The 576,716-nt window shown below is 40.8% G+C and overlaps 2 protein-coding genes across 5 annotated transcripts; both read right to left on the bottom strand.

The window, feature by feature from the left end:
- Positions 1-115,472: 115,472 nt before the first annotated feature.
- Positions 115,473-124,156, bottom strand: LOC311259451 (uncharacterized protein). 2 transcript variants are annotated; one of them, XM_084356597.1, is made up of 6 exons: positions 124,049-124,156; positions 122,944-122,975; positions 118,280-119,339; positions 117,687-117,842; positions 117,501-117,593; positions 115,473-116,969 (listed from the first exon to the last, which is right to left on the bottom strand). In XM_084356597.1, exons 3-6 carry the CDS (start codon positions 119,327-119,329, stop codon positions 116,643-116,645), a joined length of 1,626 nt encoding a protein of 541 aa, XP_084212723.1. In that variant the 5' UTR covers positions 119,330-119,339; positions 122,944-122,975; positions 124,049-124,156; the 3' UTR covers positions 115,473-116,642. The 2 variants fall into 2 exon arrangements, with proteins under 2 accessions (XP_084212723.1, XP_084212724.1); XM_084356598.1 differs by lacking the exon at positions 118,280-119,339 and having other exon boundaries at positions 124,049-124,123.
- A 170,654-nt stretch (positions 124,157-294,810) lies between these two features.
- tsnare1 (T-SNARE Domain Containing 1) lies at positions 294,811-546,115 on the bottom strand. Of its 3 annotated transcripts, none has more exons than XM_084357776.1 (12): positions 546,029-546,115; positions 487,522-487,643; positions 451,349-451,426; positions 451,013-451,082; positions 426,502-426,592; positions 426,325-426,399; positions 426,041-426,097; positions 422,556-422,711; positions 377,613-377,685; positions 368,703-368,785; positions 347,244-347,356; positions 294,811-295,429 (listed from the first exon to the last, which is right to left on the bottom strand). In XM_084357776.1, the coding sequence occupies exons 2-11, from the start codon at positions 487,604-487,606 to the stop codon at positions 347,261-347,263; spliced, it is 864 nt and encodes a 287-aa protein (XP_084213902.1). In that variant the 5' UTR covers positions 487,607-487,643; positions 546,029-546,115; the 3' UTR covers positions 294,811-295,429; positions 347,244-347,260. The 3 variants fall into 3 exon arrangements, with proteins under 3 accessions (XP_084213902.1, XP_084213903.1, XP_084213904.1); XM_084357777.1 differs by lacking the exon at positions 546,029-546,115 and adding an exon at positions 539,376-539,466; XM_084357778.1 differs by lacking the exon at positions 347,244-347,356.
- Positions 546,116-576,716: the final 30,601 nt, after the last annotated feature.

Below are 576,716 nucleotides of genomic sequence, written 5' to 3'. Positions count from 1 at the left end.
GCCCGTCTTTTGACTAGTTTTAAACCAGGTACATATTCAGTCAACAGAGCGACATTAAAGAAAATACAAAAGTGATCTGAAATACCAACATCTAGTATGCACTTTGGGGTTAAGTCAAGGCCTTTAGAAATAACCAGGTCAAGAGTATGACCTTGATTATGTGTCGGCTCGGCAGTGTGCTGCCTAAGTCCAAAGGCTGATAATGTGTCGGTGAACTGGTTGGCAAAACAATCAGTAGCATTATCAATATGAATATTAAATCCCCAGAAATAAGGATTGGGTCATATTCAACAGTAATTTTAGATAAAAGCTCACCAAATTCAGATAAAAAGCCTTTTTTGAGTCTTGGAGGGCGGTAAACTATGAGAACTAGACATGGATATACAGATCTGATTATTAGAGCTAAATATTCAAATGTAGAATAGAAACCAAATGAGATGTTTTTACATGATTACATATCTGAAAAAATAGCAGCAACACCACCACCTTTCTTGTTAGATCTGGAACAGTGTGAAAATGAAAAATTAGATGGTGAAGCTTCAATCAGCTTCTCACTACCAGTCTCATCAAGCCAGGTCTCAGTGAGGAGAATACAATCAAGTTGATGTGATTTTATAATATCATTAACAATGAAGGTTTTATTGCTAAAGGATCTAACATTGAGGAGAGCCATCTTTAGGGAGCTTGCCGAGTGAATAGGAGTGTCAGTTAAGGCAGATTCTGGCCTAGGATGGCTGCAGTTGTTCACTGATAGTGTTTGAGGGTCAAAGCACACAGTGGCACGATTAATGCTGTTAGGACTTGCTGTGTTATTTGGAGAAACAGAGGCCTGGATCGAGTCTTGCCGTGGTGCATATCAGAAAGAAAATGCTATAAACTGAATAAAATTAGTGGTCAACTGATTTGTGCCTTTTCTGTTAGGATGCACACCATCTGCTCTGTATAGGCTTGGATTAGTCCAAAAGTAATCAAAGTTTGAGATTAAGTCATATCCTGCTGCAGAGCAAAAGTTTTTTAGCCAGTGATGGAGACTGGAAAGTCGACTAAATCGTTCTGAGTTTTTGGAGAGAGTTGGAATGGGGCCGGACAAAAGACAACATTTTTCCAGACTCTCAATTGTGTAGCACAGGGACTCCAGGTCTGCCTGCAATTTGCTGGAATTTCTAGCCATGACCTCATTTGTTCCCACATGTGCTAAAACAATATTAACAGTGGGATGTAGGTCAATGAGCCTCGAAATGAGTTCGATTAAATTGTTTACCTTTCCACCGGAGAGACAATAGGTAATAGCACCAGGGAGAGTCAAATACCTAACGATAGAGTCACCTTTTTTTTCACCTGTTGCTGTAGACGGCTAGTTTTGGTGGAAGCTGATAAGCCGTGCTAGCTAGGCTAGCCGGGTTAGCATCGGCGTCGGTCGTGCTCAGCAGATTCATCAGTGCAGCCCCCTGGTTGGAGGGACCATGGCAGGGCTGAGATTGTAGACCTGCCATGGTGGCCAGAGCTCTGGATGTCGGAGCAGGAGCTGCATGGTGCAACAATTTTCACTAAATTAGATCTTCATAATGCCTATCATCTCGTTCGCATCAAGGAAGGGGACGAGTGGAAAACGGCATTCAACACACCACTAGGCCATTTTGAGTATTTAGTAATGCCGTTTGGGCTCACCAATGCTCCCACAGTCTTTCAAAGTCTGATTAATGACATCCTGAGTGATTTCCTCAACAGATTTGTTTTTGTTTACCTTGACGACATCCTGATTTTTTCCCGCTCTGTCGACGAACATGTAACCCACGTCAGACAAGTCCTCTCCCGTCTGCTGGAGAACAAACTGTTTGCTAAAGCTGAGAAATGTGAGTTTCACACTAACACTGTCTCTTTCCTTGGCTACATTGTTCAGAGTGGTCACCTCATGCCTGATCCAGCCAAGGTCCGGGCGGTGGAGGAATGGCCGGTCCCAGCTTCCAGGAAGGAACTGCAGCGGTTTCTGGGTTTTGCCAATTTCTACCGGCGCTTCATTCGGGACTACAGTAAGGTTGCCTCGCCTCTGACCAGACTCACGTCTGTCAATGTGACGTTAAGGTGGACAGAGGAGGCCGACATGGCATTTTGTAAGCTTAAGAAATTGCTCACCTCTGCACCAGTTCTCATACAGCCTGACACCAGTAAACAGTTCACCGTGGAGGTCGATGCTTCTGACTCTGGTGTCGGGGCTGTTCTGTCACAGTATGTTGGTCCCGATAATCGCCTGCATCCTTGTGCCTTTCTGTCTCGTCGTTTGTCCCCTGCAGAGCAGAACTATGATGTCGGCAACCGGGAGCTACTAGCCGTCAAGCTAGCTCTGGAGGAGTGGAGGCACTGGCTGGAGGGGGCAGAGAAGCCATTCATCGTCTGGATAGACCACAAGAACCTTGCTTACATCCAAACTGCAAAAAGGTTGAACGCTCGCCAAGCTGGTGGGCTCTTTTTCGGCCGATTTGACTTCTTCCTCACCTACCGTCCTGGGTCTAGGAATGTGAAGCCAGATGCTCTCTCTCGCCAGTTTACCCCTAGTAGCCCCGAGCCTGAGACTGAAACCATCCTCCCTCCAGAGCAAGTAGTAGCAGTGCTCTCCTGGGGCATAGAAAAGACTGTGCGAGATGCTCAAGCAATCCAACCTGACCCAGGCACAGGTCCAGTTAACCGCCGGTTTGTTCCCAGCACTGTTCGCTCCTAGATGCTGCAGTGGGGCCATGTCTCCCGGTTTGCCTGTTATCCAGGCACTAGGCGCACCATTGCCATCCTGAAGAGGCATTTTTGGTGGCCTAACATCGACTCGGATGCCAAGGAGTTCATGGCAGCCTGCACCACATGCGCCCGTAGCAAGGCTTCTAATCAAGCTCCCGCTGGTCCACTGCGGCCGCTCCCGGTCCCTGGACGGCCTTGGTCACACATCGCTCTAGACTTTGTAACGGGTTTGCCTCCCTCTAGAGGTAAGACAGTGGTACTCACAGTAGTCGACAGATTTTCTAAGGCTGCTCACTTTATTGCTCTCTCCTCTGCATTTGCCACAGCTGAACTTCTAGTCGAGCATGTTTTCAGACTTCATGGCATTCCCACTGACATTGTCTCCGCTGACGTTGTCTCCGACAGGGGTCCTCAGTTCACCTCTCAGGTGTGGAAAGCCTTCTGTAAATCCTTGGGGGCCACGGCCAGCCTGTCCTCAGGTTACCACCCCCAACCCAAAGGGCAGTCTGAAAGAGCCAACCAGATTCTGGGGACTTCACTTCGCTGCATAGTTGAGAAAGAGCCTGACTCCTGGAGTAACCTACTTCCCTGGATTGAGTATGCCCACAACAGCCTCCCAAGCTCTTCCACTGGTAGGTCACCATTTGAAGTTTCTCTTGGCTATCAACCACCTCTGTTCCCCTCCCATGAGCAAGACATCTCAGTCCCCTCAGTACAGGACTTCATGGACCGCTGCAAAAGGATCTGGACAGAGACTAAGACCACCCTTGAACGCACCCAGGAGAACCAAAGACGGCTTACTGACCAACACAGGAATCAAGCTCCTCCCTATCAGCCAGGTCAGTCTGTCTGTCTCTCTGCTAAAAACATTCCTCTAGCAGCTGAATCCCGCAAGTTGTCCCCCAGGTATATTGGTCCCTTTCCCATTGTCAATATCATTAATCCATCTGCTGTCGAACTTAAGTTACCTGCATCTTTGAAGATCTACCCCACATTCCATGTCTCCCAGTTGAAACCAGTCTCTTCTAGCAGCCTGAACCCTCCTTCCGACTCCTCTCCAGCCCCCCGATTTGTCGGCGATCATCCAGCCTATGAGGTGCGGAAGTTACTTGATGTGAGGCGCAGGGGCCGGGGGTTGCAGTTCCTGGTGGATTGCGTGGGGTATGGTCCGGAGGCGTGCTCCTGGGTTCCCTGTTCCTTCATTCTCGATGACACGCTGGTTGACGATTTCTACCGGAAACACCTGGGGTGTCGCCAGGAGGCTCCAGTTGAGGGGGAGGTACTGTCAGGATCCAGTTCACCTCTGCTCTCTCTGTGTCCATGTTTTCTATTTCCCCCAGAGCTGGGCGGGGCCTCCTGGTACCTACTGCATCCACCCTCCTCTGCACACCTGCTGCTCAATCAACTTGATTCCCTGCTCTTCACACCAACAGCAGTTATAAGCCGGTCTCTCCCTCCACTCATCGCCAGTTTGTTGTTTCATCCACCTCGTGGTAACGCTCCTTGACCTAGTGATTGACTCATATGTTTTGACTCCAGCTCTGTTTTTGCCTTGACTCACCGTTTTTTGTGTTTTCTTCCTCCAGCCCTGCTATTTGCCTGCTCCCTGTCGTCGGTCAGCTTTTGTTTCCTTTTTTTGAACCTTGTGTCTGAATAAATACCTTTGGCATCAGATCTGCATTGTGGGTTCAGTTCAGTTTTTGAACTCCTGACAATAAGTTCAAATAACCCTGTTCCTGTCTGACCAGCCCACGCTCCTCCATCTGCGGACCTTGTGGCTCTTCATTCTACTTCGCCTGACTTTTCCTTGCTGCTGTTAGAGGTCGCCATCTAACGAGTTACATTCATATGGGTCGTAAAAAGCAGCTTTCACAGTTGACCTATATGGTAATTATTTTGATGCAAACTACAAGTTGATAAAGGCACTAGGGAGTGCCTTTATCAAACACTCCCTAGAATTTTTAGGAGCTTATTTTTTCCTCTACAGAACTTCAAGATGAGAGCACCACTTTGATACTGTTTGCTATAATCTATGCAGTACCTCATAAATATTTCTGTCAGCCTAAAAAGGTCACAACATCTATTCGACAAATCAAGTGTTTACCTCAGGTTACGTCCTCGGATGTGCTGTTTGCCTCAGTTTGTCACTGGAAGCCATGAGGCTGTGTGTGCATGTGTGTGTTTAATGTATGGTTGAAGGGTGGTGTAAAATGATTGATGAGTAGGCCCATCACATCACAAGGTACATTCAAGGCACATGTCACTTTGTGAGTGATTTCACAAACACCATAATCTGTTTCTGTGGCAAGAGTCAGTCATAAAGAGGATGTTAGTTTTGCTTTAATTGCTTCCAATTACTGCAGAATTGTTTAATGGCCTATAGTATACTGGTATGTATGTATTAGGGGTGTCACGATTCTCCAAATCCTCGATTCGATTTAATTTTTGATTCTAAGGTCACAGTTCGATTCGATTCTCGATTTTTACATTTATTTTTTTTAAAGCACAGGTTGCTATGCCATTTTTAGACTAGACTTTTATGCAATATAATATCTGACCTTTGTTAGCAATGTACCAAACTACATTGTCAAATGTAAAACATTTATTAACAACATAATGTAACAATAACATATCTTCAGTCAGTTGGAAACTTAAACAAAATAACCTGCCATGTAGTTTCTCTTTTGTAACTGCAGTCTTCTTCAGAGAAGATGACATTCAAGTTCACAACAAAACAAACAAAAAAATAAAACAGCCACGTCCATAGTCTTCTCTGAACAATTAAGTGTCTTAACAAACTATTTCCGAACAGTTGAACATATACAAGGTGCGTAAGGTTTGAGTGGTCGAGCGAGAGTGAGGGATCGTGCGTACGTGTTGACAGTGAATGAATGGAAGAGGAAGGAGAAGCGAAAGGAGTAGCAGTAGCAACAGCAATAAAGTGTACAATATAGGCTGCAGTTTGGCTGTGAATAAAGGCGATGGCTCCTCAAGATACAGCAAAGCTCCCTGGTATTATTTCTCGACCAGCTTAACACGTGAAAGGGAGTTCACCCCGAAGGTAAACATAAACTTCGGCCCTATTTTTTAATTCGAAGTTCGAGATTGTGAATTAATTTCGACCGATTTTGATTTAAAATCGAAATCGTGACACCCTTAATATATATGTATGCTAGCAGTTTGATTGGTTGTATGTCTGCCATTGAAATGCAACTCCACATGTTCTTACTGTGGTGCTGCCTATTGTAGTAGGATCAATATTGCTGCCATATTGCTAAAAAAGGAAACAGAACTAGTAAATTAAGTATGTCAACAAGTAAGTCATTGTTTACAATACTATCTCCTTTACAAGTTTTCATGGTGACAATCATTTCCTCAATTAACCTGTAGCGTTATCCCATATCTGTTGTGTCCTGTGATATTTTGGTGGGGGATTTTTGGTGCTTGGTGTGGTCTCTTTTTGTTTTGTGCTTGCAGAGGTGCTTGGAGAGGCTGGGCGGAGCTTTCCTACCGGAGCCGCTGTCAGATGCGCACCTGCAGCAGGTTGACAATCAGCGGCTGCTGATAAAGCCTTGCTTTTCACGCTGCCTGCTGCCAGATGATTATGTCTACGTGATGTGGTATATGGCTCCTGTGAAACTCTCGATTGCTATTGTTACGTTTCGTTTCGTTCCGCTCTCTTGGAAAGACTAACTGCTCTCGTGCTTTTCTGTGTTCACCAGCCCGCCGGCTCCCTGTGTCGCCGGCTCCCTGTGTCACCTGCTCCGGCCATCCAGCCCTCCGCACCTCTGCAGCCAGTGGACTCACTCTGTGTTCTCCGGCGTCTCGACGCACCACATTCCCACCGGCCTCCCCGTGGGCCACCGCGCCTTCACCCCGAAGCAAAACAAATAATTACCTGTCCAACAGAAAGACAGCAACATCTGCATCACTTCTGGAAGTGCAACCTTTGGCTGCATTTTCTCTGCCATTGTTCTCTCTTGCTAACTCTGCTTCTTCTTCTTCTTCTGTTTTTTTTATGGCTGTTGGCAAACAACTTTTAGGTGTGCATTACCGCCACCTTCTGACCTGGAGTGTGGATCTCCTGCTCCATATGGAGTGTACTGAATATATCCGGCAACGGTGACACGTGATGAGTGCGCGCAGGGAGGAGGGGGGGACAGAGGGGGGGTGCAGGCAGGACGAGACATGAAGGCATCTGATTGGTTCTTTCAACTCGGACCGAGAGGCAGGGATTGGTCAGAGTTTTTACAGGCCTGCAGCTGCCACAGAGGTCTGATTTATTTCGTTCCTTTTTCTGAACACATTATGTATGGACTACTCTCAGGGTGGGAAGACCATTTCACCCAGTATAACAACAAGTGTTTCTGTACAGGATTACCAACTATACCTTTAAAGTGCAGCTGGAGACCCGCGGGGGTACCCTCTGGCAGCAATAATCCATATAACAGGCGTAAATGGCGTCTGAGACGAAAAGGTCCATAAAATTACACAAAAACTTTGTAATATATACCGGTGTGTATCTATCGCGAGTCTTGTTGAAGTTGTCTGGCGAAGCTTCCGTAGTGCAAATGGCTGTGAGGGAGACTCGCTTGAACGCGGAGCGTGCCTCCAGGCAGATATAGCATAGTGACTGTTTAGGCTAGAAAAATGTACTAAATGACGTCGTTTCGAGTAAACTCTGGATGTCGCCACTTCAGGACACTTGGATTGCAGCGGACGAGCAGTATGGAGGAATATTACAAAGTTTTTGTGTAGTTTTATGGACCTTTTCGTCTTGGATGCCATTTTTGCTCATTATATGGATTATTGCTGCTGGAGGGAACCCCCGCGGGTCTTCAGCTGTACTTCAAGGAATAAGAAACTACACCGGACTTCTCATCAGCATGAGGGTGAGTCGATAATGACTGCATTTCGTTCTAAACATTTTGTTTGATTTGTTACGGGTTGGGTGGGCTTGGGCAAACTTAGTGAAGTTGTCAATGATCACTAAAATATACTCTCCCCTGCTTTTCTCAATTTGAGTACAGGATGTCGTTTTGCGTTTCAACAGCCCCTCTTGAGAAACATAGTCTTTTCCACTCATGTAGCAGTTGCTTAATGTTTGCTGCCTCCATATTCATGAACTTCCTGTCCAGTTTTCCTCCGGACTTCTTCAACTGGAGTACATGGGATATGGCAGGATCTTGCAACTGTGCCTGTAGTAACTCTTGCTGTGTTACGGTTATGTCTGGCAGGTTATCTGCAGCTGTCTGAACATTTGGGTTGCAGGTAATGGCTGAGATCCAATCCACTTCGTGTTATTTTTTTTGTTTCAACTGCACTGAATATTGCACCTAAAACTTAAGGGCAGCACTGCTCAGTGCACTCACTCATAAGAGTCCATACTTATGGGTGTGCAAGACAGGAAATCTGCATCTGTGTTCGTTTTTCCTGGACAATATTTTTTTTTTGTTATTCAAGTCTTTTAGTTTTTCAATCAACATGAAAATTAACACAGATGTACAAATACGGAGAAATTACAAAAAAAATAAAAAATAAAATAAATAAATTAAAGAAAGCAAAAACAGACCGCACAGACTAAACAGAAGCACAGCATCATCTTTACACTGCCCATAGTACTAATGATTTAAGAGTCAACCAGCACAATACCAATCTTTGAAATAGTCATCCATTGACCCACTTTAGGGATCCCACTCGGCAACTAGTGAAGAGTCCACATATATATATATAAAAGAGAGAGCCCGTCCTTACGCCATAATAATTAACAGAAAATGAAATACTCAAGAAGTCAAACACAGACATACACCTGAAGGCAAGTATAATGTCAGGCTCCTATGACATGTCTCCTTTAATAAAGGACAAAAACTTGTTCCAGACAAGCTGATATGACCTTTTATGGTTGTGTAGGTTAGCTAACATTACTTCAAATGATGCACTCTCTGTCATTAACTTAACTCACTCTCTATATTCCGGTCTGACTTGACTTTTCCAATGGCGGAGGGTAATCCTAGCAGCTGAAATAAAGCCTGTTAGAACTAGGGCAAATGCTGGCTTGGATATTGTGGGTGTTACGCCCCAGGCTAGGGAACAGAGGCGCCAACATAAATGAGGCAGAGAGCGACGTTTTGCAACAAGAAAAACTGTAATTTATTATTAACAGCTCAAGATGATCAATGATTACGGTACAAAAGTATGGACAAAGCCAAAGCAAAATATGACAGAAAACAAAGTGGAGCTTCTCTTCAGGGTGAACTAAGGCCAAAATAATAAACAAAAGAAACTATCTTCTCGACCAGTCTATCTAGCCCTGGGAAGAAACAAAAGAACAAACAAAATTACAATAACTAAACCTAACTCCCTAAACTAACAAAACAGGAGAAAAAAGGGGGATCAAATTAAATGGCAGTTACATCCTTACTGCTACCTAACAAGAGAAATATTAAATGTGCAAAAAGGGCTATTTACAAGGTGATTTAACTAAGTACTAATGCCAAAGCACATCAAAAGGTTAGCACAGCTCAGTAGCTAGCACACACAGGCTAACAAGACCACGACCAGAAGTTGACTGCACACAATTCAAGCAAAGTTCAAGACAACAGATCACGCAAACGAGGAGGAAAGTCACACTGCACAGTGACAGCCCTTGAATGCTGTCTGAAGAGCACTGCTATATGAAGCGGTTCCAGGGCGGCATTCCGAAGGGCCGCCATTCCGAACGTTCACTTAAATGTTTCGGAATGCCGGCCCCTAATTTTTTTTGAAAGAAGGGCGCCATTCCGAACCTGAAACTGTAACCCTATCCATAACCCGGTCAGAATGGCGGACCGTCGGAATGGCGGTCCTTCGGAATGGGGGTCGCCCCCCATATGAAGCTGGACCGCTCGTTGACAGCTTGTCAGGCTCACCGGCTGCAGCTGCGGAGGACCAGTGGCTGGCCGCAGGAGGTGGGACATGTCAATCAGGCAGAGATGGTGTAGTGGAAACAGGAGCACTCTCTCGGGCTTGAAAACAGCAGATGAGGAAATAAACACCAAAGCTACAATACAAGCTACATGAGGCCTAAACGGCAAACACTAACGGCTGGGGGCCGTAACAGTGGGTAAACGTGACCTGTCCCCCAGGAGGCAAAGTCGAATTGATTCAGACACAGGTGTGCCCAGCCACTCCTGTATTGCTTTAATCATATCCTTCCAGAAAGGCACAACCAGAGGGCAGGCCCACATTACATGGATAAAGGTGCCCACCTGCCCTTTACATTTCCAACACAAACTATTTTCTAGCAAGCCCATTTTATGAAGCCGGACAGGTGTAAAGTAATAACGATTAAGTATCTTATAGTGTATAAATTTGCATCTGGCTTCTCTTGTGAACCAGTCTGCACTGGAAATTATCTTTGCCCACGAGTCCTCATGTTCACATTCAAAGCCCTCTGCCATATTAGCCTAAGATTCTCACAATTGCCATATATTGCATTCGCAGCTATCTTATAAAATGTGGAGGCTGACGGTTTATTTTTTAGGTAGTTTAAAGTAGGACTGTACCATATTATCATCCCCAGGTAACTGTTTAATTACACTCCCCACACTACTTCTTATTTGCAGATATCTCCAGAAATCTGATCCATCCTTAAGGGTAAACTGTGTACTGAGTTCTTGAAAAGATTTGAATCCGTTATCATTAATAAGGTTGGATATATATCTTATACTACCCGCCAGCCAGGAATGCCAAAAAAGCACTTTTTCCCCTACTTTAACTGCAGGGCTATTCCAAGGTGAAGAGTATACTTTCTTATAGTGTGAAATCTTTATTAACTTGTGAAGCTTAGTCCTGACATTCTTTGAATGTTGTAAAATCAGGTTAGTTTCTTTTCACCCAGGCTTTTTCAGAGATAGGGTATTTTGTGATAAAACCTCAATGGGGCTGAAGGGGGCGGTAAGCTCTTGTTCTATTCCCGTCCATCCTAAGTGGTTATTTCTGTCATTAGTCCAGTGTTTTGCCAGTTTAGCCATTTCAAAGGCCATACTGTACAACTCCACATTGGGCAGCGAAAGCCCACCTTTACTTCTTGTTGTATAAAGTTTCTGGATATTTATCCTTGGTCTCTTCCCATTCCATAAATAATTCTTTGTAATTTGATTGTATTATTTAAAAATGTCCCCAGGTATTGTTATCGGTAGCATCATCGAGAGGTAGTTAAATTGAGGCGCAACAACCATTTTAATGGTGTTAATCTTGCCCCAAAGGGTTAGATTGAGTGCCTTCCATTTCTCTAAATTGTGCTTTATCTTCGTAAGAAGGGGATCCATATTGATATGTATTATATCTGCCATATCTGCACATAATTTGACTCCTAAATACCTCATTCCAGATTGAATCCACTGACATTGGCCACCCCCAACCATAGCTGAATGGCATATATAAGATACTGGCATAACCTCTGATTTATACCAGTTGATTTTATAGCCAGAAATCTGAGAGAATGTTTCAATTGTATGAAGAAGAGCTTGGGTAGAGGATGCTGGATTGGAAACCAGGCAGAGAATATCATCTGCATATAGAAAAAGTTTATGTTCTCTCCCACCGGCCTGTATTCCCTTAACTCTTGCTTCCTTTCTTATAGTTATTGCAAGTGGTTCGAGAAAATAATAGAAACAGAAGAGGGGAAAGTGGATCTCCCTGTTTTGTGCCTCTAGACAATCCAAAGAAGGGGGAGATCAGACCATTTGTAACAACGGCTGCCCTAGGCTTTGCATACATTACCTTAATCCAACTAAGAAACCCCCTCCCAAACCCAAATTTCTCCAGAACACTGAATAAAAAGCTCTCACTCAACCCTATCAATTGCCATCTCAGCATCAAGCGAGAAGGCAGCAATTGGTATGTCTTTATTATGACTTAGCCATGTCAAATGAAGTAACCGTCTAAGATTATTCGAAGAGGACCTCCCTTTAACAAAGCCCACTTGATCTGAATGAATTAACATTGACAGGATTTTCTCCAGCCTCATAGACAACACTTTCGTAAGCAATTTACAGTCCACATTCACTAAGCTAATCGGTCTGAAGCTTCCAGGATCCAATGGATCCTTGCCTTTCTTAAGGATCAATGAAATGAGAGCATCATTAAAAGTGTCAGGGAGGCATCCCAAAGTACTTGCTTCAATGTAGATCTTGGTCAAGACAGGCGCTAGCACATCTATATTATTTCTATAATATTCTATAGGAAAGCCATCAAGTCCAGGAGATTTACCTGTTTTCAATCTTAGAAAAGAATGCCTCTATTTTACTTGTATTTATCTCTGTATCTGAAGAATAGAGATTGGAGTAACACCTCTGGAATGTCTGATTAATGTGTATTAATGAGTACCTCCCCTTGTTCATTTCATATGCCTGGAATGATATGATCCGCATCCTGTTGTTTTAGTAGCCTAGCCAATAATTTACTAGCTTTATCCCCGTTCTCATTGAAATTAGCCTTTGCCCTGAAGAGGGCATATTTCGCCTTTTTGTTATGAATCTCATTAATATCTCATTTTAATTTACAAACTTATTTTAGCAATATATCACTATAGTTTAATGACAACTCATTTTCTTTCCTTTTGAGATGGGATTCTACCAATATCAATTTCTCTCTATTTTATTTTTTATTTTTACTCGAATATGCAATGATCTTACCCCTAATAAAAGCTTTAGATGCATCCCAGACAGTGCTAACTTTGTCAGTGGACCCAGTGTTTGTTTGGAAAAAGAACTTAATTTCATTATCTAACATTTCTTTAAACACTGGATCTTGGAATAAAGATGTATTACACCTTCATCTGCTACTTCTAACACGCTCCTCCCCGACTACTAGATCAAGCATCACTGTTCGTGGTCAGAAAGTGCAATAACCCCAATTGTACAGTCAATGCAGGAGTCGACCATAGTTTTAGAGATTAGAAAATAATAGATCCTTGAATGAGATTTATGTTTATGAGAGAAAAAAGTAAATTCCCTTTCTCTTGGGTTAATCAACCTCCATATATCCACTAGGCCAAGACCCTCTGCTAATTGTTGTATTGTCAGTCCGTTGGAGATCTTTTGCTATAGGTAGATCTGTCTAGCATACCATCCCAAACCTGATTAAAATCTCCCCCCAGCACTAGTTGTCCATCACCAATCTCACCCAAAAGTTTATTGATGTTATAGAAAAAATTAGATCTTCTAAATTTGGGGCATATATATTGCATAAATTTACATTACTTCCATTAATTTTGGCCTCCACAAATATGAGCCTCCCTTCTTCATCCTTATGCTGGTTTAACAGTACGAAGTTTTGCTTCTTATGGATTAACCCTTTGATGCACAACATGGGTCAAAAGTGACCCGGCTGAGTTTTAATTTTCTATATCTTTGCAATAAATTAATTTCATCATTCAGTATTCAAGGTATTCCTCAATTAACTTGTTTTTGGTCATCATACATCATTATTTAATTTTAACCTTTCTTACTTTTTGAATAAAAGCCATTTTTATATCACTACCCTTCTAATGCACAACATGGGTCAATTTTCCATGTTATTTCATGTATAATAATAATAATAATAATAATAATAATAATAATACATAGGTTTTATATATCGCTTTTCTGGGTACCCAAAGACGCTTTACAAAAAAAGAAAAAAACACAAAACAAACAGACAATACATACATACACATACAGGGACTCAAACAAAGGTAGATAAACAGCAATACAGAAAATAAAAAGAGTAGACAGGAAAAATAAGAAGAAAGATGGTGGAAGATGATTTTGTCAGGTCTTGTAAGTGATGTTGAAGAGATGGGTTTTAAGATGACTTTTGAAAGATGGCAGTGAATCAGAGCTACGGATGGCCAGGGGGAGGGAGTTCCAGATGGTAGGGGCAGCAATGGCGAAGGGTCTGTCTCCTATGATGCGGTATTTGGTCCTGGTGATGGGGGTGAGGGTGTTAGCATCTGCGGAGCATAGTCGGCGAGGGGGAATGTGGCGATGGAGGAGATCTGTCAAATGTCAATGTCATGTATGGTGTTTCTATGATATGTCTTTAAAATAAATTAATTTTTATCATTTACTATTCCAAGTATGCAGTAAATATCTTGTTTTTGTTTAGCACAAATCATTTTTATTTTTCCTTTCTTACTTTATGAACAAGCACAGCTTTTGTATTTCTATATCAAGTTTACACACATGGGTCAGAAACGACCCACATGCATTTACTATAGCATTTGGCGTGAAACATGTTTTTTTCAGACATTTCACAGCTCAGCACTGCTCCCATCTAATACATGTAAGTACTGTTTTTCAATTGTTCTAACGTTACCATAGAAATTATTTGATGACAATTGTGAAAGATAACTGTACATACTATTTGATTAGGTTTAGGTTACCTTGAGAGTGAGTACATTATTTGCCAGAAAGTTACAAGTAATTACTATTAGCTAGCTAGCTGTTGACATATTCTATTTTAGATAGCTAATTCTATTGTAGTCTAAGTAGATTTCTAGGCTACTTAGCAAAGTAGCTAGCTCAGTAGTTAGTGAAGCTACTTAGCCAAAATAAAACTGTATGTATGTGTATGTATATTGATATGCATCTGAAAATATTATTGTGCTTTTGATTTTCTTTATCCAGAGTATGGCTGTTTTAGATTAGATTTACTCCTGAGATGATTGTAGCGATGCTGCAGGATGAACCAGATGAGGAAGATGAGGAGGCAATTTGTTCTGATTCAGAGTCTGAAATTTCTGATGATAATGACCCAGAATATTTGCCACAGGGTCAAGCTGGAGTTATGGGTGTTTCTGGGAATCCAGCTCTCCTACATGAAGAAGACTCCTCTGATGATACAGAAGACTCATCTGATGAGTCCTCTGAAGAGGAAACTCAGACCCAGTCCAATAGATTGAGTAAAAACGAATCTTGCTGGAATGAGAATCCCCCCACTCATGGCAGAACAAGAAGCCATAACATTCTGAGGAGCTGCCCAGGACCTACACCTGGATCAACAGCTGTTTCACCAAAAGATGCCTGGGATATGTTCATGAGTGTCAACATCATTGAGGAGGTTCTAAAATGCACCAACTTAGAGGGACCAAGTACAGCCACAGCAAAAGGGAAAGAGTGGAGAAGCATTGATAAAGAAGAATTCGTGGCCTTTATTGGTTTGACCCTGCTTGCAGGGGGAGAGAAGAGCTGGGATGTGGCCTTGTGGGAGCTGTTTTGGGATCCGCTGCAAAATCCAATTTACAAGGCCACCATGGGGCTTAGGAGATATGAAGATATCCGCCGCATCATACGGTTTGACGACAAGAGGACCAGGGCTCTGCGACTGGAAACAGACCACATGGCAGCATTTAGGTACGTGTGGGACTGTTTCCTGGACAACTGCAGACAACCTCCAAAATCCAAGATGGCAGCATGCACTCTTTCTCTGTCCAGTAGCTTTTCATATTGTTTATTTTAACAAGTTCGTACTAGATATGTAGCATATTTGTTTTGGGTTTTAGCATTTTTATCACTTCCTTTTCAACATATTTTACTGTGGAAATTGTGGTCACTTTTTTCCCTGCCATTGGAGGCTGCGTTGTATGACCTACTCCATGTGCTCTGCTTTGCTAGCAGTAGCTAACTCAACTAGTCCAGCAGTGAAAATCTGATATCCTATCAGGCTCCTTACTACCAACCAACGACTGCAGTGGGGTTCGTTTTTAGCCCAAAGCTGCAGCAGGAGTATACTGTGTTGAGGCCTGAAAGCCTCCGCAGCCCTGCTGCTCTGCCACCTGCCTCCAGAAGCTGGTATCCACCACCAACTCTACAGCAGCCTGTCACTATCATCTCTGCAGTAGCTAGCCTCAAGCAGCCATGAAGTGGCAAGCCTTCAGCAGCTAGCCTCCAATAGCTAGCCTCCAGCAGATCTTGCAGCCCGGCAGCAGCTGGTTGGAAAGAGTGACTGCAACCTGGCCTCCTGGACCATCTACAACCTGGTGTAGCTAGCCTGCTAGCCTTTACCAGCCCTGCAGCAGCTAGCCTCCAGCAGCCCTCCATCAGCTGGCCTCCGGGAGCTAGCTTACAGCAGCTAGCCTCTACCAGCCCTGCAGCAGCTAGCCTCCAGTAGCCCTCCATCAGCTGGCCTCCGGGAGCTAGCCTCTACAGCAGCTAGCCTCTACCAGCCGTGCAGCAGCTAGCCTCCAGCAGCCAGCCTCCAGCAGCTGGCCTCCAGGAGCTAGCTTACAGTAGCTAGCCTCTACCAGCCCTGCAGCAGCTAACCTGCAGCAGCTAGCCTCCAGCAGCTAGCCTCCAACAGCCCTCCAGCAGCTGGCCTCCGGGAGCTAGCTTACAGCAGCTAGCCTCCAGCAGCTAGGCTCCAGCAGCCCTCCAGCAGCTGGCCTCCAGGAGCTAGCTTACAGTAGCTAGCCTCTACAGCAGCTAGCCTTTACCAGCCCTGCAGCAGCTAGCCTCCAGCAGCCCGCCTCCGGGAGCTAGCTTACAGCAGCTAGCCTCTACAGCAGCTAGTCTCTACCAACCCTGCAGCAGCTGGCCTCCAGCAGCCCTCCATCAGCTGGCCTCCGGGAGCTAGCTTACAGCAGCTAGCCTCTACCAGCCCTGCACCAGCTTGCATCCAGCAGCCCTCCAGCAGCTAGCCAGTCCTGCCCTGTTATTACCTGCCTCTGTCTGCTGCTGGGTAATATCTGATTTTTGAACTGTTTGAACTTTTGGTGTTGCTTGTTGTATTCTCATTGTGTGACTCTGGGTCCTTAAACCAGAGCAGAAGCATGGCTATTTATTCTCCAGTAGTGAGACCTAGTGTTGAGGGTGAAACACTATATTACTCAAAAGCCATGCCTGAGTTGAGTTTTTGGTAGTCAGATTCTTTTAACCTTAAGATGTTACTTTTGCTTGCTTACCTTTCTGTACTGAGGAAAAACTTTATATCTGCAGACGACTGTCTCTGTGCTCATGTCAGCAAGACTAAAAATTGTGATTCGGGTTTCTCACGTAGTAACATTTTAAAGAAAAGGTATATCATCTTGCTACGACTTTTAATGTCTGGAAATGTCCATACAAATCCCGGGCCAGGTCTTAATTGTATCTCTACACCGGAGGAGTTCAAAGGCAGGTCTGGTCTTGGTATTATCCATATTAATGTGTGCAGCTTGCTTCCAAAAATTGATTTGATCAGAATTTGGGCTTGTTCAACAGATGCTGATATTATTGTTGTATCAGAAACTTGGCTTAGTAAGTCAATACCAGATAAAGATGTCAGTATAAAAGGGTATACGGTGCATCACTGTGATCGCCCCAGGAAAGGAGGCGGAGTTGCTATATATGCAAAAAACATATTTCATATTAGTCCCTTATCCTCAGTATCCATCTGCAAGCAATTTGAACTGCTGACTCTAAAACTTGATCTTGCTAAGAGTCAATTTATTAATATTATAGTATGCTACAGGCCACCTTCTGCTAGTGCTGAAGCCTTAACCTCATTAGCACATTGTTTGTTTAATTTCGAGTCAAATGAGCTATTGCTACTGGGGGATCTGAACTACGACTGGTTGACTTCAGCATCTGATAACCTCAAATCGACGTTTAACACTTTAATCTAACACAACTTGTTGAGGAGGCAACACGTCCAAATGTTAAATGCCCCGAGAAGTCGTCATTGCTTGATTTGATCATGATAAATGCTCCACATAAATACCCTGATATAGGCATTTTTGCAAATGATCTCAGTGACCATTTTGTCATTGCAACTGTCAGGCAGTCGGGGCTTGGTTTTAGGAAACTTAGCCTGCCTATCAAAAGAGATCTTAAGCGTTTTTGTGAGCAAGCTTTTTTTCATGATCTTTATAACTTTGATTGGAACAGACTTAATTTTATTGGTGAAGTGGAACTGGCCTGGAAATTCTTTTCTGATGGTTTCCTGAACATTTTAAACAAACATGCCCCTTTTTACAAAATGCGAGTAAAAGGTCGCAATAATCCCTGGTTTTCTCCTGAGCTAAATAGTCTCCTTCGAGATAGAAACAACGCATGGGCCAGAGCAAGACAAAGTAAAACTGATGCTGACTGGATCAGATTTAGGCAGCTTAGGAATCGCTGTACTCAGGCTATAAAAAGAGCAAAGACAGAGTACTACCTCTCGGAAACCACTAAAAATTTAAATGATCCAAAAAAGTTTTGGAAAGCGATCAGGTCTTTTTCCGGCCAGGTTTCCTCCACTGAACCACCGTCCTTTATCAACAAAGGCTCACGTATGATAACTGATAAGTCCGAGATATTAAATTGTTTTAATGAGCATTTTATTTCTGCAGGTTTTTTATTTGAATCCAGTCATGAGTCAAACAGTCCTGATTCCCTTGTTGATAACGGTAATGTCTTGCCTGTCTGTAAAGAAAATGTGTCAGCTCCATTTCACTTTCTTCCTATATCTGCTGATGATGTGTCTAGAGAATTGAAACAGTTGGACCCAAAGAAATCTGCCGGTCCTGATCAGCTTGAACCCTACTTTCTTAAGTTGGTTGCAGACTTCATTGCTCAGCCTTTATCAAATTTGTATAACCTGAGTCTTCTTAATAGTGAGGTCCCAAGTATATGGAAGTCTGCCTTTTTTCTCCCCCTGCTAAAAGGGGAAGATCCCTCAATTGTGAACAACTACAGGCCAATTTCGAAGCTGTGCATTTTAGCAAAGGTCTTCGAAAGACTTGTTAGCAATCAATTAAAGGATTTCCTTGATGAAACTAGCACCTTATCAATATACCAATCTGGCTTTAGGAAAAAACATAGCACTGTTTCTGCAGCCCTTAAGGTTCTAAACGACATCATTGAAGCGCTGGATGTAAAGAAAGTATGTGTAGCCTTATTTATTGACTTATCCAAGGCGTTTGACACCGTCGATCATAATATCCTGATTGATATACTGCACAAAGTGGGCTTATCTGAGCACGCAGTTTCTTGGTTCAGAAATTATTTATCGGGCAGATCACAGTGTGTCCAGATGGCAGGGTCCTCATCAACATTTTTGAGTGTTTTGAAGGGGGTACCACAAGGGTCAGTGTTAGGACACATTTTGTTTTCGATCTATATAAATGATCTTTGCAATAATTTGTCAGATGCCCTCTATCATTTTTATGCAGACGACACAATAATTTATTGTTTTGCATCGTCTGTTGTGCAAGCTTTCGCAATTTTACAGTCGGCCTTTGATGTTGTTCAGGCCTGTCTGCAAAGGCTGATGCTGGTTTTGAACACTGAGAAGACGAAGGTTATGATGTTTTCCAGGGCTACTGTGCAGTCGAAAAATCTTTAGGAATAGATCTTGCTTCTCTTTTGGAGCCAGGAAACACCTTGTGTCAGCAACCTTTCTTCCACTGCTTGATTATGGTGATGTACTGTACATGCATGCTCCAGTCACATGTTTACGTTCTCTGGATACTGTGTATCATTGTGCCCTGAGGTTTGTCACTGGATGCAAAAATTTGACCCATCATTGCACCTTGTACAAAAAAGCTGAATGGCCATCCCTGTCTGTCAGGAGATCCACTCACTGGTTGACTTTTATTTATAAAGCTCTACTTGGGAATGGTCCCTTCCTATCTCGGTATTCACCTTGTTAGGAATCATGGACATTACAGGCTACGCTCCACTGGCTTTTTTATTCTAACTGTCCCCCGTGTTTTCTCAGAACTGGGGGAAAAGGCATTTCGTTTTGCTGCCCCCTCTGCATGGAACTCCCTGCAAGATGAATTAAAATTGTCAAACCTGATCCCTCTTGATAACTTTAAGATTCTTAAAACTAAGGAACTCGAAAGCATTGGTCTCTGTCACTGTTTATAAATCAGATGTTGCACCTCCTTTAATCCTTCCCTGATAATTTCATTTTTATTTATTGGACTATCGTTATTTATCTGTATTGCTGCTTGTAATTGTGATTTTGCTGCCTCTTGGCCAGGTCACTTTTGAAAAAGAGATTCGACATCTCAATAAGCTTTACCTGGTTAAATAAAGGTTAAATAAAAAATAAACAGTTCATCCCCAGTGACTGTGTCACCATAGATGAGCACCTTGTGCCATTCCGAGGCAGGTGCAAGTTACGGCAATGCATGCCCAGCAAGCCTGCAAAATATGGGATAAAAATCTTGATGTGCGACGCAAGGGTATGCAATAGATGGAATTGTCTATACAAGGAGACAGCCAGGAGAGGAGGTTCAGAGGAACCTTGGAGAAAATGTCGTCCAACAATAGTGCAGTGGAATCAGACAGACAGGTGAATGTACAGTACAATAGAGAAATGAATGTATACGCTTTAGCACAATACCTACATAATATTTCCCAATCTTTTATAATGTGTATTTTATTTTTTTATATGATTTCTCTATGAGCAAAATAGTAGAATAGAATAAAATGCAATGCAATGCAACAGATTATGGTGTTAGATTTTAGAGAATTCGATGTTGAGTAAATTAACAATCTTTTCCCCCTCTCATAGGTCGCAATTGCTATATCGCTCTTGCTCTTTTCTTATTAAAAAAGTCACTGATTTTCCGCGACATTATGAGGTCTGTGAAGCATAAAATATGGGTGAAACATGGGTTTTTTGTATGAAACTTTGTGTTTTTTATGCGAAATAATTCACCTCACCTGTTTCAAACGTGCCGCGGAGTCCTCCCGTCGCCAAGCAGCAAATAAAACCACCGCGTCGCTCTGCGCCAGTGAGGTGCGTTCGCGCTCAGCACAAGGTTTGACCAGAGCGGAGCCCCAATGAGCCCTGCGGGAACACAAGCAGCGCGTCAACGTCATTTTGCCGCCCGGAGATGAAATCAAACGCACCCTTCTGCTGCAATCGAGTTGAACCGATTTGAAAACAGCGCCACTGAGCTTCCATAGAACTACATTGATTTTCAATCAAGATTCCAGCGCGGCGGCGGACAATTTCAGCGAGGCGGCCGCCTCAAAATTTATAATGCAGAAAAAACCCTGTAACAGTATGTTAGTGATGACAGAAAGGTGATAACTCGCCATCAGGCTGACAAGGCTGCAAAAGTTGCTGCTTGTATGATGTGTTTTTCTGTTAAACGATAAGAGGCTCACTTTAAACAATATTATTAATAATAATAATTAATGATAATGATGATGAGAAGAAGTAGAAAAATAGCGTACTGAAAAGTTCTGTAGATGGTTGATTATTTGAAAGAGTAAAACTTGAGAAGCTTGGCAAAAAAAAGGCACAGATTGATTTCATAGATTGGAAATTACATTGAAAAGACAAAAAACATTTTAAGTGTGAATAGAACAGCTGTTCAGATCATCCTCCTGATGACAAACAAATAAATGTTATTAAATCAAATGTTTCTTTTTTCGTTATTATGGGGATCGATTCCTGGGCCAGTGGTTACAATGGTGGGGCCAGTGATCGTCAAAAGCCCAGAGGGCCAGTGGCCAAATTTCCCTTATTGTCTACCCCTGCAGAGGTATGTGTATGTGTGACAAAATGACAAACATGTTGCAAATATTAAATACATAAGTGTTTGACCCCACTCACTGCTAAAGTAATTACTTGAAACAAATGATTATTATAGTATTAAGTCATTTAATTTTAAAATCATACTTGGATGAATGGGTCATTTTTGACCCGTGTGTGTAAACTTGATGTAATAATATAAAAACTATTTTTGTTCACAAAGTATGAAAGGAAAAATGGAAATAATGATCAGTGGTAATCAAAAACAAGATATTTAAAGAATACTTGGAATATTCAATCATAAAATAAATTGATTTCAAAAGATAGAACAAAGAAAAACTCAGCCAGCATGAAATAACCTGGGAAATGAATGCGGGTCATTTTCATTTTTGACCCATGTGCATTAGATGGGGTGAGCACATGTTGTGCATCAAAGGGTTAATATTGCAACCCCACGTTTCTGACTAGAAAAACAGCTGTATAACACCTGACCAACCCAGTTTCTTTTAAGTTTAGCAGCCTCCTTATCTATCAAATGTACTTCCTGAAGAAATGCAACATCTGCACTTTGAGATTTAAAGTAACATAAACACTTGTTTCTTTTGACAGGGTTCAACAAACCATTCACATTCCATGTAATTATCTTCAGATTTTAACTTAGAAAAACTCTCCGAAATAAATACAGATAAAAAAAACAGGAAACAACATATAAGAACTGTGAGACAACCGTCTCCCCATCTCCTACCCACAACCAAACAGTGCGCATCAGGCACTCCCTTCAACTACTGGTCCGTGAGGCGCTGCCACTGGTCATCCCTGCAAACCTCCCAAATTCCCACATCTTGAAATGAAATATTCTACTACTTTTATATGACTTTCATACCTGCAGTATCAACCATATACTTTGCCTAACATCTGGGCGATTTTGTACCCTTAAAAGGTCAGAATAGGGCAAAAAATAAAAAATTAAATGAATAAAGGATAAACCAACCTACATGCAGGGGACCATCCCTGTGCCTTTCATCACAATTTTGTCTGTCCTTGAGTCTGTAGTCTCAGCTCAATTGGCTGCATAACTCCTAATGTTCATTGTTGCAGAGCTCCAGTTGTTTGCTCTAGTCAGCACAGGGAATCGGTCCTCCAGGAGAGAGAGAAAAAAAAGCGGAAAGTTTATCGTTGGTCAAATCCCAGCAGTAGCCGCTAGTATCGGACCTGTCAGATGCACCTGTTCACAATATAATAACCTCCTGTCCTCCAAGTAGACACACTCATTCTCGTGGCTTTTCGGTAATAAGCTCCATCGCTTTACAAGGGTCTTCAAAGCTCTTCCTCTCTCCCCTACATGTGAAGCGGAGAGTTGCAGGATAAGTCAGTGTGAATCTGATGTCGAGGTCATAGAGCTTCTTCCTGACATCGGCAAACCTCTTCCCCTTCTCCACCACTTCTCTGGTCAGATCAGGAAAGAAAGAGATCCCGCAGCCTTTCCAAATAATTCCCTTCTTATCTCGATATCTTTGTCTTGCGGCCGCGAGCACCCTCTCCCTCTCCAGACAACTGTGAAAACGGATGATGAACGGCCTCGGTGGCTGACCCTCATTGGGTAGCGGAGCCAAGGAGTGGTGTACTCGCTGCAGCTCAGTTTCCGACAGATCTATGCCCAATGCGTCGGATATGATGGTTCTCACAAGTTCCCTCGGCTTGCCATTTTCAGAGGGCTCTTTCACACCGATAAGATGAAGATTAAGATGCCTGTCTCTGTTTGCAATGTCCTGCACCGCTCTCTGAAGCTCCTCATATTGTCGGACACTCTTTTTAGCTTCTTTATCAAGCCGCGCATTCTCCACCTCCAGGTCTATAATTCGGGCGTCCGCTTGTTCTAGCTTGTCGGTAATGTTAACAACATCTATCTCCATTTTGGTCTGCGAGGCTTTCACCACCGAAACATCTGCCTGTAGATCCTGCAAAATACTGCTAACCTGAGCCATCTCACGCATAGCCCTCTCTAGCGTGGCTTGTAGACCAGTCATGGCGGTCATTGCCACAGGCGCCCCAGCTTCAGGAGTTTCGGCCGCGCTAGCTATCTTGTTTTCACTAGCCATGCTAGCATGGCTAGCAGCTTGCTTCGCCATTCTAGTTTTGGAGTTTGATGCCGCCATTAGACCGTCTTGTTGTTAAATTCAGTGGCGGAGATGCACAGGCTTCGGTGAGGAGATAGTAGAAATAGGGGATCTACTCAAACAGTTGAAAGGGAGCGATCCGACAGGAGGCTTTTTCTAGGCGGCCATCATGGTCAGTGGTCCCACGTGACTCCTGGATGATATTTTAATATTATGTTGAAGTCAGCCAGCTCTGACACCCAGCGATGTCCGGTTGCATTCAGCTTAGCTGTGCTCAGAACATAAGTAAGATGATTGTTATCACTGTATACTGTTACAGAGGGAGCATAAAGCAAATAGTCTCTAAACCGGTCTGTAACAGCCCACTTGAGGCTTAAAACTCGAGCTTCCCTGAATTTAATCGGTAGTTTTTTTCTCCTGGTGTCAGTCTATCTTCCTGCCTTTGATTACAGAACTGCTCCCAGTCCCTGTTCTGAAGTGTCAATGTGTAGGATGAATGGATCCTCAAACCTTGGATAAGCCATTACAGGTGTGTTAGTCAGGACATCAACAAGATAGTTCAAAGCGTTCTGGTGAGTGTCAGTCGACACTATTTTCTGATTTGGGGGAAGCTGTCCCGCCCGTTTTAGTAGAACTTTGACTCCGGACTTGGTGTCACATCTGTTGAGAGTAGGTCATACAGGCTTTTTGCATGACGAAGAAATCGTGGACATACCCTCTATAGTATCCCAGGAAACCCAGAAGTTTGCATAGCTCTTTAATGTTTGTAGGTGGTGTTGTTTTTAATGCCTGAATTGCAGCTATTTCTTTATTGTCCATCTTGTAGCCTTCAGCTGAGATCACTTTTCCAACATAGTGTACCTCATTTTTAAACAGGTCACATTTGTCTGGCCTTAGCTTAATTCCCCAAGCTTGCTGTCGCTTAAGGACTAATCTCATATCCTCAACATGCTGTGGGAATGTTTTACTGTAAACTAAGACATCATCCAAGTATCGAATGCCTATTTTGTCTCTGAGGCCTTTGAGGCTCTCCTCCATACTACGCTGGAAGGCTGAGGGTGCGTTTGTGAGGCCAAATGGGATTGTGTTCCATTCATACAGCCCCCATGGGGTTGTGAAGGCTGTGAATTTCTTGGAGTCCTCACTGATGCTGCCTTGATGGTAAGCTTTGCCTTGGTCCAACACACTGAACCAACCGTTTCCATCAAGACCATCCAGTATCTCCTGAATGCGTGGTATGGGGTGCCTATCTGGAATTACCTTTTAGTAAGCCCCCTATAGTCAGTATGCTTCGATCTTTTTTTCTCACACACGCCACTGCAGATGCATACGGGGAGGTGGATTTGTGGATTAATCCTTTATTCAACAAGTCCTGGATGTGAATCTATACCCCCTTTTACAACGCTCGAGGTATAGCATTACATGTTTTAGCTACTGGGACCTCATCAGTTAGCTTAATGTCCATTTTTAGGTTTTTGATGTATCCCACTTCCTCTTTATGCCTGGCAAATGCACTTGAATCTCTTGAATCTCTGAGCATTTGTTTAACCACTGCTTGTTGTTTACTGGTCAGATGGTCCAAATTGACAGGTGGATCCCACAGCTTGTCTTGGAAATCTGTTTGAGAAGTTTCTGTGGTGGGGCAAAAGTGGATTCTGGGAGTTTTCTACAACTACTGAATTAGCCTGTTGTTGCTGTGGGTACACTGGGTAACAGGCTGTAATTCTCTGTATGCCCCCTATCACAGTTTTACCTGGCATTGTGATGTCATGATGCGTGGTATTTCTCACACAGATATTCACTTTACGTGAAGTGCAGGAAATGTTCACTAGTTGACAGCTAATTTTGAGTCCCTCATCTAATGAAAGATTCTCCTCAGGTTCAAAGAGCATTTCAGCTTTCACTTTTAAATCTGTTTTAATAGGGCAGCTAAGGCACTTTATTTGTCCCCCTGGAACTACAATGGCTGTGTGTCCTGTTTTAATGGGGTAGGTAACATTCTCATTTGTAGCTCCCTGTATAAGGGTTTAGCAGTGCTTTTGCTTTTCCTGATCCTAGTCTTAGTGAATTTCTGAGCAAAGCTTCTCTTTCACTTGGCTGAACCTGGTCCTCTCTATCGCTCACTATCTCCTCAATGGCATTATAATATAATGGGTCTCTGTACTATGTCCCTGCTTACTAGTACTGGAACTAGTATCTCACAAGACCTAATTGTTTTAGCTTTTGGATCACTCAGACTGAGACTAACCTCAACCCAGCCCTGAAAGGGGATTTCTGAACTGTTTGCAACTATAAGTCCAGCAGCTGATTATTATCTAACAGGTCGCTGCTGGGGTTGATTTTTAAATCAGGTAAGTTTTGGGACTTCCACGCCTCACTCATGATGGAAACTTGTGCTCCTGTGTCCCACAGGGCTTGAGTCTTCACGCCATTCATTTTGCACCAGACAAGATGCTTTCTAAAGGTGCTAGAGAAGGCTGATGTGGGGGCATTTTTTTTTTCTCTCTGTCACCTTCTCTCTCTCCCTGTGTGGGCTTACAGGCTCTGTAATACAATTCAACGTTGGGTTAGGATCAATTTGGGACTTTGATTTTGAGGTTATGGCATGTCCCCCCATCATAACCTCTGCCCATTTCCCGACAGTTTTTGCTCATCTCCCACCCTGCACCCTTTTGCCCAATGCGTTTCACTGCCACACTTGAAACAATGATTACAGTCACTTTTGTTCTGCTGACATGCTATACATCGTCTTACTGGCCTCTTAAAAGCACTAGCTGGTGCTTTGGTTTGCGTATCACCAACTGTTTTGGACTTGTACAAGTGACGCTACTTGACCTGTGAGCTTCCTGACTGCTGTGTTACTTTCCTCTAGTTTTGTAAATAGGGGGGTTTCTTTGGTTGGTTTGCTAGGTTTAGCTGAGGCTGTAATTGGCTGAGGGTCACTGTCATCTTCACTTGCCTCTGCCAGGTTTAGATGTGCCCTATGAGTTGCTCTGATTGTGGCTTTAATCTTTTGGGCAGGCTCATTTTCATGATATTGAGCAATCTGCATTTTTTGCAGAAACAGCTCATCACTACTGTTGTCATCCTGCGAATACATCCTCATCTCGGCTCTTATGTTGTCATTTGACAAGCCTGTCATAATGGACAGAGCACTGGCTCTGGACTAGCCCAACCAACCTTTTGGCACAGATCAAGTACTCTTACCAGGAAATCACCAGGTCCCTGTACAGCTTTTGCCAGTTGTTTGCACAATACAGTTGCGTCCTTTTCTGCCTAGTGGGCTCTTAATATTTGTCTGAGAGTGGCTAGAGTGAGATCTATTTTTTCTTCTAAGTAGCTCCTCAGTTTCAATCCAGACTTCACCGCATGTATCAATGCCTCCATAATTTCAATTTCTGGATAGCCTTTCCTTAGACCACAGTCAAAATGGTGCTCAAGGCTGCTAAAGCTCAAAGTGTCTTTTGAGGTTGACTCACCAACATGTCCATTGATTTTGAAGTCCTTTCTGAAAGCTCCGGAAGATGCACAGCAGCTGTTGCTAATGGGGTCTCTGCCTCTGTGTTGAGTCCGGTTGTCCTGCGCCGTTTCCTGGGCAACCCGCTCCTCCAGCGACGACAGGAACGGTGCGCTGTCTCCCTCTTCTCGTCCCGTTGTGGGCTGCTCCAAGTGAGCCGCCTCCTCCTCCTCCTCCTCCTCATCGACTGCAGGTGAAGGGAGAGTTGCCGCTGCTCAGTCTCCAGGCTTTAATCATCCAATCCACCAAACAACACCAAACAAGAGTCAATAACAGAATAAGCTGTTTGGCAGAGAAGATTTGGCAAATTTTTCATGGCCACAACCCACATACAGTGGGTACTAGTTTCATTTGGATGATTTCACGCAAGATTCACGCGTGAGTCACGGGAGAGTCACACGGATTTTTTGTGGAGGAGTAATTGTGTTTTCACAAGAAGCTGCAATGTGCCCAAACAACCGCCAGGTGGCATCTGTGAGCAGCAGGACGCCTCCATAAGACAGCAGCACGGAGCAGTGAACACAAATGGGGAATGCAATATAATAATAAATATAGTAGGCTATAGTTTTTCAATGAGACAAATGTATCGACGGCAGCTACAGTATACGTCTCACTCTTTTTTCGGTCCTCAGTCTCGTCAGCTCCAAACACACCCGTCTGTGTTTTTAAAATGAGCGAACTACTGTACAGTAGTGCCGCAGATTTCTCATTCCCCACCTTGTTTGATTGAGAGTGTTGCTGGATGATTTCTCATGAATGAACGTGCAATAGCCTGTGTCACTTTCGGGCTGGGCGATAAAACATAGGATATCCTGAAATAACTTTTCCTAGATAGAAATAGGCAACAAGACGCGGCCGATACAAAGTTGATAGGTTTCATTCATCCATGTTTTGACAGACAAAACAAACAGCCAGTGATGAGACCGGTGACACCATCAGCCAGCTGGCCTGTACTGCGAAGGAGTCCAGCTCAAAACCTCAAGCCCCGGTCCGAGTTAACACGGTACTACGAAGCTGGTTATCAACTCAGCCTCATGCTCTGTGCGAGTTCACATCAAAGGAGGCGTGTGTGTGTTTTATTGAAAGTTTAGAGAGACACGCGTCTGTATGGGACAGGCTTTTATTTAATTTAGAACAAACCTTGTGCTCAGCAAAAATGGAAAATATATAGTCTAATATAATAAAATGGTTCTGTTGTTTGGCCACTGTTTGGAGTTCTGAATGGAGGCTGTATGTTCAGCTCCCCTTATAGACTAGACGGGATGTACCCAAAAAGTGAATGTAAGGAGCATTTATGGGTACAAGTTGGGAACCGGCCTACTTTACATATTTCAAGGGTGCTGAATCCAAAAAAAACGGTACCCGAGCAAAATCTTGAGTTTTTGACCTTCTAATTTGCATATCAAAATGGCCGCCAAATTGCCTATCTTGCTCAGTCATTGGACCATTTTCCCCAAGTTTTTTTGTAAGTAGGCAATCAAAGATGAGGAAATTAAGTGTCTAGATCTATAGTCTAGGGTCAGAGCAAGGATATAGTGGAGGCTCAGTGCCTTTTTTATGTGCAAAATACCAACTTTTAAGGTGAAATTAAGCATTATTTATGTCATTTTTTAAGGCCGACATAAATATTCAATCAATATCACTCTTAAATGTTCCCAGTGTATATATGATATGTGATGTATTCCATATTACATAATAACTAAGAAAAACACCATTGCAAGTTGTCTGAGAATTCATTTTTTTATGCAAACAAAGCATAATGCTCTTAATTCAAACATCGAAAAACCCAAGTGAATAGGGGAAAAAAAACATGAAACTTCCCTTGAACAGTTCTACAGATCACATCTTGTTTCTGTATATTTTCTTTCATGTTTCTAGCTTAATTGCTTTGCTTTCATCTGTCTTCTTCTGTAAGTTCCATAGGTCACTTGTTTTGGTAAATTGTTTTCATACCTTTCTAGTTTGCTTGTGTGCCATTTGTCTTTGGAATTTCATTTTGATTAGTATTTCTTTCTGCAGTCCTTTTCCAAGTTCTTTGGTTACCCCTTGCCTTTGTATGCTTGAGGACTACAACTCCACATTTAAACAAGGACATTGGTCATCAATCTGACATGTACACATTGCAGTGCATAACAGCCCCGATTTTCGGCATTTGCACTGGCGTGTTGTGCATTGTTTTTTACAGGCACACCTGATCATTTCCAGGCAACTTTCAGGTATTGGATTCTGTGACATAAGAATGGGCTGTAGTCCTGAATCACCATCTTTCCATCCCATGTCCAAGGGTGAAGGAAGCTCAGGTGTGGCATAGTGAGCATTTCTCCAAACCATTGCCTGGTAGTGTACTCTCAGCAGATGGAAGTGGAGCGCATCGCTTGTCGGCGGCATTGCTTCTGGTTTACCTGTCCTGGAGAAAAGTATATGCCTTGCTGCATCAACAGAGTCTGTTTTATGCACATCATATATTCTGCAGACAAAAGCCTCTGAAGATCTTTGAGTCTCCTCCGTGAGACCACCAATTCCGAGGTTGCTGAGCAATTGATGGTGCATTTTCCAGACTTTCCATGATGTACTTTTGGTGTGACTTGCAATGTATGATGTGGTATCACAACCAGTTAGTGCATGAAATGCTACAAGGCTTGGTGCTGAATCCTTTGGCAGTTTGTTAAAAACAGCATCAATTGGTATATATTGTGGCTTCCTTGTGGTACCAGACAACAGCCAGAGTTTTTTACATGCTACGTGTGGGAAATGGGAAACCAGAATCACAAGTACATCAGTGTCTCTAGATGACACGACTACTGTGTCTGACTGGCAGTGCACTGCATGTAATACCAATCGGGTATCTGCCTCTTCGTGTGTGGCTCTCAGATGAGTCAGGTTGGTTGTTGCTTTTGATGACCTAACCTCCGTCTCTTCGTCTCTGAACCCACCAGCAACTACTATCTCTTTATCATCCGGTGCCTGAGCACATAGTTCTTCAGAGAGTAGATTGGCAAGATCAGCTTTGTTGTCAGGGAGGGACAGGAAATTGGTCCAGTTTTTTGGAAGAGGCACATCACGACCCTCAACAAGTCGTCTGATTGGTTGAGCTGCTTTTGTGCGTCGTGTCCTGGTAGCACCCTTGATGGTCTCTTCTCTGTATCTGTCAAACACAACGTCTATCCTTTTATAGTAACATCCTGCTTTCAACACTGCTCTGACAAATGTGTCAGCCAAATCCCCAAATGTTACTGCTTTGTCTGGCTTTCCAAGGGCAACCACAAGTGCCTGTCCATCTATGATGAGACAAGATGACATGTCGGGAAGTTCAATAGCCTCAGGACAGACTATGTCTTCAGTTAACTTACTTACTAATACAGACTTGTTTCCAGTGCGAAGTGTCCCATTCATTTCAGCAAGGGATATGGGAACTGGCAGAAGCTCGTGTTTTAGGACAGCTGGTAAGTCAACTGGACGACCTGCCTCATAGGCCGTAACAAGGCGTTTGAGAATGTTTCGGTCAGCCTTTATGACAGTTCTGTTGTCTTTGATTTTAGGATTTTTGGCCACTTCATACAGAGATGCAAATGTTTTAGCTTTGCTCTTATGTAGGGTTGCATGGATTGGGACCTCTGGTTTATCTTTGTCCTCAGGAACAATCATCCTTTTCTCAATGAATGAATTCACTTTTTCTTGTCCTAGGTCTTTGGCAGAAAGTAATGAGCTTTGGATAGCCTCTGTGGCAATGTCTTTCGTGGCGAGATTTTGCAATGAGTCTGAGGAGACTGAATCAAACACCTTGAATCCTTTGAAGACTAAAACCAATGCCATTTCGTCTCTGTTGTCTCTCTTTTCACGGGATTTGGTAGCTTCATTGTGGACGTAGGTTTTCTCAGATGTGTTGCTGAACATCAAATGTGTCTCTTCTGCTACATGGGACCTCATGTTGTAGGAGAGTGTCCATCTGGAAAGGGCTGAAGGTGTCTTAGTAATGCCAATGATCCCCCCTCCTTCTTTCCCTGTTCCGTTGATCCACTCCATTGCTTGGTCTGGATCGACCTGGTTGAATCGTTGATCGGACCGCTTCACAACAAAGTTGCCTCTTTGGAACTCAGATAGTACAGGTTCTGGGAGTTGGTGCATCTCAGCAATATACACTGGCCCCCATCTTGCGTAGTTCAGGTGGTCATATCGCATGAAGTACGGCAACATCCAGCTGAAGGAGTGAAGATGAAGCTCCCAGAGTCCATCACGCTGAGCTCGTGTAAACTGCAACAGTGTTGAGACCATATCCATGTAGTTCCACCAGAAGACAAAGTTGACATCTTCAGATTTACTTGCGATGAAATCTTTGAGGAGACTGTCAAACTGTTCCTGCTTCAGATATGTTATCAACTGAGGAATAATTTCAGGATTTTCATCAGCAGCCATAGCAGAGATCTCATCATGGCATTCCTTGTTTGATTCTGCAGCAAACGCGAGGAATGTTGGCAACAAAAGCTGCCATAGGGCCTGCAAGGTCAGTTTGTGAGCTCTCATACCCTTGTTGTATGCTTTCCCTGACATGACAAGCATGACAGCACCCTCCCCCAGCAATCCACTCTCCAGCCACACTTCAGCTAGACCAGACCCAGCCATGTGATCTCCGATAGTCTTTAGGAAGTTCATTGCAATATGAAGTCCACCAAGCCGAGGGATTAACTTGCCCTGATATTCCTCAACACACCACTTCAGTTCCATGAGCTTGCAGTAAAGAGCTTGGTCCACTGTTATGACTGTATGCTCCTGGCCAAAATGTGATGATATTGCCATGCACCTCTTCACAACTGTATTGAGCGTATCATACTCATGAGCTGGAGCAAGGACTATTGGCAAATATCCTACTGCTGTCTGCTCTGGTTCCTTTGACGAGACTGACTGATTGAAAACGGTCCAAGAAGGTTTGGGTTCAGAATCCTGACGTCGCAGGAAGAAAGCCATGTCTGTTGCTTGTGCTTGTTTCACACACTCACTGTCTCCTTTAGGTTTGGTAAACCAGGTCTTGTTAACATGTGATGTGAATACTGGCTTGCTTGTGGCAGAATGCACATTGACGTGGTGCAGGTTCTCCAGGACATCTGGCACAACCAGTGTACGGCTAGTGGAGGGCTTCAGCATGTCAAGTTCTATATCTTTTTATCCCCGTTGCCAGGCTGCCATTTGGGTTGCATGAAAGGTGTTCTTTCCATCTAAGGACTCATCAAGGACGTCAATGTTGTCAGCAGTGAAGTGGATGAATCGATTTGCTACCATGTTTGGTGGAATAATGGCACCGGTTGCTGGGTCCATAGATTTTAAGGTACTCTTAGCTAAGGCATTGTCTACCTTCATCACCTGCTCATAGTTCAAACAGTGGCCGGCCTTGTTGAATAACTCTACCAGCTGTTTTGATCGTGTAGCCTGATGTAGTGTAGTAGCCAGTCCGTTATGTTTAGGTGTCCATTTTCTGCCGCGACTGACACAGTAAATCAGGTCCTGTGCTATGCTCAGCACTTTTCTACGGAGAAGGTCTTCATTCTTTTCAGAATTGTCATTTTCAAATGCCTCTTGACCACCAACGATTAGTCTCAGTAGCATATATAAACTATCTGGGACACATGCAATAGCGTCATCCTCACTTACAGAGAAACCTTTATGGCCTGGGGTTTCTATCAACTCTTGACGAATTTTCAGCGCTACATGTACAAGTGATAAGAAACTGTCATCTGTAGGCACATACTGAGGCAATGTTTTCTCACTCTCATCCTCATCCATCATTTCCAACACTGCTGTATTTGCCACCGTATTTGCGTACTTTGTCGGAATTAGTATGGTTTTTCGCTCGGATGGACACCTATCAAGAGGTTGAAAAAAGTTGAAGATGTCACCCAGCTGTGACTGCAACTTTTCACGAAATGTTGCCCTTCTACTGCAGTAAGAGAGTGGAATTGTGGTTGATGATTTTTCACTGAGTACCTTATACCGTTCCCAGACATCATCGAGAAGAAGTACATGTCCTTTATCTGCTGCCCCTTGCAGCTCTTTGCATAGCCATGTCATCGCAAGGTCTGGGTAGTCTGAGTTTCCAGAGTGTTCTTGTATTGCCTGCTTTGTCTTGTCCGTAGATCTGATGAATGCTCTTAAACATGGTAAGTGATATTTTGCCTCAGCTGCAATTAGATCAATCACTCCAGCCAGCCGAACATAAATGTTATGGTCTAAAGAAGAAGCTTGAATAATTTGATCACTCAGTTTTGTTGTCATTACTGATCTCAATGGTTTCTTCAAAACATCTGTTTGGCAGAACAGGCATAAACTCCAATCTACTGGATCCATTTGCATTCGCAGTGAACGCCTGCTACTGCAAGGCTGTGCTTCTGCAGTTTGTCTGCTGCTACCTGCATGTTCAGAGTCATGTGCTTGTGCAGTTTGTCTGCTGCTACCTGCAAGTTCAGAGGCATGTTCTTGTGCAGTTTGTCTGCTGCTACCTGCATGTTCAGAACCCACTGTCTTTTGCAAACGTTCTAATTTGCTTTTATCAGTGAAGTGGGAATAGCACATTTTACGCCATACAACACTCTGGGCTGCAGTGGAGTCCAATACATCTTCAACACGATCAATCAAAACACTGTTCTTTGAGTCATTTAGATTTCTCCTGGTTCTGGCAGCATGCCTAGCTTTTGCCAATCCTTGGTCAGATGCATTACTAAGACTCCCCTTGTTGCTTAAACAAAAAAGGCAGACATCTTCTGTTCCCAGGTTTGTTATTGGATCCATTTGAAGCTGAAAAGAAAAATCAAAGAAAAATAACATTAAATTTACTTTAGAAGATCTAAATTAAAATGTTAAAGAAAATGTGTTCTCTTAAAGACAATAAAAGTCACAGCTTACACTCCCAATGCTTCAGACATGTGAAAGCCTCCTTTTGAATGGCTCCATCCCAGCTGTAGATTGGAAAATGAAGGAATGTTACATGAATGTTTCATAACTGGTATGGCCCTTTGAGGATATACCACCTCTGTTGACACAAGTGTATTTTTGATAATTCCTTACCCCAAATCTAGCCCTGTCACAGCAGTCACTCCCCAGCATCCATTGCCCTATGATAGCTTGTTAGCTAGCTAGCTAGCTAGAAAGTAGGGGGATTTATGCTGCCACAGGGCTATGTTTGGGTTGGAATTATAAGAAATAAACTTGTATCAACAGAGGTGGTCATCTTTAGGGCACAACTGGAAGAAAAAAAAACTAGCTAGCTGTTTTTTCCCCTCCAAAACTGTTAGCTAACTGTTAGCTAGTTTTCTCCCAGTTGCTAGCCATCTCAATATCATTGAAATACACAATTTTGACCCACTATGGTTGAAAAAGTATCATTTTGGATAAATAGGGTTACCAAGCTCAATCAATAACTAAGGAATATTGACATTTTTTGTCTAAAAAAATAAAAAAAACAGGAAACTTACCAAAGCGTGTGAAACTGTTATGATCCTCTTTGCTGTTAATTCACCTCAGGCAAAGGGTCCTCAGAGATGGGACTAACCATGCTATGTACTGATCTAAATATTCAACTTGGTACATTTCATGGTGGTCTCTTTTTGAATATTTTTCCCTATTCACCTGGGTTTTTCCCATCTTAGAATTTAGAGAACAAATGCTTAATTTGCAAAAAAAAACAAAAACATGAAATCTCAGACAACTTGCAATGGATTTTTTTCTTTGTTATCATATAATATGGTGTACATCATATGTCATATCAACAGGGAAAATTTCAGAGTAACTTTAATTGAATATTTATGTCGGCCTTAAAAAATGACACAAATAATGTTTAATTTCACCTTAAAAGTTATGAGAACATATGAGTATTATGTAGTTGAGTGTGTTACTGTAACTTTGTAACTGTAACTCTATTGGTGTACGACGGCGGCCGTTTTATCTTTTTGCCGCTGTGACGATGCTAGTTTTGTTAGCCTGTCTATGGCGTTTTGCATTGTATGTTAGCATTGAGCTAGCGGACTTTTTCCTAGCTGTTATAATGGGAATGTTAATAGCTTTACTGTAAGTGTAAATGCTGTTTAAACTGTGTTGGTTGGACATATTTGTTACTTGAAGATATATTAATGTAATCTTTGTTGTATGTATTTCAGTTTTACAGTAAACTTCAACTGGGAGTGACAATAAATCCTTGGAAGAAAGAAAACTTTGCCTCTCATTGAAGAACTGTTAGCTATCTGCCAAACTAAACACATCACATTCAGGGAGGGCAGAATAATATACATAAAAAGGGCACTGAGCCTCCACTATATCCTTGTTTGACCCTTGACTATCGATCTAGAAACTTAATTTCCTCATCTTGATTGCCTACTTACAAAAAAAACTAGGGGGAAATGGTCCAATGACTGTGCGAGATGGGCAATTTGGCGGCCATTTTGATATGCAAATTAGAAGGTCAAAAACTCAAAATTTCGCTCGGGTACCGTTTTTTTTGGACTCAGCACCCTTGAAATATGTAAGGTAGGCCGGTTCCCGACTTGTACCCATAAATGCTCCTTACTTCTTATAGAAGGCCTTTTTTCTGAAATCCGTCTAGACTATTACATGTGAAATTTATTTTGCTACATGAAACACGACGAAATTTCTTCTCTTTTTCCCATCGGCTTCTGTGTACATTTTTGTCCTCCGGCTTACGACACTTATGAACTGAAAAGTGTGAGGAGAGCTCATGTAGGAACCGGTTTTTCTGTTCAAAGCTGAGTCCAAGCTGAACAGCTGTGTGAAGCGAGGCCGGCTCTACGCAGGGGCAAGAGGGGGCAGCGCCCCCTCAAATAAATTGCTTGTCCCCTCAAATCAAAATCTTAGAAGTTGAGAAAGCATGTTTTAATATACTCACAAAATGAATATATTACAAGTTGACAACATGATCTGCAGTAGCAGAAAAATCAGCCGAAAAGGGGACACACATGATACAGTATTAGCTTCCCTCTCATCTCTCTGTCCCTCCGCTGTGCATGTATTCACAGCCTGCGCAGCACACACACCCCTCTCCTCCCCTCCCCTCCCCTCTCCTCCCCTCAGCCCTCAGTAAACATCCAATCACTGTTGCAGTATGCAAATGAGCCAAGACGTAGCCTGACAGTGTAGTGTCAGGTTTCACCATGGCCACGGAGCGGTAAGACTTTGAAGAAGCAGCAGCGTTACAAGCACAGAGATGAGTGCCCACGTCCACTTCGGGTGTCAAGGGCCACATTTGAAGGTCTGTGTGCTATAATCGGGCCATTTGTGGGACCACTTCTCCCGAGCAGTGTGCGAAATTAACCCATGAGAAAGCCTCAAAAGCAAAATTTGAAGAGGGTCTCACATTTTGTCAAAACAATAAAAAATAAAATATTTTACTGTCACTAATGGTCACTAAAATGTGTTTAAGCTCACCATGTCCAGTATTCAGAATTCAAAACATGTAGGCTATTCACAGATAGCCTATGTTGTATTTGTTGACAAGCGGAGCAGCCGGTCCTGCGCACATATGCAAATTAGCCATGTGCGCCAAACAGAAGAAAGACGTAACTTTGAGAAGTCATACTGAAAATGGCTAGCAAGCGAAAGCTAAACCAGAGTGTATCACTCACACACTTTGGGTTCACATCCAAAAAGGTGCCAGTCTCCGACAGGCTATACCTGGCGTTTATTCAGCTGATTGCGCTTGTAAGTGCGCCAGATTGGTGCTGCACAACTTTGCCTCTCCTTGTTATAAAACAACGTGCATCCAAACAACTTTAGCCAATGCAGCCTCCTATGTCAGTGTTGCTTTACGAATAGATCGGATTATCAAAAATTGTTAAGTGTGTGCTTGTGTGTGTTGTAGGCTATAGACTGATTGGCTTGCATCCATGAAATATTGTAATGTTATAGGCCTACTGCATATTGAGAAAATTTTGATCGGTATTGCGCAACAATCGGGAGATGGGGGACCCCCCCCCCCCCCGAATATTGACGGGTACTTCGCACACTGCTCCCGAGCCACCGACCACCTGTGCCGACAGAAAAAAGGACTGCCATAGCTCTGTATAAGCCTGCTTCATGCGCGGAGTACCGGGTCGTCGGGAAACTTTCGGCGTGAGTAAGTCCAAGGCCCATCGTTGCGTGTATAGGCCTACGCGACATGTGACACAATAGGGTTAGTCATGATTTATTCGCAAAACCTGTTTCCATAACAAAAAGTCGCATTTTCCTTTTATCGATACGCTGACAAATCCACCCCCTCCAAGCGTAAAAACTTTTATGCGAATTAACTGCCTTTATTCGAATTTCTGGCGTTTCCATCCAAGTATTTATTCGCAATTTTTGAAAATGCGAATAAGAAAAGGTGGATGGAAACGCAACTATTGTCATGTCATGTCATCGAACGGGTCATAGCATTAAAGGGAGGACCGACTGGCATGTGACTGCATGGCAGATGGCAAAAAATGCCCAAGGACGAATGATCCCCTGCTGAAAGACTGATGCGCACACTACGCAGATCTGGGGACACACTCTGCTTTAAATTACCTACTGTATATCATACTGCACTGTTCTGTATACCTGTCGATTTTTTAAATAAAAATGTTTTATTTGAAGCACGTAGGCTACCATGTAGCTATATATCTTATATTTTTGGGAAGTCTGAATTCCAGTCACTACACATCTTATGGACATGATGTAAAGTAATAACTTTATTTTTTTAATATATTTTTTTTAAATGCAGCCTCTAAAACTAGAATGAAAAATATTTTACTATGTTCCACCTTCTCGGCTTTATTGAAAGTAATGAGCTTAATAGACATATTAGCGCCTCCATTTATCTCTGACCAATAGGTGTGCTTGTAATAATTGCTGTGACGACAGCTGGACACAATGTAACACATTAGCGACACATTAGCATCCTCCATTTATCTCTGACCAATGGGTGTGTTTGTGGATACTTCACTCAAGTACATTGTCAGACAAAAGTCCTGCCCCCCACAGTACTTCACACAGCTGTTTGCTTTGAACAGAAAAGAAAGCCTTCATCTTTTGTTCAGAATCAGCTACTTATCACAGGTAACCGGCGCAACTTCCTTCTCATTCATCCCCGCAGCGCCACAGCGCTTTACACAGTCGGACGCTCAGCTTCTACCGACTTCAATGGGGAAGCGTAGAGCGGGTTGTTCCACTGCAGCGAAACTAGACGCTCATTGGATAAATGCTGGGCTTTGTCCCGCCCATCGGATGCTCAGGGGGCCGTTTCTCAATACCTAGTACGCCAAGTTCGAACTTGTGAACTCCGGGAGTCTGGACTTGCGGAGTTCAGTTGGAAGAACGAACTCCCGGGGGACGGGAGGACGGGAGAACGGGAGAACGGGAGGACGGTCTTTCTGCAATTGGAACAGGAACGTACTTGATGACGTCATCGTCTTCGCTGGTTTCGGCACTTCAACTTCCGGTTATTTTCTGATTAAAATAAAAATAAACCCAATAAAAAAACAACTCCATTTCATTTGTATATTTTATTATATATTATGTGCGGATATAATATATAAATATATGTATGTATATATATATATATATGTATTTATATATCATGTATAAATACATGATTAAAAACAGACTTCATAATAATAAATAGATGATTACATACAATATAATAATAAATAACTCAATCATAAATCACATATTTCCTCTGATATGGGACCAAGGCCCTGTGCGTATGTATGCACAGCTGAATGGTGCCTATCCTGGCCACATTCTTTTCTGGGGCTGAGGTGAAGCCGGCGTTCAGGCTCTCCAGGGACAGCATCACCATGCTGCTCCAGATGTTGCCCCGGGAGAAGAGCCATGGATGGAGCCATGAGCTGGAGGTGCTGGTGACGCTCTACTGGCTCGCCTGTGGCGCGTCGTACCGGGTCACCTCCAACGTCTTCCCTGTACCACTGGCCACTGTGTGCAGGATTGTGCACAGGGTTGTGGAGGAAATGATGACCATCCTGCCTGGAGTCATCCACTTCCCCAGGGCTGAGCAGATGGCAGAGGTGAGGTCTGGCTTTGTGCTGCTTGCCGGGCATGAGGCATTTCAGGCTGCTGCTGGTGCCATCGACGGGTGCCATATCAAGATTGTTCCTCCTGCAGAACCACAAAAAAAAAGCTACATCAATAGAAAGCTCTTCCCCTCCATTATCCTCCAGGGAATGTGTGATGCCAAAGGCTCTTTCCTGGACATTTATGTAGGTCAGCCAGGGTCAGTGCATGATGGTGGTACAAGGCCCTGTGGATACAGGGCCTTGTACCACCAGGCCCTGTATCCACCAGCTGGATACTTTCTGCTGGGAGATGGAGGGTACCCATGCCTGCAGCGCCCTGTGGCCATCATGACCCCGTATCACCAGCCTGTAGCAAGTAAGAAAACACACACAGACACACACACAGATAATTTGGTGAGTTTGAAATACACTATACATTTTCACATTTTACATTTAAATATTTCTTTCTAACCTTGAATACCCCAAGTTGAAGCCCGTTACAACAGGCACCATGCAAGGGCAAGGAACGTCATTGAGCGCACCTTTGGGATCCTCAAGACAAGGTGGCGCTCAATCTTCCTGAGGGCCCTTGAGATCCGGCCCGTGTTTGCCCTAAAGGTGGTTGGTGCCTGCTGCATCCTCCACAACATATGTGTTGTAGCTGAGGACATCCTGGAGGAGGAGGTGGAGCAGGAGGAGGAAGAGATGGTGGAGGTCCCCGGCGGCGAGGCTGACCCAGGAAATGGAGAGGGGGATGAAAGGGGCCTGGCAGGGAGGGAGGTCCGGGGACGTCTGGCTGCCCAGCTCTCTGCTCCTCTGGACCTGCCTGCATGTCTGGGTGAATATGACTACATCTAGAGAGTAAATATTCCCTCGCGCTCTCTAGATGTAGTCATGTTCACTTGGGAGTGTGTAAATATGTAAATATGGTTAGATGTCAATGTATATATTGTGTAAATCAGATGAATATAGATTGTATAGGTGTAAATATGTTGTATGTACATATGTAGTATGTTTTTTTTTTTAATATTGTATTTTTTTCTGGTTAGCCCAAATTTAAATTCAATGATCAAAAATATGGAGGGGGCCAGGACCCCCATGAGAACCACTGATCCTGTTGAACGTAACCACTGTGAAACAATAAAAAACAACAACATTGATCTGATTCACCGGCGTAGCGGTCCCTCTCTCCTATGGCCTATGAACAGCGCCACTCTCCATTGCAGCTACGTTGTGGTCAAACGTGGAATTATCCCAAAATCTTTTGAGCTGCATTTCAGTACGATGCTTCCACCTAGTGGCTACAATGTGACCTACAATTTCACGCAACGCGTGAATCACGCTTTCCGTGAGGGAAACCTCCATTTGAAACTAGTACCCACTGTAGTCAGCTCTGCTGCTCATCCCACAAATGCATGTTCCTTACAAATGTGGGACCATTTAAAAAGGGAAATAAACAGGCTTTCCAACGGTATAAGATTTATTAAAAAGAAGCATTGTTACAACAAAGAAATAATCTACCTAACACAAATTTCCTTACTTTTTGTGCTATGTTTATATACCCTCACATGTGCACATCCGCCTTTGTCATTGTGTCAGTGTTACTGAAAAAAGTCAATAAAAGTGTGAAAAAAAAGGCGTATTTTACAATAGGCTACTATAAAAACTATGAATAAACTATTAAAAATGATTCAATTGAATGAATATTTCTCTAGTATTCATGTCATATACAGCTGCAATGATGATGATGATGATGATGATGATGATGATGATGAGTGCTTCCTAAATAGATAGATTGATATCCCTGAAGTTCAACTGACTTGGTGTTATGTAACAATTAAGTGTTCCCTTAATTTTTTTTAGCAGTATACACACTACCAGTCAAAAGTTTGGACACACCTTCTTATTCAATGTTTTTTCTTTATTTTTATTATTTTCTACATTGTAAATCAATACTGAAGGCATCCAAACTATAAAGGAACACATATGGGATTATGCAGTAAACAAAAAAGTGTTAAACAAACCAGAATATTTTTAATATTTTATATTCTTCAAAATACCTACCTTTTGCTTTGATGACAGCTTTGCACACTCATGGCATTCTCTCAATCAGCTTCACAAAGTAGTCCCCTGGAATCGTTTTCGAACAGTCTTGAAGGAGTTCCCAGAGCTGCTGAGCGCTTGTTGGCTGCTTTGCCTTCACACTGCGGTCCAACTCATCTCAACTGGGTTTAGGTTAGGTGATTGTGGAGGCCAGGTCATCTGACGCAGCACTTCATCACTCTCCTTCTTGGTCAGATAGCCATTACAAAGCCTGGAGGTGTGTTTGGGGTCATTGTCCTGTTGAAAAACAAATGATGTTCCCACTCAGTGCAAACCAGATGGGATGGCATGTCGCTGCAGAATGCTGTGGTAGCATTCTGATTAAGTGTGCCTTGAATTTTTGAATAAATCACCAACAGCATCACCAGCAACGCACCCCCACACCATCACACCTCCTCCTCCATGCTTCACGGTGGGAACCAAACATGTGGAAACCATCCGCTCACCTTTTCTGCGTCCCACAAAGACATGGCGGATGGAACCAAAAATCGCAAATTTGGACCAAAGTACAGATTTCCAGTGTTCTAATGTCCATTCCTTGTGTTTCTTGGCCCAAACACCTCTCTTGTTGTTGTTGTTCTTCCTCAGTAGTGGCTTCTTTGCAGCAATTCAACCATGAAGGCCTGATTCACGCAGTCTCCTCTGAACAGTTCCTTTTGAAGAAGCATTTATGCGAGTATTTAAGCTGGAGCTGATGATTAGATGAGCTGCAGGTGTGAGAGAGGGGGCAGCTCCAGGGAAGCCACGCCCAGCCTTTGCAAAGCACCTCTGAAAACACAAAAGTACAAAAACCACAAAAACAGCCACACCAAAAGTGCCTATCATGACAGCAATATATGTAAGTTGTGTATGTTGTATAATTTGTGTATACTATCTTTGTTCAATGCCACTCTGTTTATGTTTTTGTGCTATTATCTCCACTATAGGCAACTATATGTGCACAGCATTTGAGTCCAAGACAAATTTCCCAGCAGGGACAATAAAGTATATCATATCACATTGTATAAACCCTTAACTCACAGTGTTATATGTGAAAATATATCCTGGCCCTACCCAGACAAGAACAAAGAGAGAGAGGGAGAGAGTAAGCAGTGTGTCAAGTTGCTACTAATGGACCATTAGCTTAAATAATTCCTGTTTAATACTTGATTAATCAAGCTCAGAGCATCTCATGTTGTGTTTTGGGGGAGGGTTACACACAGGGTTTATAAATTGAGGAGAGTGCAGGAAACGAGCTGGGGACTTTTTTGCCTTACATGGTTAATATATTCAAGCCATTATAATCCATCGCTTATTGATTTAATACTGAACATTACCGCAGATTGCATCGAGCCAAAAGGTACTGAGCCTAAACCGTGTCTGCTGTGTGCTATGAGACACGCAGGATAGTTTCATCACACACTGCATGTTCAAATCTGATTGGTTTCTACTCAACACCAGGTGTTTTTTTTTGTCTAGGTCCTGATTTATCATACTTACAAATGAGTGAACTAGTAGTTAAACCTGCATTTCTTCTGTATATCTGAATACCACTTGGGGGCAGCAGAACAGGCTAAAAACACACAAAACATCTGGGGCCTCATGTACTAAGACTTGCGTGGATTTCCTACTGAAACATGGCGTACGCTAGAATCCAGAAACTGTCGTACGCACAAAAGAAATCAGATGTATCAAAGTGTGCGTAGGCATCGATCCAAGCACTTTTCCTTTGTACATCCCAATCAACGTGGAATTGAGCGCACATGTAGAAGTGCTAAACTCCTCCCTGTCCACGCCCTCATTTAAATATGCAAATTAATTTAAATAGGGCCTGCACTGGGGATTCCCCTCTCTGCACCATCAGATTTACACCATGAGTAAAGGGAAGAAGCGCAACTTCACCGAGTCTGAGCTCGAAACGCTATTAAATAAAGTCGAGACGCGAAGATCTGTATTATTTGGTAGCCTCTCGCCAGGGATAAACACCAAAAAAAAAGAAAAAAAGAAACGTGAATGGGAGCGTGTGTGTGAGGCAGTGAACGTTGTGGGGTCGGAGCAGCGCACACTCACTGAAATAAAAAATAAAAAATGGTCGGACGTGAAGGTGGAGGTGAAGCGGAGGATTTCTGCCTAATAACATGCGAAATAGATTGTTTCCTTTTTTCATGCACCACTTGATTGAATCACTATTACTTTTTTCAAAATAAATAATATATATAAGTGCTACCGTTAGTGGGAAATAAACAGAAGGACAAAACAACTTCATTACAAGGATTGACGAGACTGATCACATTTATATTAATGACTGCAGAAGTGCGCCGTGGCTACTGCAGTGTGACATTTCCAACTTTACGCACGCGTTTAATGACACAAATACTGAACACAACGAGACAATAAAGGGCTTGTTAGATAGCTCTGCTGCTCTATTTTCACCAGGGAAAAACAAATGCACATATTTTAATGCACATGCCCAAATGGGCATTGTGCTGGTTTACATTCGGGGGCTATTAAACGGATTTACTCAACGAGAAGCCACCCATCGCGCACTGTGCCAGCCTCCAGCCTGTTACCAACCATGCTATTGGTAAGAATGAACGAGTCATGCGTTGAACCAGGCCACCTTGCCACGATGTTGGTGAGCTGCATTTGCGCATCACATATTATTTGAACATTAATTGAAGGAAAATGTTTCCTGTTGACGAAAACAAATTCACCGTGATGGCGCTTTTATAGCAACATGTGTGACTCATGAGCCAGTTGTCGTCATTTGCCAACAGATCTTCCCGTTCTCTAAACACCCTCTCACGTCTGATATTACCATTTGCGATATCTTCTAACAAGGCCAAGGCTGCCATTGTTAATGCCATTTTTCATCACTTTGCGCATGCTTTTATGATTTATGATCCATATGATTGCAAACACGTGTGTGTTAACTGTCCGTGTCTCTGATGTGCACATTACTCTGAGAACAAATTGTTTTCACATAATTAACAGTTTCCCAGCATCACCTCAAAGTGTCGCCAAAGGAACAATAGCTGTAGAAACGTGCGTACGCCAGCCATGAAGCTGGCGTGGGGCACCGCACATTTCCACGGTCATTTCACTTTTGATACATCTGAACGTTGGCGTGGAAAATGACGTACGCCACGTTTTTGTGCATACGCAACATTGATACATGAGGCCCCTGATATATTATCATCTCATAAAGTGATGTCACAGCACAGAGCAACATTAGCATTCATTTGAAGGTATGATTGTGGCCACCCAACAAGTTAGTACAGTATCACTTTTCTTGCAGCTCTGTTTTGGTCTTGACCAATTCTTGAGGGAAAAAAACATCTTGCTCTTTAATTGGTATAAGCACCACTATGTTTGACAGTTTGTCATTTAGTTTCTCTGGCTGCTGTTTGGTGCTGTGCAGGTACAGTCCGGTTTATCAGCCTTTTCCCTATCAAAAAAGAGTTGCCTTCTGCCCTGAGAAACAAGGCAGTTTGTAGGCCATAAAAACCAACAATGTAAAAGTGTTGATAACTGCAGCTTTGAGTGACAGGCCTAAAAAGCCCTGCTATTGGTGGTTAGTAGCTGTAACTGTCATTATACCAGACAATATGAAAATGTTGACAGAAGTGCCACCGTTCTGATCATAACTTATCTATGTTAGAACCCAGCTGACATTGAGTGAGAAGCAGGGAACACCCTGGGCAGGTTGCCAGTTCATCCCAGGGCTTACATATGGAGACAAAAAAACATTCACAATACAGGGAATTTAGAGTCTGACCTCCATGTCGTTGTACTGTCAAAGGAAGCCAGAGTACCTGAAGGAAACCCATGCTGACACGGGGGCAACATGCAAACTCCTCACATAAAGGCCTGGGTTTGAACCTAGAACCTTCTTGCTGTGACAATGCTAACCACAGCTCCACTGTGCCACCCCTGTAAGTGGGGGTGCTCAGTAATGCAATTGTCTTTTTAGGCTTCTACAACTACATACTGCCACAACTTCCTTTCCATGACAAAAGGCAACCAAATTGCCAGAATAAATCATACATTTCTGCAAAACCACAGATATATTAATTTTATATATTTAAGTTTTATATGAGTTTACTTTACTTCATGTTGCAACTTTTTCATGGGGGTAATTTTCTATTTCTCTCTCATCAAAATACTGTGCTAATGCTCTGGTTATGTTTAGGCACAAAAACCACCTGGATATGGTTGGGAAAACATCATGGTTTGGCTTAAAGTACCAGTACAAACATAACTGGAACTGTCCCAAGGTGTAGATAAAAATATCAGCTTTTTGTCGAGACAAACATAGGTGGAAATTGTTCCAAGGTCTCCTTATCCAGTGGTATCGTATTTACAAATATTGGAACACTGTGGTCCCTTGTCAGAAGTATTCAGTGTTTTCGCACTTACAAATGCTGAAACACAGACTGGCACCATGGTCACTGGCTTGGCAGCCCCCTCTCCCGTAACTCCACCACTGTTCCTGCCACCTCCCAATATAAAAGTTAATAGACATGTAATATGACCATGATATCACACATGTTTTACAAATCTCAATAGGTTACATTACATACGTATGGACGGGCGTATCTGTGGTTTACAGAAACATTAGCTGCTAACATTTTATTCTGGCAACTGGGATGCAAAAGGGGTCAGTACATATTTTAAAGCTAAATGATTACATCTGTGACATATTCTGCTGTCAAAAACCTAGCCAAATGGTTAAGTAATTGCCTTTTCTGTGTTGCTATGTGCAGTTGACAGTAAAGATTATGAGCTGTATGTCTAAACTATAAAGTATATATATATAAACTTAAAAATAAAATTTTACTCTCCAATCAACACTATCTGCTTTATTCTTTAACCTAATCTTCAAATGAAAACCAACAGTGTGATGAAAATCTGCAACACAACCTTTGTTTATGAACAGTACATTTCAGTGCAATACCTTCTATATTCATTTCAGCCCTTTATCAGCAATCATATCTGGTTTAATACACTGCAGTAATGCCCTAGAGCGAGGATATCTTGTAATCAGAGATTGATAGTGATAATTACAGTATGAGCACACTTCTAAAGCTCTTCTGTATACTTCATATTCAGTAGGTTATTGCTTCCTATATTTTCTTTTCCATGTTGAACTCATCACCAGCTGTTTCTTTGTCAGGGGAGACAGACTGTTTAGTAGACAGGCTTCAGTGATTCTATCTACACAGGGAGGGACAAGTCACTCAATATTATGGAAATACTTATTTTGCAGAGAATTTGCATGGTATAAATCGCATAGTATAAAGTTGTTATAATAATGCCACCTGGTTTAGTGCAGTAAAATAGCACAAATTACTGAATGTATCCTTTGAAAGGAATTGCATTACTCATTCCATTGATCCACGTATCTTTATTAAAGCAGTTCTGATGACAGGTTGACATTGTTTCATTGTTTTCTACACCAAGCTGAAAAGCAGTGTTTCACTGCTTTCTCTGGTTCAGAGTTTCAAGTCTGTTCTCTTATCTTATCTTATCTCTTCATAGAAAGCTCTGTTGCATCTGTAACCCAACCACTAGTGATGTCATGGTGTACTGACGCACTGGGAGCTGGGAGTGTAAAAACAGTACATTTGCTACTTAGTCAAGTTAACAAAATAAAACTCACAAATGACAAGAAAGGTGATACTTCTGCACCTTTTTCCTTACTAAGCAGAAAATTACAACTGTACACCATGTGAATTCAAGTTTCTCTTTTAACTACTACTTAACTAATTTAACTTGTTAACTCATTTTAAAACACACTTATTTTAAACTTGACATAGACAAGATAAAACTCACCAAAACAGTCTTGGTGTGTCTTTCCACAATAACCTCTGGATTGGTTGAAATAAATCCTCAATTCACCAAGTAATATACTCTGCTGATTCATGCCTATCCTATCTCCGCCTGCTGTGTCTTCTCATCCCTAGAGTTTTCTGGGAGACAGCTGAACCTGGTTGACTGAGCCCCATTGACAGCAGTGAGTCCCCCCCATCATCCAAGGTTGCAATCCAGGCAGACTTCTGTCAGCTAACAGGGCCATTTAGCTCCGCAACTAATTGAGCTACTTGCTAACTGCAGCTATCCACTACAGCCAAAGATACAGTGAGGAAATTGATTGGATAAGCTAGAAATGTATAATCTTTGGCTTGTGTACAACCTGTCCGATCAACTGACTGCTTGTGTTTCTCCATCCGTAAGTTTTCCCAGATCTCAGCAGTTACTTCAGTGAGCACATTGTTATCATAACCAATAGAAACTACTTCCAGAGGAGCAATTGTTAATTTTATCCTTTCACTCGTGAAGCTTAATTGTGCCACATGTTTGCCAGTAGCACAACTTACAGATAGTGAGAGTTCTGGGTGTTATTAAAAGGGTTTTATTTTGCTGGTTGGTCTTTTTAAACCAATGACAGGAGGTCACAGTTCCCCATTCTTCTAGATAGAGAGAGGACACATAAATCACATACACATACTAAAACATACATACATAGAGGCAGACTCCTCCACAAACCGACACGCAGTCTCCATTAAAACACTAACCTGCCTCCATAATTAAAGAGTCTGGTTGGAACAGTTGTGTGTGGGATGGAGTAAAGCAGGATTGTAAGTGACAGTAACATTTTCTGCGACACATTCAAACACAGTGCTGCTCTTTAAAAATGCATCTTGTTGTGTAGCAACAGTGTGGCTTTACAAAGCTTCTCATCAGGCCATTTAATGGAGACCATCAGACTTTACACAGACATGCACCAAGGCAGCCCGCACACACTAACAGTGCAAGAAAACACAGTCACATGCACTGGGACAGACTACAGTCTAAAAAGTGAATAGGAACTGTACAGTGTAGTTAAATGATTATGTATCACGCTTGAATAAATGAATACAAGTTTTAAATCATTTAGTGTGGTAGTTTTTTTAACCTCTACAAGGATTAAAACTGTGTGCGAGGTTCAACAGTTTGTTTCAGAATAAAAATTATGATAAATTATAAAATGATGTCATTTTTGTTGACAGAATATACATGAAAAATATTCTGTATTTCTGCTTAAATGATAAGTAGGGTGATATTATATATTTTCTTTTTGTCAAAAAACTTCACTAAATAACAACAATAAATCTATCTGACAAGTATTGTGAGTGTATCCAAAGCCTTATATGTCTTATTCCTCTATGCCATAAGGCTCCATTGTTGTCTACAAACTATTAAAAACACATAAATGAGTCACAAATTAAGCCCTGCGTGTAATACATTGTTATCAACAGGTGCGAACAATGGCTAACCTGACCAGAACTGGTTTCCTGACTCGTTGTGCTGTGTACTGAAATACAATTCAGGTATGAAGTCATTCCCAGCTCTGACTTTCAGGGTAAATGTACCATTATACTTTTCAACGTGTGTTTATAATTGTGAAATGGTCTATTTTAACACAAACCACGATTTGCTAAACCTAACCAAGTGTTTAAGTTGCCTAAACCTAACCAAACAGTAACATTGAACTGGAAAGAAACTGAAAATAATAAGTGACCTTTGTGGTCCGTCAAATTGAACCAAATTAGACCTAACCCAAAGCCCAAAATAAAACCCTGCTGGTTGGGAGTGCAAGGGAGAGCTATCCAACCCTCATATAGCAGGTGCAGCGATCAGAGGATGTTACTTCGGGTGTGACACAGTCTCCTGACATCCTGCCACTCCGCCTCAATACAGGAGCTGGTAAAAACACAAGTAATCATAAAGGGGTCGGAGGGGTCGTCACACCCACACAAATTGTCCTGCTGCCTGAAATACTCACAAAAGCACCATATGTGGATCAATCTGCTGGTGAATATAGTCTCCAAGAAATGTACTACTGTTAGAGTAGCATTTGGGGAAAAAACACAGTGCCCATGTATTTTTTAGCCATTTATAAGATTACTTCATCATTACAAATCAATGGGTTTGGAGCTGAGAGCCACTGACAAAGAAGTCCAAGATAATTGTGAGACAAACATATTGTTTTTTTCTCTTTTCAGATTCAATGCATGCTCTCCTTTTAGCCAATTATGCTTCCTTGTATCTTCCCTCCTCCATCCACCTCCTCGTGACCCATAAATCGCCCGGGGTCTGCCAAACGGGGATGTTCCAATCACTTAAATGCCTCTCTGAGGAGATGAGGAATGGGAAGAAACAAGACTTCCAGCTGAGATTGCAGAGAGGAAACATAAATGTATTCATGCGAAAGCCATCCTTCAATGGGATCCGGAAAACCTTAAAAGGGTATGTGTACATCGAGTGGTCAATGCAGCTGATCTGTTGGAACAGTAAAAGGAGCAGGGTACTGTGGAAATAAGATTACTGCAATATTATTATTGTATTACTAAACTAATGCAGTGGACAACTACCTATGGGGACAGGAATAACATCACCAACTATAGCTGTAACATTAATCTTGATTAATCCTAATCCATAATTAGATATACATGTATAATCCAAGAAATTTATCAATTATAGCAGACACGTTTGCCTGCTGTTTATTTATTGGTCCAAAAGTTTTTTCAATTTGTCTTAAATTTTTCCTTGCAAATGCACCTTAGCTCATTTAGGGAAAACAACATTATTTTTCCTACACAGCCTGAGAGTTAGTATTACTTATGTTTAGGCTATATAATATCTAGCCACAGCCTAAAGAGGACAGATTTATCATACCTGCAGCTTTACAGTATAACTGTTTTTTATGCCTTCTGTCTGTTGTGTTCCATAATAGAAAGCTTTTATTCATATATTGGTGTTATTTCCTTTCAGCCACTATGTCTATGTTGCCTATAGATCTATAATTGGTATTAGTACAGCAGACAGAACACACTAAATTGTTTATGGGACATCATCAACATACTATAGATTAATACAAAATAAAAAATAAAAAATAAAATAAACCAATAAAACTAGACACTAATAATTACAAGGCAGATAAATCTACACCGTTATTTTAAAAAGTACAGATTTTTATGTATTTTCATACTTTCATGCAGGCTTGTAAAAGTTTGGGGAATCAATGCAGTGATGCTGTTGGACCTTTTATCAAACTAAATAGCTCAACAGTGTCCCCATTGCTATGGATTATTCACAGACCTCACCAGGAACAGCTCTCATTGGAACTTCGTTCTACGATAAAACTGTCCCTATGCAGCAGTTCAGAGGATGACAAGCTAGATTGTCATGGCTCTCTGTAGGACGCATACCGCCGCCAAGGCCCAAGAGTCCTCTTTAATTCAATCATGCCTATATTTAAATTTGATAGATCTTGATTTTTATTAGGATCAAATTGTACTCACTCATAGATACCAGATACCTGAATACACCAGATTTCCATGCATTATTCCCTGGGAAAATGGTGAAAAATGTCCCATCTCAAAATGTCCAAGAAAGTGAGAAAAAGTTCCTGGATCCGTCCCTTTAGCCAGACCAAAAGTTGTGGGGTCTTTTCCACCTTCCATCCAAGTTTTGTAGAAATCTGTTTAGTAGTTTTTGTGTAATCTTGCTGAAATTATCCGCTACAGATAATGTACTTTTACGAATAAAAGTGTCATCCGAGTAAAAAGCAAATTCCTTTGTGATGAAGCACCAGCTCCCTCACTATTTGCTTAACCTTCTTTTGTTCAGGAAGGTGGACATACACTCACACTTTATTTAAATTATAGTTCCAAAACATTATTGATAAATACAAAGAATTGTACTCAGCATTAGAGTTTGAGAAGGGAAGAAGTTTATTTCTCAAAATATATTAAAAGACATGCTGTTATCAAAGCAATAACCTATGAGAGTTTGAGTCCTTTGTGGTGGCCATCTTGTGCTGGTGATGAAAGAGGAAGCGCGCCTCAACAGTAGCCTTTTTATGTGGTGTATGAGCGTGTGCTCAGATTTGATTGGATAGTGGATGTGTGAGGAAATGACAGGTAATTAAGATAAATACTGAATGATGTACAAATGATTTGTTTATGTTGAATGTACAGTGGTTGTCTTAATATGTTGAAGAATTCATTTAGATCTTGTTGGTATGAGAAAGTTAAGAAAACAATGTGTATTTGTTATTTAACCTTGTCAACTCTCCATTGTAGAGATCTGCCCTGATAGGCCAGTTTGAACTGGAAAGGCAAACTCTCATGCTATGTGAGTGGAAGGGGAGAGAATGAACTGGTTTTTTTTTTTAAGAGTAGCACCAGAACTGTCCTGAGCTGTGGGAAGAATGTTTTCTTTGTAACATGTTTTTTTTTTTTAACTACTAATGAAATAGTAATAATATATATATAATGTAATATATTTTATAATATATATAGTAATAATATCCTGCACCTCACATTACACCATCCTTATTGGATAACTGATAATACTGATAATAATGTTGGTTCATTCAAGTTTATATAAACTTGTTCTGTAAATAGTTCTCTTATTGTTGTGATCAAAGGCATTGATCTGATGCTCAATTATGAGGCCATTCTGTAAATACTTTTCTCACAAATAATAAATATAGTAAATTCTGATAAACCTATATCAATTTCAGGCTTTAATTAACAACTTGCTGTTAGTCCCGCTCTTGCCTGTGTTATGGTCTTTTCTGATTTGCGAGACTATTTTTTAACTTCATAATTAAGAAATAAAATTGACTTTAATAACTCATCTTTGGTGGTCAGAAATATGAATAGCAAGCTAGTCTATCTTGCTAACATGTCAGCAAGTTATTACTTATCTGAAGAACAGTACTGCTAAACAGCATTGCTTTCAGCAAGCAGTGTGTGTAGACAGGACTGTACAACAGTGCTGCAGTGTCCATCACAGAGCATTTACTGAGATTGTGGTGTCTTAAAAATGGATTACCAATGATAGCCATTAATATATCTATATGATAATAAAGCCAGGACACAAGATTTCAGCGCAGACATGCTTCCTTACCTCATGCCCCCTCCATGGAATATGTCTTCCTCTGTGCACTGCTTGACTGGCTGCCTGCAGGGTTGCCTGAGCCTGTGATTGGTCACTGTGTTCCTTGCTCCAAATAACATCAAGTTGGCCAGTCTAATTTTCCTATGCTGACTCCCTTTGCTTGTTCAGTTTAGCAGCTGCTTTTTCTAAACCTGCATCATTAGTCAATCTGCTCAACTTTTTTCTTGCCTTAATTATGCATTATTTCCCCTTATACAAATCTAACAGAGCTCCATTATACTTTATCCACCGAAGTGACAAATGGCATCTGAATACATTGTGATCTCGTTGATCTGCTCTGTACATGCGACATCTCTTGCACGTCTGTCCGTCCTGGGAGAGGGATCCCTCCTCTGTGGCTCTCCCTGAGGTTTCTTCCGCATTTTTTTTCCCTGTTAAAAGGGCCTTTTTTTAGGGCAAGTTTTTGCTCACTCGAATCGAGGGTCGAAGGACAGAGGGTGTCGTCTCTGTACAGATTGTAAAGCCCTCTGAGGCAAACTGTGATTTGTGAATTTGGGCTATACAAATAAAATTTGATTTGATTTGATTTGATTTGATCTGGAATGAGCCATCAACATCTTTAAAATGTTGTGAAAAAATCTCAGTTAACCAATGGCCATGTAATAATTTAATAGCGGTCAAGCTAATTAGAAAATACAGATTTAAAAGAGTCCACCAGCAGATGGTGATGTAGTGATGCTGAGAGCCATCACACTGGACAACGGAGAGTGGCCTTTAAATTCCACACTAGTTCCATGAGAACTGGTTGAAGTCAGTGAGGGGTGTTCCAGTCTTCACTCCCACTGTGCAGTGAGTCATCCTCTAAACTCTCTCAAACACTTGTTTACAATACTTCTTCACGCAGGAGATGCTCGTCCTTTAAATGGACTAGCAGTACACATTTTGTATCTAATTTCAGGTAAAGAGATCACGCTTCATCCATACATACAGTTTAGAATCACTGATAATCATGGTAGTGAAAATGATGGATATAAAGTAACATACTCCCTGATTCCTGTCTTGTGTGTCTGCCCAACTGAAACAATCTGAACTGTAGTGCAGCTCTTTGTAAACCAAAACCCCATTATAATTGGTCTGCTGTCCTCATCCTTCCCTTGAACCAAGTCTAATGGCATCAAACAGCCCACGGTGCAGAAGAGAACCTCAGTTTGCAGTGCACTACATTACAGTATGACCTAAATGTGTGTTTGGTCTGCTTGAGTTCTGTGCAATCAGTTATGCTTGCCTGCGAAGTCTCATAGCGTACACAGTCGTTCAAGGGAAGGACAAATGTGTTTTTTCTCTTCTGTTTGGTGCTCACAATGAAAGACATGTCAGTGAATTTACAGGACTCATCCAACCACAGAGAGGAAACACACCCAGCACACACAGGTTACAACAGGACACCAATCATGGCGTCCTGCTGTGGGGGTAATAAATATCTTCTCAATGTGAAAATTAATACTCATTTTCTTTTGCTCTTCTCCAATGTTACTTTTATAATGAGTTATATGAGTTATTATAGTGTTAATGAGTCTTCTAGCTTTAGTGCCACTCATTGACAAAAAAACAGACACTGTGATAGATATTCAATGTGAACATATATGTGTGGATTTTCGGCCACATTCACCTGACTACAAGTAGATGAGCCATCCTCCTCTGATGGCATCAAAGAACATCAGAGGATTTATTAAAGAACTTCCTCCTGGCTAAACAACCAGAGAGAAGTAAAACTTTCAAGCCGTCCACAATACTAAAGGATTTCTAGATTTATTTGAAGAACCTGATAAGAAACCAGTTGCGGTGGTGAACTTGTGATACAAAAATGTACAGCCTATGGCCTTAATAATTTGTGTTTTGATATGGAGTTTTCAGGGCTGATGCCGATTTTTAGTAATCAAGGAGACCGATAACTGATATTTGGAACCGATATGCATTTACAGTAAAAGAAAACCCCCACAAACTTCAACACAAGCTTAGCAAAAATGCACTTAATGCATTTAATTATATGTTTGATTAAAATAGAACTTAAAGTTTACAATTTAGTTTTCCAAAACATAAAAGTGCACTTGAGAATAATATACTACTGGAATATATTCACTAATACACTAATAAACCTGTTCATTCCTTTACGTGGTTAAGGGAGAGCTCATATTTATTGCTTTTATACTGCACGATAGCTTAATCTACGACAGTATATCAATGTATTTGTGATTTTTATTTTATATGAATAATCGGAATCCGCAACTGGTGACTTCAGTTTTCAAATAAATTTAGTGGTGTAAAAAGTATAATATTTGCCTCCATAGTTTGGCAGAGTAGAAGTATCAAGTATCCGAAAATTAAAATACTCTGTCAAGTACTTCAAAATTGTTTTTGTATAGTTGCCCACTCGGGCAGCCTAAATGAAATGAATTATCTCAGAAAGAGTCAGAGACTGCTTCAACACACACTTCAGCAGTGACGTGCGGTGAGGTTCATGGCTGGTGAGGCACTGACTCCATCAGAATCAGATTTACAAATATATGAACCCAACAGAGTAGATTATTCACCATTTGACAGCAAGGGCTGGCTCAATTCGTGGCAGCGGCAGCTAGTAGTGGCACTTCCTGCCTTTCACTCCAGTTGCCGGTGTCTGAGGCAGTCACTGCCCTGCCATGGCAACTGTTGCTGTTATGGTCATTTGTTTTTATTTTTATTTTATAAAACAGTCGTCAGTGTTGCATTAGACTCGCTGGCAGTAGCATTTCCATTACGTGATTTCTGCATTAATTTGGTTTTCTTAATTTGGACACACACACACACACACACACACACACAAACACACACACACACAGCGGCAAGTCAGTGGTAGCTGCCCCACACAGCGGCAGCGGTTGAGACAGATGTTGAGAGATTAATTATGAAAACCTTGCGAATTAATGCAGAAATCACATGATGGAAATGTTACTTCCATTGAGTCTAATACAACAATGTCGACTGTTTTATAAAATAAAAAATAAAAACAGATGATCAAAGCAGCAGTAGTTGCCCCGGCAGACCAGAAGCGCCACTTATAGCTGCTGCCACGAATTGAGCCAGTCCTTTCTCCCATTTGATAGGCAGCAGTTAACGGGTTATGTTTCATATCTCATATCAGCATTCTTTACACATACAAACTGTGCCCCACGTGACGCACATTTCATTTTAAAAAATGTTATTATGGTCTTACCTTTACTTATAAATGAAGTCCATGCACCGATCCTTCTGGACAAAAATGTCTGTTACTTTTTTTAAGTCTTCCTTGTCTTGTTTCAGTTTTCAGAGATCACTGCCAGGGAAGAAAGCCGTCCTTGATCAGTCCTGTTCCGACTGTATGTCTTGATTCTTTTCAGTGCTGAGAATGACCGCTCCACTGATGCTGTCGTAGCAGGTACAGTGAGCACCAGCTGGAGTAACTTTGTTGCCTCAGGAACGGTCTGAATGAGATCCTGCTGGGCCAAGAAGTTGAGAAGCTGTCCAGGAGATTTACATCCATTCCTCACTGTTTGTGAGCTATACAGTCCGATGAGATCCACCTTTAGTCTCACAAAGTCAAAGAACTTGGCGTATTTTGACAGGCTCTGCAGTTTGGTCTCATCAAAATGTTGTGACATTTCACTGAATTTAGCGCAATCCACCAAACCAAGGAAAGCTAGCTCACCAAAATGATCAAACCTGGCCTTCATTTGATCACACTTGTCTCCGTTCATCTCTGACCAACTGTCTGACTGTTTCCACTCTCAGTCAGGCCAAGTGCACCACATTTCAGCTCAAATCGGTCATAGAAACTGTCAAAGTCCAGTCTCATGCGCCCGAGAGCTGCAACGGTGTTGCGGATGCGCGTGAGACAATATTCAATGTCCATCACCTTGTTTTGCAGCACTCTGAAAAATGCGTCAGTTTCATTGAAAATGCGCTCATATGCTGTGAGGAGAAAGCATGTTGATGCTTTTGACAGCCACCGACCGTATCCTGCTGCCATCATCAGTGTGTCATTATCCCAGCTGTCAGGATTTTCCATAATAATGTGGAATAACGTGCACGGGTCATTTTGGTGCATGCTTATGGTCTGCAGCAGCCAAGAGTTAGAGCTCCATCTTGTAGGCGCTGCTCTGGGTAAACGGCGCTTGACAACATCATCCAGCAAGTGGGTGCACTTTGTGGACTTGCTGAAAAATGCCCCTAGTCCCTCCGCTGTTTTAAAAAAACGTGCGAGACTCAGGCATGCACTTTGCTGAATGCAACAGCACCAGGTTCAGCTTGTGTGCGTAACGGTGGGTAAACATGGCCTCGGGCACCTTCTCTCTAATTTTAGCCTGCACCCCATTAAGCTCTGATGCCATTACAGCTGCCCCATAAGTCATAAGTCTACATGATGTCGACACAGTTATATTTCTTCAACACTCCCAGGACATACTCAGCTATAGCAGGAGTGTGTCTGTCCGCACTCACGTCATCGAAGCCCAAAAACGCCTCTGTTACGCTAGACCTAGGGAGCCGAGCCTAACATAAATAACCAACACCCAACACGGTGTAAGTTGAGTAACAAAAAAACAATTTATTTACAACACAAATGACAAGTGCAATTATATACAGTGAAATGGGTGCTCTATATACAAGTGTGAAGCGTGGCTTCAGGGTGAGCTCAGGCCTAAAACAATAAACAAAACACAGGTCTAAACTCCGGGGTCCGAATCTATCTAAGCCCTATCCAAACGAAAAGAAACAAAAGACAAGTGCTAAACCTAACTCCCTAACCTACTCAAAAACAGGAGAAAACTGGCGTAACAAAAAAGGCAGCTCACCCCTACTGCTTCCCTAACCTCAAACACTCTTGCTCTGGTTTTACCCAGAGCACATGCACACTCACAGACACTCTCGCACTCGGGCTCACAGACACACTCTAACGAATTTCTACTTGTCAATAACGAGGCTCTCAGAATTTGGGTGGATGCTGGCGCGTTAGCGAACCACGATGTCCTCTGGTATATTGCCGACTCTTGTAGTTCCCCCACTCCCCTGAATAGCCAATCCCTCACTGCCACCGCAGGGATGCGGAACCGGCGCGGGAGCCACGTGATCCTCTGGGGAGACAGGAGCTCTCACTCTGTACAAAATAAAAGAAACAAAACAAAAAACACGCACACATACACACCCACTAACAAATAACGGCGCGAGCCGTAACAGCCTCCTTCACCTCGCAGTCTGCTTCAGTTTTAGCCACTTTGCACAAAATGACAGATATCTGAGCTTTGTGTGTGACATCAGTGGTCTCGTCTACAGTGTTGGGAATGGATAGTAGGGCAGGTGTGGTTATCAGGAATTAATAATTATTTTCAATAATTATTAAAATTAATAAAATAAATCTTCAAATCATTAAAAACGGGGCACCACCCTGAAATCAGGGACCAATAACCAGACCAAGATTAGTCTCAAAGAAGGGTTCACTTTAAATGTAAATATTTTACAAATATTTACAATTAAAGGAACAGTGAAGGAAATGAATCCGAGCACTGACCATCACAACCAGTAAATTCTACAAAACATATGCACAAAATAATCACAGAAAACTGCTATGTACAATATAATAGACTTTATTATTGTCAGCAAATTGATTAAATCAATAATACTTTCAATAAACACAAATCAATTACTCAACCAAAGCAGCTAAACTATGAAACTAAACTAAGACAAACTCAAGCACAAATAACAAACAAGCATGGGTGTGTGTGTGTGTGTGTTTGCGTGTGCCAGAGACAAAGAAAGAGGAGCCAAGATGGCGGTTGTAGTCAAAGAAACAATATGGCAGAGAGCCAAAATGGTGGTCACGCTCCTTTGGAGGGTGACGTCACGGAGTGTTCCGTTGAAAGGACTTCAAAAATCGCCGAACAGGAAATGGGAACTCACGTTCGTTCGACTACAAAAATGGCTGACACGTGACTTGGAGAAGTCACGCGTGGATACGAATTCAAAAGGACAATAGATTTTGCTGAATCATATGTCTGGAATTCCAAAAATGGTGCACGTGAATACGTCACCTAAAGCTAGTCAATTGAACGAACGCGCGAGATTTGAACAACGGCAATGGTTACACCACCGTTGGACTCGTGTGCACTTTGATTGCACATGAGAGGAATTTGTAGGGAAAGTGACCTACGGTCCCACAAAAGGTGGACGTGCTACCACGAGGCTTCTGTCTCTCAAGTAATAAAAAAGGGGGATATCACGAGACACACATATCTTATGTTATAGCGAGGTCATCAACCATAAGTCTCCAACAGGTCGCTCATAAGATTGTGTGTGCATGTGTAACCCCTAATGTGTGTACATGTACATGTGGGTTAGTTAAAGAGAGGGAGAGAGAGAGAGAGACAAAGACAAAGGGCCAACGCCCTTAGCGGCGGCTAAGCTAACACCCCCGCTCCACGGTGTGGAGGGGCTCAAATCAGCTCGTAATGAGCGAAAAGTGGAAGCAAACAACATGTTTTACCACATAAAACAAACAGCAATAAAAAGAGGGACACAGCGGTCCACAAACTCACAAACAATAATGTAGCTCACAAGCATACAATACACGCTAACTTATAGTATCTGCCCAGACACTAATTAAGCCTCACTTGTAGTCGTGTCTTCCTTAATCCAGCTTGTTTCCTCGGCGTGGATTAAAGGCGGGTTGCAGTTTCTGCGTTGGCTGTTAAGACAGCGTAGTCGACGGGCAATAAGAAAATGTGCAAAAGCGGGCGTTTTCTGAGGAAAAATTAAAGTATCCTCCTTCTGCAGGCAGGTAAAGAGAGGCTGGTTGCACAGCATCTTCTCAGGATCCCGAGCGTGTTCTGTGAACACGGCGCAGTTTTGGCTCGTCCGGCGAGATGAAAGACTGCGGCCTAGGCAGGAAAAATAAGTCCAGACATCTGTAGGCCCCCTTCTGAGTAGTAGTTGCATATGGAAGCCGATGCTTCCCGCAACTTGTAACTCTGGGACTGCTTAGTCTGTAAAACTTGAAAAACACTGCGTAAAAAAACTGAGTTGAAAAGGGTCTGCCACTGTACTTATCTCCTCCGGTGTCGGCGGATGTGACGCGTTCAGGTGCGCACGCAGACAATGGGAGATGGGAGTTTCCAACCTGGGGGCTGTGACAAGCAGGCGCCAGCTACAGGACATAAGGGTCATTGCACTTTCCTTTATTTTCCAGCCTTTTATAGTGCAAGGAATGCCGTGTTTAAGCATTGAGCTGCACGCGGGCCGATTCGACGTCAGAACCATGTGGCTGGTCGCAACAACAGCAACAAATGGGGCTGCACTGATCTCCTTTGTAATGTCATTTGTAATGACATCGCCGACCGCTTCGATTAAATCATTCTGTATTCTGTTTGACAAGCCATAAAATACAGTGGATGTCTCCAAATGTCTAGCTTGCCTGTCATCTTTCTCAGCAAAAGCATACAGGAGCTCAACAGTTGCCACGATTAGCAGAGCCTGTACTTTCATCATTTCCACCAAATGCCAGCTGCTGTTTGGCAAGGAAGCAGGTGGCATTGATGAGATCTTTCAAAATCTCTCGATTCTCCTTTCCCTTAGCATTGTGGATGGTGATGTTCAGTCGCTGCTGTTCATCCAAAGCCAAGTCGATCCTGGAGATCCCAAAAGTTTTTAGCGGGATCTGGCTTTGAATGTGAGTGGTAGACCTCTCATGTTTGCTGAGGCTTCGTTGCAAATTCTTCATGTCACAATATCCCATCTGAGTCCAGACATTGTTACTGTTGTAATACAGTAATTTGACAATGCAGGTTAATGCAGGTCAGGATGTGAAATACTGCCACCTTGTGGTGCTATGTATGCTCCGTGTTTCGGTTCAATAAATGCTCGTGAAACCTCAATAGGTTATGGGCCCAGTCGGTCCCAGTCAGTTCTAGTAATAAGCTTAAAAACAGTTGTTTTACACGGATTCTGTGTGGAGTACTCGGTGTTGTGTGATTCACAATGGAGGACAGACTGTTTATCGACAAGCTAAGTGGACCAGACAACTGGGCTACGTGGAAATTCCAGATCGAGCACCTGCTGAAAGCTAAAAGTCTATGGGGCATGGTAATGGAGACGGAAACATTAGCACAGGATGCTAACGCAGCTGCACGAGCCGAATTCGCTAGGAAGAAAGAAAAAGCGTTTTCAATGTTGGTGCTTAATGTAAGTACATCTCAACTGTACCTGATTACAAGTTGCCAGTCACCTAAAGAAGCGTGGGATACGCTGAAGGGACATTTTGAGAGAGACACTCTAGCAAATAAATTGTTTCTAAAGAAGAAGTACTTCAGGTGTGAAATGAAGGAAGGAGAAACGATAACCGAGCATTTGAAGCGCATGAAAGAATTAACAGATCAGCTCAGTGCTATTGGTGCTGTAATTGAGGAGGAGGATCAGATTGTGACATTGCTAGGTAGTCTTCCACCCAGCTATGCAACAATTGTCACTGCCCTGGAGACAAAGATGGACAGTTTGACTCTTCAATTCGTGCAGCAGTCATTAGTAAATGAGGAACAAAAGCGAGTGCAGGCAAACGGCAGTACCAGTGTTGCGCCACCAGGTGCCGCCTCTGCGATGCAAACTCAAGTGCGTGGGGATCCACAGCCTGAGGGAATCGACAGATCCAAGTGGAAATGTTTTAAATGTGGGAAAGAGGGACATCTGAAACGAAATTGTCCAAAGTTAAAAAATAAAAATCAAACCCACAAGGCTAAACAAATGACATATGAGGATAATGAAAATTCTGAGAGTGCAAACGAAAGTGCATTTGTTGTCAGAGAAAATCAGAATGAAAAAGTGAAACAGGTCGAATGGCTAATCGACTCTGGAGCGTCAAAACACATGACATGCTCAAAAGAAATACTGCAGGATTACCAGGAATTCACAAAGCCACAGTCAGTGAAACTGGGCGATGGCAGAGTAGTCGATGCACAAGGACTCGGCACTGTAAAAATGAAAATGATTTTCAAAGTGAGTGATGTCAAAGATGTCACAATGTACGATGTGCTGTATGTTCCCAAGTTGTCAGGGAATCTTTTCTCAGTGGGAGCTGCTGTGAAAAAAGGGAATACTGTGCAGTTCAAGAAGGCCCGGTGCTACATTCGTGGAAAAGATGGAGATCTTCACGGGATGGGAACACAACGATCCGATGGACTATACCAGTTGGATGTGGAAGGGAGTACGCCTGTCCCTCATACAGCAGGAAGTGCATCAGTTGCAGCCAGCCTATGGCATCAAAGACTGGGCCACACTACCATGCTGAAGGAGCTGAAACCTCTGGTGAGTGGAATGGACTTTTCTGCCGAAAAAGAGAACTCCTTCTGTGAAGCGTGTGTGGAGGGCAAGCTGGCTAGGAAGCCATTCAAGTCAGTGGGAGCAATACGCTCAAAGCGAAAACTGCAGCTGATTCATAGTGACGTCTGTGGTCCCATGCAGACTGAATCCATAGGAGGGTCAAAGTATTTCGTGACATTCATTGATGATTACTCAAGATGCTGCAAAGTATACTTCATGAGGCAGAAAAGTGAAGTGCTCAGCAAGTTCAAGGAGTTCGAGAGAACCTTCTCCAATGAGTGTGGACAAAGAGTTGCAAGACTGAGAACAGACAACGGTGGGGAATACACGTCGAAAGAATTCCAGGAATACCTGAAAGCTCAAGGCATCCACCATGAAATGTCTGTACCCCATACACCACAGCAAAACGGTGTAGCTGAAAGAAAAAATCGGACTTTAGTTGAAGCAGCAAGGAGTATGCTGTCTCATGCAAAGCTGCCAAACATGTATTGGGCAGAGGCTGTGGCAACAGCAGCCTACGTGCAGAACAGGTTGCCCACATCACTTCTAAAGCAACAGACCCCGTACCAGAGATGGAGTGGCAAAAAGCCGAACATCAGTCACATGAGAGTTTTTGGCTGTGTGGCATATGCACATGTTCCAGAAGTAGAGAGGAGAAAGCTGGACAAGAAAGCGGTGAAGCTTCGCTTCGTGGGATATGCCAACAATGCAAAGGGCTATCGTCTGTGGGATGAGGAGAAAAGGAGAATTCTGATTCGCCGGGACGTCATCTTCAATGAGACCGACTTCGACTGGAAACAGGAAGTGGAAGTGTCTTGTTCAGACAGTGATGCTGGCAGTGGTCCTGATGAGAGAGGAGCATCAGTCAACGATGACACACCAGTCAATGAAGCTCCGAGAGAGTGCGGCAGAGTCAGAAAGCCCCCAACAAGGTATGGCTATGATGAATATGCAGACACAGTGACTGTTGAACATTATGCAAATGTCTGTAGTGTAAATGAGCCAAGTACACTGAAGGAAGCAATGATGAGCTCTAATGCTAAGGAATGGAAGGAAGCAGCTGATTTGGAGTACGAGTCCCTGCTTGAAAATGATACTTGGGACTTAGTGAAATTGCCAAAAGACAGAAAGCCGATAGGTTCGAGATGGGTGTTCAAAGTCAAGCACCATAGTGATGGAGAAGTGGAGAGATACAAGTGCAGACTTGTTGCCAAGGGTTACTCACAGAAGTATGGCGCTGACTATGATGAAACGTTCTCACCTGTTGTACGATTCAGCTCAATTCGTGCATTGCTGTCCTTTGCTGTTCAGAATAACATGCATGTACACCAGATGGATGTCGTTACTGCATTTCTAAATGGACATCTAGAGGAGGAAATCTACATGGAGCAACCAGACGGGTACGTCAAGCCAGGCCAAGAGCACTTGGTGTGCAAGTTGAAAAAGGCAATCTACGGTCTTAAGCAGTCACCTCGCTGCTGGAGTAAGACTTTCACAGAGTTCATGAAAAATCTTGGATTCAACCAGAGCACATCAGATCCCTGTGTGTTCGTGAGAGCTCGACAGGAGCTAGAGATCTTAGCTGTTTATGTCGATGATCTGATTCTGATCACAGAGTCACTGCAGAGCATGAGTGAGTTGAAAGTTGCTCTGAAAAACAGATACAAGATGAAAGACATGGGTGAGTTGTCTTACATACTGGGCATCTCAGTGATTCAAGACAAGACAAACAACTGTGTGTACCTTCACCAAAAGCATTACATTGAAGCCGTTCTTCAGAAATACGGCATGGATAAAGCCAATCCGGTCACAACCCCAGCTGATGCAAATGTGAAGTTACAGAAAAATGATGGTGTCAGTAAGCCAGTGAACCCAGGTACCTACCAGTCAATTGTAGGAAGCCTGTTGTACGCAGCAATGGCCACCAGGCCAGACATCGCACAAGCAGTGAGTGCTGTGTCAAAGTTCAACGCCGAACCAAACACTGCACACATGACTGCTGTGAAGAGGATTCTTCGCTACCTGAAAGGTACCGCAAACCTCGCTCTCAAGTACCAGCGGTCAGAGTCTGGAACTTTAGTCGGCTTCTCAGACGCTGACTGGGCAGGAGATCAGGATGATCGTCGTTCTACAACCGGGAACGTCTTCCTACTGAGTGGAGGAGCAGTAAGCTGGCTCAGCAAGAAACAGAACACAGTCGCACTGTCAACTGCTGAAGCAGAATACGTTGCTCTCAGCCAGGCAGCACAAGAATGTACCTGGCTTACACGACTTCTCAGTGATCTAGGAATGGACGTTACACCAACAGTGATTCTGGAGGACAACCAAGGAGCTATTGCCATAGCTAAGAATCCAGTTGACCATTCAAGAACAAAGCACATAGACATTCGGTACCACTACATTCGTGAATGTGTGCAGAATGGACAAATTCAACTGCAATACTGTCCTACAGATGATATGAGGGCAGATATCTTGACCAAGCCCTTACCAAAGCAGAAATTTGAGTATCTTAGGAGAGAAATTGGACTTTGTGCTGTGTAACTCAGATAAGTACAAGTCGTAGGCCAATGTTTAGTATTGTTAGAGCCCAAGTTAAGACTACTGGTAAGTAAGGTAAAAGGAAATAAGGGGAATTAAAATGGCTTGCTAGTATTCTAGTACTCTTTTACGTTTGTTAAAAAGGGGACTTATAGTCTAAGAGAAGAGTCTAAGTTAAATACATCTCCTAAGTGATTTAAGTTAAAGAAAGTAAGACTTAAGTTTATTGTTAAATTAAGTGGGAGTGTTGTAATACAGTAATTTGACAATGCAGGTTAATGCAGGTCAGGATGTGAAATACTGCCACCTTGTGGTGCTATGTATGCTCCGTGTTTCGGTTCAATAAATGCTCGTGAAACCTCAATAGTTACAGGTTGAGAAAAGAAGGCAGGGAAAGCAGAAAAGGCGGTTCCTCGCTGGACATCCACACAGCCAGTCTTTTCGTGTGTACCGCTCCGTTTGAAAAGAGCGAGTAATCTTCTGTCCCGTAACGTTAGTCTGAAGCAAACCTTTCAGCTCCGGTGTTGGTCTTCCTTTATTTATTACCTCCTGTTTCGATTGAAAGTCCAGTTTAGAAAATTGTTTGAGCTTGGATAAAAAATTGTAAAAATTGTAAATTGTAAATCCAGGCGGGGCGAGAGGGGGAAAAAAATATCACTGCACTTGACTCGCTCCTAACCATGGACTCTAAGATTGTTGCTAGCTAGTTGTCACTTACTCTGCAGCTGCTAAGTAGCATTTAGAATTTCTGGGCTCACGAGTGCCCCCTACCTTGAGGCAAGAGAACTGCCTGCCTCACCCAGTGCCTCTTCACTGCCATTGTAAGATCGCTGAGCGCACGAAACAGGTTATACATATATCATATATTATATGGTTACACCCCGCTATTCCGAAACCCCGCTGTTCCGAAAATAGACTTCCATTCATCGTAATGGCGTGGTTTCTCATTGTTTCTAAAGCCCCCGCTATTCCGAAAAGGCTATTGTGGTACCCCTGTCCCTAACCCCTAACCCTAACCATATTGGGAAGTAATCGGAAGTTGAAAGTCGGATTCGGAACAGCGGTGTGTCGGAGTGGAGTGTGTCGGGATGGAGGGGTTTCGCAATGAAGGTGTTTCGGAAAGTCAGGCTGTTCCCATATTATATACATCAACTAAACTATGGGAAGTCAGGGGGGCATGTATTAAAAGTGTTTGAAACATTTGATTGGCGACATACAGAGAGACAGTGACACGTTCTCATTGCATGGCAGAGCACAGTTTGTGAGGTATTGTGCAATCCAAGATGAGGCTCAGCTTGCTGCTGCCTCACCGTGCGTCTCTTCCCCGTATTTGAACGGAAATGCGAAAATTCAGCGTTTTTTAATAAAAAACAATCCAAATTGTTAAGTTAAATGGAAAATTAGTTTATAGTTCAAACCATTTGATAAATATAACCATTTAATTTATTTGTTTATTATATATTTTATTTTTTCCATGATGACAGGTGAGGCCTCCCCTGCCTCTCCTGACTCACTGTCACTGACGTCACTGCACTTCAGTAATGTTGCTACAGTTAACTTGTTGAGACAGAGAATATGACTGGAAGAAATACTGCTATAGCATATCATTCTTTTGCTAGTCAACAGGCTATATAAAGGACCAGTTCATGCATATGCACGTGTGCCAATGCAATTAGCTCTGAGAGACTCGACATTAGCATACGTTATTATTGCCTAACGTTACATGCAACATTTAAAAACACCAACTCATATGTGTGAGATGACGCTTTCAGACAGGCTAATGTTATCGTTACAACAAATTCGAACATTCTCTTGTCACAACGGAAACAAATCATAAGAATGTGGTATTTTTGATACTTCAGTGTCGAGGATTGTGACGTTTGCTGCTTTACCCTTCTAATGCAGCTCCACCAGCTCACCAGAGCAACTCCCCTCCTCTGCTGTGTCTCTGTGCCTGTCAGTGGCACCAAGCCTTCAGTGTTGATTGACTATTACCCGTGTGACGTGCAACGTCAAAGGTCCCAAATGCCAAATTGAGCACCACTAGTGGTCGCAGTTCAGCACCAGCATGTTAGACCAAAAAAACCCTCCCCTCTCCCTTCGCTCCCTCATGCGCCCCGCCCTCTCTACAATTGCTGTTCTCAGCAGTAGCAGGTGTTGCATCCCCTCAACACAGGATATAACGGAATGAAGTTACCCTTTTGTGGACCATCTTGGCTATTATTTGCTTCAGTAGCTTGCAGAGTTGGCAGTGCGAGTGTGTGTGCTCGCGCATGTGTGTGTGCGCGTGCGTGTGCATGTGTGTTCTCACTTACGCCACCCTTAGGGACAAACACCAGAGTGAATACTGCATTTGCACTCTGGTGTTTGTCCCCAAAAGTGGCATAAGTCAGACCACCCACAAACCACTCACTGTGTCTATAAATGCGGTGGTCCAACGGTTCCAAAGGGAGGGGGCTCACATGCACTAAATTGCATGCCGCCAAAACCAGAAACAGAAGCTCAATAATAATAATAATAATAATAATAATAATAAAAACACAGAGAGAGGGAGTGTGAAGTTGCTCTCTGCTCAGAATGTCTTTACTCCACTATATCTTAGAAAAAAGTTGTTTACTGACATCTAGTGATGCTGAATGTTGTATATTGGACCTTTAAGTGAGAACCCAGATGTGTGCTGCTTTCAGCAGCTTTGTAATCAAGTCTTTTTGGTAGTGTCTTTTTGGAGACAATACACTGGCTATACAACGATTTTAACCCAAACTGTGATGTCTTCCTAAGCAAAGGAATGTTCTTCTAATGTTTTTCCTGAGCAAAGGAATCATATTATTTTATCTTGGCCCGGAGCCCAACAACAACAGTTTAGGTTGTAACAGTGTGTTATGGGTTTATGGGTCACGCCTAGATTACCGCCACTGACAACTCTTTTAATGAGAAGGCCTCAAGGGAGCCTCATTAAAAAGTGAAACAATAATTAGCTACAGCCAGCATCCACTGGTAAGTCTACAGTCCCACAGGCTCACCATGTTTTACCATCCAAATGAAACCATCAAATTTTGGCAATCCTTTATTTTATCTACAATCCTCACGGCACTGAAGGGTGAGCCATCCTCAGCTTTAACCTTACGTCATACATAATGGTTTTGACTTTAATGAGTGGACGACTATTATAATAATTGTTAGATTAATCAGGGATCTGTGGAAGCTCACAGCAATTACTAATGAAGACAAAAAACTACATTTTCTTGTGTTAACTTATATTTCTGAATTCAGAATTTTGTAGTTTAGTTAAAGCTGTCACAGTTTGGAGATATTTATCTTTTATGATAAAAATGAATGTATTATGACATTTTCATCTTGCATGTGGTATTTTTTTGTCTTTTTAATTAGGATGTACAATTATCATAATTAGAAAATATTTCAATCATTTGAAAACGACTGTATCACTTGTTTCTACACACTTCATATCAGAGCCAACCCTTTGAAAAGTATGCTGCTGTCTTATAGAGTTTGGAATGTCTTAATTATACAGCATCATTACTTGGTTACCATTAATTTACATGCAGTATGAACATCAATTACAGATTCTTGAAACTTGTGTTACTTTAAGTAGTTGGTCATAGACACCTCTGGTCTACATAGGTTGTCATGCAAAAAATCTAAAACTGTATATGATTTGAAGTGAATTGGCTAAACCTTGTAGACACAACGTTAGTATGGAAGCAAATCTGTACCAGAATTCAAATTAAAATGGATTAACAGTAATGCTTTTTCATTTTCAGAATATAGCTGCATTTTTGATTCATAAATCAAATTAATAATAAATCATCCAAACTGCATTTTCATTTTCTTCTTCAAGACTGCTCATTGTGTGACTTAATTAAAATGAAAAAGAAAAGGACGTTTAAGATTTAATTTTCATAAGATGCCCCAGCAAATAGTTACCAAAATTCAATTTGAAATGTCAAATTTGAAAATTAAAATGCATTAGCAGAAAGGCTTTTTCATTTCAAGGTCTAGCTGCATTATTTGACTCATAAATAAAATGAATACTAAATCATCCAAACTGCATTTTCATTTTCTTCTTTAGGTTGCACATTTTATGACACAACTAAAAAGAAAACAAAGAGGACATTGCTTTTTCGTTTTTATGCCCGCCCCGCAAAAAAAGGTCCATAATTCAAAATGAATTCGCAATCCCAAGGCGCAGGAGAGTGACGTCAGTGGCCGCTCTTCTTCTTCAGCTCCCAGTCTGACCGTGCTACGCATCTACACATCATACGTTAGGGGGCAGTGTGCATATTTGACCCACGCTGGATCAAGAGACACGAGTGTGAAGGTTGACAGCGGGAAAAACACCACCATGGCCAAATCCGTGCCAGAGCTTCTGAGAGAGGCCGCAGCTGCCCTGGAACGGCAACAAAATCAGCCGAAAACGGCAGGTTTCGACGCGAGTCGAAACCTGCCGTGTCCCACCACGTCGCCTTCAACAACGACAACAACAACGACACCTTCTGCTCCTGAGCGCCATAACGCTCGAGGTAAGATTTCAAGCTAGCAAGCTAACATCATTGATTAAAGTTTTCCGTCGCTGTGACTGATTTCCGTCAACTCGGCTCTGAAAAGGCCATGAATAAGATCGATGCAGATCCGAAGAGAAAAAATGATTGGGGCCGGTCGGGTCGGTCAACACGTTAATTAGTCTGGGCCTTTATTTTGTGAAATCTGAACATGTTAGTAGCATATCAGAGGAGCACATATGTTGCTTTCGGTTTTGCCAGCATGGATGCGCTTCTACTAAAGGAAGGCACCGATGTGTCTAAACTTGATAAAACAGTAAAAAATAAGTGGAGGTGGGCATGGCTATGCGAAATAGGTGATAATGGCAAGCCATTTAGTTCTTGGTGCAAAAGATGAAGATGCCAGGCGTTTGCTTTTGTGTGGTTTGCCACAAGAAAATACTGTATGGGAGCAAAAAAGTCCTTTCACGCCATCAGTCTGAAGCTAGCGGCTGAAAGTGCGCATTATGCACTTTCAAAGCGGAGCATGACCTGTCCCTGACCATATCACAACCACTTGTCAAACTGATTCGATCAGTTGCAGAAGACTAGTGATGTTTTGTTCATGAACGATTTGTTCAATATGAACTAATCTTTTTTATAACTCAGGAGTAATCAGTCGTCTCAGTGAGTGGTTCGTTCATTTTCATGCAGTACCTTCCCTCGCCACATGGGTTAGGGTTAGGACAGGAAACCGAAATGATTAGTTCACGACTCACTCAACTGTGCGACCGTCCTCAGGTCCTCGTTCATTTGTCACGTGACAGCCAGGCCGCTCAGGCTGTGTGACGAGCAGGCCAAGAGCATACATGTAAAGCTTTTCTTTCCACGCTGTCTACACTCACACACATACTCACACCAAAAAAGAACGCTAGAAAAAGCCTGAAAGTCTGGTCTATGTTGCCTGTTAATGTGAATCTTTGGCGAATGCACTGTGTGGACGGCTCTATGCATACTGTTGTATACATACTGTATATTGTTATCAATCCATTTCTGTACTTCTAGCTTTTTAATATATGAACTGGTGCCAACACTTCCTCTTGCCAAATTAATTTTTATAATAATTACAGTTATTATATTACAATTTTCATTACAATTTGGCTGCTGATTACAGTATTCAACCACATCTGCTACGTACTACGTACTACGGTAAGCGTGTTGCGTCATTGCGTCATTTCCTGTTGTTGTGTTACTGACTGATAGCTGTGCTGCGCCGGCTCGTCCGAGCAGATTATTGTTGTATTCCTTTCTGCAGCGACCGAGATCCCGCTTGTGATCGGGCACTTGCTGGTCCACTAAGGCATTCAACAATACTCTGTGTTTATAGCTTGGTCGCCGGGCTTGCTGCTGTTTGTAGCTCTCCTAGCTCTGCTGGCTAATCTATCGTGTCCTAGCTTAGCCACTATCAGCTAGCGATGGCTTCTCTCTCTCCCTCTCGCTCTCCTTTTTTCTCCTGCTCAGTGTGCCAGATGTTTAGTTACACCTCTGCCTCCCTTAGTGATACTGGTACATGTATTAAGTGTAGTTTATTTGTAGCGTTGGAGGCGAGGCTCAGTGAGTTGGAGGCTCGGCTCCGCAGCATGGGTTAGGGTTAGCACTCCGACTGTAACTGCTGCAGTTAGCCACTTAGCTAGTGCGGACCGAGCAACCGTAGCTTCAGCTAGCCGTCCCTCGGCAACTCCCGAGCAGCCGGGACAGCAGGGCGGCTGGGTGACTGAACGAAGGAAGCATAATACCAAGCCAAAGCACACGTTACACCACCTGCCACTTCACGTTTCAAACAAATTTTCCCCACTCAGCGACACACCCGCTGAGAAAACTACTCTGGTTATTGGCAGCTCCATAGTACGAAACGTGAAGTTAGCGGCACCAGCGACCATAGTGAAATGCATCCCAGGGGCCAGAGCGGGCGACATCGAATCAAATTTGAAACTGCTGGCTAAAGCTAAACGTAAATATAGTAAGATCATAATACATGTCGGCGGTAATGACTCCCGGCTACGCCAGTCGGAAGTCACTAAGATTAATGTTGAGTCGGTGTGTAACTATGCCAAAACAATGTCGGACTCCGTAGTTTTCTCTGGGCCCCTGCCAAACCTAACCAGTGATGACATGTTCAGCCGCATGTCATCATTCAACCGCTGGCTGTCGAGGTGGTGTCCAGCAAACGATGTGGGCTTTGTTGATAATTGGCGGACTTTCTGGGGAAAACCTGGTCTCATTAGGAGAGACGGCATCCATCCCACTTTGGACGGAGCGGCTCTCATCTCTAGAAATTTAACCCATTTCATTAGCCAACAACCAGCCTGACAACCCAGAGTTGAGACCAGGAGGCAGAGCTGCAGTCTTACACGCTTCTCTGAGCTTCCATTAGATCAGTTGCACACCCAAAACTTCATTGAGACTGTGTCTGCCCACCGACCACCTAAATTAATTAAATTAATCAAATCAAAAGTCCACAGAAGAGGAGTTGTGCATGAAAATCTAATAAAAATTAACAGCAACTCTGCAATCTCAAAACAAGACAAGAGAATTAAATGCGGACTCCTAAATATCAGATCCCTGTCATCGAAAGCTGTACTAGTAAATGACTTAATTTCAGACTGTAATATTGATTTATTCTGTCTTACTGAAACTTGGCTGCATCCTGAAGAATATGTCAGCCTGAATGAATCCACTCCACCCAGTCACATTAATACTCACATTCCTCGAGGCTCCGGCCGAGGAGGTGGTGTTGCAGCTATTTATGACTTAAGTCTGTCAATCATTCCTAAACCTAAATTAAATTATAACTCATTTGAAAGCCTTGTTCTGAGTCTTTCACATCCAACGTGGAAAACTTTACAGCCAGTTCTATTTGTTGTAGTGTATCGAGCACCTGGTCCTTACTCAGAATTTTTATCTGAATTCTCTGAGTTTTTATCAAGTCTAGTCCTCAAATCAGATAAAGTAATTATTGTAGGTGATTTTAATATTCATGTGGATGTCATTAATGATAGCCTTAGTACTGCATTTATCTCATTATTAGACTCTATTGGCTTCTCTCAGTGTGTACATAAACCAACTCACTGTTTTGACCACACCCTTGATCTTGTTCTAGCTTATGGTATCGAGATTGAAAATCTAACAGTTTCTCCACAGAATCCTCTTTTATCAGACCATCACTTAATAACTTTTGAAGTTCTATTACTGGACTACACACCATTAGGCAAAAACTCCTTCACTAGATGTCTATCTGATAGTGCTGTAGCTAAATTTAAGGAAATTATACCGCTGGCACTAAATTCAATGCCATGTCTTAATATAATAGAGGACTCCTCCGCTAACCTCAGTTCCTCACAAATCGATCATCTTGTTGATAGCACTGCAGGCTCATTGCGAACAACACTGGACTCTATTGCCCCCCTGAAAAGGAAACCTATAAAACACAGGAGGTTAGCACCCTGGTATAACTCGGACACCCGCAAATTGAAGCAAACATCACGGAAATTTGAAAGGAAATGGCGTTCCACCAACTTGGAAGAATCCCGCTTAGCCTGGAAAGATAGCCTTAAAATATATAGGAAGGCCCTCCGCAATGCCAGAGCAAGCTATTACTCGTCATTAATAGAGGAAAACAAAAACAACACCAGGTTTCTTTTCAGCACTGTAGCCAGGCTGACAGAAAGTCACAGCTCTACTGAACCATGTATTCCTACAACGCTCAGTAGTAATGACTTCATGAGCTTCTTTAATGATAAAATGTTGACTATTAGAGACAAAATCCATCATCGCTTGCCCTCAACTGGCAGTATTGTATCTTTAAACACAGGAACCTCAGAAACAGTTGTAAATTCTGACTTATATTTAGACTGCTTCTCTCCCATCGACCTCCACCAACGAACTTCGATGGTTTCTTCATCTAGACCAACAACTTGTCTCCTAGACCCCATCCCAACTAGGTTGCTGAAAGAAACTTTACCTTTAATTAGCACATCTCTACTAGAAATGATCAACCTGTCTCTATTAACAGGATACGTACCACAATCCTTTAAACTAGCTGTAATTAGACCGCTTCTTAAAAAGCCTAATCTTGATCCAGAAGCTTTAGCCAACTATAGACCTATATCCAACCTCCCTTTCCTCTCCAAAATCCTTGAGAAAGCAGTCGCCAACCAGCTATGTGACTTTCTTCATAAAAATAGTTTATATGAGGATTTTCAATCAGGTTTTAGAGCACATCATAGCACAGAGACGGCACTGGTGAAAGTTACAAATGACCTCCTAATCGCTTCTGACAAAGGACTTGTCTCTGTCCTGGTCTTACTAGATCTTAGTGCTGCATTTGATACCATTGATCATCACATTCTACTACAGAGACTGGAACACTTAATTGGCATTAAAGGACCCGCATTAAACTGGTTTAAGTCCTATTTATCGGATCGATTTCAGTTTGCACATGTTAATGATGAGTCATCCCTGTATACCAAGGTTAGTCATGGTGTTCCTCAAGGCTCCGTGCTTGGACCCATACTATTCACCTTATATATGCTCCCTCTAGGAAATATAATTCGGAAACACTCCATAAACTTTCATTGTTATGCAGATGATACACAGTTATACCTATCAATAAAGCCAAATGAAACTAATCAGCTTACTAAACTCCATGCATGTCTCAAGGACATTAAGACCTGGATGACCTGCAATTTTCTGCTGTTAAACTCAGATAAAACCGAAGTTATAGTACTTGGTCCTAAACACCTTAGAGATACATTATCTAATGATATAGCGAGTTTGGATGGCATTAACTTGGCCTCTAGCACCACCGTCAGGAATCTGGGAGTTATCTTTGATCAAGATATGTCCTTCAACTCCCACATAAAACAAATTTCAAGGTCTGCATTTTTTCATCTACGTAACATTGCAAAAATCAGGCCCATCCTGTCTCAAAAAGACGCAGAAAAGCTAGTCCATGCATTTGTTACTTCCAGGCTGGACTATTGTAATTCTCTATTATCAGGCTGCCCTAATAAGTCTCTAAAGGGTCTCCAGCTGGTCCAGAATGCTGCAGCACGTGTACTGACAGGAACTAAGAAAAGAGATCATATTACTCCTGTATTGGCCTCTCTGCACTGGCTCCCTGTAAAATCAAGAATAGAGTTTAAAATCCTTCTCCTCACTTACAAAGCTGTTAATGGTCAGGCACCATCATATCTCCAGGAGCTCATACTACCCTATCACCCAACTAGAGCATTACGCTCCCAGAACGCAGGATTACTTGTAGTTCCTAAAGTCTCCAAAAGTAGAATGGGAGCCAGAGCCTTCAGCTATCAAGCTCCTCTTCTGTGGAACCATCTTCCTGTTTTGGTCCGGGAGGCGGACACCCTCTCTACCTTTAAGAGTAGACTTAAGACCTTCCTCTTCGATAGAGCTTATAGTTAGGGCTGGGCCTGTCCTGGACCAGCTCTTAGTTATGCTGCTATAGGCCTAGTCCGGGGGACAATGACACACTGAGCTTCTCTCTCCTCCCCTCTCCTCTCCTCTCCTCTCCATCTGTATACATTATGCCTGTATACATGCCCCATCTCTGCATGTCACTGACTTACTTCTTCCCCGGAGTCCTTGTGCTTTCTAGTCCTACAGGCTCCTATGGATCCTGGCCGCGCCCGGGTTGTGGATCGTGGATGCGCCCACTGCTATGGCCCTGCCTGACCGTGGATGCGCCTACTGCTATGGCCCTGCCTGATCGTGGATGCGCCTACTGCTATGGCCCTGCCAGATCGTGGATGCGCCTACTGCCATGACCCTGTTACATACGTTCCACTACTATTATTGTAATGCATTACTACATACTATCCTTACCATTAATCACTACTACTGTTATCACTAGTAATCACATTTCCATGTGCTTTTCATTATTATTGCTGTAATACATCTTTATGTACTTTCACTCCTGTCAACCATCGCTTATAATTGAATACATTGTGATCTCGTTGATCTGCTCTGTACATGCGACATCTATTGCACGTCTGTCCGTCCTGGGAGAGGGATCCCTCCTCTGTGGCTCTCCCCGAGGTTCCTTCCCCATTTTTTTTTCCCTGTTAAAAGGGCCTTTTTTTGGGGCAAGTTTTTCCTCACTCGAATCGAGGGTCGAAGGACAGAGGGTGTCGTCTCTGTACAGATTGTAAAGCCCTCTGAGGCAAACTGTGATTTGTGAATTTGGGCTATACAAATAAAATTTGATTTGATTTGATTTGATTTGAATTTATAAGTTATACATTTCTCATGCTTGTATAGGCAGTTAAAAGTGGCTATCAAATGACCCATTAAAAGGTACCAGAATACAGGAAAAGATATCTACTCTCTTAAAGCTCTTCTGGGGAGGACCAAGTCCTCCCCCTTAGACCTTGTATACTTTTCATAGATATATTTACACTACTATTAATTCAGCATGATCTTGATCCCATCATCAATGTAATGGGAATACCATGATTTAAATTTCATTATGCTATCTTGCTGTTGTGCATTAATTTAATTTTTAAGCAAAAAATATCCAACGATCCAAGGAATTGTTGGGGAATTGTTGTTATCTCACCATTTATGTTTGTATGTTTATACTACACTTTATTGTATTTTTATTTAATTTTTTCATTCTATTTATTTGAACATATTCAAAATAAAGTTCAATTGAATTCACTCTTATACTTTTTTTTTTCTCATATTTCTTCCAGCTGAGGTTTTGAGGCTGTTCAGTCCTTACCCTGCACGAGGTGTACCACGGAGGTCAACCCCACCAGCCATCAAAACCAAAAAAGTTAAAAAGACCACATACACACACCTTTTCTTCTGTCTGCCTAAAAGAAAGGACTGTGATGTCCCAAGTCCATCCATTAAAAGATCACTTGAAAGGGCAGGATTAGAAGAAAGGAAAATCACATTCCCAAGTAGGTTTACAGTATGTATTGTATATGTCAGTTGTGATTGGAAAGATTGGTCAAAGCTAACTTGAGGGCACCAGAGGAGGTGCGCCAGGCAGCAGTGCCAATAGCAAGCTAATTTCATCCTGTATCGGGGGTATGCACATGACTTCACAGCATGGAGGAGTCACAGGGGTTACACCCATTGGGTCTCAATCATGAAATGTGAACAGCACAAATTTGTGTGTAAACCGTGAGCAGACCGAAATTTACGTGGAGTCTGCATTCATCAACATCTAAGTAGCTCAGTTCTTTAAGTAGCTACTCACAAAATCTATTTAAATGTACACAATACACCAATACCTTTGAAACACGTAATTTAAACATGACCAAAGATTAGGAATATTTGGAGAGAGAGAGAGAGAGAGAGGCTTTTCCCCCTCTCTCTCTCCCTCGTGCGAGTCATGATCGCAGGTATCAGGCGGACAGGATGCACCGACCTCCTTATATGGCTATTCATGGGCGGGCGATTTATGCTAATTACTGATTGCCGAGATTCCCACATGGTTCATGAATCCAGAGTAGGCTTTTAGTAGCACACAAATTTACTAACGTTTCATGAATTCATGAATGAGACACACTGAGTGGAAATGTCGGAGAGCAGCTTTCCCTGTAATACTCATTCAGGTTGCAGCATGTTTTGACACTCAGTTCATCTGAGGGTGTACAGTGTTTTCAATAAGATTCTACATGTTTACAGATTGTAACTCAAAATTAAGCACAGCCTTGTTTGCTAAGTAGAGCTATTCGGACTTGTCCATGGTGTTGTATTAAAGCACACATATTTAAAATGTACCCCCAAATTGGTTATAATACTGTTTTGTTTTTCTCCTCAGATAGATACTGTAGTGCAACTGAGTTTTCCAATCACCTGCAGTTGAACTTTCCACAACTTAAGCACTGTGGTGGGTTTCAACTCTTGCGGAGCTGTGGTTCCACAAGGTCCAAGGTCTTGGACATCATTCCCTGTTCACAGGATGGATATACTCCAGAGCTCCTGTGCAACAAAGAACTTGGAGTGGGGGCAGCTGTGATTTACATAAGGCCACTCCAAAAAGATATTGACCTGGAGGTAATAATTTGTTTTTGATGTAGTATTTGATTCTTTAGAGTATGATAGAGTACTGGCATGGAAATTCCCAGCCAGAAACCCTCACAACGGAAGTATGTCTGAACAAAATCCACCAAGCTCTATTGTAAAAATGTTTGATAGCTTGATGCATATTTATGTTGTTGTCTTGTTTATGCTAGAATCCTCCCAGTGTGACCCTCACTTCTCAGACAACTGGACCAATGGTGGAATGTGTCTACTGTGCAGAGATATTTAGTTTCTCTGAAATCGAAGGCCACATCGACTGTTGTGAGAAGTGAGACATATTTCTTGTTTATACATGCACTTACATATTGTGAATTCATGAAGTCTTACACACATTTTATAATCCTAAAATATAAGTTGAGACAATATTTTTTTTTTTTTAAATCTTGTATTAATGTGCCTCATACACTATTATGGATTATATTTTAGCTTTCCTCCGGTGTATTAACATTTTCCTGTTAACATTCCAAGAAAAAATAATTCAGATTCAAATGCTGAAGAAACCTCAGAGAATACCCCGTCAGGAAGATCAGGAACGAGCCAAGCAGGAACCTCGGCCACTGCTAGCTCATTAAGCAGCCAAAGTCCATCTGAAGAAAATAATAGTAGCTCTGAAGGTGCCACTGTCTCATTGTTTATAACTATATACGGTTTATGTATAAAAATACTGATATTTATGCTGTCTTTTAGGGGTGTGAATCTTCACTGGCCTCTCGATTCGATTACGATTATCCAGTCTTCGATTCTACGATGCATCACGATTACTGCACATGGCTATGTTTTCATCAAAGGATACAGGCAGTCAGATATATGAACTCCCTTTTTATTTTATGCGCTCTGAGAAAGCACAAACATCACAAAAACTAGAACCACGAGTTTCTGTAGTGCTGTTTACTTGATAACAATATGTTAATTGACATATGAAATATGTTATACTGATTTAAATTTTTACCATTGCCTTAATTGGCCTCGCTTACCTACCTGTGTGAATAAATACACTTGACTAGCTTGGCTCATTGTGAAATTACCTGGGCTTTGGTTTCGTGGTAAAGTGCAGGTGTAACCTTTTCTGTGAAGTCGCTGAGTTTATATCACGGCTCCAGTGTCTTCAACAGGTGAGGAAACCCGGTGTTGTCAACAACAGAATAATGCCGTAGATCCTTACCTATAAAAGCTGCCACAGATTGGGTTATTCTTTTCCCTTTCTCTGAATTGTGTGGCAGAGTTGGCAGCGTGGCATCAGTTCTTGGCTGGACAGGGTCTGCTGTCTCTTTGGCAGCTGCTAACGTTGACGGTAGCCTCTCCGGGTGAAAACGGCTAATGTGTTTTCGGTTTCTCAAGTTAGCGGTATTCCACAGGTATTAAATGTTTGTGTGACACACTTTACACAGTGCGTGTGTCTTGCCCAGTTTGCGTTGTTAGTGTCTTCATAAAATCCGAAATGTGTCCAGATAGCCGCTTGTAAAATGCTAGGTGATTTTTTTAATTACTTTTTCCTCAGCCATGTCGCACAACAAATGAGGTGACGTCAGTCAGATGAGATGCATTTACCGTAGTTACTGTGAACCGGTGGAAAGAGTAGAACTGAGAGAGAGTTGAAACGGAGTAGGACTTGTACTGGCGCAGCCCGAAAATCAACAAGTTACGTTAGTAGGCTATAATCGATTATGGTGTGTCACTGCATCGATGCATAATCATCCAAGTCCACATTGCGATGCATCTTAGAACCAGGAAATTTCCACACCTCTACTTTCCTTAGAAAATAGAACTTTAAACTGCTGTCCCAAAATGTCTAAAATCAACTTTATATTTATCATTTTTGTATATAAAATAATGACTTAATTTTCACAGAGTGGACAACGGAGCCTGATGTTCACAAGGCAGCCAACATGTTTCGACCTCACTTGCTGAACAGTGCTGAACTCAAGCCAGAGTTGGTTGCAAGGCTTGATCTTAGAACTACTGAGGAAGATCGTGAAAGGGAGATTCTAACTTTCTACAAAAAGCCTGGAATTGACTGGGCAAGCCCATTTGCTGTTATACTGGGTGGTAGGTATCTTTCAGTAAATGTGTTGTACTGTAAGATTTGTAATAAGAACAGTGATTTCAACTGAAAAGTGAGGTAAATTGTTCTTTCAATACAAGCCTGCATTCTGCCACATGATTAGATCTTCTAAGTATCTTTATGCCAAGCTCAACTACTTCCTTCGATTACAGCAGCTCCTTTCTTTCCTGTCTTGCATTATATGCCAAATTGATTAATCCAGGTGTGCCTTACTGTAGCAGTCACAACAACCATGATCAGGCACACCTGTATTATAGATAAATGAAAGCAGCTCCTTTGTGAAATAAATGACCTACTTTAATTTCAAGAAGTAGTTGAGCTGGGAATAAAGCCCATTGAAATATATTTGGCCTTTACATGTCTTACACAGTCACACTAAGTCTATAAAATAAATAAGTAACTCCTTGTATTTCAGGTGATGCAGCTGTTGGGGATGGGGTAAAACGCCATTTTCTTTCTATGGTGATGGAAAAAATCCAGTTTGGATTCGACCTTAACCTTGGTGAGTTATTACAATTTTCCTTTTTGTTTGTAAAAATGTATACCATTTTGCCTCAAATAGCAGTAGTGGGGTTGGATTAACTTGTTTCCAAAGCCCTTGATGGATTGGAAAGGTTTGTCATCAAAATTGATCTCAAATTGACAACAGAAGGCACATTGTGCCATGGCGTAAGCTCTTGTACAGATTTTTACAGTTTCATAATTCTCACAAATAAATATTCTTGAACTGAAAATGGTCTTCTCTCATATCTGGTATTTGGACTCACCCAAATCTGTTCTTATGACACTATGGAAAGTAAAATTAGAGGTAGATATTTCCTAGAAACATTTGCAATGGCAACTGCGATTAAAAAAAAAAACAAACCTCTCAGGATAATGCTACTGTCTCACCTGAAATCAGCATTTAATTATATCTTGTTCTTTCACTCTCAGAGAACACTGGCAGAACTCTTCTGTTCAATGGGGCAGAAGATAACAAGGTCCCATCCACCTCCAGAGCCCCGATAGATGGAGATCTTTTCAGAGTAGCTGGACGTGCCATTGGACATTCCTTTATTCATGGAGGTCCTCGCTTCACTGGACTGAGCCCATCAATGTTGCAGCTAATTGTTGGAAGTAACGAGGAGTCTGCTGTATTTGAGCTTTCTGACTGCCCTGATACAGATGTTGTTGATGTGGTGTCTGTAGTAAGTGTTACTTGAAGTCATTGTTGTATTTTGTCATGACGCAACTTTTTGAAATTCAATTGAATTTGCTATCGTGTGAATATGTTTACTTTGTATCTAACATAAAAAGCACAGACCGTATAAGCGATGTAACATTGCCTTACTCTATTAATTGTAGCTGGATAGTCGGAGGGAACTGACTCCACAGGAACGATGTGAGGTGAACATCCTGGCCTTCAGCTGGGATTATGATAACAACAGGAGGTGGTTGGCAGAGAAAATCCTACACCATGCGGTATGAATAAATCAAAATGAAATTAAGTACATGTGAAAAAAGATTTACATGTATATTACTTGTAGAACAAACTGATTCACTGGTCTAATGTCTTTTTTCCACCAACAACTATCTAAATTATACTTTGATCATTTTTGTAGGTCATTGAACGGCGACAAACACAAATAAAGCAACTACATAAGGGGCTGAAAGACAGTGGTGTTCTCAACATGATCAGAGAGCGTCCTGCCCTAGCCGCGGTCCTTTTTCCAAGATCTGCAGAGCAAACTATGGACTCGCAGGTAAATGGCTTCTCACCTGAAACTGCTGACTGTACCAGTAGGGCCATTATTGTAATTGTACTTGGAATATGGAAACTGGAATAAGGCTTTAAGTGTAACATGTTGGAGTTCTATCATTCAGATATTACAAGCCTCCATTGTTATATCCAATAAAAGCTGCCTTTTCTACCTCTACTTTTATAAAAGTGATGGTTCTTTGCAAAATAGCTCTACTCTGTTAATATACCCTTTCAGTTTATAGTCTTTGAGACTTTTTTTCTTTCTCAGACCATCTTGAAAAGGACCATCTGGCCAATGCCAGATAGTGAGGATGAGGATGACCACAGCAGCGTGGAGGAGACATGCCTTGTCACGGGCTTCTTGAGAGACTACATTGAAAATGGTCAGATTGTAAATGATATCTTAGAAAAACATAGATCTGAACAATGTATATCTCCTAGAGCTGTTGCTTATTATTCACATTCACATTCTCCATATTTATGGAAACATGTTGGTGAAAAATCTACCTTGTAACATTTTGTAAACATTGTTTTATTTTTCACCGTACAAAGCCCAATTCTTTTTACAATCACCTTACAGTGAAGCAGTGGTTAATGATGTTTGGGTAAACTTCAAAAAGTTATGATGTACAGTATCTTATTCGCAGGTTTTTGTGTCTTTGTAGGGTCCTCAAAGGAACTACATCAACTCCTGAAGTTTTGGACAGGTTGGAGGATACCTCCCCAGCACCTGTATGTAGAAGTTTCTCCTGAAATGACCATGCCTGTAGCCTCAACCTGCATGACAATGCTGAAACTGCCTCTGAAGTGCCAAAGTTACCAGACATTCAAAGAGAACCTTGAAGCATCTGTTAGAAGTACAGATTTTGGATTTGGAATGATCTGATTGAATAATCTGAGAAACTGAGTGTCTTTAAGTTTAAAATTTCAATGTTGTACTTAGTGCTTTGAAATTCATTTCAGATCCCCGGTTGTGCAAGTTAGTATTTACCTCTTTTTCATGCTTGTCAGTCAAGAAAATGGCTTTCGGTTGTGGAGCAGTTAGCCATGGTAAGGCATTACCTCATTACCTTGAAGTTATATTTCCCGTTTTTTATTGAAGTAGGCTTGTGTGAGGTTTGTTAAGGTTACAGAGTAAAGAGAACTTTAAAAAACAAACTAACTCTGATGTTTTATTGACAAATGTAACATTTTGTTGACAAATGTAACATGTTAAAGTTTGGGTAATAAAAATAAATTAAATTGCTGTTGTGGCAAGGTGAAGAGGGCCCAGGCGGGGATTGAACCCACACCTCCCGGGTAAGAGTCATGCGCGCTTGCCAGTCAGCCAAAGGGACATCCCTTTGGCCAAGTAGCCAGGGCACATGATCAATTGGAGGCATAGTGACCGGAACCTCAACTGTCACACTGTGCTTCCTGCATTTTCATGCACTTTTACATACAGTTGTTTGTGAAAGTTTGATTGAAAAGATGTAAGAACAGTCTCTTGGGAATATGAATGCATCTCTTGGTCCTGCACCCTCATTCCCACTCATCCAGTTCTGGCTGTCAATGTATTAACTGCTGTAGTGTGGCTGTGTAGATGTCAAGTGCATCCATGAAGGGAACATTGGGGTCAGGTAACCTAGTTATGTTCTCCTCGGTCAGGTGTTGCTGCAGTTGCACTTGGGGTACTTCAACTCGTCCCGCTTGACCTCCAGGTCTTCCATTTTTAAGCTTTCAAGATGGCGCCGTTGTGTGTGGCCTGCCGTCTACCGCTGTCAGCTTTGTTTGTGTTTATGTTGTTTCTGTCACTTGTCACAAATCGTGCCAACTCTGCACTGGTTTATGATCGCCAAGCACTGTTTAATATCCGCCTTATTGGTGAAAAGGTGGTGAAATATGACCTGGGTGGGCAAACATTTCTTCCCCCACACCTATCAGGAATACCTGTTGGTCTCCACCGCAGTCAGGTGCCAACGCTCCGGAGGAGGCGCCATAGGCGCTGGGGAAAAGGCGGCGGCCTGTCGGTGAAAACGAACTGCTGAACAGTTCTCTGCTGCTTTTGAGCAGATTGAGACTCACTCAGTCCCCCTTTGCTTTAATACTGAGGAGTTAACCTTACGTTTTTATTCCACCTGCCAAAACATCCTGGATACTGTCGCTCCATTTAAAGTAATGCGCTCCAAACCCAAAGCTGAACCATGGCTAAATGACACCACTAGTGCTGTTAGACAAGAGTGCAGGAGAGCTGAACGCAGGTGGAAAAAAGACAAGCTGCAGGTGTCTTTTGACATTTTAAAATACAAATGGTGCAGATATCAGAGAACTGTCAAGGCTGAAAAAACTAAATATTTTTCTGGTATCATCTCTAGGAACTGTCACAAACCTCAGGTTCTTTTAAGTACTATTAACAGTATTCTTAATACCCCCCAATCTGCTTGTCTTGATGTTTCCTCTGAGACATGCGAAAAATGTCTCCACTTCTTTGTTGAAAAGATTGTGACAATTAGAGGACACATATCCCCCCCTTCCTATGACCCATCCATCCCTATCACCTGCTCTGCTGTTTTTAATCAGTTTGAGCCTGTGTCTCTGTCTCTTTTAAAGGAAACTATCGGTCATATGAAACCTTCAGCTTGTCCCACAGATGTCGTTCCCTCTCAATTTTTAAAAGATACTTTGATACTATAGGACCAAATATCCTAACAATTATAAATAGCAGTTTATCTGCAGGTGTTCTGCCAGCATCCTTCAAGCATGCAATAGTACAACCTCTGATCAAAAAAAGCAATCTGGACACATCAGTCCTCTCCAATTTCAGACCAATTTCTAAACTCCCCTTTCTTTCAAAAATCTTGGAAAAAGTTGCACTGATGCAATTGCAGTCCTATTTAGACATAGATGGCATCCTTGAAGTGTTTCAGTCTGGTTTTAAACCCCTGCACAGCACTGAATCTGTACTTTTAAAGGTTTTTAACGATCTTTTACTAACCGCCGACTCAGGCGATTCTGCCATCCTTGTACTTTTAGATCTCACAGCCGCTTTTGACACCGTTGACCATAAGATCCTCATCTCTCGCCTGGAGCAATGTGTTGGCATTAAAGGCACTGCTCTGGACTGGTTCAGGTCTTACCTGACTGACAGAAGCTTTTCTGTCAACTTTGGTCAGTCTGTGTCCTCCTCAGCACCTCTCCCTTGTGGAGTCCCTCAGGGGTCTATTCTCGGACCTATTTTGTTTTCCCTCTACCTTCTTCCCCTTGGGTCCATCTTCAGAAAATTTGGAATTTCGTTTCACTGCTATGCGGATGATACTCAGATCTACCTGCCCTTGAAACGGAACGATGAACACGCTATAAAATCATTGCTTGATTGTCTTACAGACATAAAAGCATGGATGGCCTTAAATTTTCTGAACTTCAATGAGAGCAAAACTGAAGTTATGATTTTAGGACCTAGTGGTGCCCGTGATGCCCCTCATATGCACTTGTGTTACCTAGAACCATATGTCAGACCTGCTGTAAAAAATCTGGGTGTGATTATGGACACTGACTTTAAACTGGACAAACAGATAAATGCAGTGGTTAAATCTAGCTTTTTCCAGTTGAGGCTTTTATCTAAGGTCAAGCCATTTTTATCTTTTAAAGACTTGGAAAGGGTTATACATGCTTTTATCTCTTCCCGGCTCGACTATTGCAATGCCCTTTATGTTGGTGTTAGCCAGGCCTCCCTCTCTCGCTTGCAGTTGGTGCAAAATGCTGCAGCTCGTTTTTTAACTGGAACACGCAAGCGTGAGCACATCTCACCAATACTGGCCTCCCTTCACTGGCTCACTGTACATTTTAGGGTTGATTTTAAGATTTTATTGTTTGCCTATAAAGCACTAAACGGACTAGCTCCAGCCTACATTACTGACCTTTTAAAACCCTATGTCCCATCAAGGTCACTCAGGTCCACCGACCAGCTGACCTTGATTGTCCCAAGGTCAAAGCTTAAGTACAGGGGTGATCGTGCTTTTGCATCTGTGGCCCCAAAACTCTGGAACGAGCTGCCTCCAGATGTTCGGCAGGCCCCAACACTGCCTGTTTTTAAAACGCCCCTAAAAACTCATTTTTATTCTTTGGCTTTTAATTCAGTATGAGAGTGGCCCCTGTCTGTCCTTGTGTCTGTCTTAAGTGGTCTTTGTGTTTTGTTTTATTTTTCTTACTATGTTAGCCATTTTAGTTCTATTGTACAGCACTTTGGTCAACTGTTGTTGTTTTTAAATGTGCTTTATAAATACATTTTGATTGATTGATTGATTGATCAAAGCTGTACGGTCCATCCCAATCAATACCATAGTCTGCGTCCACCTGAACACAAATAAAAGACAATCAGAATTTTAAGATTATTAAATATTTTTAGAAGCTTTGTTGAGACTTATTAGTTCACGTTTACAGTAATGTTATTAATGTGCACTGTCCCTGTTTTCAAATAAACGTATTATTACTTATACAAAAGCTATGGCATCTTCAAATGTTTCACTTAAACACTTTCAATTGCAGTTTTAAAATGTTAAGCTATGAAATCAATTCTCCTTATTATAAATATTAAGTTATGTAATCTAGCCATATCATTTAAGGCTTTTTAAATGTATAATTTAAATAAAGGCTCCTGATATGATGCACTCAACCGTTTTAACATACCTGATCAGGATCTTCAAGGTGTCTGAATGATGTCCACAGTCGGTAGGGAGACTGGCTACCTGCTGTTCTCAGGCTATGATGGTTCCAAGCATCCATGAAGAAAGCAAGTTGCCTCTGTAGTTGAGGCAGAAAAGCCCAGTGGAGTGCAAAAAGATGACTCTCATCATCAGGATTCAAAAGCCCTTCTCTCTCCAAGTTGTGAAAGAGAACATGGAATGGGTCAAGGACTTGGATGTACACATCTCTCCATAAGCATTCTATCCTGGAAGAACAAGTGACGTGATTAAGAAAAAATTACAAGCAAAAAGAAAAAATGTTTTTGCTTTGAATTATAATTTATAGTTGGTAGATGTCATGGCTCTACAATGTGTAAATTGATGCTCAGTAAATTCAGTAATTGCTTTAGAAATGTATGTCTAGCCTAATCTGATCTTTGTTGAGTACTTAAAAAAAAAATAAGTATGAAAATGTTTGATGTTACTGCAATTGCAAATACAAACAGTTCCAAGACAAGAAATACATTTTAAAAAAGGAATAATAATAAGGAAAAACTTCATGGCTGTTTAAAATCTTTCCCCCTCAAATATACTATACACTTGAAAAAACAACAGCTTCTTAAGCAAATGACATGTCATTCGGGTTTTGTTCAATATTTGTAGTATTTCTAGTCAATAATGTAGACAAATTTAACTGAAAGGAGAATTTGTGAATGAGGCATGTGAGAGTCCTTGCAGAGGAACAACAGGAATTAACGTTGGGGAATAATAACACTTGTTATGTGCTCTGCTGCAATGGTTTTCTCATAATACATTGCGAATGAAAACTTACCGTTGGTTATGGACACTCCTTCCAGTAATGTGTGAGTTTCGGTTCTCTCCTTGGTGTTCCACCATGAAATGGGCAACCTCAATATTCTCACCACCCTTGTCAGAGTGCACACGTGATGGCAAACCAAATTTGTTGATGGCACCAATGAAGCTCTCCAACACTGTAGATGCTCGATTGTTCGTTGCAGCAGACAGATAAACAACTAAACGGCTGAAGGCATCTATTCCAGCGTGAATGACAAATCTCCAGCTATTGGTAAAATAAGAAGATATATGCATTAGATATAAATTTGAAGAAGGTTCATTCACAGCTTATTTGACACAAAGAAAGGTAGGGTACAATGATGAAAAGTTTTAGGGCGGGTGAAACAACTCAATGTATCATATGTTCAAGTATGTAAAAACAATTTTGGAACTTACCGTATTAATTTGTAGTTTCCATCTATGTGCCACATTGCATTTGGTGCAGGAACAGAGTATTGCCTCCGTCTTAGTGTGCGATTGGCCATAGCTCGCACTTCAGTCCCAATTGGGTCCACTCTTCTTAAGGAGTCACGTACTCACGTACAAAACAACAGAGCTTACAGAGGACTTACCACATTCATATAAAAGGATCCACTTTATATCAAACTTACTTTGCACCAGCAGTCCCCTGGCATGAAGGAATGATTTCATCATTCTGTATCCTGTGTTTGGGTGACTTGGTTGGATTTCAGCAATGACGGCATCCAGCTCTTCATCACTCAGTGCAGAATACATGTCTGACTTTCTAAGCAAACAAACAAAAACAAAAGAAATATTCTGAAAATGATCTTGGCAAGACAGATTATTGTTATTTATTTTTCAGTGATGTCTATACTGGTATCAAATTATTTTCTGCTGTACCTGTGATTGTTATTTGTTACCTACGTTTGTGACATTGTGATCTATATGACGGGATGATATTATTATTATTATGTTGCTTTTTACCTGGACTCCAGATGATAAAAGGGGAAGTGACGTGGGTAGCGGGTCTTTCAGAGAGCAATCAGCGCTTAATGGGCCGCTGTGCAGGAGTGGATTAACCTTTGTATTTAAGCTATTGGATTGTATATTTTCCTCCGTGTTTCCTATGCTGCAATCACTTGCTGCCCGCGGATAGTTCGGGCGTCATGAAATATCCATTGAATTCATTGTGCTTAATGTTTATTAATGACTATGCATAATCCTTAAGCTTGTTTCACCTGCGCACAAAGCTGCTACATGTGCGATGCGGTAATGCACATTACATATTTGAAATGCTGAATTCAAAATAATGAAATGTTCTGTTCACTTTTAGTAATAATTGACTTTATGCTATGGCCTATCTATCATTGCTTGGAGGCTTCTAACCAGTAGCAGCCTCTCACCGCGCATTTGTGACGTTGTGCGCGCTCTGTGCATAGTAGGAATCCATCTCAGTTTAATATAACTTTGAAAACACACTTGCTTTTACGAAGTCCGTTTTTATACAATAAATAAAATAGGTATCACTTCCATTCCAACCATTATACTTAGTGTACACGGTCCTTCTGCAACTATTAAGCTAATAATAATAGTAGTAATAAGGAGCTTACCTCAATCCGTTACTTGTCATCCTCCGATGGATGGTCTGGCGGCTTACGCCGAACAGCTTAGCTATGTCCTTCACTTTGAGGCCATGCAACAAATACGTTTCTATCACATCGAAAGGGATGTTGATGGCCCGTCGACCCCTTTCAGGCACCACCGCGTCGAGTCGCTGAAGGACCGAGAGCAGGTTAGCTAGGACAACTTCGTTGACATTGGTATCTGTGACGGCAGAGTATGCAGCCAAGCTCTCTAAAATCTGCTCAACTCTGTCACGGGCATCTGATTCAGAAATTGTATTTAACTCCACATGGGAAGCTAAGTCTAACAAGGATTGCGCTGCAGGGTCGGGGAGCGCCATGTTGTGTGCAGGTGTGCAAAACCAACCCGGAAGAAGAAGAATTCATTTTGAATTATGGACCTTTTTTTGCGGGGCGGGCTTGAAAACGAAAAAGCAATGTCCTCTTTGTTTTCTTTTTTAGTTGTGTCATAAAATGTGCAACCTAAAGAAGAAAATGAAAATGCAGTTTGGATGATTTAGTATTCATTTTATTTATGAGTCAAATAATGCAGCTAGACCTTGAAATGAAAAAGCCTTTCTGCTAATGCATTTTAATTTTCAAATTTGACATTTCAAATTGAATTTTGGTAACTATTTGCTGGGGCATCTTTTGAAAATTAAATCTTAAACGTCCTTTTCTTTTTCATTTTAATTAAGTCACACAATGAGCAGTCTTGAAGAAGAAAATGAAAATGCAGTTTGGATGATTTATTATAAATTTGATTTATGAGTCAAAAATGCAGCTATATTCTGAAAATGAAAAAGCATTACTGTTAATCCATTTTAATTTGAATTCTGGTACAGATTTGCTTCCATACGTTAGGGTCCTTTAAGGGGGCTAACCATGTAAACATTGAAAAAGTTAACTCACCATATCAACAGAAAGATTATATCCTGTCACGGTGTGTGCTGTGTCAGTCTTGTTTTCGGTTGTTTTTTCCTAACCTGCCCCCCCCCCCTCCTTTTCACTCACCTGCTCCTTCTCAGTGTGAGTGCTTGTGGCTGTGGTTTGCTGCTGCAGCAGAGAGACGCACCTGAACTTCATCAAACTCATCAACAGCAACTACATAACCCTGGTCTCCACTTCGGTGCTAGATTGTTCTGCCTCTACCAAATTCTCTGGCGTCGCTCTCCTCAGCCTTCAGCTCCATTGTCACCTGTGCTGCCTGCTACTTCCCTGTAGCCCAGTGAGACCACTCAATCCTGCATCTCGTCTCCTCCTGCTCACCTGCCTGCCCTCCTCTTCGTCATTCCCCTTTGTTGTTAAAATAAACCTTTTTACTTTGCACCAATCCTCATCTCTCTGCTTTTGGGTCTGCAAGTACCAAAACCTAACAACATTGTGTTGCAAAGATGTCTGCTGTTAACTCATCCTAAAACAAACTCAACATAAACAAAATCAAACTCACGGAAACAGGTTTGTCTTTCCATAATCACTCTGATTATTGGAAAACTATGTACGTCTTATGAAAAAAAAGAAACCTAAAAAATCTGAAAAGAGACAAGGTAGATCAGCCGTGGCCATTTGCGCAACCCAGTCCTCTCAAAAGTCTGTTCTTGTAAAACATTTGTAAAACATTTGTAAAACATGTAAACCATTTCAGTATTTCTCATGGCAGCAGTTCACTGACAGTCCTGAGAGCTACCAATGCTAGGAGAATAAGCAGCTTACTTCCATGGTGCACTTAATGGAGAAAACCACAATCTGGTTAGATCTACTTGTGATGCCCTATAAAAAATGAGAAAAGCCATTTAAAGAGAATAAATAAAACAAAGACAGAATTACAAAACAAAAATGGCAATAAGTAAAACTGAGACACAGCTAGCTTAAAGCTTCCCATCAGGTTTAAACTAGCGTTGAAAAAGGAAAAAATCAATGCTACAAGTAGGGGTGTGCAGAGCAGCTGATATTTGTATTTGTATTTGTATTTGTTGAGGGGGGAAAAGTATTTGTATTTGTATTTGTATTCGAGTAAAATTCAAAATAGGCGTAAAAATATATTTTTTTGAGTTACACTTCTAATTTTCGTTATAGTGTAAGTATTCTTAAATTATCCATTATAATAATTATGGATATGCAATATTGGTTGATGTTTTTCCATAAATCCAGCAATGAACATGTAACAAGGAATGTCATTGAAAATAAAATAACATAACAGCCATTACCTCATCCATGGTTAATCCAACAACTAATAAAATTGTGAACATTATGAACCCCACCACCACCCGTCCTTGTTGGAGGACGTTGAACAGACAGAATAAAAACAAATAATACTTAAAAGAACTGTTCTTTCTAATGCACAGAGCTCCAAGAACTAAACTTGATCTGTAAATAATATGACATAGTAGCCTATAGCTAACGGTCATTATGCTTCTGGCTTCTACCTGGTCTTTTTACTAAACTTAACCAACTCCTTTCTTCATTGCCTAAAACCCAACCAAAGCACGGAGCAAAGAATTTTTTTTCTCCCCCGGTCTGCTGTCAGCAGGGTCGCCGGCTGCAGCAGCCTCGCGCCCGTGAAGTGGGCTCAAGCCGCGTTCAGCCGCGCTCGAGCGGAGCGGGGGAGAGAAACAATGTGTATTTCTTTTACTCTGTGGAAGATCTCCCAACGGAGTGAGGGACAAAGCAAGTGGGACAGATCTGCCCAGTCCCTGAGCAGCGCGTTTCACAGACAAGCCACAACGCAGAGTGTCAACAACGTCACCTGGTTCAGCAGCACCATGGACAGCTGCGGGGGCGGGGGGGTCGGAACAGCGGTGTTTCCACCCCCCGCCCCCGACTCCTGAACGTCACTCACTCACTCACTCATCCGGGCATGTACTGCGGTCTCATGAGGAAACGTAGCTTTTTGATATGATGTTTTTCTTGTTCCCGAATACAAATATTTTTTAAAGTATTTGTTCGAAATAAGTATTTGTAAAAAACACGTTATTTGTGCCTTTCCGAATACCGTATTCGGGTTCGGCTCCACCCCTAGCTACAAGGTAAAAAGGCTTATGCAAAATAGCAGTGGCTCCTACAATATGAACAGATACAGTGTTATTTAAAGCCACATACATTCAATGGTCAGTTTACTTTGATATACTGAATACAGTTTAAGACTTGCTCTACAAGTTTAGTGAGCGTTAAAACAAGATGTCACTTATACTTCTGTTGGGTGTTAAGTCTTTCTAATTTATTACTAATAATACCAATATTATTCATTATTATAATTATATAAGTATATTTATATCATTATTATGTATTTTCACAGTTCTATATTTCATTTGTTTTCTGACAAACTTGCAACTTCCTCGAATTGAATTTTTTCTTTTTTAAATTGACAAACATAATGCGGCCAGTTCAAACAGGATAAAAAAATTGTGTGTTTTTCTCCATTCACCACCATACATTCTACGGTGGTCCTCCAGAAGGGGCATGACTTCGGCTCTCTTGACAAAGTAAGAAAGTAAAGAATTTTTTTCTACCATGACAATATTTATAATGACAACAATAATGTCAGTGAGTTTTACACAGTTACATTTGTTTGGGTAAAATTACACTCCGTCCTGTCACCAGCAAGGCTTCAACTAATTGCTTGTCTCTCACTTGATCCTCTTCTTTCTTTTGTTTTTTTTCCCCCCATGATTACAACATGAAGATCTCATATTTGGGGAGGGTAAGGTTATAACAGTAAAAAGTATAAAAAGTAGTATAAAAAGTAGCCTACACTAATGCCTTTACATTGCTTTGACAGAAAATGCTCAATGCAATGTCAGACTAAATAAAACACCATTGATATCCTCTGTCTGTGTAGCAATCGTGCCCTTGTAGAACAGCATACTTCTTGCCACTTCTTCTGTATTTACGCACAGACTTGAAAGAGCAGCATTACACAAAGAAGCCTCCTCAGACTGTGTTGCGCTACAATGAACAAAAGCCATTAATCAGAGTCAGGGTTTCCTCCGAGATTAAACTGTCGCTGAAGAACACTGCATCCTTTGCATCCCCAGTCTTCATGGCCTTGCCATTATAAAACATTTATTTGCAAAGATACTGCATAAGTGCAAGAATATAAAAATAATTACAGGGAAGGAGCAGTGGCAGTGAAGGAGCACAGCCCCTCACAGAGGACGTTTCCAATTAATTGACTTTAATGCACCATAATGTGGTGTTTTCCTCTCCCACTCTTCATAATGGCTGCCACCTCACTGCTGTACAGTCAATTAAAACATAATACAAATTGACTTAAGTAGTCAGCACTCAGTGATTAGGTTTCCTCAAGACAATTAAATTTAAGAAAGAAAGGAGAGAATGATAATTTTTTTCTTAATTTCCTGCTGTCACATTAATTTTGTTATAGTTAATGGCATGTCACTTGTTACAATGAATAGCTTACAGATGTTCATAATCATCTAGGTGTCTTGGATGTTCTATGTATGTGCACCAGGGAGGCTATTCTCTGTGTAGTGCAAATGTGTTTGTTAGAGTTTTGGCTGTATTATCTGTTTGGCAGTGATTGAGTGTGGCAGTAAAAAGGCACTGAGAAAGACACGGAATGTGGGATGATTGCCGTGTGGCTTCGCAGAGAGCCGAGGTAATTTCCCTTGCCGCCAACTCCACTCTGTCGTTTGTCAGCCACCACTTGCGCCGCTGGCAGCTATTGTGCCAACAGCAGTCAATCACGCAGATTATGAATCTGAGCCACAGTCAATCGCCCCGCTTATGAATCCGAACAGCAGTCAGCGGCTCAGTGTAGGAATCCATTGACACATCTGGTCGTTCCAGCTGGTCACATGAATACCTAGCTACAGGACATCCTGAAGGCAAGCAGACATTAATCACAACAAATACCTCAAAGGAAAAAGGTGGCTCTGTTTCCCAATAATCAGTCTATCTTGGAAATCATCCAGAAAAGTTGACACTTACAGAATCAAAATGCTAACAAGCCTTAAATACTATGATGAAGCCCTTCTTCATTGAACTTGGTGATTGGTTGCAAAAACATCAGTATGCTACAAAAAGGCCATTTCAAATCAAATTTAAGTGAAAACACTGTCATTACTGAATGGCAGTGTTAATTTCGTCAGATGAGATGAGACGAAAAATATTCGTCAGCGATGTTTTTTTTCATGACGAAGACGAGACGAAATCAACGCCCTTAAACACTGACTGTGACGAAATTAACAGGCATTTTTTGTTGACGAAAAAAGACGAGACGAAATCTACTTAGTCAAATAAAAACTTCATAAAATGTCTCTTTCTTTTTTCGTCACAGACTTTTAAATTACAATCCAAAAAGTGCCTTCACTGGATGCGCGTCAGTTTTTTTCTCCTCCTGCGCTGCTGCCAGGTGTGTGTGTGTGTGTGTGTGTGTGTGTGTGTGTGTGCCTGAGTGCCTGAGTGAGGAGCACACACAACACCGGTGCTCAGTGCTAAGTGCGGCGAGTACAAACAGAGCTTCTCTGGTGAAACGTGCTACAGAGTAATTTCACGTGTTAACCCGTGTTTCAATAAATGTATTCCTGCCTGATAAAACGTATTATTCCCGAGATGTCGTAGCTTCATCTGGGTTCATTTACCTGCCTAAAAAAAATAAAATTTGGTGGGATCTTTGGCAACCTATTACCTATCTTACTTCAGACATCAGGTCAGCAGTGTTTTTGGTTCACATCGGTGTGGCACTGGCCGACAGAAAGCAGCAACACGTGTCTTTGCAGCTGCTCCTCTACTCTCCGGCGTGTTGCGGTAGCCTATATTAATTGTGATTAACATTACTGTCAATCTGCTTTCAAAGACTAAAAAAAGACTATTGACTCAACGCTGGGAGTAGTCTGATCCGCCTATGGGGGTACTGCCCTGGGGGCTGTCCTGGCCTGGTTGGATGGGGTGGCACTGCACCGCGGCCATCTCCACAGCCGTGGTGTGGGCTCCTCTGTCTATCCTGGTTGGGTGGTTCCTGTGGCTGTGCCCCCTTGTGGCCATCTACATGACTTCCCGGCGTGGATGGCTCCCCAATGATGCTTTCCTCACTTGGATCCTCAGTGCCCAGCCATATCATATCATATCTTAACGAGTGTATGTTTGCGGCTGTGTGTTCATGCCGAAGTGAGTGAGTAGGTGCGTGTTTTTTGTGCGTATGTGTGCTTGCATTTGTGTATGTGTGTGGTGTGGGGGGGTCGGGTCTTTTAACTTGTAAAGCACTTTGAATTGCATTTTATATGTATGAAAGGTGCTATATAAATAAATAAAGTTTAAGTTTAATAGAGTTCCATTAATTTTGTGCCTTCTCCTGTTCCGCAGGAAAAACAGTGTGTGATATTGATAAAGAAATGCGCACCTGTCTGAATAACACAGTCACATAAAACAACACATAAAACATAAAACATAAAACAGTCAGTACTTTGGCACACTTTTCACAAAAAAGTCCAGTTCTTTTTCACTTGATCTGTTATCAAAGCAAAAAGCAAAAGCACCTATTTGGGAATATTTCAGATTTAAACTCAATGCTAATAGAGAACCTGATAACATTAATGAGGAAAAGGGAGTTTATTACCTTTCTGAAAGCAGCCCTTCATCTGACAGCTCCTTCTTGTTCAATTAGTCCAGCAGTATAAATCTACTCAGATATATTTACAACTGATCCACTGTGAAAAATGTCACCATGTCACCATGTGACCATTGTTTTGCTCTGTGTCATTTTTGATGAACGATAATGGTACTATACTAACTTTACAATGCATTTTCTGTGATAGCCTACTTTAAAATAAAAAAATGCTTTTAATCTGAAGCTGCAGCAGTAGGTTTGCATTTGCAGTAATTTAACACAGTGCTGAACAGATAGTGAGTGTCTTTTCTTGTAAAAAGCCTGGTGTACGGGGTATTGGTGGGAAAACTACAACACTGCAGCAACCCTTAGCTAGTAATCTCAGGACCCGCTGTTATTTTTTTGTCTGCCCTCTGTCCCCCTTCCACGAGATTTGAGTTTGGTCCCATAGGAGCTGCTGGGTACCCAATCCCAATGCAGGGTTCTAGCCTGTATTTTACTGTAAAATTGCATATTAAGACAAGGTAGGTGACATTAACTTCAATTAAATCAAACAGCCTTACATAGTCAGTACTAGATAATCCAATCCATCCTCAAAACAAGTCTGACTAGATTTTAAATAAAATGATAAGTAGAGCTATCTATTCTACGATAGTGGCTTTGGAGAGAGGCTTGAGTGTGGGGGTAGGATTTACTGGCTGGATACTTTCAAAACTCTAGCCTTGGCTTGAAGGTTTTTCCATCCTACCAACCCCAGCTTTAAGACAGCACATTCTTGAAAAAATATGAATAAATCATCAACTGTATTTTGACGTGACTTTGTTATTTGCAGTAATTTGTTCAGGGAGGCAAACAGATCTGGTGTTGTGCTGTTTAAAGAATATTTATGTCATTTTCATTCATAGCTAGCTTGCATGATGGCTTGCTCCCAAGCAAGCAAAATGGTAGACATGAACACAAAATTAAATTTAAAAAGGTTAATGTTCCAATTATGAGGTTTGTGCATGCCAGTCCCTCTGTGTGAAACTGTTGACCCTCCATGCAGTTATGGAGACTGTGTGTTCAGACAGAAGGCAGGGTGGGTTTTCACTTTGCATTATTTGTGCAGCTTACCGCAGAATTATTTGTTTAACAGCCAGAATTGTGCATTAGCCATACGTTAGCGAGTCTGTGTCTGTTTTTTTGTGCTCAGTTCAGCCTCTGACTAAACTTAGCACTGACCAGAGACTCCAGTTCTTTCTGTCATTTCTCTCCTGTCTCTTTTTTGACCAGTTTTTCCTATCTGGACATTCATGAAGTTAAGTGAAGTCAGCAGTCAACAAGGATTGCATCTCCTTGGCATGCTGCTGCAGACAGGTTGGGAAGCCGGAGTTAAGATACTGTAAAATCACTTCTGTTCCCAAAATAAACAAATAAAAATAAACAAATAAATAAATAAAAAACAAATTAAAAAACTCTGAGCTCCCCGTGCACAGGTGAACGGCAGAATCTGATGTGACTGGGTGTGTATATGTGTGGGGGTGGGACAAACATCCAACAGAATCTTTACATGCAGAATTCTGCAGACACATTTTACACATACACAGAAACACACCAACAAATGCATGTAGAGCAGAATTAGGCAGATACCCACTGATAATTAACATTCAAAAGAGAACGCTCAACTTTTTTAACCACCTGAAATCCAGCCCCCGAGACACCCTCCACTCCAAAGCCCTCCAAACTCAAGAGCTGAGCCCAGAAAAGTGTCCTCTATGTCAGTTGGTACTGAGGCTAACTGCCCCCTCTCAGACACAGTCTGGCCAGCCTCACAACAACACTGCTCTCCAAACACCAATCAGAGTAAAGCAAATTATAACACAATGTAAAGAAACCTATCTGGAACATTGGAAAGAAAAACTAAAAGCCAAAGTAGATTAGGATGTTATCTAGCCCTAAAAAGAGATTATGAATTAGCAGAATATCTCTCTACTGTCAGAGATAGAAAGCTGAGACAGATCTTCACCGAGTACAGGCTCAGTGACCACAAACTGACAATCCAAACAGGAAGACACAAACAATCATGGCAACCAAAAGAAAACAGAACATGTGGTCACTGCTCGACAGGTGAGGCTGAGACGGAGATGCACTTTCTCCTACAATGTAAAGCATTCAACAAAACCAGGAACATTTATTTTAACAAGTTTAATTCGGTAATCTCAGACTTCAAAGAGCTGAACGACATATCAAAATTAAAAATACTCCTGGGAGAGGGAGACACGGCATATCTGCTGCCCAATATGTGTCAACATGCCACAACCTGAGGGACAGTGAGTGACAGACACACATACACACACACACACACACACACACACACACACACACACACTGTATATACTGTATATATAATTTATATAAATCAATCTTGGTGTTGTGTTTGTGTTGTTATTTGTTATGTTCTGTCCGAATGTTTGGACAAGTTGTGTTTTGAACATTGTTGTTAAACTTTCATGCCAAAAAAGCCCCTTTGAATTGAATTGAATTGTGTATTCCTCCAATAGCTAGCAAGCTAAGCTAACATATATTTAGGTCACTTGACCGATTGAAGAAATAGCTCTTAACCAAGCTGAATATGCTGTTGTAACAGTGTGTTGAGCCACAATATTTCACATTTAGCTTTGTTAATTAAGGGTTTATTTAAAAAAACAAAAAAACAAGTTGGTCATTATTAGAACAGTAAAAAGACCAATCAAAACAATTCTGGTGAATTCAAGTGAAATGTGTTCCACGATGACTGCAAAGTAAAATTGCTGTTTTTGTCAATGGGGTCTGGTGTTTTTGAGAAGAGCGATATAACCGCTGTTTCTGGTTAGGGGAGAGGTGTGGTTGATGCTCCCATTTCTTTTGGTCTGAGATGCTGGTGTACTAGTGTGACATCTAGTGGTAGCGAATGTTGTATAGAATCTTCATTTTCAGGCTAAAAAGTATATACACACTAAAGTATATCTACATGCAGTTAAGAAGTGATTTGATTTAAATGGATGGATGTACAACCTCATTTCCTTGTGCTACTAGTTGCATTGCAGTTTTTGAGTGAGGTTAATGATGTAGAAATTGGGGTGATGAGTCAGAGAATGATGCATTCCCTGGCCTGGCAAAACTCAACCCCCACCACCTGTTAGCTCTGTCTCGGCCTCCTCTCCCGTAGCGTGCCTGTAGAGGATAACACTGGCCATGCTGACTTCCAGCTGCAGTGGTTGGAGGTTAAATGGATTCCACCCTGCCGCTTTCTTATCATAACTGTCTGCCATTCTGCCAGAGCAGACCGCAAATGCAATTCCCTAACCTTGGGGTAGACCGACCAAGGCATGTGTTACACTTAATAAAGTACTGACCTAAATTTAACTCTACACTCTGCTACTTATGTGGTCCAGGGAAACCGAGGAACCAGGGAGTGGGGCTTTCTTGTGTTTATGAGGGCTGTTTTGAGTCCTTGTAAATTCATCTAAAATGACATAAATCAGAAATAAATGTGGTTTTACCCATACATTTAGTAGAAGTGTCACACAGATGCTGAACGCAATCTCTGCAACTTTTAACCACAGAAAGGCAAATAAATGATAGAAAATAGAGTTACAATATTTTCCAGTTTACTTGACAGCTCTATTTAAGCTCTATAAGTGTGAACAGGGAAAGAATTTTAATCTTATTTTTATCTTTCAGAACGACCTTGAACCCTGCGAGGACCTTATTGAAACTAAAGGAGTTATTATTTCTCTTCTTCTTCTTCTTCTGCCTATATAATCACATTTTTGAGGGGACTAACATTCCTGAAAACTAACCAAACTTGACAGGTTAGTCGTGGTGAAAATTTACACCTGATCTGGGCCTTGTGCAGGGGCATGGCTAAATGGCTTGACCATGAAAATTAGTAGGCACAGGTATCATACCCAGACGTACAAAAAGGCCTTTTGGAGCCATTGCCTAAATCAGTAAGTCAGCCTTTTTAAATTTCGTGCTCATTTTTGGTGATTTGCACATATAGTACTTTAACAAGCTCCTCCTACGATTGACGTCAAATTTGTCAGGCCAATCTTTAGGATGTGAAATTACCGAAAGCTTCAACATTTGTTGAAGGGCGTGGCTTTGGCGGTAACAGTTCTGTACTTCTCCAAGTCCAATGCAGCAAATTTAACATGTTGGATAACAGTCCTGGCTTGAACACATTTACCTGCCAATATTCAGTTACAATCAAAGCACCACGTAGTGGCAACTGGAGAGGACATTTTTCTATTCTATATGAACATTTTTGGTACATTTACATTGCTGTCAGACAGCCTTTTTCCTTTGGCACTACATTCCCGCTACCGTACAAAGGTCCACATTCCTATGCACAAGCACAGCTGTTAGCTGCGTTAAGCGGTGTAGCACCCTATAATGTAATAATTTCCTGAAAATGTAATAACGCCTGAAAATGTAATAAAATTTGCACTTAACTCAATTGAAAATGTAATAAAATCCAATAATGTAATAACTTCACCAATAATGTAATAAAATAATCTGACTGATATTGTAAGACATAAGCCTACATATCCGCTTGTAAATGGTTATTAAATCACTTTCAATGTCAAATGGACATCTTACTCTATGTCAAGTGGCATAGTGGTCAGCTGACATACTGTCATACTGACTGTATAAATAAAGGTTAATAAAAATTTCAGCATCAAAATGACAAAACTTGATGACAACTGGCATCCTTTTTGGGGTTTATACAGGGTTTCTGAAGTTGTATGATGTTTCTATGATAGTACAATTCAAATTTGGTGAACATATCCTGGTTTGGGCTTCCAATTTTATATTTATATTTGCACTTAAGAAAACTGGTCACCTTACTATGTGACTAGACTATATCTAAAATTGTTTCTCCTGTGCAATCACCTGCTGAATTCCAACTTCATACTGTTAAGGGACGGCAGTATGAGGACCCAAATGCGGACAAACGAGGAAGCAACAAGTGGAGTTCACACGTTTTATTTTGGCTTAGAGGGAAAGCAGGGGTGAGGGTCCAGGGTGTCCGTGGAGGGGGCAGGCTGAGAAGGGAGCAGGCTGGTGTAGAGACAGGTGGAGCTGAGCGGGCAGCTTAGTACCGAAACAGAGAAGAACAGAGTTACAAAGAGTTTCTTTTCTCAGGTCTCAATAAAGGCTATTCAAGCTGTGTACTGACTGAACAGTGACGATTTGGCAGCGTGGATGTGGCAGGGCTGAGTACAAGTAGGCTGAGTTGACTGCAGGTTGGGATGCAGCTGATTGGGCTCTGCTCTGTCTCCGGCAAAACTGAAACCACTCTGCTCACACCACACGCACACTCAAGCAGCAGTTCTCAAGATAATTGAGCTACATTCAGACAGTCAGAAATTCCTGCCTTCATAGATTAGAAACATGCAAAATGACCATGTCAATTGCATTGAAGTTCTGTGATTTTTATTTGTATTTAATCTTTCAATTGACATACACTGTAACAAAATTACCTTAAAATTTACAGAAACTTACTGGCAACAATAATCCAGCAAGTTACTGTAAATATGTTTTACAGTAGACATACTGTACTTCCATTTACAGTATTGGTTTATTTACTGTAAAATACAAAACAATTAAACACTGTGATTTCAGTTGCTTTTACAGTATTGAGTGTTTAACTGTAAAGTAAATACCAATTAAATACTGTGATTGTAGTTGTTTTTACAGTATTGTGTTTAACTGTAAAGTAAATGCCAATTAAATACTGTGATTTTAGTTGGTTTTACAGTAATGAGTGTTTAACTGTAAAGTAAATACCCATTAAATACTGTGATTTCAATTGGTTTTACAGTATTGGTTTATTTACTGTACAAATACAAACAGTTAAGCAGTTATTTTTTAATGGTATTGTATAAGGCAATACAGTACCATTAACAGTAGGTAACAGTTGATCACTGTACAATTTAAATATTGTATCACTGAGATTTAATATTACCCATCATTAACAGAATGTACCATATTCTAAAATATTTCAATTAACTACAGAAAACTAGAAAATTGTTAACGCAATTATTTATTTAAGACATTTGGTGAACATGATAAAGCACAGGTTACCAAACTTTTCAGACAAGTACCACTATGTACCAAACCAAATTTCCAAGTAACACTTCAGATACCAACAATACAACAATGAAAGAGACACCTCTACTTTGTCTGACTACTACAACTACTCAGGCCCGCCACAAACAAATAGTAGTAGGGGAGACATTGAATAGGCTAACTGTTGTCTGTAATAAAATGAAATGAAATGACATTTTTTTCCACCAGTAGTACTCATACCAGTTTGAGAATCACTGTGATAAAGTAAACTTGACTGTTTGGCAAATGGAACACTAATGTTAGATACAGAAAACAACTAACAATTTTTAAAATATTGCCATCACTAGAAACAAGAAATAAAAAAATTAAAAAAGCCAGTTACGTCAGCCGGCCCAAAAGCTCAAACTATTAACGGACAAGCTTCACAATTATACATTTTTTAAAAACACAATGACAATATCATGTAAAATACTGAACATTTGCATGAACAATGCATCTGGACACATAAAAGAAATCCTCTCATTCCCCTACCACTTGAAATAAACGTCTATGGCCTCTTGCCTGCCCTGAACTTGGAGACCCAGATCCCAGTTGGAGCCCTAAAATTAAAGAAGAAAACACAACTCAGTGAAGTCCCTGATGAAGGAGATTACATGGGGGTCATGTATGAAGTCTTCCGCTTCACCACTTCACAAGGAAGCAAATGTCGGTGGTCTGGACGTTTTTTACAGTCTCAAACGAAGATACTTGAATTGCAGTATGCAATACTTGCAAAGCCGAAGTAATGCGAGGAGGATGCCGTGTCAAATCATTCAACACCACCAATTTGATAAGTCATTTGAAAAACCACCATCCAGAAGTTCACAAACAATGTCAGGATGCTAACGTTGCTAGCAAGCAGCCCAAAACGAAAACAGCAGCAAGCGCAGTTGGGAGCCCAATACAGCAAGCACTCGACCAAACCAAGAAATTTGACAAGGACAGCGCAAAGGCCAAGTCAATCACGAACAAGGGTAATGGAAATGACAGCTCTTGACGACCAGCCATTTTCCATAGTGGAGGACCGAGGCTTTCGTCAGCTGATAGAGCACATTGAACCCCGCTACAGCCTTCCAAGTCGCCGTTACTTTTCCGACATTTCCCTCCCTGCTTTGTACGAAGTGGTAGCCACACATATCCACAAGATGTTGGACAGCAGTGTGAATGACATTAGCTTCACGACAGCTCCGACATCAGTCAGATGAGTGATGAAACTGACACTGTTAGTTACTTGTGTTTGTTATGGAGGCCCTGTAACTTGTTGAAGAAACAATGTCCTTTTAAGTTTAAGTTTTAAGTTTTGGAAAATAAAGAAAGAAATTACTTTTTCATAATCACAGTGTTGACATGTTCTTCAGTATACAAAATCATTATAGAAACTTCTTTTTATACCAATATCGATATCGGTAAATATCGGTTATCGGCCATAATAGCAATATTAATATCGGATATCGGTATCGCTCAAATTTTTCATATCGGTGCATCCCTAATTTTGGACATGCATTAACTTATTTCTCAGAATTTTTTTTTTACTGTTTAGAGATGATAATACTGTCTGAAAAACACTTGTTACTCCAAGTGTTCACACAAGCACAGTTATGTTACAAGTAATACATGTATGGGGCATAATGTAACATTAATACTTAAATTTTTTTAACGTTAATATAACGTGCCTTCTTCACGTTGAGTCGTGAACACAATGGCAGCCAGCAAGAATTGAAACGCTCTGTTGCAATTATCAGAAAAAAATGCCAGTGGGATCAAGTTAGGTATATATATTTATCAGGCACACGCAATGCATGTAGTATAATACATAATAATGTAGTATAATACATGCATTGCATAATACAATTTAGGATAATTAATACCTCTGAACAAACTCCAGTGTTGTGCTGGCTTCCACTTGATACTCTAGGTTGAAAACATAGTAACAGGCGAAGAGAGTGGCCAAGGCAGTGTTGAAGTCAACCAGGTGAGCAGCAGGTGGGATTACGACCCTCCCCTCGATCGACAGCATCCATTTTTTTGCAGTCAGGATTGTCTCTCCTTAGTAAAGAGAGACATTACAAAAATTATATTTCATAGCAATACATTATATAAATGATTTGCCCCACATGAATGACCGTAAAAACAGGGCAGGGTGCATACATATCTTCCAAGCAGTACATAAAACAGATAAAAGGAGCCAATACAGTAACTGGGTTGGTGAAAGATAAACAAAAAGTGACACATCATGCATAGCAAGCAATCTGAAGTAGCAATAACGATAGCAGAGGTGTCTACTAGGGATGAGCGAGTATACCATTATCTGTATCTGTTCAATCTGTTCTATCAACTAAATTATCTATATCCATACTCAGAATGGGGCTTAACCCGGAAGTGGGTGTGGTTTAACCCGGAAATAAGCGGGTCTTACCCCGGACGATGTCTTTTTCGCCTAATAATTGATATGGGTTGATCAGAAGTTTCTATATTTATTGTTTATTAAAAAACTATTTACATAAAAGCTTCTAAATTTAGCATCAGATAAATGTTTTTGATCACAAGAGTAAGAGAACTATTTACAGAAAAAGGTTTTTACAAACACAGAACATGAATAAACTTCAATGAATCAATAAACATGCAGGATTGAGGTATGAAGTAAAATGTATGAACTAGAGTTTCTGTACTCCACATAACTTCCTTCTTTTATATACACTATATATATATTTTTTTTTTTACTGTGTGTTGATCACAGGGGGCGCGGTGGAGTTTCTATTTCTACTCACACAATGTCAAATACAATGTTAATTATGTGGTACATGGTGCAAGCTGTAAATCCTGACGGTGCAGAGCAGGGATGGAAATTAGCCACCCGCCACCCGTGAGATTCGAAAAAGAAATACACTTGCTCGGTTCACGTTTGAGAGAAATATCTTTTCTCATTAAATCCAGCCCAAAACATACAGTGATTCTGTAGAATTTTCTGGCTATTATTTGATGGTTCAGGATTTATAGGGTTAATGAGAGCAGTGATGCAGAGTCATTTTATGGTCTTAGTGTGCCATCTAGTGGAGAAAAGTTGTTTCTAAATTGGAGATCGTTCTCGTTTTTTTTTCGTTAATTTCGATCCCTGGTACAGAGTGTGAATGACGCGACATGAGCTGCATTCACTGTTGTTTCCAGACTAGACCTTCTTTGCTTGTGCCCTCTATATTCAAAGGATTCGTTAGCATTGAATGTGAAACTTACCAAGCATGATGATCCTTGGAGTGATGGTGAGAGACAGCTGGGCCTCTGCGTCTGCGGGAGTGGTAGTCACCTATGAATGCAAGTAATGATAACAGTTATTTTAAACAAACTAGACGGTATTATCTCTAGGGGAAAAAAGTGCTTTTTGAAATTTGTTGATAAGAACACAGTGTGCCATGTTTTTTGTTGCTCTGATGGTTTATGCATGTTTACACCCCTTGGAAATAAAAAAAATGAACAAAGTGCCACACTAACATAATGCCAGGCTACATCAATTTTCTCTTAATAATTAAAATATTGTGCACACAGTGAACAACCATGACTCAACCCAGCATGCTCTACAAAAGAATTGAGATAGAAGCTCGCACCATGTGGGTCATAGTGTGAGATGAGGTCTATCAATGAAAAAGTGCTCAATCACCAATAACATAAAGCTACCCTCAAACTATATACCTGGCCTGAAACCCATTGCGTCAAACTATTAACAAACATAAACTACAAACTCCTAGAAAGACAGGATCGCCAGATGAAAACCTGCATTTACTTGTAGTACAAGATGCCATTGGAGGCTCGCCAACCTGCAATACAATTTGGGGGGTGTAAAATGTTTCACTCTAATCAGGGAAAATGATTCTGTAAGCAATAAATGTGACAATTAATTGTTGAAAACGGAGGAGGAGCTTACATCAGCAAGGAGAAAAAGTGAATCCTCTGAAGTGTGCCAACATCACAAGCATTGCTGCTAGGCCATCAGTTCCTTCTCGGTCCTCCTTTAGGGTTTCCTTCAGAACAGCTCTTACTTCCTTCGTCCACCTTGTAATCTGACTACTGAAGTAGTGCAGGAGTCTTTTACCCTTTTTGTCCAAGTCTCAGTTCAGTCTTCTGTATAGTTAAACATTGGTGAGAGTGGTGAAGTGTGACAATAAAAACTTCTGTGTAAAGAGAAATGGCCACTCTTTACCTACGTCCAGAATGCTTGTGGAAGGGTTCGCATTGATGTATTCCCGCTGTTTGGCATAAGTGATTGCCATTAGGTCTTCTACCGTTCCTCTCTCAGCGCCCTTGAGTCCCTCTCGGCTGAATATATCCAACGTCTCAAGCTTCTTTTCCTCTAATGAAGCTGATGTTTCCCCATCTGGATAGTCCTCTGGCTGCCAACGAACACACCCATAACTGTCGACTCTTAGACATGTAGCTACTGCTGGCTGGTCATCATCACCATTCTCATCATCTCTCTGGATGCGTTTGGGCTTCCTCAGACGGGAAAGAGTGTTGCCTCGATTCAAATATTCTACTCTGGTCTTGAGCTGATTTAAAACACTGAAATACCCGCATCCAATTATTTCCCCCTCTTCTGGGAGAAGGCAGAGGCTCAGGCGATGACGGGTTCAGCTGGGGATTGGCAGGACCTGCATTACATACATGTGAGAGAAAGCACACAAAAGGTTGTGACCAGTTTGATACCACAAAATAATGTCCTCCAGATTTTCTATACAACCCCATATTAAGATATAGGTCTGCAAGCAGTTTGATCATTGATTAATCTGTCAATCATTATCTGGAAAAGACTTAGACATTAAAGTCACAAATTAATGAGCAAAAAACAAACAAAATTGCAGGAAAACAGTTTATTACTCTGTCATTATGAAGTCATACATCTGTGATGAAAAACCTCCCATCTAATTAACTGAAATCAGAGAATTTGGACTTTTTCTTTACAAAACGATGATCAAATGATTGCTGATTAATTTAGTTATTGATTAATTGTTGCATCTCAACAAATATGTTAATTAAAGCAACTGTAATCTCACCTCCTTTCAAGGAATGAAGAATCTTTCTGCACTGAATGGGTGTGAGCAGATGTTTGATGTCATCTTCTTGAATGAACTCCAGATCATCTGGTCCTTCAACACCTACTTTGGTCACCAAGTCATTGACCAAAGTTTCAAGTTTCGCTTCATCTAGCTGTGGTAGCATGGTCTGTATTGCCTTCTCAATGGAGTCCATTACTCATTCTTCTGAAACACAGAATGATGCAGAGCAACAAGATTAAGACCAAATTGATTATATACAGAAAGAGGGTAATAATCTGCAAGCTTGTCTACAGTCAAACACTTGTACTGTGCTTCCGAGTCGTTCGTAAGCAATACACACCAAGATCCACAACAGGTACAGACTGATACTGCTGGACAACAAAATACACGTTTGACTCATTTATCAGTATCAACAGTATTTTCCCAAATAGATACCCTGTGTCATTTTGGTCCACTACAACAGTCATGCCTCTTTTGTACAGAGTGCCTTTGAAAGTGACAGAGGGTGTTTCAATAGTGTGTTCTGGGCGGAGACCCTTGAGACTGAGAGCTCTCTGAATGCCAATCTGGTACAGTTGGTCATCAAATTTACTTGGTTGGCCCATTTGCAGAATCGGTGGAAATAATGTTATGCTTAAATATGCTTAAATATGCTTGTAGCAACTGGTGTCGTTCTGCTAAGGTACTGCAGAGGTTTTTAAAATTGTGAAGTTTCCTTGCACATTGCATAAAATATGAGTGCTTGCTTTCGAAGCGCAATATCCACAACCTAATGAGGGGACCAAACCAGGAATGAGTTCTGGGTAATGGACAAGATAGTGGTGTTTGGCTTTTAGTGTCTTTTCTGGGAATGTGGCAGTTCTTAGCTGGATGTATTCCTCAATAAGAATCTTAAGATATGCTACTTGGTTGGTATGGATCTTAGGTGCACATATCATATCAAATCAAATCACATATCAGAATAGGAAAGAGACGTAAGAGGCACCAGTTCTGAGCAGCATGCCCTCCCAGCTTTTCCCCATCAGATTTTACCTCACATGGCTTGTTATTTGCATCACTGGTATGTGAACTGTGATATAGTCTGATTCAGTTGACCATAGGTAAAGTGCTTGCCCACTTTCACTAAGTGTTTAATGTACATAGCAAGATCAACTGAAACAACCCCTTCAAAGAGGTCATGACCCAGACAAGCTTTTCTAATGCACACAATTTTAAAATAAATAAAATAAAAAACGGTTCAAAATACTAGGCTTTTCTTATTGCACTCAAAAAATAATTTTAGAACAGTCAGTGTGAATAAATAAAAAGTATTAAGTTAGAACAATGAGAACAAGCTAGCAACTGTAGCAGCAAAATCTCTTATTTTTCTCTCAACATTATGTCCCTTCTCCCTACTCCCTCTCTTGCCTACTATTGGGTGGCAGATTCTTTTGGAGTAGACTATCTACTGAGTCTGACTCAGGCTTTTTGTCTTGTTTAGATTCTTGGCCAAGAAAACCAAAATGTCTAGGTGTTCCTCACTCAATCTAGAACGCCTTGGACTACAGATGTTTCCAGATGTGCTGAAGACACGTTCTGATGCACAGCTTAGGTGCATTGTCGTGCAAACTGAGCCAGGATGGGAAGATCAGCCTCATGTTGACCCCACCAGGCTAGGGGGTCCTGTGCAGCACTTGCATCTCTTAACTGTTCATAGTCAGTCATCTCACGGTTTAGTTTGTCTTTAGGTGTTGTCAGTGTGGATGAATCTTGTCCTGTTGAACTGTCTGCTCCCCCTCTTTTGATGGTGCAGAGCAGGCTTTTAAGATCACTTCTTTTTTTTTTTTGCTACAGCACCTGCTGGTTGGTGCTCCAAGCTTAAGTCTTCTTGTTGCTCTGCTCTCTGCTCCTCTGGAAGCACAACTGTGTGAGCTTTTAGGAGCAGTTCCTCTTTAACTTCTTCTTCCATTGTAACAAATGTGCTTTTAAATCTGGGGTCTAGGTAGGTGCAGATGTTCAATGCCATCTTAATATTGTGCTCATCATATCTCTTTTCAAAGTCTTCTCTACATTTCTCCTTCATTTCCAGTGCCAGTTGACTGTCACCTTCCTCATCTTTCAGACAGGCTTTAATTTTCCACAGGAGTGGCAGGACTGATGAGAGAGTTGTTTCTTTCTCTCCACTAAGGGCATCTGTGAAATCATTGAGTGGAGCCAGGACATCCCTCACTGTTTCCAAAGTTGTCATGTCTGTGTCTTTCGGCATCAGGAACCATTTTTCATCAGCTAGAACAGCACAGACTGTTTGCTGCTGCTCACAAAAGCGTTCCACCATATCATAGGTGGATCCCCATCATGTAGGCTCATCATGAATTAGCTTGTGTTGTGGTAGCTTTAAAGATTTTTGTTTTTCCTTCAGCTGCCTTGACATTTTATTAGATCTTGAGAAGCCTGACACTGTCTTACATAGCCGGGACAGACAGCTCACCACACAATCAATTTCAATGGCCTTTTTGACTGCCAAATGCAATTTGTGGCCAAAACAGGGAATCCAGAGGTGGTTGGAAAATGCCTTGCGGTTGTTGGTTGCATTGTCTGTTGTGAAGGCCCCAGGAGTCCATGATGACATCTTCCAGGACCTCTTTCAGAGTGTCTGCTGTGTGGTCAGACTGCAAAGCAGAGCATCCTATGCACCAGGACTGCATTTCCCAGGATGCTGTAATGAACTGTAGAGTTACAGCCATGTAGGAACTCACAGCTCTGCTTGTCCAGATGTCTGTAGTGCAGGAGAAGAATGGTTTGTCTGCCAGCTGTGCACTAATTATTGACCTTGTATCTTCACATATTTTTGGAATTTCATTGTACATGAAGAAATTCCTTGAGGGGAGGTCATATCGTTTCTCCAGCTGCTGAATAAGTTTCTGAACCCAGCCTTTTCAACTGTATAAACTGGCACTTGGTCCATGCAGATGTATTCGGCGACTGCTCTGTTCAGCCTTTTAGCATCTTTCGAGTCCTTTGCATATTTTGTATGCTGCTCAAAAACAGCCCGAAGAGTAGGTTGCCTCTGAGTGGGGGCACTGGATGGGGTCACTCTATCCGTACCAGAAGCACCAGACCTCTGCAGTGAAAAATAAAATTAAGGTGATACATTTGTCATACAAGCTGAGGCCTTAATTACATTGAGATACATAACCTTAAAAATATTTTCATTAGCTATAGCCTGTCTTAAGTAGGACCAATGTCTTTAAATGGTATGTTACTAGTCTTTATAAATATTAAATGGCTAAATGTGTATGTAAAAGTGTGTTACTTTATAAAGATCATGCATGTATGCATTTTACAGCTCTGGAAAAAAAGTAAGGGACCACTTCAGATTTATTGTAAATCAGCATGTCTACATGTATGGCAAAAAGTTTAAAAATCACTGTGAAAATATAAATATAATATAAATAAACCAGCTCTATTTTTTTTTTCTTCCAGAGCTACTTTTGTACAGAGTGAAGGGGGGTGGCGCTTGCTTTTAGCACTGAATGGGGCTTTTTTATCATGAGTAAATTACCTGTCGTTCCCTGAACTCAGTGCACAGGTCTGGGTGCTTGTCCTTGAGGTGTTTGGCTAAGTTGGAGGTGTTTCCGCCCTTAGCCATGCATGTTTTAAAACACCGTTTACAAAGTGGCGCATCAGAGTTAATTGCCTCGCCTTGCTCATTTTTTTTCAATCCAAAGTAGTGCCATATCGCACTTCGCACCCCTGGTTTCTCCACAAGTTGCGGCGTGGTGACTGTTGCAGCAGCCATTCTCCTCTCCGTGCTCCTCTCTCCCTCTCTCTCTCTGCCCCCTCCCCCCTCTCCCTCTCTCTCTCTCTCTCTCTCTCTCTCCCTCCAACGTCTCTGCTCTCTTCAAGCTTCCCTCCTGCTCCGTCCAGTCCACGCTGCTCGCTCACTTGCTAGCTGTTTCTTCCGGCTTGCTAGCTTTTTCTTTTTTTTCTCCCGAAGCTCCGGCTTGCTCCTCGTCCTCTCAGCTGTAGTTACAACGCAGTGACGTCATGTGGCGAGGTCGCCACGCCACTTGGTCCCATCCAAATGCAATATAGCACCGTTTTAAATGCCTCAGTACCCTGGTACCAAATTAGTACCGGTATACCGAACAACCCTATGCCCAAGTAAGTCTTAACAGGCTCAACATAGTTAAATCTGCTCTTAAAGAAGGTTTTACAGGTTTGATCTGTTCTAAAAACTCCTTTGTTGCACATTTTCAGAAGGTTATCTTTAGAGAGAGATCATCAAGAAGCCTCTTAATGTCACTTTCAGGCACATTCAGCTTTGTTAACTCTTCATGCATCCTAGACAAAAGATGAGTCAAACCAGTGGTGTGCACCTCTTGTATTTCCTCTATTAAGGTCTGAATTGTACTGGCTGGTAACAGCATTTTAGCCTGCATTCGGAGATAAAACGTGGCCAGATTGTTCATAAAACCATCTGTGTCCACTTCATCATTTGTGTTATCATTATCATCATCAAAGATTGTCTCAAAAGTGTAACCTAGTTCATGGTCTGATGACAGATTCATGCAGGCACTTGTGATGTTAGTAGCACTGGTAGAAGTTTGGCTACTACATGGAGAACTAACGTTAGAGATCTTTTTGTGTTTCCGGTTCAAGTGGGAGGCAAAGGATGAACGGACACGAAAATACTTTGAACAGTTAGTATAGGGGCATGACACTTTTTTGCCATCTTTAATATGCCAATTAAGATGTTCACATAAGGTTGAAAAATTTGCTGACACAAAGCTACAACCTTCAACAGTGCAAGCCAAATCAACTCCATCAATTTACCTTTCATGTCCTCGTTTAGCTGTCTTCTTGTGAAAACGGTACATGTGGATTTGAACGGTGCCATGTGTCACAAAAGTGGCAACGCATTCTGCTACCCCACATGGAAATCTAAAGTTAGCTAGATTTCTGTGACTCCTCAAATGACGAACAAATGCAGGGATTGAAGCTGTGGTGAAATTACAGTGCTTGCATGAGTAGTTCATTTTGATGGCAAGCTAACTGGTTAATACTTAGCTGGATACCTGTGGTTCATCACAGCCTGACAAGGAGGCAGAGTGTAAAACAATTTTTTTTGCTGCAAGTGATGGTACTTACCGATTTTCTGGAAGTTCCGATGTGTTTTTGTGGCGGACCACGATTACAGGATGCAAAGTCCTGCAGATGCCAAGGGTGGAAAAAAAAACTCTTCTCCCGCGCAGCAAAACAATAAAAAACGGCACAACTCTCCAGGAGCAAACTTTAAACAGGTCTCTGTCTCGGCTAATATTTCAGTAAGTTTAAAAAAAGACCCTGTGGTCAGTTAGTGCTATCACTACAGTACATAAGCTAACTACCTGTAATGGCTGTGGAGACTCTCGGTAAGAGCTGTCTGGGAGACTTTTCGCTGAATTCCTCTCAGGCAAAAAGTAAAAGAAATCAACAAAGACGACGCAAACACACACAAACGTAACAAAAATAAACATGAGCACAAGACAAAGCCTTGTGTAACGAACCGAAATGTAAGCGTAATAAGTCACGGAGCTTAATGGAGTCAGAACTCAGAACTAGTGCTGTGTTCGCGGTTGTTTTGCAATGACGTGACTGGCCCATTTGAAGCACGACCGTTGAACTCTCTTGATCCTCATTGGATGAATTGAAAGTGAAGCGAGCGTTGATACAAAATAAAAGTCCTCTAGACCCCATAAAATCATTCCCAGTGTATTAAAACATGGAAAATAAAGTCCTGAGTTTTGTATTGTAGAAACGTGAAGTTGTCATCAATAACCGGAACCGGAAATATACATCATAACCTTGAGATCTGTGGGCTTTTTTTAGCTAGTTTCCACCTGGTTTCCACTTATAAATCTAAAAACTAAGCATCCCCGTCTTTATAATCTTATGGATGCCGTAAAATTGTGTGAGAGAGACACTGACCCACCGTGCATTGTGGAAACTGATGAAGACAGTGTGAGTTAAAGTTTTTTGCTCGAAATAACATCACTCACCGGCAGTAAACAGCGGGACCTACCCGGCTCTCACTTCTGGAGACGAGCGCTGTTTTCCGGGAGGCAGTGCACCAACAGTCAGCAGGGAGGACTGACCGGGTCGCGGCGACTTTTCCACATATAACGCTAAATCCGGTGATTTTTTTTCTCATGCAAGTTGCTAAAGACACTACCTACTACCACTTTACTGTTTGTTCTTATAACATTGCTGTGTGGGTTAAGTTTGGGACTTTCTCTTTTATTTTGAAAGCCCAGCGTTATCCAGTGAAGGATCTGTCTTGTCAGACTGAATGTGGACTCAGGAAGCAAACAGAGAGAAATGTTGTGGATCACATATTCATTATAAAACTGACTTCAAGTTACTTTCTCTTCTTTTAGGTAGACTGAGAGGCATTTCTCATTGAATGTTTTGATTGTTTGGCATAATTATATATTAATTCATGTACACCTAAGTAAAAATACAAGAGCGTGCAGGTTTATAGTGATAATGCCTTGATTTTTCTGTGTATGTGTATATATATATATATATATATATATATATATATATATATATATATTTGGTATCACATTAAAGAGGAAGTTGTGTTTTTTAAATGAAAACAACTTGTAATTGTCAATTTCTTTCTGTTTTTGAGATAGAGCTTTTGTTTAGAATGTTGCTGCAGTTCACTGAGAATCCTCACTTAAATTAGCATTTTCCTACTCAATCCAAAGTTCTACTGGGGTCTAGAGGGTTATGAGTTAAAAGTCACAATTATGAGATTAGAAGACATAAATATGATATAAAGGGTCAAACGTATGATTTTCAAAAAAAGAGATAATCATTGTTTTTATTTTGAGACACTTTTTAAAAAAAAATCTAATACACACAAAGGGAAAATACAGTAGTTTACTTTTACTATTTACAGTACTACACTAGCTATTGTGATTTTTTTTTTACAGTAACCCTTTGTCTACTGTGATTCATACATTAATACTTAAACTACTGTGATTTTGTAACGTGGATAAGGTTTTATTGATTTAATAACCATTTATGAGTGGATTTGTAGGCCTATGTTTATGTCGGGTGTCATGTAATGTTTATGCAGGTGTTATGAATGCTTGTGTATACTCTCTTCAAATGAAGTGTTACTGAAAGTTGCTTTGGTTTTGGTTTGTGGTTGTTTTCATGAGGTAGTGATTTGTTGGAAATATGTTAAGTGAAGAGGTACCTTTAGGGAAGATTTACCTGGGTCTCCAGTGCTACTCAGAAGCTTATATCTGAGCTGGAGTTCTGGGCTCCCAAGGAGGTAAGTCCATCACCCACTCAGTAAGACCAGGATGTTGTTGCATGTCCCTGAGTACTCAAGGTCTGCAATTTAACCCAATAGTTATTCTGTTGTTTCAAATTCGGTGTATATAACATTCTTAGATTCTCAAAACACAAAATGTAGAACTCTGGACTGAAAATGAACATATATATTACATTATCTGTCAAGTATTACATTATCAGTTTTGAAAAAAAAAAAAAAAACCTCCTGAAAATGTAATAAATTCCCAATAATCTAATAAGGTATTACATTATTGGTAAAAATGTTATTACAATATCAGTCAGATTATTTTATTACATTATTGGTGAAGTTATTACATTATTGGGTTTTATTACATTTTCAATTCAGTTAAGTGCAAATGTAATTACATTTTCAGGTGTTATTACATTTTCAGGAAATTATTACATTATAGAGTGCTACAAGCGGCAAACATTTTCAAAGCATAGCGTACACTTAAACAGATCTATATATTTTTAGGTGGGACTTATTTTAGGTGGCTAAAATATGTCTTGCTGTCAGTGCCATTTAGCAATACAATATTCTGCTTCCCTGTCGGTGCTATGTGGTGCTTCTCCACAAAGGGGGAGAGTTGATGGTCATCTACTACAGGTAATACAATGACAAGGGATAAGTACTTCATATACCCCACATCAAAAGACCTCAACTATTTCCTCACAAACCGACCCCAGACAGTCAAACTGGGACACCACCTCCACCACCCATCCAGCACATCACCTGTTTGTCCTGTTACCCTCTGGCAGGCGCTACAGGTCCATCAAAACCAGAACAGACTCAGAAACAGCTTTTTTCCACAAGTCATCACTGCATTGAACACAAACAGGCACTGACATCCATACACACACACACACACACACACACACACACACACACACACACACACACCACCCAAGGACAATGTGCAATAATTGTAAAGACTATTTTACTGTACTTATTTATACTCTCACAATTCCATACTTACAACCTGCACCACTGCACATATTTATTTATATTTTTATACTTACATTGCACTACTTGCCTTGTACTTTTTACTCTATTTTATGTTTGTGTGAAATACGCGGATGCTGCTAGAATTTTGTTTTATACTTGTGCAATGGGGTCTGCCCGCTATTCCGACATCCCGATATTCCGACATGTCTCTATTTAAACATGCCACTATTCCGACATGTCTCTGGCAATGACAAAAAACAATGTCGAAATAGTGGGACGCTTGAAAAATAACTTTAATGCCGCTATTCCGACAATTAGAGGTCACTGTCTAAATAGCGGCATGTCGGAATAGCAGCATGTAACCTTGTGCAATGACAATAAAAGGATTCTGATCTGATTCTGAACTATCCCTTTAAGGTTAAACAACATTTGCAGTTATTGTTAAAAGCAACTCATCTTGGTTAAGGTTAAGTAAAGCCATTGTCATGCTTGACAGAAACCAATGTTGACTGTTAGCATGATATAGGAAGTTAATAGCAGTGTATCATGTCAAAATCACATGCTTTGCCAACCGATCCTGTTTTTATGGCACATGTTAGTTATAATTGTACTAACTGTATTAGGCATCCATCTCCTAATAGCTTTGGTGTTTTCCTGATTTTATATATAGTAGTCAACACTGACAGTTCAGAGTTAAAGGGGAACTCCTACACAATGCATATGTGAAAAAAGTCACAGCAACCCTTTCGTGTCTCCAGAGGGAGCTGCATGACGTCTGATAAATGTCCTTAAGTGATGTCACTTGAGTCAGCATCAGTCCTGGCTGAAGACGACAAGTTTGAACAATATCTGGTGTTGTGAAGTTAGAAAAACATAAGCTTACCAGACCTCGGTAGCCCGCTCCTTATCTCTGCTAGAGGCTCTACATACATTAGCCGCTACTAGCATGACACACCAACTCCACCTAAACTGTTGGAGTGGACTTGGATCATGGGTAACGCAGATTCTGGGTTTTGACAAGGAAGAATGCGTGTGGATCAAAAAGATAATATCTCTGGATCTACATTGATTTGATCCTTAAATAAAGATAAAATAAAATCATTAACATTTTTAATTTCAGCTTAAACCATCCTCATACAGAGTAGTATGTCATACTGCCAAACACATTTTTATACTTTTATTGTCAAAACATGACAACCCATTTGGTCAATGTAACCAAAAATCTACCACCCTATAGCCAATTTTTACATGTTCTCTATGGGTGGCAAGAGCTTTAAGACTCCTTGGTTTTAGAAAATTACCTTTTAGCTCTCAATAACAGACTAAATTTGACTTATTAACATGGATTCATTTTCAATGTAATAATGTCCCATATATTTGAGCACAAAAGTTTATTCATAATTTTGTCACAGATACTGTTTCCATGTAGTTCATATTAGTTCAAATGTCCACACTGATAAAAATACGGGGCTTGATCTACTTAAAAAAAGTAAGGCAACTTTTTGCATCATTTTATCCCGTAGATCAAACAAGAGTAGTCTTTGTTTGTACAACATTACTTTTGCAAGTAAAGTCAACTTACTTTTGCAAGTAAAGTCAACTTACTTTTGCAAGTAAAGTCAACATTACTTTTGCAAGTAAAGTCAACTTACTTTTGCAAGTCAAGTCAACATTACTTTTGCAAGTAAAGTCAACTTACTTTTGCAAGTCAAGTCAACATTACTTTTGCAAGTAAAGTCAACTTACTTTTGCAAGTCAAGTCAACTCAATTGTGTTAAGCTGACTTTACTAGCAAAAGTAAGTTGACGTGACTTGCAAAATTAATGTTGTACATACAAAGACAACTCTTGTTTGATCTATGTGATAAAATGATGCAAAAAGTTGCCTTACTTTTTCTCAGTAGATAAAACACGATATATTTTTGTCACGGTGAGCTACTTAAATCAAGTATGTGATCTATGTGTTGGTCAACCTGTCCAATATAAAAATGCTAGAAAAAAAATACATAACTAAATTAAGAGGGTGAATGCCCTGGAAATCATAAGTACACTCAGCAAATTGTATGAGAGTTGCACTAGAGGAAAGGTCATAGGGTCAACACAATCAAGAGGTCAGAAGTCACCAAAATTTACATATTTTATTGCAAATTCTCACAAAATTTCAAACTCATGTCATACATGTACTGCTATTGAACTGGGCAAAAACTGAGTGTACTGTATAGAGCTGCAACTATTAGTTGTTTAATTGCTAAGTTGCCAATTACTAATTTCATCACAGATTTTTTTAAAGGATTTGTAATTATCAATTAATCTTTAAAACAAGACATTTTAAGTTGCATCTCGGGCTTCGGGAAACAGTGATAAAACATTTTTCCCCATTTTCACACAACAAAACCAATCAATTGAAAGAAAGAGATTGTACAATAATGAAAATTATTGTTAGTTGCAGCCCTAATACTGTATACTCTGCAACAACGACCACATTATTCAAACAACATCTGGTATTAATTATTCAACTTAACAAAACAAAAGGGCTTGTTTACCTTGTTTAACAATAGTTCCAGATGTATTGTAATATTTTAGTGTATTTACGGCATGGAACATACGATATACCAAAGACACTTTGATAAGAAAATAAGACCATAAACTCCATTGTATTGACAACATCAGAAATACCTGAGATGCCAGTGCCAGACGCGCCATAAGACAATGCCAATGACCCAACACATAACTCATGGGATTCGCATCCTATTACTTAATGGTTCTTCTAATGAAAAGTGAACTTCTGCAAACATGTTCTACAAAACAAACATCCATTCTGTCTACCCTGAGGAAGCACTTGCAGGGATGAGACCCCATCCAAAGTCTGACCTTAAAGGTTTGAACGTCCAATCAAATGATGGCTACATTCAAAATCTGACCGATACATTGATTGCGCAAAAAACACAAAATCCAGCACCTCACAAAATATAACTGTACAGAGCTTTCCTGTTCTGTATAGATCTGCCTCCTGTAGCAGTACCTCAAAAGCTGCTTGAACAATACACCTCAGGTCACTTACAATGATTTACTCTTGTGCTGAGCCGAATTATATTAGCCATTTAAAGTGCAGACAACTGATGGAATTTACACCACATAACAAATTTAAGCATATACAAGCTTCAAAGCATAAAAATTTAAACCGAGGAAGCGTGGTGGAAAACCTGAGAAGATGCGATGTAAAACCGACAACTGTAAACCTTGACAAGAGGGAGCTCACTCAAAACCTCTAGCAATGTCTGTATGGCTTTTATGCATGTAAACTGACCTTGAGATCATGGACTTTGGAGGACACCTTTTGGTTGACATCCTCCAGCTCTAGGAAGATCTTTTGGAAAACTTCAAAGGTGTATTTCAGTTTGTTTGGGTACCTTAGTTCCAAGGCATAGATAAGGCCCATCAGGTATGTACAAGCATGTGCCACATCAGGGATACCAAAAAGGATCTCTGCTCCCTCAATGGCTATTCCAGCTTGCTTGGGGAGATCTTCATCTCTGGCTTTGCTGACCACGAAGATGTTGAGGACATGTGTAGTAAGGGCCTCTTGGACAGTCGCAGCATCATCATCATCTAAAACCTGTAAAATATACCAGAAAGAATAAAACCCTCTTGTATACCAATGTGAATGATGCATACAGTATAGTTCTCTTGGCACTCTTTCTCCCCGCATGGGTGATCAGATTGATATGCTTTGGTTGCTTTGTAGCTTCATAAGACTGTCTACGGGTATCACAGATTTAAATTTAATGCAATTGAAGGCCATTTTAAGTAAATCTAAGAGTGGCTAAATAGTCTCATTCAATTTGATAGATTAATTTCCAATAAATGGCAATCTTCAAAATTCCATAAAATAATCTAATTAAAATGTTAGCAGCAGTTTTCAGCAAACTGCAGCACATACATGTACAAGTCTCTAGGTATCTCTGATGATTTTCCAACTTTGACTATAGCGTTGTTAATAATTAGATGCTTAAATCATAACATTCCATCCATTTCTACATAGACAAAAAAAAAAAAATCAATTTTTAAAATACCACTAAGCCATCAGCTATCCTGGATTGCACAACCTCATCTCAAACAGGCAGGGCTTTGAAACAGTTTTCTTTACCTTGTAGTCCTTGATGAGCTCCTCTGTCTTCTCACCAAGGTAGAGAATGAGGCCTCTGATCACAGCGTCTCTTCTGGAGTCAATGCTGTTGTCCTATAAAAAAAGAAATGAGATCATTCTAAGTACAGACATCAGAAAGCTAATACATATAACTAACTATTTAACTGTTGTGCAATAAGTACATGCCTCATTTAACATGTCAAGGGTCTCATCGAGCTTCTTCCCAACAGCGCCTCCCTTCCTCCTGTAGAGGCTCAACAGTCTGGGTGTGTACTGGTCCAACTTTCCCAGGAATGTGGACTGTAGTGGCTTAAGTGTTATCCTCCGGAATTCTTCCTCGATCTACAAAAGAAGAGAGATGGAGAAACATCATGAGATACAGAAAAAAAGAATTACAGAGACACAGAGCAACAAAAACAGAACAGGAGCCTAAGGCTACACTGAAAGCAACACTTAAGTGGTCATGCGTTTTGCAAGGAATGTTCCACAGGTAATCAGGTTAAAATCTTATCCTTCAGTTTCATCAGGTAGGAATACTGTTCATCCCTGCCCCACCACAGGTAATCAGGTAAGTTTAGCTTTTATTCTGACAGTCTCATCAGGTTTTTTCCACAGGTAATCACAGAGGTTTCATCAGGTAAACATCGTCTTCATATGTTTTCACAGGTAATGCAGTCAATTTTTTTTTTTTTTTTGTTGGCATATGCCAGGCTGAAGACTTTGAAACTTTACCATTACCACCTCTATTGAAGAAGACACAATTAAAATGTACAACATACCTGGGAAAGCTCAAACAGGGCAGGCCATCGAGCTTTGAAGTCAATCACAGCTGGTTTATTGAGGATTACATCATTTCGACGCAGTGAAAAGGTTTTCGCCATCTTCTCATTGATGATTTTGGTGTTGTCCTTCTTCTTGTACTCATAGAGAAGCTCTACTCTCTCTTTTTCAAGGGTTTCATCAGTTTCACCTTGAGGATGAGGTGGGAGATAGTTTACCTCAGATTTCTTAGCTTTTTTCAAGCTTTTAGTTGGAGGTCCATCTGCAGCTGATTTTCTCTTCCGACAGTTTACATTTAGTTCTGGTAATCCAAGGTGCTTCACCTTTGCTCTAAAATTGCCAACCTTGTATTTCAGGCTGTTCTGCCATCCATATATACCATTGGAAGACACAGGGTCCCTCAAACAGGGGTGTTTCATGACCAGGGCCTCAGCAACCTGCTCCCTTTGTGCTCGTGAAGGATAAGCAGTGTAGACAAAGATGCTGTCTGCAAGTTTGTCCAGAATGTTGGGTTTTACTGAAGGATTGCTGAGCAGGGTTCCGTCCTTTCTGTAAGCTTCATTTGCAGCTTGTAGAATGAGCTCTGTGTCAAAGGAGAAGGTAGGTATGGTAAACTGAGCTGGCCAAGATGAAGAACGAAGAGAGGTCTCTGGAGAAGACTGAATTATGGTCTCTGGAGAAGACAGAAGTATGGTATCATTGGATGTATGGGAGTAACTGGAAGAGACATCTTCTGATGACTCAGTGCAACTGCCACCAAAGCTCTCCTGGAGTCCTTTAGCATTCAAAGAATCTTCAAATGTTAGTGTGATCACTGGTGCAGTAAGAACCACCTTGATGGTGTCTTTGTCCTTTACTTCATTCATTTCAAGAAGAGTAAAAAATTGACCGTCAAAATCCTGGTCCTGGAACTGCAAAGTAAAATCTTGTTCAATTGCAAATGTCTCCTGTACAATACGCTTCAATTCATCCACAGTCTGTGGGATTCCTGAGGGCAAGGGAAGCTTGCGAATTTCCTCTTGGAGTATGACTCGAAGTCTGGCAGACATGTTGATTGCTCTATAGGAAGGGGAAAGAGAGGAGACAGAAAAAAGAAAAAAAAAAGGTTCTGTTGACTTTAGGCATACAAACAATAAAATTACATCCTATAACAAAGATGACTAAAAGCTTCAATCTTAACCCTCGTATTATGTTCGGCCAGAGAATGGGGGAAACATACAGGCAGTACATGATGGTCATGGTCAGGAGTCAAACCAGTGATCTCCTGCACAAGGGCCAGAGTCCATATGGGATGTGCTCTAAGACCACTCACCCACCAGAACACCACCTCCACCACCACTTTGTTTTATTATTTCACATTTTCAGACTGAATCTTTATATGTTTAGCCCCTCACTGCTGAGTGTCCACTCAGAGTGTCACTCAATTGAAAATGATTTGAAATACTGACTAATGTAAAACATGTCAATATATACTGTATTAAATTACCTAATCTTGAATGGGAATGTGACGCTTCAAAGTGACAAATCGCCTTTGCTCAAAAGCGTATGCTGCAAGAGGGAAGAAGTCTGTTAATTCCTGTTGCTGAAGGATTGTCACTTGTCTGGTGGATTCCAATTCAAAAGCTCTCAGGTGCTCCCAGTACCAGGAATGAAGACACTTGGCAGCAAATGCAAGCTGGCCACACACAATGAGGATTAGATTTAGTTCAACAAAGTCTGGAAGCCCACCAGTTGATCCGTACGGCAAGATCATTCCCACTGAGTAAGTGGTGCCATAGCAGGTCACTGTATTGGCCACCTGAATACACGTCTCTCCAGGAAATTTTCTTTGCACTGCTTCCTGTATGTTTTCCTTGAGGACATCCACAGGCACTGTGGACAGATTTGAGACACTGAGGGCAGGTTTGAGTATGTCTGTGCCATGCAAATGGTAAGCCAGCATGAATTGATGTTTTACAGCCAGAGACAGTAAAATGTTTCGAAAACAGCTGGTATGTCGAACAAGTCGCTTAAAAAAGCTATGTTTTGCTTCGAAGCGCATCGCCCACAGAGCTACAAGAGGTCCAAAAGCCTTGATTAGCTCTGGATAATGTTCCAGAAAATGGTGTTTTGGCAGAAGTTTTGCTTCTGGAAAAACCTGGAGGTATCTATGCCTGTGCTCTGATATTTTAGTGTCAAGGTCTCTAATTGTGTCCTCTGTGTGGATTGGAGAAACAACTAGTTCAACGATGTCTTTCAGGTCCATGAGGAGATGCCATGCTGGTTCGCTCTCTGGCACTTTGAAACCAATGATAAGAGGAAGCAGACGCAACAGGCTCCAATTTTCATGAGCATTTCCACCCACGCTCTTTCGAGTGGCAAAGTTCAGCGGGACAGGCTGTGGGCTGTCAGCTTTGTCAGTCCACTTGTAGGGGAACTGTCTGATTTGATCATTGAGTTGAAATAAACTGAAGTATTTTTTCTTAATCAGAACATTAAGACACAAAGCCAACTCCAGAGGTACTATTCCCTCGAACAGGTCGTGGAGCAGGTCTGGTGGATACCCTGATAAAACGTGAAAATACTGCAGTTTATTAGTTAAGGCACACTGCCTTTTCACACCAAAGCAGTGAGTGAGAGTGGGACTTTCTGAAGCTGTTTGAACATGAAGCGAATGTTCCTGCTTTGTTCTTGCTCGGAAGGATCCAGTTCTTACTTCTTTTTTCCTAATCTCAGAGAGCTCCCCCAAACAAAACCTGCAAACATGAGATCCAGAAAAACTTTCCACAAAGCCCCCAATTGAATGGGCACCTAAATTGTCAGCTACTACACTAACTATTGTGCCTTTGATTTTCTTCCCAAGTGCAGGAATAAAGAGCCCTTCTTCTTCCAGCTGGACAAGGTCTTTTAACAGTGGCTCAAGCACTGCTTCATAACCGTATTTTTTGACATCCACAGCCTTGCAAAGCACAGCTAAATAAATTGACTTCAGTGTAGCGCGAAACTGTGGTGGAATATTTGCCAACACCCAATACACTGCCGTAATCTTGTGCTTTTTGCGGGATGTTCCCAGGGGATTGCACACCTCAAAATCGTCAACATAGAGAAGGAGAGGAAGAGTTATGTTTTCAGTGGCAAACAATGCATTTTCTTTAAAATGTGTTCCATCATGAAATGACTCGTATCTGCCCTTGTGAGTAGTGTATGAAGAGTTGAAAGCCTTCTCCTGAATGTCATTCAGGCTTAATATCTGGGACAGTGACTGAAGAATGGGAACATATTGGAACGTTCGACCTTCCTTCTTGTCCAGAATGTATTCAACAGGCTGAACTACATGAAATGTCTTCTTAAAGAACTCCTGTCTTTTGAAAGTTGTAGCTAGAGGACCATCAGCTCTTAAAGCTGTGCTAATTGGGTTTGACTCACTCAACTGTTTGACTAAATCAGAGACTACTGAGTCATCAAGCACACAGTTATGCTTTCTTAAACATGAGTTCACAGTTTTTTTTATGCCGGGACCTGACACCACAGAGGATAAAAACTGGAGCTCAGCTACTACTTCGGTAATGCACTTGCTTGGCACATTGTAAATGCTCTCTAATTTCAATAAAAGGTGGCCCAACTTCAGTTCAATTTCTTCTTCTTTCAATTCTTCAGGTTCATACTCTCCTGAACAGTCATATGCTCTTGAACACGCATATGCCTCAGAGCAATGTGCTTCAGCAATATTATCTGTAATATCTGACTGATCTATATACTTGTGTACAATTTCAGCCCGGAAGTCATTTGAAGAATGTGCTATGTGTTTTCGGGATCTGTGTGATGCAAAGGTTCCAAACACATTTGTATAAAAATCACATTCTCTGAAGACACAGTGCACAGTTTGATTTTTCCTAAGATGAACTGCAAGATGTTGGAAAAAATCCTTCTCAGTTGAAAAACTAGAACTGCAAAGTTCACAATTGAAACAAATCACTTCTGGTGTTGACTTGTTAGTTGGATGTTTCCTTGACAAATGTGATTTGAGGGTATTCCAGGTTTTGAAGGAGCAGGGGCAATCGGCATGTAAACAGGGAAGAAATTCGCTGTGGTCGTGCCTTAACCTGTAGTGCCTCAAAAGTTCATTTGCTTCAGGGGCAACATAGGTACAAATCTTGCAAATCCATCCCATTAAGAATAAAAGCCAGCGTTTAGATCCAAGTACATTCAGACCACGACGGAGGAGCAAAAGGGGTGGTCTCTTTGGAGGAGGTTAGAGCAGAAGTCAGCTGGGAGATTCAGTGTGATGCCAAGTTATGGTCAGGGGCTCGGCTTCTGTTTAGCACAAATTATACAAGATCGTATGTAGATCAGTCGAATATTACAGATGATATTGTAGAAGCTCATTGTTCTGATGCATACGAGAGTTCAGGACCATATGACTGTACAGGAGGCTAAGAAATTGAAGAATTTAAAAAAACTGAATTTAGGCCACCTTTAATCTGGTAATCAGGTAAGTTTGTCTTTTATTCTGACAGCCTCATCAGGCTTACTTTTGCTACATTTTAGACTGGGCTGTCACGACAATTTTTTCAGTGAAAGACCAGAATCTCTGCCCCCAAAATGATTGTCTGGTCCATAAACTAACTGAAATAATCTAACATTGCCCACTTTCCCCACAACAATTGCAATTGTTTTTACATACCTTCATCCAATGTGCTTGACACGATAAATCACCTGGTAAGGATACAATGACATAGTTAGTAACTGACCACTGAAGAAAACAAAATCATAGTAAATAATCTATCTTTTAAATTATGTTAAGAATAAAACAACCAAACATAACATAAACCGAAATTTGCAATGTGTAGGAGCATATGTAGTTATGTGTGCGGTGTCAAACTAAAGGAAAACAAACAAAAACAACAACAACAAACAAACTTCCTGGGCCTGTTTCAGGGTGTGCATTCATGCATACAGTGAGAAACACAGCTGATGCTGGGAAGTAACCCCACAGATAGAATATGGTAAAAAGAGTGCACACTTCACTCAAGAAGCCCCTTTGTCTTTATGTAAACAACAAGGACCTTCACAATGAATTTTAAACTAACTACCTAGCTAACTAGCAGCGTTTTATTGAGCTTGAATATATTCTTTGTGTTTCGTTTGGGTGGCAATGCTTAGTATGGGCATTTAGCTGAGTTTCTCCCCGTCATTTTGGTATGCTACATGTTATGATTGGTGCTACCTAGCGAGCACAGAGATCGTCTTTCAGCATGCATCTCACGCTGCCCCCTGTACAGTGGGCTCTCGTATTTGGGGACTCTGAAGTCGGCGCTGTCTATCACCTGCGGCTGGACTCGCTCTGCCCGCTGCTGCGGTTCAGCGGCGAACAAGCAGAGCTAACTTAACAGACTACAGCCACCGCTGCGACCAAAAAACACGACCGACTTACAGCTAAAACCCCTCGCTAACGGCTAGCAGGTGTGTTCTGCATGCAGCCGAAAACGCGGCACCTGGCGCCGTCTAATTAACGTTACGTGGAAGAAAAACAATCACATCCCTGCTTACTTTAAATTACAGTCACTTGCAAACGTCAGGTTCAAATTACATTTGAAGCAAGTATTTTAAAACTTGCTAACGTTAGTTTCAAGTTACATAGTAAGTCTTTTGAAGCCACTTGCTATTGTTGATTACAAATTACATCAAGAGCCTCCAGTTATTTTACTTATTCATTTCTACAACAATATAAAACCTAAAAGACTGTAGTAATTAACCAACTATATCACTAACATTAACTTAATTCTTACCTTAAAGTTCAGTCTTTCTGGAACATCTCCTTGCGGTGCTCAGATGGTTGGCGCGAATACCCAGAATACCCAGAAGTACCCAGAATGCACCACACGGGGTGCAGTTGGAGCAGAGTAAATACAACGAGCAAATTGTGTGTTGTGTGGATCTGCATAAGAAGATTTGTTGAGCCATTTACATAAAGCTTGTTAGGGGAAAAAAACAAAATGACTTGTGTTTTGAACAAATGTAGACTAATTCACAACTTGATACATTCATGTCAAGAGACAAACTTTGTTTTTTATTGTTATTATCACAGACTTAATTATGTTACAATTACATATTCTTAGATTTACTTTTTTCAGAAGACTATGAGTTATCGTTGAAAGTTCTTACAAACTTCTCAGTAGACATTCAGCTTTGATTATTTTGGTACAGGTTTCATATATTTGTTGAATATATCAAATTTGCAAAAAGAAATAGATCTATAGGCGGACTTTAGGTGAGATCAACAATCATTTTAATTTCAAATGATTCAGACTGCGTTATGACTGTGTATAGTGTAATGTTTATACTCAAAGCTTTCATTCATGAAAAGTTCTTTATATCCTTAAATATAATACTTCAATAAGCTGTAGTTTTACAGCTTTTTGTGGTTGATGCAGAGAATTGTGTGGTCCATGGTTTGTATTCAGCACATTTCTGGTTATATCATCCCTGACAATGGTTCCTCTTTGCTACAATTTGCCTACAATTTACCACTTGATACTAACCAGAGGACTGATCCCAGCATTTACCCTTCATGTGCTCTTGACTGAAAAGAAATTAGAAAGGGGGGAGAAACCTGCAGAGGAGAAAGCACAGGGGCAAAGAGCTTCCACTCTTCCGTGTAGATTTACTGATCTGTCACTACTTTATGTGGTTGAAATGGAAAAGAGAATTGGGCTATGTTTACAGCACCATAAACCTTTCTTTTAAACCCAAGGACTTGGCCACCCTGAAACTGTAGCGTAGCGGCCATAAAACTGAGGCTAACACCGTCTTTTAAATCTGATGAAACATTTATCGATTCTTTTTAGATCTTGTTTTATTTGCTCCTCCTCTCCCACCTCTGGGTTAATGGAAGCGAATCAGAGGACAGCAAAGATACTGAGGATGGTGAAGCTTTGCATGCTAACAGCATAGAAGACATAAAAATAAAGACAGGGAGCTTCTAGGAAGAAATAAAGATTTGCTGGTTACCAGCTTTCTGCAGTCCAGTCTGGATTAGTTGTATTTTGTTGATGAAACAATGTTGATTAGTTGGAACTTCTTTTATGTTTTACACTTATGTATTTAAAACATTTAAAAGAAAAGCTTTAAATTTTTCTATCCCCAGACCAAAGAAAAAAAAATAAAATGTAGGCGTGTCTTGTCAGATGCTGGTTGACTCTGTAGGGAAAGGACCTGCTGCTGAACGGTAAAAATTCTAACTCAAATGAAACAGTAAAAACGTGATAAATGTTGTCAAATCAGAATGGTAACAGCCTGTTGTAAGCTCGTAGATAACCGCCACAAGTAAATTCTCAACCTGTGGTAAACACTGGAGAAGGAAATAGTGCTTTTGTTGGGGTCAGCAGTGGATAAACACACAATTGATGCTCTAGTGTGTAATTTGGGCAGCAGGACTAATTAATACACAATTAATGTGAGTATTTATACTAACTAACAGGAGCCTGATGTATTGAAGTCTGTCACGATTAACAATGTGAATAAAAATCTGCAACTTATACAATATAAAACTATCCACAGAACCAACATCACCCAACATAAAAGGTTTAAAATGGGTTTGGCTAACACAGACTGTCGAGTTAATTTTCCCTGACTCGCTCGAGGCCTGGAGGTCATGCTGGACACAACTCAGCTTGTTTTTAGTTACTTCTTTTATTCATCACGACTGGGATGCAGCAACAGTAGCAGTAACAGGTTGATAACCTCAAAGAAAAAACAAAGAATCAGGCAGTCATTAAATAAGTACAAAATCAATTGCCTTATTAATACCTGAACATGAATAAATTATTGAATTAACTTAATTAAATTAAAGAATTACTAATCAAATGCATTAATAAACTCAATTATTAAATGATTTAAATCATTTCAATTTTATCTTACAAAATCAATAGGTTTTAAACAGTTTTAAATTAAACCCACTCTTTAAAATCATGCTTTATGCTTAAATATTTAACCTAATTCATAATTTTAACTCAAACTAATGCATTTTAACTACTTTAATGATTGAAATATATTCCAAACTTGATATTTATGTCAATGGTCTATATTCAAATCAAATCATCTTAATCTAAATCAGATGGTCTGAGTTTAAACAAGGAAAGGGAATAAAAGATAAATCCTAAAATGTGTCAGACCTCAAACCACCAGTTTGATTAATATTAAACACTACATTTTAAATGCACAAGGCTTAAATGATCAATAAACACAAACATGTTAATCTCTCATTCACCAACTTAAAGTTATTTTATTTATCAATGTGATTAAATTAAGTTCTCACCAGTGGTGAGAAAACTTAAATTTAATCAGAGACTGAGGTCTCCATGCGGTGACCCCCCCCCCCTTTACAAAATGACTGTATCACAAAATGCCATTTAGGTTTACAACCTTTTATTAGTAGGAACAAATCAAATGAACAGCCTCTTTCAACAATGGAACAAGCCTTTGACAGATGCAGGCTGCTTCAGTAGACATGGTGCCTGATGGCCCTTGTGACATACATGGTGCTGGCTCCGTGTCACCCTTAGTAATAAACTTCAGCATGGACCCTGTTATGACAAGAAATCCATCATACAAGCAGATTATTAAGATTTGTTTTGGTCTTAATGGTAAATTACACAATGAAATTAATGTACATACTAGCCTCACAAAGATTAAAATGCAATTAATGCAATTACGACTACAGCTAATAATATTCATTATGATTTGATGATATTTCTATATTTAAATATTTTTATATACTTATTTTTACATTTAGTGCTTAGGTTCTATATTCCTACACTGCTGTTTGCTGCTGCAACGCTTTACATTTCTCCATTGTGGGTCAAATAAAGGATTATCTTAATTGTTCTTATCTAATCTTATATGACTTGTGAATTAAATTCACCAAAAGATGGCGACATTTTGCCTCCATAAAAATAGCCCAAAACTTCTATTGATAGCATAGATTGATAGGCTATAAACCTGAGCCAACATACGACCACCAACTGGTCAATTAACCGCTCCTTTTTCAACAGAGGTGAATGTAGATGCAGTTAACAAGACATTCAATAAATGATAATCAGGGCCGCTGGAAAATTTAATCTCCAGTCCACATCTAGACAGAATTATCCTCTATCCTGTCTCATGATTAGCAGGCTAGCAGCTGGGGTGTTTATGCCACAAAGTTTTTCTTTTTTATTTCAACAACATACCCAACTTCAAGTGAAACACGAGCCTCCTCTTGTTTTGACTTTGTCTTTCTTTTGCTTGCTCCTGATTCATATTGCCGTTTGGACGCCATCTCTCCACCTGCATCCAACTGCCTGTCGGCGCATCTGACCGCTGAGTGGTCAGATGCTGCGTGCTGTCAATCATTGCAGCAACGTGTGCGGTGTCAGATTACTCGTCTCTTTTTTTTCTCTCCTGCCTCGGTGCTCTAAGCGCGCCTCACGGCAGCGATGCGCATCCTTTGCGCATTTGCAGAGAATGTGTCCCCTTGCGCAAAATGGGGCCCCCCACGGATCGTGGGGCCCTACGCACAGCGCGTGTTCTGCGTCTAGGGAGGGGCGGCGCTGGCCCTACCTCTCAGGCCTCAGGCCTCTCTACCTGCATTTAGGAGTCTGATCTGATCCTGACGTCACCCTCTAGTGGGCTTTCCCACTAGAGGGTGACTTCAGGACATAAATTACTGCAAAATAAATTCAAACCATTACATGAACACAAATGCAGAATTTCTTTAGATTGCCTTAACACAGACATTTGTTCACAATGCACAATGGGTAGCACAGACAATTATTTTCACACTACTTGGGCCTGTTAACCAGTTCACTCCTTTTGGATAGCAGCGACTGAAAAACTCTCTACTATCACAGGCTACAGAATCTCATTGTTCCCATCTCTTTGGTTGGAAGGGTGACTTGTGTTGTGTCTCCCAACAGACAAATACAGAAGCTTACTAATTTCTCTAACTTTGAACAAAATAACCTTTAAAACTGGATATCAAAAAAATCATGTCATATCTTTCACTGGACCAACTTACTAACAGAATATATTTCAATAGACAGAATAACAGCCTGCAGAAAAAAACACAATGTCAGTTTCTGTAATGGGTCGCGTTTGGACCCAATTGCAAGACACACAGAGTTTGTAATGAGTCTTTCCTGGCAGGAAACACAGGAGATATGCAGCTTGAAGGAAGACCCGCCAAGCGAGCAGATACTCGGGAGCAGACCGGGGAGTTATGGCTAGAGACTCCTGTAGCTCAGCTGAGGCGAAACAGGCAACCAGGAATCTGGCAGGACACAGACAAAACTCATGGTCGGAAACAGAAGGCGAATATCTTTACCAGGTCAGGACAAAGCAGGGTCGAAGCCGGGAAGTCTGTCATGAAGGCAAAGAACAATCTGGCAAAAAGGAGCTCTTTTACTGGCTAGATTGAAGACGAGCTGCAGCTGAGGTGAGGTGAGTCAGGTGACGAGGTGGGTGTGGCTGGCTGGCAGGTAGAAGCAGAGGTGAGGTGAGTGGAAAAGTACTGGAGGTGCAGACTTTGGCCGCGTTTCCCAGATTCGTTAAGAAGCTCTTAAGTGCTAAGATCTTCTTAGGAGCGCTCTTAAGAACGCTGTGAAAGAATGATGTGTTTCCCAGAGTCGCTCTTAGCTTAAGAAGATCTTTCACTAAGAAGGAAATGTAAGATCGAGCTGACCCACTCTTAACAGCCTTCTTAGCGACCAAATGCTCAGTGATCAAGCCGCGTCAGGGAAATTTATACCCTCCACTTTTCGAAATAATAAAACTGTCAAGACTTTTGTTACCTAAATTATTTTATTATTATTTGCGAATCTAAATAATTTCTTCAAGGGTTTATGTACCTGGTCATTTTATTTTGAAAAGCAGTTTGTAAGTCTGTGCTACTTCCGGTTTTGTTTGGTCACGGCAGTAGCTCATATTCAGACGGTAGATAGGAGCACACAGCCCATTGGTAAGTAGCTGCAGCTAACTGGAAACAGCCTGCAAATGATGTCAAGATTAAATACTTGTGTTGTGTTAATGTTCGTCACACAGTCAGGCAGTCATCCTCTAATATGAGTGTTGCCTAGCATCTTCGGTTAGTGCTCGGCTAGCTCCCGTTAGTGCTCGGCTAGCTCCCGTTAGCATTCCGGCTAGCATTCTTTGCTATTGATGTCAGCCAAGACACAATAGTATTTAATTGTTTGGTCTGCTGTGTTTATGTAATTCAACATTACTATATATAAAATGGACATTTGATTGCTTATATGTTTAAAGGGATCCTGTTTTGTTTATTGAAAAATGAAAGTAACTATTTGCAGTTGCAGTTTCATTGATATTACATGTAACCTTTTGTTATCTGGGTTTTTTGTTTCAGGTTTATAACCTGTGGTCATTGTCATATAAAGAGAAAATAAAAGAAGACAAAAGACAAACACGAGTTATAGCAATTGTGTGCTAGCTGTCAAGCCTTTTCGGAGGGCTAAACATGGAAAGTCCGAACAAAAACAATGCTCAATGTTGAAATGCGCTCATAGCTGCGGACCACTGGCGCAAGAAACATAGGCTAATAGTAGAGAAGAAAAAAAACCTTTTTATTGAATTACACGTTTAAGTTTTCCACACACATCTGCATATATGAGTTTATAGTACTACACATAAAAAAACATCAACAACTCTGTGGCATTTCACAGATATCAAGGAAACAGATGTAATTGAACTCAGCTGAACCTCATCCTGCGGAGATCGAACGGCTGATCACCCTGTGTCTCCACACATCCAGAGAGCAACCTGCTGCAATTTTGCCCTCAGCCCGTAGGTGCAGCTCCTGGCTGCGCTGCGCTTTTACGCAGTGGGGAGCTTCCTGGAGGTGGTGGGGGACGGCACCGGCCTCAGCAAGGCATCGATGTCACGGAGTGTGGCAGCTGTGACACCGATTCTCCTGCGCCATGCCTGGACCCACATGAAGATGCCCACCACACGGGACGAGGTCCGCCAGGTCCACCAAGGGTTCCACGCAGTGGCTGGGATCCCCCGGGTGCTCGGTGTGGTGGATGGCACCCTCATTCCAATCCACAATCCCTCCCTGGTGGATCCGTGCTGGATCGGTAGAAAGCACTACGCGGCCATCAACACCCAGGTGGTGGTGGACCACAATGGCGCAATCGTCGCCAGGTGGCCAGGAGGCACACACGACAGCTTCATGTGGGCCAACTCGGCTGTGGGGCAGAAGGCTGGCAGAGGAGAGTTTGGTAGGAGCATCCTCCTAGGGGACAGTGGCTACCCTCTCCGTTACCTCGTGACGCCGGTAACCAACCCAGCAACACCACAGGAGGAGAGGTTTAATGAGGCCCACACAATCACTAGGACGAAGGTTGAACGGGTGTTTGGCATCTGGAAGTCCTGCTACAGGTGCATTCATCGTTTGTCGGGGGGGCTGCACTTGTCACCACTCAAGTGTTGCCGCGTGATTGTTGTCGCCGCCATGCTGCACAACATCGCAGTGCGCGTTGGCGCAGATGAGCCGCCTCCTGTGGATGACGATAAGGAACATTCAGAGGACGAAGCCCCGAACCCTGCCCCCCGCGATGTGCGAGCAGTACTCCATCAGGCCGCTGCCCAGACCAGACAGGAACTTATCAACCTCTTCTGAGGTCCAACAACCCCAGCCCCTACCCCTTCACCACCAGTCACCAAGCACTGATCACTAAACCATAAACCCACAACCCACAACCACCACACCACCCATATCAACTGTCAGGCCTGAAGGCTGAAATCAATAAACAGAACCAGCAGATGTAGGCTGCATGTAACGTCCTGCACACTATAATTTATTGCTGCAGTGTCCGGGTGCTTTACCTGAAAGTCTGGCACTGGAATGTTAAGGAAGTATTGTTGCATACAGTATGTGGGAGTATAGTGTCCACGTTTCTGAGGTGACCAGGTAACAAGTGGGAAATTAGCGGCAAAACATGCTGTGTTGAAAGTAGTGAGAAGCACGTGTGTCAGGGCGCACATTACGCACACGTCATGAACCTACGCTTAGATAAATTACAAATTGCCTGGGACTTTTTGTTGCTAGGATTGACACCCTCATTTCAATGCAAAATGATCCACACAATACATGGTTGAAAAGGAAACCAAAGTAGTTTATTGAAACCATATGGGGGTGGTGGCTCCGCGCTGTCTGCAATGAAGGGAGATTGATTAGTGAAATTGAACGGGATACATTGCGTAATGTAGATAAAAAAATAGAAATGCCCCATACCTGAATCCTGGGGAAGGATGATTGGAACTGAGATGGATGGAGGGACGGTTGAACTGTGCCTCGGCAAGCGCCAGCTGTCTCCGGTGCAGCTCCAACCTCTCCTGCGTTATCCGGACCATCTCTTCCTGCAGGGCAGTTGGTCGTTTGAGTTGGCCCTCTATCCCCCGCAGCACCACCAGCTTCACCTGCAGGTGCAGGTCGTTATTGCGGGCCGCCCTGTTAAGCCTCCCTGCATGCGGACACCGGGCACGGTTGTGGGGTGTCATCCTCTCCTGGGGGCGTGCACGTCCCTGCTCCGCTCCCGGATGGCTCCTCTTCATCCTCACTTTCTGAGAGCCCCTCGTCCCCCTGATCATCGATGCCCCCACTAAGGCCGTCTTCCCGATGATGGAGAAACCTTTCTCCTCGTCGGGAGTGAGGGTCGTCCCACCCGGTGCTCCACCACCCGTGCCGATGGATTCTCTCCTCACCTTCGCACTCTTCTTTTTTGTTTGGCTCTGGAACTCCTGCCACTTCTTCCTCACAGCACCCCAGTCACGCAGGCCACATGGGCTGGAGGGGGACATCTTTTCGGCTATGGCCTGCCAAAGACGGTTCTTCACCATGATGTTCTTTTTGCCCCTTGTTCCCCCGAATAAAACATCACGGTGCTGCCAGACCTCGTTCACTAAGACGCCCATCTCCTCCACGGTAAACGACGGTGCCCGCTTGTCTCTTTTGCTGCCAGTTTCTTCCATTCTCACATGTGTGTGCCTATATCCACGGGGGTATATATGCGCTAATGGGCTTGATTACTACTTGGATACACCTGTTGGCACACACACCCACACACACACCCACACACACACCCGCACCCGCACCCACACCCCCACACACACGATACATGCGTAGCCTAATTGCACCTGTGTGGGGGGGCCACGGGGCGCTGTGTGTGACTTATGCGCTGATTAAGAGGTGGGTGATCGATTTGCCTGGCATTGATTGATTCAGTTTCAGCACCACTGCGGTGGACAGCTCCCATTAAGAGCTTCTTAAGAAGCTTATTTGGCTTGATCTTAAGGTTCTCCTAAGAAGGCAGTTAAGAAGGCGTCTGGGAAACACCCGTAGCTTAGTCGCTAAACTTACTGCTGTTTGTAGCTCTCTTAGCTCTGCTAGCTAATCTATCGTATCCTAGCTTAGCCGCTATCAGCTAGCGATGGCTTCTCTCTCTCCCTCTCGCTCTCCTCTTTTCTCTTGCTCGGTGTGCCAGATGTTTAGTTACACCTCTGCCTCCCTTAGTGATACTGGTACATGTATTAAGTGTAGTTTATTTGTAGTGTTGGAGGCGAGGCTCAGTGAGTTGGAGGCTCGGCTCCGCAGCATGGAAACTTCGACTGTAACTGCTGCAGTTAGCCAGGCCCCCTTAGCTAGTACGGACCAAGCAACCGTAGCTTCAGTTAGCCGTCCCTCGGCTACTCCCGAGCAGCCGGGAAAGCAGGGCGGCTGGGTGACTAGTCGAAAGAAGCATAGTACCACGCCAAAGCCCACGGTACACCATCTGCTGCTTCACGTTTCTAACAGATTTTCTCCACTCAGCGACACACCCGTTGAGAAACCAACTCTGGTTATTGGCAGCTCCATAGTACGAAACGTGAAGTTAGCAGCACCAGCGACCATAGTGAAATGCATCCCAGGGGCCAGAGCGGGCAACATCGAATCAAATTTGAAACTGCTGGCTAAAGCTAAATGTAAATATAGTAAGATCATAATACATGTCGGCGGTAATGACTCCCGGCTACGCCAGTCGGAAGTCACTAAGATTAATGTTGAGTCGGTGTGTACCTATGCCAAAACAATGTCGGACCCCGTAGTTTTCTCTGGGCCCCTGCCAAATCTAACCAGTGATGACATGTTTAGCCCCATGTCATCATTCAACCGGTGGCTGTCGAGGTGGTGTCCAGCAAACGATGTGGGCTTTGTTGATAATTGGCGGACTTTCTGGGGAAAACCTGGTCTGATTAGGAGAGACGGCATCCATCCCACTTTGGACGGAGCGGCTCTCATCTCTAGAAATCTGACCCATTTTATTAGCCAACCACCAGCCTGACAACCCAGAGTTGAGACCAGGAGGCAGAGCTGCAGTCTTACACGCTTCTCTGAGCTTCCATTAGATCAGTTGCACACCCAAAACTTTATTGAGACTGTGTCTGCCCACCGACCACCTAAATTAATCAAATCAAAAGTCAGCAGAAGAGGAGTTGTGCATGAAAATCTAATAAAAATTAACAGCAACTCTGCAATTTCAAAACAGGACAAGAGAATTTAATGTGGATTCCTAAACATCAGATCCCTGTCATCGAAAGCTGTATTAGTAAATGACTTAATTTCAGATTGTAATATTGATTAATTCTGTCTTACTGAAACCTGGCTGCACCCTGAAGAATATGTCAGCCTGAATGAATCCACTCCCCCTAGTCATATTAATACTCACATTCCTCGAGGCTCCGGCCGAGGAGGTGGTGTTGCAGCTATTTATGACTTAAGTCTGTCAATCAATCCTAAACCTAAATTAAATTATAACTCATTTGAAAGCCTTGTTCTTAGTCTTTCACATCCAACGTGGAAAACTTTACAGCCAGTTCTATTTGTTGTAGTGTATCGAGCACCTGGTCCTTACTCAGAGTTTTTATCAAGTCTAGTCCTCAAATCAGATAAAGTAATTATTGTAGGTGATTTTAATATTCATGTGGATGTCATTAATGATAGCCTTAGTACTGCATTTATCTCATTATTAGACTCTATTGGCTTCTCTCAGTGTGTACATAAACCAACTCACTGTTTTGACCACACCCTTGATCTTGTTCTAGCTAATGGTATCGAGATTGAAAATCTAAAAGTTTCTCCACAGAATCCTCTTTTATCAGACCATCACTTAATAACTTTTGAAGTTCTATTACTGGACTACACACCATTAGGCAAAAACTCCTTCACTAGATGTCTATCTGATAGTGCTGTAGCTAAATTTAAGGAAATTATACCGCTGGCACTTAATTCAATGCCATGTCTTAATATAATAGAGGACTCCTCCGCTAACCTCAGTTCCTCACAAATTGATCATCTTGTTGATAGCACTGCAGGCTCATTGCGAACAACACTGGACTCTATTGCCCCTCTGAAAAAGAGACCTATAAAACACAGGAGGTTAGCACCTTGGTATAACTCGGATACCCGCAAATTGAAGCAAACATCACGGAAATTTGAAAGGAAATGGCGTTCCACCAATTTGGAAGAATCTCGCTTAGCCTGGAAAGATAGCCTTAAAATATATAGGAAGGCCCTCCGCAATGCCAGAGCAAGCTATTACTCGTCATTAATAGAGGAAAATAAAAACAACACCAGGTTTCTTTTCAGCACTGTAGCCAGGCTGACAGAAAGTCACAGCTCTACTGAACCATGTATTCCTACAACGCTCAGTAGTAATGACTTCATGAGCTTCTTTAATGATAAAATTTTAACTATTAGAGACAAAATCCATCATTGCTTGCCCTCAACTGGCACTATTGTATCTTTAAACACAGGAACCTCAGAAACAGTTGCAAATTCTGACTTATATTTAGACTGCTTCTCTCCCATTGACCTCCACCAACTAACTTCGATGATTTCTTCATCTAGACCAACAACTTGTCTCCTAGACCCCATCCCAACTAGGTTGCTGACAGAAACTGTACCTTTAATTAGCTCATCTCTACCAGAAATGATCAACCTGTCTCTATTAACAGGATACGTACCACAGTCCTTTAAACTAGCTGTAATTAGACCGCTTCTTAAAAAGCCTAATCTTGATCCAGAAGCTTTAGCCAACTATAGACCTATATCCAACCTCCCTTTCCTCTCCAAGATCCTTGAGAAAGCAGTCGCCAACCAGCTATGTGACTTTCTTCATAACAATAGCTTATATGAGGATTTTCAATCAGGTTTTAGAGCACATCATAGCACAGAGACGGCACTGGTGAAAGTTACAAATGACCTCCTAATCGCTTCTGACAAAGGACTTGTCTCTGTCCTGGTCTTGCTAGATCTAAGTGCTGCATTTGATACCATTGATCATCACATTCTACTACAGAGACTGGAACACTTAATTGGCATTAAAGGACCCGCATTAAACTGGTTTAAGTCCTATTTATCGGATCGATTTCAGTTTGTACATGTTAATGATGAGTCATCCCTGTATACCAAGGTTAGTCATGGTGTTCCTCAAGGCTCCGTGCTTTGACCCATACTATTCACCCTATATATGCTCCCTCTAGAAAATATAATTCGGAAACACTCCATAAACTTTCATTGTTACGCAGATGATACCCAGTTATACTTATCAATAAAGCCAGATGAAACTAATCAGCTTACTAAACTCCATGCATGTCTCAAGGACATTAAGACCTGGATGACCTGCAATTTTCTGCTGTTAAATTCAGATAAAACCGAAGTTATAGTACTTGGTCCTAAACACCTTAGAGATGCATTATCTAATGATATAGCTAGTTTGGATGGCATTAACTTGGCCTCCAGCACCACCGTCAGGAATCTGGGAGTAATCTTTGATCAAGATATGTCCTTCAACTCCCACATAAAACAAATTTCAAGGTCTGCATTTTTTCTTCTACGTAAAATTGCAAAAATCAGGCCCATCCTGTCTCAAAAAGACGCAGAAAAGCTAGTCCATGCATTTGTTACTTCCAGGCTGGACTATTGTAATTCTCTATTATCAGGCTGCCCTAACAAGTCTCTAAAGAGTCTCCAGCTGGTCCAGAATGCTGCAGCACGTGTACTGACAGGAACTAAGAAAAGAGATCATATTACTCCTGTATTGCCTCTCTGCACTGGCTCCCTGTAAAATCAAGAATAGAGTTTAAAATCCTTCTCCTCACTTACAAAGCTGTTAATGGTCAGGCACCATCATATCTCCAGGAGCTCATACTACCCTATTACCCAACTAGAGCATTACGCTCCCAGAACGCAGGATTACTTGTAGTTCCTAAAGTCTCCAAAAGCAGAATGGGAGCCAGAGCCTTAAGTTATCAAGCTCCTCTTCTGTGGAACCATCTTCCTGTTTTGGTCCGGGAGGCGGACACCCTCTCTACCTTTAAGAGTAGACTTAAGACCTTCCTTTTTGATATAGCTTATAGTTAGGGCTGGCCCAGGCCTGTCTTGGACCAGCTCTTAGTTATGCTGCTATAGGCCCAGTCCGGGGGACAAATGATACACTGAGCTTCTCTCTCCTCCTCTCCTCTCCATCTGTATACATTATGCCTGTATACATGCCCCATCTCTGCATGTCACTTACTTCACTTCTTCCCCGGAGTCCTTGTGCTTTCTAGTCCTACAGGCTCTCATGGATCCTGGACGCACCCGGGTCGTGGATCCTGGATGCGCCTACTGCCATGGCCCTGCCTGACACCCACCACTACTGTTGCTAATATTAGTCATATCTCTGTTACATATGTTTCACTACTATTATTGTAATGCATTACTACATACTATCCTTACCGTTAACCACTACTACTGTTATTACTAGTAGTCACATTTCCATTATGTGCATTTCATTATTATTGCTGTAATACCTCTTTATGTACTTTCATTCCTGTCAACCATCTACTATAATTGTATACATTGTGATCTCGTTGATCTGCTCTGTACATGCGATATCTATTGCATGTCTGTCCGTCCTGGGAGAGGGATCCCTCCTCTGTGGCTCTTCCTGAGGTTTCTTCCGCATTTTTTCCCTGTTAAAAGGGTTTTTTTTGGGGGGCAAGTTTTTCCTCACTCGAATCGAGGGTCGAAGGACAGAGGGTGTCGTCTCTGTACAGATTGTAAAGCCCTCTGAGGCAAACTGTGATTTGTGAATTTGGGCTATACAAATAAAATTTGATTTGATTTGATTTGATTATACCTTTCCTCGATGATGAAAAAAATAATTAATTTAGAAAAAAAACAACCTTTTCTGAACCAACATCATCTTTCTTCAATGGAAATTCTTCTTCAGGCTTGAGGAAATCACTACACAGGAAGTCGTCAAGGCAGACGGAGGAAAGTTAGATATATTACAAGACTTGTAAGAAAATAAATAACCAGAGAGAAGCTCTCATTGCAATAGATTAGTCATGTAACAGATGCAAGAGTAAACTGCCTAAAGGATTTCTTTAAAATAGTGAATTAATAACAAAGCACTGGTGACAGACCACAGTGTGCATAAAGAATGAATGATCATTTTTGAATAATCTGCTGTTGGATTTAACAAAATCACACAAGCAAACAACTGCAGAAAACATACACCACCTACCAACTCCACTGCAACAGCACCAGCAGTAACACAAAATGTTTGAATAGTAATCAGGGAAAGCATGGAAATCAGAGCATATCCATCCCTGTTTTGTGCTATAATGAAATATGACAAATGATTTATGTCTAGCGTTTATTATACCATGGGAGGTAATTTGTTAGACTGCAAATGCACAGACGTCCCCTTTTGTAATTGAATCACACAAAATAATGAATATCCCATTTTGTTTAGTCTGGTTGTTTGTCTTTATTCTCTATTGTTTTGTTTGCTCCAAGAAATTAATTATGCCATACATTATGCAAGTGCCTTTGATTAAACCTGGGTCATAATTTTACTAGACCTTTCACTCAAGTTTTTGAGTTGTAATACTGCAGAGGAAACCTATTGGCTCAAGTCAAGTTTAAATTTGATTGGTTTTATTTGTTTCCCCCCCTTTTTTTAGATGCATGAGGCTCAAATATGAGTTGTTATTATTATTATTATTATTATTTATAGTTCTGAACATTTTCTTTCCAAACAGTAAGCATGTGAAGGGAAATGTGTCTACAGTACATAAAAACATGGAACAAATAAAAGCAAGGTCTCGCAAACAGTCAAGGGTTCTATGCAGTTTAATTAAACCAACATTTCAACAGATAAGATGGCCTTATCAGGTTTGGTACATTGCAGTGCACACAAAGCTAATAGTTGTGTTAAATAAAGCTTTAATTAAACTCATCTTGGTCAACTGCAGGTCATACTTAGTTACACACCTTTTATGTCAGTGCACATCATTTTGACACACTCCATAGTCAAAGGGTAAATACAAAGAATATTCCAAATATTTGAGCATGGAGGTTCATTCTTGACAACATAAACACATATCTCTGATAAAATATTTTTAAACTTAAGCCACTTAAAGCCTCTGCCAAGAGCTTTTGGTAATACAGCATCTTTCAACAAACCTGAGCAAGTTCCAAACATTTGTTGATGAAAGTCATTAGATACAGTCAAAAGCTAGTTCAGTCAGGAACACTCTAGTCATAGGTTTAACAATTTATTGCAACAAATTAAATACATTTATGCTTGGTGCTGGTGGCTTTGCTCTTAAGATGTTCCCTCAATTGACGAAGCACCATGCTGAGCCAAAACAGGGAACACAACGCAGAAAATCCCCCAAATTATCTGTGTGTAGCAGCAAGCCTGCTGCAGACACCAAGAAAACATTATTTTAGAGATGCAAGCATGTATCATGTGAGGTCATACTACCTAATTCAGTCTAGTGCATACCCAGCTGAGCTGGGATTATCTCATTTACTCAGGGATGAATGTGACATTTGTAGGCTGCAGAGGACTAGCAACCCATAGCTTTCAGAGTGGATGCTGTGACCAAGGGAGCTGCACCAATGGGGAAGCAGTGAGAGGTGTACAGCTAAAGAGGGAGTTGGAGGTGTCTTTTTCTTTGTCTGTCATGAAATAGGGCTCATCTTGCCTTGTACACAGGCGCCTCTGCAGGCACATTGTGTCAGTTGTGAAGTTGACCTTTACCCTCCCTTTCTATTTTTGAATGTTTAAGGTGGCTTGGAATACATGTGAGCATCGACAGTGATATTAGAAATGTTAAGATCGTGCATAGGATTCTTAGCTTGTTGTGTATTCTCGGCACCTGAGGAACCCATAAAAACAAAGATGAACACAGCTTCTCGTAATAAAACTGCATAAAACCCAAAACACCCCTGCCTAAGAAGGGAAAGGGCTTATCATCATTTCTTGGTTAATCTAAGACCATTGAATTAGAGGCAAATGGAGGGGTTACCTACTGAAGGATTATGTTAAATAGAACTAAATACCTGTTACGAATGCTTTGAGGTATTTCAGGGTTTAAAACAGTGAACAATAAAAGCAAAAATCATAGGAATATAACAGGCAAGACAGATATAGAGAAGGCTGTGCAGAAGAAGTGAAATCGGACCACCGCTGATCTCTGTAGATCCCCCCAAACCCAATAGAGGGAGCCACATCAGTAAAAAATAAATTGAGGTTGACTTATGTTTCTGCACGGTTGCTGTAGAGGATATGTGGACCACTTCAAGTGAGGACCGACTTCACTTTAAGGATGTAGATCAGATCTAAGATTTTGGTTATTGCCACGTGATAAATGGAACAACATATGCAGTATGCTGCAGTCCCCACATGGTGGCCTACTTTCCAAAACAGTTTGTTATTTTCCACTTCAATTTGTCTACCGTCTGTAGTTTACTGAAAGGCCGATTACCAATGCAACCCAAATTTAAACATTTACCTGATTACTTGTAAACTTTTTAAACCCTCATTTAAGAGATCATCTCACCTCGCACATACAGTATAGTTGGGAACCTACACAGTATGTCAGCACAACGAGCAGCTTTACATGCAGTCATTGCTCTCTAACCAATTTATCAGAATTGAATTAGACAGGGATAAGTCCTCTGTGTATTGTTTTAGATGCTATCAGCATTCAGCTGCTGTACAACATCACTCTGTGAGCTCTTCTGTGATTACATTATTGCTATCAAAGCCGTGCTCCTTTTGAACACAGTCTTCATTAGTACAACTTTAATTAAGGACTGATTCATCCAGCACTGACTGACTGGTCAGTGCAGGGACATTCACTTTCCTTCATGACTGCAGATTTCACATCAGCAGTGAGAGACCCCTGCAGAGGATGGTTGACTGCCTGTTGGGGATGATTTTATCCACTGATGACTGAATGCATGTGTGGCAGCTTTAGCCATCTTTTGGTCAGATGACTGTATTAATGAGTCGGGATTTGTTGTCAGGATCCTGAAAAGGCCTATGATAGCTGCATCATCTGTTGGAGAAAAAAAAATCATTAAAAATGACATAGGGTTTATTATTATTTTTTCAACATACAGTGTTATACCAAATACCATTAATCTGCCTGTCTTGTTCCCATCAGCAGTCAAGATGAACAAACACTGCAGTCTATAAATGCATTGGTGGAGAGCATAGAGCAGGACCCTCCTATGGTGTGTTTGAATGTGTCACTCATTGGTAAACATGTGTCAGGGGACACCTTTATTAAAATGGATGGCAGTGTTTGCTCAGGGGTGGGTGGGACTCTGTGTCTTGTGGACCTGAATGTTTTTTTTCCCAGCCAATGTTGACTTATAGCTAGCTGCCTGGTAATTAGGCTGGGTAATAGCCTACTGTGAGCGACCGGGGTGCTATCACAGCCAGATACTGTGGTGTGTCGCAGTATACAAGTGTCAAATGCAGGGACTGTTGCTGGGGTCAGTAAGAACAGGTAGACAACAGGATGTGATTGTTGCTGCTTCAAGCAAAGACTGTAGTGTTGCACTCAAGTGTCTCTGTGTGTGGCACCTTCTGATGAAAAGTAAGCAGGTACCATGATTGTATTTGTCCAGCCATACTGTAAACCATGTGCAGCATATGGTGGGGACTTTTGGTAAACTGCACAATGCGTCAAGTGAACATTACTTTGTACATTACCTTGAAAAAAACAATATATCAGACATCATTATTCATATTGAATCATTAAATTTAAGAGCTCAGGAATGTTGTGAGCCTGACTTAAGCTTTTCTATGGCTGACTCACTTTGAAGTGTGTCAAAAGAGATAGATAATTATACTGAATAGAGACACAAGTGCTGTAATTCCAAGATGGATCATGTGCCTTATTATTTTAATTATTTTCTGTTGAATACTCAACCAAAACCCATTAACAATTTGGCAAGTCTGCCTTTGCCAAGTCCAAAACATGTTGTTTTGCGCTTCTTTCAATAAATCAAAAACACACTCTAGGCAGCCAAAAAAAGCAAAACCCGCTAGGATTTGTGAACTGAGCTGTAATTGTGAGGCTTTTGTTTGCAGTAGGGTTGAAACAGGACAGGAAGATTATTATATATTGTGGCTGCTGAGAACTAATCTCTTGAGTCAATAATGAAGAGCTTTAAATTTGACTATGTTCATGTTTGAAAATTCAGGAGTAATCAACCCCCTTCTCTTTCTTGTTTAGGTTAGCGATCATTAAAGTCATCACCATTTATTAAGTAGTCGGGCAGAGACAGGCTGTTTCAATACAGCCAAACCCACAATTGGACAGTTAGATATTTGTTTTATTTCTGTGATTTACGTAATCATAAATGCGACCCTCAATATTATCATCAATAGTTTGAGTAAAAGAAATCTAATATACGTGATCACATATAAAGATCAACATGAATGTCTGTGTGATCAGCTGTATCAGCAAGGAGAATGAGTGATTGTACTAGAAAGTATGTACTTAATCATTGTGACCATGTTGGCACATTCACAGCACTGCCTAACCTTAGGTAAGAAACAAGCATAATAACAAGAAAGCAGGAGCACTTCAGAATTGCTGTTAGTTTACACTTTATTTTTGAGCTGATATTTCTGCACCAGTATGCCTTCATCTGAGTTTAAGACTGGGGTTGGTAATATTTTAGAAACCAAAATGAGCAAGCTGAATTGATCAAGCTATCTAATCTTTCTTAATCTAAAAAATACATAAATAAACAGCTGTATTAAATGCCACAATCATATAAAGACAAGCAAAATATCTGCTGTCAAGTTAGCATGTTAGCATTGGGAAATTTTGGCTGTACTTCCTCTGCCATTTTTTGTGCGACCGCATCGCTAATAGCTTTAGCAATATATCTGCCTAGCCTTGTGGAAGACTGCAGTCACGGTTGCATAGGAAGGTAGACAAGCGGGCAGGCCATCCAAACACTTCACTTGATCCGACTGAAATTATTGTATGGGCTTAAAGGCCTGTAACAGCCATTTTTCTTCCCTTTTTTTTTCTTCAAAACATTTGATTTATTGATTATTGTCGGAATGTTCAGAGATTTTCTTTTTTTACACAAATAACAAAAATGGTTCTAAAGTAAGAAATGACCTTTTAAGGAAAAAAACAAGTCAACATCTAGCTTCCAGGGCAAGTGAATGAAAAATGTTTTGGAATAATTTGTCAGTGGGATTCATCCTATGTTGTTAATGACACTTAAAGTGAGCAAAACATCTGAATCTATCGTTAACCCCCCAAAAAAGGATCAACAATAATAAGAAAGAAAATAGTTACATAGCCATTGGTTTTATTGGATGCTTTACCTGTGGATGTATAACCCCCATGAACACTGGTCTACACACTGATAACTAATAATGCTGTATTTGTGCAGTACATTTGTTATACAGTACACTGGACCTTTGTGTGCATGGACACAACCCCACTGAAAACCACACCATGTGACTCAGGTTGAACCTAATATTTGAACTCCTTCCTTGTGTGTGGTTGGATGCAACCCTCATCAGCAGTCTGACAGCCTGGTACTTATGTTTAATTGGTTTAGTTTGGGCTTTAGGTCACAATAATTGACCTCACACTAAGTCTGTCTCACAAAGCAATGACTTTTGGCTTCATTAGTTCTCCCTTTGAAGCACAAAGAGGACAACTTTCCTGACCCCGAGGGAATTGGCTGCTTGATTCATACAAATTGATGTTTGGCTCACTGTCTGTTTCATGGCCCTCACTAACTTGCAGCACTTTGATCATTTTTCAAAGCAATAGGCTACACAGAGACATGAGTCAAAGCTTTTACACAGCCTCTGGGATTCAGTAAAGGGGGAACACTCAGAGGAGACGGTGGCAGTAAAAGGCTGGTGACTCCTGACAGGTGGTACCTGTTCACTGCAGCAGTATTGCACTCATCAGAGGACAGATGCTAACTATACAGCAGGGAGCTTCACTACACACTGATGCTGCCCAAACCCACACAGTGTTAAAGTTACAAATGTACTGCAGCAATAAATGTCTGACCTAATAGTTTTTGTAATGGATGGTAGGTCTCCACAGCAGTGGAGTTATGTATGTTTTCATACATGTAAAAATGTAATGATCAATGCTACACAGGTATTATTAGGGATGCTTCAAAAAAAGATTCAAATCCAAATAGAAGCCGAATAAACAGTTTAAATTTAAGAGTTTGACAATCATGTGTACGTGAGAGCAAGTGGGCTCCAGTTGTTTAGCTTCTCACCTTGCTGCAGTGATGAAGAAGTGCACTTCAGGGTGGTTCAGTACACTGTGACGAGTGTGTGAAATACTCTGTGGTAATTCTCCGATTCCCAAGCAAGTCCATAGGCTGAGATACTGCCAGCCCTAAAAAGGATTTCATTCATTTGACATGTTTACACGTTTGTTGTTGTCCTATATTAGTCTTGTTAGTTGAAGCCCTGTTCAAAATGGTAGAAAACAATTATGTTTATTATCAGTTTATGCGTTTTATTATTTCATAATAAATTTATGCGTTTTATTATTTCATACAAGGGCATTTCATAAGGCCTTTCAAACAAATCTTTTATCATAAATGATGTAATTTTAGATAATAACCTGGACAGCATTCTCCTTACAGAGACATGGCTCGGCACTGATGCACCTGTCCCCACCAAATTTTAACTTTTTATTTTCAACTAGGGGGTGCAAAAGAGGAGGTGGTACTGCGTCAATCACAAAGAACACCATGCACGCTAACGAAGTCTGTTTTAACAGCTACTCATCATTTGAGTATCATGCCTTTGTTTTTAGCAGCCCACCTATCCTCTGTATAACAGTCTACCGACCACCCCAGTACTCCACTTCTTTTATTAATGAGTTTTCAGAACTTTTATCAATTATTCATTCCACTTTTAACAGAATTTTAATAACCGGTGATTTTAATCTACATGTGGACATCTCCTCAGATGCAATATCCAGAGAATTTTTAAACCTTTTACACTGCCTTGATTTTAAGCAGCATGTCACGCAGCCAACCCACAGCAGGGGGCGCACCTTAGACCTGGTTATATCCTATGGCCTGTCCATTGGTGCGCCCTCTGTTGTGGACCTGGCTGTATCTGACCACTTTTGTGTGATTTTGCAATCACCAGTTTTAACCAGCGGGAGGCCTCTGTGAGAACAGTGAGGAAACGCTACCTAAATTCTGAAGTGGCTGCAAATTTTATCCGGGTTTTACAGAGCACTCCTGCCGAAATTTTACCAGCACCCTGTGACTTAATCACTGACAGCTTTAACAATAGAATAAACTCAACACTGGACTCAGTGGCTCCACTTTTAATTAAAACAATCAAAAAAAGACCTACACCCCCGTGGAGAACTGAGGAAATTAAAAAACTCAAAAGGGAATGCAGGAGTGCTGAAAGGAGATGGAGGAAATCAAAGCTAATAGTTCACTATGAAATACTACGTGAACACCTCAAAACTTACAATAACACAGTCAAACAGGCAAGAATCTCCCACTTCCAAAAACTAATCCATGATCATAAAAATAATCCCAAATTCTTATTCTCCACAATCGATCTTTTAACAAACAAAAATTTTAAAAGATCCTCCAAGACACAAGACAACGCCCTTTGCGAGGACTTTGCAGACCACTTCAGAAGAAAAATCAATGACATCAGATCCAGTCTTTTATCCCAACAGTTTTTAAGTGTCGACACAACTGGATCATTGATGTCATTGATTTCACCTATGGAAAGTTTTGCCCTGGTTGATGCGAGGACACTTGGTAGAGTTTTCTCCCAGGTAAAGCCCACAACCTGCCTTTTAGATCCAATTCCCACACCGTTTTTTAAAACACTCTATGGATTCTTTGAGGAACAACTGTTATATATGGTGAACTGCTCTCTTCAGACGGGTGTCTTCCCCACCTCCTTTAAAACGGCAGTGGTGAAGCCCCTTCTGAAGAAGAGCGATTTAGACCCCAATGTTTTAAATAATTATCAGCCTGTATCCAACTTACCATTTTTAAGTAAAATTTTAGAAAAACTTGTTTTTAATCAATTAAATGATCTTTTAAACTCAAAACATATTTTAGAGAGCCATCAATCTGGTTTTAGGATGAACCACAGTACAGAGACAGCCCTTTTAAAGATTTTAAATGTCATCAGGAGCAATTTAGATAATCATAAACTCACAGTGTTGGTTCTACTGGATCTAACCGCGACCTTCGATACGGTAGACCATCACATTTGATTAAACAGACTGAGGAACCTGGTCGGCCTCTCTGGTACTGTTCTTAACTGGTTCACGTCCTACCTTACTGATCGACGTTTCTTTGTAAGTATGGATACATGTTCCTCTAGAATCCACGAGACAAAGTGTGGAGTTCCCCAAGGGTCAATTTTAGGTCCAACTCTTTTTAATCTTTACATGCTTCCCCTTGGGGACGTCATCAGGAGGCACGGCATCAGCTTTCATAGCTACGCTGACGATACGCAGCTGTACATCGCCGTGTCTCCTGATGACACAGGGCCAATTAATGCCCTTTTTAACCGCGTGCTGACGAGGACCAGAGGGCGGGAGCACATTACACCAGTTTTAAAATCGCTGCATTGGCTCCCCGTGCGCTTCAGGATCGATTTTAAGGTTCTTTTATTAGTTTTTAAATGTCTTAACGGTCTCGGGCCTTCTTATTTATCTGAACTACTTTTACTATATCAACCTTCGCGGAGCCTGAGGTCCTCTGGTGCCGGCCTTTTAACCATACCACAAGTAAGAACCAAAACACACAGGGAGGCGGCATTCAGTTACTATGGCCCCTCGATTGTGGAACAGCCTGCCGGAGAACCTCAGGGCTGCAGAGACTGTCGATGTTTTTAAAAAGAGGCTCAAGACCCACCTTTTTAATCAAGCTTTTAACTAAGCTTGTTTAATTCTTTTTAATTCCTTTTATGCTCTTACCCCTATTCTTATCATTTTTTATTATTCCATTCTATTTTTTACTATTTAATTTAGCTTTTACTCTCTTAAAACAATAGGATAGCGTAAAAGGTAAATAGGCTAAAGCTGATGGATTATTGTTTTTCTTTAATGTCTTAATCGTTTTTATTACTTCAGTTTTTAGCTTTATACTTAGAAAATAAAATTAATCAATTAAATGAGTATAGACTTATGCAAAAGTAAACCCTTGCTAATGGATAGTTATGTCCTTATTTCATAGAACTTTGCTTCGTTCGGGGCATTTCTGCGGCATCCTTTGGGCAGTGATGTGGCGCACCCAGCCAATAACAACATGAGGTCGGGAATCTAAAACGTATCAATGGAGCTTCCTTTCTTCTTTGCTCTCTGTCTGTCATGCATGTAAAGAGCTGCAGATCTGTGTGTCTGTGTGTAACTTACTCTTGAACTTGCTCTACCACAGCTGCTCTCTCTATGTCTTAACTCTTGTGTAGGGAGTAGGGGCCAACTTTGAATGCTGTGCTTACCAACGGCAGCCACAAATCCTGCATAGTGTACCTTTAAATTGTTTGTCAGTGCTTTTTTCAGTTAATAGTGATTTAAAACTGGGAAAGAAGTGAATCCCTATATGTGAGAAGCCTGAAATAGTAAATATTTAATCATTTGATTCCTTTAAGAAGGAAAAAATAAACTTTGAAATTGTTGTTTCAGCCTAAATGTATAGATGACCAGTTGGCCCTTTAAAATTTGCAGAATTCAAACTTCTCGTGATGTCAAGATTCCAGGAGAATTTATCAGAACAGTATACAGTATGCTGATCATCAATAGATCATTGCTAATCTATTATCCAACAATAGTTGTTTTCTGGCTTCATCTGTAGTTCCTAGGGGTGTGCATCTCTCCCTCATAAGATGATGTATCTAGATACATGTGCTATGAAACGATTCAGGGACAATGCTTTTTATTATTGAACAAATCAATATGATTCGATTCCAATTCGGTATGATTTGATTCGATCCGGTTCTGGTACAATACAATTGTTTGGTTCATGTAGACATTAATTTTCTATTTTAAATTAGAATAAGCCAAATCTATAAAAGTGGCGTTGCTTACCTTCAAATAGATATTTTAAAGACTAGGGAATCCTGTGTATATTTCTTACTATTATGTATATCTTTATCTTAATCTGCTTATATCTCCGTGTATAAGCTGGATCTGTCTGCATTGGACCTCACTGACTATCTGTATCCTCTGCTTCCTAATAATCAGTGTATAAAATCACACCTATGATTAACTGTGACGTCCCTTTGTTATGTCCAGGGGGAACAGGGAACGGCAACACGACAAATCAAGGATTGAGACAAGACAAAGTTAACGGTTAAAGAAAAATACTTTATTGAGGATGAACTAACAGTATCTCACAAAAGTGAGTACACCCTTCACATTTTTGTAAATATTTTATTATATCTTTTCATGGGACAACACTGAAGAAATGACACTTTGTTATACAAGCTGTACACTGACTACCTTACATTGTAGCAAAGTGTCCTTTCTTCAGTGTTGTCCCGTGAAAAGATATAATAAAATATTTACAAAAATGTGAGGGGTGTACTCACTTTTGCGAGATACTGTAATTCAACTTGCCGAGGTTTACAAAATGTGGGGGAGGAAAGGAGGGAGGTGGAGTGCCAAAGCAATGAAACCAATAAAACAAAACAAGGTCTATACTAATTCTTATTCAAAACACAAAACAAAAATCTGTCTTCTCTAAAAAAAAGTGTGTTCAAAACAACTTTCAAAACAATACACAAGTGGCATCCACCCACCGCTTAACTTTTTAGACAGAGTTTACTACGTGATGAAATGTATAGGGCACCCCAACTTACCTAACTACTTTCTCCCACCACATACCTTTAAAAATCCACAACAAAACCAAGTCTGCCAGAGCATCTGTATCATGGGAGGACGAAATGAATGAGAGAGAGTGAGCTCCTCAGCCCGGCTCCCTTTTATTGGGCCTCCAGACAGGTGATTGGCCATGCCAGAAATCATTGCAACTGGGGGCAGTGGCTTCATGGCCTCTCAGGTGCAGCTCATCACCTTGACAGCACCTGAAGGAAAACTAGGGGAGGGAGAGACCGAGGAGAGAGGGAGAAAGAAAACAAAACCCTCTGCCCCTGCTGGGCATGTAACATTAACAATCAGACAAATGTTTACTACTGATAACAAACTCAAAAGTTGGATTAATTAAACAGTGTGCACTTAGCAGCAACTGTCAGTTGACAGTAAACAGTGTGTAGTATGGTTCAATTCAGTCCATACTTTCAGTAGACAATGACAGTAAGTGTTTATCTCTGTCTTTGTCTTGTGTGTTCTTGCTAGTGCTAGCTTTATCCTTGTCATCTGCACAGGTTTCATCATGCCATCTCACCAGGTGAACGCTAAGATACGTGTGACCACTGTACTTAAACGTTGTTCTACAGAGCTTACAACCGGCCCGGTCCAACTTTCCGTCATTCTTATAAAATCCAAATCGCTTATAAAATCCATATCTCTTTCAAACCTTTAGATTCGACATGCATTGTAAATCTTACTGCCGTTGTCAGACATGTAACATGTCACATGTTGCTTTTGTTTTTACCTGGCAGGCAACGATAACATTACTGTGACGCATCTCCTGAGAGTCTCACGCTGACCTCTGAACTAGAGTTTGAAGACGCTGTGAGGAAGTAGCAGCAGTTTCACATGATTCAAATGATTCATAACTTTTAAATCGGGCCATTGACCAGTTCACAGTACATTTAAATCTATCCAGAGATGTAGTCATATCATTAACTTAAACAATGATTTTTGATTCATAACGGTGAATTGTTACACCCCTAGTAGGTACTGATGGACAGCAAAGCATTCTTTTTCATTTGTAAGTTAACATTTCTTGATGCTAGTTAACATTTCTCATTGTAAGTTATTTTTCTGAATATTTTTAACGAAGTATGCTTTTAAAAAGTGATTGGGACAAAACTGACTATTTCTATTTCATGTGGTGGGGACATGTCCCCATCATCCCCAGTGTAAATGACACCTATGGCGACAAGCCTGTCAGATGGAAATGGTTCCATTATGACATACGTGACAGAATTTGTAAAAAAAATTTTTTTACATGTATACATATATACATATATATAGTGGATTTGGGTGAATCAGTGTGGCTGCAACTGTAGCACCACCTATGTGCATGGTTTAGGAATCCAAACAACTGTGCTGAGGGTTTTTAAATATGAGAAACGGGTGAAATTTAATGTTAAAGACAAAAACCACAAAAAAAGAAGAAAAGAGAAAGTAGAAGAATCTGAACAGGTGCCTGGCAACCAAATAATTACTGGGCCACATGAGATTTTTGGGCTAAACTGATAATTGCCAGTAGAGCTAGCAGATTATTACACAGTCACACTTAAAATAGATTATTACTAAATAACTTTGCATAATTCAAAAGAAATACTGTTCGAGGAACATTTGATGCAATAAGTGCTATTAAGTAAGATTAATGTAATTCTTAAGAAATGTAAATGTGAACAAGATCAGACATGCCTGAAATGTATTACTGCTTCATGCATTTTATTATTATTTTATTATTTATGATTATTTTAGAAAAACTTGACTAACCCAAATGCAAGTAATGTTATTCTGATACAACACTTCTCCTATTTCTAGCTATTAACATTCAAATGTATTAATATCTGACTACCTTCCTTGCAGTTCCTTACAATAAATCTTTTCAAAGACATGCTGTAGCACTGATATTCATGATGCTTACTTCAACTCTGGTGACAGTTGGCAGGCCTTTTAGCCAATCACAGAGTCCAGTCAACAGCGACATTCTGTAGGAAAGCACTTTGACTTCTCTTTTGCAATGGAAATTAGACCGGAGTAGTCACCTACCTCTCCTAATAAATGCATTCAGGGGGGAAATAGGAGCTATCGCCAAATCAGTGTTTGCTTTATCCCTTCAGGTTTTTCATAAGAGTGTGAAAATGTTGATGACAAATCCTGTTTCATTGTGTGGAGGTAAGAAAGGTTTCCTCTTTCAATCACACTTCTGCAGTTAGTGGGGGCAAAGAGCTGGGAGGGGCAGCCGGAAAAGAGGTGCAAGCCAAAGGATTTACAGTTCAGAAAAGACAGGCTGCTTCAAAAGCAAAGCAGTGCCATTGTCAGAGAGTAATTTCATTTCATGAATAAGCGCTTGACTGCTTACAGTGACAGCCTAGTCCTCATCCTGTCTGCCCTGGCATCGCTCCCCTTCACCAACCAATGACAGAATGTCATTCCTGCTTCCAAAATGCACAGACCAGGAGGATGGGGCTTATGTGCAACAACCACAATCTGTGCCACCCTGACGGATGTTCAAAATAAAATGTGAAAGGAAGAGGAATGTGTAGAGTCGACTTTGTCTCCTCTCAGTAAGAACACTTGCTCTGGCTGGGAGTAGATTTGGGGAGGTAAGATCTCTCTGGTGAATATCATCACTGTCGGGTAACAAATGGCATCCAGCAGAAAAAAGGCACATGAGCCAGGTTGTGCAACAGCTCAGCTTGCATTCAGATAAGAAGAAAACAAATCACAGCGCTTAACAAAAAAGTTCAACACAATGCCAGTATTCTACTTAATGCTTACAAACTCTTTATTCACTGCACACAATGTGCACACTGTACAGAAATTGTACTTAAGAGAATCATTAGTGGGCCCAGTGTTTTTAGTAATGTGGTGGAAATTAACAAGGAAATGAAGTATATTAACTGCAATTTTGACAAGTATCCTTTTTGTCAACTTTGTCTCAACTCATCTACTCCACTACATTTCAGAGCGAAATAGGCTTTCAGAAATGTATTCAACAGGCACAGGTATAAGGCCTGATTAACCTGCTGGAGGGCACAAGCAACAAAATGAGCCCCTTTTGCGGTAAGCACACTGCTTACTCTGTACTGCTGTTTATTAAAGCCCCCCTCCAGTGTAGTTTTATATTTTTATGATGTATCATATTTTTCTGAATCCTTTCCTGGCAATGTTGATGAGCCACACTGTTTGTTATTTGTCAAAATATTTTTTGAAAAATATTTTTGCTCAAAGTCACAGAATTTAAGCTGTCGGTAATATGGAATAATGAAGTATGACTACAGTAGAAGTGCGAGTCATATGTCATCCTCCAATAGGGGTTATAAAAACAGTGCAGCTCATTTAAAAAACAGAGCAGTGCAGATATTGTGAGTGGCTGAGCAAGAGAGACAGCTATGGTGACTATGTTCACATCAGACTGGTGTTAGAAACCATGAATAAACTCTGTAGCTCCTCAATACCCAAGTAGAACCTCTGTCTGAGTGACAGCTGTCACTAACCCTGCTAATATTCATGCTGCTTGTCCATGCTAATATTCATGCTATTGTTAATCCATGCTAGTGATGCTGATCTTGCTAGAAGGGCAGCCTGGTTGCGATGTTAATAACTACATCTGACTATTAACCACGCCCCCATTCTCTGTTTGAGAAAGAATGTTGACCGTTAAAAAGGAAGAAACACTGACTGGAGAGGGACTTTAAACTACCTGGCAGCATATGAACTAGTGAAAGTTGGCTCCACATGGATCAACAGTGATATGAACATGCTGCATGCATAGTGATGCAGCAGCAGAAGCAATCATAGAATATGAAATATATATATATATATATATATATATATATATATATATATACACACACATGGAATTAAGGAATATTCTGAAAACTGTGATTCTGGATGGTAAGTACTTTGATTTTTGATACTTTAGTTAAATTTTGTTGTCAATAGCTTTTTAAATGTTTGAATGCATTACTACTGGCAGTACTTAAACTCACATTGTGAAGTTTCTGCTGCTAGGGGTCTCTCTATCAGAACAAAACAAAAGACATTTATCAAGTGTTATGTCAGGAGGGCTGGGCAGAGATGCTGCTCAGAATGGGTCATATCAGGAGGACAGAGTTGGGTGCAGAGCCAGATCTTTTGGAGGAATGAACACATCAGATTCTGCTCTGATCCAGAACCTACTAGCTGAGAACCCAGAAAAGGTACTAAGTTGATTTAACACTTGAGGAATTTACCCAGAACTATTACTGCTCAAAACTAAATTGAGTAAATCCATATAACACAACAATGGAAACACTGCTGTGTGTATACCATGAGTAAACTGAGAGTGCCTTTGTGTCCATGATTAGCCTTGCATTGTGTGCTGCTGTCCGAACATATTAAATAGAGTTATTCCTCCAAGACTGTCTCGAGCAGAGGCCAAGTGGTGCGGCGTTGTGATGAAAACAGACGTGTTAATTTGCGGATGGGCCAGGGCGAGGGCTGAGTGGGACACAGTGTAATATGGTTCAGGGCTGGGTCTAACCAGGAGTGACAGTTCCCTGTTTTAAAGAGGCGGGAGGACTGATGTATTATGCATGAGTGACCTGTGTTGCACAAGTCATGCTGCTTCACTTTGCACTGTGTTATACTATTACTGCTGTACTACACAGAACTACTGCCTTTGTCCTTCTGCTGTCATACAGCTGTGCTATAAATCAGCAAGCATTAAAAAGATACAAATATATAGTAAATCTGAAAAATAAATGGTCTTTAGTAAAGTATATAATCCAAACCATTTACTGCAATTAACCTCTAAAATTATTTGACTATTTAAAACTCTAAACTAAAATAATCATATAAATCTATAGAAAGGCTTGTGAAGCTAGTGGGGTCCAGTAGGATTGTGAAAGTACTTACTTACTTTTAATTACTTACTTCTTTCTATGAGCCAGCTACCTGGCTCTTTGTTTTTGAACCAATAGATCTGCAGTCCTGGAACATTAAAGGCACAGTATGTGATTTCTGCCACTAAGGGTCTCTCAATAAAAACAAAAGATGAAATAAAAATTAACCAGACATGACTCAGGCAGAAATGTTTACAGACGAGGTAATGTTTTAAAGCTTTTTTCAACGTATGTTTAGTCTTGTTCGCCGACTTCCTTCCTCACTCTCCCTTGGAAGTTATAGCGACAGGCAACGACATGAAACAAATAGTTACTTTGAAAACCATTACATATTTCTTAGGGTTTGAGCACTGAAACATTTAGGATAATGTAAGTATACAACTCAACAAAATATTAAAAAACAAAGGTCAAGTCATGCTAAGACATTTAATGCACAAATGTTACATATTATATCTTTAAACTTGGACTTGAGTCCAACTAATTTTTCAACAGTTTTTTTGGCTACTTGGAGGCAAAACAAGTTGCAAACACAACACTGACTTATTGTCATCTTTTATATTTGATATAATAAACACATCCAGTAAAGACAGAGCAACATTAGCATTCATTTGGAGTCATCTTCAGGCTGATGAATGTCCAATTTTTACTCTCTTTTTGGCACTAGTTTGGTCTCCACCAACTCCTGAGGGAATGATTTGGATCTCCAGTTGCTAAATTAACCGATACCATCAATGCCATGTGAGGATGTGTTTTTACTGAGTTCCTCGCCAAAACTTTGATCTCATATGGAAGCAAATATTTACTGTTAAGACTATCTGGAGCACTAATCATTGAAGTCATTGAAGACTGTCCACCAGATATGATATTTTTATTCTACGCCAGTGGAAAAACATCTAAAAATGCCTGACACAAATGTCTGCTCCAAGGCTAGCTCAGCTGCTAGTACTGCATCCTACCTGAGTCCCAGGCAGGATGCTTTACTCCAAGCTATTGCCGAGACTGAACGAGGACTGAACTACTCATCAAAGCGGAGAAGCTGTCTGTCGAACTTGAGATCCTGGTTGACCAGATCAGAGCAGAACCTAAACTTGCTAATGACAAGCAAATACGTCTGCAGCCGACAGCCACTTTGATTTGATTGCGGCTCTGGAGCGGGACATGGTTAAAGTTCAGAAGGAACATGCCAGTCTAAGGGCACGACCTAGAGGCACTACGTATTACTGAGACAAAGGAAAGAAGAGAGGACGGAAAGTGCCCCACTGACTTTGTATCTCAGTGCCTGAAGGAGACACTCGGCCTCGTTGAGCTTTCATTACTGGACCGGGCACACTGTACACTACGTGTGAGACCAGACAACAGTGAACCACCAAGAGCCTTTGTCATTAGATATCACAATTTCCAGGAAAGGAAAGTGTTACATCTTTCACTGTTTCATGTTACTTTATACAACAATGATAACCGGGACTTCGACATAATGTTAACTGTTTATTAGCACAGCAACACAACTTCATAGCACATGGCTGATAACAACCTGGGGTCAAAGGCTAGCCATAATGCATTGGGTAATCCCCACTACGGATCTCAAAGTAACCCAAAATACACAACATCTCCTCCCCTCTTACAATGGATGCACTACAGAAAATAACGAATGAGTGTCCACTCAAATTCTTTTGTTTTCACATTGACATAACACTAACAATTGTAATCGACATATGAACATTTCCCCATTTTCTTCATCTGCCCAGCTAACTGTGTTTGTTTACAACAACTTTCTTTTTTCTTTTCTTTTTATTTTCATTTTTATTTATTCATTATTAGCGAGGGTAGACTGCCTCAGCCCCTGACTGTACCCATGGGGATTATTCTGCCCCGTTGACACGGGTCTGTATATAATTTGTTTCTTTTGTTGCATTTGCACTGTGTCCTTCACTACTGAGGGTTTTAAGAGATCAAAGGTGGTGCGCAGATCTCTCTAAAACATCAGGCTGGCGGGAGATGTCTTTGTGGTTGCATGTGGACTGTTGCGTTAATTTAGCAGAAATTTGTGCAGTCTATGATGCAGTGTTTCTTGTCCGTGTGATGCTTTCAATGCATGTTTCATTGTCTGGACAAACCTTTCTGCAAGGCCATTCGTTGCAGGATGGCATGGAGCTGATCTAATGTGTTGCACTCCATTAGCTTGCAGAAAATAATCCATTTCCTGTGAAACCAGTTGAGGTCCATTGTCAGAGACTAGCTGTGTAGGAGATCCAAAGCGACTGAACATTTCTCCTAGTGCCTCTATGGTCTCCACTGTGTCCTGCATGAAGTTACTGTAACATTTTTTTTTTACCTCCGTGAAGTAGAAAATGTCCACAGTGTTCGACTCTGGCTTCGTGACAGGAAGCGGCAGTCTGGATAACCCATCTGCATTGCAATGAGAGTACTTGATGTCGTATGAGTGTCCTGACAAAAGCAACGCCCACCTCTGCAGTCAGGATGCAGTGATGGTAGAGATGGTATTCCGGTGTATGGTCCAAGGATGGTCGTGAGAGGTCGGTGGTCAGTTAAGAGCGTAAACTTCCTTCCATACAAGTACTGGTGAAATTTTCTGACACCGAACACAATGCTCAGAAACGTCCGTAATAGTTCAACAGTCCCAAGAAAGACTTAAGCTGACTGACATTTTGGGGTGGAGGTGCGTCCACAATGGCTGTGACTTTTGATGGTGCAGTATGTAGTCCTTTAGCATCAATCACATAACCTAAGTATTCCACAGATGACTGGAAAACCCATATTACTGGCCCCCCTGATAACCAAAACTGTCACCTTCACTCACTCGGCTCCCTGGTTCACGCCAGAACTTCACAAACTCAAAAAACAACTGCGACAACTAGAACGACTACACAAGAAAACCGGTCTCACAGTACACGCCCTCGCCTACAAAGAGCACATACACCTCTACAAATCAGCACTAAACAAAGCCCGCTCTGTCTACTACTCCGGCATCATTCACTCTGGATCCTCCAACCCACGCACCCTGTTTTCCACCATAAATAAACTCCTCAAGCCCCACGATAACATTTCATCCTCATTCACCCCGGAGAAATGCAACAACCTCATTTCATTTTTTAACTCCAAGATTGAAAGCATCCACAACCAGCTTGCAACCTCCTCTGCCTCCACCCCGGTCCCTGAACCCACACCTCCTTCATCCTCTGACCACCAGCTCTCCAACTTTTCACCCATAACCACAGCTGACCTCTCCAAAATACTCTCCACCATGAAATCATCCACCTCTCCCCTGGACCCCATGCCCACTGAACTTGTGAAAGCCTGTTTCACCTCCCTCGCCCCACTCATCGCAGACACCATCAACTCCTCCCTTACCTCTGGCACTGTCCCCCCACCTCTTAAGCTAGCTGCCATCACCCCTCTCCTTAAAAAACCTGGCCTTGACTCAGACTACCCCAACAACTTCAGACCCATCTCCAACCTCACATTCATCTCAAAACCACTGGAAAGAGCCGTCGCAACCCAACTCAAGACTTACTTCCTCTCCAATAACCTATATGAAACATTCCAATCCAGCTTCAGAACCCACCACAGCACTGAAACAGCTCTTATCAAAGTCACAAACGACCTCCTACTCTCCTCTGATTCCGGCTCCCTCACCATTCTCCTCCTCCTCGACCTCAGTGCTGCCTTCGACACCGTCAACCACTCCATCCTCCTCTGCCGCCTGAAATCCGTAGGCATCACCGACTCCGCCCTCTCCTGGTTCAACTCATACCTGTCTGAAAGATCTCACTACATTGCCATAAACAATCACAAATCCCACACCACCCCTGTCTCACACGGAGTCCCCCAAGGCTCAGTGCTTGGCCCCATCCTCTTCATCCTCTACATGCTCCCACTTGGTCACATCATCCGCCGCCATGGACTTAACTTTCACTGCTATGCCGACGACACTCAGCTCTACATCACCACCAAAACCATCGCTCCAGCCATTCTCTCCACCCTCACCAACTGCCTTACCGACATAAAAACCTGGATGAACCACAACTTCCTCAAACTAAACAGCAATAAAACGGAAATCATAATCTTTGGCCCAAAATCCACCCTCCCCACCTCCCAGAACTTCTCACTCTGCATCGATGGCCACTCTGTCACTCCCTCCCTCCTGGTCAGAAACCTTGGCATCTACATGGACCCCTCACTCTCCTTCAAATCACACATAAACCATGTCACCAAGACATCCTTCTTCCACCTCCGGAACATAGCACGCCTCCGACCCACCCTCTCCTTCCCGGCCGCCGAAACACTAATTCATGCATTCATCACCTCCAGACTGGACTACTGCAATAGCATCCTGTATGGTCTCCCCTCCTCCACTCTTCAAAAGCTACAATATGTTCAAAACTCCACTGCCCGACTGCTCACCCGCTCCCACTCCAGAGATCACATCACACCCATCCTCCACCAACTTCACTGGCTTCCTGTAAAACAACGCATACATTTCAAGATCCTCCTCATCACCTACAAAGCCCTAAACAATCTTGCCCCTTCATACCTGTCAGACCTCCTCCATCGTCACATTCCCTCTCGCCGATTACGCTCTGCCGACACTAACACCCTCACCCCCATCACCAGAACCAAATACCGCACCATAGGAGACAGAGCCTTCGCCATTGCTGCCCCTACCCTCTGGAACTCCCTCCCCCTGCCCATCCGAAACTCTGATTCACTGCCATCTTTTAAAAGTCATCTCAAAACCCATCTCTTCAACATCACTTACAAGACCTGACAAAATCATTTTCCACCATCTTTCTTCTTTTTACTGTCTACTCTTTTTATTTCTTATTATATATATATATATATCATTATATATATATATATATTTTGTACTGCTGTTTACCTTTGTTAAGTCCCTGTATGTGTATGTATGTATTATCTGTTTGTTATGTATTTGTAAAGCGTCTTTGGGTACTCTGAAAAGCGCTATATAAAACCTATGTATTATTATTATTATTATTATATTCCTTCAGTCTCTAAAGAGTTGCATCCAAATTGTATAGATGCTCTTCGTCATCTGCTCCAGTGCACAGGATATCGTCCAGGCAGCACTGCACTCCTGGTAACCCACTCAGGATTTGATCCATAGCTCACTGGAATAGTGCTGGAGCTGATGTGATGCCAAAAGGCAGTCTGCAGTATCTGAAGAGTCCTTTATGCGTGTTGATAGTCAGCATTTCACGTGACTGCTCTTCTACATGCATTTGTTAGTAAGCCTGGTTGAGATCTATCTTACTGAACTTTTGTCCCCCACTCAGCCCAGCAAATAAGTCATCAATCAAGGGAAGGGGATACTGCTCCACTGTTAGTACAGGATTTAGTGTTACCTTAAAGTCTCCACAGGTCCGGACTCCTCCGTCCTTTTTTGGTACTGGAACAATGGGTGTGGCCCACTCACTGGTTGTCACAGGCTCCAGAACACCATTCTTGACCAGAGCGTCCAGGTCAGCCTCCACCTTGGGTCGGATGGCGTATGGCACTGGTCTGGCTTTCATAAACACTGGATTACTATCAGGTTTTACATGCAGCCTCACTGTAATTTTCTTCATGCTGCCTAACTCTTTGCGAAAAACCTCTTAAAGCTTTTCCAGTATGGCCTGCAGCACTTCTTGCCAGTCAAGTCTGATTTTTTTTTAGCCACACGCGCCCCATTATAGCAGGATAGATTTTGTGGTAACATAAATTGGGAGCTTAGCCGTTTGGCCATTGCACTGAATAGTCACTTCTGTCATCCCTTTCATGGGCACTCGATGTCCAGTATACCCTTTAAAGACTGTGTCTGAGGGTTGGAGTGGAAGATGCTTCAGGAGCTTTCTGTAAATGTTGTATCACACTAGTGATGCCCTTGAACCTGTGTCTATCTGCATTTTTACAGAATGTCCTTCCAATTTTGTTCTGGCCCAAAAGCCTTCTGAGCTTTCATCCACATTCATTATCCGCACAGTATTTACTGCAGTCAACACTTCTTCCTCTGAGGAATCGCTCGACCTGTCCATACCATGCTTAACTGTAACTCTTTTTGTATTTTGCAGTGTCACTTTCATTTCCTGTCTTTGAGCCTTTGTCTTTGCTCTTTTTGTTTTTGCATGCCTGTTCTACATGGCCTTTTTTGCCTCAGTTGTTCCAGTCCATATCTTTGCACCAACAATCATTAGCAAGGTGTCCTAACTTGCCACAGCGGAAACATGGGCCTTGTGCATTTGTTTTACCACTGTTGAGTTTATGTACTCTGCCTGTAGCATGTAGTTGGTGAGCTTTTTCCATTGTCACACTGATATTAATGGCTTTTTCAAGAGTCAAGTCACTTTCTGTAAGTAATTTCCCTTTGTGCTCCTTCATTTCTCAATCCACACTGTCTCTTAATGTGTCATTTAAAGCATCTTTAAATTCACAGTGTTCAGCTAATCTGCATAGTGCTGCAACAAACATGGTGACAGACTCACCCTCTTCTTGTTTTGTCTGTGAAACCAAAATCTTTCTGCTATCACCAGAGGCTTGGGTGAAAAATGGTTGGTCAGTGTGTCCACAATTTCTTTGTAGGTTTTTGAGCCTGGCTTCACTGGCTGTAGAAGGTTACGTAGCAGGTTGAAAGTCTTTGGACCCATCACACTTAGAAAAGTGGGCACTAACTTTCCATCTGTTATTCCATTAGCTGCGATGAAATAGTCAAAGTGCTCTGTGTAGGAGCTCCATTGCTCCACGCTCTCCGATTGAGCCAATAACTCCAGCCATTTTAAGGCTCCTGGTTGAATGGTGCTCCTCACAAACTGCTCCTTTCTGTAACGTCGTTCCTTTCCTCCGGCGTTACTCACGGAGTTTGTCTGACTGCAGTGTTGGTCCAGACGTCCTCGTCGCCACTTTTTGTTATATCTTTCACTGTTTCATGTTACTTAATATAACAATAATAACCCGGACTTCGACGTAATGTTAACTGTTTATTAGCAAAGCAACACGACTTCATAGCACATGGCTGATAACAACAACCATGGGTCGAAGGCTACCCATAATGCATTGGGTAATCCCCACTACAGATCTCACAGTAACCCTAACTACACAACAAAAAGCATTTTTAAGGAAAGCCAGGTAGATGAAATAACTGACCACCAGCTACGGTGGTAAGATCCGCATCCAACGGGATCACACCCAGGTGGTCTAACGAGGTGTGGGGCTTGCTGGAACTGTGAGGGAATTCACTAAGGCCTGTGGTACCAGGTGGAGCTGAGGATCTTAACGCCGAATGGCAAGCACACAAGCTTTAAGGATCCCAAACATTCCAAAGACTTCACAATGAATAACTTGAAATGCACAGCCAGAAAGTGGGACAACGGCCCACAACATGCTTTTTGTTACATTACCAATTGGCATATGGGAATAAAATAATAATAATAATAATAATAGTAATAATAATACATTTATTTTCTATAGCGCTTTTCAGGGTACAAAAAGACACTTTACAGGTTAAAAAGCCAAATAATAAAAACAACACACTAAAAATACAAAAAGAGACAAGTTATACATTAAAAGCAGTTTTAAAAAGGTGAGTTTTGGTGAGTGTTTTGAAGATAGGTCTGTATAGTCTCTGATATGTTTCGGGAGGGGGTTCCAGAGGGAGTGGGCAGCTACTGAGAAGGCTCTGTCGCCCCAGGTTCGGTGCTTGGTCCTGTGTGGTGGAGTGAGGAAGTTTGCGTCAGAGGAGCAAATGGTACGGGATGGGCAGTGCCGGCCCTGACCAATTTGGTGCCCTAGGCAAGATTTTGGCTGGCGCCCCCTTGCATCGCAGTCAATTTTACTATCAATCTTCATACATTTACACAAAAACTACATGTATGTATTCAAGATTTTATTTCTTTTAAGTCAAAAATATCACACCAAATAAAAACTTAAGAAAGAAAGAAGTGATAAATTAAAAATACAATATAAATAAGGTTTATATGTTGGTTTATATGTTTAATAACAAACATATTAAAGAATATTCTATTTACATACAAAATAAAAACAGTCTGTATTCTTTGGGAGGAAACCTTTTGCAGCAGAAGCAGTGCAAGCTATCATTCTTTTTTGAGTACATCAGCCAGCTTCTTTTGATTTCTTCCCCACTGACTAAGACTCTGGTAAAAAAGTCATGTGGACACTTTCTCCCATCTTTGTTTTTGGGAAATGTGTAACTGTTTTTTATTTGAAATGGTCCTCTGTGAACTAACTCTCTTCTTACTTTGTCAGTTTGAAGAAATGGCCAGTCAGCAGGGTCTATTGGTGCAGCCTTTAGTCCTGATGCTGTGTCACTCTGGTGTGCTGAGGTAGAGGACCGGAGCACCTGAAGTGTATCTGAAGAGAGAAGAGAAGTATATGTGACCACTGGATGTTACATTTTAATAAAAAACAGATGCTTGGTGTGTGCTATACATAACATACGATACAATACGATGAGATTCATTCAACTATATCGTCATTGCAATGCAATTCAGGCTAACCAGAGTGCAAAAAGCAGTAAAGTGCAGTGAAATTTATATATATATATATATATATACACATATAGGCCTATATAAATGTAGCCTATGAATGATATGGGAAAGTGGTATTAACAGTAGCCTAATACACTTTAACAAACATAAACTGTGACACAATAAACCAAAGGCTTACAACTACCCTATATGGGATGGAAAACTAAGAGCATTTTAACTGACATACAAGCAGGAAAACACAGCCAACAGGTTAAAATAACACCTGAACAGACCTGACGTTAACTTTCCAAATGTCCCTGATGAAAGATGGAGTAACATTAACTTACGTCGACTCAGCTATTTACTGGTTATTAAACAATGCTACTACCATCCGAAGTAAGATAGCAAGTTAACAATCTGCTCCAACAATGGTAACTACGATGCATTAAACTATTCATTTCATTCACTCATCACATTGACATTACTGTACCTCTTTCTTTTTCACGTTTTGCTTTCTCTGCTTTCCTTCTTTTCCTTCCCTGGGCTCCGGATGGTTTCAGTCTTTTGGACATAATGGTTCCGCTACAGTACTGATATGTCTCTCTCTTGGTCTTTGGGTCATGGTCCGGTCAGATTCAGGCAGCTCGCCTCTCGACCCCGCCCCCCACCCTCACAGAGGGCAGGTACAGTTCAACGAGCCAGCCAGGAACCCAGAAAAAAGGCCTCTCCATGATTTAGTAGGCTTTGCAATAAGGTTATGTTGCTGTGGGCTTATATAATATTTCGAAATAATATAAGGTGAGGAATGTGCATGTCAATACTGGGGTTATGACGTCATCAGTGCGAGACGGGGGGTGCTTGTTTGCTATAATAAATAGCAAACAATGTATTTATTATAGTGATCTTCTTCTGCTTGCGTACTAATTTTGGTGTTTTTGGTGAGTGGAACATCTGTCAACACCAAAACTAACCATTAAAAGTCACGGAATTGGATAGAAACGGGACTCTCACCGTGTCACAGTCGGCAGCAAAACTGCCATCATGCCGACAAAGGAAGGCGACACCACTACAAACATTGTGGACGACCCGCTATCAAGAGTGGATATTAAAGATATAATAAGCAAGCAGATGGACATCCTACTTCTGGACACCAATTTTGTCAACAAAATCAGCAAAATATTGATGGATTCCCTCATCGAACCTGTTAAGAAGGCCATCGCAGAGTCTATCACGGAGACGGTAAAGGAAACCATACAGTATGAATTAAAAGACACGGCTGGTAAACTATGTGAACTACAACACAAGTATGATGATTTGATTGACAATCTTGACGAACAAGAACAGTACTCCCGACGGAACTGCCTTATCGTTTTTGGTGTACCTGAAAAGAGAGATGAGGATATAACCAAAGTCGTTTGTGACATTTTTAAGACCAATCTCAAAATAGACGTGCAACCTACGGAGATTGACAGGAGTCACCGCCTTGGTCTAAAGCCTGAAAACCTGAAGGCCAAACCGAGGGGCATTATTGTCAAGTTCACCAAATATTACGTTCGGGACAGTATTTTCAAGTCGAAGAAAGCATTGAAGGACACTAAAATGCACATTTTGGAGAACTTAACGACCAAGAGAGTGAAACTGTTGGCAGATCTCCGGGAAAAACACAGGAATAACTTGGCTGCCAGTTGGACTAGAGATGGACGCATTCATCTACTGACACACAGGAAGAAATTGCACGTTATCAGTAGACTCTCTGACGCTAGTAAGTTGTGCATCGTCTAATCTATACACACAAATGTCTTTGGACTACCTGATCACAAATAGACTACAGTAATATGCTGCTGTTTGCTGGATTTAAAGCAGTATTTGGGAGATTTCTCTGGCCCTTGCACTGTAACGCTCATTGAATTGATTCTCAAATGTCTGTTTTGTTTTTGTTTGTTTGTTTGTTTTTTCTTTATTTTCTGTAAGTAGTTAGGTAATGGCATTTAAATTAGTTTTTAGTTGTATTAGTAGTATTTTGGTCTTAAGTCCTTTCATCTGTCACCCAACATTGAATTATTGTCTCAAGTTTGCATTGTATGGGATCTAATTATTTAGATTGTACTGAAGATTATGATGAGTTTGAACAGTTTTGTCTTGGTAATGACGGGAAGCTAAATAGTAGGCAATTTTTGCCAGATCAGTTGAAACATATAAATTATAATAATAACTTTTCATTGTTACACCTCAACATTAGGAGTCTAAACAAGCATCGTGATGATCTTGTTTCCCTTTTAACAAGCATAGGCCAGAGCTTTAATGTCATTGGCTGCAGTGAAACCTGGCTTAATGAAGGATCCTATATGGACACCCTAAATCTTGATGGATATAAATTATACAATAAAATTAGATCTGGTAGATCAGGAGGAGGAGTCTGTCTATATGCTGCCTCTGAATTATCAGTTAGCATTTGTGATGAATTTTCTATTGCCGATGGTCACTCTGATTCTCTATTCATAGAGATAGATGTAAAAACTAGTAAAAACATCATAGTTGGAGTAATTTACAGGCCACCAGACTCTGATATTGACATGTTCAAAGTTAATTTAGAAAAACTCCTTTACTGTATAAACAAAACAAATAAAACATGTTTCATTCTTGGGGACTTCAACATAGACCTCGCTAAGGATGATACTGTGGCATATGACTTTACTAATATCTTACATTCTTTTTCATTTTTTCCTACAATAAATACTTTCTCTAGAGTTACAGAGTCCAGCAGGACAATCATCGACAATATTCTTACAAATTCTCAAGAAGCTTGTATAGATTCTGGTATAATATTCTCTGATCTAACAGATCATTATCCTATTGTTTTATTCACTGATCTTGTTAAGAAAGTTGATGATTCCCCTACTAAAACTAAAGTGAAGGTCTTAAATGAAAAATCACTTAAAAAACTATGCGCAAACTTGCGAATTAAAACTTGGGATTCTGTCTATAATTGCAAGGATCCGAATACCGCCTATAATGTATTAATTAATGAAATCACCGACTCTATGAATCGTTCTATACCTGAGAGACTTGTCAAGCAAAGTGCCATTAGACAGAAACCCTGGCTCACTAAGGGTATTTTGAAATCTATCAATAAAAAGAATAAATTATATAAACAAATTGTTAAAAACCCATGTGGTGCTAATAAAGAAACATACATAAAGTATAGAAATAAGCTCACACAAGTAATTCGCATGAGTAAGCGAAGGTACTACACTGATTGCATTACAGTTTACCGGGGTGATCAAAAGAAATCCTGGCAGGTTTTGAATGAAATCCTCTGTCGTAAACATAAAAATACTACTCTCCCCAACATCAAAATCAAGGGAAACTCCAAAATTGCTGAAAAAAACAATGGAAATGACACCACCAATGATGAACTCGTAAATAAATTTAACGATTACTTTGTTACTATTGGAAAAAACCTCTCTCAAAAGATTAATCAACCACACAATGCCACATTTAGACAATACCTTAAAGGCAATTATCTGAACTCCCTTTTCCTTAGGCCTACTGATAGAGAAGAAGTATTGAAAATTGTTGTGAAAATGAAGAGCTCTTACACAGCAGGTGCTGATAACATTTGCAGTAAAATTCTTAAAGCCATTATAAGTGAAATCCTGGAGCCGTTGGTCTACTCTATAAATCTCTCCTTATTCTGCGGAGTTGTGCCTGATATGTCAAAAATTGCAAGAATTGTACCAGTGTTTAAGTCAGGGGATAAAAACGACTTACATAATTATAGACCCATATCTATTCTACCTGTCTTCTCCAAGGTTCTGGAGAGAGTTGTCTATAGTAGACTGAGTGATTTTTAAAAAAAAATTAAAATCCTATCTCCACAACAGTATGGCTTTAGGAAAGAGAGTTCCACCTCCATGGCAATGCTGAATCTATTGGAAAAAATTCATGATTGTATTGATGAAGGGGAATTAGGCATCGGAGTTTTCCTTGATTTGTCAAAGGCTTTTGACACGATTGATTTTGAAATTCTTCTGAATAAACTCCAATATTATGGTGTCAGAGGTATTGCTCTCAGTTGGTTCCGTAGCTACATGTTTGGGAGGAAACAATATGTCTCCATATTCAATCATAAATCTGAATGTAGAACAGTAGAGTACGGTGTCCCCCAGGGATCTATCCTTGGACCGCTCCTCTTTATTTTATATATAAATGACTTCATTCACTGTTCTAACATTTTGCACAAAATTCTGTTTGCAGATGATGCTAATTTATTCTTATCGCACAAGAACATACATGATCTGCAAAAGAATCTAAACGAAGAATTGATCAGGGTTGATATATGGTTAAAATGCAATAAGTTGTCAGTAAATTTAAATAAGACAAACTTTATAATTTTTCGTTCTAACAGAAATCGAAGCAACCTCGAACTTATAGATATTAAAATAAATGACAGCCCTATTGAGAGAGTGAAGACCACTAGATTCCTGGTAGTTCAAATGGACGAGTTCGTAAATTTCAGGGGGCATATTGATGTATTAACCAAAAAATTATCAAAATATGTCGGACTGTTCTTTAAGTTGAGGCATTTCTTACCTGGTGAAGCACTTATAACATTACATCGGTCATTATTTGATCCACATCTCAATTACTGTAATATTATTTGGTGCAATACATTCCCCAGCCACCTAGGGAATTTGGCAATTCTGCAGAAGAAAATTATTCGAGCTATGTCCTGGGCTAAATTTGACGCTCCTTCTGACCCGCTTTTTCATCGCTATGGCCTCCTGAAAATTACCGAACTCAATACTTTTCATAATGCTTGTACTATGTTTTGTGTTGTTAACAAGCTCAATGAAAGATTTTGTGACCTGATTCCAATTTCTTTTCCTATGCATTCATATCACACTAGGAAGAAGCATCTTATTAAGGGCAAAAATCGGAAACTCAAATGTACCAGCCTCAGTATTGTTTGTAAGGTCCACAGGTGTGGAACAATCTGGATAGAGACTTGCAAATGTCCCCATCTATACCTGTTTTTAAATATCGACTAAGGAGGCACCTGTTGCTGAAATATTCTCAGTCATGATCCTTATGTAGCATTTACTCATTTCTTCAATGTAGCATAATTCTTCTTGGACTGTTGGTGACGTGACCACTTGGACCTGGTTAGGAATAGGGCTTAGGTTAGGTTTAGCCTTAGGTTAGGGTATCTTTTGTTTGGTTTGTATAGTTGAGAGTGTTATGTGTACATGTATAAATATGTTTTTTATTTTATTTTTATGTTGTTTGTTTGTTTTTTTGTTTTTTTTTCTTTTGTTTTGTTCAATTTTTATTTTATACGTATGTATGTAAACGTGTACGTATGTATATCGTACTTGTATCTACGTTGTGCCTGGGCCCCTCTTAATAAGCTTTTTAAGCTTCCTAGGGTGTCCCATTTCACATAAGATTATTACAGATTTAAAAGAGTATGTTATGTTATACATGGTTTTAACTGATGTGAATAAAGAAAGAACTAAGCATTAGCGCTGGTAAAAAATAGTATTTTTTATTTTATTTTTTTTCTCCCCCGTTTGCAGCGCCCCCCATGGATGACGGCGCCCTTAGCATTTGCCTATACTGCCTATGCCCAGGGCCAGCCCTGGGGATGGGTTGTGAGTGAGGAGGAGTATTTTGAATTTGAGTATTTTTGATATGGTGAACTAATGTTATCTGGACTGCCATCTTCATCTCAAATAGTATAAAGACTTTGTTTAAGTTTCAGGGTGTTAAACTTTTTCCACTGACAGCCGGAAAAAGGTGAATACATCTGAGCTGCACAAACTGCGCAGTGGACACTGTGAATCAAGGGAGGCGGCAGTTTCAAGCTAAAAGCCTGACAATGACAGGCAGTGGCGGTGGAAACAAGGACACAGTGAGTCAAACGTACAGTTGCCTGATCCTGCTGCAATAGAAATCATGGAAAAACAGCTCAGCTAAGAACAAGAGGTGCAGGAAGTGTGACATTTTGAACACCGAAAGAAGTGGCTGTAGCATCCAGTAGTGCAACAGATAGAGATATATGTTTTTTCTTGACACAGTAACTGAAGATACACCAGTAATAATTGAACAGCCTGATTCAGAGGATGAGTGGCTGGTGGAGTTACCTATAAATGGCAGCACTGTGGAATTTAAAATCCATACAGGGGCGTCGTCGTCAGTGCCTGTCAGAAGCACTGGCATTAATTTTGATTTTTTAAGCGGTTTGAGCCCGCGTTCAATTATGAAGTTCTCTAGGACTACGTTGGAAGTGTAGGCCATTTGCCTGGTCTCTCCACTTCTTATTTGACTTTTTAGTCATTTAAATCCCCTGCATAAATCCCATCTCAATCAGTTTTTATTCTGTATTTGCTGGACTACCAGCTTCCTTACACCAGCTGCCAAGATGATTAATCTCGATCTGCCGGATCTCCAATCTACTCAGTGGGCCCAGTCTTTGAGCCCGCGCTGGTATGTTTCATTTCATATCCTCAGAAGCTGATTGACTTGGACCTACTGCTGTATTATTGCTGTGGACTACTGTTGTTGAGTCCTGGCGTGTAAGTCTCACACTGCCTGTACCTCTGCCATTCTGCCAGCAGCAGTCTATATCGATTTATACACGAGACAAAACAAAAACATCTGTGCTGCTGTAGCTGTGTTCTGTGTTTCCTTAGCTTCATCTGACTTCATCATAACTCATGGCTCTACTCACCTCACCATCCGGATGCGACAGCTGCCTTCACCTGACCCAGAAAACCCTGGAAGGGAGAATATCCATCTTGTAACAAATTTGAGATGAAAAAACAGATACTCCACTCTCTGGTCACTGTGGGCCCTGCTGTCTCGAACCCATCCACTGGAGAACTGGACTGGACTGTCCCATGTCTAGATGTCGCCACTTCCCAGGTTGCAGACCACAGGACCCACCTGGGAGCTTAGCCCAAGGCCCCGGTCAGCTCCAATCCTTGTCGGAAGGTCCCATAGACTGTTGCCAGCAGGGGTTAACATGGTGGGAAGCCCCTCTGTTGCTGTCCTCCACCTCAGGACCTCCAACTGATCAGTAAATTTTCCATTCTGAATGAGCAGGATTTCCTCTCACTCTTCGGTCGCTGCAGCCCTCTATCATCCGCAGAGGTTGGTCACCTGTCGCCCCCACCCTCTAAGGTTCTGACTGGGAACCCCTCTTCACGTTCTGGTCACATACAGTTCACTCCTTGCCCTGAGACCGGCTATCTAGCTGAGAGCCCCGCTGAAGGTTGGCGCCCCCTCGATGCAACAGTCCCAGGATCCATCTACCCATCTCCTGATGGCTAGCACAGCGCACAGGGTGGATGCCATGCACAATTATGCTTCTTCTAATAAAGCCCTGTCAGCACTCCTGCAGCCACTCTTCTCCCCCACAACTTTGATCATCAGGCACTCCATAATCAGGAATGTGCATCAAACTTCTTCACTTAGCGGTGATGAAAGCTGATTTTAACAGTCTTTTTAATGTCCTCAAACACTGTGGGAAGATTTTTATCTCAAGTCCCATTCCAACCAGTGGACGCGGTGCTGGTTGTTTCAGCAGACTCCTTAATCTTCACTCTTGGCTGCTGTCCATTTGCAGAGCGCAGAACATCGGTTTTATTGACAATTTTAATCTATCCTGGAATTGTATGTCCTTTTTTAACAAGGATGGTGTTCAACAAACAAAGTGAGCACTCGGCTGCTAATATGCAGCATGCGGTACAAAGTCAACCACATAATTGACAATTTACGTCTCTCTCATACCCACCTGAAAGCCCCTGCTCTTCTTCTACAGTTCCTAATCATTCTACTGCCCTGCATGATGGCGCTCTCTGCCGTCATTCCCTATCCACCTATTCAATTAGCGGCCCACAGGCCACATGTGGCCAAGAACCAACCCCTGAGTGGCCCCGCCTGAGGTCCAGCCCACCTGAATTGAATTGAATTGAATTGAAGAGATGCAGAGGGCAACTCGTTTCGCAAGATGTTTCAAGTGTTTCAGAACGTGAATGCAACACTCCGCATAGCCTAGCAACAGTCTCTCCACAATGCAGCGCATTGTTTTGAAGCATGACTAGCGGTGCTGTCAGAAGTAGTGCCAAGATACCCAGTCTAAGACATGTCCTTTTCAACTCTAAAACGTAAAATTGACAATGAAAACTGCCGATTTAACCCTGTCTGGACTGACAAATACTTGTTCATTTTACCATCAAGTTCAAATGCCAAACTCATGTGTCTAATTTGCCATGAGTACGTTGGGGTACTCAAAGATTACAATGTCCGGAGGCACCACATCGAGAAACACCTGACTTCCCAGACAAATTTCCCAGAGGGATCTCAGGAGAGAGCGGTGAAAGTGCAGATTTTGACTGCATCTTACAACCGGAGCTGTACTACGATGGTGCGGACATGCACAGCTCAAGAGAGAGCTACAGCTGCTTCCCTCCGTGTTTCGTGGATTTTGGCGAAGAAGAAAAGGCCATTTACTGACTCTGAAACTGTGAAAGATTGTATGCTGGCCATCGTGGATGAAGTGATAAATGACGACAAAATGAAAACGAGTGTGACATCTGCTATTGAAAATGTACCTGTCAGACACGTCAAACATTCGCAGGGTTGAAATTCTAGCTACAGATGTATTTGAAACGCTGTTGAATGAAGTGAAGAAAGACGATGTCATGTCTATAGCAGTAGATGAGTCCACGGACAGAACTGATACTGCACAATTGTGCTTATACGTCTGTTTTTTTGACGGCAAATGCTTCCGAGAGGAACTGCTTGGCTTACTGCCGTTAGAAGAACACACAACTGGCGAGGTAGTCTTTGAGAAGATTTCAACTTTTTTCAAAGACAATGGCCTGGATATGGAGCGTGTGTCCATGCTTGTGACAGATGGGGCTCTATCCATGGTAGGTAAAATAAGTGGATTGGCAGCACGTTGGTCCGCTGTTGCACCCCAGATAACATCATACACTGCATCGTGCATCAGATGTTGTTGTGTGCGAAACTTAGCGAGGAGCTTAAAACGACAATGGACAGTGTGATGGCTACAATTAATTTTATTCGTTCCATATCAAGCCTCCAACATTGCCTATTCCGCAAGCTGCTGTCAGTAATGTATGCGGAGCACCACGACCTGCTTTTGCATAATGACGTCAGGTGGCTGTAAAAGCACTGTAAAGCACTGGAGCGTTTATGTGATCTGAGAGAGGAGATTACAACTTTCCTCCACAGCAGCAAGCAAAAAAAGGCAGAAGCACACTCATAGACGTCGGAACTATTTTCTGAGAGGGGGGGCAGGATTTTTGTTGGGAGGGGCGGGGGAAGCACGCACACATCAATGATTAAGAATTTAATTTTTAGTTATTTTATAAAAGCATGCAGTTGTAAGAGAACTAGAATGGATGAACACGGCATCTTTATTGTTAAGAAAATGAAACTTTGATAACTAAATCAAGCCATTCATGGAACATAACAACATTATTTGTAACCTTGAATGAAAAAAAGAAAAGTCTGCGCTCCTGACTCAGGGCTTTCATACATTTCCAAAAGTGGACCGTCTCTCAGTTTAAGGTCACTGTGAGCATTCATAAATGTGTTAGTCTCTCCTGCGTCATGGTGTTGCACAGCCAGGTTTTCAGCCTGCGCAAGGCTGAGAAAGAGCGCTCAGATGCCGCGACAGATACGGGCAGGGCCAGACAGAGCAGAATGAGCTTCTTCACCTCTGACAACATGGAGCGGGGTTGGGGCTGCAAGGTAACATAATCAGTCATTTCATTCTCTTTGTGATATTGTACTTTGCATTTTTTTTCCCAGGTATATATTCACAAAGTAAATAACAAACCATAAAGAAAACAGACAAGCATATATACGAGGCAAACTGGTATTTCCCAAATGAGGATCTCAAAAAAAGAAAATTAACAAAAATATAAAATAAATAAATAAATAAATAAATAATAATAATAAAATAAAATAAAATAAACTAATTTGAAAATAGATACCTAATTTGAGTAACTAAATATCTAAATATCTATGGGTAGATGTAAAGGGGGTGGTGCACGTATGCGTGTTCATGTATCTGTGTGTGTGTGTGTGCATGTAAGTGTTAGTGTCGGGATGGGGACCACTTAGTTCATCTCCTTAATTTGATTAAATATTTACACTGTTTTTATCAGCCTTTCTTTACAGTATAGTTTATTCCATATATATATTTGTTCCCTATTTATAAAACTTAGTCTTTCCATCTATAAACTTTGTTCTGTTGTATTCTGTATTTGGTTGTTTCCATTCTTTGGTCACCTGCTTCATGGCAGTTACTCTCAGTATATTAAAGAAATAAATGTCTTTTGCTTTTATCTTTACTTTTAAATAAATACCTAACCAATGTTGTACCTGCAAAGGCTCTTTAAGCTCAAAAATATACGTTAGGAATTCCTTAACTCTTTCCCAGTATGTTGTTAATACTGGGCATGTAAAAAGCATATGTATATAATTCGCCTCCTGTTCTCCACATCCTCGCCAACATCCGTTGTCTGATCCAGGGAAGCATTTCTTGAGTTTCTCAGGTGTGATAAAGAATCTCATACTCACGTTCCATGAAAACTCCCTCCAGTATTTTGATTGTGAGATTCTGAAGTTTTCAGCTAATATTCTTCTCCACTCTTCTGTTGTTATGTTGATTTTTAGATCTTTTTCCCCACTTCTCTTTTATGTTACTCTCTACCTCATTATACTTCTGCAAAATTTTATAAATTTTTGACAAATTTCCTTTGTTTTTATTTCTTTTTTGCATCATATTTTTAATCAGTTCATGCTCTGATGTCCCCTCTTCTAAAAATCTACTCATGTAGCTTCTGACCTGCAGGTATTTAAAGAAATGTTTCGATTCTAATTCATATTTGCTAGATATAATATCATAAGAGTTTATTGTGTGATTTGTAATTAATTATGAATATTTTGTCAGTCCCTTTCTAGCCCAACCTTCCAGGATTTTATCTGGTGTATTAGGGATAAAGTCTGGGTCCTCTGCCATTTCTCTAACAAATATATTAAATTGTCCATTTTTAAAATTTTACAAACGCGTTTCCAATTAGCCAATGTATTGTCAATGCAGTAATTCTGCCCTGTATACTTTTTTCATTGCAGGAAGGGGTAATGTCCCAATGTGTTGGGGCTGCCCAGCAGCCAGCAGCCAGTCAGCCCAGCACAGGTGCTGGCAATGATGACGACGAGCAGCCCAGCTGCTCCACATCGTCATCTACTCTGCCTGAGTATAAGAGGAGGCTGAGAGGGGGCGCCCGTTGCTTGAACGTCGACTGTTGTGGTCAGGTTAGCTGGCTGTGTACTAGCAGCATTCTCAGCGCTCGTAAATCTTCGAATAGACTGTGTTGTATATCTTTGCTAATCCTGTTGTCCTCTTTGTTTGTTCCAGGCTCCCTCCGTTCAAACCAGTGTCTCCTCGCTCCATCCACGCCTTCCAGGCCCCTCACCTTCACCCTCACCTAACCACCACGTGGACCCTCCACCCTCTCACCTCTCCCTGGATACCCCCTCTCTCCATCCTCGGTCCAGCTCCATTCCCACGTAAGGTTGTTTAATAAAGTTGTTAAACAGCACGGTTCTGTGTCTTTGTCTCTGGGGTACCTGGCACATTTGGCTACTGTAACTTTAGAGCCTAACACCAATGGATATTCTTGCCATTTCTTTTTCTATATTAATCCATTTGGTTTCTGTTTCCCTTTCTGTCCATTTCATCATTGCGAGGAGTTGTGTAGCCAGGGAATAACCCTGTAAATTTGGGAGCCCTAACCTACCTTCCTCTTTTGGTTGACATAAAGTTTTGAATTTAACTTTCTGTTTTTTGTTGTTCCAGATAAAATTTGAAATAATTCTGTTAGTTTTTAAAGTATTTCTCTGGTACTACAATAGGCAATGTTTGAAATAGAAATAAAAATTGTGGAACAACCATCATTTTAATAGTTTCTACTGTTAAGGAAACTGTCGCATTAATCCCCATCTACTCAAATATTGCCTTATCTTAGTAATCAACGCACAGTGGTTGTTCTCATACAGTTCCTCTAAGTGTTCACTAATATTAGTGAACACTTGCAGGGGGTGCGGCCGCACCCCCCGCACCCCTAGTTCCGCTTCTATGAGCACACTTGAAACACATACTGAGCGACAACTTCATGGCCGATGTCTGCTTTCTGTGTGACATGTTCAAACACCTGAATGACTTAAATGTGCGACTACAGGGCAGAAACAAAAATGTCACTCCAAGTCAAACTGGACCTTTTCACAACAGACTTGAGCACCGGCAGAATACTGCATTTTCTGACGCTACACAAAAGCATCTCATCCCCGGCACATATCACGGATATAATGACAGATTTCATTGCGAGGTTGAAAGAGAATTTTGCCAGTCGATTGGATGGATATGGTCTGGCCACAGAAGTAATGGGCTTTGCCAGGGACCCTTTCACTGTTGCAACAGCAGGGGAAATATCCACCAGAGCAAAGGAGGTGGTCCCCTCCATAGACGAGGGGAAATTCATACTGGAACTTGTGGACTTGCAGTCATCCCTAACTATGGCACAAGAGCTTCGTACAAACAATGTTCCCAATGCTCGTCTTCATGTGTAGAGACCCTGGTGATACTACCAGCAAGGTTTCATGTTAATAATAATAATAATAATAATAATAAACTTTATTTATATAGCACTTTTTAAAAACAGTTTTACAAAGTGCTTTGACAAAGCAAAATTGTAGAGGACAAACGGAACAGATTCGAGAGAAGTAGTAGAAGAACATAAGTAAAGAATAAGAAAAAGAAGGAAAAAGAAATGGGTTAAACAAAACAAAAACATCAATATAGTCAACTCAGACGGTAGGAGCAAAGTAAAAGGACGACATCACATAAAAGCAAGTCTATAAAAATGGGTTTTAAGAAGAGATTTAAAAGAAGTCACCGATCCTGTAAGCCTTATCTCCTTAGGCAGTGGGTTCCAAAGCCGAGGGGCCCTGATGGCGAAGGCCCGATCACCTTTGGTTTTTAACCTCGACTTTGGAACGGTTAGAAGGGCCCCGCCTGAGGATCTAAGGCTGCGCGCTGGCTCATAAGGAATTAAAATGTCTGTTATGTAGCTCGGGGCCAGCCCCACAAGTGCTTTAAAAGTGATCAGTAAAATCTTAAAATCAATTCTAAAACGGACGGGGAGCCAATGAAGGGAAGCTAGGACTGGGGTAATGTGGTGTCGTCTGTTAAAACCGGTTAGAAGCCTAGCTGCTGAATTTTGTACTAATTGGAGGCGAGAGAGTGATTTTTGGTTGATACCGGAGAGAAGGGATTTACAGTAATCTAATCTGGAAAAGATCATATGTTTGAGAGCATATGTTTGATTTTAGAAATGGATCTTAATTGGTAAAAACAGGACTGGACCAGTTTGCGTATGTGCGGGATGAAAGTGAGCTCTGAATCAAATTAGACACCAAGATTTCGTGCAGTGGGTTTTATGTTGGCGGACAGGGGACCAAAGGCTTGCTGAAGAAGGCTGGTATGGTTTGGGGGGCTGAACAGTATGATTTCAGTTGTTGAGCTATTGAGTTGTAAGAAATTTAGAGCCATCCAATGTTTGATATCCGTAAGGCAAGGCAAGTTTATTTGTATAGCACAATTCAGACACAAGGCAACTCAAAGTGCTTTACAGGTGCATAAAAATTACATTAAAAGCATTTTAAAATAGGTTAAGAATAGGAAAGTAGGCTACAATGGAAAAATGACATTAGAAACATTTAAAAATACATTAAAACAAAACATTAAAACAGGTTAAGAAATAGGAAAGTAGGCTAAAATAGCCTATGCCAGCTTAGAGACAAGAACAGAGAATAAGAGTCACAGAAAATAAAAGTCACAGTGCAGTTCAAAGCCTTAAAATTGCTTCAGTGAAAGGCTGTGGCAAACAGAAAGGTCTTCAGCCTTGATTTAAATGAGGTGAGAGTCGGAGCAGACCAACAGTTTTCTGGGAGTTTGTTCCAGATGTGTGGCGCATAACTGAACGCTGCTTCTCCATGTCTAGTTTTGACTCTAGGGACTGAAAGCAGACCTGAGCCTGATGACCTCAGAGGTCTGGATGGTTCATAACGTGGCAGCAGATCAGAAATGTATTTTGGCCCGAAACCATTCAGTGCTTTATAAACCAACAACAGGATTTTGAAATCTATTCTTTGACTCACAGGAAGCCAGTGTAAATCTCTGAGAACTGGAGTGATGTGATCTACTTTTTTGGTTCTTGTTAGGACTCTAGCAGCAGCGTTCTGAATCAGCTGCAGCTGTCTGATGGATTTTTTAGAGAGTCCTGTAAAGACACTGTTACAGTAGTCCAGTCTGCTGAACATAAATGTATGGATAAGTTTTTCCAAATCCTGCTGAGACATAAGTCCTTTTATCCTGGATAAATTTTTAAGATGATAGTAGGCCGACTTTGTAATTGACTTAATGCGGTTGCTGAAGTTCAGGTCTGAGTCCATGATTACACCGAGGTTTCTGGCTTGGTTTGCAGTTTTCAACATTATAGATTGAAGCTGAGCAGAGACTGTGAGTCGTTCTTCCTTGGCTCCAAAAACAATTATTTCAGTCTTATCTGTCTTTGTTTAACTGAAGAAAACTCTGACACATCCAATCATTGATTTGTTCAATGCATCTACTTAGCGTTTGTATGGGATTATAGTCCCCTGGTGAGATGGTTATGTAAATTTGTGTGTCATCTGCATAACTATGGTAACATATTTTGTTGTTTTCCATTATCTGAGCTAGAGGAAGCATGCAAATGTTGGATAGTAGAGGCCCCAGAATGGAGCCTTGGGGTACTCCGCTTGTCATTTTCATCCGTTCAGATGTGTAATTACCAATAGACACAAAGTAGTCTCTATCATTTAGATAGGATTTAAACCAGTTTAGTGCTGTACCAGAGAGTCCCACCCAGTTTTCCAGTCGGTCCAGTAGTATGTTGTGGTCGACTGTGTCCAACGCAACACTGAGTTCCAGTAGTACTAAGACTGAAATTTTGCCATTGTCTGTGTTTAAATGAATGTCATTGAGGACCTTGACTAGAGCAGTCTCAGTGCTATGATGTGGTCGAAATCCTGATTGGAAGACATCAAAACAGCCATTTACTATTAAGTAATTATTCAGCTGTTGAAAAACAGCTTTTTCAATGATTTTACTTAAAATTGGGAGGTTCGATATGGGCCTATAATTATTCATTACTGATGTCTCTAGATTGTTCTTCTTCAGGAGTGGCTTAATAACTGCAGTTTTCATGGCTTGGGGGAAGACGCCTGAAAGTAGAGACATGTTGACAATCTGTAGCAGATCTGGAGTCATGCAGTCTGAAACTTTTTTGAAGAACCCTGCTGGTAAAATATCAAGGCAGCATGAGGAAGATTTCAAATGTTGTATTATCTCTTGCAGGTTTTTGTCATTGATTTGGTCAAATTGTGTCATGGTGTTAGAGTTGGTTTTCGGTGGACACATGGATAACACGCCTCCTGTACCAGGTACTGTGGCACTGACGGCTTGTCTAATTTTCTGAATTTTGTCAGTGAAGAAGGATGCATATTCATTACAGGCCCTGGTAGATAGATGTTCAGAGGCTACTGGCACAGGAGGGTTTGTTAGCCTGTCGACAGTAGCAAACAGGGCACGTACATTATTATTGTTTTTGGTGATTATGTCTGAAAAGAAGGACTGCCTTGATTTTTTCAGTTCTAAATAAAAAATGTAAAGTCTCTCTTTATAAATGTCAAAATGAACCTGGAGCTTAGTTTTTCGCCACCTGCGCTCTGCTTTCCGGCATTCCTTTTTTTTCCATTTTGACCAGCGCAGCATTTCTCCAAGGAGATTTTTTTCTTACCAGAGACCACCTTCATTTTAGTGGGTGCAATGGCATCAATAACATTTGTAACTTTAGAACTGAAGTGATCTACAAGGTCATTGACAGAGAACCTGGAGAGGGGAGGTGTGGAGGAGAAAGCCTCAGTGAATATGTCACTGGTGTTTTCAGTGATGTAACGCTTTGAGACGACCTCAGTTTGAACATTTGTGTACACAGATATATCACTCTCAAAGAAAACACAGTAATGATCAGAGAGAGCAACATCAGATACCAGAACCTTAGAAATGTTCAGACCCTTGGAGATAACCAAGTCTAGGATGTGGCCCCTGTTGTGTGTGGGCTGCATCACATGCTGAGTGAGTCCAAAGTTATCAAGGACACAACACAGTTCTTTAGTCCATCTGTCCTCAGGTTTGTCGACATGGATGTTAAAGTCACCAACAATTAACACACAAAGTCAGTGCAGATAAGAGACAGTAACTCAACAAGGTCATCAAAAAAATCTGTACAGTATTTAGGTGGCCTGTAGATGTTTAGAAATATAGCCCGATAAGATGACTTTAACTGCAGAGCCACATATTCAAAAGAAGTAAAATTTCCATAAAACATTTGCTTGCATTTGAGTAACTCATTAAACAGAATACTAACACCTCCCCTTATTCTTTCTAGTCTCACTTATGAAAGAGAAGTTTGGAGGGCTTGGTTCAATGTGAACAGCTGCACTGTTATCTTGGTCTAACCAGGTTTCAGTTAAAAACATAAAATTAAGATTGTGTTTGATGATAAAATCATGTATTAGAAAAGATTTTCCTGCCAGAGACCTGGCCCGTATTCCTAAAGATTCTGAGAATCCTCTCAGAGAGCTCCTAACTTAACCTAAAAATTCGTAGCAAGGAGTCTTAGCTTAGGAGTGATTCCAGAACATTCTCAGAGAACTCTGAGCAAGGAATGGACAGAAACTCCTATCTTAGTGAGGAGGTGTGGTTGACCCCCGTTGCTAAGTATGAGTCATCATTTCAAAAGCTGTGATTGGTTGATCCTAAAAGCTAGATAAAAAATATACTTTTGGTGATAATGGGCAAAGGATGGACCCTCAAATCGATAAACTTAATCATAGAATCTAATCTTATGAAGACTCTGTAATTGTAAATAATATTTCACATAAAAGAAAATATCTGTTAAATGAATAGTAAGCTATACTTTAAAATTATCCTACAAAATGTGTGAAAACTTAGGCCCACTTGCACAGTATTCACATAGTGATAGTTATATTTATTTGCTTATATTAATTGCCATGCTGGTAATTTTTGCACTTTCAACAATTCAACTCAATTTGGTATTAACGAGGGTAAAATGGCTCAGCTTTCATCAATGTCTGTGATTGCTGACTGGCCTATAAGAAGCAGTTTTGGTTGGCTTTCATTTCGGGTGGTATTGCATTGTGGCGTTGGGTTGGAGAAGTAAGTGCAACTCTGAGATCAACCACAAACATGATTCCTGCACGATCCAATCTGTAGCGTTTCATTAAATCACTGTCATCCAGTGTTTGGAGAATATCTCTCCTGTCAATTTTGTCCTCTGCTTAGGGAACTCCCAAGCCGCTTAAAAGTCCTCTTCCCTACTCTTAAAAGATCTCACCTTAGGAGCGCTCTTAAGAGCTAGGATTCTTTAGGAATAGCTTTTATCTTTACTAGGATCTACTCTTCACTCTCAGGGGAAATTCTAAGAAAACATCATGATTCTAAGAATTTTCTTAGAATTTGGCCACTAGGAGCAACTCTTTGCACTAAGAATCTTTAGGAATACGGCCCCTGATGTTAAATAAAGCTAAATTTAAAGAGTCAAAACCAGCTGTGCAATCTTTTGTGACAGTTTGTGGCTGACGAGGAATAGGAGCTAAATTTAATAGATTGGCAGATTTATTAAGGCACTTCCTGTTTCTCAGCAAATTCACAATTTTTCTATTACCTGTAAACACAGGAATCGAGGAGACTACCTGAACTCCAAGGGGCCCTGGCTTTTCTGGGGGGAAGACATTAAAGATATCAACTTCGTAGCCTGGACCCGGCACATATCAGTTCGAGTTAGTTGTATTGTCTACGTGGACACGATGTGCTCTGCTGCTATCAGACTGTGGAGACAGAGGATGATTCTGAGGAGGTAAAGGGGTGCGATGACATTTCGGTGATTGTTGTTTCAAGCGTGGTGGTGGGAAGGGGGCTGGGCGGTGAGAGAATGTGGGATTTGGACGTGGTGTGAGTTTGATTCCAGCACTGACAAGCTTTTTCATCTCCTCCGTGAAATCCAGGAGGGGGGAGGAGGGGGAGAGGGTTACTGGAGATGGCGGGGAGTTAGGTGGTCTTCGGGCTGGTGGCAAGGGGAAGTTCCCTCTTGTTGAGACCAGAGGGCACTCCTCATTTGGGGGCAAAGATGTTGGTGGTGAAGACTCCTCCTCCTGGCATAGCAGTCCTCTCTGTTCGACACTCATCTCAGGCAGTAGTAGTTCTCCTTCTGAGTGCTGACTTATCAGTTGTTTTGGTTTGTCTCGCTTGTTGTCCTTGGCAGGAAGAACTGATGTGTGGTACACAGAGTAAAATATGTTGGAGGTTAACAGCCTTACTCCTGACTTGTTGAGGCAAAATCCATCGGCCTTAAAGAGGTGTCTGCGTTCCCAGAAAATGGTAAAATTGTCAATAAAGTTCACTGATTGAGCGGCACATGTTGCTTTGAGCCATCTGTTCAACATCAACAACCTGCTGAATCTCTCATCACCTCTTTGGACAGTTGGTAGAGGACCGCTGACAAACACCACAGTATCGAGAGATTTGACTTTGCTCAACAGATCAATTGTTTCAATACCTCAGATTGTTGCTTCACAACATCACAGGCCCCTGTGTGTAAGATGAGAGATTTCGCTGTCGGATTTTCAGCAACGATGTCCAGAATTTTTCCTGAGATGTCAGAGACCATATCATTTGTAAAACAGATTACTTTGGTGGTGTTCTTGCTGCAAAAGCTGTTTACTTCCTTCACAGCAGCATCACCCACAATCAGTGTTTGAGGCCCAGTCATTAGCTCTCTCTGTTGCCCTTCACTTCTAGATTTGGTCTCATATTTTTTCGTGTTTTTTCCTGGTGTTTTTCAGGTCATGTGACGGAGAGCTTGCAAGGTTTTGTGAGAGTTCTTGTGAGAGTGGAGCAAATCTGTTCTTCAGATGTATTTTTGTTATTTGGGTAGGCTTGCTCTTACTTTTTGTTTTCGCTGCTGTCCACGGCTGTTTCCTTCTTGGTACAGGGGTTGAGGATGCACTCCTTTCAGATGATAGTGCAGGCCAACCAGTCGCATCACAAATCTCAGGGCGCTGGGCTCTGCCTGTTACTCGTTTTCCCATATCCGAGGTGAAGGATTTATCTTTAGGCTAAGAGTGTTCCAGCAAGGAGGAATATTCCTGGATTTGTTTTCCAGTCCACAGTACTCCTCTTCCGTTGTAGCATTGTTGGGGCTAATTAGCCGTGTGTTAGCAGGCTCTTGTCTGCTGTTCTGATTCCATGGAAGAGTAGTTTCGTTCCCACATAGTCCATTCACTTCCACATTTACTTCTATTTGGTGGACATTGGTTTCCAGCACAGCAATTTTCTGAAGGATCTTCTGAAAGTCGTCCGCAGTAAAGGGAGGCATTTTGATGCTAGTTAGCCTTAGCTGCTAACAGGCTTGTGCTACTTCTTAGGCCTCGCTCAGAAAGTGCTGAAGAGTTCGGAAAAAATGTTGAAATGAGGCGGCAATATACTTTATCTCCAATTAATTGTGCTCCCAGTGGTTGAGTGGAAACTACTTTCTCTAAAACCTTGGATAAAAATGGCAGTTTAGAGATGGGCCTAAAATTGTTAAGAACCGAGGGGTCAAGGTTTGGTTTCTTTAAAAGAGGTTGGACCACAGAATGTTTAAAAGAGTGTGGGAAAATGCCACTTTTAGGGAGCTGTTAATAATTAATAAAATACTGGGTCCAACAGTGTCAATAACCTCTTTAAGAAACTTGGTGGGGATAAAATCAAGGCTGCAAGTAGTTGGTTTCATGTGTGATATGAGTTTAGTTAAAGCGGGGAATAAAACTGGTTCAAAACAACTAAAATGACTATGGATGTCCCTACTGGTTTGTAAAATTTGGTCCGGGGGGTTATGTTTTGCCTTATATTGTTGACTCTGTTTTTAAAATAGTCCTCACACCTTTATTGAGAGTCATCAATAAAAGGAGGGGGGGAGGGGGTGGATACTGACTCTATGACTTTAAATAAAATTCTGGGGTTGGAGTGATTTGCTAAAATTAAGTTGGAGAAGACGGTTGTTCTTGCTTCCTTAACTGCGTTTTGGTAGTTTACCATGGCATCTTTCCAAGTCTGATAAAACACGTGTAAGCCTGTCTTTTTCCATCTCCTTTCGTTTCTCCTGCAATCTCTTTTCAGTGATTCGGTGGAGTTATTTAGCCAGGACCGAGTGCTCTATTTGTTTGTTTTTTTTCTTTGTAAGGGGCAATGGAGTCCAGGACAGACTGACAGGTGTGGTTAAAAAGGGAGACCAGCTCCTCTATGTTAGAATTGGAATTAAAAGCAGTTAAAGAGGCAGTAAAAAGCTCGGAAAACTTGTTAACAGAATTAGGGTTTAAAAACTCGGCCGTGAGCTGGTGTGCTGTGATTAAAAGGTGTTTGGGATAAAATCATATTAAATAAAACAGCTTTATGATCCAACACACAAATATACTTTGTAGAGAAGTTATCTGGGCTGAGGCCACTGAACAGAATCAGGTCAAGGATGTGACCCTTTGAGTGTGTGGGCTCTTGTACCGCCTGAGTGAGGTTAAAAGATTCCAAAATATCCATAAAATTTGTGGTAAAAGATTGAGTAGGGCAACAGACATGTATGTTAAAATCACCTAGAATAAGAATTTTGTCGTATTTTGACATAAAACGAGATAAAAGCTCTGCAAACTCCTGAATAAAAGCTGAGTTTGGTTTGGGCGGTCTGTAGATAACTAAAATAATTACTGGAACTTTGGCGTGAACCATAAAACCAAGGTGTTCAAAAGAAGTAAAACTAATTTCAAAAATAGGCGTGCATTTAAAATCTTTTCTGTAAATTACAGCAACCCCCCCTCCTCTGCCTGACAGCCGAGGTTGGTGGAGGTGTGTAAAATCAGGGGGGGTTGCTTCGATAAATGGACTATAATCTCCCTGAGACAGCCACGTTTCTGTGAGGATAAACAAGTCTAGATTATTAGAAGTTATAAAATCATGGCATAAAAAGGATTTGTTGTTGAGGGATCTGATATTTAAAACACCAATGTTTGGGGGGTTACAGCTAGAGGCAGGAGGTGGCAGAGCTTTGTAGGGTGACTTGAATTAAGTTATTATGGTCAACCGACCTCCTAACTCGGTTTGGGTCACGTGATCTCAGTATCCAGAAGGAGCGAATGGCGCAGCTGCTGTAATCAACAGAACAAAAAGTGATTGTTTGGTGATTTGCTTTTAGTGTGGGAGAAAGAGGAAAGTAGAGAGCGGATGGACAGGTGTGCACGTTGGTAAATAGTCAATCGCGTGCATAACGCACAGCGTGTTGGAGTTCGGCAGCGATCGTGCGGTATCCCAACATGCTCAGGTGAAGACCGTCTCGCCCAAAGATGGAGGGACGCTCCCAGAACATGTCAAAGTTGTGGATAAAGCAGATGTTATGTGCTGCGCAAACGGATTGGAGCCAGGTGTGGACATAGAGAATCCTGCTATAACGAACATCGCCACGGCCCATTGTGGGGAGTGGGCCAGAGGTAAAAGCAGACTTTCCAGAGTTATTAAGAAGATTAAAGAGTTCAGAAACGTAAACTTTTGTCATCTCCGATGGTGTGTTGGTGGTGTCGTTCGTGCCGCAGTGAACAATTACTTTTGTAATTGTTGAGGGCGCAGACTCCAGGTTACCTGGAAGTTTTTCCAGGATGTCGGTGGTGGTGGCACCGGGGAAGCAGTGAGTGACCGCATTCGCGAAACGGATGTGCCGAATGATGGAGTTGCCAACGATCAGGGCAGTGGGGCGGAAGAGAGGAGTGGGTTCCTGGTTCACAGCAGTGTGAGAGGGGACAGGAGTAGCAGCGGAGGAGGATGGGAGATCCACAGTGGCTGCCAGAGCCCCAGATGTGGGGCTGCGATCCAGTTTTGGAGACAGCTCTTCCGGTAGCTGAGGGCGGGGAGGACCACCAGAGCGCTGTTGACAGCCTCCCTCAGCAAACTGCGGCCGAAGGAGGAGGACTTCCCCAGCTGTTTGTTCTGCTGAGAGGAGGCCAACTGTTCGCCATGGACCACATCCGTCCAGAGCGGCAGGTGTGTGGACCGGTTTGGTGGAAAATTGGCTGAGTCCTTAGGTCTGGCTCCAGACCTGAACCACGTAGTGGCCGGAGATGGGAGTGCCGACACCACAGCTGCTGCCGGGGGAGTCGACGCGTCAGGTGGAGAAGCTTCAACCGCTGTAGTCGCTGCTACTGCTGCCACAGCTGGGACACAGTCCGGTTCCATATGGGAGAAAGTATGAACACCAGCCCCTGGGACATCATCGGTCGTGGGGACATCAGCAGGGCTAACAGAGACATCAGGTGGTAGCATGGCAAAGCAGTTAGTAAGGTTGAGGGACGGAGGCGAGGCAGTGCAAGGATGCACACTCCTATCTTTGCCCACTACCACTGACCAGGGTGCCTGTGAGCTGGGGGTTGAGCACGAGGAGGGCCGGTGACAGGGTGATGAAGAAGGGTCCCAGTGGATGGTGTCAGCGAAGGCTGAGTTCATGGAGGAGATGATTTTGGACTGTGTGGCTGCGGTGTCAATGAAGTCGGTGAGGAGAGAGTCTTTTTTCCGGAGTTCGTCTGAGAGTCGTCTGATGTTTTCGCTGAGGTGAGTGATGTGTTTTTCTGCTTTTCGGCAATCATCGCAGGGGGTGGTGGTGGATGGTGGGGTGCGTGGTGCCATGGTTGGAGCAGATGGTGGCTGTGAAAAGAGAGAAAACAGCTCCGGCAGCAACAGCGTTTGTAGTAGTCTATGCCTGTTTGGCTAGCGGCTAGCTGGATCGCTAGTGTAACATGTAACTTTAGGTAGGCAGTGGAGACTTACACACGAGGACTCCAGTTGGAGTCCACGGCATTGAAGAAGCACATATAGCAGACTGTTGAGATGGTGGAAGGAGGCGAGACTTACCGGCACGGGCCCAAATACTGGGCCCGGTGAGGTGGTTGGGTGTCCGGTAAGCTAGTTGGTTGTCAGCTGTCAGGGATTTTCCCACGCTGTCAGGATGTCTAGCAGTAGCTGTTGTGGCCTCTGGCAAACGCTGTTCATGGGTGATCTCAGTGGTCTCAGTGAGACATGCACCTGTTGTGTCGAGACTTCTTAGTGTTTTAAAAATAGCGATTTTGATGCTACCATAAAGTTGCCCGTAGCACGCAATTGAAAATGATTTTGACCCGAAAACAAAACTACGGTAAATCTTAATAGTGGCTTTTTCTTCATAATTATGCTTATACACGAAGGTTTGCACTGGGGTACATTCAGAAAAAAAGCCTACACTTTAAGTGTTTTTCCTGAACTATGCCCTCCCAACTACACATTTTTTAACTCCCCCAGACTACGTGGTAGGAGCCAGGGACTTGCAGTTGTCTATAAAAAACATCTGAACTGAACCCTCATCTCAGTGAAGAAACCCCATAGCTTTGAAGTAATGATGTCCAAAACGACTCTTAATATCCCTGTGTGCTGTATTATTGTCTATCACACTCCTTAACCAAATAGTAATTTTTTTATCTGAATTTTCTGATTTTATTTCTTTCATTGTTCTCAGTTATGATCACATTTTATTGGTTGGTGATTTTAATATCTATGTCCATCCATCCATCCATCCATTCTCTACCGCTTATCCGGGGCCGGGTCGCGGGGGCAGCTGTCTGAGCAGGGACACCCAGACTTCCCTCTCCCTGGACACTTCCTCCAGTTCCTCCGGGAGGATCCCAAGGCGTTCCCAGGCCAGCCGGGTGACATAGTCACTCCAGCGTGTCCTGGGTCTTCCTCGGGGTCTCGTCCTCCCGGTGGGGCATGCCTGGAACACCTCCCAAGGGAGGCGTCAAGGGGGCATCCGATACAGATGCCCGGGCCACCTCAGCTGGCTCCTCTCGATGTGGAGGAGCAGCGGCTCTACTCCGAGCTCCTCCCATGTGGCGGAGCTCTTCACCCTATCTCTAAGGGAGTGCCCTGCCACCCTGCGAAGGAAACTCATTTCGGCCGCTTGTATCCAGGATTTTATTCTTTCGGTCACGACCCAAAGTTCATGACCATAGGTGAGGGTAGGAACGTAGATTGACCAGTAAATCACCACAACAGACCGATACAACGACCGCATTACTGCGGCCGCCGCACCGATCCGCCTGTCAATCTCGCGCTCCATCCTTCTCTCACTCGTGAACAACACCCCAAGATACTTGAACTCCTCCACTTGAGGCAGGAACTCTCCCCCAGCCCGGAGGGAGCAAGCCACCTTTTTCCGGTCGAGAACCATGGCCTCGGACTTGGAGGTGCTGATTCTCATCCCAGCTGCTTCACACTCGGCTGCAAACCGCCCCAGGACATGCTGGAGGTCCTGGCTCGAAGGAGCCAACAAGACAACATCGTCCGCAAAAAGCAGGAATGAAATCCTGTGGCTCCCGGACCAGATTCCCTCCGGCCCATGACTGCGCCTAGAAATTCTGTCCATAAAAATAATGAACAGAACCGGTGACAAAGGGCAGTCCTGCCGGAGTCCAACATGCACCGGGAACAGGTCTGACTTGCTGCTGGCAATGCGAACCAGGCTCCTGCTCCGGTCGTACAGGGACCGTACAGCCCTTAGCAGAGGGCCCCCGACCCCATACTCCCGAAGCACCTCCCACAGAATGCCATGAGGGGCACAGTCGAATGCCTTCTCCAAGTCCACAAAACACATGTGGACTGGTTGGGCAAACTCCCATGAACCCTCGAGCACCCTGCGGAGGGTATAGAGATGGTCCAGTGTTCCACGGCCGGGACGAAAACCGCATTGTTCCTCCTGAATCCAAGGTTCGACTATCGGCCGAATTCTCCTCTCCAGTACCCTGGAATAGACTTTACCAGGGAGGCTGAGGAATGTGATCCCCCGATAGTTGGAACACACCCTACGGTCCCCCTTTTTGAATAGAGGGACCATCACCCTGGTCTGCCAGTCCAGAGGCACTGTCCCCGACTGCCACGCGATGTTGCAGAGACGTGTCAGCCAAGACAGCCCCACAACATCCAGAGACTTGAGGTACTCAGGGCGGATCTCATCCACCCCCGGTGCTTTGCCACCGGGGAGCTTCCGAACTACCTCGGTGACTTCGGCCCGGGTAATGAATGTATCAACCTCTGAGTCCCCAGCCTCTGCTTCCTCTATGGAAGGCGTGTCAGTGGGATTGAGGAGATCCTCAAAGTATTCCTTCCACCGCCCGACGATATCCCCAGTCGAGGTCAACAGCTCCCCACCTCCTCCGTAAACAGTGTTGGTGGAGGGCTGCTTCCCCTTCCTGAAGCGCCAGATGGTTTGCCAGAATTTCCTCGAGGCTGACCGGTAGTCCTCCTCCATGGCCTCCCCAAACTTTTCCCAGACCCGAGCTTTTGCTTCCATGACCGCCCGCGCTGCAGCACGCTTGGCCTGCTGGTACCCGTCAGCTGCCTCAGGAGTCCCCCGAGCCAACCAGGCTCGATAGGACTCCTTCTTCAGCTTGACAGCATCCCTTACTTTCGGTGTCCACCACCGGGTTCAGGGATTGCCGCCACGACAGGCACCGGAGACCTTACAGCCACATCTCCAAACAGCCGCGTCAACAATGGAAGTGGAGAACAAGGTCCATTCGGACTCAATGTCCCCAGCCTCCCTCGGAATCTGGTTAAAGCTCTCCCGGAGGTGGGAGTTGAAGACCCCCCCGACAGAGGGTTCCACCAGACGTTCCCAGCAGACCCTCACAATACGTTTGGGTCTGCCAAGTCTGTCCGGCTTCCTCCCCTGCCAGCGGATCCAACTCACCACCAGGTGGTGATCAGTTCAGATCAGCCCCTCTCTTCACCCGAGTGTCCAAGACATACGGCCGGAGGTCAGATGACGCGACCACAAAGTCGATCATTGACCTCCGGCCTAGGGTGTCCTGGTGCCACGTGCACTGATGGACACCCTTATGCTTGAACATGGTGTTCATTATGGACAAACTGTAACTAGCACAGAAGTCCAACAACAGAACACCACTCGGGTTCAGATCGGGGAGGCCGTTCCTCCCAATCACACCCCTCCAGGTAACACTGTCGCCACCCACGTGAGCGTTGAAGTCCCCCAGTAGAACGATGGAGTCCCCGGTTGGAGCACTCTCCAGTACCCCTCCCAGGGTCTCCAAGAAGGCCGGGTACTTTGCACTGCCGTTTGGCCCGTAGGCCAAAACAACAGTGAGAGACCTATCCCCGACCCGGAGGCGCAGGGAGACGACCCTCTCATTCACCGGGGAAAACTCCTACACATGGCGGCTGAGCTGGGGAGCTATAAGCAAGCCCACACCAGCTCGCCGCCTCTCACCGCGGGCAACTCCAGAGTAGAAGAGAATCCAGCCTCCCTCAAGGAGTTGGGTTCCAGAGCCCAGACTGTGCGTGGAGGCGAGCCCAACTATCTCTAGCCGGTAACGCTCAACCTCCCGCAGTAGCTCAGGCTCTTCCCCCCCCAGCGAGGTGACATTCCATGTCCCCATGGCTAGAGTCACCGTCCGGGGATTGGGTAGCCGGGGCACCCGCCCAGAACAGCCACCCAAATCACACCGCACCGGCCCCTTCTGAACTCTCCTGCGGGTGGTGAGCCTACTGCGGGTGGTGAGCCTACTGCTCACCAACGACCCAAATAACTCCTTTGCATCTGAACTATTAACTACATCTGAATCTCCTAATCTGAAACAGCATGTATCATCTCCTACACATGAATGGGGCTATACACTCAATTTAGTTTTTACTTTGGGTTTAGACATGAGTTGCCTCTTTTTGCAAGATTTTGTTTCAGACCATAACATGGTTCTGTTTGATTTAAACTGTATCTATACCACTCCATGTCCTAAGCAAACCATTTACACACTTGTTTTAAATAGCAACACGGCTGCAGACTTTGCTACTGCTTTCACTGTTGATAGTTGCATTGTCCAGTGCAACAATGTAAATTCCATGGTTAAGCATTTCAATACAATGTACTTAAAAACCTTGGACCAAACAGCACCCATAAAAGCTTGGCTATTCCGTACCTCCAACCCAAGACCCTGGATAAATGAAAACATTAGAAAACTAAAAAGAGAATGTAGGAGAGCTGAACGTAGATGGAAAAACACAAAACTTGAAGTTCATAGATCAAGAGAAAGAATGAGTGGGTGTGGAATGAAGAAGAAGAACAGACGTGGTGAGGTTAAGGCTATGTTTGTGTCAGCTCCTGCACTTGCATACTACAATGCCAACAGAAATACTGACATAAGGGCAGATGCTAGCAGCTATGGCTCGGGAACAGCTTTGTTACAGGAACATAACGGAAAGCTAAAGCCAGTAGCTTTCTGCTCCCGCATGCTGTCCGACTCAGAGCGGAGATACTCCCAAATTTAAAAAAGAGTGTCTTGCCACTGTGTGGGCCTGTGACCGTTTCGCACATTATGTGCAGGGCATGGACATGAGATGAGATGAGATGAGACTAAAAACCAACCGTGATAGTGAATTATAACCAGGGAAAGTGGTGTATATATAGCTGCTAGCTTAAAGTTGATACACTTGGAACTCTTAGCCCAGTAAGCAGTCAAGAGGAAAGCCAGGCCACTGCAAACAAAAGCATCCAACCAGCCCAGCACCACAACAGCCCACCAGGACCCATGCCACACAGCCAGCCCACCCCCAGTGCCAACATCCCAGCACCGCTTATTCATTTTTATAATTTCATTTTTTTCTTTTTTGTCACTTCTCCTTGTCATCAATGTTTAAATGGACAATGTTTGTCCTACGATAATGTGCTTATCCTGTCATGTCCTGTAATATGCTTAGTTGTGTCTTGTCTTGTCTCAATTGTTATGTCTTGCATCACTAAATAAAAAAATAAAAAATACAAATAAAAAAATGAAGAGCAGATTATTCAGAAACTGATTGTAGTGGTATGAGGCATCACTGCCATATCAAACTTAAAGTTTTGCTGCACCACGGCCCCTCTGGCTTATTAGCCAATCTTTGCTCATACCAAGGGGATAAAAGTAGGCCGTGTCCCTCCTCCTGACTTCTCGCTTCCTGGCTCTTCGGCCCGCCCACTTCCGGGTCGTTGCATTCGCCGCTCGGATCCGGGCACAGGTAGGCGCACATTGCCATGCTGTTTTGTGTATATTCGTCCGTGTTTTCATTTAATTCAAACCATGATTCCTTAATAGATCCGGCGTCTCCACCGTGGTCGAGGTGATTATTTGGGGTTGTTTACCGCTGCCGACCAGAGCATTGGTGAGTTAGGACATGCTTCTGTCATTTATTGCTGTAGCCAGGTGCTAAGCTCCCCTTCCACTCCTCTCCCTCTAACAGTCTGCTGGTCATGTGCTGCATGGTGGCTGTCTTCCCCACTACATGTGATTCCCTTCACCCCTCTCCCTCTTTGGAAGGGACGCCAATGCACCCGAACTTGTAACCGGAGTTATGGATGCTAAAGATAAGTAAGAGGAGCGCTGCTGATCAATCACGGCTACTTGGCCACTGCTACGTCGCTACCGCTACTTTGCCGCTATTCTGCCGCTGTTCTGTTGCTGCCGCTGCTCCGATGGCTTGGTTCAGGTCTGGTCGGCCACCTTTGGTCAGCCTGCTTCCTGCTACTGGCCCTGTACCGCTGTTACGTGTGGTGCTGCTTTGGTGTGTGTGTGTGTGTGTGTGTGTGTGTGCGTGTGTGCGTGAGTGTTTTAAAGGCAATCTGCCAAGGTTTGGTTTAAATGTTTATTTATTTATCTTCTGCTTAATGGTTGAATATCTTTTGGTAATTTCTTAGTAGTTTGGGTGTTTATTGTTTTGTTGGGGTAATTAATTTGTTTATTCCGGAAATTTAAGTGGGAGTGTAATTATTTAATTTTCGTTTGGGAGGGGAATTTCCCAGTAAATGCTTGAGCCGTCCTTTATTTGTGTTAAAACTGATTAATTATGGTTATTGATATCTCTGGCCAGAGACTCTTTGATTTCTTTTGTCTCTTGTTTGGTTGATTTATTATTAATCCAATTCAATACTTTTCAGTTTATTAATTGATCATCTACAGTTTGTTGGCACACATTATGAAATATTGTTTGTTTTTCTTTAATTTTGAGCCCTCATAATTGTGTTTCCCCTCTCCTCCTAGTGCTGAAGGCTGACGGTGGTGGTGGTGGTGGTGGTTCCCCTGGGTGGTAGTGATCCCTTGTGTGCTGTGTGATCCCCGTTCAAGTTTTTTCTTTGTTCTTCACCTTTTTGCTGTGTGAGTGGGGTGTTCTCCTTTTTCTTTTGGATGTCACCTCCCCTGCCAAACCCCTCCTCCAGCTGGTAAGCCTGAGATCATTGAACTCCGTCTCCTGCCCTCCCTGAGTGAACGAACCTGAGTGTCCATTTTGTAGGTAATAACTGACCTTTAGTACGGGTCCTTGGGCCCTAACCCAAGGTGGCGTTGTTGGTATTTGGTACATAACATAGTAATAACCCTCGTGTTGCCACACTAAGATGCACCTTAACAGGCGGATTCACAGCCTGCATACCCTCTGGTTTTATGATTTGAGAGCCTTCTTCCATGCATGAAGTAATGTCACTGTTATAGATATTGTGGCACATTAAATCAGCAAAACTAAAAGCTGTAGTTATGAACACTTCAAAGGAATTCAGCTTTAAGCTTCTGAAATAAAAATTTTTAGACAGAATCTCAGGATTTATCAGGACAGCTACTTCATGCCTAACTATTTTACTGTATGAATCTGGTGTGTGTGTGACCTTTTCATGTGAAGAAGAACACAGATCATTGATGAACATGAAATACTAACCGATCCTGTCAGCCAGGCAGGAGTTTTAGCAACCAGTGAAGTTCATCAGCTGTTCCTCGTGCACAAATGTTAAATAATGTAGAGATACACATAATTTCTGCTGCTGGAGGATCACTGCAAGTAATGTCATTAATATTCTCCTCATTAAAGATGTATTTCTCCCCTCTCATCCAAAACATTATTGATCTTGATGATACTTTTTATAACATGTCCCACCTGATCCACAGACTGGGATCCGTGCACACACAGAGGGACACACTCAGCCCCCTCCTCCTCCTCCTCAGTTAAATATCAGTGTATTTTTTTAGAGTTGTTGATGGGACAGATGATTGTGAAACAGCGGGGCAGAGGGTCCAGCAGCTGAAGGCCACATCCCTGTCCCTCAGTGAAGATGAGTGCCAATGTTCAAATGGTCTTAAAAGGAATGGGAGATAACACTGATTGGTTTAATTTATGATCTGCCCGAAACAAACCCATGATTAATTCAGAGTCTAAATACCACCCCTTTGGGCTGTGTGCCTCACTTTGCGCCCACATTATCTTCTGTTTAACTAGCAAAATGGACTTGGACATGGCCTAAATTCACTAGCGCCATAAACCATCTAAATAGGGCCCTATGTCTTTTGAGCAGTGAGTGAATGAATATGATATCCCCCGCGTGCATTTTTTCAGGTATTTACAGGTTCATGCCTTTGTTCAGAAGCATTTCTCCTCCTTTCCGTTGCTCCCAGCAAATAGTTGGGTAGATGAATGATTGGACAGAGATTCAAATCAACTGGGAGTAGATTATACTGCCCTATTCAGATAAGATAAGATGTTCCTTTATTGATCGCCCTTGGGAGAAATTCACAGGTAACACAGCAGTACAGAGGGAAATAAGTAGCAAAAAATAAAATAACAATTTGAATAAAAATTTAATAAAAACTATTAGAAGAAAAATAAGCATACTATATACAGTAACTGTCCTTGTGTGTACATGATGTGTGCAATATATAATAAATGTGAAATAAATGTGACTGTGCAAATGTGCAATGTGCAGGGTTCTGAGATATTAAACAACAAATAACAACAATGTGCAAATGTGCAGGGTTCCTGAGATATTAAGTAACAGCAGTGTGCAATGTGCAGGGTTCATGAGATAATAAATAACAAGAACAAAAAAACAATCAGTCTTTGTGACAGTGAAGTGTATGGTTGAGTCCTTAACCAGTGGAGAAAGGAGGTGTTGGGAGCTGTGGTGGTGATGTAGTCTGATCACTGATGGTACGAAAGAGCCCCTCAAGCACTTTGAGGCACGTGGTTGGATGAGTCTGTGGCTGAACATGGTCCTGAGTTGCCTCAGCTCAGTGTAGAGAGGGTGAGAGGGATTGTCCATTATAGCTCGCAGCTTTCCTCTCATCCTCCTCTCTGTCACCGCCTCCATGCTGTCCAGTTTCATCCTCACCACAGAGCTGGCTTTCCTCACCAGTTTGTTCAGCTTGATGGCACCACCGGTCCCGATGCCACCTCCCCAGCACACTGCTGCAAGGACTATGACACTGGCTAGCACAGACTGGTAGAACATTCGTAGCAGCCTAGTGCACACATTGAAAGACCTGAGAAAGAACAGCCTGCTCTGTCCCTTCCTGTAGAGGGCCTCAGTGTTGTCTGACCAGTCCAGTTTATTGTTCAGATGCACCCGGAGGAATCTGTAGGTGTCCACCATCTCCACCCCCTCCCCGTTTATGGAAACAGGTGTTCACCACCAGCTCTTTGGTTTTCCCGATGTTGAGCTGAAGGTGGTTCCTGCCACACCATCCTACAAAGTTCTTGATTAGTTCCCTGAATTCCTCCTCCTAATGGTCTGTGATACATCCAACAATGGAGGAGTCGTCAGAGAACTTCTGCAGGTGGCATGTCCAGGAGTTGTAGCAGAACAGTTCCCTGGGGTGTGCCAGTGTTGCTTGTCACCACATCTGACAGGCAGTGTTGCAGCCTGACATACTGTGGCCTGTCCGTGAGGTAGTGCCTGGACTGTGTCGATTGAACTGATATGCAAACACTCTCTGGAGAAATGTAGGGTGGCCCTGTATGGCACACTTGTCCCCTCAGCAATGGACTTGCTGCTACGAGCTCACAAACTCCATGTGATCCTCGGGCCGAGTAGCCACCAGACTCTTCCTGCACATTTCAGGGGAAATCGAAACAATGAGCCCCGATGCTTTAAATGCTCTCGGCCCGGATTCACATCTCACACTTGCCTGAGCTGCAACGCTGAACCCCACATGTCATCGTCCCACACCCAAATCCAGGTGATGCCTACCCCCACCCCCCTAGTATTTATGTTTTAGGACAGTGGTGAGCCAAGAACTGGAATGGACAGCATGTCAGCAGACTCCCCATTTCCCTCCAGGTGGCCGGGAAACTTCAGGGGAGGGAGGACATTTCATCGAGGCAATCCTCCCTCCAGACGCTAGTTGAGCCTCACCCACCTTCCACACCCCCTTGAGATCAACATGTTCTCGGCCATATTGAGAACAATGAATCTCAGGCTCCCTAGAACACACCACTGAGGACCAAAGTAAATTTCAACTCTGTCTGTGGAGGCCACTCTGGACACAGGTGCTTCACTTTAGGCTGTACGAGCAGACCTTGTTCGAGTGAATAACACCTATCTGAACAAAACATGTCAGGGGGAGGGTCCACCTGTGAGCCTTACAGACAGCGCCCCCTACACACCTGACGGTGTCACTTGGCTATCCATCAGCTTCACAAACAAGCGCTTTTACCAGCGTTTTGCAATAATCCACAACCTGTCTACCCCTTTCATACTGGGAATGGATTTTATGATCAGAGCCTCAATAACCATCCACATCCCCTCCAGAAATGTATTCATGGATGACATCCCTTGTAATACGGTGGATGTGGATGAGGACGGTGCTTTTGAGCTGCCCATTGATGGACGAATCATCATGTCCCTAGACACCCTGCAATCCACCATCATGGCTAAAGTCGCTGAAGCAAGCCTGGAAGAGGAACAGAGAGCAACCATGTCCAGTCTCCTCAACCAGTTTGACTCCATGTTTGATGGTCATCTCGGACACACTTCCCTGACTGAACACATGATAGATACAGGAGATGCAAAACCTATAAACCTTCTTCCCTATCGCACCTCCAAGAAGCAAATCATCGAGGAGTAGGTACAACAGATGTTACACGATGGCATCATTGAGCACTCCACTTGCCCATGGGCTGCCCCAGTCGTGATTGTAACCAAGCCCAGTTCTGATCCAAGGTTCTGTGTGGACTTTAGAGGCCTGAACCAGGTCACACAAAGAGACTCTTATCCCCTGCCACGTATAGATGAGTCCCTTGACTTTCTGGCGAGAGGGCGGTTCATCACAACGCTGGGTTTAGCTTGTGGATACTGGCAGGTGGCAGTTGCAGAGGAATCCCTACCAAAAACAGCCTTCATTTCTCGCTGTGGCCTTTTCCAGTTCTGGGTGCTCCCCTTTGGACTCTGCAATGCACCTGCCACATTTCAAAGATTATTGAACAATGTGCTTGCTGGCCTCATCTACAAGACATGCGGTGTATTTAGATTGTTGTTGCTTCCCCCACCTTTGAGCAACACCTGGCAGATCCGGAGGAAGTACTCAACAGACTGAAAGCTGCTGGTCTGTCTTTGAAACTAAAAAAATGTCAGTTCTGCCTGAGTGAGTTCACCTTCCTCGGCTACCGAATCACACCCACAGGCATTAAACCAGACATGGACAAATTCAAAGCAGTGCTGGAGTTCAAAACCCCATCCTCAGTGAAATATGTGAGACAGTTCCTTGAACTGACGGGTTATTATCATCGTGTTGTCCAGGATTATGCACGCCATGCTGAGCCCCTCCACGCACTCACCAGAAAGGACACTGCTTTTCACTGGGATGAAAAGTGTCAGGAATCTGTGGACATTTTAAAAGAATGCGTCACATCAGCGCCTGTCTTACGTTTTCCTGAAAGATACAGAGGGTCGAGAGGTTGTTGTGGCATACGCGAGCCGTTCCCTACACAAAGCGGAACTACCCCCGAGAAAGAGTGTTTAGCTGTGATTTGGCCTCTTGAACATTTTAAGACTTATGTTGAGGGCCTCCATGTGACAATCTTCACGGACTGCAGGATTTTGCCATAGTGCATAAGCCCAGGGCACACAACATCTCACAACCCGCTACCTCTGTCCTGTGACACTCCCACAGATCTCCTACCAGAGCACGCTGTCATTGGCAGTTTGGATCTCCGCACTCTGCCCCCTGTGCTGCTGGCAGATCATTCACAGGTGAGACAACTGCAGCTGGATGACCCAGTCACCGGCCATCTTCTCAGAAATCTTGAAACGGACCTGCAGGTTGACACTGATATGGACAACCCCCCACAGTATGTTGTTTATGACAGCCTACTTTACTTCAAGGACCTGAAAACAAGATGTGGTTTGCACCCATTAAAATAACTCAAACTCTTTGCCCCCACATCCATCCGTGGCACCTTGCTCAACTACTAACATGACTACCCTATTGCAGGTCACCTGGGTGTTTCAAAGACTCTTGCGAGGGTGCGGTTCAGGTTTTTTTGGCCCAAAATGGCGGCGGACATCAAGCGGTACGTCACCTCCTGTTCAGTCTGTCAACTCACCAAGCCGTGTCAGAGGAAACTGGCTGGCTTCATGGTTCCTATCATGCCTCAAAAGCCCTGGGAGTACACAGGAGTGGATTTTGTAGGTCCACTGCCCCATCAGGAAATGCATACTTGCTAGTCTTTGTTGACTGTTTCTCAAAGTGGATTGAGGTGTGTGCAGTCAGGGAAGCAACAGCTAAAATGGCAGCTGGGAAGTTTGTCAGCAAAGTCTTTGTCAGAAATAAGGTAGGTTGGGGCACCATGTCTGGCAGAGGTACACCCTTCGTGAGTGAGTTGCTTGAAAATGTCACTTCGACCCTCGGCTCAGTGCACAGACTGAACACCACTTACCACCCCCAAACGAATGCGACGAAACGGGCGAATAGGACACTCAAAATGGCCATACGTGCCTATGTAGGGGACAAGCATACGTCATGGGATACATATCTGTCCCAAATCTGCTTTGCACTGCGTACAGCCCCCCATGAGAGCACAGGACTCAGTCCCTCTATGATGCTGTATGGTCGAGAGTTGGAAACCCCACTTGACCTTATTACACAACCTTCCTATGACCGTGTGGATGAACCCGGTGTGCATTACCAGGAGACTCTTTGAGCCTCCCTCCAGGAAGCTCATGACCATGGGCTTAACCACCATATACTCTGGGGGGGACGTGTCCAGTCAATAATATATCTAAATATGTGACATATGATATGTCCTCCTTTTATGAACCCTGGCTGTAAGTGGATCCATCTCTTGTTATTGTTATTTCCGATTTATTTTCAATTTAGGAAAAACAAGGAAAACAAAACTGTGTGACCACCCCCCTCCCGATTGTACACTTGGTTGCGCCCGTAAACGCTGGCTTCCTTTGAAAAACATATGGAGGGAGTAGCACCAAAGCGGAAAAAGCAGGACCAACAGGCAGACATTTGCCTTTTTTTTCAGACGGTAAGCAACTAGACACCTAAAAAGTAGTGCTGTGGTCAAAATGAGCGCACTAATTTTTCAATGAATGTGAAACAATTATCGTGTTTAAATGTCTCGGTATTAAAGCTAGAATGAAGATACAGATATCATATGAAACTAGAATATACAAGGCATCTATTGGTACCAACCATGGCATAGCTTGTCGGAAAATGTGCTGAATAATGCTCCAAAGTTAGGCTAAATTATGGTGGGGGAAAAACTTCTAAAAGGGGTCCATTTGAACTCTGTATCATCCGTGTGTGCTGTTCTTTTTTCTCCATCTCCCCCCTGTGTGTGTGTGTGTGTGTGTGTGTGTGTGTGTGATTGATGGTTTTACAATTCAATTGGCACTGTGGCGGAGCGCTGTTGAACGCCCGTCATTCCCTGACCGGCGCGCTCTCTCTCTCAGAGAGTGCCGGGGGCGCGTGCTGCGCCCTCATTGTTCCGGCGGAGCCAAGCTCCTTATCACCTGTTTCCCCGCCGGCCGCATCTCGCGGTCCAGCAGTGACATAAACTTTTTACCCTGAACTCTGTTCTCCCCTCCGTGGGTCGTCGAGGGTGCACACTCGGCGCCTACGCGACACATACACACACACGCACACACCTACACACACGCTCACCTGCTGTTGCTGCGGAGGTCTGTCTCGGGTTCACGGGCCGAACCGAGGCAGTTCCGGGCCACGTCATAAGTAGAGCACTGTGGCGCGCTTCCATGGGTCAGGTGACCATGGACTAAACTATGTGTGTTAATTGTTTTGAAATATTGTTAATGTATGTGTTCTGTGGGAAAAGTGGCACAGCTATATGAGGGGTTATTAGTGCCACAGTACTGGGGTTAGATGTAAAGGGGTTCTGTTAGTTTTGTGCTTTGTTTCCCAGTTTATGTTTCTTAACCCCTGTGTTTTGTTAATTGGTTTGCCCGGGGGAGGGGCCAAGGGGGTATTTAAAGAGAGCTCGGCTCACTTGAAGGGAGGATTCGGCTGAGTGGCATGTGGATGACAGTTGCTGCCTGTTCCTTGTAAATATTTTTTTTACTCTGTCATATTGTAAATAATCCTGCGTTTTTTTTGTTGCTTTGCCACCTGTGGGTATTTTTGTCTTTGGGTTTTTGGTGTAATAAAAAGAAAATCACCAAACTAAAGTTTGCCGACTGGGCCATCATCTTTCCAAACCAGCGTTTCAAAGTGTCGAACCCCGACAGGCACTTAAACAGGCTTGGTAAAGTTAAAGCAAATAACACTAGCAGCAATAAAAGCAGACTATTCAATGCATCAAATTAAAATGATCATTAGGGTCAGTCATTGTTCTAGTACAATAATGGTATCTGTTCACAATGAAGGCAGCACAGAGAGAAAGAGAGAGGGACAGTCACAGGCATGATGGAGGGAGAGGACACACAGAGACCTGCTCTGAAGATGATCAGGTAAAGCATTGTAATATGAGTCTCTAAACAACTGATAACATTATTTTTAACCTAGTCGTAGCCTACATGTCAGCAGTAAACTAGTAATAAGAGCACAATATTCAAATTAACATGATCATTAGGGTCATTCATTGTTCTTCTAGTACAATAATGGTATCTGGTCACAATGCAGGCAGCACAGAGAGACAAAGAGAGTGACAGTCACAGGCAAGATGGAGGGAGAGGACACACAGACCTGTTCTGAAGATGATCAGGTAAGACATAACATGAGTCTAAACAACATGATAACATTACTTTTACCTAGTCATAAATGTCAGCAGTAAACTAGTGATAAGAGCATAATATCAAATTAAAATGATCATTAGGGTCAGTAATTGTGCCTCTCGTACAATAATGGTATGTGATCACAATGCAGGCAGCACAGAGAGACAGAGAGAGGGCCAGTCACAGGCATGATATAGGGAGAGGACACACAGAAAATAATATCCGGGATAGGGCTCACATTTGGACCCCCCCCAATAACTACACCATTGGTTACACCCTTGCTCACGACCACGCCAGAGCAGCACTTGACCACAGTCACAACAGACAAAAACACTACTATGACTTGAGACGCCGTCAGGCTACCTTTGTTGTTGGTGACCTTGTCGGGGCAAAGTCTCACTCTAGATCTGATGCACAGTCCAATTTTACAGTTAAACTAGCACCCCTGTTCACAGGCCCATTCCAGGTCAGTCAAAAGCTGGGGAATGTCAATTACAGACTAACTAGGCTGGACACTGGGGCGGGTGCTGGAATCTTTCATGTTGTGAACTTGCAACCAATTGTCCCGCTCTGTGGTCACAGGAGTGGTGTCCCTGCTGGTAGAAACTGAGTCCCAACACACTTGGGACTCAGTTTCTACCAGCAGGGACACCACTCCTGTGACCACAAAGCAGGACGACCCTGGGGTCTTGGACAGTGATTGCCACGTCACCTGGACTGACCTCCCTGCTGCAAACATGAACTGTGGCACGCCTGGTGTGGCTGACCCATTTCCCATGGACTGTGACCACTTGAGAACCACTCAACGGTGACTGTGACAGACACTGACCCGGACCATGTTGGACGATATGACTTAAGACCGAGACATTGCCCTCGGATCACATCCGGTTAGTCAGACAACAGATGGACAAATACTTACCATACTGAGAGACTTGACCTGAAATAGGTCATAGGAAATAGGTGAAATAGGGTTGTTAAGTTAACTGGTTTATATGACTAGCAGATAATCAATGCAATACAGAGTTAAAATGTTTTTGCATTTGTTGTGTTTATATTGTGTATCTTGCCTTCTGGGTTCGCCACTGGTTAGGTTTACATAAGTGGTTTGTTGTTAAGACAAAAAAAACAATAGGAAGTGGGATTTAACACCATACTTTTCCACCTTGTATTTTGGGATGTGGAATAATCTTTTACTTTTATACTCTGTCCAGTGATATGTATATCAAGTTGCTGAGCATCTTATCTTACCCTGTGTGTTACGGCTAACTTTTCATTGAGTTTATGTATTACGAAATGCTAAGTGAAGCTTGGTTACTTTTCCTGCTGTGTACGGATGAGGACAGCCTTATTTTTACCAGGGGGAAACTTAAAAGTAGTTAAAAGGAATATTCACTCACTGTGATATCTGATCACAGATGCAGTTTGATTTATTTAATTTTGGTTGCAAAAATGCATTCATTCAATAAATAGTGGCAATACAGTTAATCTTGATGTTTAAAAGGTTAAATATATTAAAGGATGTATGTTTAAAGAATAAGTGACATTTACAAGCTGTTTGACATACAATGATTCAAGAAACTGTTTAAAAAGATAAACGGTATTTAAAAGAAATAAATAATTTCATTGTTTATTTAAGATTTTGATATGGAAATTGATCATAGATAATTATTTCCTTTGCACTAAACTACTTTGTTATGAAGTATAACAATTCATTTCACAAGGATTGTAGTACTGTATATCCTGAGTAGCTGGTTATACCTAAAAGGTTCTTTGAATGATGGAGATAAGTAATGAGGTCTAGTGGTAGAAAGATAAGATAGTAACTAGGGGTGTGCAGAGCAGCCGATATTTATTATTATTAGGGCCCAAGCAGGGAACCTGCAAGGACCCTATTGTTTTTATAGTGATTATTATTTGTTATTTTTCTTCTGACAAAATGATCGCATTTTTCACTGCAGTGAACATACCCCAAAACTCACCAAACTTGGAATGTATATCACACCTGGCGAAAAATGTTATAATCTCTTGTCGTTGTGAATTTTCATATCACACCTGGCAAAATTTTTTATAATCTCTTGTCGTTGTGAATTTTCATCACTAGGTGGCGCTATTATCAAGGAAAGTGCGTTTTGCCTTATAACTCCCACATACATTGTCGCACATTCAAATTCAGTGAATTGTGCTGAATCTCCTCCTGGACCCTCCTGACAAAAACTTATTTAAATTTTGATATGCCAAAAAATACTCAAGTTATTAAATTACAACTTCCTGCAGATTTCGCTCCAAACAGGAAGTGTTGCATATCTCCACATTGGTTTGTCCCAATGACATGAAACTCAGGATACTACTTCCCCATGAGCCCCTAAGGCTCTGTGCAAAGTTTTGGCCAATGACCACTAGATGGCGCTCTTTAAATTGGAGTCATTTATATCTCCACATCCGTTTGTCGGATTAACATGAAACTTGGTACACTCACTGCCAATGCCCTCCTGAGGATAGCTGACGAAGGTCTTACCGATCCGACACTAGCTGGCGCTCTGGTGGCAGTTTCATTTTATATTTGGCACTGTGCCCACACCATAACACTTGTGGATATGAAACTGATTGGGGTTCTATAGACTGGCCCCTGTAACTCACACACCAAAAATGACCAGCAGGTGGCGCTATTATCAACACAAAACCGGTTTTGCCTAATAACTCCCACATAACATGGTGCACATTGTTAGAACTTATATCTGTGTTCCCTGCATTCAGCTGAATTGTGTGATCTAGGCCACGCCCACTCTCACGGTACATTTCCATTTGCAAATTCCGGAATGGAGCAAACCTACTTTTTCTAACTCCTCCCACCCAATTTCTCCGATTTGCACCAAACTTTGCACACAGCATCTGTGGACCCTTCTGACAAACAGTTATTAAAAGATTTGTGATAGTCCAAAGAACGTCCACAATATAAAACAACTATTTCCTGCAAATTGTGGTCAAACAGACAGTCTTCCATATCTTCACCAAATGCAGTCCCATTAACACACGGACAGTTAAGACATACATACACAATAATCGGGCAATGGGGCAGGGTAACTGGCAGGCCCCGACCGCAGCACATCCTGACGCGCGTGGACTGCGAGGGCCCGTTCATCGCTGCTTGCAGCTTTAATTGTATCTGTATTTGTATTTGTTGAGGGGGGAAAAGTATTTGTATTTGTATTTGTATTCGAGTAAAATTCAAAATAGGCGTAAAAATGTTTGTTTTTTTAGTTACACTTCTAATTTTCGTTATAGTGTAAGCATTCTTTAATTATCCATTATAATAATTATGGGTATGCAATATTGGTTGATGTTTTTCCATAAATCAATAAAGCAATGAACATGTAACAAGGAATGTGTCAGGCCTGGTTCAAAAATAGGACTCAGATGCAGAGTGGAGAACAATCAAGCAGGCTTTATTTTGAAAAGATCACTTTTCAGCTCTTGAAACAGGGCAATAAAACAAGGGCTATTAACTCTGGCAACTAGGCTATAAGGTTTCACAAAAGGTGAAACAACAGAAAATCACTCCGAAAGGAGGAAACAAAAAATATCAACTCTAACTACACTAGTGAGGAATATTACTATGAAACTTAAACAGAAAACGCTCCAAAAGGAGGAAGAAAACAATGGGCTATAAAACTTCTACACTGGATCTGATCTAACAAAATGTATAAACACAAAATCACTCATAAAATGAGGAAAACGAAAAGACTGTAAAACAAACTGAACTCACAACTACGACTTGAAAATTTATCAAACAAAAAATCACTCTGTTTAAGAGGCGAATAGGAAAACTCAAAATACTGACTTGAATATTCAGGATCAAAAACTAGACACGACAAGGCTTGGACAAGAGGCTGGAGATGCACGAACAAACGAGACATTCTGGCACAGGACAAAGGGAGACGCGGACTATAAGACACATGGGGGTAATGGGGAACAGGTGGAAACAATCAGGGATCAGGGATGACGTCAGACTGATGACACAGGAGGAAGGGCAAGTGACCTGAAACGAGAGGAGAGTTACTTTTCAAAATAAAACATGAAATTTACAAGACAAAACACCAAGACAAGACATCCCTCACTGCGGTGTGACAGAATGTCATTGAAAAGAAAATAACATAACAGCCATTACCTCATCCATGGTTAAACCAACAACTAATCAAATATCATTGGAACAGCGGTGTTTCGACCCCCCCGCCCCCACCCCCGACTCCTGAACGTCACTCACTCACTCATCTGGGCATGTGCTGCGGTCTCATGAGGAAACGTAGCTTTTTGATGTTTTTCTTGTTCCCGAATACAAATATTTTTTAAAGTATTTGTTCGAAATAAGTATTCGTAAAAAACACGTTATTTGTGCCTTTCCGAATACTGTATTCGGGTTCGGCTCCACCCCTAATAGTAACTCATAGTAACTATGTGTGTAGATTGGTTTTTATTTTGAACTAGGATTGGATGATTCAGAATCTCAGTGGCAAGCAGCCCGAGAGACGATCGACTGTGGACAGACCGGAACTACAGTGTGGCCAGCCGTGGGTCCGCCCTCAGAGGACATCAGGACCATCGATTCATTCCATTCATTCAGGAACAGATAAGAACTAACACATTAAAACTACCCGGGTAGTGTCAGAAATGGCGTGCAACGCAAAGTCAAAGGAACGTTTCATCTCCTTCCCTTCAGAAGTGCCTCTGAAGGAAACAAACTCTGACCTTTAAGCCATTAAAGCAGGATTCCGCAAAGAAAGGACGCTTTATTTGAACTTTGTTTTATTTATTTTATTTTAGATTATTTTGCACTTTGAAAGAGCTCTATTTTGTTTATACTATATTTTATTTTATATTGTTGTAACTACTTGCACTGCCACTTGATTGTGTCTCAAGGGAATGAAGTTGTTATCACTGTTCAACTGCACATCTACTCTCTCCTCGTGAGTAAATCAAATAATACAGGCTATCCAAACCTAGACGAATGCTAGTGCCTTTTATCATCTTATCAAGGGGTAGGGGTTAAAGGGGCTACATAAATAAATTCACCAGACAAGTGCTAGTGCACTGTGGGTTTATTGGATTTTTTTCATTGACTACAGCTGCCTGCTGTGGCTGAAAACAAATTAGAATGGTGAGAGTGAACCCAAGAAAAACCTCAGCCATAAAACCAAACCAGTGAGTTTAAAGATGCTTAAAAGCTCCATAGAGCTGAAGAGAGCTGACTCGAGTCTTAACTGGGATTTGCCTGTAATACAGGGTACAAGGTAAATGTATTGTAATTTTTTAAACAAGGGTTTAAAAACAAATAATGTTTGAGTCCTTAAGTCCAGCTACATTTATTTTAGACATTGGAGTGTTGAGGATGAGTTCAGCAGTCTCATAGCCTGGCGAATGAAGCTGCTCTTCAGTCCGGTGGTATGGCAGCAGGGTGAACAGACTGTGGCTAGAGTGGCTGTCATCTTTAAGTATTCTTTGGGGCTCTGTGTAGACTAATTTAAGCAGTCTCTAATAACTGAAGGCTTGGACCTGGATTGTTTCTGATGACTTGAGGCTTTACACAAACATGTTTTTAGTGAATTGAGACTTAACTCAGATTTGTTGTCAATAAATCTGGCCTTTCTCTAACTTGTCTTTTATTAATTGAGACTTGGTGTGTACTTGTCTTAGATGAAAGACTTAGGGATTTTTTGAAAGACCAGAGGCTGACAAGAATTTGCATTAAATCACTTGTGACGTTACTCAAACTTGTTTTAAATAACCAAAGACATAACACAGATGCATCATCGATGAGTTGACCCAGTAGTCTGTAAAGACTGTACACTTGATTTTGACTGGTTTCAAATGACATTAAGCTCAACTCAGACATGTATTTAATAACTCAAGATGTTACTCTGACTGAAATCACTTAAGATTGACTCTTTCTTGTTTCCAATGACTCAAAACCTCCAATACCCGTATAACCACAAATACCTATTCCAGCATTTTAGGTTGTATTGAAGGCATTTTCAGTACTGATATTGGTGTAGAAACAACCATTTTAACACAGACACACACACACACACACACACATATATATACACACACACACACACACACACACATATATATATATATATATATATATATATATATATATATATATATATATATATATATATATATATATATATATATATAAGCTCAGTTATGTTGGGGAAGATGCCTGTGCAATGGGCTTCAACTGATACTGAGATAGACTTAAGCCCCTTCCACATATGCACATATGGACAAGGGTATCCAGAGAATCAGATCATGATATTGTCCACATTTGCTTGTTCACACATGCCGCACACAACAGGAGATTGTCCATGTCTCACACATGTAAGAGATACTACTTTAGACAAGGTGCAAAGCCTGGGTAGGATGCTACAGACTGCTCCATAATGGCGACTGTTTTTGCGTTGATCTCAATACTACATGTATTTGGACGTATCCGCAATCAACAAAATAGTGGAAAGTAATAAACAGGAGAGCAGAAAAGAATACGAAGCAGCTACATTCACTCACATGCATGAAGATCCTACCGCAGAAAGAAAGGCGCAGCATTTTGGATCTGTGGCAAGCAGCAGCAGCATGCCATAAGGAACGGCAAGAGACGGAGTTGGGAAATATTCTGGGCACATGTTTTGCAGAAATATAACAATGAGCAGTTGAAACATAATTTTCACATGTCCCGGCGTACCTTTGAGTATGTGTTACTGCTGATCAAACCAGCCCTACACGTCGTCCACATGCTTTATTCACACATGTGGCTCACCCGGATTTAGGACAAAGGAGCTCTGAAGTCCCGGACAAATAATGCAGACACGCGTGTTCACACATACAGCTCCTCCAGGTAAACTCTTGATAAATCCAGAGTTACAGTGCATGTGTGAAAGGGGCTTTAGTGACAACTATCTGAAACAAAATTCAATCTCTCTCTCTGTCTTGTCCTACTCCTTGTGTCACTGTCAGATCATTCTTGTGTTTTTCTGAGGTGCTCTCACCTTTTTGGACATTATGTACATCTGAACTCTGACTCGCTGTTACAGTGTCAGTGGCTTCTGACAGAGACCCACTGACACTGATGTCACAATTCAACATCGAGTGAAGGAACAAAAAATCCTGGTTATCAGCAATCTTTTCCACCAATTAAGCATGGCATGGCTTCTTGTTCCTGGTGTGGCTCTCCAAGTCAGCAATTCAAAGGTAATCAAGTGCAATGCCCTCTCATTCTTCACACCCTCCTCCTGCTGTTTCTGAACAACGATTCATTTCAAGCTTTGCTCTTATTTAGCAACCAGGGAGACACAACCCAGCAGCACTTTGCATCCTGGGAGAAGCCAGGACAGGGTGACAACATGACAGAGTGTCGTGGCTCCAAAATGTGTCTACTGCCAGTTAGATAAAGGGTTATTTTGGGCGTTGAGATGAATCTTCCACATCATTAAGTTGTGTGATGGGGGTTTCTGCAGAGTGGCTAGCAGGGGGGCAGGCACCGAAGCTGAGATGAGGAATGTAACGAGAGCCCATGCAGTGACATTTCAGTATAGAGTGCAAAATGTGACTGCTGACTACACACATAAAATACTATCAACATAGCATGCAAGATATACCTTTTTATAGGTATGCTGGCAGCAATAAGGGTTACATGTGCAGTGCTATGGTATTGTTACTGTGCTTGACAATGTTTTCATCTTCTTGAAGAGAGGGGGAGAAGGGATGTTGATGACTCCCTTTGGCTTTAATTAGAGTTTAAGGGGTTTCATTGCACTTCTCTAAGGACTCCCAGTGCTTCTTAATTTGATTGTATAGCACAGAACTGCACACAGATAATAGAGGGGAAAAAAACAAAAAAACATAGAGACACAAGCAAACACAGCAGGGTAAGATAAATATAGATTTCTGAATAACATTTTAAAAAGCTCTTCAATTCAAAAGCTCCATATATGTTGGCCTCAGTTCTTTAACACAGGGTGACCCAAACATTAAGTGACAGGGAGTATCTTTATGTAAAATTTTTACAATCAATAATCAACTGTGTGAACTAGAAAAAAACCCTCTCACAGCTTTTTGTTTTTGTTCTTTGACTGTCCAGCTAACATCATCCACATCTCAGGTAATAAAGCCTATAGGCGACCCTCTCTCACTATCAGTTTGTTGGTGCCTTATGCAGACAGAAAGAAATACTTGTGTAGGAGATACACTGTATTAAAGGCAAGGTATTAATCACTGAAGATTAATAAAACACTCGTTAATGGGGCACCACCTCCGATGTTTTGTCTATTTGAATAATCCGGAGGTAATTAATCAAATCCGACTAAACAAGGTTAACTTGTATCAATTTAAATCAATTTAGTTAGTCTCATAGCTGAATTAGTGACTTCTTTATACAGTTTCCTCGGTTCTCCACATCAAAGCAAGTAAGCACAGACAACGACGTACGGTTAAATATGTTTATTTACTAAATAAATCAAGGTGAATAAATGAAATGATGATTCAGACAACAATAAAACAAACAGAAATGTGAAGACTATATGGTTAAAGTGACAGGATTATTTAAGGTGGATGAGCGATGGTAAAGTCGTGAGTCTGGGCAGCATTCAAATGTTACGAGAGTAATTTTGATACTAACGAGACCCTAACCGGACTTGTCTTGTGAAAAGATTATTATGAATTAGGAATTAAAAGAACACCAACTCATGAACGTTTAGTGAAACGTGTGCAAGATGCTTAGCCTACTTCGTCTGAAGAGTGGAGAAGCCTTTCGCTTCGATCTTTCTGCCGGATTTCGTCTGAGGGATTGCTGGCTCGCGGTAGCTGCGGGTCCCGAAGAAAGAGGGAAGATGCGGTCGATCCGACTTCACAGCAGGCGGCTCTCTCTCGTCCAGGTGTCGGAGAGAGATCAGCTGATCCAGCGCTCAGCAGAGGATGGTCCGGTTCGACCTCACAGCAGGCGGCTCTCTCTCGTCCAGGTGTCGGAGAGAGATCAGCTGGTCCAGCGCTCAGCAGAGGATGGTCCGGTTCGCTGCCCAGCGGGATGGTACCGCTCGTGAGCGTAGAGGGCAGCGTAACTTCAGCTTGGCACAAAGTCGTTGCAAACCGTAGTCCTAGGTTTGTGGAAACAGGCAGTGACACTGCGCGTTTTGCTTGGCGTTTTAGTCTTAAAAAAGACTGTTGTTTATCTTCACACTCTGAGTGGTGACTTTTAACTCTAATTCAACTGATATTTAACTTTCCTGACGAGGATAACGAAAGGATAAGGCTGGCCTGGCGCTTCCTCAGTTATTTCTCAATACAAGAATAATTAAACTGAATTCTGTTCCACTGAATAAAATAGTGATACTTAACAAAAATAGTAAGGACGGAACTTACTTCTATTAACGTCTAACAAAAATAAAAGCTCTTAAAGATTATCGCACGTGGTCGATTGTACGGAGATTTTTATACCTAGGAGCTTGTTACAAAAAGAAGCAAAGTAAAGTGTTGAAAAATTAAGCAAAGAAGAGAAAGAGAAAGAGAGAGAACGAGGGAGCTCTGTCCCTTGGTTTTAATAGTTCCGACAACAGGCGGAGCAAAGGGGGCGTACTGACCACACTCCCAGTGTGGATGTTTTAATTCCACACCTTTAAACTTGATTAATTCCAACTATCAAGTTAACGCTTCGAAATCGCGCTTAGCCTTTCTCAGAACTTTACCATGGCAAAAGTAGATGGACTTTTGTGAAACAATAAGACAGTATGATCTGATTAAAATCATTGAACACTTAAATGAAATCAACACTGGATCAGAACATAAGAATACACTTGAAGACAACGTAGGACTGATGAAACTGGTCGCTTATACATGTTCCTTCTAGTGTTAGCTTAAGGCTTGTGAAGAAAAACATTTTACAGACTTTTAAATTGTAGTTTATAAACACGTTAGAAAACTAAAAAGATCTCCGACAGTCTAATCCAGTTAACCATAACTTACCACTAGATGGCACTGTGACTCCACCAAACACCAGACACCAGTGAGCATTAAGCAGGATCTCAGTCCATGTTCATCACAGAAACTTAGGAATTGGTTCAGTTTGATGAGCTTATTTTACTGGATTTCAAATTGTAAGAATTAAACAGGTGAGACTCTGATTTAATTGTTAATTAGAAATGCTTCTGAAGTCTAGAGGAAACTCTGACCATTTGTTTGGAATGTACCAAAGATAACACTGAAACAGATGTGTCGTTAATCTCTTCAAAGAGAGGAGGTAGAGAAAAGGGGGGTTTTCCACCGTCCTTTTCTCTAGTGTGTGTATTGGAAAGTAGGGAGAAGAAGGGTGAGTTTGAGGGACGGATAGCAAGATCGGTCCATCAGACGTGTTACCTAATTACAATTATAAAGACATTATATCACAAACAATCCTGGTTCTTTTGGTTGAGGTTTTAAAGGAGAAGTAGCTTCATATGTTTCCTTCGTTTGACCTGTGTGAAAGGAATGTTCCTGTTGGTTAGGTCAAAAACAGTTCGTACAGGGGGTTACCATCGTAAATTAATTCAAACTGATTCCCTCTGGTGGTTTTATGACGAGAGAGTGTTGTTCTCCCTCCTAAGAGATAACACGGGGAGACATCCCGGCGTCTCCATCTTGATAACGTCCTCACACAGATGGAAAGTGTTAATAATGAAAAAAAACAGGGCCTCAGCAGGTCACAGGTCCACATGAGATCGTAGGCATGTTTCCCTACACTTGGAAGACATTAGCACCTATTGTCTAGTTAAGGCCATAATTTAATCAGAATTTGTTATTTGCTTGATTTTTTTGGTTTGTTTGTTTTTGTTTACTTTCCCTTTTAACGGTATAGTAATAATGTTTCTGAAGGGAAATGTATGCCCATGTTCTAACTTGTTAGTGTTGTCTGTTAACTTGTGATACGTACAAAAGTAGGCTAATACATTAACTTTATTAAAGGAAATATTAATCTTCAGAACTAATTACTGGAGTTTACTACCATCCCATACTGTTTCTTGTCTTCCTACATTTTTAGACATGCTAGCAACACAGCTCTAGGAATGGAATTATTAGGCCTCTGCTACTGTAACATGCTTAACAGAGATAAACGACAGAGGTTGTAACAATGATTAAAATTAAATGCTAAATATCAGCAAGTTAATATTGTCATTGTAAGCATGTTAGCATTCTGATGTGAGCATTAAGCCCGAGTCGCTAGTGTGCCTGTATGTGCATTGTCTTGTTTAACATCTACTTTATATTTATATTAGTCTGTCTTCCATTCGTGCTATTTTGTTTAATTTTAAGTTTTTTCAGAGTTTTTTTATTTCAAATCTGCATTGCAGCATAGCGAAAGTAGCCTCTCTAGCATCTACTCAAACAAACACTAGATTCAAGCATGGCGGATTAGCCCTGTTTGCATAACCTTGCCACACAGAAAGGACACAAACCCCAGTCTCATGACACTCTCACTGGTTGTACATTTGGCTTAACAGCCTCTAGTCAGCTACCGTTGTTGAGTCCACAAATCAGTGTGTGTATTTGGATATGTGACATTTTGATGCTCTTTAGGAGGCGGTGGGTTGGCTGAGAGGAGCAGGGGAATGCAGCCTGAGAGGAGTAAAGGAGCTTTGAGAGGCATTTATCCAGATGTCGACTGCAAGAGGTATCTTGTCAGCAGAGCTCCTGCGCAGGCTCACTCACAAACACACAAACATACACACAACTCAAACATCTCTGTCAACATTATGAAACAACTTCACACAAATGATCAATGCTGTCAGTGTTTAGGGGACCATCAATAAGAGGTGGCCCCTCTGTGCTCAAATGTAATTTGGCTTGTCAGGTGTTTGATTAGCCAGGCTGTAGTCCTGTGTTAGAGCAAATGCTTCTTGTTAATGATGACTGCTCTGCTCTTTGTTACAACAAGATCCCTGCCATGTGACGACCTTAACTGAGACCCATGCAGGTGGCCTCTGTCATTAAAGCATACATATTAATACACTTGCAAGTAGAGAACATTTCAAATGATTAGGTATTGTCTTTGGGAATAACAATTAGCAGCAGGGTGTGTACATAAACATTTAAATTACCAGGGACTGTAATATTTACAATTGTACACCATAGATAGTGTATAATTCAGTCAAAATGTATATATATATGATTTTTTGGATCATGCTTTAAGTGTATTTGAAGCAGTTTACCAGTTGATGTCAATAGTTGTTGTTTTTTCAAGGCTATACATGAAGTCACCATTCACCACTACCACTACCTGAGCCCATATAGGTAAATCCAATTCTACACTGGTGCACACAAGGGCAGATATTTCACTTAACCATTGCAGGGGACAATAAACAGAAACATTTCTCAAGCGCATTTCTTGAAGGGGACACCAACGATGCCGCCAAAAGTGCTGTTATATGAAATGTACTATATAGAGAAAATGCTGATTACTAGGTATACAATTAAACTATACTGTATAATGAAAGATATATAACTTCAGGGTTGTCCCAGCATGTTAAAAGACGCAGCCGCTAAGTGCCAATATTTTGGCTGTGTTGACACACAAGATGCATCCGTGAGGTAATAGGCAGAAAAAAATGCGTTCATAACTGTAAATGTGTTTTTGTTATTAAGGTAGAAGTTAATAACAATGTCAGACACATCTTTCAGGCCAGTTGCCAGGATAACATTTTAGCAGTTATTTTTTCTGCACATGTCATAGGCTATGTATTGTGTTGACATTTGCACAAAACGTGTCATGTAACGTTTATATTAACTGACTGACTTTCATGTTGGGAGGTGAAGGTGGAGGTGGTGGTGGAAATTTCTCAAGCGACTGTTCAACATTTGTAGACGTGACACCACTGTATATTTTTAGGAAGAACTTGGGACACTTTTAGCCATGTTCATGGCGACATAAAACAGTTATTTTTGACGAGAGGTCGTGACACCTACAGCCATATTTGTGGCGACAAAACCGGGTGTTTTTAACGAGAACTTGGGACACGTATAGCAGTGTTTATGGCAATCAAAACAGGTAGCTAAGCCAAAACACTTTTTTTTTTACTCAAAGCAATTAAGGTCCTCCCCGTGACTTCCGCCTATGACATGAAACACTGTCACAAACTTGACAGTGAATAACACAAAAAGAGGAGTATACCTATCTATCTATCTATCTATCTATCTATCTATCTATATAAAAGGGCTGTCAAGTTTTTGATACTCTTATCAACATGGGAGTGGACAAATATGCTTCATTTATTCAAATGCATGTTTATTATCATTGCAACAATCCAAAACAATGATAGGTATTGTCTAGAATATTCTCCAGAACAACCTCAAAGGTACTGCATGTTCAAAAAATATGCTGAAAGCATAACATGGCAAACTCAAGCCCAACAAGCAACAACGGATGGGCATATTCACCTGAATGTAACATTCCTTAGTAATACTAACACAATGTAGTGTCCAGAAATTTTTAAAAACTTACCCCTTAAATGATGACTTCTGGTGAATTTTGTGAAAACTAATTGATAAATTGAGATAAACATATTTCGTACATTATAGCATATTACAATACAGCCTATTAGGCCTAAAGAAAACCTACACAGGTTATTATATTCAACTCATTTATATATAAAATAGCAACGTGGTCTATTTACGCAAGACTGAACCATATAGTGGTGAAATATAAGGGCCATCATGATAATTTTGCCAACAAAATGGATTTGACACGTTTTGTTTGACTTAAACAAACAAAAAAAATATAATTAATGGTAATTCTACAGTATCTATCTATCATCTTTATTTTGGAGTTTGCATAATTTGTATTATAGAAATGTGTCTCAGACAGCGCAAGTGAATACAATAAGATATTATATTTGAACTGTTACGTCTTACACTTCCATTCTAACATATATTTTTTTTAAATGTGAAATTTATACCATCAAATATATAATCAAATCAAATCAAATCAAATTTTATTTTTATAGCCCAAATTCACAAATCACAGTTTGCCTCAGAGGGCTTTACAATCTGTACAGAGACGACACCCTCTGTCCTTCGACCCTCGATTCGAGTGAGGAAAAACTTGCCCCCAAAAAAACCCTTTTAACAGGGAAAAAAATGCGGAAGAAACCTCAGGAAGAGCCACAGAGGAGGGATCCCTCTCCCAGGATGGACAGACGTGCAATAGATGTCGCATGTACAGAGCAGATCAACGAGATCACAATGTATACAATTATAATAGATGGTTGACAGGAATGAAAGTACATAAAGAGGTATTACAGCAATAATAATGAAATGCACATAATGGAAATGTGACTACTAGTAATAACAGTGGTAGTGGTTAACGGTAAGGATAGTATGTAGTAATGCATTACAATAATAGTAGTGAAACGTATGTAACAGAGATATGACTAATATTAGCAACAGTAGTGGTCGGTGTTAGGCAGGGCCATGGCAGTAGGAGCATCCACGATCCACGACCCGGGCGCGGCCAGGATCCATGAGAGCCTGTAGGACTATAAAGCACAAGGACTCCGGGGAAGAAGTGAAGTCAGTGACATGCAGAGATGGGGCATGTATACAGGCATAATGTATACAGATGGAGAGGAGAGGAGGAGAGAGAAGCTCAGTGTATCATTTGTCCCCCGGACTGGGCCTATAGCAGCATAACTAAGAGCTGGTCCAAGACAGGCCTGGGCCAGCCCTAACTATAAGCTATATCAAAAAGGAAGGTCTTAAGTCTACTCTTAAAGGTAGAGAGGGTGTCCGCCTCCCGGACCAAAACAGGAAGATGGTTCCACAGAAGAGGAGCTTGATAACTGAAGGTTCTGGCTCCCATTCTGCTTTTGGAGACTTTAGGAACTACAAGTAATCCTGCGTTCTGGGAGCGTAATGCTCTAGTTGGGTAATAGGGTAGTATGAGCTCCTGGAGATATGATGGTGCCTGACCATTAACAGCTTTGTAAGTGAGGAGAAGGACTTTATACTAAACCAGTGCAGAGAGGCCAATACAGGAGTAATATGATCTCTTTTCTTAGTTCCTGTCAGTACACGTGCTGCAGCATTCTGTACCAGCTGGAGACTCTTTAGAGACTTGTTAGGGCAGCCTGATAATAGAGAATTACAATAGTCCAGCCTGGAAGTAACAAATGCATGGACTAGCTTTTCTGCGTCTTTTTGGGACAGGATGGGCCTGATTTTTGCACGTATGTTACGTAGATGAAAAAATGCAGACCTTGAAATTTGTTTTATGTGGGAGTTGAAGGACATATCTTGATCAAAGATAACTCCCAGATTCCTGACGGTGGTGCTGGAGGCCAAGTTAATGCCATCCAAACTAGCTATATCATTAGATAATGGATCTCTAAGGTGTTTAGGACCAAGTACTATAACTTCGGTTTTATCTGAATTTAACAGCAGAAAATTGCAGGTCATCCAGGTCTTAATGTCCTTGAGACATGCATGGAGTTTAGTTAGCTGATTAGTTTCATCTGGCTTTATTGATAAGTATAACTGGGTATCATCTGCGTAACAATGAAAGTTTATGGAGTGTTTCCGAATTATATTTCCTAGAGGGAGCATATATAAGGTGAATAGTATGGGTCCAAGCACGGAGCCTTGAGGAACACCATGACTAACCTTGGTATACAGGGATGACTCATCATTAACATGTACAAACTGAAATCGATCCGATAAATAGGACTTAAACCAGTTTAATGCGGGCCTTTAATGCCAATTAAGTGTTCCAGTCTCTGTAGTAGAATGTGATGATCAATGGTATCAAATGCAGCACTAAGATCTAGTAAGACCAGGACAGAGAAAAGTCCTTTGTCAGCAGCGATTAGGAGGTCATTTGTAACTTTCACCAGTGCCGTCTCTGTGCTATGATGTGCTCTAAAACCTGATTGAAAATCCTTATATAAACTATTGTTATGAAGAAAGTCACATAGCTGGTTGGCAACTGCTTTCTCAAGGATCTTGGAGAGGAAAGGGAGGTTGGATATAGGTCTATAGTTGGCTAAAGCTTCTGGATCAAGATTAGGCTTTTTAAGGAGCGGTCTAATTACAGCTAGTTGAAAGGACTGTGGTAGGTATCCTGTTAATAGAGACAGGTTGATCATTTCTAGTAGAGATGTGCTAATTAAAGGTAAAGTTTCTTTCAGCAACCTAGTTGGGATGGGGTCTAGGAGACAAGTTGTTGGTCTAGATGAAGAAATCATCGAAGTTAGTTGGTGGAGGTCAATGGGAGAGAAGCAGTCTAAATATAAGTCAGAATTTACAACTGTTTCTGAGGTTCCTGTGTTAAAAGATACAATAGTGCCAGTTGAGGGCAAGCGATGATGGATTTTGTCTCTAATAGTTAAAATTGTATCATTAAAGAAGCTCATGAAGTCATTATTACTGAGCGTTGTAGGAATACATGGTTCAGTAGAGCTGTGACTTTCTGTCAGCCTGGCTACAGTGCTGAAAAGAAACCTGGTGTTGTTTTTATTTTCCTCTATTAATGACGAGTAATAGCTTGCTCTGGCATTGCGGAGGGCCTTCCTATATATTTTAAGGCTATCTTTCCAGGCTAAGCGAGATTCTTCCAAATTGGTGGAACGCCATTTCCTTTCAAATTTCCGTGATGTTTGCTTCAATTTGCGGGTATCCGAGTTATACCAAGGTGCTAACCTCCTGTGTTTTATAGGTTTCTTTTTCAGAGGGGCAATAGAGTCCAGTGTTGTTCGCAATGAGCCTGCAGTGCTATCAACAAGATGATCAATTTGTGAGGAACTGAGGTTAGTGGAGGAGTCCTCTATTATATTAAGACATGGCATTGAATTAAGTGCCAGCGGTATAATTTCCTTAAATTTAGCTACAGCACTATCAGATAGACATCTAGTGAAGGAGTTTTTGCCTAATGGTGTGTAGTCCAGTAATAGAACTTCAAAAGTTATTAAGTGATGGTCTGATAAAAGAGGATTCTGTGGAGAAACTGTTAGATTTTCAATCTCGATACCATAAACTAGAACAAGGTCAAGGGTGTGGTCAAAACAGTGAGTTGGTTTATGTACACACTGAGAGAAGCCAATAGAGTCTAATAATGTGATAAATGCACTACTAAGGCTATCATTAACGACATCCACATGAATATTAAAATCACCTACAATAATTACTTTATCTGATTTGAGGACTAGACTTGATAAAAACTCAGAGAATTCAGATAAAAATTCTGAGTAAGGACCAGGTGCCTCGATACACTACAACAAATAGAACTGGCTGTAAAGTTTTCCACGTTGGATGTGAAAGACTAAGAACAACACCACCTCCTCGGCCGGAGCCTCGAGGAATGTGAGCATTAATATGACTAGGGGGAGTGGATTCATTCAGGCTGACATATTCTTCAGGATGCAGCCAGGTTTCAGTAAGACAGAATAAATCAATATTACAATCTGAAATTAAGTCATTTACTAATACAGCTTTTGATGACAGGGATCTGATGTTTAGGAGTCCACATTTAATTCTCTTGTCTTGTTTTGAAATTGCAGAGTTGCTGTTAATTTTTATTAGATTTTCATGCACAACTCCTCTTCTGCTGACTTTTGATTTGATTAATTTAGGTGGTCGGGGGGCAGACACAGTCTCAATGAAGTTTTGGGTGTGCAGCTGATCTAATGGAAGCTCAGAGAAGCGTGTAAGACTGCAGCTCTGCCTCCTGGTCTCAACTCTGGGTTGTCAAAAATGGGTCAGATTTCTAGGGATGAGAGCCGCTCCGTCCAAAGTGGGATGGATGCCGTCTCTCCTAATCAGACAAGGTTTTCCACAGAAAGTCCGCCAATTATCAACAAAGCCTACATCGTTTGCTGGACACCACCTCGACAGCCAGCGGTTGAATGATGACATGCGGCTAAACATGTCATCACTGGTCAGATATAATGTTCTTTTGTAATCACTCTATTTAGTAATTAGGTCTATAAATGGATTTACAAAACACATCTTTGCATCTTTCAAGTAGAGTTATGTTTAGGTAATTATTGGACAACTTTCAAGATGTGTACTTAGAAAAAAATACCTCGCTGACCTCAATGCTGGCGTTGCGTTGTAACTCAATTCACATCGACAGTAAATGCATATAATTTTGTTGTTGTGGAGAGAACCATTTGGCAGGGCTTTGAAGCTGAACTTGCCATTCAAAAGACCCTTTTCTTTATCCATTTCTGCTCAAGGAGGTTTGTTTCTGCTTGCCATCCACAATGTTACTGCCGAGGGTCATAACGTGCTTACGTTAATCACACATCAAAAACAAATTGCAGCGTTAAGAGGAATTTTGTTAACGTGCTACAGTTAACTTTTACAGCCCTAACATATATATATATATATATATATACAATCATGATGAATCAGCTGCAGCAGCGTGTAGAAACAGGAAACAAGGTAGAAACAAATCTAACTACTGATAAAATTGTGACCACTTAAAGTTAACCAAAGTGCATGCACTAAAATTGGAAACTTTGTATCATAATGTTAACCAGAGTAAATAATAAAACAAAAAATTTTGATCAAACAGTGTCGTGAGATTGTCTTAATTAATGAAATGCAAAGGCAGGACAAACGGCTACTGGAAGTCAGGGCAGTACAACACTGGATCCCTGCTCAGGGCGCGCTGGATGTCCTTGAAGGCTGCTTTCGCCTCTTCTGTCAACAAAGCTGACTAGGGCCTTTTTGAGCTGGTCATGTCTGTAAGAACAGCAGCTCTGGCAGAGTAGTTAGGTATGATTTTGTAGTGCCAACCTGCCATGCCAGGGAAGGACTTGAGCTGGGTCCTTGTTCTTGGAAGTGGGCAGGATTGGATGGCCTGAACTTTTGGATCTGTGGCTTAATGACCCCCTTTTCAAAGAAGTAGCTGAGATACTAAGTCTCAGCTTTGGCGAAGGTACACTTGGCAGCGTTGACAGTAAGTCCTTCAGAGTGGAGATGCTCAAAGACAGTTTTTATGTTGCTTTAGGTGTTCTTCCCAGGTGTTACTGTAGATAACAATGTCCTCTTGATAGGCCAAGGCAAAGATCAGACAGACCACACCAGACTTTCTCCATAAGCCTCTAATCCAAAAGGCATCTCTGTAAACTGATAGAGTCCCCATGGAGTTCTGAAAGCTGTCAGCTCACAACATGGCTGCTTTAAAGGGACCTGCTTATAGCCTTTACGACAATTAGTCGTGGTGAGGTACTTGGTTTGACCTGGATGTTCAATTAGATCATCAATGCGTGATGTGGAATACAAGTCAAAATTGGAAACAGCATTGAGATATGAAATCAGTGCAAAACCTGATTGTGCCATCCTTTTTAGGAACCAAAACAAAGGGGTTGCACTAGGGCAGCACAATTAATCGAATTTTAATCACGATCATGATTTTGGCTGCCACGATTAAATTAAGATGATCGTCGCGATATTAACATTTAAAAAGCGGGCTCTGTTGCATATCAAATCAAGCACTTTCTCAACCCAATAGTCAGCCAACCACCAGGGGGCGAACGAAAGGTTAGGGCCTCATTAAGCTGCCTAAATAGCAAGCGAGCGCACCCTGCAGCAATCAGTCCATCACTTCACCTGCGGATGTCAAGATGAGCAACTGGAAAGCCGCTGAGATCCGGGAGATGCTAGCATCTCCTCTGTCTCTGTAGCTGACAGCTAGCGGACACAACCAAACAGCTAGTAGCTGCTGTCAGCTTGTTGTGTAGCGGCAAGCTACGAACGGTCGCTACTTTCAAATTAAAAGCCCCCCGCCAAGAAACCAGTTCTAAAATCCAATGGGGTGCAATGTAAAGCTCTTATTGTGAAGACAAATTCGTTGTCACTGTTCACTGCCCAACTTCGTGCTTCACGTCACGTCACATGTTTACGCCTACCCCAGTGGTGGCTCTGAAGCCAGAACATGTTGACAGGCTGGTGTTTCTCTCCAAAAATCTGTAGGCCTGTAGTATGTTCCTGTTCCTTGTAGTATGTGCCTTTTCTGCATAGGCTTCATTTTTTTCATTTGTTTGCACTTTATGATTGCACTCTGCAATGGCATATTTATTTTTTGCCCTTTGTCTTGGGTACATTTTATTGTATTATTTATGATTTATTATTATTTTAAGTTTCAATTTGAAGCCTTGTTCACATACGGTTTGTTTAAAAAAGAAAGTGCAATAAAAAGATATGTTTTACCTAACATAATGAATAATCGTGTTTAATAATCGTGATTTCAATATTGATAAAAATAATCGTGATTATCATTTTGGCCATAATCGTGCAGCCTTAGGTTGCACCACTCATTTTTGGAAGACTCCTAACAGAGGTGTAATTTTTCAAAATGATGTCATGCGCTAACACTGTTGTATGACCAGGATTTTCCTGAAAGACATCTGGTGTAAAAATGAGACCTCACTTCTGATTGTTGAGCCTCTGGGAGGTTATCCAGGTACTGCCAAATATTGGTCCTAATACTGACCTGGAGATGAGATTTCATAGGTGTGTAGCATCGCCAGCACCTTATGGCCAGACTCGAAACCCCTGTCTCTCTCGCTGACTAGTCATACCAGGCCTTCTGTGTCCTAATCTTTTTTTTCTGCAAACTCAGTCATTTTCTCCAGTTTCTCTCTCATCTTAGGAACATAAGAAACAACATTAATGGGTTCTTTGCCACCCTGGTTTCCTTCCCACATCTCTTTAAGGAGGGTTAGAGGCCCCCTTACCTCATGACTAAAGAGCAACTCAAAGGATGAGAAGCCAGTCGAAGCTTGAGGCGCCTCTCTGTTAGCAAATGTGGGCTACATTCTTGCATAAACCAGGCCAGTGAAAATGATGCTGAATATGAGCTGTTATTTTAGTTTCCCTAGGTGGTCAGCCCAGGGAATGGAATGGCCCAAAGCTAGCACTGAATCTCTGTCTACTTTAGGAATCATCAGCTGTTTACCTGACTTGTGTTGGCAGTAAAGAATATCAGTCTGGGGAACAAAGCCTTTTTTAGAACCTTGCTCAAAATCAGCTCTCACTCAGCTCTCCTTTGCTCTTTGTAAGCAGTCAGCTAGACTAGCATCTTCTTGCTGGAGTTGAGTTATGTTCATGGGCAACTAAAAAGCCTGATGGTAGCTCAGGGGCTAGGCCCAAGTGGGGGAAACTACAGTACGATGGAATTTCTCCTGTCGTCGTTGCCCATGAGACTTGCAAGATTCCCCTGACTTTGTCTCAACCTCAGCATCATAGAAAGGCAGGGAACACAAAGTCTAATCTGTCTCACCTTCATGTTCTGTTGATGCCTTTGACTGGGCTCAGGTCAGCGCTAGGTTGCAGGTCTTGCTTGAGCACAGCAGGTCAAGGACGACTGGCAGATCATGACCTAACACAACTGTGTATTCCAGAGTATCAGTTTCATTAAGTCTGTCTGAGCACTTTAACATCACACATCAGCTGTTGGACAGGGCTTTTCATCACCATGGATGCAACAAATAGAGACAGGTTCAGTGTTGCAGATAATTTATGCGGAACCATATTCCCTATGGTTTGATTGTTTCCACTGTCCTGTGCTCTCAGTTCATAACCAATAAGTTCAGTGGTTCCCTCTATTAAGTGGCTGTCGCCATCTCTGGCGCCATCTCTCTCACATACACATCCACTCCTGGGTACATAGCACATCTGTGTGAGTTTTACTGGGTTTTGGGGACACCTTGGTTTAGTGTGTCCTTCCTGTCCACATAAATAGCAGATCGCAAATTTGGTAGAGGTTTAGTAGGACCACTAACAGGTGGCTGATAAGCTTTTACAGGTGGCTTACTCACAGTCACGTAAGATCTTGGGCCATGCTCGACAGAGGCAAGTTTCTGACCAATCCTTCGATGTTTTCTAGGATTTGTAGGCCCAGGAAGGATTCTTGTGGGGAGCACTCACAAACACGTCAGCCAGTGAAGGAGCCTCTGCTCCAGTCTGTGGGTCATGCTCTTTGATCTACATCTGCAGATCAAGAGACAGCATTCTTAAATGGTGCTCAAGAATAATGATTTCACCAACAGTTGAACCCACTTCCCATAAACCGCTTTCAGTCACAAACAGCTCTTTTGGGGTTTCCTCTGGCTCCACACTAACCCACAGATTCCACTGGATACGGTACGGCTGCGTTACGGCTCCGCCACAGTGGCGGAGCTGATCCGTAGCACTCTAGTCTATGTGTTAACTTCCACCAGGTCCGCTGCGCTGCGTGTCTGCTGCGTCCCAGCTCCGGCAGTCCGCAGCCCTGCGGATCAGATACGCAGGACTTCTATTCAGGCGGACGCCGCAACACAACGCAGCAATTCAGCAGAATTTAGCACAGAGCAGGCAGGAAGTCAGACACGAAACAACAACAAGATATACGGTTGATTTTCAAAATAAAACACTCTGTGTTGATACAAACACAAAAACCTCAAAAAAGAGACAAATACAAGCTCTTCTTCTAATCTGTCGGTCGGGAACACTTCGTGTTGTTGTGTTTATAACACATACATATAACTGCGTGTGTGATTATGTAATTATCGCGGGAATTCCTCGGTTTCGTTTCTCCAGCTGATCGGCGGAGCTGCGCCGTGGCGGACTCAAAACGCAACTGGTGGGGGTTGCCGGACGAGGACGATGGAGCACAATCGTACCGGAGCCGTAACGCAGCCGTACCGTAGCTGTACCGTATCCAGTGGAATCTGCGGGTTAGAGATCTGAATCTCTGCTGATATGTCTCACGTTCAATATCATATTTCTCAAGAATGGCACATTTAACTTTGTCGTATTCAAGAGAATCATCAACATCCATGTGTACAGAGGCTTTACCAGTCAGTAGTGGAATCAGTTGAAAGCCCCTGTCTTCTTTCGGCCAATGGCAAGCCACTGCTATCCTTTCAAATGTAATCAGAAAATGTTCAGTGTCATCTGCATCAGTCAATTTCTCAAGTTTAGGCTCTTACGAAAATCGAGACTGACTGTACTGAGTCACCCTGCTCCAAGACTATGTGGAGAAGCCACCAGTGTTAGTGAGTTGACCAAGCCTACATCACCAGGAGGACTCTGCTGCGGGGGAGCTGGCACAAGCACAGGTGAAGTCCATGCTTGAACCTCCAGTTGCAGGAGACCGAACTGTTGAAGCGCCTTGAACCTCTGCTCTTGGCATGTCACTTCCTGTTCCCATCTAGCCTCACGTGCTTGCTGCTGCCCCATGTGAGCACGAAGGATGTCACAGCCCATGCCAGTAACTCCACCAGTAGCCCCACACTTGTCTCATCATGTCCTTGGATCTCCATGCTGTGTTGTAGCCCTTGACCACCTCCAGCTTTGCCCCCTCTCCCTTGTGGCATTCTGGCACAAAAAGAAGGGAGGTGAAAAGCAAAAACATAACTCTTGTGTCCTCTACTAAATGATTTGCGCACTGCCACCAATTGTCAGGGACAAAGCAGCAAAGGCAGGGATGCAATGTTACTTTCTAAAAAGTAACTTTAACTTTATATATGAGGGCTTCATTAAGCCAAATAAGGGTTTAATAAAAAAAAATAATAAAAATGTAAAAATGCAAAAATGTTGAACCAAGTAGTACTTAATCTGCACCGTTTAACTTAAATGAGGTCAATTAAACAATAGAAAACAATATGTGAACAAATCTAACTACTGATAAACTTGTGACCACTTAAAGATAACCGAAATGTGTGCACTCAAATTGGAAACTTAGTATCATAATATAAACTAGAGTAAATAATAAAACAATAAATCATAACCAAAACAGTGTTGTGAGATTATATGTCTTCATTGATGAAATGCAAAGAAAATACTAAGAACCGTATGGTGTCGGCTGTCGATGGCGCCGTCACAACGGAGCAGGTGTCAGGGCAGGGCAAGACTGACACCCAGAGTGTGTCGAGTGAGCAGCCGATGGGGAGGGGTAGCAGAGGCACGTGTCGGCCTGGCCGCCGACAGGTACCAGAGGCAGGAGCCGTTGGCCAACCCAGGAAAAGATGAGACGTCTTCTGGGACCCCCAACGCAGGAAGAGCGGAGGGACTGCCGGGAACCCGATGCCGGAACCCAAACGCAAAACACATAGACAGGCAAAGCTGAGTCCAAACATGAAAAATGAAATGATGAAACGAACAAGCTGGCAACACAAGGCAACAAGACAGAAGGAACATGCATGGGCACAATTGAGAGCTGAAGAAGTACAAAAAAATACAAAAACCAAAGAAGGTACAAATCTAAGAAGCACGGGGAACATTGGCAAAAACATGAGGAACACAAGGAGAAACAGACAGAACAAACAGAACAAGAAATAATGAAACGAAAAACTCACATCATGACATCCAAACAACAACCCATAACATTCGGGGGGAATACAACCCATCAGTAACACAGTAAGTAGTACACAGTAAACGTACGATGTTGTATGGGTGGGGATGTGACTGGTAGGGAGAATCAAAGTCAATTACACAAACTCACACAACTCAATGTGTCCATACAACACCAGTGGGAACAAAGTCCCAGACAGGAAGCAGAGGAGACAGTGTCCTCACTCCATCCTGTGTAAGCATCTATGAGTGAACAGGGAGACAGCATAAATGCCTTTTCAGGTGCCTTTTTATAAAGCACTGCTCTACTCTGTGCTGGAGGGATGTAGAAATAGAGCATGACAATCAGGCAAAGTGAAGCAGGCCTGCTGAAAGGCCAGGACGTGACAATATACAGCACCCAAAATACTATTATACAGTACTCAACACACTGTATACTTTCAAGGCCAGGTGATGTCTTATAAAGTGAATGAAAAGTTTCAGAAGACAACGAAATCCCTGACACAAAATGTTGTTGTGTAATGAGTGTGTAGCACTCAAGATACAAAACAGATTATTATTAGGGGTGGGCGATATGGCAAAAATATCATATCACGATTTTTTTTAAAATAAAATCACGATTTTGATTTTATCACGATCTTAAATCAAAAAAAGAAAAACAGACAATTTAGGCCAAAGAACCTTTCTGAACAGATTTTAATTTAAATAGTTGCAGTTTTGCCAACATGTGCAAACAACGTAAACATACTAAAAGGTAAACAACAACATACTGATAAAGTGCACTCTTGCAACATAAAAGGTAGCTTTCAATAAACATGAAAGTAAAATATCAATGAAGACATTACTGTTTGTTTTATTCAACAGTCATTTTAACAGGATCTAAGTATATCAAAACACTAAATAGCAGAGGTGGGAATTGTGGAGTCATCACATCATCTCCATGCCATGTATTTGTTCTGTTCATGCACCACACCAGCTGAGTCCGATCAGCACAGCTCTTCAGCCAGGAAGGTGAGCTAATTAGTGAATGCACCTGGTTCAGTGACTGAGCAGAACAAATACATGGCATGGAGATGACTTGATGGCTCCACAATTCCCACCTCTGCTAAATAGCTTATTGAAAAGGGTCAAATAAGTCTGTCAGTGGTCGGACTATCCGACGGGGGGGTGGGGGGGTCGTGATAATTTGAACACTGTACAATTAGCGCGATATAGCGCATTTACCGTGACCTATCCATGCGCCCGTGTGTGTGTGTGTGCGTGCCCGCTCGCCCGCACCCGAGAGAGGCGGTAGGTGGAGGGGCTAACTGGCAGAGATGAGAGATGGTGAAACGCTGTTTTTTTGTTTTGTTTTTTAAAAAAGCGGCCAACTCCTCCGTTTGGCTTCCCGCCATGGCTCTCCATGCGGCTACCGCTACACACATAAACAAGGAGGCGGGTAAGAAATCACGTCACTGCCCGTAATTCGCTATGATTGGTGAATTACGTCATCATCATGATGTTGAGAGAGGAAATGAAAAGAAGTATGTTGCTGCTCAGTGCACTAACATCACATCTCCATGTCCCGTTTTTATTATTTTCTTTTTAAACCAGCTCAGTTAGGTGAACCCAAGACACTCGGTTAAATTTGTGGCAGTAGTGTTTCTTTTCCCGCGGGCCGCTGTTTCTCTCAGTCGTCAGCCGTTTTTAAACACAGTTTTCTTAGCTAAGCTTCCTTGGCTAGTTGGCCAATATTGTTTTATGCATATGAGGCTAAACAAAGCTAAGTTACGGACATGTGGTGCAGAGACAAGGACGCTTTTAAACCTAACACAGGGATTTATGTTGTTGGTAACAGGAGATAGTATCCTTTGCAGGGTGAGACAGTTGGAGATTCATGTCAGAGCAATGATGGGAAACAGCAACAAATACAGTAGTTAGCTAGTACACTACTGCTGCCTCACGACAACACTGTGGGGACATGCTGCTTCAAATTCATAAACAACGATGTCATCGTCCATCACAATGTTTCACTGTAGACATCATCATATGCCAATTTGGCAACATCACTGAATGCTAGTATGTACATAATGTTACTTTTATAGCAACCGTTTTTCATACAGTAAATAGTAAGTGTTACAATTACTGTCTCACAAGACATCATTCCCTTTTCGCTTTCATTTCTTTACACTGTTATGTAGGGCTGCACGATTATGGCCAAAATGATAATCACGATTATTTTTATCAATATTGAAATCACGATTATTAATCACGATTATTCATTATGTTAGGTAAAACATATCTTTTTATTGCGCTTTATTTTTTAAACAAACCGTATGCGAACAAGGCTTCAAATTGAAACTTAAAATAATAATAAATCATAAATAATAAAATAAAATGTACCCAAGACAGAGGGCAAAAAATAAATATGCCATTGCAGAGTGCAATCATAAAGTGCAAACAAATTAAAAAAATTAAGCCTATGCAGAAAAGGCACATACTACAAGGAACAGGAACATACTACAGGCCTACAGATTTTTGGAGAGAAACACCAGCCTGTCAACATGTTCTGGCTTCAGAGCCGCCACTGGGGTAGGCGTAAACATGTGACGTGACGTGAAGCACGAAGTTGGACAGTGAACAGTGACAACGAATTTGTCTTCAAAATAAGAGCTTTACATTGCACCCCATTGGATTTTAGAACTGGTTTCTTGGCGGGGGGCTTTTAATTTGAAAGTAGCGACCGTTCGTAGCTTGCCGCTACACAACAAGCTGACAGCAGCTACTAGCTGTTTGGTTGTGTCCGCTAGCTGTCAGCTACAGATACCGAGGAGACGCTAGCATCTCCCGGATCTCAGCGGCTTTCCAGTTGCTCATCTTGACATCCGCAGATGAAGTGATGGACTGATTGCTGTGATCAGCTGATACCGTCTGCTTCCGACATTGCGTCTCACTCTCACTCTCACTCTCACACTGTTGAATATAATTTGAGGCTGCCGCTGCTGCAGGGTGCGCTCGCTTGCTATTTAGGCAGCTTAATGAGGCCCTAACCTTTCATTCGCCCCCTGGTGGTTGGCTGACTATTGGGTTGAGAAAGTGCTTGATTTGATATGCAACAGAGCCCGCTTTTTAAATGTTAATATCGCGACGATCATCTTAATTTAATCGTGGCAGCCAAAATCATGATCGTGATTAAAATTCGATTAATTGTGCAGCCCTACTGTTATGGAGGCAAGGCAAAGCTGCCAACTGAACTGACTGATGTCACACAAGTGACACTTAGTCTCCGGGAAGCAGTGAGGTCCAAAAATACACCTGCAATTGCCGCTTCCGGAAATCTTCGAGATTGCCACTTTAAAGTGGTGTAACCTTTTTTCAGCCTGTAGCGCTGTGCTAGTGCGATTCAAGGGAAGATTACAAAACAGATCTGTCTTCTATTTCCAGCTCATGACAAATATAAAAAGTTGTCTTCTTAATAACCTCTGCTTGCTCAGGATTTCTCATGTTTGAAAAAAACTAGTCGCTTTGAAACACAATAGTACAAGGAGTGTTTCTTAATTACAGTAGAGCCTCTTCACTCTCCATTACAAGGTCATTTTTGAAGACAACTGTTTGACCTGTTAAGTTTGGTCAACTGTTTTGTAAAAACTGATTAATTTGATTAGCGGGCCATGGACAGTAAAAACACATCCTCTAGAATGTCCCCTGTTGTTATAGAGTGTTTGATTGGTGTGCCATGGACATGGCCATGGCAGTGGCAGAGCATTCTGTTAGCTGGAGTCTTACAGAGAGTCACTTATAGAAATCCAGTGAAAGCACAAGGCAGATGAAAAGAATTCCAAATGAAGGACATATACACAGGGCAATTTCTTCCCCTTAGAGAAAGCAGGGCCTAGTAAGTATGACGTGAACTTAAACAGTCCACCTTTGATGTTGTGAGTAACTATAATATCTTTGTTTGAAACCAATTCCTTTTCCTATAAAAGTCTGACCCTGGTGCTCTGTAGCTGGGAGCTCCATCGTAATGATGTAGCTTTGTGGAGGAACCTGATGGAAGAAAAGACCTAGACAGCCCATTAATGCTAACCACTGAACCACAGAGACCTTTAATGTGCTGGCGCCAACTATCTGCACAGCTTTGTCTTGCCAGCAGTTTCTCTAGAAAGAAACCACATCGATGATTTGTAAAGCACACGATTTGCAATGATATAGCTAAATTAAGTGGCAATCCATCATATGTTTGTACATGTAGACAGGTCTGTCACAGTCATAATTCCTGTTTTGTTCCTGTTTTATTTTGCCTCCATAATCACTTCTGTAATGCTGTGTCGGTGTGTCAATAAGGTTTGAGTTTCTGTGGGTGCCACTCTTTTCTTGTCTCTGCTCATGTTGTATACTCACTTCTTTTAATTTTCATGATTATTCCAAACTAACTTGACACAGTCAGTGGATCATTTCTTTTACAGTAGAGTTCTGTTTGGTTAGAAAAGGTACCTCTCCGTGCTGTTGTATGTTTTTTGCGAAAGGTTGTTCTGTTCTGAGTGTCATTCTCTAGTAATTCTCAAGAGAACAGTGAAAGTCTCGTGTTTTAAATATGTTTAATGGTGTGCGTGTTGCTCATCAGTGCACTGATGGGTGTTTGGATCACTGTAGTGTGCATATTCAGTTGCTGCTCTTTAGGGGTTTTATCCTTTCAAACATATGTTGCAAAATGGTTTGCACTTCAGCCAAGGAAATGTGAATGCCAACCATTGTCAGGTTTTTACAGGAGCAAAGAAAAAAACATATTTGTGAAGTGCTTAAAGATTTGAATTACAAGACGGAGATCAAATGAATAATTAAATGATTTAGTAGCCTACTTGGTCAAAAGCATCATGATTTAATGGGGGTGCATTTCATTACTTTCTCGTTGTCATAACAGTAATGTCTAAGCCAGGTGTTATGGTCAAACTACATTGAGAATTTCTAAGCTCATGGCGACTAACATGCACCTACTTGCACTTGTGCTACGGGCGAACCTCCCCTTTAAAAACGATGAATGACAATGGAAATTAATGGTAACCTGTGTGTGTAACAGTCTAGCCTAGTTGTTGTGGGAAGTGAGTCTCTCTTGGTGTGTGAAAGTGCATGCTATTATTACTGCAATCAGCCATAAAAGTTGTTGATAAGCTCAGTTTGCAGTATAGTTACTGAAAGCTTTTATGTTGTGTTTGCTGCCACAGAAGAGAAATGAACAGTTCCCGTTCACCAAGGCATCTTCCTGCATTCTTCATGGCAGAGTTGATCCGGACTGTTAAAAAGCTAGTTAGCAGTTAGGAGCCAGGCTGAAGTAAATTACAAAAGCACAAAACAAGAAGTCTCCCAGCTACAGTTTAGAGCTGCAGCTCTGGAAAGGTAGCATATGCAACCACGTTAATCAGTGGATTTGGATAATTAATCGCATAATGTTCTGTTTTCTTTTGTGATTTTATATCGGTTGCGTTGCAAAACATTACCAGCTGAAACACTGAAACCTTCCCTGAACATGCAGGATGATATAGCGATACTACCCAAAACAGCCCAAACTCAACTGAAGCATGCAGTTTACTGACGAGAGGATGCCATCAAACCTTACCAAATGTTTTGGTCCACCCACTGTTAAACCCAGGCCAGCGCCACTGGACAGAAACATTCACTGGTAACCAACTCACAATGTTATTGTGTAATTTTCATTTGCCAGCGAGCTACAACTTTTAAAACCTGCAAGCAACAGTCACTAAATAGAAATGAGACAGATCACTAAATAGACATGAGAAGAATGATTTTTCCACCTTTGCCTGAAACCATAGTTAAAAAAAAATGCTATTTATTTCAAGTAGTAAAAATTTAGTTACTTCTCAGGAGTAGAAGTAACTAATTACATATACTCAAAATACTGTTATTATGTCCTATTTTGGTATTTGTATTTTTCTGAGTATTTTTTCAAGTCTGTAATTTTACTTGTACTTAAGTGTGCATTATACCAGGTAATCTTCGCAGTTACTCATTACAATTACAGTAATGAGTACAATTTAAATTGATATCTAAAGTAGGGCTGTCAATCAATTAAAACATTTCATTGCGAAGAATCCCATGATTGTCCATAGTTATCTCGTGATTAATCACAAATTAATCACGCATTTTTTATCTGTACTAAATGTACCTTTTTCAAGTTTTTAATACTCTTATCAACATGGGAGAGGTCACATATACTTGCTTTATGCAAATGTATGTTAATTATTATTACAACAATCCAAAACAATGAATCCAGAATGTTCTCCAGAATAACATCAAAGGTGCTGCATGCTCAAAAAATATGCTGAAACCATAACATGGCAAACTCAAGCCCAACAAGCAACAACAGATGGGCATACTGAGATGAATGTATCCAATCAAATCAAATCAAATTTTATTTATATAGCCCAAAATCACAATCACATTGCCTCAATGGGCTTTTATTTACAGTCTGTACAGTGAGCGACCCTCGATTCGAGTAAGGAAAAACTTGCCATCTTGATGGGAAAAAAACGACCCTTTTAACAGGGAAAAAAAAAGACGATGGAAGAAACCTCAGGAACAGGGCCGTAGCCAGGATTTTTGAAATACCGAGGTCAACATTCGGCAGGACCCCCCCGGAAAAAAACAAAACAATGTATGAATGCGTTGCTGTAATCGTAAAATAAATATATATAAAACTATAACTGAAGTATTTGAGTGTGTGTGTGTGTGGTGTTGCTGCCTCACAAAAAACTACAACTAAGATGATCTGTAACTGTACACATGAAGTGTTTGGTATAGGCTATGGTGAGTGATTGAGTGAGTGAGTGAGTGAGTGAGAGAGAGAAAGAGAGAGACACAGAGAGAGAGAGAGAGACAGACACAACCATTATTGCTATGATATAATATTGTTGTTGTTGTTTTTCATTTCTTTATTTTATGTATTATTATTATTATCATCATCATTTCATATGAACTGTATATGTATTTTTCATTATATATAACAACTTGTAACTGCCTAATGACACCCAATCTGTGTATAAGAGAGAGACAGCACTTCATCAGCACACACACACACACACACACACACAGGGTATACAGTATAAATGCTTATATACTTTTTTATTTTATTTTATTATTTATTTTTTTATTTTATTTGTATATATTTGATTCTGTGAGTTGTGTTTGTTTTGTTTCTTTGATTCTTGATGCTTTGGCAACATAGTTCTCGTAACATTCATGCCAATAAAGCGAATTTGAATTTGAGACAGAGAGAGAAAGAGAGAGAGAGAGAGAGAGAGAGAACGAGAGAGAGAGTGGAGATCCTGCTCAGGCTTCTTAGCATCTCTATTGGCTATCTGTTGCATCTGTAGGCTCGTTCGCTATTTTTCTCATTCTCTCAGCTTATTACAATTCTCACCTTTCCTCCTCTTTGCCTGATCATCCTCTGCCTTTCTTGCTGCAACAAATGATAACTTGGATTGATGCAGCCTCTCACCACCACGCTGCATCTTTGCTCCGATGCATTTAATTGCCGTTCTAAAAATAGACCTGCAGTCACGTCGCGACCGTGTTTACTTTCGGTTTTAATGAAACGAAACTTAAGGAAAAAAGTACCGAGGACATGACCTCGGTGTCCTCAATGGTGGCTACGGCCCTGCTCAGGAAGAGCCACAGAGGAGGGATCCCTCTTTCAGGACGGACAGACATGGAATAGATGTCGCATGTACAGAAAGAACAGCAAATCACAGTTTACACGTTGCATTGACAGAAAATCTGATACAAATTATATATGTAAAGTGTGTGGATCCAGGAGATGACTGAGCGGGACGAGGCATCGCCAGGTGGTGCCCAAGCCACACGACCTCCTGTTCAACATGGTGACCTGGAAGAGGGCAGGCCACACAGGATAATTACTAATCGATAGAGAGATCAGAGTGAGGAGGCCTCAAAATGTACAGGAATACAGTTATAAGGAGATAGCAAAACAAGGAGAGGAAATGATCCAGCGGAGCCCGGGTGTGACAATCCAGATGCGACAGTATGTGGGGCTGTAGGGGCCATGAGAGGTCCCTGGGGCCCATCTACCCATCTAATGTAACATTTCTTACTAATACTAAAACAATGTAGTGTCTACACTTAAGGTAAAGGTTAACTAAACATTGTTAATCGGCCTGCAAGCTGTAGCCACCCATTTAGCTATTGCTGTTGAAAGTTTGTCTCATTTAGAGTTATCCAGCAGGTATACAGCATGGTCTGCCTTTGGCAAGGGGAAGGAGGGCTCTTTGCATCAGCTGTTTGCTTGGCCAACAAGTGGTAATTGAGAGTTGAGGTACTCCGGTGGTAACTCAGTTCACATTGACAGTAAATGCAAATAACTTTGTTCTTGTGGAGAGAACCATCTGGCAGGGCTTTGAAGCTGAACTTGCCATTCAAAAGACCCTTTTCTTTATCCATTTCTGCTTGAGGTGGCCCTGCACAACATTACTGCTGCATCCCTTCCTGACCCGGGGGTCATAACGTAGATGCGTACGTGTGTGCGTTAATTGCGCGTCAAAAAAATGAACCCAAACAGTGTTAAGATGACCACTAAGCAGGACAGAGCAGGAGTTGTGAGTAGTTTAGACTGAATATTTTGGAGAAATAGAAATCCCTTTGAATGCCTGCTATTGATAATGCATTAAACATCAACAGTTGAAGAAAACTCCTTGCTTTTAAGTATTATTTTAAGACCAGTAGTTTTGCTTGTAACTGAGTAAAATTTCAGTAATGTCACTGTAGTCATATTTGAGTAAACTGCTCTTAACTTTATGTATAACTTAGTATGTAGATTTTGTTATGTATTTTTTTACCATGTATACATTTCTTCTACATGTATGTTTTTTATTCCGTTTACTGCATGAGTCACATCAAAGACAAATTTCCTTAGATTTGTGAGGGATGATAGTATGTAAGTCTCCGGCAATTGGCAAAAGGGCAAAAATGCAAACGGGGCGCCCATCAGCTCAGTTGGTAAATCAGGCGTCCCATGTACAGAGGCCTTCTTCTTGCTGCAGCGGCGCAGGGTTCAAGTCCTGACCTGTAGCAAACTAATGTGCATTTACTTCCACTACTGTAAATGTGATTATTATGAGTTGGAGCATCAAGCTGAACAGCTGGTAGAGTCAACTCTGCAGGCGTTGCCACTAAACCATTGCAGAACAACAAGGTTATGTTATTGAAAAGAGACTAGTCAAACCACAAAGAAACTAAACCAATGTGGAAAATGTGAGCGAAATATGACACTCCTCTTCATTCCACACAGTTCTAATGTTTATGTCTGCAGCTATTTTTTTGTCTCTGCAGTGGAGTAGAAGCTTTAGTGGATGTTTAAGTCACATTGTTATGCAATGTCCAAGGGTGGAAATACAACATGGGAAAGCCCCATTTTCCCCAAGTCAATGTAATCAAGTGAGACTACAGAAGTGCGGTTGCTTGTGAGAGGATGGAGATGAGTGTTGCCGTCTTGGCTACTTATAAAGAGAGTTGTCAACCGAACGGGGCCAAAACCTAGACAAAACCAAGGAACAGGATTGTTCCCTGGGAGAGGGGGGTTAAAGTCCCACGTGTGACTATGTGTTGAGGTATGTTTGTTTTTAAGTAATGTAAGTAGGGTAACTTACCAAAGATACTGTAATGTAAGTTACGCAAGTGATGTGACTCGACCAGAACTTATGTGAGTAGCATTTTAACCCAAAACATAATCTTTGTCCAAATCCAACCAAGAAGTTATTGTGCCTAAACTTAACGAGATAATTTTTGTGCTTAACCTAAGTAGTTTTTGTGCTAACCAAGTAGGTTTTGTGCCTAAGCCTAATCAAACCCTGATCATTTCACAACATTCACAACAGTCCAAAAGTCATAATTTGTGATCATAGTATATAAAATTTCTGTCAGCAAGTTTTATTTTGAAAGTCTAACCAGACATTGCATGTTACATTTGCTTACTTGACTGCAGAGGCCCGCAAGCTAGAAACTTATACTAGAGGGTTAAGAAAAACATCATGCTTTAAAGCAGAGGGCCACTGACCAAGCTGCCATATGTGACGAGATGGGAGAGAGAACCTGTTCTCTTCTGTGTCTGCTTCTATGGAAACAAAAACTTTTCAAGCTTTTTTTTTTTTTTTTAAACTTACCTCCTCTTACTGCACCGGGTCATACATTCTCTCACACTCAGTAAGTTCAGTCACTGCATGAAAAGTGGGATTTAAGGCCCCGTAAACACCCGGAAATCTCCCTAATTTTTGGCAGTTAATGACAATTTATAGGCTGTGAACAAATATTGTCGGAAACGAACCATGACGTATGTGGAGCTCACGGAGGTGCGAACGGCTCTAATTAGCATATGAATAGCAGCGAAACCACGCCTGGCCAGAGGATGTGTGGCCTGGCTTGAATTTCCTCACTCAGTATTTGATGAAACCACTACTTTTAAACATGAAAAATCTATATATATATATATATATATATATATATATATATATATATATATATAAATATTCATTCATTCATATGATATGCTATACACTATTATTGCCATCAAGGACATGAATGAATTTATTGAGGAAAGGAAAATTTCAAAGACAGAGCTTTATTAGCAGAAACACAAACACACAACTATGTACAATTCTGCCCACACAACAAACGGGAAGCTCAGGAGAAGGCCTATTCTACAGCACCGTGAAGTGTCCAGATAGATAGATAGGTACTTTACAAGTGTCCAGCAGCATACAACATACAAGACATACATTACAAATTAACAGTAGCTACAGCAAACAGTGCAAATGGAGTGGAGTGGAAGTGAAACAGTGCTGCTGCCGCCTCGGAGCTGGAGGTAACTGGCAGCATTCTGTCCGAATTTGGTCCATTTTGCAGACGTCTGTGGTGCGTTCACGTTGCCCTGTACTTGGGAATTGCCTCTAATCTCGACTGCAGCGAGGCACAGAGCTCGGTCTTACTGTCTTACAGGCAGCTGGAAAACAATTACAGGAGAGTGGTATTAACACAAAAACGTAAGTCACAGTAAAATTAAACAAGGAAGGAACAGGAACAAAACAGTAAAAGTTACTTACACACAATGGCGTCGCTATCAGCGTCATGTAAATCTGGACTTGCGGACATAGCTCCGAGCAAACAGGAGGCCACGGCCTCGTTATGAGACGAGGTTAGTCTGTGAAAACAAAATGAACGGTTAAGATCGGTATCTATTAACGTATCTGTTTCCTTATACAGCAGAATGAAAGTATATCCTTTATATCTTACCCTTGCTCCGGTTCGTAGCGCTGTCCGTGCTGAAGAGAAAATCACGCAGCGCTATCCGGCTCCGTCGGGGTCTTTGTGTTTGCCATCGGTCTCACTGCTCCACACAGGCTTTACTCGTCAGGTTAGCTTGTCCCTAGCTTGTTAGCAAAGTCCATGCAAAAGCACTGCTAGCCGCTAGGTCAGAAGCTAACTTAAACTCCTCTCTGTCTTCTTGTGCCGAGTAGTCCACTCAAACGGACAGAACTCTATCACCAATAACGTTTTTTTATAAGAGTCCTGGTCGAACACTTTCACTCAAACTGGCGTAGATATTAATTAAAAAGTTTGTGTTTTCACTTTACAGTTGCAACTAGGCATTTGTCTGTGTGGCTCAGTGAAGCAGCACTGTCTTGTTTTTACAACAAAACTCCTGCTTCTGTTCGTCCATATAAGGATTTACCATTGTATTCTCAGATACAGTAATATGTCTCAGCAGTGTGGCCCATTAAGAAGCCTTTAATTTCTTACTGCAGAGCTCAGTGTGATCTGCAGAGCCCCGAGGAGCTATAAAATGTTGATATATTTCTCTCTCCTACAGCTCTGCACAGAGAGCCTGGAGAGAAGCTAATGATGTACTACTGCAGCTATTTAAGCCACCGTTTGAACACTGGTTTAAATATGGATGGGGAAGTAAGAAAATAGCATCAGTTTTGCCACTGTGATTTCCAGTCTGCCAGCCTTGTCCCAGACACACAGAGTTCCACATTCTTACAAGAGCAAGAGAAATAGTACATACAAAGAAAAGTTTGGTTTATAAGGAACATTCAATTAAAAATAATGACTTAATTTACAAAACATATGAAAATGAGGTTTTACAAGCACGTCCTAATGCTTATCAGTTTAAGTGAAGCAAACAAAAAAAAACAAAAAAAGACGTGCAGTTGACTTGTGGGAATATCATTTTCCTTTTAAGATTGAATATTATCTTTGGAAGGCAATTATTTCACACAAAAGTTAACCCTCAAGACAAAATTAGTGGGGCTGTATTTATTTTGTTTTTTTCTACCCTGTTGTAGCAGTAAGCATCAAGTGCCACACATCATTTGATTTAAGAGAACCTTAAGTTTGAGTCTGGCTCATTTAAAGTTTTATATATATATATATATATATATATATATATATATATATATATATATATAAGATGTACTTGGGTGTTTTAGACTTTTTTTAGATTTTTTTTTTTTACATCTGAGATCTGACATCTTTACTTTCCTGAGAAAGTTACAGCCATTTATTATAACATAATCGTTGGTGTTCTTCAGTAAAAAACAAGTGTAATCCTATGTTTGATTTACTGAGCATGTAGATGGGTTGAATAAGGTCCAGACAGTGAATATAATGGTTACTAAATCATAACAGAGGACACTGAAGCAAAAGTGATGTTTTTCAGAAACAAATAGCATCCATTGAACATGAACAACAAAAGTAGCTTGGCTACAACCATTGCCTGTTGGCCCAGGGGAAGAAACTCTGTGGGTTTCCTTGACAAATCAGTACTGCAAAAACTTGATGGCGTAATCATCATGTTCACTACAGGGCCTGAACAAGACATGTGCAAAACCCCTGAAAAGCTGAGAAACTCCACTTTCCACGAGCATATGGATGGGATTAGTGGTTCAAAAGTTATCAAACATGGCAGAAAAACAGCTAGTTTTAGCAGCTGGCAGCTGTCAAGGTCTTTGGGGGTTAAAGTATCACTTTTTCCCCTAAATTTTCCACTGTAGTTTTTTCCAACATTTTATTTTTAACACACTTCACAAAGGTTCGTTTTCCCTCGTGTACTGGAAAATATTCTGTCATGTGTTCATTAGTGTATGATTGCTAACACCTCAGTCAGTATAATGAGGAGAAAATGTCACTGTAGTTGACAGCCTCAAGTCCCACAATGTCAAATATTAGATTGGAGTCAGCCTCTCTCACACCTCTCTCAAAGAATGATCTCACCCAGTCCATTCACACAATACTACATTATAAATAGAAAGCTACATTCATTCTTTGTTTTAAACGTTACCAAGTTTTCACAGCTTTTCTCATGCTGACCAGCCTAATTGAAAACACACAGAATTTTCCAGACAAGCTGTTCATATAAACAGTCACATTATGTTGATGTAAGAAGGCAGACAAACAGATTCAGGTCACATATAAGACAGTTTAATTAAAAGCTAATTGTTCATGATCAGGCAGTGTTCAAAAAGGCCAGCAGGGGTCATAAAGTAAGGCAGGCAGAAAACAGATAAATTATTGCAGCCGCTTTTTGCCTAAGATGGCTCAGTAGATGGTCTGGTATGCAATAAATGAGCTTGCTGTTGCCCTACACCTTAAGAAATGGTGCTTCATTAAGCTGCGAGTCTGACTACAAAAAGAGTACACTCTGTGATGAGGTGTACTCTTATGCTAAAGCTAAGAGGTACTCTAGCTAATGCCATGACATGAATCAACAAATTTTAAAAAAGTAAAAAAAAGAAAGAAATAGTAGTCAAAACCACATTACCAGTCTTAGGCGGTCGGCCAAGGGGAGATTACGTGTATTTAGACGATCCCCACCGAGGGAGGACCTAATTTTTTGTGGACAACATCTTAATTTTTCAACAAATTAAACAAAAATTGTTGACACTCTTACCTCTTGCAAATTTTTTGTTTATCGGTAACTTTGTCTGAGTTACCGGCTCAGGCAAACCGAGCGGGCAGCTAAACTGCAAAATCAACAGTGTTAAAATTCACAGTGTAAAAAGTTTTCAACACTCATGGAGTTGATATTGCAACTGCCAGTGTAAAATACGCACTGGTGTAAATGTTGATAACTCGAGTGAAATATAAAATTATCTCTACGCGTAAATCATAACCACGCCCATTTTGCGACCAACTTCCTTTCTTCTCGACGCCATTGTTGGATGGACGAAGGGTAGTGAGCCACACAGATACCAGCAAAGGTGAGTATTTAATATTTCATTTCACTATTCTAATTATTTGGTTTTCAGGCAGTGACATACAATTTTAAAAGATAAACATGTATAGTAAAGCCTCAGCCTGCTTCACTAACTAACGTTACCGTAGTAGATAGCATTAGCTTCGCGGGCGGGAACCTAGACAAAGCATAACCAATACTTTGTTATGTTACTATGTTAGCTAGCGTTAGGACTGGCACAGTGAAGTTCAATGAGTTCAGTGACTTCATGAATCCGACAAGCGCCACAAATAACGTTAGTTTGCTTGATTTTGCTAGCTGTGCGTTGTGTTATAACCGTGGGTGTATTTAAGGTAAGCTATTTAGCTTAGGTGTTTATTTTGTAAAAACGACTATAAGGTTACAGAGTTATGTTTGATGGTTTTCGGTCTAAAGTTAGCTAACGGTTTCCCAGCTCACCCCTCCCCCTGCCCCCAGTAAGATTGGCGGTTTTCCTTGTAGCCTGTAGCTAAGCAGAGGCTGCTGTCATTTAGCTGTTGGCTATTGCTAACATAAGGTAGCTGGCTAGCCCTTAGCCCTTCGGGTAACGTTAGCCCTTCACATGAATGCGACCGGGGGGCGACCCCCATTCCGCAGGACCGCCATTCCGAAAATTTCCGAAGGTAGACCTTTTTTCAGGTTCCGAATGGATGCCGCCTTTCGGCAATGTTAGCTAACGTTACGTTTTGTGGTCATAATGATGTTGCAAGCAAGTTAGCTAGCTAATGTTAGCCAACTCGCATCTCCATGCACTGGTTCCTGTCTCATCTGGGTAGATAGACAATGTTGTTGTAACGGTAACGATAGTCGTGGGATATTTAATTAACATTAGCTGACTCTGTGCTTTTCGGGTTCGTTGGTCAAAATTCCTGCGGTTGGCTAATGTGGTTTATGGCCGTAGCCGTCAGTGAAAATGTCTCGTAGCTAAACGTTTGCCAACGTTAATTTGACTTGCTGGCTGTGTGTTGGGATATGCTGTTCGGTTCACGCTCTGGTTTTAGTGCAGGGCGAACGCACCCTCTGTCAGGTGATTGCCTGACTCTTACTTCACAGTTATGTTAGCCTACTTAGTCAGCTGATTATTGTAAGCCCCTGTTTTTCCTCGTCAGCTCATTTTGCATTTTCCTGTGCATGTTTTGCATCTTGTGGAGTGTGTTTCCCTTGTAAGTTCAATACCAGCTTCCCTGTGTTTATTTTAGATCATGTCTTTACAGTTGATTACAGCAGTTTTTTTCCCCTCAGTCGACTGGATCAGTTTAAGTTAGTTTATGTTTGGCTATTTGTTTTGTCAGTCTTGGTGGAGTCTTTGTCACTGTCATGATTGAAAAACAATAATGTTGAAATCCTTTGTGGCCCTTCTTGTCATATATTCCAGATGCTGATCAAAGTAAAGTACCAAGGGGAGCAAAAATATGTGAAAATCATTGACCTCACACTGGACAGCCTTTTTACTGAGGTAAGCCAAATGATAACTATAGTTTGTTGTAAAAGAAGACAATTGGTATTGTATCAGGGCTGTAAACTAGCGGTCGCCACTCGCCAAATGCGACTAAAATATTCCCCTGGCGACTTAATTTTGGAGGGATACATGCCACTGGGGCGGGTAAATGTTTGTCCCGATGGTCGTGCTCTTGCAATAAATGATGCATGATATAACAAAACATTGTAGTAGCTGTAAACTGATAAATTATGACGGTAGCAAACGTCAAGCTAAACCGGTGATTTGTTGTGTGTCACACTGAAGTAGCTCCCCCGAAGCAACGTAGCGTGCGCGTCACCGCTCTTTAAAAGTTTGGCGCAGTGAGTGAGACTCGAGCGCAGCAATGTGGCGGCATATTCCCGGTGTGACCGAACCAAAGAGGAAAAATACAGAGGAGATAGGTGGAAAGGAAGGTGACAAAGAAGGCGAAACATCGATGAAAAAAGCAAAAGTGAGAAAGTTCAGTGAGAGGTGACAGGGAATGGCTTCGGTACGACGACTCGACAGGTGTCATGTTTTGCTCCGTCTGCCGGACACACGCCAAAGAAAAACAGCGTGGAAATTCATTTGTGGTGGGCAACAAAACGATGAAAGTGGAGACCATCCGGGAGCACGAGGGAAGCCGGTGTCATGGTATCTGTAAATCAGTGGCTCGGGCTCAGTCCGAGCCACTCTTTTCTCAACCCGCTGTTGCTGCCTTGACATGTTTATCGGAGGAGACGAGAGCCAAACTGAGGGCCATGTTTAGGACAGCTCATGCCCTTGCGAAGAAGGGGAGACCGTTCACGGACTTATGAGTGGATTTGCGAGTAAGTGAAAAATGTTATTTGTCAATGAAATAATTCTGATTACCGGTACCCTCTTCATATTGTTTACATTAATGTTAATATAGCTAAGGCCAAGGCTTGCTAAATTAGGTAACGTTACCTAGCTAGCTCTATGAAGCTCTATTTTTTTTTTTTACAATTGTTTGATAACGTTAGCCCCGTTTTGACCTCAGATATAACGTTACATCTGAAGTGAGCGGGGCTAGTTGTCCTCATTGGTGGTGAAGACAAATTTAACACACCTGTAAACTGTTCACCTTTTTTATGTCAACCAGGGTAGTAGAAGTGAATGAAGAGGGTTTTAGTTTTGCATGTTGTCACCTTTTTTCACTTCTCCAGAGTTTGTAGGTCTGAATAGCAATAGCAAAACTAGATGTATTGGAACATTACTGTATCTGTGATATTAATATTATTGGATTAGTGTTAATGTTTGGCATGATTTTTTGCAGCCTGGATGAACAGAAAGGCATTGCCTTGGGTGCAACCTACAGGAACAAAACACAGGCGAAAGAGTTCACCCAATATATTGCCGAGGCGGAGAGAGATGAAATCAGGGAGATGCTGAAAAAGACTAGATTTCTGTCTATCATGTCCGACGGGTCCACTGACAGCTCGGTGAAAGAGGAGGAGCTGGTATATGTGAGGTGGAGTCACAAGGGCAAGATTGAGAGCAAGTTTGTTGGCATCAAGTCAGTCGAGAAGGCAGATGCAGCACACATAACCAGCACCATCAGAGAAATCATGGAGCATGTGTGCGAAGAATGGGAGAGCAAGTTGGTCGCCCTGGCAACAGACGGCGCTGCTGTGATGGTGGGAGCAAAGAGCGGTGTGGTCAGCCGGCTGAAGGGGGACCGGGCTTATATCATTGGTATCCACTGCATGGCACACCGGCAAGAACTGGCTTTCATGGATGCTATCAAGTCCCATGCCATGTTCCAGCGAGTGGAAGAATTCCTCAGTGGCCTCTACACTTTCTACCATACCAGTCCACTGATCAGAGCTAACCTGGTCAACAGCTTCCAGGCTCTCGGGCACAAACCACTGGTGCCTACAAGTATCGGTGGGACCGGATGGGTAGGACACCTCCTACGCGCCCTGGACCACTTCCTGCGGGGCTTTCAGGGGATTGTCCAACATCTGGAACAGGTAGTGGCATTATTAATATATCAAAGGAATGTGTGACTGTGACAGTGCCTGTCGGTGTTCTGATAAGTGTTTTTGAAAAGCTAGTAATTTTGTTGTATGTGTTTGTTCTTGATGTGTTTCAGATTCAGTCTTGTGATGCTGAAAATGTCAGAGGAGTCCAACAGGCCAAAGCCAGGAAGTACTACTCTACTGCCAGGGAGGCTGTCTTCATACGCTTCTGTGGATTCCTTCACGACACACTAACACACCTGAGCAGCCTGTCCGTCTGGCTCCAGAGGTCTACCATCACCAGCGCCGAGGCTCACAGCTGCTTGAGCGCAACACAGGCAGTCCTCAAGAAGTATAAAACCAGGTATGGTCATTTAAGAAGTAATAGGAAATAACTGACTCTGAACTTTATTAATAACAATGATTCCAACAAGAGAGGGGTAGAATGTGTGAATGTGTTGTAAAGGTTTATTCTGATAGGATAGTAAAAATTAGCCTTTTTTTTTTCCACCAGAGAAGGGCCCATGCAGGCCGCAGTGACAAAAGCTATGAGAGACAACAACAACAGCTATGAGGGAATTTCACTGACAAGCAGTGACAGCCAGACCCTCGTTGCCTCACGGGTTAAACTGCTTGACAGGCTAGTTGAGAGTATGACCGACAGGTTCCAGGATGTCAGTGTAGGTGTGCTGTGTGCCACTAAGCTCGTCAGCTTTGCCAACTGGCCAGAGTCAGGAGATGCAGCAGCAGGTGTTTTTAAATTAAGTACTACAGCAGAGCACTTAAGTTCAGGGTCATGACGATTATATTTTAATTTTGAGAAATAAAACATGCATTATGCTTGTTGTAATGTAGACCTATGTGTACAACTCTTCTAGATTTTGGTGACACTGAAGTGGAGACACTGGTGAACCACTTCAGGCCTGTCCTGGAGACCTGTGGCATCCATGCTGAGAATGTGATGGACCAGTGGACTGTCTTGAAGTCCTTGATGTACCAAGAGCCACAGTTCCTGTCACACCCACACGTGTCCTGGGCCACTGTGAACAGGAGCCATCAGCACTCCTGCCCTGACCTGCTGGCTGTCATCGACCTGGTCCTGTCCCTTCCTGCCTCCACTGCGGACTGTGAAAGGGGTTTTAGCGCCATGAAGATGGTGAAAAGTGATTGGAGGTCCAGCCTTCTGTCTGACACTCTGTCAGATCTTCTGATTATTCAACTCTGCTCCCCAGACATAAAAGACTTTGATCCGAGCACAGCTATGATGCTGTGGCACGAGAGCTCAGTTAGAAGCAGACGGCCTGACTATATGGATGGTGGTGCAAAGAGGGTGTCTGAGAGGGTGTCTGCTGAAGACAGTGATGAGGAGTTCTGATTAGAGATGCATACTGGATCGGATTGGTCCCATCTGTAGTTCTGATGAGTAATGAGTGTTTCCTTTGTCACAGTTTTGCACTGTTAAAGTTTTCAATTTGCAATGTTTGAGATGAAATGAATGAAATTCAATTAATAATATTAAAATGTATTTCTAAATAATACTTTGGCCTCTTTTCTAAGCATGTACTGTTATATAATACTGTTATCTCAATGAAAAGTACTGAAACAGATGTATATGCAACAAAAAGAGGCAATTTATTATTTGGCTGGTAAAAAATTTACTTGGCCGGTAGATTCTTTCATCTACCGTTCCCCTTGACAGGTGAGTCAAAAAGTTAGTTTACAGCCCTGTATTGTATTATATAGCATTATAAACCCTATTGTTTATTATCTAAAAAAGCCTCATATTTAAAAAGAACGGCACACAATGTGTAAGTTAAAGGAACAGTGTGTGGTGTGTTAAAGGGACAGTGTGTGGTTTTTAGCTACATCCAGTGGTAAAATTGAATGTTTCATTGACTTGCATTGAATTCAAAATGGCGGCCTCCATTAAAGGGATAGTTCAGGATTTAAAGGGGTAGTTCAGGATTTTGGACTAAGTACCTCATCTACAAGTAAGCGAGTGTGAAATTTATCAATGGAGACCGTTTTCAACTAATTTCATCCAGTTCACAGTGCCTGCAACACCAATAAAATATGACGCCAGCCTATTGGTGTGATTTTTTTTGTGTTGATATGATCATTTTAGAAGTAAATATCCTTGGATTGCTTTACATTTTCAAAAAGTAGTTTCTAAGGGATATTACAGCAGCAGCGGAGTGATACCTCATTTACCTGCTGGCGCTACTTTCTGATAGTAGTAAATAGGCTCTGTGCACCTCTGTAGTCCGGCTCCAGTACTTTTTGAGTGGAGCTGGCACCTTCATTTCCTTCCCTACAATATTGGATGAAGTGATTACTCAGGTGTGCTGCACCTGATGATCACTTCATTCAATAGACAGCGTGCATAACTGTAGTTCAGCTCCAGTACATCCTGGAGGAAGCTCACACATGGGTTTCCTGTTGAAACACTGTTGAATGAAGTGATTAATCTCAGATGTGCAGCACAGCTGATTAATCACTTCATCCAACAGTTTTTCAACAGGAAACCCATGTGTGAGCTTCCTTCAGGAAGTACTGGAGCAGAACTACACTTATATGCACATAGTTTGTAGTGAAGGGTAGGAAATGAAGATGCCATCTCCATTCAGGAAGTAATATTTGAGCAAGACTACAGTCAGGGGCGGTCCTGGCTAGATTTACGCCCTGGGTGAACCATCCGAGAAAAAAAACAAGATCAATAACTGAAATACAGTGTATAAACACAAATGTAAATTGCACAAATCCTTCATCACAGGATCTAATAACCATGCTTAAAAAATACCTGAAGAAAGCTAAAAAAAAAAAAAAAAGGCTACTCTATGGAGCATAAAAAAAAGATTCCTGCAGTAAACTATTTCGTATTTTACATACAAGTTTTGTTTTGCATCATCCTATTAATACCATCTGAACGGTTCCAGTTATGATAACACACCAGTCTTGCACATACATACAGACACACACACACACACACACACACACAGACACACACACACACACACACACACACACACACACCTGAGGAGTCCTGCAAGGAACATGTGGCTGCAGAGGTAGATGGCTCCTCATCAGACTCCAGGACCATGTCTGTGGCTGCTGTGGAAGTATCTGACTCCTCATTTTGGCCAGTGGGTGCTCCAGCTCCAAAATATTTCAGAAGTGCCTCTGAATTTACAATTAAGATACAATATGTAAGTTAGGTCACACTTACATCACACATGCATCAGTTACCCAATAAAAATGACCATAATGCACATTTAATTAACATTTGTTAACATCCTATTAATAACACACTACAAATTATTCAAAAAGCTATATCACATGTAGCTTACAAAATGCCATGTCAATGTATATTAGAAGTTATTTAAGTTAGCATATAGCGTATAGCATTAAAAATTACACAGTCAGGACTCTGTGTGAATTTGCACTTGTTGTGTTGCAAACACAAAGTAGCCCAGGTTGCCTATGGGTGAAATTAGTTGCATGACATGATGCCTCAATTCTAATAGTTGCTAGTTCAGCAAAACTACAAACCAAATACAGTCGTCTTCTGTGGCTAAGTAGCAACATATTAGCAAGAGGCTAATAAATAGACTATAGGCTACTGTCACTCACGTCACTCATAGAAATCTGCATACCTTTATCTTTTGCCCGTTTCTCCTCTTCTTCTTTTTCTGAACTGGGCACCTGATGGCTTCTTTGGTCTTTTACTTTGATCCATGATGAAGACGAAGACTCGACATCATTACCGATGTCACGTGATGTAAACAAATTCACGTAGATGCCCGTTGGAGGCGGTTTGTGTTGTGTGGCCTGGGATCATCAATCTATCCCCCGCCCCCCCCCCCCCTTGCCTATTCTGACACACACACAACCTGTGTGACTCTCAGCAGCGAGCTGACGTGACAATGAGGCCGCCCAGCGCCACTCCACTGACCTGACATGGAAATGAGCGGTAGTCTAGAAAACTGGCGAGTTTTTTTTTTTTTTTTGAGGGCGCTCGTGCGCCCTCACATAGATTGCGCCCTGGGCGGTCGCCCACATTGCCCATAGCAAAAACTGGCCCTGACTACAGTGGTGCACATAGCCTATTGGTTGCTAATTTACTATCACTTCGCCGCTGAGAGACTACTTCCTAAAAATGTAATCAATTAAAGGATAGTTCTACTTCCAAAATTATTCTATAAACACATTAATATGAATAGACTAGCATGATATTTTATTTGCTCTGGTGTACTGTGGAGTGGTTAAGACTGTCTTTAGTGGCGAGCTAAGCATACCATTCATTTGTACTACCCCTAGCACTTGCAAATTATGCAAATAGAATGGATAACTGGTTGAAAACGGTCTCCACTGATCGATGGCACACTGGCTAACTTGTAAGTAAGATCCTATGTCCAAAAATCCTGAGCAATCCGTTAAGAGGTGGGTCACTTAATAATGGAGAACACCATTTTGAATTTAATGCAAGTCAGTAGAGCATTCAGTTTCACCACTAAATGTCGCTAAAATCACACACTGTCCCTTCTACACAATTGATCTATATTGGCATTTCATGTTTCTCATAGCTTTCAAGAAGTTTGAAATCCCAGTTGCCAGTTTATCCCATGCAAAGCTGTATGATGGATCTGGAACTGAAGTCGATGGTGATGTGTTCGAGGAGGTGATAAAGGAGCCGGACCTTGGCATTTTCAAGCTTGCACTGGACAATGAAGCTACAGGTGCATGCTTTTTGAAGTCTTGGTTACTTGTGGCAATCCATATAGTATGGCTCAATGGATATTTCAAATTTTCTTCTCATTGCCTCTGACAGAGGTGCACTGTAAACATGTTTGCTGTGGAGTATTGTCTGCGTAGGACTTCAATATAACATTTGACATGAATGTATTGCCATTTTTGTGTGTATTTTAGAATCTCTTCTGCTGAGTACGTCCTCTGCAAGCTCTGTGGTGGGTTCCAACTCGGATGATACGATCATTTTGAGCCCTACCAGAAAACGTCAAAGAACTGATGATGAAGCAAAATTGGTATGTACACATTTGATAAAGTTCTCTGTGCACATCCAACAGGGTGCTGGTCAAAAGCCTACTAGTACTAGTAGATATGAGAGATATCCTGTGTATTTCAGGGAGGGACCGCACACTGCAGGACTGACCTAACAGAAATATTTTATTAGTAAAAAAATGCAGTTCTCTTATGCGCTTTGTCAGGTTTCAACTGAGAGACTGATTTCAGTCCTATAGGGGTGTGGCTGGCAACAAGACACTCAACAACGCACAGGTGGTTGTGACTTGTTGACCCAAATCAGTCCCTCAGTTGAGAGCTGACGAAGTGCATAAGCAAAACATGTTTAAAAAGTAAAATATTCGTAAAGTCAGTCCTGGAGTGTGCAGTCCCTCCCTTAAATGTATGTAACGTGTTTGCTTCATTTTGCTTGTTAGCTCATTCTGCCAGCAAATGGATTAGAACACTGCTATTTTTTCCACAGCTGATCGAGACCATACTCAAGAAGAAACCTGGTGGAGAGGTTGTCCTCAGGGAATACTCAAAAACGAAAGGCTTGACTGACAGCACCAGAAGAAAGATGGTCAACATTCTGGTTGCAGAGATGACAGAGAAACATGGGTATGTTTTACTAGTTTAGCCCATGATTAAAGGGAAAGTTCACCCAAAAGTGAAAATTCACCCTTGTACCGATGGAGGCTCAGGTGAAGTTTGAGTCCTCAAAACACTAGATTTTTAGGTGGAGGGTGGCTAGCAACAAAATATATGGAGGCCTAAGGTGCTCAAAAGTGAAGCGTCCAAAAAACACATGACAAAACCACCAAATATCTCCATCCTGGTCGTCCATAGTGATCCAAGTGCCTGGCTTTGGGTTTTTTGGACTCTTGAATATTGAGCACCATAGGCCTGCTATTATGACATTTTGTTGCTTGCCCCCACCTTGAACTCCAGTGTTTTGAGGACTCCAAAACTTCACCTCACCTTCCATCGGCACAAGGGTGAGTAAATAATGGGTGAATTTTTAATTTAGGGGTGAACTATGCCCTTAACATTTTCCTCAGGACATCGCCGCGCAGGGTGAGGGAGATGTTTGCAGAAGGCATTATCTCCTTGTTCCCGTACCTGAAGGATCCTTACAGCGAAAAGGGATATTTTAGTACACAACAATGGATAAAAAAGCCTCTGTCTTAATTTGTGTGGTATGGTATCTGAGCGAATAAGCCCTGGTTATTATTTTTCTTTGATTAATGACAACAGTATTTTCTTTTTCTAAAGGAACATTATTTCGATCCCAAGAGTGGAGATGGGTACCTCGCGTACAGAATCAAGACTGTTCAGAGGAATTCGTCTTCATCTGAGAAACGACCCACACCAGAATACTCCGGAGGGCCCACTGCTGAGAGAGAGACAGGGTCATCCACTTTGGTTCTGAGTGAAGACCAGTACAGAGAGGCCATCTCTCTGAGGAAGCATTCTTCTGATGAAGAAACCGTCAAACAGACAATGAAAATGACCTTTGAATATCGGAAGAAGATGATCCAAGACCCAGTGAAATGCTCCACCATCCTCAGTGAATTTCCACGCTTCCTGGACGTCAAAGGCTTGGTAATACTTTCTAAAGAACAGTCAAATTTAATGGGGATCTCCAGGTGTCAATTTGGGTTAATCAGTAAATGTAAACATAACAATACTTCTGTAATGTTAGTTGTTCACTTCATTTGTATGCTGGTGATTAACCCCCCAAAAGGTGTTTTTAGGAAATATCAAAGGTAAACAAAGTTGGCTAAACTTGTTGACTAAACAATGTTTTTGTTTTTCAGATTGAACAGGACTTTGTCCAGCTGTTTGGAGAGGAAACATCAGCTAAGTTCCTAGAAAAGTGGCCAACTACCTTCAAGCAGAAGATCATCCAGTTAAGCAAGTCCCTTACCAGTAAGAGAGAGGAACTCCTGGATCGAGATGGCAGAATCTACAGTTGTGGGAGATGACACAGATGCTGATGGTAAGATCAAAATGTCTTTTGCACTTTTTGAACCCTCCTCTCTCACTCCCTCACGCACGTTCACACTCACATTTTCTCCCACTCACATTTCCTCCCGAATGCACACATACTTACCCCCTCTCTCTCCTTTGTTTAGGATGGGACAGCGACCTTTCCTCCATCCTTCTGTTGCTCCATTTGATTCCTCCTTTAACACGAGGCGAAGGTCGCAAAAGAGCTGGCCACATGGCTTCATCTCAAGCAGAGCATCTTCTTGTTAAATTCCTGAAGGTTTGTGTTGGCATTGGTATTCTTCTTTTTATTGTTAGGGAGGGGCAGCGTGATGAACTGTAAACATACCAGAGTTGGCAGGAATGTCAGTTTTCATCTGTAGTCCTGCTCAAGGACACTTCGCCGTGAACAGTGGAGCCAGGTTTGAACCACAGACCCTTCGGTCGACAAACAACCTACTCTCCCAACTGAGCTACAGTCGCCCCCCTGACCTACCTGGTATTCCTAGTCTCCCATCCAAGTACTAACCAGGCCCAACCCTGCTTAGCTTATAAGATAGGTCAATGCTGCAGTTAGAATAATCTAATAATGATGTTACTTGTCATCTTCAGGCAGGAACCAGCATCCAGCAGCACCTTGATGCCATCTAGCAGAGCAAACAGCCATATTTGCTTGCGGTCGGGTCCAGGAAGAGCGACATCCATGCCTACTACATCGTCCTGGATAAACGAGCCCTGCCCTGCAAGTCAGTGAGTGCTGTTGGTGCATTCAATGAAATGTTCAAGGCCCACTTTGTTTTTGGTGTTGCTTACAATTACAGCCTGCGCAGCATGTACACCTTTGTACAGACAACAGTGTACAATGTGGACATTGGGAAGGTCAAAGAGACCCCCAGAGTTGCTGAGCTCAGAGCTAAAATCCTCCACTAGTGCAAAATGCCTCCAGTTGTATGTTTTGTTTGCCATGTTTCTCATGAAAGTAACAATTTGCTTGTGAGGCACCTCAAGTTGGTACATGGAATGTGCCCTGGTAAAACTTTGAAACTAAAATGTGGTCAGGCAGGTTGTCATTGTGTATTTGCTACCTTTTCAGGCTTTAGGAAGCATTTGAACAGGGAACATGCAGACTGTCCAGATCCTACTTTGTTAGCTAACATGTATGCCGAGAAAGCCACTGATAATGACCGTAGCAATGTTGATTTACCTTCAACTTCTAGTTGTACCCCTGCTGTACCAATATCTAACAAGAACATACGTGATATGTGTGCGTCTGCTATTGCACAATTGCAGGCTGCAGGTGTAGGTCAGACAACTGTGAATTCTTTTGTATCTTCAATGGAAGAAGTTGTTCAAGAAATACAGGGTCAAGCTAAAGACATAGCTACATGTACATATTCAAAGACCCAGAAACTGTAAAAAAAAAAAAAAATCGGACAGTCTTTTGAGAATATGGAAAATCCTTTCACTTCGTTGAACTCAGAATCTAAATGGAGTGCTTATTTTAGTTGTAAATGGGGAACAGTCGAACCAGTTCAGAAAGTCCTTGGTGTTCGATTTGACAGTAGAAAAAACAAAACAAGTGGAACTTATGATCAAGTCACGATCACTGATACCTTCTCTTATGTTCCAATTCTTGAGACATTGCAGTCAATTTTGAAGAACCCAAACGCTGGTGACATTTTTAAGTCAGAGCAAAATTCTAAAGATGGAGTTTACTATGATTTGGCAGATGGACTGTATATAAAGGGACATCCTCTATTTTCTAAAGAGAAAAATGCACTACAAATCCAACTTTTTTATGATGACTCTGAGGCTTGTAATACATTGGGATCAAAAAAGGGTATACATAAGCTTGGGGCTGTATACTTTACTTTGAGAAATTTCCCACCCAAGTTTAACTCAATGTTGGTAAACATACACCTAGTTGCCCTTTTCCATACCCAGGACCTTAAATCTATGGGTTTGCTTCCATTCTGGAGCCAATAGTGAGAGATTTGAAAGTACTTGAAACTGAGGGTATTGAAATACCCTCCCTTGGCCGTATACATGGCAGTATTGTCCAAGTAACTGGAGACAATCTGGGCATACATGGCTTATTTGGATTTGTGGAATCATTTAGTGCTCGTTATTGTTGTCGGTTTTGTATCACTGAGAAAGGGGATTTCCAAACAGTGTTTTCTGAAGATGATCCAAGAGTGATTTTGAGAACAAAACACATGCACTCACAGCATTGTGAATCTATGCAGTCAAAGCCCACAACACCTCATGTGTACGGTGTGAAAGATGCTTGCTTATTGAACTCTCTGCAGTACTTCAATACTACCGACAATTTTTCTGTTGATGTAATGCACGACATTTTAGAAGGAGTTGCACAATTTGAGTTAAAACTTTTGTTACAGTACTATGTACAAGCCAAGCTTTTGCCTGCAAAAGATGTGTCCTATAGAGTTCATGCATTTAACTATGGCTACACACAGAGGAGCAATCGTCCACCTGCAATCAAATTAGATGATGGGAGCAATGATTTGGGACTAAATGCTTCCCAGTCTTGGTGTTTTCTCCGCCATTTTCCATTGATATTTGGTGATCTTGTACAGAAAGGTGATTCATACTGGCAGCTCCTTCTCCTACTTCTACAAATTGTAAATATTGTCTTTTCTCCTGTTCTAACTGAGGGTGTGACTATCTATCTGAAGCGCTTAATTGCTGAACATCATAAGCTTTTCAAGTATTTGTTTCCTGATAGGAATCTCCTACCGAAGCACCACTTCATGACACATTATCCACGATGCATCAGAAATATTGGACCTATTCTTCACTCATTGTGTATACACTATGAGGCTAAACACAACTTCTTTAGCAACTGAAAAGTTTTAAGAATGTTGCTATGACTTTAGCCAAGAAACACCAACATCATGTAGCATATAATTGGGAAAAGATGTCAGATGTCAGTGAACAGATTTCAGCTAAGCTAGGAGTTTCAGTGGACATGCAGGTTTTGTCAGTGAAATGGGTCAAGCACCACAGTACAGAATACCGCCTCGATTTGGTCGTATGTAGTGAGTTTGCCAGTGAAATGCCAGTATTTTACCAAATTAAGGATATTTTTGTTAAAGAGGAGCAGTGTTGGGACTAACGCGTTATTAAGTAACGCGTTACAGTAACTACGTTACTTTTGCGGTAACGAGCACTGTAACTAATTACTTTGTCAAAATCAGTAACGCGTTTATCATTACTGCAATTTAAACAGGCTCGTTACTCGTTACTTCAGGTGCATAACTGAGGACTACAGTTTCCGTAGTGGACGTGAAGCGGACGGACGTGATTCACGTGACGCAGCGACGCACAGGTAATGAATGAAAACAAACAAACAAACAAAGCCTGTTGCACAGTCTATAACCCAGACACAGCTAAACAGAATGATTGCCAGGTATGTTGTTGAAGACATGCAACCTATCTCAACGGTTGAGTCCCTTGCTTTCAGAGAACTGGTTAGCAAAATACTTGTGCGAGGGAGAGACGGTACTGGGCCAGCACCATGCAGAAAGACGTTTTCCCGTTACCTGGACAAAGAATATGCTAACATGGAGTCCCAGCTCAAAAAGACATTTGATGAGTTAGAACATGTCTCCACAACAGCAGACATATGGACTGCGCACAACAAAAGTTTTATTGGCGTAACCGCACACTGGATAAATCCACACAACATGCGACGTGAGAAAGCAGCGCTGGCATGCAGGAGATTTAAGGGTCGACATACATATGACAGTGTTGCAAGTGAGCTTGATAACATAAACTCATCCCATGGCCTATCCTTCAAAATCACAGCAACTGTAACAGATAACGGTTCAAATTTCGTCAAGGCCTTTCAAGTGTACCAGCCACCACCTGAGTCGGAAGACTCTGAAGATGGGGAGGATGAGGCGACTTTTGTTTCCATTGGGGATGTGCTGCAGAATGGTGCTGATTGTGTTGATGACGTGATTTCTTTACCTCCACATCACAGATGCGCGTCCCACACATTGAACCTCATCTCTTGCACTGATATGGATAAGTGGCTGTTGTCAAAACCTGAAATGAAAGCCATTTACAGAAATGCCACCACAAAATGTGCAGGGCTGTGGAACAAGGCCAGTCGTTCCACAGTGGCCGCTGAGATTGTGGACGACGTTATTGCAAAGAAGCTACTAGTACCTTGCACAACCAGGTGGAACTCGTTCTATAATGCTCTGGAGCGAATTTCTAAGATACCTGTGCCCGAGCTGAACACCCTCTCTTCCAAACTAAAGTTGAAATGTTTCAGTGAAAGGGAACATCAGTGTATCAGGGAGTACTGTGCTGTCATGCAACCACTTACAGTGGCGCTGGACATTCTTCAGGGAGAAGAGAATTGTTTTTACGGCACACTCCTACCCACACTGGAATCACTGATGACCAAGACTCTGGAAATGAAAAATGGTCTGCAAATCCTTGTTGGGCTACCAGATGCAGTTGTCCAGGTAAGGGATGCTATTTTCTTTTGTGTTTTGTTTCTTTTGTATCTTTAATTAAATCAATAACTCAATTGCATTTTTATTCATATTGTGCTGTTAGTCTTATGTGTGTATGCTATTACTGTTTGAGATACTTTTATCCTAATAAATAAAATAAATACAACATATAGGCTAGGCCTACACAAATTAAAATACATTCTATATAAAACTATGCTGTTAATGTTTAATGCATTTGTTTTTGAAACAATGACTACTGTCTCATGCAATAATGTTTTTTTGCACCCTTGCTATGTGTCATTACAGGCAGTCAAAACAAGGTTTGCACGTGTCCTTGGAAGTGAAGATGCTGTCCTGGCAGCTGTGACACTACCAAAATTCAAGCTCCGTTGGTTGCATGACCAGGAGCGGAAGGACCTGGCAAAGGCAACTCTGCTGGCAGAGTGCCGAAAACTTCTCCCCGAGCAAGAGCAGCAACAACCAGGTACCAGCGCCACAGAGACAACACAGCGCCGGGGTCTAGCAAAGAAGATGAGTTCTTTTCCTTTGCAGAGAATGAGGAGGACACCTATGCCACTGCTGAAGCTGAAGTAGCCAAGTACCTCAAATCAGGAGCAATAGGGATAGACACTGGAATCAATTTCCAATGATAAAGAAACTCTCTCTTAAACTTAATGCAGCCACTCCCTCCAGTGCCCCAGTAGAAAGACTCTTTAGCCTGGGAAACCTGATTCTCTCTCCAAAGAGGAACAGGCTGTCAGATCACAAGTTTGAGAAGCTTCCCCTCTTGAGGTACAATCATTGGTTTGAGGGCTAGGAATGTTGATGAGCGCTGATATGATGATGGCATGTGCTTTTCCCAAAGGTGCTCCACAAGGTCAAGCAGGTTAATATTTCCAAGTGAAATTTCCAAGTGTGTGTGTGTGTGTGTGTGTGTGTGTGTGTGTACTACAGACAGACTGATAGATGATGGAGATGTATGGACAAAGACTGATATAGACATAGACATACTAACATAGACTACGAAAGCACTTTATCCACCATTATTGATTTCATCAGTTGTTTTATTTATCTAAACGGCCAGAGTGGAGGAAATATTATTTTTGTTGAAGATTAACTATGTTTGTGAGGCTGAAAGTACTTTTTATTTATTTAGTTTCTCTTTGTGAGGCTGAAAATACTTTTAAGTTTGCCCATCATTTTTGATGATGAGGTCTCCAGTTGGTAGAGTTTAGCTGTTTTGAGTTAAGGTTACAAAGAACGGATAAACCTCACTGTGTTTACATTGTAAAAATCTATTGTATCAGTTTTGCACTATTATTGATTCCTACAGTTGCTAAATGGTCTGAGGCACAGTTTATTTTTTGCACTGCCAAAAGTATACTTTCTACCTGTTTCAATGGCTACAATAAATATGCCTATCAAAAGTTTCAAAACATACTGTATGTTGTGTTTTGTTGTTTCCACTGCTTCATCGTACTGATACTGAACAATGATCAAATTTTACAGTTGTTTTGTCGAACACTATGCCACATCAACCCCAAAATAATGTATGTGCATTTGTAGAGGGTTGGAAACAATAGCAATATTTCATTCATTTGCACTCACACTACTACACTGCTATGGCACGTTCAGGTCACTAGGTGGCGCATTGCGCTTGTGGTAGGAATCGGATAGGACTTACATGTAAGCAAGCCAGAGGACTGGCAGCCTCCCTAGCTATCTAGTTAGGGAGGCAACACATTAATAAGAGAATTTAGAGTTAAAAAATGAAGTTACTTTCCCTAGTAACTAGTTACCTTGAAAGTAACGAGTAACTTAAAGTAACTGAGTTACTTTTGAAAGAAGTAGCTAGTAACTGTAACTAAGTTACTAATCTAAAGTAACTTTCCCAACACTGAAGAGGAGACTGTTTATTTGGTTGGTTATGCTCTCGAAACCATTTGTTTTGATGATCATTTACATGCATTCAAAGTTCTGAGAAAGAAAGAGAAATCCACCAGGCAAGGTTTTATATTTGACAGGGCATTGTGTACTACAAACCTTTTGCTGTCATATGGAGCAAGGGACTCTTTTTATTACATAGTCCCCTACTGTAATTTGATTGACGTGAATGTGGTTTGAACACACACACTCACACCAGTCACACCATAGTCACATTAGCCTTGAACAGCCATCCGGACCTGTCAAATTCTCATTTGATTCTTGCAGTCGGTCTGGGGTCGCGCCCATAGGGTCTCATTTGCAAACTTATTTTCTGAGTTTCCCTCAACTGCCAATCAAATGGCTGAATTCTAAAGAAACCGCCCTACAACTAGTAGGCCATTGTAGGGCGGTTTCTTTAAAATTCAGTCATTTGACCAGTTTGCAAATGAGACCCTATGGTTGCAACCATTTTTCTGCTAACTACGTGCTGGGTTTGCCAGTTTATCCAAAGTAAATGATTGGATACATGCACAGTATTTGTCCGCTCCCAAGTAAATAATGAGCCATCATAAATATTTCAGAGACCCTGGTACTCTAAATGTGTTTTGTTTATTGTTCTTCGATGTTTGAGCTTCACTGGGCAGAATAATGATTGTGCAGAGTTTGACTCTAGCAGGCTGTTTCCACATTAAGGGCTCTATCTTATGCTCAGCGCAAGGTGGCGTGCAGCGCAAGTGTCATTGCTACTTTCAGACCGACACAATTGCCATTTTCATGATACGATAATGAGTTCATAGCTCTAACGAGTTCATAGCTCTTTTTAACTTTACATGCAGTGACTCGGTGGCACCTTTTAGATTGAAACCCTCTAAGCCGCTGACAGAACCATGGCTGAATGACACCACCCGCTCTCTCAGACGCGCATGCAGACGCGCTGAGAGAAAGTGGAAGAAAGATCGTCTTCAAATCTCATTAGATATCTTAAGATAAGAGATAGTTTATCCGACTATCAGAAAGCTGTTAAAGTTGCAAAAACTATTTTTTTCTCCACTGTTGTGTCAAACAATAGCCATAAACCTCAGTTTCTTTTTAATACACTGAATTCTCTTTTAAATACCTGTAACTCTTCTTCCATTGTATCTTCACCTGCACTCTTTGAGAAATTTCTTCAGTTTTTTAATAAGATCTCTGCTATCAGATCTATCCCCTCCCCTCTTACCTCTGATCCTGCTGCTTCTTCTATTTCCTCAGTTAGTTTTGAGGCATTTGAGCAGGTGTCGCTCTCTCTTCTAACCAAAATAGTCCAGAAGCTACGGCCATCTTCTTGTCCCCTTGATAGCATCCCACCCCGATTTTCAAAGGATGCTTTTTGCACCTTAGGGCCTTGTATTGTCGACCTGATTAATTCCTCTTTGATGACTGGCTGTGTGACGGCTGCTTTTAAACATGCTGTGGTGCAGCCTCTTATCAAAAAGAGCAACCTTGACCCATCTGTTCTGTCGAACTATAGACCCATTTCTAAACTTCCTTTTTTGTCACAAGTTTTGGAAAAGGTGGTTTATGAACAGCTCCAGTCACACCTTGACCTCCATGGCATTTCTGAAAAATTCCAATCTGGTTTTAAAATACGCCACAGCACAGAAACAGCCCTCCTTAGAGTTTTTAATGACTTGAATCAGAATCAGAATCAGAATCAGAAAAACTTTATTGTCTCCTGCAAATAGCAGTAGAAATTCGTCTTTGACATGTTCCCAGATGTGCACAAGTTAAAACACACAACATAAAAAACAGCAGCACAATAAAATAAAATAAATACAGTGCAATACATACAATAGAATTGCTTTTAACTCTTGACTCTGGTAACCCAGCTGCTCTAGTGCTCCTGGACCTAACTTCTGCATTCGACACTGTAGATCATGAAATATTGTTATCACGTCTCGACCAGTGTGTAGGCCTTAAAGGCGCAGCCCTCACATGGTTTAAATCTTATTTATCGGAGAGGAGTTTTTCTGTTCATATGGGTGAACATACCTCTGCCACTTCCCCTGTTAAATGTGGGGTGCCCCAAGGGTCCATCTTGGGCCCTATTCTTTTTTCAATTTATATGCTTCCCCTGGGGTCCATATTTAAAAAACACAATATATCATTTCATTGTTTTGCTGATGATCTACAGATCTACCTGCCTATTCAAACCAATAGCCCTGCCTCCACCCAAGCTCTGCTGAACTGTCTAAATGATGTTCACACGTGGATGGCTTTAAATTTCTTGAATATTAACAAATCAAAAACAGAAGTAATTCTATTTGGGAATTCCAACCTTCTTGATGGTTGTAACAGTGTTATTGGTCCACGAGCCTCCTACTGTCGCCCTACTGCTAAGAACCTAGGAGTTATCTTTGATTCTGCTTTTAAATTTGACAGACAGATAAGTTCAGTCGTCAAATCTAGCTTTTTCCAGCTAAGACTACTCAGTAAGGTGAAGCCCTATCTCCCCCTACCTGAATTTGAGAGGGCGATCCATGCATTTATCACCTGTCGTCTTGATTACTGCAATTCTCTTTATGTTGGACTGGACCAGCAGTCTTTGAACCGCCGACAGGCTGTCCAAAATGCAGCAGCCCGATTGTTGACAGGCAAAAAACGACGCGATCACATATCCCCTATTCTTGCCTCTCTTCACTGGGTCCCTGTCCAGTTTAGGGTTAGTTCAAAATCTTATTGTTTGTTTTTAAAAGCTTGAATGGTCTAGCCCCTCCTTATTTATCTGACCTCATTAAGCCTCACACTACAGCTAGAGCATTGAGGTCAAGCAACCAGTTACTGCTGGTTTGCCCCAAATCGAAACTAAAGAGCAAGGGCAACAGAGCATTTTCAGTTGTGGCCCCTAATTTATGGAACAACCTACCACTCCATATTAGAGCAGCTGAAACTCTGGAGCATTTTAAATCACTTTTAAAGACCCACCTCTTCTCACTGGCCTTCAACTCACCCTGACACCTTGACCTGTTATTTTGATCTTTTAGTATAGCTTTTATTTGTTTTACGTAATCTTAGTAATTGTTCTTATTGCCCTATCTTATTGTTACTCTATGTTGATGATTTATGCTGTTTTTATCTATATTGCTAGCACTTGACTCTATGTATGTTGTGCAGCACTTTGGGCAACTAAGGTTGTTTCTAAATGTGCTATATAAATACATTTTGAGTTGAGTTTGATACATGGCCCACGACACCGATTATATCATGATTCAGCGATTCTGTGATAATCAATATATTGCAAGACGACCATATGACGATACATCACGATATCTGTTGAACTGAAGAAAACAAAATGCCCGTAAAGAGGTAAAGTGCAGGATCTCTCTATTTATTCACTGCAAATTGGTGTCAGTTTCACAGTTTGACACAAACTGAAACACTGAACAAAAAGTGCATAAAGTCTTAGCATAGTGCCTCTTTTACAAACACACTGATTGACGCTTGTCAATGTCCACATGTGCCATCACATAAACCTGGCAAAAGCCACAAAATCACAGGCAAAAGTCCAAACTGTTAGAAAACAGCACAGTTCTGCAGCAGAACAAGTTTTTCAGCCTGCAAATTAAATTTACAGGACTATAGAACAACTATGAAAACAAATGAGTGTAAAGAAATACACATTTCTTTATAAAAGACAGATTTTAGTGATTTGCAAGAATAACCAATTTGTGTATGTAGACCTGAACACATTTTATGCTTTTACTTGTTAGAAGCTTAACAAACTAGTCTTTATGTAAACCTTTACACATTTTAGTGCTTAACCAGTGATGACATGTTTAGCCGCATGTTGTCATTCAACCGCTGGCTGTCGAGGTGGTGTCCAGCAAACAATGTGGGCTTTGTTGATAATTGGCGGACTTTCTGGGGAAAACCTGTTCTGATTAGGAGAGACGGCATCCATCCCACTTTGGACGGAGCGGCTCTCATCTCTAGAAATTTAACCCATTTCATTAGCCAACAACCAGCCTGACAACCCAGAGTTGAGACCAGGAGGCAGAGCTGCAGTCTTACACGCTTCTCTGAGCTTCCATTAGATCAGTTGCACACCCAAAACTTCATTGAGACTGTGTCTGCCCCCCGACCACCTAAATTAATTAAATTAATCAAATCAAAAGTCCACAGAAGAGGAGTTGTACATGACAATCTAATAAAAATTAACAGCAACTCTGCAATTTCAAAACAAGACAAGAGAATTAAATGTGGACTCCTAAACATCAGATCCCTGTCATCGAAAGCTGTTTTAGTAAATGACTTAGGTCTTACTGAAACCTGGCTGCATCCTGAAGAATATGTCAGTCTGAATGAATCCACTCCCCCTAGTCATATTAATACTCACATTCCTCGAGGCTCCGGCCGAGGAGGTGTTGTTGCAGCTATTTATGACTTAAGTCTGTCAATCAATCCTAAACCTAAATTAAATTATAACTCATTTGAAAGCCTTGTTCTTAGTCTTTCACATCCAACGTGGAAAACTTTACAGCCAGTTCTATTTGTTGTAGTGTATCGAGGCACCTGGTCCTTACTCAGAATTTTTATCTGAATTCTCTGAGTTTTTATCAAGTCTAGTCCTCTCAGTGTGTACATAAACCAACTCACTGTTTTGACCACACCCTTGACCTTGTTCTAGTTTATGGTATCGAGATTGAAAATCTAACAGTTTCTCCACAGAATCCTCTTTTATCAGACCATCACTTAATAACTTTTGAAGTTCTATTACTGGACTACACACCATTAGGCAAAAATTCCTTCACTAGATGTCTATCTGATAGTGCTGTAGCTAAATTTAAGGAAATTATACCGCTGGCACTAAATTCAATGCCATGTCTTAATATAATAGAGGACTCCTCCGCTAACCTCAGTTCCTCACAAATTGATCATCTTGTTGATAGCACTGCAGGCTCATTGCGAACAACACTGGACTCTATTGCCCCTTTGAAAAAGAAACCTATAAAGCACAGGAGGTTAGCACCCTGGTATAACTCGGATACCCGCAAATTGAAGCAAACATCACGGAAATTTGAAAGGAAATGGCGTTCCACTAATTTGGAAGAATCCCGCTTAGCCTGGAAAGATAGCCTTAAAATATATAGGAAGGCCCTCCGCAATGCCAGAGCAAGCTATTACTCGTCATTAATAGAGGAAAACAAAAACAACACCAGGTTTCTTTTCAGCACTGTAGCCAGGCTGACAGAAAGTCACAGCTCTACTGAACCATGTATTCCTACAACGCTCAGTAGTAATGACTTCATGAGCTTCTTTAATGATAAAATTTTAACTATTAGAGACAAAATCCATCATTGCTTGCCCTCAACTGGCACTATTGCATCTTTAAACACAGGAACCTCAGAAACAGTTGTAAATTCTGACTTATATTTAGACTGCTTCTCTCCCATTGACCTCCACCAACTAACTTCGATGGTTTCTTCATCTAGACCAACAACTTGTCTCCTAGACCCCATCCCAACTAGGTTGCTGAAAGAAACTTTACCTTTAATTAGCACATCTCTACTAGAAATGATCAACCTGTCTCTATTAACAGGATACGTACCACAGTCCTTTAAACTAGCTGTAATTAGACCGCTCCTTAAAAAGCCTAATCTTGATCCAAAAGCTTTAGCCAACTATAGACCTATATCCAACCTCCCTTTCCTCTCCAAGATCCTTGAGAAAGCAGTCGCCAACCAGCTATGTGACTTTCTTCATAACAATAGTTTATATGAGGATTTTCAATCAGGTTTTAGAACACATCATAGCACAGAGACGGCACTGGTGAAAGTTACAAATGACCTCCTAATCGCTTCTGACAAAGGACTTATCTCTGTCCTGGTCTTACTAGATCGTAGTGCTGCATTTGATACCATTGATCATCACATTCTACTACAGAGAATGGAACACTTAATTGGCATTAAAGGACCCGCATTAAACTGGTTTAAGTCCTATTTATCGGATCGATTTCAGTTTGTACATGTTAATGATGAGTCATCCCTGTATACCAAGGTTAGTCATGGTGTTCCTCAAGGCTCCGTGCTTGGACCCATACTATTCACCCTATATATACTCCCTCTAGGAAATATAATTCGGAAACACTCCATAAACTTTCATTGTTAAGTAGATGATACCCAGTTATACCTATCAATAAAGCCAGATGAAACTAATCAGCTAACTAAACTCCATGCATGTCTCAAGGACATTAAGACCTGGATGACCTGCAATTTTCTGCTGTTAAATTCAGATAAAACCGAAGTTATAGTACTTGGTCCTAAACACCTTAGAGATGCATTATCTAATGATATAGCTAGTTTGGATGGCATTAACTTGGCCTCCAGCACCACCGTCAGGAATCTGGGAGTTATCTTTGATCAAGATAAGTCCTTCAACTCCCACATAAAACAAATTTCAAGGTCTGCATTTTTTCATCTACGTAACATTGCAAAAATCAGGCCCATCCTGTCTCAAAAAGACGCAGAAAAGCTAGTCCATGCATTTGTTACTTCCAGGCTGGACTATTGTAATTCTCTGTTATCAGGCTGCCCTAACAAGTCTTCAAGAGTCTCCAGCTGGTCCAGAATGCTGCAGCACGTGTACTGACAGGAACTAAGAAAAGAGATCATATTACTCCTGTATTGGCCTCTCTGCACTGGCACCCTGTAAAATCAAGAATAGAGTTTAAAATCCTTCTCCTCACTTACAAAGCTGTTAATGGTCAGGCACCATCATATCTCCAGGAGCTCATACTACCCTATCACCCAACTAGAGCTTTACTCTCCCAGAACGCAGGATTACTTGTAGTTCCTAAAGTCTCCAAAAGCAGAATGGGAGCCAGAGCCTTCAGTTATCAAGCTCCTCTTCTGTGGAACCATCTTCCTGTTTTGGTCCGGGAGGCGGACACCCTCTCTACCTTTAAGAGTAGACTTAAGACCTTCCTTTTCGATAGAGCTTATAGTTAGGGCTGGCCCAGGCCTGTCTTGGACCAGCTCTTAGTTATGCTGCTATAGGCCTAGTCCGGGGGACAAATGACACACTGAGCTTCTCTCTCCTCCTCTCCTCTCCATCTGTATACATTATGCCTGTATGCCCCATCTCTGCATGTCACTGACTTCACTTCTTCCCCGGAGTCCTTGTGCTTTCTAGTCCTACAGGCTCCCATGGATCCTGGCCGCGCCCGGGTCGTGGATCGTGGATGCGCCCACTGCTATGGCCCTGCCTGATCGTGGATGCGCCCACTGCTATGGCCCTGCCTGATCGTGGATGCGCCTACTGCTATGGCCCTGCCTGATCGTGGATGCGCCTACTGCTATGACCCTGCCGGATCGTGGATGCGCCTACTGCCATGACCCTGCCTGACACCCACCACTACTGTCGCTAATATTTGTCACATCTGTTACATACGTTCCACTACTATTATTGTAATGCATTACTACATACTATCCTTACCATTAATCACTACTACTGTTATCACTAGTAATCACATTTCCATGTGCATTTCATTATTATTGCTGTAATACATCTTTATGTACTTTCACTCCTGTCAACCATCGCTTATAATTGAATACATTGTGATCTCGTTGATCTGCTCTGTACATGCGACATCTATTGCACGGCTGTCAGTCCTGGGAGAGGGATCCCTCCTCTGTGGCTCTCCCTGAGGTTTCTTCCGCATTTTTTTCCCTGTTAAAAGGGCCTTTTTTTTGGGGCAAGTTTTTCCTCACTCGAATCGAGGGTTGAAGGACAGAGGGTGTCGTCTCTGTACAGATTGCTAAGCCCTCTGAGGCAAACTGTGATTTGTGAATTTGGGCTATACAAATAAAATTTGATTTGATTTGATTTGATTTGATTTCCATGTGCATTTCATTATTATTGCTGTAATACCTCTTTATGTACTTCATTCCTGTCAACCATCCATTATAATTGTATACATTGTGATCTCGTTGATCTGCTCTGTACATGCGACATCTATTGCACGTCTGTCCGTCCTGGGAGAGGGATCCCTCCTCTGTGGCTCTTCCTGAGGTTTCTTCCGCATTTTTTTTCCCTGTTAAAAGGGCTTTTTTTTGGGGCAAGTTTTTCCTCACTCGAATCGAGGGTCGAAGGACAGAGGGTGTCGTCTCTGTACAGATTGTAAAGCCCTCTGAGGCAAACTGTGATTTGTGAATTTGGGCTATACAAATAAAATTTGATTTGATTTGATTTAAACTTTTTAAAGCATGACAAACCTGTGCATGTATCTGGACACATTTAAGAGTTTACCAGCTTGCTTTACATAAACCTGAGAACATTTCAGTGCTTTGAAGTAACTTGTATTATGTAAACCTGAGCACATTCATTTAATCCTCAAATATGCATGTTCTTCTTCAGGAACAGCAACTGATCAGATGTACAGATGTTTCTCCTTTCAGAGGATGCCATTGCTGTGACGTTAAAGATGCTGCAAAATGGCAGAAAAGAAGGGGAGACTTTTATCCAGCTGGCACATGTGAGCAGTCCAGACTACAGTGAACACATCAGGGCCCTGAGTTTCTCTCTTCTCCCACTGGAACCAGACACGCTGTTTATTTCTTCATTGACTCAGTCTGTATCTATGGAGCCCCTCTAGGGTCACATGGTAAAAAAAAAAAATAGATATGGAAATCCGTGCAAAGGCATTTGTAAATCGGTGCTCTCGGATTCCCAATCTGTGTGCACAGATTTTGCCCTCTTCTCATTGATCCGCACAGCAACAGTCCTATCTTTCTACATGGAGTTTGTCCTTGATAGTGATCAATAAACAATGAAGATGATGACAACAACTTTCTGACTATATATGAGCAAAATGCTCTATTTAACTGGAGGAGGAGGAGCACACGGATCTCAGTCATCTGATCGGACAGGACAGGTCATAAGAACTATCATTTTGATTACTAGGGGATGGGTGAACTAATTCATCTTTGATGAGCAACATATTAATAACATAACCTGCGGCAATCCTTCAGCATCGGTGCCCATCTTCTTGCTGGCTGAAGTGGTGTGCAGCGCAAGTGTTAGTGTGTTAGACCGTCGGTGTTATAATGAGGTGAGATCAGGTGCCTTGCTGGCGCATCTCGGAGCAGCAGAAAGCATTTGCAGTAATAAATGTCAATTGGCCCTTGATCTAAAGTCAGTGTCGCAGTGTTTTACCAGCTATGTAGAGGGCTCAGTATTCATATAGATGCACCTTCATAGGCAGGTTCACAACGCATGTACGCTGTGCTTTAATGATTAGAGAGGCTGCTTTCAGTCACTTCCATGCACACAGTAATGTCACTGTAGCAAACATCATGGCTCATTTAAGCAGCAAAACTAAATCTGTAGTTGTAAACAGGACAGTACAGAGGATACTCTCTCTTCAAGATTTCAATGTCCATTATTGCTCAACAACAAAAAAAAATAGAATAAGAATCAAAGACATAATACACAAGGAGGACTAAAACTAAGAATTATTTGAGCTTGTGAAATGTGGTAAGTAGGGGAGAGGGGTTTCCTGGGACAGGGACACGGCCAAATAAAATTACTTGTTTTATTTCTTCACATTCTGTGTATGTGTAGCAGCCAGCAGCAGCAGGGCTACTGTTACTATATACAGTCATTTGAAAAAATTAGGACACCCTATGAAAGCCTGTGTGTTACATCCAACATATTTGGACATATGGATATTTAATATTAGTGCTGTCAGTTAAACGCGTTATTAACGGCGTTAACGCAAACCCATTTTAACGCAGTCAATTTTTTTATCGCGAGATTAACTATCTAGACCGGAAGCAAAATAACAGGTACGTTACGTTTTGAGTGGATGGCGAGCGTGAGACACCGAAATGGATGCGAATAAGATTTTGAATGGAAAGTTTACTTTTAAACAGTTGCCAAATGGTACCACTGACAAGACCAAAGTGATCTGTATCTACTGTCGTTGCGAACTGAGCTATCATCGTTGCACGTCCAGTCTGAAATACCACTTGATGGCAAAGCACACAGCTGATGTGAATTCTCCGCCCCCTCGTCATAGCCAGTCAACAATGGATGACTTCAGACAGAAGCACTTGGATACCACAACTAAGAACAAACTTACTGTAGCCATAGCTAAATGGGTGGCTACTGCACGTAGGCCTGTTAGCGTTGAGGAGGACGAGGGTCTAGCTGATATCATTCGCATAGCATCCAACGACTGGACCTACGAATTGCCTTCGAGAGCCACCATTACAAGCCACGTACAGAAATTGCACGAAACGGAAAAGGCTAAGGTACAGCAAGCGTTGGAGAAGACAAAAGCAGTCGTGCTCACTGGTGATTACTGGACGTCCCTCAGTAATCACAACTACCTCGGGGTCACAGCCCATTACTTTGATCCACAGAGGAAACTTCAGTCACATGCTTTGACTGGGGGTCATCCCTATGTTCCCCGGGTCCTATGTTCCCCAGGTCCTATGTTCCCCACTTTGTATGGAACCGGGGAACATAGGACCCTTTTTTTAAAAAAAGGTCCGATGTTCCCCGCTGTTCACCCAAAGGGTCCTATGTTCCCCGCTTTGTATGGAACCGGGGAACATAGGACCCTTTTTTTAAAAAGGGTCCTATGTTCCCCGCTTTCCCCCAAGAAGACCCGGGGAACATAGGACCTTTTTTTTAAAAAGGGTCCTATGTTCCCCACTGTTGACGGTCGATGAACAAACCAGGGAATCTCTCTCTCTCTCTCTCTCTCTCTCCAAAGTTCTGTCAGCAGCTACAATTAAAGAGCAGCTGCTGACGGCCAAGCCACGCCGTCTTGCCCTTTAAATTGAGAGCTGCAGTGCGCACAGGTAGCAGCAATATCGTTGTGTCCTTTACTCTGCTGCTTTGCTTTGCGATATAAAACCATTAGGCCAAGCTGTTACACAATCATATGTGATGAATGATGAGCCCAATAGTTGTGTTCACATGGTTAAATAGCTTTGTTGATCATGTGTAATGTGGATACCGACGGTTACACCCCGCCTTTCCGAAACCCCGCTGTTCCGAAAATAGACTTCCATTCATCGTAATGGTGGGGTTCCCCATTTTTTTCAAAGACCCCGCTATTCCGAAAAGGCTATTGGGGAAACCCCTCCATTCCGAAACCCCCCCACTCCGAACGGACACAATCAGAAAGGAAACGGAGGCTGCGCATTTATAATTTTTTCCTTTTTGTGTTCAAACGAAATACAATTAAATAAACATATAAATAAAGAAGTGCTGACACACTTATGCATTTATGTAGGCCTATACTGCCTGGCTTTGCGCACGGCGACGCTGTTGGTTCGCAGCGAGAATGTGCTGTATTGCAGCCATGGTTTCTCACACGTGCAGACTTTTGTTAAAGAAAAGTGTAATTCAATAAAAAGGTTTTTTTCTTCTACTATTAGCCTATGTTTCTTGCGCCAGTGGTCCGCAGAGCTGAGCGCATTTCAACACTGAGCATTGTTTTATTATTTCGAAAAGTGGAGGATATAATTTTCCCTGACGCGGCTTGATCACTGAGCATTTGGTCGCTAAGAAGGCTGTTAAGAGTGGGTCAGCTCGATCTTACATTTCCTTCTTAGTGAAAGATCTTCTTAAGCTAAGAGCGACTCTGGGAAACACATCCTTCTTTCACAGCGTTCTTAAGAGCGCTCCTAAGAAGATCTTAGCACTTAAGAGCTTCTTAACGAATCTGGGAAACGCGGCCAAAGAGTACACGACCTGTGTGTGTGTGTGTGTGTGTGTGTGTGTGTGTGTGTGTGTCTCGTGTGCAGACGCAACTGACAAATATTTAGGATATAGACGGACAAGCAACTTAATTAATCATCATTTTATTTTTTATTATTTCCCCTCGAGCCTCTCTGACCCAGAGCCCTGTTGCGATGCATCGTCATGGAGGCCGATCAGCACCATGGACAGCTGCCGGACCTCAGCGCGTCATTTGCGCACAACGTGCACCAGTGTTACTGTAATAACACAGGGGTGGGCAACGGAACATAAAGTAGCCTACCTAGCACCCCTCAAAACAAACTCCAGTATGGTTGTTGTCCCCAGCACTTTTCCAAAATAAACTGACGCCCCACTTGTGCAGCTGTCTTGTCTGTGGATTTCACTGATCAAAATGTCATGCAGAGATTTTTTATTTTTTTTTAACTTTAGTTTCTTTTGGATTTTTGTGCGTATTATGGAGCCGTTTTGGTCCGTGTTTGTAAGTCTTTTTTTCCCTTTTTTCCTTTTTTCCCCTTTTTTCCCAACAAAAAAAAAAAAAAAAGAATATAATAAATAATAAAAAAAATGGAGTCCACTCAGGAAGTCCTACCACCCCAATGGATGTCAAATGAGGCAGTCCAGGAAGAGTATCACAGGATGAAATGGCAATGTGAATGATGATCTTAGAACAGAGATCTTATGTGCGAGTAAGATGATGACTCGTAGCGTTTTTCTTCGCACCTAAGGGAGCGTATTGACTGCACCTCTGTTGCCACCTTGTGACCAAATTGGAAATAGGTTATTTCTTTAAAAAACAAAATTTGAGAACAAAACACATGGAATGCAGCTTAATTTTTTCAAAAATAATGGAGGTAATAGCCTGGAAGATTTACTACCTGGGTTACAAGTAGGCTACGTATTTATAATTATTTGAAACATTTCTTTTTTCCAATTTTACTCAGGCCACTAGGGCAGCACTCCCAGCACCCCTACTTCCTGTGGCCATAGTTTAGTACCAAGGAGGAGATGATGGCTACATTAATTACTGGAGATCGAGGGGGTAAAGTGTTGGTTTGTGAAAACTTTAGGTACCACAGGCACCGCACTAATGTAGGCAATATCAGATGGAGATGTTGGAGATCAAACTGCAGGGCAGTACTGAGGACGAACATCTTCGATGTGGAGGAGGATGATCCTCACATCATTGTGCAGGACGTTGGAGAGCATGTGCATCCCCCTGACCGAGAAATGCTGCAGCGTGCAGTTTTCCGGCAAGTGCTTACAGCAGATTTACAGAGGGAGCCCACAGTCCCAATCCGAAGGGTCTACAATGCCCAACGAGTAGCCCTGCAGCGGCGGCAACGTCGACTCCAGGGTGGAGGGGACATAGCACCACCACAAGGCTTCCTCTCAGTGAGGTCTGTTATGGCCAGAGCGCGTGCAGCTGTGATGCCTCCCATCCCAGCTACCATTGAGGAGGTCAGGATTGAAGGTCCATGGGCGGAAACATGGGGCAGGGACCAATTCCTCTGGCACAAAGACGACGACTGGGGTATCGCAGTCTTTGCCACGGAGGACAACTTAAAGAAGCTGCGACGCTGTGGGACAGTTTACATGGACGCAACATTTAAGTCCTGCCCACGCCCCTACAACCAGGTGTTTACGGTGCTAGGGGACGTGCATGGCTTTGTTGTCCCACTTGTCCATGTCCTGATGAGCCAGCGCACAATTGGACACTATCGCCAGGTGTTCCACTGTGTCAAAAGCGCAACGAGGAGAATCACGCACCACCACTGGAGTCCTCACAAAGTCATCTGTGACTTCGAACAGGCGCTGATGACTGCGCTGGAAACAGAGCTTCCAAGGGCACGAGTGTGTGGATGCTATTTCCATTTCAACCAGGCCTTGTGGAAGAGGGTACAAGGACTTGGACTGGCTCCTGCATTCCGGGGTAACAATCGCTTGGCAGCAGTCATACGTAAAGTGATGGCATTAGGCCACCTGCCACTGGCCCTGATCCAAAATAACTTTGACCTGCTGGTTCATCACCGGAACACCAGGCGCGCCCAGCGGGACCACCCAGAGCTGCAGGACTTCTTGCAATATGTGCGCAACACCTACGTCCACCCTGGAGCAGCCTTCCCTCCTGCAATGTGGAATGTATTTGAGAGAAACATGGAACAAAGGACCAACAACCATGTTGAATGTAAGTGATTAAAACTGATTCTCTGATTAATTGATTTGATTTGATTTATTTATTCGTACATGAGAAAATATAAAACAGCATGATAAAAAACAGGGTGGAACGCGGCTCATTCACTCAGATTTAAGGATGGAAAGCACCCGTTTTATAATAAACTATATTTAATAATCAGATCTACAGAGATCCAGCCTATATTACAGTAATTTACTTTAATTTACTGGCAGCAACTGAAGACTGTTTAATTTTTGTGCGTCACATCTAGGCCTAAATGCCTAAAGCTATGTATTTTCATGTTTATCAAGCCACTATCAGCATTTTCATGCATAACCAATAACCCCTTTAACATTTTACATTATACAAAGTTTAAATTCTGTTTTTTTGTAGCTTATCATCGCACTCTGAACGATGCCATTCAAGTGCGCCACCCATCGCTGTGGATGTTTCTTCGCCACCTGAAAGACCAGCAGCAGCTTGCTGAGGAGAAGCTGGAGATGGCAGACCGGGGTGATGCTCCTCCAACAAGGAGACGCAAGTGGAGGGAGTTGGAGGCCCGTCTCCAGAGGCTCAGAGGGCAGTACATTGCAGGTCACAGAGATCTGGAATCATACTGGAAGGCTGTCAGCCGTTGCATGCTCCTTTAGGCAGTTTAGCCCCTCCTTTATTTTTTGGTGAGGACGTTTTTCCCCTCTTTTTTCTTTTTTGAAGTGGAGTTTTCAGTTTTTGCCCCGTATTTTATTGTTATTGTTATTGTTATTACTATTATTTGAGGTGCTTTACAAGTTCACTATTAAATTATTGTTTTTGAAATTAAGTGTACCAAGTGATTATTCAATAGATGTGTGACATGACATGTCCTCAACACTTTTGGACACTCTGCAAAACCGATTGTTTTGGTGAGCTTCGCCTTGCGCCAACAGTAGACCATGTTGGAGCTTGATTTTCAGCCTTCTATGATTTTAGTCTACTCTTTAGAGCAGAGGTGTGGGCCATGATATGAGCATCAGGGCTTGTATAGGATCTTTTCTCAAGTCAGCTGCCAATCTGCAGGCGACGGCGCCTGTCATAAGCAGGGGGACAAAAATGTCAAAGCTGGCAAAAAGGAAATAAAGAGGCAGAGCCGGTCGCGGCGGAGGAAATGCAGCAACAACAACGATAATAATAATAATATTAATAATAAAATAATAATAAAAATAAATATGCCCACAGACTCCCCTACAGTGGTTCAGTTTGCAAGTATGGTGTGTTTTAGATAGATAAATAGCGTGCGTCTGGCACGCGTGACATGCTAAAAAAATTTTTTTAACCACTTCATGCTGTTTAGTTAATTTTTTTAGTTAATTTTCATTTCTTTTGAATTTTTGTGGGTATTATGGAGCTGTTTTGGTCCATGTTTGCAAGCCTTTTTTCCCCCTTGATTATATTTTCCAAAGTTGCAACCAGCGGGGTTGGAGTGTGTGATTGAAAACCACCACTGTCTGCTTCCCGTTCACGCATCGCTTCCTTTGGATGCCGAGCCTTTGTGTTTATTAGTCTTAAAACGTGAAAAATGCCAGAACAGGAGGCGGACCCTCTACGCGGTTTTGACTACACTGTGGCGCCCACATAATTGTACTGTCTGTACATACTCCAGCATATGGATATTGTCCCAAACACTTTTCAAAATAAACTGACGATATTATAGGCCTAACGAAATTAAATTAAATTAAATTAAATCAAATCATTGAAGGCATAGACCTACGTTGCACAATGTAACAGTTATGGAAATTATGGTGGAAAAAAATAATCCTTTAATAGCTTTAATTGGACCAGTTAGGGAAAAGCGGGGAACATAGGACCCTTTCTTAGAAAAAAGGTCCTATGTTCCCCGGCAAGAGTGGGAAACATAGGACCTTTTTTTAAATAAAGGGTCCTATGTTCCCCGGTCACATACAAACCGGGGAACATAGGACCCTTTGGGTGAACAGCGGGGAACATAGGACCCGGGGAACATAGGACCCGGGGAACATAGGTACGCTCCCCTTTGACTGTTATGAAGACAGAAGAGAGGCACTTCGCTGACGCGGTTGCGGAGCACTTTATGAAAGTAGCTAGAGAGTGGGACATCGAACACAAAGTTGTCTCACTGACCGTTTGACAGCGCATTGGCAAAATGTAGAAAAGTTGTGGGACATTTTAAGCATAGCCCTGCAAACCAAGCGGAGCTCGAGCAGCAACAAGTCGCACATCATCAGAAGAAAGAGTCACTCGCACAGGAAGTGTCAACCAGATGGAATAGTACACTGGAAATGATCAAGCGTGTTCAGCGCAATGCTGAACCTCTGAGAGATGCACTGGCCCTGCACACAACCAACGTCGTCATGCCAACAGCTACTGAGCTGGAGAAACTGAAGAAGCTCGAGGCTGTGCTGGAGCACTGCAGGTAATTTATTGTGTATCCGTGTTGTGTGTATATCTGTTTGTTTAATAATCAAAGTAGGTCTGTGTCAGAACAGTATTGTTAATGATCGGGTGTGTGTTTATGTGCGTGCGGGTAGGCTATGCATGTGTGAAAGATTGGAGTGTGTGTGTGCGTGTGAGTGTGGTGAGTGAGTGAGAGAACTCTGTGTGAATTACAGTAGGCCTTACTAGTTCCCCACTAAAGTGCTTCTCTATATTATTGCGAGTGATGGAGGTCACTGAGGACGACCCAGCTTACATGATCAAGTTCAAGGGAATCTTCGCAGCAGACATGGAGGGTCGTAAGGAGAAGACCAACATCACATGGCTGAGAGTTGCGACAGCACTTGACCCAAGGTCAGATTGCCATGCTTCATTCTTACACTCATCCTCAATCTCAGCATTGAGTTTCTCTGTGTGTTTGTTTTGTTAGGTTGCTTGCTTCTTTACTTTGTATTTTTGAATTTAGCACTGTAGAGAAAGGGGTATTGTAGCAATTTTGTTATACCTGTACTTGTGTTAAAGTTGCATTTCATTTTATTTCAAGGTTTAAGGACCTCAAGTGTCTGAGCAAACCTGACACAGCTGAGGTGTGGGGTACGATCCGCGCCTTGCTCCAGGAGATGGAGAGGGAGAGGCCTGCACAGCCGGATAACCAAGTCACGCCTGAGCCTCCTACGAAGAAACCAACTCTCATGCTTGCACACGAGTCTTCGTCTGATGAAGAGGAGGACAGTATTGAGCAATGTCTGGAGCGCTACAAGGCAGAGACTCTTGCTGGCATGGATGACTGTCCCCAGGAATGGTGGTCCACACATGAAGGGGCACACAGTGAAATGGCCCTCCTTGCACGCAAGTACTTAGCAGCACCGGCAACATCAGTACCTTCTGAAAGGTTGTTTTCAGTGTCTGGACAGCGAGCTTCCCTGTTGTGTGAAAATGTTAACAGGCTTGTCTGTTTGAGTAACTAGCTCAAAGCAAAGAAGTAGTAGGCTTACCTTTTATTGGTATCCTAACAGTTACTGTTCATTCTTTCTGAAATAAGAGGCTGGGTTGATGAGCCTCTGGTGAATGAACTGCTATGTTCAAAGCAAACTTAAGAGTTATTAAGAAGTATTAAGCCATGGTTTAACTGCACTATAGGCTGAGTCCTAGTTTACCTGACGTGCACTTTATAATTTTTTTATTTTGTATCGCCCTGGTTTAACTGCACTATAGGCTGAGTCCTAGTTTACCTGACATGTGTAATTTTATTTTGTATCACCCTGGTTTAACTGCACTATAGGCTGAGTCCTAGTTTACCTGACATGTGTAATTTTATTTTGTATCGCCCTGGTTTAACTGCACTATAGGCTGAGTCCTAGGTTACCTGACATGTGTAATTTTATTTTGTATCGCCCTGGTTTAACTGCACTATAGGCTGAGTCCTAGTTTACCTGACATGTGTTATTTTATTTTGTATCACCCTGGTTTAACTGCACTATAGGCTGAGTCCTAGGTTACCTGACATGTGTAATGTGTAATTTTATTTTGTATCGCCCTGTTTGCCAGTGTTGCTTTTCCAATAAAGAACCATTTTGCATAAAGCAAGCCAATCTACTTTTCCATGTTGATAAGAGCATTAAAATGAGAAAAAGTAATGGGACAAAAAGAAATCAAGGGACATTTAGAATAGATACAAATGTGCGATTAATTGCGATTAATTGTGAGTTAACTATGACATTAATGCGATTAATCGTGATTAAATATTTTAATCGTTTGACAGCACTATTTAATATACATTTTAACAATACTGAGAGATTCAAGTAATATAACTAAACAATTAAAATTGAAGAAAATACTTTTTAAAACTTTCTGTAAAATGTAATTTAAAAAAAATGCAATTTCTGGTGAGGAATAAATTAGGACATCCCCACATTATTCCCACTAAAAATGGCTAAAATCACACACCGGTGTATCACATCAGGCGCACATGATTAGAACATCATTACTCAGCATTTTGAAGGAGGCTTGCCCTATTTAAACCTCAGACATTTAGTTTGTTGTACTCCTGACTGTTGAAGTGAGAGTGAACGCCATGGTGAGATCGAAAGAGCTGTCTGAGGCCTTCAGAAAGAAGATTGTAGCAGCTTATGAGTCTGGTAAGGGATTTAAAATGATCTCAAAAGAATTTGAAATCAGCCATTCCACTGTCCGGAAAAAAGTCTACAAGTGGAGGACATTCAAAACAACTGCAACATGCCCAGGTCTGGCCGTCAAAGCAAGTTCACCCCGAGAGCAGACCACAAGATGCTAAAAGTAGTCACCAAAAACCCTAAAATGTCATCACGGGACCTACAGCAGGCTTTTGCTACTGTTGATGTGAAAGTGCATGCCTCTACAATCAGAAAGAGACTACACAAGTTTAACTTTCATGAGAGGTGTGCAAGCAGTGGCGGCGCCAGGGAGGCGCTGTAGCTCCCCCTATAATAGCCATAGCACCCGCCCAGCACCCCCAAGAAATGTCTGTGATTTTTTGTATTTATATTTTAATGTCATGTTTGAATAGTATTTTTCATGTTGTTAAAAAATGCGAATTAAATAATAATTGAAAAAATATATTTTAGGCTAAAAAAACATGAGGCCCAAACAGGTGATCTTCTTTGGCCAATGGGCCACCCCGCAGGGTGAACCTTTGACCTTAACATGTCAGCTTGTTTTTGATAGTGAGTTTGGAAATTTAACAGAGTAAAATACACCAAAATGGATCGTTTTTTGCTCCCTAAACGTCCACGTTCTGTGTCACAACCTGAAGGGAAACGAGACTGTGAAGGTGCAGACACACTGCTCGTTGTCACAGAGCCCCAGGAACAAGAAAATCCAGAGGATGAAGACGAAGGAGAATCACCGGCGGCGGTTTCCATTGAAGATGCTAACGTTACGGTTTGTGCTGCAGGTGATATTAGCAACCATCCCCAAGAGGGCCCAAGATGGCCAGTCCTTCAAAAATACCCCACACAGCAATTTGGGAATCAGCAGAGAAGTTTTAACAAAAGTTGGATGGATCAGTATTCATGGCTGGAATACAGCGTGGCCAAAGATGCAGCATTTTGTTTTGCGTGTAGGCATTTTCTGAAACGAGGGCACGGATTTCATTTAGAGCCAGCATTTAGCAGCAACGGATTTAACAACTGGCGGGAAGCATCAGCATCTGACACTTCCTGTCACATCAGTGAGCTGTGAACACAGTTTTTCTTGCCTGGGCCGTGTAAAAAACTACCTGAGGAACAGCAGTGGAGACACAAGGACCAGTAATCTGGCACTTTTGGCTATGAACACGGAGAGAACGAGGACCCTTGGCTGCGAAAACATCATTGATGCCTTCACACTCATTCACAGCAACAGACGTATTGTTTTGTTGTGAAGACGTCTGTGGTAAGTGCATGATTTTCCCCTGTTGGCTATTACAAATTTAAGTAATTTGGTGGTTGAAGCACAAATGTTGGCTCTTCATCTATGATGCTCCAACAATAGGAACACTGCTGATTCATCATTAGACTAGTGTTGGTAACTGGCTGTGTGATTTAGTGATCTGAGCATTTTAGGCCGAAGCGTGCACAGTGTCTGTTGCCCTCTGTTGCTGCTGTTTGCTGCTCCGTTGTATTCAGGGCTCGACTGTGACAGAATTGTGTGAAATATTATTTTCAGAGGTTTACATTGGCAGGCTTATGTATGTTGTATCTATAGCCCTTGTGTTGAATACTTTTACATATATATGCTTATAGTCGCGGAGCGAGTTGGTTAATGTGGGTGTGTACGCGTGTGTGTATATACCAAGGGCTGTCCGATGCGACCTCCATAATGAAACGCCCCAAAATTCAAAGCACCTTCTCTTAAGTGTTGAGCATCCCCATAGCACCTGCAACAGAAAATCTCTGGAGCCGCCACTGTGTGCAAGGAGGAAACATTTACTCTCTAAGAAAAACACGAAGGCCAGACTGAAGTTTGCCGGAGAGAACATAGACAAAAAGCAGGACTTCTGGAATAATGTTCTTTGGACAGATGAGTCTAAAATGTAATTATTTGGACACCATAACAGAGGACATGTTTTTGGCGTAAAACAAATACAGCATTCCAGGAAAAGAACCTCATACCAACTGTGAAGCATGGAGGAGGAAGTGTCATGGTTTGGGGACGCTTTGCTGCAGCAGGACCTGGCCAGCTCACCATCATAGAATCCAACATGAATTCTATTGTGTATCAGAGGGTACTTGAGGAACATGTGAGACCATCTGTAAAAAAAAATGAAAGCTGAAGCGGAACTGGACCCTGCAAAATGACTATGACCCAAAACATATCAGTAAATCCACCAGGGACTGGCTGAAAGCTAAGAAATGGAGAGTCCTGGAATGGCAGAGTCAAAGCCCAGATCTTAATCCCACTGAGATGCTGTGGGTGACTTGAAACAGGCTGTACGTGCAAGAAACTGAAGGAGCTGAAGGAATTCTGCATACAGGGTGTCCTAACTTTTTCCTCAGTTAGAATACGCATTTTTGTTGATATCTTTTGTTTAATGAGTAAAACAAGGTTAATTTTTGTTGTTTACCCGCAATTAAATCACTTTCTTTTCCAGAGATAAATAAAAACAAGATTAGACATCGATATGTGAACATTTCTTAATAAAGAACTGAATATTTAATGGGGTCTCCTAATTTTTTCACATGACTGTACCTAATTAGCATTCCACTTTACTGTTCACTTAATGGGCCATAGTCCAACAGGTCTTCCAGCCCCCACAAGTTGCAGTGTCACACCGAGAGCAAGAGCCTTGCATACTATGCTGAATACAAGGGATCTTATCTGTATTTACAATTTAGTCTGACTACACTGTAAATGTAACCTCTAGTATTCACATTATGTGATGTTTATCGTTGCTATAACAACAAGTGGCAACTGCCGTTAGCGCATATTATCTAGTTCAGCCCCATCGTCTGAAGAACAATAACCCCTTAAAATTACAATCTGGGGTATTTGAACAAAATCAAAAACAGCTACTGTAGAATATCTTGTATTTGGATGCTGGCGTACACAGTCTGGCCTTAGTTTTCGGTTAGAAAAACTGCAGCTACTACGGAGGGTTCAGTTATAATCCTTCTTTATTGATTGCCAAATGAACAGGGTACAGGATGTGCGTTGTTGTGGTTTCCTTGAAATGTAAAATAAGCAACAATAAATATATATTAGTATGATATACAATTAAAGTGATATGACTATGAAATAAACAGACAAACACTCAATGAATGCAGTGATCACAATCGATGTCAAACAATATTCTCAAATGGCCGCACGGGGGCGCCTCAGACCACATCATTACAATCAAACACACAACTGTAATAAGTGTAAATATAGTACTATGCAAAACACGTCCGCCGCACCGAACTCTCAACCAGAACAACACTACATGTTTAGACCACGTAGGCTATATGAAAGAAGACAAACATTAAACAGCCCGTGGCATATAAACTCTCATAAATGATACACAACATGGCGGCCGGTCCAGATCCACACCACGTACGTTAGAACATCATAAGCAGCATAAACCTCAAACAACCGATGCAAACTTACTTTGTACTCATGCACAACATACACAGGTTGACTACGTGGACAGCCACGATCCGGTTCGGCTCAACAGTGTCACACCAGCAGCGGATGTGCGCAGCACTCAACAGGTAACTCAACTGCTGTTGGGGCTGTTCTGTCGATTCATCGGGGCTACTCGGGTCTACTCGGGTCCTTCCAGTGGCGCTCGGCTCTTCCCGTACACAGCAGAGCGGGGAAGTTTGCACAGCTACCAACAGTCCTAGTCCTTACGACCTTAACTGTAATGTTGTCATGGGTTAGACTGTGAAAATGAGAACACTAACAGCTTAAATCCCTGAGGAGCAACATTAGCATTAGTGAAGATTGCGTCCACAAGTATGCAGTGACCTATAGTTCCCTCAAACAATGTAACTAAGATGCGCATCAGAAACTCAACAACAGGGGTTAATCTCCTTACTGCTAAAACAAGATTCAAATGGGCAGTATAAGGATCCAACTATGTTGCACTGGAGGCCAATTACTTTGCAATGTAATGATACAAAAATATTGACAAAATGTCTTGCAAATAGATTAAAAACAGTATTACCAAGTATTATACACCCAGATCAATGCGGGTTCTTACAAGGTAGGTCTATTACTGATAATATTAGACAAATAATAGAAGTAATTGAACATTATGACCAAAAAAACATCCCTGCCCTGATCTTCTCAGTTGATTTTGAGAAAGCTTTCGACAAAATACGTTTGGATTTCATCTATAGATGTTTAGAATATTATAATTTTGGACCTTCTTTAATTAGTTGGATTAAAATAATCCATGGTAATCCAAACTGTAAAGTTCTAAATAATGTTTTTTTTTCCAGAAACTATTAAGCTACATAGAGGATTGAAACAGGGATGTCCGATTTCGGCATATCTATTTATTTTAGCTATAGAAATTTTAGCCCAAAAAGTAAGAGCAAATGGCAAAATTGAAGGTTTAAGAATAGACACTGTAGAATCAAAGGTTTCAATGTATGCGAATGATGTAAATTTTTTCAAATACAACCAAATATAATAACCTTTGCTGCATTAGTTGATGAGCTAAATTATTTTTCAGTTATCTCTGGATTGAAACCGAATTATGATAAATGTACTGTACTGCGTGTGGGGTCCCTAAGAGGTTCTAACTTTGAGCTTTGCTGTAACTTGCCAGTTAAATGGTCTGATGGTCCTATTGACATCCTAGGTATTCATATGCCTAGAAATATGGAACACATAACAAATGAAAATTTTGAAAGAAAGCTTTTTAAAGCAGAAAGGATTCTAAAGGTCTGGAGAATGGCAAATTTGACCTTATATGGAAAAATAACAATATTAAATGCTTTAGTAATCCCTCAATATGTTTACATTCCCACGGCATTACCTCCATCAAAGGAAGATATTTTTAAGAAATATGAAAAGATGTTCTTTGGTTTTTTATGGAATGATAAACCGGACAAAATAAAACGAGGTTACCTGTATAATAAGTACAGTCATGGTGGATTACAAATGGTGAGCCTAAGAGCACTTAATTTCTCATTGAAAGCATCCCTTGTGCCTAAACTTATCTCAAATCCTCAGTGGTTTTCGGCAAAGCTATTGATGACCTTTCACCCTCTCTTTCATAAACAGCTTTATCCTTATTTCCAGTTAACTGGCTCTCAGCTTGCCTTATTGAAAAGAAAGGCTTTCCCTTATTTATCAGGTTTTTTGGAAGAGGTCATAGTGAGTTGGCTTCAATATCAGTATCATCAACCAGACTCTTGTTATGAAATCCAAAATCAATTGTTGTGGTATAATAGTAATATCATGACTAATAATTTGTGTTTTTTTTATTAAATCTATGTTGGAAAAGGGCATATTATTTGTAAATGACCTTTCAAATAGTAAAGGGGAAATTATGTTTTATGATGAATTTAGAGACGTACACGGTAATGTCTGTGACTCCTTGACATATAATCAGCTCCGGGCAGCTATCCCGCAGTTTTGGAAAAGGAAGCTACAATTAAGCCCAAAACAATTAGTATGTTGCCCCGCAATTAAAGATAGAACATGGGTAAATCAGAGAAAGATAAATAAAAAAATGTACTAGTTCTATATATATAAAAACAAAATAGCAGAGGCACCTGTCGCTGTACATTCAAAGTGGGAAGAGTTTTTTGATGTATGTTTTCCATGGGAAAAAGTCTTTATGTGTATCTACACAACTACTTTTGATATCTCTATTAGGCTTACACAGTTAAAAATTATTTATGGATATCTGCCCACAAAAAGAAAGTAAAAAAAATGGGGTATCCAATCACGTGATTTGTGTAGATTTTGTGAAGAGGAAGAAGAATCAGATCTTCATTTATTTTGGTACTGCAAGGAAGTTGCACTGTTTTGGAGTCAAGTGGGTAAATGGATTTCAGTTCATAGTTCAAATTTTGACTGTTGCCCTTTAGTCATAATTTTTGGTGATTAAGAAATGATGCAAAAGGAAAGGACCTGAATAACATTATTAGTATGATCGGAAAAGCCTTTATTTTCGGAGCTACAAAAAGACAACAATTAGATATAGAATGCTTCAAAATGTTCCTGAAGCTTCAGTGGACACTTGAAAAAGACATTAATAGAAACAAAGAACAGAACATAATCTTCGAACGTGGGTGGGGACTTTTGAGCCACGGTGAAGGTTGGTCTTAATACCTTTACCCTGAAATAGGATTGTGGTAATGGAGGGCCTTAGTATTTCTTTTATTTCTTTTATTTTTTATTATTGTTCTTTTTTCCGCCATCACTTTTTTGTCTTTGTTCATCGTGGTTGATGTTGTTTGCTTGTTGTCTGAATTATGTTGTTTTTTGTCCTTCCTTTTTGGCTTAATAAAAAAAAAAAAAAAAAAAAAAAGATGCGCATCAGAGGGGATTTATTTAAATCTCCCAACTCCTGAGCTCCATCACTGCAACCCCCTGGCGTCACTGCAGAAACGCAGTGGCAAACAGGTCACATGAAAGGAGAAACATCTGTAGGAGTGCATTTCCCACTCCAGTGTTTCCGGTTCCAGTGTTTGTAGCATTTGGCAAAAACCTTAATTTTAGGCCAAGCTGTACCAACCTAGGTCCTTGCAAATAAACCCAGTGACAGACTTCGTAATACCGGCAGCCCTCTGTGTAAGGTTCTGTGAGAACTCTGCCCTTGAGTGGCTTTTTTTGAGTAATTCATCCTTGTCTCGCTTTAATTGCTGCTGTCGTTTCTATTGATTGTATTAGGTTATGTGACTATGGTCAGACCATAGTTCAGCTTTTCCAATCAGAATATCCTTCAGTTGATGTATGACATGTGGTCAGCTTGCAGCTCCAGGTGTCCTTTCTTTTCCATTCGCTGTTGTGTCTAGGAAAGCACTGCTTGTAAGTTCAATTTACACTCTACATTTGATTGTAATGTAATGTAATGTTATGACGCCAACTCCTCCGCTGAGTCAAGGTCTATTCAAGAGTCTATTCAAGACGTGACAGCAGCTCTGGCTGATGGCTAGGTGGGATGTTTTGCTGTTAAGATGCCACGGTCTGCTCCACGCTCCAGTCCAATAGGTCTCGGCAATGGCGTATAAGCAACTTTGCCTACCACCATTACGACTCAAAGAAGAAGAAGAACTGGCCAATTGGGGTTCTCTGATCCCCGAACAAAGCCCGCCCCATTCTCTACAGATACGAATTGTGTTTGCAGGTACACAAATCACTTTTGCCCCAACTTCGCTGAGATATTTGGTGCAAAAGTCAGAGCGCGGGGGACTTGTGATTTGAAAGAAGAAAACGGCATTTGTGACCCGTAGCAGCAGATTCAAGCAGTTGTAGTTACTGATTTGTGTGTGTGCTGAAAAAATATCTATTATCTATCTATCTATCTATATATTTTTTGATACAGGTGTGCACATGTGTTTTGCACCATTTTTGCTGCAACAATTGGAGCAAAACGTGTGAGACCAGGAATTTCTTAATTTGTGATTTGTAACAGAGGAATTGTACACTTGTAAAGAAGAATTTGAGAAGGTGTAACTGTTGAGTTGTATTTGTGGGACACAAAAAAAATCTACAGGTGTGCAACTCCTCTGTGACTTCAACTTTACTGATACACGTGTGACTCTTTTTATACAGATACAAATTCACTGTTACAACTGCTCAGGACTTTTTTTTTTACCAAATATACCTTCATACCTGAAATGCTGTCAAAAGCGCTGGAAAAATGTAAGAAACTACTGAACTACTGCCCTACAAAACTCAAGCACAGTAACTACGATTGAGTACTAAAATGAGTTATGGCTGAAACGTTTGAAGTTGAAAGTGAAGGTTCAGTCTTGCTGTATCTTCAAGAAAAAAACATTTAGTACCTACAAAATTCAACAAGAAAAACCCTTAAATAGTCAGTGTCTGTAAATCTTGTTTTTTAAAGCTAATTTCAGGACAAATTAGATTTTGATTTTCTTAGGAAGAAGACACCAAGATTGTGGTTACTGCACTTTTCCTTGTTACTACATATTTATTGTTAAAGGTAATACAAAGGGAAAGTGCAGTGTCTGCTTTTTTAGGTTCTGATCATTTTAAAGCCGTGGAAATTACTTAAAGAATACATATTCAATAACTTACCTGTAGGAACACATTAGTTTGGACAGTCCAAAAAGGTTTGAAGCCATCTTCTTATTGTTAGGGTAGTTACTGCAATTTGTCTTTGTCTTGCATTATAAATTAATATTACTCTGTCAAACACAGAAACAATGTTTAATATGAAGAATTTGTAACTGAGGACTCATTATATCAGTCAGTTTGACAATCATGTCATGTAATGACAGAAAAATAACTACAAATAAATAAAATATGTGAATTATAATTGATTTTCCACTTTCTACAGCTGAGGGCTTTCTTTCAACACATCTTTCTTTTTAGAAAACAGCATAGTCCAGTATAAATATAATAGTCTCTCTTGTAATGACACATCTTCCTCTCTGTTTTCCTCCTGAAATAAACCTTTGTCAACATTCCAGACATTGACCAGAGGTGATAACCGCTCCACCTTGAATTTAAATTCCCCTCAGCACACATTTCCTGGGAGATTTATCCCCATGTTCATGCTGTATTTACAGAGGCAGCAGGCTATCAGACAGCAAACTGCTGTGAGCAATCAAGACCATGGTTAAGTTTACCCAACAACCTGCACAGAATGAACAGTAGATACACAGCCACCAGGAAGGGAAAACCTGACTTTAATTGTGTTTTCAAATGCTTGAAAAGGGTTTTCTAAGCTATTTTCCTGTTGTTATTATTACAACATATTCAATGACTTGAAAATGCAGGGGAATATAACCTTAAAAGGAACCTTTTCTCCGGCGTTTTTCAACAATAACAAACAAAGAATGAATTTGCCATTTTATGTTACATTAATGCCTGAGACAGAAGGACAGCTACAAGCTTTCCACTTTTGTTTCATGTCTTTGTTTCTCTCTTTGTCTATTTAAAGCTCTATTAAAAATGAAAAGCTCGAGCGCCGGTGAGTCAGTTTGCTTTTAGGAAAATATTACAGATTGAAGTGCATTGGCACTTTCTGAACCCAATAGTTCCAAAACATCAAGAAGGAGATCAGCGATGATGGACAAATCTAGGAGAAAAAAGCTAACATTTTCAGCACCACTGGTGGAAAGTGAACAACTTGAACCTGTGGCTGCACAGCATGACATCATATCTATCTATGTACAGCCATGGGAAACAACACACAGCATAATCACCCCTGTTACAGATCAAATTAAGCCTATTAATAAAGAAGACCTCCTGCTAGAACTTTGAGGCAATGAGGAAAAAAAGGAAACTGTTCTGCTGTTGATTACCTCTTGCTGTTAATGTATTTATGTCCTTTCATTCACTTTGTGTGAGAAAGTGACAATTAAAAACATATTTTCTTTCTATGACTTTGGTACAAACCTGCTGCACATCTCCACCAGCATCAGGAGAAAACAGGTAACTTAAGCTGACCAATCACAGTTCTTGTGGCCTCTTGAGGTATCTTTGTAGCTGCCTTAGCTGAAGATGTAAACTGTAGGAACTTGTCAGGTACAGTGTAGAGCAGGGGTGGGCAGCATTTTTTCCAGAGGGCCATACTGACTTCCAAAATGTAAGCTAAGTGCCACAAATTGGGCAATTAAATTGAAACATTAAACACATAATGCTGAATTATGTTTAACTAATTCTCAGTACCAAATTCAGCACTAAATGAAGAAAAGATCAGGGTCATATTAGCTATTCATGAACAAACATGTGGTCTTATACTTCATGTATGTAGCACTCCCCTCAATAGATCTCTTACTAAGGGCAGGCTTCTGGGTTCATCTATTGTATTTTTAACCCTAATTTTTAAGTAATTTTTCACAAGTAATTTGGATTTCGTTTTTAATGCACACTCAACTGATAGACCTAAATGAATTCACCTTTTAACTCTGGCAAAGGAAATACAACAAGACTCTTTTTTAGAAAATTAACAAAATCAATGATTTACTTCAAGTAAATGCATTCAATAAAACACAAATACATTTTAACTGACAATAGGTTTAAAGTAAATTCTCTATTGTCTCCTTTTCTTATCACAACACTTAGGCTAGACCATGAAAGGATCTGATTCACTGTCAGTTATAAAATTAACCAAAATTAGCTTAACACTCAAAATTACCAAAAATACCTTTCTAGTTAAATAGAACACTTTTAACTTCCCCAAAATTATATAGAACACTTCTTTAAGTTTCAATAAAACTACTCTTAGAGTTTCAAAATACTCCTTTAAGTTGCAATAATACTCTCAAACACAACGTAGTGGGCCCACACTCACACACACACAGCCGGCAAAACAAAATAACCCGGTTGCAGGCCTGATATGGTGACTTTTGAGAGCGAGGAAATCCAACTTTATTCCCAATGATCCAGGAACAGTAAAGGAAAAGTGTTACTTCCAATCCAAAAAACAACCCTTTAACCGGTCTGAGTCCGGAAGGCGACCTTCAGGTAGACTGGAGACAGACAGGTGAACAGGCAATGGAGCCTCCCTCGCAGCTCGGGACAATGTCCAACGACGACGATTCACACATACTGGCAGCGGTCGAGCGGAATCCTTATGCCCCCGTGTTGAGACCACAAGGCACAGCCGATATCAGAAGCTGGTTTAGCTACTCACGGCTAAGTCAGTTCACTTTGATAGCGAATGCTAACAACACACTCCAAGTTAGCTTAGTAGCTGGGCTAAGCTAAAAAAACAGTGCAGCTTCGCCAGAAGTTCCGAGCTGAAACTCCTCAAGCTGTACACCAAATGCAGTAGCTCCAATGTCCGGGTTCCGAGTGTCGAGCAGACAGTCGCTTGGACACGGAAAACTACACACTTAACTAGAACTTGATTTACTTATTTCTTACACCTTACTCTTTTATCACACTATTTTAACCTTCATGAAATATTCCTTTTACATTTTTAATACACTTTTAATAACAGTTTCAACCAAATATGAACTTGTTTAAACCATAAATCATTCATTATTCATTTTATGAGTAAGGATTTTTAACAGGGTTACATGTATAATATGTATACTTCATGTTGAAATGCACAGCACAGAGGACAGGTGTTTATCAGTCAGTCGTGATCAGTAACGTGACTTGTTGAAGTTCAATCATCTCTCCGTCTTGACAACCGCCATTGCAACTTGTCACCTGAAGTGTGTGAGCAAGAGTCAATCTGAGGCCTACTGTCCAATTGAAATGAAGACAGCATCCTCTGTTGGAATCAAGCTAAATAGCAATGCAGACTCGCTCTAGTCGTTCACCTTGAGATTCATTAACCTGCTGCCTCTTATTAACTTTTTGAAGATTGTATTATTTTTTTAAGGACATCGCCTTAGTTACACTGTGACTCCTTAATGCACAATTATAAACCTGCCTTAAGTCCCTGCTGGATTCCTAGTTCATGTTTCCACAGAGAAATTTACATCTAGTACTGACTTCTGAGAAGATGATATTACCTGCCTTGCATATGGCTTAATACAGATGGATAAACTTGATTTATATGGGTTGCAATGCATGAAAGGAACACTTAACATTTTGAGAAATGAAAATCTTTGTGCAGAGAGACATGACTCCTGAAATGAAAACATCCAAGAGCTCTCTCTGCAGTGGGCACATAAAAAATGAAATTAATATTGATCTTCTCAACTGACTAGTTTTGATGGCTACTGAGCATATTTCTCAATGTTGTGACTTTCCCTCCAAAGTTTCTGATAGGCTATTGACTGCTGGCCCAAATTCAAGCAGAGGTCTTGGCAAAACTTGACCACTGATACAAAATCACACCAGAGGCCTCTACAGTCATCTTTGAGTTTTCCACTTTGGAAGAAATAAGCAGATCGAAAAGGTTTGTCCCCTTAGATTTCAGTTTCTTGAGACATAGTAACAGGTATGTGTATTCTGAGGTTTCTGCCTGTGCCTTTTTTCTTGCCACTGAGGATTTTTGTTGTGAATTGGTGCTATACAAATAAAGATTGATAGCCACAGGAGAAGTTGCTTTAAGTTAACTCATTCACTCATCAGCTATGTCTGTAAAGACAATCTGCAATCAGGCAGACCTAAAGTGACCACACCATCAGAAGTTGAATACATCACACTTATTTCCCTAAAAGATAGAAAAGCAACTTTATCACAGATACAGATGTTGTTAATAGACTCCAATCACAAAAAGTACTGTCAAAAGAAGACTGTCTTATAGTGGTCTCAGAGGATGAGTAGCAGTTTCTAAACCATTTCTTTGCATTTTTCATTGTTCATTGTCATCAGCTTAGGTGCAGTTTAATTCTGTGTTATTTGGTCCAAAATGACACGGTCTTTAACCCCATTGCTGTACCCATACAACCTGCAGCTTAAATAGTGGTTTAGGCTAAATCCAGCTGTGTCCTGTAGCAATCACCTAAACCTACCAGCTATCTGAGCAACACAGATTCACTCTCAACAGCAAAAATATAAATACAGCTGGTTAGACTTCCGAAATTAAGCTCACAAATAACAGACAACATACTATTATGACTTTTAGACTGTTGATGAAAGTTCTCAGTCATGGTAATTCTAAGTGCTGTATCGTAGTCAACTGGACTTGTTTCAGTTTCTTGAAGACGTTTCCTCTCATCCAAGAGGCTTCTTCACTTCTAACTAACTGGAGGGGCGTTATACAGTGGGTACTAGTTTCAAATGGAGGTTTCCCTCACGGAAAGCGTGATTCACGCGTTGCGTGAAATTGTAGGTCACATTGTAGCCACTAGGTGGAAGCATCGTACTGAAATGCAGCTCAAAAGATTTTGGGATAATTCCACGTTTGACCACAACGTAGCTGCAATGGAGAGTGGCGCTGTTCATAGGCCATAGGCTACTTCATTTGCAGCTGTGGTCGAGAGAGCTAGAGAGTGAATGGAGAGAGGGACCGCTACGCCGGTGAATCAGATCAATGTTGTTGTTTTTTATTGTTTCACAGTGGTTACGTTCAACAGGATCAGTGGTTCTCATGGGGGTCCTGGCCCCCTCCATATTTTTGATCTCTCCTGTAGCCTGGCCGGTCTGGCTCCAAGTTTGAGCAAATTGTCTCATATCTATTTTCTGCAAGTTCTCATGAATGTAACAATCCACTTATAGCCCACGATCGCTCGTTTAAACAGTTTCTAAGCTGCTTCGGTCGTGCCAGCAGCCTGGACCCGATGCGGCTGGACTCACGAGCGGAGCATTAATGCACATCTGTCTGCAGCTGCTCCAAACACACAATTTGAAGGGACAGATTAGATGTTGATTTTGTTAACAGTGACTTTGTTGATACTACTTTAATCGTAGAATGGAGCCACAACGGGCTGATTTCAGCCAAGGGCAGCAGGTTGTTTTAATGGAAAGTAGGCTACGAGCGATACAAAAAAGCTGATCACAGCCTGAAGCAACAGTGTTGCTGCAAATATAACAAGAGGAGGCTGCTTTTAATTTCTGACAGCTGAACATTGCACTTTTAAATATGAAGCTTATCCAAACAAAAAACTAGAGTCAACAACTGTCATTTTTTAAATTGTGTTTTCATATATTTCACTGATTGTAATAGAATGCGAGTGTGTTTTATTGAAAGCGAGACTGGGTGTGTGTATGACAGTGGCGGCTGCTGGTCTTTCAAGGAGGGGACGCTCATTTTTAGGCTACTGTGAAGTGTGACCGCCTGTGAGTGTGAGTGATCGTGACGGGGGGAGAAGCTCCGCAGCTGCCGCTGCTCGTTGGGGAAAGAAACCGCAGAGTGACAGAACAGAGTCGCCAAACACAACGCCAGTCGTTTTTAACAAGGACACAATCGCTGGGGATCGGTAAAGTCTCCGGATCAGTTTTTTTTTTTGATTTTTTTTTATCAGTTCAGAACAACAGAATGAAAAACTTGGAAAATGCTCCGGTGGATGTTTATTCTTCAAGATCGCTGATTCGCTCATTTAACTGTCAATCAAAAAAGGATTCCGCCTCAGACAGCTCATCCAATCATCATACAGAAGCCGAGCGTCCGGGCCAGCCCACTGCCCCATAGACCCCCAGAGATGCTGAGCGTCCGATGGGCGGGACAAAGCCCAGCATTTATCCAATGAGCGTCTAGTTTCGCTGCAGTGGAACAACCCGCTCTACGCTTCCCCATTGAAGTCAGTAGAAGCTGAGCGTCCGACTGTGTAAAGCGCTGTGGCGCTGCGGGGATGAATGAGAAGGAAGTTGCGCCGGTTACCTGTGATAAGTAGCTGATTCTGAACAAAAGATGAAGGCTTTCTAGCGCGTATTTAGTCAATGAAATGTACACACAGCAGTACATATTTCACCACTTTTTTTTTTTTTGGGTGACATTTTAGGGGAAGCTGAGCTTCCCTTGCAGTCTTAGAGCAATCGCCTCCATGAAAATCGCTACAGTGAACTGGTGCTTTGGTTTCTAGGTGCTCTACAATCTCATAGTTTCAAAGAAAATGGATTAATTGATTTTTACTTAACGAAATGAAACGAAAACAATATATATTATATTACTATATTGTTGCAACTTTAGAAAATATAATCCAGGGGAAAAAAGGCTTACAAACATGGACCAAAACGTCTCAGTAATACGCACAAAAATCCAAAAGAAACGAAAATGAACTAAAAAAAATAACTAAACATCATGAAGTGGTCTCAGTCTGTGTTTTACGCATGCCTCTGTGCGTCTGGCACATGTGTCTTGGAGTTCTGAATGGAGGCTATATGTTCAGCTCCCCTGACATGTGAAATTTATTACATGAAACACGACGAAATGTCTTCACTTATGAACTGAAAAGTGTGAGGAGAGCTACTGTAGGAACCGGTTTTTCTGTTCAAAGCAAACAGCTGTGTGAAGTACTGTGGGGGGCAGGACTTTTGTCAGACAATGTACTTGAGTGAAGTATCCACAAACACACCCATTGGTCAGAGATAAATGGAGGATGCTAATGTGTCGCTAATGTGTTACATTGTGTCCAGCTGTCGTCACAGCAATTATTACAAGCACACCTATTGGTCAGAGATAAATGGAGGCGCTAATATGTCTATTAAGCTCATTACTTTCAATAAAGCCGAGAAGGTGGAACATAGTAAAATATTTTTCATTCTAGTTTTAGAGGCTGCATTTAAAAAAAATATATAAAAAAAATAAAGTTATTACTTTACATCATGTCCATAAGATGTGTAGTGACTGGAATTCAGACTTCCCAAAAATATAAGATATATAGCTACATGGTAGCCTACGTGCTTCAAATAAAACATTTGTATTAAAAAAATCGACAGGTATACAGAACAGTGCAGTATGATATACAGTAGGTAATTTAAAGCAGAGTGTGTCCCCAGATCTGCGTAGTGTGCGCATCAGTCTTTCAGCAGGAGATCATTCGGCCCTGGGCATTGTTCGCCGTCTGCCATGCAGTCACATGCCAGTCAGTCCTCCCTTTAATGCTATGACCTGTTCGACCTGATCTATGTATTTGTTGCAGGCCTCTTTGGTGAGCTTATATTTCCAAAATGACTCTATTGCGGAGATCAGTTCATCTCTGTTCTTGGGTTTGGCCTCACAGTGAATGTAGCGTTTCATTGAAGCCCAGACTAACTCGATCGGGTTCAGATCCGGCGACCTAAGAAATTTTTGCTGAGCATAAGGTTTGTTCTAAATTAAATAAAAGCCTGTCCCATACAGACGCGTGTCTCTCTAAACGGGTCCGCTCGGCACACACACACCCTCCAAAAAAAAAAAAAAAAAAAAACTATTGGCAGAAGTCCGGGCCGTGAGAACCGGCAGTCTACCTCTCGTATGGATAATCAGCGTGATAATCCAACGGATTTGATCTGGTAAATCCCTTGTTGTGATAGACTCATGTGTTTTCATAATGTAGCCTATCATAAAGTGGATACAATCACCGCAACTCTGTCCGGAGCTTCGCTACTTTTATTTCCGTATCCTTGGTAACAGTAACCCAGGTACAAGGATCCCCCCCTCCCCGCTTGACTTGAAATTATGCCCCCCCCCCCTTGTCCAGATGCGTTCCGCGGTCCATGGCGATTTTCATACACACACCCAGCCTCGCTTTCAATAAAACACACACACGCCTCCTTTGATGTGAACTCGCACAGAGCATGAGGCTGAGTTGATAACCAGCTTCGTAGTACCGTGTTAACTCGGACCGGGGCTTGAGGTTTTGAGCTGGACTCCTTCGCAGTACAGGCCGGCTGGCTGACGGTGTCACCGGTCTCATTATCACTGGCTGTTTGTGTTGTTTGTCAAAACATGGATGAATGAAACCTATCAACTTTGTATCGGCCGCGTCTTGTTGCCTATTTCTATCTAGGAAAAGTTATTTCAGGATATCCTATGTTTTATCGCCCAGCCCGAAAGTGACACAGGCTATTGCACGTTCATTCATGAGAAATCATCCAGCAACACTCTCAATCAAACAAGTTGGAGAATGAGAAATCTGCGGCACTACTGTACAGTAGTTCGCTCATTTTAAAAACACAGACGGGTGTGTTTGGAGCTGACGAGACTGAGGACCGAAAAAAGAGAGTGAGACGTATACTGTAGCTGCCGTCGTTACATTTGTCTCATTGAAAAACTATACTGTATTACAGTGGCGAGCGGTGACCCTTTACTGTGGTCATGCTGAAGTGTCAATACCATGCGCGCCCGTAAGGGGGGTATTTATTTATTAATAAAAAATATAATATGTTTTTTAACTACTACAGTGGAAACCGCTTATAGTGATTACGTTGGTCCAGAGTACATTTGATCACTATAAGCGGTTGATTACTAAAACCGAATTGTTATTATTTGACTTGTTGTACACAGTACTGCATTGTAGGTGGGTGATAAGTAATGTCGTAGGCCACCTCCTCTGTTCAAAGACGGTCGTTCCAGTTTGACATAGATGGATTATTTTACTCCTCTTTCAAACCATCTGTCTTCTCTGGCCAAGATGTTTACATTGTTGACCTCAAAGGAATGATTTGTCTCCTTCAGATGTAAGTGGACAGCAGAGACTTGACCTGAGGAGTTGGCCCTCCTGTGTTGTGCCATTCATTTATGGAGAGGTTGTTTTGTCTCCCCAATGTACAAATCTGTGCAGTCCTGGCTGCATTCAACAGCATCAACTACATTACTCTGCTTATGCCTGGGTGTTTAGTCCTTAGGATGGAAACGTTTCTGCCTCAGTGTGTTGGTAGGTTTGAAGTGACCCAGGATATGATGTTTATTGAAGATCCTACTGAGTTTGGTTTCTTATGATGTCACATCACATCATGTGCTCCCACTCAAGAAGCGGTAAATACAGTGAACAAACGCCTGCTACAGGACATCACTCTGTCCAGCTGAACCAACTTCACCCCAGATCACATTTGTGCCTTTCTTGACCTCTGTCTGATGACCACCTACTTCCAGTACAGTGAAGGTTTCTACAGACAGAAGCACGGCTGTGCCATGGGCTCACAGGTGTCCCCAATAGTGGCCAACCTCTACATGGAAGAAGTTGAGAGCAGAGCCTTGATTACCTTCACAGGAACTGCTCCTAACCACTGGTTCAGGTATGTAGATAACACCTGGGTCAAAATCAGAACGAGGGAAGTGTAAGCCACAGAACATATAAATGCTGTGGACAGTAACATCAAGTTCATGCAGGAAGATATCAGAGGAGACAGTCTGCTCTTCTTGGACTGTGCAGTACACACTGAAGAAGACAGAAGCCTCAACATCGAGGTGTACAGAAAACCTACACACACAGATCAATACTTGCTGTTCGACTCATCACCCACTGGAGCACAAGCTGGGGGTCATCAGAACCCTAAACCATCGGGCTGAGACCGTGCCCACTAAGTCAGAGAGGAAGGAGAAGGAACAGAAGCACATCAGGGGAGCACTTAAAACCTGTGGCTACCCAAACTGGACCTTTGTCTAAACCTCTAAAAGATCCAGAGCAGACAAAGAGGAGGAGACGGGAAAACGTAACAACATCATCATTCCTAATGTTGCAGGAACATCTGAGAAACTCAAGAGGATCTTCAATAATCATCATGTCCTGGCAGAAACTTTTCCATCCTAAGGACTAAACACCCAGGCATAAGCAGAGTAATGTAGTTGATGCTGTTCAATGCAGCCAGGACTGCACAGATTTGTACATTGGGGAGACAAAACAACCTCTCCATAAACGAATGGCACAACACAGGAGGGCCAAGTCCTCAGGTCAAGTCTCTGCTGTCCACTTACATCTGGAGGAGACAAATCATTCCTTTGAGGACAACAATGTAAACATCTTGGCCAGAGAAGACAGATGGTTTGAAAGAGGAGTAAAATAATCCATCTATGTCAAACTGGAACCCAGATAAAAGCTGGTTAAGTTAACAACATACAAGTGGCCCTAACGTCTCTGAAACTCAGAGCTCACACGTGTCCTTAATGACTCTGTAAGGACACTCCCACACAGAGTTTAAAAGCCTGCGTCTCCCCTCCAGTTAGTTCGAACTGAAGAAGCCTCTTGGATGAGAGGTGAAACATCTTCAAGAAATTGTCAAACAGTTTGGTTAGGTTTATGCACAAAAACTCCTTGATTAGGTTTCAGAGAAGAACATGCTTGGGGTTAAGATAACTACATTGAGTGATGTCACTTACATCATTTATGTATGGAAACTTGCGCACATAACATAACTTAACAGAACAAATCAGTCTTGACTCTTTGCCACTCACAGGACACAAACTTCAGTCTTACCACCCCAACCTCCACCTGATTTAGACTTTTCTTGTCACAGTTTATGAAATGGTGAGGACCCAGATGTAGAAACACACAGGAGGCAGGCAGGATTAAGAAATGACAACAAGATTTTAATGAAAAGCCCAAAATCCACAAACCATATAATCCAAAATCAGGTGGGGTAGAATACCAAAAAATACAAAGTAACAACTAAGAAGAACAAAGTACAACTGAGTAAAAACAAGAGGAACAAAAACCAGAAACATACCACAGGGTAAAACAGAGAGATGCTGGAGAACACTGGAAAGCACTGGAGGGAACAGGCGCAGGTGAAACACAGGGGAACACAGGAGAACACAGGATGGTAACACAAGAACGCACTGACAAAGACATCAGGGAGCACAAAGACTAAATACACACAGTGCTGATTGACAAACAAGACACAAGTGAAGACAGAAAAAGGGCAGGAAATCACACAATGGGTGGGACACATGACACATGAGGGCACAATTTCAAAATAACATAGGTTATAACAGAATCGCAAACCAGGATCATGACATTTTCCGCTCTTTATAACACTGCCCTAGAGGGTTAGGCTTCAAGATGTGATGCTTGAGGGGTAACTACAGCGTCAAACTAAGAAGCATAAGGCCACTGAACAGGCTGCTTTATTTGACAAGGGAGTGACAACAGGCAGATCTGAGATTTAATTTAAACCTGTAGGAAAACAATGAAAACCATTTTTCATTTGTAAATGAGGCAGAGATTAAAAAGCACATGTTGTTAATTCTTTCATTCATGCTGTCCTCCAGCAGTGCGAAGACATTGAAAGTCCAAGTACCTATCATGTACCATTTTGCAAGTGTCACCTCAGTATAAATATGTTTACAGCCATCAGACTGACTGCTTATCACCCACCAAATGACCATGGCAATCAGTGGTATCCCCAGCCGAAGATATCATTTGAAAATGGAAGTTTGATACATGAACAATTTTCAATTTTTTAAATTTTTGTTACGATGAACTTGGCCTGCAATATGATTAGGACTCATAATGAGAGTGTAACGATTGTGTGAGAGCTGTCACTGCCTTTATCATTAAAGCAATGTCAACTCTGTCTCGCAATTCTTTGCTATTTGATGTTACCTTGAATTTCTACAACTGATGATGATGCTTTCAACATGGTTGAGGTGAAAATGATTTGGTATGTTCACGCTATATATCGGGAAATGCAAGCCGGACTTTCCTGGCAGTAAGGCCCTGTCCGTTGCGCTCCGGGGGGGGGGGGGAATACAATGGTGTGACAGTGCCGATGAAATATCTAGCAGATTTTGATTTGAGATTTGGCTTTAGTTATAGTACCTTTTACCAGTAAAGGTGGAATAAATATTGCTCAATAAAAGTGCAAGTACACATAACACCTCTGGTTTGTTTATCACAAGGTCACCCTAATAAAATAATGGCCTAAGTCATTTTTTCAAGCTTTTGGGAAAACACAAACAACTTCACCAAATGCAGACCATAGGATATTTATTAATCATTTCACTCAAAAAGGCCCTCATAGTGGATGACTCTTGAGATACATAGAACGTTGTGTCTAAATCATGTAATATTAAAGAATAAAAGTGACTTAGGCCAATTTCCAAACATTATAGTGTGACTTAGGCAACTTTAACACTGTCATAAATTGCCATTCCATTCCCTATTGCACACTCAAAACTGAAATTACCCTGAGTTAAATTAAACAATTGAAGTGGAGAAAGCAGCAGGCCAGCACACAAGAAATATCTCCCAAGAGTTTAAACAAAAAATAAAAAAATAATTAAATTAAACAATTGTCTTGTAAAGTTCTCCAGATCTTTTTTGTTGGGTTTTAATTGAACTTAACCCATTTCCAATATTCAGACATTTTGAAACCTGGCTATAAACTAACCATTTATTCCACAAAGCAAACTCTAACCATAAAACTACCCTAAATTGAACAAATGTCAGGTCAAGCAAATGCTGAGGAGGCTTCCTATCTTAGTTGTCTTCTGTCCCCGAAGCTAGAAATAGCTAGCTTTTGAATTAAATTATAACTTGAAATTTAGACTAAATTGCTACACGACTTTTCAGCCTAGCCTTTATGATCCAAACTTTGTCACTCACCAGTAGATATTGACTCAAAAATCAAGTTTAGAGCTTCTTCTGTGCTATAATGTCTGCTGCTCCTTGAAGCAGCTGCCATCATGAAAGCTTGTTTAAATTGCCTAAGTCAGAAATGCTTTTTAAAAGATTCAATTATTTTGACTTAGGCAACCAATAAAATGGCCTAAGTCACCCTCTTGACATAGGCAATTGTCTTATTGGGAAAAAAGAGCATGATCCTTTCAACTAAGGCTGATGGGGATTTTACCAGAGGTGGCCAGCATTATCAGGAGCTGATTTAGGCCAAAAACTCATTTTTGTCAAAAACTGACTTAGGCCATTATTTTATTAGGGTGACGATAACGTGGATCCATGATAAACGTTGGATATTAGGTGGAATTAAATGTGTGAGAGGCTTCATTATGGCTTCAATTCATCATCTCACCATCTGCGTCACCAATTCCTCTTGCATCCAAATTATTCATACGTATGGCTCAGAATTTACTTACAGGTGCGCACATCCTTCTGTCAAGTTTGTTTTTATAGAGACCCCAGATCATTTTAATGAATGGTCAAAGTTGAAATGTTACATTACACAGATGAACTAAACCTGTTCTAAACAGGCTAAGCTACTGTAGTCAGATGCCAAGGGATGCAGTAACGTCTACATTATGTTTTGTATTTCCTTTTGTACTGACAAAACAGCAACACAACCAAAACGTTCTGTTGTTCTAGACTTTTATTTGGGAAGATATATTCGTCAAACAATATTTACCAATATCGACAAACGCTACAGTATGATACTGAATAAATTACACTACAAGCTGATAAATATTAAGTTATTTCCCGTAAAAATACATTAAAGAAACAGAACGTACAGTACAGCAGTGAAGCGGGAGAGCTAAGGCTGTCTTGTCTCACCATGAAACTCCTGCTCCACCTTAATCTGGTTTTCTGATAAAACCACATTTAGGAGCTGTGTGATATACAGTACAACAGTAATCCTTCACGTCCAAGACAGGAAACACCCCAGCTTGTGCCTCTGATCTAATCACTGAATTTATATTTGTGACTTCAGCTTTGATGATAACATTTGAGTTGCAAAAAAAGAAAGACAAATCAGCACAATGATGATTACATGAGAGGCACAGACTAGGGCTAACTCTTGACAAATTGGTATACTCGGCCTCCATCCCCACACTGATGCACATGTAAACAGAGGCAGGGATGATGGAGTAGAGATGTTGTTGCAGGGCAGCTCCCTCCTTTTGGAAACCAGTTGCTCAGTTTAGGGATAAGAGTGGGCATGAGCACCGTGGTGTCACTGTAATGAGAGCAGCTACCTGTAAAACACAAGCACAGCAGACAACAGGCATCAATCACCTAGCAGACACCACCTCCTCATGCTGGCGCTGTCAGCCTTCACAAAGCACACAGAGGATGCAGAACTCTTTCAGGAGCCCTGCCTCAGGCTTGTTATTCCCTTTCATTTGTGAATTACTAATTGGTAAGAAACCAATTTGTTCTTTTTTTTCTAAAAGTCACAGGTCGTGGGAAGTAATTTATGATTGGTGGTCAACAGCTGAGTTTTAATTAAGTCCAGGCCAGAGTTCATAGTGCTAGAGATGGAAGTGGTTCATTAATCACAAACTAGCAGACAAGATTGGTAGGTGAATGGCCAAAGCACATCGCTTTTATCTGAATTGCAGTTAACAGTTGGCCAACAAGAAACACATAAGTGAATTAAGTCCTGCAAGGAAAGAGGGTTCGGAGGATCATGTTGGCATTTGATGACACAGAATAAAATATGGATTACATGTAGCTGTTTCCCAATTTGTGTTTTCTCTGATATGTAATCAACACACAGTGATGCATGACACTTATTGATTTAAGCATTCTAAAATTGAAAGGAAACATCTAAATTAGTAATCTAATTATGTGAGTCAGTTATTTAAAAAAAGGCTGTTAAGCGTTAGAAGGAGACTATTGTTAGCCAACAAAAATGGACAGAACAAACAACACTAAGACTTGAATGGTGTTGAAAATGTTCATATTGATAACTGTAAAATCAGTGGTGTGCTGAGTCAACAGCATTATGTCAAAAGTCATAAAAAGAGAACATGTACCATTTCTAAAACAAAATAGTAAGTCATTTGTGTGGGTGAGTGCGGTGGTTTTGTGTAGAAAAACATTGAGAAAATAAACTTAAAATATTTAACAGATAAACACATTTGTTCACCTGAAGTAGTTTATCTAACCTAAACACAAATTAAAGTGTGTTTACAGGTCTTGGGGAGTATTACTGCATTTGTAAAAAAAAATAGTGTAAAGCCTTTTGTGGCGCCAGAGGAAGCTGCATGTAACTGCCTCTGGTGATGTCACTCGTTAAGTTGCATTGACGGTAATATAAGCACTGGGTTTTTAAAAGGAAGAAGAATACATGGAGTAAAAAAAGAGATAATTCCGGTTCTGCTGTATCAATTTTGATCATTGACTTTTATAACTGTCCATAATGAGTCGAATAGTGTTATTGGATACAAACCAGTGGATTGCTTTTCCAAAACCTGGTGTCTACTTTACCCACAGTGCATGTGGCCCCTGAGTGACATCACTGAGAGGTTTTCTGGTGGGCAACAGTTCCAGGTTAAGCAGCCTCTATGGACATTATGACAGAGGTCAAGAAACTGAAGAAGACACTGAGACACTGAGCCAAAAAAAGGAAAAAGAAACAGCAACCAAGCAAGAGGCAAGAGACAAGAATAAATCTCAGACTGGCTTTTTTTGTCTTTGGTGACAGCTTTCGCTAAATAAAAGGCTGCAGACAGACAGAGCTGGACTTGCTGTTAAAAAGTAAGTAATAAGTAATCAGATACTGTACCATGGTCATCACTAAAAAGCTAGAGCTCTACCGTTTCATACAATCAACCTAAAACATTGTGTGATACCTTTATTGTCCCATTGCTTTCCCTCTACAGTTCATAACCTGCAGTCAGACACTTCCATAATCATTGAATGAGCTGCCTGCAGCTGTCTCATCTTTTGTCACTGCTGCTGAGGGATGCAACTGAATCAGACTGACCACACACACACACACACACACACACACACACACACACACACACACACACACACACATTGTCCATTTTAGAGAATGAAAGACAGAGAGAAGGAGAGAGTGAGAGAGGTGCAGACACCCAGGCACACTCAGAAACAACTTTTATTTAAAACGTATTTATCTTACTATATTTTTTATGTAGCAGTTATTTTCATTTTTATTGAATTTTATTCAGATACTCTGCCAGAACTTGTAAGGAAGATTAAATTGAAAAAGAACTAAGCGAGGAAGGCAAATACATTTGTGTTTCCGAAAGTTTTCTGATGGACTCCAGGGCCTTCAAAGCCTTGAGTGATAAGGAGAAGATTAAAACTCTGTTAGGTGAGCAGGACCAGAGAGTTCAAATGGAGGCTCATTGTAATATTTCTGGCAAAAATACAAACAAAAAGCAACAAAAGTAAGAATATTAAAAATGACAGATAGGGCTGAAAACTGCAGCTGCACAAACAGGCATATGCTAATAATTCAACAACACAAACCAACAGACAGGAAGTTCATATCCAAAATCCTCTCAGATGTCATTCACTTCATTGGCAGCTATCATTGTCAGGGACGTTAGGGGAAATTTAGAAAATGAAAACCCACCATCACTGTGAGAGGGGGGCCACTGAGAGTGACCGAGGAAAGGGGAACATAAAGAGGGGAGAGTGGATCGAGAGAGGGAGAGTACAGAGAGCTGTAGGGAGAAGAAGAGTGATGAGAGTCCTGTGAAGTTTGACAGGAGAATGAGCATGACTACACTGCAGAGCTCGTCCATGAAAAGTCCTAAGGCGTCCGACACATTGGTGATTTTGTGCCCATTACACAATGTTCCAATCCTGACCAACTGGAAAGATGCCAGTTTGGGAGGAAAGGACGTGGATAAAGAAGACTTATATCAAGGTAGATCTCTGTGTGTGTATGTGTGTGTGTGTTTAGGGGATGTGTGCAGAGAGAGAGATGATTAAAGATAGCTCTTTGTGGAGATCAGAGGCCATGGGGTGACTGTGTCTGCTTGGCTCACACAGTCAGAGAGTGCTGCCAGTCACGGCCACATCAAAGCTCTGCCTGCCTGCCACCACAGAGGGCACCCCCCTCTACTTCCGCAACACACACACACACACACACACACACACACACACACACATTAGATAAATACACAGGGCTCTATCTTACGGTCGGCGCAAAGCGGTGCACAGCACAGTGCAAATGTCATTGACAGTTTCAGACCGATGGCGTTGTCATTTTCACACTCGGCGCCCACGTTGTGTAAATAGTAAATGTACTTGCGCCCACCTGTGCGCCCCTGGGCACTGATCGAGGATTGCTATCTTGAGGCAGCGGAAAGCGACAGCGCCATAGACAAACAAAAAGCTGGTCTGTGATGGTGGAGTCAAAAGCGCAGTCTGTTTCCTGCTATTTAAAGGACGCATTAGATGCTCCTACACAGGCGGGTTCACACTGTTCATACACTCAGATTTTATGATTTGAGAGACTGCTTTCAGTTATTTTAAACATTTCCATGAATACACTCATGTCACTGTAACAAATATGGTAGCAAATTTAATCAGCAAAACTAAAAGCTGTAGGTTTAAACTCTCCAAAGGAAACGAGTCAGGAGTTTTAAATAATCAATGAGGTTCATCAGCTGTTCCTTGTGTGCAAATGCACATGTTAATGTAAAGATACATATATTGTTTCTGCTGCTGGAGGATCAATGCATGTAATGTCATTAATATTTTCCTCATTAAAGACGTATTTCCGCCCTCTCATCTCACCAGTTATTTATCAGGATGATACTTTTAACGATCCATCCCACCTGATCCATGGACTGAGATCTGTGCACACATAGAGTCCGCGCAGCAGCGCTCCTCCTCCTCCTCAGTTAAATGTCAGTGATTTTTTCATATGCAGTCCAACAGAGTTGTTGATGGGATAGATGATTGTGAAATGGCAGGGGAGAGGGTCCAGCAGCCGAGGATTGCATCCTTTTCCCTCAGCGAAGACAAGTGCCAGAGGTTTATATGTGCCAGGTCCTGGCGCACCTGGCTCTTAAAGTAATTAATAAATACTAATTAAAAGTCTAAATACCACCTCTTTGTGCCATGTGCTGCACTTTGTGCCCAGATTATCCACTGTCTAGCTAGTAAAATACTAATTCTCCAAAATACTCAAAAAACTTTTTTCAGATAGACTGGACAAATTCATTGAAAAACACAACCTCCTGACAGACAGTCAATATGGATTTAGAACGGACAGATCAACATCGTTGGCACTAATGGAACTAATAGAGGGAATCACAAACTGTATAGACAATAAAAAAATAGCAATTGGAGTATTTGTGGACCTAAAAAAAGCATTCGATACCATTGATCACAGCATATTATTAAGTAAACTAGAAAAGTGTGGTGTTAGGGGAGTTGGGTGGAGCTGGCTGTCGAGCTATCTAAGAAACATGCAACAGTTTGTGCAGATAGGTGACCATAAATCTGATTTCATTAAAATTACATGCGGGGTACCACAGGGGTCAATATTAGGTCCAAAATGATTCATATTATATATCAATGACATATGTAGAGTTTCGCAAGTACTGAAATTTGTTTTGCTTGCAGACAACACCAATATTTTTTGTTCCGGTGAGAATTTGCAGCAGACTTTGGAGACAATCACAGCTGAAATAAATAAACTAAAACTATGGTTTGACAAAAATAAATTATCATTAAATCTAAGCAAAACAAAGATCATGTTGTTTGGGAGACACAAAATAGATTGTAATGTAGAATGGATATTAGACAATACTAAAATAGAAAGGGTACAGGAAATCAAATTTCTTGGTGTGATTTTGGATAATAAAGTCTGCTGGAAACCTCATAGGATACATACGAGCAAAACTGGCAAAGTGCTCGGCAATTCTGTGGAAAACAAAACATATCCTTGATTATAAATCGTTGCACACTCTATATTATTCATTATTTTTGCCATATCTGACTTACTGTGTCAAAGTCTGGGGAAAACCTACAAAACCACTCTGCAGCCGATATGCACAATACAGAAAAGAGCAATAAGGACAATAAACAAAACAGGATACAGAGATCACACAAACCCACTATTCATAAAATCACACATGTTGAAATTTATGGATCTGGTCAAATTCAGAACGGCACAAATAATGTACAAAGCGAGAAATAATCTATTGCCAAAAAATATACAAGGAATGTTTAGTGAAAGGGAGGGGGGATATAATCTAAGGGGAGACCTAAATTTTAAAAAACCAAAGGTTCGAACAAATATGAAAAGCATGTGCGTATTGAGCTGTGGGGTGACTTTGTGGAACAGTCGGGAGACTTTCTCCAGACTGTGAGTGCAAATATAAATCTGTTTAAAAAAAGGTACAAAAAAATATTTTTAAACAAGTACATGGAAGAGCAAGTATGTTAACGGAGGATGATGAGGTATAAATCTAGAAAAAGAATAGGGTTGATTGTTATATTGTAACTAACTTAGTATATGGTATATAGGGTATATATTTTTTTATGGGGATAGTTCATATATGTGTATATATATATATATATATATATATATATATATATATATATATTTACAAGGATAGGTATGTAGTATATATTTATTTTTGTAATTATATATTTATATAGATATTTATGAAGTGTATATATGGTATATATTTATATAGGTGTATTATGTAGTAGGATATCTGTGTATAAACGTGGACACACTAAACGCACTAGCGTGCTGTGCTTTAGACCGTGTGCTGTAAACAATCTAACACAAAAACACTTTTCTATGGCTACCTTTCCTCAGCTCATAAGCTCATACATTTTATGTACTTTCATTCCTGTCAACCATCCATTATAATTGTATACATTGTGATCTCGTTGATCTGCTCTGTACATGCGACATCTATTGCACGTCTGTCCTCTGTGGCTCTTCCTGAAGTTTCTTCCGCATTTTTTTTTTTCCCTGTTAAAAGGGGTTTTTTTGGGGCTAGTTTTTCCTCACTCGAATCGAGGGTCGAAGGACAGAGGGTGTCGTCTCTGTACAGATTGTAAAGCCCTCTGAGGCAAACTGTGATTTGTGAATTTGGGCTATACAAATAAAATTTGATTTGATTTGATTTGATAAACCCCCTGGCAACCTTCACCACTACTTGCTTTTTGTCTCAACCTTTACCTTATCCTGAATATTAATTGTGGTTCATTAAATCTTCTTCTTACATATATGTATATTTTTAAATACACTGAACAAAAATATAAACGCAAGAAAACCAGTCAGTATCTGGTGTGACCACCATTTGCCTCATGCAGTGCAACCATGGGCCACTCAATCCACAATGTTGACATCAGCAAACCGCTCACCCACGTGACGCCACACGCTGTCTGCCATCTGCCCTGAACAGTGAAAACCGGGATTCACCCGTGAAGAGAACACCTCTCCAACAAGCCAGACACCATCTAATGTGAGCATTTGCCCACTCAAGTTGGTTACGACGACGAACTGCAGTCAGGTCGAGACCCCGATAAGGACGATGAGCATGCAGATGAGTTTCCCTGAGACAGTTTCTGACAGTTTGTGCAGAAATTCTTTGGTTATGCAAACCGATTGTTGCAGCAGCTGTCCGGGTGGCTGGTCTCAGACGATCTTGGAGGTGAACATGCTGGATGTGGAGGTCCTGGGCTGGTGTGGTTACACCTGGTCTGCGGTTGTGAGGCCGGTTGGATGTACTGCCAAATTGTCTGAAACACCTTTGGAGATGGCTTATGGTAGAAAAATAAACATTCAATCCAGTGATTTTACATTCTGAGGGCCCAATCAGATAGAGTGGAGCCCTACATATTTGAGTGTACCACATTTTTGTTGAAGCCTATCCAGTCTAAAGAAAGAGCAGTGTGTGGTGCATTTTGTATTTTGTTTTTATTGTTTGTGGGCAACTAAAACATCAACTCGCTGATCTGTACCTTTTGGCTAGCTAGCTTCAACTGTCTCTGTATATCACATACATGCTCTTTTGCACATTGCAGAAGCCCATCAATAGTCTGTCCATTTAAAGGTAAAACTAATTCAAAGATGAACCAGGAAGTGGGTCTGTAAACTGTGATGATGTCTACAACAGAAGTGTGGCCAATGATAATAATACAGGAATGGTGGCCATTGTTGGTGATACAGACTTCAGACTCAACTTGTGATTTGACTTTTATTCAATTTAGACTTGACTGACTCACAAGATGATTCATGAACTAAATAAATTCCCTTTAAAGATGGCCAAGTTGATTTATATAACTCCACCAAATCCTTTGACAATCCTAATGAGCACCTGTCAGCCAGAATGAAGGAAATAATCTGCATCAAATGCAGTCTCCAAAACTAAACATAAAAGCCAGTATTTGAAAAACAAAATGCTTTTCAAAGGTGAGCACTTTATCCAACAATATAGTATATATAATATAGTATATATATATATTTTTTGTCGGATATACAGTAGTTTCTTTTCTCTATATATTTTGAAAGAAATATAGCTGGCTGGATTCAGTTGCTTTGTTTTTCCTGCCATCATGTTTTTCTAGGTTTTGGCTACTAATACAAACGCACATATTTAAAAAGTTAACACATCTAATGAATCAAGTCAGTGTTCATTTGCTTCAATAGTCAAGACCACAATCTTTACCTAACCTTAACCAAGGGCTTTGAATTGCCTTCATTAGGATTTAGTTTCCAAGAGTAGACTTGTAGCAAATTAGATTGTTACATGCATTTCCTCCTTTGGTAAAAACAAAAAAAAAAAGGCCTCATGAAAAAAACATTTATGTAATCTATTCTTAATATTCTCTTTTTTATGTGAGGATTTGCTTGTTTAAGCCTGGTGAATATCAGGTGGTAATTGAGATTATATCATTAGCATAACTGGCACCTCTTAATTGCCTTATAAAGCTTGGTATAACAAATGTAGCATAACCAGTAGTGGTATGAGGGTACCCAAAACATGAAGAAAATACTGATACAACTGTCAACAATATGTCATCAAAGCAGAGCACTGTGACCGCAACCCTGTCTCCTAGAAATTATGTCTATATACAACTATTTTTCGTCAATTAATTTTTAGGGGAATGTAATGATGACTGCATTACATTTTCTGTTTACATAATGAAATGAAATAAATGTACCAAAAATGTTGATACTAATCAGAAAAATCTTCACTGACAATGTATTTAATTTGTTTTTCAAACAAAATAGGCAATCTTGCAATATGCTATCTGTTACGGCTCCAGCCCTATTTTGCATTGTGTTGTGCTTTTAATTGCGTGTTTAGGTTCCAAGCTGAGTGAGAGCTCCTGTCTCCCTCCAAAGATGTACTCCACGCAGCAGATTCCGCACCGCATTGGCCAAGAGCCAGTGACATGGCAGCTGGGGATTGGCTGGTACTGGAGAGCGGCGATATTTAAACTGGTTCCACCCAGAAGATGCAGAGGATCGCTACCAGCGAACAGCATCCTCCTCGCTCGTAAACTTGGATTTGTGCTTGATAAAATTAGTATCTTTTAGTAGTGTTTAAGTGATAGAGTGCTCCGTGCTTGTTTCCAGAGCAAGCCTGTTTAACATTAGACAAGAAGCAGTAGGGGTGAGCTGCCTCTTCTTTACTCCCTGTTTTTCTCCTGTTTTTGGTTAGGTTAGGGAGGTAGGGTTAGTAAATGTCTTTTTTTATTTTAAATATATGTTTATTACATTTTCAAGAAATAAAACAAGAACATATATGACAAAGTAAACAAACATACAAACATACACATTAAAATTCAAATTTATACAGACAAGAGATTCAGGAGTCACCTCCTGCACAAAGAAAACAAACAAATAAGTAAACAAATAATATATATATATATATATATATATACACAAATACATACATACATGCACATGATACACATGCACGCACACACACACACACACACACACACACACACACACACACACACACACACACACACACACACATAAAGTAAAATAAATTGAGGGCACATTGCCATGTATGATATGTATGATACATCCACACGATCAGAGAGAGGTACATAGAAAGAAAAATACATCAACCAAACCGCAGGGTGTCATTTATGAGGCAGAGCATTCGGAGCTATGATACAAACCCTCTTGCGAGACTGGTGAAAACATTCAAACCAATATATGACAGGAAGGGTTCCCATGTTTTACGGAAAACATCATCTTTGCTGTGTAGTTTACACGTCATATAGTCCAATGCAACATATTCAAGTGTCACTCTTTGCCACTGAGCCTTAGATGGAACTGTATCCATTATCTAATTCAGAAGAATACACTTTCTAGCACAGAAAGCAAGTGTTTGGTGAAATTTTCTTTTAAATTTGTCAGTGATGGACAAATCACATATGCCAAGTAGCAAATATAAGGGGGTTGTTGTTTCTATTAGTAGACAGAATCTTATTTATTTCCTGCCCTATGACCTGCCAGAACTGCTGTACTTTCCTACATTGCCACAGACAATGTGTAAGACTACCAGTTTCTATTTTACACTTGGGGCACAGTGGAGATGCATTAGCGTTGAATTTATGACGTTGGGAGGGAGATATGTGGGCCCTGTGTAGGAGCTTAAGTTGCATGGCTCTCACTCGGTTACACACACTCAATGTTTTTGCATTCTTCCACGCATCATTCCAACCATCGTCTGTTATCTCAACATTGAGTCTCTCTCTCCCATAAGCCTTTCAGAAAATAGGTGTTTGTGGTGTTATACCCCTTAAGGATATTATAGAATGACAAATAGACCTGCCGGATTTCTGTTAAAAGAAATGTCTCTCTAAATGTGAAATATTTTGACACTGAAGGATTGTGGTGTCCCTTGTGACAAAGTTTATTACTTGCAAATATCGAAAGAAATCCTGTTGTTGAATGCCATATTTCTTTTTCAGCTGACTAAAAGACATCATGGTAGAACCTTCCAGTAATTTGTGTAAAGTAGATATTCCTTTATTTACCCAGACACGGAAGTTTTTGTCCATCACTCCAGGAGGGAAATCAGGAAGATTGCATATTGGAGTGAAGACAGAGGTGAATTGTGATCTACCCTCTAATTTTCTAATGGCATGCCATGCCTTAACTGTGGAAATTGTAATTGGGTAAGTACAAGCAGACTTCAAAGATGAACTTTCTCTAATAAACAAAAGATTACTCAAAGGGTATTTGGACATTGAACTTTCCACATCCAACCAGAGACACATCCAGTCAGCTATAGTACATAAATGAGCACTAAGCTGGAACTTTCTAATGTCTGGGAGATCAACACCTCCTTCTGTGGAAGGAAGACATAACATAGCTATTTTGAGGTGTGCTTTCTTCTTAGACCATATAAAGGAACTGAACCAGCTATTTACCTGTTTGATGGTCTTTTTGAGGAACATAACTGGGATCATTTGTATTGGGTAAAGTAACCTGGGAAGGATGTTCATTTTCAGGAGTGCAACATGGCCTAACCAGGAAATTAGGAGGGTGTTCCATCTCTCTAGGTCCAACTTTATACGCTCGAATATGGGTGGGAAATTTGCTTTATATAATTGGTCAAAGGAGGGTGTTATACATATTCCCAATTAGACAAAGGTGACCATTTAAAAGGAAAGGGAGATGGAGTTTTGGGTATCTGTTTCAGACTGCCTAATGGCATTACTTTAGATTTATTCTGTAGCCAGAAAAAGTACTAAACATATTGATGGTCTCAATAAGGGCTGGGGTCGATACCTCAGGCTCAGTCAAAACAATCAAGGCATCGTCAGCATAAAGAGTGATCTTGTGTTCTCTAGTGTCAATAGTGAGACCATGTATGTTTTCATTTGTCCTGATTGCCTCAGCGAGTGGCTCAATTGCCAGGGCAAAGAGCAAGGGAGATAGGACATCCTTGCCTTGTACCTCTTAAAATATGGAAATTAGAAGAACGCAACCCATTTGTAAGCACTGCTGAGAGGGAATTAGTATAAAGTAACTTTATCCAGTTAATAAACTTTTCACCCAGGCCAAATTTGTGCAAGGTGTAAAACAATTATGGTATTTCAACGTGGTCAAATGCCTTCTCGGCATCCAGAGAAAGCACCAGACCATTCAAAGACCGCTGTTGAAAAACTTGGATTGTGTTCAGTAATCTGCAAATATTATTGTATGAATTACGACCTTTAATAAATCCAGTTTGGTCATCATTTATAAGAATAGGGAGTAAGCCTTCTAGTCTCGTTGCTAATATTTTGGAGAGGAGTTTCAAATCAGCATTCAACAGGGAGATGGGTTATTATTAATTTTTTAAAATTAGAGAGATGTGAGCTTCTCTCAAAGACTGCGGTAAACTGCCTTTCTTAAAAGAGTCATTAAACTTATTTAGAAGAGGGTCCATCAGTAAGTTGCGGAACTCTTTGTAGAATTCACTACTGAATTCATCTGGACCTGGAGCTTTACCAGATTGTAACCCTTTAATAGCACTGAGCACTTCCTTCTTAGATATAGGAGCTTCAAGAGATGTTTTCTGGTCGTCAGATAAACTAGGAAAGTTAAGAGAGGAGAAAAAAGTGTTTCAGTTGTGTCAGTTTGTAGTCCACATGTATACAAATTGTCATAGATAGTTTTAAATGTGTTGTTAATGGCTATGGTGTCAAGAGCCTGTTTACCCAGACTGTCTACAATTGAGGAAATAATTTGGAAATCTGCTTTTTTCTTCGTCAGATATGATAGATATCTCCCTGCTTTATCCCCATGTTCATACATTTTTTGTCTAGCAAGTCTGATCCTGCCTTCTGGCTCTTTTGTTAGTAGTAAGTTTAAAGTGCACCTCAGTGCAGAAATCTCTTTAAGCTTATGTACAGATGAGTTTTTAACATATTCTTTCTCAGCCTGTTTCAGTTTGGACTCAGATTTTTCTTTGTTTGTCCTGCCTTTGACGTATTTCTCCCCCACGGCTGGGTCGTGGAGCATCTTGGTGGATCTGTGATAGGTGACTCTCAGAGACGCGGGGTAGATTTGCCTGTAGTCGGCACTGAGTGCTCTCAGGTGTTTCTTCACTCCATCATATCCCTTTCTCCTACAGAGAACAGATGCGGAAAAGTCCTGAAATATCATCACCGTCGCGTCTTCATATTTCAGTGCTTGATTTTTCCGCCCCATCTCCTATGCCGCATTCATTACACGCTGTTTATCTTGATAGTTATGGAACCTAACCAGCACCGGCTGCAGTCTCTGGGTGGAGGGGGGCTTTGGGGCCAGTGAGCGGTGTGCTCTCTCCAACTTGACTCGACCTGACTTCGTTTTAATGTGAAGGATTTTAGGGAGCCAGGTCTTAAAGAACTGAGTCGGGTCTTCTCCTTCAGCCTCCTCTGGAAGTCGGACGATACGGATGTTTTTACGTCGCCCTCTGTTCTCCAGAATTAAGTCAGCTCGCTCACTTAATTCACACACCATCTTTTCTAGCGCTTTCAGTTTTGGTATCCTCCAGCGCTAAAATCCTCTGTTCGGCCTCGGTTATGCGCCTTTCGTGGCTGTCGAGTTCCTCCTGGTGTGTTTTTAAGAGCTCTGACAGTGGGCCTAGCTTTTCATCGATAACTCTGGAAATGTTGGCTGTAATTTCACCCACTGCTTCACGAAGTACCAGTAAGCTAGTGTCTGCGCCGATGTCGGCTATGGTGCTAGCTCCTGCGTGGGCACTGCCAGCCTGCTGGCTAAGCTCAACATCATCAAGAGCTTGATTTTTCTTACGTGGCATGCTGTCGGACTGTCTCAGAAAATAGCTGTCAATGTTCATGTTAGGCTAATGAACCATTAAGAGGTTGGAGTGCTATTTTTGTAGGGTTAAATGGAAAAATTAGCAAATTAGCGCACCAGCTCTCCCGAACGTGACCTTCTCTCAAGCTGCCATCTTGAAAAACCAAGTGAATGTCTTTTTGTTCCTTTTTGTTCATAGGGTTTAGGTAGGTTACCGGTCGTAAGTTTAGATTATATATTTTCAGTCACACTCTGTAAAGTTGCACTTTGTTATTTTGTAAATAAATTGTTATTGTTGTAAATACACTCTGTGGTCATTCGTTTTATGTCACGCTTTGGCAACCCTAGGCCGAGCGTAACATATCCATTGGCAGTGACTAAGGATTGTAGCATACTGGCAGCACTTTGTTAAGGTCTGGGAAAGATCATGGTCTGTTTTAATACAGAAAAAGTCAGCAGTGACTTGAGACACAAGATGTTTTATATATACATATTAGGGATGTCGAGATTCACTGATTCATATCGGTGGTCCGATACAAACATTTGCGATGCGACTGCACTGGTAGATTCAAGGTGCGTCGGATATAATTTACGGGTGAATTTGCGGTGCATCTCTTCTAGCCTGTCTGCACCGGTAAATACCATTGTTAAATCGATTATGTCATGTTCTAGTATCTATTCCCTGTCCTATCGTATTTTCCGAGGCAAACTGAATGCAGCATCGTGTCCCCGGGCACTGACGCAAGCAGGTGTTGTACACAACAAATATGGAGGCAAATGAGAACGATGTTAGCAGCGATGAGATATTTAATGTACCAAAAAAGACGCACAAATCAAACGTGTGGCAATATTTCGGGTTTTTCAAGCGAGGAGGTCAACTTGACAAGATGCACGCAATTTGCAAACAATGCCGTGCGGCTATCAAGTACATCAGTAGCATGACGAACCTGGCGACGCGCATGAAAAGCCGGCACGGCGTGGATACCTCTGAGTCTGCGGCTGCTCCCCCTTCCTCTCCTTTGGATGCTACTGAAGCATGAGCCACACAGCTGGTGACACGAACAGTAGGTCTATCGCTAGTTTCTTTGGACAAAACACACCTCTGGCAGCTAACTCTGCCAGCTCCCAGGCCATAACTGATGCCATAGCCTACTTTATCTGCAAAGATATTCAGCCCTACAGTGTCGTAGAGAATGAGGGATTCAAACAACTGGTCCACATTTTAGACCCAAAGTATAAAATACCACAAAGGGCATTCTTTACCGACACGCAAATCCCTGCTCTGTACAACTAAGTGAAAACAGAGGTAGTGGAATCCCTGAGTAATGCCCAACGAGTTGCTCTCACTATGGATGGCTGGACGTCCTGTGCCACTCAGTCATATATCACAGTCACAGCACATCATATTGACAATGAGTGGAATATGAAAAACCATGTTCTGCAAACTAGAGCATTTAATGAGGCCCGCACTGGACAAAATCTGTCAGCTTTTCTGCGTGATGTTTGCTGTGAATGGAAACTTAAAGATAAGAAGCCTGCTTTGGTCACTGACAATGCAAGGAACATGCTACTCCCTGGGGCAGGTGCAGAGATGGAGCCACACATCAGATGCATCGCTCACACTCTAAATCTGTCCTCCAAAAAGCTCTGAAGGTTGAAACTGTTTCAGCACTCCTGGTTAAAATCAGAAAACTTGTAACATTTTTTCGCAAAAGCCCCAAAGCTTGTGGGGCTCTGCATGAAGTGCAAGCCCAATTGAAACTAAAACACCACAAGCTGGTTCATGATGTCTCCACAAGGTGGAACAGTCCCTTGGACATGATGGAGGGTTTGTGGGAGCAGCCTGCAGCAGGCTGCTGTGACTTTGACAACAAGGAAGATGAAGTCAAGGGGTCGAGGAGAGAGCCTACACAGCCTCACTGAGGAGGACATTACCCTGATGCCAGAGGTCATCAAGGTGCTGACACCCCTGAAAACAGCAACCAAGTGTCTCTGAAGAAAAAAAAAACACAATTTCCATCATCGCTCCAACACTGGCAAAACTAGAGGAGCATTTTGACCCTGATGACAGTGACCTGCTAGTCATCTCTGAGATGAAGGATAGGTTTAGACAGGACTTCAGCACCCGTTACACATACATTCAAGACTTCCTCTGGAAAGCCTCAGCGCTTGATCCCCACTTCAAGGCACTGGAATTCCTGGATGATGACCATATTAGGGACACCATATACCTGGGGATAACAGCTGAAGTGGACAATATGGTAATTATGTTCATTTATTTATTTATTAAGTATATTCTCACTGCTGCCTTAAAACTGATGTTTTTATCTGATTTAGTTTAGAAATGTAATAGCTTATATCTGCTCATTGTTCTCAGGCAGAAGAAGGTGGCAGGCTGAATGAGAGACAGGCAACCAACCCAGAGGATGAACAGAACTCCCACAGAGAGGAGGAGGAAGAAGAAGAGGAAAAAGGTTTGTTTTGATTGAAACCCAGGACTACAATCTGTAATAGTTTGTTGTTTTGAAAATTGATATGATATTGTTCTTGCAAAATTGTATAACATTGTTCTTCTCTTCTCTTCTCTTCTCTTCTCTTCTCTTCTCTTCTCTTCTCCAACCTAGATGATGACCCAGAGCCTCCCATGAAGAAGTCAGCATTGGACCTGATATTTGGAGGTTTCTCCACTCCAAGAGCACAGAAGAAGAGTTCAAGAGAAAGAGCTAAGGAGGAAACAGCCAAGTACAGGAGGAGGGATTGTTTAGATCTGCATGGTGATGTGTTGCAGTGGTGGAAAGAGAAAGTGGATCTCCCTCTTCTGTCCAAATTGGCCAGAACCTACTTGTCCATTCCTGCAACAAGCGTTCCTTCAGAACAAGTGTTCAGTACTGCTGGTGACATACAGTAGTGACTGCTCAGCGCAGTCTGCTACTCCCAGAACAGACTGTAGACCAGTTAATATATCTAAAGAAAACCTGAAACTAAGCCATATAAGATAAATCATGCAGTGAAGTGAGGTGTTGGCAGTAAATGGCACTTGCCAGTAGGTGATGTTTTTTGCTTACATTGTGAGCAGTTAAAGGTATAGTTGGTAATCCTGTTCAGAAACACTTTTTGTTATACTGGGTGAAATGGTCTTCCCATCCTGAGAGTAGTCCATACATAATGTGTTCAGAAAAAGGAACGAAATAAATCAGACCTCTGTGGCAGCTGCAGGCCTGTAAAAACTCTGACCAATCCCTCCCTCTCGGTCCGAGTTGAAAGAACCAATCAGATGCCTTCATGTCTCTTCCTGCCTGCCCCCCCCCCTCTGTTATTTCATTTACATGTTCAATTTCTCATAGAAATTACACCAATACTTTTTCCTCCTCGTACACGGGAGTACTATGGACATTGCACTTTGGAAAGAAATATCTCTATTTGAGCACCTTGGTGAGAGTATTGTTTACAGCAGCTGTTGCTGGCTGCCAGTTATAGTTTCATTTTTACACTTGAGTCTGTAAGATATTGTTATTTGACTTTAATTCTTTGTAAGATGGAATTACACAGCCATTTACTGTATGTTCACTATTCGGTCAACTAACTGAAACATCGTAAAGCACATCGGTCTGGCACACAGTATGTGTTGCTGGTCATATTATTTGCACTATGCACAATGTTAATAATTTGCTTGCTGAAACTGTTCAACTGTGAAATTTTATACATTTTGTATAATTATAGAGACAGAGAACATAATTAGGAGTAAGGAGTGCTTATTATAAATAATACTGAATGCTCTGTCCGTACATACTGAATTATTTCTTTTTTTATATAGGATTTATTGGTTTGCTCCATAAAAAACAACCAAATATTAAATACATCCCTCAAATTCATACAGAGAGTAAAGCAGAATTGTGCTATTGAGGTAAGAAACCTAATGTGGGCTAATACACTCTTGTACTGCAACTAACTGGATCGAATGATCACATCATATCGAACCGAATCCTTTTATAATTAAGTCATATCGTTATCAAATCATTTTTGAATCATATCGTGAACAGGAGTGAATCGCATCGTATCGACAGGGGGCTTCAGTGTATTGTAAATGTATCGTATCGGTGGCAGCATATCGAGATGCGTATCGAATCGGCCTCAGTGGTGGAGATATACATTCCTAATACATATGTATATGTATGTGTACATATATATATATATATATATATGTACACCGATCAGCCACAACATTAAAACCACTGACAGGTGAAGTGAATAACATTGATCATCTCATCACAATCAATGTTCTGCTGGGAAACCTTGGGTGCTGGCATTCATGTGGATGCCACTTGACACGAACCACCCATCCAAACACTGTTGTGGACCACATACACCCCCTCATCACAACAACACTACCCGATGGCAGTGTTGTTGTAGTATATTCAATGATTTTTTTCACAGTTGCAAAACCTACACGTAAGGTGTTCTGAGAGGTTGTGAGTGACATCATCATTTGAACACTGCTCCTATTTCACAAAAGACCTACAACAGGCTACATCAAACACACATCAAAACGTCCAATACAAAACAACTGTGTGATCTATATCTGAGTGAGGCAGTTATGCTGGTTAATCCAGAGTGTTGGGAGATATAGAGGTTTCAATCTAGTCTAGATCAATACAGACTCATTGGTTGGGTCAGCGCAGTCCTGCCCTATTTCCAGAACATAGTGTCCAGATGCAGGAAGTTAATAGCTCATATCAATCACAGCCAAAACTGGTTCCATGGCACTGCCATTGATTGTCAGTCAGCAGCAGAATGAATGGCACCTCTGTAATGTTGTGGAGACCAAGCCAACAGGGTGAGTGTTGTAGAGGAATGAAATTTCCTCACAAGACTGAAAGCTTTATTGGTGAATGTGTACCCTCAATCAATCATATCAAGTATGTTGAAGAATTAGTAAAGTAAGGTGTACAATAAAAATAAAAGTGGATGTCAGACGTCCACTGACATCCAGAATTAGTTGAGAATAGACGTTCATACTGGCTATGATCTGGACATCCACTGACAGCCAGAATTAGTCAATAAACCACATATAAATGTCTATACAACGTCCAGAAAAGACGTATAAAAAACTTTCATTCTGGCTCCCCAAAGGACGTCTTTTAGACGTCTTGGATGTCCTTAAATGACGTCTAAAAGACGAGATCTAGACCACTCTTTGGGTAATGTTAAAAAAAAGAATACATACAGTAATTTCCTTTTTCAGATACCTCCTTGGTCTTCTTCTGAGAAACAAATTTCTTTCCTCCATCACCTTCACCAGTCTATAACCAGTCTATAACGAGACAGAACTCAAAAACACCAAATTACAGGGACCTCACAATCATGCAATGTTGCACCAGCATTTATAAACAAACATGGTCAAAGATTCTTTTACTTCTTGTAATGAGATCTAGAATCATTTCAAAGTTACGAAGTAACAGTTACAAAAATGATTACATGTAATCACTAACTGTCATCATTTTCAGCACCCACAAGCCACATCATGTCTCTGTCTACTGTTCACTTCGTTGTTTGGTATTGATAATCCCTAATCTCATTTTGCATTCTTTTATCTTGTCACTTGTTTTGTTATCCATTGTAGCAGTTAAAGACAAAGAAAAAAGGGTTTTTAACCAAGTCAGCCCTGAAAATGCTGTCACTTTTTAATTCTTGAGAAGTCAGGGCTGTTCAGATCAGGCCAGATTTAACATAAATATAAGTTTTTAAATGACCAATTTGTTTGAAAAAAAAAATACAAAAGTACAATAATAAAAAAAACTCCTGAAAACATCTGATAAGAAAACTGTTACAGGTGGACAAGAAGGCTGCCAGGCCAGTGACTGCTGTAACGGAACTGGCGTTTCAACATTTGTAAGCATGAAACCCAGTAATGCCGGTAACGCGTTACTACATCAGTCTAATCTGACCACTTTTTTCAGTAACGAGTAATCTAACACGTTAATATTTCCAAACCAGTAATCAGATTAAAGTTATTTATTCAAGACACCGTGCGTTACTATTATTTTTGTCATTTTCCTTAGTAAAAATATATATTTTTGCTTTCTTCTTGCGTCTCGGGGAGTGATGTCACGTAAGCGACAAGTCACGTTTTCAGCATGAGGACAACTCACGTGTAACACCACGCAGCAACACAAACACATCAACAATGGAGGGAGGTGAGAGATGCGCGTTTTCGAGCTGGAAATACAGTCATTATTTTGAGTTCGTGTCAGCTAAAGATGAGAATATTAAGGTTCGTTGTACACTCTGTGCTGGCGACAAAGTACTATCAAGCTTCAAAAACATGACGTCAAATTTGAAGAAACATTTGGAGTCGCAGCACAGCACAGTTAAGTTTACAGAGCAAGTCCCACCAGGTGGTGTTAAGCAGAGAGCTGTGAGCAAAGCCATGGCCTCGACTTCTGCAGGTCACCCACCTCCCAAACAGCAAAAGCTGGACTTTGGTGCTAAAGAAGTAAGTGGGGGAGAGTTGAAGAAGTTGGTAGGGCAGTATGTTGCAGAGGAAATGCTGCCCTTAAACGCGGTTGACTCGAAAGTAACTTGTAATCTAACTTAGTTACTTTCAAAAACAAGTAATCAGTAAAGTAGCTAAGTTACTTTTAAAGGAGTAATCAGTAATCAGATTACTTTTTCAAGGTAACTGTGGCAACACTGATGAAACCATTGTATATCGGGACATATGCAGCTATTTTTATGGTGACAAAACCAGGTATTCAAAGCCAAAGACATGATGTTTTCCTAACCCTAACCAAGTGTTTTTTGTGCCTAAACCTAACCAGACCATAAGCACAGCGCTGTCACAACATAACACTGAAAATTCAATCTAAACAAATGTTGTTGCAACATATAGAAATATTATATAATATTTATTCTGGCGGTTGGGTTGTGACATTCCTATCAGTTTCAGCTGTACTTTGTGTTTAGTGGCAATTGTTAGGATCCTAACATGCTAAGCTAAGGTAGTAACTGTGGTATAACAATACCTGCAAAGCAACATGTTAACATTGTCATTATGAGCATGTTGAAATTAGCTCAAGCACCTCTGTGCCGACAATTTAGCACTGTAAGCATAGCTGTGGACTTATACTCTTCTGCCAAACCTCAGCCTTTAATTCAGTGAGTTTTGCCAGTTTGTTCCCCAGTCAGAACAACTTTAGCCAGCTTAATCCTTGATTTCTTGATCATTTTTGATTTTACTACACCTATAGTAACATACGTTTATCATAAGTTTATGAGATTCTTCTAAAATGGTGCATACTGCTGGCTGTTATTGTTGACTTCTATGACAAGTGTCATTTTCCCCCCAGTCAATCAATGTATAACAGTATTAAGCTTTCAGACACCTCCAGTCAGGCACTCTATGCTGTCCCAATCCCATCACAGTCCTCATATGATATGATCCAGCATTAAGCCCTCCACTGGAAACGGATGACACTCATTTCACCTGTTAAGGTAATCAGTCAGCTTTAAGTATTCTCAGATCTTCTTGAAAGCTGTTTGCAGTGCATGCTGGGAGCTGAGCAGACAAACAGGCAGTCAAGTGTTTGCTTGTGTTCTGCACTGGAGGAAAAGGTGGCATTTTGATTTGATTGGGGATTAAAGGTCATGAGGAAGTATTCAAACACTCTTTCTCAATTTCGGGCTAATCATTCCTCCACAGCTTTGAGTTGGAGGAGTCGGAAGTACTTTCAGATCACCGTTGTCACACTGTGTTGTCTCCCACTTTGCGGTGACAGAGCCTTACCCACCCAGCCAGTAATCCCCTGCAGCAAAGTTTGAAGTAAGCTGACGGCATGGAAAAAGATAAATAAGGATTTTCATTTTTACCCTGTAATGAAAAATTGCATAGCACTTTCTCTCTTGCTGCGTTTATCTCTAATACACTTTAAGATATTCCCCTGCTGTAATTTACCACAATGCACAAAAACTTTCCACCTTGGGTTTTTCACAGTCCAAACAATGAAACTTTTAAATAATTATTTCTTAGACTAAGCATACAGACATTTAACACATGCTAAGCCTCAGTATTTCACCAGTGAGTAAGTAACACATCTGTATGCACAAAAAAACTTCGCCCACTTAGAGAAGAGAGATTGAGGACGTCAGTGACAAATGTCTTGCATTAACTTTGTTGTTTATTTTTCCCCCGGAAGATGTGAAATAACCCTATTAAATCAAGTAGTCACTTGGCCATTAATCTCAATGCAGCCGACTAGTCCCTCAAAGCTAATGGGGTTTAGAATTTGCATGAGGCGAGTTTACCCACAAAGCTTCGCCTAAGAGGATTGCTGTTCAGACAGAGAGCTTATTGTCACACTTGTTGATAGACATGGATTAACGATACTAGACCCAAAGAACTCCACTAACTGTGGCAGCAACTCACAAGTTCCCCTTCACTGGCTCAGATCTCTGTTTCAGAGGTATGGAGATTCAGACATAAACCTCATATTCATTTAGTTCAGAGAAACACTTGTGCCAGTTTGTCAAGCATCAATCCAAATAATGTTCCTTAAGCATATCAAGGCTGTAAAGGTAAAGAGAAGCCAAATAGGATGTTTGAAACAATTCCTCGAAACTTACCTCCTGTTTCATAAATATCAATTGCTGTTTTAATATTTATTTTCTGTCATATCACCACAGTGTTACAGCACTCCTGATTTTCCGCTCTGTGTTGTCAACTTAGCTTTTTACATCATTTGAATAAGCCTCTTTCAGTGCAAGCGTGTGCGCTGTGTTTCATAGTGACTAAAGCAGCTTTGGAGTCTAAATATAACCATCCACTGCATTAATTCTTTAATATTTATCAGCGGGAAAAAGGTGCTTGAAATGTGGCGTATATCCATGTTTAAAATTCAGTAGGAAAACAGCGGAAAAAAAAGTGCTGCTAGGGTTCCTACACAGTTTAATTTTACACACACACACACACACACACACACACACACACACACACTCAGGCTGCACCTCTAGGACAGCACAAATCCTTCAATATCCTTTGGAAGAAACTCTCTATCTTGTCTACCGCTGCCCACATTGAGCTACTGATCCACAGTGTGAATTACAATAGCAATCTGAGTGCTGACTCTCACTTGTATGATAGCTGCTCAAGTGTGACAACAGGCTGTTATGATACAACATCAGAACTGCAGTTTATTCCCTTGAGTAAAGTGGCATGTCAGGGATGTGTAGCACATCATAGTGACAGTGTAATCCAACTCTACTGTGGAGAAAAAAATGACAAAGCAATGCAGACAGATGTTTTAAAGGGTGCCAAATCTTTACACATTATATCAATTTCTCACTATCCATCAATCTGCTCCTGACACTGACTGAATTCTATTCAGGGTCACCAGGGGACTGTAGCTAATACATAGATACTATTATACTAGAACCTGACTGATACCCAATTTTTTCTGTTATCTATATATTGGCTTTTATACAGATATTTCTTTGGGGGGAGGCCAGCATAACAAGTAGTTATAAAACACTTGTGACACAGATATGTAACAGAGGCAGGATATTTTACAGTTTAACAATAAACGTTATTGTCTAAAAAAACATCAGTGCACTGACACAGTCAACTTCACTGGGAATTTAATCATTTAAAATGATCCCAGGCATCTTTTCCTGCATTTTAATCTCTTAAAAAAGGTTTTCATATCTGCACAATATTGGCTAATAATATTGGCCATTATAACACCAACAGCAGTAGTTACCAGGGGGCTTCAGCAGGGGGAGTGTACAACTGTTGAGCTGCATTGATTGATAGATCAAATGGAGTTAGTTGATGTGGTTAACAAGTTCAAAAACAAGAAATCCACTGACTGTAACGATATTGAAATATCACTAGCTAAGAATATTATAGATAGCATTGCAAAACCACTGGTAGCACACAAATGGCTCTGTAACTACCCTGACAACAGATATCAATATGTGCAATTAACCTATAACAAGTCTGACTTGTAGAAGGATACATGTAGGGTCCCACAGGGGTTAGTGTTGGGCCCAAAATTGTTTATATTATACATTAATGACATTTGGAGAGTGTCCAAATTGTTAAATTTTGTTTTGTTTGCTGATGACACACATATGTTTTGTTCTGGCAAAAATCTGGAGCGGCTTCTGGATACAGTGGGAACAGATTTAGATACTTTAAAACAATGGTTTCACATTAACAACTTGTCATTTAATGTAATTAAAACAAAATGTATCACATTTGGACATCGAAAAAACGACAATCAAATACAAATAATGATAAATAATATTGACATAGAAAGAGTATATGAGAACACATTTCTGGGAGGTGTCATAGATCACGAACTATGCTGGAAACCACATCTTAACCATCTTTCACGGTCCCCGTGATCTGATTGTTAACTATTCTCTCAGCTGTGATGGTTAGCATCTCCCGGATCTCAGCAGCTTTCTTGTTGCTCATCTTGACGCCTGCGGATGAAGTGATGAACTGACTGCTGTGATCAGCTGTTTCCTGCTTTTAAAACTCCCGGCTGTGGGTCGCACAACAGTGCACGTCTTCGACAACTCTGCCCATGTCACGCAATTGCCGGCACATTGACGCCTTTGATTTACATAACAATGGAGGCAGCAAAAAGTGTGTCCGAGGCGTCATATTGTCTCCAAAACAGACCCCCAATATGCCGCGGTCTGTCTAAATGCACGGACCTAGCCGCAAAAAGGACAGCCAAATTGGCGTCTTGCTGTCCAGTATAAATGACAGAAAGGTGATAACTCGCATCAGACTGACAAGGCTGCAAAAGTTGCTGTTTGTATGATGTATTTTTCTGTTAAACAATAAGAGGCTCACTTTAAACAATATTATTAATAATAATAATTAATGATAATGATGATGAAAAGAAGAAGTAGAAAAATAGCGTACTGAAAAGTTCTGTAGATGGTTAATTATTTGAAAGAGTAAAACTTGAGAGAAGCTTGGCAAAAAAAAGGGCACGGATTGATTTCATAGATTGGAAATTACATTGAAAAGACAAAAAACATTCACACATCACACAACAAGTGTGAATAGAACAGCTGTTCAGATCATCCTCCTGTAAAACACTGTTGGTCAAATATTTAAACTTGATGTCTGCATTAGAGAACATGGTGTGGGGTGAGGCTGTAAATCTCATCTTATTTTTTTAGCATGTGTCAAGTAAAACGCCCTGTAACATGGAGGGGGGCGCAAAAATATGGAGATAAAAGGTTTCTGTCCAACAGCACTCTCCAATACTTATTGACCTCAATTAATTTGTTAAAAGACTATACTTCTTCTTTTGTTTTTTTAACTAAAACTGACTAAAACTAGACTAAAACCTGTTTGAGTTTTCGTCGACTAGAACTGGACTAAAACTATCACATATAGAAATGACTAAAATTTGACAAAAACTAATAAGCATTTTAGTCCAAAAGACTAAGACTAAGACTAAATATAAAATGGTTGCCAAAAACAACACTGCTCTACATGTGTGAGCAATTTTGTGTAGATGGGAAATAGTATGTTGAAGTTAAATAGTATGTTGAAGTTATAAGGACTTCCTGCTTTATGGCGAAAGATTGACTTTGAATCAAAATGGGCGACTTCCTGTTGGACTGAGGGTTTGGGTGCCTGAGGTTTTTTTGTGCGTCTGGTCATGATACACATGTATACTGAATTGCGTTGATGTATGTGCATGTAGGAGGCGGGGCTTCAAGTTTGATATATTCCAGGGGGCGCTTTGGAGCCATCTCTTTCACTTAACACAGTATTGAAGCATAGACGTATTCAGGCCAAACCCCTCTACATGTGTGACCAATTTGGTGTATTTGGGAAATTGTATGTTGAAGTTATAAGGACTTCCTGCTTTATGGCAAAGGATAGAAATTGACCAACGTTAGGTGGCGCTTTGGAGTCCCCTGGCCACACCCACCCCCAGTCGCGTTTACACGTACTGTGGATCTAATCCATATAGCAGTGTTCACACATGCACTTTTTCCCTGGGCTGTTTTGGACATTAGCCAGATTAACCGTATATGGAAGGTGGACCAATTCTTGCACGTGTGAAAGGCCAAGTCCACTGTTCAGAGGTCCTGGGAAGATTGCATATATCTGTGAATATAGTTTGCATTGTATTCATAAGCAGATGTTGTAAGATGGTATTCATGTGACATTCATTCATACAGCTTTAAGACTAGACGTTTTACAAATGTGCTGATGTTGCCTATTTCTGTGTCCTAGAGTTATGAGAGGTATGCATCAACTTCCAGCCTTTAAGCGTCAGTTCACGACAGAACCATGTCCTGATGTTTCCAATATTTCTGCAGAGTCGCTCTCTGACAGGTGAGTGTAACTTAGTGGTCTGATCCATGTTGCTATCAGCATCGTTATTCATGTAATATGTGTCTTTGATGGATACATTTCATATATACAGTACATGTGTCCTTTCATATCAAGTTGGTTTGCTTTATGTGCATGAATGTGCTCCTAGAAGGGATACAATATGAAAGGGAATGGCATCATTTCATTAGCTGCACCAGTAAAATCTTTCAAGTACTGGTCCTAGCAGTCACATGTTAGCCTACCGCTTGAGACTATTGCATATTAGTAAGACATTTTTTTGAGAAAATAGACTTTGCATTTCAATTCATGATCTGTTAGCTGACCACAGTAGAATGTGGGAAACACAGAATGCACCTGACAATCCCTGTAAATAATCGCTTGCCACCATCACATAAGCTTCCCATCACCCACCTAACCCCAGACTTCACATACATAGCAACAGTCCTGTGTTGTCTTTGAGAGAATCAATAACATTTTTATGCCCCATAAAGACATTCAGATGTAACTTTATGTCCTGTCAACACATTTAGTTCTCCATCCTTATCCAGTTTTCTGTAATTATTATATTTGCAGAGATGATGAGAAATAATGAGTATGTGAAACTATGTAAATTACTCTGAATGTGACATTTTGCTAACCACCCCCCCCCCCCCCCCCCCCCCAAAAAAAAAAGTAGTATTGGTAAATATGAAATGACTGCAAATGGCACAATTCTGATGTAACAGAGGCTATTTCTGGTTGTTTTCAGGAATATTTGTCACTGCATAAAATGCAAGAAACTTCTGGATGTCCTTCCTGTATATAGTTGTTTATACATCTTGTACTGTAGATTGTCCAAATGATAAAAGGTGTACTATTTTTGTAGTGTTATTCATTTACATGTGTTCCACAAAATTTAATAAACAAGAGTCTTACCTAATTCAGTTGTTATTATTAGTGCATCACATAAAGTGAAAGAACTGTAATGGGATGGTTGTTTATGCTGGAAGTGTAAAGAAAAGGCATTTATCAATTTCAAGACTTTATTCAAACAATTTAGAGATAATGCAAAACAAGGAGTAAATACAGAACAACAAATAAATAGGTGTCAGGCAGAGTTCCAGCACTTGATGTGAATGCTCTAAACGTAGTCCTTGAATTCTGGCCTGTAAAGCAACAGATGAGCAACATGATTAGATATTTTTATGGAACAGAGCTCGACTGTCCTCAGCATACTGTGAATATACACTTTCAATTGTGAATACTTTACTTTATACATTCCTGGAGGGCGGCACGCCCCCGGCCCGGGCCCCGGGACGGAGCGGGGACCTGGGGGAGTCGGGCCTCTCCCCGGCTCTGGGCTTGGGCCCGGAGGAGCTCAGATTATGCAATCAGTTTTTTTTCTAATCATCACTATCAAGAGAACTGGATGTATGTGGGCTTATATAGGTTGCCCCAGTCAGGATGAGTCATGATTGCTAGAAACTTTACAAGACTGACTTTAGTGATGTAGTAGGTGTAAAATATTGAATAAAATGTTTTGCTATATGACTGGCTTTATTTTCACTCTCACATTTCACTTTACGACGTGCAAATTTACAAGTGGATCGCCGATATTAAGTGTATTTTGGGTAAAATCGTCATCAACCGTCCACCAACGTCATCAGTCACTTGTCAACAGAGTGCAAGCTAGGTGGGGCATTTTTTCTCGTAGTTAACATGAGCGGCAAAGCGCAAAGAAAAGGAAAAAAGAGAGCAAGGAAAAGCTAAATTACAAAAACTGGACACATTTTGTTCGTCCTCCTGGAGATGAACCCGACATTGTTGTTGGCAGCGATTCAGGCCCGCCAATACTGCCAGCACAGTCAGGGAGCCAGATTTACAGGTAGCAATTCTAACGATCACTACACTATACACAATGTGTGAGTTAGTTGTAAACTGTTGATGGTTGTTATTGTAGTAGCCCAGTCAGCCGCCTATAGCTTAAATCCCCCTTCTTTCTCTCTCGGCTGTATAGCGGTGATGTTAGGGACTCAGCAGTTGCTAGCTGCTCCAGGGTAGAGCCAGACCTGATGCCTGACCAGCAGCCCCCCTCCTCACCCGCGCTGGACACGGGAAATGAAAGCAGCAGGTCTCCTCACGCTACAGGTGACACGCAGACAATGGATGATGAAAACCCTCCTCTGGAGTGTTTTCTGACTGATTGGGCCAATTTTGCTGAAAACATCCAGGACGCCAACATTAAAAGATATATCCTTAAGATGGGCCCATGCAGACCCAAAGGTCCATTTCCCACTGATAACGACAATCTGTGTTTTTCGGAAAGTTATTACACCTCTACCACTAAAGTTGGGATGAAACTTCCCAGCAGCTGGATGTGCTATTCCCCCAAATTAGACTGCTGTTACTGTGAGCCTTGCTGGCTTTTTGCCAACCGAAATGCCCCGTATTACAGAGCATCGTGGACGAGTTTGCGGAGCGCAAACTCGTCGTATGCCCTTCAAATAGTGTTGAGTAGGCCTATAGTACTTCATATTAAAATTGTGTTTGTACGTGAACATGTGGGCCGCTGTGCCAGTTTTAGTCAACTTTATAGCTATTGATATAGGCTAGTTCAGGGGAGTACGAGTTTTTGTGAACTTCTGCTGGGGGGCCAACCAGACACCATCTCCCAGTTGGAGGTGTGTGCACGGCTGGGGGGACCAGCGGAACGAGAGGGCAGAGACAAAATGGTGGAGATGGCCACACAAAATGGTGGATAGCGAATTTATAATTTTTATTATTTTTTTTGTAATTGGAGGCGGGAGTGATGAAGTGATAATGGTGTTTAGAGGGTTTTAGTGGTCATTGGGGTCTAGTGGTCATTGAGGCCCTTTGGGAAGATAGTGCCCAGCCTCTGGATCCAGATTCTCTCTGCCCTTTTCCTCTGTCCGCTGGTCCAGCGGTCATTATTTTCTAGTCCTGTGATGATTAGGCTATTGACAGGGTGAGTCTGGAAGTGGTTAACCAGGTGTGTAGAAAGTCTACCTTCCCCGATTTTATACAGGTGTTGCTGTAATCTCGTGAGGATGGTGTGGCCTGTTTCTCCTATATAATGCATGTTGCAGGTGGTGCAGGTGATGATGTAGACGATGTTGTGTGTTGAGATGTTTTGTACTGTCCCGATTCCCTCTATAGTGTTGATATTGGTGTATAAGCTATCTATGTCTATGGTGAACAGTTGTGCATTGGAAGGGACAGCCATGGGTCTGATAGTGTCCAGAAAGTGGTAGGTGTCCTTTATGTAGCTGGGATGTTTTGTGGACAGGGGGCCGAGGTAGTGGTCAATGAAGCGGGAGATGTTGTAGGAGCAGCTATTGCAGTCTGACACTATGGGTCGACCGTGAGGAACTTCAAAGGGGACCGTCCATGTCGAGGTTTGTTTGGGGTCTTGGTCCTTGTTGTTGAGGCCTATGGAGAATACGATTATTTTGGCGGAGGGGTTTTGGATGATTTTTTCACACACCTTGAGGAAATGGTATATGTTAGCCCCCGGGTAGCTGTCCAGCTGAACCCGTGGGTCACTATGGAAAGGGATTCTGTTAATGTTGGAGTCTCCCAGGATGGCTATTGGTTTTCGAACACGGAAGAACCAGTCCTGTACTTTCCTATGTGGCTTAACCAGGTGGCTGGTGGGTCTGAATTTGAGTGGGGGAGGGGGAGGAGATGGAGCGTGGGATGGGGGTTGGTTGAGGGATGCCCTGGTTGAGGCCCTGGTCCACTGTCGGGGTCGGGACGGACCGATCAAGCAACGCTCCACCCTGTGGATTGTGGTTAGTGGAGGTTTCAGAAGGGGATGTGTTGGTCATGTTGACCTTTTGAGCCCTCATCATCATTTGTTTGTCTCCTCCACTAGAGTCCCGGGTGGGTGCTCCTGGTGGAGCAGGTTGCTTGTATACCGAGTTCCGGTGTGACCTGTGGGTGGAGAGGGTGAGATTTCGTCTATAGTTGTCACGGAGACATTGGAATGTCTGTGTTTTGGTGTTTGGGTTGGGGTTATGGCTGTTTGGTTGTGGTCAATTGTAGGTCTTACCTGTTTTGGTGTGTGGACATGGGCCTCAACTTCCCGGGCTTTACCCCCGGTAGTGGGTAGGGGCAAAGGGGCCCCCTGTGGGGTATCCAGAGGGGGTTAGGGTTAGGGGTTAGGGTTAGGGGTTAGGGTTACAGCAGCTTTAACAAACTCAAAATGATGTGGTCGCTATCCGTGGTGCTGAACTGCTTTGAATTTGTGTTATTTTATTATTAGGGGCCATGTAGCCTAATGTTTTTGTTGTTCTCTTGGTTTGTTATACTTCATGTCCGTTTGATGGACTTCAAAATGACATAGTTGCTCTCCGTGGTGCTGAAGCTTGTAAGCCCCGCTGTTGCGGGCATGTGTATGTTGTAAAATGATGTTATGATGAGCTTTATTATTTGGGTTTAAAGGGCCCGGTCATTTGCCCCGCCCCCGGCCCGGCTCTGATTTGTTCCGCTAGTGCGCTTGGCTCTGGTGTGTACTCGTCATCAGAGTCGACGAACGATGCTCTGATCGTGGAAGCTCTAACATGCAAAACATCGTATTATCATGAGTCCAATACAGTATTCACGTTTGTCTGTGAATCACTGAGGGAAACAAAAAAAACATAAAGAACATGTCGCAGGCCCACCACTAATCTTGATATTTTAGCTTTGACATATCTAACATTACCATAGCCAGCTGCTGCTAGCTAACCAGCAATAAGTTACAACATCAAAACACACTTTCAAAACAATGTCTGAATGCTAACAAAGCTAGCTTGACAGCTATCAGTGCTAGCAATGGCTATGTTGGTTTGATTACATTCAATGTGATAATATTAGGTGTTTACTTACAGGTGAATGAGACATGAGGTAGCTACTTGTAGTTAGATGTTGTAATGAAAACGACGCACTTATACATTCTTCTTCCCACCGCTCGTCAGGACTCGGACTCCATCAGCAGTATTCGGCAGTTGTCAGACAGTACGCGTTCATGGTTCTGGGGGAGTGATTTGGAGAGAGGTCTGAGGGCAGGGGGCGGGGTTTACTCACTCTCAAAGACTTTCAAAATCTAGCCTGGGCTTCAAGGTTTTTCCAACTTATTGACCCCAGCTTTAAGCTGAAAAGTTTAAAATATTTTAACTGTATGCCTAAAAATGTTAGGAAAATGCAATGCACAGGACAAGAGAGGAGCACAGACCTGCCTTACAATAGAAAAAAACAATGTGTCTTGGTAAATCTAGGTGCTGTATCGTGGGCAACTGGACTTGTTTCAGTTTCTTAAAGAGGTTTCACCTCTCATCCAAGAGGCTTCTTCAGTTCTGACTAACTGGAGAGGAGTTGGCTGGCTTTTAAACTCTTTGGGTGTCTTGGTGTGATCATCCACTTTCTGTACTAAACAAGACAATATATCAGAATATTTTTATAAAAGGCTCTTTTAAGTACTCCCTATTACAGTGCAATGATAGAAGAATGTTCTGCAGACTTTTGTGGCTCAGGCTACATGTTGCTTGGAACATCATCAGCCTTAAATAGGCATTAAAGCAGAGAGCTCTTCATAGTATAGACACACAATGTTTTGTCATGAAGTATAAGTTCTCCATGAGTGAAATCCTTTAATGTATGCAAGTATGTATATATTTTAGTTGGTTATTAACAGAGCTACATATTAGCAGCAATGAGTTCAGCTGTGTGAAAAAAATGGGAGGCGTCAAGGGACATCACAACAGTAGAATGGGAGGTAAAGACTACTCTTCAAATCTGGTCCCCTTTGAATAGTGTTTCCCTCTTGTCGGAATAGTACAGTACCCTTCATTGCTAAGGTTTCAACTCTCACTTTACACCTTCTGCTTATGTTCCAAGTCAAAGTTCAGCCTTACCAGATACTAAAATGCCTCCATTGTGAAATTCTATTTTGATTAATGATGGCAATTTTAAGACCTTTAATCCACTGGCCAGTTATTTTAGCCTTGACACATATTGTAAATCCAATAACAGGCCTTTATAACTCCCATTTGCCCAAGTCATGTCGTCGGGCTGGGAAGACTCAGGATTGGATAACCTGCAGGAAATTTCTATCTTGTAACCATCAATAAGTTAACAAAAGGGGCACAATTCAAATGTATTTACTGTAAAATGTGATAATTGTATGTTATTTTAACCTTTTAAATTTTTGAGTTTGATTTGAGTGCAGTTTAAGCACATTGCTGACATGCATAAAGAGAACTCTCACTCATTAAATTACTTTGTAAACAAGATGTGAGGGCAGTGCCAGTAACATAATTCATATAGGAATAAGTGTCAGGGTGCAGTTATTGCATTATTTAGAGTACCATAAAGAGCGGGGCCATTGATTTGAGAGCAGAAGCATCTCCGCAGTTATTTCTGTCAACGTTACCCTCATTAAACTGATGTATGGCACTTGCTTTTCTCCTCTCTGCCTCTCTTCCTTCTGTTCTCCGTCACTCTTACGCTCACTTTTTCATGCACTCTGTCTGGCTGGATGTCTGTTAAGGCAAAAATATATCATGGAGTACACTTGTTGCCATAAATAGCCATTTAAACTGTGTGTGTTTTGATCACTGGTGAAAGCGGCCTAAGATTCCAGTTATCCCTTTGCTTCTTAAAACATGCTATGAGAGGGTTAGCTAAAATGTTTACAGTGATAATGCTTATATGGTGATATTTAGCAGGTGTAATGTAAACCATGGTCACCATTTTAGTTTAATGTGTTAGCATGCTATATTTAGCTAATACTAAAGGTGCTGGATGAAAAGTCAGGCATCACAATTTAAATGCATCCCACGGGAATATTATTGTCTGTTTAGATGTTGACATATTTCACTGGATAATTTAAAACTTTGACCTGCTGGTGGTGCAAAGTCAGTTAGGATCAACATGAGGCCAGAGAGTATCTGTAACAAATATCCTGGCAATTTGACCAATAATTGGTGAGATATTTCACACTGGACGGACTGACAAATCGACTGACCAACCCACACTGCCATCCAAAAGCTCCAACTCTATCACAGGCTAAGAAGTATTGCAGAGGATTGCTTGATATAAGAAAGTAAGAAAGTTTAGACATTGAGAGCAGAAATCAACAAAAATACAACAACATATAAACCTTTCCCATTTCTAATGATTTTCACAGTTCTAATCTGATAACACCTGCCCACCAGATCAATCAACTGAAGACGATGTTGAGTCCCATTCCAATGTCTGTTTCTGTTCAGTTCAGCCTCTGACTAAACTCAGCACTCACCAGAGACTTTGGTTACTTCCATCCAGTCTCTTCTTTCTTCCATATCCTCTCTGTATGTTCATGAAGTAAAGTACATTTCCTCTCCAGTCAGCAGTCAACAAGAAGGAAGAAAAACTAGTAGAAAAACTAATTGAAGTAAAATCCATTACACTCAACATGGGGATTGGCATGAGGTCAATCCTGCAGACAGGTTGAGAGTCAAGATTGAAGATTAATTCACTTCTTAATCCCAAAAGTTTACAGAAGATAATGTCTCAACTCTGCTCCTGCTGAAGTAACTGACTGGAGTTTACTACAGCAGCTCTAGCTCCAGCTCAGCCCTCTTCTCCAGAGCTCCCTGGGTCTTAGCAGCCGAGCAGTGGCTTTGCCTCTCCTTTTCAACTGGTGCTGCCAATACTTTGCAGAGCCCTGCATTATGCACAACTTTTTCACTCAAGTTAAATATTTTCAACTTGTGCAAATACTCATGCAATGCATTTACTTTGCATGTAATTGCGGCATGCAAAAAATGGGCTTCCTGTTTGGTGTAAAAATTAGGGAATTATTAGCACCTGAGATAATGACTCAAAAGATTTAAATGTTTTCAACTTCAACAGACAAAAGTAGTTACTGGATAATGAAAACCCTGATTGCATGGTAGCAATAGGACACCACAGTGTCAGCTTTAGTTTAGCACCTCCTATCATGTCAACTCTGAGTTAAGATTTAGCTGGCAAAATGCACACTCCTGCAAATGGCAAGCAGAACAGCAAGTAGCAAAGGTCGTAAGAATAATCTGTGGGAGCTAGCAACAGCCATCCACAATGTTGTAAATTATACAGCTTCTTATCCAATATTTTGCTGAATTATCCTCTGTCACTGAACTAAAAATATGAGTTTAGAAAGCAAAGCGGGCGACGGCATAAATGGGAGGAACTATGAGCTACTCCAGGTGGCAAAGAAATGATTCTTACTGAGGGGAGAGAACTTAAAGTGGTAAAAGATGGTCTCACCTACATCACAAGGGACACCTACAGCAAAGAACCACACTGGCATGCCAGATATAGGATAGTTGAGGCTATATTCCTCAGGACAGAAAAGCAACTGGCCAAAGAACCTAAATGGAAAGTTGCCCATGCTGCTGCTGCACAACATGGTTGATAGGAGGGCTCCAACTAAGTTATCCAAAGACACTGTCATTCGCTGGAATGGGCCAGTATGGTATATGAGTCACCTCATTGCTCCAAACCCACGCTCTGTCACATCCCGTGTAAGAGTCGTGTGGAACAGCAGTCAAAAGTTCAGAGGAGTGAACCTAAACGACCTGCTAATGAAAGGCCCAGATGTCCTCAACCAGATTCGTGCCATGCTTCTCAGATTCAGAGGTGGAGTGCATGCTGCTCTGGGAGACATAATAAGATGTATAATTCAGTCTGGCTGGAAGATAGGGAGATGCACCTGCATAGATTCCTTTGGTGGGATTCAGAGGATGAAGAGCTGGGGGAATATGCAATTACAAGGGTAAACATTGGTGACAGGCCAGCAGGATGCATTGCACAGCTAGCAATATGTGAAACTGCCAACCTCCCTCCTTTCACTCACCTCAAGGAGGAGCGACAGGTTCTCCAAGAAGACAGCGACATTGACGACATTCTCACGTCCCACAATGACCTAGACCAGCTGAAAACCTTCACAGCAAATGTGGAATGGATACTGAAAGCTGGAGGCTCAAGCCTTGGGTCTTTTCTGGGCAAAGTGGGAGGAAAGAGTGCAGCGACAAGTTGGAAAAGGCTGTGACAAAGGCCATGGTCTTACCAAACCAGATGCGAGACGAGGATAACAAAGCGCTCGGCCTGGGATACATGGTAGAAGAGGATAAACTCCATGTCATGGTAGTAATACATTTCTCAAAGAGAAAGAGAAAGATGCAACTTGGCCAGGACCTTCTACAGGAGCAAATTAGAGCCCAGGCGCCAAACCCCCTGACTCAACAAGCACTACTCAACCAAGTGTCATGGCTGTATGACCCAGTCAGCCTGGTAACTCCTGTCAAGCAGAAGGGAGCTATCCTGGTACGCAGGGCTTTCCAGGAGGCAAAGAGTGGAAGTTCTCTTGTAAAGGACTCACGGGATACAGCACTCTCAGATGCTCTCAGGGATGATGCAATAAAGCTCTTTGAGGACTACGCCCAACTTGCCAAAGTCAAGTTCGCCAGAGCACTGACTCCCCCATGCTTTACTGCTGGTCCCTTGGCAATCACATTCGCTGATGGTAGTGAGCATACTTATGGAACAGCGATGTACCTCAGATGGAACTGGTGGAGTCGAAGAGCCAAATTAACACCCTTGGATCAAAGAGGGGATGCTGTCAAAGCAGAAATGTGCAGAGCAGTGTTTGCCTCTTGAAAAAGTCCTTTGAACTGCACAGCCGAATCCAAGTTGAAAGGTGGTGTCATTTTGTTGATAGCCAGACAATCCTCAGTGCAATACAGTGAGAAAGCTGTGGCTATGAAACATTCTTTGCCAATAGGATCAGGGAGATTCAGAACAACACAAGTGTCCAGAACTGGTGGTGGATTTCTGGCCCACAACATATTGCTGAGACCTCAATGAAGACTCAGAATGGCAAAAAGGTCCACGGTTTCTGAGTTTGCCAGCGTAGGAGTGGCCAATAACATCAGCCCAAGAACTCGCAGCCACTGCCAGAGAGAGCGTCACCAAACTTCAAAAGAAGGCATTTGTTGCTGCACTAACAAGGGCTAAGGCAAGGAAGCAAAAATTGAAACAAGAACTGAGACAGGAGGTAACACAAACACAACAAAGCAGACCACCTCAGGGTCAGCAGTCCAAACCCCTTGTGGATGTCAGAAGGTTCAGCAGTCTAAGCCGACTGGTGAAGACAGTTGCATGGATGTGGAGAGCAGCAAAAAGGTTCAGACAAAGTCAGGCTGTGGAAAGTCCAAAGTGGGAGGCAAAATCCTCAACAGGAGTTATCATGGTAAGGGAACAAGAAGATGCCCTGAGAGATATTTTTCTTGCAGCGCAAGAGAGGGCAACCTTCCCTAGCACCACAACAGACAGGCTTGTGGTCCACAAAGACAAAAACTCTAGGCTACTGCTCTGTTTGTGGACGAGTAAAAACCTTCAAAGAGGCCCATGTTAGTGTCCCCATCTTACCTTATGACGCCTGGGTGTCCATGCTGATAGCTCGAGAGGCCCACAATGAGGGTCATAAGGGAGTGGCTGGAACACTCCTAAAGATGAGAAAGAAGGCATGGGTCATAAAAGGGAGGAGGATTGCCCAAAGGGTTGTCAATGGTTGCATTATCTGCAGGAAGGCAAGAGCAAGGACATGTGAACAAATAATGGGTGATTTGCCACGAGAAAGGACTGAACCTGCTGCACCATTTGAGTTTACATCAATTGACCTCTTTGGTCCCTACCAAGTGAAAGATGATGTCAGAAAAAGAGTGACTTTAAAAGTCTAAGGAGTTGTCTATGCTGCATGGCCAGCAGAGCCATTCACACCGAACTAGCAAACACCCTGTCAACTGAAAGTTTCCTAATACCTATCAAAGATTCACAGCAATCAGAGGGCATCCAAAAAAGGTTTGGTCAGACCCAGGCACCAATGTCATTAGAGCGAACTGTCCTGGAGGAACTGTAGAGGTTTTTGGACAGCCTAGACAAAGCAAACCTGGAGGAGGCGGCAGCAAGAAATGGAACTGAGTGGACATGGAAAATCCATCCAGCTGATTCTCCACACAGGAATGGTGCTGCAGAAGCTGCTGTGCGAATTATAAAGAGGGCATTCAAGACTCTTGGGAAGGAGGCGTCACTCAGCTACAGTGAGTTCCAGACAACTCTTTACATCGCAGCCAACCTTGCAAATGAGCGCCCAATTGATGCCAGAGTTCAGAGCCAAGAGAACTGCATCTGGTATATCACACCAAACACTCTCCTACTAGGCTGGGCATCCCAAAGTGGGGACTGGAAAACTTCCGACTTTTCCACCTATCCATACAAAAGACTCTGGAGGAGCTGGAACTAGCGGGTCCCAACTTACTTGTCCAAAGTAAATGGCATACTGGACAGAGGAATGTCACCATTGGCGATGTTGTTTGGCTGTGTGACCAAAATGCAATAAGAGGGCAACTCAAGCTTGGTAGGGTCGTCAAAACGAATCCTGATGACAAAGGCACTATGAGAGATGTCAATATCAGGATCTTCCCAAGCTACTGTGTCCCTGTCTCGAGAGCTCTGAAAGTTGACACTCATGCAACCAAAAAGGAGAAAACACAAGCTACCATCCTTCACAGGAATGTCAGACGGCTCATCATCCTACTACCAGCAGAGGAACAGACAGAGGGTGCAGGGGGATGAGGAGAAAAGCACCAAGTTTGCCTTTTAAAGCTTGCGATCTTCCTGATGTTTCCTGGGGAAGATCGAGTGAGAGGTGTCAAGTCAAACTAAAAATATGAGTTTAGAAAGCAAAGCGCGCATCGGCATAAATGGGAGGAACTATGAGCTACTCCGAGTTGCTACCCGGGCGATAAAAAGTGTGACAACATCTAACTAACTAAAGGTTCAAAGGAAAAGTGCTGTTGAACCATAAGGGAATCCTGTGCACACTGTGCAAGACATCTACGATCACCAGAGAGGCAGCCGGTAAGACAGCCAGCGCATAGAGTGCAATCGTGGACTGTACAATGAAATGTTTGTGCAGGCGCTAGCCGCTAGCTGTAGCCACCGGGTCGCTCGGCAGCGCATAGTGAATAGTTAACCCCTTAAATGCCAGTGTGTTTCATGCTTGTTCTTTCCGTTAGTAAATATGTTATGTTTACAGTCATGACTTAACATAATGATTTGGATATTATACTATATTATTTAAATAAATAAATGGAAAATAGACTAGCATTAAGTTCATAACATCCCCTTTATGTGTGGATAGTGGATAACTTTATTTTACACTATTTAGAGGAAGATTAGGGAAAGATTGTATGGAAGTGTTATTTTCTGATTTGCATTTATTTATTCAGATTGAATTGTAAATTATGTTTCTTGTTTCTTGCACCAAAAGGTTTTTCACCTAATCACCTTACCAACAACTGAAAATAAAAGAAGGAAAAAGAAAATGAAAGTTTGGTCATCGAGTGGAAGCCAGTTAAAACTATGAATAGATGTCCCTCTCTTTCAAGTGGAGACTGCACAAAAAGTAGATAACTTGACAGCTTTAAAAAAAAGATTCAAACATGCAAAAAGGGGAATCCTAAGATCAATGACAACAAAACTCATTTAAGAATTAGCTCTGCATCAGCTCTCAGACAGAAGACATGAAGATGGTTATTTCCTACTTTTCTGTGGTGATGGATGGGCTGATGATGAGGCAAACTTCCTGGAGAGCGCAGAACATGGCGAGCAGACTTGGTGATTATCAGTCAGGAGACAGCCAGTTGATGACTGCTGTATAGTAGGTTCAGCAAAGTAGCTGTTCTCACTCCTTCAGGATGAAGTCCAGACCAAGACAAGGCCTATCTGGACCACAGAGGAGACACACAGCATGTGTTCTAAACTAAACTGCCCTCTACTTAAGGGGCCTCTACTTAAGGGGAGTCACTTCATTTCTAAATAATATTTAAATTATATGCAACAATAAAAGCACTGAGAGCTTGTAAGATGAATTAATGAAATAACACAGTAATACGTTACATAATCAATGAACTTATCTCTAACTTAGGTTATTGGGCTTAGCTTATTAATATACAACAGTGGAACCCATATAAAATATTAAATTATAATATAACCCAAATCATAAGTAAATCACACTGGATGACATCAAATACACTCATGTGGTACTGGCATTTCCTTATATCATTGTGTTAAACGTTATTATAAAAACTCAGCAATTTGGTATCCTGTATATAAGCAGACTTTGAAGCAGAGTTAGAGATTTATAATATCAAAATGATTACATGTTCTGAAACACAAGGATGCAAAGTTTTTGATTAAACCATCAAATTGTTTATGAAAGAGTTTATTTTCTTTATATATTCCGGTGTTTGGTCTACAACAAGTGAAAGATGTGGGTCAATTTGCAACAGGAAGCAAATTTGTCTGACCATCCCTTTAACCTACAATGACTGTTTTTTTTTGCCACTTGGAGGCAGCAGAAAGTAATTGTGAACACAACACTGAAATATCATCACCTTAGTTAGTTTTAACCTAAATTAAAATATTGAACTTGAAAGACTTGGTGCTGAGCAGTTAGTGTGTTCATATCTTTCTTTTTGAAAAAACAGATGCCTACTGCTGCTGTAAATGACACTATGAGAGCAGTGAAAGTGGACCAAAGCAATAAAGGAGCATACGGACAACTAAACAATAAGCTGAAACTGAAGCTACATAAAGCCGAGGGGAGGTGCAGAGTCAGGTGATGAGTCTCTGTCCTTTTCACACTGTCACATTGTTTTTACTTTGTCATTACATACATGGATGTCAAAACCATTGTCCATTGGGTGCACTTTCCAGAGCGCTACATTTGTGCCTCATTAGCTATTAAATCTATTTAGCTTGCTTATTGAGAGAATGCCCAAGTAAGTGAATCTCCATACCACATTTTCACTGCTACCTTGCACCATAGCAAATTGACATGCAGACTGACACGTTGTTATGGATCCCACTCATCTTCCCACAAGACCAGCCCTATTCTGCTTCTGATTGGTTGGCTTTGTTGGCTGCATTTTCTATGCTTGACTTAAACTGTTAACTCACACACAGTAGGTTTGGTAATGGCTGGTTTTGGTGATAAACACACCGGTCTCTTCCCAGTGAGCAAAGAGTGGTCTAGATCACGTCTTTTAGACGTCATTTAAGGACATCCAAGACGTCTAAAAGACGTCCTCTGGGGAGCCAGAATGAAAGTTTGTTATACATCTTTTCTGGACATTGTATAGACGTTTATATATCGTTTATCAGCTAATTCTGGCTGTCAGTGGACGTCCAGATCATGGCCAGTATGAACGTCTATTCTCAACTAATTCTGGATGTCAGTGGATGTCTAGATTATGGCCTGACTATTGGCATGACCATGGCCATAATCTAGACATCCACTGACATCCAGAATTAGTTGAGAATAGACGTTCATACTGGCCATGATCTGGACGTCCATTGACAGCCAGAATTAGTCGATAAATGACGTTGAGAAAAGACGTCCAGTCAGGCCATAATCTGCATGCAGCTCCGAGTCCATAGCAAGATGCGTCACAGGTGAGTGTGACTGGTGCCTTGATGTCATAGTATGCCAACACTGGTGCGCTGGACAGGCATGATTTGAGGTGGTTGAATGCCTCCTGATGTTGTTGGTACCAGCACCAGGCAGTCTCCTTGTGCGTGAATTTCCTCAGTGGAGCTGCAATGTCACTGAAGTTCGGGATGTAGTTGCCAAGGTAGTTCACCATACCAAGGAAACGCTGTAGTGAAGTGATGTCCGTGGGGACTGGCATGTCAGTGATTGCTGTAGTTTTCGAGGGGTCAGCTTTTAAGCCTTCACTCGTGAATATGTGGCCTACATAGCTCACTTGGTCCAGGCGAAATTTGCACTTGGCTGGATTTAGTTTGAGATTGACCTCCCTCACTCGTTCAAGTACTCTCGTCAGGTTGGCATTGTGTTCAGCTACACCGCGGCCTCCGATGATGATGTCATCAACGATGACTGAGCATGGATAACCTGCGAATAGCTGTTCCATTGAGCGTTGAAACACCTCACTTGCGGAGCTAATGCCAAAAGGCATCCGTAGGAATCTGTAGCGCCCAAACGGGGTGCTGAATGTAGTCAACATTGAGGACTTCTTGTCGAGGCGTATCTGCCAGAAAGAGTTCTTTGCATCCAGAACAGAGAACACTGTTGCTCCCGACATCTGCGCTGCTACCTCCTCAACACTGCGCATGGGGTAGTGGGGCCTCTTCAGTGCTGTGTTGAGGTCTTTTGGATTGATGCATAGTCTGATTTCTGGCTTAGCCTTCTTATGTGCTGCAACCATTGAGGAGACCCAGTCTGTGGGCTCTGTGATAGGTGTTATGACACCTATGCTTTGCATTCGTTTGAGTTCAGCTTGAACTCGTTCCTGCATTGCGACAGGGATGCGGTGGGCTGGCCAGACTACAGGCTGTATGTTGGGATCCACCATCATGGAGTACGTCACTGAACAGGTCTTTGTACTGTGTGAGAATCAGTGTACTGAAGTCCGTGTTATTCTCTGTGGTGAGCTGATGGACATCCGGACTCATTTTGACAATTCCCATGTCCACACACGCACGAAATCCTAGCAGCGGCTGTACCTCTCGGTCCACTATGAAGAAGAGCAGTGAGTGGCGCTCCTCCTTTAAATAGCATGACAGTGTAACCAAGCCAGTGGTTTAAATTTTTGTGCCTCCATAAGCAACAAGGTTTGTAGCTTTGTTTTGCTTCACAAGTTGCTCTCCATTAGTCACACATTTGAAAATCTTTTGTGACATCACATTACATTTTGCTCCTGTGTCGACTTTCATTTCAGTGGGTTTGTTGTTTATGTGTATTGTGACAAATCCCTCGTCCTTCTTGTCAGCTTGAGATGATACACAGTCAACACCATTGTAGACTTTGACACCATCTACATAGAATGTTTCATCTTCACATGTGGGCTGTTCCACTGCAACCTCATGCACAGACTGTCTGAAAGTCCTTCTGCTTGTATTACCTTGGTTGCATGGTGCAGACATGCAGCAGCTTTTGTAATGGTTTAGCTTTTTGCAATTGTGGCATTGTTGTCCGAAGACTGGACACTTGTCCCGTTTAGCTGCATGGCTACCTCCGCAATTATTGCACTTTGTGACAGTCTGGGAGACTGTTTGGGGTTTTGACTGGTGTTGTCTGCTTGGAAATGGCTTAACTGCATCAACATTAGTCGCTTGTGTGGCCAGTGTCCTGCTACCTTCCTCTGTCATCTCGTGAATGGGACAGATTGAGATGGCTTTAGCAAGTGTTAACTCACTATCTCTCAGCAGAGATTTTCTCAAAGAGTCACTGGTAACGCCACACACGATCCGGTCACAGATGAGCTCGTCAGTCAAATCTCCAAAGTGGCAAGTTTTAGCTTTTATCCTTAAATCACTGAAGAATGACTCAATACTCTCACCTTGTTTCTGATTTCTTGAATGAAACTTGTGTCTTTCCATCGTTCTGTTGCTTTGGGGATTGCAGATTTCACGAAATTTCCTCTTTAGGCAGTCCGGATCCTCCTTGGACCCGGTGATGACCGCTCTGTCATCTCCGGGTCTGCGCACTTCAGCCGCATAGACGAACGAATACTCCCGTTCTATGGCTTCTGGTCCAGCGAGGTTGAGGAGAATATAAGCCCTTGTCCTTGCAGGCTTGTCGAAGTGTGCTGCAGCAATAAAAATGTCATACTCCCGCTTGAAAGTGCGCCAGTTCTCGGCGACATTTTCATCAAACACAACAGGGTCGGGTCTGCGAAATCCGTCCGCCATGTTGTCCTCCGAAAAAAAACAGCGAACCACCGGTCAAAAGGAAAAAATATCCACAGGCGAAAAGTTTGTACCGTCTTCTGACACCATGTATAAACTTGTCTGTTTCTGTGTGTGAGTCAAGAATCACACTGACTTTGAATGTAACTCCGGTTTATTAATTAACACCAAAACCGAGTGAGACTGAGCCAACATGAGTAACACAGCATTGTGGAGCAGATAGAGCAAGGGGCGCCGTGACTGGCTTAGCCATAAGACACACCTTCAGGTACGGTGGCTCACATCAAACAAACAGAGCATCATTTAGCCAAATGATCTACACACTTCACACAAAAACTGCACAAAAATTCTAGGGGTAAACCCACATTTTAAATGCTTCCCATGCCCATGATTTGACACATTGTTGTCAGTGTTGTAGTATTTCCTGTTTTACTTGGAAATTGTGCCCTTATGTGTGCTTTTCAGTTCCTCCCTCTGTGTGATTTTCCCTCCTTCCAGTGTGTTTCCGTTCACTCCACCTGCACCTCATCCCCTCGTTAGTGTGTGTGTGTATGAAGTCTTTTTTCTCCCTCGTGTCTTTGTCAGTTTGTTCCATGTTCTCCTGTGTTGCAACCCTGAGTTTCGCTCCAGTGTCTCCCTGTGTCTCTCCGTGATATGTTTCTGGTTATTGGTCCTTGTGTTTTCATTGATTTGTTCTTTGCTTTTGTTTGCTTCGTTCAAGCTCTTTTGTTGCTACTTTTTGACTCAGTTTTGGTTCACCTGGATACTTGTTTTTTGTGAATCATTCAGCTTTTGTTTAGTGTTTTCTGCATTTGGGTCTCCCCCTTCTCTCATAAGTGTAACAATTGTCATTCAAAAAAATCGATCGCAAGTTACAGCAACAATATTGCATTTACGCTATGAAACGGGAGTAGTGACGGTCTGGCCATAGGGGGATGTGGGCAAATGCCACAACGACCGAGGTGACTGCGACCGCTGCGTGAAGATGCAGTCCTGCTGATGTGATAAAGATAAAAGTCAGTTGGGGCCAGCTGTTTTACCGCCGACAACTCTTAAAGATGGTAGACACATTGTCACATTATGGTTAATGTATAGCTCACCTGGTAGAGCAGCTCCCTCAGTGAGCAGAACCATCCTATAGTGTGGGTTTGAATCCCAGCATAGGCAGTACCTTTAGTTAATGTGTTTTCTTTTCTCATCATCATTATGATCACTGCTATATATATATATATATATATATATACTATATACGTGTATATATAAAAAAAAAAAAATATATAGTTTTTATGCCTTTTTTTTTCGTGAGCACCTGCCCCTCCAAAGGTCTCTGCACAGGCCTGAATGAGACAGTGTGACATTGTGCCACTTTTAAGTCTACTGTCAAAGACTGCAGTTTGTAAATAGAGGTGGAATCTACTGACCCACAGACAGCTGGTTAGCTTAACAAATCAACTTTCTTGAAGCAATGAAAGCAATAAGGTTTACATGTTTCAAACACTTTAACTCTAACATCTGTCTGCACATGTCCTCAAAGAGACTTTAATACTTTCTTTTAGTAACACAGGTGGCGAGACCTAGGTTAAAAGAGCCACCAAGGACACATGACTGCTGACTTCATACGTAGTACGTACGTTATATCTAAGTCTCTGGCTGGTCGTGGTGGGTACCATAGACCAGGTTAGTTACATAAAGAAGACTTGTAATGCCTCTCCAGCATCCTTCAGTTTACTGTATCTAACTTGAATTTGAACATGTCCATTGTTTGTTCCACACATTGTTTGCAGAAATGTTAACTGCAATATTTTACTGTATTCTGGTAACTGATTTTTGCATCATATTACTACTATTATACATATTATTTACATAATCTTTGGTGACTCCTGATTGATTAGAATTCAGTTAGAATAAATGCCCTTTTTCAGTCAACCCTTTTGAATTTTGCAAATAATAAAGTTTACAATAATATACTGTAAAGGGTGTCCATTCTCCTACTGCAATCTAATACTGCAAGTCTTCCCTGATATATATACTCCAAGAAGTAGTTTGTGAGTGCTTCTTTCTGGATCATGTACTGCCTCACAGGTTGTATATTTGCTGTCTTTTCATTCTCTTTGATTTTTCTTCACTTCACTGTTTTTATCCACACCTTTTGAAGCACTCTGGTCAAACTTATTTTGCTTTTAATACTATATCAATAACTGGACACAGAAGGACAGTTTACAGAAAAAAATGGTTGAGTAGAGAGTGTGGATTGAGCTCTGAAATGATTACTGGCAGATTGTCTGGGTTAAGCAGAGCTGGCCCTGACCAATTTGGTCCCCTAGGCAAGACTTTTGCTGGTGCCCGTTGCATCTTAGACAGTTGCATCTTAGACAGTTGCCATCGCACAAAATGGCAACTGTCTATACACTCACACAAAAACGGCATTGCTTTATGTCACTTTATGTCAGTTTTTTAGAAATAAAGCACCCATGAATAAAATTACATATTAAAGAAACAATGGCATAAAACAATATGCAACATAAATATACAATATAAATAAGGTATGGCACAAAAAATATAATCTCAAAGAAATCAGTGAGAACATGAACATAGAACAACACTCTGTTCTGCCTTATCAGTTAAAAAAGATGGCCAGTTGGCAGGGTCTATTGGTGCAGCTTTTGTTGTAGGGGCCTGATGCAGTATCACTGGTATGTGCTGAAATAGCCTGGAAAGGCATAACTCATCTGTGCAAAATCTTTTTGCATCAAGTCCCACCATCTCATTTAGCATACAGTCAATTACTGCATTACTTGGTGTTTACTACACGTTGCAAGCAACGTGCTAATGTTTTTTAGCTAGCACCCCCCCCGTTTAATGTAAGTTATTTCTTGTCAGTTCAAGAAAAAAGGAAACTGAATTCAGGATACATGTACTGGGACATTCAGATTGAGAACCTGTTGAATGAGGAGTGGTGTTTTATGGATGAATGTGTTGATACTGCATTGGCTTTAATAAAAGCCTAATGTTGTAAGGCCATCTCTTGTCACAGTCATGTCTATGCTAGAGATTTTCGAAGATTTTGAACTGTAAAATCTTTAAATCATTAGTTTCTAGCAGTTTTATACTGTTAAGATCACATTCTACAGTACTTTAATGCATTTTACAGTAATAAACTGTTTATGGAGATTACAGTAACACTAAAATAACAGTATAATGTCAACCAAACAGCTGACAGTATTGTACTGTAAAGCTTATATTCTATAAAGCACAGTACAGTGGTCTGCTGGGGCAGCAGCATCACGGCTGCTTACAGGAAGAGACTTGATCAACTGATCAAGAAGGTCAGCGCTGTCTTGGGTTGCCCCCTCGACTCAGTGCAGGTGGTAGGAGAAAGGAGGATGATAGCTGAGCTATCGTCCCTGTTTGAGAACGACACCCACCCTATGCAGGGCACTCTGAGAGCACTGGAGAGCTCCTTCAGTGACAGGCTGCTTCACCCTCAGTGTGTGAAGGAGCGATATCGCAGGTCCTTCCTTCCGGCTGTTGTTAGACTGTACAACAAGCAGACCTGCTACACACACCAAAACTGACTGCTAGCTCAATATGCCGATGGGCAATTTCAGGACCTAAATGTGCAATGGTGTAAATATCTTTGGAGTTTTTATTTTCTATTTAATACTATCTATATTGTTCTTATGGCTTTTTCAACTTATACATTTTTTTATATTTTCTACTTATTTATTATGACTGTTATTAATTGGTGCTCTCTGTTTTTTTTGTCGACTTTGCTGCTGTAATAATGCAAATTTCCCTATTGTGGGACTAATAAAGGATTATCTTATCTCATTTTAAATAGAGGGGACAGGTGCACTTGATGCTGCATCTATGGGCTCTTCTGAGGTAAGGGGGACAGGAGCACTTGCTGCTGCATCGCTGGGAGGTGCTGAGAGGGAGGTGTCTGCAGGTGGCCGAGCCGAGGAACAAAATATTTCAAAAGTACATCTGAAGAGAGGAGTATATGTGACCACTGGGTGTTACATTATATTCATAAAAAAAAGTCACTGATGGTGAAACCAGCCAATAATAGCACATAAGCCACATTGTAGCCAGTGGTGCAAGAACTATTCCCTGTCCGGATTTATTTCTCCATAACAACCTATTGCCCTGTCACTACTCGACTGTTTTGCTAACCCTCCTCCCGGCCTTTGCTAAATCAATATGATGGATAATCATATACGCGTTACGATGTGTGTATTTGTGTGTCTTATCTGTCATAAACAAGAGATCACGGTTTACGGGCACGTTTGTGTCGCGGTCTGGTGCTACTCAGACAATAGCTGGGACACAGCTGGTCTGAGGCTCATGCAGGTGGGGGGTGCTTTTTTCAAATCTTTCTCAGATCGTAGACCATTATGGAGGACTAAACATGACTTAAGTATAAATAAATAAGTTGTAGTATGACCATGAGGAGACTCTTGGTGTGTGTAGTGATTTTGGAGTCTCAATACTGTATAACAGTGGAGTTATTGATTTTTGTTTGCAGCATCTTGCTCTGGTATTGCAATTTGCAGACAGTCCCTGCGCACTCGCCCGGCTGCCGGCTGTGCATAGCGATCAATGCTCTCCGTCCAGCTCGGAGGACGGCTTATTTTTGTAAAAATCTGGGTTTTGGTCCTTGTAGTTCGTAGTCTATGCTATCACGGTGGTATAGAGAACGTCCAAGGGTCCCTTCTTCTGTCTCTGACAGGATGTAAAGTTGGCGGGCGACTTCTTCCAGACCGTCTAACACTGCTAGCTCAGTTTGCACATCCATATTGGCGTTGAGCTGAGCCAAGTCATCCATCAATCTATCCAGACGAAACTGAACATAGTCGTTGGTTGCATGGTTCTCTAAATCGTTCGCTAGCGGGCGGGCTGGTAGCCAACAACATCAGCGCCACTAGTAAGGCAGAAGTAGTCGACCCGAATCGAGCACACTCCTGTAACCAATCATGCTGTTGACAGAGGTTAGGACCTCCTACTTCATTAACATATGGACACAGAAATACAGAAATAAATAAATGTAGAAATAAATATAAAGCATTTATATATTTATTTATTCTTTTATTTATTTATACATTTATTTCAGCATTTATTTATTTATGCATTTATTTATTTATACATTTTTTTTTTATTCCTGTATTTATTTATACATTTATTTATTTATTTATTTCAGCATTTATTTATACATTTATTTATGCATTTATTTATTTATTTATTTATACCTAAGTCATGTTTAGTCCTCCATAGACCATAGCTTTTGAGTTTAAAGTGTGCCGCCATTTTGCCCCATTTCCATGCCCGGTACTTTAACGAACGTCTACAGATTTAACACCACAGACTTCACATTCACTCAGGATCATCCTCAGACCTTGAAGATGAAAAGTTATCAAAAGCTTTCGCCTCCGCTATGCCTGGTGGGTGTGGGAGTGCCGTCCATTTCGATCCCTCGCTATAAGCAGGAAGTCCTTATAACTTCAACATACAATTTCCCATCTACACAAAATTGCTCACACATGTAGATGGGTTTGCCCTGAATATGTCTATGCATCGATACTGTGTCATATCTATAGCGCCCCCCTAACGCCAGGTCATGTGAACAACAACCTTCTCCGATCTTCATGAAATTTGCAGTAATCATAGGTCTCATTTAGAAAGGAATTAATTTTGTCGACCCAACAGGAAGTCGGCCATCTTCTTTTTTCCAACATACAATTTCCCATCTTCACCAAATTGCTCACACATGTGGAGGGTCTGCCCCCAACACTCACGGTGCCATCCCGCTGGGTATTGGACCGAAACCGTCACCCGCTGGGTACCGGACGAGCTCTGCCATCCCGCCGGCTATTGGACCGAGACTGCCAGCCTTCAGTTGAGCGACAGTAAGGCCGCTGGAGACAAAGTCGCAGCCTGCTGACATTTTCATTTATTTACTCTGAATTATTTAGCCAATAAATATATTTAACCTGTCGTTGTCTGTGCAGGGTCTGTGCAGGTTTGTTTTAATGTGGAGAACCAATGGTAACTGTGTAGAAGTCACTGCTTCAGTTATGAGAATGAATAAATTGATCTGAAATTGATTAGAATTGATTGATATTGATTCAAGTTAACCTTGTCTAGTCGAATTTGATTAATTTCCTCCGGATTAGTCAAAGAGATAAAAGAACGGAGGTGGTGCTCCTATTTACAAGTGCTTTATTAATCGCAAGTGATTAATAAATTACATTTATTAGTAGTGTATCTCCTACAACCTCACAAGCTCCTGAAGATATTCGTGAAGAGAGGGCAGACAGCCAAAACACTAGAGAGCAGCCATGGCTAATGTAAGAGTGCATTCTGAAAAAAACAACACTGTTCTGTTGCTGCGCACATTGCTAAAATAATTCTAACCTGCTGATTTTTTTTTTTCTGATCTCTGTCTTGACCAGGATGACAATATTTTGGACGAGAGGCATGGACTGTACTATACTGTCTTTACTACAGCTACTATGTGTACTACAAGTACTACATGTATTACGCAGTGAGTCTATTTTATTAAGGTTCACTTTTTTGAGATATTATGTGTCCTCTTTTGTCACCAGTTTAATGCCTTTTCCCTGTTAGTACAACACTCAAATGCCACATTTAGGTTGAAGGGGTTTGTTGGTGCCTGTAATCATTCCTCTTTTCCACACTGGCTTCCAGTGAACATAAAGTAATGTAGAGATGGGAGACAAAATGCAAAGTCCTTGTTTCAGGTTCAGGTTCAGCTCAATGAAATAGACAGATATATTATTGTTATAGATATATATTAAGTATATTACTGAGCCCTCAGTAGTCTGACTCAGACAGTATGGTGGGTATATTCATCCTGACAGTCATTCTATTTTTCTTTGTTTGTTGTCACTGTCAAAAGGATGATTTGGAACTAAAAACTTCAAATGAATTTCTAACTTAGGTTGTCGAAGCCTTATATCAATTTTATCGTAATTTTTCCCTCCATGTCAGTCAGTAGTCTCATTCATACTGCCCTTTGAGTGCGGGGATCCCGTGCCAATTCTCCACATCCTCCTGTGTGAAAGTCTCAGATGCGGCAAGGGGTGAAATTTCGCTGCACCTCTGGTGCGCCTCCTGAGGTAGTATCAGTGGTAGTATCAGAGGTAGTATCAGAGGTAGTATCAGAGGCGCAGCATTGGCGAACCGAACCGGTGTGAATAGATAAGCCGGTGGTGTGGAGCGGGGGCATTCTGATAACTAAACAGATCCTTCACTCAACAAAATAAAGAGAAATGTCCCACAAAGCAACGTTACATGACCAAACAACAGTAACATAGTAACTGGTAGAGTCTTTGGCAACTTATATGAGGAAAAAAATACCGCTATGTGTGGAGAAGTGACTGTCCTCCTGTCTGTCCTACAGACTCTTCGTCACTCTTCGTTCTGCCTGGAAAACAGCGTGTGTCCCCGGCAAAAAACTTTAACTCACCGTGTGTTTGTCTCCTTCCACTATTGTGTTGTTGTAGTTACTGTCTTGAAAAAAAATCACCGTGACAATCAGCCCTCCCGACCGAGACTTCAGTGAACTTTCCCCCAGAAAACAGCATCCCTCCTCACGACTGACAGAGTCAGACAGCGTCCTGTTTACTGATGGTGATTATGTAATTATGTAATTTAGAGCAGAAAACGTAACTTTGTCACTTTCCAGGATGTTTGGTGGGTCAGGATCTCAATCACAACACATTATAACAGCATCCATATGATTATAAACAGTCAGCAGGTACATGTTTGGATTAACAGGAGGACATCTGGGAAACATGTTGAAAAAAACACACACATCATCATCATGACGTGTACTGTCACGCCTCTTTTGGATCCGCATTTTGCCTTTCTGTGTGAATTACACACTGGTGCGTCTTTACGCCGGAGCTGCTTGGCTCTGTGTGAACAAACAACGGCGGAGAATTGGCGTCCTGCCACTGCGGCGATAATGCGGCGTCTGTGTGAAAAGGGCTATTGTGGTCATGTTATGAAGTCATTACCTTACAGACTGTATGGATAGAATGAATAATTACAACAATTACATTACCAACAACTCTTTCAGCCTGTATATGGAAGAGTACATGTTACATTTAACAACACTGACTGTTATCTGAAAAAGTTTACGGTACAAATTGTATTCCTTATGAGACAGCAGTGGTTGATATGGCTGTAAGATGGAATCGTTGGTGATGTAGAGAATTGATGTCACAAGGTTGTAACACTCGCATCTGAAATGTAGTATTGTTCCTAGCTGAGAAAATTTGACATTTTATGTGATTTTCATTTTATCTTTGCACATTTAATGGGGCAAATATTTGCTGTTTTTCCAGGTTTTGGAATAAAGGTTGTAACTGTTACATCATTTGCAAAAGGATCCATCATTTTCAATGGGGAAAAAGTGTTTAATGTTAAGAATTATAAAGAAAAATCCAATTGAAAAGTATAAGACAACAAGAAAATGAATGATTGATTAAATTTTAATTGTTTTAAATTAATTTGAATTTAATTTATTTTCTTGTATTTAAATTCAAATAAATATTTAGAGTTACTACTGTGTATAAACAAAATTAATGAACTGTAATTTAACTATTACATCTATGAAAATGCAATTGATATGAGAATATTTAAATAACAAATGTTGTTAGAATTAAGTGAACAAATGATGTAATAAAGTGATGAAATTGTGTAGGAGTAAAATGATCAAATAGTTTTATTTACTTTATCGAAACACATTTCAATTACATTTTATCAACACTAATTACTTGTGTTGATGAGTTTCTGCCAAAGCAAATGATCTGTGTGCGACCAATGTCCACTATTGAATTGAGTAAATCCAATGCATTATTTTTTTCAGTGAACTGAGTAAATACATAGACAACACACTAGGCAGTCATTAGAGTTGCATTGCCAGGCAACCACTGAAATCCTAGGAAAACACAAATTGTCATGTGAAGTGGCACCAAAACAGAAATATGCATTCAATAGCTGCTCAATCAAGGATACATAGCACACATTCACCTTTGTTATTTTTTTGTTCACAAATGGGATGTTGACATTCCACATCCAGTTGTCATCATAATAAACACTGGACATTTACTGAATCCAAAGATTTAACAGTTACAGTCCTACAACACAGTACGGCTTAAACAATTAGTAGAAATCAATCAGTCAATTGAGAACAAAACACCTTAACTAATTGCTTTCGTTAATTAAATTAAAGTGAATATTTTGGGGTTTTGGAAAACAAAACAAGATATTTGTCAATATCACATTTTATAGACTGAACAATGAACTGTGTAATTGAAACAAAATTATCTATACAATGATTAATAACAAGCAAATAATAATTGTAGTCGCAGCCCTACAACAAACACTGTATGATTCAAATTTCCTGACAGTGCACACCAAATGAAACTCAGCGTTAAGTTCAATCAGGAAGACTATCTCTATGTTGCTTATCATTCATATTCCTCTCTCTCCCCCTCTCTCAATCTTTTCCTGCTTCCCATCATAATCAGTTGACTGTGGGAGTTTACTCAGTTTAACCAACCATATCATGCCATGATCCTTTTAAGCCAATCATATCACTGCTGACAAACTTTGATCTGTTCTCCTCTCTGCTGCTGTCAGTTATCATTTCAGTGCACATAGTTGCCACCTTCCCGCACCCAATTGACCTCCAGCACCCAGGTCTGAGCTGAGCAGAAGCCTGCTCCCATGCACGGCTTCATTACCTCCTTAAAATATGATGGTGTCATGATGGTGTCTAATCACCACAGACTATTCGCATGACTCGTCTACTACTACTACTACTACTACTACTACTACTACTATTACTACTACTACTACTACTACCACTACTACATGTTCACTCGTATGAAGTCACTCCTGATTAAACTGACCCAAACAGACTCAGTCCTAGACCAGTTATTATGGCCAAATTGTATTTTTGATCAGTTCAACATTGATGACATATATATAAGCTCTATTATGGGAAACATAGCATTACTGAATACAAAGTGCAACAGACAGTATCGAATGTCTAGAACATAGGATGCAGTGTTGTTCTTGTTGTTAGAAGTTGGATCTTACCACTTACCACAGTGGCTAGTGGTCTTATTTTCTTGCTGAAACAGCAATGATGATGATGAGGATGGCGAGGACGATGGTGCCGGCCACAAGGAGGTAGCACTTCCTCTTTCTCAGCTGCCTCTGTTGGGAGAGAGGATTCAGTTGGTGGGTGGAGTTCAGGTATTAGACAGAACCACACTGGACATTGTAAGACACTCTAAGTCAACATGGCACTTTAAATCTTTGCACAATGGTTTTCCATTAAATACTTAGGTTTATCTGTGTTTCCACGCTCTGCTGGTGGTTAACATAAAACAGCAGTGATTTAACCAGTGATTCTTTAGTTCATGAGAGCTAAAATATTCAGCTCTGAATCCCAATTTTTTGCATTCATGAAAGAGTGCCATAGTGCATTAGCAGCCCTGTAAATGTCAATTTCCAGTTTAACAACCACACACCCCACAGCCACAACACCCCAGCTGCCATATTTTGTGGTTTTTGAACTAATTCAAGTCGACCCCATACTGTTCAGTTACATTCACTCACAACAAAGAACAAAAAAAGACGTCTTGAAAAGGAACATAAACAGGTAAAACGGCATTTCAACCAGATAAGATTAACTCAATTGTAAAGGAACTGGAGGATTCAAGGTCACGCTGACAAATACAGATAAAATGCACGAATGACTGAATGGGTTGAAAAAAATAATGTAATTTAAATCAGCCAAATAACATTTTTCTTCTCCTGAACTAATTTAGCTTGTCTTGCTTGTGTCAATACTACTCAGAACAACAACAAAGCAACCAGCAACACACGCATTTGTTTTTATTTCAGTAAAAACAATTATCTATGTGACAAGAGAATAGAAAAACTTGATCAGTTTTATACTGTATGGTTTTAATTTAACAACATTTGCATTCTATATAATTTTTACTTTATAGATTGTAGATGTTTTAAATTTCAGCCAACAAGTGAGCATTATGCATGTTTCTTATTTTTTTAAGTTGGAAAATGAACATCTGTCATTGTACATAACTGCTTTTTGTAGTTAGTGCCACAGACCTCAAAACAAGTTTCCCTACAGGAACAATAAAGTATGTACAATGCAGAATGGTACTTCATAGTTGCATATGTACGTGTGAATCTGTTCATTTGTCAAAATTCAAATGTAAATGCTTTTGATGCAGATATCATTCGTCAGATTATACACATTCTACATAACAAATGTGTATTAATTTATATCTTATATATATATTTTTCAAAGTTTGTTTAGAACACACAAACAAACGCATGTTTCCTTTAAACATTTGCATTTATTATTTGTTGATGTGTTAATGAAACACGTAAGCGAGATGGCAGTCAAGTTGTACGGAAGAACGGCGCGTACATCAAAAACTGCTTGATCAGAGAAAACTAAACTAATAAACATGTAACAGCACACAATTTCACAGTCACTTGCACTCAGTCAGTTATTTTTTATTTAAAGTGCTCATAGCTCTTGAGCAGTTTCCAGCACTATTTTCTGTTTAATTTCTAATATTGCCTGTGGTATGATTGAGATTCAATTATATGTCAATTACATGCCATGTCTGTAAAAAAAACAACAAAACAGTGGTTAACTGTGTTAAGTAAAAATATGAAAGTAAATAGAGTGAAGAGTAGGGGTAAGGCAATATTTTTATTTTCTAGTCTCCTCAGGCAGTGACGATGTGTTGAAGCACAGGATCTAGGTTGTTTTGAAACGCTTTTTTCCCCATTTTTTTTCAGCCTGTTTTCTGCTACAAAGGCAGCAAGAGCAGCAGCGTTAGACCAGAGCCGAGGCTGGAGTCCTTAAATCCTGACGCGCTTCAAAGCAGGGAGAGAGCAATTCATCTTCTTATCTGAGACTCAAAACAGGCTTTCTGTGTGGAAGAGAGCGGGAGAGAGGGAGGGGGAGAGGGAAGACGGAGAAAAAAATGCTGTCGAGTAATTTTCCGTTTAAACGTTCCACTCCACAACAATTTGCATAAGCAGCCCTGCGTCTGTGATAAGAAGATTGGTAATTTTCAAAGGCTCTGTGGGGATTGAGAATTAAAAGCCTTTCTCCGCTATCTCCCCTCTTGCAGCTGGCCACCACAGATTCCCCAGCTTCTCTCACGCATTTCCTCCTAAACTGCGCCTTATAAACTTTCTCTACCGTCCTCTCCTTCTCTCTGCTTGCTCTGACAGTGCCGAGTTGCTCCCTCCCTCTATATACTGTATTCCCTCCCTCTCTCTTCCATATATGTACCCTTTCCCTTCTTTTTTTATTGCTCCCGCTCACTCATCCCAGCACTGCTGTTATTTGGGGAGAACAAGAAAATAAATAAGGTAGAAGGGGAACAAAAAAGGGCTTAGTATAACAAAGGAAGTGTTGCAGTATTTCTAAACCCGAATTTTCCAGATTGCAGGGCAGGCTGAGAGGCGGGACAGAGAGACTCTCAGAGGGAGCGACAGACGAGGATAGAGGAGGGATGCTCTTATCACCAGTGCCTTAATCTGCCAGAGAATGTGTCTTTGGTGCCAGCACTTCAGGGCCTATGGGTGCCGCAAGCCCTCAGGGAGAAGACAGTGTCTTCCTGACACCTTTTTTAAATCACTGTTAATGTCTAATATGTGGGGAATAGTTCATATTTAAGCTGGCAAGTAGTATGGGTATGGGTTTTTAAAGTTTGATATCCACACTGATATTTGACAAATTAGGCTTCTGACAACTATAGTCAGTATCTTACATCATGACGTTGATGGCTAAATAATGCTGTACTGGGAATTTTATGCTTGTCAGTGTGGAAAATGCTCTTTAGCAGTGTTTTCCTCAGTGGTACTTTCTTTATCCATACTGGAACTCAACAGAAAGTGCATTTCCATCCACCTGTTTTCATGCACATGTTTAATGTGTGCAATACAAACCTAGGAGGAAATACAAGAAAAAACTGGTATCTTGCAAAAAAGTTTTACTGTCAATAAAAACAGAGGGTGACAAGGTGCAATGGAAGTTGACTTAGCAAACAAGTCAACACTTTTTTCTTTCTTTTTTCTCACAGTAGTAGTACATACGTAGATGAATGAAGCTTGTTTGTTGTGTGGAGGAAACATTTTTGAAGTATTTTAAATCCTTATTATACCACAGGCAATATTAGATAAGAAACAGTATTTACAGTCTTTGTCAAAAGTTTACAGCCACTTATTTCTAATTTAATTTAATAAGTTTATTTGTATCAGGGACAATGTACAAAATAACATTAGTCTCGAGATGAGAGAAGATGCTTTGTAACGGATTTAGCTTAATAGCTACTTTCCATCCGTAGTCCCTGAGTAAGAACAATAAAAAGATTAAGAACATGTACATCATTCAACTGACAACGATTTCTACGATACGAGTGGAACACATACTACTACAAAAAAAAACTTTCATGAAGTTTGGTTCAATAATGAATTTATTATAGGTCTTCTGAAAATGTGACCAACTTTGCTGGGTCAGAAATATACATACAGTAACTTGAATGATCAATTTTGGTGATAATAGAAAGTTGTGTGTATCAAATGTTCTTTGTAGCATGGCCTCATAATGTCTTCTGAGTGATTCTGATTGATAACAGCTGATGACTTTTCTGGGCCCATTTGATACACCCATTGGACTCAGCCACAAACACTACAAATGAAGTCTGTGGTGTTAAATCTGTAGGAGGAGTTTGTTAAAGTACGAGACAGGAAATCTGAACTTCGAATCAAAATGGCAAAATTTGGTGTTTGTACTGTAGGAGTTTGCCTGTACGTAACAAATGGGAAAAGCCATTAGGGGGCACTACTGAGCTGTTGTGCCGCACCTGAGGGCAGTTGTGGCATCAAATTAAAGTACTCATGAGTTTGAACCTACATGTCAAATTTGGTGAGTCTGCGAACATCCTAAAGTCCTCTAAACAGTGTCGGAAAAATTAAAATCGCCACACGCCATTCAAGATAGCCTACTTCCTCTTGTGGCAAAAGTTCCAACAAAATGAATTTGTGGCTAAATCGATGAGACCTATGACTCCTGTGAATTTCATGACAATCAAAAATGATTTTCATGCGAATTTTCCGACGTTAGGTCGCGCTATGGAGTCCCCTGGCCACACCCACCCCAAATCATGTTGAATTACAAAAATTTTCGCCACATGTGACGTATGTTCTGAGTTTGGTGAGTTTTGGGGTATGTTCAGGCCACCAAATATGCAGTCAAAGCGCAGAAAAAGAATAATCCTTACAAATACAATAGGTCCTTGTGCTGACAAGCACTCGGGCCCTAATAATGCTCCTTACAGATTCAACAGGGCCTTGCACTGGTCAGTGCTCGGCCCTAATAATGAAGAAGGAGGATCATCTCCAAATTCTTTAAAAAATTTGGCCCAAAAGGTCGGTGCTATTCATTCATGTTTCACTGTTATTTTCATCTCTTAACTTAAAAAAATGTTGTGCCATGTTCATGTTTAATTTCTTAACATATAATGCTGTCATTGTTTGATAGTGGCTATGTATTTTCTGCTTGGTAATCACTCTTTTGGGGGAAACTCTGGGCTGTGTTTTGGGGGGCTTCCACCCCTTACTTTGGCGACTCTTCTTGCAACAGCTAAGGGCAGACACCCTTCGATCACGAAATCTCCCTGTAAAGTCTAAGCACCAAAGACTTTCTGACAAGACTCAATATCACATATTATCTGCAGTAATACATTACATATCATCTGCTGTAATAACTGTTTCCTTTACCTCATTCACTAGTCTCTCCTAAATGAATGAATCAATGATTCCAAAAGAAGTTTGGACGCTGCAAATAAATGCAATAATGCAATAGTGATAATGTGATAATCCTTTTTGACATATAATCAATTGAAAACAGTAGAAAGACAATATTATGGATTTGTGTAAATGTATAATATATACTTATACTATATACTAAATATAATTTAATGTCAGCAACATGTTTGAAACAAGTTAGGACAGGGGCTGGGAAAGGCTGTGTTTTCAAGCAAGAAAGAAGCAAGGTTCACCACTTTGTGAAACACATGATTATAGAAAGGATATTACTAGGGGTGGAGCCGAACCCGAATACGGTATTCGGAAAGGCACAAATAACGTGTTTTTTACAAATACTTATTTCGAACAAATACTTTAAAAAATATTTGTATTCGGGAAAAGAAAAACATCATAAAAGCTACGTTTCCTCATGAGACCGCAGTACATGCCCGGATGAGTGAGTGAGTGACGTTCAGGAGTCGGGGGTGGGGGGGTCGGAACACCGCTGTTCCGACCCCCCCGCCCCCGCAGCTGTCCATGGTGCTGCTGAACCAGGTGACGTTGTTTACAGTCTGCGTTGTGGCTTGTCTGTGAAACGCGCTGCTCAGGGACTGGGCAGATCTGTCCCACTTGCTTTGTCCCTCACTCCCTTGGGAGATCTTCCACAGAGTAAAAGAAATACACATTGTTTCTCTCCCCCGCTCCGCTCGAGCGCGGCTGAACGCGGCTTGAGCCCACTTCACGGGCTCGAGGCTGCTGCAGCCGGCGACCCTGCTGACAGCAGACCGGGGGAGAAAAAAAATTCTTTGCTCCGTGCTTTGGTTGGGTTTTAGGCAATGAAGAAAGGAGTTGGTTAAGTTTAGTAAAAAGACCAGGTAGAAGCCAGAAGCATAATGACCGTTATAGGCTACTATGTCATATTATTTACAGATCAAGTTTAGTTCTTGGAGCTCTGTGCATTAGAAAGAACAGTTCTTTTAAGTATTATTTGTTTTTTATTCTGTCTGTTCAACGTCCTCCAACAAGGACGGGTGGTGGTGGGGTTCATAATGTTCACAATGATATTTTATTAGTTGTTGGTTTAACCATGGATGAGGTAATGGCTGTTATGTTATTTTCATTTTCACTATTTTTTTTCATTTTCATATTTCACTATAACGAAAATTAGAAGTGTAACTCGCCTATTTTGAATTTTACTCGAATACAAATACAAATACAAATACTTTTCCCCCCTCAACAAATACAAATACAGATACAAATACCGGCTGCTCTGCACACCCCTAATATATATATATATATACATATACTTCTAGACTGTCCTTCAGTCTCTCTCTGTACATCTGTACATCTGTACATCTGTTCATCTGTTCGCCCTCCTCCCCCCCCAATGAGGAGTTGAACAGTTTTATGGCAAGGGCGACCACTCCTTGCTCCTTCGGAGATAAAGTGAGGTGGGTTTCAAGATTATCTGGCACAGAGAAAACAATGTGTTGTTCGAGGAAACAGCCGTTCTACATGTTTAACACTATCAAAGGGAGTCCCACAAGGTTCAATACTGGGTCCTGTTTTGTTTACAATATACATCAACAACATTACGTCCAACATAACGAAATTGTAATGCCCATCTTTATGCAGACGATACAATTCTGTACTGTTTGCTGACACTGCACATTCAAACCCTTTAACAAGCATTCGATCAATTGCAGTACACCTTATCTCATCTGAAACTAGTTCTCAATTCAAATAAGACCAAATACATGCTATTCTCTAAAGTTACAGACATTACTGACCCTGGGTTATTTATCACAACTCTCACAGGACACAGTATTGAAAGAGTCTCTGAATATAAATATCTGGGTATCTGGTTAGATCAAAAGCTCACTTTCAAATATAAGTTAAGACAAAAAATCGGTTTCCTTTACAGACACAGAACTAACTTCCCATTGTTCAGCAGAAAACGGATTGTAGAAGCCGTATTCTTATGTGTTTTAGATTATGGTGATGTCATTTATAGGAATGCCTCTGCCTCCACACTTGCTGCCCTGAACCCCATTTACCACTATGCGATTAGATTCATAGCTATAGGCTACTATGTCATATTATTTACAGATCAAGTTTAGTTCTTGGAATTCTGTGCATTAGAAAGAACAGTTCTTTTAAGTATTATTTGTTTTTATTCTGTCTGTTCAACGTCCTCCAACAATGACGGGTGGTGGTGGGGTTCATAATGTTCACAATGATATTTTATTAGTTGTTGGTTTAACCATGGATGAGGTAATGGCTGTTATGTTATTTTCATTTTCAATGACATTCCTTGTTACATGTTCATTGCTGGATTTATGGAAAAACATCAACCAATATTGCATATCCATAATTATTATAATGGATAATTAAAGAATACTTACACTTTAATGAAAATTAGAAGTGTAACTCCAAAAAAAAAATAATAATAATTTTTACGCCTATTTTGAATTGTACTCGAATACAAATACAAATACAAATACTTTTCCCCCCTCAACAAATACAAATACAGATACAAATAACGGCTGCTCTGCACACCCCTAGATATTACTAAATGGGCTCAGGAACACTTTGTAAACTGTTGTCAGTAATTACAGTTCCTTTGTAAATCACTGAATTCTGTTTTTATTTATATTTCAAGTAGCTTCCCAACTTTTTTAAAATCCAGGCTGTAATATTCTCATACCAGTAGTGGGTGAATATGGGCATTACATTTGTATTGTCTGTATTGTAAAAAAAAAAAAAAAAAATCATTTAAAATTAGTGCTACATTTCGATTGGAAACATTCAAAATTCATGCATACTTGATCTAGCTCTGTAAAAGTTATTCCCATAGACACTTTGCTAGAAAAAAACCATAATACATATAGTCAGCTAAAGATATGTGAAGTAAATGACACAAATTCAATAGCCAATTTTAATATTTCATACAAGGCTAATAGCAGAAAACTAATGGCAGCTAAACCCTTTTGAAGTCAACACTGGCCACTTGCTGTAATCTGCCGATATAAACACATTCAAGAGCAGAGCCTGATGGCAAGTCAAATTCTTACAGAAGCTAGTCAAGAGAAGAGCAAAAACATGTTTTTAAATGAGAAAAGCCTTTAGTGCCGTTTTTTGCTTTTCTTTCAATGGAATTGGAATGTATTCTGCAGTTCTGATATAACTGTTACAGTGATATTACTATAAGCAGTAACAGAGTAATATAGCACTTCTCTAATAGGATTTGCAATAATATTATTAAAGTCACTGTTTCCAGAAATGCGTTGCCATCCGAAATTGTGTTTACAGATGTTTTTCAACCTGGTCAGACCCAGGCCAGTTTAAAGCGGCTCCTAATAATATATATATTGTAACCTTTGTCAATATGGACATGCTATACATGGTTATAAGAACCAATGAATAATTAATTCAGATTTACCAGCATGGAAAGCGAAAGAACCTCCCTACCTTTGAAGCAGTCATAAAGTTCTAATTTTTCTCCATTCCTCGTTATTTTATATTGCTTTTGTCTGGGTCCAATAATCCAAAAAGGTTATTCATAAAATTAATCGTTTTTCTGAATATTGTCCTGTAAAGTCCATCGCTCACTGTCTGTCAACTTTGTTCATCAAACAAAAACATAACTTCTTTCAACAGGAGAAATATTTCTGTTCCTCCTGCAAGGTGTTGTTGGGTATGTTTGTTTTCATTATGTTGCTGTCTACAACATGAAAGTATCCCCTTCTTTTTCTGTTTAGTTCTTACCCTAAGGCAGCCCCTGGAGAATTGCAAGTGCTCGCAGTTTGGAAGGCCAATCAGCTCTTTCATGCTTCTTTGCTGCCAAGGTAGAAATAGCTGTTGTTGGCTATTAACAATCTCCTACAATTGTAGCCAATATTTTTACCTTGTCAATGGTGTATCTGTGGGTAGTTGGATTGCAAGCTATCAATCAAGGGGATTCTTTTTTTCACCAAAGTAAAGATTGACAGAGGTCCATTTTTCCATGACAAAGAGTACAGCCTATAGTTCCCTTCATAAATGCAACTACCTGTCTGTCAATGGGGACTGGCACAAACTTCATTCAGATACAAAAGAAACCTGTTAGTCACAACAGGTCAACAAAATTCTGAGCCTTGAACTGCTTAGGGTGAAACTCATCAACCTTGGGCACCTTCTATCTGTGGAGCTTTGCTTTCAGTGACCTCTGTCAAGGAGATGGCAATGGATAGCCATGAGTCTGCTATCACTACCTTGTTCAACCTGCCACATACAAAACCATTTTATGTTTACGTCCTCTGTTTGAACTCTAACTCTTGCTTTTTCTCTTAGTCATTTTCCTTTCTTAATATATTTTAAGGCTTTACTAAGCAAAAAGTGCTGCCATTGTTGGCAGGACTGCACAACACCAACAGTCAAGTGTTTTGAATATTGAGCACTTCAAAATTCTGGAATCTCTAAAAGGTCATGGCAAAAATTACCAGAGCCACATTCAGTCTGATACTTACAAAAAGATCTCAAAGAATTAAAAGGCTCTGGGAATGAGTCATGTCCTTGTTTCTCAGATTCTTAAGGGGCACTTTGGAGATGAGTTCTCAATTAAGACCGTACCAAATTGTTGAAGCAAATAGGATGCATATTATAATAGGCAGCCTAGTGCAGAAGGACAGGATGGGCCTCTCTGGTGCACCATAATTTTTCTTATAATTATAATGAATAATAATTAATTAATAATTTTATGGGCTGTTCACAGATTTAAAACTTGTTATTGCTTTGCCTCTCGTCCAGCCCATCCATGAACTGTCCTTGGATCAAAAAATCCCACTTGTAGATATTTAAGATATTTGAAGGGTCAGTAGTGATGGTCAAGAGCAAGGAGAAAAGAGAAAGGAGGAGATGGAGGCGAGGACAGCATAAATGACTTGTTCACCTTTCCATTTTTCAGTTTTTCTTAGGCCCTCAGAGACTTTCTACAACCATAAACCATTTTAAAAACACCTTTACATCTGAAGGAGAATGCAGAAAAACTGAATTATACCCATTAAAGCTGATAGCACAGCCATACAAACCAACTATCTATCTCATCTCTGCCTCCCTTACATGGAAGACAAACTTGCTGTGTCCCTGGGAGAAAAACTACTTACCTTGTGTGACATGAGAAATATCCTCATAATACAACAATAATGCAATGCAGTGATAATGGCCATAATATTATTTTCCCTTTATCGCATCTGGTTGTGAAAATTGGAAGTCCATAAAATAAATAATGTTTACAGCGGAACTGCCTCACTTGTAATCGGCTTATATGCAATTTACATAAAACTCAGAGTTCCATGCAGTCACCCTGATTATGATATTTAAGAGGAGCAGCAAATAAACACAGACTTCACGGCCAAACCTGGCGTCCAGGGAGGAAGCCCTGTGACATCTACTGTCAGCAATGGAACAAAAATAGTCACCAGCATCAGCATATTTGGCCTTATATGAAAAACTGATTGGACTTTTGTTTAAAATAGCACAACAGCCAGTCGTATTGTCTAACTCTGTCTGGTGGAAGAACCTCTCTGACAATAGCAACATAATGATGGATAACTGGTGAGCTAAGACTCAACAGTCATGTCAGCACCTGCAGACTTCCATACCAATGCGACATAAGACATGATTTTACACTGGCCATCTTATGTACACAATCTTGGTAAGATAATGTGATTTTTCAATGGTAAGGGAAGCTAGAAGGGACCTTTAATGACCTGTGTGTTTGAGAGCATAACAAAAAAGCTAAACCTGGTTGTAATGTCAGCAATAAGGGAGAATGGGTAGTGAGCTATCTAGGTAACCATAAACAAAAGCAGTCATGTGATTTAAGGGCAGTATAGTGAAGCATGTGGAGAGAGTTGTAAGCAAATCAGAGCAAAAAAATTTAAAAAATAAGATATCGTGGCAAGTAAATCCTGTACTGGACAATTTTACATGTTAAGTTGACACACTTTCTTTATGTCACTGTTACAAGTTCATGTTAATGTTCGATGACTGATGCAAGTCTTACACTGTTGATATAATAAAGACCTAATTGCTGTTGATGTTAAGTTTAAGCTACACACAAATATGTTGTACACAAAAGTACATTTAGACATACATTCTCTTTGTAACTAACAAACAAAGATGACAGTTTAATCTTTACTGAAAATGTTAAGTTAGCATGTTAAAACATGCACCCACAAACATATGGGTTTTGGCCTTTGTTAAATTGATGGCATTAATTAAGTTCAACATTATCTCAAAATTGTTTGATTTTGTGTCATTTATATATCAGTACCCTGAGGTTTATATAGCAATTATTACTTTAAACAAATATATTTTCATTTTGCAGTAAAATAATCAAATATAAAAAGTGGCTCATCTCACCCTGTTCTCTCTGCTTAGAACCTTAAATGTCTATGCATGCCTCATCACTGTGGACTCATGCAGTGTCCATAACCACTGATGTATACAGCTGCACTCTCATTCTTGTACTGTACTTATAATGTTTAGGGATGCATGATATTGGATTTTTTGCCCATATCCGATATGCTGATATTTTACAACTCATTTGGCTGATTACAGATATCGATACCGATATATAAATAAATATATACTCTTTTTTCCCCCACACCTAATTGCAGGGATCATCAAGTCTCTTCTGTAGGGGAATTATCATATTATTATTCATACTCTTATCGTGTTGGCCCACCGGTAAATGCAGACATAAAATACATACCTTGAAATTATGAAATATTCATTCCTTATTCAAAATAAGAAAAGTACTTAAACTTACATTATGTAAAAACATGCCATATTTATTTATGACAATTGCTTTTAAACAAACTACTTAAAACAGGCTTAGATGATGCTCACCCTGAGACAATCATAACAATACTCACAACCAGGGCAAATTTGGCCTATTTCACAAGTGACAAAGTAACTAAACATAACTTCTGTTCACAGGGAACATGGAAAAAAGTGCATTGTACAACTTTACAGCAATTAAACCCAAATAAAAAAAACTGTGTACTTTCACAGTAAATGTGCCTATATTAGTAGGATACATGTGCTTATCAGACTATAAACTATAAGCCTATAACTTGAGTGTTAGAGGAAGGTTTTTTTGTACAAAAATTAGCATCTCTGCCTTTGCGCAATCTATGCGGTTTCTCTTCTCATCTATGACATGGGCAACAGCACTGAACAGCTGTTCACTGTCAACACCAGTGCTGGGCACACTGAGGTATTTGCGAGGCTCAACATAGTTCAAAAATCTGTGGAATCCAACGTCTTCAATGAATGATAATGGCTGGTTGTCAAGAGCGATACACAGTTTCTGAGTGATGCCTTTTGGCCTTGGGTGGTCGCGACTGTAGTTCTTGGCTTTATTCAAGGACCGTATAAGAGGCAGCTGGTGAGTTTTTCTCCTGCCGGTTACCTGTTGTTTCCCCGTGTCCTTGTTTGTTGTCACAAACCCATGGTAATGTTCCGGATGACGGTTCTTCAAATGGACAATTAAGTTTGCGGTGTTAAAAGAATGCGTCTTGGCTCCTCCTTGCACCACTGAAGCTGAGCAATCATTGCAAATACAAACTTTGCTATCCATTCCCGACACCTTAAAAAACTTCCACACCAGCGTCATTTTAAGCTACTCAGTCTTAATATGTTTAGACAAGCTAGCAAATGTTGTAACAAGTTTCTCTCTTGCCGCATCTGGTCCTACAAGTAGGATTTCTATTTTCTGTTCGCTCTTTAAAAAAAAAAATTGACTCATCCAGTTATTAATGTCAGTGAGACTGGTAACACGAGCATGCAGAGAACTGGGGTAAAAAATGTCCTTTCTGAAAGGTATGAGCGAAACCAGTCAAGGACTGTGCCAGAGAGACCCTCCCTTTTCTCAAGTTGATCTGTTAAAATTGTTGTGGTCACTCATATCAAATGCAGCATTCAAGTTATACAGAAAGAGAACAGTCACATTGTTTGAATCAGTGGAAATTCTTAAGTCATTAACCACAGTTAATAAAGCTGTTTCAGTGCTATGGTTGGTTTGATAGCCGGACTGGAATTTGATTAATATATTATTGTTCAGATGATCATGTGTTTGGTCAAAAACCATCTTCTCTAAAAGTTTACCAACAAAGGGTGGTTAAGATAGGCCTGTAGTTCGCAAGGTCGTTAATGTCTAGACCAGGTTTCTTGAGCAGAGGTTTTAAAAGAGCCGTTTTAAAAACAAAAGGGAAGGTACCTAATTACAGAGATGTGTTGATTATTCTTCTTGTTTCATGAGAGAAGAACTGAAAGCTGGATTTAAACAATTTTGAAGAAACGGGTTATAGTGAACACGTGGAGGGCTCCATTTTGTTGATAGTGACAACAATCTCATCAAATGTTATCACGTTTTTACTAAATTTAAACACAAAACATTCTGACCCAGAAGATATCTGACTGTAGAAACCTGAACAAAATATTTCTTAACACTAATATTTTCTGTATCAGCAGAGGGAAAATATGTTTTGATACATTTTGATTGCAATAGAAATACTGCAGTGCCTACATTGGAATTTCTGCTTATCGGGATGTCATTTCTTAGTATCTTGTATCTTCAAATGCTCTCTCAACTACAAAATACACTACAACCAGAAATGTAAAATACACTATGCTCAAAGCTACCTCCTACCGACTATTTGTCTGAATCTCTCTCCAACAACTATCAACCTGTGTTACGGCGCTACACTTACCCGGCTTGTGATATTGCAACTGACTAAGGCAAGCCAGTCCGTAACCCTAATGCCTCTCCCTGCGTGTTGCATTTAATGTGAGTGTGTACCTAGCTTACCTGGGTGAATGTGACCTTCCCTAACTGGTGAGGCATGCGTGGTTAACTCACCGCCAGGTCACGCTCCTGCAGTTGCTCCTACAGCCAGCTCGCTCGGACCACACGACATCTCCGGTCCTGACTCCGGTGCTTTCCGTCGTCCAGTCCTGGTGGCTAATCAGTCAGAGCCACCACCCCTAAGTGTGACGTCAGTTTCTCACCCTACACATACAACCTACCAAACCACACCTACTTCCTACGCAAGACCTTCATATCATAACAACCTGCTTCTCTGATCCCCTCACAAACTGTCACAATGATTTATACCGCTTATAACGTAAGAATTTGGAAGACTGAAGCCTTCGGTTTCCATTGCAAAAAGAATAAATGCTCAAGTTCTTATGGTTTTCATTTTAGAATGGTTTAAACAGGATCATGTAAACATCAAGGTCCATTACCATAGGGTTAAAATAAAGAATCCTGAATTAACTACAGTGTCTGTTTTTCACAATGTATGCTACACATATCTTGACAAATCATGGTAAAGAAAAGGTCTTTGTAGTTAATCATAAGTGCTGACCACACAGATCAGAGAAAATCATCAATAAGGAGCTATTCACTGGCTGTAATGTTGCCACTTTTAAGAGACACTCACTAAGCAAACTGCCAGCCCGTTTTCACTACCAAGGAGTCATATAGGCTACAACAGCTCGGTTAGTGGCACAACACTCCAAACTATGACTCAGTAGATACACCTCTAGTGTATTAGAATGTGGAGCAAGCAAAGGCTGTATCAGTAGGTGGTCAGGGTGGTTGGGTCAGTCAAAAACAACATTTCAAAGAGAACTGAGTTCAAGCACGTGCAAAACTGATGCTAGATGGATATGCAGAGCATCGTAGCTTGAAGCTTAAGGCCACTGACCAAAGCTGCTGGGTTTGACAAATTGGGAGTGAAAACATGTTGAAACTGCAATAATTAATACAATTAATAATTGTGAAGGCAAGCACTGACAAGCACTTGAAAGCATCAGCTGGCAAAAAATACCCCTTTCACACTGGACAAAAAACCCACTAACACCTACTTACATCTGGCTTTTGTCTTTAATGTTATGTACAATCAGTAATTACTCACGTGTCAAATGACTCTACAGTAGTCCCAGATGTTTGCTGTGATTGGCTGTGATGGAAACAAAATACCTGGATGGGCACGCCAATTTTCTCCCTTTGTCTGATGAGGTATATGATCTGCAGCTATCTACTATTCCTTGTTTATCTGGCGCATTCACGATGATGAACATGACACAAGAAAAAAACCCAAAGGCAAACTCATCTCCTAGCAATGGGAAAAGAGTCAATCGCCTTCTTTTAGCAAGTTTACCTGTGTTTAAAAAACCCACATTCGCATGCTTACTTTGGTGTAAAAGTGGTAAAAGACTGTGTGTGCCTGCTCCAATAAGCTGTGCAGTTCAGCCAAAGAAACAATTGTGATCACTTTGGCACTGATCCATTGAAGATTTAAATGTCTGAAGACTTTACCTGAGTAAATTGCCATTTTGCTTTAACTAATTCATTCAGCCTGGCATCAAGCAACATTATTTTCAGTTGACACAGAAGATGATCATTGACAGATGACAGATGGTCCAGCCAATCACCTGCCAATGTGTTGTTGAAAGTGCCTGCACTTTTCCAAATTGTTTCTAGCAGCCCCTTTCAAGTTAGAAAATGGCATCCCTATTCTTAATTTGACCTACAAAACTCTGATCAGTCAACTATTTCTCCTACATGTGTAAATAGATCACAACTCTGGACCTATTTGGATCACTTAAGAAATCAGAGATGAAAGCAGCCATTCATAGGTCTGGAATCAAACTACTGGTACCAAATATTTGCCACAATGCAAACAGAATGTACACAGCCTCACAACATGATTTGATTTTGTCCATACATATGACAGTATTGTCTATGACCTTCCTTTCCAACCATTCACACAACCATCCGGAGATAACGATGGAAGTTGCGAAGGAGCTTCTTTCTTATCTCTGTTTAGAGCATGCTTGGTACAGATCAGGCAGTTGGTAAGATTTGGGTACAGACATGGAGGCTAGTGACAGTGTTATTGTGGTTGCTTTTTTAACATTTGGATGGAAAAATGTTTATGTGTGCGCTACTGATCAATTGTAAAGGTTTGGTTACATTAACAGTCAGCTATTGGCAACTGGTACTGATGTCAGCGTCAACATCAACCTGCTACCCAAGAAAATATGCTTTTACAAATCAAATTAGGCTGTAGAGTCACACATGCAACTGCTATGAACAACTACCTCAGATCTCATTGTTTAAAGAGACAACAAAGGAACTGACTGTTATGTGACTCACTCATCCAAGCTCTTAGATGCGACAATAAAGACAGATTAAAGCTTTTTGACTCACAAAGGCATCTTCATTGCTGCAATTGATGGGTAACCTTGATAAAGAATGGTGAACTAATCTCAGAGCAAAGTGTGATGTGTACAATCACGCAGGATTCAATAGGGGAGGCCATGCTTTATAGTGCCTTTCACCTCACATCTCTGGGTGACTACGTGTGTGTAGGAATCAAACAGAGTGAAGCACCAGCAGTGTGGGGTAACCTGGCTTTGTGCTGCTGCCCTCACAGAAAAGCACTCAGCTGTGGCTTTCAACTCAACACAAATTTACTCCCAGTCTGAGGTAGAAATAAATGTTTGGGGGCAAGGGAAAGTAGTTTCTGATCTATCAGCATACATGCAATTGAAATACAATATGGATGCATTCCAGCATAAAAATAGTGCTGTATAGCACATAGAAGATGCCAGGCACAACCTTTCACATTACATAAATACAATTCCCCTATTTAGTTTGTTTGAAACAATATTGCTAAGTAAACCTTGCTGGTGTGTTCTATCCAGTTTGTTCTGAATCCTTGTCGCTCAGACCTCATTTTGGTTCTTGCACTGCACTTTCTACAGATTACTTGACCACTCAATCAAATATCCTGACTGTCTCTGTGATTACTTTTTTGCTTGGGTTCTCTGATTTGGGACTCTCTGTTAATCAAAGTGGCACTTGTCAACAGTGCTCACTCTGAATACCCAGTTTTTGTTCTCTTTCAAAGTTGAAACAAGGGGCATTACTGTGTATTCAATAAAGGGGACAGACAACAAATGGAAAAGTCTTGATCATCTGACAACTGCTACTTTACAGCAATCAGGGACAGAAAGTAGACATTCAGCTGAATGAGAATGTCCATGCAAATTGTAAGACTTTTGTTCTCTCACACCAGGATGACAGTGATATACAGTATTGGTGGGAAGTTGAGGTTGTTGAGTTTCAACTCCAACATATGGAAATAGTACACAGGTTTTTAAGTTACAGTAAAAATTGGCAGTTTCATGAATTCATGAACAGACCAATACAAAGATGCTTCCAACCAGCAGGGGTGCCAAATGGCTGATTGCAGTTTGAGTCACACCAGTGGACACCTGGAGAAATTTTCTTCCGTTTTAGCGGCAAAAAAAGCTTGTGTTATTTTGAGGCATGCAGGCATTTCCAGCGGTTTTAGTGGCCACAAATAAGGTGTTTTTACAAGGAGTGGTGGACACATTTGTATCTGTTTTTGTGGCATCAAACCCAGCTGTTTTTTAAAGAGAGCTGCACACTCTATCCAGCGCTGTTTGTGGTTACAAAACCAGCAATTTCCATCTGTGAGCATGGCTCAAAACAGGCATTTTAAGCCAAACCATGATGTTCTCCTAACCCTAACCAAGTGGTTTTGGTGCCTAAACCAAAATTGAGTATAAACACAGTGTTGTGATGGAAGAGCAATAGAAAATTCTATCTAAACAAACGGAAATTTCCAACATACATTTATTCGGTAATTCTGTAAAATGGCCAAATTGTCTTTATGTTGATTATTCCATCTGATACTCCCGCATTGTATCGAACATTACAATAGCTAATCCAACTTAAATGCTGTATTAAGAAACATCTAAGAAACGTCTCCATGTTTTATTTGAAGCCAGCTTTTCTCTTTCCTCCAACATGCGCAGGCCAGTTGTGGCTAATAGGGCAGAGCCAGAGGAGTGTCACTGACATCAACCTGGCTAACTTCAAACATTGTTATTTCCACTCTCATGTATCCTTCAAAGTAGCATAATGGGTCCAGACGGACTAGGGAAAGAGTGAATGAAAAGTAAGCCAGTTTCCCTGCAATCTGTCAGCGTTAGCCTATCCCTCCAGCCTGAGTGCAGTGATCAGTCAGATCTTTAGCACTGTGATTAGGTTATTCTTTTTCATTATCTTATTTGTCAAAAGGGCAAAGTGTTGCATGTGTCTGTGTGTGGATGAGTCCATGCATCCATCTACCCATTCATTGACCAGCCATCTTCCTTTCATGTCTTCTTTTTCTTCCCCTCCCTCTTCCTTTGTTCCTTACACAATCACAACAGCCAGCACTTTATATTATCCTCAATTAAGCCAGAGGAAAACTGTGTTACATTGATTTTTTTTTAGACTCAGAGGGATGTAGTCGCTCACCAGGAGATCAATTTCAGTTCTGAGGATGGATGGACTTTTCAGTCTTAACAATTACATCAGATCAAATCAATAATAAGTCCAGTTATTTCATAGCTCCTTTTTTCTACGTGTGAAATGGCTACAGCTTTTGCTCACTGAATTGCGAGAACATCTGTGTTTTATTGGTAATTATAGACCATCTTGTGCGGCAATCAACAATCAGAGTTCATTGTGGTCCACTGAACACAGATGAGGTGATAAAACATCACTACAACTAGAGGGACTTGCAGCGGGAAGAGTAATCTGCCTCCGGATAATGGATTATAGATTCAATTTATTTTCAATGTAAAGTGAGTAGACAAGGCGGGGCACGAGAAGAAAATGACATCCGTTCTTAATTGACCATTGGTGGAGATGTGCAGTGGCGCATGTAGAGCAGCATCAAGGAGTGTTCAAGGCTACATCAGTGCTGTAAAGTGTTGAATTGAACCTCTTTCTTTGAAGCCCCCCCTTCACCCTCTCTGTTCCGCTGAATTTTTATGTGATCACAGTAGTGCCATTAACTTCACGCTACACTCACTTAATATTGGGTAAATAAAGGCTGCTGACTGGTAAAATTGTTCATACAGCCCCTAATGGCAATTAAAGTAGATTTAGAGGTTTGGGGGAAGCTCCTATACCCAAACCACCAATACCTGACTGAACCTGAACCAGATCTCAGGTACACATCTTGTCTAGTTTGATTCCAGAATGGCCATGACTTAGAATCAGTGCCACATTGATTTCAGTCTGCATTATTTTGTCTGGACATGCCATAATCAGAGCGAGTCTGCATCTCTGATACGTCTCACAGCACTAAATGCCTTTTAATAAACATTTGTTGTCTATGTAGCACTGCTGCTTAAAGAAATCATAAAAAAAAAATAAAGTGTGCTCCCTTGTGCTATACTGTAAAAAGTTATATGGAAGCAATTAATCTTTTCTAATGAACTTGACATACATGTACAAGTTTTATTTATTTCAAGTTGATAAACTTGTTTTCAGACCACTTATACTTACACTTATAAACACGAGTTCTAACTTGAAGTCTTTTGACTTGAAATGATCAGTTGGATGAATATACTGTACATAGTTGAATCAACTTATTAAAACCCTTTTTCAGTTTGAAAACAACATATATGATGTAAGCAGCAACATAAATGTCAGCTGAAGTGTAACAGCTGAACGTAGTTAAATTTTTTGTTGAAGAGTAAAAATCTACTGACACAGTTGATGTACAGATGCTAAGAGCAGGTGGAAATTTCACTTGAAGTGTAAGCACTGAAAAGCTGTTAAACTGTTAAGACATAAACAATGAAAAGTAAAAGAGTTGATAAGTTTCATTACTGTCAATCAATCTGAAAGCAAAGGGATGTAACCAGTTCAAGTTTCATTTGAAGTACAGCAATGAAAGCAGTGAAGTGCTAGTTGAAAAGTAAACAGTGAAAGCCACTCAAACACCAGCTAAAAAGTGAAAGATGAAACCTGTGGAATTTTCAGTTGATGTGTAACTTCTAAAAGGAGCTGGAATATCAGGTTGAAGTAGAAGCAACGGAGAATGTGTGTACTGTAAGCAATTGAAGTGTCAGTTTGTATGAAAGCGCTGATAGCAGGTAAAATATCTGCCAAACAAGCAATATTTTCCCTTTCACACACCGAAGCTTAAATGAAGTGTTGGTACAAGGAGATACATAGTATATTTGGCAAAGTTATACAGTTTGGAATGTTTTTGTTTTTTTCATGGACTGCAGCCATGCACAGAGATATTTTTAAATTGTATGAAAGATTTTGATTTGATGAAAAAATTCAATGTTCAAATGATCACCATTTGATCAATATATGTATTGTATATATCAGTTATAAAGTCACTTTTACAGTGTTCTACACATAGAAGAGTGATCGAATTTGATGTCATATGACTGTATAGAATGTGGACTTGCTTCTTTCTAGGTCCATCGTGCTGTCTGTCTGTCTGTCTGTCTGTCTGTCTGTATGTCTGACTCTGTGCCTGCCTGTCTATCTTTTCCTTTGTTGTTTTTCTTCCATTCAGCTGCTCTGCCTCTGTAAAGACAGCGGCTGTCTGGATTGGCGGAGAGCTAAATTGCTCAGTATGAGCTTGGTCACGGCTCAGCTCTCCTTGAGATAATGAAATGACAATTAATGGGAAAGCTGTTGCCAGTCGCTCATTTGTTCGCTCACTAGTCGAGCAGCAGCATGGGGGTACAGGCAGAAAATACTGCATTTATGACAGACTCTGGAAACTGCCCAGCAATCACTTCATATTGAATAGCTGCTGATATGATGTTGAAAATCCATGCAAATATAGAACAATGAAAGTTGAGTCCATAGCTCCCTTTAAAGAAAATCTAATATTGGTATCAGATTTAATGGTTTCCAGAACTGAATAAATATTCATTTCTACCTTTTACTGCCACTTATTTAATCTACATACATCACTGATAGACTAAATGTCAAAAATGATTACACTTTTTGGGGGGGATTTCAAGATGTGTTGCAGGACAGTTGAAAGTTCAGATGCAGTGCTGAAGCTGTGTTGCCCATGTAAAAAAGGTATATTCTTTATTAACCCAGTGACGTTTAAGTCAATACATTATTTACCATAGCCAGAGGCCTACACAGCACCGAGCCACTCTGAGCTCTGGCCTACTGAGATAGTCCCTAACAGAATGGCAGAAGACACATATATTTCCTTGAAAAGAAAGAGCAAAAGCTGACCCTTGGGCATCTCATTAAACGTCTCTCCAATATGTGCTGTGAAGTGGAAATTCTAGCCACCCCAGAAACCACAGAGAGAGAGAGAGAGAGAGAGAGAGAGAGAGAGAGAGAGAGATTTTCTATATACATTTTTGGCTGCAGTTGTTGCCCATTAATGCATTTTCCTCTCTAAGTCAATACACTTGGAGGACAACATTGCAAATGTATAACCATTATCTCAGTAGACTTGCCCATGGAATTGGAATTATATTTGTGGTTTTGTGTTTTTATAAGACTTCGGGCAAGCACTTTATGTTTTCTGTCTCTAAAGACAATTAATTTAACTGAAGGCAAAAGCTAGTAAAGTATGACTTGATATTACATCATCTCTGTTATTATGCTAGTGGGGGATGTGATAAAACTATGTAATCTAGTTAGCAAAGTCCCTGTTTGCATGGCTGATTAAGCTAAGCTTCTTGTGACTGCATTACAATGCAGAAGCTCAGTCACCTACACAAAATTAAAACTGAACAAATTGAATGCAAAGTGTGGAGCACACTGGACAGACAACTGTACCTGGTATTGGTTGGCCTTTGCAAGCTCCTGATTGGCTGATTCCACATTGGATGATGCAGTTTGGATGTAATCTTCAATGCTGTCTGAGGACACAAAAAATAGATTTATTATTACTGATTGATGTCACATGTATCAGATTTGGCTAGGTCTATTCTCAGTATGCTATGGTGGTTTTCTGAACTTCAGTCTCAAAGGTAAAATTTATATTGCAAGATGCAGCCCCTTATTGGGCTAGAATTTTGTTGATTAGGGTATAAAAAATAATGTATACATGTATACACTTAATGCATGTTTAAATGGTAATGGTATAGCCTTAATAAAAATAGTTTTGCACATCTTTTTTTTTTTTTTTGGTGCAACCCCATCAAAGTACAGCAGAAAATAGAGCAAGAATGTATTCACGCTATTATCTGAAAGATAACTCTCATCATCAGTTAAGTCCCCCCAAAATACCAATTTGTGTTGTGAGCAATCAGACAGTAATACAAGGTCATTGTCTGGTGTTTTTGTAGTGTCGTACTTTTATTATCATTAGTCCTCTTGAAGTACATTAACATTCACAGAGGGTGCAGAGTGGCACGATTCGAAAAGCTCTTGCTCTCCAAATTCCAGTGGTAGTACTTGATATTTTCACCCGCAAATTAACTGAAAAAATACCAGAAAAGTTAACCTCACACCTGAACATACTTTTACCAACTTCACATTAATACTTGTAGTAAGTAGTAATCCAGACAGGAAGCAATTTTAAAGAGGGTTTTATAAGAAAAAAAAAGGATAACATGCCTCCCTGTTATTCTTCAAATCATAATTTGAGAACAAAATCAGGAATAAAGGTCTACACACAGTATCCTCTGTCCTTAAGCAGAAGAAACAGCACACTAAATGTTCTTTTTTTCTAATCATTGTGTCCCAACTTGCTGAATCATCCTGACCTTAGTAAAAAAAAAGATTGACTTTTGTTCAAATTTTTTTCTCTGCCCAATGAGCCTTGACAGCACATTGCATGACAGCCTACAGTATTAGGTCTGTGGTCAAATAGTTAACACTGTTAAAAAATTAGGGCCTCCTTTAAAGGCTGCCAATACACAAAAGTTAATGGGATGAGACAAAACATGTTTAATGAACTGGATGGATAAAAATATTTATGGAGCGAAACGGGTGAAACAAAATATTTAACTAATGTGCAATTTCACACTGCCTGTCACTGGAAGTACCAAAATACAAGCTCAGTGATGCGAACGAGTGCTATCCGCAATCTTCTTCGGGTAGTCAGGCGGAGTGATTGCACGAGAAGACCACGGATAGCGCTCATTCGCGTCAATGAGCTTTTATTTTGGTACTTCCTGTGACGGGCAGTGTGAATTTGCGTATTAGCTAAATATTTAGTTTCACCAGTGACATTAAGATTTAACACTTAGATTTAACATTTAATATTTAGGTTTAGATTTAAAATTTAGATTTAAATTTAACATTTAGATTTTTAATTTAGATTTAAATTTAACATTTAGATTTTTTTTTTAGATTTAATATTGACGTAATATTTTTACAAGAGAAGTAAATATCACAAAGTTAAAAAATATTGCTGTAAATCTGGTCAAAAGTAACATTAAAAAATTCACATATGTTTTTTAAACGTGGTTTGTTGCTAAATGTGGCGAAAAGTTGCTGTTTATTTTAGCATGCGCAACTTTACAATCGGCGCCCCATAAATAGTCAGTGTTACCACATAATTACCAACATATACTGGCTGATAACGGTGAGAGTGCTATTGATTGCTTTAGTGTTGTTGAGAGTAAATGGCTACAGCCAGTCCAGAGATGTGGAGAAAGACTTCTAATTCTCTCATGCTGTGACGGCTACTGATAATTACTGCTCCACCTGAGCTCTTAGAGAATTAATTTTTGAACTTAACAAGAGAAGGAGGTAAGGTGAATGAATTGTGCTGATTGACTAAATGCACTTACTCCTTTGTTGAGTTGGGGAAAACAGATGAATACATGTTTAGACTCACTAGCTAAAGATCAGCATTGGTACTCCTGTACTGAATCATTCTCTCTGTCATTCTCTCTTTAGCCTCTTCTGCCTCTCTGGTCAGGGGCTGTGCTTTGTTCAGCCATGAAATTTCACACAGTACATTTTATACACGTTCCCCAAAGGATATATCCTTATAACTTTGGTGATCTCCTGAATTTCTATGTAGTGCCACCAGGAGGTTGAAATTTTTGGTTCGGAGTGAAATACTTACCCACGTCTATGGACAACTATCTCATGGATTAACATGACATTCTGTGCAGACATGCAGGTTTCCCACTATGCCGATTCATTATTGTTTCTGTCCAGTGTTTTAGTTTAAAACCAAATACCTGCTAAACTAATTGCATTCCCATCAGCCTTAGCCATACACGGAAAATTACGGGGGTGACAGGAGGGTCCAGATACTCCCCCCTTCAAATGCCTCACAGTGGTTTGGTCCGCTGCCTACCAGATCTACAGCCCAACACAAATAAGTGCTCAGTAGGAGTGTCTGTCATAGATTTATATAGAACTAGATAATGAATGCGAACAAAATAAAAATCCCAAAAAACAAATTAGCCCCTAGTCAATCCAATGAGAATTGCTTGCCTGGCGCATACACCAAAAAATGTTTTCTAGTTTCTGGGTTTACCTCCTGGCGCAAGGATCCTAAAATAGAAGGAAGGGAAGAAAGAAATGCCTCAAGAAAATGAAAGAACACCCTTCAGAGAGTAGGTTAACCACTGATTTTTCCAAATGATTGACAGGGCCGATAATATCGTGATCAAACGGGGCGAATGATTCCTGCTGATGAGATGGCAATTACACTGCGAACAGGAGCCTTTCCCTTCAAAAAGTCGAGGGATGAACAGCGTTTCAATAAAAAAAAAAAAATATATATATATATATACATATGTATATATATATATATATATATATATATATATATATATATATATAGTATATATATATATATTCGTTAACCTTCTCTCTGAAGTGTGTTCCTTCAGTCTCTGGAGGCATTTATTCATAATTTATTCATCAGTCATACCACGTAGATATGTCAGGTTTTATTGTGTTTCTCCATGCATCCATTGACATTAAAAAACAGCTGTCACCACAGTCTGGAATCAAAGCAAGATTCGGTGATGCAATGACCTTGCTTCCATTTTTAAGTTCCTTGGTTATTATACTGAATGTGTGCAGTAGAATTTCTCAAGCTGTCCCTGCCCACAAGTTCCCGCTCTGCCAATAGACTTTACATTGTGATGACATAATTAACACCACAGTGTTCACTGGGCAAAATTGGAAGCAAGGCTGAATGGTGCTGCAGTATAGTAGCAAGTACTTAAAACATACTTAAAACAGATGTGTCTAACATTTTTATTTACTTCAACCACTCAATAGAATACAGTTATAACAAGACTGCAATGAATCGACCCATTACCTTACTACTGAATCTTCCATATCGACCCAGTATTGGTACTTAGCAGCTGCATCTTTTAACATTCTGGTTCAACCCTAAAATGTTTTATGTTTATTGTTCCCCAATCAGAGAAATGAAATATCCACCCTTGGGCTCAGCTGTACTTAGCTTATTGCTTACACACTAACTTAACCTGGTGAACACTGCAGACAGTGTACTCTAACTGCTCAGCATTAGCATGTTAGCATTTTCTTTATGACCATGTTATCATACTAATGTGATGTGATGAACTGGGTTTTGAATGAGGCAAGAGGACCCAGAAATGTTTTGTGTATATTCATGGTCCCAAGAAGATGATTCATAATGTGATTTCCAATGTGGTGATGCCCTGACTTCATAAACCAGAAAGACAATAGAATATATGAATCTAATACAAAGATTTACATTAAACTCACTGAGAACATCCATGCTTCATGAACCCTTACACTCCTTGAGCATTACTCTAATGCCACCTACAAGCAAAATTGTCAGAAATAGTGCCAAAGATTTCTCATACTCATATTTTAATCAATGAGTCTCTTATTTTTGATTCATTAAAACCACAAAAGGGAGAAAACCTTTGAGCATCACAGTGTCATCTTCTGGTAACATTCAATTAAACATTACAAATACAAAATAGACACAGATCTGTAGTTATCCAATAAAAGTAAAGCCCGCAGCTTGTCCAGTTTTAAACCCCTCTTTTGTGAGATGGCACTGGTGAAAGTTACAAATGACGACCTAATCGCTTCTGACAAAGGACTTGTCTCTGTCCTGGTCTTGCTAGATCTTAGTGCTGCATTTGATACCATTGATCATCACATTCTTTGCCTTGTCTTGGACCAGCTCTTAGTTATGCTGCTATAGGCCCAGTCCGGGGGACAAATGATACACTGAGCTTCTCTCTCCTCCTCTCCTCTCCATCTGTATACATTATGCCTGTATACATGCCCCATCTCTGCATGTCACTGACTTCACTTCTTCCCCGGAGTCCTTGTGCTTTCTAGTCCTACAGGCTCCCATGGATCCTGGCCGCGCCCGGGTCGTGGATCGTGGATGCGCCTACTGCCATGGCCCTGCCTGACACCCACCACTACTGTTGCTAATATTAGTCACATCTCTGTTACATACGTTTCACTACTATTATTGTAATGCATTACTACATACTACCCTTACCGTTAACCACTGCTACTGTTATTACTAGTAGTCACATTTCCATTATGTGCATTTCATTATTATTGCTGTAATACCTCTTTATGTACTTTCATTCCTGTCAACCATCCATTACAATTGTATACATTGTGATCTCGTTGATCTGCTCTGTACATGCAACATCTATTGCACGTCTGTCCGTCCTGGGAGAGGGATCCCTCCTCTGTGGCTCTTCCTGAGGTTTCTTCCGCATTTTTTTTCCCTGTTAAAAGGGTTTTTTTGGGGGCAAGTTTTTCCTCACTCGAATCGAGGGTCGAAGGACAGAGGGTGTCGTCTCTGTACAGATTGTAAAGCCCTCTGAGGCAAACTGTGATTTGTGAATTTGGGCTATACAAATAAAATTTGATTTGATGTGTCTTCTTGCCAAACCAACCTTGTTGATTGTGTATCTCGACTCACGGGCTTTACTATAGTTTGTCCATAGCCATGAATAGGCCATAAAAAGCACTAATCCTTCCTTCTTGAGCTTATTCATTTCTTTGTATAACCCGCCGCTTTTGCTACAAACTCCTCCACAGCACAATCACATATTATTCATATCTGACTGCCACTACACCAAGAAAGCCTTGTTCAAAAAAGGCCGACGGCAATTTCAGTGCATCTCCTTTTAATGGGGAGAGGTTCATTATTACATATCTCTGTAATGATCAGATTGGACTTCTGCTGCAGCCATGTCATGACTGTCATAAACTCTGCACTCTTCCACAGAGTCATATTATATATCTCTGTTTGCCCATTTGGATGGGAGCACATTGTTCCTTTACCTTCCATGTCCAAAATAACATAGAACAGAATTTTTACATTCAAATGACAAAAATTGCTGAAAAACCTGGAGCTCTTCATGCATTAAAGCTAGCTAAATAGAAGAAAGATGATTAAAAACTTTGTCGCACTGAGGAATTGACATGCAGAATGTGGTAAAGTGCACAACATAAATAATTGGTTACCTAATTTTGGACTTTTTTGTTTTTCATTTATAAATTGTGCAGTATTTACACAAAACTCACTGCAAGTAGAACAAACCACTGAAGGTTGCACAGCACATAACAGGAGCACTGCAAAACAGTTGAACTCACTCAGTGCATTTTTTTAATTCATGTATTTTTAATTCTGATTGCATGATTCAGATATTATAGATATCTATGATTCTCAGAATTTATATGCTGGTATAATCACCAACAGGCATATATTAAGTCAGCAGCAAATATCTACAATAACATCTGAATTTTGCAATCAGATTGTTAAAAAAAACAAAAAACAAAACAAACAAAAACCAACAACAACAACTTTCTGCTAATTTTCCAACACCACTCGTGGATAGTCAATTTCAGTAACTTTGTGAGCCATGGCAACAAATAGCGTATCAGGTGTGTCTGGGCATAATCATCACTTTCTTTAGACTTTTCTAGAAACTGTTGTTATGTAACTCATATTTGTTGTCTTCTGTCAGACCTGAGGCACTTCTACATTTGGTTGTGTTTTCTGCATTTTGCTTTTTGTTTTGTATTTGTTTGTTTTTTCAAATTTTTTTCAAAATGTTTTTTTAACAATTTATTTCTCTGCAAACTCTATAGGGTACCTTTTAACTATGGGAGGAGGTTCTGTGTGTTTTTTTATTTTCCTTCTGACCATGATTCTTATTTAAAATTGTTATCAGTGATCTCACAGCTGGGGCTTGACAGCTGACAAAAAACACCTGCTGTAGTGTGACACCAATGATGAAGGCATTACTAGGGTCATTACTTTAAGGTTTGAGTCCAGTGTAGTATAACACATTTTTTGTTTTTGATTCAGTTGGTACTTGCTGTTTAAAGGTTCATTGTGTAGGATTTAGTGGCATCTGGCAGGGACGTTGCAGATTGCAACCGACTGAACAGCCCTACAGTGGCAGCTAGAAAATGAGAGAAATGCAAAAAAGGCCACTCGAGAGCCAGTGTTTGGTTTGGTCATATGGGTTGCTGTAGAAACATGGCGGTGCAACATAGTGGACTCTGTAGAACAGGGGCCCCTCCATCTGTAGATACTGTATAAAGGACTCTATTTCTGCCAATAGAGCCTCCAAAATCCTACACACTGGACCTTTTAAAACAGATTTTAACTTTCAGTTTGCATGTGTGAGAAAAACATGACATATTGCAACTCTCCAACTGTGTGGTCAGAGCTTTGGCCTTTGGACTTTCTTACTGGGATGCACTATAAATTCAAAAGCATTGTTGTTAGTCTTGTGTTTCATTATGGTCTGGGGTCATGAAATTTATGAATTATGAAATAAAAAGTCCAAAGACAAGTGTATGCATTATCCATTGCTCTAAATATTATCCATCCTAATTAAGAATAGTGCATTGAGGAGAAAGAAAAAAAGAAAAAAACAACAACCAGGTATTCCATTCTGGTAGAATTGGGGTAAGGCAGTCTGAGTCAGCTGGCCCTAAAGGGTATTTAAAGGGCATCTACATTAGCCTGATTGAAGGCAGCAGACAAAAGGACACTCTACAACAAAAAGGCAGCAATTAGCAAAAGTTATTGCTCCCCATTCCTCATTGCACACACGGTCACACACACGGTCACACACACACACACACACACACACACACACACACACACACACACACACACACACACACACACACACACATACACACACACACACACACACATACACAGCTGCTCAGTTTACACCTAACAGTTTTGCCCCATAAAGCTGAAATGTGCACAACGCATTTGTGATTACACTATTAATCTACAGTAGGTCCTGGTCAGCAAAATGTTTAGGAGTGCAGCAGTCTATTTTACTGGTCAAGATTCTTCTCCTTGTTCTTCTCTTTCTTTTCCTTATCTCCTTCTTCTTCTCAGAAAAACTTGGCTAATAGGTTGGAAATCTCAACCACTAGTCACAAAGAAAATGATACCTTTTGGCCAGATGATGGCGCAGTAACAACGTTATGTTTTGGTCTATAACTTTTGCACCAAAAGCCTCAGAAACAAAATTACTTGACTCATGGATTCCGTTATTGAGACCAATCTATCCACATCAGCAAAGATTAAAGATTTTGAATTTTTATTTTTGCTACCACTCCTTTACTACTATTAAGTCTGTATGTGCAAAGTGAAAATGACAACTACAAAGTTGTATTTACTGCACATTTCACAAAACAATGTGTGCGTCGCCATAATGCTGTGATGTCATGTGGTTTAGTACTTAAACCTAAACAATAAACTTATGTTTATAGTTAGGTTGGCACCTAAGTTTAGGTCATAATAGACTACTTTCACAGTCGACCTATATGGCCAGTTTTTCTGATGAGAACAGGTTGTGGTGTACATACTCACTAGATTATCGAATATGTATTAATCCACGGCTGAAAATAGTCCCCAACAAATGCACTACTTTCTTCTGTTTGAATAACATTTGCTAAAACCTACAGTGGCCATGTGTTTTAGAAGTTTACTGAGCCTTCATTTGGAACCAATGGTCTCAGACCACAGTACAACAGACAGAGTAGGGTAGGTAGTAAGTATTGAGAGATGGACTAACACATTGTTTTGTTTTTTATTAACCATACAAACAATAGAATAACAGTAGCCATATCTTTTAAAGGAATCATTGGGAACATTTAGGATTAACAGGTTGAATTATCCTACCTGTTATTTATTTGGCTAATTAAAAATAATCACCTGCCTTATCAGACCTTCACTTTTACTCATAATTGATCTACAAGCCCATCACAACAATATTTTCCAGGTATGTCTCTTTGTCTACGCCGTTGTTTGATGTTATTTAATAACAGCCAATTCTCCAGTGAATGTTCATGATGGAGCCAGACATAGCTAATGGCAGATTTCTGACCCAGCAGCAAAGTGTCCATATCTGCCCTATATCTGTGTCCCTAAGTTTCATTCTGCTTTGCCGAATCTAAATCACTGCGGGGTGTGGAGAGCCGTTTACAGATATCAGGGTGTCTAAATGGATTTTCTCTAACAGGCCACTATTTGTATAAACCCAGAGCATATTGCTGCTCATCAAAGAATCTCAACAGTGTGGCAGCAAAGCAGAGGTTAAAAAGTTTGTTTTTCCCAGCAGAATTTTCCTGCTCATGTTATTAATCAAGCACATCAAATTAAAACAAGACCACAAAGGTTAACTTTGCTAATTGGGACAGCAATGTAAACGATATTAAACAAACACAGAGCCAACACTAATCCCACACACAGTATCTTACCTATGGCATCTCCCTGTTCATGGACCATGCTGGCCAGATCCTTCATGATTTGACTGACGTCCAGCATGTCTCTCTGTGTAGAAAATAATACACAATACATACAAATGTTACACCACTGTTTAATTATCTGAGATAAGACTGTCTTTGACTTTATGGATCAGTTAATCTCAAAACCATTAATTTAATTTGATGGGCTTGCCATCAGCTCAATTGTGATCATGATTTTTTTTTTCTTAATGTAAATCTATTACCTGGATTTTAAAACATTTGCATAATGTTTTATCACATGTCCAATGGACATACTGCTCGTCAGTGGATGTCGCCTTTGATATGTGACTGACAAACACATTCCCACTCCCTACTCATCAAATACTGCAGCTTGATCAGTGGCTTTACGAGCAGACCACATATCTTTGTGTGCAGTGTGTGATGGCGGAACTGCTGCAGCTTACACATGTGTTTGTGATTGTGCCAGCACTTTCTCTTTCCACATTGAGTTAGCCTTTGATAATTATCAATAAAGGTGATGGACTGATTATCCTTTACCCTCATTAAAAGAAAGGGACCAAGGGAGAAAGAAAAAGAGAGCACACTGGAGACATTTTGCCCTTCACCTGTGTGTAATATTTTCATGTCTGTGACATTTTCTACAGATATAGACACTGAAAATGTAGTGAAACACTAGTATGATGTTGATATGACTGGTTACAGATTGTTTTAAGGTCTATTTTTGCAGAAAATCACTTGCGTGATGAAGAAATGAATAGGTGAGACACAGAATCTCTCAATTCAGCCAGGCGTCGCTCGTGGCAGGATATGCGGCCTGTCCGTTAAGCTTCATACAATGGTGCTCTACCTACCTCTCTAGCATCAGTTTTGCATGTGAAGGGTTTCCCAGTTAAGTTAGCAACAATACATATGCTATTTCTGGTTAAAACTTGACTAAACTAGATTAGGCACAAACAATATTTGGCTAGTTTAAGGAAACAATCCTACTTTGAGTTATGAGTTAATAACTACGTTCAGACTTGTAAGTTACTTAAATTATGTGTGACGCATTATGTGACGCATGTAAATCACTTACACATCTATATACCTTAACTTACTTATGCAACATAACTTCAAAACAAATTAATTTTGACTCTTGGTCACACGCAGGACGTGAAACCTGGTCTCTAGGTGGATAGTCCAGTCAAAGATCCATCCAACCACTGCAACCCTGCTGACCAGTTTTATCTCTCTTCATAGTGATGCACTAACAGGACAATGCTAGAGGGGTACCTACAGTACAGCATCAAACTTAGTGTAGGACCACTGACCAGGCTGCTGTATTTGATGCGTTGGTAGTGAGAACTGGCTGGGGACACCGCTCTTCCTCGGGTATTGCCTTTGATATGTGAGGTAATAAGGCAAATTAGCTACTTGAAAGAATAATCCAGTGATTTAGCATTGCACTACTATAACATTGTTGGAATCACTTTTTTTATTTTTTATTCCACACATTCTTCCTCCTTGTCAAAACCTGGGGTATACTGTACATTATCAACAATGCAACTTGAAAAATAACAGTTCAGTCAGAGACTCAGCTATGCTAAAAGTGGCTTATTCGGTCTCAAGTCTCTAACCACCAGCAGAGATGAGGAGTGGGCTACAGAGGTCTGATAAGCTCACTTCTTTCTTAACTCCACACTAACAGATTTGGTTCATTTTCAGACTTGTAGTACCAACCAACACTGACTCAACAACATTACAACAAACAAAGTCAATAAAAAGAGAAGTAGGTGTAAATAGACACAAAACAACCCAAGGTTGCCTCAACTATGGCAAAGATGTATCCACTGAGTTGGAAATGTTTCAATTAGAGTAAACAATGTTGCTTATCCCAGGGCCTTTTGAATCTAGTCTAGGGGAAAGGTAGCATGACAGGGCACACTCTGCACAGATACAATTAATTTTGTATTGCTAGGTATCTTACAGCTAACAGCTATACAGTAACAATACAACATTCAGATTTGTGAAAACACTAGATAGAACACCACATGAAAATAGAAACCTGTTTATTTAGCTGTAAAATAATACAAGAGCATATTCCACTTGTCCAGGAAAATAATATTTATAATTGTTGCAAATTTTCACCAGAACTGTTGATGAAACAAATGTCTGGTTTGGTGACCACAGGACTGCTTAAGTTTGCCATGTGAAAAGTAATTAGATAACAAAAACAAAAATGGTGAATTGCTTCTTGCCTCGGAGTTGGGAATGTTGCCATTACCAATTATTGTGTTGATTGTTTTCCTTATCAATCAGTTCATTGTTTTGTCTATAAAAACTCAGTAGTAAGAACCCATGCTAATGATTTTGCTGCTTTAATTTGATTAATAGTCAAAAGCCCAATTATATCCTTTTTACTATCATAGATGTCTGACAAAATCAAACAACATTAAAACCTGAGAAACTGGTGAAAATAAATGTAGCTGTTTTTTCTTATAAAAAAAGCAAAAGTTTGGTTTGTGTTCTCAATATTGGTGGCATCTAACAGATTCCCCCGAAAGAAACATCAGATTAAACTGCAGTAATGTCTTGTGCCACTTCAGATGCTTTGCTCAAGTCCTCAGCTACAGTATGCCACTCTAAATGCATGGATTTGTAAAAAAAAAAAAAAAAAAAGAAATTCTGAATCAAGTTCCATGTCCCTTTAATTAACAAATTTGGTGGATTTGTTTAATCCTAAATGTTGTGCTTGGCTTGACTAAAAGGAAAAAACTGTTTTGTTCAATTATTTTTATGTCATGGCACAGTATAAACTGGAGCAGCTATGGTTGACCGCAGCTAATTCTCCACAGTCTCCAAGCTTTGAATCTGCTGTCAATGTTTCAGCTCAAAGCAATATGAAAGCTTATAAAACCTCTGTCTATCTCCTGCTCACAGGTCCCCCTATCCTCCATAATGGCTCCATGCAATCGCAGCTGCGTTTGTGTATCCTAACCCACTGGGCCATCCATCACAGGTGGCGGAGATTGCTGTGGAAACTGGCAGCCGTCCTGCAACTTGGCAAAAACCATTTGAATAGAGCCAAAATGGCCCCTGGCAAACCCTGTGATGCTAAAGACTTTTTTGCATTTATCTTTGGGCAACCCTGTCTATCACACTGTAATAGAATAACACATTTATTTTACCTGGCAAAGCACTGGGCAATCAGGGCTCATTTCATCATAATGACAGAGCAGTGTGTAACCAATTTAGCAAATAGTGTGTGGAGGTGAATAGGCAGAGGGAGACACACACACACACAGGGAGAAGGCAAGGATGTGATGGGTTGGGACCCCTGCCTGAGGGCTTGAGTGGGTGGCCAGGCTTCGAGCCAACACTGTGCCCTTTTCCATATTTCATGGGCTTTAAATTCAGCTCATGGCCAATCTAGCTGCCACTGGATACTGGCACTAGGCTGGGAACCAGGACTGGAGATTTTTCTATTATGTCTCCAACAACAGGTTTACTACAGGAGGATTTCTTATCACCGGCGGAAAGTAAATCAACACTGCTCAGAGATAGTTTCTGCCTCAGTACCTGTGTGGATTTGATCAGATGCAGGGAATGTAGTTAAAGTCTTAGCATCTTTGGTTTGGTTCAATTGGTCTGTACTAAAGCAATAGAAGTAATTAATTAGTTTCCCGTCCGTTCAGTTTGTTTGGTACACTTAAGGTATCAAAAGTAATAGTATTAAATATGCAGAACTGCTCATTTTAAAATAAAAAATGTTAAATTATGTGATTATAATTATTTACATTACTTTAATTACGCCACCAGTAAAGGCAGAGCAGGCTTTAATTACTTTATATACTGCTGTGTAGATTAATCTATGATAATAAAATGTATAAATTGTTTAGATTTTGTTTTATTAGTAATCTGGATCTGCAAAGTAACTAAAGCTTTAAAATGGATGCAATGGAGTAAAGATTACAAAGCTTGTTTCTGAGTGGGAGTATAAACTAGGGCCCGACCGATTTATCGGCGAGCTGATTAAATCGGCCGATTATAGCCCGTTTGAGACTAATCGGTAATCGGCCAAAACTCGCCGATTGTCGCCGATATTTTCAGAAATAAAATGCAGGGAATAAGACTTGGTTTTACTTTGAAAATGTTCCCCTATTTGAAAAGATCCCCCGACATTAGGCTATTTATCCTGTAGAGGGCGCACCGACCTCATGACAAACTCCATCCACTATCCACTAACCACATCACAGCTAGGGGTGTGCAGAGCAGCTGATATTTGTATCTGTATTTGTATTTGTTGAGGGGGGAAAAGTATTTGTATTTGTATTTGTATTCGAGTAAAATTCAAAATAGGCGTAAAAATATATATTTTCGTTATAGTGTAAGTATTCTTTAATTATCCATTATAATAATTATGGATATGCAATATTGGTTGATGTTTTTCCATAAATCCAGCAATGAACATGTAACAAGGAATGTCATTGAAAAGAAAATAACATAACAGCCATTACCTCATCCATGGTGTTATGGCTACTCTTGCATTCAAAAAAGGTAAAAAAACTTCAGAGTAGTTTCTGAGGAGGTCTACGACTCACTAAATAATAAGCACTCGCAGAGATGTTTCCAGTTTCAACAAAAAGTTTTGAATTTATTTACATAAACAGAAATATTCTCCGGGTTGACTTCAAACAATGAAAAAAAAAAAAAACGTAATTTAGTGGTTGATAAACTGTTTCACTCCTCACTCCTTCAACACAAAAAGCAGACAAAAGCACAAACCAGCTGTCCTCTCTCCCTAATCACAGGAGGAGGATGGCCTGACTAGGAGGAGGGACCTGAGTAGCAAAACGATCATAATAAATAATAGTTCATATATATATATACATCCTGAATAGCCAACCTTATCATTAGCATTATTTTATGCCATTACCATATACCATTTCCAGATAATTAGTACAAAGAATCAATAGGCTCCAACAACTAATAAAACATCATTGTGAACATTATGAACCCCATCACCACCCGTCCTTGTTGGAGGACGTTGAACAGACAGAATAAAAACAAATAATACTTAAAAGAACTGTTCTTTCTAATGCACAGAATTCCAAGAACTAAACTTGATCTGTAAATAATATGACATAGCAGCCTATAGCTAACGGTCATTCTACTTCTGGCCTCTACCTTTTAACTAAACGTAACCAACTCCTTTCTTCATTGCCTAAAACCCAACCAAAGCACCGAGCAAAGAATTTTTTTTTCTCCCCCGGTCTGCTGTCAGCAGGGTTGCCGGCTGCAGCAGCCTCGCGCCCGTGAAGTGGGCTTAAGTCGCGTTCAGCCGCGCTCGAGCGGAGCGGGGGAGAGAAACAATGTGTATTTCTTTTACTCTGTGGAAGATCTCCCAACGGAGAGAGGGACAAAGCAAGTGGGACAGATCTGCCCAGTCCCTGAGCAGCGCGCGTTTCACAGACAAGCCACAACGCAGACTGTAAACAACGTCACCTGGTTCAGCAGCGAACGTCACTCGCTCACTCATCCGGGCATGTACTGCGGTCTCATGAGGAAACGTACCTTTTTGATATGATGTTTTTCTTGTTCCCGAATAAAAATATTTTTTAAAATATTTGTTCGAAATAAGTATTTATAAAAAACACGTTATTTGTGCCTTTCCGAATACCGTATTCGGGTTCGGCTCCACCCCTACTCACAGCACAGCAGAGTGACTGATCTGGAGCAGGCAGCGGCAGGGACGCACGGAGGACAGTGGTCCGCCTCAACGGTAAATAAACAAGTTTGTGAAATAAACAATAAGTCACAAGTTTCAATTCAACCCACTTCACGATGTTCCCCGCTGTGTTGGTCTCAATCACGCCGAGTTAACGTTTAAGCACTATGTAATATGCAAGCTAAAGTTAGAATTAGCCATCTGCTATTAGCCTTGCTACACATATTAGCCGTAACAGTACACATTATGTACACATTACGTAATCGACTAGCTACTTCTCTCACTGAGGCAGCTGCATGTCTCCAGATAAGACCGGAGCAAAATGAGTAACGTGAGTTAAGACGGGGAGGGGGGGGTTGTTAATATGCTGCTTGACTCAGCAATAAAAAGGATTTGAAATTATTTTTCTGCCTTTAATTCTTTGTAGAAGTGTCTGAAAGGCTCAAAAGCAGCCATTTGTTAAAAAAAAAAAAAGTAAATATGTAGATATATTACTTAAATTAATAAAATTTTAAAACTTTATTAAAAAAAAAAATCGGCCGATTAATCGGTTATCGGATTTTTTTCCCCCCTAATAATCGGTATCGGCATCGGCCCCAAAAAATCCATATTGGTCGGGCCCTAGTATAAAGTAGCAAAAAAAATTAATTAAAAGTACTGTATCGTTTCCAGGTGACATCATGGATGGTCCCGCTACTGAATAGTGTGAGGGAAAATAATGTAAGATAATGTTTGATGACATCCTCTCATAAGAAAAGCGCATGCTGCAAGTGAGTTGGGCTGTTAAGTTATTGTAGCCTATAGGCGCAGGGAGAGTTCCAGTGTTTAAGCTAGTAAAGTTTTGCACCACAAGCAAAATTAAATCACAAAAGAAAACAAAACATTACGTGATCAATCATCTGATCCACTAACCGTGATTGCAAATGTTACCTTCCTAGCGCCACAGCTTTTAACAGTAGTTTGTACCTGGTTTTACGCTATTTACTTCAGCCTGGCTCATAACTGCTTAATTAGCTTTTCACAATCCAGACCAACTCCGCTTTGAAGAAAGGAGTATGATGCTGTTGTAACGTTGCAAAAACAGGGACTTTTTATCTCTTATGTTGCAGAAAACACAAGACACAGCCCTTTAGTTACTGAGCTTATCTACACAATTTATGGTTGACTTCAGTAATAATAGCATTCACTTTTCTGTGACTGCTGCAATATGTACCTCTTACACAGCGGGAGAGAACCAGGCACCATCCTTCAAGGGGTGTTTTGACCGGTAACACAAGTACAAGGTGCATGTTTGTCAGCCCTATCCTGGCGCCAATGCAGCTGTCACAAAGACAACTGGATCACTTTCCGTTTTCCTGAGAGTAGCAACTACCAGGACAAAACATGAGTTTATAAAATAATTTAGTCTATAATAGTGATGTGAAAGCAGACAGAAATTATGCCAGGCTGCCAACCTGACAGGATTGCCTGTCTGTCTCCATTTTGCTCTGAGATTCTGTGCCTGGTGGAAGACAAAATAACATAGTGACAGCAAAGTTTATATGGAAGCATTGATGTCATTATTCTATAGCCATTACACTGTGCGACCAAAATTTACTTCATAACAATAAGTTAAAGCAAAAAACATATCTATTGCCAGTTTAAGTAGAGTGGACAAACTGGACAAATTGTGGAAAAAATAAGTAGACAGTCTTTGATGTTTAGTTTTCCGTGTGTGTAGTTAAACTTACAGTAAGAGTTCAAAGTTGCAGTTTTGGTGGCAGTCTGATGTAGTATGTATTGTATGACTTCCTGTTAGTTTAAAGCAGTTAGGAATGGTGATTAGTCTGTAAAAGTCTGCAGACCCACATCTAACTCATTCATTAGAGAGTCTTGGTGATGTCATTCCACATCACAAGCACTACAAGGACCCAAATGCAGAAATTAGATTACGTTATGCTGGACTTTACTACATCGCATCTCTTTATTTTTTATTTATTTATTTTTTAATCCTTAATGTTTAGATTTTTTTTGCTGGTGCACAGAAGGATCATATGTAGTAGTATGTAGCAATGAGCAGTATATTAGTCCGAACTGGAACTGGACATTATTACATTGGCTGTGTGTGTGTGGTTTATGAATTACTTTTCACTTTTGTCAGAGAAAATCCTCTCGCTCACAAACATATTACGATGCTTGGATGTTTCCATGGATCCTTGATGATAACATAGGAAATTGCCTCCTTTCCCACAGCTAAAGAGCAGATAGAATGTGTACATTCAATAACATTGTAGCTTTTGAAATGATACTAATGTCCCATATCTGCTATGATACAAACCTGTGGTTGGTCCACTTTTCCTTCTCACCACAAACAAAACCGCAGCAGAATTTGCTTGGAAATGGGCTGAGAACCACCTTCCCAGGTGGATTTTAGTGCGGCTGTTCGAATAAAAGCCTCACTCCAGCCTAAATGAACCAAACCTAAAAGGGTAAATGCACCAGAGTTTGTTTGAACTGTACCAAACAGGTCAGCTGTAAAAGCACTCTCAGAGTTATGTTGAGTATTCTCTCATAAGACATCAAAGATTGCCTTTTTTGATGAGAAAGGATCATAACTAAGTGACATGAGCTGAAGTGGTAACCATAGCAAGAGCTGGCTGAGCTCCCTAAATGCCAAAGGCATGCCATTTACTATTACTACTTCAAGACAGGGAAATATGACAGTCCTTTTATGATAAGAAAGGAAATCCTGCTACTGCTTCCATTATTTCTAGGTTCCACCAACAGATAATTTATAATGTGAGAGTTTCCAACATACAATACATATCTAAGCCACTAATTCCACTTCAAATTGTACACAATGTAATATGATGAGCATAGGGAAAAAACATTCATGGCACACTGCCATTCAGAGTTGGAGATGTCTGGGAATTCTGACACTAAAATATCATCCACTTAGTCAAAGGAACAGTTCGACAATGTGAAAATTCAGTCATGACCTACTCCCCCCCACCTCCATGCTGATGGAAAGTTAAGCTCCATACAGCTTGTACTCCATAATCCAAGTCTGGGGAAACCCCAAAATGCCAAATTGATTGGAAAAGAAGTTCTTTACACCCTTGAGAAAACAGTGTAAATAATGTATTTTCTTATGTTGGCTAATCTAAAAGCGTAAGGGCGCACCCTGTCTGAAGTGGGTGCACTACAGTTACAGCCGCCTCGATTTCCCCCTCACATCCGACTGCCTTGGCTGGCAACTGGGAGTCCCCCCCTCCTCCTGGGGGTGTGTCATTGTAGACACGCCCATTCATTCAAGTGCAGGGTGTCACCATGAGATGGCGCTTCCCTCACAAAAAACATATACAGCACAGATGCCCTTCAAACCTATATACATATTATTCTACCCATTTACATCACAGTGCAAATACTACACTTTTGTCCCACTACATTAATTTTAAATCATTAGTTAGTTTAGTTAGCGTTAGCCCTACTGGTTACTGTACATTACTTACTTTATTTATATTTTATATCAATAATCTAAAGTTGTAGCTAGGTTATATCATTATAGGTTAAGCCACCAGCAGTATATACAGTTATTAAAATTAGTTCATCCTTTACCTGCTGCGGCCCTAAAGTTATGAACACATTAATGCATCAGTAGTTAGAATTCGAGAACATACTATACGTATATTATTCTGAAATGGACCATTTGTTTATTCAGTCATGAGAATGAAGACTGTGTGTTTAAGCACATGAAATCAGTCAATGAAGAATGAATCTTTCTGTTCTGATTAAAATGTCTCTCTCTAATGCACCCAAGAAGCTCAATTGGTAGAGCATGCAACCCACATACAGACACCCTGCAGAGGCCCAGGGTTTGAGCCTGACTCGTGGTCTCTTGCTGCATATCATCACCCTGCCTCCCGTCATCTCCCAAGCCGCTCCGCCAAGAGAAGTGAAACATTTCTCCCCCCACCGACTTGTTTTACAGTTTTTTTGTCCTTCGCTTTTATAGTTCATAAACAAAATGGCGGGGACTTCTGTTTCACAAGCTTTCTCTAAGTACTAGACTAAAATTGTTCCTCATAGCATATTAGGGAATGAAAAGGCAGTGTAGTAACAGATTCTTGCTTCATGTGTCACCAGCACAGCCAGGTTTAGAAAGTTTGATCGGAGTTTAGAGAGCGAGCGGCAGCTCTCCCTCTCGATATCTGTCTGTGCTCTTTGTGTCTGTGGACAAAATGCGGACAAAATTCTCTAGTTGATTCAACAGACCTGCAGCCACCAGATGAGTGTGGGGGGCTGGGAGACCTGCTGGGATGTCCATGTAATAAGAACAAAGTGACGCACTGTAATGCTAAAGATGTGTTTGGCCTCTGTCACCTCCCAAGATACGCAGAGGATGTTTGTGAACAGCTTTTATACACTGATTGCATCTCTTTTATCATCCACCACTGTATGAGGATTTCTGATAAAAATATCAAAAAAATATACCGCACAGTGCCAATCATTTCTGCTGAAAATGTGTCACCTGAGTGTAATAGTTCATGCGTCTTGTAAACACCCACACCCAGTGAAATACTTCTAATACAAATATGATCACGGTCCGAGCATATTTAAAGATTATCTACCATATAATGAGGTTATCAATGTCATGCTTCAGCTTTGTGTTTTTCAACAGCACTGCATGGAAGTGAAAGTAATATGGCTGGGGAAATAATGATTAAACAACAATGGGACAAACTATTATAGTATAAGAGCCGAAAAAGTTTTTTTTTCTTGTTTGTTACTGCAGTTATGTAAATGTAATTTTTCATGCAATTAGATTACTATTAGACCACGCCATCAGGTGCGTGCAGAAATCTGAGAGCAAACTTTGTTTTGCCACAGTGAAAATATTGTTTTTGTGATAAAACACAGGGGCTCTACCAGGAGCTCAGCCAGCATCTTGTTATCGGAAGATCGCTGGTTCGATTCCCCTGGTCTGCATGTTGAAGTGTCCTTGGGCAAGATACTGAACCCCAAACTGCTCCTGATGTGCTGGCCGGCACCTTGCATGGCAGCCACCGCTATCAGTGTATGAATGTATGTATAAATTACTGTAAGTCACTTTGGACAAAAGCGTCTTCTAAATGCCCTAAATGTAAATGTATAATGAAGCAGAATATTTCGTTAGGTAAAAACATGTTGTTTGGAAATTATTACATCGATATTTTTCCCATACATTTCAGCTTTTGGAATTTTTAACACTATGAAGTTACTTCACATGAAGTCTGCAGATATGTAGGAGCCTACCTAAATCTGTCCATGGAAAATATTATTCTTCTGCAGGTATTTAAGTTATAACAACCTCAAGCATTTCTGTGTTTATATGTGCAGTATTTATTCAGTTTGAGAAATCTCACAATCTCTGGAGCATTCAAGGTGAACTCAACAGGGACTGGATATCATCACTTCACCAAAAATTGCTCCAATGTGCCTTCTACATTTGCGGAAAAACAGAAAAAATGAGCAAATCTCGTGTAATCCGAACATTTCTCATAATTTCAGAGTGCTTGTCCAAAAGTCAAAATATATTGAAAAAAGATGAATGTAATAATTTCCAAAATCCACAACATGTAAATTTTACCTAACGAAATATTCTGCTTGTTGGTGTTTAGCCTTTAGCCTTTCAAAAATAACATTTTCACGGTGGCAAAAAAAATGAAAAATTCCGGGATTTCGCATGCACCTGATGGCGTGGTCTAGCAGCAATCTAACAGCATGAGAAATTACATTTATATAACTGCAAGAAAAACAAACAACACGAACAAACAAGAAAAAACGGCTCTTACATTATAATAGTTCGTCCCAGTACCAGTGCAGGTAAAGTCAGCCGCTCAGATGAGTGCTGCACATGCAGTTTTTTCCTTCCTGTTAAATCATTAATTCCCCAGCCATATTACTTTCACTTTCATGCAGAACATGAAAGTGAAAGTAATATAATGCTGCAATGCTGTTTTACTGTGATGCCCAGGACTATGAAACTTCAACCAAGTTTCCACCGACACTGGGGTGAATAGACGATGACTGAATTTTCATTTTAGGGTGACCTATTCCTTAAAATAACTCCAAATATGTCAACTAGAATGACACTCATCAGAATGCTTACCTCCACCAAGGCCCAACACTCCCTTTTAATTAAATCAAGCCTTAATCAATATCAAAATATATATTCAAATCCGTTAGATCTGGATTTTTAGAATCCAATTCTACTCATGCATACCAGCCTCCTATATATATATATATATATATATATATATATATATATATATATATATATATATATATATATATAGTTTGTTTGTTTGTTTAATCAAGATCAATGAATTATACCCTGGGAAATTAATGAAAATATGGAATGTTGCCCTATCTCACAATATTAAAGAAAGTGAGAAAAAAAAATCTTGGATCTGTCCCTTTATCTGGATTTGCACCAAATGTTAAAGGGGTCTATTCTGGGCCAAGACCCATCCTCCATCCAGGTTTCGTGGAAATATGTTTATAAGTTTTTGTGTAATCCTGCTGACAAAAACAAACCAACCAACCATAACCTCATTGGCAGAGGTAACAAAGTGGTTTCAAAATTGTTGTACAGGCAACAATGGCAATAAAATCTAAATAAATTACACAGTTTGTGTCAGGTTGGACTTTTATTACAAGACTTTTTTTTACAAATGATTACAAATATGTAACATCTTAAAAAAAAACAGCTAATTTGGGATTAATATTCAACCCTAGCAACAAGGGAAAATGCTCCCTGTTCAGCATACCAGAAGGTTTTCTCATTGTGTGCAAATTCCGCTAAATTTTATTCTAAATTCTCCATGACATTGTTCCTTCACCACATCATATTTTTATTTAAAGTTGAAGAAAATGACAAGAAAAAAGTAAAAATGACTATTTTTGACTGACTCACTCTGAATCTGCAGCAGCTCTGGGGGATAGACCTGACATCACCTCACTGAGGGAGGCATGCAAAAACTGAACTCTCTGTGCAAGGATCAATAAGGCGTCACACTTTTGTTGCAATCCACAAATTGTTCTGATTATAGCCAATGAGTCAGACACACACCTCTGCTGGTTGTCTGATGCCTGCTGTCAATCCTGCCGCTGCTGTTATTGTGTGTAACTGATGAAAAAAACATACTCGAAAAAATGGAAAGATCCAAAGGTCTGTATATTTTCATGAGACTAAAATGTCAGACTACAATTCAGACATCTGTTCCATCTGACACTGAGGCCACTGCAAAGGCAGCAAAAACGCAATTAAACTTGAGGCCAAGATAAAAACAAACACAAGCAACATCTGGTTGACACCTCAGTCACCAGTGCTGCATGCCTCACATTCCTCTAGTCATAAGGATCTGTCTTATACTGGCTGATATGAACACTTGTGGGAGATACTGCAGCTTGATCTAAAGCTTTGCAACCTGCATATTGCTTGATTGAGGATTTGTGATAAAAAGTGACTCCTCTTTCCTCTTTCTTTAATGCTTATGTTACATAAGGATTGTTCTATTCATCCACATAGAAATTAGTTGCACAATCAATCAGCATCCCATGTGTGATTACTTTATTCCCTCTGTGTCTTGAAAACCAGACCATTTTCTTCTGTCATCCAGTCTTATAGTGTAGAGTGTGATGAGATGAATGGCTGTGTGTGGAGGTCTCCTCTTGTGCCTGCAGAGGGAAGTGTGGCACAGCAGAGCTCCCCTATCAGCCTCTTTAAGGTGAGCTGGCCTCAGTAATAAGAGCTGATTAAGTATGCAAGTCAGCCGTGAGGAGAAAACGCTGATAGACAGCACGACCCCTGAAGAGGCGTCTGGGAGATTTAAGGCGTTTTCACACCTTGTTCGCTCAGAGAAGTTACTTGGAACTCTGAAGTGCTCTCTCCCACTTAGTTTGCTTCGTTTGGCCAAATGAGAGCAAAGCAATCAGAGCAAGACCTCGTGGAGAGAGAAGTCTCTCACTACATTCCCAAAGCAAACTGACTCCTCCTTTGGACTCTGAACGTGATCTGACTATGATCAAACTACAGCAAGCACTCGTCACCATGCACTGTCTGTTCATATGACCACATGCATTCACATTAAATAAGAGCTGTGTGACAAATCTCAAATTCATGACAGGGTTTTTTCAACTATCTCCGGCCTCTGACCCTGTTTTTAGATCCTCGAGATTCTCATGAGAGCTTTTTTCTCTCTCTACTTTAAGTGTAAATTATTATGTGTCAAGCATGTATGAGCATTAGTGCTGCCACTGCTGATTGCTTTCATTGTCTATTAATCTGTTGATTATTTTCTTGATTAATTGATCAGTTGTTTGGTCTATAGAATGTCAGAAAATGGTGACAAATGTTGATCAGTGTTTCCTAAAGCCCAAGATGACATCCACAAATGCATTTTTTTGTGACAAACTAAAAGATATTACGTTTACTATCACATACAAATAAACAAACCAGAAAATATTCATACTTAAGTAGCTGGAATCAAATGATTTTGGCTTGCTTGTCTTTAAAACTGACTCAATAATCAAATTAGATAGACAGCAATAGTAAATATTTTAGTAGTTGAAAAACAATAGATTCATTGTTTGATCTTTGCAGATCTAGTCGGCATCACTACTATAAATCTTCAACTTCTCTCACCATATTACAACTCGATAGTTGACAAACTCTTAATGAATTGTGCACATACAGAAACAGATTTTATTGCCTTCAAATAAAAGTCAAGTCAGTAACTGATATATGCAAAAATAGGATACCCCTACATTAGGACCAATATGGCCAGTCTACTAGATATGAGCAGGACCACTCAGTTGCCAGAATACATTTTTGGCATTTAACATTTCTGCAAACCATGGATACATTCAGATTAGTACAAAACGTATCACGTTCAAATTATGAGCTGACTTTCATGTTGGGACATATAGGGGATGATGGTGGTTTCACAGCTGTGCGAGAAGGCTGCCAATCCAGTGACCACAGCACAAGACTGTGTTTCAACATTTGTAAGCATGAAACCACTGGATTTTTTTTAAATGAGACCTTAGAACATTTTCTAGCTGTGTTTATGGAACTAAAACCAGGTATTTTAAGCCAAACTGTGATCTTTTTCTAACCCTAACTAGGTGGTATTGCACTTAAACCTAACTAGACCATAAGCACAGCATTGTAATAATGTAAAATAAAAGAAAAGCAAAAGAAAGAGTTAGGGTTGGTGTTAGGGTTAGGGTTAAAGTTGCAGCATAAAAGAATGTAAAATTTAACATATTCGTGGTTTGCAGAAACAGATGTTGCCAATATTTAATGCCATTTAATAGCAATTGGGTTGGTGAAAACAGTCGTATACTGTCTTCTTTGGCTCTCGATGAGCTTTTTCAAGCCTAAGAGAATAACTCTGATGATGCTATTGGTTGCATTGTGGGAAATGAAGGACCCAGTGTTTTAGATCTTGGATCATTATATTGGCCAAATAATTTCATATACAGTACAGACCAAAAGTTTGGACACACCTTCTCATTCAAAGAGTTTTCTTTATTTTCATGACTATGAAAATTGTAGATTCACACTGAAGGCATCAAAACTATGAATTAACACATGTGGAATTATATACTTAACAAAAAAGTGTGAAACAACTGAAAATATGTCTTATATTCTAGGTTCTTCAAAGTAGCCACCTTTTGCTTTGATTACTGCTTCGCACACTCTTGGCATTCTCTTGATGAGCTTCAAGAGGTAGTCACCTGAAATGGTCTTCCAACAGTCTTGAAGGAGTTCCCAGAGATGCTTAGCACTTGTTGGCCCTTTTGCCTTCACTCTGCGGTCCAGCTCACCCCAAACCATCTCGATTCGGGTTCAGGTCCGGTGACTGTGGAGGCCAGGTCATCTGGCGCAGCACCCCATCACTCTCCTTCTTGGTCAAATAGCCCTTACACAGCCTGGAGGTGTGTTTGGGGTCATTGTCCTGTTGAAAAATAAATGATGGTCCAACTAAACGCAAACCGGATGGAATAGCATGCCGCTGCAAGATGCTGTGGTAGCCATGCTGGTTCAGTATGCCTTCAATTTTGAATAAATCCCCAACAGTGTCACCAGCAAAGCACCCCCACACCATCACACCTCCTCCTCCATGCTTCACGGTGGGAACCAGGCATGTAGAGTCCATCCGTTCACCTTTTCTGCGTCGCACAAAGACACGGTGGTTGGAACCAAAGATCTCAAATTTGGACTCATCAGACCAAAGCACAGATTTCCACTGGTCTAATGTCCATTCCTTGTGTTCTTTAGCCCAAACAAGTCTCTTCTGCTTGTTGCCTGTCCTTAGCAGTGGTTTCCTAGCAGCTATTCTACCATGAAGGCCTGATTCACACAGTCTCCTCTTAACAGTTGTTCTAGAGATGTGTCTGCTGCTAGAACTCTGTGTGGCATTGACCTGGTCTCTAATCTGAGCTGCTGTTAACCTGCGATTTCTGAGGCTGGTGACTCGGATGAACTTATCCTCCGCAGCAGAGGTGACTCTTGGTCTTCCTTTCCTGGGGCAGTCCTCATGTGAGCCAGTTTCTTTGTAGCGCTTGATGGTTTTTGCGACTGCACTTGGGGACACTTTCAAAGTTTTCCCAATTTTTCGGACTGACTGACCTTCATTTCTTAAAGTAATGATGGCCACTTGTTTTTCTTTACTTAGCTGCTTTTTTCTTGCCATAATACAAATTCTAACAGTCTATTCAGTAGGACTATCAGCTGTGTATCCACCTGACTTCTGCACAACACATCTGATGGTCCCAACCCCATTTATAAGGCAAGAAATCCCACTTATTAAACCTGATAGGGCACACCTGTGAAGTGAAAACCATTTCAGGTGACTACCTCTTGAAGCTCATCAAGAGAATGCAGAGTGTGTGCAAAGCAGTAATCAGAGCAAAAGGTGGCTACTTTGAAGAAACTAGAATATAAGGCGTATTTTCAGTTGTTTTACACTTTTTTGTTAAGTACATATTTCCACATGTGTTAATTCATAGTTTTGATGCCTTCAGTGTGAATCTACAATGTCAATAGTCATGAAAAGAAAGGAAACTCATTGAATGAGAAGGTGTGTCCAAACTTTTGGTCTGTACTGTATATTATTTCCTGGTGATCAATGGTGAAGAGTCCCTGGATATTTTTCTATGAATTTTATCTGCTGAATACCATATTATAACTCTATTACATCAAAATAGATTCTGTTACCCCATTCAGCTAATAAACCCTATTACATAGAAATTAGCGTTAAGATATAATCTGGTTGTGACTTATACTATGAGGCAGTAAAATGCTAGAATAATCAGACTTTTGCTCTACACTGATGTAGTATCACAGGGTATAGCTGTAGAAAAGTTTAAGACTGTCATGCCAGTGCTGAGTAAACAAATGCTACCAGTAGAACATGTGCTGTGTTGTGTTTCAGTGGGTAAGCTGCTGTGTATCTCAGATGTAGACCGGTTTAGAGAGCACATCAACCGACTCTGTCGCGTCAGTTGTGATTTGACGGTGTTCAGTGACGTATCTGCTCTCCACAGGCACATTAGTCATCATTCGCTGTCAGCGCTTGTCATTTCAAGTCCCTTTTGTTCCTGCCGCATACTGGCAAATCCATAGCCTGTGAGAGAGGAAACAATTTCTTCACTCTGTGTCGAGCAGCTCAGCACAACTCTGTGCTCCCAATCAACCCTGAATATAGATCAGTCTGCAGCCTTAGATGAACTCAACTTGAAGAAAAGCAACATTTTTTCATGTAAAAATCTAGACATCTTATCATCTTAAATCATACAGTGGGACGATACTCACACTAGATGCTGTAGATATACATGAGTGCACTATACTTTAATGGTTACTGACAAGAAATCCTCTCAAAACAGGGAGGTGTCGAGTCAAAACAAAATAGTCATGGCCTTCAACAACAAGTGAGCAGCAAGGGCTCCATCCTGAGAAAGATGGATTGCTTCATCACCTCCGCCCCTCCACTACATAAGCACCCATTTGGGCCTGCAATGAAGCTTTTATTTAGTGGCATTACATGCTATTGGTGCTATGAAATCCCTCCTGTATAACACATTTTAAAGTTACTTCAACTCACCTGTGTCATGGTCCTGTTTTTTGTTGTTCTCGCGTTTCCTGTTTTATTGTGAAATTGTGCCGTCATGTGTCGTGTCTTGCTTTTCAGTTCCTCCCTCTGAGTGATTTTCCCTCCTTCCAGTGTTTATCCGTTCCTTTCCCTCACCTGTCCTTTGCCCACCTCACTCCACCTGTACCTGATCCCCTTGTTAGTGTGTCTGTATATAGTTTTTGGTCTCCCTCATGTCTTTGTCAGTTCGTTCCTTGTTCGTCCGTGTTTCTCCCGTGATGCCACCCTGTGTTTCCCATCCGCGGTATCTCCAGTGTCTCCTAGTGTTTCCCCGTGTTATGTTTCTGTTTTTTGTTGTGTTTTCATTGATTTGTACTTTGCTTTGGTTTGCACTCTGTTCAGCCCTCTTTGTTGCTACTTTGTCTTTTGGCCTCGTGACTCGTTTTTGGTTAATCTTGATGTCTTGGTCTTTTGTATCACTCAGCTTTTGTTAAATAAAGCTCGCCCTTTGTTCCCCAATCCTGCCTCCCGTGTGTTGCCTGCACTCACCTTGTTTGCCAAATTGTAACAACCTTAAGCATCTCCTTCTACTTCCCTATGTGGTGCTTTACTGAGAGGACAGAGACCTGCTGGCTTCACTCTTTAATTAAAAGAGACTTGTTAACATGTTTCAGTAGAAGTACACAAACTTAATTAACCTTCTATACTGCAGGTGCTGGGTAATCACTCTGCATACTGAGGCATAGGAAGACCTCTACCCTCTATTTGTCTGGTAATGTTCTGAATACATTTTCTGTTACAGATGTTTTCTTCTATCTGAATTAATTTGAAATATATCATTCCAACAAGTACACCTTACTAACACCAGGCAGGCACCAGCTTTGGCTCCACAACAGCCAGAACACTTCAGATTTAACAGGGGTGGTGGAAGTTTATTGCATTAAAAAACATGAAAAAGGGATGAAGAGATCCGATGGATAGGTGTTTTTCAGTTATGGCAGCATTCAGGTAGCATCACAGAGTAAGACTCAGATGTGAATTTTATGAGATAAATTAATTATAAAGAAAAACAAACTGTGGAGAAATTCTTGCCCCCTCAAGTGCTGCCCAAGAAGCACCCTGAAGAATCGGTAATCAGTTTTTATTACATTCATTTCCCTATTCACCAGTGACAGCTCCTGCCAAACCTCTCAGGGGGGGCAACTGATTTATGATGGCTAAGTTTACTTAAGTAAGACAACCTAAATCAGCTGATATTGTCATACTGCATTATACCATGTGTACAGTACATGAGTTCACCCTCAAGACACCTCTGAATGTAAAGGCAACTACTGTAATTTCCGGACTGTTGAGCACACCTGAATATAAGCCGCACCAACTAAATTTAAAAAGAAAAAAAAAAATTGTACATATATAGGCCGCACTTGTCTAGAAGTCGCAGGTGTTCACGTTGTAACATGAGATATTTACACAGAAAGATGGTACACAGAAAGATTTTTTAAATGTTTAATTAAATAAATGCTTTTTTACGAACAGTGCCTGTGACACGACAGTAACACAGCAGTAACACAGCAGTAACACGGCAGTAACGTGGCTGGTTAAAAAAATAACCAGCCTACCAGAAAAGTCATTGATCGCTATCTTCATCTTCCTCCTGCGCACCAAAACCACTGAAGTCGTCTTCTTCAGTGTCGGAGTTGAACAGCCTCAGAATGACTTCGTCACACACTTTCTCAGTCTCTCTTTCGTTGTCCCTCTCAATGTCACTTTCGTCTCGAGGCGGATTTGTGCGTTTTCCATGATGAGGGTGTGTGCATGATGCGCAAAATGACTGTTCAAAACACAATCAAACTAGCTTCTTCCTCGGCGCATTATCTCTTCACCTGTCTGTCTCGCTCTTGCGCTTCCTGCTAGAGCGCCCCCTGGAGGCCGTTAGCCCGTAAAAATCTATGGATTAGCCGCATCATTGTTTAGGCCGCAAGGTTCAAAGCGTGTGAAAAAATTTGTGGCTTATAGTCCAGAAATTACGGTACTGTACTTATTGGGTCAAAATAAAGAACAGTGGCAAAGGGCCTGATAATGCACAATAATAGAACTATTTACAATTCAACTGTTGGGAATGTAACTAATTACATACTCACTTTACTTGAATATTTCCATTTGATGCTACTTTATGCATCTACTCAACTACATCTCAGAGATATATATTTAACTTTTCACTCAGCTACATTTGCCTGGCAGCTTTAGTTACTGATTACTTTTCAGGTTACAATTTTCCATCCCCTTCCTGTTTAAAGCATGAATCTCCAGGTCTGTTCATCTTTCATGTTTCTGATAGACTGATGGATGAAGTGTTCCTTTAGGTGTAGAGAAATAAACTCTTTAAAAACCATCTTGGGTTTTTAAAAGGTAAAATGCATCATCACAAAGCTGGAAACAGGCTGTTTTTCTGACTTTTTAAAGGAACGTGGTTCTCACAGGACAGCCACGCTACAAACATATGATGATCTTATAGAATGTGATGCATTGCTGTACAATAAACTACCCAACAGTTTATAAATGAGCTCAACCTTAAACTTCTACAGCAGTAAAATGCAACATACACATTAACACACAAGTAATATTGATCCAAAAGCATCAGATATAGGCTCAGTCAAATCAGTCAGACTGAACAGGATTGCTTTTAACTACATGATCAGTTCGCTCCTCTGAGTTGTTGTGGTAACGTTAGCCATGTTGACTTGACTGTGGTGTCGGACTAATTGAAAAACGAGTTCCCCACCATATGTCATATTCTAGTGGAAACAACTATCAACGAGTTGTTGAAACAATCTCAACAATAAAAGATATAAAAGAATAAATAGTGTTTCCACAATAAGAGCTATTGAAGCGAATGAAATCAATAAAGTGGGAGAGACAACTTTCCAGGTCAGGAGATGAAACCCTCCGAGGAGCATGTTAACACTACCAGGTTCCATATGATGAAAACACGTTAGTGCAAGCCCTCATGGAACCCACAGACAGTGCTTTGCTGTGCCTGAAGTATTTTTTAAAAAAAGCCATGGAAGTCTATCAGAGTCGTTTGGCAAATTTTCACCCCAAGAGTAGATGGCTTGCTGCAGTGACTGATTTGACTCAGGTATTCAGGAAACACTGTCTTGAAACTTTGCATGGTTTAAAAAAGTATGAACACAAGTGATAATAAAGATGATTATGATAATAATAACAATAAATTGATCATTTTCTTTTTTTTGTGGCTCAAGGAGGGTGGTGCCCTATCGTCCTCTTTTGACCAGCCGCCCCTACTATTCACACAAAATGTATAACATTATTTACAGCACATTCTGGTAAACAGTGATTCTACTGGAATAAAAAGACCTTCATTTAATCAATGGAAATATTAAGGCCAATTGTAGATTAACTTTAAAGTATGTGACATAGGGGTTATCTATTGGAGTTTATTGTAAAAAAAATAAATATTTATATTGTTTTTGGTCAGTACCTTTTGTTGTGTATCTGTCAAATTTAGCTTTTATGTCACATCTTCTGCAATTTCACATTCTTTTGAGAGTTGAGTCCGGGAAAAATAAACTGAGGATCACTTTGGACCACCGACCATTCAAGCAAACTTTTGGGCAAGTTTGGATCATGAATGCTTGTTTGTTGATGGGTGTTCCATTACCAAGATACCATTACTGTACTTATTTTCATAACAAACTAAATGGAGATAAAAAAAAAAGTTTCTACTTTATTTAGTTTTCACTTGAATTCTATTTACAGTTTTGAGAATGCCAATGACAGCCCAGTGAGTGACATGTTGGTCCAATCAAGGACAGAAAGGGTTCATGTTGACATTTAGTTAAATATTTTACATTAATAGTACATCATAACCTTGGTACCAATTTTGGAAACATGGTGATGTAAAGATATGGATGATCAACGTAGCCTGGGCAAAGGACAAATACGTTTAATCTGCTCTTCTTTCTCATGCTCAGTCATCCCCCTCCCCCCTACTGCCGGCTCACTCTCTTTGATAAGTGTGCTTAATGCTGATATGAAATTCTCCCCACATCTACCCGAGCCCAAAGGCATTGGGCAACAGGACACAGTGTCACTGCCACAGCTGAAAAACCGTTAAGCAGATTTACTTGCACGCTTACTGGTGAGAAAACGGGGGAAGAAAAAAATAGACAAACCCCCCCCCCCCAAAAAAAATGGTGACATTTTTCCCACACCGACTGCGTGACAGACTTCTCGTTTTTGCCCTTACTGAATAAACGGTTTATAAATGTAAAATCATTTTTCCTCTCTGGCGGTAGCCCATGGACGGAACAGCCCTGAATACGGAGCAGCAGGGCCTGAAGGGCAGCAAGGAGACAGAGCTGAAAATATTAGAGACAGAGGTTACAGTCTGCTGAGACTCAACCTGCCTCCTCTCGGGTGATTTCAAAATAACAAGGATGGACGCAACACATGACATTCAGTTCTGTTATTTATTTGTAAATTGCCTTACACTTGTTCTTTTTGTCATGCAAGTAGCCCGAACGCCAGGTTCAGACAACATGATATCAACTGGACAATAGATTGACCCAACAGACACTGGGCATCAGGAACAACACTGAACATTTCATCTTGTGTGGTGTATTATAAGCCCCTATTACACAGCCTGGTTAAGGCAGGACTGTTACACCGTTATCTTGCCTCACCGTTCTGTATGTAAGGTACAAAGGCAGAATGAGGGGTCATTGTTGTTCTGCCGCTGAGGTGGCGAGACGGGACAGAGGTGTAATTTTTCGATGATGTTTAATGTATGAACTCTACAAGCAGAAGATTTAAAAAGCAGCCAGCAGCAGTTAGCAGCTAACTCAAAGAAGAAGAAAAGCAACTGAAAATTTCTCTGACTTGGGGAGACAACACGAGGTCCAGGAGCTCCTCACCCTCTGAGCAGAGGACGAGATCAACTGCCACACAACGGGGACCGTAAATTATGGTTATTGCCATGTTATACTATTATTTAGAAAGTGCTGCCTGATGCATACCTAAAATGTCACACTAAGCACTGATCCTGCTGTGTTACAGGCAGGGACGGACTGGCCATTGGGCAATGTGGGCAAATGCCACTGCGGCCGCCTGGTGATGCGGCCCGAGGTGCATAATAATAAAAACTAAAGCGGAGCTGAAGGCGGCCACAAAAAAGAGGGAAAAAAGCAAACAAACAAACAAAACGGCCTGTTGACTCTGACAAATAATAGGCATACTAAACTAAATAATAATAATGATGTTTTTTATTTTTCCTGTAAAGGACAACTCGGCGAACCGAGCCGGCGGCGCGGAGCGAGGGTGTGTCGGTCTGATGGTGTTGGTGTCTGATAACTGTACAGATCCTTCACTCAACAAAATAAAGATAAATGTCCCACAAAGCAACGTTACATTACCATACAACAGTAACGTAGTAACTGGTCGTGTCTTTGGCGACTTACATGAGGAAAATAATACCGCAGTTATTTGTGGAGAAGTGTCTGTCAGCCTGTCGGTCCGGCCGACTCTTCATCACATCTCTGCACGAAAAACAGCGTCTGTCCCCGGCAGAAAACTTTAACTCACCAAGTGTTTGTTGTTGGCTGACGGTCAGCCCTCCCGACTGAGACTTAATTAACTTCGTCAACTCCCCGAGTGAAAGAGTCAGACAGCGTCCTGTTTACTGATGGCGATTATGTAATTATGTAAATTATAGAAAAACGTAACTTTGTCACTTTCCAGGATGTTTGGTGGGTCAGGATCTCAATCACAACACATTATAACAGCATCATAAGATTATAAACAGACAGCTGGTACATGTTAAGATTAATAGGAGGACACGGGGAAACACCTTGGAAAAAACACATACGTCATCATCATCACGTGTATCGTCACGCCTCCGCATCACTACAGACAATGGTGCTAACATTGTTGCTGCAATAAGGAATCTTGGCTGGCCACAACCTCCATCTTTATTTACTTTGGATATTTGAAATGTCTTCTTCACGTTCCAATGTTAAATATTCTTTAGAAATTAAGGTTTATTGATCTTTCAAAGGGTGTACTTCCATTATTATGCCATTATCATTATATTAGTTGAAAAATGGTCTCAAAGCGACAATATTAGCGTTTGTCGCAATAATTTCTAGGACAATTTATCGTCCAGCAAAATGTGTTATCGTGACAGGCCTAGTTGCTACTTCCTCCTCCAGCAGCTGAAGTTTTTTTCACATGCGTACCACAAAATACAGTTGGCCTACAAATTTTTGTTGACCTTGTCCTGCACACAAGTGGCATGTGAAAGAAGCTTCTCGACACTTAAGTTCATTAAGAGCCGTCTCAGGAGCAGAATGCGAGAGGAAAATTTGGAAGCCTTCATGTTGATGGCAACAGAGAAGGAGATCCTCATTAGACTGGACTCGGATGATGTGATTGATAGAGTGGCAGCGAAAAGCAAATTATTGCGCAACCTGCTACTGTAACTACATAAAGGTAAAACATTTATTTTTCATGTTCTGGTTAAGCTATACTATTATGTTCTGTGGCAGTGTAGTGTTTATGTTTCTGTTGGTTGCAGATGACCTGAGAAGACAAACGTGGCCTCTCTCTGTCAAAATTGCCAGGGCCTCTTTTTGGTGCCAGTCCGCCACTGGTTACAGGTCACGCCTCTCTTCCTTGCGAAATGCTGGCATGCTATCTAAATCACACATTGGGGCGGCATTATGTTGTGTGTACCACTGTTGTTTTGTTCAGTGTAAATAAACAAAGGCAGCATAAAGAAGGGTCTTCTTAGCAGTGGTATTGCATGATCACATCAAAGTGTGTTTACAGGTCTTGCGGAGTACTACTGCATATGTGAAAAAGCAGTATAAAGTTTTTTGTGGCTCCACAAGAAGCTGCATGTAATGTGATGAACTATCTCCTGTGATGTCACTCAGTGGCTTAGTTGCACTGTGGGTAATGTATGTAGGGCTGCCCGATAAATCGAATTTTCATCGTCATCGCGATATGAACATGTGCAATAAACACATCGCAAAAGACTGCCTGACACGCGATGAATAAGAAAAATCATTTTGTTTACATGCGGCATGCATGCACCGTGAGCATGCTAACATCAGACGGAGCCCTGGATACAAGGGCCAATCAGATGAAGCCCCAGCTAGCCGTTAGCTACCCTGACAAAATTAATTGGCATCAGTTTGGTGGTGATTGCCAGGTTATGATGGCTGAGGGAGGAGAGAAAAGCGATGAAAATGGTCGACGAAGAACAGCACTTCTGCTATATGGAGTTATTTTGGATTCAAGAGAGACAACGTTGTAACATGGGCTGGTGAAGGGGAAGGTGATGGTTCACTTTAGTGCAGTACTGCCGGGTAGCTTAAGAGACGGCAGGCAACATTGAGGGTTTCCGCACTGCACTTTTATTCATAACACTGACCATGCCATGCCAGGTCTCTAAGGCACTAATGTTACAGGCATCCGTGCAAACGAACACACCGAGGTTCTTCTACCGACAGTTTACAAAATAAAAACACATTAAAAGGGAAGTCTTCGCTCTGTTAGCGGTATCCTTTCTCATGAGGAGCGGAAGTACACCTGCTCTTCTTCATCGTACAGGTTACATTACCCATTAAACAAAAGGAGGCACCACCTAGTGGCGCTACATTAAATAACTCTGACTGTTACAACATGTTACAAAGACAGGTACTGTGTAAGCACATCAGCACATCTTCAGCACATCAGGGAATGTGGTACATGTCTGAAACCTATCAAAGTTAACATGCTGGTTTTCTTGGCCAAGAACTTGTGTTAAGGGAATAACTAAGGTTGTAACTTGACCTAAAGGGTAGATATGTTTTCCTGATTTTATTTTCTCTTGATTTAGTGGGCTGGCCCTACTCTATTTCAGTTCATACTATAGATCTCTGCACCTTATTAGGCAGAGTCAAGGGCCTTGATGACTGTGATGAGAGACATTACAGTTTATATAAAGTGCCATGTTTAGTTTATATTTATTTAAAGCAACACTAGGTAGCTTTTCGACCTTATAATAATATTTCTAAACTCAGTTAAGTGGTAGAATGACGGTTAATAGGATGAACGGTGACACCTCTGCAGCCTGAGGGGGGTCGCGCGGGTAGAAACCGCACTGTGTAACTTCCCGGAGCGGGTAGGGACATACCTGACGTAAAGAAGTCTAGTGCGACCTGCTTTACGACACGTTTATTTGTTGGTGGATTTAGCCAGCAGCTACTTGGATTTTTTGTAAACCAACGCCATGGCCAAGCCAGCTAAAAAAGCCAAGAAGGTATTGTCTGAGGAGGCGAAGAAAAGAAAAATATGATATAACATGAGCCGGACATGGATAAATATTGGACCAGCTTACACTCGGTGGAGCGAGCTGAGAGAACTGATGGCGACCTAGCCTAGATGCTACTGGATTTGTAAGTCATATATTACATTTATACATATTTATTATCTTACCGACTTTTACTTTGAGTTGAATTGTTGTTATGTGGTGTTCATTGGGGCTCTATTTGTCCACAGTTTATAACCGTAATACAGCCGGGAGATAAGCTAATGCTGTCCGTTTCAATAGCTTGCTCGTTTTCATGTAGTGACTGTAAATGATGACTAACTTACTAAAACACTATGAACGTCTTGTCTTGTAAAGTTGCAGATTTCTTAGTTCATGCTGATAATCAACATAATTGTTGAACAGTGTGGTCGGGAGGTAACGTCAGACTATTGTTGTTATCGGTAACGTTAGCATGCTACTTAGCTACTGTTGTCGTCCCGAGTTGGTTGTAGTTATTGCACCAAACGTCAGCTTGCAGGTTTTCATGTAGTGACTGTGGACGATGACTAACTTACTAAAACACTATGAACGTCTTGTCTTGAAAAGTTGCAGATTCCTTAGTTCATGCAGATAATTAACGTAATAGTTGAACAGTGTGATCGGGAGGTAACGTTAGCATGCTACTTAGCTACTGTTGTACCGAGTTGGTTGTAGTTATTACGCCGAACACAACGTCAGCTTGCAAGTTTTCATTTAGTGATTGTAAACGATGACTAACTTACTAAAACACTATGAACGTCTTGTCTTGAAAAGTTGCGGATTCCTTAGTTCATGCAGATAATCAACGTAATTGTTGAACAGTGTGGTCGGGATCGGGAGGTAACGTTAGCATGCTACTTACTGTTGTCGTACCGAGTTGGTTGTAGTTATTACGCCGAACACAACGTCAACTTGCGATTGTACTTAGTAACTCCCGAAAACGTAGTTATATTTTCAGACGTTACTAAACACATTCACGCCCAAGCGTCGTGTTCTGGAAGTAACTTAGTCGGTGCAATCACTATAACCAACTCGGTATGAGAATAACTCTAGCATGCTAATGTGCTGTGCAGCCTATATGCTAACAAACTACCAACTGCTATCTCTAGCAATCTAGCTTGTTGTTGGCACTCGGTTGAGGTTTTTTCAGACGATTTCGTGATTCGCCGGCTCTGTCAACAAATTCACGTGTATTCATTTTCCCCAGGGATGCTCATACAGCGACAGTATGTACGACTCTAGTAACAGATAATTGCGCTTCTCAACCAGCCGGAGGTAGTAATGAGTCCAAACTACCTAGTGTTGCTTTAATTATGTAAGTTGTTTCCCCCTGGATTTTTTTTATTTATTTCAACTCTGCATGGTAAGAGATGTTTTGGTTGAGTTAACAAGAAAAATAGTTTAAAGGGAGCAGGGGAAATTAAACTTTAATTTCATATAATTACAATGTCTTATTTAAATTAATGTTCTGCTTAATTAGTTAGGTATTCATGTGCAGTTTGTTCGATAAAAGCATGTTCAAAATAATTTATTTAATTCTTTATGCAGTGGGCATTGGCTATTCAATGTTTCGGGTCTATGTTAGCTGTCTACATATTAATGCGGAAACACTATTATTAACTGTATAGTTAATAATATGCAAACTTCAATATTTGTTTATTTATCGCAAGTTATATCGTCATCGCAATATTGAACAGTGTTATCTCACATCGCAGATTTTCCTCATATCGTGCAGGCCTAAATGTATGTCCTGAAAAGCAGTCCACTGCTCTAGCATTGCACTTCTAGAACACTGTTGGACTCAATATGGACAGTTAGAAAAAGTATATCAATATCAACAAGATCTTGCTATCTTTCTTCTTTTATTTAAAAAAACTGGTGACTATATTACCCACAATGCAACTTAGCCAATGAGTAACATTACTGGAAGCAATTTATCAGATAAATATATACACCTGGAGTGTATATATTTTATAATACAGTATATATATATATTTATATGACGCCTGTTACATAGTGAAGCACATACTGTAAGTTATGGAAGTAAAGGCACGTAACAGACAGTGCAGGAGCAGTGTTTTCTGTGGGAGAGAGTAACTCCCTTTGGCGTGGACTTTGGGCTTTTTCACTTTGCAGACCTTTTACATGTGCAAAAATGTTACATAACACAGTAAAGGAAAGGCAAAAATCTAAAAGCATAATATAACGTATTTAAAGAAAGGACAAACAATGGAGAATGTGGCTGAAATTTATTGAGCACATTCAAGGTTTATAAAGGATGACCTCTTCCCAGTTTTGAATGTGCATGAGCTTTCTTTTAGCACCACTCAGGATTAAACTTTTACACAGAATGTCTCTTTAGTATTGTCCCATTCTATTACAGTAGAGTAATTTAGCCAGTGCTTTTGTGCAAACCAGCTTACAAGTGCTTTGAGCTTCTGCTCAAATACAGTAAGAGGTTGATGCCATCAAATTTTACATAATTTAATTTTGTGCGTCAGTGCAAGATATGAACATGTTTTACAATTTGTGCTGTCATGGAAAAGGGGGTTATGGCTTACAAATCTCAAACTGCAACTGAACAGTACTAATGCCAATATATTATGTAGAAACATAACAAAGTAGTAAAATGTTTATTTTTTTATACATGCTCCTATACAGGCATGGCAGAAAAGTAAAGCATCACACACCCACTATGTCTGTAGTACGTTCATCATGTTTGTTAATAAGCCAGTCATGCATGATTAAAGTATGTTTTGCTGGAAGTTTTGAATATTTCTAAAAGTTAAGTTACAGTTTAGATGTTTAATTACATCTAAACTGTATATTTTCACTTAAAGAATCAAATAGAAAATAAAAACTGGACGAATGTGAATAGATTGTGGTGTATTCTATAATGGCAGATGGAAAAAGAGAAGTCACTTTTTGATTTCACTATTGACTCTGTTATATTTTAATCAAGTTTTAATTAAACCTCAGTCCACTCATTTTTTTTTTTTTTATGTTCGTAAGAAATAAAGGTAATAATATCCATGAATTAAAAACTGTAACTGAGTTATCGTTTAGGTTTATACAACAGTAGCTTTACCTGTACTTCAATTAAATTTCAGCAAAGTGTCAGAACTCATTAGCGGGATATGTTAATACTGTTTGCATGATTGCACCTACAGCAATTTCACTGTATATTAGAAACACTTTAATTTACGAGCTTTGTCTCTGTCTTACCTTTGCAGTAATGACAAACTGTCATTCACTCATTAGGAACCTGAAGCGTGTATTAGTCAGCTTTCGTGGCTAATCGAGTTTGAGTGGAATATCAGCATTTGGATTTCACAGAAGGCTGATATTCTCATTATCTTTAGGGAGCCAGCAAGCAGTACATGACCTGCCATCATGCTATTAGCTTCAGTGTGTAAAAGAAAATCAATATTGTTTTGATTGCCAGGATTAATAACAAACGCTTTTGCTAATAAACCACTTACTTTAACATCTTTTCTGCTGAGGGCATAAAAGCCTTATAGTTTTCTACTGGACTGATTCTAGAGGTGGTTCCCAATATGTACTTGTCTCCACTCAAGGGTAAACTCTGTGGACAGATTGTCCTGAAGATACATTGGTAGGACAGACACGCATTGCTGTGGGCCTTTTTTCCCCTCTTTCTACTGGGCCAGGTGTTGTATTCAGATTCCCCTTGAAAGCTGTCCTCTGTTATGCCCTGAGCTTTTTTTTATGAATTCATTTTTGATGAAATGATCTCTGGTGCCAAAGCATATAAAGTGCAGCTGGGAGGTGACAGTCTAACGGGGGACTGGAATGTGCAGAAAGTGCTGCAGAGGCTGGATACTAATATTCTGACTTACAGTATATCACTTGTCAGAACATGTGGAATAAAATAATACTATCCAAGGACGATATGTCCAAAAATGTAATTACTGGGCCCTTTGGGAGCTAAAAGCTGTCCAGGGCCCAGTTTTTTTTTTAAAATTGTTCAAGTACTACAGCTGGAGAAGAATTATCAGGATCAGCCTAATCTGGCTAATGTGGCTCCTAAAACACAATTTGAGGATTGATTTATTAGTTTAGGATGAATTCAGCAGTCACATGATTAACTAAGCTCTGATCATATGGTTGGGATTTTGGTTAGATGGTATGGCCCTGTGGTCATAGGTGGGTATCTCACTTCACTATTGGGGGGACAACAAACAGGAAATGTTCTCAAGAGCAGTTCCTGAGGGGGACACCAAAGCTTCCAACAAAAGTGCTGATTACCAAGAAAAGTGCAACAAACTGTTATTAAATGTGTAAAGGGGAAACGCTAAAGGGTAAATAACTTAAGGGTTGTACCATCATGTTAAAAACTTTAAAATGACTATATCAATAGTTATCAACGTGCTTCTCAGAGGATTTTGTATGTTCAACCTCGATCATCACCACCTCTGCTCCACAAACACTTGTACAGGGTGCTGCAGTGTTTGGGGTGTGGGGTTGGTCGGAGGTACATGTAGACCAAACCACTGTGAGGCAAAGGGGGACCTGATCTTTAAAAATTTTAAACGCATTGTTTTGCGTCTATAACTGGCACAGGTGTTTTCAATGAATATTTATTATGTGACACAAAATTATATGTTTACAATAATATGAATACCGGGGGCAATTGTCTTTTTTTCCAGTATGGGGGGAGGTCCAGACCCCGCTGTCCCTCTCGCGTATGCCTTTTCCATTGCAACTTATTACAGAATTTCATTTAAAACTAAGGAACCATTTTAGTTACCTTCAGGCTTCAAACTATACACTTGTGTCCAAACCACAGTGGTTCAACTAATCAACATCATATAAGGAACTACTGGCATCAATGGGTGTGCTTAAGATGTAATAATCAGTGAGAGAAGCGACTGTTTTATTTTTAAACAACAATGGCGGCTCCTCAAGAGGTTAGTGTAGCTGCTATAGCATTGGTTATATCAGAACTAGACAGTATATTCAATTGAAAGAAGAGCAAAGAATGACACTGAAGGCTTTTCTCCATAGAAAAGATGTTGCTGACTAAGGACACCTTCCTAGATGCTTTTGTCTAACAAACTCTCTGGTGCATCATTTTACCCTTTTAGTGTTTGTATATGAACCAACTCAATCACTAGAATAAATGAATGTATCACTGGTTCACAGAAACAATTATTGCCAATATTGTATTTTGGCAACTGGGCTGTATGTAGACTAGACTATGAAGAGATTAATGTTACTAAATACCAAGTCATTATATTGTTTGGTGTAATAACAATCATAAACCCTTAGTTGAATAGCCTCTATTTTCCACTTTGCTGGTGTATTGTTGCCTAATGATTCTCAACTGGGGGTCCAACGACCCCTAGCAGTTATAGCCGGTATTGCAGCTGGTTAAAAAAGGCACTAGGTGTATCATTTTCATTCTTTAGCAGGACGAAGAAACTGCGTCTATATTTAACACGTCTCAATGGGAGGTGCAAACGGTTTGTATGCGTAATTGCGCACACATGGCTGCCGTTATTGTTGCAAGAAGGAGACGCCGAGAACGCATTTTTCACCCTTGTGTGAACATTTTTGGGATGAATGAGGAAACTATCATTAGAACATATCGCCTATCCAGCCTTGCCATTTTGGAGCTGTTGGAGGAACTCAGCGGATTTGGAGCCAGCTACAAGAAGGAGTCACGCAATATCTGCAATAACAAAACTCCTTGCAAGTTTACTATTATTATTATATTTATATTATTATACGCCATTTTTTCTTTTGTTCTTCTTCTGATGTCTTAGTATCTCCTTTTCACTTCATCCACTGTTCGCCTGTTTTTTCCAACAGCATTAACTTTTTCACCGATTTTCTCCCACACAGTGTTCCTTTGCGCGACCGTCAGATTCCTTTGCTGCAGCTCATTGAAATGTTTATTTGCTTCCTCTACCAACACTTCTAATTCCAAAGGGTCCAATTTCACTTTGTGCTTTCGCTCTCTCAAACTCGCCATGCTGAAAACCATGAAACATGCTAAACCCTCATTTAAATAGGCGTGTCTCCAACACGTTTGCACCATTAACGCAATGACTCTTAGTAAATTGCCCGCAAACTGCGGATCAACCCCACACGCAAATTTCTAGATTGTGCACGAAGATTAGTACAAGCAATTTGGGATCTTAGTAGATCCGGCCTTGAGTGTATTATGTTTAATACTACAGCTGAGCACTGACCCCACACCGACCATGTTGAGAAAATAGCACGACAGCCAGAGCTGCAGTCCTCGGTCAGCATAAGGTCACAGATACAATACATGAGTGAAGTATGAGGCAATGTGTGGATAATGAATACAATTGAAGTGTATCTGTTTAATCAGCTACACATGAAAAATGATGACTTAAAGCTAATTCATTGTCCACTAGATGTAAAAGGGAAGAACCACAACTGGCTGACTCCAGTTCATAATCCCTCGTATCTAACAGGATTGTTGATATGAATGTGACTCTTTCTTTATGTGTACTTATCATGTACTGGTGGACTGGGAATGTCAGTAGTAGGGCTGGGTAATATATCAATATTATATTGTTATTGTTGTATGCGTTTTATTGTCTTGGATATTTGGATATCGTTCTCTCGTGATATGCCATAAGTGTTGTCTTTTCCTGGTTTCAACAGCTGCATTATACTGAAGTGATGTCATTTTCTGAACTTATTGCACTGTAATGTACTCTGCTTTTACCTTAAGTGACATGCCTTACATCACGATTGTTGTTTTAAACTTGTTTCTTGATTTCAGGTTGCCAACTTGACATCTGGCCAGGGACCACAGATGAAAAATTGTTTCTTGGTTGATTCTGGCATATTTACTGTAGTGTTCATTAAAATACACTGTCCCTACGAAATAAACTAGATAAATAAATAAATAAATGAAAAGTAAAATAAATAAACTTACTGGACTGCTCTACTTGTTTCAATACTTTTATTTACTAACTTAGTCATTATATCCACATTACTGATGATTATTCATCAAAAATCCCATTTAGTCAATATTATGTGAAAGTATCAATAGTTACCCCTACAATATCGTCACAATATTGATGTTGAGGTATTTGGTCAAAAATTATATTTAATTTTGTCACCCAGACCTGGCATTTATGAATTTTTTTAAATATTGAGATAAGTATTGTGTATCAGGATAGAGCCTAAACATTTGCAATATTATTTTTAGTCCATATCACTCAGTCCTATCCAGTGTCCTTACTGGACGATGTTCTTGACAAATACAAGCTCATCACACAGTGTCCAGTACTCAAATAACCACTGATGTTGCCCATTTTATGATGCAATATTTAATTCTGGATTGGCTGGTGAAAAAATAATGTGATACTAACGGGTCATCATTATGATTTGTTATCAAAAATCTCAATTATATCACCATTTTTGTATTGGTGCCTTGAAGGAAAGCAGCCATTTTTATCTAAGTACATGTTCATGCTTAAGAGAACAGAGATACATGAGTAAGCTTGTTGAGCATTTAAAGCAAACCTAGTTAGCCGCATAAGAAAAAAAAAAACTCAGACATCATAGTAGTGTAGATGTGTGTGGAAAGGTTTCAAAAGTTCTAAAGAGACCTATGTTACTTACAGTCAGTGCACCATGACTTTCCCCAGATGCAGTCAGTAAGCCTTGGCTGAGTTCACACATGCATCCGGTCTCTAAAGGCAAAATTAACCTGAGAATCACATCAAACCTTATCCAGTGAGAAAGGGGCTGATAACGATGACAGACACTAGTTTCTTGGCCCTCTGGGAGCAGAGCAGTGAAGAAAAGTGAGGTATGTTGGGACTCACAACAAACACTGCTGATTTAGTGGTATGAAAGGATGGCAAGGATGGTGGTATGGAGGTGAAAAAGCACATTGTCAGACACGATCACTCTCCCCAAAGGAACAACGTCAAGCCCCTCAGCACCTGCCTGAGCACTGACTAGTCATAGCAGCATGGATAAATGTCATAAAGTGCAGGCCAGACCACCCTGTCTGAACACCAATCCTTTGACTGGCCCATCTCAGTGGCTGTGCTGAAATGAAGCTGTCATTCGTGCCGTGGCTCTTTCACTGTGTGTCACTCTGCGGGGAGAGATTGATGCTCTTCCTTTTTTCACTCCTATTCAGTGCGGCTCCTGCCGTGGGATTAGCTGATTTGAAATGTTGATGAAGTTCAGACAGCTCCAACTGGGCATGGAGATACATCTTCATTATGGTGCAAAGTGCTCCTAAAACATTATCATTAGTCTTCAAACCGTTGGATGGCAAGCTGGACTGCCATGTATAGGCTTGTCATTTTAAAAGCAGACTGCTGCAGCATGTGTCAGGCTTCTATCTGCTTGATACAGCCAGATGGTTCTGAAATAGCTTACGCTCTTTGTGATTTTTATTAGTAGATTTTACACAAGCGACATGTTAGCAATAAACCCTACACATTAGGCGTGCTCTCCTGATCGTTCACAACAAAACTTGTGTTCAATAAGAAAGGGAATGGATTAAGCCAGGTTCAGACAGGACGCTGAAGCGCCGCGAAGCGCCGCGATCGGAAATTCTCGCGCGAGCCACGGCCCTTCTGTTCACACCAGACACGAATTTCTCCGCGCTGGACGGCAAACGGCTCTGCTCCTCAGCTGTTCTGTAGTCACACTTGGAGCTGTTTTTTCACCATAGGAAAGTAAATAACCGCATAAAATTACAACGCCATGTTTTCCTGAAAACTGTAAATGTATGTCCACTTCATAGTAATGAGTAGTTTTCTGTGAATCGGCGGGTTTAATTCTCGAAAATAGATTTATTTTGAAATTTGTTTTATTTTGAAAATCGACCGGATTCTCTCGTTGTTGCTTTGTTTGACTTCCTGCCCGGCTTGACACATTCGGCTGCAGCACGCAAAAAAAAAAGACCAGACGCCGAAACGCCCCGGCGCTACCTATGTGAACGACACCATTGGTTAACATGGGCGCCGAATCGAAAATGGCTCCGCTCCTCGGCGCTTCGCAGCTAATCGCGGCGCTTCAGCGTCCTGTCTGAACCTGGCGTTACAGCCTCCCAAAACAATCAAGGCAGTAGAATGTATTATTATGGCTTCATGATAAAGATAGAAAAACCAACACGTCAGCAACACACAAGTCTTCATACATACAGTCAGTCAATACTTTACCACAATGTTCAGTGTGTCACTTTAGACAGCCAGATCTGGCTCCCTCGTTACATCTGTATTCACTGATTTCACGTACCCTGTTTCCTAGAAATTACATTTATATAATATTGATTTGTTTTCCCAATTAAATTTTTTGCTATCGCTGCCTGGATTATGGGAGTTGGTTGGATGAATGGTGGGCATACAAAACGCAGGATTTTGACTTCTGAGTCCCATGCGTGGTTAGGTTTAGGCAACAAAAACACTTAAGTTGGAGCTATGGTAAGGTAAAGGGGGAAAGAGGGGTGAATTATCAGTTAAATGTAATCATGGCTTAGTGGGGCTGCAACTTTTACTTTTTTGGTTTACTCTTACTGCTCTTATTGTATTTTTTTCTGCCACAGCAGACAGCTGTTTTCCAGAGTAGAAATTCTAATATACCCACTGTACACTACCTGCTCAGCATCATGGACTGTATAAAATAGTGGACAAACTATTGAGTCATGTTACTTGCTTGAGTTTGATGCCGGGTTTATTTTGCCAAAACTGACAGAATACTTAGCGTTAAAGCAACACTAGGTTGTTTGGACTCATTACTACCCCTGACTGGTTGAGAAGCGCAATTATCTGTTACTAGTGTCGTTAATACTGTCACTGTATGAGCATCCCTGGGGAAATCGTATCACGAAGCCTTGTTTGGAAACATCAAAAACATGAAACCTCACTCGAGTGCCAACAACAAGCTAGATTCAGAGTTAGCAGTTGGTAGTTTGTTAGCATATAGGCTGCACAGCACATTAGCATGCTAGAATTATTCTCATACCGAGTTGGTTATAGTGATCGCACCGCCTAAGTTACTTCCAAAACACGACGCTTGGGCGTGAATGTGTTTAGTAACGTCTGAAAATATAACTATGTTTTCGGGAGTTACTAAATACAATCGCAAGTTGTGACGTTGTGTTCGGCGTAATAACTACAACCAACTCGGTACAACAACAGTAAGTAGCATGCTAACGTTACCTCCCGATCACACTGTTCAACAATTATGTTGATTATCTGCATGAACTAAGGAATCTGCAACTTTACAAGACAAGACTTTCATAGTGTTTTAGTAAGTTAGTCATCGTTTACAGTCACTACATGAAAACGTGCAAGCTGACGTTGTGTTTGGTGTAATAACTACAACCAACTCAGTACAACAGTAGCTAAGAAGCATGCTAACATTATCGCTAACAACAATAGCCTGACGTTACCTCCCGACCACACTGTTCAACAATTATGTTGAATATCTGCATGAACTAAGGAATCTGCAACTTTACAAGACAAGACGTTCATAGTGTTTTAGTCAGTTAGTCATCATTTACAGTCACTGCATGAAAACGTGCAAGCTATCAAAACGGACAGCATTAGATTATCTCCCGGCTTTATTATGGTTATAAACTGTGGACAAATAGAGCCCCAGTGAACACCACATAACAACAAATCAACTCAAAGTAAAAGTCGGTAAGATAATAAATATGTATATATGTAATATATGACTTACAAATCCAGTAGCATCAAGGCTAGGTCGCCATCAGTCTTGAAACCCATTTCTTCTCTCAGCTCGCTCCACCGAGTGTAAGCTGGTCCAATATTAATCCGTGTCCGGGCTCTGTTCTATCACTTTCTCTTTTTCTTCTCTTTGCCTCCTCAGACAATATCTCTGCTTTTTTAGCTGGCTCGGCCATGGCGTTGGTTACCAAAAAATCCAAGTAGCTGCTGGCTAAATCCACCGATGAATAAACGTGTCACAAAGCAGGTTGCACCAGACTTCTTTATGTCAGGTAGGTTCCTACCCGATCTGGGAAGTTACACAGTGCGGTTTCTGCCGGTGTGACCCCCCTCAGGCTGCAGAGGCGTCACCGTTCATCCTATTAACCATTTTTCTACCACTTAACTGAGTTTAGAAACATTATTTTAAGGTCGAAAAACTACCTAGTGTTGCTTTAACTGTACATTAGCTGCAAGATAGCAGGAAACAACTGGCAAAGAGGGTGTGTGTCTGTGTCCAATCAGCAGCAATCAGCAAGGTTAACACTCACCAGATACTCCAGTTGTCTTGTAGCATCTTTTCTTTTCAACATCTCTTTTCTGAACAGTCATTAAGTAGCTAAAACAGTTACTGGGCTCACCTAGCCTTAGCAACCCACATGAAGGCCAGTTGGATCCACGACCCACAAGTGGCCCTTAATGACTCTGAAACTCAGAGCTTACACGTGATTAGATCTACCATGACCTGGATGGCTGAGAACCTCCATCAACATCTAATAGTTACATTTCTCCTCCATTCATTAGTCAAATAAGAGAGTTACTGTACATTACACTGGATTTCGGCCCCTCCGTGGCTCATTACCGCAGGCGAAGGTAAATCCATTTTTTTAATTCCCAAAGTTTTTTAAAAAAAACCTGTTATCTCCTCACCTCCCGCTGTTTTCCTGGAGGAACTTCTGGAGTCCTGAAACTTCAGGCTCCAGCTGTCTCTTTCGGAGATTGCTGGCTCCAGCTGCTATCTGCTGGTTAACGCAAACAGAGTCGCTAGCTAATCAAAACACAGGTGTCTGTTCCTCCACTCTGTCTTTTGGTCCAATTAAGTGCAATGAAAGATATTTTATTCCTCCGATATCTGCATTAAAAATTCTCAAGTCCAGTGACTGCAATTAGCCCAGCAGACAGCTCGTGGCTACCTGTCACTCAAAGCAGTCATACCCCCTAATTATGCGTAAATTTAAGGCTAAAAATAATTCTAATGAGTGAGTCATTTAAAAATACAGCCCCTGTACAGCTGTCATGAGGGTATAATTTAGCTATAGAGACCAAAACCATTCTTGATACCAAGCTGCAAACATGTTTATTTCTGCTATAAAGCTGGACATTTGATCATGGGCTCTCAGGGGCAGTGACTCGCTTTTGGAGCAAGCCTCAAATGGCCATTTGAGGAACTGCAGTTTTTGGTACTCCCAGATAGGCCTCAATTCTACAAGCCAGAGTTTCCCGCTTGCTCAGCACCAAACCCATTAGGCTGGTCCGCAGAGCAAGGGTTGCTCCTCCCCTATTTAGGGGAGACAAGAGGGAAATTAAAATATAAATTGGTTGAAAGAAACAAAAATGTCTCTCTCTCATCTTTGCAATAAATCCATTATTAAAATTCTGATTAAAATGCTTGAACAACGACACCTGCAGGCAAGGATGGGCGAGAGGAGATAGGACAGTCTGTGAGGTGTTGGTGGAGGGTAGAGGAGGATGTGCTCCATCAGTCCTCCTGAGGGCGGGACCTCTTATATCAATTTAATGTACGTCCTTTTTATATGCTAATCTGCTATTGGACAAAACACATAAAATGATTCTCCAACAAAGGACATTCTCCCTGACCAATTAACAACCAGAATACAATTTTGAAATTGAGTTTGTCCAATGATACCATGCTCATGTTTCATGTTCAGTTCTCAGTAAAGTGAAAGATTCATACTGTAGCATATCTAAAAAGAAATTATTGTGTGAAAATGCAAACTACTTTCACACACCTTGTTGGACTACACTTAGCTGATTGGGAATAATAAGCTAATGTTTGCAACACGATGACACAGATTGCTCTGCAGCAGAAGATTCTGACTGGACACTTTCCAGCCTCTTGTACCAGTAAAGGAGTGAACAGGCTGAATGGATTTCTCCAAATTCCTGGACGATGATTTTGATGTGAAAGACTGGATGAATGTCACCCACATAAAAGGTGGAGAAGGATGCACCTGAGTGGACAGAGGCCAATGCCATTAACGGTGAGTGGTTAAAGTAAACTAATGACAGTTTGAATAGTTTGTGTGATGTGAATTCTTTCCACTGAACGAAGTGTCTGTGTTTTCTCTCTGTCACTCAGTCGCTTGCTTATGAGTTAACTTATAATATATAACTTAAGCCTGGCTAAATCTTGTTCGGCATAATGGAACCATAACGGATTGTTTCCAGTACCCCCAAGTGGCCGGAAAAATCAGTTGACAATAAACTACGATGTACATGTAGAATATATACAGAATTAATATGTTGGGTGTCTAGGCTCTGCCCTAATCAATGCCCACAAGAACACTCAGCAGCTACAAGTTTGGAGCAGTGATACTGCAGCAATGGTAGCAGAAAGCAATAGCATTTAGCATTGATTGAGCAGAGCACTGATGGCTCAAGTACATGGCTATGATTTAAAGGATGTGTTGAATATGTGATGCAGTGGGAGGAATACTTGCTCATGTGAGTATCACTTGAGCTGGGCTGCCTGAACTAAGCCTGCAGGTTTTGCTTCATTTATTGTAGGTTTAAGTGATTAAGGACTACCATTGTGGGCACTTGCGTACTATAATACTACAGGATAACTGTAGTTGACAACTGCAAGGTGTCCTTTGCAGTGACAAACCCATATAGAATAATTACCTGACTGTGCAGCTCCCATGAGCTCTATACTCTATCTACTTTATAGTGAATTCAGCTCATTGTTATGCTGTCGGCAACAACTTTACTGTTCTGGTTCATTCTCATCGCTCTCATCGAGGACATTCTTGTGAGCCACAGTGCATCTTTTTCTCTTAGTTAGTGTGAATGCTGACACAGCATTCACACTATTGTTCTTCCGGAATTTATTAAAGTTTTTATTATTATTATTCCTGATTCCGTACGTTTTTTGGCTCGCTTCTCCTCCTACAAATTTTGAGCTACAGAAACCATTCAACTATCAAAATGTGCAGCTCGTTAAGGACATGATGGCGTGTATTTTTCTTTTCTCTATCTTTTATACTTTTGGAAATATTCAGCTTTTTCTGCAAAATTTTCCCCATTCATCCTTATGGGGATTTTGTCAAATTTCATTCTGCTACTACTTCAGCATACGTTCAGCTATAGAAACCGTTCGACTATCAAAATGTTCAGCTATTTATGCTCTTTCAGCCTTGTACTTTTCAGCTTTTTAGCTTTTCAACTTTTTCAAATATTCAGCTTTTTCAAAACTAAAACCAAAATTTTTTCCCATTCATCCTTATGGGGATTTTCTCACATTTCATTCTGCTACTGCTTCAGCATACGTTCAGCTATAGAAACTGTTCAACTATCAAAATGTTCAGCTTTTTAAGCTCTTTCAGCCTTGTTCTTTTCAGCTTTTTAACTTTTCAACCTTTTCAAATATTCAGCTTTTTCAAAAAAAAATTTAATATGGAAGCAAATGGGAAAATCTTCAAATCCTCCTCAAAACTCATCCACTTTGAACCTCTTCTGCTCCCTCATACTTTGAGCTAGAGACACCATTCCAACTTTAAACTATTCACAAGACCTTGAACTATTGAACTTGTTTTTTACATTTTTTAAATCTTTTACGGTTTTGAAATTATCACAGTTTTAGTTTGAAGGATTTTTAGCTCGTCTTCTGGGTTTATAATGGGTGTGTATTGCGTGAGCTAGAGTGGGTGACATCATCGCTAGAGTGGAGAGCAGCTGGAAAAACTTGTTAAAAAATTGTCTTCAGCTTGATTTGGGTCCCACAGCTTTTACTTCACATAGACAATATATACATAGAAATGTAGGAAATCTTGTTGGCTTTCAGATGATGGTCTTATTTCAGATGTAGGACTTAAACTTTTGGCTGTAGTAGCCCTTGAGCGGCAAGCACACCAGCAACTCCCCCATAAGCCGCAATGTTAACTTTGAGCCTAAATCTCTGGAGTGGAGCAGACGGTACCGGTTTTGTCTCTCGCTGTTGTGCCCTCATTTTTCATTCTACAGAAATAAAAAACACATCACATGGTTCAGCAATGTCTCCTGTTACTCACTGTATACATATTTTGGCCATAACCATTACACTTTTTTCTAAACCTGCAGGTGTTTGGGAGGTGTTTTCCCATTCATTCTTATGGGGGCATTTTCAACTTTGGTTCTGCTACTGCTCCAGCATATGTGCAGCTACAGAAACTGTCTGGCTGTCAAACTGTTCAGCTTTTTAAGCTCTTTCAGCCTATTACTTTCAGCTTTTCACCCTTTTCAGCTTTTTCAAATATTCAGCTTTATGTTCAGCCATAGAAACCATTCAACTATCAAAATCTTAAGCTTTTTAAGCTCTTTCAACCTTGTACTTTTCAGCTTTTCAACTTTTTAAGCTCTCAAATATAATAATATAATATAATATTTGTGCCTCTACAGCTTTTTCAAGTATTCAGCTTCATGTTCAGCTATAGAAACCGTTCAACTATCAAACTGTTCAGCTTTTTAAGCTCTTTCAGTCTATTACTTTTCAGCTTTTCAACTTTTTCAGCTCTCAAATATTCAGCTTCATGTTCAGCTAGAGAAACCGTTCAACTATCAAAATGTTCAGCTTTTTAAGCTTTTTCAACCTTGTACTTTTCAGCCTTTCTGCCTTTTCAGCTTCTGAAAAAAATCAGCTTTTCCTGCAAATTCTTGACTATTCATTCTCATAGTTTTATGCATGTTTTGAGGATTAGGCAAGTGTTTTCCAGCACATTCAGCAGATTTTGCGAAATCACTTCAGCAATCAGCATTCACACTGTATTTTCGCAGGAAATACAATTTTTCTAGTTTGATCTGAGTTTTGTGAGCAGCGTGTGTTCAGATGCTGTTTGCTTTTTTTTTTTTTTTTTATATTTTTTCTCCGTTGACTGAATGACGCAAACATTTATTTTAGTCTGAAGGCTGGTGCTCTACTGCGATATCTAGTGGCAGTGAATGTTGTATATTTTTGTTGTTTATATTTTAAAAAATGAAATTACAGTATTTAAGATAATGATGGTGTCTTGTCGCTGGCTTCAAATGTTAAGTCTGGGAAGATTATGATTCCATACACACTTTACCCAGGTAAGGAACAAACAAGTCTATATAAGCACCTTAGTAATTGGGTAGCATTCAATATCCTGCAGCAGCATGGGGGGACTGTGACAAATACTAATAAGGTTTTGGAAGGTGGGAGACGAAGATGGAGTCTGTCTGAGCTTCTAGTTACTAACCTGGCACGTGTTGGTCTCCTGGGAGGCACTATTTGATGAAAAAAAAAATAACTAGTTTGTTTTTCTATTTGTTTCTTCTTTTATTTATTTATTTATTTTAGGTTTTTCAATTCAGGTGTTTTCTACCTCAGATACCTGGCTGTTTTAAAGGTAAATTATTTTAATTTGTTGTGTATAAGACTGCATATATAGGGCAGATTTATGCGCATGGATACACAGGTTCTCATTTCTCATCTAACACACGGTGCAAACAGTTTAGTAAATGTGGCCCTGAGAGAATATCTGTAAACAGGCTTATAATCACAAGGTTGCTTGTTTGGATTTGGTATGCTGGCTGGGAATACATAAGGGGGAAAGTAAACTGTGAGTGGCACATTTTTAGCCTCTGGGATACGAGTTGCATTTACCATAAAAAAATATTATTAACAGCAAGTTTGTGGGCACAGGCACAGGCAACCAGTGAGTTTGGGTGGCCCAAACTGCACTGCCCTTGTGGGAACTGACTGTTATCAGATGAAGCAGTGGAGTTCAAGGGTTGTCTTATTTTTAATAATTTGAATGAACAGACCATAACCAGCTACACTGGCTCTCAATACTATCTTACATCCCCACTCTGTCTGTGGCACCAAACATATTGTTTGCTACTGAAGACGTACATTTTGAAAACAACAAATATAGCTATTTGTTCATGTTATAAGCTCAGTATTTCCCCTTAAACAGCTTGACATGTCACAGCTATGGTTATTATGTGGGTTATGTAGAAACTCACCAGACTTATAGTTATAGATATCAGTCAAAGTGGTGATAACCTGATCACACTGCTTTCCAGGCCATAACTGTTTCTTCTACCAGTGTTGTGAAAGCCCCTCTGCTTTAGCAGGGCCTGCTTTGTGCGTTTCCCCTTATTTTGTCTCTTTGTCTCGTTTCTTGTGGGCAAAGAGTTAATCAGTGCTACTGGGAGCACCAGAACAGTCTGTCAGGGGTATTTAGGGCTATAGAATTGATTGCCAGCCCAAATTAATTTTTGGCATATCCAGATTGTATCCAAATTGATTTTAGGAAGTCTGAACAGCAAAAAAACACATGAATCGGATTGGAGGTCGTGAAATGCAATTAGAATCGGATTTCTACAGATGCCTTTCAGTCTGGAATCTGACCGCTCATATCAGATTTCAAAGTGTCTTGTGTGCCACGCGCAGCGCAACACACCACAACAACATCAGATCCAGAGAGACGGAAGTACATCTCTGCGGAGCAGAATCCAGGCTGCTAAGTAGCAGAGCGGTATGAAGACAATACAGCAACCAGCAGTCTCTGGAGTCACGCTGAAATAAAGTCGGCTCCGCAACTTGACAAGTTGTTGTTTAGAGAGCGTGATGATCAATCACGCATCTGTGTTGGAAAGCCATGTCACCAGCGCACAGAGTTACTGACACCTATGTTGTTACATTAACAACCCACGCAGATATGTTGGTCGCTTGCAAATAATAGTGTGGACACTCTTTCAGATTTGATTGAAGAAACAGATCTGAGTCCTGCTGTCTGACGCCAGGTTCAGACAGGACGCCGAAGCGCCGCGATTAGCTGCGAAGCGCCGAGGAGCGGAGCCATTTTCAATTCGGCGCCCGTGTATCGGATCGATACCAACATTTGCAGTATCGCCCACCCCTAGTGTCAAGCCAGGCGGGAAGTCAAACAAAGCAACAACGAGAGAATCCGGTCGATTTTCAAAATAAAACACATTTCAAAATAAAACTATTTTCAATAATGAAAACCCCAATTGACAGAAAACTACTCATTACTATGAAGTGGACATACATTTACAGTTGTCAGGAAAACATGGTGTTGTAATTTTATGCGGTCATTTAAAAGGCTCCAAGTGTGACTACAGAACAGCCGAGGAGCAGAGCCGTTTGCCGACCGGAGCAGAGAAATTCGTGTCTGGTGTGAACAGAAGGGATGTGGCTCTTTTTATGGAAGGCAATTAAGATAAGTGGTTTAAGGTTTGTGGTTTGACTATATCTGCTTTTAATTATTTTTACATGCAATATTGCATGTAGTAGTTTTATATTAGTAGTTTTATATTAAGATATCGAAACCGTACCGTTACCGTGGCCCAAAAACTGTGATGCATACCGAACTGTGGGAAAACTGTACCGTTGCATCCCTAGTAGTCAACCAACAAAATGCTGCTGAAAATGGTGAAGTACTGAAGGGCTGCTGTTATGTATGGCAAGGGCACATTAACCTGAGGCCAGGACCCCTTTATCCCACATTAATAATGAGTATAAATGGAATCAGATATGACCCGACAGTGGCAACTGTTAGGCCTTTACAGAGTTTCATTTTCTGTAAGAAGTGTGGTGCAGTGATAAGATGCCTTTAAGCAAGGCTTCTGAAGTCCAGCTGCTCCTGTGGAGCCAGTCATTGACTCCCAACAGGACACCAGAGTTGTTCTAGTCAGTGATTGTACCGGAGAACCATGGGATCTTTGTGATATCATGAATTCAATTTTTCAAAGGACTAAAGCTGAACTGAATGTCAGTGTTCTTACTTCGATCTGCAGCAGTGCCTCCTCTCTTTGGCGTAGCACCTCGACATCCTCCTCACTGATCTCAGACAGGAAAGCCTGAGCTCCTCCCTCTGTGCTGACTGCTTCTCCAAACAGTGGGCCCTCCTCGATCTGTTCAGTGGACGGGGTCTGAGAATTCTGTACAGGCGCACACACAAACATTAGATAAGACTAGATTCTATAGTGTATTCTTGTTACAATGGCAGTAGATACTTGAGTATTTCTGTCTTTTCCTACTTTATACTTAACCCCAGAAATTTAAGCGGGATTATTGTACTTTTTACGCCACTACATTTATTGGATGGACAGCTGGAGTTACTTTGCAAATTTTACCTACAAATGTAATGTAATGTAGATATAAATTAGCTTTAAGCTAACTCTGGTACAGCTAAAAAGCTGTGCACTTTCCCTATCATATAACCAAATAAATAAAAAAAAAATACAAAAATGTTTATGCACTGTTCTAAATAATAACACTCAGGGGTGTATAGAGCAATTGGCTTTGCTATGTCCTGCTAAGACATTAAATTGTTGCTTACAAAGCCCATACTTGTGAGCCATGCACATGAAAAACAATTAAGACACTCAAATGTGGCTTTGCCACACTTTGTGACTTGTGTTTATATAGTGCTTGCAAATTGCAAAACTGCATTGTAAATTTTTGTCAAAATCCAGACTATGATTGTACTATTTTCCACCACCTCCAGGTCCACAGAGAAACACTTACAACAGCTATTTCTCTTCTATAAAGATAATCAATGTTCTGCAAGTTATTCCCTTTTCCATGTCTTGGGAAAGAAAAACACAGCTATCACAACCACAGCAATGACAGAAAATCCACATTTAACATCCAATTTCAATGCTATCCTTATGATTAAAACAATGCAAAAATCAAACCAAACCATGTTTATGCTTGGTATTAAAGAATAGACATTTCAATGAAGCTGAATGTGCGCTTTGGTCAGGCCAGACGGATATTTAACAGTGCATGTTAGTTTAGTTCAGAGAGATGGAGGAGTTGGCTGTTACTGAGGCTGTTCATCCATGCAAACCTGCACTCTGTACATTCACACACTTTGGTACATGTTCAAACAGAAGCAGAGGAAAATGAACATAAAGCTAGAGAAAGGCCTGGTTGACTTTTTTGCATTGCTAATGTATTCCAATTATGTGTGGCTGACTGCACAGCTAATTCATGATAGAGGGGCCAGTGTGGGTCAGAAAACAAGGACTAACCCGAGCTGAGTCACAGCTTTCTGTCCACTGGCCACAATCTGACTCACCACTCCTAAACAAACTCTCTAACTTCGTGCCTACTCCTCCACATACATACTCACTGAAATATATTAGGACATCACACAGATAGGAAAGACTCCCAGGACAATCATTCTGACACCTTATTGCACAAGTTCATATGCTGCTAAAAAGTTTGCACAGTATCTCAAGCTTCCTGTTGTCAATTCCAGATGACTCTGATGACATGAATTTAAAGATGTCAATAGCATGGGAATTGATCTGCAAAATGCCTAAATGCACATGTATTGAATTCCAAACATCAGGACTCATTATTCACCAACCGGAAAGCTTTCCACTTCATCTTAAGCAGAAAATACTGACTCGGTGTTCCTAGAGCGCACCATTTTCTTCTTACACAATGTACTCACTTATTAGTGAACTTGCTGCTGTGCATTCAGGGTACTTAGAGTTATATAATGTATCATCCCGCTTCCCACCCCAAAGCCCTTTACCTCTAACGCTAGCAGTATAAAAGACCTTGATAATATGCCTTTGGAGGTACATAAACCTTAATAGAGAGGATTCTCCCCTCTGTAAAAAAGATGGATTCTCTCTTTGTGGGTAAAATGGTTCTTGACAGAAACGTTACTGTCCAGCTGCTCAGAGCTCTAAATGATTTTCTATTCATTTCAACAGCAAGGTGATGTTCAAGATGGTGTACATTAATCAAAGAGTCTAAACCCCACCTCACTGAAGGACTGTTGAGTGAGACACAGCGGTGATGGACTGTTTCTGAGCTGAACTCTGAGCACCTAGCTTTCTACTTAGTGATATGGGTGATCATACTTGGTTCATATACAGCTATTGAAGGTGGGCTGGGGGTTGGGGGGCATAGCCGCTGCTCAGAGCCAGCCAGCTCTGGAGGAGAGGGTCGGGTGCAGAGCCAGACCTTCTGCAACAAGAAACATCTGGAGTCACATCAGATTCTGCTCTGATACCGAATTATTCACTGATGGGAGGAGAGCTCAGAGATTACTTTGTAACTTTTGGGATTAAAAAGTGGATTTATCCCCACTCCTGTTTATCAACCTAACTACAGCTGCGATCCATGGAGGTGACCTTCATTGTCAGGTGTTTATGTTCTATAAGAAGAGGGGGAAAAGAAAAGAGACAACCAGAGTCTCTGTGGAGTGCTGAGTCCAGTGATGTATTAAAGCCTTGTTCGCTGACTTCCTTTTTCATTCTCCAACTGTCTCCCAGAATTTACAGCGACAGGCGACAAAATGAAACACACCGTTACCTTGAAAATTACAGATTTCTGTTTTTTAACATTGGTGAATGTATTTGGGATAATGTAAATACACAACTCTGTCATTTTTTGATATTTTAATGTGGAGATCTGAATACTTTGTTTTTAAAGGCCAATATTGCAGTTGCCAAGAGAGCTTAACGTATTGTAACTTCTTAACAAGCAAATGAAGAATATCTGTGACACACGCAAAGAAAAAAAAGGGAGAAAATCAACTCTTTAGCCAAATAAATGTTGAGTCATTTGAACTGTCCAACACTGCCCCTGATACTACCAAGGTCAATTTGTGCCTGAAAAGTATTAACTTATTTTACTTTAGCCATTAGATATGTGTTCTTTAATTTCTACACTGAATGTAAAGATTTTTTGTTGAAAATTTGGTTTGCTTTAGTTCCCATTTGCATATAGTCTTATTGCAAAGCACATTTTGGACTTGGTAATAGTGTATCAGCAGGTGAGAAAATGAAAGACAAAGTAAATCCATACATGCCATGAATCCACACACAGTTTCTACACTATTTATTACTTCTGCTGCTACGATCACCCCCTATTCAAATAGAGATCAATATGTTTTCTCCTATTTTATCTTGTTTTAGTAATCAAAAATAAGGATTCACTTATGTCCAGTCTGTCTGTAATTAGAATTGACTTTCATTTGATAGATTACTAGCCTCTTTTAGAGAACTTCCCAGTGAAAAAAAACTCTTTTATAGATAAAAAAGAAGACATTTCAGCAGTGCATAAGAGTTGGGTGTGATGAATGGAGTCCACTGTAATATAACAGAGTGGAGGAGACTAGGCTGAGCTTCAAAGGAGCCCTTGTGAGGGTGCCATCGAGCAGAGAAATGCCATCTCATCATCCTGCTGTTTTATGAATGACAGTGAAACAAAGGCTGGATTTTCATCCTGCATACCAGCTCACCTTCCTCTTCTCTTTTTGTGCCGGAGGGAGCAAGGCCTTAGAGCGCTCCGCAATTTTCTGAAAGAAGAGCAAATGAAGACACAGAGACAAGAGTCTTTTTATTCCTTCTTTTAAAAAACGTCAGACATGTTTTAATTGGCCTGTTTGTGCAACAAGTAGCTTTTCAGGTATGTTTACTTACTGCTAATGGAGCAGCTCTATCTAAATATCAGTTATTAATAGGAACTGATTGACAATATCAATGAGCTTATAGATGCAAATGGAGATATTCTATATGTGGATACCTTCTGCAGATCCCCATAACGCTGCACGGACTCTGAGAGTTCAGTCTTTAGTCTGGTCAGGCGCAGACGGTCTTGCTGTGCAACAAAACAAGATTAGCTGTAATTAGCACAATGTTGTTTAATCCACTCTTTTTTTTAAATGACACTCAATGAGGGAGGAGAGGGAGCATAAAATACCCGTGAAGAGCCACTGATTATATCGGAGAGCTGTTTGATGAGTTGGCTTGTGCTGGTGATGACTTTGTTGGTTTGCTGCTGCATAGAGTGTCTGGGAAAATAAAGATTGGAAGAAAGACAGAGGGACAGAGAGACAGAATTTAGTGAATTATGATGTCATTATAAATGGGGCTCACCAATATGCCAACCTTTGTATACAAAAGTTGAGCTGATATTCTGAAGCAATATCTTAGTAATAATATTTTCAAGTCAAGAATGACACGTTTTGAGTGTTTTCCCCAGAAATTGAATAACATCAGGGTCACTCATGTGGACTGGAGGTTTGCTCTGACCTTAGCATACAGTAGTTTGATTGAAACACCACGTCTGTTTCTCTCTGGTGTTGTCACATAAAAAAAAATATCTATGAGCTATCACATGTAACATTAGCTAACATCAACTACAATATCTACAGATGTCTCTCCTTTCAGAGGACGCCATTGCCGCGATGTTAACCCTCTAGGCGCCAGAGTTTATTTAGGAAAATATTCCGTTTGGATTTTAAGATTTCAAAAGGCTGTAGCTTGGAAGTGGTGAGAGATAAATCCACACTGTAAATGAGAAAAATATTCATAATGACCTTAAGTTTGCGATGGGAGTAAATTTACTCATCTAATTTGCATATTGTGACGTCACCGGGTGACTGAATGTAACTTTCAGTAAAACTGATTTTTGAACATATTTACACAGAAAAAAATATTTATATTGTCATCTCATCTTCAAAATAAGGGAACAGGAGTGTTGATTAGAGTAAATTTACTAATCTAATTTGTATATCACCAGGTAAAAATCAGTAAAACGCAATTCTGAACATATTCATTTCATTTTTTCATAGATTTTTTCATCCTCTCATCCTCAGAGTAAATGAACAGGAATCTGATATGAGTAAATTTCCTAATCTAATTTGTAAAAAGAAAAGAAAACTCTCGCTGTGATCAGTGTGTGTTGCTTGTGTGACAGTGTGTGCAGCTGGCTGCAGCCCGTCATCTCCAGGTAGAACATGTAGGAACACATGTCCCTCGTCTCTGCTATTATTTGAGGCCTTGTTCTAAGTGGAAGGCAAACATTCCTTTACAGATATGAGTTGACTTTGTTTTTCAGAAAGAGGCGCCTTGCAGTCTCTCTCCTCTTCACCTGGCAAGGAGGACGTTGTTTTCTTTACAATAAAGCCGTCAGATAGACGGTTCACAGGAGACCCCCTCCTCTTATTTACAACTATCTAACATTGACTGCTGATGTCCTGTGTTCTCTCCTGATCTAATTAACACATACAGCTCCAGAGTAAAAGTACTCTTGGCCCCCCTGTCCTTTTCCTAATCCTCCTGACACTCAGAAATGTATGACCATGCTTGTCTCTTATCTGTTGCATTCCAATGTGGAGGTCCCTCCACAGATTTCAACAAGGTTCTAAGTAGCCATTATGCCAGAACCTCATCTTCTTAAAGGATAACTACCGTTTTTTACAACCTGGACCTTATTTCTAGCTAAATATATGATCATTTACTCACCCAGATAACTTTGGTGTCATTTGAAGTTGTTCGGACGAAATTAGATCCAGTGTAGCGCCGATATATCCATATAATGGGAGAGACGGGGCACCGAAGCGCAGCCTTTATGAGCATTATCTGCCACGAAACTAGTTCATTTCACCAATATTTTGTTATGATACGCTCGTGCTATTCCCCTCTGAGTCCGGGCTCGTCCGTTATCAACATCCGGGGTCTGTAGGCTGATCTACTACCTCTGACCTGGAGGATGTCGTCTCTGAGCTGCGCGCGCACCCGCGACAGCCCGGCTTGTTTACCTGTAGCTGCTACTGTTAGTTTGACCCCGGATGTTGATAACGGACGAGCCCGGACTCAGAGGGGAATAGCGCTAGCATATCGTAACAAAATATTGGTGAAATGAACTAGTTTCGTGGCAGATAATGTGTTATATAGAGGCTGTGTGTCGATGCCCCGTCACTCGCATTACATGGATATATCGGCGCTACGCTGGATCTAATTTCATCCGAACGACTCCAAATGACACCAAAGTTATCTGGGTGAGTAAATGACCATATATTTTGCTAGAAATAAGGTCCAGGTTGTAAAAAACGGTAGTTATCCTTTAATGTTAACAAATTATGAAACAGAAAGAAAAGTTATTAAAACAGATTTTTCCTACATTTCTCTACGATTAAGATTGACTGAGATCAAATTTAATGTGTAAAAATATCCTGTGTTTGGTGGAACCACAGTACCCTCTACTGGTGAGTCCAGGTATGATTGGGACAACTTTCAGTCATCTTTTTAATACGTTTTGATTATTACCAAGATTATTATCTTTTCTTTTTTTGAATGTTAAATGATTTTATGATGCCATATGATTTCGTGTTAGACAAAGTCCACATATTAAGCCATGGTGAAATTCTGGGAAAGGTGAAACACGATCTTGAAACATTAAAAATGTTAGTTTAGTTAGTTTCTGTCAGTTTCACACTTGTTAAATACTCTGAGAGAGCGCTGACAGCCCGCCCACTTGAGTCAGGCTGTTATCAGAATAGATAAAACAGAGGAACAGTTTCCTCTGAGCTCTTTCTTGAAATTCTTACTCTTACTCTCTCGTAACTCTTACTCTTCTTTTAATTTTACTTACTTTTGCGTCACACTCGCTTCAAGACAGGGAAATCTGCAGAATTGCTCATCTGTTGATTTTTCTCATTTTTTTTAATTTTGCTGTATTGATTCACTTCCTTCAAGTGCTTCAACTTTTGTTAAGTTTCTAACAGAACAAAGTTCTGCTTTGATTTGTTTTATATCTTGAAGTATCGTAGCCTGATTTAAAGGAAGTGAACTTAATTTAAATTATCTTGTATTAAGTAACAACGGAAGATCCGCCTGATCAACGTTTCATCCCTGGTTATTTTAGTCAAGAAGTTAAATTAGTTTATAAGTCAGAGCCTAAGAACCACCACTCAAAGCGACGAAGAAGACCATCGTCTTTATTAAGATCATCATCATTGATAAAGACGTTTCAGTAACGGGCTGTTTCAGAAACCGTGCAAGCGGTTTCCAACGAAAGACAGACTCTGTGCCAAGAAAAACTGTCTCCGCCCCCAACACTCACGAGCGGTGCCATCCCGCTGGGCACTGGACAAGATTGTCACCGGCTGAGTACTTCTCCGACACCGGGCGGAGGTCGTCAAACTCCGGATACCGGGCGAGCCGCGACACTCGTCTATTGGACCAGAACTGCCACTTTTCCCTGCTCTGTCTCAGGCTCTTTTTTAAAGATAAATGTGCACAACATAACTCAACATCTCACAAAAGTGCGTGATTTTTTTAAGGGAGTCGGGGATATCGCGGTTACTAGTTATACAGTGTCTTCACAAATATCTGCTGTGTCAGCAGCTCAGGAAAATGAATATTGATGGATAACATGGATATTGATGACCTTAAAATTGCGTTTACAAAACATGTAGGGCGTACTTATAGACATTCAGATGACCTCTTAGTAGTTTCATCAGTTAGTTACTATTATAACGACAGAAATAAAAAATAAAGAAATTGACAATAATATATGGCAACAATCACAGTATTGTATAGCCTTATCCTGCCCTCTACAGTATTAACATTCCATTAGCCCATAACATTACGTCATGTTTACTGTTGCTTTGGCAACACGTGGCAACTGCCACACACATTAGCTAGTTTAGCGCCATCGTCTGAAAAACAATAACCCATAAATTTACAATTTGGCATATTTGAACAAAACAAACAACAGCTACCAACAGCCAAAGTCCTTACAACCTTAACTATATGTTGTCACGGTTTAGACTGTCAAAATTAGAAAAATAACAGCTTAAATCCCTGAGGAGCTACATTAGCATTAGTGATGGCTGCTTCCACAAGTATGTATTTACCTATACCCTCAGACAATGTAACGAAAATGCACATCAGAGGGGATTTAGAAGTGGGTAAACGCAATGCCGACTGAAAAAATGTGTAGTAATATGCCGTATACCTGCTGGTTAAACCTGCTGGTTAAAGTTACACTCTGCCACAGCTAATCAACAGCGATCTCTACACTGCCTTCGAGCGGGGCGTAAACATATACTGTATGTCAGTCTGTATGTTTCACTTATGGGCTTATGCAACTACAAACAGTAACCTAACGTTACACATCTTTAGTTCACTTAACTTAGTTCACAGAAGAGCTGTTAAAGTTAAATATCAGCCGAAGCAGTCATTAACTGCTAACTGTTAACATAGCATTACACTACATACATCCGCTTCCTGTGGAGTCATCCAGCTGAAATATGGACAGCGCCAATCTGCCATTGCTGCCCACATTGTGGTTGAACGGGGTATGAAGTAAAATCCTGTTATCCACTTTAACTAACCCTTGCACTCTCTGAGCCAGCCTTCTCTCAGGTATATGTGACTGAGATTACATTTGGCCAGCAGAGTGACTGAGTATTAACAGTTTTCTGATAGAGGTGAACAGTGTAACACAGCCAAATCCTCTATGTCCTTCCATGTTTTCACTGGGAAGCTTCAGCAGGGTGAAAGGTTGAAGGTGCAGCTATATTCATAACTGTCCAACACGTCCGGGTTAAGACATTTATTAAATATCTATGCTGTCAGGTCATCCTAGGTTCACACCTTCACCCTCCCCACACCAGCCTCCCCCATAGGCCAATTCCCATCGGCCAGTCTTGACACTATAACGGGCTGCTCAGCAGAGATAGGCAGCTGCTACACAAACACACCTCTGCTGCTGCATACCCCACTCAAATATTGATCTACATGTAGCTGGTGTGTCACAGTGGAAAAATACCTGAAAAACATCCCCCATCATATTCATGCAGAGCAGGGTTAAAAACAGTGTCAGTGAAGTAGACTGGGAAGAAGTTAATTTTGCTGTGAGAAATAAAAGTTTTACTGTGAGGAAATAATTAAATTGGACTGCAGCCAGTGTCTCTCCCTGGCCAAAGTCATAATAGACAGAAATAGTGTCTTCAATGTGAAGAAGTTCCACACTTATAATATAATCAGGATTTAAGGCTTTAAACAACTAGAATGCTATCTTACATCTCTGCTCCAAGTTAACAGTAAATCTGTATATGCTTCAGATCAGTGAGTATGATAATATAAATTGAATATTCCAAAGAATGCAGTACTGTATAGCATTATAGTGCATAATCAATAAAATAAAAAATCCACTTCACTTTGCTAACTTGTCTTGGTCTACGTACTGTACATGCTGTAGTATTGATCAACAACTACAGTACATAATGCTTTATGTTTGGGAATGCATTCTGCTCACAGACACACCAGTCTCAGCCAGAATATGAGTTCGCACCCACACACAAACACACACAACAGAAAGATTAACAAGTCCTAAACCTCAGCCTGATGCGTCATCGTTTAGCTGTATCACATGTCTTCACAACAGACGTGAAGGATTATGTGGAAATCACAGTCAGCTAATGCTCCATCATATTACCCACCAAAAACAGCAGAGTACAGATGGTAAGGCAGGCAGTCTGCATTAGGGATCTGCATGGAGGAATGACAAATAACACTCAGTATGAATGTGCAGCAGTGATCCACAACTTGAAACATGAAAAGTTTCATTTGAGGAACACCTTTAATGGATCAAACAATCCACAATATTTTAAAAGTTGCACTCACCAATGACAGTAACCCACTCACTAATCCGTGATGAGATACCTTATTTCAAATGCTGCAAACAACTTACAGCCAAAGAAGAGATATCCTGTTTATACTCCCTAAAATGGGTCAAGCTCCAAAACACTGGATCATTAATTTCCCACGATGAAAAATCAGTAGATTGTTAAGAGTTTAGCAAAAATGACCCAAAATTGAAAATTGCAATTATAGTATTATAATAGTAATTAAGTGTACTTACAGAAAGTATGCTTATGCAAGTGTACTATAATTTCACTTCACTACAGGTGTATTTAAGTAGACTTCCAAACAACATTTCAAGTTGTATTTAAGTCTACCTTTGAAAGGTGTATGAAAATGCAAATACTTACGATCAAAGTTTGTTTACTTTTGACAAATATAACTATTTTCATGTCCCTATATACTTCAGTGTACTTTTAAATGTACGGAATTGCAAGTAGGTAAATTAGTTTACTTTCAAAGGTATAATTATTTTAAAGTCCTTTGTAATACAGGCTATGCTTTATTAAAGGTCATATGTTTATGTAGACACATCATTTTTAAAAATAATTTTACATCTACAGAGCTTGTGGAAAAGGTGCAGAATAAAAGTTAACAGTATCAGTAACAGTATGAATAAATAACTTTACATTTTATTTTGTCGGGTCGAAAATGATTATTTTGTTGATCTCTGTGCAACAATTCTGTCAATTGGTTCCAGCTTCAAACAAAGTTTGTCAACCAAAACGCTGTCGGAATCACGTGCTATCAGTGTTTCGTCAGCGTTACCACCGATACCACGTAATTTAGAAACAGGACCCTGCTACTTCCCAGTTAGTTCTGTTCGCTCTGCTTAATGTTACACACCAGAAATCAATTCTTCTTCCCTGTTCTAAAAGCCAACACAGGAAGTTGCTTCACATGAGTCTGACAAAGCTAGCAACATGTTGGCTATTTTAACCCCACCAGTAAAACGGCGACATGTTTAGTATGCAAGGCTGTAATTTGGAGGGGGCACGAGTGTAGCCAATTTCAACACCAGCAACCTTATAAAGCATTTGAAGACGCATCACGCTAAAGAGCTTGACAAAACTGCTCTCCCCAAAATTTATGAGACAGTGAGGGAACACATTTCACGTAGGCTGAAAGACGTGCAGGCAATCAGCTTTACTATTGACATTTGGACCTCCGACGAGTCTGCACACTGGGTGGACACAGTATCCCCGTCAACATTTGCCCTTCAAAGTGCAGTGCTGCAAGCAAACGAGTTCCATGAGTACATTTTAAGGGAATTATTTATTACGAGATTTATTTAAGTAATTGTTGCACTACTGTTTTAAACGGTTCTATTGAAAAATGTAACAGTTTAACAAAGGAATTGTTATTTATTCCTAGATTTCTTTATTTTTCTTTTTTGGTTATGACTGAATGTCAGATAGATAATAAAATAATTCTCTGCAAGGTTTTACCTGAGTCAGGCCATACAACAGTGATAGCAATTATTTCACACCCATACAGGGTTAGTAGTACATACAGCTGTTATAAGAAAAAACAAAAATCTTCTTTTTTTTTTTTGTAATATGCACTGGTATCGGATATCGAAAGCCCAGGTATTGGAATCGGTATCAGGAAGGGAAAAATGGTATCGGAACATCTCTAAAGGATACAATCTTCAAAATACAACCGGAAACATTTCACCAAAAACCCAAACCATGACAAAGATAGACTTACCACAAGCATGACGATTCTGAAACAATAGTTTATGTTTTCTGAAGAGGCCTTAAGTCAGAATGATGTCAATCTTGTTTTAAGAAAAACATGTTTTTATTCACAATGTCATGGATAGGTACCAATCTACCTACCAAAAAAGTGTGGCAGTTGGAGATCGCTGTCAGCATGAAATGTTTACAATACACAGAAAAGTCATGTCAGCTAGGGAGTTACTGCTACCACAGTCAGATAATTTATGTTACGGTCACCACATTTTTTATTTATTTTTTTCAGTGTTTTGCAGTTTGCAAGTCACGTTTATTTTCGAGATAAATGAAGGTGCACTTTTTTAAAGAAGCCAAGAGAAGTTGTGATTGTTATGAACTTTGTTGGTCCTGTTATCTTAAGTTAAAAACTCAAAGGTACTCTGCAGAATTCTTATAAACACAGTTATGATGCCATCCAGTTTTTCTCGCCAACATCCTGTGTATACGTTGGTCGGACAGACGTGATTGGTTGATTTAGTTCCTTCAACATAAACTATTTACTTAAAGGTATAGTTGGTAATCCTGTTCAGAAACACTTTTTGTTATACTGGGTGAAATGGTCTTCCCACCCTGAGAGTAGTCCATACATAATGTGTTCAGAAAAAGGAACAAAATAAATCAGACCTCTGTGGCAGCTGCAGGCCTGTAAAAACTCTGACCAATCCCTGCCATTCGGTCCGAATGGAAGGAACCAATCAGATGCCTTCATGTGTCGTCCTGCCTGCACCCCCCTCTGCCCCCCCCCTCCCTGCGCACACCATGGATCTATTATAAGACCTGGATATGGCGCCGCCTCTCAGCAGACACGCCGATTTTTCCCAGTGGCCACTCGTGGTATTGCAACAAAAAATCCCACGGGGCCCAGAAAGCATTTTTCCCATAGACCGCAATAGTAAAAGAGAAGCCTGTAAAACTGTTCTCAGGACACCTCCAGCTGTAACCCCTGTTAATTGCTAATCTTTGTATTCCATATTTTTAAGTCATGGACTTTTAAACCGTCAAAAAGTTTTGTAAAGGCCAGAAAAGCCCCCCCAAAGTCTCATTTTCCATGGTGACGTCACAGCTGTGTGCGTGAACTCCCAAGCGCGGTCGCGCTGTGTCTCGGGAGCGAGGATGCCTGTTGGCTGAATGACAGCTCTGAACGGGGCTAAACGTGGTCGGAAAAATGAATTAAATGACTCCAGGGTGAGTTTTTTCCGAGACAGAGTTGTGATACAAGTTTCATATTTTAATGGCATGTATTTTAAATGCAATTCTAAAGGTATTTTGGCGTTAAACCCGCTTAATGACCGCATTTTCACTTACTGCCAGTGCCACTGCTGTGTAAAAGTCGAAAAGTTATTTACCATGCATGTGATAGTGTCGGTGATGTGTGTCACTAGGGTCTCGGTCTCACCTTGACTGATGTTCAATATCCTTTTCATCCTATCATAACAACCTTTTATTACGGTTTGAACCGTCTCAGTCTGACGGCCTGGAGTCATGCAGTCTGCAGCAGAGCATACTGATGATGATGCAAGTATAAACTACAACGCAATAAATAATAAAGATGAATAAAATAGAAAAATATAAGATAAAATTAATTAAGAAATGCACATTTTACTTACGTAATGTCAAAGCATTCTCTATTTAAAGAAAGTAAAAAACAACAGTCAACATGCAGTCACATGTTATACTCTCACTTGGCTCTTACAAACTATTTTTCTCAGGTTTGCAGACTGTAATCACAAATTAAACAATTTTTACTTCGGACAGATTTGTTTGAGCCTTGGAAATATTTTACAATTATTTTTTATACATATATGCACAATCAACAATGCACATGAATAATGGCACTTGCACTTCGGTAGAGATATTTGCACTTTGTTGGATTCGCAAACAACATTGTTTACACATCACACCAGCTCCACCTGAAAGGGAGAGTCAGGATCCTGAATAGAGGAGACTGGACATGCTGTATCACTTTGTTAGTATTTGGTGGAACATGTGCCATAATTACTGTGGCTTACATATGTACAATATAGTACCATAAGTGTGTGCATTTAGTTGTGTCATTGTGTACAGTATGAAACACTAAACTGTCCTCTGTGCTCCAGGATTTTTGGCCAGAAGGCTTCCCCGGGGGCCAGACACCTCTTTATAGTTCCAGGAGGGACTATACCGGTGAGAGATGTCTTGTGTAGATGGTGGAAAGCTTAATCTTTGTTTGGAGTAAGAGTGGGTGTATTAAAATATTGCATGGGGGTTAGGAGTTAGCAGTGTGTTAAAGGTTGAATATGGAGAGTGAACAGAAAAAACACCACCTATTGACCAGAGATAGGAGTTACAACAACAGATAAAATAATTCCTACAGGCGGTTGCTAAGGACGCCACTCTGATCAGAGTAGCATAGAGAAGAACTATGCAGGGTATTTACCTTGTGTTTCATTTTTACCTTCATTAAACAGCTTCAGACTAATTGCGATGGTAGATAAATGACTTGTAACTTGTTACAGGGAGAGTGGAGGCTCCTTCCATATCGTGGCTAAAAACCAAACCTGCGATCAGGGCCTTGGAACCGGGCGGTGTCACAGACAGTCGCTCTGGCCACAGGCTCAGCTCTCTCGTCTCGGTGAAAAAAAAAAAAAGCTCCCATCTCTGTGGCACCGTGAGTCCGCGACACAAACGCGCCCCGTAACATGTAATCTGTTGTTTATGACAGATCAGACTACACAAATACACACAACATAACATGTATATGATAATCCATCGATCCACCGATTGACTTCGCTGAAAACAAATGCATACGACCAAGAGGAGGGTTAGGAAAACAGCGGAGAACAACGTTTTATCCTTACTTAAAAAAAATAAAACAACACAAATTAACCACGTATAGTCTATAACCATGACTTTGAGAACATCACCGGTTAATGTGCCCTATAAATCCATCATTTGATTGTGTAGATCTGTCATTACCGCTCAAACTCATCCACAAGCACTCATGAGCGCGCAGCGCTTGTCCAGAACGCGATTTGCTCGTTCTCATTGCCCCAGGGCATGATGGGAGGCCCCAGAGCATCATGGGAGGTGACTCAACTGCGCATGCTCTATGGGCCCCACAACGCGGAAGTAAACCCAGAAGTCAGAAACTTTTTCGGCGTATGCGCCAGGCGAGCAACTCCGTTGAAATCAACGGCCGCCATTTTCCGGTCCGGTATCCAGTTATATAATACATCCATGGCGCGCACTCATCACGTGTCACCGTTGCCGGATATATTCAGCACACTCCATATGAGTTAGCAGGAGATCCACACTCCATGTCGGAAGGTTGCGGTAATGCACACCTAACAGTTGTTTGCCAACAGCCATAAAACAGCAGCAGAAGAAGAGTTAGCACAGTTAGCAGGAGAGAACAATGGCAGAGGAAATGCAGCTAAAGTAGCACTTCCAGAAGTGATGCAGAGGGTGCTGTCTTTCTGTTGGACAGGTAATGATTTGTTTTGCTTCGGGGGGATTTGTTATTTTCATGAAATATGTAACGTTAGCCAACTTAGCTACTTTTGTAGCTTGTATTAGCCCAATGCTAATGGCTCTCCTCTGCCCTGCTGACGGACTGTCTGATGCGCGTTCAAGTTTGTGGGGGCGGGGCTTTGGACGGAGCACTGACGGAAGGGGGAGAAGGGGGTGGAGCTTAGACGAGGTGCCACTTTCAAATCTTGCTAGCTCTCCAACATTACCAACTATAAATGAGATTTGTCACCCAGCATTGCTTACATCTGTGTCTGCATTAAAAACATGAGCCATGGTTCACTGGTACTAGTGCTTGCATGTATTCAGTTGACCACCACAGTATCTGCCAGATAACTTTGCATACAATTAAGACAAAGTTGAGATAGGTTTAACTATTTTGCTAGACGACCCACCATTTAACTGCCAGAGCCCTCACAGTTGACACCTACACTGCATGACTGGACTAGACATCGGACCCTGCTGCATCAGTATTTTTGCTCCTATAGAGCATAAACATTATTGTTCTTCTCTGACTGAACTGCTAACTCCGTGCTGATTCCCCACCCACATGAATGCTACTGAAATAATTAACAGATACAGCTCCTTGAGATTTCTCGATTTTTATTGGACCTAAAGGCTTATACTTTGAGAATCAGTGTTAGGGGTACATTACAAAGTAAGCATTACTGTAATCACATTACATTTGTCTGCAACTCAGTAAAGCAACACATTCCAGTTACTAATCAAAATGATTATTTCGTTACTTTGTTACATAAGTTGTTCACATTGCCAAAGTTTAAAGTATAGTGCTGAGAGAAGAGAAGAGGATAGAAGCCCTGAGGACTGCTGACTGCCAAGTGTCGGGCTTTCTCCCACGATGAGCACGATGTAATGCAACAAAACCCACGTCTCCAGCACCGGTGACTTATTTGCTTTCGATGAGGATGATACAGTAGTTTTTGACATGTCATGCACAGAAAGCTGACCAACGGACGAACTATCATTCCTTTAAGTTGGAAAATCCAGCTCAAAAGGAGCAGCTGTCAGTCGAGGATGAGGTCAAATTCTGCTCACTGACAAGACTGGAAGGATTTTAAGTTACTCAACAGCAACTTTTAATAAAGCTAGAAAAGTGCACTCGTATGATAGGTTTGTCAGGTTGACAAACAAAGGGAATCCTTTCAAATTTGGAGTCTAAAAATACAATCTGAGCTGTGCTTCGGTGCTGATGAGCTCTGATGGATCATCCATGAGTCAGTGGTAGCCCCGCCCACCCCTGTCACGCTATTACCAAACAATCAGAGCTCGCCCACTACTGAGGACCCCTGAGAAGACCTCTGCTGTATCGCTTCACAGTGATACATCTACTAGTCACACTCTTCCCCCACAACAAACTCGAGAGCCAGGCAGCCAGAAACAACATGCGAAAGATTGGAATTGCTCACACTGTGAATTTCAATCAGTCACCTCAGTTGTGTGTTTCTCCTGCCTGCTTTGTGCTTGGTATTCCTCTGAGGTCTAAAGGAGAACCAAGGAGTCAGGAGCAGCTGGCTGCAGGGCGAGGTGTGGAGGATGGAATGGCTGGGGTGGGGGGAGAAAAGGTGGTGGTGGTGGTGGTGGTGGGATGCCGTTCTCTGACTGCAATCATAGTTTCAGGGCTTTACTGGATAGAGCAGCGCTTATACTGGGCTCTGATAAGGATTAAACCACAAAACTGGAGTTGCTTCCTACACACTGCTGACCTCTCACTAGCTCAGATGACAATGCAGAACATTTGTAAAACTCAGCACTGACTTATGTCCAAAATACACTTGTGCTGTACACCTTGTCCACACTGACCACACAGTGACAGCTGTGTCTACAGGATGTGTTCAGCCGCACTACTGATCTGGGTTCATATGTGTTTTGATGTGTTTTTCTCAGAGCTAAATACACAATCATTGTAAATGTGTTCAGTGGACTGACTGGTCAGGGATGTGTTGGCTTGGTGCAACAAGGTCTAGAGGCATGAGGAGGGTGTAAGGTCCAGTTTATGCTAAAACATTTCATGAAATGTTGTCCAGCCGCATCAGGCGGCAAATGTGCTTATCGTTGTCCCAGTGATCAAACAGGAAGCCAGTTGAAAAGTCTGATGTCATTAAGAGAGGGAAGACAGGCTAAGAGAAATATGTAGATTAAGGCGTGTATTTTCATTCAGTCTGCTCTGGGGGGAATTCATAGTGTCACACTCAGTTGTTCACACAAGAATTGCCTAAAAATAACTGAGAGAGAAGTTCAAAACATCTTGACCAGAGATGTATTATTTTCATGCTGTGACTTGGTAGCTGCAAGGTAGCTGCTGCTATTGATGAGGTTGAGAGGTGGTTAGGGGCACCTTTACATCATAATAGAAAAAGAACAGACAATAAAAACAAGGCACAAAATAATAGCAAAAGGATAAAAAAGAAAAAAAAAGTGATATATTAATTATTCATAAATGATTTTCAATAAACCTCAGATTTGTTATCATTAAGTCTTAAAAACTGTTGGGACATCCAACATGCAATATTGCTTAGGCAGACATGACATAACAATGATGCAAAACACCATTGGTCTGGATGTTGTGGTGAACAGGAAGCGTGTATATTGAGAACAGCAGTGAGCCAGGAATAGACCCCTGAGGAACATCACAGTTAAAATGAGCAACAATGGAAATGGCATTAACTGTAACAACAGAAAGGGTTCTATTATGAATGTAGCAGGTGTTGAGCAGGTGTTTCAAGACCAACCCAAGTTCTAGATGGGTCTGGAGGGTGATCCACAGTGTGATCGATTGTCTTTTTCAATACCTTAGAAAATACAGTAATAGAGAATCCTGATTAGGTTTTGTTCATAAGTAGTTGAATAATTGCATGTTTGCAAAATAGAAGATTATGTTAGTTATCAATAAATTTAAAGGACCAACCGGATTTAAAAAAAAAAAAAATGTTTTACTATAAAACACAGGTATAGAATTTTATTTGAGGAATTAATTTAACTCAAGCTGAAATATTAAGGATGTGTTTGGGTGTTAAAAGAGATGGTGGTAAAGTAAGTAATGTAATGATGTTTGTAACTAAAGACTAGGGATCAACTGATTTTTCAGGGCCAATACTGATTATTAGTTATTGAGGAAACCGATAACCAGTATTTGGAACTTTAGCTTTGCAAAACATAAAAGTGCAGAATAAGATACTACTGGAATATAATTATTAATGCATTAATATGTTAATCGCTTTAACCGGTAAAGGGATAGCTCATATTAAGGTGCAATTTGTAAGAATCTTATTCAAAAACATAAAACAATTTACTCAAATAATATATAGTAAAAAAATAATATTGGAAAATGATGATGATGATGATTGACTGGTGAGCTAAAGCTGAGGAGATTGGCCTTTTCATGGGAGAAGTCGCATAAAATAATTCAGGGAAGACTACTGATTTCAACGGAGAACTCTTTATATTCTCAGTACAACATCACACCCGTCAATGTGCTACACTGCAGTTCAGAGGTGTGTGTCTTTAGCATGAGAAGCATTAAAATGGTATCCTCACTAACTAAATAGTGTGGAAAAAAACCAATAGAAACATCTTTCAGTATAACATAATACACCATCTCCAACACCTCTCTAAAACAGTTATTATTGTAGTGGAATAACCCTTTATTTGTAACGTATTAATAGAGATGAACACGTGCACCATTATCTGCATCTGTTTACATAACTAATCTGTATCCGTATCTGTACTCGAAATGGGTGGTGCTTAAACAGAAAGTAGGCAGGACTAACAAGAATTTGATTATTCAAGTTAAATTAATTTTAAATTAATTAGTCTGAAATGTGACCAAATCTGCTTGGTCTTAATTAGTTGCTTTTGATAGCAATCCATAAGCTTCTGATCTAGTCCATGCATTTGTTACTTCCAGGCTGGACTATTGTAATTCTCTATTATCAGGCTGCCCTAACAAGTCTCTAAAGAGTCTCCAGCTGGTCCAGAATGCTGCAGCATGTGTACTGACAGGAACTAAGAAAAGAGATCATATTACTCCTGTACTGGCCTCTCTGCACTGGCTCCCTGTAAAATCAAGAATATAGTTTAAAATCCTTCTCCTCACTTACAAAGCTGTTAATGGTCAGGCACCATCATATCTCCAGGAGCTCATACTACCCTATCACCCAACTAGAGCATTACGCTCCCAGAACGCAGGATTACTTGTAGTTCCTAAAGTCTCCAAAAGTAGAATGGGAGCCAGAGCCATCAGTTATCAAGCTCCTCTTCTGTGGAACCATCTTCCTGTTTTGGTCCGGGAGGCGGACACCCTCTCTACCTTTAAGAGTAGACTTAAGACCTTCCTTTTTGATATAGCTTATAGTTAGGGCTGGCCCAGGCCCGTCTTGGACCAGCTCTTAGTTATGCTGCTATAGGCCCAGTCCGGGGGACAAATGACACACTGAGCTTCTCTCTCCTCCTCTCCTCTCCATCTGTATACATTATGCCTGTATACATGCCCCATCTCTGCATGTCACTGACTTCACTTCTTCCCCGGAGTCCTTGTGCTTTCTAGTCCTACAGGCTCCCATGGATCCTGGCCGCGCCCGGGTCGTGGATCGTGGATGCGCCTACTGCTATGGCCCTGCCTGATCGTGGATGCGCCTACTGCTATGGCCCTGCCTGATCGTGGATGCGCCTACTGCCATGGCCCTGCCTGACACCCACCACTACTGTTGCTAATATTAGTCATATCTCTGTTACATACGTTCCACTACTATTATTGTAATGCATTACTACATACTATCCTTACCGTTAACCACTACCACTGTTATTACTAGTAATCACATTTCCATGTGCATTTCATTATTATTGCTGTAATACCTCTTTATGTACTTTCATTCCTGTCAACCATCCATTATAATTGTATACATTGTGATCTCGTTGATCTGCTCTGTACATGCGACATCTATTGCACGTCTGTCCGTCCTGGGAGAGGGATCCCTCCTCTGTGGCTCTCCCTGAGGTTTCTTCCGCATTTTTTTTTTCCCTGTTAAAAGGCCTTTTTTTTTTGGGCAAGTTTTTCCTCACTCGAATCGAGGGTCGAAGGACAGAGGGTGTCGTCTCTGTACAGATTGTAAAGCCCTCTGAGGCAAACTGTGATTTGTGAATTTGGGCTATACAAATAAAATTTGATTTGATTTGATTTGATTTGATTTGATTTGATAGTCCTCTGACTGCATTTTTTACCACTCCTCTTGACAGAATCGTTGAAGTTCAACTAAATTTGTTGGCTTCCTGGCACAAAGTTGTTTCTTCAGCACAGTCCACATGTTCTCGATGGGGTTCAACTCAGGACTGTGGGAAGGCCATTCCAATACGTTTATATATTGGTATATTATAACAACAATAAGAATATATAAATGGTATATTTTTTGTATTATGTAAGGGAATCACAATAGATATATGCATATACTTATAACATAAACAAGGTAGACCTTAAATAAACTAATGAAGCATGTAATTTAATACATACACAGCAATATAATCAAAGTGTACAAAGTATACTAACAGTGTTTCCCTTTATGCACATAAAGTACACCAAATACACTTTGAATTGTGCTTTTGATACAATTGAATTACAATGAAAATATACTACTACTACAAGTACAAAATTAGTTGTTCCAAAATAGCAAACTTTGAGTTAAGTAATTATTGACATACTTGGGGTGTACTGATAATTAGTCTGGCTACAACTATACTTTAGTATGCTAAGATTTAATATATATATATTTTACAAGTGAATACTTTATTTTCTGAGAAATTTGAGTACAGTCCCATCAAAATTCCCACAATGTAAGGGGAAGATAATGTCCACAGCATGTCCACTATAATTTTTGCTAAGAATTCTACATTGGAAATCACTGAGATACCCCCAATGCATTTGGATTAAAGACAGTGAATATAACCGAGCTTGTTTCCTAGAAAACTTCAGAGGTGCATTATACCTTTAATAGCAGTCATGTCCTCTGAAAAAGTTTCAGCATGCCTGACATGCTGACTACACATGCATGCACTTCATGACCCACACACACATAGCTGCTGCTTGGAAATCCATCTGACATTTACATGTGCATCTCCAACACCTACTGTTGGTTCACACATAGCTGCATGAAAGCGGTGCGTCAACGTGGGTTTGTGAGGCAGAGTGATGCCTGCTTATTGTGTAACAGTGGAGGAGGTAGAGGTGGAGAGGTGCATCCACACAGTCCGGATCTGAGTCTAAAAAGATGGCTGTGACATTCTACCTGTTGACATTCTACCTGTTTCCTGCATATGCCTCGCCAACTCCGTTATGACTGTTGATTTATCTGCCTTCTAGGAATTGCTATTACAGTTGTGATGTGATTACAAAGTACTTTAATTACTAGTTGTATGACTCTATAGCCTCTCCTGTCACAGCTGTAAAAATGTGGATACGGCCAATTAGGTTGCTGTGCTGTGTATTTACTTCAGATAACTGTTGAGTCGCTACAAAAAAAAGAAAAACGTATGTTTTTATTGGGAAAGTGGTTTGGTAGATCTTGCCTTGTGTTTTTTGTGGTATGAACATTATCAAAATCCCAATAATAAGTGACCCCTGCTTCCAGTCTTTGTGCCAGCTATGTACTTTACACATGGATGTGACATTGATAACAGTTGTTTCATGTCACTGTCGAAAATGAAGCAAATAGGTATAATCCATGCAGCTAAGTATTTTTAATTATCCTCCCCTTGTCAGTCTTTGCTTTAACTAATCGCATTATTCCACCACAACGCTGTACAGTACTACACTGTTTTGAAACTAAAGGCCTTACAGAGGCGCAGGACCTCTGACACCTAAGAAAGTCTGGAATTAACATATCCTTTAATTAATCATTAACATTTGTGAGTTGTGGTTCAGATTACGATCCAGTGTTGTTTTAGGATCATACTGTTAAAATCAACTAAACTCCAAAAACACTGCAGGATCACTTGCTGCCATTAACTCATTATGTGCAACTAAAATTTGTCTAATTAGACTCATGAAAATTTACTTTTTTGTGTTTCTTTCTCTATACTTTTATTTTGACTTATTGCAAAACTACAGATCAAAACTGACAAAACACTGCAGAGAGAAGGTCAAGAAGGCAGAGAGAAATACTTTGTTGTCTCGCCTTTTTTCAAATAAATCCTGGTTTATTTAGCATGTTGGCTTTATGAATGACAAAATTCACACTCCATCTGGTTTGTGTTTTTTCTTTATAGGGATGTGAAATTAGCTGATATTTCTGGCAGCACACGTGACAAAGTAATCAAGTTATGAGTTTGTTCAATTTCATCTGTCTGATGAGAACATTTTTTTCCTCAACAAAAGAAACAAACTTGGAAATTACAAAATAGTTGATGGGCTACAAGACTGAGATTCATCACAGACACATAATAAAACAGTTTTGAGTATATGGATCAATAAAAACTGACCACAAAATGTGGTTTTGTGTTAATCTGTTTTTCCTGTTTTTCGTTCTGGGTTTAAAAGAGAAAAACAGAAAAGCAAACTTGTTTTTCTGTTTTTTTAATTTGGTTTTGAAACGAAAAAACGAAAGAACGTTGGGTACACGGATTCAAGGTAAGTATGGTACTTGACTACAGTTTTTTTTTTTTTTTTTTGCTGTCGTTTGTTTTTGCCACAACATTTATGTTTTACTTGCTCTTCTTAAACTTAATTTCCTTCTTGCAGTAGAGTCTATCCAGCATTATGATGTACTTTAGCATACTGTGCCTGCTAAGATGTTGTAAGTCAGTCGGGGGCGCTTTCCTCCAAACACAGCTCCATGTCCTCTGGGTTGTTACAGCCAGAACACCAGTGAATGCCTAATGCGCTAACAAAGACAATGACACTCAGAGGGTGCCAGCCATTAATCCACTTAGACTTTTTGCCGTGTGCATTTCCACGATTACAGGGTCGGGTCAAATTCTAATAACCGTGAGATTCAAGTTTTTTGCCTGAAGACAGGCAGGCAGATGGCGGGTTACCATTCTAACCACGGGCACAAGGAAGACTTGCTTTTATATCACAAAACTCAAGAGTGTTGCTTCCTGCAGAAGAACATGTGTGTGACGATCTGCTCTGTGTGAGATTAGTGCTGCATATGCATGTGTATGGCCTTCTTCAATGTGACTGGATGGGGATCAGATAGCTTTAGTCCTTCATTATGTTGCAGTTAATGCAGGGGACAAGGTACCGTTAGGCAGAGGGTGGATAGATGTCAGTGGCTGTTAGGATGGGTGAAGGGTGGGCTAAGTTTCAACTGGGTGATACTGGGCGGAGCTGGGCGCCCAAGCACCAGCTGCACAGCACACCCGTGCACCAGTTGCCAGGTCTATACATGGATCACATCATGAAACCTGAAGTAGGCTGTGTGATACAGTCACAAATGACAAAGTAATATGTATACTTTTTGTATATTAGGATTAATTTATTATTGTGATAGTTTAATTTATTGTGCATCATGCTATACTTGTAAAAAAAACCCAGCTAAAGTAATAAAACATGCAGGTATGGTTGACTTCTTGTATAACACAGTGCTTTGAATGTTATGCTACCACTATGATAAAGATCTATTGGTGTGTTAGTCCCAAACCTCATTATGGACGTTATGTACATATGTAAATGACCCAGAATGTAAAATGCAGATTAGTGGGGCGGCTTAGCTGAAAAATCGTGCACTTTGTGATAAAAGCATGAAATTTGGTACAGTTAAGGCCAAAGGCAGTCTTGGATATCGGGCCATCGTGAATTTTCAACATGGCAGCTGTGGTGGCCATTTTAAAAATTGCCGCCATTGACAACAGTATTCAGATCAATTTTCTTATTTGCATGGTATAGAATATGATGTTGATGATCTTGTTAGTTAAATTTATTTACCATACCTAGTTTAAGGAAGTTTATACATGAAGAACACATATAAATCAATAAAAATTCAAGATGGTTGCCACGATCAGCATGAACATTGTAATTGTAATAAAGTTTCGTATATTGCATATGATATGGTCGATCTCCATAAATAATTATACATTTTATCATGCAGAAATAAAATCTGCAATGTGTAATAAGCCCAGAATCTTCCTTTGTTCTCACAATTCAAGATGGCCACCATTTACTTGCAGATATCACACACAAATGTAAGCGGTGCTAGTTAAAATTAGCCAGACGGAATTTAGCTTAATTTCAATCTTTTCCCTCAAACTTCACAAATACCTAAGTCTCAAAAATAGTGACATGTTGATGTCACCTTCAAGTCCTTCAATTCATTGGAAAGATCAGCTGTGACTTGACCATTGCAACATGCCTTGAGTTCATATTTGTCATATGCTCGGCTCAGGTGAGGCTTACAACTAGATAAATAAAACTTATTTTAAAACTTATCTTTTTATTACAATTAGCTCACAACTAGATAAATAAAACTTATTTAAGAAAAACCCTTATTTTTCCTCCATTGACACCCTGTTCCACATAAATAGTTACATGCTAACGTGCTAATTTCAAATGGTGGATTGCTGTTAATATAAGGCTACTTGGTAGGAAGATACCGCAGAACCATGTCTGCTTTATTTAGGCTTGAAAATAGGTAAATTAAACTTATTTTAGTAAAACCCTTATTATTATTTTCCCATTAACACCCTGTTCCCAATAAATAGTTAACGTGCTAATACCACGTTTCAAATAGTGGACTGCTGTTAATATAAGACTACTTAGTAGGAAGATACCGCAGACCGAATAGTGAACATGCTGATGCCCTCGAAATGTGGACAGCTCTCTCCCCCTCCCCATTGAAGGGGTGTGGCCCTTAAGTCATTTCACAGACTAATCAGAAACCTCCCTGAGTTATTCACCCAATGACAAAACAAGACATCTTTCAAATGTCAAAGAACAGAATGCCCTCCTTCTCAGGCAGGTATATAAGGCAGTTCTTGAAGAAATGGTCACCAGAAAATTATTATCCAAACTGTTTATACCGATGTTGTGGTTCTAGCTGTGGCAGCAGCTCAATTTCTAAAGGCAGGGGATGAGCTTTGGTTGGCATTTGGTACTGGAAAGAGTTTTCGATACCTAGCAGCCCATGAAAAGCTTACAAATGCCCTATTAGAATTGTCTTCTACCCCACATGACATTCTACAGGAGGTAATGGCAAATATTGAAAGGTTTATAATCCTGCTCTATGATCGAACCAGCACATCCACAGACATAGACTAAGCTAGGAGGAAGTTATTTGCAAAGAAGCGCAATGTGCAGTCAATCCCTCCAGCAAAGGCTGCCCTAAAGTAGCATGTTAAGAGGGCAGTCTATCAAGGAGGCCATGTATGGGGTCAGATGCTTGTGTCAACACCAGAGCTTCCTTCTCCTTGTAGATGGGGCTGGTCAAAGGCATCTGAGGGTCATTATGACATGCCTGCCTGATGCAGGCCAGTCCACTGGCAAACTTATCTCCTGCAAATGTAAGAAGGGTTGTGTTAAGCAGTGTAAGTGCAAAAAAGCTGCCTTAGACTGCACAGCTCTCTGTTACTGTGAAGGGGATTGCTACGATTGACCCCATGTTTGGTCAGTTACTATTGTCAGTTAGGCCTATCTTGCATCGTGAGCTTCCAAATAGGCTAAATACTAAAGTTGCCACCTGAATTCCTAATCATAAAAATGTGTGATTTGACCCCAAATCGTGATTTTCAAACCAGTCATGGCGGCCATCTTGAAAAATAACAGCCATCTTGAAATGTATTTGTATCATTCATGTACAAACTCCAAAGAGGTAAATACATTTAGCTAACTATATGATCATTATCATATTATAATTGACACACAAAAGAAAATTCACATTGAAATGGTAGTCAATGGTGGCTATATTGAAAATTCGCGATGGCCCGATATCTAATTTCTTTTGGACTGTCTTTGGCTATAAGTGTACCAAATTTCACGCTTTTATCACCAAGTGCACGATTCTTTGGAATGATGCTGTCAAGCCGCCCCACTACATTGATTGAGTGAGTGACATGAGAGACATGGTCTGACTCCTGAATAACTGTCCTAACCAGATAGGCATGAAACGCCTCAGGTTAATTCCTAAGCAAAAGATTAGTAATAATTGATGGAATAACTGATTAAAGATGGGGTGAAAGTTCATTCTTGACCTAAGAAACAACAGTTGAGAAAACAATCTTACCATAAAGCCCATTTATTAGCTACTCTGTAGGTTTCATGCAATGTTTTTCATTAGCCACCCAACTGCTCAGACATCTACAATCCCATGAACTCTGGGTCAATTCCATCTGCTGATGAACATCATATGATATGATTGAAAGCTCTGGAACATATACTAAATGGACCTTGTAATAAGACTGTTTCCTTGATTAGTTATTATTATGAAGGGAGAACACCGACATCTCCTCAAACATCTCCTTCCATATAGGTTGAAGTTGTAGCCACCATTTTGTGCCAATTTTCCCCCAAACTGACCACTTTCATGTCTACCTTACAGTCAATAACGCCTCACAGGGAAAACAACAGCACAGTCAATAGACATTCACAAAAAAATGACAGTTCACTCAATAGACCCTGTTCAAGAGAGCTTGAGTTTGGTTCTGTCAATCTACATGGTGCTATCTCTTTGTCACTGAAATCACTGTAAACATAAAAGAGATTGTTATATTTTCTTAGCTTAAATAATTGCTAAAATCATTTAAAAGTCTTTGTTTGTCCCTGGAATTTTTACTCTTTTGGGGGTAGAAATGTTGGATTCAGCACATCTCATAGTGGAGAAAATTAAACTATTTCCCGAAAAACCCATAATGAGCTCATGATCATTAACGTTTTTGGTTATGTGTCTTAATGTTATTAAAATTGTGTCATGTGTTAATTTCAAAGTTCCTCACAGGCGACAAGAGATAACTGCAAAAAATATGGTTCAAAACAAAACAAAGTCCTTTAGTCAATGAGCTCTAAAAGTCACCATTAGTGTCTTGAAACAGGAGGCGTCCTGAATGTTCTCTGGAACCATCTTTTAAAAACACTGAGAGCTGCTGAATAACACAAAGAATCACCCTGGATGTAATTTGCAACAGTCGGAGGCACTGGATTGTTGTTTGCATCCAGCATCAATACTGCTGAAGGAAAATGGGCAGTTAAAAATAAAAGCAGCCAAGCATTGTCAGTAAGTTTCCAAGGCGATCATAAAAAATGTTCAATAGAATTGATAACATGCCAGCCAACACAGTGGGATGTAATGCATTTTAAACAGATGCAATCATCTTAGATTGGCCACTTTGTCATCAGCTTTGAATCTGGTAATTGCTGGCAGCTCAACTAAAAAAGTATAATCAATATGAAAGAGGCCAATGAAACAAAGAGAAATGGGCACTTTGTATAAGCAGAGATAAAAGTTACCATCCCAACGAGCTGGACTACCTAGGGTGTACAATGAAAATACAGGGGTTACTGGGAGCTGCCAGTGGTTGAGAAAGTTGTCATATCCTTTACTTAGTGCCATGCTGTAGAAATATAAATTACAAGTAAAAATTCATCCTAATGTTAGCTAAATAAATGTTTGTATGTATTATCAGGGCAATGTAGGTCTACTTGATGCAGAAAAAATGGTGTCTGGGATTTTATATAACAATCAAATGATGCATTATACTACTATATATAATTATTTGGAGTTTACATAGAATATCTGATGATAAACTATATATGTGCTATGAAATATTACTTGTGCATTAATGTTGAAACAGGCACAATGTTCTGAATGTGTTATTTAGATTATGGATTTATCTGCTAATTCTTTACTGGATTAATCTATTCATTGCATTGTAGAATGTCAGAAAAAAGTGAGAAATGTTTATCACAATTATTCAGTGCTGAAAGTGACACTGTAATGTCACTTTAATCAAAGACAAGGAAAGGATTTATATAGACACATTTGAGATGCTGAAATCGTTGCCTACCATTTTTGCTTGAAAAATGACACACTGATACACAAAGTATTTCATTTCTGAAGCTCGTCGCGTTTGCCGACTTCTTTCCTCACTCTCTGACTTGAAACGTGTTGTTATCTTGAGCAGTGAGTTGAGTTTGAACATTGTTGGAAATATTTGTGGTAATGTAAATACACAACTCTGTCTAGAATACTGTATATAACAAAGGTGTAGTAGTTCGTAGACATTGTAAAAAGCAGGATTATAAAATATGTCTTTAAATGATTAATCAGTCATCAAAACAGTACGTGATTTTTTATATTATAATTGATCATCCACTTATTGATTAACTGACTAATTGTTTAAGATCAAATTTTGTATATCCTTTGATTTTTTATTTGTGTAATTACATTATGCATCACTATTTTGAAAGTTCTTCATATGCTACTTCATCTTTGTTTATAAAATAACTACATAAGTAAATATAAGGAATGTGTAGTGAAAAAAAAAGCTTTGCAATTGCATTCATTACATTCAACAGCTGGTGTGTATGTTACTCACAGACTCTGTCGTAGCTCTGCTGTATCTCTAGATGTTCCCAGTGACTGCAGATTCTTCTCTAGTGTGACAACTGGAGGCACAATCGAAGAATACAAACATTGATAGTGCATAATGGACTCACAAACCGTCAAGTTTTAAATATGTTGAAATGACCTCTCACCAGATTTCATCTATTGTTAACAGAGTGAATACATATGATATGGAAATAATATAAAAAATATCTGATGCCATACGAAGGTTTTAGGTATTTGCTGTATGTACAGGACAAATGCACACAATACACAATATAAAACACATACACACACACACGCTTTTGTTGAAACAAGGCCTCTTTACCGTTGGCGTTGATCTGGAAGATATTGGAGGAGGTCTCCTGAAACACATCTTGCAGTTCTGAGGGGCTGACCTGTGTGGCTTTGGAGAAAACATGACATCAGCAAACACCTCTGAGCCTAGTGGAGTGGGATACTGCAAGAGCTGACCACACAGTGTAGGGACAACACAAGAACAATGTTAATATCCAGATTTGAAGTATTAAGTCGTTAGTAATAACAACCTCAAACCAACTACTTCAAAGACCCAAACTATCCCTTTAATGTGTAATGCTGTTTAAAACCCATTTGAACCTGCTATTTGCAGAGATGTGTGATTTCACTCTTGTGTTCAGCTAATTTAGCCAAAATCAAAGAAAGTAATATGGCTATTGTTGATATTAGTTCAGCTCCTGTTCACACTGACTTTCTACAAACTGTCCAATGTGAAGTCATACAGACTGACAGGTACTGATTAGATAGTTTTGGCATCATCAAGACTCTTGATGGGAAAACAAATTCTGGTGACTGACAGCAGCTCATGAGGAACTTAAAGGAATAGTTCACTCTAGAATGAAATTCAGTCAGGATGTAAATACCGGTGTGTATCTATTGCGAGTTCTGTTGATCTTGTCTGCCGTGGCTTCCGTAGTGCAAACGGCTGTGAGGGAGACTCGCGTGCATGCGGGAGCGTGCCTCCAGGCAGATATAGCATAGTGACTGTTTAGGCTAGAAAAATGTACTAAATGACGTTGTTTCGAGTAAACTCTGAATGTCGCCACTTCAGGACACTTGGATTGCAGCGGACGAGCAGTATGGAGGAATATTACAAAGTTTTTGTGTAGTTTTATGGACCTTTTCGTCTCAGACGCCATTGATGCTCCTTATATGGATTTTTGCTGCAGGAGGGAACCCCCGCGGGTCTCCAGCTGCACTTTGAGGAATAAGGAACTACACCGGACTTCTCATCAGCATGAGGGTGAGTCGATAATGACTGAATTTTGTTCTAGAGTGAACTATTCCTTTAAATGCAAATTAACATTATACATACGTTTTACATAAAGATAAACAGGAAGACAAAGATGGAAAAAAGGTGACTTGTGCAGCAATATTAAATGTGGGGTGGGGTTTATTGTACGGTCACTGTGTCACAAACTTTTTAATGGACGCAATGAACTGCCAAAGTACACAGAGTAGGATACAGGCTCAACAGACAAACATTCATAAGTGGTGACATACATAAATGGTTACCAAATGGTTTGCATATACAGTACAACGCTTTTACAAATCAATTTTAATGTCGCTTCCTTACCAGTTTACACCCAGCAGCTGGATTACATAGTAGTTTATCTACTATCGAAAAATATTGTCGACAGTCAACAGTCCACTTGGAGGTGGACCAAAACCCTCCTTTTCAAGCAGTTTGTTTGTTTTGTCCACACCAGAGACCAACTACACCTTCCACATTAGCCAAAGCAAACCACACTCACCTGGCAAATGTAACTGGGTTCATTTTAACGAAACCAAACAGGTGAGTTGTGAATGCACCCTTACCCATTGATTCCTCTAGGCATGTCTCTGTTTCCTGGTGTGCGCAATGCTGTTTTGTTCTGTTCTCCACGCGACTTCATATCCCACTGAGAGCATTTCAGAAACAGAGCATCATACCTGTCTGATGTTGTTGACTTGCTCAGACTGTGTTTATTTAATAATTTCTCATGGATTATTGTGATCCTACTGCGGTTGAGAGGGCTATGTAGTTAAATTATTTTGTTATTTGTCTGTTTAAAGTGTTTATTGTGAATATATCTGACTTTGTTGTGCCTTAGATCCTGATTCTACACAGGGTGTTTTATTTTAAAAACTGACCAGATGTATGCCTGCCATTCCACTATCTGACTTCCTTTCTGGCACAATCTGCTCTGTGCAGAATGATATGGCTGTGGTCTGCTTCTGTCAAAAATAGACTCAACATGTAGTCTCTGTGGAGCAGGGAAGAGAGCTTCTGGGATGCTGCTGAAACGTGCCGTGGCCCAGTCAGTGGAAAAACAAGCATTGTCTAGAACAGCTGCCATTAGCTCTGTCAAAAAGACTTTTTGCACACAAAAGAGGTAATGTATTACACTTTACACATCTTGCTGTTGTTCAGGGCAGACACCCTTCAATCACAATATCTACCTGTAGTGTCCAAGCGCCAAAGACTTTCTGACAATTCTTATTATCACATATCATCTGCTGTAATATATCACATGCTTATATTGATAACAGACTGGCCTTCCCAACACCATTAAATAATAGCAGACTTAAAAAGAGAACATATGATTAGATGGTATTTGAAGTATGCATTTAACAGGTCAAACACACTCAAACTCACCCAAGTCGCTCACTCATCAAACCATGGCAATGTAGACTAGATACATGTTCATCACTAAAGCAGTGGTTATACCACAAAAGGAGGAGTCTCTCAAATCATCGGTTACTCCTCGTAGTCATCACAAGACTGCCCAGACTGAAGAGCCTCTCCAGACTAGTCGGCATGGATATCAGGACAGGTCAGATGATGGCGGGTGTTCATTAAAAGGCTTGCTTGATGATTTTTTTTCAGCTCTCCACATGATGCAGACAATTAAAGAATGTCTGTGATCGAGTGAGGACATAATTATCTTATTAGTAAATGTAATGTGATTACTGAATTTAGGAACAGTGACATTTTGCAGTACAGTGTTACAGACGAATGTTTATATCATGTTACCCCAACACTGTATAAAGCGGTCACAAGTTGGTCTGGATTTACAAGACGGGTGACTTGCACAATGATAATCAAGAATATAAAGCCATTTCAGCAAGATAAATGGTTTCTGCATGCTGGTTTTGTTTTGTTCACATTTAAAATTTAACTGAAACACTTTCTATCTCATCCATTGTTGAAGGTGACGTTTTGGTGCTGGCAGCATGTAATTTCAGCAACCCTGCTGCCTTTAAATTTTTTGTGCAGGAAAAACCTGTCTGGATAGCACCATTTGACTTCTCAGTCACGGTGACTATTACTGCAAATGCAATGTTCCCAAATCGACTCAAACAATTGTGAAATGTTGAACACATCAAGCTGAGCTGACGAAGGGTTTTCTAAAGAATAAATGTATAGCCTTTAAAGAACTGACACATCAAAGTGCCATTAATTAGTGGAAGGGGATGGGAGGAAAATTGACATTTAAAGTAATTATATCGGAATATTGTGTATTGTTATTATAATGAATAGATGTGGAAACTGAATGGACATCAAAGCCTGTGGGAGCCTCTAATGCAGAATCTAACTACAGTGATGATGACAGAGTGGACGGGGAAAATGGAATGGCACTAAGCCACAGGCTGGCAGCATGGTGAGTCTGCTGTATAAGTTATGTGGGCAGCGCCATTTTCCTTTTTCAAAAGCACATGTCATTGGAAATGACAGGGAGGGTTAATGGCCTGGAGCCATTACAGCAGGCTGAGATCAACATCACGACCTGTATAAGCTGCATGCATAAGCCATCTCACCCACCCTTTTGTCAAATTCAGCACCCAGAAATGACTACAGTTGGCATTTTTTCTGATGTAGTCAAAATTACAGGGGTATGGATACAAAACAAATGCACAAAAGTCCCTAGAATTGAGGATCAAATATTGATGTAAAATAAGTACAGACAAAGCAGAGCTGGACAATAAAACAGCTGTTCACTGTTAGGACGGATGAAGAACTGTGAGACCTCTTCTGTACATCACAAGTCATTAACTCACTGAGCTATACTGACAAATCAACCAGGTAATTACATGATTGCATGCAGTCAGTTGAGCAGCATTACAAGATTGTGTTACATTTTGAAACAACTAATTTTCAACTGACAGACATTTACTGGATTTTAATGTTATCTCAGCACACACACACACACCTTTAACACACACTTTGTCCACCTTTCATTGACCATGATGGATGGATATCCAGTGTGCATGCTACAGTGGAGGTGGCCTGGCCTATCAAAGGATGAGTAGGCAGGATACGTGTATGTGTTTAATAGGATCACATATTCCTATGCAGCACACTGATGGAAATAAAGATATACTGTAATGACCACATCACAACAAGATGGCTCAATCCCATTTCCAATTTTTACCCCTACCCCTTGTTTTCAGGTGACTGTGTGCCCCTCAAATCAGAGTTAGTGGGCTCAGATCCCCCACCCCATGAAATGGGACAACCCTTCAAGACCCTCATACGTCATCAATAGTCATCAATGGCGTTTATGTTAACAGATGTAATCGGACATTTCCAAAATGCCATCTTAAGTTGTGTTGATTTCTTCTGCTCCACTTTAGCAACCATGGTACTATCACAACGATTTTTATACTTTACTACTTTTTAGCTTCTTATTTAATATATTGTTTCAACTTTTTTGTATTAGCTCTTACTGAAGCCGTGTCCTCTCTAAACATGCTGGTGAAAGTACTTTTTGCTGTGAAAGTACTTCTTTCACAGCAAAAAGAAAGGCCAAAACTTCTAGCCATTGTTGCACAGCAACTACACGGCCGCATTGTTTATAGGAGGGATAAGGTATTCGCTATGAAGAATAGAATAGAATAGATCTTTATTGTCATTGTTTCAAAAACAAGGAAACATGGACGGCAGCTCTTTGTTTGACAAATAAATATAAAATATAAACAAGATAGAAATAGTATTAAAATTAGGGCCGGGACTCGATTAAAAAAATTAATCTAATTAATTAGAGGCTTTGTAATTAATTAATCGAAATTAATCGCATTTTTAATCGCATATAAATATTTGACCTGAGAACAGTGAGAAGCAATTTTTTTCATATAGGTTTTAGTATACCATTGAATAATGACTGAATAAAAAAAAAAAGAAAGAAAAAAAAAAGTTCCTTTGTAATATTTACATTTTTGGGGATACTTAATTTTAGGTCTTCATTGAATGTTAGCCATAATTATTACTATTAAAATAAACCGAATAAATAAAGACATGGGATGTTTCATTCGGTGTGTAATGGACATATACACTCACCGGCCACTTTATTAGGTACACCTTGCTAGTACCGGGTTGGACCCCCTTTTGCCTTCAGAACTGCTTTAATCCTTCGTGGCATAGATTCAACAAGGTACTGGAAACATTCCTCAGAGAGTTTGGTCCATATTGACATGATAGCATCACGCAGTTGCTGCAGATTTGTCGGCTGCACATCCATGATGCGAATCTCCCGTTCCACCACATCCCAAAGGTGCTCTATTGGATTGAGATCTGGTGACTGTGGAGGCCATTTGAGTACAGTGAACTCATTGTCATGTTCAAGAAACCAGTCTGAGATGATTCGCGCTTTATGACATGGCTCGTTATCCTGCTGGAGGTAGCCATCAGAAGATGGGTACACTGTGGTCATAAAGGGATGGACATGGTCAGCAACAATACTCAGGTAGGCTGTGGCGTTGACACGATGCTCAATGGGTACTAATGGGCCCAAAGTGTGCCAAGAAAATATCCCCCACACCATTACACCACCACCACCAGCCTGAACCGTTGATACAAGGCAGGATGGATCCATGCTTTCATGTTGTTGACGCCAAATTCTGACCCTACCGTCCGAATGTCGCAGCAGAAATCGAGACTCATCAGACCAGGCAATGTTTTTCCAATCTTCTATTGTCCAATTTTGCTGAGCCTGTGCGAATTGTGGCCTCAGTTTCCTGTTCTTAGCTGACAGGAGTGGCACCCGGTGTGGTCTTCTGCTGCTGTAGCCCATCCGCCTCAAGGTTCGACGTGTTGTGCGTTCAGAGATGCTCTTCTGCATACCTCGGTTGTAACAAGTGGTTATTTGAGTTACTGTTGCCTTTCTATCAGCTCGAACCAGTCTGGCCACTCTCCTCTGACCTCTGGCATCAACAAGGAATTTGCGCCCACAGAACTGCCGCTCACTGGATATTTTCTCTTTTTCGGACCATTCTCTGTAAACCCTAGAGATGGTTGTGCGTGAAAATCCCAGTAGATCAGCAGTTTCTGAAATACTCAGACCAGCCCGTCTGGCACCAACAACCATGCCACGTTCAAAGTCACTTAAATCACCTTTCTTCCCCATTTTGATGCTCGGTTTGAACTGCAGCAGATCGTCTTGACCATATCTACATGCCTAAATGCATTGAGTTGCTGCCATGTGATTGGCTGATTAGAAATTTGCGTTAACGAGCAGTTGGACAGGTGTACCTAATAAAGTGGCCAGTGAGTGTATATATATAATGCATTAGTTTCACTTTTTGAATTGAATTAGTGACATAGGCCTTAATAAACTCTCCCATGACATTCTAATGCACCTGTACATCAGAAACAATAGGAGTGATAGGTACAGTAGGATATGCAATAATTAACTACTGCATACATCTTGACAGCTCTACTTTACACTGTTGATTTGTATAATCCCAACAGACATTGAAATGTGTGTTTCTCTTCTATAAAACACATTCTACATCGCGGAGGCAACGTCTTTCCACTTAGGGCTTCCTTCACCTTTGAAACGGGGCAGAGCTCCGTGGGAAACACCTGCCTGACAGCAACGTAGGGAACCGTGCACGTCCGCGGTGCACAGCTCCACGGACATGCACGGAGGGAAAAACGGCGTCGCCGTCACACCGAATGCACGCGGCTACGCGCCGCTTTGGGTTGTGAGCACGCATGTTGCGCGTCTACATTGGAAGCTAATAGGTAGGCTATTATCAGTATAATCAGAGGCAACCATGAATGAGTTCGCCTCAGTTTCACGTGATTGTCACTGTCAACCTGTGCATTTTACTGACCCGAGCTGAGACGCACCCCAAGTGTCGGCGGCTTTTTAACTCGTTAAATAATTGTGCTCCAGTATAATCGGCACGCCTGAAACTCATCCAGTGAGAAACGTTCCGCGGTGCAAATATAAGTGCGATTAAAATGCGTTAATTTTTTTAACGCGTTAATTTTTGTGTAATTAATTAATCTTAATTAACGCATTAAAGTCCTGGCCCTAATTAAAATATATACAACAAGATAAATAACACGAGCCGGCCGGCATGGTGTCCAGATCAACAGACATCCCCGAAGAGATATGGAGAAGGACACACAGAGGCTGCAGGGGAGGAATAAAGCAGTGGAATTCAAGAGCAAGGTCGAGACGACGGAGGCTTACTGAGAAGAGAAGATTAAGCCGAGTTTCCCCTCTCTCATCATGGGTAACGTGAGATCGCTAGCTAACAAGATGGAGGAGCTAACAGTGCTGGCCATGAGTCAGAGGGAGTGTAGTTTAATGTGCTTTACGGAGACATGGCTGCACCAGGACATTCCCATCGACAACGTTTCCATCGATACTTGACTGTTCGAGCCGTCAGGGACTGCACCGGGCGTGGTGAGCGTAAAGGAGGGGGGCTTGCCGTTCTAGTTGACAACAGGTGGTGCAGTCCTGCTCATATTACTGCCAAAGACATCTGTTGCCCGGACATTGAACTGTTTGCTGTTGTTGTGGTGACTGTTTACATTCCTCCCTCTGCCAACCCGACGTCGGCGTGTGACATCATCCACTCCGCCATAGCCCGGTTACAGACTCAACACCCAAGTGCATTCATTGCTATCTCGGGTGACTTCAACCACGTCACCATGGATACAGCGCTGCCCAACTTCACGTATGTGAACTGTCCTACAAGAGAGGAGAGGACCCTGGACTTGCTGTATGCTAATGTGAAGGATGCATAGAGCTCCTCTCGCCTCCCCCCACTGGGTAGATCAGACCTCAACCTGGTGCACCTCAACCCCTGTTATGTGCCTCTGGTGAAGAGCCAGCCTGCAACCATAAGGACAGTGAGGAGATGGTCGGAGGAAGCTTATGAGACACTTCAGGGATGTTTTGAGATCAAGGACTAGCAGTCACTTTGTGAGCCGCATGGAGAAGATATCGATGTGCTCACAGACTGCATCACGGACTATATCAACTTTTGTGTAGACACCTAAAGGTGAAGATCAGGGAGGGTAAAGAAAACTACAGGAGGAAGCTGGAGTGGAAACTCTGCAGAACAACACGAGAGAGGTCTGGAGAGGAATGAGGACCATCACTGGATTGAGGTCAGCTGGCAATAGAGGAGTTGAAAGCAGCATGGACCGGGCCAACGAACTCAATCTGTTTTTTAACAGATTTGATACTGAGGCCCCTGCACCCCCTGATAACACCACCATCAATCCTACTGCTGTCTACCAACTACCACCTTCTCCACCCCCTCCTCCTCCTTACAGCCTTTCATTCTACTGTGAGATTCATCCCCACTCCTCCTCCCCTGGTCTCCAAACTCACTACACACTACAACCAATTGACTCTACACCTCCCCCTCCTCTACCTGTCACTTCTGCAGTGACCATCACAACTGACCATGTTAGGAGACAGCTGGTAAGACTCCACTCGGGCAAGGCTGCGGGTCCTGATGGTGTCAGCCCCAAGGTGTTCAAAGCCTGTGCCCCCCAGCTATGTAGAGTACTCCACCATGTCTTCAGCATGAGCCTGAGTCTACAGAGGGTCCCTGTGATGTGGAAAATGTCCTGCCTTGTCCCTGTGCCGAAGACGATGCGTCCCTGTGGCTTCAAGGACTACAGACCTGTGGCACTGACCTCCCACATCATGAGACCCTGGAGAGACTCGTCTTGGAGCAGCTCCGGCCTTTGGTCAAACCACTCTTGGACCCCTTACAGTTCGCCTATCAGCCCAAACTTGGGAGTGTCTCGACCATGTCTATGCCCACCTGGACAAACCATCCAGGGGGTCAGTGTGGACATTGTGGAGGATTATAAGTATCTGGGAATCCACATTGATAATAAACTGGACTGGGTTAAGAACACTAACGCCCTCTACAGAAAGGGACAGAGTTGTCTCTATTTTCTGAGACGACTGGGGTCATTCAACATCTGCCGGACTATGCTCAGGATGTTTTATGAGTCTGTGGTGGCCAGTGCTATACTCTATGCTGTTGTGTGCTGGGGCAGCAGGCTGAGGGTAGCGGACGCAAAAAGACTGAACAGACTGATCTGCAAGGCCAGTGGTGTTGTGGGAGTGGAGCTGGACTCTCTGATGGTGGTGTCAGAGAGGAGGATGCTGTCCAAGTTACATGTCATCTCGGACAATGGCTCCCATCCACTCTATGACATGGTGGTCAGCCACAGGAGTACATTCAGCACTAGACTAATCCCACCAAGATGCACCACAGAGCGCCACAGTAAATCATTGCTGCCTGTGGCCATCAAACTGTTCAATTCCTTGTTCGAGTGTCAGACACAATGTTTTCAACTTATTATTTACTGCTCTGTATATATGTATATTTATTCTAGTGGAGTGTACATTTCTTGTATTTTTGTTTTTGTTGTTCTTGTTTATATAGATATTATTATTATTTCTGCATATTCGGAACTTTGAATGGGAGCAGCTGTAACATAAACAACTTTCCCCTCGTATTTCTGATTCTGATTCGCCATTTATTTGATGGAAGAAAAGCATGGACATTCGCAATTTGTTCACAACTTCATGCTATCAATCAAGTCATAAGAAAGAACACTGCTTCATTACCTTGCCACTAGTGTTGATTTATAGGCTAACAGTGGCAAACTGTGCTCCCACCTTGCCAGTCTTCAGTGTTGTGCATGCACGTACTAAACTGTGCGTTCATTGAACATGCTCATATTTTTGTTGAACATTGGATGCATTTTTATTGTTTTGACAAATGGGTGAAAACTATGTGCACAGTTCATGTTGTTGCCTCACAATCCATCTATCCTTCACTGGAGAGTAACATAATTTTCACATTAGAGCCCACAACACATAATCTGCACTTATGATTTTATGCTCATTTCACAAATTCACTGACGTTGCTTTCCCTGGAAGGTTGAAGGATCCATAGAGGGTTATTTCACAACCACTGTTTGGTAAATGGCTTGGATCATTTCAGCAGCTTTTTATCTTTCCACACTTGAAACTTTTCCCTCACATTAACATGTCGACACTTTAACATGCTCATATCAGCATGCCACTTCAAAGCTGTGCTGATACGCACTGCCTTCACAAAATCACTCACATTTAGTCTCTCTGTGGTTTGAGCAGTGTGTCTGATACAGTCATAACTTTGATTTTGTCCTACATTATATCCCTGCAGAGCCATTTTGGAAATGCATAAGAGTGGTGCAAGAAATATAAATTATATGCTAAAATGTTAAAAAGACTAAGAGTCTACAGGAGCTCATGGTACCTGTACTTGTGCATTGTGGGATATCACTAAACAGTGGGAATGGGATGGTAATGTCTTAATAATCCAGGTTTTGGGTCAATTAGAAATATTAAATAGAACTCGGGACATTTCACTCAAAACCACACCTTTCAGCCTGTTGGTACAACAAGCCCTTCAAATTAAACAACCAAATGTGTCATAGAACAAAACCTGAAAGAAATGACTGACCCGACGCCCCAATCTGTAAAACAACATTGCCCTTTGGTTTGGTTTAGATACCCTACTTGCATAGGAGAAGAACATACTTTTAAAATAACTATGTCCTCCCCGTAACTTGTATAATGAAAATTACGCGAGTCACGTCACATTATGTACGAATCAACTTAGTATGTAATTTAAGTATATTAACTCACGTAACATAATTTCAAAGCAAAGCCATTTTGACTCTTGGTCAGACATGGGATGTGAACTGCAGTTAATTGTACAACCCATCCAACCACCCCAAACCCCCTTCACTGTATATTATACTGTTTGTTTTAACTGTATGTTTTAAATTGTTCATTTCACTGATCAGATATCCTTATCCTCAATTAAACAAGATACTTCTACTCAGCCATCTACATCCTCACTGGCAAGTAACTCTGTATACTCAGGCTTAGCCGTCTCAGCCATACATAGGCAGGCATACATTCCTCAAGACGCAAACATGTTACCTTTCACAGCTTGCCGACTCCAAACCATAGTAAGGAGCATTCTGTTTATTTATACTAATATATCATGTTTTGTTAATAGCTGGTAAATTCTAGCTTCTATCTTCTAGAGTGAAGCATTCAGATACAGTCCAACTCAGCAGCTTTAATGCAGTCCAGACATCATCTGTCGTAACATGCCATCTTCATGGTGGGAGGGAGAGCGGCTTCCTTCAGCACACACCGATGCACTACGTCACACTCACAGGTTACCCACAAGGCACCGCCCTTAAAGGGGAGGGTGTGCCGGTAACACATATCCCCCGACTAAGGTAAAAATAAATAAATAAATAATCCATGGTAAAGACATCAGTCTAGTCAGTCTCATCCTGCCCTCTCCTGAGTGCAATAAAGCTACCACTACCTGGGAAAATATCATGGCCAATTGTCTGCAGATCCCTGGTTAAAGGGACATGGGGCAGGATTTGTGAAAGAATGAACATGCATTTTAAGTTTTTTAATGCTAATGGGTGATGAAGCGTTAAAAACCAAAACGAATGAGCCCATCCACGTATCTCTCCATTGCCTTGAACAGGCTGTGTGCTGCATAATGTACTGCAATTTGTGGAAATTAACGAAATTAAGACCAAAGCCGGGCTGGCACCCAAATACACATCGGATACGCGTTCGACTCATGGAGGCAGCTTCAACTTGAATCGGGACTGAAAACACATGCTGACATGGCTCACTGGTTACTTTCCTAGTAACCAGGTAAGAAAACATTACAGGTCATGTTTAGAGCTTGATTTGAAAATCATATGAGATCACCGAGGACTCGGAGGGACCTAACGTGCAAAGTAGTGTTACCTGCACACATGTAACTTAGTCCACCACTGTGTAACGCTGAATAGTTACAGACTGCACATTTTCCACGGTCCTTTAGTCTGAATCCGAATAGTTAGAAATATGTCCCTTTATATATGGGACCGAAAGCCCAACCTGTTATCCGGGAGGTGATGTTAGCAGCTGGATGTAGCCACAGGCTACAAACGGTTTGTTTGTGTCTGTGTAGTAACATTAGACTTAGACTTAGACTTTTCTTTATTGTCATTAGAAAGTACACCTCACAGTGCACATCAGAACGAAATTTCGTTGCATTTGGGGGGAGATTTTATTTTGTGTTCAGCAGTCTTATGGCTTGTGGGAAGAAGCTGTTATGGAACCTTGCTGTTCTGCTTCGGAGGCTGTGGAACCTCTTTCCAGAGTCCAGCAGCGCGAACAGTCCATGGTGGGGGTGGGAGATGTCACACCTGATGTTATGAGCCCTGGTCAGGCAGCGTTTTTTTGCAATGTCTTGGATGGGAGGAAGAGAAGTCCCGATGACAGAAAGATCTGTCCATGCCTTGCTCTGGCCTTCTCAAGCGTTAACAGCTGCATTTCACGTGAGCCTTCTCTCTCTCACACGTCAACATCGATAATGCCATTAAATTAAAAAAGCAAACAGGCCAGGGTAAAGAAAGGGCGTGGCTTTTCAAAGCAGACATCACCGATGTTTTCATTGATGATTGATTCATTGATTATTCACATCCACCTATCCCAGAGGAATCTCTTCGGCATTAAGTAGGATTCAAAATACTATTTTGCGGCGCACCGGACTTTTCATTAGGCTCCCTTCCTTACTTCACCTGCTGGACGAGTTCCTCCTCATAGATCCCCCTCATGACAGCGCAGGCTCATCCCTGGCTAAATCGAAACACTGTTTTCAAATCACAGGTCCTGACACTCGCTTGGATTTTGTGGGCAGGTCTTTCTGCTCCACTGAAAACAAGTTTTTTCCATCCGTGGGTTTTGGGAGGTTCTTTCAAGGGCAGTGGTTAGAAGTCGCTTGACACCTTCCTTCTCCCTCGAATTGTCCTCAGCACTGTGCAAATTTATCCCATGGCCATAGCTTGCCATGAGTGGGGTCAGCGTTGGAACAAACGCACCTGTGATAATCAGCTGTCGTCAGCATCAGCATTAGAGGGCGCGCAGCATCAAAAGATATCATGCCCCTCATGAGATGCATCAAGTGGTCATCCATCACTAACAACTTCATCATCACGGCCCGTCACATACTGTTCATTTCAACACACTAGCTGATTCACACTCCATTTCAATTTTCAGGCCTTTCGGAGCATCTGTCCAGAGTCCTACCCAGTACTATCCAGTCCCCCATTTCCATCTTCTACCTCTGTACTAAATCAAAAAGTCCCCTGCATAGGTATCTGGAATCATCCACTATGAGAGGGTCGAGCAGCTTCTACCCTAAAAAACACATGATTTCGCTAAGAGTACTTCGCTAAGAGTACTTCTGCAATGTCTGTCTCAATTTCTATGTCACTTAAACCTGTTCCCATAAACACAGTCCATGCATTTATTTGCTATTGTATGGCTGTTAAGCATTTTAAACCACAGTACTTCTGTGGGTTAATTGCTGGGATTCAATTTAACATCAGATATCATGATCGGTAATTAGATCGAATCAGAGATATTTATTTTCTGATCTAGCTTTCATCCCAGTCATTACAGTCTACGTCTCAAACATTCAGTCTGGAGGCGCTTGCAAATTGTCTGACTACACTTCCTATATTTTTCCCCGACATCAACATTGTTCTCTCAAATCAAAGATCGCTGAAGCCCTAATCCTCCGGTAAGACGAACGTACAACTGGTGGTGGTGTTCACGGTATTCATACACTAAAAAATGTTCATCATGGTTCGTCTTTCACTGAAAAAAATGATTTATGGGGTTAATTTGTAAAGCTTGAAATCAAGAGCCTTTTCTACAGAAAAAGGTAATTTTGTTACATATACATGTTTCAGTCAGTTGATAACTTCTTTTAAGAAGTTTGTCAAACTTAAAATACAGAAATCTGTTTAAACTCAGTAATGTATCAGTTTTTAATGGACATTTCTGTCTCCACTCAACAAGAGAAAGTATTAAGTTAGTCCAACTTGTGAATTTAGCAAGCATCCTTTAAAAGCTGAGTAAGACTGGATTTGCCCATACTTGTTCACCATGCCTGCTGCAAGAAAGTGGAGGGAGAGAAATGGAGGTTGCATCATTTCAGGCCAATTTACTGGGTGAGTGCTATTTTTGCTTTGTTTAATTTGCAGCTCCTAATGACTGTTTTAGTACAGTGCAAGGGATCTTTTTTTACACGATACTAAAAGCAGGTTTCCAGCAATAAAGGTATTGTAACATGGTAGAATTTAAGCTAGTTCGTCCTCGTTAGCTAAGTTGTTATTTCTGTTTTTGTTTTAGAGAATGATGTTAATTGGCACTAAATGTGTGTAGCGTTAATGTTAGTAACGTTAGAGCTAAGAGATTGGAGTGTGTCATTTTGTTCTAATTTAAACACTACAGCGATGCATATTGATGTTTGAGCTTTAGAGTTAGTTACTTTGACTTTGGCAATACATTTTAAATACAACCCCACATCAAAAGATCTGAACTATCCCTTTAATTTCAGACAAAATAGTCTTTGTTTTACTGCCATTTTTAAGTATCATGACTTCAAATACTGACATTGTTTCTGACCTCCTTATGCCAGGATGGTGGTGGAGATACTACCAATGGCGTAAAGAAGATTGTTGTTACCAGAGGTGCCACATTCCGATCCAGACAGTACAGACCTGGGACTAAATGTATAAACCAATGCATGCACACGAAAATTTACTTACACCACTTTCCGCGCTGAATCTACGAGCGGTGAGACTGTGTGTACTGGTACGTATCTTTTACACCGCCACTTTCCACGCAAATTTCTGAATGTATAAAAGTCCACAGAGCGTGAGAATGTGCATACTGGTACACATCTTTACACTATGCTTTCAATGCACGCAGTCTTTTCAGTCTGAATATTGTGATGTTGGTGATGGTTGGCAAAAATGATATGAAAAGTGTGAATTAGGTTGACATTTTCTTGAGAGCTGTTTTTTTCACTGAATTGTGTCAGGATTACATCTATAGTTTAAAAACCCTTGAGTTGTTAGGCTTGTTTTTACTGTATTCTGTAAATATGTTTGTCAGTGTGCATTATGATAATTATAATGATAATGACCCTAATGTAAACAAAGAAATACATGATCTTTATATACCCAGAGCATATGCCTTGCTAATGGGGCTAATCTACAGTCTCAACCTCAGTTACCCAAAAGAACTGAAAAAACACTTGTGATGTCTTTAAAAAGATATTCCTCGAGCTGGAAGGTAATGTCTCTCAAAAATAAACCTTGGCTGTAACTTGGCTGTAAGTTAAACAATTTGGCTGTCCTCAGAATCAAGAGGAAATGTTGCACTGTTTGTATGTAAAGTTTAGTCGAGCAACACACAGCAGTTGCACTCTATTTAGCTGGCCGTTAATGAGGTACACCAAGTCGAAAAATAATGCAGTTTAATACAACAGTCTGAATGTGAAAATGTTCAGTGTATTTCAGACTGTTTTACAAGGGTGGTATTACATTTTGGAGGCCACTTTTTGTGATTTGTGCTTTTTGACTGTATTGTGTGCTGTTTAGATGTTGAATAGTTAGTCTCCCCTCACTAAATTAAATGGTATAGACTAAACAGAAGCACGACAATGTGAACAAAACACGATCCATACAATGTCCAAATGAGAATACATTTGAATCAATAAATCAATATTTTTCTCCTATGTTATTGTGAAATGAAGCACTGGATTCAGTTCAAGTGAGCAGTCCTCCAAAACCCACAGCAATAATCAGAATATGTTGTTGTTGTCTACCTCTATTTGCACATCCATTTGCACTGTTTTACTTCCATTTGCACTCCTATCTATATCTATCTATCTAGTCGTTTTATCGTGTTTAACCCTTGTATTATGTTTCTCCCCCCTTACTTTGGTGTTCCCGGTCAAATTTGACCGGTCTGGTTTAACTGCTCTTACATTAACACAAAAAACGTCATTCAAACATAATCATCACCAAATTGTATTTAACACCTTTTAATGCTGTAAATAAAATAAATAATCCAAAGAATAGACTATAATAAGAGAGTGAATGAGTGAGTGTGTGTGGGTGTGCATGGGTATGTTTTCCATCTATTGGATGAACATAATCTAGTATTAACCCTTTCATTTCCTGTGCCGGTCATTTTTGACCGGGAACAACACAGGTGTTACAAAGTTGATTAGACCACTCAAAATTCAATGAAAGTGGTGACCAACAATGTATATGTTCAAATGCCTAGTGTGGAGGATATCATAAGGCCTTGAGGCAATCGGAGGAAAAATACAATTTTTATGATATTATGAAGTTGTAAATCGGTCAGATTTGACCCAAACACCACAGGAGGGTAAAACGATAACTACCGTTTTTTACAACCTGGACCTTATATCTAGCATAAAATATGATCATTTACTCACCCAGATAACTTTGGTGTCATTTGGCGTCGTTCGGACGAAATTAGATCCAGTGGAGCGCGTATATCCATATAATGCGAGTGATCCGGGCACCAAAGTGCAGCCTCTATGAGCATTATCTGCAACGAAACTAGTTCATTTCACCAATATTTTGTTACGATATGCTAGTGCTATTCCCCTCTGAGTCCGGGCTCGTCTGTTGTCAACATCCGGGGTCTGTAGGTTGACCTACTACCTCTGACCTGGAAGATGTCGTCTCTGAGCTGCGCGCGCACCCGCGACAGCCAGCTTGTTTACCTGTAGCTGCTACTGCTAGTTTGACCCCGGATTGTGATTTGTAACACACTTTCTGCTACTAGTGATGGCAGGTTCACAAGGGGGATGCTTTTTGGTAATTTTGCTAACAAGGGGGACGGCATCCCCCCTCATCCCCCCACAAACTTGCTACTGGATATTTCTGAGTAGAATAGAAGCAAAATAAATTAGTAGGAATAACTTAAATTAACTTATTTGACTACTAAATAACACCAACATTTTTAATTAAAATTAAGTTGGTTCAACTTGATTAACCTTGTTGAGGACAAAACATGTCATGGAAGTACTTAAAAAGATCTACGCAAACTGTTAAATTAATTTTTTTAAGTTGAGCCTTGTGGTGTCATCCCGATAACATCAGTCCAGGTTTCCTGTTTTGTATCATGATTTCCATGACTCATGCATCGAGTTAATCAATTTTTTGTTTCTGTGTTTTGTTTGAATAATACTTTCTTTGCCTGTTGGCCTTAATTTTCGTTGTCATATGACTTTCATTTCTGTCTGGTCCTTATGTTGAACGTTCATTCATATTCATGGTCTTCGTCACTTCACACATCATTCATGATATTTCCGACTTAATTAATTGCTGTTCGTCATTCAGACTTAATATCTGTTTTGTTGCTCTGACTTAAAGGATAACTACCGTTTTTTACAACCTGGACCTTATTTCTAGCAAAATATATGATCATTTACTCACCCAGATAACTTTGGTGTCATTTGAAGTCATTCGGACGAAATTAGATCCGGTATATAGATGCTGTGTGTCGATGCCCCGTCACTCGCATTATATGGATATATCGGCGCTACACTGGATCTAATTTCGTCCGAACGACGCCGAATGACACCAAAGTTATCTGGGTGAGTAAATGACCATATATTTTGCTAGAAATAAGGTCCAGGTTGTAAAAAATGGTAATTATCCTTTAATTTCTGTTTGGTCTTAATATTTACATCTTTCTTTCCAGCCATGCATGCAGTATCTAATACTGTTATGTTTCTTCTGCTAAAAATATGTCCCTGCGGTAAGGTAAGTATTGATATTCATCAAAAAATTGTGTCCTGTCATTCTTTTCTATTCTTCACTTTTCTTTGCGGGATTTCATATTCTATGCACAGCTTCATCACCTTCCCAAATATTACTACATCACAATGGAGTCTAACCGCCAAAGACTTTCTTATTCTCCTTGTACACATGGAAATAAATCTTCATGTATGCTCAAAAAATAACGAGTCTCTCCTGAGTGAAATGAAGCTCAGTCTAAGTTCAATCAGGAAGACCATCTTTTCATTCACCTTTTTTTTTTTTACAACTTTATTGACAACAAAAGTATACACAGGATTGAATACAGTTAGATGAGATAAGTGTATACAACATTAATACACAACCAAACTATCATAAATACACCAGGGGTTGACCGCAAAATAGAAAAAACAAAACAAAAAAAACAACAACAAAAAAACACATTAATTTAAATAAATATTTTGTAAAGCTTACAAAGATCATACGTTTTAACAGCTTTTTTAATCTCACAATCACAGAGGGAGGAGATATATTGACCAACATATGCAGACAGTTCCAGGAAGTTTGGCTTCTTACCAGAAAATTTAGACTTATGTATGTAAAATTTGGATAAAATAATTAACAAATTAATCATGTAAAACTGAGAATTTAGTTTTTTATCATATTCAGTGTAGCCAAAGAAAACATTTTTCCAGCATAAATTAAATTGGGGGTAAATATGATCACTGATAAAGCATGCCAGTCTGCTCCAAAGTTGTCTGGTGTGTGAGCAAGACCAAAATAAATGAACCAAGGTTTCGTTGACAGAGACACAGTGGGTACAGTTCACATCAATGTCCTTCTTAAGCCTTTGTATATAATGATTAGTTGGGTAAAATCTATGAAGCATTTTAAATGAGATCTCTTTGACCTTGTTGGTTAAAAAAAACTTATTAGGTAGTAGGTTTTTCCCAATTAATATTTCCAACAAATGTAGACCAGTAGGATAAAGCAGAGGGTGAACTTACAATATCTTGTTGAAATAGTTGACGAATAAACTTGTTTTTATTTTTATTATTACCCGTGAAACAAGCTTTCCCCATTGTTGTTTCAGTAATGTTTAAAGATATGGGTAAGTTGTTGTTTACATTAAGATTTTTAAAAAGGGAAATAATACCCGAAGGCACAGCATCAAAAACAATAGAAAAATCCTTGGGTGTAACAGGGATTCCATACCGTTGCATAAATTCAACATAACTGTAAAGACGCCCATGTTGGTCAAACAACTGACTCAGTAAAAGTATATTGTTATCAAACCATTGTTGGAGGAAAATAGATTTGTTTTTGTACAAGAGAAATCTATTGCTCCAGATAAAGAACCTATGCGGAGTAAAGTTATGCTTGTAAATTAAACACCATGCTAGCAGCATTTGTTTGTGGAATGGGGAAAGTTTGAGGGGAAGTGTGTCAACATTGTAAGTGCAGAGCAACAAGAACTGGAGCCCACCGACTGAAGAAAAAACATAATGGGGAATAAAGTTCCATAGAGAGGTTGGATACTTGAGGTAACGCTTAATCCAATTAATTTTGAAGGTGTAATTTAGGGAAGTGAAGTCCAAGAGATTAAGGCCGCCTTTGCTATATTCATTCATTAACACAGATTTTCTAAGATAGTGAGTCCGGTTTTTCCAAACAAAGTCAAATAAAATCTTGTCTATAGATTTACACACACGACTTTCAACTCCTAGTGATAAGGCAGCATATGTTAACCTTGATATACCCTCAGCTTTTGAAAGGAGTATTCTACCTCTTAAAGACAAGTCACGTAAAAGCCACTGATTAAATCTTTTTTTGGTTTTATCAATTATTGAAGTGAAGTTATTATAACATGTTTGGGATTCATTTTTATCAATAATGATACCTAAATAAGTAACAGAGTTCTTTATTGGGATGTTAGAGATTGACTCAACACAACAGTCCTTTATAGCTAATACAGTAGTTCACATTTTTTAAGATTTAAACAAAGACCAAAGGGGCGGCTGTAGCTCAGTGGGTAGAGCAGGTGACCAGCAGCCAGAAGGTTGCTGGTTCGAACCCCGGCTCCCCTGGGTGGAACTGAGCTATGTGCCAAAGCATCCTTGAGCAAGATGCTGAACCCCTAAACTGCTCCTGATGCGCAGTTGGCACCTTGCAAGCTGCAAGGCAGCCTCTGCCATTAGAGGGCCCTGGATGAACTGGCGTCTCATCCAGGGGTGCACCCTGGCCTTCGCCCGGTGAGAGCTGGATTTGGCCCCAGTAGCCCCGCAACCCCCCGAAAGGGGGGATAAAAGCGGCAACACCCCGCAACCCCAATAGGGAAATAGCGGAAAGAAGATGAGATGAGATGAGACAAAGACCAGACGCTTTACTAAATTGTTCTATAATATCTATAGCTAAAGATACTTGAGAGCTGTCCTTTGAAAACAATGTTGTGTCGTCAGCCAGTTGACTGATTAAAACACTTTTACCAGCAATAAAGATACCTTGCAGTTTACTACACTTGATATGATCACATAAGAGTTGGGCAGCTAGCAAAAATAAATATGGAGATATTGGGCAACCTTGCCGAATACCGTGATTTACAGCAAACCTGGGAAATGAACCGAATTTGAGTTTAATTGAACAGTTGGCATTATTGTATAGAGTTTTGATGGCATTACAGAAAAAATCACCAAATCCAAATTTTTTTAATGAGTGGAAGATAAAACTGTGCTCCACAGTATCGAAGGCTTTGAAGAAGTCTAAAAAAAGCATAAAACTATTATCAGAGATAAGGTAAGAATAATCAAGCATGTCTAAGACAAGTCTAATGTTGTTGGTAATGTGTCTGTTGGGCATAAAGCCTGACTGCGTTTCATCAATTAAAGTATCTAGTACTTTTTTGATTCTTCTAGCAAGAATTAAGGCTAAGATTTTATAGTCGTTATTAAGAAGGCAAATAGGACGCCAGTTGTCAATGTAGAGAGGGTCTTTACGTGGTTTGGGAATTAAATTAATCAAACCTTGGGTCATACTTGCAGGTAAGGTACTGGAAAATAAACTTTCATTAAATACTTGCAAAAGAAAAGGTGCCAACTGTTGGGAAAATAGTTTATAGAATTCAGAGGATATACGATCTGTACCAGGGGATTTGTTGTTTTTTTAGAAGATTGATACAGTCACTGATTTCTGTTTGAGCTAACAGGAGATCACAGAGTTTAGAATCCGACTCCACTAAATGAGAAGTATGTTGTAACAAATTTAAAAATTATAAAAAGTGTCATTTTCAGAATATTCAGATGTGTATAATTTTTTGTAGAAAGTGGAGCAAAATTCAGATATGATTTTCGGGTCATCTGTTTTATTATCATTAATAATTAGTTCATTAATGGTGTTTGTTTTTGCGTGATATTTCTCTAAATTGAAGAAGTATGTGGAGTTTTGTTCTCTCTTTTTCTAACCACTGTTTCCGTGATCTTATATAAGCTCCTTCTGCCCTTCTCTTATAGATTCCATCAAGTTTTTCCTGTAAATTAAACAATTTTATTTTGTCTTCTTCAGTTAGTGTGTCTGGTAGAGATTGAGAAAGTAATGAGATATCAGAGATGATGTTTTGTTCCTCAAGTTTTCTGATTTTAGCTAAATAGCTCCCAAACGCTCTCAAATATTTACCTGATTCATATTTGAATAACTCCCAGTTTGAACCAAATGAATTATCTATTTTAGCCTTATTAAAGTAAAAGCTTATGAATTGAGAATTTTTTTTCTTAACTTCTTCATGTTTAAGAAGAGTATTATTCAGTTTCCAATGTATCGCTTTGCAGTTTTTCACATAGGGAAAAAGATTAATTGAGATATGGATAGCTTTATGATCACTGAATGGACAGGGAGTAATGTTTAATGTGACATCTTTTTCATTAATATTTTTGGAAACTAACCAAAAGTCTAAACGAGAGAGCCTGGTGTTTTCCTTATTGCTCCAAGTAAATGTTACTGCATCTGGGAACTTAACTCTCCATATATCCACCAAATGAAATCTCTCCATAAAAGTTTTTATGGAGTTTATGTTATTATTTCTTGTAGGTGGCCATCTATCTATTGAGGGATCTAATCTTACATTAAAGTCACCTCCAATTATAATGTGTGAGTTCGGAAATTTGGTTTGCCAATGTTTTAGTCTATGTTCTATTTCATTAAATAATTGAGTTTTCTAAACAAGAGTTGTACCCATACACGTTAACAGAAATCAAAATTAACTTATTGAAGTCAATAACTTGACAAATATAGTGACCTTTTGCATCAATGTCTGTGTGTAAGATGTCATTATTATATCTATTCTTCATAGTTAACACACCAGCTGATCTTTCTGAACAGTGAGAAAACCATAGATCGTTGCCCCATTGGGATCTCCAAAAATTTACATCATTTGAAGTTGAGTGAGACTCCTGACAAAAACAAAAATATGTATTAAGCTGTTTGGTGAACAAAAATAAAGCTTTACATTTTATATTATTTCTCAAATCCCTGGCGTTTAGGGAAACAATAGACAATGAAATACTTCAAATATGGAACGCTTACAAAATACTTAATAAGAAGTATATAAGTGCTGAAGTGCTGAGCAATATATGCACCTTGAACAAGTAGCATTATTGGTGATAATTTTTTAATGTAAAATTATAGTTCCCAAATCAAAAGGTGATCCTTCAAAATATTGGTAAATAAATTAAGTCAATGGGGAAGAAAAAGTATCCAACATGTATTGGGAAATATTTTTTAAGAAAAACAAAAAGCAAAAAAGAAATCCACAATGACTTATAATGTTTGAGTTTGCTCAGTTCCCCTGTAATGATATAACTGTTCGTCAGTTTTAATAGGATAGGGAACTGAGCTATGTAACCTGCAGGATATGGAAAGACTCAGCTGAGATCAGTCACATTACCTCAAGTAACTTCTTGTCCACTGATGAAGGCCCATGCACCGACATAATATGCAGGTTTACCTTCACTTCGTGCCTTTTTTATCAAGGGCCACGTCTTCATCCTGGCTTCTTTGATGAGCTGAGAGAGATCCTCAGCAAAACGGAGCTTGTTGTCACGCATGAAGGGGTGGTTTTTTGCAGACTTCCACACGGCATCTCTGTAGGACCTCAGGGAGAATCGAATGATGATGGGTCTCGGCGCGGAGTGGGCTGAAGATGATTTTCCAAGACGATGACCAACGTCAATAGCAGTTTGGGGCATGTTCTGACCATCTGGGAGGATCTTCTGGCAAACTTCTATGGCTTTTGCTTTCACATTCTCTGTTGAGTTTTCGGCGACGCCATGAAGTTTCAAGTTCCACCGTCTTGAGTAGGAGTCCATCTCACACTCACGTGTTTGGAGGTTGATAACTTTCATTTCTTCCTCTTTGAGACGTGTATCAACATTCAGCATTTTTTTCTGTGTGTCCTTAATTTCACTGCATGCAAAGTCCAGAGTTTTCTTTAGCCCCTCTATTTTAAGTGTGTTGCTGTCAATTTTCTGGGTTTCGGGTTATACAGCGCTTTTTTAGCAGTTGGGGATTTGCAGGGAGTCACAGGTAGCGGTGGAAAATCTTCGTCTGCCGCCATGGTAACAGTTACTGGTGGCACGGGGCTAGCATAGTCGTGACACGAGGATATTAGCATGTTAATCCTGGGTGAGCCTCGGAGGAGAAGGCTTTGTTGTTATGAAATCTTTTCCTGTCCCGGTTCGGCATTAAATGGCTTACAGTTGTCAAAGAAGTCACTTTAACTGGAGTTTCCTCATTTTTTCACCGTCTAATAAAGTTTGGTGCAGGAGCTCAGCGAGAGTGAACCTACTCGGCAGCCATCTTGGCCCGCTTCCTTTTTCATTCACCTCTCTCCCTGGTCCCTTATTCACCTGACATGGCGTTTCTTCATGTACTCTCTCTCCATTTAACCAACCAGATTCTGCCTCGAACACTATCAGCCAATCATGTCTCTGCTGTCAAACTTTAAACTTAAGACTTTCTCATTCTCTTTTGTACACATGGCAATAAATGTTCACTCAAAAAATTACGAGTCTCTCCTGACTGAAGTGGAATTAGAGAAAAGAAAGCTGTGGGGCAGTGTCTCACTTTGCATATTCCCACTTGCCAATGATAAGCCCCAGTGAACTGATTATAGATGATGACCAGTTTGGCAGTGTGGTTGATTTTCTTTTTCTCCTTTTTAAGCACTGAATAATCAATACAAAGTGTCCTGATTTCTCCTACAGTAATGAGAGAGTCCTGAGCACGCTGGGGATGAATTACCATCATACCCTCACAGAGTAGCTTGTCGATAGCACAAATGTGCTATCTGCAATATGTTCAATTATACTCTCAAATCAGAGAGGAACTTAATCAAGAGCTCCCATCTTATTATGCTCGAGGTCAGTGGCTGTCTCTCCTCAGTGAAGAGGGAAAGATTTTACTCTTCCCCCAAAATCTGCAATTTAGCCACTGAGCAGCTGACTGAGAGAACCCAGCCTGATCCCAACAGCTGGCACTGCAGGTGGAGTCGACAAATTTTGATGTTTATTCTCGGTAGGATTTGACCAATATACACCCAGTCTAAAAAAGCAATTTGGAGTAAAGTAGAGCATATTGAGCATTTTATTCGCATTTTATTGAAAGTACAACATTTTCTGTTTACCAGTCAAAAAGACAAGAAATTATAGCTAGGTGTTGTTATCCTTAGCTCTCAATCTTGCGCTGCATAATTCACATCCTGTAATCCCAAAAATGTATTTTAGGACTACATCAAACTGATGCTTGATAGCCCATATGTAAAACCAACAGAAGGAAGTTATAATCCTATATCCAAATAATCGGACTGACAGATGCTATATAACATTTATAGCTCTTTATTTTGCTAACAATTTGACAGTGAACTGGGCAGAGGCATACAGTATTAGGCACAGCTGTTTCAATGAAAACAATACAAAACAAGCTCTTATAGCCTCCTATATGATGTTTAAAAATGCAACTAATGACCCTGTAAACTATGAGTTCTTACTTTACATAGAAACAATAAAAGCACAAATACAACGAAAGTGCATGGACTTTTTTTTTTAAAACACATACCTACATCCAAACGGTTAAAGTGCATTAGGCCTTTTAAAACAACAACAGAGTTTTCGGGCCATATTAAAGAAAAAAAATCTGAGAATTCGAGAATGAAGTAATAATGTCACCGGCATGAAGTAGTTAGAGAATTAAGTTGTAATATTTTGAGAAAAAGTCATAATATCACAGGCATAGCGTCTAAATAAATATTACAATAATAAAGTCATAATTTTATGATAAAAAGTCATAATATCACAGGCATAGCGTCTAAATAAATATTACAATAATAAAGTCATAATTTTATGATAAAAAGTCATAATTTCAAGCTGAATTTAGTCTTTGTAATTTTAGAGTAGAATGTTAGAAGTGTTCGAGGCAGAATCTGGTTGGTTAAATGGAGAGAGAGTACATGAAGAAATGCCATGTCAGGTGAATAAGGGACCAGGGAGAGAGGTGAATGAAAAGATGGTCTTCCTGATTGAACTTACGCTGAGCTTCATTTCACTCAGGAGAGACTTGTTATTTTTCAGGATACATGAAGATTTATTTCCATGTGTACAAGGAGAATAAGAAAGTCTTTGGCAGTTAGACTCCATTGTGATGAAGTAATATTTGGGGAGGTGATGAAGCTGTGCATAGAATATGAAACCCTGCAAAGAAAAGTGAAGGATAGAAAAGAATGACGATATATATCTATATCTACAGTAACTCTCTATCTATACATACATACATATATACACACACACACACATATATATACATATATATATATATACATACACACACATGTATATATATATATATATATATATATATATATATATATATATATAGACATATAGATAAATAGAGATACTTGAATCTACATCAAGTTCGTAAGTTCATTCTCCAGTGATGCTACAGTAGAAACTGGTTCAAATTCTTTGTGGACAAACAGAGGTATTTTTAGCATTTGACTGAATCAAGCTTGGAGAACCTTGAGAGAGTGAACAGACCACATGAATTCATGAAAGACTCACCTTCACTTCAGTGGGAGAAGGCTTACAGTAGATACTGAAAGGAGAGATATTTTTCAGTTACAGCGCATTTCCTTTCTGTTTTAACCTGATAGATTATCCTCATTGTCAAGATGCTGGCAGGCCAATGTAATTACTTTTATGATCCTTCCTTCATTTTCACTGTAAGCTTTGTTAAAAAATATTTTTTTCAGTGAAGTAATTGTTACAAAACGTGACCTTTCCAAACAATTATAGCTGCATGCAGACAAATTAGGCTCCAGTATTATGAGCGTTTTAAAGACAGTAAAACTACAAGAGAAAAAAATACCTTTGATGTAATAAATTATCTAATATCAGCAACACATCAGGCAAATCAATATATATTTTTTCCTGGTGGTGAGGACCACTCAGGGTATGCGCTTTTGCTGAGAAAGAGAAAAATTAAGACTCATTGAAATTCATTTTTATTTATTTTGATTTTTTATTAAAATGTTTTATCTGAGTTTGTTGATTATTATTGATTTGTTTCATCCAATTACATGTTACATTTGTATAAATATCCAAACCTTAAACAAATAAAAAAAATAAACCTGCAAGTACTGAACTCTGGCTTTATATTAAAAGGTATTTTAAAGCCTCAGTAGCAGCCTGTCAACACACTCATGATATGAAAGATTAATGGAGCAGGCTAAATTCCGACAAAGTTCTTTCTCATTAAGTCCTGCAAACACAAACTCTTTGGTGGTTGCAGAACAAAGAACATACAGTAGGTAGTTTGATTGGTTCAGTCATCCTTTTCAAAATTAATCAATACACTAAATATATAGGGAACATTCAACCCGGTGTGATTCTCATGAGTTATTGATATACCACACATTAATGTGTTTGACTGTTTTAATAAAGAGACACCAAATACATACAACAACCTTTATATTTATTCAAAAATTAATTCAATACAATAACTGTGGTGTGAATAGTGCAGCTATAGCTAGTGGTATCAATAGCTATAGAGCTACCCAGAGAGAAGGCGCAGGTGAAACCAAGGTCTACAAAAGTGCTCATATGCGGATGTTGGGTCACAGAAGGCTGGACTTGAAATCAATGGTGTCTCAGTTGGTCCATTAATTCATGCGTGGCTGTCTCACATATGGCCCACTTTGGCCACTTACTGCCCATCAGCAGTGCATGGCACTGGAGTAGCAAGTGCTCATCACAGCCTTGTCACACCCAGTCTACCCTCTAACTTCATATGAGTTTAATGAGCAGGTTTATGTCTCCAGAGAGCTCATCACAGGGAACTAACAATGTGGACACATCCATGGGTCAGGTCCAACACCTTCCACTCTGCTGTCTGCCAAAGAAAACCAAGAGGGACTCCTGAAATTGTGAAGAGATATGAGAGGGATGGGATTCTGTTGTCAGCCACTGACAATTAGGTCGTCACTGTGCTCAGAAAGAATTGAAATAATAATAATAATAATAATAATAATAATAATAATAATATATATATATATATATATATATATATATATGTATATATATCCACACAACAGCTTTGATTAATTAGCTCTGTCATTTTCATCAGAAAAAATCTCAGGCCATTTACTCGATGGCAAGATTTGTTTAATCTCCTTGCTGTTTCTGACTGTCTTTGGGTTTTGGTCAGACAAGACAAGACTTTTGCAGATGTTAAATTGGCCTCTGCAAAGTTATTATTTAGTTATTTCAATTTTTCACATTTTTTTTTACATTTTTGTCATTGACCAAATAATTATCTGATTAGTTCTACTATACATGGACATGTTCAAATGTGTACACGTCATAAGTTTCATCTTAACATTTCTACAATATGTGTCATATCATGTTCACAATACATTATATGAGCCAACTTTCATGTAGCAGAGGGCATAGTGGTGGTGTGTCAGCTGAGCAGGGTTTTAAGAATTTTAAGCAAGAAATCGCTGGATATTTTTGAATTTTTCAAGCTGTGTTAGTGGCGAACAGTGTTTTAAGCCAAAACAATCTTTTCCTAACCCTAACCAAGTGGTTGTTGTGCCAAAACCTAACCAGACCATAAGCAAAGCATTGTCAAAACATATAACTGAAAACTGAACCTCACGAAACATAAAGTTGCTACATAAAAATATGCAAAGTTTCAACATATTCATGATTTGCAGAAAAGTAAATTGCCAATATTTATTCTGATGATCGGGTTGTGCAACAATTTCTCTTTTTTCTTTTCTCTTTTTTCTGTCTCCCAGTTGACGTTATTTATCTACGTCAACGTGCAACATGGATGACTGGCAGTCAAAGAGAATGAAGGAGTTGTATTATGCTACATTTGAAAATAATCCAACCAAAGCCTTTGCGCAAAAAATAATTCTGAAACCAACCCAACACCGGACCTCTTGCCTCGACCTGGGTTTGGGTCAGGTTCCTGAACTCTAGCGTAAAATTTGTATGGTTGTCAGATGTTGAATTTAGAAAGTAACAATTCCAAATAGAGCAAACCTGTGAGGAGGTTCGGGCAGATAACTCAAGCTGCACTGCTTTACACATGTGACATGTCCCACTCTCCACAATCATCTACCAAACACACCCTCTCAATTTGGCAGCCTATTTAAAAGACGAAATTTCCTAACTTGCCCTCTGCCTGTGAATTCCATTGCTGCCCTGCCTCAGTATTGCTGCATGTTCTTTCATCCCCACCACCACCCCACGTGCACAACTGGTGGGTTCAGATGTTTTGCTGATCAGTCTCCAATAACTCTATGTAAACATATCTGTGGGGAGTGATGAAGTTGGAATCTAGATGCCAAAATCTAACCAGGATTTGCTGCTATAAAAAATATTTCAAATGTGAGTTATCTGGTTGAACTTTTATTAAACTGCAGTTGAAAAGTTACGGAGTAATGTAGTGTCAAATGCCATTTGATTATTTAAGTACTTAATTTAAATAATACTGATGCCTTCATGATCCTAGATAAATCTCAATGGTTTTGATGACCTCCAATACATTCTATAAATGAAAATCTGAACCTTACACCAAAACTCATTTCCCTACCATAAAGATGTTTCATCTTTATTTTGGCTAATTGTCAAGTATCTCAGAAGTTTATTGTTACACATATTTCACAAGTTTAAGAAACCTAAGTCTAACAACTCATTGTTTTGAAACTCAACACAGTTAACATTTGAGTTTCAGAACATCAATAATATATATATATATAAACTCAATATAGACATGCTAATATTGTCACACTATGACAACAATTACTCGTAATGTAGAATAGTGAGCTTTAGCCACCTTTAAATATTAATAATCTTATTAACCTTAATCTTATGACGTGTCAATATGTGATATTGAAGCCGTGTTGTCCTGTCTTCCTAAGTGAGACACTTGACTATACTGGAAATGACACGTTGCCTCTCTGCAGGGTTGAGAATGGAGAGCTTTTGCCAGGAGAGGGGGGAGAGAGATTAGCCTAAAAGACAGCTCTATTAGAGACTTAACCTGGGCTTTGATCATTTCCTGAGCTCCCCTTCAGATCAGCCTGAGCAACAGACAGCAAATCTGACAGGCTCCTGCTCTACCGCCCCTCCCCAACCACCACCGCTCATATCCCTCATAATGTACCCAGGCTTCACTGTGATCAAAGACCCCCTTTCTGGTGACTGAGGCTCCCATCTGTCTGCCTACAATAGAGAAGACTGGGAGAAAGAAGCTGACTGTCAGAATGAGTGAAAGGAAGTATTTCAGGGCACATGTACAAGTACAGTATGTTTGAGTCAAGAGACAAAAAGCATATGTGATGTTTGTTTTTTCTCTGACACATCCTCCCTTCCTCCTACTGTGTATCTAAACTGCAGCATAATAACTAGTTCCAGCTACTCCCCTCGAGTGGCAAACATGATTGGTATGAACATACATTTGGTGTACACAGCTCTAAATGCACAGTGCAAAGTAGACAGATAAGGGCATATTCATTTGTCACTGACTGGCCAAATAGGGAACATTTGACAGAAAAATAGACCCTAGGACTTATTCATAAAGCTCAACACAAGCAGCAGTGGATTGTACTAAATTTTCTGCTCAGTGATTTGAGCTCTTTTATAAATTGACTCAGGAAGTGATTGCCTGAAACACACTGCTGCATACACAACACACATACTGCATCTCAGTAATTACTTTAGTAACAAATGTTGAAAATCATCATGTTAATCAAGTCTTACATAGTTAACAGCCACACTGATCTTGAGAGTCATTCAAAATAACAGGGCATAGGATTGCATTTGTAGAAAATAGGAAACAATCCAGGTAAATCATATTGTGCAGCCCAGTCACCAAAATAAAATGTTGGCAGTACTGTATGTGTCATACATACAGATGTCTCTCCTATCATATGACCTGTTCGCTGCTGCGTTACCAAGGTGATGCCATGGCGGTAAAAGGGGGGGCTGCACTTGATAACTGTAGACGCTAGGTAGAAGCAGAGTGCTTGAATCCTGATGATACCTCGTTTGACCACAATGTGCTCAGCAATGGCAGAGTGGCGTTGTCTGTATTTCGGCTGGTTGACTCCACAGGAAGCGGATGTATGTTGTGTAACACTATGTTAGTATGACTGCTTCGGCTGATATTTTCTGTTTGTACTTGCATAAGCCTATAAGTGAAACATACAGTCTGAGGTGTATGTTAACTTGTAATATAACTTTAACCAGTGGTGCAGGTATACAGCATAAAACTACTTAATATTCTGTCGGCATCGTGCATACACACTTCTTAATCCCCTCTGATGCGCATCTTCATTACATTGTAAGGGGGAACTATAGGTAACTGCATACTTGTGGACGCAACCGTCACTAATGCTAATGTAGCTCCTCAGGGATTTAAAGGATAACTACCGTTTTTTACAACCTGGACCTTATTTCTAGCATAAAATACGATCATTTACTCACCCAGATAACTTTGGTGTAATTTGGCGTCGTTCGGACGAAATTAGATCCAGTGGAGCGCCGCGTATATCCATATAATGCGAGTGATCCGGGCACCGAAGCGCAGCCTCTATATAACGCATTATCTGCCGCGAAACTAGTTAATTTCACCAATATTTTGTTACGATATGCTAGTGCTATTCCCCTCTGAGTCCGGGCTCGTCTGTTGTCAACACCCGGGGTCTGTAGGTTGTCCTACTACCTCTGACCTGGAAGATGTCGTCTCTGAGCTGTGCGCGCACTCGCGACAGCCCGGCTTGTTTACCTGTAGCTGCTACTGCTAGTTAGACCCCGGATGTTGATAACAGATGAGCCCGGACTCAGAGGGGAATAGCACTAGCATATCGTAACAAAATATTGGTGAAATGAACTAGTTTCATGGCAGATAATGCGTTATATAGAGGCTGTGTGTTGATGCCCTGTTACTCGCATTATATGGATATATCGGCGCTGCACTGGATCTAATTTCGTCCGAACGACTTCAAATGACACCAAAGTTATCTGGGTGAGTAAATTATAATATTTTATGCTAGAAATAAGGTCCAGGTTGTAAAAAACGGTAGTTTTCCTTTAAGCTTACTTATTTTACTAATTTTAACAATCTAACCCTTGACAATACCATAGTTAAGGTTGTAAGGACTATGGCTGTTGGTAGTTATTGTTGATTTTGTTCAAATACAACAAATTGTAATTTTACTGGTTATTGTTCTACAGACAATGGGGCTAAACTTGCTTATATGTGCTAGTAACAAGCTAATATCCAACCAGGATTTTGATTCTGACAGACAGCAAACAGCTAATTAATGCACTTTGACACACGCTTTGATACGGACTGAGTCAATAAGGCAATAAAACAGCGTGTCTTGTTCAAGTTGGAGGAGAGAGAAACTCAGGGCCCTGATGTGTTCACTGTAGTCAGGACTGCGCACATGTGCCACCTGGTGGTTGTTGGTGTGTACTGCAGCTAGTGCAAAATCAGCTGGATAAAATAAAAGTCCCCCCTCCTTTTCTGCAGACGCTAGGTGGCAGCAGAGTGGACCTTTAATGCTGCGGCATTGGCGTACTCTGAAAGGAGAATCATCTGTACCTTATTTGCATTTCTACAATATGTGTCACATGATGTTCATTTAAGATGTAGGCTACATGAGGAATGGTTCAGAAGATTGAGGAGACTTACATTTGTAAGCGCGACATGACTAGATATTTTTAAAGGGGAACTTTGGACAATTTCCAGTCGTGTTTGCAGTTACAAAACCTGGTATAATAAGCCAAAACATTATCGTTTCTTAACCCTAACCAACTGTTTTTATTTAGCCTAAACTTAACCGGTCCGCAAGCCATCACATTCTCACAACATAAAATTGTAATATGGACCTAAAGAAACTTAAAAGTTGCATTATGAAGAAATCATATAAAGAGATCTGTCGGTTCGGTGGGGCTGCACTTAATCACGTGGTGCAAAATACTAATGTTAGCATGCTAACATGCTCCCAAAGAGGTTTACATGTTCATGTTAAGCAGGTATAATGTAACTCTGTTCACAATCATAAATTGGCATGTTAACATGCTAGTATTTTCTAATTAGCTCTAGACACAAAGTACAGCTGAGGCTGATCGGAAATTTAAATCAAATTATTGATTTGGGAATTGGAAAAGGAGGCAGAAGAGATCAATATGTTTACCGGGGAAACTACAGGTCATAAAACAACAAGTTAACAGTAAGTCAAGTATAGAGAATGTAACCGACAAAAGAAACCAATCAGAGGGCGAGTCTTGCATGAAAACCAGTGTTATCCATAGTAACACAGGATTCATCCTATGTGGAACATAAATGTCTGCACCATACACATGTGTGGGCAAATGTCTGTATGATATGTGGACATGTAGTGTCTGACAAACAGCAATAATGAGACATGGGGGACACTGGCTGACACTGGCATCACTTAGAAGCCACATCCCCACTGCAAAGACATGGAGACTGGCGGTCTTTTGGCTGTCCCTTAAAGCACATTTATGCCCCAATGAGACAGAGTCCTGTATGTGTACCAGTGTTGAAGCTGGACTATAGCTTTGCTTTTAAAGTCCGTGTTAGTCAGCCCTAAATGAGTAGGGAGTCTAAGGATATCAGTGATAGAGCTATCTGTTATGTTTACTGTACTGCCACAGAAGAGAAGTTAACCTCTTTGTCATGTCTGACTGCATCGTTCCACTGGAATTTGCAAAGGCTTGTAAGTGTAAATTAGCTCAAAAACAGTGATCTTCCAACCAAGGTTCAGAGCCACAGTTTTTAAAAGCCACTCAAAACTAATGAATAGTTAGTGAAAATACCTCTAATCACTAAAGCTGTAGGCAAGCTTTCAGTCACTGTGAAATTTAAAATGAGAGCACATCACAGTGTTGCAAAGGGATTGGCCATGTCTCCACCATCTCACAACAAAAATGTGTACAATCATTCTTATGCACACAACCAAAATGAACTCACTCTACTCATTTCATTAACAGGGTGTAGGATTGAGCCAGATTACAATGCACTTTCATCTTTTGACATAATAAATGGCATTGTTTTATTGGTTATGTAAATATTTATATAATATAATAGTTTTCCACTTATTAATAATTTGTAGAGTCAAACAGCTCAGAATTGACACTACACTCTGCATCTTTATGCACATTTTTACGTCTTTTCTTGTAGACTTCCTGTCCATCACCAAGAACACAGGGATGAGGTAAAAAAAAAATTTAAAAAAAACCTATAGTAAAAATGTTAAAGGGCCAGTTATATTTTGTATCACTCGGTGGAGACTAAACCAGAGTGAATAGGCTAGTAGATTTATATCTGTTTTCTTTCTAGAAAAAAACAACTCCAGCTGTCAGCTCGTTGTAGAATACAATTGTTTGCTATCACATTTGCCATGCTACCTTGAGCCAATGATACATCAATGTTTTTACGTTTCATTTAAGAGTCGTTATGCCCTCTAGCTCTCAAAAATCAATTCATACAGTCTCTAATGCTAGCTGAAATCTCTGTATTTGTGTGCCCCAAGAGGTGCCAAATAAGAAAAAACAAATTTGGTACCAGACAAAACAGTGTAAACGAAAAATATTTTATTTAACTGTAGGCCTTACTTTCATATGGCATCCCGCACATGCCTGCTATATATGTATGTACAGACAGTAGAGAATGTGGTTGCCATTCTTTTGTTTTAAATAACCTGCTTTAAAGGGGATGAAATATTTTATTATATCATCGGTAGACAGCCTTTGAAATGATCTGGATTGCATTCGGTGAATTCCTTGTGTATTTTGAGGTGAGGTGGCCCGCATGTGTCATTTCAGCCTATGATGTCATGAGTTTTTGAAAGCAAAAATGCAAAAATTAACACAGTACCTCAATTTCCCATTAATGCACATGCATATTCTTGAGTTGTGCAAATGGTTCTTTGTCCTGCGCACAACATGAAACATTAGTTCATTGTCCTCACCATCCATTCATCTCTAGCTCTGTACTGAGTCTCTCTCCATCTGTCTATCTTTCTCTCTCAAATAGACACACCTCTAGTTTGGCTGGGAACAGGCTTTGCCTCAGGGGCTCTGTCTTGCTCCTGCCCTATTACAAGGCTAATGAAAGCAGTGAGAGGATCAAGTCCAATGAAGCTGCTTTTCACACTGCTTAACCCTGATGAAAACCTGTGACATCTGCACACACACACATACGTAAACACATTTACCGTACACATGGATGATTGATATACTGTAGGTAATCGGGAGAAATTGAGACATTATATTATTATATATAACATGTCGGTACAAATATTAAACTGTCGATGGTTTGTGCAGCACTTAGTTGTGCATCTTTTTGGATGTAATCATTGTATTTGTTTATTGTATTTTTATTTACGTACATGCAGTGTTGATTGCTTGAATTATTAATTTTTCTATGAATAATAAATGTGCTGTGATGACACCTGACTGATTAGAAGTACTCATATTTGGAAAGTGACTGCTACTGAAATGAATGCTAACTTTGATAAAGACACAATGGTGACGTGCAACTGGTATGAATAACACTTTGTGCTGCTGTTGTTCACTTTTGAAAGAGGCTGATGATATAAAGCTCCTGCAAAAGTTTAGTACAGAAGGTTTTTTCCTTCTAACATTTCCTATTTTGGTTATCCAACTGATGAATGTGTAATATGTCTTACGTGCAAGTCTTTATATTTACCCAACATCACCAAATGTTTGTACTGAATGCATCTGCCTATGTTCTCTGTCAAGTCATTTTCAAGTCAGTATTGATTATCCCTTAGGCTCACACTAAGATTAAATCTGTACTTATCAATACGTTTTTTATGGACAATGGGTCAGATGACTTATGCAAAAGATGTCTCTCGGAGTGACAAAGAGATTTATCCCCAAACTCAGTTACTCTCAGCTAATTCCTTGTAGAAAAATGCAGTATTTCAGTTGTGTTTCATTGAAATTTAGGAGTTCCCTCCATTTTTTGACTTTTACTTAAATTGTGTGATGTTACATTTACCATTGTTAAATACAGTCAGCATAAATACAGATACAAAAACTCATGCATGTACAGTAACAATAACCAGCACAGGGTAAAAATTACCCCAATATAAAAGTGGTAAATGGTTTTGGACAGTATTTAGGTAGCGCTTTACAATACAAGTCAGCACACACCCATTCACACTGTAGCAGTAAACCATTCACACACACACACACACACACACACACACACACACACACACACACACACACACACACACACACACCGATGGCACAGCCACCAGGAGCAACATGGGGTTGCCAAAAAAACTTTTGCATGTACACTGCAGCAGCCAGGATCAAACCACCGACCTTCCAATCAACTTCCAAAGTGGTTTATGTTTATATTTATGTTCTAATTTATGTGTTGTAGGGACATGTAATAACATGTGTTCAGATGTTCATATGAGCATTTATGGGTTTTAGGCTTTTCACTGTATTTGGCTACACTACATTCAAAACTGTAGCCTTGAAGTTGCTGTAGGTATGGTTTTGACTGATCAGATCTTGGCATATTTTGGAAGACCCACGACAAATCAATTTGAGAACCCAAACTTTGTTTTTTTGTTTTGTATGGAGACACAGTACATTTCCCAATCATTGTGTCTCAGAAAAAGAGCAGATGCAGAAATTGAAATCTGCAAACTGCCATGACCCTCAGTGTCCCTCACAAGTGTATGTGGTGAGACTGCACAACTGAGCTCTCTGACAACTGAGCTCTTTTCATCATGGTAATTATGCCAGTGTCTCAGATTCAAAATACTATTTATTGTTGTTTAATGCTACATGTAGGACATTTTCATGAAATCATAAGGAAATGCATTTAATTAATCAAAAATGTTCCCTTACCTACTGGCTGGTAACCCTGCCTTGTAGGACCTCCGAATGGGTTGCGACTGCCAAAAGAGCCTCCATCAATGGACCCGTACGACATTCTGCCCAATGGTTGGTTGTGTGTCAGATGCAGGCACCTAGGGAAGTAACAATAACCAGAATCCAACAAAAAACACTTTATTTCAGCTTTGATCTTCTGTCTTGATGAGTTCCACCAAACAAAAATCCACTTCATATCAATCATTGCATGTAAAACACTATTTTTATGTAAAATCTATGACATCACCCATAATTTCTAAAGGGACATTCTGAAGCTTAAATTGAGCTTGAATTTCTAACTGCCAACTTTGTGACTTACAGAAAATATTATGAGCAAGCCTCTACTGTGTATTAGTATTGTGCAAAGATGTATTATGCAATATTGTTTTTTTCTGTTGAACCTGCATGGTGCCAACATCACAGATGATTAATAGACAACTTTACAGGTCTCTTTAGTTTATTAGCCTCTTTTAACTCATTGGTTTGATTTTACAGCACATTTTCTGTGCATAGCAAACAAGCTCTAATAAATCCAATGTCCCCTACTGGCACAGCATTAAACTTCAGTCATACACAGTTAGACCTGGTAATGTAGTGGAGCATTAATCAGATAGTGCAAGATATTTTTCTCAGGAGTTGGTGGATACCAAATCATAGCCAAAAGCAGAGTAAATGCACAAATTACAATTATAAGCTGGACACAAACAAAATGATCCCAAATGTTGCTCCTAATGTTTCTTAGTGTCTGCTTGGCAAGTGATTGCTTGCTAACACATTAGCATTAAAGTCCCTTCACAGGTGTTTTCAGTTATTTTCTCTGATTAGACCTCTGCTGAGGTTGAAGTTAGTTCTCAATGTTGTTTCGCCTATGTCACTTAACTCCTTTTACCAATAAGATTAATAAAAAACAAAACACATGTGTCCAAACAACTGAAACAAAACCAGCAGAAGAGTAAGGGAGATGTCAAACAAGCCCAGTCTGTTCACACCCACATAGTTCCAAAAAGAGGTCTAATCAGCCCAAAGAAGATAAATCACATGTGTGGGTGTCCCATGGGTGTGAGGGCCTATTATAAGCAGGGGATCTGGTGGTGGTGAATCTATAAGCTGTGTTATCTTTTGCCTGTCTGTTCCTGATGGTTGAGTGAGCACAACATTGTTTTCGAACACATTATAGTAACACCATGGCATGTTAAGCAAACAAAAACTCCATCATTGTTTGTCGATTACCCCCAAGATTGTTACTAAATTGTACATCAAATAAAACAACATGCAGTCAAATAAGTGCTCTGATAATGTATACAAAACCACAGAGAAATCATCCATTTTCGTCACTCATTAAAGACTGTGCTGGTGTTAACATTACATCTTCTCTAATTTATGCTGAAAGGAAAACAGCAGTTACGTTTTTTTTCATAGCTTGGGCCATCAATTCTAACAGTTTTGATAACATTGTACTCTCTGTATGCTTTGGCTTTGCTAAAATACATCCAATCAAGCAACAAACATATGTAGCCAGACTATCAGACAGGTTGTAAACAAGCCAACAGGTTAGTTAAACTATTTGAAAAAGAAAAAGACAAAGTAACAGTGAATTTAAAAATAATGTTATTCTAAACATCTTCCACAAATGACCAACTTCCTAGTTTAGATTTTTTGATCTACTTGTAGTTGTGCTCACAGTTTTCCTGTGCAATAAAATATTATTAGCACATTGTTTATATTTGGTAGGAAGTAAATGGTAAATGGACTTGTTTTTCTATAGTGCTTTTCCAGTCTACTGACCGTACACAGCACTTTACAACACTTGCCACATTCACCCATTCACACACACATACACTGATGGTAGAGGCTGCCATGCAAGGTACCAACCTGCTCATCTGGAGCAATCTGGGGTTCAGTATCTTGCTCAAGGATACTTAGGCATGCAGCCGGGGGAGTCGAACCAGCTGCCCTTTGATTACTGGATGACCCGCTCTATCTCCTGAGCTATAGCCATTTACCATTTACCATTTTATGGTAGGAAGTAATTCCGACAAACTGCCAGTTTGTTTACAGGCTGTAAAGTCTGACTGCCTAAGTTCTTTCCTCTGTTAGATGTATGTTTAGCAATGTTGATGTTTTGCAAGATCTGGACAATCACCTTTACATGTAGGTTGTAGGTAGTGTTGTCTTCACTGATAAGAAAAAAATGACCAGATCTACAATAAAGAATGTACTGCATTGTTCGTTTGCAGTACACATGTTTTTTTTTTTCCCTTACTGTTTCCTTATTGAAACCTTGCTCTGAACTTACAAATGAAATACATTTGTATTTTATTTCTTGCCGGACACCTGGCACACTACAATAACTTAGGCTAAAATAAACCCAGAACTAGGCTAGCCGCAGTAATGTGTTCCTGGTGTTAAACTGTGGTCAGGCTTATACTGATTCCATTACTTGGTCACCAGCCCCACCATCATGTTGCATTTTAATAAATCAATAATCCCACGATGGACACAATGATTACAAACTGCCGGAGGAGTCTACTCCATGCCACAGTGGGGCCAGCAGCAGAGTCACAGCACAGAGAAACAGGAGTCACATTTAACTTTAACCTGGTGAGAGTTAAAAGAGCTGACTGACAAGATGATGGCGGAGGATTCTTAAAGCCTACCTCTAGTGTAGTAGTGTAAAGAGTGAGAAAAGTCTGAGCCTGTTGTTGTAATAGTCGGGCAGGTCGTACACAGGACTTTCCTGTTTTAGCTCGACATCTAGGCTAAAAGACTAGCAAAATCATCATTTTGTGGTTCTTTCTGTTCTTTTGGACTGTGATGTAATGAACATCAGACACTCCAATGGCGTGTCTAAGCAGAAAGCTTTCAAGTTACCTTTTTTTGAATTGTCCGTCTCACGTGTCTGACCAAACAGATTTTGATCAGTACAGTACACAGGCAGCGTAGCAGCTTACTGTATTTATATAAATCGCGGTTGAATTAAATGTTCACACTTCAAGTCTGTTTTCTTCTGATTTACACTTCAGACTGTGTTTTGGGCTCTGAACGTTGGCAAGATGTGGGTGACTTATACTCAATGCTGTTAATGAACAAAGCATGATGAGACAGATGGAGGCCTGACACTGCTGCTGCTCTGCTAGCATGCTGCTCACGCTATGCCTCCTCTGTGGAACAGTGCAAAGGTGCTGCAGGGGCCTAAGCTTTTTAGTAATGCTAATGTTTTGAGCATCACATGACAAATATATTAGCAATGATTTCAGAGTCCTCTAACATACATTTGTATAACCAAGAGGGCGCTGTTATGTACTCTGTGTGTAGGTGCGTGCTGGCTGAGGAGAGGATTTGGAATGGTTCAAGCATCGAGAACTAAAGTAACCAGTGCATATTTTGGAGTCAGCCTCTCTAGGATGTTAAACCATAACCCACTTACATGATAAGAGGCAAGGAGGACACAAAACACTCATCTGAATACTGCTGAAAAGGTCAAATCATAATGTGGACATGTGTTTCACCCGCGGCCAGAGACACACAGATATTGCTAATCAACAAATCTCTCTGTGCACCTCAGCATCTCCATCAAAGGTCAGAATATGACACTGGTAAAGTGGCCCATAACACTGTGAAAGACAAGCATTCAGACAAGCAGGGAAATGTGATTACACTCCAGAGTCATTGTGCAGCCCATTGTTGTGCTGAAGCCAGTAGGTCTGGCATTATGGGTAAGAGGCGGGACAGAGGAGCAGCAAGAGATTCAACGTTCGCACATAACAGGGAGACAGATTCACTGGGCCACGAGAACGTATAATCCGATTAATTTTCATAGAGAAGGGAGATTAATTACTTTTGGCAGACCATAAACAATCTTCACTCTGCTTGATTTCAAGCCAAGTGACTGGGCCTCACATTCCTCTGAAGTGTGGACACGCACCACCTCTATCTGCATACAAGATGCACACTGACAGATGCACATTCATGTCTGCACAGATACACACACACACACATTAGGATAACCTTACCCTTCACCACTGTGCAGAAATATAAGGTTGTTCACTTAGCTGCTCATACAAGTGAAAATTGAGGTCATTAGAGCGCTGCTGAAACATAAAATAAAAAAAAAAAACATTTAAAACACATATACTGCTGTGCTACTGCTCATGCACATGATGGCATCATCCCTGGTGATGTCATCAGAGGTTGCCCTGTCCTCTAAATCCCAACCCTCTGTTGAAGCATCATTGTCATAGTTTTAATGGTGTATTCACCGACTGGTTATTTTGCAGTGCCATACGTGGAATAATATTTTAAGGTCCCATATTGTAGAAAGTGAGATTTCCTGTCTTCTTTTGTTGTTGTTGTTGTTGTTGTTTTTATAAAGCAGGTCTAAGTGCTGTATGAAAAAAACGCTCTATCCATCCATGCACACTGCCCATATTCAGAAACTGTGTAACAGGCTGGACACACTGCCTGAGTTAGCAGAGTGTGTGTGGTGTTACCTCTTGCTTTTAATTTCAGTGTCCATGTTAGAGCAGCCACACTGGCAGCAAGAGTTGGGCTTCCCACGCATGTGTCAAGCAAGGCTGCAGCGGTGCGTCATCTAGAGATTTGGAGTCTCACCTATTTTTACCAGGACATGCGCACGGTTCTCTGTAAAAATAGACCTAAAAACGACCTGTAGACAGTCATATCGACATTATACCAGTGTTTTACTAGTTTTAATGTCTGTATCTGCAGAATATGTCATAGACATGAAGAGAATACACACAACAGGTGAAGGGCAGGCCCTCCCTCTCTTTCCCCCTTCTGCTTTCTTGCTCTTTCAGTTGGGGTAAAGGCAAATCGCGTCATCATATTTATTGATAATTTTCAAAGGTAAACAGATAGGGCTGACAGTAGCTGCGCTGCAGCAGCAACCCTGACTGTGTGAACACAAACATGCAAGTGAGCAGCTGCAGCTCAGCAATGCCACGCACTACACAAGCAGCCATGTGGCTTGCCCATAAGGTTGTGATGCCACAACCATACAGTCACCGCCCTCAGCCTAGCACGTCCGTGGTTTTAAAAAATCAGCAGAGCTGATGTGGAAACACAGTGGGTAGTGCCTGTTTAGGCCAGTGAGAGCTGACCAATCAGAGCGACTGGGCTTCTCAAGAGGGGACATTAAAGGAATAGTTCACTCTAGAACGAAATTCCGTCATTATCGACTCACCTTCATGCTGATGAGGAACAGAACTCGCGATAGATACACACCGGTATTTACATTCAGCTGTGAGTTTCAAAGTTTCAAATCACTAATGCAGGCAGATCCCTCTTGTGTTTGTGTGTCGCTCGGTCGCTCACAGCTGGATGTAAATACCGGTGTGTATCTATCGCGAGTTCTGTTGATCTTGTCTGGCGCGGCTTCCGTAGTGCAAACGGCTGTGAGGGAGACTCGCGTGCATGCGGGAGCGTGCCTCCAGGCAGATATAGCATAGTGACTGTTTAGGCTAGAAAAATGTACTAAATGATGTCGTTTCGAGTAAACTCTGGATGTCGCCACTTCAGGACACTTGGATTGCAGCGGACGAGCAGTATGGAGGAATATTACAAAGTTTTTGTGTAGTTTTATGGACCTTTTCGTCTCGGACGCCATTGACGCTCGTTATATGGTTATATATTGGCTGCAGGAGGGTATTCCCGTTCTCCAGTTGCACTTTGAGGAATAAGAAACTACACCGGACTTCTCATCAGCATGAGGGTGATGAGAAGTCCATCCGAGCTCTTGCGTAAGAGCTCAGATGCAAAATAATTTTTTAAACAGCCTTAAACATACACGATTTGGGCAATGTAAAATGGTGATCAGTATGAGGTTAGAGTAGATATTTACAACAGTAAAAAAATGCACAAGAGTCCACAGTATAAAAATACTCAGCATAAAATGCACATCAACATATAAAAGAGAATTCACAGAAGTCCATGAGTCAAGTTCAACCAACCATGACTCATTCTAAGCATAAGGTTTAACTGCACTTAGCCCCGGGCTAAGGAAGCTGTTAGCCTTAGGGTCCAGCAGAGCAAGCTGGTCTAATATGAGGTTCTCCTGGTGTGTTTGGGGGTGTGTCAGTACATATTTGCACACCTACATCTATAGGTAGTGAAGATGAATATATGTATATACTTGCACAGAAAATAAATGAATCTCTGGCTGGGGTCCAAAGGGGTCTCTCCGCTGGCCTCAATTTATTGGTTTCCTTATTTCACTTTTCTTTTTTTAAATTTCTATGTACAGTAAATTCATCTCAGTTGTTTGTATTGGACTGTCAGCTTGTCAGTTATCTGCTAAAGCACTATGAAATAAACTGTAATACAAGTCAAATTGATCAAAGACAGCCTATATGCAAGAGACTATCTTTATTCAGAGTAGATGGCAAATGTAATACTACTTGTAGTATAGTATAGTATTAACTGACTTGAATCCATGTGCTTAGTTCGTCTGGTTTTGGTGAAGTGAAATAATAGAGGGTGGATGTCAAACGCTCAAAATGAAAGGATTCATCAGGCTGTGATGTGCCATAAATGTTTAAATAAACATTAAAGAGGGGAAAAAATAAGTATGCCAGTTCCTTAAATCCTCGAAAACATGTAGGCAGAACATTTTCTACATCAGGTAGAAAATCAGCTCACACAAATGTGATGCTGCGAATGAATGTGTTATCCCCAAAAGCTGCGTTTACATGGACAATATTTCTTAAAACTGATTGAAATGATGCAGAAAAAAAACTATTTCCTGAGATCAACCAAATCCTGTCCGTAAAGCTGTAGGTGAGGTGGCTTTCATTGCACACCATGATTTTATCTCTTCTGGCCTGCTGGTTCACTGAATCAGCATTTATTTGTGCTCTATTAAAATTGTTTTCCTCTGACAGCCATATTCTGACTGCTGCGCACCTGGAACTCACCAGTCACAAAGTGTATTATGTTACTATGACAACCGGCAACCGTAAGCTGTCACATCATTACCGGGGGCCAAGGTACATAGTGACAGGGGTTTTTAATTCTTTGATTTTGAGATGTATTGTTTATGATGTGTTACAAACCTTTAATTGTAGTTAATGTACATGTATTTAGATTTCTTTTTAACATCCTTTATCTTTTTTATCTCTCTTTTTTCTGTAATGATAATTAATGTATAGTACCAGCCTTGTACTATTGCACAGTTTTTTTAACACTAACAGGCAATAATCAGGCAGTAATACAGCAACTGAAAAACAAAATATTACTCGTAATATCTGTCTCTGCAAAAGATACATCTGTCTGCTGCCGTACCACCAGGCTACAGAGCAGCTTCTTTGCTCAGGCTGTAAGACTCCGCGATTTATCCTCAACACTCCACCGTGAATAGTTTATATTTGTGACCTATTACTATTTATTCATTGGTCTGTATAGTTTTTGTATATGTGTCGGAAATTACAACAGAATTAACAATATACAATCTTGTGTTGCATAATGACAATTTCATGAATCTTGAATCTTTGAATCTCATCTAGAATATCTACAAACATAAACCAGCATGTCTCATTACAGTGTAGTTTATGAGAAGCACATCCATCACAAAAGACAAGCAGTCTATACCCTTTCACCACAATTTCAGCATTCAGCATTTCTCCTGTTGACTCCTACTTGGATACAAATGTATTTTCTTAAAGCAAATATATGTTTTTGAAAGCAATTTTGTAGCAAACATAAATGTGCTGGAGGTTATGGATTTTCCTTGCACAAGAAATGGCACTTTTGAATGGAGACTGTTCTGGCTTATAGAGAAAAATAGGCCCTTACACGTGTAAACAGAGTAGAAGTGAGTTAGAGCGTTGTGCACCCCTGTGTGACACTGCAGGACACAGACGGATGGTAAATACAGGCCTGGCAGGGAAGAGTGACTGGATCCACAGTTACTCACCACCCCCACTGGTTTTCATTCAGTCCCCCACTCCTTTCACAGCTGTCATTATCAGCAACACAGGGCTTAGCTTAGCCAGAGCAGGCAACTGAGCAGAAATAAGCCTACACCCTGGACACAAATGCTGCATTTATCACAAACAAGCAAGGGCCAACCTGAGGCGGGACTGTGTCTGAGCTTGTGTGTGTGGGAGGATTCGACTGATATGGATTTTTTTAAGGCTGACATCAACATTTCTAGACAGAGGTGACCACTAATGTTTTCGTTATTCAGTACATTTATATTCAACCATTTCTCATAAAAACATATCCACATAAAGGGTGTTTCCATTGGTCTTGTTTATGTGGTAAAGCCTCTAAAAAGTTTTAAAGTCAAAGTAATTTAGAATTTTCATCACTTTCTAGGGAAATATAGTGAGCTATTGTGCCTATTTCACATTTTTTTAAAACACACACTGGCGACTGTGTTACTTGACACATGCCTGTTAATGACCATAGCACAATACGCCTGTACACACATACACAGGTATTTCTTTAAACAAAGTTTTTTTCTTTACATTGGCCTTTTGTACACTCGTAACAATGTTTCAGATATTATGCAACTCTGTTTTCAATGTTCATCTGGACGGGCAGAAATGTAGATTTTTGGAAACATTACGCAGACACACTTTCATTAGTGTTTGTGGCATCATTGGCAAATGTGGACGTGTGATGTTATTTATTTAGTATTTGAGTTTGTACAGTGATCAAATGGCTGCTATATTGTTTAATGAGATATTTATAAAAACACAAATGGACATTGATAATAATGATGTAAAAGAGAGGTTATTATGGATCCCACTTATGTTCTCACAAGTCCTACTCTACTCTGCCTCTGACTGGTTGGCTTTGTTGGTTGCGTTCTCTGCTTGCTTGACTCAAACTGTTCTCTAGAAATGTTTTCCGTGGTTTATAAGCTGTAGTTTTGCAGGTGAAAATACCTTCCTCGTCAGCTTCTCTATCAGTCTCTGGGCTCGTTAGGTAGAGCAGACATGCGAGCTGTCACCGGGCTGCCCTAGCGTTGCTCTGCCACTTGGCCTGTCTGCTTTACCTAACGAGCCCAGAAACAATGCAGCTGCGACAGCCAGTCGTGGTGGAGGGTTAACCGGGGCAACTACAGCTAACAGTCTGCTGCATCAGCTCCACCGCTGGCTGTTTGTTTTAAGCAACCACAATGAAAACACAACACAGCCCATTAACACCAAACAGCCACAGTTAGGAAATAGCATGCACGATAAAGAACTCTTGTTTCTTTTGTATTCTAATTATACAGTAATTTATTGTAGCCCACTAAGCTCCCTCCCTCTCGCTGGTTGTACAGTGGGACTACCAGGTCACTGGGTGGTTGTGGACACAAGAGGAGACCCAAGAACAGGCACTCTGCCGTGGACACGGTCCCACTGATCTCCCTCCCACTAATATCTCTGTCAGTGTAACTGACACGTTATCATGTCCTAACTGTATGTTCAGCCAGCAGTGGAGCTGTTGTAGTGGACCGTGAGCTATAGTTTCCCCACCAGTAAACACACCACCACAACTGGCTGTCACAGATACTGTGTCTCTGGGCTTGTTAGGTAAAGCAGACACGCTGGGTGGTGGAGCAGCAGCAGCAGGGCACATTCATGAAGTTTGGTTCAATAATACATTTATAATAGGTCTTCTGAAAATGTCAAAAAAATACATACAGTAATTCTAATATTTGGTTAAATGTCCCTTGACCATTTGTACCTAAATTAGGTGCTTTTGATAGCCATCTACAATCTTCTGGTAGTCCTCTGGCTGAATTTGTAACCACTCCTAATGAACTTCAGCATGTTCCACATATTCTTGATGGGGTTCAAATCAGGAATTTGGGAAGACAATTCCAAAACCTCAATTGTAGCCTGATTTAGCCATTCCTTGACCACTGTTAATGTGTATTTAAGATCACTGTCCTGTTGAAACACCAGATCCACTGGCAGCAAAACAATTCATTGTTACCACAGTTTATCTTAAGACCTGTAACTGCTTTGAAATGGCTCCAAGTGACTTTCCTGACTTGTTCAAGTCAATAATGCACTCTTTCAGATCAGTGCTGGGCACCTTAGAATGGGCCCAGAAAAGTGATCAGCTGTTATCAATCATAATCACAAAGTTAAAAAAATTCATTAATGAACCAAACTTAAATGATTTTTGTAACAAAGTAGCGTGTGTTCCACTCATTCCATCACAGAAAAATTATCATGGAAAAGTTATTTTTTTCAGTAACTTAGTTCAAAAAGTGAAACTTTCATATATTCTAGATTCATTACACATTAAGTGAAATATTTCAAGCTTCATTTTGTTTTAATTTTGATGATTACAGGTTACAGCCCATGAAAATCAAAGATCCAATAGCTCAAATATTTCAATATTGCATCAGACCAATCAAAAAAAGGATTTATAATACAGAAATGTCGACCTTCTGAAAAGTATGTTAATTTATGCACTCAATACTTGGTCGGGGTTCCTTTTGCATAAATTACTGCATCAATGCCGCGTGGCATGGAGGCAATCAGCCTGTTGCACTGCTGAGGTGTAATGGAAGCCCAGGTTGCTTTGATAGCAGCCTTCAGCTCATCTGTATTGTTGGGCCTGGTGTCTCATCTTCCTCTTGACAATATCCCGTAGATTCTCTATGGGGTTCAGGTCAGGCGAGTTGGCTGGCTGTAGTTGTTTAGGTCCTCAGAGAGCTTTTTCAGTACGTGGATGATGGTGGCTGAGTTTAAAAAGGGCATTATGATGGCTTGTGACAGAGAGATGTTGAAGCTGTTCATGAAGACCCCAGTGAGCTGGTCAGCACATGCCTGGAGTACCTAGCTTGATACCCTATCAGGTCCGGCAGCCTTTCTCAGATTAACTGCAGCAGCACACGCCTCGCGCCCTGTTCCTGCAGTGTGAGTGTGTGTGTGTTGGTGGTGGGTAGGGGCAGGCTTGTTAGTTTCAAATCTGGCAAAGAAACCGTTTAGCTCCTCAGCTTAGAAAGGCATCAGCATTTCCACACTGTAAACCCGAACGTTCAAATGAATTAAATAGATTAAGTACTGTATACTCAGTTTGTGTAACATGTTCTTTGTTTTTGAGTTATTTATACTAATAATGTTTGATTAAATTTAACTATTTCTTTATTAAGCAAGCATAACTTAAAAACACATCTTGAGTACAACTTAATAGCATTAAGTAGGCCTACATATAAGAATGGTAAAGTCTTCTTATTTCTATTATTTTAAATAGGTGGAATTTAATAATAGGCCTTGCACATGCTAAAATACATACATTTTTTTTTCCATTAAGTGTTGAGCAGCTGCAGGGATCAATTTTTATTCCGGGTTAATCTCTGGTTCCGAAGCAGAAGGCGGCGCTCATGCGCACAATACACTGGTTGATTACCGCTCTTTGGGGGGGGGGGAGAAAGACACAGAAGAAGAAATGTTTGAGCGCGAGCAGCGGGAAGCAGCACGGAGGACTGCAAGTTGGATCTACGAGGCAACAGTCAGCCTCACTGGACTTACTGTAAGTTTTGAATGTTCATATATTGCTAATATACTAACATTTAGTTGTATTTTGGGTGCGTGTCGAAAAAAATAGCAGAAATGGCGGGTCCGTATTTTTTATGTGCTTTGCCACGCTTCCAGAAGGAAACAGCTAGCAGGCCTAGCAGGTGTTCAGTTGTGTGTTGCCTGTTGTAATGAGGCAGTTTAAAATGTTGGATACTTCCTAGAGGAGGTGGCAGGGCCGGCTCTTGGCATAGGGGGTATAGGCAGTCGACTAGAGCATAAAACAAAGTGTTTTAATCTTTATAAAATTTAATTGAACCCCCCTCTCATGTCTCATGGTGCAACCAACCCCGCTGTGCCCGCAGTCACACACACAGCAGAGGTACCTGCGTGCAGTGAGATTGTTTTCAAGCCGTTTTCTTGTTAGAAACGCCAGCATTTCAAACTATTGACCGTGAGTTTCTACACTGCAAGTCTGCGTTTTCTGTAGCTTCTAGGGGCGCTCTTTTTAAATTCTATATGAGCAGTGAGACAGGGACAGAGATAGCTTTTAACAGACCACGAGTCAACTGCCCGCCCACTTGTGCTGTGTTGGTTTTAAAACAAACGACCCTGCCTACTTAAGCAGGCCAGCTGCTTTTGACGACACGATCAATAAATCAGACTTCAGATATTTATGACATTAGCTGCGTATGCATATTAAATAATAATGAACAGAACGGATATGTTTTGGGGAAAAAAAAACCTCATCAGTAAGGCTTTAGTTAGTAGAAATAGCGTTATTGTTGATTTAACCATGCAGTTTAAGTTCAAGTACTGCTGCATTTCTTTACAGTAAATTTAAATTTGCTTGATGGCTTTAGTAGCTTGACTGGTGATGCATTCACACTTTGGGGATTGATCATTAACTTGAAAAAATTATAAATGGAAGTATTTATTATTTGACACTGTTTGGATGCTTTTTAATTGTTCATCAGTTTATGCCTTTGCATCTCTCTGTTCCAGTTTCAAGAAGTTACGACAGAGTAAAGGAAGACAACTGGGGATGTGATAAAGATAACAGGTATCCATTTTGTATGTGAATTCTTCTACCAACCATCTCTCTCTCTCTCTCTCTCTAATATAAAATATACCTAATACCAATAAATAAAATACATTTTTGTTTTGGTTTTTTTTCTAAGACAATGTTGCAAAAAAGAAATATCTACAAGTGAGTCCAAAATTTCATTCAAGATTTGTCTTAAAAATATGTTAAAAACTAATTAACTAACCTACTAAACCAAGTTTACTTAAGCTATTTTCCATCTATAGACGCTATAAAAACAAATAGTTTTGAGGAAAACATGTTGTCATTTTAAAGTGTTAGCTGTAGTCCATGACCATGTTTTGGTAAGCTAATAGTAATTCACTTATTGATATATCAAGTTGTAACTATAAGGAGTTCTGTTTTGTTTCCAACATGATCATTAGAAAGATGATGGAGACCACATTTCCTCTGCGCCGACGGACCATGGTGATGTCCTGCCCACCAGTGAACGAGCTCATGGATCTCTGGCCTGCTCTCAAAATAGAGTCTGAGGTAATATGGATGAGCTCTCTCTTTAAAGTGAAAATTGTAACTCTTACTCATTTGGCAGCTATTTGCTGCTTTATAAATGTGTGTGAGATTCTTCAAATTGAGCTGTTTAATTGTTGTTGCTGTATTGTCTTCCTGCTGTTATTTCAATGTAGTTGTATGCAGAGTTCCAGCGGATTACGAATCAGAACCTGCCCAACACATTCTATGCTGAGCTTGACCGCCATCTTCCTCGACTGATGACCTTATTCAGACAGAAGGCATCAAAAACTGAGAAGACAGCAGATGCCCTGGCTGAAATTTTTAAAATCCATGATGAACAGGTAAATAGATTATTACATATTTCAATGGTTGAACCAGTGGAACATTGGACAGGTTCAGTAATTCAAATGAGCTGTTTGAATTTTGCAATTAGTTGTGATTGCTATTTGTCTGATTGCATTAAAGATGTGAACAGGTTATTTGTGGACATGGGTTCTGATTTGACTGTTTAAAATCAGCTTTGTTCAGTAAACTCTTCACTATATACAATTCTGTTTTTATCTGGAAATAGGAAATGCATGACATCCACACCAAGCTCACTACCATTCTCCACGCCCTTCTTGTGTATCTGCGCGAGGACGTCTCTGGAGTTTTCAGAACCTTCACAGTGAGTCTCCTTAAGTAACTAACAGATACTACTGTGTATTATGTAAACAGCTCATCAAAATACTAACATGTTTTAGGATTTACCTTTGTTTAGTCCACCCATACAGTTTCCATGTATGGTCTGTTTTATTTCTCCCCACGACAAAGGGACTGAATTGGTGTTGTATTCAAAGTGATAAGATGTTCAGTAAAACATATTCCTGTATATGTCCTAGCTTAGTTTCAGTCTATCTCACACCACTTTGATTCTCGGGTAAATTGGCTGATTCATGTGTGCAGTACATTGATCTTCTGTTTTTCACCTCTTACAGTGAGACCTAGGTCTCCCTTGTAAAGGAGGTGTTGGATCTCAATGGGATTTTGTAAAATAAAGATAAATTATATGTTGTCTGTTCTATCCCATGGGTTAGATTGTGATTTGTGTCTCTTTTTCAATCATTCAGGACGAGTCTGATGAGCCAGAGCTTGATGGTGTTGCCGTGGCCCTACTTACTGTCATCGGTGACCATGACACAAGTCCAGTTCACTACCAGCCTGTGAAAATCTCTGTTGTCATTGAAAGTGATGCCGTGGTCAGTCTCCCCAGTTTTTGCGATGCCTTCCTGGTAATGTTTGGACTCATCTATGCACTACACCTCAGCTATCCCAAAGCACTGACCAACACTTTTGAATTCACTCAAAATATTTTACTTGGTCTAGAAAGTGGTAAACTGTCACCCAGGTTGCAGACCCTCAAGAATGAGTTAATGTAGAAACTCATCTGAAAGAAGGATGCAGGGTAACGCATTTCAAAGTAGTTGAATAGCAGTTCAAAGTTCTCTCCTTTTTGTCGGCAGGTGCTCAGCCAATAGGCCCAAACTACACAATGTGCCTTTGTTCTCATTAATATAATGCAAAAGTAACACTAATGTTTTGTATGGTTTAATGTTTTTCGTAGTGATATTTCTCAACCATTGTGGGCTGTGCAAGGTGACCCAAATTTCACTGTACATTTGTTACTGGTTAATGTAAAATGTTAATGTCAGAGTTTTAAGTGAAAATGTTCTTAAACAGCCTATAGCATTACTGTAAATTCATCCATATTGCTGCCCTGTTGCCTTGCTCAGGTATTAGCCAGGAAGCCAAAAGCACACTTTGAAGCAGTTTCTTTTATTTATATATAGCTGTAACGAAAAATAATTTAATTTAGGTATTATTATTTATCATTATTTTCCTTACTAAATATTTTTTGTTCCATTTATTTATTTTGTAGTGTGCTTTGTCACCTGACCTGAAGGTAGTGTTCCAGTTTTTATGGAGGGTCTGGACCTCACTCATCATCCAGGGTTTTTCGGGGGTTAATCAGGGGGGCTTGACCCCCCCGATTAACCCAATGAGACCCCCTGAAAGTCTCAAAAGCAACATTTGAAGGGGGTCTCAAATTTTGTCAAAAAAATAACATTTATTCACAAATATGTTTTTGTTGCCAAGCGGAGCCAGCCCGTCCTGCGCACGTATGCAAATTAGCCATGTGCACCAAACAGAAGAAAGAGGTAAGGTTGAGAAGTCATACTAAAAATGGCTAGCAAGCGAAAGCTAAACCAGAGTGTATCAGTCACACACTTTGGGTTCACATCAAAAAAGGCGGCACTCAGAGATGAAGAGGCAAGTGGGCCCACTGTGCTAGCTGCACCAGCATTGTCTTTCGGTGCAAAAGACGATGCTGGTGCAGCTAGCACGGTGGGCCCACTCGCTACCAGAACAGAGGACCCTCTCCCGCCCAGTGACTCCCCAGAAGAACAACGTGAAGTTGAGGCCAAGAGCTCCGAAGACGCAGCAGGTGCTGAGGTAACGTTAGCTGCTACTGCTGCTAGCACAGGTGACTTGCCGGCTGGTTGGACAACGAAGCAGGTGGGCTATATATATATATATATATATATATATATATATATATATATATATATATATATATATACACACAGTATATATACACGCACACTCACTCACTCACTCAGGTACAGATTCTCACTTCCTTCACTGTGAACGCCCCTTTTTGAAACTGTTTTGATATTGATTCCTTAGTCCAGGGTGGTGCCCCGCAATTATTAATTTACATTAATAATTGTATTATTGTTTTTAATAAGTACAATAAGTAATTACTGATTGCTAATAACCAAACCTGCCTTACCAGTATATCCAACACACATAAAAGCAGCAGTGGAAATGTTGGAATTTGGAAAGAAAATCTGAAATATCATTTCATCATCAGTTGGTGTACTAATAAAAGCAAAATACAACAATTAGAACAGACTAAGACGATAGATTACAATGCACATGAATTATGTCATGTTTTCCACATGGTTTTCATTAATTTGAGCTTTAATTGGTGCTGTCATTTAAAATGTTAATTATTGGTTGTGTAATAATATTTGTTAAATGCCGGTAAGAATAGGAAAGAGAGTTGCACAAATGTTTTGTGGATTTGTTATCCTTGGACCTTTTGTGACTTTGTTACTTTCGGGACCTTTCTGACTCCTGGATCACCTTTGAGGTTAAAGGACAGGGGGTGGAGGAACTGAGGTTAAGGGGAAGTGGGTGGAGCTGCGTGAGAGTGATGAGCAGAGGAAGATGACAGCTGCAGGTTGTCTGCTGTAAAGTGGAAACACAAACTTTTTAGTTAATATCTACACCAGTTTGAGTGAAAGTGTTCGACCAGGACTCTTATAAAAACGTTATTGGTGATAGAGTTCTGTCCGTTTGAGTAGACTACTCAGCACAAGACGACAGAGAGGAGCTTAAGTTAGCTTCTGACCTAGCGGCTAGCAGTGCTTTTGCATGGACTTTGCTTACAAAGTCCATGCAAGCTAACCTGACGAGTAAAGCCTGTGTGGAGCTGTGAGACCGACGGCAAACACAAAGACCCCGACGGGGCCGGACTCGCTGCTATTCATATGCTAATTCGAGCCATTCGCACCTCCGCGAGCTCCATATACGTCATGGTTCGTTTCCGACAATTTTCGGCACAGACGAACGGCACGTTCAAATTAGGGAGTTTTCCGGGCGTTTACCGGGCCAAAAATCCCACTTTTGATGCAGTGATACCAACCAACTGGACAACTTGCTCCACCATTTGTTTACCTTTGTGAACCAACTTCTTATACTTACATAATGGAGTGTATGGGAACATATTCATTTGCATTTTATTTTGATGATTTTCTAGAATTTTGGGTACAACTTGTGTTGCATTTAAATAGAAACCTGACGAGCAGCAGCTTTTGCACTAGTATAGTAGTACACTAGTACTCGTTTTGTTCTGTATTTCAGAAAGGATTGAGATCTAGGTAGGTGTCTTTTGTTCATGGATCATGTAGTGACAGCAAACAATCAAACTCAAAGCAAAAGGCAGTCCCGTATTACAAACACTCAAAATACAGTTAAAAACTGACTATCAAGTTTAGAGAGTCCAAACTGGGAGATGTGGTGATTTCCCAGATTTGTGAAAGGGTATGGGGATGTGGGCTAGTGTGAAATGCAGGAGCAGTGATGAATTCAAGGAAGGCTGTCTCTGGGCAAAAAGGAAATACTAAGTGTCCCAATGAAGAGCAAGGATCCACTGTTAAAAACTCACAGTCAGGAGCTGTAGTTCACACATATATCAGCAGCAAATATTTACGATAAACCATTATTTTCTATTGCACTGACATATTAGAGTACCAGCATCAGTCAGTCAGTACCAAAACTCTGTGGAGAACATAACTTAAAGAACCACACGTGTTGTACTTGTTTTGTTTATTTACTTTTTGTCCTATGAATTACCTTTTAAACTGTATATACTTAACATTATGTAATGCAAGTACTGAGGCAATGGATCAATTCGTAAGTCTCATTTAATGACCCCTAAGGATCATGGTGAGAATTTTTTTTTAGGACTACTGTTGCATTACCTCGCAATACTTTTGCTTTTTCCTTCCATCCCTTCTGAGCCACGTTATTATGGATCAAACACACCAACCTCTACGGCCTCTCCCCCAGTCTTCTGCTGCTCCTGTCAGGGTCACTCACCCCCCGGACCAGCTCTTCACTGTCATAAGTTCTCCTGGCTCATTAGGTAGAGCTGACAAGCCAGACACCGGCTGTCCGCTGCCACTGGCCTGCCACCCGGCCTGTCTGCCCTATCTAACGAGCCCAGAGACACTGTAGTTACAACAGCCAAAGTCTCAATGTGTTTACTGGTGCGGCAATTGCGGCTCATACATTATTACTGACAGTTCTCCAAAATACTACACTGTAGGATTTTGATCATTATCCTTAGTGGTAGGCTTTGGTAGCTGTGCATTTCATTGTGTAAATCAACTTCCAAGATGTGCTTGTAATAATATAATAATAATAATTTCAAAACAAAAAACACAAAGGAAATGGTAGGTTATTTCTATATTTTTCAGCATGTTTCTTACAGAGGACTGAACAATTCCGCACAACCACAAACCTTTCAACATTTTTTTCTATAATGATTACAATACACCAATATTTTTCCAGTAGATTTCTCAACTATGTAAAATCAAATATTCTCTGTTTCGCATCTCTTGTTTCTCTGTTCACATATGTAACAGATCGGTGTTAGGAGCAGCAGAGAGAAAATGGAGAAATATCCTGATGACCTTGCTCACTACCACCACCTCCTGTCTGACTTCACATCAACTGTTTCAGCAGCCAAATCTGCCTTCTACCTGTCAAAGATCAACTCCTCTGCAACCCCAGGAAACTATTCTCCATATTCTCTTCGCTCCCACCCCTCCTACCCCTCCCCCCTCCCTCACTGCTGATGACTTTGCAACTTGCTTTACCAAGAAAGTAAAAGACATCAGCTCCTCATTTACTCCTATGCCCTCCCAGAAAGCATATCCCCCAACCCTGACCTATGACAGCCTTACCTGCTTCAGCCCTCTCTCCTCTGAAGATGTTCACACACTAGTGATGTCTAACCATGCCACCACCTGTTCCCTCGGCCCGATTCCCTCCTCTCTTCTCTCAAGCATCTCGCACGACATCTTGCCTTTCCTCACCACTCTGATCAACTCCTCCCTCACTTCAGGCCGTATTCCAGCTCCTTTCAAGACAGCTACAGTAAAGCCAATCCTAAAGAAACCCACTCTAGACTCAGCTGACAACCGAAACTACAGATCTGCATCTCTTGTCTCATTCATCTCTAAAACCCTGGAACGTGCCATCTACAACCAACTGTCCTCCTACCTTTCACAAAACAACCTCCTTGACCCTAATCAGTCAGGCTTCAGGACTACTCACTCCACTGAGATGGCCCTCCTCACAGTGACTGAGTCGCTCCGTGCCGCCAGAGCCTCGTCCCACTCGTCAGTCCTCATCCTCCTCGACTTACCCTCTGCGTTTGACACAGTCAACCACCAAATCCTCCTCTCCACTCTGGCGAACTTGTTATCGCTGACTGCTCTAACCTGTTTCACATCATACCTGACAAATCACACCTTTCAGGTCACGTGGAATGGCTCCTTGTCCAAACCCTGCTCCCTGGAAACTGGTGTCCCTCAAGGCTCAGTACTAGGACCGCTTCTGTTTTCACTATAAATTAGATCACTAGGCTCTGCAATCACATCACATGGATTCTCTAACCACTGTTATGCTGACGACATCCAACTGTTCCTCTCCTTTCCCCCATCCTCCAATACTCACGTTGCCACGCACATCTCGGAATGTCTGGCAGACATCTCCGCTTGGACAACTGCGCATCATCTCAACCTCAGTAAAACTGAACTCCTCTTCATCCCGGGGAAAGACTGTCCTCACATGGACCTGTCAGTCACTGTCAATCTACCAATCTACCCATCTACCTCCAAACACTGGTCTGACCACACGCCCCAGCGCGAGCACTTCACTCCACTACATCAGCTGGCTGGCTGGTACCGCCATCGCTAAGAGCAAACAAAAGCTGCTCAGCGAAGTCCCAACTCTTCTCTGTTCTGGCGCCCCAGTGGTTGAACAAACTCCTGACCAATGTCAGGACAGCAGAATCACTCGCCATCTTCCTTCCAAAGACTCTAGACTTATTTGTTCAGACCTCACCTCGACCCCAAATAGCATGACTCCCTCCCCACCCCCCCATCCAAAAAAATAAAAAATATACATGCACTTTTATGTTCTTACCCTTAGCACTTATATACTTTGTACTTAAGGTATCCTCGATAACTAGCAGCTACTTTGCTCAGATGGGGGGTTGAAAATTGTTTTTATCTTTGACGGTGATATGTTGTGGTTTCTTTCTTGTGACAAATGTACTTATTGTAAGTCGCTTTGGACAAAAGCATCTGCTAAATGCCCTAAATGTAAATGTCAATCTTGCAACGATCAAATACGTTTGATTCAAAACATTGGAAACAGCAGCTGAGAAAGTGTAAGAAGAGGTCCTCTGAGAAGATGTTATCAAGCTTATGAACATGTTACATGATCATCCGCCACATATACAGGTAGATAAATATCATTGTTTTGAATAAAACATGCCTTCAGTCTCAATGTGTTTACTGGTGGGGCAATTGCGTCTCATAATACGCTGCATCAGCTCCACTGCTGGCTTTCTACAGACAAACTAGAAAATCACAAGCACAATTGACGCCTGACAACCACCTAATATGCAGTTAGGACATGGTTAGGACATGGTATGCTGGTCAGCAGTGTGGACACTGGAGGACAGCTGAGAATGTATAAGAACCAACATTGCAGGGCCACGAAAAACTCTGTCAGCAGAACTGATGCCTTATTATTTCCTAACTGTACGTTCCATGTTTATGGATTATGAGCTGTAGTTGCGCCATCAGTAAACAAACTGTCACAGCTGCAGTGTCTCTTGGCTCGTTAGGTAGAGCAGACAGGCTGGGTGATGGAGCAGCAGCAGAGCAGCTCGGCAGCAGAGGATAGCAGGCTCTGTATGTTCCTGCAGTGTTGGTGCCGTTATTTTTTTCTACATTGTGCTCCACAGCATTTACAGTGTTGCCACACTGTGATCACTGTGAAACAATTGGACATTACCAGTGAATGCAGTCAGACTACGAGTGATGTTGGTATATGATTAGGGAAGTTCTACCCAAGGAACACTCACAGGACTTCTAAGTGATAATTATAATTGTGCTATTCAGATGAAATATTACTAAAATCTCTTTAAAAAAACAGTTTTGTTGCATTAACAATTTTCAGCAAAGGGAGTTGTGAGGTTAATCTTTTACTAAGTATTTATTGTTCAAATGACAATTTCTCATTCTCGTTCATTAAAGGCCATATGGTCTGGATTCACTTGTCTAACATGTTTTTGCCCACAGTATCTAAATAAAATGTGGTTCATGTAGACTAAGGACAGGTTATTCCCTAACGTATTTTTTGTCATCCAGCTAACTGTCAGCTATTCTTATTTTTTTACCAGCTTTAAAGGCAAAAATCCAGATGTTGTCAAATCATTAACAATCTAATCTTATCAACCTACGAAGAATGAGGCCCTCATCAAGCCTTAAGTGCCATGTGACTACCAAGGAAAACAAATTCCAGCAAAGGTTGCAGATGCTGTTAGCATTAACATTGATAGATACTTTCATTACAAAGGGTTCTTCATTATGCTGATAAAAAGTAATTACAGCAAAGTTACATCTCACACAACATATTTACTGTTGCAAGCTTGTGTAATATGAACATATTTTTGCTGAATTATTTGTTATGAGGTGATGGCACAGCGACCGTTTTGAGATGACACACGCAATTTGTTCCAACAGTATTGACATTTAGCTTTCTTTTCAATTGTACATTGACTGAAGCTAAAGTGTGACAGACAGGGTATCTGTAAGAGCTTGGTCTCACCTGCACCTGTGCCCCTTGTTTCAAATTCTTGAACATTTGAGTATTATTTTCTAGCCTTGACTCCACTATTGTATTGATGCAACCCCCACAAAACACTCAAGAACACGCTGACAGTGATTGGTTGTTATAACCAGCCTGTGATTCAATCAACATGCCAATATGACTTAAATTAGGTTGGTAAAATATTCATAATGTTTATTTTGGTAACTTGGGGGTTTAATGCTGTATTTCAAAACTCATTGATATGAACTGAAACCAATGGCTTCCTGGAACGTAGGACATCAATATGAACATGCAGTCTTCCATTTAGGGTTTTTAAATAAAGCAGAGTGAACTCTGGAATACATGGTGGCCTTTAAATGAGAGTGGACATTGACAGGTCAATATGGGATATTTAAAAAAAAAAAAAACCTGTGTAGCACTACTCTGTGGATCATTATATCAAAACATTTCTTCACACACCAAAAGCTTGATTACTTGTCTACTTATTCTAAAGGCACTTATGACAATGAAATGAAATTTTAAAGAATGACCCATGACCCATTTTACAATAGCCACATTACTGCCAGTGGTGTGGAATCAGTGCAGTGAGACATTAACACTGATGTTGTTTCTTAAAGACAGAGCTGACCCTAATTAGCCAGGCTTCTTTTGACCAATCTGCTCATTCTGACATCCAAGACTTCCTGATTTCCAACTCTAATGGGAACTCCCTGTCTAATTAAGTCACACACAATTCGATTAAGTGACTATATCAGGTTAATGGATATATAAATGTGTTAGATATGATTCATTTACCAACCCAGAAATGTCTGTTGGAATTATTCCATATTCCACAGTGTGCTGTAATGTTTCTCATTTAACCCTAATGTTTATCTGTAGCCTTGGGCAGGCTGGAAAACTCTGAAACAGTGGTGTGGAGAAGCAGAAATAGCACAGAAGTTAACATCTTATGTTAAGATAATAGAAACCGCAAATCAGAAGAAAGAAATGGCGACAATTAAAAACACATCGGACTTTTAAAATAAAAAAAAGAAACCTGCACAGACAATTGACAGGGCTGCAATTTAAGACCCCTAATTACTTTTTTTGTATATATATAGAGTTTTCTAAAAGCACAAACAGATAACAGATAAACTTAAAGACATCTTGTTTAAGGGCTCATTGAAGGTCTTATTTGTAAGAAAAGTGGATTTGGGATGGTGGCTGGCCTGACCTACAACCCCAAAGTGTCAGGAATGAGAGTCAATACTAATAGTTTTATAAATGGTTAATAAACTACAAATGCTTTTCAGATCAGTTATGAAATACCCACCCCATCAGACTATAGAGCAGCTTCTTTTCTCAGGCTGTGAGACTGCAACTGGCATTTTATTGTACAATCCTTGGTTGTAGAATGACAATTAAATGAACATTAACCATTATTACCAAGTGTTGGATGCTAACTGCTCTGTGAGACTGCTAAGCTACAACTGTTGCACTGTATGCCAATGTTTAGTAGGTATAATGTTTATCATATTAACCATCTTAGTTTAGCATTTTAGCTTGCTAGCAGTTGTTGATTATTATACAACACAAAGGATATAATGTAATTAGTTTTGCTGGCATTAAGTGATAAACCAAAGTACTGAAGAAATGAATGGCTCTAGTTCAAAAGTCAGAGGAAGTGTGTGTCAGATTCTTTCTCTGGTGAGAGTAAATGGGCCAAACGTTAAGCCATCAAATAGCTGCTGAAATATTTCAGTCTAGACCGACGGGCACACTGGCATTGCCATCAAAGTCTAACTTTTCATCTGGTGTCATTAGAATGACAGTCGTTTTACTTATCCAGTGAAATGAATTGGCAATTTTCTTTATATAGACAATGAATCCTAATGACTTTGGTGATCTCCTGTCTTGTGGAGCCAGCATCAGGGTCACAATTGTGGCTCAGACTGAAATGTCTTGATGGATTTCCATGAAATTTGGTTTGGACATTCATGCCAAATGAATGGAAATAATCTAACTAAGAATACCTTTGGCTGATGTTTATCCTCCCTCAGCGTGACAACTGCTATTGCAAGCTTAGTTGATTCATCAGAGGGCCCTTAGGCCACTTACTATATTTATTGACTTACTAACATCTATGATTGCAGACTTAGGGCCGGATCTACTAAAGGTTTGCGTGTATTAAAACGTGTGCAGACTGCTTGCACACGCAAAAAAAATGTACAAACTGATTTGCTAACAGTGCGCAAAAAGGGTTGCGTCTGTCAAAGGTGCAAAATAGCACGTCTGCATTCAGTTAGTACGTTTGCAGCAATGAATATGCAACATGGGGCGTTTACACGCAATTGTGCGTGTTGTGGGTGGAGAAAATGCAAATATATTAATTTAGCACACGCAAAGTGATTTATCAAACCGGAAAGCAATTTTGCTCATAGAAACTGCGTCTATATTTAACACGTCTCAAAGGGAGGTGCAAACGGTTTGTATGCGTAATTGCGCACACATGGCTGCCGTTATTGTTGCAAGAAGGAGACGCCGAGAATGCATTTTCCCCCCTTTTACCCTTGTGTGAACATTTTTGGGATGAATGAGGAAACTATCATTAGAACATATCGCCTATCCAGCCTTGCCATTTTGGAGCTGTTGGAGGAACTCAGAGCGGATTTGGAGCACGCTACAAGAAGGAGTCACGCAATATCTGCAATAACAAAACTCCTTGCAAGTTTACTATTATTATTATATTTATATTATTATACGCCAATTTTTCTTTTGTTCTTCTTCTGATGTCTTAGTATCTCCTTTTCACTTCATCCACTGTTCACCTGTTTTTTCCAACAGCATTAACTTTTTCACCAATTTTCTCCCACACAGCGTTCCTTTGTGCAACCGTCAGATTCCTTTGCTGCAGCTCATTGAAATGTTTATTTGCTTCCTCCACCAACACTTCTAATTCCAAAGGGTCCAATTTCATTTTGTGCTTTCGCTCTCTCAAACTCACCATGCTGAAAACGATGACACACGCTAAACCCTCATTTAAATAGGCGTGTCTCCAACACGTTTGCACCTGTTGTCATTAACGCAATCAATCTTAGTAAATCGCCCGCAAACCGCAGTTCAACCCCACATGCAAATTTCTAGATTGCCCACGCAGATTAGTACAAGCAATTTGGGATCTTAGTAGATCCGGCCCTTAGTGGCTTATTAGAAAGTGAGGGACCTATGAGCATTCATTGATAGGTTACCAACATTTAAAGCTAAGTATAAAAGATAAACACCAACAGAACTGATTTACATTACCTGTTGAACATGTTATTCTAATAGCTTCCATCTGATCTAGAAAATGTCAGTAAATTATTTGTGTGATCCATTAAAAAAACAATCCGTTTCAACTTTTCACAAAGGATGCTTCAGAATTTGGTACCAAGCTGTCTTTGGTTAGAATTTGCTTTATTTACCCTTACTCTAAGATTTTGATTCAATTTGTCAATCGATGCAGACTAGTTCACTTGTGGTTGACCTTTATACTTTACTTGTAGCATTCTTACTACCTTAACTCTCTGTTAGGTTGTACAGTGAGTCGTCACAAAATCCTGTGGGGCAATTAGTGAGTACATTCTCAAACTAGATGCACTCAGTATGCACATTCCCCTGCCAAAAGCCCAAGAGTCACCTCTAATTCAATCATTTCAAACTTGATAGCCCTGTAGCAATCTAAATAACTGCTTAACCACAATTTAAGCTAGGATATGCCCCAAATTGTACTCACTCATAGAACCAGACACCTAAATATGCCTGATTTCTTTTCATCAAAATCCATGCATTAATAATGGGGTCTATTCAGGGCCAATCCTCCATCCAAGTTTCCTGGAAATTTGTTTTTTCTTTCTTTCTTTTTTTTGTGGATTTGTTATCCTGCAGACAAAGCAACCAACAAACAAACAAGCTGAAAAAAATGAAAGCATTACTTTCTTGGCCAAGCTAACAATGTCGGAAACATATTCCTATTTGTTGGTGCCCTCTGGTTAATCCATCATTAAAGTCATTCACCACAAATTATTTCAAATCGTTCATCTTCACATTTTGAGTTTGCTGTGTAGTACTGCTGTTCCTCGATTTCTTAATGTCAATCAATTGCCTTCTTTGTAAGTATGCCTTCACATTTTCGCAAGTTTAATCCAAAAATAGCATCTGCTACATGTAATCAACACCAGTAGCCTCCAGCTGTGTCCTGAAATATCCTCAATGTAGCTTTCTGTGACATTGCTCCCAAAGCCCTATAGCCACATATAATTGGCCACATGCCTGCTTGTAATCTTAGATTAAAGTGAATGGATGTTTTTCAGATACCATGGAGAGAACTAAGTTATTGCTGGTTTGATTGCAAGCTTTTTAATGTGCATACTCAGAGATACAGTGTGCAGCCACATGGTAGATTTGTATGACAAGATCAAAGGGAAGGATGAAAATCAAAAGGCAGCGAGGCTCAACACTCGACAGTAGCCTCTTCCCAAAAGAAAAGAAAGATGAACTCAAAACCACTGTGTCTTTCTCTCCAGTGGGAAAGTGGCTCTGCTTCATCCCCTTTCTTTACTGTCACCCCTTCAGCTGACACAGCCAAACTTAAGGATTGCTCATGTGTGTTTACTAAAGCCTCCTCCCCTGTCCCCAGTCTGATCTGAGGCCATTCCATCAGGACTGCCTCCCTTTGAAAACAACCTTCAGCCTGGGGAGGAGGAGAGAGAGAAAAAAACACCTCTGGGCAGTGAAATTGCCTTGTCACACAAAAAGGAGTCATTATTGAGATAAATCACCCCATTTTATTCCATAACTAAACTCTGCCTCAGCTTACCTTCCTGTGGCACCTGCCATCCAGGCAGAGCTATCACATGTACTCTCCAGAATGAGGATTCGTCTGCCAGGAGGATTCAATACTGCCTCTGGTTGGTTTAGTTTAACACTGATCTACATGAAAAATTTCCATTGAACGGGTAAGGCCCAAAGCTAACACTGACTGTTTCAAACAAGACAGTAAAATATGCTGCAGGAGTCACTGTCTGAATATTGTGTTACCAATGCCTTCCTAAGATGCCCCCTTTTTTCTATGCACAAAAGGCAGAAATATGCATATGTATGATTTTCAGATTTATAAAACCCTGTTTCTGCATGGTTCTATCAGACTGAAATCATTAAATGGATGGAATCGCTGTGTGAAGTGGATTGTATCATGATCCTGAAAGCTTAGCGCACTGGAACTTGCTGTCATTTTTGATATTTGCAGTGTGTCTTTACATTTGGTCATGTATTGTCACTGCAATTTTTCTAAACACTGCAAATGTGTAAATTAATGAAGCTGTTTCTTCACATGCAGGTGTTTTCTCAAGTCTCTGTGTGTTGAGCTTTAAGTGCCACTGTATGATTCGCTTCTGGAGGCAAAGTTGCAAACTATCTTGAGCAATCAAGAAAAGGCCTGTACAAACTCGAATAACTCAAAAAGTCATTATCAATACATTTGGTGGTACAAATATGTAAACCAGAATGAAATGTGTCCACTTGCTGTCTCAGCCCTATATCCTGGAATGTATGTCCATATTGGAAGAGCATGCCCATTTACATCCAATGCCAGTTTTTTGTGCCATAGCAGGAAGTAGTGTGTATCTAATGTAGCGACAGAAGGTAAGAGTGTGGAGGTCAGGATGGTGGATGGGTGGATAGTGGTTTATGTCCCATGATAAAATATCATGTTCATAACCACAATTCTTCCCTACCCTTAACCAACTGGTTTATCTGCCTATGAAAAGGGCAAAAAAACGTCAATGGACATAATATCAACAATATCAACTTTCTTGACTGGCAATAGCATTGTTTGTCCAGTCACCAATCAAGAGTACAATAAGCTATCTAGAGAGGAGAGGTTCATGTTCCACTCTCTTTTGTGACTGGCCTCCTCAGTGAAAGCATCAACAAAGAAGAAACTACGTTTCACCAAGGTCATCCAATAAGGTCAGAGCAATGTACCATGCTTAGTCACTAAACACAATTTATTATGTACCTTTAAAATATCATCTGTAGTTATAAACATGATCATTATCAAATATTGGAATGGTACTAGTTTGGTGAGGTTTAGGCAAGACAACTACTTGGTTAGATTTAGGAAGACATTATGATTTCTGTTAAAACTCCTTCTGTAACTTTTTGTTACAAGCATACGTTATGTAAGTAACTTGTTTTAGATTCTGTTGAGACATTACTTAGATTAGTAAGTTAAAAGAACTCATCGTTGACTTCTGGTTTCACACTCAACAAGAAAAGTGGACTCCTGAATGAAAGTCCTGTGCTTGTTTAACCCAACCGTGTATCCCCGACCTATATACATACTACTTCTCCTAACTTCCTCCTTTCCAGCTGTAGTAATTAGTATTATTAATTATGACAGCTGCCAGAGGTTACCACGTGACAACAGATGGAGATATGGGTCATAAAATTAGCTGCTTTAATTTAGGACTGTAATTGTCATAGACATGACCAAGCAGATCCATTTCATTCCTATTCAGCCTTATGCTAAGATACTGATAACTTATAGCATAATTAATATGATTAGATTTGGCAGAAAAAGTCTTTTTAAGGGAAGACAAGGATTCAACTGTAGGAACTAATCGCCTACTTAAAGGATAACTACTGTTTTTTACAACCTGGACCTTATTTCTAGCAAAATATATGATAATTTACTCACCCAGATAACTTTGGTGTCATTTGGCGTCGTTCGGACGAAATTAGATCCAGTGTAGCGCCGATATATCCATATAATGCGAGTGACGGGGCATCGACACACAGCCTCTATATAACACATTATCTGCCACGAAACTAGTTCATTTCACCAATATTGTGTTACGATATGCTAGCACTATTCCACTCTGAGTCCGGGCTTTTCTGTTGTCAACATCCGGGGTCTGTAGGTTGATCTACTACCTCTGACCTGGAAGATGTCATCTCTGAGCACCTGTAGCTGCTACTGCTAGTTTGATCCCGGATGTTGATAACGGACGAGCCCGGACTCAGAGGGGAATAGTGCTAGCATATCGTAACAAAATATTAGTGAAATTAACTAGTTTCGTGGCAGATAATGCGTTATATAGAGGCTGTGTGTTGATGCCCCGTTACTCGCATTATATGGATATATCGGCGCTACACCGGATCTAATTTCGTCCGAACGACTTCAAATGACACCAAAGTTATCTGGGTGAGTAAATGATCATATATTTTGCTAGAAATAAGGTCCAGGTTGTAAAAAACGGTAGTTATCCTTTAATAAACTGGACATTAGATCTTACTTAGGTCAACAATACCAAAAGCTTAAGCTGCTGCATCACAATTATGTTTATGACTAAACATATATAATTTATATAATATACATAATGATCAAATAGTAATACCTTCCAATTCATAACTGTGCCTGAAATTTTTTTCAGCAAGCTCTGATATATCTGAATGTCACATAGTACAGAAGTGCCTGAAAAACAAACAAATATGGCTACCTCATATGATGTTGTTCATTGTCCTTAAATCCAAATTCATTAGATAGAGTGTTATATTCTCAAAGCACAGTATTTTAATCCTCATACAACCAACTCTATAGTCATACAACTGTTTGATGATGTGAATGCTGGCAAGTCACACATCACAAGGTTGGGGTGGTGAAGGGAGCTGCAGAAAAAAAAAGCTTTGACATGAATAAACTCATGGACAGAATGTTTAGAAACCTTATTGGCATTACTGGATGTTACTTATCACTTGGTAGCCAATCAGTGCACAGGCACGCCCTCAAATCTCGTCATGTATTTGCCAGTAAGTCAGTAGGTTAGTAAGGATTTCCTGAGCTGATCAACCCAATTTATATCAGGACCAAAACATACAGGCATTCTTATTAATAGTTATTGGCTCCTTATGTTGTAAGTGATAAAATATTGACAAAATATTCATCTAAATACAGTGGTCACTTTCAGCTAGTTATATGACAGCCAGCAGCTGTTAAAAATATGAGCAGTGTGCCGTTTTGCTTCTGTTTCAGTGACATTTTGCAGACACTGGTAAACTGTTGACCTAAACTGTGCATTGCACATTTTCTAATGAAGAAAAGCATAGTCACATACATAATTGAAATACATATGGGATCATAAAATGTGATCAGGATTTCATAAGTAAAAGTCTGATAGTACCTGCACCTCAGTGCATAAATTACTGTGAGTGATATTAAAGGGTCAAAGACACAGCAGATGATTTGTAAAAAAAACCAAAAGAAATAAAACAGACCTTTTTAAAAGCATACATGGATATTCATATTCCATTATATCACAATCTGAACATGATTAAATCCAGGTTGAGAAATAATAGGAATGAGTAAAGCATGTAAAGCTACGTAGTAAAAGTTACAGGTAAGATAATGATATATTATAAAATGATTATAAATGTCATATAATATTGCAGTGAAAAGAGCAGTGCACTCAGGAGTGCCAGTGGCTGTCTGGCCTATAGGACACCACATTGTCTATGACAGGATGCCATTCATTCTAAACTAAAAAGAAAAACCCACCACCGCCCACCACTACTTAAAGACTCAAAGGCCATCCAGTGTGCAGAGGTGTAGAGACAATCAATCAAACTTGTTTTGATTCCCCTATGAAACAGAAGCACATAATTGGTTTCTACTCCACAAAAAAAAAAAATGAAAAAATGATTGGAAACTGATTATTTACAAAATATAGCCAATTGTCATCAATATAAATCAATGAAGCTTCCAGAACTTGAAAAGGAAAGGCAATGCATGGTACAGGCCATCTTCATCAGGAAAGCAACCATATAGGTCAACTGGGAGTGCAGCAAAAGACTCATATTTATGTTTCTCATGAGGCAAAGTCAGGCAAAGTTGTATAAAGAGCGAGAAAGTCCGCACAGTGAGGACAATGTTTTTTGCTAAATATAACCGAGTAGTTTTCTTGCCTAAATCGAATCAAACTGAGATTGTATTACAAAGGTCCAGTATGGCTGTCACTGGTGCACTGCAACAGTTATTGTTGTTTAGAGAACAGTGATATATTTTGTTTTGGCAATCATTGGCATTGGCAATCCCCCTATTCAGCCATTAAGCTTTGAGGATGTGTTGACTTTGTAAGCCAGCCTATTGGCACATTAACTATGAAAATAACATGGTCATCACAAACAAAAAGCAAACTTGAGGCCCGTGAAAGACAAAAGACTGGCTGCCTCTGTATCTCTGTGTGTGAACACATCATAATGTCTTCATTTTTTAACATATAAAGGAAATGTGCGGCATGATGATTCTACATTGTGTCAGATGAATTCCCTTGCAAAAGCTAAGTCAAATTCTGTCTTCACTTCTCTTCTATCAGTCATTGCTGTTGTTAACAAATATGCAGCCAATGTTGTGTCAGTACTTAATGTCTCTGAGATGCCAGAGCACAACAGTATGTTTCCTGGTGATTACAAATAATGACACCACTGCTGCTCCAAAGCAAACTAGCTAATGGTAACATATAGCAATAATGTGGAGCAGTTAGCAGCCTGGCACCATCTTTATCTTCCTCACCCTGCAGAACACTTCACACAAACAAGATCTTGTGATCTACGGCAGCCCCTTTTCTTCTTCAATAGCATGTGTGGATTGGCGGGGACCAAGCAAACGGTTAGAGGGGAAGTTTTGATGGAACACAAAGCATGTGTTATCTGTGTTTGTTCTCTGTCACAGCTTTGGGCTTAGGAAGGGAAACACAAGCAGCAGTATGGCTCAATACATAACGCTGTGTAAGGAGAGAGGAACATACTGCTCTGCATTAATTAGCTCACACATGTTGATGGCAGCATCTGTGTGCATTTGTTACTGATGTTATATTGATTGCATATACATTTCATTAATGTTTGTATATTATTGTACCATCATCACCACAATCATACACTCATAAACAAGTACGACCATTTTGTCACATATTCTGACAGGCTGTATCACTGATGTCAACTTGGCAGCAACTCCCAACATGTGGGCAGAATGAAACACTGCGGTGACTGCTGTTTAGATGTCTAGACATGATGATTTAAGACACAATCGTACAGCACTCTGACAGTTTAGGGACTGGAGGGGGCGACTCGCTCATTGGTTGAGGAAGCAAGGGTCTTCATGCTCACTAATTGGAACAACCTCTTTAATTGGGTTTGGAAAACGTGGTGCCGGCCGCTCTGTCTGGGAGCTGATAAGCTGAAAGAGACACCTTCAGCAGACGAGATGACACTAAGTGAGGGGGCCTTGGTTTTGGGCTGACTGAGACATGTCAGCTACTTGAAAGAACAGAAGCAGATTAGACAGACAGGCAAATGTCAGTCTTCCCACACATTCCTGCTACAGCTGGTCAATAACACAAGTTTAAAAAAAGGACAGCGAGATATATCAATACAGCAGTTTCACTATTGCTTGAGTTGAAGTTTTTGCTCAAGTTTAAACAGTTTTGTATTGTGGGAAGATTGATGCTTTTTTGTGTGACAATGGATCACTTCTGGGCCCATTTATCTGCAATTTCAAGTTGGTCAGGCTAAGTCTCAAAACTTATTTTGAAAGTGTAATTTGTAAGAAATGGCCAGAATTTGAAGGTAGCTCCAAAACTATAGGGGACAGCTGAACACTTACATTCCCATCATGGTGTTTGTGGCTGAGTCTAATGGGTGTATCAAACAAGCCATCTTCTAGCTCCTTGCTGTAGCTATCTTTGGCTGTAGCAACTAACTGCTGTTAGGAAGTAGCCCAGCTCAGCCAGCCATGGAGCTAAGTTACCCTATTAGCTGATTGAAGTGTGCGAGCAGTTGCATTTTTTTGTTTAGAAAGGAAAACGTCTCCTTTCTTGACATTTTGGGAGTTTATTTTTTTAACTTAAAGGATAACTACCGTTTTTTACAACCTGGACCTTATTTCTAGCAAAATATATGGTCATTTACTCACCCAGATAACTTTGGTGTCATTTGGAGTCGTTCGGACGAAATTAGATCCAGCGTAGCGCCGATATATCCATATAATGCGAGTAACGGGGCAGCGACACACAGCCTCTATAACGCATTATCTGCCACGAAACTAGTTCATTTCACCAATATTTTGTTACGATATGCTAGTGCTATTCCCCTCTGAGTCCGGGCTTTTCTGTTGTCAACATCCGGGGTCAAACTAGCAGTAGCAGCTACAGGTAAACAAGCTGGGCTGTCGCAGGTGCGCGCGCAGCTCAGAGACGACATCTTCCAGGTCAGAGGTAGTAGATCAACCTACAGACCCCGGATGTTGACAATAGACGAGCCCGGACTCAGAGGGGAATAGCACTAGCGTATCATAACAAAATATTGGTGAAATGAACTAGTTTCGTGGCAGATAATGCGTTATATAGAGGCTGTGTGTCGCTGCCCCGTTACTCGCATTATATGGATATATCGGCGCTCCACTGGATCTAATTTCGTCCGAACGACGCCGAATGACACCAAAGTTATCTGGGTGAGTAAATGACCATATATTTTGCTGGAAATAAGGTCCAGGTTGTAAAAAACAGTAGTTATCCTTTAAGACAAATATTAGACACATTTGCTGCTTTTATATCTCCTCTTTTAAGAGACATGACAGGCCAGGGCTATCTGGTTAGCATGCTAACTTTAGTATAGACATCTTTGACACAACATCAACACTGTTGTTTCATCACACACTATTGATATTAAAGTTTATTTTTTGAATGTTTTAACAAAAATTCTGTCCATCTCTTACAAATTACAAATCAACCCTCCTTGAATTTGGACTGTTTAAACTAAAGAAACAAAAATGGACACCTGAACTAAAATACATGTCCTAGAAGGCTAAATATAGAAATTTACTATATTGAATTACCATTACTAGTGCATTCATTCCAGTACTGCACTAATGTAGGGGGGGGGGGGGGGGGGGCACTGCAGGCAACTGGGCTCTGCATCCTCCTAGTGAACACGATTTATCACGTTTAACAGAACAATGAACTCTTATACCAGACAAGGCTATCTTATACTAACAGTATCAAATGGCAAGCCATATTTTTTCTGCCTGCCAATACAGCAACTATTAGAAGCAGTGACATCAAGTGGAGATGTGTTTGAATGACTGACAGATCACTCGTAAAATCAGCTGTAATCCACCCCTGCCTTCCTCCTCTTTGACCAAACTTGGATTTTGTGGCTACAGTAATTGACAAACACTGGTGAGGTATAAACCCAAACTGCCGGCTTCAGTAACCTAATATTTTTCAATACAATGTACTACACTAATACTTACATTACCGAAGTAACTTACATTCAGTTATGTATGTGATGTAACTTAACTTTGTTAGAAAGTTAAAATACCTCACTGTTGATTTCTGGTTTCACACTGGACACAAACAGTCAGTCTGCCTTTTGGGGGCTCTAAGCAGAATTTGATTTGGGGTGCCCCTCCCACCACTGCAGAGTCACCTGTGCTTGACAATTATTGACACAAATGTCACACTATAATGTTACATTATAAATTGTAGTAATACAGTGATGGAATATGAACTACTGTCCCCCTGGGCACAGATGCATAAGGACCCCCCCTACCTTATTTGTACAAAAGTGGGTGCAAATGGGGGAAGGGGGGTCTGGGGGTCCTCCCCCAGAAAATTCTGAATTTTGTCGATGTGATTTCCTGTATTCTGGTGCATTTTTGGGATGGCCAGCTGGAGAGGGGCAATACCTAAATTCGTTCAGATTCATAGCCTTTTGCTTTTTGACGTAGTTACTTCACGCAACAAATTGGGCTTCAGGGCCCCTTGACCTCTTGGTCACAGCACAGCAGTTGTAGGCAGGTATATTGATCATGAAATCCGAATCATCTTGTCTTGAATTATTCATTCATTCATTCATGTCACTTGTTTAATTTATTTAATATGTAAAAAAAAATAAAAAACTAAATTTTTTTTTCTCGATTGCAGCTTAATTCGCTTATGCCTCGGCCCTACAAACAGTACTGTGGTTGTTTAACCTCCTCCCTGTGACATTTTTCGCTCTTTAAGCTGGTTCTCCTCACTTCCTCCATTGCCTAACATCTAAATGTAAATATGAGTCGTAATTAGCTGCTGTCATAGTTGACCTATAGGCCGGCCTGCTTCAGACACTAAGGTTGAACACAGCCATTAAATTGTTTTAAATGTCAACAGCAGCTTTGCTTTGCAACTCCACAGATGAGCATCTTAAAACAATTAAAGATGTTTCCAGAGAACAAGGATCAATCTGATGTCCACTTTTGCTACCAAGTTCAGATTTTGTTCAAATATGCATCACCTGTCTTTCAGCCTGCTGACTGCCAAAGGAAACCAAAACAAAAGAATTTTTCCAAGCTACCTGCACCCACTGTGACATGGCAAAAAAAGCCTTTTCCATGGCTCTAAAAGAACCAAAATTGATTATAGTACATTGAAAGGGAGAAGTCTTCCCTTTTTCAAAAAGAATAAGGTCATGATGAAAAGAAAGACAATATTCAATTTGTTTGACATTCCAATAATTGCTGGAGGCACATGACAGAGTTGGTCAGAACAGTCAACGATTAAAGAGATATCACCTAAAGATTTCAGAAAGTCATTTTTTCATTTGCATTTCATTTTAAACCCTTTTCATTAGAAAACTCTTGTCTGAAACTCTCCCGCACAGCAACTACAGAGGTAACGAAATGTAACTAATCTCAGGAGGAAATGAGTGCAGAGATGCATTTCATCCAACTGTATGCCCACTGATCACATCTGAACGGGGCTGGGAGGGCAATCATGTCAGAGACTGCATCGCCTACAGAAGAATACAACTCATGTTGTCTTGGGAAGCATATCTATGATATGCTGAGAAGACTGATGGTTGTTGTAAGGCTGCTTTTTTCTTTCACTATGAAAATCAAATATCTGTAACTGCAGATTATTGTCATACAATCTGATCAATGGATCTCCTAGAAAAATACAAGAGACTCCTGTCTAAAACCTAAAGATGGAGTTTCTTAAAATATAACTTGTCTAGGATGGAAATCAACAAAATGTCACCTTTTGTAAGTGTAGTTTAAAGTTTGGTCATCAATGTTCAATCAGTCAATATGCAACAACTTATCCAACCAAAAGATAAAATAGGACAAAAGTGTGATGTTACAAAACTGATTAATTTGAACATGTTTTTTATGGTAAATGTTTGGTTATGTACGGAAGCCCTGAGGGGCAAATAAGAATTTTTTTTGCGGCACTCCATTTTTTTTCACAAGAATTCTTTTTTTTTCATGTGACTGGAATGACATTTTTTTTTCACAGGAATTGTTTTTTATTTTTCTGTGAGTGAAACCGAGTGAAAAAACATTGTTTTCAAGAGAAAATTAAGGCTGTGTTTGTTCTTTAATACTCATTTTGACCACAAGAGGCTGAAGTGCACTCATGTCCTAAAAAAGAAGAAAGGCATCCATGTTTTTCCAGGGGAGTTTTCATTTCTCTCTGCACTCTTAACACAATAATATAAGATAAGAAAGATAAGATAAGATAATATAAGATGTTCCTTTATCGATCCCACTTGGGAGAAATTCACAGTTAACACAGCAGTACAGAGGGAAATAAGTAGCAGCACAAGAGTAAGTCTGAAAAAAATAGAGACAATAATAAAGAGATATTGGAAGAATAAAATAACAATTTGAATAAAAAATATAATAAAAACTATTAGAATAAAGATAAACATACAGTAACTGTCCGTGTATGTTCATGACATGTGCAATAACAAATGTGCCTGTGCAAATGTGCCAGTGTGCAATGTGCAGGGTTCCTGAGATAATAAATAACAACAAGAACAAAAAAACAATCAGTCTTTGTGACAGTGAAGTGTATGGTTGAGCCCTTAATCAGTGGAGAAAGGAGGTGTTGGGAGCTGTGGTGGTGGTGTAGTCTGATCACTGATGGTACGAAAGAGCCCCTCAAGCACTTTGAGGCACGTGGTTGGATGAGTCTGTGGCTGAACATGGTCCTGAGTTGCCTCAGCTCAGTGTAGAGAGGGTGAGAGGGATTGTCCATTATAGCTCGCAGCTTTCCTCTCATCCTCCTCTCTGTCACCGCCTCCATGCTGTCCAGTTTCATCCTCACCACAGAGCTGGCTTTCCTCACCAGTTTGTTCAGCTTGATGGCACCACCAGTCCCGATGCCACCTCCCCAGCACACTGTTGCAAGGACTATGACACTGGCTAGCACAGACTGGTAGAACATTCGTAGCAGCCTAGTGCACACATTGAAAGACCTGAGAAAGAACAGCCTGCTCTGTCCCTTCCTGTAGAGGGCCTCAGTGTTGTCTGACCAGTCCAGTTTATTGTTCAGATGCACCCCGAGGAACCTGTAGGTGTCCACCATCTCCACCACTGAAAGCTTCTCAGCCAGTCGGACTGGCTAGACCATGTCGAAAGCACTAGAGAAGTCAAAGAATGTGATCCTCACAGTGCTTTGTGGCCTCTCCAGGTAGATGATGGCATCCTCCACGCCGATGTCCGTCTGGTACACAAACTGCAGTGGGTCCAGGCACACCAGGGGCCTGAGATGCTGCAGGACCAGCCTCTCAAAGGTTTTCATGACATGTGACGTTAGAGCCACAGGTCTGAAGTCATTTGGAGCACTGGGGCATCGCTTCTTTGGCACCAGGACTATGCAGGATGTCTTTCAGAGTGTTGGCACCTTTTTCAGCCTCAGGGAGAAGCTAGAAAGATGCATGAACACTCCTGCCAGCTGTTCTGCACAGACCTTGAGCACCCTCGGGCTGATGTCGTCCGGTCCTCTGGCCTTGTTGGTCCTGGTGAGCTGCCATCTCACACGGCTGGTCTTGATGGTTGGGGTTGTTGTTGTTGTTGTTGGGGGGGTTAGGATAGTTGGGGATGTGGTGAGGGGATGACTGCCCTCTGGTCTGGACTGAGACCTGATAGAGGAAGAGGGTGGTGCTGGGAGGGGAGGTGCAGAAACTGTCATGCCCGGGTCTTGTGATGCGGCAGAGAAATGGGTAGTGTGGGAGGCGAAGGGGGGTGTAAGCCTGGCCCCTGATGGTGAGTCAAATCTGTTAGATTAGCTCGTCGGCACGTTCCTTTGTCTCCTCCACTGCTCCTCCCACTCTTTTCATGCCTGTGATGTTTCTCACCCCCGCCCAAACCTCTTGGGGGTTGTTTTGCTGCAGCTTCCCCTGTATCCTGTTCTTATAGCAGGCTTTAGCCCTCCTCAGTTCCCTCCTGAGCTCTGTCTGGATTTCCTTCTGTGTGTCCTCATTGTCCCCTGCCATGAAAGCTCTCCTCTCCAAGTTCACCAGGACTTTGATGTCCCTGTTGATCCATGGTTTGCTGTTGGGGAAGCAGCAAACCTTCCTGGTGGGGACAACACTCTCCTCACAGAACTTTATTTAATCAGTGAGACCCTCAATGTCGTCACCGTAGTCCTCCTGAAACATCTCCCAGTCAGTTATCCTGTAACACTTCATCAGGGCCCCCTCAGCCTCAACAGACCACTGCTGCACAGCCCTGGTGGTGATGGGCTGTCTCCTAACAAGAGGCTTGTAGGAGTGAACTGTATCAGGCAGTGGCCTGATTTGCCTCCTTAACATTGGCATACAGTAAGTCCAAGGTCTTATCCCCTCTGGTGTTGCAGGTCACATACTGGGTGAAGTCAGTCAGTGTCTTTGAAATGTTAACGCGGTTAAAATCTCTGTTTGCTATGGCAAGAGCATTGGGATGCTGTGTCTGCAGGTATGCGATGGTGGAGTGAATGACGTCACAAGCACGCACCGCCACTGCCGATGGCGGAGTGCAACAATAACAACAATGGCTGCCAAAAAGTATACGGCACTGTAAATTGACGTGGAAGTTCAGGTTTACGGCTGCACATGGCAATTTACAGGCAACAACGAAAACTGCTGTGAATTGTCAGAAATTGACGCGGGCCTTGCTTGGCAGTTGTCCCCCCATGACCCCCCTCCCCCTAATTCTAGGGGAGGCTTTAACATGTAAATGAAAATGCTGTGAGCTATACACATGCAAATCAGGGTAGCAGAGGGAGTTTTACTCCAGGTGACATTTTTTTAAAAGGTATTAACTTCATTAGAAAATCTCTGGTATAAATAGATCAGGCTCAGTATAGCCTAATTATAGACTCTTAAATTTGAGCTTGAATTGATTTATTTAATGAAAGTATTGTAGATTAATTACTGCGTATGTCATTAGCAATGGCCAATGTTATGTAAAAAAGATACACAAACAATTTGTTTCAACAATTAGTTTTAATCAGGCTTTGCCACAAAGGTTTACTGAATGCAGCATTTAAAATGTTAATTATTGGTTGTGTAATAATATTTGTTAAATGCCGGTAAGAATAGGAAAGAGAGTTGCACAAATGTTTTGTGGATTTGTTATCCTTGGACCTTTTGTGACTTTGTTACTTTCGGGACCTTTCTGATTCCTGGATCACCTTCGAGGTCAAAGGACAGGGGGTGGAGGAACTGAGGTGAAGGGGAAGTGGGTGGAGCTGCGTGAGAGTGACGAGCGGAGGAAGACGAGAGATGCAGGTTGTCTACTGTAAAGTGAAAACACAAACTTTTTAATGAATATCTACGCCAGTTTGAGTGAAAGTGTTCGACCAGGACTCTTATAGAAACGTTATTGGTGATGGGTTCTGTCCGTTTGAGTGGACTACTCAGCACAAGACGACAGAGAGGAGTTTAAGTTAGCTTCTGACCTAGCGGCTAGCAGTGCTTTTGCATGGACTTTGCTAACAAGCTAGCAACAAGCGAACCTGATGAGTAAAGCCTGTGTGGAGCAGTGAGACCGATGGCAAACACAAAGACCCCGACGGGGCCGGATAGCGCTGCATGAGTTTCTCTTCAGCCCGGACAGCGCTACAAACCGGAGCAAGGGTAAGATATAAAGAATATACTTTCATTCTGCTGTATAAGGAAACAGATACGTTAATAGATACCGATCTTAACCGTTCATTTTGTTTTCACAGACTAACCTCGTCTCATAACGAGGCCGTGGCCTCCTGTTTGCCCGCAGCTATGTCCACAAGTCCAGATTTACATGACGCTGATAGTGACGCCATTGTGTGTAAGTAACTTTTACTGTTTTGTTCCTGTTCCTTCCTTGTTTAATTTTACTGTGACTTACGTTTTTTTGTTAATACCACTCTCCTGTAATTGTTTTCCAGCTGCCTGTAAGACAGTAAGACCGAGCTCTGTGCCTCGCTGCAGTCGAGATTAGAGGCAATTCCCAAGTACAGGGCAACGTGAACGCACCACAGACGTCTGCAAAATGGACCAAATTCAGACAGAATGCTGCCAGTTACCTCCAGCTCTGAGGCGGCAGACTGCACTGTTTCACTTCCACTCCACTCCATTTGCACTGTTTGCTGTAGCTACTGTTAATTTGTAATGCTACTGGACACTTGTAAAGTACCTATCTATCTATCTATCTATCTATCTATCTATCTAGACACTTCACGGTGCTGTAGGATAGGACTTCTCCTGAGCTTCCTGTTTGTTGTGTGGGCAGAATAGTACGTAGTTGTGTGTTTGTGTTTCTGCTAATAAAGCTCTGTCTTTGAAATTTTCCTTTCCTCAATAAATTCATTCATGTCCTTGATGGTAATAATAGTGTAGTCTATAGCATATCATATGATTGAATGAATGAATGAATGAATGAATGAATATATATATACATATATATATATATACATACATATATATATAGGGGTGGGGTCTACATTTATAATGACCCAGGGTGACCAATAGTGACAGATCTGCCAACCAATCACGAGTGATTTTTCATGTTTAAAAGTAGTGGTTTCATCAAATACTGAGTGAGGAAATTCAAGCCAGGCCACACATCCTCTGGCCAGGCGTGGTTTAGCTGCTATTCATATGCTAATTAGAGCCGTTTGCACCTCCGTGAGCTCCACATACATCATGGTTCGTTTCCGACAATTTTCGGCACAGACGAACGCCACGTTCACAGCCTGTAAATTGTCGTTAACTGCCGAAAATTAGGGAGATTTCCGGGCGTTTACGGGGCCGAAAATCCCACTTTTCATGCAGTGTTAGTCCCACAGCTAACAGTTCGACGTCTGGTGTGCATGTTATTGCCTTCATAGTAGCATGTCCCAGGTTGCACCATTTGGAGTTAACAAAGACAGTAAGTCCACCACCCAATTTCTTACCGCTTTGTTTGTCCCTGTCCGCCTGAACTAGCGAGAAGCTGGCTAGTTCACTAAACAGTCTGGTATCTCCCCGTTCAACCATGTCTCCGTCAGACACAACACACTGCACTCCCGGTACTCGCACTGTCCACTAATTACAGCTGAAAGTTAGTCCATCTTGTTAGGCAGTGAGCGTACATTCCACATGATAACCAAGGGAAGACAGGGCTCCTTCTCTGTCTTCTTATTCCTCACCATCGTTCCTGCTCTGGTCCCTCGCCTCCTTATCCTCAGCTCTCTCTGGATTTCCTTCAGGCATGCAACTGGTTGATCCCGGTGCTGGAGGAGCTCCTCTCATGAGTAGACCATGGCCCATTGTTGTTGTTGATTGGTGGTAACAGTGTCCGTAGTCCTGCACATTGTTGGTTGCTGCACAACTGTTTGTTAAGAGCCCTATAAATGTATGTATCTATCATGTGTTAGCATTTCAGTTAGTGTCACGGGTGGAATACTGTGTACTATCAGCCTTCTCATCAATGGGTCTCTACAGTGAACAGTGAACCACAGCCACAACTGAGAGGAAGAAAAAGAAAGTGCATATTTCTGGCACAGAAAACAAGTTGTATGTGTTGAAGATGCAGGTTGGAAAATACTTGCTATTAATTCTTCCTTTCAAATTGTCTTTCAGCAGCATGAGGACAGTGAAAGTTCATGCATCTATCAGCATTACACACGAGTGCCACCACAGTATTTCCATGTTTACAGCGATCAAAATGACTTCTTAACGTGCCCAATTTATGCACGACCATCAGTGGTATCGCTCGGCCTGGGATATCATTTGAAATGGAAGTTTGATATGTGAACACTATTGGAGTTTCATTATGGTGAACTGAGCCTGCATCATAATTAGACCTCACCGTGAGGATATGGAATGTAACGATTCTGTAAGAGCTGTCACTGACTTTATTTACAGGCTTTTGTAAATCATACAATCCATATGTTAAGGTAGTGAGGATGTTCCAGATGAGCTGACTGGAGAAGGAAGAGTGTGTGTGCGGAGACTGCAGTGTCTCACCTGAAAACACAGTCATGTCCACTGCAGCGATTTCACACACAACAACTAGATGCGAACAAAAAAACAGTATTCATTCTTTAATGCTATTTGATTTAATCTTGGATTTCTACCATTGATTATGCTAACTGGATCAGTTAGTTTCCAAACAGTCCGGCCCTCTCTGCTGCGCTCCGGGGAGGGAATGTGATGATGACAGCACTGACTGAGGAAATATTGATTTAAGATTTGAGTTGGCTAATATTTTTTTCAACTGAAAGGTGTTTATGGAATAACTATTACACTTCACTACAAGTGCAAATATGGAAGTGCAAGTAAGCAGCTGACTGCTGGTTTGAATGTTTATGACAATGTGGATCTATAATTAACGTTTGATATGAAGTGAAATTAAATGTTAAAACATCATTATGTGTATAATAATGCCTCTCATGTTTAATTTCTACAATCTGGCTTTAATTTACCACCTCTGTGTCGCCAGTCTCCCCAGTCAGAGGAAAGCCTTACTTTCCTCTGAAAAAAACAAAAAAAATTCACTAGGCTCGACACATATAAAATGATTTTTTTTTCACTCTGTTTCACACATGCAAATTAAAATTTAGATCTTAAAAAGAAGGCCCCAGAAAAAAATAAAAGAAAAGAAAACTCTCACCTGCCCCTCAGGGATATGTTTGGGAAAGTACTAAATGGTTGAGGGCAGAAAAATGGGTATTCTTAAAAGAAAGGGTGCAAAAAGTGTCTCTGGCACCAAAATGCATGAATGACATCAGATGTCAACAATGTGTAGAGCAGGGCCATTATTCTCAAAAATTAGCTGCTGCACCCAGGCAGCTGTGCAAGTCACACTACCAGGAGTTCAACTAATTTGAACTTTGAAACTGAATATACTGGCTGCCACAATGCAAGCCAGATGAGATTCCAGCATGTACAGGAGGCTAAAGTTATGATGGCAACAACTTCACTGTAGTGAATGCAGAGAATGGTAGGAAAGTTGATTTTGTGTTTCTCTAAATTGCTGCACTACCTCCTTCAAATCGATGTACTTTGACTTTGTCAGTTATAAATTAACAGCTCTACTGCGTGCGGTATAAATAAATCTTTTATAGGTCCACCTATCATTTTATATGGTTGAAAAGCCAGGACTGGGATCTAGTATCTTTTATCTACTTACTACTTACTACTACTTACTTTTCAAATCATAATTGAGTACTGACATTGTACTTTTACTCAAGTATTATTTTAATACCAATAGTTTTACTTGTAATTGAGTAATATCTCAGTAATGTAACTGTAATCATACTTGAGAACAGATTTTCAATACTCTTTCCACCACTGTGAATCTGCAGTGTACTTCTGTACTATGATTGCCAAACAAATTGCCGAAATTTGAGAAAAGGCTGAAAAATTCTGAAAAGTTTCATAAGTTGCATAAAACTGGACTTATCCTTTGGGCTCCAGGTCAGATCATTGTAACAATCCATAAACTGAGGTTGTGTCTGAGAGGAAGCAGCTGTACCTGTGTTATTGAAGCAGGAGTCCAGACACAACACACACAGTTCAGCCAGATGATTATCAATAACACTTAACAGAAGGGGAGCCGAGATGTCCCACAGCAGGACAAGAATGCTTTAAGGTAAGGTGACCTTGAGTCTCAGGTCTAAAGCACATTGCTGCTTTCATTTGTTTGAAAGGACCGAAAAGGTTGTCCTCTCTGCACTTCTTTGATTGGATTGTCAATGGCAGGATGAGTTTTCTGCTGCATGCTGCCGCCTTGCATGCATAGAAAAGTGGAGCAGGTGATGATCCTAAGGGGAAACTTTTCATTATTTCACAAACTCCTCTCACTAATCTGTGCATAACAACTGTGCCGTCTTTTCCTTCAGCCTCGCTCCCTCTCACTCCCAATCTGGCTGTGGCCTTTCTCTAAAGGACAGCGGAGCGTGCAGCAGACTTTATCTGGCCTCCTTTTCATCTGACCTTTGAGAAAAGTAGCTATTATGTTACCTCAGGGTTGTGTAACACACAGCCATATACCTACAGTAATATCTCAAGTCAGGCTATTCAACAGCTATGTCAGCTGATTGTATTTTTAGAATGGTGCTTCTTGAAAAAGAAAAAAAAAGGCAAATAAGAAAATAACCAGAAGGCACATGTTGGATTAGTTAAGGCTGGAGCATAATAACACAACTCATATGTCAGAGGGATATATTTTTGGTTCAAAAGAAGCACAAAGACGTCAGACACAGGATGTGAAGTCATGTTATAACAACCGCTGCTGGACAAGTCTGCTCTTCTTGCTTAAAGGCCATGTTTTCAGGGCTGTGCCATCACCATCATAAAAAAACTGTCAACTGAAAATTGATTGTTCTTGAATAAAAGAGATTCCTTCTTTTACAAGTTAGGCAAAACATACTGCTCAGTTCAAATGCTTACCCTTTTATTATTTGTTATTATTATGTCATCAGCAAAGTAACAGCAAAGGGCCTTCACTTAGTAGATATCCAGACAGCACAAAGTTATTCCAAAGTGGTATAATCATATACTTTATATACAACTGTTTTTACAGGCTGAGTAGTTCTCCCCATGACTAGTGACAAGTTTGACAAGCAAATTCTGCGCAATGCCCCGTTACAAGAACAGTATCAATTAAACAAGGGTGGTGGGGTTTTATAAGAAATGTCAGCATGATAGAGACTTTAACACAAGCTCTCAGAAGGAGCACCTGGCTTTCACATATTGGCCAAACTGTGTAATTACAATGTTTTGTGACTAAATTCCATAAGCTTACATTGGGGGAAAAACAACTGTACAACGGTTTATGTAATGAGTCTCACAACCCCATGAATTGACTCATTCACTATCAAAATTTTTCTCCATTTCATCTAATAACATTTGGAAATTTTAGAAGAGCCACACGATGAAATCATTTTATCCATATATGAGTTAGGGGGCAAAACCAGAAGTTAGCTGGCTCGGCTGGTGGAAGTCTTTACTGCACGTGATCTATGGGCCCCACAATGCGGATGATCCAAGTAATTTTGTACTAGGAAGTCAGACTTTTTTTGCATCAGGTGCCACTGAGCAGCTTTAATAGGAATAACTCTGACACTGTGTCCAGTTCTCATGATACATCCATGCTGCAAAAGCCGACTCTGTACAGACTTGGAGCTTGGAGCACTGGAGGGCTCTGGACCCCCATGAGAAGGAGGTTTTCAGGCCCAGGAAAAATTAAATCCAGCAGTAAATGCTGGTGGGCAATGGTGCCAGAATGAGCAAGAGAATCAGAGCTGGGTGTGTGGGCAATGAAACCAAGCTCAATAGCCTCCCAGTCAACATGGCCAGACCAGGACCAAAGCTTCCAAGCCGACCACTTTGATAGCAGGAAACACAATAGTGCTCAAGGTGATTTAAAGTGGTCCAACAAGGACTCTGTCACTGGGGACGACAAAGACCAGGCAGGTTTATGTGGGGACAGGAGAGGTGTGAAGCTGAAGCAGAGCGAGAGGAAAATCAAACATCAATCAGCACTCACAGACAGGACGAAGTCAGCATGCAATTCAGTAGACATCACTGCAACAGTTAATTTTGAACATTATAAACAAAATAATTACATATTGTACCATTAACATGGGAAGCTAACGCTAAAAAATCCCTCTTTCTCTACTGTTGTTATCAAACAGCTATTTACCAGAGGAACCAAAACAATCACACAAAATCATTGTCCCAAAGGTATAGTTTTTATTCATCCTGTTAGTTATGTTATCATCCTTTGTATGATGGTAGACTGTGAGTCCTGCTGTAAGTTGAGTTGTTTGATCCCTTCAAACTGAAACAAAACCTCTGACTCTGTCACGTCACCACTTGTGTGTTACAAGAAATCCATCAGTGCACTGAGCATTGTATTTCATTTATCACAGTCTACTCGAGGTAACAGAAGTATAGATATGTCCCTGGTAGTAACATGGCACCAGCAGTGGAATGCCAATAGGTCTCCTCAGGCCTTGTGGACAGGCCTCCAGTGACGCAGTCTGGTAATGGGCTCCCTGTTTGGAGCCGAGTGGAGCAGCCTGAGGACTTGGCCCAAGATGAGGAAGAGTAATGATCTTTGGCCGATGAGTGAGCCATGCTGTGGCCGCTTCCACTCTAGCAGTCTCATTCTGCACACCAACAAATGCACCGCATGGAGTCATCGCTCCAGTTGAGGATGTTTTCTGGAAGTCCCACTGAGAGCGTCTGAGGCTCAGTGTCTGGGATGTGCCGAGGAGCTCCTAGGGGAAACGAGCACTGTCCCGGGCCCTGGCATTTGAAAATGCTGTTCTTCCTGTGTGGTTTCTGGGGGGCTTCCTAGCCCTGGCTGCAGGACCATAACAGATGGCCAACTGGACATCCACGATGCAGCCTTCTGGTGCCATCCTCATGCCACATATGCTTCACCCCGCGGCTATGACTTCCTGGAGATTGCTTTCTCACAGTCCCTCACAGCCGTCACCATGGCTACACAATCCCAATTGTTGGGAAAAGACTTCAGCATGCACACACACACACACAGACACAGCCACACACACCAAAATTAAAACCTTCTTGGAGCCCTAAATCACCACATGCAAAGCATTCCGAAGCTACTGTCGGGTATTCTATTATCAGCCTAACACATATACATACCAGTATTACAAGACTGGTAATTGCCATCACTTTCTCTTAATATTCCTTAATATTCAGATTTCACATATCATGAAGCGGAATTGTTGTTACTAGATGATAAGATGAGTCTCAGTCGAGCCTCCACACAAGCTGACTCTTGAGTGAATGGATTTCACTCTGGTTATGACAAGATAATCAGAGACATTTTCAAACACAGTGCTGAGCAGTCATCTGTTCATGCTTTGGGAAACAATTGGCCCGCTTTGGCTGACTGATAAGCTCAGGCTAATCTGTGGAATACCTTGAAAGCAAACACGATTGATTATGTTACAATCAAATGGTCCCGCAGAGCATAGTAGATGAGGTATGCAGGCACATGGACAAAATGGTGGAAGGTAAACATGAAAGATAATGGGGTTTTTTTTCTCTCAGTTACAAAGACAGCATAGGCCAGGTGCATTAGGTTGAATGCTAATTAGTAGTATTTGTAAACTTTAGAAGGAACAGTCCAGCATTTTGGGAATTATAAATCAGAAGAGAATAATGGTATCATTTTTTTTATTTATTTTTTTCTTAATTGGCATTCACATTCTAGTGGAAATACATGTGCTGCTTTGCTCAGGGCAGGATCTGTAGGCGCCATCAGCAGGATGACATAATTTGTTAGTGCGGGTACACATCACTCTTGAATAATAAATATGTTTAACCCTTTAATGTACAAGCCATGCAAACCTGTTCTAATATTAACCATGACTCAAAAATGATCCATGCATACTTTTTTGTATATTAACTATATCAACTTTAAACACATGGGTCAAAAATAACACATGAATGCGAGTATGATTTAAAATAATAAATGAAGACATACTATGATGATAATGTCAATAACATAATAATTGTAACAGTAATTTGGACCAAATAATAATATATTTAATATCTGAAACATGTTTATTTGTCACTTTGTTACACATAACACTAGACCGTTCATTTTGTTGATCACTAATGTTAGCAAGCAGGAATATAGCATGTCTGCTGCTTGATTGCAAACAGTATTGGACATATTCTACAGCATATAGCTGTATAAGCACTGGCAGTGTCTCCAGAAATGCAAGCCATTGGCTCAGGTGTGCATGTTAGTGTCAGTGGCTGTGCTCATAGCAGACAGGTTTTGATTGGAGCTAAGGGAAAGTTTAAGTGGTGTAGAGGCAGTAAATGTACAGTACAGGTTACAGTTTTACCATGAATAAACTCTGCAGCTCATCTAGCCGAGAAGATCTCATGATTGAGTGGCTGCTATCCATGCTTTCACTCTTCATGCTAATATCCATGCTATCGCTATCCACGCTATTACTGCTGATTTTGCTAGAACAACAGTCTAGTTGTGATGGTAATGGATTGTCTGTTTGAGAAAAAATGTCTATTAAATCCATTAAACGGGAAGAAACGCTGGCTCGAGTGGGGCTTTATTGCCTTTGACCTAAAACCGTTTTGTCAAATGCTTATCTTGGCAAAAAACATGTTATTCTCTATCCTAATGACAGTCTCATTGAGTTAGTTCATTCAGTTTACGTAGTAATCTACCTGGAGTGTGTGTTCTTACTTAATTGGCCAGCCTTCTTTTCCATTGCAACAATATTTGAGCCAGGTTCAACCTTTTTCTACCAAGGGCTTTTTTTTTTTTTTTTGCAGAAGCCCCTTGTAGTAGCATACTCGCATACATTAATGAGAGGATTGAGTGTTTTCAGACAGCACTAATGCCAGTCTGAGTTATCCTGCATCCCCCATCTTTAATCATAGCACAAACAGTAGCCCTCAGCCATTGGCTCGACTAACAAAGGTCAGCTCGGCAGCTCGGGTTCAAAGTTCAACAAATTTAAACATTTGGCACAACACTGCTATGCATATATCCATTGAGGATGCCATACAATAAAAATAGATCACATAAACAATTATAGAGAACCCAAGATGTGTTTTTTCTCAGTGATGTAAACGCCACTTTACATTTTTTATTTATTTGAATTTTATTTAACAGAGACAATACAGTTTGACTTAGTTCAAATACAGAATATGAAACTAATGTGCTGCACAGAGTGTATAGCTATTGCTATTTTTTCTATGGGGCTTTTACAGTGTCATTAAAATATGCAGCTTTCAGTGGTCAGTATCATAAACCTCAAAACACAATAGAAAACTTGGATGGACGATGGGTCTGGGCCCAGAATAGACCCCATTAACTTGAGCAGATTCCAGACATAAGGATTCACACCAACATAAGAGAAGAGGTCCAGGAATATTTTCTCACAGTCTTTAACATCGCATTTTTCAACACTTTTTTTGTGGGAGATGATGCATGGATCGTGATAAAAATAAAAAATTCCTGTATATTTAGGTGGCTAGTATCTATGAGTGAGTACAAAAGGGGACGATTGGGCCTTGGCGGAGGAATGCACTCTATTGGATGCCATTCTAGTTAAGATATTAATTGTTGTAGTTCATATTTTCCTCCAAAGCTGCATATTCCTGGATTTGTGTGAGGGTGTGTGTGTGGCCCAAAGACAACTTTTTCCCCAACACCTATGAAACAAGTTTATTTGGCTATGGCTAAGACAGCATACAAGTATATTTCCCCATAATGTCACATATGCTTGAATATTTCTGCAATTGTACACTATTTAAATGCATGTTTTATAAAGAACAAATCTCGATCCACAGAGTCACAAAGATCTCAGCATCATACCATACAAAACCTGTTTAATATGTTGAGAGAAATAACACAAAGAATCAGAACATAAAAACACCAAAGTCTCAGCAAATTTACACAAAAGCACACACTCCACTGGTCAGACCTTGTGTGTGCAGTGACACTGTACACAAAACTGTTGCAAGTAGAACTTTTCATGTCCTCATCTTTATATTTTGGTCAGACACATGAGTAATTACAAAGAGACAACACAGACACAGCAGCTCATTATCTGCATTCTGTTGTTCCATCACTCCATTCTCTGGGGAGGGTAAACCATGGCATCTCTATGCCCTTGCCAATACTTTGTGGAACAAACAAAGTTGTGAGGCAGAACCAGGAACTAATTTCATTAGCGGCTGCCATTTGTGACTGATTACAGGCTGTTCTCAGTGGCTGGCAAGCAGGTCCAAAGTTCTGGGAGGTTAATAACCAGTAACAATCAATTACTTAACCAATCTGATATGATCAATGGGGTTTCCAATCCAGCAGACAGCAAGATCAGTAGCAGAATATGATAAAACCTCAAAACATGCCGCACACTCTCCAGGAGCAATGAGCTGCAGATGGACTCTGTCCATTAGCAACATGGAGAACACACAAATGAACAACTGAAACCTAAGAAAAATAATAATAATATATTAAACAAAGTTCATCAAGCAAAACTATCCAACAGCACCACGACAACGAAGCACAATCCACACAGGAAAAATATTAGTCTAATGAATAAAGAGCTGAAGATGAATGAAATCTAATGGGCACATTAGGATGAAACAATGAACAGATGCATATTAAAACAAAACTCCCAGGCAGAGGTTGGATCACAGTGCATCTGCATTCTCAAAAAAAAAAAGAGAACAGTGCACCAGCAGCATCTTAATTAGTGTACTATCAGCCATCAGTAGGCCTCCCCTGTACTGCCGTGCATCTCTGTCCACATCAGGACTGATTATTCTAATGATGTCTAAACCTCTGTCCGGCCATTATTCACACATCACAGAGCCCGGCCTTGTTATCTCTGATGCCAAGGCCTCTTGTCTCCCTGAATTCACAAATTTCCCCTTCCTCTCTGTCCTTACTAAAGGTCTCATTGCCATCCAGTATTCAAGTCAATCACTTAAGCTATTAGGTGGGCTGCAATACTCATTTATACATACTTTTCTGACTGGAAGAAAGAAAATCTTTGCATTCCCTTAGCATCTTGTGTCTCATAACAAGACTAAAGGTGCCTGCAAGATGTTACGGTGTTAATTAAATCCAGCAATATTACGATGTTGCACATAGCAAATATGGGGTGTTTGCTATTCTAGAGGTGAATATTTATAAACACTTCATCCAAAATTGTTATTCGGGAAAGCTCAAGTAAATTACGGATTTAAACATACCAGCCACATAAATATACCTGATTATTTTCATCAAGACCCATGCATTATTCCTTGAGAAATTAGCGAAAATATTAAAAAAATAAAATAAAATAAAAAGAAACGCCCTATCTCACAATGTTAAAGATGTCCGTCTTTTGATCCGGATGTGCATCAAAAGTTAATGGGGTCTATTCTGGGCCGAGACCCATCCTCCATCCAAGCTTCATGGAAATCAGTTTTGTAGTTTTTGTGTAAAATACCAGACAATTTTAACATCAGCATTATTGTAACACTTGTTTTCCCCTAAAGCTAAGGTGTGGCTATATGGAAACTAAATGCCCACATAGCATTCAGCTAATGCTATACTCTTACTCACATCTGACTGTGAACTGTCTGCAATAAACTCCACCAGAGGAAAATGTTCGAAAACTTTGCTGAGATGATGAGGCTTCAGCTCAGCAATCATATTTTCACATATTTTCCATTTGTTTGGGAAATAATGCCAGACACATATGGTGGTTGCACTTGCAGATTTGCACAATAGAAGAGTGGACTGTTGGCCTTGGTGGAGGTCTGGGCTCTCTGAGTGGCCCCTCATTGTGTGAAAAACACAATGTCTAAACAGGCTGTGTGGTATTTTGGCAGTACCCTGAGCCCAATGCACAATCACTGTTGTGTAGAAAATTAAAAGTTCACTGCATTTTTCCTGTATATTTTTCCTGTATTTTTGAAATACCCAATAATATTGATCCCCAGAAGAATCGCTACCTTAACATGGTGGAGGGGTTTGTGTGTCCCTGTGACCCTGGGAGCTATGTAGTCAGGGGCAATAGCTCCTGGTAGGATCTCCCATGCCAAATTGCTATTAGGGGAGGGACCAGACTAAGAGCGATACAATAAGACCCTTTTATTTAGCATAGCACATAGTACATCGCCTGGTATGGGGAAACTGGGGCCTATTCCCCTCCCTGGAGCCAGACCAAGTGGGAGCTTGCTTGCGAATGTCTGGTGGTCGGGCCTCAGCCTGAAATTGGAGCCAGATGGGGAGAGAGATGGGGTTGGATGCATTGTGTATTGGGCGGCGGGCGAGGGTGGAGACCTGGGTGCCCTGACCCCTGGCTTCGCAGACTGGCTTTTGGTACGTGGAATGTCACCTCTCTGGCAGGGAAGGAACCGGAGCTGGTGCGGGAGGTACAGCTGTACCAGCTAGATAAAGTTGGGCTCACCTCCATGCACAGTGCTGGTTCTGGAACCAAAATCCTGAAAAGGAGAGAGTCCACCCCTGGTTAAAAGATGCCAGGCGGGTGTGGGGGAACTCACAAGCTCCGGCTGAGCACCGCCATGTTGGAGTTCTTCCTGAGGAACGAGAGAGTTGCCTCTTTGTAATTACATAGCCAATCTGAGAAAACTTTGATGAATGACAGTTACATGTCAGAGCAATGTGATATGTTACTGGGTTGATTTTTGCCCTGTAGAAAAGTCCACATAGTAGGGAAATATGTATTGACAATGGGAGTATGTTTACTGTTGACTGTATGATGGTTGTTGGATAGTAAAGTTGTTGTTAGTGTCATCACTGCTGAAATAATCACACCATACCAAGCAAAAGCAAATTGTGGACACAGTGTGACTGTGACTGTCTGCCAAAGGATGGTGATGTATTTGTACAAACACCACAGCAGATGGCAGGTTTGAACGATAGCCATACGTAAACATTATTCACAAATGGATGGAGGCTGTGGATCTCATGTCATGCTGACACAGCTGAGTGTCAGGGTGTGTCCCTTGTGGAGATTTCAATACTGCACACTAGACCAGTCATAAAAACCATGCTGTAAAACTGTGCTGTCCTCAAATAGATATGACAAACAATGCTACATCATTGGCATTGCCAGGAGAATTTGGGGACCCTGAATTGAGGTCAGAGGTCATAGAAGGTTGACAAATCCCAGTTTACTGTCTTCTTTTGAGGTTTCAGATTCATGCCATATTACATACAATGCAATGGGCATATTTAAGTTTGCAGTTCAAATTGTGCAAAGTACGCTAATGCTGATGATCTGGGCCGCAACAATTTAGCTAGTCGGGTCTTCATTTGGTGCAGATTACACAATGAAAACAGATAAATTCAATGTTGATGAAAGCGATGGAGTGTAAGTTAAATTATTGGGAAAATTTTACCATCTATAGGTCAGCCTTTACATTACTGCTCCCTTTTTAAATGCCAGGAGAACATAAAAAGCTGGATGTCATCTAATCTACTCAAGGTAAATAGCAGTAAAACAGAGCTCATGGTTGTGGCTCCCAAGGCTGCTTTAGAAAGTTGGAGATCTTCTTCTCGACGTGGACTGTTGCTCCCTCTGCCCATCCCCAGAAGCCCACAACATAGGTGTTGTGCTGGACGCCACCCTCTTATTCTAGTCACACATTAAATCTATCAACATATCTGCTCTCCAGATGCCAGACTCTGGCCATCACTCTCACCTTCTGTGGCAGGGATCCTTTTTCCTTATTCTTTATCAGCTATTGCAACGTAGTCCTGTCAGGGGTATCCTGCAAATCCCCTCATTCACCTTTACTGGCCCCCATTTAAGTCCTGTATCACCTATAGAATCCCCCTCTTCACCTACAGATCTCTCCATGCCTTCCCAGACAATCCATGTGATGAGGATAGGTCCAGCAGCTATTATTATTATCATGATTATTATTATTATGGCCATCAAAATAAATAATTACAGAAAAATATACGTGTTAAAGGCAGATTACTCACGCTCTGTGATGCCCCTTGACCTTACATCACTGAACACGTTCGACAGCAGCTTTGTAAACATGATGGAGGCAGATGACTAAACACTGCTGAGCATAATGAATGGAACAGTCCCACTCCAGCCAGTGTTTCCAACTGTGAAACCATTAACATTCTTTCTCAAACCGACAATGGGCTGTGGTTAATAGTCGGACATTATACCACCGCTAGCAGATGCTGTCATTTCAGCATGATTAACATCATTAGCATGGATAGCAATAGCATGGAAATTAACACAGATACAAAAAGCATGGATGTTAGAAGGGATAGTGATAGCTGTTACTCAAACATGAGGTCTTCTTGTCTGGTAAGGAGCTGCAGAGTTTATTCATGGTCAAACTGAAACCTGTACTGTACATTTACTGCCACTAGACAACATCACTGCTAAACGTTCCGTCTGCTTGTGGCTAACAGCTGTCAGCTCTGAGCTCAGCCACTGACCGTCACTCTCCACTTACACACTACAAACTGCCCTGTTCTTAAAGGAGCCACGCCACTCTTAATACACCACAAGCTAACCTGTGGTGGATGACATAAACGTTCCAGACTCTACTGTAGTCCATTCCATTTTTGTGACAGCTTCATCTTTTTTAAGTTTGCACAAAATTAAGTTATTTAAAAAAAATGATAAACCATTGTCAGGAAAGATCATAAAAATACCGAAACACACTGGAGTGGGGCTTCAAAGAATGCCCAGATGGAACTGTTGACAGAAGCACCTTTTGTGCAACTTATGCAGCAAGGACTTTTCTAACCATCAGAGTACTACAAGCACAAAATATCACCTTATTTTAAAGTTGCAGGTGCATGAAATCCAGCACATAGCAATTAAATATCTGCAGACACGGTTAAAATGCGTCATATTCAGAGTTCAGAGACTTTAAATGCGGCATTGTCATGAGATTCCACCTTTTCCACAAGTTAGTTTGTGAAACTCTGCCCTAAAAGATCTGTCCCAGTCAACTCAGTCCTATTATTGTCAAGTGGAATTGCCTAGGAGCACCAACAGCTCAACCATGATGTGGTAGACAACACAAACTCACAAAGCCAGGCCACGGAGTGCTGCCTCTGGAAGCAACCTCAGCTCATCGGAAGCTACATGAAATGGGTTTCCATGTCAGAGCAGCTGCATGCAAACCTCACATCAACATGCTCAATGCTAGGCTTCAGCTGGAGTGGTGTAAGGCTTGGCGTGACATGACTCTGGGGCAGTGTCAACATGGAAAACATGGTGTATGCCTAGATAATGCCACCTATCAGAATGCACGTTTTGAAGACGTGGTTTGACGAGTTTGATGTGGAGGAACTTGACTGGCCTGCACGGAGCCCTGACCTCAACCATGTTTTGAAAACCTTTGGGAAGAATTATAATGCTGGTTCTCGTCCAACGTCAGTGATCTCACGAATGCTCTTCTGGCTGAATGGGCACAAATTCCCAGAGACACACCAAAATCTTGTGGAAAGTGTTTCCCAGAAGAGTAGCGGCTGTTATAGCCACAAAAGTCAGTCTGTTTTAAAGTGGCTTCTCTTACATGGCATTAAACAAACGCTGTGAGACAGAAAAACCTTCAGTGTCCACATAGAGACCCAGTCTGCATATGTGGTGACCCAACACTATGTCCCAGCTTCCAAAACCATGGTTAATCTAGTATAAAAATGTATTCACTAATATTGTGGTACACTGTCATGATTATTCAGTGATGATTCAAACAGCAGATAATTAAACAGCAACTAGAATAACAAATAAGAACAAGAAAAAGAAGAGCGAGTGGCTGTCCAGTTCAGCTAGATGAGCAGTGAGTCATGCAGTAAACGCCCACCATCCAGCATCCTGTTACATATACTCTGGCAAACACACCACAGAGTAGGAATTCATTTCAGATATGCCCAAAAATCTGGAGAGAGTTCAGATTATATTAATAAACTTAAGCTAATACGCATCTTCTTTTCCAAATCTTATAACTTATGTAATATGTAAATGGTACATCTGATGAGGTGAAGCTCATTTGCAACACAAAGTTGTACACCTACACACACTGCATGGCATTCTGTATACATAAAACTTTCACTTCCTCCATTCCTTTTTTAGCCATCAGGCATAAAGGAAGTTAACGCTTATCTATCTTAACATATCATGTATTATATATCCATGATACTAACTATGGCCAAATAGATCATTGAGGAGTCAGTGTTGCGTGCAGAACATCTCAAGTCTAAAGTAACCTCATTGTGTTGACATACAGGACTCCACTCTCTACAACAACTATCTAATGCACCCTCTACCATTTTAGCTGGCTATTTGAGGTGCCAGAACACTCTGCTCTCCCACTGCTCTGACAGTGCTGTTGACATTGTTTCATTCACTACAAGTATCTCCACAATCATCATTGCTGCTGCTGGCTTAGCACATAAACCAGCCCCCTCTCCACCCAAGCATCCACCAAGTGTGTTGATACCACGGCTCCTTCAATCACTCTTCTTGAAAGAGTTCTCAGCCAAACATTAACTCTACTACTGTGCTATTTTTTCTAATTGTCAATTATTATTTATCATTAATTATCAACTATCAATTCTATATCAGTTGGCTGACTGTGATTTCATTGTTAGTGCTTTTCCATTTAAAGTAACATTTCTGAACTATTATTGATATTTAAAATTCTTTCCTGACCCCTGGAAATTACAGTTGTCAAGAATGAACTCTGAAATTGAAATTTTAAGGCGATTTCAACAAGATGTCCTGAGAGTTTTTATTTTGATGGCCATCCCATTCCAATTAGTGAACTACATGTACGAAGACCATGTGATAATACAGATCATGTGATATACATTTAAACCTTGAGGTTTATATTTATATAAACTGTTGTCATTCAGCACATTGGATTGGAAATGGAGTCATTATGATAAGGTTAAAGGTGCTATATGTATGGAAAATTGATCCGTGAGTCTCACTCCCAACTTGTCAAAAACTGACGCTTTGGGATGGCCGCCGACCTGTCCTGTAATCAGTTTTTGACTAAATGGGAAACCCAGTGTCATTATCGGACAAGTTGGGAATAAGACTCAAAAATATTTTTTTTCTTACAAATAGCACCTTTTAAATTTGAGGGTGTTGTGTTGGTTTGTCTGTGTACTCACACTGCCATAAAACACAGAAAATGTGTAGTTGTATTGATGTGAGTCAGTAAGACCTTGACTAAAACCTTAAAGAAAAACTGCTCACTATTTTTTTCACTGTACAATTCAAATAGATTCTTGCTGGTTTATGATATTAAAATAGGTGATTAAAAACCCTAGAAACATAATGTGTCTAAAAGTCAGCTTATTCTGTTTATATTAGATTGTATTTGTCTGCTTAGATTTAAAGGTTGGTTCAGCCAAATTATCTGCGCCCTCCCTAACCAGTAAATTATGTAATAGACCTGCCAATCCACTAGACGTCACGTTTTGACCTGGCTAGGCATGTACATCAAACACATGTATGAAGTTGCAGTGCAAGCAGGGGGGATAATGGTGGGAGTAAAGGACAAATGTAGCATAAAGAGTGAAAAAGTCCACCTAGTTGGGTAAGCCAAACAAAGAACTTTCACAAAGGAGACTGAGGTTCATTTCCTGTGTGAAATGTCAACATTGATTATTTTAGTCATTATTTTAACCGAAACCAAGAGGTTTTGGTGCCTAAACCTAATTAAACTGTGGCTGTCACCTGAAATGTTCCTCAACGAGCCGTACATGTATTATATTTGTCATTGCTAATATACTGTGTTAATGTATACACTATATATTGTGTTAATTCACTGAGGAATTAGAATATGTACTTTTTATGCAGCCCAGTTGGCAAAATACAATGTTAGCAATGCAAACCACGGATTAGTTCAAATTTTCATACGTACTATATTATGTTCACAGTGCATGCATATAAGGTGATGTTCATGTCAGGAGGTGGTTGTGATGGCTTTACACGATAGGCAAGAAGGTTTGTTTCAACATTTGTTGTGTGAAACCAATGGATATTTTAACACAGCATCCGGACATTGTCCTGTTGTGTTTGTGGCAACAAAACTGGTTGTTTTTAACAGGATGTCGAGACATCTCCAGTTATGTTTGGGGTGAAAGAAAATTGTATTTTATGTCAGAAAAAACAGTGTTTTTCTAACCCTGACCAAGAGGTTTTTCTGTCTAAACCTAATCACATCATAAGGAGAGCATTGCCACAACTTGAATCTGAAAACTGAACCTAAGGAAATGTAAACGTTCAACATATCTTTGATTTACAGAAACCTACATTGCCAACATTTATCCTGGAGATTGGGCTGTTCTATGCCCAGGTAAAGCAAAATATGAGAAAGACATGGACACCAGGGGGCCTTTTACAATGCTTTGGAGTGATAGCAGACTGCACTGTGATGTACTAGATAAAACTCTGAGGTCTATAACGTATGTTGACCAGTCAAAATGTGTGCCTCTCACACATAGCTGGTGGTTGATCCGAAATGCAAAAATGTCTTAGGTTCACCATCCGTTAAGAGTCCTACCTGTTCTTTTTAAACCTTAGTAAATCACAAAAAGATATTAAACTTAAATCAGAAAAATACTGCCTCCAAAAACACAAACCCAATTCTCAATTCTCAGGAAAGTTCCTGAGAAACAGAAAGCAGGAATAATCCATGTTTGGCCTCCTTACAGAGAAACAACAGATAGCTCTTATATTAAAAAATGAACTGGTTGTAACACACTCTCATACCATCCCTCCTCTCTATCAGATTTTTGTATGTCTCCAACAATGTGGCATCTATCCATGTACACACTGCTCACGCACAACCTCAAGCACAGAATGTTTACAGCAGATAGATTTACACACTACAAACATCTGTGCTGCCTTGTTGTGAAGAGAAAGCAACGCATCCCTGATGGCCTCCCTTCCCCCTATCCCTGCCTCCCATCCTCTCCTCTACTTCCTCTCTTCCTCCTCCCCCTCCTGCTCCTCCTACTAATCTGTCTCTGTGTGAGGCTGCAGCATCCGTCACTAAATGCAGAATAACACAGGGTTAAAAGGAGGGATTCCTCCAGCTTTACCTTTCAGCGTAGGGAGTGATGTGGGCTGTGATTTAGCTCAGATGTTGCTGCTCCTCAGCCTCGGCTAACAACATCATATGACCAAGAACCACCTGCTCCTGCCGCCTGGTCATATGACCAGATTAAGCTGTGGCAAGGATCTCTGGGATTTGTAGTTGAGGGGATGAGCCAAATGGGATTACATTTTAAATACATCCTGTGTGGTGACTAAAAGGCAGAACTGGATATAGGTGAGAGATTTGAATTAACTAAACTCTAAAATGTATCAAAGATCTATGATCTAAGATCAATATGTGAAGATATTTTGATACAATTATAAATATTTATTACAATTATTATATGTAAAGAAGTTTGCCAATGATAATACTTAATTTGGGCCTTACAATTTACATTTTAGATAAAGAGACTAAAAGACATTATGCAGAGGAAATTAAGCCCTCTCCCTAACAGTGCCAAACAGGCAGACTCTGATGCCTATTGCATATGTCAAATCCCAACAACTATGGTTTCTCTTTAACAGTGCAAGACATAATTACACAGTAATATTATTACATTTCAAATATATAAGCATTTAGACCTTAAGATTGTATGTGTAAGTATGGTAAGTTTGGCACAGTTTGGTATTTTACTTGGCAAGGATGCAGTTGTCTAAAGGAGGGATTATACAGCCTGGTCTCACAGCAGGCCTCATTGTTCCATGGTTTGATTATTTCTACTTAATAAAAGTACTAACAAGTGAGAGAGCCATGCCATTTAGAATGTTAAACATCAGGCAGTGTTTTTAATTTGAGCAACCATATTATGTGCACTCAAAGTCACTGTTTTTGGCAAATTATTTTCTGCCAGTAAGTATTTCAATTAGATGTACATTTTCAATCTAATATTATTTCAAAAATTCAATGTCACATTGAAGTTCTCCTGTCATGCTGCCTCAATATAAATTAATGAAATAACTGACTCTAATTAAATCAAATGGATGCCGACATATACATGAACATGTGTTTATTCAGTTTTTACATATAAAGTTAAGGAGGACTTCTAAATACATCATAATCTGTTTTTCAAGTCTTATTTATTTATGCAAATTGACTCAAAATGATAGAATAACTGAATTAATTTGACATTTACATTGAACTTATGTAAATGGAATTTACAAAATACTTAAAATCACTGCTTTAGGCAAATTATCTTGGGAAAGTTATTATTATTATTATCATTATCATTATTATTTTAAGCTTATTTGTCTTTTACTGTGCTGGAACAGTGCACATAAAGAATATTTGTTAGGTTTACCAATTGACTTGAATGAATTCTGGTTGTTCTGGTTGTTTGCTGTACGTGGCTGAAGAAAAAGAAGAAGGGTAAATAAAGAGGATTACCTTACACTTAAATCGACTCAAACTTAAACAACTTCAAACAAAATGAATGATGTTTGATGTTTGACCTACATGATCATCATTGCACATTTACATTTGCTAAGTTTGCCATTTTATGCAATTTCAATTATTTGATTTGTCTTAGACTTGTGGCATCTAGTAAATCATTATTGTTGTTATCATTATCATTTTTATTACATTTTACAGATGAAAAAGTTCTGTATGAGTGCAAAATGCAAAAACTAGGACACTCAGGTCTGTTTGGCTCAAGGACACACCATTGGGCACAGACTCAAGCTGGAGCTTAAGTCTGACAGTGTGTCCAGCTGGGCATCTTGTCAGAGCCAAATGTAACCATTCTCTCACCAGATCTGGGCCACTCCCTTTTGGCTTCCTGTTTGCCATGCCTGGTTAGCAAGAGACATATAGAGCACTGAAACAATAATTTTCTGGAAGCTGATCTTTGAAACTCTTGTGAACTGTGAACTCTTGAAACTGTTGTGTTTTATTATCATACAGTGTGAGGCTACTAATAATGAAGGATATGGCAGGGTTGGTATGCAACTTCTTCAGGAACAAAAATCCACCCAGAAAGCATTGACAGTGTTGTTGACTGTTCGCTAAACCATGCTGGTAAGTTAGGGACTGGATGTATAGCTCATACAGTAGTTAGAGCAAGAGCATGAAGAGCCTCCAAGGTCACTTGACCTGTTTCTCAGTAAATTGCAATGCCTCTGGACTCTGACATTTGTATTTATATATTCATTATCAACCATTCGATAATGAACATATATATATAATATTTGAGCATATTTGAGCATTTTTACAGTAGGACCTATGGCCAATGAGCCATTGTTTAACATTTTAATTTGGGTGAAAAATACATAAGAAAAAGTATTTCTTACAAGAAAAGATTTACATGACCCAAAAGACAACAGCAGATTTGGGATTTCAGGATTTGCTTCGATCCTGAGTTCTGAAGGTTAACTGGTCGCAGCTGCCAGCTGAGGCGATCTAATGGACCGATTTTGGTAAGAATGAATCATCTACACAGGGCCCAGATTTAAAGATACGAAAAAGCCCCTTAATCTTAGAGAACAGATATTACTCCTGATCATACATTTCAATAAATAGAAATAATGAAATGATGAATTCATTAATAATTAATTAATATATATATATACGTATACGGCCCGCGAGACTGTTTGGTCCGGCCCGCGAGACAATCCATAAGTGTACCCACAAACAATTAATTCAGTAAAAATTATTTCAAATGTGCAATTAAATGCCCCCGAGTCTGGTGTCTGTCTTTCCGGGCCATGAGCAAGGTCATTGAACACAACATCAGCGTAACTGTCATCGCGTCGTGTCCTCAGTGATTGACAGGTGACAACAACGTGTGGAGACGGAACATGGCTACTAAAAAAGAGAAGTTGATGCGGAGCGTCGCTCTTTCCAGGACAAATGGACTTATGAATTCTTCTTTGTGGAAGTGAGAGGCTAGCCCGTGTGCCTGGTGTGTGGGGACGCGCTGGCCGTGATGAAAAAGGCAAACCTTGAGCGTCATTACAGCGCGAAACATGCTAAACATGCTAAACTGGATGACCTGAAAGGACAGGAGCGGTGGATAAAGTTGTCGCTCTCCGACGGAGTTTGAGCGGCCAGCAAGCAGCCTGATCCGAGCCGCGAGCGGACCAGGACAACGTGACGCAGGCTAGCTTCATGGTCAGTAGCTAATTTAGTAATAGCCTTATATGAGACAACTCAGATCAGTCATTTTCGAGTGATTTAAAGTTGATATATGACATTTTAGGTTGCTGATTTTTTTTAAATTTCACATCAGAATGCTCTGAAATTTGTCTACTATCAATCTGAGGTGAAGTTGTTCAGTGGAAACAGGGAGTTTTCTTTCAATAGCAGACTGAATTCAGGGGGAATATAACTCAGATCTTTCATGTTCGAGTGATTTAAAGCTGATATATGACATTTTAGAGGGCTGAATTTTTTTAATGTCATGATTTGAGGTACATTATAAAGTTATCTACTGCTCAAACTACTAAACATCAGTGACTATAAAACCAACAGGAACAGATTATTAAAAAAATAATTGGATTAAAACAATAAGATACACTGAGATGGATCAAATTAGCTAAAACATTAATTAATGGTCATGATATTTATGTTATTCCAATTAAGTTAAAAAGGACATAAAAATATGTTGTGAGCTGCTTACCTTAAAATAAATAAATAAATCATGGCCCCTGAGGGATGATATGAAAATTGAAATGGCCCTCGATAGGAAAAAGGTTCCCCACCCCTGCTTTAGGGGGACTGATTGCAAATAAAAGAGTTGATTTTTTTGTAAAATTCAATCATTTCATAGACAAATTAGACATTTGTCTTTAGACTTTTTTCCATGTTGTGTTATTGTTGGTGCCACTGTCGTAAAGACAACTGGCTCATTTCGGTTTTCCTTATGGTAGCAACTACCAACATCACACAGCAACACACTCATTTATTCATTTAGTCTACAATGGAGATGTAAAAACAATTTAAAATGGTGCCTTGCAGCCTTCATTTTCCCAGGAGATTTAGTGCCTGGTAACAGACAATAAAGCATCGTTAAAGTGAGGTTTAAAGGGAAGCATCTAGTCACGGTTACTTCATAACAGTAAGTTAAAGAAAAAACTCACCAATTACCAGTTTAAGATAAAAAAAAAAATCCACTTGGTTTTGGGAAGGTTTAAGGAGAAGCCTCATGTTTGCTGCTGTGTGGTTTAACTCTGGTATTAAAATTCCCCTCAGCTTCTCCTGTTGCTCTGTGTTGTGCAGTTGAACCCTGCTCTGCTCTGACTGCTGAGGCTCTTTTAACCACAAACTGGGATCTCTCCAGGGGCACCGTGTCCACAGAGACATCTGCCTCACTGACACTAAAGTGACCTTCACAACCTCCCGCTGTCTGATCGGTATGGCGCATATGGCAAGAAAAAACTGCAGAGACTGTGGCCAGCTGTCCTGTCCAGAGTGAGACTGATATATCTGGTAATCGAGCTGTTAATGACATCTTTGGATCTCATCCAGTCAGAGTTACACACATCTGTGATGATGGACGATTCTACAGACTTTACTCAATCTTGATGCAGTCAGTGTGTGAAAAAGCTGCACAAAAAAACCAAAAACAAACAAACAAAAAATGGTGTTAAGAAGTGGGACAGAGGTGAATTTCCAAGTTTTTGTCATCAGTGTAAACTCCCTTCACTTTAAAGCTCTGGTCTACGATCTGAGAAAGGTTTGAAAAAAGCATCCCCCCCCACACACACCCCTCCCCTCTGTGCTCCTTAACCCCTCCCCTCCGAGCTCGTATCGCTCTCCCCTCAGAGTCCCGCGACACACCCCCTCCGGCTACAAGCAACAAGAGCAACAAGCCGGCCGGCAGAAACCAAATACAGCCCAGCTTTGAATGCGGAGTAACATGTCGGATTCACAGGTGAAGTTATTACAATGCACGTTGAAACTCACGTAAATCTTGTAAGTCATTACAATGTCCACAGCTAAGCTCCACAGCCAAGCTAGCGTAACATCATTAGCATGCTACAGCTACGTTACCTTACAGCTACGTAATAAGTTACAACAGCCAAGTTAGCCACTTCTAAAAGTTACTGAGGGCCAAGAGACTAACAGATGCTGCCGCCAGCTTTCATCACAACGATCGCTTCCACATTGTGGCTGAAAAACAAACCTTCATGAGTCTCGGACCAGCTGTGTGTGTCCCAGCAGCTGTCTGAGTAACACCAGACCGCGACACAAACGTGCCCGTAAACCGTAATCTCTTGTTTATGACAGATAAGACACACAAATACACACATCGTAACGCGTATATGATAATCCATCATATTGATTTAGCAAAGGCTTCATTGAAAACAAACGGACAAGACCGGGAGGAGGGTTAGCGAAACAGTTGAGTAGCGACCGGGCGAGAGGTTGTTATGGAGAAATAAATCCCAATAAAATAAAAATCCGGCAATAAATCCGAAACCCTCCGCTTCGCGTTGGGGTTTCATTTATCCCTTCATTCATCTTACTTGCCTCTTCATTTAGCTGCCACGAGCAAATAAATAGGCTGATTTGGTGTAAACATGATAGCAATGTTAGCTTGTTGTTAGCTTACAATGCTAGCATAGAGGCTAACGTCTCCGTCGAACAAGTAAACAAGTGTTGACAATACTGCAGAGACAGACACCGTCTAATAACACAGAAACAAACTAACGGCAGCTTTCACAGTCATCAGCAGCATCGGCATGAAAGTTATCTGTGTCACAACATCCACAATAAGGACGAAAGATTACCTGCTCAACAGAAACGCCGCTGTATCAGCACCGGGTCCATATCTTCACGGACCTTTCGCCACCGTTCAAACGATGACCCGATGTTTATTCGGTTTGAGCCCTCTTTGTTTCACATCTCCGGTTTGTGTCTTTTCAGTGACAGACTTTCTTTCTTTGACTCTTTGTCGGTGGGGCGAGCAGAGGCAGCTGAACTGCTCAGGGCAAAACAAACCTCTTGTCCGCTTGTAGTTTCAAATGCGGAAGTGGGTCGGGACCAGACGTGAGCAGGAGCAGGAGAGTGAGCGAGGATTGGATCGGAAAATTGATCCAATAGGAGCCATCCGGGCCGAATTTCTTTTCAGTTTTACAGACACTAGAGAGAATGTTTTTTTTTGGTTCCTTTTACTCTTCACATTGTGTGGGTGGTACTACTGGGTCATAACCACCATCTAAATGATGTTAATAATAATAACAAATCTTTCAAATCGTAGACCATAGCTTTAACCCTTGTTGCACTGCTAGCCATCAACAGAGAGCAAAGAATCGTTCATGTTCCCTGATCTAGAATATTTCATTTCTGAGCTGAATGTGCATCATCTTTCAGTTCATTATTTTGATTGTATGGCTCTTCATTACTGTGTTGATTCAGAGTCTCCAGGTAGATATTTTTCTTTCTTCAAAACATGAACAAGTTGAACAGACAGAACAATATATTGACAAGTGTGCAATTCTGAACTTGCGTTCAAACAGAGTGTTTTTGCAGTCTGCATTTATTAATTCCAAACAGCCAATATGACAACTGTACAGAGGTTAGATGTGACCAGCTTGCAATAAACACGCATTCTATGTGTGTTGAGTGTGCCTATAACCATTTATGTGGCAGCTCAGAGTCTTACTGATCTTCAAACAACTCTCCTTGACTGTTATTTGCTCTCCATTTCTTCTTTCTGTGTCGTGATTTGCAGTCATACATTTTTTGTAAAGATTATTATTAATAACATTACGTTAAGAGGCTGTTCTGTTATTCTTCCTCAGCCATGCCTCCGCATGACTGTTCAAAGCAGCAGAAGTATGGCTTTCAAATCACACTAAGTGCTAACATTTACAGATGAATTACCAGCACAAAGTGCAGCAGGCTGCACCTGTGAAGTCATCTGAGATGGTAACTGGGACTTGGGACATCTATACTGAATTTATTAAAGTTTAAGGACACTGTATGTTGACTCTCTTCTGTATCATAATATAATATAGGAGACAACAAGCAAACAAGATCATTTTAACCTAATAGAGTGTAATAATAATGTAATATTCTGGTCACACTTGAGAGATACAGACTGTGAAAGTATACTACTGGTGTATATGTGGCATTTGTAATTTCATCACAAATAAATACAGATGTTTCAGATGTTCAGTCTGTTCATCTCTTTACCTTTGCCTGAAGAAGACCATCTGTGGTTAAAATAATCAGATCAGTCAGATCCACATCAAATAAAAAGGTAGTGTGCTTGGTGTTTTTTCTTTTTTTATCTCTGAAGTTACTTATGACTCAAGTAATTTTTCAAGTCAAGTAATTTTGTACTCTACTTTAAGTAATTATTTTGATCACTAGCTTTACTCTACCTTTACCACTACTTGTCTTTGCAAAGTAACAGTACTTAATTGAGTAGAGTTTTTGGCTACTCTAGCGACTTCTCCCCCCACTGTCTCTGCATATTAAACTGACAGCTCTCAATAAGACAGCTAACTGTGGGGGAGAGACTAAATGAAGAACAGAGATGAGGAGAAAGCTGACTGGATTTTTTTAACCGAAGAAATAAGACAACAGAGTCAGGTTATAACAGCTAACTGCTCAATAAAAAAAATACACTAATTTCAAAACCCTGGCTACATCCCTGAGTATCGATGACGGTGTCTATCAGATTGTTTAAATGATAAGGTGATTGAATAAGTCTCATGTAACATCTTTTGAACATCACGTCGAGTGTCTTATAAAAAGCTTGAGAAGAAGTTGGGTTTCTCTTTCAGAACCAAATGCTGTTTTTCTTTTAGGAATAAAAAAATTCAGGCAACAATTTTATCAGCAATTGATTATGCTGATTTCGTACCGAAAATTCATCTTTCAGTGTTAATGCTGTGATGCAATTTGTCTCTGATTCAAGTTTTCACACACATTACTGCAGCTTGTATGAGAAAATTGGTTGGTCTTTTTTGTACTTGTACTTTGTACATAGAATGGAAAAGTGAAGTGGAACAATTTATGAACGTCATTATTCCAACCCGCAATGTCTTGGCGAATTGCTATGGCAACGGCTGCAGATGCAGCGGCAGATAGCTCCCTCAAATTTCACTGCTTTTTTGGTTTATAACTTCTTTTTTTTGCTTTATTGCTGAAACATATATTGCCTATGACAGAAATATATTCCTCAGCATTAGATAAGAAAATAAGGTCAGGTTTTTAATTAAGGGGGCAGCGGACTTTGAGACGATCACTGCCCACAGCATCTTTCGACCATCCAACCTGACCAGATGGACCGCTCCAGGGAGGAAGAGAGTCAGAATAAGAGCCATGCTAATATAGCTTGGTTTAAGGCTGCTCCTGGCTAATGTCTGGTTACAGGTAAAAGAAATGGACAAAATGGGACTCAGGCTGGTCAAACAACAGAAACTCAGAGACTGTTGTGCCCACATCTTTAACAAGAACGGTCTCCACTACATCTCGGATCACTCAACGTGTGGACCGTGTTCGATGCCAACAGAGTGCAGGACGAGGAGAGGTGGACTTTTTGTTTATAACATTGACGCTTGGTGCTCACATGCAGTCTATATGCCTATGGATTTACTATTTTACTAAGATCATGTCATTAGCTTTGATTCATCTAGCAGCCAGTCCTCCTGGGCAACATTGTGTGTTTCGATAAAAGCCAGAAGTAGTAATTGCAAACTTTCCAGCCTTACCTGGGAGTAACATCATCACAGATAGAGGAACTACACAGTTCAGTCAGCCTGAAAAGACTCAAAAGACAAAAGGAAATCGGTTTGAAGCAATTCTAAAAGGCATCAGAGCTGCTGCATCACTCACACAAACTGTACAATTATTTAACTTGGCAAGAGAGCAGTGTGGAGAAACATGGCAGCATATGCCAAACACAGAGTGCATAAGCTGAGAGGAGCAGCGGCGGGGAATGGCACCACAGACAGGGACAGATGGACATTTAACAGGACAGATGCTTTAGACATCGCCACAGTTCTACACTACACAGGACATCCAAGGAACTCCAAGGAGGATTGAAGGAAAGGCTCTGAAGGAAACAACTGTCCGAATTATGTCTTTTACACAAAAATTAGCTCTCATTGAATTTAGTTTTCTGGGAATCCTTTGACAAATACACAGCTGCAGTTTACTGAAAATTGCCTTAGACTTGGTTTTCTTTCTCCACATTGTGTAAAAATATAGTTCATGACACTGACACTAAAATTAGGCAGCAGCAGTCCTAGTTGGCAATATCAAGTTGGTGTACTCCTGGTATCCTGGTGGTGATATGTCAGTTTATTGTTGTTATTGTATCCTGGAATACAATCGTGCAAGGGACTGCCAGGAAGTAATCACATTTATTACAGTAATACTGTCGAGGAAAAAAAGAAAAAAGTCTGGCATCAGATGTTGGAAAGCACTGGAGAAGATTTCTTAAGGACTGGGGTAAGCCGTGTGTTACAGTACACTACCTTTTAAGTTACAGAGGCGTACATGACTTAGGTAGTATCATGAGGAGTTAGCTGGATGTAATTCTTGTAATAATAGTTTATTATATATTAACTAAAGAAAGCATGACTGAATCAGTTTTGTGCTGTGACTTTTAAAACAGACATGAGTCGAAATAGAATCCTAAATTTCTGTAAACTGGCATTACATTAGGTTCCCAAAAATGTTAAATTGCTCTGACAATGGAAGTTTAAACTAAATTTGTTATCTTAGCTTGGTGAATCTTGGTGATCGAACTGAAAAAAAAAGTCTTGGTCCATCCATCTCTCATGTCCAACACATTCTCACTACCAACTCGTCAAATTTGGCTTCAAACTATGACGCTTTACCTACACCTCTAGCATCAGTTTTGCAGGTGAAAGGCTTGGCAGTCAAGTTGGCACTATTACATAATATACAAGGTTGAGGCTGGAGGATCGAGTCCACCCTGTGACTTTTGCTGCAGTCAGTCAAAATCATAAAAAACTTTAATGTTGAGCCACAAGAAGCTGTCCTTTGGAAGTCTGTAATTGAAGTTAAAAAGATGTTAAAATCATTATAAAGACTTACATTTTTAACCCTATAATGGTGTCAAGTAGTGAATTGACTTTCTCCTTTGCTGCCATTAGAGGTTGCTGCCTAACAAAAAACATAAATATGGGTCATAGTAAGCTCCTTGTACAGTGAACTTATGTTTTTTTTTTTCTGGTGAGAATGACCTGGTTCTACCCATTGACCAAGACCTACACATACACATTGTCAACAACAGCTTAGCAATCAAGGTAAACCATTACAGTGAAAATATCTTCATCGTTGTGGTTGTCGTCTTGCCTTTATTAGTAGAAAGTGAAAGAAGAAATGAAGAGATGCAACAAGGCTGGATTTGAACTGGAGGACATTGCAGTTCATAGTCTGTGTCCTGTCCCCTACATCCCTTCCAACCCCCTTCCAACACTTCATAACAAAATCAAGGGGCACCCCTTTGGTTGTCGGTTACCTCATAGTTCAGCAGTGCCATTTTATGATATAATCATGTGCTGGTGAGAGCCTCACTTATCTGAGATGTGAGATGTGAAAAAGAATGTTATAATACTTTAATATTATAATAAGTGATAACACAAATAAAAATATTAACAATTGTGAACATATACCTACCCATCTACTTTTGGGCATAGCCATCGTTTTGACCTTGTTCTTTTTTGTGTGTGTGTGGTGGGGGTGGGGCAGACAACTGCTGGGCCAGTGAGGGAAGACGACTTGTAGCCCCAGCTTCTCCTCTGTAGCCAAACCCTGCTTTGTTTGTATTTGGGAACAGTGATGAGGCAGGAAGAGAAACAGCATGAAACTGCCTCCAGATTGAATTATGCATGCCTCCATCTGCTGACAGAGGACAAGTCTGTCAGGCCTCCTCAGTGTCACCACACACACACACACACACGGATACAAACACAGCTCACTTTACTCACACGGATCTATAGTTCATCAGCCCACTGCGCCTATAACAAACACAATACCTCAGGTTGACTGTGCCATTCACTTCACTCTGCTGCAACGCTATTCATCCTTGTGGAATGGGCAAACATGAAGCATGCATCAGTAATCCCCGCAGGACCAGTGTTCCTGAATACCCACACACAGTAAAGGTTGTACTTCCAGCTCACAGTAGAGCCAATAAGATATTTAAAGTTGACTGTGGCGGATATTCCATGCATTTTTGTTTTCTTTCAGCAGGGATACAGAAGCAGTCTTATGACGTAAAGGTTGCTGGTTTTGATGAGTGGAATGAGAGAATAAATCTGGGTGGAGAAAGTTGAAAGAACAGTGCTCAAATCTCCTCCATATAGTAAATATAACAATCGGGGGACACAAAACAGAAAAAAGGGGTTTTTCATTGTTTTCTACATGTTTGTACTTAAATACAATAGTCATAATTAATTGTATATGGCAATTCTAAATGATTCACAACTGTACATGTTCATAATAAGCAGAGAATACAATGTATTTGTTGAGAAAGCTCCTTAAATATAATTAACAAGTTCTGATTATTAGATTGGAACAATAAAAAATACGAATGTATTAAATCATTTTCATATTAGTTGAATTAATTATTACATAATTAACCTGGCAAAAACACAATGTCAGACTTTAATGACATTTTTCTTGCATTGCATTGCAAACACAAACAAATACAAAAGAAAATAAATAAATCATTCCAAAAACAATATTGCAAGCAAACATTCTACTATAAATAATATTTCATATAATATATAAATAACACATACACTGCAGTGAAATCACAGAGTTCAGCACTGCCCATGCAATGATAACTTTTAAACATCATTCTATCTCAAGTAAATGATGGCATCCACACCACAACTAAAATGACAACAGTGGTAAAAATATCATTGGGATCACTCTCGGAGCGATTTGATGAATGATAGAAACACTGAAAACCAATCAGAATACATCTGAATTTACAGGTCGTCATGTTCACAACTTATTAAATGTTCATACAACATAATATTAGGCTGCAAATTACAAATAAAAAACACCACTTTACTGGAGACACACTGTCAAACGGTCTTTGAAGCTGATGGGTTCTCAGAAGTTTGAAGCAGTTTGAAGATGGCCAGTACAATTGATGTTGACTCATAACCAAGTATGAATAAAATTTGTTTTCAAGTGACAACTCTGGTAACAGAGTGTTGGATTCTCCTAATCTTTGAAGAATTTCATTAACCAATATCCTTCTGGTTTTACTTTTTCTGTGCAACGTACATCAACAACAGGTCATCAATATCCATTTCCCTAACTGCAACACAGCAGGAGAGTGCAGCACGTGTTTTGGCCACACCATCTATAGAACGTTATAAAACATCAGTATAGATGCTCACATCGTTATCATTAGGCTGGTGATTTACTTGCTTGTTAAGCACACGTTCCCATAGACTGCATCATGACTGTAGTTGCTCACATACTTTCTTATATACAATGCGTGTTGCTGGTATAAATAGTGAGGACCCAAATGCAAAGACACTCAGGAGGCAGACAGGGTAAAAAACAAAAAGTGTGCTTCATTAAAATAAAGCTGCAAACCAAAGTCAAATAAATCCAAAATAGAAAGTCCAAGCCTTAAAAAACTGGCAACAGCACATGAGAAGCAGGCATGCCTAAACCAGAGAACTAAAGAAGTACAAAAATACCAAAACTAAAAGTGCAAACCAAAGAAAGTCTTGGAACACAGCCATGAACACAAGGAACACAGGAGACACGGGAATGACGTGGAATAGGAATGCAGGAGATGCATGCCAACAACCGATGAACTAAATCAAATCAATCAAATCAAATCAAATTTTATTTGTATAGCCCAAATTCACAAATCACAGTTTGCCTCAGAGGGCTTTACAATCTGTACAGAGATGACACCCTCTGTCCTTCGACCCTCGATTCGAGTGAGGAAAAACTTGCCCCAAAAAAACCCCCTTTTAACAGGGAAAAAAAAAATGCGGAAGAAACTTCAGGAAGAGCCACAGAGGAGGTATGTCGCATGTACAGAGCAGATCAACGAGATCACAATGTATACAATTATAATGGATGGTTGACAGGAATGAAAGCACATAAAGAGGCATCACAGCAACAACAATGAAATGCACATGGAAATGTGATTACTAGTGATAACAGTAGTAGTGGTTAACGGTAAGGATAGTATGTACAGTAGTAATGCATTACAATAATAGTAGTGGAACGTATGTAACAGAGATATGACTAATATTAGCAACAGTAGTGGTGGGTGTCAGGCAGGGCCATGGCAGTAGGCGCATCCACGATCTGGCAGGGTCATGGCAGTAGGTGCATCCACGATCAGGCAGGGCCATAGCAGTAGGCGCATCCACGATCCACGACCCGGGCGCGGCCAGGATCCATGGGAGCCTGTAGGACTAGAAAGCACAAGGACTCCGGGGAAGAAGTGAAGTCAGTGACATGCAGAGATGGGGCATGTATACAGGCATAATGTATACAGATGGAGAGGAGGGGAGGAGAGAGAAGCTCAGTGTGTCATTGTCCCCCGGACTGGGCCTATAGCAGCATAACTAAGAGCTGGTCCAAGACAGGCCTGGGCCTGTCCTAACTATAAGCTCTATCAAAAAGGAAGGTCTTAAGTCTACTCTTAAAGGTAGAGAGGGTGTCCGCCTCCCGGACCAAAACAGGAAGATGGTTCCACAGAAGAGGAGCTTGATAACTGAAGGCTCTGGCTCCCATTCTGCTTTTGGAGACTTTAGGAACTACAAGTAATCCTGCGTTCTGGGAGCGTAATGCTCTAGTTGGGTGATAGGGTAGTAAGAGCTCCTGGAGATATGATGGTGCCTGACCATTAACAGCTTTGTAAGTTAGGAGAAGGATTTTAAACTCTATTCTTGATTTTACAGGGAGCCAGTGCAGAGAACTAACAAGGAGTAAGAGAAAAACAGGCTTAAATAGACAAGGACTTACTAACAAATGAAACACAGGTGAACAGAGTAAAAGGCGGAAAAAGGACAAAAGACAAAGGGAGGTAGTGAAAAGTGAACCATGACACACGAGGAGAGAACTACAAAATAAAACAGGAAATAACTAAACCAAAACCTCAAACCCTGACTCTACACTCCAAACAGACGCAGGATAGGGAGGCAGCCATCATGCTTTGTTAAAAGCAACTAAAATATATAGGGGTAGCTGTAGATCAGGAGGTCGAGCGGGTTGTCCGGTAATTGGAAGGTCACTGGTTTGATTCCCCCTGCTGCATGTCAAAGTATCCTTGAGCAAGAAAGCTAACCCCAAACTGCTTCAGATGAGCAGGTCGGCACCTGGCATGGCAGCCTCTGTCTGTCTATCAGTGTATGAATATGTGTGTGAATGGGTGAATGTGACAAGTGAAGTTATAAAGCACTGAAATGCAAGTCCATTACCATTATACTCATCATTATAGCTATTGTTATTGATGTGGATGTCCCTTTAGACCTTGAAGACCCATGGTTTAGTTTATAGTCTTCGTTTGAAAATTGATTCGAAGAAGTAATCACTCAAATGTAATTAATACACCATTGACATGCATGTTGGGTTAAAATATGTCTTGGAATACTGCAAAGAAAATATAAAAAAATACCCCAGTCAGTGAAATGGTCCTATAACCTATTATTATTCATGATCATTGCTACAATACTACAATATCTTTCTTGTAAAGACTTCAACTTTTAACTGACAAATTCCTGTGCGTTACTGTGTTAACTCATGACTGATTCTGCAATATCCAACCCAATCACCTGAAGAAATGTTTGCAAAGTAAATTTTTGCAAAATTACAGGATGTAATTTATACGTATCTATGGTTTGCAGAAACATCAACTGCTAACATCCTATCCTGGCACCTGGGCTGCAATGTCAGCCATAACAAAACACCATGTGCATGTAAATGGACTTGCATTTCTGTAGCACTTTTCCAGTCTACTGGCCACTCAAAGCACTTTATAACACTTGTCACATTCACCTATTCACACACACATTCATACATTGATGGCAGAAACTGCCATGCAGGGTGCCGACCTGCTCATCTTGAGCACTTTGGGGTTCAGTATCTCGATCAACGATACTTTGACATGCAGCCAGGGGAGCCGAGGAATCGGACCAGCGACCTTCTGATTACTGGACAACCTATTCTATCTAGTGAGCCAAAGCCGCCCTGATGTACATCTCTGACACGCGTTAATCACAATGACTGATAGCCTGGCACATAATAATTTGATAAATAATTATAATATCGTCATCATCACTGTATATTACCATTACACCATTGTTTGAATAATGTAAAAAATGGGTAATTCAATGGGTGATGAAAAATAAATTTACCTTAACCACTCTCCCAGTTTTAAAAATGGAATGTGTTCTACAACATGACATAAAAATGTGTATATGAATAATAATATAAATATGATGTAAAGTAGAATTTAAAAATGGGAATTTACAGTTAAGACGCATTTTAACATTCAGACTTAATATCTACCTACATTGTGTTTTGTAAAGCCTGATAGCATGCCAACCCTCTGTATTTAACATGCTAGTTATTCACATTGTGTGACTTCCAGCTGCTGTTCATTTCTGTTAAAGCAGCTCATGCACGCTTTGCTGTGTGATTCTGTGTGCTGCAGACGGCTGGGCGGTAAGATGGCCGTATACTCCAGTCCTCCTACCCAGATGGAAACAAGTGGAGAAATCCCTCACAGTAATCATCCTGGAGACACCTAGAGAACCAGAGGAAGACAGGTAATGTAAACGGAACACTAAGTGAACCATTCAGTCAGCCTAATAAGGACCCAAATTATCTAGTGAATGAAGGATGCACCCGCCATCCCTCCCATTCTGCAAAATGAAGCCTATAATGTAAAAAGGTTCCAAAGTGTTGATTACAGAACTGTGTCAAACCGCAGCAATGTCATTTGATGTCCCTCACACATTTCATTTTCTATACTTAATAACAGCTGTCTATACAGTGCTGAACCCAATTTAGTCTACATATAAGCAGTCAATTTTGGAATCCAGCATAAAAATGACTGTGTCCTTATGTAAACCGCACGTGTACAGTTAATATTCAATGCAGTTAGGATGGGAAGATTTCTCAGCATGGTTGTCTCTCAATGTGTCTGCCAGTAGCTGCCTCTATATGGCAGCTACTTGGCAGGGAAGAACTACCTGAAGACCTGAAGTTAACCCAGCCTGACTGTATGACACTACACAGTGGAATATCAAACTGAGCTCTGATAACACTGTGAACATGTTTCCCGAGGGACAACCATGGCTCTCCGAGGGGGCTCCACAAGGTCTCCAGCTGAATAAAGAGTGTAGCAGCTTTTCAGTTGGGTCATGGTCTCCCATGTAGACACTTGCTACGGGCAAGTTGTATCTAAATTTTAAGCAATTTGAGATTTCCAGCTTATATACCCTACACTGCCAACTCTTCCGTTTGCCTGGAGTAAGATTGACATATGCGACAGTCCTGTTGCATGCTGTTTGCATTCACTGCTCTGAGAGGCTTTAGCATAGTGGTGCTTTGAGGTGAATGCTAACTGTTGTATGCTTAAATGGTCACACTGCCAATGCTAGCATATTGATGCTAAGCAGGTTTAATGTTAACCATATTCACCATTTTAGTTTAGTATGTTAGCATGCTATTATTTTCAAAAATACATTGTACAGCTGAGGTTGATGGGAATGTTATTAGCTTGCTGGTATTTGGTTATAGTCCACAACATTTGATCTGATGATGACACTAGGTGAAAATTCAGGCGTGATTAAAATTCAAAATCGATCATCTTTCTCCGGTCATTGGGCCTCATTCATGAACCGTTCTTACGAACAAATTTGTTCTTAAGTCCCACTTACGAAGATTTTACGAAGATTGTGGCATTCATGATTTTTTTCTTATCCAGGATTTATTCTTAAGTAAGAACAAATCCTACGCTAACACTCAGGAGTACTCTTACGCACATTTCAGTGCCGACATGTTGGCATGGTTGTGTTTTCTTCTCTTGTGCAGTTCAATAAAATACAATATTACAGTGATAATTCTGTTATATTTATTTATTTATTCATTTCATATTTTTGGTAATTTACAGAGAATTTTAAATTTTAAAATAAATTAAATGTGTCAATGATTTAACATTAATCAAGTAAATTGGAAACCATGCCATCAATAAGTAACCATTCGATAAACGTGCAACTTATCTGCGACTCAAATAAACACCTACTGAACATGGTCTCCCGGTTCCCAGGAGGAGCACACGATGGGCACATTAATGGGCGGTTGCCTATGCTAATCCTATGTTAATTAGACTCACCTTGCACGCGCTCTCAATTTACGAGGAGGTGGCATTCATCAATGTAGGAACACAGCTGCGAACAATTCTGAGGCTTACAAACGCGTTGATGAATCTGACGTAGGGTTTTCTTAAGGAACCTCTTAAGAACAACTTAAGAAAGAATCTAAGAAGATTCTTAAGAAGATATTGGTGAATGAGGCCCATTGTTCCAGATAGAAATACTGCTTATTGTTTTACATGCAGGCCTCTGTACTGTTAGGACCATGTGGTGAGGTCCAACACAGGTAAGCATGATAGCCTGCTAATATTTGCAAATTATACAAAGTACAGCTGACGCTGACGGGAACTTAATTAGCTTTGCTGGTATTTGGTCATATACCAAAACATTTGATGTGATGATGATACAGGGTGAAAAGTCATGTGATTGCCAGAGCAATTACAAATCTGTGTGAGTGCCAAATTTCAGATCAAAAACTTTAGCTGAATGAGGGTCAAATTTCATCGATTCAACAGTTTTTCGAATGTATCACTAAAAACCAAAAATGTCAATGGGTTAAATCAATCAATAAAAGAGAAGCTGAACCATGATCTCTTACTGTCCAACTGCCAAAATGCAAATAGGAAAAAGTCTGAGTTGATCAAAATGTTGAAGTGCTCATTTGAGGCTCCTTTTAATGCCTTGAGTGCAGTAGTGTGTGATTTTATTTTTGCCCCAATGTATTTCACAGTAGTGTTGTAGTACTGACATCTGGCCATGCCACGGCCTGCTTGTGGCTCAGATCTGGCAAACAGGAGCAGACCACACAAGTGCCATCATTCCACGCAGCATGTGAGCCAGATGAGGGTGCATGGTACAGTTTTGCTATCTGGGACTTTTTGAAGGTCTTGTCTCAGAATGGACTGTATTCACTGTATTGAGCAATCGTTTGATACCTTCTGTACTTTATGATAGTTGCTACTGGAAGACAGGAGTCACAGAAAACCTGATACTTGCACAGTTCTTGACTTGTTCTTGTCCTGCCTTGGTCTCAACCCCTCAAAGTGTTGGTCTTGTATTGGTCTAGACTCTGGTCTTGGTTATGATTTGGTCTCAGTTAAAGGTATAGTTGGTAATCCTGTACAGAAACACTTGTTAATATACTGGGTGAAATGGTCTTCCCATCCTGAGAGTAGTCCATACATAATGTGTTCAGAAAAAGGAACGAAATAAATCAGACCTCTGTGGCAGCTGCAGGCCTGTAAAAACTCTGACCAATCCCTGCCTCTCGGTCCGAGTTGAAGGAACCAATCAGATGCCTTCATGTCTCGTCCTGCCTGCACCCCCCTCTGTCCCCCCCTCCTCCCTGAGCGCACTCATCACGTGTCACTGTTGCCGGATATATTCAGCACACTGCATATGGAGTTAGCAGGAGATACACACTCCAGGTCAGAAGGTGGCAGTAATGCACACCTAAAAGTTGTTTGCCAACAGCCATAAAACAACAGAAGAAGAAGAAGAAGCAGAGTTAGCAGGAGAGAACAATGGCAGAGAAAATGCAGCCAAAAGTAGCACTTCCAGAAGTGATGCAGAGGTTGCTGTCTTTCTGTTGGACAGGTAATGATTTGTTTTGCTTCGGGGGGATTTGTTATTTTCATGAAATATGTAACGTTAGCCAACTTAGCTACTTTTGTAGCTTGTATTAGCCCCATGCTAACGGCTCTCCTCTGCCCTGCTGACGGACTGGCCGTTTTTGAAACCGCATACTACCGTACTGCCTACTACATGCTGCGTTAGTATGTACTGTATACTGCATACTGAATGTGGGATTCAGCATGCTACTTCAGCAGACCGACGCCGTTCACACCGCAGTATGCAGTAGCAAGTTTCCCAGAATGCATTTCGTGGCGACCGGCAGCGGTAGTTGTAAAACAGGCGCAAAGTTGTTTTGTTTTCCGCTGTAGCGCTGTTAATATGTCACTTTATTAAGTTTTAATATTTTTTCATGCGAGAAAGTAATCGTTTAGATCCCCAATGTGCGGTTAGTTTACTCAAATGACGGCTGATTAGTAATTTGCCTCGATGTTTTCGGAGAAGTGAAGCTCCGGAAGGAGAGGCTCGTCTCAGAGGCAGCAGCCCCGTCTCCAGAGGTGTTCCGCCGGCCAACATGCGTCGTCGTCCCGGGGGAGACAGCAGGCCAGTTATCTTAACCGCTGCTCTTTGAAGATGAACCGCTAGAGGGAAGCTTCATGTTTGTAGTGGACAGTATACAGTATAGCGCTGTCTCGGGAGCTCTGTATGTACAGAAATCACCAAATATTAATAAAAAAAAGTTTTAATTAACAGAGTACTTTTTTTCATTTCACATGTACAACAGCCTGGATTTCTATTGTACCTATAGCTTTCGTCACAATAGTCAGTAGCCTGTGCACTGTACTTATGTTGTGTGAACAAACATAAACGCTGTACTGCTCCGGAGTACGTGACGAGGACGTCATGATCCTGGCTCCAGCGCATTGCATTGTGGGAAACAGTAGGCAGAGAAGACTGGTCGGATGCATACTGGAAATATTTTCCGAATCAGTACGACATCCGGGAACTTTTCGCATACTGCAGATTTTGCTTTTGTTTGCATACTGCATACTACGTACTACATTTTGGCCAAATCAGTACGTACTGGCAGTATAGTATGCGGTTTCCAATACAGCCAAAGTCTGATGCGCGTTCAAGTTTGAGAGAAGGGGAGAAGGGGATGGAGCTTAGACGAGGTGCCACTTTCAAAACTTGCTAGCTCTCCAACATTACCAACTATACCTTTAAGGTGGTCTTGACTACAACACCGCCTTACAGGCGACATACAAGCTGCCCTACCTTCTAGGTAAAGGATTCTGGATCGTCAGATTTATAACATGAGTCGCCTACTTAATCAAACATGCTTGTATTATTGGATTATTTCAGAAGGAGGGTGTTACCAAGTTGAAAGTGACCAATCATAAGTGGACTAACTGCTCTTCCTGCTTAGTTCTATAAATGCAGGTGCCATTCTTCACCTCTCACTACATTTTGTTTCTCCCTCACAGCTGCTTGTACAACCCTCGGTAGTTGAATGTGTGTGCAAGGACTTATATTGTGTGGGTGGCACTTAATCTGCACATTAATATAATATTCTCATCAGCATGTTTTAACATGCAGTGGTTAGTGCTGTTATCTCACAGCAAAAAGGTCCTGGGTTCAAGACCCGGCTGGGGCAGGACCTTTCTGTGTGCAGTTTGCATGTTCTCCCTGTACCTGCATGGTTTGTTGTTGGTATTTGTCCCTGTATGACAGTCCTGTGATGAACTGGCACCTTCTCCAGGGTTTACACTGTCGCTCACCCAATGCCAGCTTGGATCAGCTCCAGCCCCCCTGCGACCTTGCAAAAGATAAGCGGTTACTGAACATGATGATGAAGAAAAGGTTTTAGCGTCTTCTTCTGACACCATATGCCAGTCCGGATCATCAAAGATGAAGTGAAGGTCATAAAACGCGATTTACTGAAGTTTATTGACATTGAATACAAAGTTTGAATTATAGTTAAAACTTAAAAAAATATATTAAATCAGGTCTCTATTAAGGAAATAATAGCTCCATATTGGGCTAGTGTATCCCAATGCAGCCAGTTATGTGTTCAGGTGTACTGACATTATAATGGAAGGCATGATAGCTGATGTCTATGCCAGTCAACACAGACCTAGAGTTCAGAGGAGTGACAGGTTCTCATTAGTATGCAGACACGTATCTAATTGACGCTCACCTTGCTTCTCTACCTCGAATCTCTCCTCTCCACGCCACAACGGTGACAGATAGTTGAAACTGAAAAGCATCTGACAGCATCAAAACAAAACTGTAAAGGAAAACAGATATGAAATAAAAAATCTGAATATTGTCATGAAAAACATCAAAATACATTTTACACTTTTTTCAGTGCCAATACAACTTTTTCCCCGTGTTTTATTGCCAAATTTCCTTTTCAGTTCAGGTATATGTATTTAGTGGTGAGGTTCTAGATTGAAACACTCCCTCGCTCACCCCTCCCTCTCCGAGGACGTTGGAGAAGCTCCAGAAGCTACGGTGGCCCTAAAGGACAAGACACTCAAGTGCTAAATATGGACTTGTCATTACTTTGACTGTCTTTGGCACACTCCCAGCCCTTAATATCTTACTGTAGTTAGTTATCTCTCCGTGTGTTGTCTCACTGTAACAGACAAGGAATAAATCTAAATAATTCTTGCTAATACTACATTACCACCAGCTCTCTGAGAGGCACAAACTGACACTACGGTGTGCTAATATTTAACATTATATGTGCTGGCATTACTTTTCAGTGAAACTAATGCACTGCTAATATACATTGTACATTATCTAGGTTGTGTTCCATTAGCAGTGGGCTGAAGTATATATTACAGTCGGTTGTAATCAGGGGTGAAGTGCGATTTGTTTCAGCACTGGAGTGTACCTAAGACGCGCTCATGACTATACATGGGAATATTTTTTCATCAAGCTTAGTTTTCAATTTATCCTTTTCTTTAACTTGTAGAAATGGGTGACACCAGACCTACCTGACAGCAGCAGTTGCTGTGCACTGTAAGTTTTGTCATGTTTTTCCCACTGTAAATATTTTTGCCACTGAAATTGTCCGAGCCAAAACTCACTTTTGTGTTTGTGTGCCAAAACACAAGCGTGTGTAGGTCAGTGAAATGCAGCCCCTCGACCCTCACACAGAGTGAAAGAGCTCGTTACATACAGTATACGTCACATAATACAACGAGTTGCGCATGTAGAGCTGTTCAGCTTTGCTGATGAGAAGATGCCAACCTTTGTTCAAAACATGGCATAAAACTAAGTAGTTTTAGCAATTCATCACTTTAATATTTTAACATTCAACCGATTATACAAACTGTGAACATTTTATTTCCACACTTGGAGATAAAAAGTGGTGGAGCAGTACAGCCATGGTTGTAATCTTTAACGTTACTCTTACCTGTCCAGCAGAAAGCAGGCAACTTCAGCGTCACTCTGCAAACTGCAACATTTCCAGCTTCGAAAGGCAACTGCCGCTGCTTGTCCCGTCTTTGAGTTTTTCGTTTCTTCACGCTCCTGTGCTTTTCTTGTAGAAAATGAATATGATCCACCATCCTTAATCTGATTGGGGTTTAACATTCACACAATACAAATTGTTTGGCAGGGAAGATCAGCAGCTCGCTTTCCTCCTTCTTCCAACCAGTGCATTCTGCTGGCCACCCACTAAATTTAAAAAAGTGAGAGGCCCTCACTAGTGCCAGTTTGTCCGTTCTGGGTTATTGTAGAAACATGGCGGTGAAACATGGTGACCTCCATGGACGGGGACCCGCTCCCTATGTAGATATAAAGGGCTCATTCTAATGTAATGAAAACACAACAACTTTTATTTTCAGGTGATTATACACCAATTAAAATAAACTTGTGAATATTACATTCCATTTCTGCCAAGTCTGTTCTGCTAGATGTCACTACATAATACACACTGTACCTTTAAATGCAAGTTTTGTTTTTGACACTCTGCAGACACCCAATTTCATCATGTTTTTAGGACACTGCTAGACATTGGCTATTTAAAGCTTATTTTGAGGAACAGAAAAATCTGTACAATATTGCAGAGAAGGTCATGTATCTCATGTCCTATTTGTCTGACAGCACATGAAGTCACTCAGCGTTCTGCTGGATCCATTCTTCTTATGTGTTACAATACATTTTTAATTGTTTCATCCTGATCGTCCATGCTTTAATTCTACTATGTTGGTCTAGTCTGTACACACGTCACCTGTTGCCTGGAATAGAGATCCCTTCTCTGTTGCTCCTCCTGACGTTTTTTGGATTTATTCCTTGATAAAAAGGGATCCTTAGGGGAAGTTTAATCTTATCTGAATCAAGGGTCTAAATATAGGGGGTGTCGTATGCTGTACAAATTTGCCCCTTGAGGTTGAGGCAATGTCATTTTTTTGGGTATATGAATGAAAATATCTTAACATTAGTTCATCACTGACTTATGGATCAGTTCTGATGATGAAAAAAATCTCAAATCAAAATCCGCTTTTTTAGGTCTCAACTCGTGTTTTTTTTCTCACTTAACTAATGTTTTCATTATCAACATTAGAAGAGTCAGAAAGGATTAGTGGAAATCATAAATGTCCTTGTTGGTTTGCCATGGTTTTTCCAATAGTAGTATAATTGCTACTTGTATGTACAAGCGTGTGTTGTCAAGGCTTGATATCTTGAAGTTGTTTATATCCCCATTAGCAGACAACAGTGGAATACCATCAGTTTTTCTTAGATTAAATATACGGTTGCTCTCCTCTTATCTTATATCTTGTATAATGTTTGTATTGTACTGAGTTGTCTAACTGACAGAAGGAGTACCAGATGCTGAATGCTGCAGCTGTCAAGCAACGTGTACAGTAGTTGAACCCAGAAGTGGACAACCAGGCAGGGAGTAGTGTAAGCAAGGAAATTTATTGAAGCTTCACAGGGAGTATGCAGGTATGAGTAGAGATAGGCTCTGGCCGGAAAATCTGCAAGAGAAGAGGAGGTTGAGAGGTAGATGAAACAAGTGGAATACTGAAGGCAAAAAGAGCAAATACTAAGTTAGATCTCTGTGCCCAGTTTGAACTGGGAAAGTCCTGGATGTCTACTGTGAAGAAGCACCATGAACTCATTAACATTCAGAAACTTGTGTTTTTAGTTAAATCCACAGGGAAAAACACAAGAAAACAATTAAAGAGATTAGCACAAGCAGTAGCCATGTACCAAGAAGTACTGACAAAATTATCTGGCAGCAGTTAGAGTGGTGACCAGCGCTTATCAGCAGGTGCTGATTGCCAATCTGCTGCAGCTCCGGTGAGGGGAAACCCCACTCAGCCTCTCAGTGTACCCCTGCAAGCACAACAAGCACAGAAAAAGAAAACACCATAGCACAAATCCAACACAGAAAATGACTGACTGTGACAACCGGTTCTGATACAAGTACCGGAATTCGATATCGTACATAACAGTACCTTTTTTCTGAACTTTACTCTCTCTGTAAAAATAAGTGTCCTTTTGTTTCTAACCATGGGAACAGAGTGAAATCATACACTTTGAGAGACAATATATAATAAGTCATATTTTTCAATAACAATACACATCATATGTCAGTCGTGTCATTGCTATACTGCATATAACTCTGGTAAATAAAATACTTTTTGTAGTAAATCACTAAATCTAGCTGTTCCTGCTGCATTATTAAAATAATAAATAAAATAAGATGGCAGACAAAAATCAATAAAGCTCAAGAAAACTGCACACTGTACAAATGTGAGCCTTTAAATTAACATCCTTCACATATAAAATTGAACTTGAAAACTGTCCTTTTAAACCCCTTGACCTGACCTCATAAAAATGGAAAATAAAATGTACAATAGAATGTATACAATATATACTTTATTAAGTAAACTGCTACATTTAGCTGTTCCTGCTCATTAAAGTAGTGCTATAAGAATAGAAAGCACATGAGAAAACATCAATATGTACATTACTGTATATGTGCTGCCTTCTCCTGGCACTCAACGTCTCCATCAGTGGTGGCTGAATTTTAAACATGTGAATTTTGAGTTTGAGTTTTGACCCCATGAGCTTGCTGTAGTGGCTCAGTGTTGAAACTACACAGTAGCAGCTTTAGTTAACAATGTGAAGTCAGCAGTTATTCACCCATTTCTTCAGAAGCCTATGGGTGCTGCCATGACAGATGACTTCCGCTGGCGGTTTTCTGTTTTCGGGTGCCTTGCAACTGCATGACTGACAGCTGCCGCCAAGCTAGCCCAAAACAACTAGCGTTATGTCATAAATGCTAAATTGTTTTTAAAATGAGCTCAGCTCAGGTACAACATGTGCCGTTGTTGCCACAACAATTCAAGAAAATTCCATGACTCCACTTTCCTTCAGCATTATCCACGTTGTATGTTTAGCTTGATTGACGCTCTGGCTGGGCTCTACTGCTGCCTTCAGAAATATAAACTCGCTGTGTTTCTTCAACAGTACTTTCCCTATTTTGTCACTGTGCAGGTAGTTGTATGCTTCTGTAATTGCGTAATTCTTCACCGTCAACACCTTCAGAAAATACAAGATAATTAACTATGTCGATGTAGCCAACGTCGGGCCATTGCTTCATGTCATCTACCCACTCCGTGAGAACTGACGGGTGAGGCACTGTTACAGAACTGTCCTCGCGACTTTTTAAAAAATCTGCACTGTGACTCCGATTTTTGTCCATTTTGTCGCTTTCTTTGTGTTAAAAGCCGTTTTTTAGAGCGAGCATGACAGCTATGCTAGCGTAAACACAGAGTTCAACCAGTTCAACCGGAAGAGCATAACCGACTACCGCTATGAACCATGGGTAAACTCGCGAAGTCAGGAATAAGGTGAATAAGTTTGTTTCCAGAGCATATTAAATACTGTATGTAAATATAAGCACATATGTTGTTTATGTATGTTAAGTATGTGAATTAAAACATATCGTTTGTATATATACTATACTATACTTTTATGCATCATGCTGTTGGGAATCGATGGTAGGGCAGGTGTGGTTATTAGAAATTAATAATTATTGATAATAATTATTACAATTAAATTAATAGAAATTAATTTCAACGATTTGAAATTAATTTTCAAATCGTTGAAACGGGTCACCACCCTGGAATCAGGGACCAATAACCAGACCAGAAATAGTCTCAAAAGAAGGGTTCACTTTAAACGTAAATATTTGTGAGACAAAATGAGCCAAAGTGGCGGTCACACTCTCTTGGAAGGTGACGTCACGGAGTGTTCCGTTGAAAGGACTTCAAAAATGGCCAAAAAGGAATTGGGGAAGTCACGCGTGGATACGAATTCCAAAATGATAATGATTTTGCTGAATCATGTGTCTAGAATTCAAACATGGTGAACGTGAATACGTCACCTAAAGCTAGTCAATTGAACGAACGTGCAAGATTTGAACAACGGCAATGGTTACACCACCGTTGGCTTCGTGTGCACTTTGATTGCACGCAAGATGAATTTGGAGGGACAGTGACCTACGGTCCCACAGAGGTAGTCGTGCTACCACGAGGTGTCTGTCTCTGAAATCATAAAAGGGGGATATCACGAGACACAGGTATCTTATGTTATAGCAAGGTCATGAACCATAAGTCTCCAACAGGTCGCCCATAAGATTACGTGTGTGCGCGTAACCCCTAATGTGTGTGTACATGTGGGTTAGTTAGAGAGAGGGAGAGAGAGAGAGAGCAATTACATTTTATAATCACCTAAAAACTAGTGAGCCTCAGACATACCATCACAAAGCCCTAACCTGCCAAGAGCTGAAGCCAGAGAGAAGTCCCCTCAGCCAGCTGGTCCAGACAACCTAACATGCCCCGGACAGCCTCGGGACCACAACACCAAGCCAATCAGACCAAACCAAATTATCAACCAACAAAAAGAAATCTATATCACATACTGGAAGGAAACAACTAAAACACAAATTAAAATGTTATCTGAACCTAAAAAGAAACTTCACATTAGCAAATTATCTGAGCACAGTAAAAGATCCTAAATTAAGAAAAGCCTTGACATGTACAGACTCAGTGACCACAGCCTAGCTGTAGAGAAGGGTCGGCATAGACAGAGCTGGCAGCCAGAGGAGGAGAGACTCTGCTCCCACTGTGACAGACAAGAGGTAGAGTCAGAACTACACTTACACTTTTTTCTGTAATACTTTGCTTTGGCAATATTGTATAACACATTCATGCCAATAAAGCCTGTTGAATTGAATTGAATTGAGAGAGAGAGAGGGCTAACGCCCATAGCGGCAGCTAAGCTAACGCTTCCACTCCACAGAGTGGAGGGGCTCAAATCAGCTTGTGATGAGTGAAAAGGAGAAACAAACAGCATGTTTTACAATGTAAAACTAACAGCAATTACAGAGGGACATGGCGGTCCACAAACTCACAAACAATGTAGCTTACAGGCATACAATACACACTAACTTCTAGTATCTGCCCAGACACTAATTAAGCCTCACTTGTGGTCGTGTCTTCCTTAATCCAGCTCGCTTCCTCGGCGTGGGTTAAAGGCAGTTGCAGCGTCCTGCGTTGGCTGTTAAGACAGCGTAATCGACATGGGCATGAAGAAAACGGGTGTTTTCTGAGGAAAAATCCTCCTTCTGCAGGCGGGAAAGAGGCTGGTTGCACAGCATCTTTCCTGGATGTTTGGTGAACAAGGCGCAGTTTTGGCTCGTCCAGCGAGATGAAAGACTGCGGCCTAGGCGGGTAAAATCCAAATGCCCTTTGAGTAATGGTTGCGTAGGCGAAAGCTGATGCTTCCAGCAACACGTAACTCTGGGACTGCGATGAAATGAGTCTGCAGCTGTATTTATCTCCTCCGGTCGGCGGAACCGATGCATTCAGGTGTGCTCACAGACAATGGGAGATGGGTGTTTTCCAACCTGGGGGGCCTGTGACAAGCAGGCGCCACCTACTGGACATTAGGGTCGGTGCACTTTCCTTTGTTTACCAGGCTTCCTTAGTGCAAGGAGGCTGCATTTAAGCGTTGAGCTACACGCGGGCTGATCTGATGTCAGAACCATGTGGGCGGTCCAAACAATGCTAACGGGCGCTTGTTATATTGAAATCGATTCGGGAATCGAAGAATGTTGCGTGCAAATGTACTATTTGGTTTCATACCAAGGTTTCAGACTTATGAAAAAACATACTGCTTTCGTAAACTAAATAGCATGTTAGAAAAGAATTTTGGACACAGCCAATGGCTGAGTTTCTGGGAGACGTGTCACTCTGTCTTTTGATCTTTATAAGAATTCGCTCTCAGGTGCCGAAATTTGGCACAGATTGATTTAATGTGTATCGGTACGGTAATGCGGTCGGTACCCTTAAAAGTACCAGTAACCCTAGTGATCTTACAATCACTCTGTATAAGCCATGTGTACATTTATGTATATCATCTGTTAATCCTCATGGTAACATGTAAGCACATCAACAAGAGTATTTTGCAGATTAATAGGTCAACAGCTGTAAAACTGCTGCTGTATCCTACTCCATGTAGGCTACTTTGTCAGTTCATTAAAGTCAATTAAAGTGTGTGACAGTGATCCCACAGTGATAAGCCCTGATTCATGCCTCCCTTCCATCCTATCTCTACCTGTCAGTCATTATTCATAACATACAGTTGATATGCAGTCTAATAGTCTAATAATACTAATAATAGCTCCTTGTGACATCCAAGGAATTAAGGTGCTGCATAAACTGCTGTCAGTTCCAGAGTTTCACCTTGTGGGTCCTGATGATGCAGGATGACAATGACTAAACTGCCAAACGAACAGGTTACCTGTCAGTCTGTAACTTCATGTTTACTCCTCTGGTTCATTTGTAACAATGTATTATTTTTTGACCTGACCAAATTAACTGAACTACAACTCGTCCAGGGCCACATAAGATGGTATAAAACTGGTCCTGAGTGCCGATTAAGCCTAGTATGCTGATACATTGAGTTTGACGTGTAAAATTGGTGGGCCCCTTTAAGTGAACTTTAAACATGAAGATAGGACTCCTCGTGTGAACAATGAATGTTGTTTTCTCTGACTAATGCTCTATATGACAGTGCTCCTCCATATGCTCTTTTCATGTTATTCTGATGACATACTGCCTTTATTAGACAGTTGTCAGTAGATAGCGACATGTCAAGGGTTTCAGGGAGAAGAACTCACACACGTCCATTTCTGTACCTTTCATTGTGTGTGGCGGGATGACGGTCTGTCATCCTTTGTATTTGGGCAGTAGGTGAAGGTCAGACAGAAGCCTGAGCTGCCTCCTTTCCTGCTCAGAAACCCGGGATAACGAGGAGCAGATGACTCCATTATCAGCCTTCACTACTCTCAAGGTCTGCTCTGGTCCAGAGCACGACAGCAGGCAGCAGCAAATCGATACACAAAACACAGGAATCCCAGCAAGACGAATGGACTGCAAACAAGGACATGAAGTAGAGAATAGATTTTTAAGGTACCCTGGGAAGCATTTGCAAGTGGCATTTAAAACAGGAGGACAGAATGACAAAGATGGTGCCCAGCCTGAACTGGGAAAGTCCTGGATGTCTACTGTGAAGAAGCACCAGGAACTCATCATTAAGATATATAAACTTGTCTTTTTAGATCAATGCTTTTATGAAAGTCAATTGTTGGCATGTATAAAGATTACCTGCTAGACGATACCCCACCAGGACTCTCCAGTCTGATGGGAGACATTCTATTCTCTTGCACCAATGAATTGAGTAAATATTGATATTTGTTTCTGGAGCTTCATACTTTTTTTTATTGTATTCAGAATCTTCTCTACAATTTGATCTCAGTGGTTTTCTTAATTACATTATAGCCACGAGGAATTCTAAGAAGGCCACCATAAGAGTGTGGGAGGAAATGTGTTAGCAGAGAGCAAAACACAAGCTGCTTTGGAACTCAGAGAACGTGCAGGAGTAGAAAAGATTCAGAAAAACAAGGAAATATTGCACTTATTTAAACAGCAGGGTGTAGAAGATTTGTTATCCTTTAATAACATGTTTAAATGTGAAGGGATGAATTACAACTTTGCTTAAACAATGATAACCTCAGGGTGAATGAAATTAATGGAAGCATAATGCTCTTATGTATGCACTTATACTGTATACAGTGTGTGTTTCTGTACATCCTGATCAACATCGCTGAAACTTATGGCTTACAGTATCACCATGAGTTCATAGTATGAATCCAGTTTCCAAATGATGATAAAAAATATCTTGAATATCGACTCTTTCTGCACCAACAGGCCAATAGCCACAACTGTACGCAAGACCAACATGGCAGCAACACAAGAGATCAGACCAACCTATTTTAAAGCAAAGGCCAACTTTTAAATAATTATCTCAACCGGAATATTTGCAAGTGAAAACTAAAGTGACTGCAGCCAGCACACAGTCACAAATGGGTGGATTACAGTATATTATTGCTGTTTCTTCTTTTTTCTTTTATCATAGCCATGTATGTAAGTTATGTGTATATGTACAGCATATTGCATGCATCCAAAATACACATTTCAAAATGGAAATTTGCCAGTTTGTCTTTACTGACTGCCTTATTGAAATTAATGTTATTTTAATATCATTCAATAAGATGTTTTCAACATTTCACAAAAACCACAAAAACACATTTTCTCTACAACCATTTAGTTGTATCTAACTGTATAGATATTTAAGGGTATCTCCAAACCTGAGCAGATAAAACCAAAACTGAGATTTCTGACCAGTGTTGGGGTAATGCGCTACAGTAATGTATTACTTTAAGCACCATTTGAA

Source organism: Pagrus pagrus (genome assembly GCF_965226575.1).
Source record: "Pagrus pagrus genome assembly, chromosome: 7".
Lineage (NCBI taxonomy): Eukaryota > Metazoa > Chordata > Actinopteri > Spariformes > Sparidae > Pagrus > Pagrus pagrus.
The sequence above is the reverse complement of the archived record's forward strand: the minus strand, read 5'-3'. Positions and strand labels throughout refer to the sequence as shown.

Coding starts and splice junctions, on each gene's coding strand:
- LOC311259451 (XM_084356597.1), bottom strand. CDS start 119,329: ATGTCTGCCAGACTTCGAGTCATACTCCAAGAGGAAATTCGCAAGCTT. Junction 117,843..118,279: donor CCCTGTTTGAGCTTTCCCAG/GTATGTTGTACA, acceptor CTTCTTTTGTAG/ATCGAGGAAGAATTCCGGAG. Junction 116,970..117,500: donor AGCTCATCAAGGACTACAAG/GTAAAGAAAACT, acceptor TATATTTTACAG/GTTTTAGATGATGATGATGC.
- tsnare1 (XM_084357776.1), bottom strand. CDS start 487,606: ATGTCGTACGGGTCCATTGATGGAGGCTCTTTTGGCAGTCGCAACCCA. Junction 426,400..426,501: donor TAATCAGTGGCTCTTCACGG/GTATTTTATGCT, acceptor TTTGTTGCACAG/CAAGACCGTCTGCGCCTGAC. Junction 426,098..426,324: donor GTTATGGGGATCTGCAGAAG/GTATCCACATAT, acceptor CTCTTCTTTCAG/AAAATTGCGGAGCGCTCTAA.